General features: G+C 35.7%; 2 protein-coding genes and 2 pseudogenes across 10 annotated transcripts; 2 read left to right on the plus strand and 2 right to left on the minus strand.

Moving 5' to 3' along the window:
* Positions 1-40,453: 40,453 nt before the first annotated feature.
* Positions 40,454-366,228, minus strand: EPHA5 (EPH receptor A5). 8 transcript variants are annotated; one of them, XM_055139427.1, is made up of 18 exons: positions 365,163-366,228; positions 334,590-334,654; positions 291,288-291,951; positions 203,981-204,136; positions 199,654-199,989; positions 135,098-135,222; positions 127,342-127,501; positions 123,353-123,455; positions 100,115-100,180; positions 90,139-90,206; positions 88,786-88,911; positions 87,348-87,533; positions 70,555-70,616; positions 68,838-69,047; positions 65,725-65,874; positions 55,369-55,562; positions 52,007-52,162; positions 40,454-45,051 (listed from the first exon to the last, which is right to left on the minus strand). In XM_055139427.1, exons 1-18 carry the CDS (start codon positions 365,332-365,334, stop codon positions 44,946-44,948), a joined length of 3,105 nt encoding a protein of 1,034 aa, XP_054995402.1. In that variant the 5' UTR covers positions 365,335-366,228; the 3' UTR covers positions 40,454-44,945. The 8 variants fall into 8 exon arrangements, with proteins under 8 accessions (XP_054995402.1, XP_054995401.1, XP_054995404.1 ...); XM_055139426.1 differs by having other exon boundaries at positions 123,353-123,458; positions 365,163-366,227; XM_055139431.1 differs by lacking the exon at positions 40,454-45,051 and adding an exon at positions 46,795-46,834 and having other exon boundaries at positions 123,353-123,458; positions 365,163-366,227.
* LOC129404913 (uncharacterized) lies at positions 365,881-366,946 on the plus strand. 2 transcript variants are annotated; one of them, XM_055139437.1, is made up of 2 exons: positions 365,881-366,353; positions 366,809-366,946. In XM_055139437.1, the coding sequence occupies exons 1-2, from the start codon at positions 365,881-365,883 to the stop codon at positions 366,858-366,860; spliced, it is 525 nt and encodes a 174-aa protein (XP_054995412.1). In that variant the 3' UTR covers positions 366,861-366,946. The 2 variants fall into 2 exon arrangements, with proteins under 2 accessions (XP_054995412.1, XP_054995411.1); XM_055139436.1 differs by having other exon boundaries at positions 366,030-366,679.
* A 138,214-nt stretch (positions 366,947-505,160) lies between these two features.
* On the minus strand, positions 505,161-508,054 carry LOC129405042 (uncharacterized; annotated as a pseudogene).
* Positions 508,055-530,026: 21,972 nt separating this feature from the next.
* Positions 530,027-546,123, plus strand: LOC129405043 (uncharacterized; annotated as a pseudogene).
* The last annotated feature ends 30,593 nt before the right edge of the window (positions 546,124-576,716 follow it).

Below are 576,716 nucleotides of genomic sequence, written 5' to 3' on the forward strand. Positions count from 1 at the left end.
CTTGTTTTGTTGAGTAGCGGATTTGAAGTAGTGCATTTCTGAAAGCTGAAGGGTGGAAATTCTATGAGTATGCATAGCTTCAAGCATTCCATTTGATTATCTACTTTGCATGAAAGAAAATATGGCCAGGATGATGATTTTCTCCTGAGACTTGATCTGTGACAAATAGTTTGGTTTCAAGTCAAAAAATGGGGAAGGAAAATAATTAGAAAATTGGTGTCAAGTAAATCTGAAGAAGAACTACGTAGATAAACCTGAGTTGGCAAAAAGTGAAGTGAATCTCCAGTCTGGTGTGGTGATTTAGTATAAAGCTGTTGCTTGGCACCGTCAGGGGACCATGCAGGGAGTTTAATTTCCAGGACTGCATGGTCTCCTCAGCCTCTTCGAGCCACACTTGAACGGAGCTTTGTATCCCATGTGAATGGTCACCAAAAATGGCCTCAACAAAGGAGAATTTTAAAGTAGATAAATTTATTCTGTGTGAAGAAATGAGCCATACCCTAAGCAATGACAGTGCCATGACAGGCTGCAAAAGTAAAAAAATATCCAGCGAGGCCGCAGGTTCAGTTCCTGAAACTGAGTTAAATTTCTAAAACGGAGTCAACTTTCCATTTCCTTGAAAAGGAACCGTATGAAACTAGCCAACCAGACCCCACCTTGAAAAGTCCCAGGGACCAGCAGGAGGGCTCAACCAACCAACCAATAAGGGCTGAATGAGTAGGGCCAATGCCCAAAATAAAGCATTATATAAACCATTGTTAACCATAGAGAATGGGGAGCTTATGTAATTCTATGGTATAAAATGATGACAAAAATGAGAGTTGGGGTCCTTGTCAAGACTCCATGGTGTTGGATGGGACTCGGACTCCAGCTCAATCTAGCAATAACATTCCTTGCTTTTGCATCACAGAGTGGTCTCTTACTTCTATCCAGAGCCCAGCTGAACATGTGAGTACCAGTCAGTGTCTTTCCTTCTGCAACCCTTATCATTATTCAAACGGGTTTATGAACAAAGTGCCATGGTGGCGTGCATAGTGATTATTTATAGGTTCAGATACATGGTCTTGCATCCACCTAGGCCAACCTTACTGTAGTCGCTAATGAATGTCCCATCTGCTAGCAACACTGAAACCCCAATAAGAACAATTACCCAGGATGACCAGCCAGCTACCTGGTGACAGATTGATTACACCGGACTCACTTTCACCACAGAAGGTGTAGAAAGTATGAGTGTGAATTTTACATTCTTGAATATGAATCTTCTGCCAAAACTGCCATCTGTGTAACTTACAGAATGACTTACTGCCATGGTATCACACACAGTATTGTTTCTTATCAAGAAATTACTTCAAAGAAAATGAAGTACAACCATGGGTCCATGATTATAGAATTCACTGGTATGTTTCAAACCATCCTGTAATAGATTGAGAGAATGGCCTTTCAAACACTTAACTGGGTGATAACTTAGCTAGTACTTTTAAAGTAACATTGGTGTAGTGTTGCTATTGAGCAATGGTATCTAATCACTTTTTTGTTTGTGAAAATATTCTACATATTAGGATATTTTACAGTAATATTGCAGTGCGTCAGAGTAGCAAACTTCTTTCCTCAAGGCTGGATTGAAGTGACACAAGGGAGAATATATCTAGTTATTCAAATGTTACATATATGTAAAATTCATACTGAATTCTTAAACTTTAACATATGCATACATAGATCACTGGCCATTTTGTGAAAGGCAAATATGATTCTTTAGGTATGATGAAGAGCCAGAAATACTGTATTTTTCCAGTTGAATAAGTAGAACAAGTGTATATTATTCTCTGTATGTCTAAGTTGAGAATTTCAGTCACTGATTATAATTACCATTCTCCTAGTCTGTAGAAATTTCTTTCTATATATTTCAGGTATATACATGAAATATATATGTGTATATACACATATACTTGTACATATGGTATATTTTATATAAAACAGTGTATTTTAAAGATTAAAGATAAAAAGAAAAAGTCTAAAGAGTAACATCTAACATTGCCACCAATTTTATATAAGTTTCAGAATTTTCAGGTTATAGCTACCTAGAGTTTTTTCCACTGATAATGTTTCTTCAGACACAGTAAGCATATAATTCTGAGTGAATTTTTTGGTAATTTTAAATTTGAAAATGCTTAGAATATTTTTTTAAATCTGTACGCATTTTACTTTCTCACCTGTATTGTATAGCTTTAATGAGAATTTCAGGATAATCTTTTTAAATCCCTAGTATCTTTCTTACTTTTATCTCTCAAGAAGAGTAAAAAAGAACATCTAACTCTTGCTATTTACATTGATATGTAAATTTTGTCATACATATTTTATCGAGCATGTAAATGACTCTGTTGAAGCAGATTCACCTGTTTATCCCTTGGATAGATATGTGTACCCCTCTTAAGAGCACAACAATTGCGGACACCTGCTTGGCATAAGCAGCTTATTAAAATGCATCAAAGAGAGGACTATTTTTCTGAGCAATTTTCTTATATTATTAATAATCCTGATGGGAAAAACAATAGAATACAGATATGGACCTTTACACAGTGAACTGTCCAGACTTTTCACTGTGGATTAATACAAAGGATTTAATAGTCTCAGGGAGATTAATGCTCAATGAAAGTTTCACATTACTGAAAAAGGTTGAAAAGCAAAGTAAAATGAAAGATTTATCTTGACTTGGAAGTAAAAGCCAGGAAAAGCAATATAGAATTCTCATTTAGGACTTACTTGCATGCTGACATATAATCATATTCTTCTAAAGTAAAACAAGTCTTTTGTTTTTCATTATAAATATTTTTCAGATTTATCTCATTAAATTAGGATTCCCCAAAAATTAGAGAAACTGTAGCAAAGACTGATTTTCATAAAGTTAAGATTTTATTCTCTGTAGTAATTGATAATCTAATTGTGAATTAAATTAATATGTTCAATTTGGAATATAAAAATAAATGTGATTATTAAAGATATTATGGATTTTTCTATATAATCTTAAATAATATTAGCTAAACAAATGTAACATTAATGCTTATTTTGCATTGAGAAATAATGTTGTTAACAATAAAATGAAGTACTGTGTACTTCATAATGGAGTAGAAGTTTCTTCCAAAAAAAATAAATTCCAGTCCAGAAATCTACTTCTGTCTATAATCAATTTAGAATAGGTCAGAAAGAGCATTATTTTGATTATTGGGTAAATTATGTCTAATGTTCCAAAACATGAGAAACCAGGACATGCCAGAATTTAAACATCCTTTTGATCTTTAATGAGTGAATATTGATAAAATATGTTTTCATGATAAAAATATTGAAATACATTTGAAATGAATAAATGACTATACTATATTCCATATAATGCCAGCTAATGTTAGCTAACATGGGTACAACAGGTTCTATTGAGGTTAATGCCTTGTATCATCTTTATAGTATATCATGCAACTCATCAATGTCTTATATCATCTTTAAGGTATGTCATTGCCTAGAAGTTTCTATACAGTATAGACATTGATGCAAGTTGTTTTTTTCAGAGATGAAAATTAATTATTTCCATAGAGTTGCAGTTTATTTCCCTCATTGCAACTCACGGGTATGGAAGAAATTATTCCAGACATGACAGTTCATTTTCATTTTAGTATTGACCCATTTCACTCTTTTTCTAATGTGTGCCTTCACAGGAATTTCTTGAATCAGTTATTGTATTTCACTAGTTTCCTTATAATTTATTTCATTAACTTCCTTACAAATATAGAGAGAAATAGGATCTTTGGCACATTGTTTATTTATTTATTTATTTTTTAGATTACACATGATCATGGTACTTCTTTTTAAAACTATCTGTCCCTGGCTTGCTCTTCAAGCTCATGTTCTCCTTTGATCCCTCGAACATGTCTCTCACTTTCTTGTCTCAATATTTCTTTGCTTGTCTATTTCCACTCCTGTGTTCTCTTTTAAACACATACTTCCCTTTATGTCCCCTCACATCTTTCCAAATATGTTTTAATAAAAACTATCTTGCTTCACCAAAATGAATTTTTCAAAAATAAATAAAATACATATCCCTTGATACCTAATATGAAGATAAAATATGAAGATCTAAAATGGTTTGTTGTGTAAAAGTTTAGGACATGAAAAAACTGTGATATATTATGCTTGTGAAAATATTTGGAATTATACATGCTTTTTAATTATCTTACATGGTAATTTCATGTAAGTCAAGAAACATTTTTTTTGATCATGCCATACAATTATTCATTTATCCTAATTAATGAACAGTCCTGCAATATCAAAATACACCCTATAGAGATTTGATTCTCTGTAATATTTATATGATTTTCTATGTACATAATTTATATACACTAAAGTATATAGTGATAGCACAGCGGTAGGGTGTTTGCCTTTCTCGAAGCCCACTGGGTTCGATTCCTTCGCCCCTCTCAGAGAGCCCGGCAAGCTACCGAGAGTATCTTTCCCACACGGCAGAGCCTGGGAAGCTACCCGTGGTGTATTGGATATGCCAAAAAACAGTAACAACAAGTCTCACAGTGGAGACATTACTGGTGCCCGCTAGAGCAAATCGATGAGCGACGAGATGACAGTGACAGTGAAAGTATATAGAAATTTATTATATGAGTCAGGAAGTTAGAAGCTCAAGCCAAATTTTAAGTATACATTTGCAACCTATGTGTCATAATTTGGGACACTTTCTTTTTTTGGGGGGGGGTCACACCCGATATGCACAGGGTTTATTCCTAGCTCTGCACTTAGGAATCACCCCTGGCGGTGCTCAGGGGACCATATAGGATGCTGGGAATCAAACCCAGGTTGGCTCGTGCAAGGCAAACGCTCTACCCACTGTGCTATTGCTCCAGTCCCTGGGACACTTTTTAAGAACTAATCAAATCGTCTAATGGAAGAGGATAAATTTATTACTTGGACTACAAAGAGAACAAACCTGATGACCAAAATATAAGAAATATAAGGCTTTGGAGGCCCGATTGATAGCCAGGTAATGAGCTTGCCTTGTACATGGAAAATCTGAACTTGTCCTCTGCATCCTGTTTGATCCCTAAGCCCATCAGGAGTGAGTCCTGAGTACTTGATTCTTGAACAATTCCTGATATGTGTTAGAGATATAAAGAAAGAAAAAATAATGATAACCTAAAGTCATCCAGTAAAGATTTTTAATGGCATTTTTATTAGTGATTTATTTGTAGGGTAATGAAGAATTCTTAAACTATTTGACCAGTTGAATGACATCATGAGAGCAATGGTTAAGATTTGTTCAGTAGCTGAATGAAAGGTAATTGAAAATAGAGGAGATTAAAGGCAAATACATTGGTTAAGAAGCTTTTGTAATAGACCATGTTCCAGGCCATCAAAGGCTGAATTAAAGTACTGTCAGCAGAGAAGAAAAGATTAAAGGGGATGAAAAAAAAATACACACGAAAAAATGGAGGGAAACTTTTCAGCATCCTTAAAAGATGAAATATCTGTATATATTCATATAAAAAATCTGTAAAATTTAAAACCTCTGTACTTGTTTCATGTTTTAAAGATGTTAAAGATATCTATATCTATATTACAATTATATACACTGTGAGGTATTTTTCTTATAATCCTGGAATACTAACTGAAAGGAGTTTTTACTCTTTCTTACTAAAAACTTGTAGCAAAAATATAATTTTATTGATGCTGTCCAATCTCCATGGTTTTATTACATTGTTTCCTACATGATCATGAATAAATTCTTGAATAGTAGAGGGATATCTAGGGTAAAATAGATATTATAACTGTTAAAGCATGAATTTGCTCTACAGACCTGGTAATTTAAACATAAATAATGTAAAGGTGAAATCTGCTCCTCTGATTTTTTTTTTTTAATTTTAGACACAATAATGATGGTGTGCAGGGGAAGTGCCTGCTACTCCGATTTTGGAGACAGTTCTGATTATACATTTTTCTAGCTGGTAGGAATCCTCGGAATTTATTATATACTCACTTTATATATAGGAAAAAATAAAAAGTACTATTTAAAAATTAACTAATAAAAAATTTAAAAAATCAAAATCAAAATTAACTAAATGCTCATTATATTAGTAATGAATAATAAAATTTATTTTACAATTTTTTTTCCATTGGAGGTGTCTGATATTCACACTTGAAAATATTACATAAGCCAGGAATTCATGATGGGCTGGCAAAAACTGAATTGCTAATAGATAAATAGATTGATAGATGTAGATATAGATATTTCCATTTAATTGCATAACTATTTAACCACAAACATTTTTTCAAAGTTTTATAATATTCCTCCTTACATGTGTAATTTAAGTATTTTAAGACCAGATCTTTAGACATTTTTGAAGTGTCCTGAATTTTGTACTGGCATAGGCACCCTTCTAGCCCTATAGAAGCTCTGTGAAAATCCTTATAAGTAAATGTGTATCTGTGTGACTGTCGTCTCAGGTATAAATAAATGTGTAAGACATATATTTGCACATATATGACTGTCAGATACAGAAATTTAGAGATATTAAAAATGGAATCTATGCATATATAATGAACTAATCAGGCATATTTGGGTATATTTATTTATAGCAGGATTAAGCATGTGAGATTTCAGCTCCAATAAAGTGCACTTATATTCCTAGTATAATTCAGTAAAGAATGCATGTTCAGGACTGGTGTTGATTTTTCAGAATCTATTGGTGAAAAGTCATTCTAGACATAAAAGTAAGAATCAAATTCTAAATTTTAGCAGCAACATGAAGCAAAGATTATTTATTTTTGACTTGTGGGAAGATATGTTTAGATAACTATAATAAAAAAGGCAGCCAGTTTTTCTTTTAGACTCAGTAAGAATAATATCAAGGGAAAATGGATGTAAACAGTGCTGGCAGAGTTTCATTCGGGGAGTCTCTTAGGGACAAAAGATGGGGTGAGGAGGTAGATGCAGGATCCAAGCTTGGGCAGCTCTTACTAGACCCTACCCCCAATCCTTGAGGTGTGTCCATAGGGATTACCTCCACTTTTTTTTTCCACATATTTTTCCTACTAAATTAAGTTAAACCAAGAGCTATGCCAAATTTATTTCCCCCTTAAAAAAAATCAGCTGTATACAATGATTCAGCTGTATACAGTACAAGAAGGGAGACATCCACGACATTGGCAACTGTCGCCCAATCTGCCTGCTGTCTGTCGTCCACAAGTTGTTCACTCATGTCATCCTGAATAGAATATGCAGAATACTAGATGAAGGACAACCATGCGAGCAAGCCGGGTTCCAAAGGGGATTTAGCATGATAGACCATATCCACACAGTGACCAAACTCATTGAATTTTCTCGAGAGTTCAAGATGCCGCTCTGTCTAATGTTCCTTTGATTCTGTTGAGACTGAGGTGGTCATCGAAGCCCTGGCCAAACAGGGAGTTCAAACTCAGTACATCAAGATCCTTCTAGAGCTGTATTACAGATTCACTACCAAGATCTTACCATTCTACAAAAAAGTGATCATTGATGTAAAGAGAGGGGTGCGGTAGGGTGATACCATTTCACCGAAACTCTTCAGTGCCGCCCTCGAGAACATCATGTGAGGACTGGAATGGGAAGGAATGGGAGTGAAGATAGACGGTCAGCAATTACACCCCCTCTGCTTCTCTGATGACATCGTTCTCATAAAGCCAAACATTAGCCAAGAGGCACAAATGCTGGCCGACTTCGACCATGAGTGTGGAAAGATCGGATTGCAGCTAAATCTCAACAAAACAATGCTCATGGAAAATGAACTAGTCCCTGAAGTTCCATTTACTCTCAATGGAATGAACATCTCCGAATGCAGCAGCTATGTGTACCTGGGTCGAGAAATCAACATAAGGAATGACTTGGTGCCAGAACTGCTCAGGAGGAAGAGAGCACCGTGGAATGCACTCAAGAGCGTCAAAGAAATGGTTAAGAGGATGAAGAACCTCCGACTCTGGGCACATCTTTTCGACTCCACCGTTCTTCCTGCACTAACATATGTTTCAGAGACCTGAGTCCTATGCAAACACGATGAGAATGCTATTCGGGTATCAAAGAGGAATCAAAAGAGCTATGCTATCACATCTCACTCAAGTAAGAGAAGGAATCCGGAGTTCTGACCTCCGTTGACGGTCAAGAATCAGGGTTGCTGTCTTGTTTGCCAAGGCATCAAAAATCAGATGGGCCGGTCATGTAATTCGATTCAGAGATGACTGCAGGACTAGAGCTGTTATCAACTGATTCCACGGGATGTCAGAACACTTCGTGGCCGCCCACCAACTAGATGGTCAGATTTCTTCTTCAATCCCTGAATGAACGATTTGAGGCTCTTCCTGTTCCTGGAGCAAGCAGATATCATTGGGCTGCATTAGCACACTACAGGGACAAATGATGATGTTATTGGCACCCACTCAAGCAAATCTAAGATCAATGGGACAAAAAGTGATACAAGTGATACAGTGATTACTCCTCCCTCTATGCTTAAGTATGGTTCCTGGATGTCCTTGGAAAATGGTATATGGTGCTGAGTATTTACTTGGATCTGCCACATACAAGGCAAAAACCTTACCGTTGTACTACCTCTCCAGTAGTACAAGGAAGGAAACCTACTTTCCTTCTTCATAGAAACTCAATTGCGATCAGAGATATAGTGGTAAGGCACTTCTCTGACATGTACCTTAGTCTGATCCCTTATATCTCATATGGTCCTTTGAACACTTCCAGAAGTGAACATGAGCACCATAGAAAGGTGTGACCCCCCAAACAAAATTCCCTGTGGAATTTGATGACTAAAGCACTAGTTTTTTTACTTCTCAAGATTATGCACAAATGTCTAAGTCCTTGGTTACTTAAAAGTCTTAGTCCCTTTAAACTTGAACTTCAGTTGAAAATTTCTTTTTTTCTTTAAAACCAACATTACATTTTATAGGAATTTAAAAAAATATATCTTTTTAGAAAACACTATTTTGTAAATCATATACCACATAAATTTTTAAAACACTGAACACAAAAGGGATACAGAAGAGACACTTTTTGAAATGATACAGAATACAGGATGTACAATGTACAGGATAAAAAAGGAACAGTGTACATTTTTAAAGCATCCTTTTTCCTCTTCATAGCTGATATAGTAACTGGACAAAATCACAACACAGGTTGACTCACATTGCTGAAAAGAGAATAAAATATATACTCTGTTATCAAGAACTTTAACTTCTTTAGTTTCAATAATTTACCATTGTGAAAACTAAATATATTCCTAGTATTGCATTAAAAATGATGAAGAAAAATGAGTAGTGCCTTAAAAGCTTTTTAAATCTGGTTTCCATGCTTATTCTATTACTGCATTCCAGGAAGTAAGTAGACTTAGGTATCTCATCATCCAAGACAATGATTTTTTTTTAATATAGAGACAGAAAAATAGATTTTATTATGGATCATCCTCCTCCAGAGAATGCTCCTTTTGATTGAGTTTTCTCTTTTTAGTGTTGCTACAGAAACGGATGATGGCAATGAGAGGAATGTGGTCTAATCAAACTAAAAAGAACATCGTATTTTTTAAATTCCCTGAATTTGTGTGTGTGTGTGTGTGTGTGTGTGTGTGTGTGTGTGTGTGAAGCAAGATAGTTTTTTCGGAAACTTATTTAAAAGATACCAGGGGAGCAAAAGAGAGAAATCAGTGTTTAAGTGAGAACACAGGCTTCTCCGAAGTGGAGACAAGTGAGCAATGAAATGTAGAGATAAACGAGTAAGATACAAAATTTAAGAGAAAACAGGGTGGGGGTCTTGAAGAGCAAACTTTAAATCTTGAGTATATTAGAATTTTTGTTTGTTTGTTTGTTTTGGGGTGCACCACCATTGTTCAGAGCTTACTCCTGGCTCTGAGCCCAGGACCAGATGATGCTCAGAAGCAAAAGGTGTACTGGGAATGAATCTGGACTGGTCGTGTGCAAGGCTAGCATCCGACCTGCTACACTATCACTCCAGCCTCCTAAATTCTTTGTTTTAATCGTTCTATAATATAAAAATTTAACATAATAGTTAGAGTAACAGCAATTTGATTGTATCATTCTGGGGTTGTGAATATAGATTTGATTGAAAAAACATTTTTCAACATATGCATGATGTCATTAGGCAATACCATCCAAACTTGCATCACAAACATATGATTATTTCTGAATCTCCTATTACATTGTTGAATAATATTGCACGGTATTCAGAAGAGAAAGCATATTTTTGTCTTCCTCTAACTGCAAAAATGAAGGAATTTTTGTTTTGTTTTTTTTTTTGTTTGTTTCTGTTCTGAGAACAATTCTGAGGGTACAAGGAAGATAATACTTAGATTAAGCACTTCCCAAAGTACATCTACTATTGTACTGGAGATTCTAAAAGGACAAAGTACATACTCAATTAAAAAACAACAAATCAGGGCTGGTGTTTAGCTGAAAGTAGGGCAACGATCTATGTGTGTTCAGGCTCTGCATTCTCTCCCTGGCACCACCCAGCCTTTCAAAACCTGCTGGGTATGATTTAGATAAATGAAAAAAACAACATATTTTATGATGACCTGACTTCAATAAATCAAAATCTGATAAATATACTGCTTATATCAATAAGCAAATAATAAAAACTTATGTTACAGCATAAACATGGCATAAAGCAAAAATATTTAATTTCTAGAAACAGCCGCGGGATACAGGGCCAGCCCCAGCCGGGGCCCGTGCTCGGCTCCGGCCGGCCGGGTTTTCGGCCCGGGTGCCCATGTCTCTGCAGAGCCGGTGGATGTGGAATGAGCGGGAACCAGAGACAGCTTTAGGAATTGGGGTTCCAGCAAGTGCTTGCACCCATGTATGGAGACTGTGAACTAACTTTGGCTACATGCTGTTCCAGGAAGGGAAATGATTCATTTTCAAACCTAAATCTTCGCGGACTTAATTACTATAATACAGAAATTGTAAACCGCGCGACATTTTATTTTTTCATTCTCATCAGTGGAAAACTTATTATCAAATATTTCCCTGTTAGTAGAGCTGTATTCTTAGGGGATAAATTCCAACAAAAATAGTGAGTCTGTTTTGAAACTCTAACAACAATAGTGAGTTATGTGTTGAAATCTGGAATGTAATCAAGGTTAAGAGAAAAGGAAGTGAAATTATCACTCACGTAGGGGGTGGGTTGGGGGGTGAGGGGTGGGATGTATACTTTTTTTGTTTGCTTGTTTGTTTTGTTTCTGCTTTTGTTTTTGTTTTTATTGGTGGTGGAATATGGGCACTGGTGAAGGGATGGGTGTTTGAGCATTGTGTAACTGAGATATAAGCCTGAGAACTTTGTAACTTTCCACTTGGTGATTCAATAAAATAAATTTAAAAATAAATAAATAAAAAAATAAATAAATAAAAAAGAAAAAAATATTTAATTTCTATTCTATAAAATACTTGGAGATTGGAGTGTTCTTTTTGGCTAATACTTTGATTGCTAAATTCAACCCAAATAAATAATGTTACCTATGATTATTTATAAAATATCAGCTGAAAAATACATATAATGTTGATACTTTTGCTGAAAATATTTTGATAATTTTAATGATCTAGTAGTTCTCAGGAAAAATAACACTTTACTGGAAACACAATTAAGGGACATTAATTATTATTTAAAAGGAACAATAAGATTTTAATTGACCCCACATCTTTCAAATTGGCATTAAGGTTTCAAAACTGGGGTGTTTAAAAGAAGTTGTTTTATGAACTGGGATAATCATCTAAGTTACAATTCACAATTCTATCTTTATGAAATTAGCAAGAAGTAAAAGATACAGCTAATAAACTAATGAAATTACACACATACTTTTAAATTTTTATTTATTTACACGTTTTGGTCACACCTTGTAGTTCCATTATTGTAGACAATAACGGAGAGAAGTGGTTCTTAAACTTTATTATCTCTCAGAATAATCAAGGAGAAGGTTTTGTTTGCTTGTTTGCATACCTTTAGCACAATATATCAAATTGATCACTTTAAAATCACTTTATATTATCTGTCAAGGCACTGAATAAATATTTGGCTCCATATGATATCATTAAAGTGTTCATAGTGGTTTTTAGAAAAGGGAAAAAAAATCACAACAAGCTCAGAACACCAAAAGGAAAATGAAAGGGAGGATACAGTTCATGTGTGATTCTCTTCTGTTCTGCTCCTTTGTCTCTGTATAGAAATAGGACTAAGTAAAAGGAGATGAAGAAAAAAAAGAATCTTTATTCAAGAAACACTACAATTTGGGTTTGGAATGGGGGGGGTACAAAGAGAGAAAACAGGATTGGATTTATAAGGAACAAAGGGACTAGAGAGATAGTACAGTGCATAAGGTGTTTGTCTTGTATGTAGTTCAAAGCACAGCATAGCATATGGTCCTGCCAGGAGCAATCTCTGAACACATAGCAAGGAGTTAGCTCTGAGTACATAGAGGTGTGACCCAACCCCTATGTTCCCTCAAGGAAATATAGATGAATAGGTAAGAGCCTGAGCTTGAAAAGAGGGCCAATTTATTCAAGTGTTGACTCCACTACTATATAATCATGAAAAATTCAGTTAATTTGCTGTACTTTTCTCCATTTAAAAGTAATCAACTTAAACAGCTCAAGTTAAGTCTAATATTAACAAGTAAAAGAACAGGCGACACGAATAATAATTCCAATACTTTATTTCATCTATTTTTATTATTTTTAATTATTTAAAAAGCAGAATTAATAACAAGTAATAATGATGATTTATATGTAGGATTTAAACATTCTTTTATTTCAGGAACCTAAAATTTAACAATAATAATTGAATTTAGTTAGAAAATTTTATATATAAAATTAAAGCAGCATCAACATTTTACGTTGATGTTGTCTCATAAATATCCCTTGGAACAGCCCACCTTAAATTGACTTCTGTTTTAAGTAAAAAATGAAAAGAAACAAAACTACATGCAATTACAAGTTATGGTAGTGAATTAGAGTTTAGTGTTTGAATCTCTAAAATTCTCTTAATTTTATTCAATATACATGAGCTTTATGTGACACAAGGAAGAAATAATTGCATTTTCCACTCAGGTATATAGATATTTACTTTTATACTCTCTCCTTCCTTCTGTTCTTCAAATAATACTCAAGTTAAATTTTTTGCTTGAATTTTATGCCATCTATCATACAAATTTCAATTTCTCCATTACAGGCAGATCCTAGGCTATCTGTTTTAAAGTGATAGTGATTAGAAATCACTTTATTATTGCAACAGTTCTGTTCTATAGCACATTATAACTTTTATTATAGCAACATAAATCATCTAAAACCAGATTATTTTATTTTTAAAATGTAAAATACTTTTGCTTTAAAAAATGTATTTTTTAAAGGGATAATTTCAAAAGGTAGTGATACTTTACTACCAATGGCCTTTCTAAGATGTTTCTTTATAAACATACAGAAAGATTAAAAATCACTGTTCCTTTGTTTGTATAATAAAGAGTTAGTAGCCTTCAATAATGGAACAGTTCTAGTCAAGTTTAGTTTGAAAAACTTCATAGACAAAATTATTTTTCTACTAACTTTTACTCCATAAGCCAGAGGATATGTTGTTATTAAAAATCAGCTTCCTAGCTGGAATATACTTACAGCAGAGCATTTTCCAAAATAATATAAAAAAGACAATAACTTTCAAAGAATAAAACAATTTCAACACAAAGGCAATAACTTTCTAATCAAATATTAACCATGTTGTAATACTGAACACATTCAAACTATTAACTGTTCTGAAATATAATAAAAAGTGACAAAAATACAAGTAAAATATATTATAGCATACAAAATTTATTAGATAACTGCGTTTCAAATATGCAAGTTTTAGTATTTAAACAACAGCAATTTGAACAAAACTTTTAATTCTATCACCTCTAATTAAAAAAAAACTGTTATTGAAATCAATGAACTATAATGCTTACTTGCTTTTAGCAACACAAATGCGAGAACAATAAAATTTGGCAATATAAATATTTTTCAGTTATTGATTCAGTTATTTTGCCTGTTCATAAATACATAGTATGTGAAAGTATTTTGTACAAGAGAAAAGATGGTTAAGAGAAAGTGAAGAGGCAAAGAATAAGGACATAAATGTGAAGAGGACAAAGAAGATGCTACAAACACCCCACGGTAGTATTAGAAATAGAAAATGACAAAGCTATGTGAATACTGAATACTCTGTTATAAACTGACATATAAGTGAATAAATAATTGAAAATGTTACTTCACTTAACTATTCATTTATTAACATAGATTTTTACCACAATGTAGTCAGAGACTTGAAAGGGAGTAGGACTTTGAGGATATAATCGTTAAGCTTGATGGATGCCAGTGAAATAAATAAATTTCACTCTTGTTCATTAAACATTTTGGATTTTTAAAATATGTTTTCTTTCGCTTACTATGCTGGGTGCATGTCTTTATTCTTGCTTTCAAACTTCTGAATGGATTTCTGACATTTAAAAAAATTTGATTCACACATATAAATATTTTGAAAAGTAGGTCAGGGGCCCTAGGAGATAGCACAGTTGGCAGGGTGCTTGCTCTGCAGGTGACTAATTTGGGTTATAATTTCTAGTACCACAAATATCCCCCCAAACATTGCCAGGTGTGACCCCTGAGTGCAGAGTCAGGAGTAAACTCTGAGCACCACCGTGTGACCCTAAAACCAAAAGTTAAACAAAACAATCAGATAATTTCTGTTGATGTTCTTATTGTGAACTTGAAATATTGACTAATGTATGAAATATTTGTCTCACCACACCAGTGGATTTTGATACAATAGATTTGCCTTTTATTAAACATAGTTCCGTTGCAACATAATAACTTCACTGGAATTTCCTTAGTGATTGGTTTTCAAATAATCAACATTATAGTGATGGCATATGGGAAAGGTAACTTTATCAAAAAGAAATTTACCTATTTCTTTAGTGCATTTTTATTTTCCTCACACAAAATAAATGGTCTATGGGCTTACTGTTCAGTTACCCTATACTGATTTCTTATAATATAATATAATATAATTACATATATTATATGAAATATTATATGAAATATTATATATTTCATATAATATATGATTTACATATATTATAAAGGCCACACTGGCTACACTTGCCTCCTAAACTGGTTAAATTCCAAGGTTTTTAAAACTCCATTCATTCATGATCAAGAAATTATGGTGGGTAAACACAATGGAATACAATGCAACCCTAAGAAAAATATGCAATTTACTGCTGTATAGATGAAACTAGAGTATATCCTACTGAGTTAAGTCAGTCAAAAGGGAAGGGACAGATAGATTATGGTCTCTCTCACATGTGGGTTTTACAGATACTAGCTTGGTAGCAACAAAGGGACAAGGGCAATGCAATGGGATCCGTACAATCGCATTGAGGCGGGGAAGGGTGTTTGGAGACAGGGTCATTGGGGTCCTGAGGAGAGGTGTAAAATGGTGATGAGTGTGGTATTAGCATTATGTGCATGGGAAACCATCATTAACAGCATTGTAAATCATAGGACCTCAATCAATTAAATAAGTTAAATAAAATATAAAAAATAAGTTAAATCAAAAAGTTAAATCAAAAATCATTCAACAAGTATTTAGAGTGCAACATTTTTAAATTTAGGTCCAGTATTATGCAGATGGTAAACACAAATATCATTTGGTACCCTTTGGATATTGAGATCTAGCCTGGTAGATTTTTTAGATAACTAAGTAGATGATTATAGGCAATTTAGCAAATGTCCACATGCAATTTCTCTTACAAATTGTCTTCCTATTCTTTAATAAAATTCAATCTGTTTAATATCTTTGAGTGCAACCCAATGCCATCTAAATCATCCTTCCTTGTCATTCGCAAATTATTACTTATAAATCAGTTTGTACTCTCATCAAACACTTCAAAGTCCATTATTTAATTTGATATTAATATCACAATAATAAGCAAAGAAGATACAACCCTTTTCTCATAGAATTTACTTTTTAGCAGTTGAAACTGGAAACAAACTAACACATGCAAGAAAAAGCACATGTAAATTCAAATAGCGATGAATTCTGTGATGACAAATAAACACATATTAACAACTAAAGAGTCATGTAGAGCAGAGGAGGAAATGTTTGAGCAGCAATCCAATAAAGAAAAAGGATAATTGCAGAAATATCAACGGGGGAAATAATAGTTCAAATAATGGAACAGAATGCAGGGAGAAGAAGTTGGAACACTAGAGATACTGTAGCAAATCTAGGCAAATAAGACTAGGATTAAGTCTACTTATCAAAGCCAGGGAATCAAAAAATAAATAAATAAAGCTCAGTGGCAGAATACATGCTTTGCATTTTTGAGGTTCTGAGTTGCAGTCCCAGAATCTCAAAATATATGTAGGTATGATTATACATTCTAATTATTTTTTTAAAAATATTAAAAAATTGATTTACAAAGAGACTGTTACAATTTGAGCAGCTGTTAGGATTATATGATTTATCTTTGAAAAGTAATTCATTTCAATTTATGAGGAATTGTCTTAGGGAAATAAAAAAGAAGCACTTATTGTGATACAAAGCAATAGAAATAAAAGTGGTGAGAAACTGTGAAATTTGGAATCTATTTTGAATGTAGAGCCCATAGACCATGATCAGAAATTATTTATGGAATTTAGACACAGTTGAGAGAAATGATGTTTAGGATTCAGGCTGAAAAAAATGAATACATGTTTTGTTTTATTTGTTTCGCAAGGAGATTAAAAAATATGAAAGAAACAGACTTATAGGAACAGGGATCAAGGGTTTTGTTTTAGATAGCTCAAATTCCTGCTGCCTTTTAGAAATTCAAACAAAGATATCAAGAAGGAAGTTGATTATATATACATTTGTAACTAAGAGAATACAAAAATATGTCTGAAGGCATATTTTAGAGATATTTATATAGATAAATTATTAATAGTTATGAACTTGGATGGGGATTGTGTATAGATTGGTCATGGATAAAAAATATTTCAAATTACACACAGGATACTCCAAGAGTTCTGCAAGTTCTCTGGAGGCCAAGGAAGGAAAGTGTTTCAGGAAGGGAAATTTTCTATCTCCCCTGTTGAGTAAGAGAAGAGCTAAGACTGGCTACTACATGTGTCAATACTGAGGTCAATACCATTAACTTAACAGAAAAAAAAATAATTGCAGTAGGTCGTAAGTGTATGTGTGTCGGGAAAATGGAGTAGTTATGATGTAGAAAGTGCTTTTTAAAACTGTTTGCTGTATAATGTGTGGAGAAGTGTTGTATCTGGAGAGAGCTGAGGGGTCAAGGAATAGCTATTTTAGGATGAGTGTGTTTGTATCCTGCAGAAAATTACAGGACAGAGAAGATATCATTTGGGAAATGGCTAAGTTACTAAAAGTGCTTGCCTTGGAAGCATGAAGCCATGAGTTTAAACTCCAGTAAATTCCACAGTGTACTAACAGGGCCCTTATGGGAATGCCAGAGCCATGACAGAGTGTTCTTTTCCTCACATAGCCAATGTTTGTGAGCACTGAGATTTTAGTGTGTGATCCCGCACGTAATTAAAGATATATGAGCACTGTGGTCAGGAAGAGCCGTCTCTGGAAAGCACATGTGAATAGCAAACTCTTGTTGAATGCTACAAGAATATGGTGAATGTTTTCCACTAATGTGCAAAGTCAATGAGCACTGCTACTAAGTGTACAAGTAACAGATGCAATTTGGTCACTGAAACAACAAAAAGAAAGGGGGTAAGAGTCTTAATCATGGTACAATGATGTTTTTGGGGAAAGGAAGGTTAATATACAATGGGATATCTAGTACACCCATGAACCCAATTGAAATTTATCACATTAAATATAGAATGATTGCATTGACAACGATCTTTTCTTGACTCATGCTGTTCAAAACTATTAGAAGACCCAGAGTAAATTTCAGTAGTGCTTCAAATTTGCCAATTTAGAAAATATAAACATACAGGGCAAATAATTTAAGTGTGTTGTAATTATATGTTTATATTTGTGGGTCTTCCTGGGGCCCCTCGGAGGGAATGGGCTCCAGCTCCCCTCCCCACCCCAAGCAGAGCTCCCGGTGGCCAAAGACTACCGGAACCTAGCTACAGCCATGCTGGAGGCTCCTTTCTACAAGTTTGGACAGGCCTCATGCATGAAGGTACCGGCAGAGAACCCAGGTGTGTATAATCCCATCAATGGCCAACATCCAGAGAGAGACTTAAAAGCAAGCTCCCAGAAGCTATCTTGTAACCTTCTTCTCCCTCTAGGAGAAACTGGCAATCTTCTGAGAGTTTCCTGCCTACATGGGACAGCCTTGCAAGCTTCCCATGGTGTATTCATATGCAAAATCCAGTAACAAGCTGGATCTCATTCCCCTGACCCTGAAGAGCCCCCAGTGCAACATCCTTAGGAGGACCAAGTCGAGATAGACTTCTAAGATCTCAGGGAAAGGACAAAATGAGATGTTACTGAGCCCGCCCAAGAAATCGCTGATTAACAGGATACTGTGATACTGAGATGTGTGATATTTGTGGGTCACAGCATCTGCTTTCTAAGGTTCTTTTGATATAGAGATTGGACATGAAAATGGTATCATTAATGAATTAGAAGCTAAATAATCTGTTAACAATCAGGTTAGGTGAATTGTGTATACTAATGGTGGTGAGTAGAGAAGATCACACTCTAGAAATTATCCAGTCATTCATAGCAGGGATTTACAATATACGTCTGAAGTTGGAGGCAAGTTGGACCACAGACAAGCTCTCTCTTTAGACATACACTCTGTACAGAGGCTAATCTCAGTCTGGAACTAAAATGCCTTTTAATTGATCAGTTTAATGGGAGTGCCCTTATTAAAATTCACATAAACAGCAAAGTTCTTTTTAAATCATTTGAACAAATATACTTTGTACTAGTGAATACTGATGTGAAACCATCAAGTAGATAATAAGGAGTAAGGGTATTAAAATTTTCAGTGAATGAAGATTAACAGGAATATTTTTATGAATTAAGATAAAAAATAATACAAAGTATGTTCTGTATGCTTCAAGCAAACTGCGATTTTAGTTTTTATTATAAAAAGAGGGGAAATCTATAATTTGGAAGAGTTATGTGAAGCAAGGAATATGCTGCCCTAATTATCAGTAAGGTGAGTTTAAATTCATAAAGCTCTTGATAAGACCATAGATAATAACTAATTTAATTTTGGTTTAGAAGATGGCAAAAATTACTTTTTTTCCCTGTTACTGTCACTGTCACTGTCATTGTCATCCCATTGCTCATCTATTTGCTTGAGTGGGCACCGGTAATGTCTCCATCGTGAAACTTGTTGTTACTGTTTTTGGCATATCAAACACGCCACGGTAGCTTGCCAGGCTCTGCCGTGTGGGTGAGCAAGATACTCTCGGTAGCTTGCCGGGATCTCTGAAAGGGGTGGAGGAATTAAACCTGGGTCAGCCGCATGCAAGGCGAACGCCCTACCTGCTGCAATATTGCTCCAGCCCTTTCTTTCCCTAGAGAAGAAAATCAGCACGGTATTCCAACATTATCATTTGTGTAAACACACAAAACGGGGGCACAGGGCAGCTGCGCTCTATCTCTCCGCCCCACCGCCTGTCTTCGGTAGTCTCAAGCTGCTTCCCCCACCCTGGGGAGGTTGATGGCAATGATGAGGCAGGCGAAGGAAGGACGGAGCCAGGCTGGTTGGTGTCAATTGCCATGTATTCCAATCTCCTCTCTACACTCCCGTCTCTCTCTCTGCTTCTCCACCCCAAACCTCCTCTTACAGCCTCCTTAAATTCCTCAGCATGAGGGGTCAGGGCTACACATAGGTGTCCTTACAGTCAATAGGGTAAAGTTCTTTCCCTCAGGGGATGCTGCTTCTGGGACAGATTCTCTTTCAGCAGGACACCCGCCCAAGAGCGGAATCACATGGGTGTGTTTCTCCTCTCCTTGTCCAATTAACATATAAGCATTCATAATATTAATCATATTGTATGGACATAGCAAGAGATGCATTAAACTTATAAAATTGCTCTCCTGGGGTTATCTCGATCTCAGACTACAGTGCTCAGGCCAGATTAGTCTTTCCTATCCCTAGCAGGGTCCTAGTCTTGTCGTTACTTTTGGATCATGACAGAATTTGTCCATGACCAAGCACTTAACTTAGAGTTAAGCATTAGGTACTTTGACCAGGCCCATCTCGATGCCAGGGCAGCACATAACTCACTGCTTGCCCTGGGTCCATCCCATCCCTCGTTGGGACCCTGTTTTTGGGGGTGCTAGGAATTAAGGGCAGCTGAGGCTTAAGTGGAGAAAGCAGGTGTCCGGGAGTGAATAATATTCAAAGGCAATTAAATCCCATGTTACAAAAGCATAGTAACAGCTGTCTTCCTTTGTCCATACAAAGAGGACATTGCTTAAAAGTAGACTATTCAATAGACACATGGAGAGGAGAAAGGCAATATTAACTTACAATACAAATTCAGTGTCCTAGAAAGGTCTGACCTTACAAATTAACAGAGTCTGATTAGGGGAAAGGCTGATTACCTGGTTGGGGAAGAGAGCATAGAGAAGTGGTTACAGCTAAACAAAGTAATGAGAGTGACTGGGGAGCACCTTGATGGGAGTGACCTGATAATCCTAAACTCCTTGTGGCAAGGGTGAAATGACAAGTCAATGATATCCTACAATCATGTTGTGTATTGTTTCATAGTTAAATTCTTTGTGCCTCAGTTTCTCTTTTGAGAATAGATATCCAGTGAAACATCAGATTTCTGTGTTTGAGAAATATACATAATTATAAAAGCATTTTGTACATGTAGGATATTCCTAAGTATGACTTTTTCATCATGAAACCATTCTGAATGTCCTGGTGGTTCTGTGGGCACATAAGAGAGACAGCAGTGCTTGGGAAGCATGGAAGAGAATGGGTAGCAGTGGTTTTACTGAGAGAAATCTTAACTGGGAAGGTTTCTTCACAAGTAGAATGCAAATTATCTTTTCCATGGGAATTTGTCCTTTATTAATGGAAACCCTCTTATAAACCCTCAGTCACTATTCAAAATTTGGCAAAAATCTTAAGATTTTACTTCACCTAGTTTGCTACTTATTAAAATTTGGTTATTATCTTGACTTACTTCAGTAGTTTACAGTATAACCCTACCAACACCTGGCATCTTAAAATCATGTAATCAGACACAAATTAGTAATAATAATAATAATAATAATAATAATAATAATAAAACTGTAATGATAATAGCAATGTTGATTCTTGTGATTTGAAGTATAGGTATATATTTGAGGGCAAGCCAACTTTCATTATCACTACCATGTTGTAATAGTTTAGGGGACTCAGGAGTAGAGCAAATTATGTTAATTACAATGTCACATGTGTTGGTGTACAACATCTCACATATCTCAGGCTTAGGTAGACTTGGATGTAAACAGTGTTTCTGTTGCTGTAACTGACTATGTTTTTCTGTTACCTTATCTGACTGTGTTCCCGTTTATGTAACTGACTTTGATTCTGTTTCTGTTGACTAAGTTAATTTACATATTCTGCCTATGTGGCTGAATATTATGGGCTGGAGCGATAGCACAGCGGAAGGGCATTTGCCTTACACGTGGCTGATGCAGGTTCGATTCCTCTGCCCCTCTCAGAGAGCCCAGCAGGCTACTGAAAGTATCTTATCCCCATGCAGAGCCTGGCAAGCTACCCGTGGTGTATTAGATTTGCCAAAAACAGTAACAGCAAGTCTCATAATGGAGATGTTACTGGTGCCCCTAGAGCAAATCAATGAGCAACGGGATGACAGTGACAGTGATAATATTAAGCTAGTTATTAAAGAGAGGCTTGACAGGTTGCTAGGTCACAATACCAGAGTTAGTTTGTGATCCTCCATAAATCATTTCTTTCGCGTGCACATCTCAGTGCCTCAGACTGCTTAACCAAACCTTACTGCAACACACATGCCCTTGACCTATCTCTGATTTCAACCACATGGGTTAGGCTATTCGAGTTTACTCTAATAATCTCCTACTAAAGGTTCTAAAATGCTCTACTTGCTATTTTGCATAATGCTAATTTGATTGATTTGTTGGTTGATTAACTTTTTGCTGTGCTAATCATTGAACACAGGACTTCACACAGGTTTGTTTTCTGCCACTGAGCTACATCAACTGTCCCTTTTTACTCTGCAACAAGGGTCTAAATAATTGATTAACAGGCTTGGGGGAATGGAGAAGGCTTGAATCATTTTGATTTCCATAGCATTAATATTTCTACTATGTCAAATTTCAAGTTGTATTATGATGTATTGGATGTGTTTCTGAGAAGAGCAATGTATGAGTGTTCACTATACACTATAAAAGTTATAAATAAATTTTAATAATAAAAAATAATATATTTATTTTAATAATGAATTAAATACTAATAAGCATATTTTTTTAGGGTTTGATTCCTCTGTCCATCTTGGAGACCCCGGCAAGCTACCAAGAGTATCTCGCTCACACGGCAGAGCCTGGCAAGCTACCCGTGGTGTATTCGATATGCCAAAATCACTAACAACAAGTTTTATAATGGAGATGTTACTGGTGCCCACTCCAGCAAATTGATGAACAATGGGATGAATAAAAAATAATTAGGGCCACGGAGGTACTAGGGCACTTGCCTCACTTAAAACTGATTCTGGGTTTGATCCCTGGCACCTAATATTGTCCCCTGAGTCCATCAGCAGTGATTCCCTGAGCACAGAGCTAGGACTAAGCCTGGAGCACTGCCAGGTGTGACCCCCATACCAAAACAAATAAATTAATAATTAGGACAAGATGAGTTTTAAGTATTAATTATCCCTATTTTCATGTGATTCTTTTACTTATAAATTTTTAGAATGTATAATTATAATACTTATCATATTTAATGACTACTTAATTTCAACACCTGTCAGAATTCCTGAAAGTTTTGTCTTGGGACCCTCTCTGAAACTATCCTTCTCCAGAGGCATCACCTACTGCCCTGTTGTATACCAGTAAAGGAACTAAAGGAACTAAAGAGTAAACAACATCGATTGAACCTACTGTTGTGGGCAGCTTGGCAAACGGTGGTGGAGGGAGGCATTCTGGAGAAAACAGTGCTTCCACCCCTCCTCTTCAGCCACATCAGCTTCCCGGAGAAAGACCTGGCGTGAGTTAGGACTGATCAAGTCAGTTGTGAGTGATCTTCTCAGCACAGATGCTCCTGTCGCACCAGCTGCAAGGGCAGCAGCCAGTCTATGCCTGAGGTTCACTAGACAGGGAATAGATCCCCATCACCTTAGTTCTTAGGGGGCTTTGGACTCATGCTGGAGCAAGGAATTGGTCTTTGCAGGAAATGAAAGTCAGTTCTCACCTCAGCACAGGCCATCCAGGTCTTTCACCTTCCTTCACAAAACAGAACTTCAGAAGGAGGCAAATAGTTAAGAAAAATAGGTTTTCTGGAAAGAAATTTACCTAGAGAAATGTGAGGAGAAAAAGAGAGGTACTTGCTCAAGAATGGACACTGGCTTGGGGGAGAAAAACTATGCTGAATGGCTTTTGGGAGGAAGTTATATACAATTTCCTCCAAATTGTCCTGGTTTGGCTTGGAGCTCTCCACATACATGAAAGTTAATCAGATTATCACAGAGAAAGCCTGCACTGCAGATGGTGCTTTCTTGTGATTTTTATTTGCTTGTTTCTTTGGGGGTCACATCAAAGGAATGCTCAGGAATTACTCATAACAATGCTTGTGGGACCGTAAGGGATGCTCTGAGGGCCCCCCATTGCACTTGACACAATTCTTCCCCAAGATACCATCTCCCTAGCCCCAGGAGATTCACTGCTCTCTGGATGGGGCCTCAGTTTCCGCAATTGGGTGATATTTGGGCTACTCTATCTCCACCAAGAACAGAATTTGCATCTCAAAGATCTTTTGTAGCCTTTGGGCTACTTTAGGACTGGGCAATTTAAGTTTTGTTGCTTCCCAAAGTAGATTTTGGAATTCTCACCCTAGATTTCGGGACTGGAGTGATAGCACAGTGGGTAGGGTGTTTGCCTTGCTTGTGGGCGACCTGGGTTGATTCCTCTGTCCCTCCCTGAGAGTCCAACAAGCTACTGAGAGTATCCCACCCTCACAGCAGAGCCTGGTAAGCTACCCGTGATGTATTCGATATGCCAAAAACAGTAACAACAATTCTCACAATGGAGACGTTACTGGTGCCCGCTCGAGTAAATCGATAAACAACAGGATGACAGTGCTACAGTGCTACCTCTCAAAAATCTCTTTATTAAGGCCCCAGTCTAGCAGTCTGGAACACTGTTAAGTGTGTGGGGAGGAGGTGAGGATGGGGGGGTGCAGGGAGAGGTGGTGGTGGGGACTGTGGGGCAGTTGAGGCAGTATTTCATGATTATCCTAACAAAAATCTTACTAGCACACCGGTAGAACTGTTTTGTTCTTTTCTGTTTCATTTTTTCCACTGACCAACTGTCTGATATTTAGGAACCTCATAACTTTTAATCATTACTTTGATCTAGCAGATCCTCAGAGAAAATTAAAACAAACATAAAAGCAAAAACAAACAAAGAAACATGACCTCAAAAAAAACCAACAACAACAAACCTAGATTTGAAACCGAAGACATCACTATCAAAGATTCAGAATGACATTTTGAAAGTACATAGCCATAAGAGCAAGTTTTCTTTTGATTTACTTTTTGCCCACACCCAACTGTCCTCAAGGATTCCTCCTGGGGGCTGGGAGGGACATTTGTGGTACTGGGAGTTTAAAGTAGTTAGGCTGCCTCATAGGCTCTTCATTCTCAGCAATGGAAAACAAATTATGAAATGCTTCCTTTTCAGCAGGTCCGACTTTAGGGGGGAGAAACTCCAAATAATAATAGTGAGTTTTTTTTGTTGAAATATTGAATGTAATCAAAGTAAAGTGAAAGTGGGGCTGGAGTGATAGCACAGCGGGGAGGGTGTTTGCCTTGCACGTGGCCAATCCGGGTTCGATTCCCAGCATCCCATATGGTCTTCTGAGCACCGCCAGGAGTAATTCCTAAGTTCGAAGCCAGGAGTAACTCCTGTGCATCACCAGGTGTGACCCAAAAAGCAAAAAAAAAAAGAAAGAAAAACAAAGTAAAGTGAAAGAAAAGTGAAATTTACACAGGCAGGATGGGGGGCTGGGAAGGCGGGGGGGGGGGGGGAGGTTGGGGGAGGTATACCTGTGATTCTTGGTGGTGGAATATGTGTACTGGTGAAGGGATGGGTGTTCGAGAATTGTATAACTGGGACTTAAACCTGAAAGCTTTGTAATTTTCCACATGGTGATTCAATAAAAGAATAATTTTTTTAAAAATTAAAAAAAAAAAGTAGTTAGGCTGCTTGCTTGTCCCCTGTACTTGCTGTTCAGCCCCTAGGCTATCTTAAGGTAGAACTGCTTCTCTGTGTTATCTATAGCGACTCCTGCATGTCTGGAATTGACTTTGTGTGAAGATAGTGTGGTGATTGCTATTTAGTAGGCTGTAATTAACTACTTGATATTTGGAACCCTTGCAGAATTCCGATCCACCTTGTTTATGTAAGTTAGGGCTGTAGATACTGTACCAGGGAAAATCAATTACCAGCCAGCTTGGTTATGTGTTCATTGGGACCATCAACTTCCTGATTGGAAATGTCTACCCTACGTCTCCTAAGAAAATGATTCCTCATCTCCCTTCCCAATTCAGAGTTAAAGACTTTCTTGTCCTGATAAGTCCTGATGAAACAGGAATCCAGAGAGCTGTCACTGGAACTTTATTGTTTCCCCGATGCTTGCCAATAATTTATCTTTACTTTTATGTACGAGACTACTATCTCTATTAAAGCATTACACGAGTATTCTTTGTGTAGTTTAGTGAACTATTTCAATCATTTGATCAATGAAATCAATTCAGTATCCTTTTGTTTAAACACAGTAGAACCCACAATAGAATTTGTTTATAAGCACATATACATGAGATGTCTGCATAAGTAAGAACATATGACAAATGACTTCATAACATAATAATACCCACTCTATTTTTTTTTTCTTTTTAGGTCACACCTGGCATTGCACAGGGGTTACTCCTGGCTCAAGCACGCAGGAATCACTCCTGGCGGCACTCAGGGGACCATAGTAGATGCTGGGATTCAAACCCGGGTCGGCCGTATGCAAGGCTAATGCCCTACCTGCTGTGCTATATTACTCTAGCCCCAATAATACTCGCTCTATTCTGGCAATATTGTTCATATTAATACATGACTCCAGTGAGTATAACAGAATATCTTACACATCAGAAAAGCTATAATATACACAGTGTACCTATGGCAATTTATGAAGCAGTGGCATAATACCTCATGTTACTTGTGTTGGACTAATATCACTCATTCAGCCAATACCTGTGTAACATAAGAAGACAAATCCCAATGACTGGCTGATGATAAAGGAAAACTGAGGGGGATCTAATTTACAAATCATTTTTCTCGTGTTTGGTGTTGGATAAAACTGGACAACTGTTGAACTGAATATACTTTTGAAAGTAAACTTGGTTTTATATATATATACACACAAACTTTTATGTATAACATATGTTATATATGATATATATAATTTACATACCTATTTGTGTATACACACAAGGTTTTTTTTTCCTTTTTAAAGTTTGGAAATGCCCCTGAGATACCAGTATGTAGGATCTGGGAAGTCCAGGAAGTGGTGGATATATTTTAGTTGACTCAAGAGCCAGGAAAACAAATTGGAAACTTGCAAAGAGGATATTTGCAAGAATGACATGCTGATTGGATCTATAGGATGACTGCACAGTGAGAAAATTTTCTTTTTCATACAAATGCTCATCACAGAGCATACAGTGCGGAGAAGACACTCAAAACCCAGGTGCGCATGATGACAAGCCTGGTAGATGTCAGCTAGTTCTATTTTGGCTTCTCCAGCGGTTTTCGATGCATTCAAGTGTAGTAGTCATGGTAACACGGTTTTAAGTTATGCAGGGCCCTACCACATTGCCTTCTTCAGGACACCGATTAGGTTATTGCTCTCCTGGTGGGGAATACTTGATATCAGACAAGCCACTTGGTAGCACATTAATTACATCAGAAAACAACTGCTACACTTCAAAACTTATACCAGATATGGGTTTATCTACTCTGACTACACTGTTCTGCCAGAACCACCGGTGAACTGTTTATAGCAAGACTGATTTCCTGACATTAAATGTTTCAGAAACAGAACCTTACACCCCAGGTCTATTTTACAGTGAAGAAGTTGTGGCTGTGAGTAAGTAATCACAGTAAATAATCAGAGACTCCACTGATTTCATCATATACACATGACCTAATGTAGTCAGTCAAGTAGAACCCTGAAATTACCTCATCAAAGTTTTCAGATTGGAATTAGCACACTATGAAACTAAGGTCCTGTTTTCTAGATTTCAATATTTGTGATGCTTCAGAAGCTAATTTATGCTGCTGTATCAATAACAGAATATCTGAGTCTAGATACCAAAAAGTAAAGATTTAGCGCTGGTTTAGTGACTATTATGAGTAGAATTGCATTTCCTACTCTTTCCAATTTTTATATGTTGAAATGCTGACCCCACCAAAACTCAAAATGTGACTGAATTTAAAGATATGTTTTAAAACAAGCAATTAAGTTACAGACAATGTAACGAGAATGAGGCACCGTCCAGTATGAACTGATGTCTTTATAAAACAAAACTAGGGCATAATGGGAAGACCATGTGGAGACAAAGGAATATTATGGCTTTCTGCGAGCCAAGGACAAAAGTCTAAAAAAGACACACTTGCAGACTCCTTGATCTTGGACTTCTACCCTACAAATTTGTGAAAAAATAAATTTCTAACATTTCTGTCATCTGTTCTGTGGTATATTTTTTAATGGCATACCTAGTGATTGATTCATAGAGATATTTTCTCTTTCCTTCTTGGCACATGCCATATTGAATGCTGTGGATTAGGACAAGAAGGAGTTGTGTCCTCTACAGAATCTGAATTTTGATAACTAAGGAAAGACATTAGTGAATTCCTACATTCAGAGTTTCAGCTAGTTTTTATTATTGTAAAGAAGTGGAATTCTCACATAAAGAAACATATAAGACTTGAAGAAATTACTGAAAAAAATTTGGTTCTCCTGAATATGCAGTTGCTCAAAGCAGCAGGTGAACTTTCCAAGGCAATCAAAAGCTCAGCCCATTCAGAGCTAATTGTGGGCTCCCCTCTGGGCTTTTGAGAAGAATGAAATGCTGGCTGAGAGTGAGGGAAGACTAGCATGATAGTGGAGAAATGTGACATGTATGGCTTCAAGCATAATTTCAGCAGCTTTTTTCTTCTCTATGATATTCTTCTTATCATGATCAAGAATCAGGGGTGCTGTCTTGTTTGCCAAGGCATCAAAAATCAGATGGGCTGGACACGTAATGCAATTTAGAGATGACCGTTGGACTAGAGCTGTTACCGACTGGATTCCATGGGATGTCAAAAGACCGCATGGCCCCCAACCTACGAGATGGTCAGACTTCTTAGTCAAAAACCTGAACGAACGGTTTGAGGCTCTTTATGTTCCTGTAGCGAGCATATACCATTGGGCTACACTAGCACACTACAGGCACAAATAGAAACGTTACTGGTGCCCGCTGGAGCAAATCAAAGATCAACGGGATGACAAGTGATGACCAGTGACAAGTGATGATATTCGTTTTAGAGATCGCTACTCCTGAGTGACTAGGCTAGCTATATGATTTGTGAGGCCCAAAGTAAACTACGAACATGAAGTTTCTTATTCGAAAAGTGAAAAGAAGGCCCTTCAGAGGTAGGATGGGGGTAGGATATATCCACGGGACCTTCTATTGCCCCTTGAGTGCTGCCAGAAGTGAAAAATAAATAGAAAGAAAATGATAATAAATATTCTAATATAGAATAACAATCGTTTGCATTTCTTCCCTCTAGTTTCTCTCTTGACGAGGGAGACTCAGGGAGTTTTTAATTGAAATTTAATTCTGTTTTTATTTAAATAGGATGTCCCTACATAAGAAATTTATAGTACCTATAGAAATTTATAGTGCATCAGACTGCCCCTTCAGCTCAGAAAATAAGATTGGCCCCTCTGGTCCCTGAAGGATAAAGATGTCCTGCAGGGAAAGAAAAGGATGCGGGTTGAGGGAATCAATATTTCTCTTTTCCAGGGACTGGTACCTCCAAGTCAAGATGAAAGATGACCTCCAAGAGATTGCAATTTCCACCTTGGAGAGCATTCTGTATCTGGACAATAGGTGAGCTAGAAGCATGATCCTGCCTAATTGTCTGCCATGGTGCTGCCAATCAGGACAAAAATAATCATTCTCAAATCACTGTGACCTGTGACCCAACAGCAGTGCTCTCTGTACAGATGGTCATCTTCTATTAAATTCCAAGTCTGACCGAATGGTTACTAGTCCTATCTGAAAACTTAAAAATACATCAAGAGAGATGAAAGAATCAACTTTTCCCATTTCATTTATTTTACATTTAAAGTTAATTATCCACATTTGCCTAGGAGCTGCCATATTAGAAAGTACACATCTAGATTGTAACTCTATGACAAAACTTTTCCATAGCCTTAGATTGACTTTTCCTCATGTTGTGAACAGAAGGCTCTCCTTTCTGTATGAACAAAAGTTACACCATTTTGTGAACTTATTTCATTTTTTTGGTGTGCTATAGTAAGCTAGGAACCTGCTTACAAGGCCGCTGTTAACCAGACAAAGAACCCAGGATGGAAACATCTGCTTACCAATGCTGGGCTGTTGCTTCCCGCCTTAAACTCTGACTGGCCAGTTTGACAACACTCCCAAATGGTTGGTCAGTGGCCCTTGATAAAGACAAGCTTCTGATACCCCTGTGGGACTGGGATGGTCTGGAACTCCTCCCTGTCTCCCACGTTCCTGGAACCTGCTGTGAACCTCTGGAATCTCGACCTTGTCCCCAGTGTGCCAGAGATTGGATTGGACCCTCTCTGATCTATCTCCAACCTGTCTGAGGGATGCACCACTGACGACCCTCATCCTTCTGCCAGACTCATGTCAGATGGGCCAGATGGTCCTGAGCTGAGACTACGGAGCTGGTCGGATGCCTGAGCCGTGTCACATAAGGGCACCTGGGCTGTGGTTTCAGTCAGCTAGAGGTGAGGAATGATTTGGAATGCTGTATTGGTTTTATGAATGTCCTTAGTTGGATTTGCTTACTTATCTATATGATTTTAGTGATGGTACTGATTGTGTAAATTTTTGTTCCATAACCTTGAGGTGTTTAAGCATATCAGACTTCTCTCACCTCGGTCACACTCCTGACACCTTCATATTTGCTCTTTAAACTTCATGTGTCTATTATGATGTGGCTATTTATGTTTTTCCAGCATAGCTTCATTCTGATAGGCTGAAGGTTACTGAGGAGAGAAATCTGGTCCTAGAAATCATAACAAAGATAATGATAACCTAGAGGGATCAGGGATATGTTTCAAGTGGATAAAGCATACACTGGCATGTGGAAGGCCTAGGGCTTAATCCCTGGTACCACAATGCTGGTAAGCACCACTGGAGTCAGTCCTGAAGGCGCCCAGCAAAGCAGGAGTGGCCTTTTGTGGCTCCAAGCCCAAGAGCCTTCCTGAACACCACAAAAACCAGGCTAAGTACCAAACTGTCAACCCACACTACCAGGTCAAGCATTGCTAGGTTTAGCCCGGGACCCATTGGTGTAGCATGGGCCCCATTCAAAAATCAGGATTCACTCAACCTCAGTAACAGTACCTGGGAATTATTTATACCTCATCTCATTATAATGTCTCTTTAGTCTCAAAAAAGATTCTATAAATAATTTCAATTTCCTTTGAAAAGTCATTGGAAAAATATCCTCTTTGGTTCTTCAGTCATTTTTCTGATCTTGTTTATTAGGGAGAGATTATGAAGACTTACTCCAAAAAGATTAATATTCATTGTACTGTTGTGTGTAATTGGCCTGTGGAATTGCTTTGATTCCCCCCAAAATGGTTACAAAGACTTTTACCCATCAGACTATTGGGTAGCTTGGTGACTCAGTAACTAATATGCTCATTTATTCTCTATGTGGCAGCAGAAACTAAATTTGTGATGTAGGAAAAATTCTGCCCAAATGGTATAAAATGCATTTGAAGTCACTTTTTCACCCACTTTCATCAACTGATGGTTCACAAATTCATAATTAGGAAGATAAAAAATAAAGCTACAATGTGTTATTAAACTTAAGCCACATTCTTCAATTCTATACTGCTATGAAAGCTCATTCATTAGCACTTCGAAGAGTTTCAATTAATAATCTTGCTATATTTGGTTTCTTACATCTACTGTTAATTTGTTGAAATGCCAAATGAAACTCCAACATCCCTGGGATGGTCTAGATGTCTCTGGGGCCACAGGGCCTGAGCAGGACTATGTCCTTGACCCTTGCACTGATCTGCAAGTGGTGTGGCCTGAGAATTGCTCATAGACTCCATGGGTTTTCTGAAAACCTCTTGAGATTTACCCCTCCACCCCACAAATTTAAAAAAAAAAAGCAGAAGAAATAATTGATTAACGTTGGTTCCCTCGAACTTGTAATAACTAGCTTTTATTTGTGACTATCATAGGTGTGATGAATGCTTTTTTTCTCCTTTCTTTAATTTAGGCTGTATATACTGAATGACTATATTATTCCAAGACTATTTGTAAGACTCGTACCTGCAGTACTCTCACAATTCATACACTGTGCCATGAATTTTATAAAATTGTCGGGTTATGCCAGTTAACAAAATGTTTTCTTTAATAAGCTCATATTTTTGAGAAAGAGACAGACAGTATACAAAAAATTAAATTATTTACATAATGTTCTGGTATGCTGAAAGGTATAAAAGGTTTTCATGAGAAATAAGATGGAGTACAGTACAATAGCTTATGACAAGCTTAGTAGATCTCTCAGTACACATTTAGCCAGAAAACTCAAAAATAAGGTATGCATAGTTTTGGGGAAAGAGTGTTTTTAGTACAGGAAGCAACACTTACAAAGACCTTGAGGTAAATGATATTTTTATTTGACTGGATCATAGAAAGTATGGGGAATGAAATACTTATAGAAAAATTATTATTGCCATCATTATTATTAGCCATATTACAAATGAAAAGTCTAGGACACAGAGATATAAATTAACTGTCTTAAAGTCACACAGCTCATAAGTATCAGAGTCAGAATTTGAATCATTTCTACAGAATTGCAAAACCATGGTCTGGATCTTGAATATCTGACACAATAAATGCTTTGACAAATGATGTGATAAATATGATAAATGACAAAATTATCTATGTTGACAACTAAAGTTCATCTCATCACTTAAGATTTCAACATTAGCTCTGTAACAGGAACATTAAGAAAGGTACAAGTCATGTCAAATGCAGCTACTGAAATAATAAAAGTATATAATATAAATCAGCTGGGAGTATCTTTGAGATTAGGTTTAATTAAATACAAATGTATGCTGAAAATTCAAGTGTAGAAACAAACATTAGATTTCATGTGAATATGATTTGATACATGAGTTTTAATTTTTAAAACTGTTTATGATTACATCATTGCCTCAGCTATGAGGTTTTTCTATAATATATAATATAGTTTTCCTAGTGGCTAATCAAAACTGAAATCAAATAGTTATCTCTATGTTCCACTTTAAGATACTATTAATGTTTTTTTAATCTATTGCCATGACATGTGAAGATATTAATGAGGATCAATAAATCAGAATTAATCCCTAGGATTCATATTGAACTTGAAAAAATAGTGGAAATAGTATGAGAGACCTATTACAAATGGCTTGCTTATGAATACAAGATGTCATAGGTGATGATAGTCATTGACTAAAGTCATACTTTTTAATATTTAGTAGCCCTTTGAGAAATTAATGACTATTATCCTATTCCTTCTATGTATATGGACAAATTCTGAGGTTTTGCAAGATATCCAAGTTACCAGAGGGTATCATTCATATGACTTTAATAGGTTAATAATGCCTGCTTAAAGATATTTGGTTCTGGGGCTGGAGAGATAGTACAGCAATAATGGTGCTTGCTTTGAAGCTTCTGACTGAATCCCCAATATTCCACAGGGTCCCCAGTAGTGATCCTGGAATATAGATATAGGAGTAAACCTGGAGCACAATCAGATGTGGCCCTGAAATAAACAAACAAAACATATCTTGTTCTGGATCATTTCTCAAAGAATATTTGCAGAAATTATTGCAGGCAGATGGGGCTGGGGAAGTGTGGAAGTTGATGGGGAGAGAACCTGGCAATGTATTATTTTTGGGAAAAAAATATCACAAGAGATTGCCTGTCCCTGAAGCCCAGAGCCATAAAGACTGCATTCCTTTGACGTGAGAATCTTGAACTTTTCAGGAGAAAATAAAGCAAAAATCCAGGTCCTGAAATCCAAGGCTCTGCCCAGAGAAGGCTGGATCTCCTCAAGAAAGGAGAAACTGTTGAAAGGGTGATGAAAAGACCATCAACAGTGCAAGGTTTTCTTTGTTACAACACCTTAATAAACTCCTATGCATGCAGGGTTTTCCAGAAGAAAATCATTTGTCATTTGGAGATATAAAAGCTCCTTCCCAAAGCCACCTGGGGTTTGCTCCTTCAAACCCCTGTTCTCCTTTGAACACTTGCTTACTTGTCTCTTTTTTTTTTTTTTTTTTTTTTTTTTCCATTTTGGAGAAGCTCATGTTCTCCCTTAAACATGTATGACTCTACTTTCTCTCCTCACACATTTCTAAGTTTAATTCAGTAAAAGCCACCTTGTTTTACTATTCTTTCTCCTGCAATTCTTTTCTGAGAGGCAAGGCTAAGGATCCAGATTATTTGTGCTGAGGTTTGGACTTGGACTGACTTTCGATTCCTGCAAGGAGCAATTCTTAACTTTAGCCAGAGTTCATGAATTCCTGAGAAATTGGATGGCAGGGATCATCTGCTCTGTGTAGAAGTGAGACTCCAGGTGCAGCTTGATGGCTGCGTTTAGATGCTGGCGGAATGTAAGCATCCCTGTGGTGGAGGTGCCCCAGAAGCAACCACCGGGTACCGAGTGGGAGGAGTACTCAAGCACAGTTGAGTGTGGTAATAAAACAAAACAAAAAAAAATAAAATAAATACTGAACAAAATGTGAGTAGATATGTGTATGGGCACAGGGATATATTTGTGTGTATAATTGATTGTCAGCTTTGTTTTCAGGCTCTAGTATTTTTTTTCTTAGTTCTTAGCATAGATCATTGTGCTGATGGATTCATTTATACTGAGATACTTTCTATCAATAGCTGCTTGGTATAAAACGTACTTGCTTTTCTCAGATGAACTTCACTGTTGTTTCCTCTGTTCTACAAGTGTATTTCATTTTTTTAAGACTGAAACAGTTTTTAAACCAAATGACACATTCACTAGCTTAATAAGACTGATAATTCTGAGACAGGGTTCAATTTTTGTTTTAGCATTTTATTGCATAACCTCTAATTTTAGGATAATAATTTAAAAAACAACAGACTAGAAATTAATAAGTATTTCAGAGGAGGGAATTTTAGTAGTTCCGCTGTGTTTTAGAACCACAAAACTCCATTCAATTGTGTTGTAATTGTATTAATCTCAAGGAAAGGCCATCATTAACTGTGTACTAATCATTATGCTAGTATACTGCACAAATAAAGATAATATACTGAGTGGCTATCTTCCTATAAATCTTTCTTATTGATGTTATTTAAAAATATGTTGCATTATTTTCTGTCATTTTTGTTTGTTTATTATTTGTGTGGGGTGGCACGATCGAAAAGACTGAACTGCTCACGACTTACTTCAGATTCGGTGCTCACTCATGGTGGTTCTTGGGGGGACGATATATGGGTAACCTTTGTACAGGCAATACCCCACCTGTTGTACTATGGCTTTAGCCCAACATTCTTATAATTAACAAACTTGTAGCATGAGCAGCAATCCATTCAGAATTATGTGGCATCAATAATAGTTGATAAAAGCTAAAAAAGCTCCATTGTCAAACATTTATACACCACTGAACTACACATAGATGGAACTCTGCATATTCAGGGTATTTTTTTTTAATGTTACAAACAGGTAATATATGGATTGCTTTGAAAGGCTTCATGATGTTGGGCCATATTTCTGATAAAGCATCACTGTCAATTTCACTGTCATCCCGTTGCTCATGGATTTGTTCAAGAGGGCACCAGTAACGTCTCTCATTGTGAGACTTATTGTTACTGTTTTTGGCATATCCAATACGGCACGGGTAGCTTGCCAGGCTCTGCTGTGCGAGCACGATACTCTCGGTAGCCTGCAGGGCTCTCCGAGAGGGGTGGAGGAATCGAACACGAGTCGCCCGCATGAAAGGCAAATGCCCTACCGCTGTGCTATTGCTCCAGCCCCTGATAAAGCATAAAACACATTTATTTTAATGGGGGCTGCAGAGAGTTATAGTCCCCCAAACTCAGTCAGTAACAATTTCCAATTACAGTCAGTAGTAGCCCTTAAGCATTGCTTGGTATAACCCAAAGAAACAAAAACAATACACGAAATAGAAGGTAATTAGAATCATGTGCTTTGTTAGACTCTAAGGGAAAGCTCATCATTAAATGTAGAAAAATCCAGAAAACTCTGGAAAATAACTGAAATTAAAAAAAAAATGTTTAGATGATTTTTTTGTTTCCTATCAGCATTAACAGATAAGAAGACTGCAATATCTTCAATATTCTTGACCTGAAAACAAATCTGTATATTACAGATTTTGGAGATTTTTAAAATATTGTCATTATAATTTTGCTTTGCATATTCATAGAAAAATGATAATCAAAATATTGGCTTGATCTCTCTTCAATGTTTGACATGGCTAGAACTGTCAGCATTCCAGGCAGCACTCAACAAATAACTACTGCTTTATCCATACACATGTGAAACCTTACAAAGTCTTATATGTTTATATGAGTTAGAGTGCAGTTTTGTTTGCATACTGTGTTGGGGCCGCACCTGTTAGTGCTTTGGGGTTATTCCTAGCTCTGTGCCCAGGAATGATCATTGTCAATGCCCAGAGGACCATATGTGATGCCAGGATTCATACTCAGTTTGGCTTTAAAAGAAAAAAAAAAGCAAATGCACTTGCACACTTTCTAGTCCTTATGTATTTTAATTGTTTGGGGACCAAACATGTCTGTACTCTTGACTATGTGTTCAGGAGTCATTCCTTCCAGGCTCAGGGTACCATTTTGCTGTGCTTGTGTCAAATACAGTGGGCTGCATACATGCAATTGTCCTACTAATTATAATATCTCAGCTAGCTCTGATATATTTTAATTATTTGCATCCTGAATCAAGTCAATTTATTTGCATATTTGATTTTACAGTTATCTCTAAATGAACAATTTGAGGCTCTTCCTGTTCCTGGAGTGAGCAGATATCATTGGGCTGCACTAGCTCGAGACAGGGATAAATGGAGATGTTACTGGGGCCTGCTCAAGAAAATCGAAGCTCAACGGGACTACAAGTGATACAAGTGATTTATTTATAGCGCATAGGAGAACATAATTTTTTTGCACAAAGAATCAGTCAAATAAGCTTTCTAATGTTTCCTTTCATAAGCAAAATAAAACTACACCATATAAAACATTGGATAAAATGTTCTATTTAATGTTCAATGTTCAATGGTTATATGTTAATGTTCAATGGTATAAGATTAATTGATAAAAGTTTGATATAAAATATCAAGCAAGAGTGTCTTCAGTTCTGAGTGATATATTTAATGCTATAGGCTATGGGTCCTAATATGTTACCTTTGACTTTTTCTTATATTCTACACTTGCTGTCATATATCTGAGAAGAATATTCAGGGTGCAACAAATAAAAGTTGATGCCAAAGTTTACATGGATCTGAGTGCACAGAAAATTTTAAATATAAAGTTTAAGCATCTATTTTTTGTCAATATCTTTATCAAATATGCTAGTATATTTCACTAGAAGTGTGTGAGACTATAACGTTTATGTTGAAGGTCAGCTTGACTTTGAAATATGTAAGGCAAATTAGATATCTTCAGTAAAAAATATGAACATAGAGCTATATTTAAGTGAAATGATTGGCATCAAAGATTCAGTACAGAAAGCAATCCCCATATATTAAAATCGAAATGGTTCTGAATCAATGCAATTTTTAAGGGAAATCACGTAGCATCAGATAAGAACAGCATTGAAGGGACAATATTGGCAACTTTCACAGTATAAGTAAAAGTAGAAAAAAATAATTAAATGACTAAAAATAAATGCCCCAAATTTTATGCTCTGGAAAGACTGCATTCTTGAATGCCAATGAAAATAACTATTTAATTTGGGCATAATATCAAGCAGACCTTAATTCTGTTAAAGTATTATTAGAGATAAAAATAGAGTATTTGGGCTAGGAAGTTGAATAAAATGTATCATCAGGTTAGAAGGCAGAAAATCAACTTTTAAAAAATGGGAGAGGGGGCTGGAGCCATAGCACATTGGGTAAGGCATTTGCCTTCAACGTGGCCGACCCAGGTTCGATTCTCAGCATCCCACATGCTCCCCCAAGCACCGCCAGGAGTAATTCCTGAGTGCAAGGCCAGGAGTAACCCCTGTGCATTGCCAGGGTTGACCCCCCCCCCAAAAAAAAAAGGGAGAAAGTCAAGGTGACCTGGGAAAATTTTAAAGGACAGCACAATAAATTAGCTAGCAAAATCTGACCTCGGAAAACTATGATCTATGGGACAAAGGAACCTGTAGACTTTTTAAATATCTTCCCCAAAATTTGCTATCGGGGAAAAAGTAAAACACAGAAAGAGAAAAGAGAAAGAGGAGGTAGAGAAGAGGAAGAAGACAGTAAATTAATAAAGATTCCATTTGTATAATTATTCAAAGGAGATGTCAATAATGGTATATGGAAAATGGATAAAATAAGTAGGTACTTGAATACATTTTAAATACTTTTAAAATATGTTTTAAATACTTAAAGACATTTTTATTCTTTCTTGAATATATTCAGAGACTCTCAGAGTAATTATATTATCTTTATCAAAGAGATATGAAGGGTAACATTTTGCCTGAGATCACACAAGCATGTAAATATTTGACAGAGGAGTGAGAAATGCTGGCTTTAGACAACCATAGTTCTCTGTTCTGTCACATGGGGTTGGAGGAGGAGGTGAAGGGAATCAATTGCTTCAGTGAGTAGACTCATTGCTGAAGGGAATCAGGAGGAGGAATACTGATCGAGCAGATACCAAAGCACTCAGGTTTCATCTTGAACTCAGAGCGAAAAGGGTTTGATGCTAAAGAAAATGACCTTCATTTCTACATTAAGTTAAAAGAAAAACGATATAGATTCCAAAATTTCTTTTTACTTTCTGAGAACAAGATCATAAAGAAACTTTAGATAGAAATTATTGTCCTCAACATATTAATATGTTTTAATCTATATAACATCAGAGAGATAGCTTTAAAAACCCATAACTCCTACTGTGAAAAACATTTATCCATATTTCAATATTTCTGCTAGCTTTGTCTAAGACATTATTTTTAGTCTATTAAACTCAACTAAAATTGCATTTAATATTTTATCTAAAACTCTGCTTGATTTGAATGACTCCTGAAAATTTTAATAAATATATACCTTAATTTCTTTCAATAATGACATGGGAGTGAATTACCTACAGGCTTCAAAGTTTAAGTGAATTTTAGATACCATAGTTGGAAATAGCTTAAATGTTTATTGCAATTTCCTGAGCTTGTAAGTTAGAAAACTATGAAATCTATTAGCAGACATATGCAGAATTAAATTTTGCTGTATTTCAGAGGAAGAATTTCAAGTAAGGAAAGCTATTTGTGACTCTCAGAGGTTGTCTTTTTCTAAAACTTAATATATTAGAGGCATAATCATTCACAGTCTACCTTCTAGACCCCAGTTATTATCCAAGGTTTGCTTATTTATTTATTTATTTATTTATTCATTCATTCATTTATTTATATCCACGGTTTATACTTTGCTCTGTGAAAATACACAAATCATTATTTTTTTCTCTCACATCAGTTTCTCTAACAACTAAATTAGGAGTTTAGTGTAAGTGATTTATTTTGTACATAGCATGGTTAACATAGTGGAACCAGAATAGTGTAATGGAAAGTTTGGCTATGGATTAGAATAAATGTGGTCTTCATCCTACCTTTGAAAAACTGTCTTAAGCTATTTTTCTTTTTTAAGCTCTGAGTTGAGGTTTCCGATCAAGAGACTTAGGAATATAAGTAACCTGAAGATAAAAATGTTTAATAGTTTTAATGCACTTCTATTAAACGCTAACTTTTCTATCACCACCACCATCTGGTCAAGAGTGCCTATTGCCTTTCCCTCTGTTGCAAAGAAGGACAAGGATAGAATTACTGATAACAGAATTACTGATAACAAAAATTACTGATAACAAAGAAATCAGACATTTGACAGATGACTATCAAGCAAAATATTAGACTATATCTTGTGATAGTTATTGCATACACTGTCATCACTGTCACTGTCATCCCATTGCTCATCGATTTGTTCGAGTGGGCACCAGTAACGTCTCTCATTGAGAGACTTATTGTTACTGTTTTTGGCATATCCAATACACACGGGTAGCGTGCCATACAAAAGAAAATAAATTAGGGATTATTTTAATAGGGTAAGTACAGTAATTTTATGAATGTAAATGCAAGATATTACAAAGTTTTGCTTGAACACAAATTACTTGAACACAAAGGCTTGTCTGTTACAGTGTTTTTGAAAGGAGACCAATATATAGATGTAGGAGAATGTTTGTACTTAGTGATAAAACTGCCTGTAAGAATGCAATTCATTCAATTTGTGCCATAAGCAAAGATGTGACCATCCACTGCTGGTCAGCAGAAAGTTTTTTTGCTGATGATAAGGAGTTTTCTGCCCCTGCCACCAGTAATGTATTATACTGTTACAAATCAATTTCTAATTAGGTTCCACATAATATGTTCATGTCCTCCAATGTCAGTGCCACACTCTAGCTGCTGAAAATACTTGAATGCAAAGACTCACGGATATGTCTTGAAGAAAATCCATGTTGATTGCATCTTAAATAGCACAGTAATTCAAGAATTTTATTAGGATCAAATGTGAAACTTATTCAAAGATTAGAATCTCAAAGTATCTGGGTAAACGTCAAACACGACAACAGGTTTTAACTGTATTCAAAGGGTTTTTATTTTCTGAAAAAATATAAAATTTTGTATCTTACACTACAAAAGACATGTACACAAACCAAATTCACACAGAGATTCAAAGAGGTGAAATAGAGAAATAGTAATCCTCCCTTTAATTGATGCTAAGGCAGGAACTTGAAATATTCTAGTGCTTATCAGAGAGTAAAATATGTTGTTCAGGTGCTCTGACCTGCCTGGAACTAAGAGATTTTAATAAACATACAGGAGATGAATGAATCTCACTTTCAGTATCACACCATCTATGTGAACTTTATGCATTTTGAAATAATTAATTATAAAGCTAGCAGTTTAAAGGATTCACAGATATGTCTGTTTGTTTTGTTTGGGGGCCACATCCAGCATGTTCTGGGACAACTTCTGACTCTGTGCTGAGGAATTACTCCTGGCGAGACTTGGGGTGCCATATGGGATGTTGGGGATGGACCCCATAAAAGGCAAGTGCTCCACCTACTGTACTATTGTTCTGGCCCAGGATTCACAAGTATGTTGGCCACTGAAGCTTCTGCTGTTAACATATCCCAGTATCAATAAATATGATATTTTTTGCCAACTTCAATTTTTGTCATAACCATTTAGAGAGAACAAATGGCATTTGATTCTAATTTTTAAAGGCAAAAGAAGAGAAAGGATTGCTGCCTTGTAAGAAATAACTGCATGGTCATCCTAAATAAGAATAACCAATCATTTATGTGTAAAATGATAAAAATGATATTTCATAAGTCATCAAGAAAATAAAGGATTTATCAATTTATCTTTGACCTATTACTATTTAACAGCATAAAAGATTAGTATTCAGCTATGCTACAGAGATGAAAATGATGCCTTATTCTGTTTATTAATACCAAATAAAACTAGCATTTGATTGTTATCATCTTATTGTACACCTACTTTTTATTTATTTTGTTTTGAGGTTAAGCATCTGGCAGGACATAAGCAATGACAATTTACTATAATAATTAGCTTTCATTTTCCCCTATTTTTAAATAGAACAAAACAAGAAAAGAATCTTATTCTACTATGCAACACCATACTTCTAATAAAAGTCTACATTTGTCTCAAATAGCATTTTCATTCAATGCACAATCACAGCCCAAAATTTCTCCCACAGGTAAATATATCTTTTTGTGCTTATAAGATCCCACTTTAAATGGAAGAAAAAAGTTTAAAAAACAAACTTAATTCTCACCTAGTGATTAAGTAGCAGACATGCAACACCTAAGTGTTCAAATGATATTATTTTTTGAAACTTGAGAGTGAAACTATCTCTCATCATTGCATATTAACAAAAGCATTTACAATTGGAGTTAACAATGATTTGTATGATTTTGGCAACTTGAAAACTAATAATGCTGGTCATACTTAAGTTTAGATAGAATATAATTTTTACAAGTAATCCTACAACTTTTGAACACTGACTTGGTGATTGAAATGCAAGAAATAAAAGAACATGCACATTCATTTTTTTCAAAGTGGGGAAATAAAAAAGCTTCACAATTTTACAAACAGTTCATACATTTCAATGTCTAAGAATAATTTATTATATGCCATTTTTACATGTGAGCAAATGATCAGATTAGGAAACAAATTATTATTGTTTAAAATAGTAATTGAGTGACTTCAACAAGTATCAGGTAACTTGAAAATTGATTCTTGCTTATACTTCTTTTCCAAAATTCGACACTGAAAAAAATTGCATCCCTGAAAGTTCTACAATGCCAATAACAGTTTATTTTTTCTACAATTCTACCTAATCTGCTAAGATTACTGTCTTTGTTTTCTAGTCATTTTATAGGGGAAAGAATGACCCAAACTGATTAAAAAAAATAACACAATCAGGATTTGTCTAACCTTGCCCTTGATTATTGCTTCACTATATTTCAAGAGAGACACTTCTTGTTCTATTTCTTACATTAATAGATGAGACTGGTACTTCCCAATTGGTGACCTATCCAATGGTGAACAAATATTTTAGAAATATTTTTCTAAAAAAATGAATTTTTTTTATTGCAGAAGAGAATGCAAGTAATTTGAGGACCTTTCTATCATTTATAAAATTGCATTGGCATTCCTTAGAAATTTTCAAGAAGAGTAAGATATGGCTGAAGCTTTGCATGTATTTAACTTTCATCTCATCTACTTCCAGGACTGCAAAGTTACAAATTAAATTTAATACAAATTGATTTAAAATATTCTTTTGTGGAAAAAATATATCATGCAGATTCAAATTCCATTCATTAGATAAAGTTTATCTTGATCTCCCAATCATTGTTGCCATCTTGAAATTTCTCAATTATTATTTTATCACATAAATTCAGTTGTCCATGTAAATTTTAATAATGTATAATACAACCTTCAATTATAAGGTGCAAAGTGAATTAATTTTATATGTACTGACATTAATAAATGAATCTTTAATAATGGTGGTTCTTATTTATACTTGATTTTAACAAGATAATGCAAAATTATTCCTCTTTCTCTGAAAATTTGACTAAACTTGATAATGTGTGAAGTATACATAGTTTGTTTATGATCCATGATAGAGTATAGTCCTAATATGAATTTTAGCCCTAACCAAATAAAGTTGAAATTTATTTGGAATCTTTTTTTTTCATTATTACAAGTTCTTTAGAAAAGTTTGTTCATTTCTTATACTAATGGTGGACAGAATTGAATTTTTTCCCAAAAAATCTTATTTTGAATGTATAAGCATTCAATAAAACAGGTGTTTGGAAAGGAAAAAAGTATATATAATGCACTTATATTTCTTATGGATTCATAAATTTGCAATTATGGCTATAAATTTAAAAACACTGTGCTACTCGATCGTACATCGTTCTGTGACTTCTGTAAAGTGCAGTAATGAAAAAATGTGGTTAATTCACCAAGAAACTCAATTTGTTCACTTTTTTCTAATAAAGTGTACAATATGTACTGTTACTACTAGTTTTTACCAATTGTGAACATATAGGGCATACTTAATATATTCCTTATTATGGTCCATTAGGTAATTATTTGTGTTCGTTCATCAAAATTAAATCAACTCCATGTGCATGAATACAAGATGAAATTACCTAATGAGTATATAGCAATCAACAAATTAAACTTGTTAAGTCTTGAGACAGCTCATTTTGGAGGAAAAATGCATTTTACACACACACAGCACACACGCACCCACAACCACACATACACATTTGTCATCATTTCATTGCTGCCTTAGTATCAAATTTGTAGAGCTGAGCCACAGGGGAAATGGTTACAAAGGATTAACACTTAAGGGTAATGCTTAGTGCTATGTGCCTGGATTTAACAACATTAACAGAAACCTGCACAGTTAAATCCTCCTACATCCTGCTGAAAATGTGCCCTTCGGTGTCAACTTTTCTTGACAAGATATTTTCTGGGACTCAGAAAGGTGAAATTTCTTACAAGGGTGCAAGATTAATGGCTAGAAGAACTGCATTGTCACAGATATCACAAAGTGTTTTTAAAAAGCCAAAGGGGATTTAATCTTATAGACATTTCCTGTTAGTGAATAAAGAGATTTAGTAGCTTTTGGACACATGAGAGGAAGAAAAGACACAAGCTTATGTTAAATTTTACTGCTTCTCTACTTTTTCTATTCATATTATACTTTGGAACATTTGCTCCTGTATGTTGCTAAAATTAAAACAGTATTAAAGATGCAAACAGAATGGCAATGCACACATGTGCAAGCTCAAACACACAATTCAAAATGTAAATTGATGGCTGGGTATACAGTAATTTATACAGCATATACACATTTATTACCTAATAGTTTCAAGAAGAGCAACTAGACGTAAATTTTATAACACAGAAAAATAAATATACACCCTGTATTGTACTTGTCCTTATCAAGCAACATGTTTTTACACTAATTTCTTTTACTTAATGCTGTGTAACAGCATTTTAAATTACAAAAGCAGATATCTATTGAGAAATTATCTAACCATATTGCTCTTCAATACACTTACGTAGACAATTTAGACTTGAAGTAAACCAGTAAACCGCAGCTTTTGTTAGCCCACGCATGGCTGTAAAACTTCTGTCAAGTAGATTCTTGGAAGTTTTGAAAGGGGTTGCATAATTCAGTCTATAAAGGTGCTACAGATAATAATATATTTCATGTATAAAATTGTGTGGAAGTGCTGTGAAGGATTTTGTTGATGTAACACAAGATAATGCTTAGCTGCAAGTTCTCATTCCACACAAGTTCTAATTTCTTCATAAAAAATGAAGATACTGAGAGAAAGATGAGATTTTAGTAAAACACTGATTACAAATTCTGTGGTTGAAACAAATGCACTTCTCAAGTTTAGAAATCACTGAATTTTTCCCTATCCCCCCCTCCCTCTTTTGTTAAAATAAATCTCAGGGCTGTTTACAAAGTGCAGAATCATCCACTTGATGAAGTTATATTAAAATGAAGTTACAATGGCACCATTCCATTTACCAGCTGCACCTTCATTTCTTGAAGGCTGTTCATGATCTTCTTCTGGTGACCGACAAGAGTCACTCCAAGTCGCCTCAAATCCCTGCATGAAGAAAGCACACATTGGATGTATGTATTGATTCAATTGGCAGCAACCTCAATATTTCACGCTGGCACAGAGGTAAATGTTTTGCAAAAGCTAATTAGATTACAGTCCCAATTTAGCCATCCAAGGTCCAATTTTCAAAGGCAGGGTCCAAAGTTGTACCATGAAAATCTGCTTGCAGTTAAATCAATATTATAGCATATAGTGAAATAGCATGTTTGTCCTTTAACGACATCATTATTTTGATGGCTTAGAATAGTCAGGATTCACAGATTAATGCGAATTAATACTGAAAGGATACAATTTCATTGAACAGTTTTGAAAATGTGGACCTACAAAATGCACAAGCACTTTAATTTTTGCTAAAAGAAGTAAGCTTAATATATGCTTTAAATATCTCACATTTAAGTAGATGAAGAACAAATTCTTCAAGTGACAGAAGATTATTTTATATAGCCACATCTTTAGGTGATAATCATCATTATACTGTTTTTATAATACTTTCAGATATTTTGATTTTTACTGTAACCCAATATATCAGAGCTTTCTTCCTTTAACAAATAACATATGTTCCATTGGCATTTGGAGTATTCTGAAGATTACACGCAAACAAAATAATTTGAATCATGATAATATCTATTTGCTTCTTGTAAGCAGATTTTTTAAAAAATAAAATATACATACAAATGTTTAGAGCTCTAAACTAATATCAGATTTTGGAAATCAAGGTTATTCCCATAGTTTAAAAATATTATTCGTAAATTAAGTTCTATATGTACACATATATATGTTATATGGATAATATAATATATATGTATAATATGTACATATATGTATATATGCATATATATACAGTGATTTTGGTATATTTGGCAAATTCAAAATAGAAAAGCTGTTTGTCAAGTTAGATCAGTATTTCTGCATATAGAGAAATATTATGTTTGTCCTTTATGACATAATTATTTTGATCATTATTAATCTCAAGTTAGATTTTGTTAATACCTATTTTATTAAGCTAGTTTAGCATTTAATAAGTGGGTTTATTTCAAATTGCAATAAGATTTAGAGTTATATAGAATTATGTTAGAATGTAAAATTGTAATTTTTAAAACAAATAATTAGCAGAACATATAAATTAAATAAATGGTTACTAGACTCTAAGTGCATTAACATTGAAAATAATTTTTATTAATATAATATCTTAGACTTATTTTTCCATTTTGTTTCTTTTTGATTTCTTTTTGGAGTTTTAGCCCACAGAATGTAGCTAAAAAAAGAAACTGATATTTATGGTGAACCATTTCTTCCTAAGAGGGTGACTGTTAAACTTTAAGTTTAGAAATTATTGTGGCTACAAGACACTAGAGTGCAATATGAAAATACAGTTATGGCTGCAATCAAAGATAGTCATCAGCAAAACTTAAAAGACCAATAAAATTTCAATTTGAAATAAAATCACTTGTTTTTGTTTTTCGGAGGTGTAAAGTGTGCTATGAAATAGCTAGTAACAAACTAATGCAACAAGCTTGAATTATACATTATATCATTTGAGTTGAATCAGGCTTTTCTCAGTATTTTCCCTACTAACATTACAGGCTGCCTAATTCTTGGCTATGAAGTGCTAGCTATGCAAGATAGGAGAGCAAGCATGCTGACCACTACAGGCAAAATATCAAAAGCACTGCTTCCTGCTAACCTGTTATAACAAGTCAGTATCCTCACACACTGCCAAATGTCCCCTGCGATGGTAAATCTTTAGCCCTGGGTGAGAATCATCACACTAAATTCCAAAACAAGAGTTAACAATGAAAATGTCATCTTCAAATATGCTGGAAAAATATATATTGCTGTATGCAGTTGTTTGTTATTGCCTCTTATGAATGAAGAAACAAAGGCTTAGAGAATTTAAATCACCTGTGCAGATAACACTGCTAGAGGTAATGAACCGGGTGTTAAACCAATAACCTGATACCATAGTCAATACTCTTCATTTACCATTTTTCTGAGTTATAATTTTGAACCAAGTTTGAAAGTCATGATGTAATATATGCATACTTAGATTGCACCATTCACATGAATAGCCCAATTATGTTTTTTTAAAAACAGTAATTGAAATTTATTCTAAAACACCAAAGAAGAATAATTTATAGACATCTACTGAAATATTATGGAACCTTGTTATTAAATATAAAAAAATCCTTAATTTGATGCAGGTGTGCGTGTGTATGCTTGTGTTTTCCATAATCCAAATCTTGGGTTGTTTTGTGTAAGTGATAAAATCAAATCATAAGTTTTGCTTATTTTAATTTTTACTGTATTATCTTTTTATGGCATTGCATATAAATATAATCTATATGAAAATAGTTTGACACAAAAATAATCTAGTTTAATGCTTTGGAAATTTAATTTTTTGATGTCTTTAATGTAATAAAAATAAAATTTTGGATGGAGGAATTGAAGTTGAGTAATTCAATTATAAAGTTTATGTCAATAGAACAATAACATCTTTATTTCACATATTTTATGCATTTAAATTTTAAGTTAAAAATTTAAAATGGTCTTTGTGTACTAAGAATAATATTTTATTTGAAGGTATACCTATAATCTGATTTTTCCCTATGATGTATTTTGGATATCAGGCCACCAAACTTCTCTTTTCCCCCTATTTTCCTCTTTCATTCTCAATTCCATTTTCCAACCTATCCCCCAATTTTCCTGTCTACTCCTCTTTCCATTGGCAAAAAAAGATTTATGAAGGCACAATAATGTTTTTTACATAGGCTACATTATAAATTATGTTTTTAGTAAAATAATCTTTTAAAAAATATACCTATCATTTCAAAAGCTGAAAAATTAACATTCAGATCTAAAAAAATAGCATAATTATAAGGCAATGATTCCTGAAAAATATTGTGAATTGTAATCAATTTTACTCAAGGCCATTTTACTCATTGAACTTTTAACCTTAGAAAATTTTATAATTAAAGTTTGAGTGTGTAACTGTACAAATATATTATTCTATCATAACCACGTGTAATCTTAAGTAACACCCAAAGCCAATTATAATGATGATAAACTGTAGTTCAGCATAGGCTTATGAATTTTAACATGATGAGATCAGTATTATTACAAAAATTTTTTTTGGACTTGTTAACAAAGCATGATTAGTTTTAGAAAAGCTAAAAAATATAATGGGTTGCAATTACTGTGATTACATTCCAGCATTTAAAAAATGTTACTCCATAATATTAAGCAGTGGAAAACACTGATATTATTATGTCAGAATGGCAGTATAAAAAATAGAGAAGAGCTAGAGGTGCCTAGCTGATGTTGGTGCCAACTCTTGATTATTCAGGATAAAATCCAGATAAGTAGATCAGTATGTGCCTGATTCATACTTCTCCCTTCTCCTTTACACACCTTTAAGACATATTGCTGTCATTTAGCCTCATCAACACTGTCTTTATAGGAAGAGGGAGAAGAACAAATTAATCAATATTCACTACATTTAAGCATTTTATTCCCTTTGTCATAGTTTTATCAAGAGGATGTATGACGGGGATGCTGTTGCTATGGTTCACTGATAATCACTTACATAACTTTAATTTGATATATTTTTATCTGGAAGACAGAATTCAACAATTGCTTAGCCATGGTTCTCAACGAATAAAACATTGTGAGGATTAGCAGTTTTAGCTCCATTCTGTAGAACTCAGAAGAGTAAGAACCCCTATGTGTACTTTTGATATACAATACACTTATTTCATAAGAAATTTATTTGACTTAGTGTATACCAATGTAAGCTCTGGATTTGAAAACTTTCATTTCATCAGGTGAAGACTCCATTTCCCTAAATGATATCAACAGGAGCCTCTTCACCTTATACACAACAGGTATATTTAAATTTTTTGAATTTTGCTCATACTTAGAATAATCAAAAGTTGACAGTACTGGTCTGATGAACAATTTGAAAAGAAGCTGCAATATTCCTCTTAATTCAGATCTTTGGATTGAATTTGCAACTCACCTCCAGCTCACAATTCCCCCTGCCGACAATAACTCATTGCACTTACACACCATAGTAAGATGGCACCATGACTGCCACACAATTGTTCTCATATTAATACTGTTCACAGAATAGCAAGGTGTAGGCACAGAGAATAGTAGACAAATATCTAAAGTTGAAAACAACTTTAAGTGAACATGCTTTGACTTGAAGAGATCTCAAATTTTCATTTCCTATCACATTTAGCATATGCATGTACTGGCAAAAAAAAAAACCCATACAGAAACAAATAAATTTAAATTTTTATGAGGGAAATTTCCACAAAATATATGATTCTGAAAGTTTAAATTCTTTAGTCACTCTTTTCTAAATAATACACAATAATAACTTTGGTGGCATAGATCATATTTAGAAAAATTTAAATATAGGGCACTTTGACCATTTGCTTTATATTAGTCAAAATTAACTTTTTATTTTATGCATTTATAAATATAATCTATTTCTCAGTGTCTGGCAATGACATTTGTGATACTAAGTCATTGTTATAATATAATAATTCTCTTAATGGTATTATTTAGATACTGGTAAAATCATGTGTAGAAACCATTGTTGAAATGTTTCATGACTCTTTCAGATTTTTTGTAATCTCACGTTTCTTTGTCATGAGTCCCTAATAATGACTGCCTTTTTTAAATTGGGGCAAAATGGGAAGGCAAAGCAGACAACCATTTGGATGTGGGACTCCCAAGTAGTGCTCAGGAGACCAAGGGACTTCTCCCAGTGATTCTCCACTAGCTGGGCAGATTGGTGATTCAATGAAGGAACCCAAGTTTCTGAGGCTGCTCAGAGCTTACAGTGCCTGAGATTCCAGGGGCCACACACCCAGGTACTGCTGGAAGCTTCCAGGACTGTACTCAGCAATGTTCAGGGGATTATATGGTGCTGGAGATAAAACCCAGGTCTAGAGCATGTACGGTCTTAACCCCTGTACTATCTCTCTGCCCTCCCCACCCCATTTCCAAGTAACCATTTTAAAAGATATTCCTGGATAAACAAATAACTCATTATTTCCTATGATGTGTTATCATGACATTTTGATAACTCTGTTCTTACCGAATTGGAGAGATGCGGTTATAAAGAAGAATCAAACAAGAGTGCAAATTTAAAGGTGCTAGAGTCTCCATGAAATCAGTTTCATTGGAATTAAGGTTTGCTGATGTATTCCCATTTTGGAATGCATTATTTTGGACTCCAAGTATCTGAAGCAATTAATTGACAAATTGAAACCAACGTTCTCTAAACAGAAGATGTCAGTATGCCTCCTAATTTCTTTGACCCATTTGATGAGAGTAAAAAAACTGAAATAAGATCTTAAAAGAAGCAAAAATCTACTAAAGTAATATACAAAAAGATTGAAGCGAGGAGAGAAAAATTGAGTAGACTAAAGGTACCAGAAAACAGAAATGAACCGGACCACTATGTAGGTGGGGAGAAGAATAAAACTAGAGGATATAAATTTTATATCTTAGTAGTTGTGCTAGTTAATAAAAAAAGAGACATTGTTTAATGCAAATAATTTTATTATATATTTACAAGAAATCTGACATTGGGTAGAAGAAATACCTACAGTATCATTTTAATATAAAATGACAAATGATTTTAATAAATTAAAATGACCATTTGTACTGGAAAATTAAATAGCAATCATGTAAAAATAGTTTTAAATTATCAGTAAAATTTTTCAGTTTACTATTTTAGATACAGCATAAATAATCTCAGTATGTAAAGAAATAATGGAAAGCCAATGTGCCATTAAGTTGAGATGATTTGGTGATGATGGGAAGGTTTACTAAATGAAGAAAGCTATCTGAGTCGTGATTTTAGGTCCTTTTAGTTACAGATAAGAAAGAAGAGAAATCCTGAGACTATGACATTAATTGGTGATATATGATGGTACCCTGTTACCTTTTGTGTGGATGAGTCATGAATTCAATGAATCAAATGTCAGAATAGTAGAACTGGTGAGAGTCAATTGTTCGGTGTTTGTACCATGTGAAGTAATGGAATAAGGATTGTGGTTTAGTGCTTTAAATTATTCTACCAAGTTCAAATCCTTACAACAATATTTTAACCTTTGAATTTGTAGGGAATTTGAAATAAGTTATCATATATTCACAGGTTAAAACATTATGAATGTTAATGTGATCTAGATGGAACCACTGTAACAACAGTTAATCTTCACAAGTAACAAATATTAGGCTAAAATAATTACACACACAGAGTATATAATAAAATACAATTAACTTACAACTTTAAAGAATTTCATATTTAACTCTAGCAATTTTATTTAATAAGGTTTGATAAATTTTATCTTAAACGTGCAAACAGAAAAGGGCACAATTGGTTCCACTGAGATTGTACCAAATAACAAACCAGAGGCAGGATCTGATATACCCTTGGATTGCAAGAATATAAGGTGCACCACTTAGAGATTCAATAAGATCCCTGCCTGGGAGGCTGTATGGAAGATATTGTTAACTCGATATTCATCATAGCCCAAATTTTGTCATAATGTAGGACTGGCCACACCAATTGTGCTTACAGTTTGTTTTGTATTTACATTCAAATAACATAGGTACCAGTATAAAAACTTTGTTAAGAAAACATCTTTTCCACAAACACAAAATACCAGTATTTTGCCAAGGAGCTATTATTCCGATTATTCAAATGTTATTTGTTTGGATCAAAGATGCAAAGATACTGGCCAACAAGTAGCATTAACCATGCAGTTGTTAACAATACAAGCTTAAAAAGAAGTGGCGTCTTTTGAAAGTTGCCACACAGAGGAAAAGGTTAACGGATTTCCCTTGACCTCATCCAGATTGGTTACTGAACAGTTTTTCTTGCCCAGCAATTATGTAAAAATTATCAAAAAAAATTACTCACTCCAAGGTCACCTGAGCCACAGCGTCCATTGAACTGTATCCATTTTCCATGAAAATTTCTGTATACCGGCCCATTTTGATTGCTTCAAGCCATTCACCTACTGATCTGTAAGCCCCAGATCCCAGTGAACCATGTTCTGCCAATAAATTAGACACTCTACAACACACAAAATAAAAACATTAAGTAAAACATTTTAGCATTTTAAAGTAAAAATAGTCTCTTGTATTTCATTTTCTAGACAATGAATTCATAAGTTTACTTATGCAGGGAAATGCACAAATGCTAACATGGAAAATACAATTCAAAATAACATAAAATCTGTTCAGATATTTTTCTCTGAAAAATAAATGAGATGAGTACTTAAAATGAATTAAGTAAGTTTTCAACAATTCAAAACATTGATTGAAATTTTTACGTAATGATTTAAATGTGTTTATTGTTACTTAAAAATGTTATACAGAAAAAATGTTAAATGTAAAAAGGTAGGCTATGAAAATTTGTGTGAAGTCAATTGTTTCTGATTCTTTCTATAGACTCTCATACTTAGTTAAGTAATTTACTAGAAAGAACATAATTTATTCTTTGTTTAATGATTTTAAATAGAAAAAATACTAATTTATGTAGGCTATGAAGAACATGGGAAACAAAATACTTCAATTGCATAAGAACATCAGATAGAATCAATACAATCATGATAAGCTCTAAATGACATGAAGTTCACATTCTATGGACAATAATAATATGATGGTAATTATATTCACATTTGGAAATGCATTCTAAGGAAATAAGTTAAAATGACAACTGTACATGTGCACATTATTTTTTAATAGGAGTAAAAATAAAATGTCATTTATATGTTCATTAATGAGAGTTTTTGTAAAGAAATTTCAATGATTGAATACAAGACACAGAGCTTTCTCTTTACTTCTGTTCGTTGCACTGTCTCCCATCCTCTTTACAATTCATCTAATTTTCGTGTAGTTTCTTCAAAAACAATTGAAAGAAATTGGTGTGGAAGAAATTAAACTCATCTCTATTTTTTAAAAATACCTGCTTGAGTCTTTTAAATATGCATAAACTGCTATATAATTTCATATTTCAAACAGACTATTCTCCAATGTGTCCAAAATCAGTTCTTATCCAATTCCCTCTTTATCTTTAAAATATAAAGATACAAGAGCCTTCCTTTACTTTATTCATTTTCCCTCCACTATTTATCACAATGCAAACTTTCTATACGACCTACAAAATATTACATGTCTGAGTGGTGTTTTCTGACTTCTTTGTCACCATTTTAGCTCAAGACATCATGTTCTCTTAATTTCACAACTATTTCAGTCTCCTAATCCTTCTCTCATTCCTCACTCCAAAAGAAAATTTTAAAAATAATTTTTATTCTTTTATTATTCTCCCCTAAGCATGAGTTACTCAGTCCTGCCTACTCAACATGTAGTCTCCAGAATGACATATAGAAGACACATGTTGTATGAATAATGAATGCATTGTAGCAATTTACAGTCATTAAGTAATGGAGTCAAATACTTGCTGGAGAAAAAAATATAGGAAGAAACTGAGAGTAAGATCTTGAAATTGAGATTGTGGAGAGTTTCAATATCAAAGCTTAAATAATGTTGGTAGAAAGGAGAATAGAGGTTACGAAAAGGACAAGAAAATAACTAAAGGATAAAATAAAATGAACTCTTTTGAATCAGTAATTATAGATGACTGAACAAAGATGAGCACACACAATGGCATGGTCTAAACTGCTTAAAAACAGAAAGCACAAGCTAAATTTTGTGCACTGCATACAAAAAAGCACAGTAAATTTTTAAAAACTTAGAAATGGTTCTCAGGGTATCATGATGGAACTGATAAAATTAATAAAATTTAGAGTGTAAAGGATCTTTCTGTAATTTTCTTTCCTAATGTCAATTTATGATAACAACCTAACTTAAATGAGAAAACTGCTTTACATTTTATATAATAACTAACTTAAAAGCAGATGTTTTAGGAATAACATAAAGAAACAGTTAAGGAAATAAAATTCTCCAGTTGCTACTGTAAAAACTTAATGATGCCTACAGAGTTTGAAAATTCATTTGTATTTAAAAATGACTTTTTACCTTGTAAACAAAAGTCATGTCAGAATCGTAGAACTTATGTGACTTTATCAACAAATTGCATCTCATTAGTTCTTGCTAATAGGCAACAAATTTATTTACCAGAGTGACACTTTTTCTTGTAAAACAGACAGTGTCTCAACATAATAGAAATAGCAATTTGTAAATTTACCAGTACAGGATTCATCCTATGTATTATTTCAGATAATAGTTTATGATTCTGCAAGTTAAAGGGAAAACTGCTTTACAAATATGAAACGTTATCTAAATGCATTTATGTGCTTTCAGGAAAAAATTTAGATGCCTCATTTGCTCACATTTTTTAATATAAGACAATTCATTATCAGTTTTAAATCCTGCAGAAAATTGGTTAAGCAAATACCTATGTAAAACAGGATGAGTCAAGTCCCTATAGGAGTTACCAATGCTCATAAGATATAAGGGATATTAAAATACTTTCTAAGGGAAAGGGGAGCAATTATTATTAAATATTTCTGGTTCAAATATATTAGGCTTACCTGGCTTTTCCCTATGGTATTCTAACACTTTTTAAAAAAATCCAATATGTAATACCTTATCTGGACTATAGTTAAGAGTTTTCTCAAAGAGACATGATAAACTACTGGAATAGATATAAATGCTATCTTGTTGTTTGTTTCTGGGCCACACCCAATGATGCTCAAAGATGACTCCAGATGTTGCACTCAGGAATTGTCCTGTAGATACTCTGGGGACCAGAAGAGAAGCAGGGGAACGAACCTGGGTTGGTCACATGCAAGGCTAACACCTTGTCTGCTGTACTGTTTCCAGTCCCCAAACCTTTAAGTATAATTTGAACTTCTACATTTCAGTCCTATAAGAGAGTTATATATTCATAACTGCATCCAAATAAAATAGGTCATATATATTAAGATATTAACATAAATGAAATATAATTTAATGGATATACTAGGGGCTGGAACGTGGCTGACTCATGTTTGATTCCTCCAACCCTCTTAGAGAGCCTGGCTGGCTACCAAGAGTATCTTGCCTGCACAGCAGAGCCTGGCAAGCTACCCCTGGCGTATTCAATATGCCAAAAACAGTGACAACAAATCTCACAATGGAGACATTATTTGTGCCCGCTTGAGCAAATTGATAAGCAACGGGATGACGGTGACAGTGACAGGATATTAACTAACATCACATTTATAGAATCAATGTGATTCTATTCAGGAAAATCTCTCAGGTCTGGACTTGTACCTGCTTGATGCATTAACCAGCGTCTTCAAGCTACTTGGGTTACGGATCAGCTTGTCCAACATGTTGACGATTTCATCAAACTTGGGCCTGCTATTTCGGTCCTTCTGCCAGCAATCCAGCATTAACTGATAGAGAGCAGCAGGACAGTCCATAGGGCTCGGCAGACGGTAGCCTTCCTCGACTGCTTTAATCACCTGGGTAAAGTAAAACAGAAACAGTTCTCAAAACCATCAATTTAGCGCTGGAGTGATAGCACAGTGGGTAGGGCATTTGCCTTGCACGCAGCAGACTGGGGTTCGATTCCCAGCATCCCATCTGGTCCCCCAAGCACCACTAGGAATAATTCCTGAGTGCAGAGCCAGGAATATCTCCTGTGCATTGCCTGGTGTGACCCCCCACACCAAAGGAAAAGGGCAAAAACCATCAATTTAGTATAGAATAGCCTGAGAATGTTCCCACTGTCTAATTTTTGTCTTTTCTTACAGTAACAACAGGGATCACTACCATTAAAATCTTTGATTGCTTTTATTTGCCTTGTGATAAAACAACAAAATACATAAGTATTTCACAATATAAAAGTAGGTTATTTATAAAAATCATTATTAAAATAGTTGTGAATAAATTTTACCTAAAATCCTGATATAAAATAAATCATAAAGTTGACATAAGATAAATAGCATATGTTGTAGTTAGTCTTGCATTCTGGAACCATGTACAGATAAAATTTACTGTTGATTTTTCTGAAATTTAATGTCTTTAATAAAAAAATAGGTGCAGAACCACTTTTTTCTTAAGATAGTAGAACTGCAATTTTACTTTAAAAGAGACTTTTAGATAGTAAATGATGGACGAGTCAAAGGCTAAATTAGCATAACTGTCTCATGTATCATTTAAGAATGCCAAGGTCTGGCTGTTTATTATCTACTGCATTCTGTCAGGCTTTTGGAAGCACTCAAGTAGCAAAGGAATTAGCAATTTTAAATGTAAGCACACACAGAAGCATTGTCTAATTGTTACATTGTTTCATCATATACATTGTTAATATTGCTGCTAAAATCAAAATGTCTAACCTCAGAAGTCAAATAAATGTGCTACTGAAAATAATGTTTTATTCCATTTTTTAAATTCAAATGTTTAAATGATATGAACTTAGTAATAACTACTATATTTCTCAAAATGCTTGCATTAAGTTTCCCCGGTTCAGTAGAATCTTTTACACCATACTAGTCCTAATTTTACGTTATTCTTTTATTTTCATATTTGTGGTGCTAGAGCTTCACACATGCAAGGTTAGCACCCTACTACTTCAGCTCCATTCCTGGCCTTAGGAAGTAGGGGTTTTGGAGGGGAGGGTGTTTGGTTTGTTTCTTTCTAGTGCTGGAATCAAACCCAGAATTTTACACATTCTCTGTCTCTGCCTCTGATCTCCATCCCTGACCCAAGTCACCCGAATCCTTCTGTTTTGAGGCCACACATGGTGTTGCTCAGGGTCACTCCTGATGGTTGTTGGCCAACAGTAGTACCAGAGATCAAACCTGGACCTCCCTCATGCACATCATATGCACCAGTTCTTTGACTATATCCCCTGCCCCAAAGGAGGTAGTTTTAATAATAATGTAACTTGCAGTACATACATGAACTTAACATTATAGTTGAAACCAACTGTGTTCTCCTTACCTGTGACTCTAAATTATAATAGCTCTTGACTTCACACATGCTTGCCTGAGAAACACAAATGCATTTTTATTCTATAGTAACTCTATTGTTCTCCTTCCTGTTGTTTTTTTTTATTTTTGTTTTGTTTTCCTATTTGGACCACACCAGTGCTTAAGGCTTATTCATGGTCCTATGCTCAGGGATCACTCCTGGCAGTGCTCTGGGGACCATATGTTGCACTGGAGAGCGAACCCAAGTCTGCTTCATTCAAGGTTCTGACCCCCACATTCCTGCTGATTGTGTGTGTATGTGTGTGTGTGATGTAGAGCATTTTTATTGAAACTTATTTAGAAAGATACGATTACTTAGAAAGATATGAGGGTAGAGGAAAAAAGAAGTGTGTGTTCAAGAGAGAACACAGGCTTCTCTAGAGTAGAAATAGGCAAGCAAAGAAGTATAGCAACAAGCAGGCAAGATACAAGTTCAAGGGAAAACAAGAGTAAGCCTACCTGATGATATTTAAAAGTAGCAGTTGTATATGAACAGAACATAGTTCATATCAAAGAAGCTTAGCTAAATCCTAAAAGCTGAAAGAATAATTCTTTTTCTTTTTTCGAAGAACTGCTTCTAGCTCTTTTATTATCAAAGTTGGGGAAATATGTGTCCAGTATTTTTGAGAACATGAAAGGCTCATGCTCATTGGAGGTTGTGGGTATTAAACCTCTTCCTAGCATGAACGAAGGGCTCCCTTATAATTACCATCTTTTGTACTCATTTGGCAGATTTTGGTTTGTTTGTGCTTAGGGACACAGCCAGCAAAGCTCTGGGGCTGTCCCTTGCTCTGTGCTCAAGGGACCATACAGTGATTGTGCATGGATCAAATGTGGCTCCCCTGCACTGTAAGCTTGTCAGTCCACAGAGCAATCACCTCTGTGGTCTCACTGTGTCTCCTGACACACCATTCCTTAGCCTTGCAGCTCTCTCTGACCTGATATGCCCACAGAATTGCTGCTATTCTTTATTGAATTTAAAGAAAAATAATATCACAGTATCACAGTCATCCCATTGCTCATCGATTTGTTTGAGCGGGCACCAGTAACGTCTCTCATTAAGAGACTTATTGTTACTGTTTTGGCATATCCAATACGCACAGGTAGCTTGCCAGACTCTGCCGCGCGGGCTGGATACTCTCGGTATCTTGCTGGGCTCACCGAGAGGGGCGGAGGAATTGAACTCAGGTGAGCCGCGTAAAAGGTGAAAGCCCAACCGCTGTGCTATCAAAAAAATAATAAGATAATAAAAATGATAAAAATTTTAAAACCAAGCTCCCAGAAGTGCACGGATGCATTTGAGGCTGCGTGACATCTTATAGCCTAGTTCTCCCTCTCGGGGACCCTGGCAAGCTACTGAGAGTTTTCCTGCCCGCACGGGAGAGCCTGGCAAGCTCCCTGTGGCATATTCATATGCCAAATACAGTAACAATGATGGGTCTCATTCTCCTGATCCTGAAAGAGCCTCTAATGTGACACCGTTGGGAAGGATGAATAAAGAGAGGCTGCTAAAATCTCAGGGCTAGGACGAATGGAGACATTACTGGGCCCGCTTGGGCAAATTGAGGATCAACAGAATAATGGTGATAGTGATAGTGATATTTTTTTAGTAAGACTTTAGATATCAATGAAAGTTCATTGATTTATTAATTTTATCATAAGCCCTCCTATTGATTATTGACAATTTATTCTCTTTATTAGTAAGTTTTATTAGTACACTGTGGTTGGAGCGATAGCACAACGGCTAGGGTGTTTGCCTTGCACATGGCTGACCCGGGTTCAATTCCTCCATCCCTCTTGGAGAGCCTGGCAAGCTACTGAGAGTATCTCACCCGCACGCACAGCAGAGCCTGACAAGCTACCCATGGTGTATTTGATATGCCAAAAACAGTAACAACAAGTCTCACAATGGAGATGTTACTGGTGCCCGCTCGAAAAAATCAATGAGAAATGGGATGACAGTGATACAGAGACCATGATTAGTACATTTGCCCTAATGAAATGTCCTAAAACTCCAACTTAAATCATGGACTATTTTATGTAATAATAGAAGAGAAAATTTTATTTACTTATATCTGATGTCACAATAAACTTTCTTTCCCAAAAACTGAGGTCAATTAACTCATTTTATTTGTGGGGAAGGGAGAAGAAGTTTGGGCCATACCTCACTCTTGCTCAGAAATATCTCCTGGCAGTGTTTGAGGGTTCACTACCACCATACATGGTGCCAGACATTGAACCAGGGTTTACTGTTTGCAAGGCAAGCATGTACGTGTGCACTATCTCTCAGGCCCCACAATTTATTAATTTTTTTCAGCATCTAGTTAAAAATATTATTTAAATATATAAATTCCCACTTACTAGCAGTACTCTTTACATGTGACTGTGAAATGAATAAACGTTATTAGTTTTAACAAAACTTAGGTTGTTTGATCTCAGAAGTCATTTTCAGAATTAGTATTTAATCAGCTTTATTGTCTGACAGATTTATAGAAAGAAATATAATACTCTGTCTCTAAATTAGAATTTGTCCCATGTAATTAGGTAATTGAGATTAATTCTAAGTTAATCTTTAGCGTTTATCCTTAAAATATATTAAACCGTAACTACATATTTTGGATAATAAAAATTATTTTTTTCATTTTTACTGAAATTTTTGTCATAGTTTTAAGGAAGAATAAATGGAATTAGCATCCTATTCGTTTGTGAAATGTAAATCTACCGAAGGTGCACACAGGATATTGTTATATAATTTATAACACATAAAAGCATGAATTACAATCTAATCAACTTAATTACAATCACATTTGTTAATGTAAGTGGTTGTAATGAACAAAGGGTAAAAATAAAAATATAAGAGAAATTTTTTTTACCGATAAATTTCACTGTTTTAAATACTCTACATCTGAATTATTGTTATTAAATCTACATTTCCTTAGCACTGACATATAAACTATTAGTTGGAAACCTGGCAAAGAATTTTATCTCTTCTTGTAATAATACTTTGGGGGGCTGGAGTGATAGTACAGCAGGTAGAGCATTTGCCTTGCACATGGCAGACCCAGGTTCAATTCCCAGCATCCCATATGGTCCCCTGAGCACTGCTAGGAGTAATTCCTGAGTGCACATCCAGGAGTAACACCTGTGCATCGCCAGGTGTGACCCAAAAAGAAAAAAAATAACAATACTGTGAATTGGATAAATCACTACTCACTTGGTAGCAAATTGAGTCCTCTGTTTGGTGCTCAACATCATGTAAGAGCTAGAGTTTCGTTTTATTTTATTTTATCTTATGTTTATTTAGTCGATTTTTTAAAGGTTCATTTGTTTCAGTTTATATGCTATTTTGGCTATGGATACCTCATGTTGCCCAGAGTTTGTCAGTATTGAACCATAAACCACCAAAGATTCTGTATCCCAATCAGTATGCTAATTTCATAGAGCAGGATGCAAAAACATCACACACCACGATGCACTAGTGATTATTTAATAATGGGCTCTCTTTGTGCGGTAGGGGTATGGTTGTATAAACTTTTCTCATAAATGGAGTAAAAACATTTGATAGCAAGCTATCAAAATGACTTGGGTTAGGTAAAAATGTTCCCAAAATTATAAACTGATGGTATTTGGTTCTAGAAAACACCGTATTTAGCTCGTACACAGAAGCAAATAACTTCAGGAATGTGAAAAATGTCCTTCCAAAGCACAATTGATGCACCTCCAAGTCTCAGAGGAGGTGCGCTATTCCTGAGGTTGAAGCATATTTTAAATCAGAAATTTGTTATATTGTCCTTTGTTGCAGTGACTCATGGCAGGCACCACAGCATAAATTCTATTGAATAATTAAGGCTTCCATTAAGGGACTTATATTTTTGGACACATTCCCAGATATAAGCATAGACGACAGGGTCTTCAGAAGAGAGGTGTTTCTAGGAGAGTGGAGTCAGTTTTGTCCAGGCAACAGAAGGCATTGCTTTTATATAGTTAGGGGCAAGGAAAATCCTATGGAACCCAGGTGATACATGTAGAAATCTCTTTTATAACTGTGACTTTACAATACCTAACTTCCAAAATACAAAACTGGTTCAGAATACAGTTAAACTACAATAATCTGACTAGGTGACAAGTAAAATTCAGAAAGAATATTGAAAGGGAAAAAACTATGAACTCAAGAGGCTCTCAGATCAACTGAAACTACAGGTACTGAAGAGCCTATAAATACTTCTGAATTTGACTTGAGGAAAATATCCACCAACCACAAAGAGATGCTCCTTGAATATGATGGAGAAGCAAGTTTGTGCTCCAAAATAGGTAGAGTATGAAACTTTGTCTCTTGGGTACATGAATCAATGCACTTGTTGGTTTATAGCCATTGCCATTAATCTGATTTGAAGCCGCAGCACCACATATGTTCTCCTGAGTATTGAAAGAGGTCATTGGGGCCGGAGCGATAGCACAAACATCAAGGAAAAGAATTTGGATCTGAAACACGATGGATAATTTATATATAACTTTGTGCCAGAAGTGTAAGAACTGCTATGAACATAATTATTTTACTAGTCCTTAAAATAATTTGTTTGCCCAAGTGAAGTAATACCTTTGAGACACCATACTGTCTTATGGTTTCTAATTATTGATCTGTCAAATAAACTAATTTTAGACAATAATGTACTGAGGTTAAGAAATTGAATAGTTAGATTACCAAATCTTGACAATTTAGTATAAACGTAAGACCTAAATTTTCACAATTGATTATAATATGATTTATATTACCATTAAAAATCTCTTTGCTTCCGTATAAAGCTATCCAGCATGATAAGCTATGTGTATCTTATACATAATTCTGTCATACTGCAACTTAAAAAATAGAAACAAGAGGCACACCCAATAAAAAGTCATCCATTGATATTCAAATAATTTTGCTGACTTACAGGTGAGTTCCAGGCCAATGGAAATAGTAATAGAGAACTGACTCTATAACAATCATAAAAGCATTGGCATTATTGTATTATTACATATAGGAACTTCAGTCATACATAGTTTTGTGGCTTTGTAATTCATAGCGATTGTAAAAACTAAAAATAATAGAAAATTCAAATGACTCCCTCTCCCCATTCTTTAATTCTTTAAGGCAACCGATCAATACACCTAAGACCTAAACTTGAAAGGAGAAAAAATGATTAATACTCTGGGGTCAGCAGGACCATTAATACTCTGAGGTGGTAGTGGGAGGGGTGGGGAATAGAGTCTTGGGGATAGAATCCAGGGTCTCATTCTAGGCATGTAGCTCTGCGCACTGAGCCCCAACCACAGCCTAGGGGATTTATGGTTCATTACAGTTTTTGAGACAATTGACAAATGAACTCACATCTAACCTAGAAGTTCCCAGAGAAAGAGGAAGACAACCTAGAGTACAGTCAAGATGTATCAGCCAACCTGGAGAAAGTACATAAGCCCCATCAACATGAGAAAAAACATATTTTTTGATTCTTTGTTTTTGGGCCACATCCAGCTTTGCTTAGGGGATATTCCTAGCTAGCACTCAGGAGCGGTAGGGCATTTGCCTTTCACGCAGCTGACCCGTGTTCAATTCCTCCACCCCTCTCAGAGAGCCTGGCAAGCTACTGAGAGTATCGCACCCGCACAGCAGAGCCTGGCAAGCTACCTGTGGCGTATTGGATATGCCAAAAACAGTAACAATAAGTCTCAGAGTGAGAGACGTTACTGCTGCCCGCTCGAAAAAATCGATGAAAAACGGGATGACAGTGAGCAGGGACCTTATGGTTCAGGGATTGAACCCAGGTCAATCACTAGCAAGGGAAGCAACTTACTCATTATGTTATTGCTCTGGGCCCCCAAATCTTAAGCACTTTCATAGTGCCCTACTTTGGTCTATTTTTAAATTTATGATCTGTATGTATATATATCAATAACATGTGTAATTGCCAATAGCACTGTAGCACTGTCGTCCCATTGTTCATCAATTTGCTCTGGTGGGCACCAAAAATGTCTCCATTGTGAGACTTGTTGTTTTTTTTTTGGCATATCAAATATGCCAGGGGTAGCTTGCCAGGCTCTGCCGTGTGGGCGGGATACTCTTGGTAGCTTGCAGGGCTCTCTGAAAGGGATGGGGAATCGAACCCAGGTTGGCCTCGTGCAGGGCAAATGTCCTATCCACTGTGCTATTGCTCCAGCCCTGATTGCTAATGATATAGATGAAAATGCTATGCATGTCATACACATAGTTTGGGAGACAAATAATTTCGAATGATACAATAAGAATTTAAAATATTGCAAGTGTGGTAAGAAGTTAAAAAAGAAAATTAGGGTAGATAACTTCTTTGAGGGAAGGAATGAAGCGAGTCAGGAAAGAACAAAATATCATCACAAAAGTTAAATGCACAATGGCATTGAAATAAGCCATAAAAAGTTACAAGCCAAGCCATGAAGTGCTTTTTACTTCAATTTAGCATTTGGATTTTGTCTGGAAACTAAAAATTAGTAAATAGGTCTGGTATCTGTCTAGACTAGATCAATCCAGAGTAGTCATTATATATTGAATTGATTATGTTATATTCAATTATAAGACTAATCAAGGATCACAGGTTGGAAAATAAAGGGAGGAAGTAGACATTGATTCAATTTGATAGTGTGTTGATTAGTTACACACATTTTTGAGAATAAGGGTGAAATTTTTAGTATAAATTTTATTTTTTTGGTCGTACCATTTTTTAATTTCTCTAAAGCTTTGTTTCTTAACTACAAAACAGTAAAAGCAGAAACATCTCTCTAGTGAATTGTTAAGTATAATTAACAAATTAAAATGTAACAAATTCTTGCTACAAGAATACAATGAACAAATTCTTTTAAAAACATATCTCTCTTTTCTGACTTGGGGGAATCTGAAGAGGGCGGGTTTGCTGGAACACCCTGCAAGTATCTAAAAAAGAAAACCCTGGTAACATACCCAAGAAGAATGCATTTCTTTTAGTGAAGTAAACATCTGAACATATAAGTTCAGTAAGGGCCTAGAATATACAGAATGTACAAGTGAGAGAGCACTGTAGCACTGTAGTCCAGTTCTTCATCGATTTGCTCCAGCGGGCATCAGTAACATCTCCATTGTGAGACTTGTTACTGTTTTTGGCATATCGAATACGCCACAGATAGCTTGCCAGGCTCTGCCTTGCAGGTTGGATACTCTTCATTAGCTTGCAGGGCTCTCTGAGAGGGACGGAGGAATTGAACCCAGGTCGACCACATGCAAGGCAAACGCCCTACCTGCTGTGCTATCACTCCAGTCCACAAGTGAGATAGATTGGAGAAAATTGGTTAGACTATATTCCCTTCTAGACTCCTTGCAGAGGGTTATCCTTCAAGAATGCTTTTAATATTTGTGCTAATGTTTGGATTTCTGCACTGCTAAAAGTATGAACAAACCTACAGTAGAAAACCCCTTCTTTCCTACTTTTTAAATCCTGGACAACTCTAATGAATGAAGATAAAGATTTCAGTAGAAAAACAGGAATATAAATGTGGAGTTTTCCCCCCAATACAGGTACTTAGGGTTAGGCTGGCCCTGAAGTTGTGGAAAACTCTTTCAAGTGAATATGGGATTGACTTTGACTGTATTTGAATTTTTATATCTGAATGTGCCTGTTAATTATTGGTATGGGAATGTTGATTAAAAAATAGTGAGAGAACTAATGAAACTTTAAGACATAGGAAAGTGATATTTTTACAGAGCAAGGACCAATGAAATAATTGAGGGAAATGAATGTTTTAAATTAGTATGGTATTTTGTTAAAACCCATATTGAGTTATAACTCTTTACTGTATCAAATACTTGTTTTACAAAGAAGCAAAGAGCTAGAGAACAGAATAGACTGATAGAACAGAAAAGACTGCATAGCACATATAAAGATTCAATAAATGTTAGCTTTCACAACTGCTTATTTGAAGGAAAATATCATGTTTCAATGTGACTCCAAATGAAAGCTTGTACTGAATATATGGCAATGGAAATTTATGAAAGCAAAGACCATAAAAATACAGGGTCCAGGCATCATAAAGCAAATATTCTGAACTTGTATAGGAGTTTTTTCCATTGCTTTTTTAATTTTAGAATTCTACTGTACTAAGCATGAATTTCTTTTTCATGTGGGAATATGTTTCCAAGTTAAAAAGAAAATTCTTCCTATATATATATTTAATAAAAAAGATTATTCCCTTTTCTCTTCTATGTGCCTTCACTATTAAATCAATTTCATTCATCCTTTTGGCTTGGAATTTTAGCTGCCTTTATCAAATGCAAATCATACGCACTTTACTGCCAGTATTTATTCTTTTGTGGCTCTTTCTTCATCTCGGAAATGATACTGACATAAAATGAACAAACCTTCACTACAGTATTGCTGGAAGTGTGTGGCAAGGGACTGAGCTTTTATATAACAATAACTTCCCTTTATGCTAACTCATTTTGAACTTCTGCATAAATGATGTTTCAACAATGACAAAATAGATCTGAGGGAAAGCAAAATATTTCATTTTTTTAAACCAACTGCCATTTCCAGAAACGGAAAGTGCATTTTAAGTCACTTGATTCAGTGAGTCTCATTTCAAACTTGCGGGAGGACAGTTATATACTTACATCTTGATTGGTCATCTCCCAGTAGGGCCTCTCGCCATAAGACACAACCTCCCACATCACGATTCCGTAGCTCCAGACATCACTGGCCGAGGTGAATTTTCGGTATGCGATAGCTTCTGGGGCAGTCCACCTGATTGGAATTTTGCCTCCCTAAAATTGAAAAATAATTAAATTCCCACATACTTCAAATGTGCCTAGGGAAATGGCTGCCTCCCTGGAAAGATCTAGAAAGAGATGTAGCATTTTTAAGTGAATCTGTTTGACAGCATGCAGTGTCTTTTCACATATCTTAGCCCATAAGCACTTGTGGGCTGACTACTAATTGGCTGTCCGGAAGGTTTCTAGTTTAAATTCTGTTTGACTACTGGAACACACACAGGATCCACATCTCAATTACAGTACCCGGATGGCAGCTCTAAGTGGGCAAAGCAGGCAGTCAGGCAATCAATAAGGTAGACTTTCATGACTTTCTTACAGAGAGTAAAGAACTCAAGTGCTCAGGGTGCTTTTTCAATATGGGAATTTTGAGTTGCAAAATCTTGGTTGCTGAATACAACCCTGGTAAGCTTAGTAGTTAATAAGACAAGCATGAAAATCAGATATACTTAAAAACTTAGTTATTCTACCCCCTGGTACTTTGCAATTTCTTTAGACTGATTTCTCTCATTTCTCTTGCCATAATTTTGTGTTTGTTCAATTATATCTTTATTTCCCCTTTACCTAAGCAGTAGGAACCTCATTTAATTCAGTCAAATTAAAATTTGTGGAACTTAGATTTTTTTTTAATGTAGAAAAGTACTGAAATTAGATTATGGGAAAAAACAACATTTTAAAGTTTGAGTTTATTTACATAGAAAACATTGTTTTTCTGGATTTCTCTTATTTTACTAATATTGTGCTCTTACATAGTTTTTGGTCTCTGTTTAGAAAGCCAAAAAATTCATCCATAGGCAAATATGTATTAGTGGAGAGAAAGAATAACAGTATAGGTTTTGAATATTTTCTTGTAAAATGATTAACATATGCTTTTGTTTTTTAATGAATGGAATTTTTTGTTTAAAAATTGGAAAATGGTATTTTAACTACCGTTTTTACAAATCAACGTTTTAGGACACTTGTAGAAATAACATTTTCAGGTAGTACTTAAAATTGTTTTTAGTTGAAATTACATTTAATAATCTGCTTCCTTAACACTTAGAGTGTTGAAAACACTTGTGTTTATACAATTACTTTAAGACTTTCCTTAAGTATAATTTTGCCAATTAAACATTTACTGACAGTGACAGTGATACAAACATTCACAAAAAACATTACATTACTATATCTTTGCTAGATATTCTTACTATTCCTCTTAAAATTGTAGTTTGTGGATTAAAAATTTTTCTCCTGGTTCTCTGACCATAATATTGTTACCACTATTATCTAAAGTTCCCTTCTCATCTCTCAGTATATAGATTTTGCACAAACTATTACACTTCATTTCAGAGGAGTCTGTCTGCGGGTCTCAGGATCTGTGTTTCTTCTCCATTTTCTTCACCAGCATGACACACTGACATAGATATTGACAACTCTACCTTATGTATTGAATGGATAATACTGGAGATGGAGTTTCCTATAATCTTAATCTCATTATACCAGATTTATTAAGTCTAATCATAGGAGAAATCCTGAAGTTATATTCAATGCAAATAGTGATCATGATAATTAGGTTGAGAATATATTTATTTTAATTAATCAATTCATTCAATAGGCTTTTAATAGGCCTAGTCATTTTTCCTGATCTGATGCACAACATAATACACAGATTCCCATGAGTCACAAAGCAACAAATAAAATAAGGACTTCTAAGAGTTTATATGTAGAAGGAGTAATTAAAAAATGCTAAATTAAATAAGAAAATGTGCAACATTTTAAGCTTAAGAATAAGACAAGTATGGGGCCTGAGAGATAGAGCCATGGATTAGGTGATTGCCTTGTGTCAATTCAACTGGGTTCAGTCTCTCGCACTGCACATGATTCCTGAGTTTTCGAGGAGTAATCCCTGAGCTCAGAGCCAGGAGTTACCCAAACTCTGTTGCCTCCACCAAAAAAAAATTTAAAAGGATGAGATAACTAATTCCATATTGAAACAAAATGGAACAAATTAAATACTGAAAAAATTACAGCAATAATTTTCTGTTCTCAAAAGGGAGTTTAAATTGATAAGTATCTCGATGCTATTGAAGATATTAGAATTTAATATATATTTTTAAGACAGATTTAATTCAGGAAGAACATCACACACACTTTTGTTCTGTAGTCATTCTTTGTTTCGGGGCTATATCCAGCTGTGCTGAGGGCTTACTCCTGGCTTGGTGCTCAGGAATCACCTTCTGGAGAGTCTCAGGGGACCATACATGGTTTCAGGAATCAAACATGTATAGGTCATGTGGAAGGCAAGTTTGAGTACTGGGAATACTCAAAATATTCAATACTCAACCGGCCCTGACTCAAACTTTTATAATATCTAATTTGATCACACTGAAAATATTTTAATTTAATAGTTTAGTAAGAGGGATTCAATTCAATAAGTGTAATAAGTAAAAATTCTGTTGTGCCTATAATCACATTTTACAGAAAAAAGATATTTACAAAAAATAATTTTTCTCTACTACATGAATCATTGATCAGTAAATTTATGTATTTTTTAAAATCATAGTATATTGTAGATAGAGAATTTATTAAGATTCTATAATGTTATTTACATATATTTATATATTGAGACTATATACACGTGTATGTATAATATGTCTTCTTCCTATAATTTAGAACATTCTTGATGTCTCACATAAAACTTCATGGCCTTTATATTTTTACATCCGGTATAAGTTCAAGCCTTTCCTTTTTCTTACCTATAGGGAAAAATAAATTATTGAGAATCATAAGGTGAATAGAATACTTTGCTTATCTGAGTTTAATATTTATCTGTACTGATATATAACACAAAAATTATGCAGTTTTTTTTCACCTGTCTCTATATTGAGAGCATGCCCTTTTCCTTTTATATTTTAAATCTTTAAAAAATCCAATGCCTCTGATCTAGAGTTTCAGAAATGCATTCTGTTAGATCTTACCCTTGTAGTGTAGGCTGCCTCAGGATCATCTTCCAGTACCCTGGAAAGTCCAAAGTCAGACACTTTGCACACAAGGTTACTATTGATTAAGATGTTTCTGGCAGCAAGGTCTCTATGCACATAACCCATGTCAGAAAGGTACTTCATTCCCGCAGCGATGCCTCTCAGCATGCCAACAAGCTGAATCACTGTGAACTGCCCATCATTTTTCTGTAAAGATGAAGTAGAAACATTAGTCCACCAACACCAATCAGGTGTGGACTGTGAAAGGATCTTCCTTCTGTCCCCAAATCAATTGTCTATGAACCACTTTTGCACGCAATCTCCATTTAAAGGAGAATGGGAAAAATGAAGAAATACAGAGCCCACTAGATAATGTTGAGCAGTCATTTCTTTGGTCAAAGCAGATGAGAAACATCTTCAAAAATACTTGCTAAAAATTACTGTTAGCTGATATTTTATTTGAACTACTTTTTCTGTCATCTAAGATATAAAATTGTCAGGCTCTCCTTGAGAGCATGCTTTGGGGAAACACTGCATGTTTCTGGGGCACTTTTAAAGAAGCTTAGCTGTCATCACCATCTCCCATCCCGAGTGGACCCTCCAAGCATCTTTACTTGGTGGCCCCTTCTCTATCTGAGCTTCACTAAAAACCAAACCCATAATACGTGACATAAGCCCTCTCATATTTGCATCTCTTATAGCTAAAAGATGATACACTAATGTAAACAAGTGGCAGTTTCTGACATGAGTTATTAGTCTATTTTAATCCTTATTAACGTGGATGCTTAACACAGAAAATTTAGACATTATTCCTTGCACTGTCATTGGACACTTTGAGAAAGTCAAGTATTTGTAAAATCTTGTTTTGTTCTCCCTCCTATACTATCTTTCTTCCTTTCTTGGTTTGTCTCCTCACCAACCTTCTTTTCCTTCCTTCCCTTCATGTTTTTCTTTTTCTTTTTGGTAAAATTAACATATAGGTAACTGAAACAACAGCAACATGCAATAGGTGTTTCACATGTTTTTTGGAAAAGAAAATTTCAAGTCAATGATAATTTTTGAAGTATAATTATTCTGATTTGGATATTTTTATTTAAACCCTTATTTTTAACATGGCTCAGGATCAACATCAATATCATGGCAAACATGTGTAGTAACTTCTCACATAAGTTTGTAAATAGGTTCTTGGAAATTATGACTTCAAGTGAAACAAACATATAAGGAAATAATTTTTACCATAGGCTAAATGATTTAAAAAAGAGCTAATTTCCTCAGGCATTTTTCCAGTCACAAAATCATCGCCAAGTTTCTATATAAAAATCCAACGTACTTCTAATTTAAGCAATACATTTTGCCAATCCACAAAATTTCCAACCCGCTTATTCCATGTTTTGGGTCCTGGAAGTTCAGAACCTATTTTGGCAGTTGACGACACAGGTGAGAACTGAGATTTGAATGCTCTTTCATAACAGGTGCACTCACACACACTGACTCTCACTTCAATGCAGGCAACTGAAACACAACATGAGCCCGCGGTGCACATATTTGAGACGTAGAAGGAAGTTGGAGGCCACTGATACACAGGGAGATAGCACAAACTCTATAGACACTGGTTCTGTCGGAGAAAGATTTTAGACTCTGTACACAATGCTATCACGAGGGATGTGCTGTATCCCACAACACTTTAAATAATTAAACTTCTCTCAAATCTTACCTTTAAAAATGTATCTAAAGAACCATTTTCCATATACTCTGTCACAATCATCACAGGTTTACCTGGAAAAGAAAAAAGCAACAGCAGTGGTAAAGACAACTTAAAAAAAAATTGCATTCTTGTCTGAGAATATCTTATTTGAAATGTTTTCGGATCCAGATTACAAACATTTAAAAAAAATTCCTCCTTGAGTAGGAAGAAAATCCTTGATATGATTATGCTTTATGAGATACAGAGCAGCCGCGCACGACACGGCCCCTCTGCTCCTTAAAGACTATGAACCGGGAGATCTACTAACCCATTTTGGCACCCAGAGACTTATAGAAATGCATCTAGACTGTAAACTGAGCTAAAACAACAGAAATCCAAAGCCACACAGCCAAGACAGCGGCCACGTGAGCTTCTATAATCTTCATTCTCAGCAATGGAAAACAAACTATCAAATGATGCCTTTTCAGCAGGTTTGATTGTTGGGGGAAAATTCCAAATAATAATAGTCAGTTTTCTATTGAAATATTGAATATATCCACAGTATAGAGAGAATAAAGTGAAGATCATTAGCCACTCGGGTGCAAGGTGGGGTGTGGGAGGAGGGTATATTGGGGTTCTTGGTGGGGGAACAGGTGCACTGGTGAAGGGATGGGGGTTTGATCATTATATGACTGAGACTTAAACCTGAAAGCTTTGTAACTTATGTCACGGTGATTAAATAAAATAAAAATTAAAAAAAAAAAGTCTGTCCTAGGTCAGATCAGTAAGAAAATGTTACAAGAGTAATAAAATGTCAACTTGTCAATAAATAAGTCAATTTATGTAAGCAATGAATAAGGGGAGAAATGAGGGGGAATAGAGGCTGAACCAGATATTGCATCAGGACAGCAGTAGGGATCATGGCCACTCAAATGGTGGTGTGTGGTAACTCTACTTCAATATGAGAATTTTTTTTCTATTGATTTTCTTTTTTTTAATTTATTTTATTAGTTTATTTTTAATTAGAGAGTCAACGTGAGGGTACAGTTACAGATTTATACACTTTTGTGCTCATGTTTCCCCCATGCAAAGTTTGATAACCCATCCCTTCACCAGTGCCCATTCTCTACCACCAGTAAACCCAACATCCCTCCCACCCTCCCAGTCCCGTCTCCCCACACCCCACACTGCCACTATGGCAGGGTCTTCCCTTTTGTTCTCTCTCTCTCTGATTAGGTGTTGTGGTTTGCAATAAAGGTGTTGAGTGGCCATTGTGTTCAGTCTCTAGTCTATATTCGGCCTGCATCACCCTTCCCCCACATGACCTCCGACCACATTTTACTTGGTGGTCCCTTCCCTGAGTTACCCAGAATGAGAGACCAGCCTCCAAGCTATGGAGACAACCTCCTAGTACTTATTTCTACTATTCTTGGGTGTTAGTCTCCTACTCTGTTATTCTATATTCCACAGATGAGTGCAATCTTTCTATGTCTGTCTCTCTCTTTCTGACTCATTTCACTTAGCATGATACTTTCCATGCTGATCCACTTATATGCAAATGTCATGACCTCATTTTTTCTAACAGCTGCATAGTATTCCATTGTATAGATGTACCAGAGTTTCTTCAACCAGTCATCTGTTCTAGGGCACTCGGGTTTCTTCCAGATTCTGGCTACTGTAAACAGTGCTGCGATGAACATATAAGTGCAGATGTCACTTCGACTATACTTTTTGGCTTTTCTGGGATATATTCCCAGCAGTGGTATTGCTGGGTCAAATGGGAGCTCAACCTCTAGTTTTTTGAGAATCGTCCACAATATGAGAAATTTTAACACTATTTAAACCCACATAATTTAAGAATAATAAAACTTCTAATAAGATGACTTTTAAAGGAATTATGTTTTAGTAGAGCTAATGATAATATGCCAAGTGATATAAAAGCATTGCCAATATTTTTATCTTTTTCACAGTTCTAAAAATATTTTTGATCCTGTATAACTGTCCGTATTATAAACCCTTAAATATATTGCATTTTCCCAATTTTATGTTTAAGCCTATAATTCTTTTCCTTTTTGAATGTCTCGCCTTTTCTTCATATCCACTTATAATCTGTATCAATTTTTGTTTTTTTCTTCTCAAAAATGCTATTTTCATTTCTGTATCTATGTAGAAAATAATTTTAGATAAAAATATATGAGAGAAAGGGTTTGTTATTTTCATGACTTCTACTGAAACACAACCTAGTTATGAGTTATTAGGATGCTCTATCATCTGCTTCCTTGGATTTCAATTCCAATTCAGTAAATTAATAGTGATGAAAGGTGAATCTATTGCTCTTCCTGCATTTCATTTTCCATATCTGCAAATTGGGGAATATAGTTAGGACTTGCCTCAGTGTTTGAGTATCCACCAAGGCATCTGGCTATTTAGCTTGTTAAAATAGTGCCTATGAATAGAATGTGGTATTTATTGCAATTTTTGTAAACATTATTGTATATGTATTTGTGGGTTAATTTTATTGTCAGCTATGAGTTATCTCAAGCGAGTTATATTTTGACATTTATATTTTGTCCATTTATGTCTGATGTATAAAATAAATAACATAAAAAATTCATTGCACGAGAAATTATTAGTTTTATCATTTCAAATTGATCTAATTGTATTCTAAAACAACTCTTCAATAAAAATATTAGAAAATACTTATTTATCAATTTAAATTGCTCTAACATAAATGAAAGAATTGCAGATAATTTATTCACATATATATATATTAATTGTCTTTTTTTGGGAGGTTTGGGTCACACCTGGCAATGCTCAAGGGTTACTCCTGGCTCTGCACTCTGGTGTTATTTCTGGAAGTGCTTGGGAGACCAAATGGGATGCAGGGGATCGAACCCAGATAGACCAAGTGCAGGGCAAATGTCCTACCCTCTACTATCACTCCAGCTCCATAACTGCCTCTTATAGTATGGATAAAAACAATTTCTATATACTCACAAAATGATTTATAATGACCTCAAGTTCATTCTCCATAAAATAATCTTTATTTTTATTTAAAAAGTATTTGATTCAACTCATAAAATTATATCTTGCATATTATTTTTTATAACATTATCTAAAATTAAGATGTGCCCAGCTTCTTATGAAAGAGCCATCCAGTAGAAGTCTCCTAGAATCCTTGATTTTCACAATTTCAAATTGAGAAGTGACAGGAGAAAAATGGGAGGAACAGTGATTTTAAAATTGAATGGAAATTCATCACTAAGTAGTATATAACATATATAAACATATTATGAATCATGAGCAATGTATTTGTAAATGGTTCTGATGGCACCGCAGGAAAATAATTTTATGTAAATTTTTTTCTCTTGGTTCAACCATAGCCTCCATTTAGGAATAGAGGATACTTATAACTTAACTACATGTTAACTATAATTCCCCATCCATTTCATTGTTCTTTTAATAAACCCTAAAGCAGATAAAATTTACTATGGGCAATTTGGCTTCTGTTTTTATGACTCAAAATATATTTCAGCTGTTCAATGAACTTGATATACTTTTTCTTTCAAAAGTTAAAAACAAATATATTTCTTTAGGCTGAACTATAAACTGCTTTGGCTCAGGGACTTATGTGTCAGAATTTACATCAACCAATGCTGGAATATCTGGGTCACATCAGGCATCACTCCATCATTTCCTTGATCCTTCGTACTTAGAAGGATCCAAGGTGGAGCTGAATGGGCATATAAGGTGATACATAAGTAAGTCTGATATTAGCTTTGCATCAAAAAGTATAACATTATTTTAATAAATCCACAAAAAGTAGATCCAATATAATATTTATTTGCTGAATTTCACCTTTTGTCAAACTAGAAAAAGCGTTGTATTTTTTTGAAATCCTTTCTATGTGGCTGCTTTTTAAATATTTATTTATTTATTTATTTATTACTAAAACCATGAGATAGAGATTTACAAAGTTGTTTAGATTACATTTCAGTAGTACAATGTCCCAACACCCATCCCTCTACCAGTGTAACACCAGTATCAGAGTCCCCAGTTTCCCTACCACCCCTTGGAGCCACCTCCCATCCCAGCCTGCCTCTGTGGCTGGCAGCTCTCTTCTCTCCCTCTTTCTCTTTCTCACTCTCATTTTAGGCATTATGGTTAGTGATGCAGACGCTGTAAGGTTATCATGTATATCCCTTTACCTGCTTTCAACACTCATTTCTTTACCTGCTTTCAACACTCATTGGTAAAGAGTGATCTTTACCAACTAGTACTGTTATAATCCTCTCCTGTATCTTAACTACCCTCCATATTCCACACCATTGACCAATCATTGACCAGTCCTCCTGGCCCATTTTCTCTGGCCTTCGATAGTAGTGTCATACTACATCTGTCCATCTCCTTCTGACTCATTTCTCTCAGCAGGATACTCTTCAAGTCTACTCATTTATAAGCAAATTTCATGACCTAAATTTTTCTAATAGCTATGTAATATTCCATTCTGCAGATGTACCATACCATAGTTGGGGTTTTTCTTTTGGCAACATGATGTTTTTTTTTTTTTTTTTTTTGCTATTTTTGTCACACTTGCCGATGCTCAGGGGCCATTCCTGGCTCTGCACTCAGGAATTACTCCTGGCAGTGCTTGGGGTCCATGTGGGATGCTGGGGATTGAACACAAGTTGACCACATGCCAGGCAAACATCCTGCCCGCTGTACTATCGCTCCGGCCCCGGTACTATAGGTTTTCAATCCATAGATCTGTTCGTGAGCACTGAAATTGTTTCTAGGTGGCTATTCTTTACTCACCTAATTTCACTCCTCACTCTCTACATCCTTATATAAACATATTGAGGAAGTTAGCCCAGTATAGCGTTAGAAGAAATGAGTTTCCACAGATATAAGGTTATATTGGCTTAGTCTTTCCTTAGACATCTTGTCCTTCAAACTGAAACCCTTGGCTAAATGCTTCATGGCCATATCACAGATCTTCCCTGTTTGGGGAACGTACCCTAGATTTCCACTTACAAAACTTTTGTGTTTTAGGTCACACCCAGGAATGCTCAGGGGTTACTCCTGGCTCTGCACTCAGGAATTACTCCTGGTGGTGCTTGGGGGGACTATATAGAATGTCAGGGATTGAACCCGTGTCGGCCAAGTGCAAAGCAAACGTCCTACCCCACTCTGGCCCCTCAATTTATAAAACTTTTTGACCTTCTATTGTCTTATAATTTCTTGTATCTGCCAATATACTAAGGTTTGGATTATTTTCATATGTATGTTGTAAATACTGCTCATAAAAGGTTTATTGAGCAGGAATTAAATAGAATTGTTACAAAAATGTTTCTTTTTGAAGAAAGAAAGTAAATGTGTTTCTTAAAAATCCCTCAATTAAAATCCCTGAGTTTAGAAGAAAATACATATATTATAAAGATGATTAACTGATCAAAAAGCTTTGGATATCGTTTTAATGTGTAAGTAGAAAGAAAAGGCAAATTATTTTTAGGTACTTGGACAGGTGGTGTTTCACTCTGCAATTAAAAAATCTATCTTTGCAAATTAATTATGTATATGACATAATAGGCTGCAGTGTCAAAAACGAAAATATCAGTGGATAAAAATGATAAAGAAAGACCTGAAACACATCTTGTTTCAGAAAATGGGGGAAAGCAATTAAAGAGAATGTTTGCAAATAAGCATGGTCTTCTTTTGTTGACAAGAATAAGAAACATCAAGACTCATTCGATTATTTTTCATGCTTGAGTCATTTTAATGCTAATTATATTTAGTTTGGGTTATGTTTAGTCTCAGTTCCTGCTAGCCTGCATGAATGACATAGCAATAATTAATGTGGCTTAGTTTAACTCTTGTAAATTCAATAAAATGGTATAAATCATTTCCCATTATCCAGCTGGAAGTACAAGAAGTAGATCTGCCAATAATTTTGAAAATATTATCAAAAATCCACATAAAAAGAGCTCATAAGGGTTGTCAAAACATGATGTTAGTCACAGACTAGAATTTTTATATTGCTTCATATTATTTAATGAGGACTCAGTCTAGAGTCTAAGTAGAAATTTAAAATATTAATGGAATTAACATTCATTATTGATATTCATAAAATAGCTCCACTTTATTGTGTTATTAATTACCCAATTTTTATAAGGCAGAGCTTTTTTTCACATTGTTTTTAACATTCTTTAATAGTGCTGTGACATATTATTTTGCAGAGAAATAAAAATAAAAGTGTAGAAGTTAATATTACTTGGGTTGACGAGAGAAAAGATGTAGTATGTGGGTTGATTACAGAAAACTATTTAAGAGACAAAGTTATTGAGCCAACAAGAAATTAGCTTATTGAGCTGAGCTCACAGCCCATAACCACATTTCCCTGAGCACTGCAGGAGTGGTGTGGGCAGACACAGGCGTGCCCCCGTAAGATCACTGGGTATGGTACCAAACAGGGGGGGTGTGAGATGCACATCTAAAGTTGTCTTCCTCCTTTTGTTATCCAATTATGCATAGACTTTAGAAATACTCATTATTTCTTGCTTCCCAAGTTTTATTTTACTAAAGATTTTTGACATACAATGTTTCATCACAGATCAAGCCCCTCATGTCAACTTCTCTCCAGCACAGCCCCCAGGTTCCTTCTCCTAACCACCCGCCCCACCTCCTACGGGCCATCTTGACAGGCACCTTTTAAGTTTGGTCATTAAAGTGTGGGCCTCGTGACTTCAGTGTTGTTGAGTCTGTTTTGGCTGGTTAGCTCTACCATTCATTAACCCCAGTGATGTATATGAACCCCCTAGACCCTTACTCCCTTTACTTCTCATCTATCTTTCCTCCCTTTCTCCTTCATGCTATTTCTTTCATTCTTCTTCCTATATCCAGGGAAATATTTACTTTTTAGAGGCACAAATCCCGGAAAGGACATATGTTTCTGTTCTCCTTCCCGATGGTACCAAGACCATCCTCAGTGATGTGACCAGGACCTCTCTCAGTGGCGTGACGGGACTAGGTGGTACTCAGAACTGTACTCAGTTTAGCACTAAGGCAATGCATGGGCTCTGAATTTTTCTAATGTGCTTGGCTTCAAAATACTTAAGTTAATACTCTTTTTAAATCTTTTTCCTTGTTTGCACTATACCCAGCTCTGTTCAGGGCTTACTCCTGGTAGTGCTTGGGACAGCATCTGTGGATTCATGGCTGGATCCAGAATGGATCATGTAAAAGGCAAGGAACAAAACACTTGTACTATCTTGCCAGCCCTTAAGTTTTATTTTAAAAGCTCAAAAATATTTGCTTTCTTTGTGTTACTAGTATGACATAATAAACTACTGAACCATTGATAACTTGGCTAATAGGAATTTGAATTCCATCCCCCTGCGCAAATAATGTTATCACATGTTGTCATTACTTATGTACATTCTACAATCACTGTAGAAGCAGTATAATTGCTTTGTATTCTACTACATGAGCTCTCTTAAGTAGTTAAACTCACACAAGCAGACAGTAACTGGTGGTTCCAAGAATGTAAGGAGAAGGAGAAACGAGGTGGTGTTTTTTACTAAGTATAGTTTCAGTTATGCCAGACAACAGTTCTAGAGATTAACTGTCTAACATTGTGTTTATAATAATAATAAGATTATAGTGTATATTTAAGAAGGTAAAAGGATGTATATCATGATTTTTTTGTTTGTTTCCATTTTGGGTCACACCCAAGGGTACTCGGGGCTTATTACTGGCTTTAACTTGGGGCAGCAGGTGGGTGCCTTGGATGAAACTTGGGTCAAGTTTGCATGAAAGTTAAATGTCTTACCAGCTCTATTATCTTTCCAGCCCCACACAAATGTTTGACCACAATTAAAAACTTGTATCTGTTTCCTTATTAAATATTTATAAATTATTGATAAGGAAAAAAACCTCTAATAGAAGATCACAGATCTTTTTAGAGAGGAGAGAAGGTGACATTCCTATTTGTATATTTCTACAGTGTATCTTGAAGTTGGATGAAGCAAACATTGGAGAATGTTCATTTAGTCCCTGTACTTTACAGTTTGGTGGGCTCGAGCTATAGCACAGCGGGCAGGGCGTTTACCTTGCACGCAGCCCACCGGATTCTATTACTTTGTCCCTCTCAGAGAGCCCGGCAAGCTACCGAGAGTATCTTGTCTGCATGACAGAGCCTGGCAAGTTCCCCGTGGCCTATTCAATGTGCCAAAAATAGTAACAATAAGTCTCACAATGGAGACGTTACTGGTGCCTGCTGGAGCAAATCTATGAGCAACGGGATTGACAGTGATACAGTGATACTCTACAGTATGACACTGACAAACAACACAACTATTAATTAGAAGTTTTTCTACAAATGTAAACTCTCCCTTGCATGTCTGTAGTTCTAGTATAAAGAACTTCGCAAATTATAGTGCCTCAATAAAAAAAAAGAAAATAAAAAAAAGGAGAAGTCTCAGTGCCCACTGCTGAAATGTAGTCTGCATTTTTGCAATATTCTCAGAGGTACACTAAATATTGAGAAATACTGAACTAAGCCACACTGCATGGTGTTGCTAAATGTGGGCTTATTATCGTATTTGCATTTATACCACCTGTTTTTTGTCTTTCTCATAACAGCAAGCTCATGATAGCGACTAAAGCTGTAAGAAATCATTTGATTTAGAAATGTCATAATTCACAGGGAAATAACTCACTAGGTTTAATATTTTACAAGTCACATGAATAATAATAGTCTACTTATAGTCGTATATCTTTATTCTCTTTGTGATTTTTATTTTTGTTCATTTTGGGGGCCACCCCTGGTGGTCTTGCTCCCAACTCTGGACTCAGAGAGCATTCCTACCAGTGCTAGGGAGCCGTATGTGGTGCAGGGCATAAAATACATGCCAGTGGCATACAAGACAAGTGCCTTATCTGCTGTATTATCTCTCCAGAACTGTGTACATCATTATTTCACTAGGTTATTCTATTTGGGTTGTCCATCTTGTAATACACTACCCCTTGTAGCTACTTGAAATTCCTCTGATTTTTTTTTAACCCCAATGAAACAGAATAACATGGAGAGCATTACTTTTTTTCTTATTTTTATTGTTTTTTTTTTTAGACCAAGAATTTGTCACTTCCCAGAATTTATCCTGGCTTTGTGTTCAGGGATCACTCCTGATGGGACCACATGGAAGGAACCCTAGAGTATGTTGGTTAAAAAACCCAGGTCAGCCACGTGCAAAGCAGAGTGTTACATTACTGTACTATCTCTCTGGGCCCAAAGATTCAATTTTCAAATGCTAATGATCAACAGGAAAACAGAATCTTGTGCTTGTAGGAGACAGATAATGCCTTCAACGGAAAGAAAGGAGGACCAACTATGAATAGTTAGAACTTAAAAAGGTCTATAGAAATTTTCATTCCATGATAGTATCTTCTGGTGAACACTTTATGAATATAATTTACAAAATAATAAGATTTTCATGCTGTAAATTATAATAAAATGAAAGATCTTTACTGCCTGAGCCGGAGCATGAAAATTCCAAATCTCTCTAATGTAGACATCCCAATCTAGTTTTGTGTTTTAGCTTTTGAATGACACTGAGTATTCTTAGAGATTATTTCTGGGTGTGCTTAGGAGTCATTCCTGGCAGAGCTCAAGAGACCATGTGACGTCAAGGACCAAAATGTTAAGAATTATATCCTTTATTTTAAACTTTTGCCTATATTCTGATAAAGAAAAGCAGTTGCTGTCTTTCCCTTCTACTCCAATTTAATGTTTTATGAAATGGAACATGTAAAATTCAAGCACACTCTTACATCAAATAATGACATATTTCTCAGAACTAAGATTATTTCTCAGAACTAAGATTAGAAATAATGACATATTTCCCAAGCCCTACTTTATACTTAGCACTTTCAATTTTTTGCTTTAGGCAACTTAACATTTATTCACAACAGTACTAACAATTACCAACTAGTCTTCTTCCTCCTAGCTTTTTCTCCCAAATGATAATAACTTTCTTGTAACTGTTTAAGCAAAACTTATAATTATCTTTTAACTCCCACATTTTAATTGATCTACAGTTTCATGCATACACCATTTCAACATCACAACTGCAGGCAAAGTTCCTATTGCCCACTGGCAAAGTCCCAGGGATTCCTCACCATTTCTCCCTCAGATCAGCTCAGTTCTGTAGACTGTTACTTCTGGTCATTTGTTGCTTTTTTATGTGCTTCTTTATAACCCACTTCTGAGAAAGCTCATTCTGTTTCTGTCTCTTCCTGATTGACTTAACATTATATGCCTTAGCTACATCCATTGAGTGACAAATTGAATGACTTAAATCTTTAGCTGAGTAGTATTCCATTGTGTACACATGCAACAATATTCTTATATTTTGATTTTGAATCACACTGACTGTGCTTAGAGATTATTTCTGGATATGGTCAGAAGTCGTTCATCTAGTTGTGGGGGATTTTGATCGTTTCCAGTTTGGAGCCATGGTGAATAGTGCTGCAATTAATATGGGAGTATGGTTATATTTTTGTAATAGTGTTTCTCCTGCCCCCCTTTTGTCTTTGTTCTTTTCTTGTTTTCCACATCTAATTCAGAAGCAGTATTGCTATGGTTTCCTTCCAAATATTCACAGAATCTAGTCACTGTCTATCTTGTTCACACAGATATAACCAATTTATAGGTATAAATAATATCAGCAACTTTCTCACTCTTTCCATATTTGCCATTATTTTTTTACTTCCCAAACTCAGCACAGCAGCTTAAATATACCTGCTCATTTATAAATAGATTCCACCATATGCTGACTTTAAAGGCTTCAAATCTCAGACCCCCCAAAAGCCCTTTATAGAAATCAATGGGTTATCTATATTCCTACTGACTCTTAATTTAAAATTCATTCATCAGTCATTTACAACATTATCAAATTTCAGAGAACAGTGTCTATATGTGTATGCGATTTGCCGCAACCACAACACAACTTAGCATCACTTATCTCATTATCAAAAGTATAGTAATACCTATTCTTACACCCTTTCTCTTTTCTTCTCAGGAATCACTATATTTTTTGGATCACCGCAGGTGGGAATAGGTTTTGTGTCTTGGCCTGTTACCCCTGGCAGCTCGGTCACCGCTGCCATCTTCCAGAGGCGTAGGGACAGCCAAGGAGGGGTCCACAGTGATGAGAAACTCACTGCCTCATGGGATTGGGGCAGAGCTGACCCTGTCCCCCTCTGCTCATAGAGACCCCGAGTTGCTATCCACAAACAAGCCCTCTGGCTGCTGATAGAGCTGTTTATCTGCCATGATCCCAGAGACTCAGAAAGAAAGCTCAGAACCCAGCGGCTTTTGGCAGAAATCCCTCCAGATTTAGTTATTAAAACTTAAGAATTTCAAAACCGCGCAGCCGCAGTAGTGGCCGTGCGTCATCATATGCAATTCATAGTCAGCAGTAGAAAACTAATTGTTTAATGTGGCCTTTTTGGAAGATCTGAGTGTTGGGGTAAAATCCCAAATAATAATGGTGGGTTTAGTGTCAAAATGTTGAATGTAATCAAAGTAGAGAGAAAGTAACGTGGAAATCGTCTGCCACACAGGTAGGGGGAGGGTTTGGGAGGGGGGGAAGATACTGGGGTTTTTGTTGGTGGAAAATGTGCACTGGTGAAGAGTCGGGTGTTTCATCTTTGTATGACTGAGACTTAAACTGAAAACTTTGTAACTGCTCTCACAGTGTTTCGATAAAAATAAATAAATAAACAAAAATTTAAAAAAATCACTATGTTTTTCGCTGAGCTTAGAGAACATTTTTATTATTTTGTGCCTCATGTTTGCTGCATTTATTTATTTATTTGCTTTTTGGGTACACCTGGCGATGCACAGGAGTTGTTCCTGGCTCTGCACTCAGAAATTACTCCTGGCGGCACTCAGGGGACCATATGGGATGCTGGGAATCGAACTTGGGTTGGCCGCGTGCAAGGCAAATGCCCTACCCGCTGTGCTATCGCTCCAGCCCCCTGTTTGCTGTATTTATTTATACTCCAAATATGAATGAAATTATCTAGAAAATAAATGTCACTTCTTTACTTATTCCATAGTTATATCATTCATCCAATTTGTTCACAAAAAAATGTAGGGTTTTTTTTGCGTGTGGCACAGAACTGCTCAGTTGGCTATGTACACTGGAATTTTCTCTGGTCATCTATTGATGCCATTTAGGATGATGTCATATTTGGCTTTGTAAATAATTTTCTAGTAAATATAGGAGTGCAAAGATCTTTATGAAATTACAATTTTCTATCCAAAATCAGAAAAAAATGGGAAATTAACCCAGTGCACAGGAGCTGTGACCCATGTGGCAGAGCACCTCCCTTGCATCTGTGATATTCTGGGTTGGCTCAGGTATACATCACCCTCCAAGCTATGCAGGCCGGAGCATCGCTGGAAGTGGTCTCATGCAGGCCCTGAGTGGTCCCCAAATAACTAACAGGACAGGTAGTTAAATTAGATTTTATCGAAGTGTGTGACTTGCCATTAACACCTCCCCCTACCTCCTTTCACAGATTATCACAGAGATACTTAGGGCAACCTAAAATTGAAAGATTTTTGCACATATGTATAAATCATACAATTTAACAGCAAACAGCAACAACAACCATACCCTACATCTCCAGTTCAAAAAGGAGGATACAAGTAGACACTCTCCAAAGAAGGGATGGACTGCAGTTGCGTGAAAATTGCTTATCATCACCATTATTACAGAAAATCAAGTCAAAATCTATATAGTCTGTATACAAGAAATTGGAAAAATGTGTTGGCGATGGTGTGGAGAAAAAAATAGAACTCTGGGGGGCTGGAGCGATAGCACAGCGGGTAGGGTGTATGCCTTGCACGCTGCCAACCCGGGTTCAATTCCCAGCATCCCATATGGTCCCCTGAGCACCACCAGGGGTAATTCCTGAGTGCAGAGCCAGGAGGAACCCCTGTGCATCGCCGGGCATGACCCAAAAAGAAAAAAAATAGAACTCTGAAACACAGTTGGCAGAAATACAAACTGTTACAGTTGATATGGAAATTGGCATAGAAATTTTCTAAAAAATAAAAATGAATATCCCATACAATCAAGCAGTACTACTCTGAAACATTAATATGAATGATATTAAAGTACTAATGCAGAATATTATTGCCCCTCCTACTCTATCCTTAAGTTAAGATATTTTAAATCTCCTTTTATTCTTTCCACTGATATAATCCTGGACACCAGAGAGGCTATAACATGACTGTTTTGAGGATGTTGGGGGGATGATAAGCATTTAAAACATATAGTTGCAACATAAGGAATAACAAAATATAGGAAATGCAAGCAAGGTTTTTTAAAATGATTATTGGCTGAGAATTCATCCAATATGCAAATGAAATACAAGTATTAAGCGGTGGTCTAGGAACAACCAAAGTAGGTAAAACAAGAACTACTCCTTATTGAAGTCTGGTTTCTGCAGTATTGTAGGAAGATATTCTTTATCCACTTTTTCAAACATAAGTGCCTATACTATGACAATAAAATCCTGGAGACAGAAGTAAAATGAAGATTAATGACATTGATCAAGGAGAAGGTCATATTTGATTTAAATGAGAAGGTTAGGTAGAGTTTAGGAAAACAGACAGGACATTCTAAGGTTGAATGCAATACCTCAAGAGAGTCAGAATAAGAACTTGATAAAGATTTCTAGAACAAAATAGAGAAATATGGAGATACGTTTAACATAGAATAAGATAAGTATTCAAATATATACAATCTGCTCAGCTTTTTTTCTTACTGGATGCTGAAGAATGAGATAAAAGCAGTGATTTAGTAAAATATATCTAAGGACATGTACAGAATGAATATATTTAAGAAAAGGGCAAATATAAAAAGAGTAAGGTATTCCAATAGAATTTTAGAACAGATTTTAATAGAATATAATAAGGGGCTATAAAGAAGTCATTTTATAAGAGAATGAAATAATACGAAATTATATGAAGTGCTGGAGAATAATGTAAAATATTATAAAATGAAATAATATGGAATGCTAAATAATTTGGAGTATTATTACATACTTATATAAAAAATCAAAACTTAATAATTTAAATAATCAACTTCCATTGCCATGTTGTCAGGTGTAATATTCCACCAATAGATATTGAAATTTATTAATTTTACATGAAAGTTAAATTTATTTGGAAAGGATTGCCTATTAAGAAATAAATCCTATAAATTATTCAAAGGTCATAGATGTATTAGTTTAGTCAATTGGACATATTCTCCTTGAATGGAACAAAATAAAACTAGCACTGTCTGTATGACATGAAAGTATCTTATATGGGCAATGCATCAATTAAGCCAGGACCTGTGGGTTTTTCCCACCATTTGTAAAAAAGCATCTATAGAACATGTTTTTATTTGTAGTGTGTCTTGTTCACAAAAGTTACAGAAGGAATCTGAATTTAGGTCCATGTTTTTGCCACGTGGGGCAGTGACACAGGAAAGATGAAAAGTGCATGGTGCCACAGTCCATAGAAGTGCTACTTCAGGCTCCTTGCATCAGCTTCAATCAGAAAATCCTAAGATTTAGATGCACTTATGTCTCATTATCTGTGTGCTGCAGGTTGAGAATAATTGCTGAATAAATTATCATCAGATCAGAGAGCATGAAATTAAGGACACAAATAAAGTGAGTTGCAACATGGTAAATTAAAAACAAGATGAAGACTTCCTAAGTTGAACATCAAGAGCTATATTTATTAAGGGGAACCAGTTTCAATTCTCACTGAGCAAAAACATAAGACAAAGAAGTATTTTTAATATTTGCATTTGTTTTATGCATATTTGCAGATTTGTGGCAGCAGCATTAAATAATATATTTAGTTATGAAAGAGGATGAAAATTTTAAACCTGTGTTTCCAATCACTGTTACTTTTTAGACTAGAATTTATATAAGATCATTTACTGATAATAACATTTGCTTCTAAAGATAAACTTTTCAAGTGTATATAAAATATATTATAAATGTGTCTTCATGTAGAAAGTTTTGTTATCTTTCTCTTAGTCATAATCCAGAGTATATAAGATAAGTTCTATTATAAATCAGGAGTCCATAAATATAAGTGAATTAATATTTAATAATCTTGGCTGTTGTTTCCTAGTATTTGATAGTCAATTGAAGAGGTCAAAGTAAATGCTATAATAACAGTTTTCAATTTTTCATTTATATTTCAATATATTCATAATAGCAGTCCTATAAGACAGGTATTGTTTTTCCTTTCTCATGACTTTAAGATGCAAAGTACTTAAGTGAGATAACCAAAAATTCACCCATATTTTGGAGCTACATGTTTAAAAAAAATATTTAGGAGTTGATATTTATATTCAAGGAGTGTACTTTTATAAGCAAATAAATCTAAAAAATTTTGAATAATCACTTTGGGCAAATAAATGAACTTTACAGTTTCAAAATTCAGGTTCACTGTTCAAAAGAAGGTAGTATTTCAGGACAAAGTGATAGGAGATAATTTAGTGGAGGTGATGGAATCTGAGTAAGTTTTTGAAAGAACTGAAAAAGTTTTGAACATGAAAATGTACTTTCTAGTGCGTAATAAAGCAATGTGGATAAAAGAAAACATATCAGGTATGTTAAAGTAACTAAGTGGGGTCCAAGAAATAGTATAGTGAGCAGGGCTTCTTTCTGTCTTGAACGCTGCTGACCTGGGAAGGCAGTATTTGGGGACATGTGGTTAAGGGCATTCAATCCTTTTAGCTGACTCTGCCCCTAAAGTCATAATTTTATTATTGTTGTTGAGTTGTTTTCTCCCGTATACTTAAAAGGAAACTGATATAAGTTGATAGACCATCAGTTATTTAGTAGTTTGAAATCTAGAGACCACACAAATGTGCTTTATAGAATTGGCATATATCCTTAAATTTTGATTAATAATAAATAGAAGCTAAAGAGTGACTTATAAAACGACCTTGCTGAAGTTTATGGATAATTATAGAAAGTGTAATGCAGGGTATTTTAGGATTAAGGGTGTGGAATGAGAATACATGGGAATAACAAAGAAAGAACAGATTAAAAGGACAAAAAGCCTCTTCTATGGGAAACATTTTATTGGATGACTAAGATGTAATTTAATGTTCTTACTTTAGGATGTTCACAATATCCAACATAAAAAAGTTTAAAAGATGAGAAGTTATAGACAATTCTATGTAAAAATTAGACCTAATCTAACAGAATAATTGGACCCACAGAACTTTTCCAATATTCTCAGGATGCTGTTTTCCCTAGCACTATTAAAATACTTTAGTGGACCAAAAAAAAAAAACCACATACATCTGGCTATTAAAATCGTTAATAGGCAGCAGAACACCTATGGTAATAGGAACCCTATTAAACATAAAACTTCAATGCTGCAATGAAAACTTTGAAGTTAATATTTCATTAGGATTAAAAAAGTAATAATACCAGAAAGAAAAATATTGATGCTTTTACAGTTTTTTTATATTAATATATTTCTCTTATAATGAATTGACAGTAAATGGTTAATATATATGTTTTAAGAAAAAAAATTCAGGCATACTGAAAATCAACTTTGAAAAAAATCTAATACAATTCAGGAAAATTATTATTAGCATTAGAAGAATTTATAACACTAGTGAGTTTGATTTTTATCAAAAAATGAGTAACTCTTTAGAGGTGCATATATTCAATTCACAAAAACACAACAAACACAAACACAAACAAACACAATCTGTCATTGTACTTACTTTTGGTCACAACACCTTCTAAATGAATAATATTAGGATGATCAAACTGCCCCATAATACTTGCTTCCCCCAGGAAATCTCTGCGTTGCTTTTCAGTATAGCCTACTTTAAGAGTTTTGATAGCCACAGGTAATTCTCTTTTTCCTGGAAGTTTTAAACGTCCACTACAAACTTCACCAAATTCACCTTGTGATAAAGATATAAAAAAAAAGCACAAATATTCATTCAAAATTGTTACCTCAGTAAAACTGAGAGGCACATTTATAATATTAGAATTTAGATAAAACAATTAAAAGAGGAGTCCAATTTTCTATGGTAAATCTTCTATGCATGGGGAAAAATTATCTGCAGGTGATCATATGGTTATCATATGGCTCTGTGAGGGTTGCTAGTATCATTCACCTCACTTTGAAACATCTAACGGGAGTTTAAAGTCACTTCTTTCTTCTCTTACCATTTAGGTATACATTAAGAAAAAAGAAGCAAGGATTACAATAAGACAAAAGATTTTAAGGAGGAAATGTATCTTAAACATAATCATTGGGTGTTTTAATTTTGCAAATACTTCTGGACATCAAAATCATATGTAGATAATAAGTTATTGATGAAATACTGTGTTGAATGCACAGATACATATGTATGTATTTATATTTCTGCTTTATGAATCTCCTGCCCCCATGCATCAGGCTGTCTTCACCAGGGCGTCCTCGGAGGGGGTCAGGTTAAGTTTCCCTCCCCACCCCAAGCAGAGCCCTGGCAACTGAAAACGTCCAGAACCCAGCCACAGCCATGCTCAAGGCCACTCTCCACACAATCAGATGAGCCTCTCACATGAAGGAACCGACAGAAGAATCCAGGTATGCAAGACCCGTGGCTGAGATCTCCAAGCCTGCTTGGATCAGGACTGAGCCTCTTCCACCTAGATCCTGTTTTCCAGTAGCTTGGAAGCCACACCCACAAACTGCCCCCCAGCACCATTTAATCTCATCAACAGCCAAGATCCAGAGACTATAAAACAAAGCTCATGGAAGAGAGCAATGCAGAATCTTGCACGGCAGAGCTTGGCAAGCTACCTCTGGTGTATTGGATATGCCCAAAACAGTAACAATAATGGAACTCATTCCCTGACCCTGAACGTGACAGGGAAGAATAGAGACATTACTGACGCCCGCTCGAGCAAATTGATGAGCAATGGGACGACAATGATAAAATTTATATTGCAATTTATATTGCACCTTTACTTCCCTTCACAAGTTGAACATTTGCTGGTTTAAGTGTATATACAGAGATGTTAGTGCTAAAATTTGATCAATTATATACCATTTTTAAAGTTATTCAATTACAAAAAGTTAAAAACATCCCATGTTAGATCATGACATTGGAATGTTATGTGATACAAGTACAAGCTAAAAGTCTTTACTTAGACACACTGTCATACCTGCTCCAATAACTCTTTCAATTGTGATGCATGACGCTTCTATTTCCTTGGCAAATTCATGGACAGCCTGATTTGGATCCTCATAAGTATGTGGATCAATATAAGTTCTTACTCCTGGAAGTTTAACTGCAAAAATAAATATCCATTAAAATAAAAGCACTGGCAAGCTGTGAGGGAAGTTATAAACCTTTGGTAAAATTCAATTTATGGTTTAAATCCCATGTTTTTTTAGAGGTGTCTGAACTGGAAAAACAGATCCCCTCTGTTTTATCGGAATAATTTGTAGTATATAGCTTTAATAATTTTAGAAATGTGTATGTTCATTGACAGTAAATGTACATGTGCTAAATAAATATGACTTTTAATGTAATTTACAAAGAGTCTCTTAAGCAAAGAAATTAATTTATTAAAGTAGAATTTTATATTAGCTATTTGCTTTTTTTAATGCTTTACTTAAAATAGTACCACAGATGATGAAATTTGGTTTCATAGAAAATCATTTAAACTAACTTACAGCTCATTGTTCTGATCAGATTGACTTCTACTTAATTTGCCTATGAAACTGCATGTCTAAGTTTTAATGTTTTATGGTAATCAGGTTAATCACATTTAAAGGCTACCTACTGATATCAATTCTTATAGTGTTTTTGAGGATAAATAACATGAAATAAGATAGAACCATGAAAATGCACTAATGCCTCGCAGTATGAATTATAGCTTTAATAATTTTCTCTATGGTCATGGCAGAGTGACAAGAACTAAAAAATAAGCTTTTTTGCCACTTGGCAAATCAACTCACACTATTTATGGAGAAATGAAAATATAAAAAACTATAATTATAGCCCATTTAGGATAATTTTAAAACTCATTATTATAACTTGGTTTTCTTCATTTCTTAAATGTCTATTCAAGTCATTTTAACAAAGACTGGTGCTACAGAAATCTCAGATAAATTCCAATTCAATTTTAAAAGAATAATTTAAAAAATGATACATTTTGTTTTATCTGGTGGCTCTATTTGAATAATAGGCTTATGAGCTTTTGATTGGAACTATAATTGTACTGGAAATTTGTTTGGAATATAACAGCTTTTTACATATAGCAAGAAAGTTTTTATTTTAATGATTATAGTGTTGTGTGCTTTGGAGAACTGAATAAACCATCCATATGTTGTCTGGGGCCAGCAGACGTTTTACCAAACCCTACTTTTATAGGAAAGTGAAAGAAAGCATTTATATTCTTAATAGAATATTTTTGATACATTAGTATAAGTGCAATGCCCTGAAAAGAAACCAAAGTGGTAATAAAATATCCCGATTTTCTTTTACTTTGATTGTTTTACAATTTGCTTACTGTGCCCATTATGGAAATGCATCTTTTCCTCTTCTGGATCTTGTTTTGCTTTGCTGTAACCACACCGCCTGGAACAGAGTAAAAGCAATTAGCCACATCAAAGTGGTGAATCACATCAAGCTCCTGAGCATGGGTGTAATTGAAATGATTGAAACCATAACTGATTTTCACACTAGTGGTATGAAATAGGAACAATATTACTTTTGGATGAATTTGTACTTCCCCAGCCAGTACTTCCTATGTTCAGTGTATAATCATATTTCACTGAAGAGACTGGAGCCATCCAAATCTTTTAACTTCACTTTATAATAAACAACAGACACCATTTAGTTATGCTGCTTTTCTTTTTCTTTTTTCAAATCTTAAAAACTTCTTTGTAACTCTCGACTTTATCATTTTTCTTTAAATTTTTCTTTTCCTTTATTCAGTGGAAGCACTGCCTTTCATCTACTTATCACTTATACCAGTAACTATTTATTTTGTTTTGGGGCCACACTTGGCGATGCTCAGGCGATGCTCTGCACTCAGAAATCACTCCTGGTGGAGCCCGGGGGATCATATGAGATGCCAGAGATTTTACCCAGGTGGGCCGTGTACAAGGCAAATGACATACTTGCTATACTATCACTCCGGCTCATATCAATAACTATTTTACCATATCTGCAAACCAACCTTAGGGACCACTCAGGAAGGACACCCTCAATTCTAGTCTCTTCTGTACTAACTCAACTACTCATATGAATTTCTTTTAAACTTGCTTTTATTAAAAAACAACAGTGAGAACAAAAATAACTGTCTTCTAAGATCTATTAATGAGATACTCATCTTTAAATACAAAGGCTTTTTTTTAGATTTAGTTTTTGACTATTCTTGATTAACTGAAATCCTTAATAGCTCCTTGACTTTGGCCTTGTTTCTCTGTCACATTTGTGAACATTTCCATAGATCCTCTCTAGTAGTTTATATAGACATCTAACTGCTACATTCCCATCATTTTAGTTAAGATTCCCAGTACTCTGGTTTGATTGTTCTGAGAATTATGGGAACTATATTCTTATGTCAAAAGATATAAAAAATAATCATTTCTCTTTGCTTACAGTTTCTATTAATAACATAGATATGGTATTGATCTCTAATATCCGTCTTATTCCTATGTATGTCACAATACACTTGTTGCCAGATAACAAGCATTATATAATATATATATCTTCTCACCCATCTACTCCTTTCATTAACTCTATCATTTCTTCAATTAAATCCTATGATTTTTCATTTTATTAAAATATCTCAGAACTATGTTGGAAATTCTTTCCTATAAACTACATTAGACATGATTATAGACAAATTATTAAAATGTTCTTTCCTTTTGCAATATGCCTCCTGCAAAGCTGGAGTAAAAATTTATAAATATATCTCAAATGCGTATTTCCTAGATCTTGTTTAACTGTTACCTTCAAGTATGCTAAAATCTATGTTCCAGGCTTCAAGATATCGCTGATGGTTCCTTAAGTTTCCAGTTGCTCCTTACTGAATCTACAATGTTCTTCCCAACAATTTCTAATCATCAATTTTCAATTCAAATTTTACATTCTTTATGTTTCTCATCACACTCAAAATTAATTAACTATTTCCCTCTCTGATCTCAACAGCATTCTTTTGTATTCTTCTCATGGTCTAATTTTCAATATATAAATTCAACTTAACATTTGAGTAGATATTTTGTTTTCTTCCACTAATTTCTTAAATGGCAACAGTTAGCATTAATATAAGTTTCTGCATTGATCGGCCACTTGGAATAGAGATGATATAATATTTGTTTTGATGATGAATGAATGAATGAATGAATGAATATTTCTATTATGTCTTCATAATGACAAGTGTTCGGAAAGAAAATATGCTGATGATTCACTGTGGTACATGATGAATCAATAAAGAGTGAAACAAATGAATAAATAAAAATTAATTTATTAGTGAACCCCTAAAAAGTGATTTTACCACTACTAAGGCCAAAAAACAAAATAGTTTCTGAAAAAAATAAAATTGCATTTATTTTTGCATAAATAAAACAGCCAAAATGGCAGATTAAAAGATGTATTTTGGTTACAAACATGTTTAAAAACTATTAGTTGATGTAGGTGTACTTTCCAATAGATATGTACTAATGAAGACTGTTCCTAGATTACATATTTTAGCATGTTACACAAATAGTGCATATTTTGATATAAAATCTAAGCCTGACCTTTTTCCATGAGAGTATATAACTGTAATTACATATATGTTATAAAATTGGTAATTCAATCTATAACATGCCACTTTGAATAAAATACATTTTTTTCTATTTTGTCATATTCAAGAATCAGCAATTATTAGTCAAATATAGCTACTAGATTTTGGTAAATTCAAAGTATTATGATATTCATGGATAAAAAATTCAGGATTTGTTGACTTTTCAAAGTTTATTTATAACACCTTTATATGCATTTGTCATTTAAGAGCCCTTAAAAAATCTTGAAGAACTTCACTACATTGAAATGAAAATAAAACTCATAAAGTATCACTGAAATTATATTTTGGTCTAATAAAACTGACAGTTATTTTAATGCATTGATTACAATTTTTCTAGACATCATATTCTTCTTTCAACCTTTATTTAATGTATGTGTTTCCAGAGAGAACATACTGATACTATATTAAACCAAGGTCCTAAACAGTGTTTTTTCAAGTAATCATGAGATTTATGCTGCTTAAGTAAAATTGACAGAAAACGTTGTTAGAGGAATTCTTAAGAGACCTAAAATGTATGTGAATTTTTTATGATTTACTTTAGAAAACAAACATCCTTTCCATATTCTATTCTCTAACCTTCCAAAAAAATTAAGTTTTCAAACTTGCATACTCAAAAAGTCTTTAACACTTAATTGAACCTCTTGGGTATTTAAATTTTATGCAAATTCTTCACAAGAAAATGAAAATAAAACTTTGGATTATTTTTTAAAATATGATTTAGGAATACCTTCTTGTTATGGAATGGTTAATATTCTCATACCTAGGGTGAGAGCATAGAGGCCAGTAGAAAGTATTTATTTTTAACTCAGGACATCTCTGGGGTTCTATAACATATACGGCTGCACGTCACATTAACATATAAAATTAAGTTTTGGAACCCCCAAAGCATCATTAAAACAAGCCTCAACAAGACACAGCAAGTAAAAGTGCAGCTGGCAGAGAGGCACTGGAGCAATGGTTTAGTCTTACAAACAAAGCATTGCAGGAAGCACATTTGTTCAGTATCATCTTTTGTACCTGCTCCAGATGCATAATTTTAACCCATCAGACAAAGAGTCAATAAATATGTCATTCTGTACACAAATTACCTCTCCTGCCTTCTGGATGAAAAAGGAAAAACTTCATTGTGTTTCCCATTACTCTTATGGGTTTGATATCCTAATAAAGTAACTATAGTGCTTACAATTAGAGGAATAATTTAATCATTAACACTCATTTTCTTCTAGAAAACAATGCAGTTTCCATTTTTAGTAATAGCGTTAAACAGAAAAATTATATTAAATGTACACACTAATTTATTTTCCTTAATTAATAGATATTGAGGAGTTCTAGAGAGATGTTTAAGACATAATATATACCTTGTGATAAGTTAAAAGTCAATGCATTTTCTCTCATAATTAAGATTAGAATTTGGGCAATCCATTTTTAATGATATTAATGCTAATATTCAAACTTTGACCCCAGTTACACCATCTAAACTAGGATTTATGAAATTTCCATAACTAATGAAACAGTAAACAATACAGTTTATGAGTGGATGGGTATGACAATGTAGAATCTAGTTCTCAGGTCAAATTTAGGATGAGATAATATTTTAGAATGAACCTAAGTGCTCCAAAATACTCTGCCATACAGAATGAACCACTTACTAATCTGCGTCCCGTACAGGCAATGAAGGAAGATGAATAGGATAACAAAATACATAGATCTTACTCAATAAAAGCCTCACTGACTCAGAATTTCCCAGTGTTTAAGCTCACAAAAATACACATTGCAAACTTTTCTTTCACCTTAATTTTAAATAAGGAGGTGACAGGTGCAAAGGTGGGAGAAGTAGAGGTTGGCTTTATGATTCTTTAAAAACGTGACCATATGAATTTCTAGATCAGAATGGGCACTATTCTACAGTTACCCTATTTTCCAGAATGAGAAAAATTTAATCTGTACTTCAAAAAAAAACATATGAAGGCAATAAATTGTATAAAAAAGTTTCCACATTTGAGTTATGAAAATAATCTTCCTTGTAATTTTAGTTTCTTTTAAATTTACTTTTATCCCTATATGCATACTTACTTTTTTCAATATAATAATAATCCTAACTATTAAATAATGTTGTATTCAAGATTTTTTATTGTTGTAATCTTGAAAAATAAGTTCCAAGTTTGGGGAAAATAGAATATTTCACCTCAGAATTCTCTTAACTGAACAAAGGTAGTTTTGATAAATATAAAGGCAGTTTTTATAATAGATTTATGTTAACTCAGCATCATAAAATAAAGTACCTGAGTATTAGTTTTCTAATATATCTAAATAAATCATGGAAATATATTAATTTTTGGCTTATAGAAAATATTCTTTAATAAAGATGTGAGTGCCTTTGCAGTAAAATGGAATATTGGATATTTAGGTTGTCTAATAAGCAAACCATTAAGAATTACTTCATTCATATATTCTTTATTTGTATACTAGAGTATTGGGATTTTGAATTCCTCAACATAAGATTTACATTACACAAACATGAAATTAAATTTTTATTATATACTGAATATTGCCAAACTAATTCACACAAAAATATGTGCTTATGTGGAAATAAACACATTTTTCGTCAGATATGGTAATGTAGGGATGATTACAGCACACAAAATAAGGGCATAGCATCTTCGGCTCTCACCACACGTCTATCCAGGTACTAATGGTAATGTGAGAAGGTAACATTTTATATTACATGATTTCCAATTATTAAAAAAATAATATTATAAAAGGTGGGAAAAATTAGAACAATACCAGTCAAAAACAGTATTGCACTATGATGTTTTTGAGGTTCCAACAGCAAAATCTCCAGATTCTTAAAGAACTTCAATAATAAAAAGACCTGAACTTCTGATATTTCAAATACTCAAGTATGCATTAAAATTTCTAATCTTGTGGATTTCTAACCGATTTAGTTTTATTACTTAAAAACGCACACCATGTATGTGAGGATTTTTTTCCTCGTTTCAATAGATTTTGTCAAAATTCAAAAGTAGGTATTTTCTATGAATTCTTTGAGGGGACCACACCCAGATGTGCTCTAGGTTTTCTCCTGGCTCGAGCTCAGGGATCTCTCCTGGAGAGGCTTGGGGGACAATATGTGGAGGCCAGGGACCTAAATCAGGTAAGTGGAATACAAGGCAAGTGAGTGACCAGAGCATGCAGATTTGGTCTCCAGCCCTAATATTCTATTATTTTTACACCATTCCACTGATGTCAGCATTGGGCTGCTCAACTAATGGTCCAATTAATATCTAATATGTTATGAATTTCTATTTATTTATGGTTTAAATATTATAAATATATAGTATCAAATATCAAAAGGGCATTTAGGAGAATTAATTCATAGTTATATTTTACCTAGAAAGTCTGAGTTGGAAATATATTTGTGCATATATATATTTATACAAGCATGTATATATCAGTACACATATCAAAGGTGTCAAATCTGCATGCTCTGAACACTTTAGGTTCTTATTATTTAGAGGAATAAAGTTTGAGGTAATTAGGGGCATGTGTGATGGTGTTTGACAGGTAATCTTGGGTCTCTGGTCAGGAGTGACCCCTGGCTGTGCTGGAGGGACTATATACAATGTTGGAATAGAACTATTTCAATCTCATGAAAATCAAGCACCTTGTCTTATGTGCTATTTCTAGAGGAATACAGATAATAATTTAATTCATATGCACTTTCCCAACTAAAAAAATGGTATAGTATTCTGATAACTTTCTGGCAAAAAATCTTGTGAAGATAATTTATTTGAAAATAAAAATATTCTTAGTTTAACTTTTAATGAACAGAGATAAGGAGTAGCATAAATATAAATATACATGTGTGTATGTATATGTATGCATTTATGTACACACAAACATGTGTATATACATACATAGACACATATACATACATATAGATGTGTATATATATACACACATATATATATACATGTGTTTTGTTATTGGTATAGGGGATCAAACTCAGGTCAATCACATGCAATGCAAGTACCTTACTCACTGTACAATCTTTACATCCCCTGGGAAATTAGATTAATATGTATTTTTTAAATGTAATTCAGTATAAGTTTTTCATAGAAATTTGTTTTGATTAAATGTGTTTATAAAGCAATGGATTTATTTCTTTTCTTTCTGGTGAAATATCTCAAAATTGAAAAATGAATATCAAAAGAAGTGAGGTTGATTTTCAAAAGATATAGTATAGGTATATGAACAAATTAAGAATATGGCATCTCTATTTGTAGAGAAATGAAAAATTGTACTTGAACCTTGAAGGATGAGTAGCTAATGATGTGAAAACAGTGAAAGCATAAAAACTAATAGTCTGAAATATGGCTGAAATTAAGAAATGCAAGAGAAAACTATTTTACAACTATGGGATTTTTCAAATACAATTATAATAAGAATGCTATAAATAAAACTTGCATCCTTAGTATTAATACAGGAATACTATGTGATCAATAATAATATTATTCAACAGATTATACAACTAGATACCTTATTTACCATGAATTAAGAAATTAACATGTGATGTTTATAAAACTGATTTTCCCCCTTGGTAAATGAAGTAAAGATTAAAATCTTAACCCAGTTTCAAGGGTATTCAATCGAAGATCATAGAAAAAATGCTTCAGCTGAAAATGGAGGATGTGATAAGTAGCTTTAGTCACTGGGTATAATTGCCAAAACAGAAAAAACAACTGAAATGTTATCATATATGTATGTATATATGCACAGACTTCACCACAAAGCAAGCTCCAGGAGTGATGACAATTTGAGATCAATGACAGTGATGTTAAATTACAATTCCATTTTTATAAATGGCATGCTACGCGTTTTGTAAAGAATGCTTTCCTTGTGGAAAATACTACAAAACAAAACTCAGAACCTCAGGGCCTTGCAGAACTTTCAAAGATCCAGATAAATGATTTTTTAATTATGATTTTCAGACTACTTTCCACAGGTTTATCAAGGTATCAAAGAGCAATATATTTATAATTTTCACGTACAAGCATGTATGGTCAACTCAAATCACACATAACTATATAAGTGGCCTTTCAATAAAATAATCATCTTGACAATGATATCCATGGTGTCAAAATTCCTTGCAACTTTTGTTCAATTAATTGTAAATATGACTGATAAATGATGGAACATTCTTTGAAAATCAGTTTCACAGCAATAAGAAAATGGTTATATGTACAAAATTAGATAACAAGATTTAGAGTGAAATTTCTCAATGTCATATTGATTCAACTATGAAAATTAGTTTTAACTCTAGGTTTTCATTATCAAGACTGTGTCTTCTCAAATGCTTATCTTATAAACTATCTCTAGCGGTTTTATCCTATAGTAACTAGAAATTTTTAAAATCAAAGTTCAAAGCAAAGAAAATATTTTTAGATTTTTTCTTCATCAATAATTATCTTGAATACATTTCTTATGTCTAATTATGCAGTATCAATTAGAGTTTTTCTTCTTTAATATTTGTTGCTGTTATTCTAAGAATGTAGTGAACAAAATCTGATTCTCCACAGGCTGTTTACCAGAAACCTTATATTCTTAATATCTAAGCACATTAGTGGCTAAATATTTTTTTTTTGCATACACATATATACAAATACACACTCTGATATATTCACTACTTCCATCCCTTTGAAGAAAGATAAAGGGAAGAAATTTAGGTTTCTTGGTGTTTCTTAGCAAAGAATACAGATTCCCACCACACCTCTTCTATTTATTTGCTTTAATAACTCCTTGAAGATAATGAAACATTAATTTTCTAGGAAATAAACTTTAGAGATCTCTTCAATGACTCAGCTTCAGAGGCAGAGTTAGCAAAAACAAAAACAAAACAAATGGGACTATTCCAATTATATATTTGAAACAGTATTTTTTCCCAGGGTAGCCAGCATTTTAAATTTAAGAAAAATTAATTTTGTCAATACTTACATCTTGATTCTGTGTGTGAGTGTGTGTGTGTGTGTGTGTGTGTGTGTGTGCGTGTGTCCATGCACGCTTGACATTTAGTTCAATATAATCCTGGACACTAATCTTTTTTACTCAAGATGTGAATTCTTGAAACTTGTTCTATTTCATTGGTAATTGTGACCTTAATAAATGGACATTCAGTAGCCATTTTTCCTTTTATAGCTCAGTAAAAACCAAAACAACAGCAAAAAATCAGCATGTAAAATCATGAACATTTTACTTAGTTATTGCCAGATTTTAATTTTTACTGGATTGTCACTGAAGCCCCAGATTCATGTAAAAATTTCCTGAGGTAGTGACACATTTTGAAATAATTATGCACTTTATATTAACTTTGAACTTTTTTTAAATACACAAACTTTAAGATCTTAAGAAAAAATATAAGAATATATTGCAATGATATAAATCTTTGTTAATTGTCTCAAGCAATCAAAGAATTATCAGTTGTGGCAGGATGATGATTATGGATATGAACTGAAGACAGATCAGTTCATAAAGGGAACATGCCTTGGTGGATAGACTCAAGTTTGTTCCCCATATTACATGGTCACCTGAGTACCATTGGATATAGTTCTGGAGTCCTTGTAGACACAGCAATGCTGCCCTAGTGGTCCCCAGCACTGCTTCACTGTGGCCTAGCATTGAATCATCTTGGCTGAGTGTCACCAGAACTGGTCCAGAATACTTTGACCGCCGCCTAGAATGATCTTACACACTGAAATTACTTCTGACTATTCTACCAATTTTATATTTACACATGCAAGCATGCTTATTCAAAGCAAATTTTGATAAAGAAAAATTAACTTTTACTAAAGCAACAAGGTAAAATATTCATCAAACCCATAATTCTCCAAAATATATTTCAAAATAACTTGTTGAGTTTTAAATACAAATAATAACTCTATGCAGTAGTAAAACTGCTTAGACTCATACACAGATTATCTGGGGTATTTTATTTTCCCTATGTTATATCATTATTGTGTAATCTCTCTAAAACCATGAATAAAGGCCTCCAATATTATGTTCTAGTCTACAATTTCACAGTTATAACCCAGATATTTAAGCCTTGCTTTTTAAGATAATCAATACCATCTTTGCAAACAGATTTCAACAATGTGTAAATTTTTTACTCAAGGTTCTTAAGAATACAATTACTGATTTAATTCAAGTTTAAAATTATTAAATAGACCATTTACTATTACAGGTGGTTCTGTTATCCAATGTGACCTGCATCTTCAATGATCATGAAAACAGAAAATCCAAGCTGTGTTATGGCCATTAACTGAAGTACTTCCACATATGATATGGTTTGAATTTTCATGGAATAACAAAAACCGTGACATGTTAAATGTAGAGCAGACTGCAACCATGAAAATTCCTGATCTAAATCTTGACCACAATAAAAGCCTTGGAAGGGAAATAGGTAAGCTGGACACAGGAATGATTAGTATTTTTAGAAAATGATTCATATTTTTAGATTATCCATCAGAATATGACTTGTCACGCTTCTTCTTTGAGAACCATCTACTCACATGTTAAGGTATACACTGTGCACTAACGGTTAACATGTATACAAATACGAAAAGGAAAGAAATGCCAAAGGTGATACGGAAAGGAGGGACATCACATAGAGGTAAAGGGGGAGGGGAACACTAACCATATTAGGCTTGGATGGGCAACAGCGCACAGGGAAGAAGCCCTCCCACAGCCGCATTCGCAGCAACTGAAAAGCAAACAAGAGAGCCCAAGATAAGGAAGAGATCCCACGCCCTCATTATAGCATAAGACACTATGAAGTTAGACAGGTGCCTGCTTGGCTTTGCAAAAGCGAGTAACCCTAAGTTCATGCAATTAAGTGGTTTCCACGGTGCTTCTCAGGTTAACGTGCCTTGTGGGTTTCAGAAATACGGAGATATATTGAATCGTTTTTTAAACTTGACTTAAAACGCTTCTTCAGTAGGACATTTAATGAGCCAATGTTTCGATCATACAACTATACAGAACACCAATCAAGCTTAAAACCATTTAAATGTATATTTTCTTCAGAAATTTCTGAAACGTTATTACTTAGCAGACATTCTCACTAAGTCTTAAAATACATGTTTTGCATTGAACTTTCAAATTTATGTGGAAAAAAGAAGTGTGTTGTTCATTTGGTCCCCTGGTTTATCAAGCCAGTGAGATTATTTATAATAGTCTATGTAAAAGTATGTTTGTTCTATATCACTTTTCCAATCATTATAGAAACCTACAATATAAATTAATATTTTAAGATGCTAAAATGAGCATATATATATAGAGGACTGTTTCCCTGCTAAAAATCAAAAGTATATAATACATGAAACTCTTTCTGGATATTGCAACATTCAAGAACCTTTTGAATTTTCCACATATTCATGGAAAACAATCCAGAAATACCAAACAAATGTATTTTATTGATAGGAACACATAAGCTTGTGGAAGAATATAATAAAGAAATAACACAATGCTTCAATAATTAATTTCCAGTATATTTTATGAATAATATTATAATGATTTTAAGAGGACTGTGAACTGATTCAGTAATGATATCATACAGCAGGAGACGTGTGTTTTTCGGAAATCTACTTCGAAATTTAATTACTTGAAATGTCCTGTACTTGCATCAAATAAGAGGAAATAAAATATGAAATCTGATAAATTTAGAAATTCCAATGAGGACAGAAAAGCATTTTCAAATAAAATCCCAAAGGGTTTTTTAAGGAAAAATTGTCAATTCCCCATTTGAAGTTTTTGGAGCACTTATTCCTGCCTGAGAATTTGACTGTCATGAAAAAAGGAATCAGTAAACAAACTGACTACTATATCTTTCCAGTTTAGTTATTTATTATAACGCATTTGTTTTTTAGATCATACCTGGTAGTGCTCAGGAGTTACCCTGGCTATGTGCTCCGGGGATCATATGGAATGCTGGGGATTGAACCCAGATCACTCGCATGCAAGGCAAATGCCTTACTTGCTGTATTATTGCTCCAGCCCCTCTGATAATGCATTTTATAGAATGATAAATAATTACTTTCACTTGCTGGGCCATTAAATGTTAAAATTACAATGCATCAAAATATTAAAATACTTAGAGTAGGTAAAAAATCTACACTTAACTTATTAGACATTTTTATGAATACAGTCAATTCATTAAGTCTCAAATAGTTATTGAATTCTTAAGCTAACTTATTTTTGTGTCAGCACTAAGATTATGAATCAGTACACTATAGCCTGTAGACCAAATCCAGTCTATAACAGGATTTTGTAGATAGGGTATTATTGTAGTACTATGAACCACACTTGTTACTTGATCATGACATTCTACTTCTGTTAAAAAGCAGTATACGATATTTGCTATAATGATCCATGAAAGAATATGTTGTCTTCTCTGTCTAAAATTATAATTTCTTAAAATGAGGATTATTCTTTAATATTCGTATTTCTTTACAGTTTAGCACTATAGCACAGTAGAACAGTTGTCCCATTGTTCATTGATTTGCTCGAATGGGCACCAGTAACTTCTCCGTCGTGAGACTTGTTGTTACTGTTTTGGCATATTGAATACACCACGGATAGCTTGCCAGGCACTGCCATGCGGATGGGATACTCTTGGTAGCTTGCTGGGCTCTCAAAGAGGGTCGGAGAAATCAAACCCAGGTTGGCTGTGTGCAAGGTATACACCCTACCCATTGTACTATCGTTCCAGTCCTTAAAACTAATAAACAGAATTTCTAGGTAGTATTTTACTATAATTTATATTAGTAGTGGCAAAATTATTTCTAATGATAGCTGTTAACAAGTAGGTTTTCATTATGTCTTAATAACAAGTTACAGTTTCAACCCATTAAATAATAATTTATTAAAATGTATAGTATTTTATGATAAAATAATATTTCCTAAGAAAGCATAAAACATATTTCTACATGAACATGTGTAGTTTATAAAATATATAAAATAGTGCTTCAATAACTGGTTAAAGGAACCTTGGTATACGTACACAATGAAATACTATGCAGCTGTTAGAAAAGATGAAATCATGAAAATTCATGTAAGTGGACAGACATGGAGAGCATCATGCTAAGTCAAATGAGTCAGAAAGAGAAGTACAGACATAGAATGATTGAACTCATTTTGTGGAATAGGAAGCAACATAATGGGAAACTAACACCTAAGGATAGTAGAGATAAGGGCCAGGAGGATTGCTCCATGTTTTGGAAGCTGGTCTCATGTGCTGGAGGAAAAAGGCAGCTGGCATAGAGAAGGGACCACTAAGTGAGTTATGGTTGGAGGGCTCTCTTGGGATGGGAGATGCATGCTGAATGTAGACTATGGACCAAACACGATGGTCTCTTAGTATCTATTGCAAACCATAACACCGTAGAGAGAGAGTAAGAGGGAATGTACCTGCCACAGAGGCAGAGGGTAGGAAGGGGGAAGGGTGGCAGGAGGGATACTAGGAACAGTAGTAGTGGAGAATGGGCACTGTGGAGGAATGGGTACTCGAACATTATGACTGAATTTTGTATAACTGAATTTATGGAAGTTTGTCAAGTTTGTAAAACAATTTTTTAATTTTTAAAAAATTTTAAGCAATATAAAAATTGTGTTTTAAATCTGTGCTGCTCATTTGACATTAATAAGATTTGTTTATAATTAGGTCAGTGTTCCAAGACTTTTTTTCAAAAAATAAAATCCTCAAACCTGACAATAGTGATTCTAAAGAGTATCATTTACTCAGTCTTTTTTATTTCAAAAATGTACACACAGAGATAAACATGTAAAATTTACTATAATATCACATCTATAAATTTTAGTCACTTGAAGATTAAATTAGCTATAATTTAAATTTTACAGTTTCAATAAAAATTAATGAAATATTAAATTGCCTGAAATTACCGTACACTTTTATTTTGAGTCACTGTTTTAGATGCTATGCTGATAATTTTTTTTTTTTTGCTTTTTGGGTCACACCTGGCGATGCACAGAGGTTACTCCTGGATCATGCACTCTGAAATTACTCCTGGCTGTGCTCAGGGGACCATATGGGATGCTGGGAATCGAATCCAGGTCAGCTGTGTGCAAGGCAAACACCCTACCTGCTGTGCTATCGCTCCAGCCCCTTTGCTGATAATTTTTGTCTTAATATGGCACAAGTAAGTTATGATGGTTAACTGAGCTATACCTTATTTACATTTCAGTTGGAAGCTAAAAGATAGTGAAAATAATGAATCTTACATATTTAATCCTATATTTATGAAAATAAAATTATAAAGTATATGTATATATGTGTACATGTATGTATATATAAGTACACAATCTATGCACACAGGATTGCACACACATGCATAAATTCTCTTAGATCATTAGTTGGTTTATCATTTGCTGTTAGGTAAAAGTAGTGGCAATTACATGTTATAATCTTCTAAAGTGATAGAATATATCCTAACTATCTCAGAGTATTGATTTTTTTCATGGTTCACATGATATCTTTTATTAAGTATAGGTAATGCTTATAACTAAAAGTCTTTCATAATTTAACTAATCAACTAACTGTATTAATATAATTTGAAAAGAGAATGGTTATCATTCTTTGACTACCTTTACAAAATATACTTTTAATTATGTAGTCATCAAAAATAACATTCATGGGGCCGGAGCGATAGCACAGCGGGTAGGGCGTTTGCCTTGCACGCGGCCGACCCGGGTTCGATCCCCGGCATCCCATATGGTCCCCCAAGCACTGCCAGGAGCAATTCCTGAGTGCAAAGCCAGGAGTAACCCCTGAGCATCGCTGGGTGTGACCCAAAAAGCAAAAAAAAAATAAATAAATAAAAAAAAATAACATTCATAAAATATTAAGAAAATAAAAACTTGTATCATTCATATGAACATACGAAGTAAATTGTAAGCTACCATCTATTTTTAAATAAACTCGAAGGATGTTTTCACTGCCAATACCTTGGTCCCAGGTGGTATAAGAAACACACTCTTTCTTTAATCAATAACTACTTGAGGAAGTACAGGCTGAAAACACTTACAAGGCTCAGTGATAATTTAGAAATAGAAACCAAAATGTGCTAGAAATAGCAGCCAATCTAATTTATGTGAGCTACAGTTCAACACAGGGTGTATCTGCATTCCCGTCAGTTTTTACCACCTGCATGTCTGTAACTACATGCAGCTATAACAAGGTGGTGATTATCCAAGTTTAAAATAGTTTAGCCTTTTTAGGCTTAAAATCAAAAACTGTTAGTCTCTGTTTTAATAAGATGTTAGATTTGTACTTCAGAACATAAAATATAATAACAGAAGATTTCAAGACACAAAGGAGATTCTACTGAAATCATTGTAGTTAAGCCTTAAGCAGAGGTGATCATGCATATATGTATTGTATAAATGCAAATAAGATTTGACTCCCTCCACTGGATGCAAGTGATCATCCATTTTAAGAAAAATATTTTCAAGCACCATATCAGAGAAACAGGACCCTAGGTCACGAATAAAGCATAAATTCTTAACTAAGAAATCATAGAGTGGATAAAACATCACTCAGTAGAACTGAGACAGTAGAAAGCATGATTGCATAGAAGAAGTGCTTTAATTAGTTAGAAGATATTTTTCATTTCCTGGTTTAAAAGGAGGCTGCATAATGCACCCATTTTCACTAAAACAACAGCTAATGATAACACATTTAGCAAAAAGTGATTATTAGGTCCACCTTTGTGCATAACATGCAGCAAAAATATAATTACTGTGATTGTAATCAAACGAGGAACACTGTTGGATATACCAGTGACTAAATATCAATTCTAGTAAACTCCTCAATGATGTCAATAATATTATAAAAGGAATTATGCTACAGAGCATTAGTTTCAAGAATTATTTAGAGCATACATAAAAAGTTTTACATTGCTCTCAGCTCACAAGCCAATACTTACTTTTGAACTGATAAGCAAAGAACACAGTACTAACAATATAAAGTTGGTCACAGATTTTAAATAAATTAAATAAATATATACCTATATATTTCCATATAAATATATATTTAGAAGAAATGATATAATAGAAATAGAGTGTATTTTTATTTTTAATTATTAATGTTCAGTGGAAAATATGGTAAAAAGTACATTGAGTTTCTAAGAGTAATAGTGTTTGGATCATTTCATTAACTGCCTTTGTGGAATTACTTTAGTTTCCGATTTCAATATTTTTGTTGTTATTTTGACTTTTATTTGCCGAAAACAATAACAAGTCTCACAATGGAAATGTTATTGGTGCCTGCTCGAGCAAATTAATGAACAACGGGACGACAGTGCTACAGTGTTAATTTTACTTGACTTTAAATTATCTTGGAGGAGTATAGCATCTTTAAAACACATGCAGAGATTTACACATGCAGTTCAATCATGAAATTCAAGTTGTAGTTTAGGCAAATTGTAATAGCATGTGGTTATAAGCTGAATACTTTCATTTTTTTTTTGGTTTGTTTTATCTGCTTCCTTCTCACTCTATAGTTTCTTATTCCTCACTAAGTTTATTGACGTCTACTTTTGACATGTTAGATCTTTAAAAAAAATTCCTTCTGAGCACAAATGGAATTTGAAACATCTCTGGAACTTCTAGTCTTATCTAGTCAAATTTCACAATTGATACTCATATCTTGCTGTGAAAAACTAATAAATTGATATTTTAATTGATTATATTTCTAGACACCATCTAAATAGGGCACTCGGAGATCCTTTTATTCTATTCTTTGATCACACTTCCTGATGCAGCAGCATACCTAAAATTCTAACTTTCAGTGACAAAAGCACTAGGTACATTTTATAATCCTATCTAATTCTTTGACCATGGTTCCATATACAGTCCTTAATCTCCTGGAATTTGGCTGATGCTAGAGATCCATCTTCTAATGATTTAACTGCTGGTTGACTCCTAGATGTGGTCAGAAAACCAGAAAAAAAAAAAAGACACAGTTAGGACTTTGGAATTCTTAGTTCCATCCCCAATTGTACTGGGAAAGGATAAAGAAAGGGAAATGGAGCTAACTAATTCTCATGCATACTTATTGAAGCCTCTTGAAAAAAACAAATCCAAAAGTTGGGACCAGAGAGATGGTATAGCAGGTAGGTGCTTGTCTGCGTCAGGTTGATCCTGGATCCCAGAGCACAGAGCCAGGACTAAGTCCTAAACACATCTGGTGTTGCTCCCAAAAGCAAACAAAACAAAACAGAAGCATAAACATCTCTTTTAAATAATCTGAAAGCATGGGCTTACAGATCTTTTGCATGGCGAATGAATCATGCACAGATGGACATCAAGCACATCTCCACTTTACAGACGCTCTTGCTTTCTTTACTCTAAACCATCTCATCCTCTATGCCTCCTCATTTGTTTTTGATCTGTGTTTGTTACAAAATAGTTTATCATTTAATTAGTGGGCCAATGTAAGTATTTCCAAGAGTTCTGTAAGCTACTCTAGCAAATAGTTAAATCCAAGGAGACAGGCTCTGGCTCATGTGGTGATCATTACCTGTGAATTGCAGCTGTAACATCTGTAGTCTTAGAGTCCTAAACCTCTGCTGCAAACTCAGGTTAGCTTTGGAAAGTTTTAAATTTGAACTACTTACAGGATACTCAGCTGATACCTCCGAGAACTGTTTCATATGGAAATAATAAACACATCTTTACATATACTCTGAGAATTATTATAGACGAAGGTGGCAGTAAGAGAGTAAACGAGATACACAAGGATTGTGTACTTTTTTAAAACACATTTGCTTTCCTTTCATATTTCTTATTTGGCTTTATATGTCCAGTGATGATATTCATTACAAAACTAGGAACTCTGGCTGACAATGGAGAAATAGCTTTCTCGATATAACACTAAAAACAAGTTGCAGAAGTGAAAATGGGCACCAGGTACTGCCTCATTCTGGACTGGAACTGGATTTCTTCCATATATTCCGGATCTTTTCAATTCATCCACCGCCCAAGCTTCATATCTCTTTTCCACTAGTTGAAATTTTAAGACATCTTCAAAGCAAATTTGTATGGACCTTTTCTCCTCCATAAATAACAAATAGTTTGCTGCTAAGCTTGAAAAATATCATTAATTAAATCACAATAACCTGCAACATGAATTGACTGTTCCTTTGTCTTAAACTATCACTTAACTTTGTCACTTTGATGGTGGTGAGAGGTGCAGCAATTGTGTATACTCAAAGCATTAACACCCATGAAACAATTAAAAATGTTCTCCTTTTTACTTCTGTGTCATACTCAGTGGCACTCAGGCCTCCTGTCTCTGCACCTTAAGGATCATTGGGTGGGAAGGATGGGCCAAATGCAGTGACTGTGACTGATGCTGATCTAGTCATGCACAATGCAAGCGCCTCACCTGCTGGTCTACCACCAGTCCCAATACTAATTTGGTTTAAAATAAAACATGATGCCATAAAACATTCCATGATTCAAATGCTATTATTTAAATGTATATATAAAATATATATAAAATCGTATAATTAGAGGAGTTAAATAGTGAACTGCTAAACTTTATAACACTGAATTATGCAAATCAAAGTATTTAATAAGTTGTGTAAAGGGCAAAGTTACAGAAATAAACAAATTTTCTGTAACTTTACAAGGAATGCTAAATTTTTAAAATTTTTTTTATATAATATGGATGCTTGGAATTTCCCTTCTCCCCTTCTCTTTTAGGACCTCTGAAAAACAGTAAGGAACTTTGACAAAAACTATTTAGACTTAGGAGAATTGTAAGTTATTATGAACAGGAAGAAAATGAGCAGAATTATCTGGACCTTACGGATTTCAGTTGTTTTATTTTCCATGTAGGACTTTAGAGATGATTCATTACACTTCTTTGAATCATTCTATTGGCCAGAAAGAATTATCAAATGTGTTCTTCTTGAATAAATGGCGCAGGTGAAAACACTGATGCTACTAGCAAATGCTATTGGACTTTACGGATTTAGTTTGCTTGGATTAGCACTTATTTAGAAACAGTGAGAATTTCACCACTTTTTAAAACTGTTTTGCTGTTGTAGTAAACAGAATGGTTCTTGTTATAGAAAGTGACTGAAAAGTAACATGCAATGCCATACATATACATATATAAAACAGTTCTCTATTTAAATTATACCATGATTCTAAAAATGGCTACAAATTAGATCATCAAGGCATTTAGAAAGAAAAAAAAAAAAAACAAGAAAGAAAGAAACCACCAACGCTAGGGATTTTCCAAAAAAAAAAAAACACCAAAATAATGGAACGAGAAGATCTTGGCTATAGGATCCAGGCATCATTATTTTTCAAAAGCTGTTAGTTAATTCTAAATTCCCTCCAGGTTGAGAATCACTGATCCAATAGGTACTCAATAAATACTTGTTGTATTGAATGATGTGTCTTATAATAGTCTTAGGGGAATTTACTTAATGAATAAAAAGGGAAAGGTTTGTAATTAACATATTAATGGTCTGCATGTTAATAAAAACTTCTGAAGTGCCTGGAGGTGCTTAAAAACAATTTGTTCTTTGGTAAGTACTTTAAATAATTCTCTTGCAATTTGTTCACAGTGTTAATTTATATCATGTACAAATGAAGACTGTTTTGTTAAGTAACTATAAATTTCATCCTAACCTCCATGTTTTTAAACCACGTTTTTCTCCGAACATAAATCTTTACAAGTTTCTTTTAATTAAGTTTAATGCTTAACTCTAGATTTACTTTACACTTCAGTTTTATGACATTAGCTACTGAAGTTATGATAACAAAAATTTGCAAGTCTATAAAATTATCTTTATTTAGCATTCTCATTTTGTTATTTGAACCTATTGACCTACACAATTTCGCACAGTAATGTGAAAGTAAATCTCAGCCTCTTTCTATTTTTATTGAGAGAATTTCCAAAATGTTACAAGTATTTTATTATGAAATATTTTTAGGGGGCAGAGAGATAATACACCAGACAGGGTGATTGCATTGCATGTCAGATTTGGGTTCAACCCCCCACACCTTCCTGAGCACAAAGCCAGGAGTAAGCCCTGAGCACCAGTTAGTCTGGTCAAAAAACAAATTAAGAAAACTTTCTGAACTACTACTTAAAGTAAGTTAGAAATATATATGCAGACTTACTTTTACTATTTTAGACTATATAATTATAAATCATATTAATACACTAAAAAGCTATTGCCAGTAATGAGATAAAATGAACAATTATAGAAATGAATAGTATTATAGGTAGTGGATGCAGAGACCTTGAAGACTAATATAAATATGCCTGTGTATAATGTCGACATGCCTTCCCCAAGACACAATGCTGTACTGGTATAATTTTTCTTCATCTAGAAATACAGCTCAAATCTACTACTTCTGTAATAATATTTCTATACTCACTAAGATACATCTTTTAGGGACAGAGATAGTACAGTGGGCAGGACACTTGTCTTGCATTCATTGAGCTGGGATTCAATGCCTGGCATCACAAATGATTTCCCAAGCCTACAGGAGTGATATCTGAATATAGAGCCAGGAGTAAGCCCTGAGCACCGTTATTGCACAACATATATTTTAATTTTGCACTAATTAGTCAAAATATCTGTCACTGTCACTGTCATCCTGTTGCTCATCGATTTGCTCGAGTAGACACCACTAACGTCTCTATTGTGAGACTTTTGACTGTTCTTGGCATATCGAATAGGCCATAGATAGCTTGCCAGGCTCTGCTGTGTGGGTGAGATACTCGCGGTAACTTACCAGGCTCTCCAAGAGGGGTGGAAGAATTGAACCCAGGTTGGCCATATGCAAGGCAAATGCCTTATCTGCTGTGCTATCGCTCCAGCCCAATTATCTGGATGCATAAGTGACTCATCATTAGTTTGTCCAAACAATATAAACTGGAAGTATCTAAGACTGTTAAATCCCATCACAATCTTAAATTCACCAAGGTTAGAAAATCAACTTTGGTGAGTCAATAAAAAAAGACAAGCAGAGATATATATGATGTGTGTCTATGGATTTATATATGTGTATAGGCTTATATATATTCATATATACATATATATGAAGTTTTAATTTAGAAATGGACAATAATATTTGTCTTATATGCATTTAATGATGTATTGTTTTAATTTTTAAAAGCTAATCCTTGTCCTTATGTAGCAGGTAAGAATTTGTATGTTGTAGGTTTTATACAGGTAGGGAAGATTGTAAACATTAAAATTTTGGCTGCACTTTGATAAAGAAATATTTTCTATTATAAGTCACTAAAAGCACATCAGGAAACCCTATTTTACCCGTACCTCAATTTCCCTTCTTCCTCTAATTCTCCCTGTTATTTGACTTTCTTTTTCTTGCATTGTAAAAACAGAGTCTAAAATTACATGATAAATCAAAATCCTACTTAAACATGCTATAGCATCAAATTTCAAAATTACCTTTCCTTTACAAATAACAGAGGAGATTCATGGATGCATATGACCATACTTCTTAAATATTTTTTTTTAAATTTTCATTTGAATAAAATTACTTGTACTTTTATAATTTAATAAGAAATGAACATACACAAATATACTTCAGGCTACAAATCTGTAGCAATCATTCCCGAATGTCCAACAATCACCACTGGAGCCATTGACCATTGATCAACTTGTCAGGTCACAGTTTTTTTAAAAAAGGCAATTTGAGGTCTGGGAAGATAGTACACTAGGTAAGGCGTTTGCCTTGCACGTGGCTCACTTGGGTTTGATCCCTGGCATCCATCCCATATGATCCACGAAGCCCCTCCAGGAACTATTCCTGAATTAGGAGTAAGCCCTGAGCACTGCCAGAACTGGCCTGAAAAGTAAATAAACAAAACCCAAAAATGTCCTTAAATTTTCTTTTCACTTCTTTGGTCAAACTACAGGAAGACAACTTTATTCTCCTAATTAACTGCATAGGATATCTTACCACAAATGATACCATTCCAATGACTTCCAATCAGGTTAGAACCTTTCTTCTTATTATAAGCTCTTACACTGTACTATCTTCTTTTGGAATTTGCCAAATGTAAGTGACAGTAGTCAATTCCTTTGCTAAGGCAAACTCTTAATAAATCTATTTTCCTGGGGCCGGAGCAATAGCACAGCGGGTAGGATGTTTGCATGCGGCCGACCCGGGTTCGATCCCCGGCATCCCATATGGTCCCCCAAGCACCGCCAGGAGTAATTCCTGAGTGCAGAGCCAGGAGTAACCCCTGAGCATCGCTGGATGTGACCCAAAAAGAAAAAAAAAATCTATTTTCCTTTCATTTGAGTGGATTTTGTTTTGGTGCACATAAGGAATATTTGCCACTTCTTTAAGGAAACTTACTTAGATTTACGCATTTTACTGACTTCTTGGATCTGTTCTTTTGCAATAATAGTGTTGCTGTACAACTATTTCATGTTTCTTGATTAAGAAACAGGATTATTGCTAGAGACAGAGTACAGCAGGTGTGCTTGCCTTGCACACGGTTTACCAGGCTTCTAGACCCCACCGAAACAAATCCCCTCCACCAAAAAAAAAAAAGATTATACTTTACTAAGAAATCACCAATTATATGTTGCTAAAAATCCACCAATTACCTTAGTTTCTAGAAACTAAAGTTACTTTTAGCTCCTCACACTAAATTTGTCGGTACTACTCATTTCACAGATGAATCAGTTCTGACACATCTTTGAGATGAACATAAAGGTGGGTTGTCATGAATAACTTCAAGTACTGAGCTTAGCTCTTTTAGCTTTAATTTTTTAAGAGAAATATAAAAGAAAAATGGAGATATTAAGTTAACAAATAGTAACTATAATTTTTCAATTAAGCTAAAAAATTAAGCACAGCTCTGATAGCAAACTGTATTAAACTTTCATTTGTTTCAGCAGAACAAATATACCAAATAAATCTATGAATGTGTCAAAAAAATGACAGATAAAAGCATCCAATGTGATGTATTTATTTAACTCCTTTCATTTTGCTTTTTGTATATTTTTCAAAAGTTCAATTACATCTATAAACATTAAACATATGGTAGAAATCAGAATGACTTGCTGTTAAATTTATTGCACTCTCAAAGAAAGTTATCCGGGAAGTATACCAAATTTATCAAAACAGGAGAAATTTATGTATTTTGTGATAACTATGACAACTGGTTGATTAGACTGATGCAAAATGGGGGTGGTGGGAATGCCGACTGGTTCATCCCTTTTGGAAAACAAGATGGACAATTCTCAAAAAATTAGATATTGAGCTCCCATTTGACCCAGCAATACCACTGCTGGGAATATATCCCAGAGAAGCTAAAAAGTATAGTCGAAATGACATCTGCACTTATATGTTCATTGGAGCACTGTTTACAATAGCCAGAATCTGGAAAAAACCCGAGTGCCCTAGAACAGATGACTGGTTAAAGAAACTTTGGTACATCTATACAATGGAATACTATGCAGCTGTTAGAAAAAAGGAGGTCATGAATTTTGCATATAAGTGGATCGGCAATGGAAAGTATCATGCTAAGTGAAATGAGTCAGAAAGAGAAAGACAGACATAGAAAGATTGCACTCATCTGTGGAATATAGAATAATAGAGTAGGAGACTAACACCCAAGAATAGAAGAATAGTAGAAATAAGTACCAGGAGGTTGACTCCATGGCTTGGAAGCTGGCCTCACATTCGGGGGAGAGAGCAACTCAGAGAAGGGATCACCAAGTATAATGTGGTCGGAGGCCATGCGGGGGAAGGGTGATGAGGGCTGAATGTGGACTAGAGACTGAACACAGTGGCCACTCAACACCTCTATTGCGAACCACAACACCTAATGAGAGAGAGAGAACAAAAGGAAATGCCCTACCACAGTGGCAGGGTGGGGTGGGGGGAGATGGGATTGGGGAGGGTAGGAGGGATGTTGGGTGTACCGGTGGTGGAAAATGGGCACTGGTAAAGGGATGGGTTCTCAAACTTTGTAGTTTGAGAGCACAAAAATGTATAAATCTGTAACTGTACCCCCATGGTGATTCACTAATTTAATTCACTAATTAAAAAAAATAAATAAAAAAAGAGTGATGCAAAATGTTGTGTTTTAATTCATATAAAATTATTTAACTATAGATTTGATTATAAAATTTTTATATACAGTATTTTCCTATAATATTAAAAACATAATATGGTAGTTATTAAATGTTTAAAATAAAATATCATTAAATAATTTTAATATGTATATGTAGTAATAGTTAAGGCTAAAATTGCTTTCTTTGAAGGCTCTTATGCAAATCTGTGATTATATGCTTAGATATGTATATCTCATATAAATATTACGAATATATAAAATATTTCTAACAGTAAACATGCAGAAATGTAGTAGATCAAAAATTCTGAAAAACATTTTAAAATTATAAAATTAAAAAAAATTCTAAAGTACAAGCCAGACACACACAGAATTTGATATCCCAGAAGTAAAACAGATAAATAAGTTCTATGTAGATATTTACTTGTTATTAAGTCTAGAAAAATATAGTGTAAGGTAAGGATAAAAATAAATAGTACTGATGTTTAAAAAGCTGTAAAAAGTATCAATGTATATGCCCAAACACATAAAATTAATACTTTCATATTCTTAAGGGTGAAATAATTAAGTAACAAACAAATCTGTATATATCAAAGATATCTTTACTATGTGAAAAGCTAAGATTTCACTGTGATTAATAAATGGGAAAAGAGCATATACATATAATTTATAAAACAGGTAAAATATAGTTAACATGGATTCTTATTACATATTAATGAATCCATTAAATATCAAAATGAAATGATTTAAAATTTTTAGTTTCATTTAATACTTTCTGAAGTGTTTCAGAAATAGTTTCTCTTATTAAATTAGCAGAAGTGACTACTTTGTTGAACAATATACTTATTTTATACAAATTAATAAATCAAATCTGAAAAATAAAATAAAATATTTTATTTGCATTAATATTTTCTAAATTTTACAGATATATATTTTCCTATTAAATTTAGCAGAATCTGCATATTTGTCAAACAGCAGGTACTTTCATGGATTGCTGGGAGGAATGGTAGTTGGTACAATGACTTAAAGGGTCATTTATCAATATTTATCAAGAATCTTCAAATATTTCAATTCATTGACCCTTTGTCTGAAATATACAACTGTGTTCCAAGGATATCAAAGATAGAGCAGCCCCTGTCCCTTAAAAAAAAAAAAGAAAGAAAACAAACAAAGCAGGTAACACAGAGATACTAACATATCAAGTTAAATTAAATGCTTTCAAATATTTTTATTAAATGGTAGAATTTATTTGTTTACTTATTTAATTTTTGGGCCACACCCAGCAGAGCACAGAGAGTACTTCCGGCTCTGTGCTCAGGGATCATTTCTGGCGCTGCTCAGGGAACGATATGTGGTACAGGGTATGTAGCCAGAGTCAGTGGCGTAAAACTTTATCTTTGTACTAGCTCTCTGACAATACAGAGTCATTTTATATTACAGCAATTCAGGAAAACAAAATACTAAATAATGAACTAAACGATGTATATAAATTTGTTTTAATATGTCAATTATTAATATTGATTTTATCAGGGGAGTAATGTTTTTTCTTTCTACTTTTGTGCATTTTTATACAATTGTAGTCAGAAGCTGAAGAAATGTGAATAAAACATTAATAGGTAGCAAGAAATTAGGAAAACAATTCTTATATTGCCAAATATATAACATGTAATATAAAATAAACATTAAATCGTGTTGAACCTAGGATTCTAAGGTGTTGTGAAGGAGTGATTCCTGAGCAGATCCAGGACTAAGCATACTTAACCATGATTATAGGAATAGTCAGAGATTATTACTGTAATGCAGTGATCATTACTATAATTCACTACTGATGCTTTTGATTGTTTTGATTTTATTTGGGGTCATGCATGGCAGTGCTCAGGGGATAATCCCAGTTTAATGGTCAGGTGTTGCTACCAGTGGAGCTTGATTTTTTTTTTTTTTAAGGTAGGGTGAATGTTAAAGGAGTTATTGACAAAGAGGCCAATCTGCTTGTTCTGGCTTTATGAACTGAGAGAAAAGTGGGTTGTATCTTAGCTATTGCGCTAATCTTAGCGATAAATAATGATGTCCTTTTGAGAGAGTGGCCTATATTACCTTTAGTCCCAGTGTTTAGAGAAGAAAAGGAGAGAGAAGAAAAAATCGAGGGGGCAGGGGAGAAGAGAATGGGAAGTAATGGGTGAAACAAGCATCAGGACTTTAGTTATACTGGTGATATGGGTGAGCAGCATAGTTATATATCCAAAATACAGACTCAACAACACTGAAAACATGATATCTAAGCTGTAACCACTGTAACTCTGTAATGTGACTGTCAAGTTGACAGGAGGGTATGGGGCAGGGTTTGGCATGGGAAGGGGATGTGGAGATACTGGGAAAGGGGAGTTGACACTAACGGTAGGATTGGGTGTTGACATATTATATGCCTAATACTCATCAATAACTTCGTAAATCACAGTCCTTATTAAAACATATTTTTACAAAATTAAGAGAAGAAAAAAAGTTCAGAAACCTCTTCTCAAAAAAATTAAAAAAAGAAAAAGAAGAAAATGGGGTCAAACTATAGTTTCCAACTAAAGATGTGATTTGTATAGAAGAAATTCCACTTTAACTTCTTAATATTTAAGATTCTAGGAACTCAGGTAGAAAGATACTGCATGGGTATATTAGATGTCTACTTTGACTTCAGTTACTATTTCCTATTGTTGCTACAGAATGTATAGAATGCATAGTACCAGAGGATTGAAAACTTTAATTAAAAATCTTCCGTATTCTCCAAAATTGGTATTAATCTTGATCATTTATATTTCAAATTATTGGAGGAAAGGTAAATCTTGAAGACCAGTAAATGTGCATTTAAATAGCTGTAATAGGACAATGCCAGAAAAACTTATATATTGACAAAAAACAATGTCATCAAGAGGTATTTACGGGGGCTGGGGAAACACACAGCGGGTAGCACATTTGCCTTGCACTTGGCCCACTCGGGTTAGATCTCCGATATCCAGCATCCCATATGGTCCTCCGAACACCGCCAGGAATAATTTCTGAGTGCAGAGCCAGGAATAACCCGTGAGCATCACCAGGTGTGAACCAAAAAGCCAGAGAAATGAAAGAGGTATTTATGAAATAAGAGAATGTGTAGGCCATATAAGTGTCAGATTCTGGTTTATAATAAATTTCTCTCATCTCAGCATACAATGTTCAGGATCACATATATACTGAATCCACGATGACTTGATAGCAAATTGCTTTTTATACACACACACATATATATGTATATATATATGTGCACACACACACACACACACATATATATATATATATTTAAGCATGGTGAGATACTACTTAAAATTTTGAGTAGCTCTGTTTTATCTTAAAAGATTTCTGAGCCCTGTGCTAAATTCCTATCACTGCATGCCACCCCAAAAGAGCAAAAGAGCAAACAAATTACATGACCTTAGCTGAAACTTAACATGGACAACAGATAAGCAAAAAGACATTAACTACTCATGCAAATAATTTCTAGGTTGAGACAGATTAAACCAATATCTATTAAATTTTCTTTAGGATAGTCATTTTAACAGGGAGTGTCAAAGCAGTACTAGAATCTCAGTGTCAGGGATAAGGAGGATTCGTGGTGGCAAACAAATCTATATGAGGTACATGCAAATATTTGAATGTTCAGAATTAGGAATATCAGAGGAAATGAAATGTAAAGTTGTTCTAATAGTCTAAGAAAACCAAAGAAACAGATACTTCATTCCACTAATAACACGAAAGTATTTTTCCAACTTGATCTCCAGTCTTCAAAGACAGAAGTGTGTTGTGGAGCAAACTCAAAACACACGAAGAAATACCTCCCAATTGCTTTCCTTCCTTTCAATCACTGTGATACTGAAGAACACAGTAACAACTTCATGAGATCCTGACTTACTACCAGAACAAATGGATTGGGAAAAAGGTAATAAGTCATTGAAAAAAAGATTTGTAATAGTGCTATTTGAAGGAAGGAAAACCAAAAGTGCCTTTAAAATGAGATGCCATTGTTATCTTCAATAAGTTTCACTGAAGAGAGTAGAATAAACCTATAGACTATTAAGAGCAAATTCACCTTAAAGATGTAATACAGAGCAAATTCATGGAAAAGATGCAATTCAGGGAAAAAAGTATACCATTGTTTGTTGAAATATTGAGAAATCAGGGGAATAAGAATTAATGAAGAGAAAAAAGGGAGCGATACTAACAAATTGTAAGCAATGCAAAATGATAATGCATTTATTGTATTACTATTCTAAGTTTTTATGTCCTCATTGCCCAATACAGAAGTCTGTATTTGGTAACCAGTTGTTAATCCGTGTTTCTTATCAGGTTCCTGGAAAGTCTATTTGTAAGTGTACAAGTCTATGTCTAAGTGTGAGTGTATGTGGGGTGGTGTGTATAAAAGCACAGACAGTGAACAAATGTGGGTTTTAGTTGGTGTTTAAATGTCAGCACAATTTGTTGTTCATCTGTGTCATTTCTTAGCAATCAGTATGCTTCTAGACATGACTTTGGGGATTATTTATTTATTTATTTATTTAACCATACACATAGTTGGTGGTGCCTGGACTTAACTCATGGCTCTGTAACTGTAACTTCTGTAACTTCAGTTCAGAGATCTGTAACTGAAGACACCAAATTATGGGCTAGGAAATTGAAACTGATTCAGTCATGTGCAAAGGTGTTTCTTACTCACTGCGCTATCACTCCAATCTGACTTGGTGATTGTTTTTGATGAATAGATGGTTTAATTTTTGTCATATGGCAGTGTTGATGATTGTCTTTTCTGAGTTAGATATCAGATTCCGGGGAGATACAGTCTTATGGTAGGCTCTATCGGAGTGGTGTAATTCCCAGAAATCTAGCATTCTCTTTGCCAAGGCCCAGTGTCTTCCTGCACGCTACAGTGTCTCTTTTAGAATAAGCTTCACTCTTGAAGAAACAAAGTTTCACGGAAATAAACTTTGAAATAAAACGTGTACTGTGATCATGCAGTTATTATGCTATTGACCTGCCTTTTGTTTCACACTTGAGGAAATCTGAGTCTCTATATTTTTTTGTTAAAATAATCTCATCCATGCAAATCAATATTAACTCACTATCTGCAGTTTCAGTTTTTCATTCCAAATATTTGCCTCAATATAAATTCTGAGAGTAATGCTGATGTTCACATGTTTGATCAGTGAGAAGTCGCAGGTGGGCGATTCAATAATGTTGAGCAATTGAGCCCGTAATTCTCTTGGGTTCAGTTTCCTACAATGATTTACTTCCCACAGTGGGCAATTAGCTGTTGCTATGCTCCTATTCTTTCTGGCACTACCCTGCCCTTATCCCCATTTGTCAGTTATTAATAAATTATGATCTGCTCTCTAATTATCTTTGATTCAAAATCTTTGAATAAAAAAGCATGCAATCATGAGAAAATAGAAGGGATAACAACTCTCAAATACTAAATCAATACCCACGCCTGGACTTATCATAGTTTTATTAACTCATATCCATTGCTAATTCATGCAACACTGAGGTTTGTCTCTAATAAGTTCTTTTCTAGAATCAGTGATTGCCTGTGTGATTACAAATATTTTTCTATCATTATTTTATAATAATATTAGATTAAATATAATATTTTCTTATGAAACATTCAAATTCCAAACAGTATAATCCTAGTGATGTTATAGTTGCCAAATATATCTACATATCTATGATGTCCCAACCTGAAGAGAATCAGGAGAGAAATACAAATGTATTGATCTATGTTAATATTTATAAACACTAGTTGCATAATGACACTGATATTATTTTGTCCGGATGTCAAAAGAGTATATGCTAATAAATAACATGTTAATTGGTTATTATAAGGTTTTGAAGATTTTTAACTCCTATGCAATATTTCCTTATAATGTTTGTTTTTATTTTTGTGATAGCACTAAAGTTTCAGTAACTAGAAAGAAAGCAAATACATGGGTTATGAATTCTATTAAGCTATGTCAAAGTTAGGAATATTTTTCATTTTCAAAGCTATCAACATTATTAGAGAAAATGAGACAAAGCACTTCAAATAGAGATTGATGCACAGTTTATTCTTAATTCAATAATTTATGAGGTATTCATTCAATTAAATTATGTGGGAGAGTCACATAAATCTTTTCCTCTAAATATATCTGGATGAGCAAAGAAAGGAGGTATTTTACTCAATGTAAATGTTAACTATTATTAAAAATACTGATCTGTATATTCTGAGATTTTAGTAAATGGAGACAATACTTACTTAAGCTAAGAAAATTGAGGAAAGTTACATAATAGAAAGAATTTCAAAACCAGCCTTGGACCATAGATAAGATTTGTTTGAGAGATAAAGGGGAGAAATTAGAAGTCCGAGTGGCATTGTCTTTCCTAATTTTCAGTTCATGCATTTCATTTATCTTCTAGGTCAGGTGCAAAATATTAGTGTGCTGGGCCATGCAACGTTAAGTTTTTAGTTAAGGTCAGGTTACTAATGGTATAATTACTCTGTGGAATTGAGTTCAGAGAGTCTGGTCATGTGAGCTCAGCAGTAAAAGTCAAGCACTCCAAAATAAGAGCTAGGCTCAGTACAGTGACCATTGCCCTTGCACTGAGCCTATGATTGTCTTAGCTCCTGTTACCCTGTGGCTGCTACTCCTCTAATTCTGTAGATGGCATCTTTCTCCTTCATCCAACTTTCACTCTCAGAGTCCCGCTAGGCTCTATCCAAGTTGCCTCATTTTTATCATTGGCTTTAAATTTCATGTTTGTGCTATATATAGCATATTCTCAAACCATGTCTATCTAATTGCATTGCCAACCCTATGTTGGTTACTGGGCTTTTAAATGCTGATGCGTGAGAACAAAACAAAACAAAAATAACAGGGGTTGTGAAGGGGACATGGCGGCTATCAACTATACTCAATGTATCCAGGGAGACACTCTACAAAACGCAGTTGATTTTGTTGGTGGCTCAATGGCCAGGTCTATGGATGTGGTACTTTTTGGGTCTAGCCCAGGAGTGTTTGAGACATGAGCATTCTGGTAGTGTTCCAGGGTATCTAGGGTGACAACCAGGGTCTAAGGAATGAACCTGTGGCCCTATACATACAAAGCTTGAACTACTGACAATTGACTGTCCTGCTTTGATAATATTGTTGTTATTACTGTTAATAATAACTCTCAGGAACTTTACATTCTTTTGGATTAAGCAATTTAGAACGTGTATTGGACTTTTTCATATGCAACCACAATAATCCAGGTTAAGAGTACGTAGTGGGATTTCTGGAAAGCTGGAAAGGTATTTGGAAAAAATATACTTAATAGTCTTAAGCTTCAGTTTCACACAGCCAGTCATATGGTCATTGGACTTTTACTGATAACTTCGTTGCCTTGAGTGAGGTAGAAAATTCCTTCAAAACACACATCAATTTAGGTTTTGAATAAATATAACTACATAACACAAACATAAAGTAAATTGTCCACAAAAATTAATATGTTTCCATCAGGTGAAAAATAACTCCTGAAGTTCAATAATGTGTGTCACAAATTCAGTAATAAAAGTTTCATGTAAAAATGATTGGCAAAAATATGTAAACCTCAATATTACTTTTTTTGGTAAAATGTGTATTCCTTTAAGTTAAAAATTCTTCATGTCAGTGTAATAAACTATACTTTGAAAATGAATTTAAGAACAAAAATTATTGTTAATTGATAATGCAATAATTTATATTAGGGTATCTTTACAAAAAATAGACATACAATATATTATCTTACTGGGTCTAGGCTTCAGTTATGCTGAAAATGAAGCTTGATTTCTTATGTATAAATGTTATTACAGCATAACTGAGAAATTATACTAAAATTGAATACTCTTCTACAGTAAATTTCAGGCAACTACGAAGTTTATACATGAGACTGTATGGTAAAGCAATATTATACTTCATTTAGGAATAATAGCCAGACAGAACTTTTTCAGAAACAGTTGACCTAATGCTGCAGATATACCAAAGTGAATTGCCTGTAACTCAACTTGATGTGTTTATTGAGAAATAATTTTTTCAAGAATACAGACTGATTCATAAACTGGCAGGCAAAAATCCATAAACAACCTATTTAGTAAATTCACATTAATAGCACTGATGTTAAATAAGTATAATGTCATAAGTGTCCAATACAACTTTTCTAAATTTCATGTGCATTTTAAGGTACACTTAGTTTATTTTTTATTTTTAATTTTGAGGTCTTGGCTCTTTCTCTACTTTTATTCACTTCCTCTAAATATTTTTCAACAAATAAAATATAATATGATCCTCATGCCCCTAAATATGTTTATTTATTGGAAGTAGTCAGCAATACAAGTTAATTGTGTATTGAATGATAGTTCTCTGTACTTATGCTATTCAACTAAATTATATTGTTTAATCAAAATATAGTCAAACCTTTATGACAGGATTTTTGAAATGATATTATATTTGAGAAAGCAAATACATGAGAGTTTTCCCTAGGATAACTTAAGAGAGAACAGAAGGGGCTGGTAAACAGACATTTGATTGCACAAAGCTAATTTTCTTCACGTACTTCTATGTTTACTCTTAGAAACACCTTAAAAATTCTGAAAAATTACAACAGAATTAGAAGCCATAGATTTTTCAGATAAAAGACAGTGTGCAGATAAAGCAATGCTGTTTTAAAGGAGTAGATTGTTCTTACTAAAATTTGAGGATATAGTGACAAATAGCTTTTCAGAATACAATATGCAGTACATATTGGAAAGTGCCTAATCCTGTATATTTATGAGTTGAATTAGTGCTGAAAGGTCTAAAGTAAATGCATAGCACAGTCACAAAATCAATGTGGCCATTGATTTTCTGACTTTTTTGGAACTTCAGTACATTTTCATATATATGTGCAAATTTAAATAATTTTTAAGAAGACACCCATCTTATTTTCTATAGTAGTCTAACTCCAAAACATTTTTAATGAATGTCTGTCTCTCATTTCTGAGTACTAATCACCTCACCCAAACTGAATAAAGTATGAAAATGTTGAAAGAAAGATTCTATGCACAGTTTTAGTACTTCTTTATTTTTAGGAAGTTTACTTTTGTTCTGTTTAGTGTAAAATGCTTTAATAACTGCTCTCTAGAGGGCTCTATCCCTTTATTTTTGCTTAAATTGAAAAATATAGATGATCGATTTGTTGGCATAATATTTAACAAAATTGATTTTAATCAGCATACACAATGTTCAGTGTATTCAATTTGAAATCATTCAGAAGCTGAAAGTAAAAGCAGTTATTAGAAGGGTTGATTATTTCATAAATTGTTCAGCAAAACCTGTTTTGTATGCATCATCCTGTTAGAATTGACTACAGGGCACTCGAATCATTACTGCTATTTCTCTAAATCTATCAGGCACAGAGGTACGTCTTCTCAAACAACCATTTATGTGTTTCAGACAATATAAAACCCAAATGATTTAAAAACCTTAGTTGTATTAGCTATCATACCAAAAAATACTCATTTTGTGGAGAGAATGTCCTGAAAAAGAGAATCTGTGCTTAAAAGTTAGCACAGGCATTGACAGAGCAAGGAAGCATCATAAGAAAGACATTGTACATCATACACTGATATACTGCATGCCTGATTGTTTTAGGATGTGCTAACAGTCAAGTAGTCAGATCTAGGTAAGCAAAATTTGGATCAAAAATTCAGAACAGCTTCTCTCTTACCTTCCACTGAGGAGGAAGCCGATAACCACTGCCAACAAAATGACTCCCACTGTCACAGACACAGCAATTATAGGAATTTGGCTTTGATCGTTGGATGCTGCAACTGCTGATAAGAGACACAGAAAATGGAGCTTGTGGTTAAAGTGATTGTATGCATTCAGATAAGAGTCACTTAATAGTTGGTAATCAATGCATGGTCTAAGTAATTCATCCACCCAGGGCTGAGATTTCCCCCTCATATTTCTTCTGAAATGTGTGTAATTCAAAAGACATCTTTAGAGAAAACATTTGCTCTCCAAATGGAAATTTCAAAGAATCACCAAGTCACTGTTTATTTCCTTGTCATCGAAAAACAGTTGTAATTGTTTGCATAGTATTTATCTAGGGATCTTAGATTGGCAAGATAAAATGGAACTGAGTCCATGATTTCAAACACCATAATCTAAATGTGAGGTGCTAAATATATGAGATTTGACATTTGCGAGTTTGCTGTGGTTGTTCTGTAGGAATAAATGTCATTAACTCAGATAGGATTTTTCCCTATAGACATAGGTTGAAATCCAAAATGATGTACCTAAGACCTCAGTGAAGTTTAGCGTAATATTACTATTCACCGTGTAGTAAAAACCCATAATTTCAGGCCTATATCAGTATATAAGATTACTTTAGAATTTTGAGATGTCTGTAGTATAATTAGATTAACTTATATTACTTTAAAATACATTGACTTAGGTTTAATATTTCATAACAACATTACAATTATCATGACAAAAATGAGTATGAATAGAATAATTATAATAAATAAGCAAAGTCATTTTTCTATTGTATTGAGAACTAAAGACAATTAATTAAAAAATGTAGAAAAGATACATTTCACTGATGTTCTCAAGAAATCCTCAGTAGGATACCTACCTAGATGATTAATAACATGTTTTGATGAATTATACATTAATTATCCCCATGAAATTAAATTTTAACTATTATGAAGCAGTATGACATCCTTCTCATGTTTAGTTTGTGTAACCCATTACCAGATCTTAGTCCTACTAACAATATTGAAAGCCAAATACTTTCTTTTCTATTTTCTGTACGTCTCTCCTGATTCTTTCTGGCCAGTTGACTCTGACCATATTCTTCCACCTTTTTACACTTCCAGTTCCTCTCAGACCAGTCTTCAGAGTTCATTATTACCAACATCAATATCTTGCTGATTCAATCATAAGAACAACTATTCTTTACAATCTTAGTCTCTGCTCTTACTCTCTCCCTCTCCCTGATGATAATGATTGTGATTCAATGGCATCTGCACTGATTTTTGTGTTCTCTGATGCTGAGGTATGTAGAAAGTAATTTAATAATTGTATGATGTATAAATAACTTCAAGTCATCCCACACTATTGCTAAAATTTAATCTCTAAAGACTGATTAATGCTATCATGTTCTTTTCTAAACTATTTGTTTTTTTTATTCCCTAAGGCTCACTACTTCTTAAAAAATTTAATGTATTTCACATATGGTCTCTCCGAGAGAGACTCCCTGAGTCTAGTGAAAAGTAATATATAGTAGGCATTCAATAGTTTCTTATATTATATCCAGAAAGGTTTCCACATAAAGGTCAAGGAGGCTGATATGTTAATAGATATTTTTTACAAAGAAAAGTCCATTTTAAAATGTTCACAAATACATGTACAAGTATTCATAAAAATAAACTTTCAAACTAAAAAAGCAAGATAGTGTGACTGTGAACTATTTTATTTTGCTATATGTAAACACTAAAATCTATTTCTTCTTGCAGTGGGTAGTATACTCTTTAGTGCTCAGGGCTAATGCCCAGCTCTGCACTCAGGGACCAGTCTGGCAGGTGTCAGGAAACCATATGGGGGCCAGCGATTGAATCAGGGTTAGGAGCATGCAAGGCAAGCACCTTACCAGTTGTGCTATTGCTCTGGTTCCTAAAGTCTACTTCTGTTGTAAAAAAACTGTGAGATAAGACTCTTTCTTTACCAATTATGTAAGAGAGATATAAAAATTAAGGTTTCAGATTATTCCATAAAACTATGCATAAAATGACCGTGTGTTAGTACTCTGAGATGAGAATTTAATAATTTTGGCACACCTGGAAATTAAAATGTAACAAAAACACAAGGGAATAAAAACTAAAAAGTGTGAAGGAAAGGGGATTATTCAACAGGGTAACTTTTTAAAAACGACATAGGTTTTATATTTTTATTCATTTACTACTACTTATAATTGATTTTTGGGGGAGGGGTGCTCAAGGCTTACTCTGGGATCTGCCTTTAGGAAGCACTCCCAGCAATGCTTCGGGGACTATGCAGAGTGCTGAGGATTGAACCCAGTTAGCCACGCAAAAAAGCAAAAACAAGTCCCTTTTCTGCTACAGTATCTTTCCAGATACTTTTTTTTTTTTGTAATTTTTATGAGATTTTTTTTTTTGCCTTTTGGGTCACACCTGGCGATGCACAGGGGTTACTCCTGGCTCTGCACTCAGGAATCACCCCTGGCAGTGCTCAGGGTACCATATGGGATGCTGGGAATCGAACCCAGGTCAGCCACGTGCAAGGCAAATGCCCTACCCGCTGTGCTATCGCTCCAGCCCCGAGATTTCTTCTCTTGTATAATTTTTAAAGTACTCAAGCATAATTTGTGGTCTTATATGATGGCTTTGTTCCCAGAGATGGTAAATTGTACAAGCAACACACATTACTGATGACACACACGGAAATAGAAACAGAGCTGATTTAGCATAACTTCTTAAATAACACAAACCTTTTTTCAACATACAGTTCAGGGTTTATGATGTGAAATTAAATAATTAATGACTTGCCAACACAGAAATTTTCCTGCTAGTTAGATTTATTCATATCAAATCTATCAACGATTTTTTCTGAACAGCTTTAAATGTTCAATCCCAATAGACAGTATTAAACCTAAGATGTGGAGATTTCCACGTATATAGTAAGAAAATAATCTGTTATTTTCCAATTGCAAAAAAATTAAAGAAACACAGGAAGATAATTTTTTATGTAATCAAAAATATTTCATAGATGATTTTATCTTGATAAAAATTCATCTTGATTTTTTTCTAGATAGCTGTATGTAATAAAATCATAATTTGCCATGTAGACATATATAGACAAATTCTTATTTTATTGGTTTTGAAAGGGAGCAAATATGCTCATTTTCACTTTAAAATCAATTATTATTATATCTCTGGATTTAAAATACACATATGCATACACAAATACACAATATTTACACTACTCTCTGCTTTTCTCTTCCTAAAAGTCTTCAATATTATCAGTTCTTTTTAACTCTAAACAAGATGGTTTACTTCATTCAAAATCTTTTGTTTTTTGATATGCTCACTCTAAGACAAGTAATTTAAATATTTTGTTTGGCATTAATGAAGACTAAATTTTATGCATCTTTATAAAAATGTACATATAGAATTCTCTAGAATTATTCCCATATCTTCCTCTCAGAGATACTGCTAAAGATTTATTTTTCAGAAAAACAATAAAATAGCAAAACAATCTGATTGGTGCTGAGGGCACCATTTATTTGCCAAATTTAATACAAACTAGAATTCCCTGTGGAATATTCCTAGAAAGACTGAACCTGGTAGCATGGGTTCAATAAAACAAGTAAAAAAAATAAATGGTGATAATTCAATAAAGTATGGTGGCAGTGGGGGAAAGAGTCTTTCGAAGCAAGGTATAAACATTTCTTAAAGATCTCCTGATGTTTCATCTCCCAGTAGACTAAATGTGATGAGGGGCAGGGACCAATGTGTTAACCAGCTAACCTACCATAATTGCATGACAGATGGTTCTTACCTGAAGAGGTCATGCTAAGAGAGGAAGAAGTAACAGGAGACTGACAGAATGCCCAGGGAGAGTATTGATCCCCTGACTCTTTGCTGGCAACCATTACAAAGACATGAGTTGACAGTAATTAAAATGACTTACACACGGGGGTGGTTTCAAACTCAAATCTTCGACTGAAGGCACCATAGCCTGCTGCCGTGCGGGCTCGGATTTGGAAGACATATACGGAAGCAGGCTTCAAGCCCTCTGCAGTGATAGTTGTCTCTTTCGATTTGATAATTGTATAGCTGGTCTCTTGGTCCTGGAGTTATGAATGAACAAAGAATAAAAAGCAAAAGTCAACACATGAATTGCTAATGAAGACAAGCCTAGGCTCATAGATCAGCGACAAAGTAGCAATGCCTATGTTGACAATTGGTACCCAAGTATTAGGAAACCAACCTGCATGTGGCAAGATGCTAATTGAATAGTGCTTTAAGTGCTTTTTTAGAAATCAAAGATTCTAGCGGTTATCCCTTTGTTTAGCAGAAATAAATATGTAGACTTCTAAAGCACAATTGGAGCTAAAATATTTTGGAAATTGCATTTTAGTAGTGGTATCAGAATACCCTCTTCTCTCATAAATGTGTTATTGGAATACACCAGTCCACAGGGGAAGGTTCCAATCTCTCATGTACTGCCAGAAATAATGTGTGCTCTATTTCCTCTGTGAATTTGATTTCTAATAATATTTAGGACTTGGAAAAAAAAGTAGAAAAGTTCAGTGAAAAATTTTGACTTCTATTAATTAAGTCTAAATAGGGAGCGTTTAAAAAAGTAAATAAAGCATATAATCAGATTAGAAAAAACTTTCTAGTTTCTAATTTTAATGTGTTTTGGCTAGCTGAACAGAAATTGATGTCAGAGTAGGAAACGCATTGCTAGAACAATGGGTTGGAAACTGAATCCAAGAGAAATGAAAGTATATACCTACTACCTAATGCTTATTATTATTATTATCTGTCAAGTTACTGTACTAAATATAAAAATTTCAGACAAAAAAGCAAAGTTCCTAACAAGAACTGTCTCCTTCCTCTTCCCCTAAATCTTTCTGTGTGAATTATTAGCAACAGTTTGTTGCTGTTGTGAATTTTCTACAGGTCTCCCTATATTTATCATATTTCTTATTAAATTGTGAATTAACTTTAGGTAATGATTAGCACCCCGACGCCAAGCTGTCTTCACCGGGGTGCCCTCGGAGGGGGGCAGATTGAGTTTTCCTCCCCACCCTAAGCAGAGCCCCGGCAGCTGAAAACCTCCAGAACCCAGCCACAGCCATGCTCAAGGCCACACTCCACATGCTTGGACAAGCCTCAGCATGAAGGAACCGGCAGAGGAACCCAGGTATGCAGGACCCTTGGCTGAGATCTCCAAGCCTGCTCAGATTGGGACTGTGCCTCCTGCCCAGTTTCCAGTAGCTTGGCACTCACACCCACAAGTACCCTGGGTACCACATAAACTCATCAACGGCCAAGATCCAGAGACTATAAAACAAAGATCCTGGAAGAGAGTGACACAACTTTTCATGGAGTACGTGGCCACATTCATAGCTGTATGACCCCTTTATTTTTTATTTTTATTTTTATTCCTGCATGGCAGAGCCTGACAATCTACCTGTGATGTATTTGACATGCCCAAAACAGTAACAACGGCGTGCTCTTCATGTTCTTGGAGCGAAGAGACGCCATTGGGCTACACTAGCAAGCAAGAAGGACAAATGAAGATGTTACTGGTGCCCGCTTGAGCAAATCGATGAACAACGGGATGACAGTGATACAGTGATACAGTGAATAATTAGCAACAACCCCTCTATTTTAAATGTCTTTACTTGACATAATGACTTCACTGATGACTACAAACCATCATTTTTTAAATATTTTAGAAAATATCCCCTTACAAATGGACACACATGGTGATTCATATTATACATATTGAATGAGCATGACATAGAATATACTTTCACTCCTTAATGAGAGGAAATTAAAAATGGGAATATAGCATATACTTTTTAAGCATTGTAAATAGAGGATATAACTAATATTTATGTTCAAAATTTTCCTCTTAAATGGAAAAGCTAATGAAGCCATTGCCCTTCTATTTCTACTTAATAAGAGTATTCCATATTGAAACCTGAGTGTTGATTAAACAGAAAAGGTAATTTTACTTTTACTCTTCTTATTCACATCTGTAACAATGTTTTTGCATAGTCACATCCGTAAAAATTGGGTAGAGAAAGATTTTTTCCTGGACATTACAGTTATATTGTGTGAAGTAACAGGTAACGTTTCAAAACTTATAATAATTTGAAAATAAATCACTTTGTATTTAAAATAAAAATACAAATCACTTTGCATTTTTATTTCTAATCTGACACCACAAGTTTGATTTCTACCAATTTATGCTTCTACTAATACAACCTAGATTACAGTTTACAGTCATGCTTTCATTTTTACTATTATTGTTGTTGTTGTTGTTATTCTGCTTTGGGGTCACACCTGGCAATCCTTAGGGCTTAATGCTGGCCCTGACTCAGGAATTCCTCCTGCTGGAGCTGGGGATACCATGTGTGATACTGGGGGTCTAACCCTGGTGGGCTGCATGAAAGGCAAGAAACCTACTTGCTGGGCTAACTCTCCAGCCCTGAAACATTCTTATTTTAAAGAAAGTGTGGCATTCCTCTTTTCTTACATTTAAACATTAAACAAGTATGCTTTAATTGCTAATGCAAACTTTCTGGTTAATTTTTGCAACTGAATGACACCTTTAAGCACATTTTTTTTTAATACTTCAGAAATTTTATTAGCATTTTAAAGGTTTTTAATAGATAATTATATCATCTGAAACTTTACGTATTAATCTTAGTCATTATCTTTATTAATAAATATCCATAGATCTTGTACACTATTAAAATACCTTCCATATGCTATTTAAAAGAGGTAGTAATTTTTATATATGCCATTTTAAATGAGTAAAACAATTTCCATAAACTATGTGGTCACTTAGATTCTGAGACTGCTCAAGTTATAACTGAATATGCAAGACTTTCTCAATAATAATCTGCCTTTTAAGATAGCTGTGATTTTAACAGCAATTTCTCACAAAAAAATAACAAATGGCATGTCTGAAATTATTCTCATTTTGTATAGGAAAACTTGGTGAAAAATCTAGAATTAACTAACATGTATTAAATATTCTCAATATTATTTCATAAAATAATAATATAAAGTAGTATTGTTATTTTGTTTCAAGCATAGAAAATACAGGGCCAGAATCTCAGTTCAGAGAGTCAATGCAATAAACACTAAAATCTTAGGTTCTTCTTTTTTAAAATGGGGTACAATTATTCCTCATTAACAAGCTAAAATATAAGCAATGTACATAGCACTCAGCATAGTATTGACATTATAAATTCTAAATAAATTTGATATGACGTAACATGATGGCAAATTCTTCTACTGAAAAATTAATTTTTAAAAGCTCTTGTGGTTGTAGCTTTGCATGATTGAAATTATAAATAAGATGTCTGGTAAAAATAATATTTAGAAATGTATACTTTGCTAAAAAAGAGGGATGCAATTTAAGCACATGAGAAAGCTAATCTTTGTAATGCATGATCTAATATTCATTGATTAAAATCGCAAAATGTTGTGTTTTCTTATTAACATTGCATATGCCTCCATAATTTCTTATTGCAGGTCTAACTTGACATTGTGATTTAGTTTGAGTCTCTGTTACTGAAGCAGCATAGTGAAAGCACATATCTAAGGATTAAAAAGCTATAAATACACATTCTGAATTATTAATTTGCCAAATTTTGTTTTACCCTATTGCTTTTAATTATGCTGGTATTATAATTTCCTTCACGTCCCAAATCCTATATACTCATCTTCAACACCTACAACTGCCTGCCAACATCTTCGTCAGGGCAGTGGCTTTTGCTGCCTCCTTGCACCCACTGAGCAAATGAGCTACATTCCCCAGCTGCTTAGTAAACGCTGTTCACACACAGTGAGGGGAGGGCCTCAGCAGAAGAAGCCAGCTGGCAAACACCCTGCCAAGGGGAAGCTTTTCTATGCCTCTGCCTTTAATTAAGAGATGGCAACGGGCCCATCACCATGCAGGAGCAGAGAGGCCCAATGACCTCTATTAGACCAGGGCAATCACAGGCAGAAATGCCAGCTGGCAAACGCTCCCGTCCTGGAAAGCTCTGCCACCTGTGTCTGGCAAAGAGCCATCCAATAAAACGGTGGTGTCATTCTGAAGGTTCAAAATCAGCTCTGGAAACCTATCCGGGTACTCAACTCAATGCACAGCATAAAAAGCTCATTATCCTTTTCCCCTTCTATTTTTGTTATTGAAATATTTTTCTTTTCAATGTTTAAGTATTTTATTGGCATGCCCAGAGTTTTTCTTGGCAAAAACGTCTTAAATAAACATCATCACTATAAAATGTGGACAAGAGAATGTCAGTTACTTCTTCCCTGTAATACATTTTGTGTATATAAATACATATTTATATATATGTACATATATAGCTTTAGCTGTTTTTCTAGCATGTAAAGAATAACCTGTTATTTATATAGTATGTGTAGAACATTTTTCCTAAGTCAGTTTTTTCTTACTTTGATTTCTAAGGCTAGCAGAATGCAATGTAACATTGAAAGTAAAGTAAATTTTAAGAAAAACACATTTTAGAAAAAGAAATGAACTATAAGTAAAATAATTACACAAAATGTATGACATTCATTAGAAGAGATATTAACAAAATATATATCCTCCTTTACTCATTGAAACCCACAAAAGCTTGAACCAGAGACACACTATAGCAGTATTGCACACGGCAGACCCAGGTTCAATCCTTGGCATCCCATATGGTCCCCCTAGCACCACCAGTAGTAATTCCTGATTGCAGAGCCAGTATTAATCCCTGAGTATTGCTGGGTGTAGCCTCCAAACAAACAAATAGATCTTCCATACAAGCAGCAGCTTGGGGAAAGGTAAGGTTTTGGGTATATGTGTATGAGACTCATGCATATGTTGAGAAATAACATCATAAAAATTATTCATAATGGGAAAACAGACAAATTTCCTCACCCAAAAAAACTACAATTAGTAATTGGTCTAGATAGTTGCTTCAGGGGAGGAAAAAGCAGCATCTTATATACTTGTCAAACTTTTCATTTTCCTGTTATGAGCTTTACTTCATCTAAGATTATTATACCAAAAAACATAATTTTGTGTTTTATTTTCAAATATTAGTATCCATTTAAACTTCATTTAAAGTAAATCTTAGTTACAATAAAGATTTGGAAACTAAGATTTTACAGAATTCACTCAATACATCTTTGTAGAAATAAATCTATATTTGCTTAGGTTTGCATAAGTATGCATCTAATAAAATTTATGAAATCATAAATAAAAGGTCAGAAAGATAGCATTGCAGTGAACATGCGTGCTTTGTGCATGGCTGAGACACACCATAAGGTTGATCCTTTAGCCCCATCAGAAGTGATCTCTGAGCACAAAGCGAAGAGTAAGACTTGAGCATGGCTGGGAACAGTCCAGCAAACAAAACACTATAATTCACATGCACAAAAATATACCCCGAAACAAACAAGCAAAAGAGAATAAAGAATATAAGTCTTAATTTAATGAACTATTTTTGGCTATATCTATATCAAAAAATAGGATCCTAGACATCTAGACATCAATGCAACTTAGACTACTACTCCTATATTTGGGGAATCAGTGAGGGATATTAAATTTACTCAATTATTAATATCAATTTTTCTTGGTTTAACTAATATTTAAAAATTATTAACACTGTGAACCATACACTAAAAACCATTGCATCAGAGATTATCAGTCATATTGGGATATTGTGTTTGGTAGTATATTTCTGTGAATATACTCGGTAGTATATTTCTGGTAGTATATTTATGTTACCTTATGGTTGAACAGGTGTTTATATTATCAGTAAGGACTGCAACAATAGCATAGTGGGTAGAGCGCTTGCCTTGCACATGGCCGACCCAGGTTCAATTCCTCTGCCCCTCTCGGAGAGCCTGGCAAGCTACCAAGAGTATCTAGCCTGCACGGCAGAGCCTGGCAACCTACCCATGGCATATTCGATATGCCAAAAACAGTAACAACGAATCTCACAATGGAGACGTTACTGGTGACTGCTCGAGCAACAGTATGACAGTGACAGTGATTATCAGCAAGTCATAATAAATAAAGAGAATTTTCAAAACATTTGTTTATATTTTATTCATCTATTTATAAAATGATTGAACTTTACATGGACAGACATACAAAGCCTGGACTGCGTATTTGGAAAATCTTACCTTCTCTCACCCTCCAAACTCCTACACTGGATTACTGTTCTATGTTGAGTTTTACACAGATAATTTCTAAATTAGTGAATGAAAGAAGAGTTTGAAAAGCTCTAATGAAGCTTTCATTGAGTTTTATAGCATAAAGCTTCAGTGCTTACCTAGACTCTTATCTATGCATATGCATAGAATGCTGAATTCTAAGGTAGTTTTAATTAATAGATCTAGCATTAGTCATAGTATTGTTGTATTAGTATAAAAAATATTATTTTCCTTAATTTTTCCAATGCCTTGTTTTGGACAATTCTTCGGTCTTGCAAAATACACATTTGAATATTACCTTTATTTATCTTCCCTAAGAAAGAAGGAATGATATTTTTGTAAGTTTGAGAGAGTCAATTGAGTAAGTGTAATTGAGTCTTCTTTTTGATTTATACTTCTCTGAATTATGCTTGAAATCTTTTCACTCTAATTTTCATAAGTGAAACAGTTTTGAATTATAATCTCCAACCTGCTTCTTAGAGCCTGACTTGGACACACAACACCATTCAACCTGTTGGAATTCAGGTTGTTCTAGTGGCAAACGTCATTCAGATCCATGTTTGCAAAAACAGATGGTGAAATGATGATGAAAATTGTAGGAAGTGGTAGGTGGCTAGATACCTACTCCATACTTCTGCTTTAGAAATTAAGTTCTTTTTCCCCTTGTATTACTCACTTTATCAATAGCTTGTTTTTAAGTGGAGTCATTATTAGGGATGATTATTATTTCTTTTAAATATTTCTTTTCATTGTTTTATTTTTAGGGAGTGAGCATATCTCTACATATACTGGGGTGGGGGCACTATCAGAAATATTCAGCATGGCAGTGAAAGGTTGAAAGTTTAATGTTAGCCTAATGAACTGATGGTTCCCAAATCTTGGCCATCTTTTGCAAGGATACTCTGACTCATTGAGCTATAATATTACCCCTATTATTGCCTTAGATCTCCAAAATTATATTAAAATACTTAATAGTAGGTCTAAGATACAATTAGGAAGGAAAACAATCAGGGAATATTAGAAAAAAGCATATTTTTATTATATTTTTATTTGACTTTTTAAAAAGCATGGATTATATACACAACTTAGCTGCCCAGAATGATTAGATTGTAGAAATATTGCTTAGTGTTACTAATCATAAACACATGTGCTTTTCTTGTAAGTATACTCAGTCACTACTGGTGTTTAAAATCCTAAGTGCTAGCGACACTTTCCAAATATAGTATGCCTTTTTCTTCTAATGCTATTAAACATAGTCAACTGACGTTAGACTATATGGCAACAAATTGACAGAAGAAACTCGAACAATGGAAAAAAACATATTGGGTATTCCTTGTACACTTCTAGCCTTCAGAATAATGACTGCTGAATCAATTGTCATTGACTTCAGGAAATATTGCAATATGCTTTTCTACAAATCAGATCATTGAAGTTGCTAATTTTTAAAGGAAAAATAAAAGGTTTTATCCTGTTAGTCGTACCTTCTCAAAATACTTGATTTCATACTCCAGGATGATTCCATTGGGACGATCTGGTTCTTGCCAAGACAAAGAGATGCTGTTTTTTGCAATCTTTCCTTTTTTCACATTGGTGACTGGTGAGGGGGCTGCAAAATAGAGAAAGAAGAACATAATTAATAAAATCCTGAAATAAATTGTACGTGTTTGTACAATAACCTTTTTACATGGATTATAATAAAACTTCAAATATACAAATTTTAACCTGGATGCAGTTATACTTTTTTCTGTACATATTTTTATAATTATATTTCACAAACATAACAACCTAAGTATTCCAAGATGTTAAATCTCTAATCACATAGAATCTTTAGCCTACCTTTGATTTATAATGCATGGAATCATAACCAAACTCACCTTTCTTGTATAACAAAGATTTACTTATTGGCTTTGCATATTTCTGTTTTTGAAAATTTAAAGATTATGCACCATTTATTTTATTATGCTAAAGCACTATGATTATCTGTTACCATCTTTATATATTATACCATTAGGGTTCTTTTTAATTTGTTTCTGAAAACATATAGATCCTTCATCATTAATCTACTCATATAATGAGTAAACTAGTGATTTTTCTTAAAAGATATTAAGCATGTCATGTATCTTGAAGATAACAGAAAGTAAAAGCAGCATTTTCTGTTATATTTTGCCACAATATTTTACTGCATCTTAAAATCACTTACAGTATTCATTGTTATCTTACCCAGTGCTTATCCAATCACTCATAAAAAATGTGATTCCAAATTAGACTATTTTGAATTCAGAATTATATGAATATTGATTCAACACTTTTATAAATTTGATAAGACATATGTTCTTGATTTGATACCGAGAATGTGTATTGTTTGATATGCATAATGTTAAACATGTTAAACCTTTTGCCGTTTAATATGTTTTTTACATTGTTTTTCTATTTCTAATACATTTTTCTGACACATTTTAGAATGTTTAAAATTTCATACAGTACTTAGGACAATCTGTATGTAATAACATGTCTATAAAATGCATATTTATTAATATTAAAATGTCAGTCATAGTAAATGGTAAATGGATGCTTTTCATTTATGAGTAGCATCAAACACTAGTAAGATAAAATTTCATGTTTTTGCTCTATGAATTTACATTTGGATTGGAGCAATAGCACAGCTGGTAGGGCTTTTGCCTTGCACGCAGCAGACCCGGGTTTGATTCCTCTGACCCTCTTGGAGAGCCCAGCAAGCTACCAAGAGTATTCTGCCCACACAGCTGAGCCTGGCAAGCTACCCATGGAGTATTCGAAATGCCCAAAACAGTAACAATTCTCCCAATGGAGATGTTACTGGTGCCCGCTCAAGCAAATCAATGAGCAATGAGATAAATTTACATTTATCTTTGAAACTTTTCCTTTCCAGCATAGCTAAGTCAGAAAATCATACAAATTTTCCATGTTCAATGAATTCTTTTCTTCATACTAAAAAATGTAATCCAACTGGAGGCACTGCTTTGAAGAACAGACAGAAAGAACAAAGCTTAGAACTATTTGTTGGGTGCATTAGAGAGTGAAAGAGGGTAAGGAAAGACACTGATTGTTTGGATCAGAAGTGAGATCATGTCAAGTCTACTTAAAAGGTAACGGTGTCCTACTCTCACTCAGGAGTAAAATCTAAATTCTCCTGTGCATACAAGCAGCAATACCCTTTAGCATTTTGATATTCCCTATCAACACTCCTACTCTTCCTTGGCTGTACCAGACTGTCTGTGTTTAGAGAACTGTGGTACACTCCCACCTAAGGGCGATTATATTTGGCATGTCTTGTCCTTCTCTCCCTTGATTTCTCCCTTCCTTCCTCAACATTCCTCTCCTTAAAGTTTAATATATATGTATATATACATATATAATGTTATATATACACATTATATATATGCATGTGTGCGCGTGCACACACACACACACACACACACACATATATATATATATATATATATATAATGTAACCTTGTTACCTCACTCCATAGAGTGAGGTGACATGGTTTACAATATATCAATATCTGTGTTTTAGGCATATAATATTATTGCATCACTAATACTATAACCAAAGTGTATTCGTTACACTTCTTTATAAATTCTTGAATACCTCCACTTCTTCCCCTAACTTCATATAACTTCAGATCTGTTGTTAGCAATAACTTCTTCTCATTGGACATTGTCCTTTCCCTTGTACTGTTTCCTTGTATGCCACATAGGAGAAAGATTGTCCAGTATTTGTCCTTCTTTCTTTGACTTTTTTTTTTTTTAGTATGACTGTCTCTACTACCATTCAAGTTTGCAAAAAGCATTACTTCCTCTTTACTAGCTGAGTAGTAATTCAATGCATATAAATTTCACAGTCACTCATCTGTCATGAGTTGTTTACAGGTCTTGACTTTGTAAATAGTGCTGCCATGAAATAGGTGCGGGTACATTTTTATAAATTGCTGTTTTGTGTGTGTTCCAAAGTGGAACATACAAAACACTCAACAACAACAGAACAACCAAACCCATCAAAACTAGGGCGAAAATTTGAACAGATTTCCTCATATAGATAGCCAATTGGCATCTAAATTTTTTATTGTCATTGATTATTCAGAAAATGCAAACCAAAATGACAAGGAAATACTACTTCATGTCAGTGATATACCCAAAAGTCTGACAACAAAAAATGTTCATAGGAATGTGATGAAAATAAAAAAAAAACATCACTGTTTGTAGCTCATCCCCTACAGAAAAAAAGTATGGACACTTTTTAAAAAAATGAAATAGAGAAGTAACCTATGAGCTTACTTGAGCCTTCTCAGAATACAGAGGTTCTTTTTTTTTTTTATAAATTTTCATTTAGACTTCTGTATACTCCATAATTCAAGTAACCAACTCTCACCCACAACCCCTCTCTGTATTTCTTCAGTGTTACACTTTTCTTCCTCGTTTTTGCATTTGCACTATCTGATTTAAATAGATTAATTTTACTTCTTATCTTTATAATGCTGTAAAATGGAATGAAATTTCATCAGGGATATTATTCATTGCATTCACTATGAAATTCCTAAACCTAGAGTAGTGCCAGAATAATAAAGTAGCAAACAAACATATGATATGAATGCTGGTGAAAGGAAAAACTAATTCACGTAAAAATTACTTTTTAATTTATGTAAAAATCCCACAAAGAAATTCAAGCCATTTTATACAATTAAAAAAGATGTATTCATAACAGAGCAAAACTAGTGAAAATTTCAGGAATTTTGATAATTTGATGTATACTTTCATTTTAATCATATACTTTGTGATGTAACTGTGAAAGCCATATTCATTCTTGTATTACTCTTTGAAATATGTCCATATTTATAGTGTTGTTTGTAACATTATAGAATATAGAGTGCGTAATAAGTCATGACTATCTAGTAGTAATTTTAAACACTTCAGTTGGCTTAATGCTATGGAAAATAGATGACTTTCAGGTCTGTTATCACAGTAATATTTCCAAATAACTTAAAAGTCTATTGATTTTGGAGTGAGTAAAATGGCTTATAATACACAGCACCATGGACCAACCATCTAGGAGATATGGAAACAACTAAATTCTGGGCTCTTTAGTATATCACAGAAGTTTATAGTGAAATAGCAAATTTAATAAATTAGAACAATAATAGAAAATAAAATGAAAACTATATTTTATACTATACTTTGTTTAGTTGTATCTTTATGAAATACCTTGAACTGTGAATTGTATTTTGTATTAATCACTATTTATCACATTATACAATATTTCAAAAGATTCTTCAAATATGTTTATCCTTTACTCATATTTAAACATTGTGATTTTTATATTTCTGTCAAAGATGCATCAATTTTCAAAGTAAACTGATGGTGATTCAACTTTTCTGTTCATAAAATTACACTTAGCAGTGTGCTCCCTGAAGGCAGGGATTAATCTGATTTAGTTCACTGATACATTTTCAGCACTCAGAAATTACTTGGAATATAGATGTTTTAAAATTATTTGTTGAAGAGACGCATAATTGAATGAACACAAAATATGTATATCTTCATGCATTATTCAAAACTGAATGTGCCTCATCTTAAATGCATCTTATTAGTTGGGAATTTGTGCTTTATTTTAGGCTTAATCAATTCTATAATAAACAATCAACATTTTCAAAGTGAATCTATCAAATAAATATCAACACAGCCATAACCAGCCTGAAAGGGAATACTTTATTTACCTGAATCCATCAAAGTTAAACATGAATTGCAATGCTTTCGAACACTGCTTGCTGTAATAAATGTCATTATTTTCCGAATTTGATTTTCCCAGAGGCTAAATAGTACACTTAAAATTTTAAATGTGGGTGAAATGTGGGAGAGACGGTCACTGCTCAACTCAAAATAGTTCAGAAATAATTTTCCCTGTAGTGAGACCATTTGGGCTTACACCATTTGGATATAGCTGATTCAAATGTGAACACTGACAAATCCTGGGCATATAATAAAGAGATGCACCAAAATATGAAAGGCAGCACTCATACAATGCTGCTAAGTATTAACCACAATGCATTGTGCACATAATGCATCATCATATGTGCACTGGGATAACTATAAACAAATTTGTCACCATGAGGACATGTTTAATTCATCTTAATTTGTCTCTCTACCAGATAATTTTTGCTCTTTCTTAAGAAGTCAGAAGTCACAGAGAAAATACAGCTGCTAAGGCACTTGACATGCGTCTGACCATACTAGGTCCAATTCCCTGCTCTTATTGTCCCATGAACATCCTGAGTCAAGTCAACCCTGTGGCTGGTGTCAAGCAGTAGGGTGTTTGCTTTGCATTGGCCAACATGGGTTCAATTCCCAGCATCCCTTACGGTTCCTGGGGTCCACCACTCAGAGCAATTTCTGAGTGTACAATCCAGGCTACAATCCCTGAACCCCATTTTGTGTCTCTCCCTAAATAACAGTCAGTCCCAAGCATGACTAGGTATGAGACTAAAACCAAAACCAAAACCAAATCCAAGTTAACTCTTCTTTAGTATATCTGGGACAAAGGAAAAATGATGACAAAATGAACTGTTAAATTTTGTTGGATGGCACTAAATAAAAAAAAAAGCAAATCTTAGTGTAAGAAGAACAGCACATTAAAGATATCATTGTGAATGAAACAAAATATTTATATAACTTGTGAATTTTTATCTTTTTCTTATGTGGAAATATTCTAAATTGGTTCAGTATTGTGACTTCTAAATTAGAGTTGACTTTTGGTATCATAATAATTTAAACAAGCTAACTATTTGCTAACTTAGTAATAATTCCAAGTATAAACTAATTTGCAATTAAAATGTGTGCATAGAATATAGAGACGTTATTCCAAAGACATAGAAATGCACAAAAGGTACAAGAAACAGTGTTCATGATTTTTTATTCCAAACAATGGGATATTACTTCACATCTGTGAGAATGGCTTTTATCCAAAGAATAGGAAACACGTGTTTGAAAGGGTGTGGAAGGAAAGTTATGTACACTTGATGAAATGTAAATTGTGCATTCACTATATAGAAAACAGCATAGGGACTCCTTGAAAAACTAAGTCATAAAATGGTTATCTATACTCAGGATGCTTGACCCTAAAGAACACCAATAATTTGAATATATACATATATATATATATATATGCAATGTTCATTGCAACACAAGTTATAAAACCGAGAATTTAAATCATACTAATTGTCCATCATTTGAGTCAGTGAATGACTACATAAAGAAATGTGGCCTATATTCATGATGGAGTCCACTAATCTGAAATAGAATGATCAAAAACCAAATCATTAAAATAAATGTAATTAATATAATAGTTTAGAAAATAAGACTAATTTATTATACAAATGTTTTAGATTATAAGGTTAACTAACTAGTGGTTACCAAAAGGGAAGGTAAAAAATGAATTGATCAATTAGATAAAGGGATTTATTTGTATGGTGAAAGGTAAAAATCTTATTTTCAGTACTGAGCTACAGATCTGTTGTATTTTTAATAATGCACACTTGAACCTTACAGAATGTTATAATATAATTTCAAGTCAATAAATACTTTTACAATAGTATAAATTAATTGCTATTGCCATTTTGGGGAAAGAAAGCCATTATGAGACAATTCAACACTTAAAATAGTATCTGAAAACATTTTATGATTTTCTATTGCACAACAGATTTCTGCCAGAAATACTGCTGTCCAATCAAAATGCTAAGATATTATTTTAAGTGCAGATACATTGAAATAAAGACTTAAATACAAAAGAGATAATTTTTCAAAGATATACATTCAGAATACTTTGTATTTATAGAAGCTTTATTTTTTATATTATAGAAGTTCCCATAGACCACACATATAGAAACCTGCACTGGGGTTTTCTTACAATAACACTATACATTTATAAGCATATCACACTACTGCATAAATACAAATTCACTGCAGTTAACTATAGCTCATACTTTATGCATATGTTCATATTTTTCTGTGTTGCTCTTTTTTTCTGTCCAAGATTCCCTTTGGTCATACTATATGGCATTTTTGTCATGTCTCCTTGGGTTAGTCTTGTTTGTGATAATTTCTCAGACTACCTTGATTCTATGACCGTGAGAAAGTTGAGGCACATCAGTCAGGTAATTTGCAGGCATCACTTTACTGGTACTGATTAGGAATTTTTCTCATGATTGGACTGAGCTAATGAGTTTTTAGATGGGCAACTACAAAGTTAAAATGTAATTTCATTAACCATGTCAAATATACATGCTTCATTTATTATTATATTAACTTTGTCATCTGAAATAATACTGATTAGGCATCTTAATTTATGAATATTTTTATTTCTATTTTCTATTTCCTCTTGGAGAGCCTGGCAAGCAACCTAGAGTATCCCACCTGCATGGCAGAGCCTGGTAAGCTACCCATGGTGTATTCTCTATGCCAAAAACAGTAGCAAGTGTCACAATGGAGACATTACTGGTGCCCACTCGAGCAAATCGATGTACAATGGGATGACAGTGCTATAGTGCTATTTTCTATACTTGAACTCTTTGGAAGAACTCACATTCCAAAGTGTAGTCCATAGGAACCAGAACAATTGTACAGATTACGTGTCTGCCTTGTCTCCTGATAACCACCAGGAGAAATTCCTGAGTACAGAGCCAGGAGTAGTCTCTGAGCATTTCTTGTGTGGCCCAAATACAAAATAAAACAAAATAAAACAAAACAAAGTATAATCCACATGTAAGAAATTATTATGCTTTACCGCATTAATATTTAGAGTACCGATGCAAACCATTTTTTTTTACCACAGGTGATATTTAGTCATTTATACCAGTGCACGCATATGCACTTTCATAAACATTTATTTTTTTGGTTTATAATACTGTTGTTGTTGTTACCATAATAATGGGGACATGCCGGGCATATCTGGGGATCATCAGGGCCAAATATGGAATGCTGAGGAGTAATTCAGAACCACGGCCAAACCAAGAACCTTGCACATGCATCACAACTCCAGACCCCCTAAAACTTAATTTTGTTGTTCAGATTGCTCTTATAATTAGACATACCTGAATTTCCCTCCTTCTCTTTCTTAATATAGCTTTTATAGAGCTTTTATAGCTGTTTTAATGATACTACAATGATTACTAGGCTATATTTTTCGGGAATAGGTATCATTTGAAGGAAAGACAATGGATATTTACATTTTATAAAATTAGTGAGAAGACTATTATGAAAATATAAACTTCTTTGAAATTGCTAAAATAGAAAAGTAGGGTATATTGAGATACATACACTCACTAAATATTATGATAGAATATTTTAGAGCATAAAATAAATGATAAATTCACTGATATTAATGCTGCGTGTTTATTATTATGCTATCATTTGATACTGCTGAACCAAGAAAAGTAAGCGCCAAGCATTCTGAGCACACCTGGCAGCCACAGCCTCTTCTAAAGAAAGAAGAGATTTTAGAAGTTTCTTTTTCTAATAAAAATTTGATCTGCTCATTCAGACAAAACATTCAATCATTCTATCTTGAAAGCCTGAAACTGGATATTTGCTATACATTCTCACTAAAATTTGAAGATCATTCCACAATAATATCGCTTTAAATGTCAGTCGTTCTAAAAGATGATGCCCTGACTAATAAAAAGATCCCATGAATGGCAATGTCCCATGACACACAGTTTTTTTCCTCTTCAAAGATTTTAAGATCGTGAGATATTAAAATGAACTGCTTTCAGTAGATTTAATGTGGTCGAATATCTAATGGCCAGATAGATATGGGGGTTAAACTGAAGACAAAATTGCTCAGCCCTGAAATAGTGCAAAGATTTGAGAAACACACGATTTTGAGATGCAAATATCAAGGTCATGGTAAGAATCTGATTTTTACCATCTCCATCAAGACGATTAAGTCTTTCTCTGTGATGACACCCAGACTAACTTTCACACATGCAGAGAACTCCAGGTCAAAATAATTTACAGAAACTGTTTTTATCCTTCTCCCAAAAGCCATTCTTTACTCTTTCTACTCCGGAGAAGCCCCAGTTCTCTCTGGAACATGAACTGTTATCCTCTTCCTCCCCCCTCACATTTTTCTAATTTCTTTAAATAAAAGTACGTTTATGTCACAAAAAAGCGAAAGCAACTTAATTGTAAATAATATAATTTCAATTTTCCTTATTTTATCAGAGTAACACTTATTTACAATACAAGTTTAAGATGCATGTTTCACAATTTGATAAATATACAAGCTGGCCATTGCCAATGAGTCAGACATAGCAGTATTAAAACATTTGTTTCAAATAAATTTTAAAGTATATTCAGAATATTAATTAAAAAGATAATAGAACTAATAAAATAGAGAGCTACATCAGTACCATTTTCAGTAGCACTGTAGCACTGTCCTCCCATTGTTCAACGATTTGCTCAGGCGGGCATCAGTAATGTCTTATTGTGAGATTTGTTACTGTTTTTTGGCGTATCGAATGTGCCCTGGGTAGCTTGTTAGGCTCTGCTGTGAGGGCGGGAAACTCTCAGTAGCTTGCCATGCTCTCTGAGAGGGATAGAGGAATTGAACCCGGGTCAGCCGTGTGCAAGGCAAAAGCCCTACCTGCTGTGCTATCTCTCCATTTTCAGTAACAATGTTCAAATAATTGATCAAATTTTAAGAGTCAATATAAATGTAACCATGTAAAATGATTGTATCTACAGAGCAAAATGCATACCAAATAGGTGATCACAGAACTTGCTTCTTATTTATTACTTCTTATTGTCCCACAATAGATTTTACTTTTGTAGTCAAAGTGGTCTAAACTTCAATGATTAATTTTTTTCTTTCTTTTTTTCCCCCTTGGTGACACCCACTAGTCCTCAGTCTTCCTCCTGGCTCTCATGGTTTGGGATTCCTGCTAGCTGGCTCAGGGAACTAGATAGGGTGCCAACAATCAAACCCAGGTCAGCTGTGCTCAAGGCACACCTTACTAATAAAAGGATCCCATGAACTGAAATGTCCCATGACACAAAGTTTTTTTCCTGTGTATATGTATCATATCTCTAGACCCATGATCAATCTTAATAACCATAGTATTTATTTTATGCCATATTGAGCTCAAATAACTTTTACTGTTTCTGTTTCATATAAAATGAATAAGAAACAGCAAATATTGTGGTATGGCTAGAAACTTTAATCAACATATTATTGTTATGTTATATTCAAGGAGATATAATCCCATATACAATTTCCAGTTATCGCTACAAAATAAGATTTAATTTAAAATTAAGAGAGTCTGGAGTATTCAATATTCATAGCTGGACCCATTCCAGTGTCTGTGAGTGTCCTTTCCATTAGTGACCCACGTTTCACCCTGCACCGCAGCAACAAAATTTTTAAATTATCATTTTTTTTTAGTTTGGGTCACTTGTTTACACTGGTTTTGATTCCAATGGTTATAATGAAAATAGTTTCTTCAACTGTCCATGACTGAAATGAACCACTTATAAATCTACACTACATAAGGTTTTGCTAAACTCAGGATAAGCCACTAACAATACAGAACCAATAAAGCAGAAACTATAATTCCATTTTTAATTATTTCAAAATTGTCATACTCTAGGGAGCTGGAATAATAACACAGCGGGTAGGACATTTGCCTTGCATGTGGCCAACCTGGGTTCGATTCCCAGCATCCCATATGGTCCCCTGAGCACCGCCAGGAGTAATTCCTGAGTGTACATTCATGAGTAGTAACCCCTGTGCATCGCCGGGTGTGACAGAAAAAGCAAAAACAATAATTTTTTTTCATACTCTAAACTAACGTGCAGAATTTGGAATTTGGTATGTGGGCAGGTAGACATGGCTGTCAAAGAGATCTGAGTAGAAGTCATGAATAATCCTCTCCATTGCCTTTCTGGAAGATGTGATGGATCCATTGGGATGTTGGAGGGCAGTCATCTTGGTCTTGTAGTTGGCGAAGGACAGGCGATCATTGCGAATACTTTTCCCGGCTTCTGCTGCACTGGCCAACACTGCTGCTCTTCTCTCTTTGAGGTCTTCCTTTATCGCATCTCTGCACAGCTTTGTAAGCTCGGACGTTAGCTTGTGGTTGCCTGAGGCTCGAGTAAAACCACGTTGACGAATGAGCTTGAGAGTTTCCGAAGACAGGCGTCTGTTTGTGGCTTTCCCACTCTCGGCATTTTTCTCACAGATATGGAGGTGCTGAACTAGTCGATTGTATTCCTTGTCGATGTTGTCAAGGACGGCATCTTCCCACGTTGCTGCAGTAGTGCCAAAGAGCTCCCAGTTGGTGGTCATTCTGGGAGTTGCCTTCTTAGACTTAAATTTTGCAGACTTTTCTCCCCGCTCTGTGAAGTAGAATTTTTCATGAAGGAGATGGTGGTCCGATCCCGTTTGGAATTTTGGGACAAAAGGAACATCGATACCAAATTCCGCAGGATGGACATGTCATTGCCAACGTCCTCCCTTCTGAAATCTGACATACCATTTCATTGGTAAAGACACATACAGCACATGGTCCGGACAAGGTCAGACCCGAACACCTGAAGAATCTGCCACCAGTACTCATCAATACTCTGGCTTGACTCTTCACATGCTACCTACCTGTCTGAATGCAAGGTTCTGTCTCAGTGGAAAGCCAGTAGGACCGTTCTGTTGTACAAGAAGGGAGACATCCACGACATCGGTAACTATCGCCCAATCTGCCTGCTGTCTGTCGTCTACAAGTTGTTCACTCGTGTCATCCTGAATTTAATAGGCAGAAGACTAGACGAAGGACAACCATGCAAGCAAGCCAGTTTCTGAAGAAGATTCAGCACAATAGACCATATCCACACAGTGACCAAACTCACTGAAGTTTCGTGAGAGTTAAAGATGCCACTCTGTCTAATGTTCATCGACTTAAAGAAGGCCTTTGATTCTGTTGAGACTGAGGCGGTTATCAAAGCCCTGGCCAAACAGGGTGTTCAAACTCAGTATGTCAAAATCCTCTGAGAGCTGTATTGTGGATTCACCACCAGGATCTCACCATTCTACGAGGAAGTGATCATTGATGTAAAGAGAGGGGAGCGGCAGAGTGATACTATTTCACCGAAACTATTCAGTGCTGCCCTTGAGAACACCATGCGACGACTGGAATGGGAAGGAATGGGAGTGAAGATAGACAGTCAGCAATTACACTACCTCCGATTCACAGATGACATCATTCTCATAACACCGAACATTAGCCAAGTGGCACAAATTCTGGCCGACTTCGACCACGAGTGTGGAAAGGTAGGATTTGCAGCTGAATCTCAACAAGACGATGTTCATGAAAAACGAACTGGTCCCTGAAGCTCCATTTGCTCTCAATGGAACTACCATCTCCGAATGCAGCAGCTATGTGTACCTGGGTCGAGACATCAACATGAGAAACGACTTGGTGCCAGAACTGCGCAGGAGGAAGAGAGCAGCGTGGAATGCATTCAAGAGCATTGAAGAAGTGGTTAAGAGAACGAAGAAACTCTGACTCCAGGCACATCATTTCGATTCCACCGTTCTTCCTGCACTGCACTAACATATGCCTCAGAGACCTGGGCCCTGTGCAACCAGGATGAGAATGCTATTAGGGTATCCCAAAGAGGAATCAAAAGAGCTATGCTGGGAATATCATGTCTCACTCAGGTGTGAGAAGGAATCCATAGTTCTGAGCTCTGTCGATGGTCAAAAATCAGGGATGCTGTCTTGTTTGCCAAGGCATCAACAATCAGATGGGCCGATCATGTAATGCAATTCAGAGACGACCACTGGACTAGAGCTGTTACAGACTGTATTCCACGGAACGTCAGAAGACCTCATGGCCGCCCACCAACTAGATGGTCAGATTTCTTCGTCAAATCCCTGAATGAACGATTTGAGGCTCTTCCTGTTCCTGGAGGAAGCAGATATCATTGGGCTACACTAGCACAAGACAGGGACAAATGGAGACGTTACTGGCGCCTGCTTGAGCAAATCGAAGATCAACGGGACTACAAGTGATACAAGTGATACAAACTAATGTGATGCAGCACTTTACAAGCAAAATAATTCCATCATAAAAAAGAAAAGTCATTGTTTTCCATTAATTTATTCCATTGGTCTTAATCTTAGGTAGTTGCATAAGCAATATGTACTTGCAAATGGTATTATTTACTTTAATAATCAAGTAAAAACACATTGTTTCTCTAATGACTAAGAACAAGATTATATCTCTATTATACTATGAATTTTCAAAATTATAATGTCTTCTTTCCCAAAACATATTGTCTCTGAGATATTTGTCAAGGTCCTTTAAAAATCTGAAATGGTGCCAGTAAAAAAAATAAAATGAATATTATTTTTTTTTGCTACAAAATTACCAAGTAGAGAGATCTGATAACTGATCTCATAAGCATTCTAATCACAGAAATCTTTAGATAAGATTGTGGCAGTAATAAATAACCTAGCCTGAAACTAAAGAAGTAAATATGTGATTCATGACTATGGTTAAAAAAATATTAAAGTTCCAGAAGAAAGCCCAAACAAACCATTCTGTCCTATATCAATATTTAATTGCTTAGTTTTTCACATGGGACAAATTTTCATATCTTAGTGAATCTGCTTACAATTCTCTGAGTAGAGGAAATCTCTGTGAATAATCAAGTAATCTTTAAGCACTACTTTTCAAACCGTTAGTGATCACATGAACACTTTTAAAGCCAAAAAAAGCATATATTTATCAGTAGCAGCTCAAACAGTATGGGCTTAGATTTTTGTTCTACTGGAACAATAGTTGACATTAATAATAAAAAATAAAAATTTTAAAATTTGTGTCTGTAAAATGTCAAATATGCATTTTATAAGATCTTAGTTATTAGATAAATTTTAAAGTTGTCAGTTATTAGAAAGGACAAAATTTCAAATTTACTTTGAAAGTAACTTTAATAAACTTTGTGTAAACAAAACATGCATAGATTTCAAGATGAATAAGGTAATATTTACAATTTTACTAAAAGGATTGTACGTTGAGCATAAACTGAACATTGCTAGTTGGTTATTTGTAGTCTAAGCAATTCTATGGATTCATTCAATATTTTAATACCCCCTAAGAAATACAGTTATTCTCATCCCCTTCTGAGGAACAGAAGAGTAAGATAATTTCTCCAATTAATCAAAAAACAAAACAAAACAAAACCCTGTCAGTTCTAAGAAAACCTGATTCAGAATTTATGGTAAAGATTACTCACATTATCAAATGTATCATTTTCATAACCTAATCTCTAAGTTTTTGTTCAATTCTTTCATAGTCTTCCAAAGCTATTTTTTTCTAAATGTGTTTTTTTTTGGGGGGGTCACACCCGGCGATGTTCAGGGTTTACTCCTGGATCATGCACTCAGGAATCACTCCTGGCCATGCTCAGAGGACCATATGGGATGCTGGGAATCGAACCCGGGTCGGCTGCGTGCAAGGCAAATGCTCTATCCACTGTGCTATCACCCCAGCCCCTATTTTTTTTAAATGTGTAAGTGACACTGTCCTGAAAAAGAATAGACACCTGAAATATTTTAGTGTGTAAGACTTCTATATATATACATACATACATACATATATAATATACATACTCCATATATATATTATATATATATATATATATATATATATGCATGAAGGTACCAGCAGAGGAACCCAGGTGTGTGTAATCCCATCAATGGTCAACATCCAGAGAGAGACTTAAAAGCAAGCTCTCAGAAGAGAGTGATGCAGAGAGTCTCTTGCCCGCATGCCTGCCTGTCTTCCCTGGGGCCTCTTGGAGAGGATGGGCTCCAGCTTCCCTCCCCACTTCAAGCAGAGCTCCTGGTGGCCAAAGACCACCAGAACCTAGCTACAGCCATGTGGAAGGCCCCTCTCCACACGTTCAGACAGGTCTCATGCATGAAGGTACCGGCAGAGGAACCCAGGTGTGTGTAATCCCATCAACGGCCAACATCCAGAGAGAGACTTAAAAGCAAGCTCTCAGAAGCGATATCAGAAGCGATATCTTTAGCCTACTTCTCCCTCTGGGAGAAACTAGCAATCTTATGAGAGTTTCCTGCCCACATTGGACATCCTTGCAAGCTTCCCATGGTGTATTTATATGCAAAATCCAGTAACAAGCTGGATCTCATTCCCCTGACCCTGAAGAGCCCCCAGTGCAACATCGTTGGGAGGGCTGAGTCGAGATAGACTTCTAAGATCTCAAGGAAAGGATGAAATGAGATGTTACTGAGCCTGCCCGAGAAATCGGTGATATATATAGATATGTATTTCAGTACTGATAAAGTTTGATTTTTTATTTTTTGTGGGGAGGAGAGGATGGCCCAAAGATGAACCACAATTGTCATAGCCATGAATACTTCCCAAATAATGACTGAGTTTCCTTTACTGCTCCAAAGATGTGATAAACTTTGGATTTAAAGTACTTACCTGCATGCTAGATAAAATTCAGCCTACTACTTCAAATACATATTTAAACTCTTTGATGCAAAAATTAACATACAGATGGCCATGAATAAGCTTTTAATTTACATATATTTAAAATACATATTTTCCAAACTTTGATAAGTTCTGGCTAATATTAAGCATCTGCACTGTGAAGTAACACAGATGAGATGCGGATGGTTTATGAAAATCTTCTCTTCATTTGTCTCAGCACATTCATTTCCCCAAAAGTCAAACCATTACTCAATTTCAAGGTCTGTCAATATGCACCCACAGAAAACAAGGAATGGTATCTTTCCATTCTCCCTTCTTACTTCTCCTTCTCATTGTTACTGAAAAGCTAATATGCCTGACTGGTGGTTTGAGCTATCACAATAAGCAACTTTGCATATCCCGATGAGTATTCATAAAACTTCGAAATTTAAAACTAAGCTGTTTGGGAAAATATTAGATACCACAGCCATAGAAAGTAGGACTATTACTCTGAGAAAGTGATGTATCCCCCACTCTGTAGCTCACAAGTACAAAGAAAGACCTTGCTCATCTTTATAGACTCAGTTCCTAGAAAAATAACAAGGATAATGAGTATCAATAAGAAATAAATCCTTAATCAATAAAAGGAAACTCTGCTCTAAGATGTTTTGAAAAAAAAGTAAGGTTAAAATATCCTCATTAAAATCTTAATGAAATGTTTTTCAAAATATATAGATGAAACTGACAAATTTCATCTTCCTTGCATAAAAGCTTCCATGTAGAAGTCAAAAGGGAGTTAACTTGAAAAGAACCTTCACAACACTATATAAAAAGTTTTATTCTATCTCATGAATAAAAATGATACAAGAAAAAGCAATTGTTGTGAATATAAGGAGGAACTGAGACAGGTGAAAATTGGGAAGTATTACAATAAATATAGTTTTGATGCTATTTTCAAAGGCATGGTTATATGTAATTGACTGTTATAATATCATGTTTATAAAAGCAGAAAATTACCAGAGATATAAATGTAAAACAAGTCAGAACTTGTGAGCCAACAAAATTATTAAAAGTATATGAAGCAAACTTTATCTGTAATTCTTTATTTGAGTAACTCTGGTGAATTAATGGAAACAAAAGTCATATTACTTCCACCGTAGTTCAGACTCATCTTTATATTACTAGATTGCCTCACTGTTCTTGTTTCAATTAAATTCTTCATCACCTTTCTTTATTCATTTGCCACTAGTTAAGTATTTGCCATTTATTAACACTGATGCCGTATTCGCCTAGAGCTAATAGTCTTTCTTTTATAAAATGTAGGAAATAAATTGTCACTGTAGCACTGTAGCACTGTAATCCTATTGTTCATGGATTTGGTAGAGCAGGCACAGTAACATCTCCATTGTGAGAATTATTGTTACTGTTTTTGGCATATGGAATATGCCATGGGTAGTTTGTCAGGCTCTACTGTGAGGGTGAGGGTGGGATACTCTTGGTAGCTTGCCAGGCTCTCTGAGAGGGATGGAAGAATCGAACCCAGGCCAGCCTCAAAGGCAGACATCCTACCCGCTATGCTGTTGCTCCAGGCCACATATTCATAAGTTCAACAAATTTATATCACTGTATCACTGTCATCCCGTTGTTCATGGATTTGCTTGAGTGGGTGCCAGTAACATATCCATCCGTCTGTATCACGTGCTAGTGTAGCCCAATGTCGTATTGGGGGCTCTTTCAGGATCCGGGGAGTGAGGACCATTGTTACTATTTTGGCATTTGAGTAGCTTGTCAGGCTGTGCCATGTGGGCGGGATACTCTCGGTAGTTTGCTGGGTTCTCCAAGAGGGACGGAAGCTTTTGGGGCAGCCTCTAATCACCGTTACAGGTGTTCCCAATCTACTGAATATAAGTTTATGGTCAACTGGCATGTTGTATCGATCTGCACACTGACAAACGCGCACCTGACTGCGTCTCTGAGCAGCACTTGGGACATCTGAGGCCTCAGGTTGATCTCCTTGAGGTTGATAGAGTGTGCCCAGAGGTTATTGAGCAGCTGGCAGAGCAAGATCCTATCACGGATGGTCTATGCCAGGCCGAACACCTGCACCAAGTCCAAGGTCACCTAGTGTTTGACTGACAGCACCCCACAGTGGATGAGCCACTGTGCCCTCTGCTGCCACAGCTCTATGTCTACTGCACTTTGACTCAGCCTGGCCAGGGCAGGCGGCAACACTACAGCTGCTGCCACAGTTTCTCCATGTCCCGCCGACACCACTCTGTCCAAATCTTGCAAAACAGTCAGCAATGCCCATCAGGAATCACGCGTAGAGTTCCAGCAGAGATCACGCGTAGAGTTCCATGTCTGGCGCGCTGAGCCAAGCATTGTCTCAGGCGAGATGGAGAGCGGGAGGAGTTCAGGCGGCGGCGGGTCATCTTGTCTCCAATCAAATACGGTGTGGTAATTATGGAAAATGAATAGGGAGTGTCTTATAATGTTTGTAGGTTTAGGAGTACGTTCACTCATATGTGAAGTTCTGCCCGAGCATGTGGAAAGCGGCCTGGAGTGTGGCAGCGGTTGGGTAATGGAGGTTGGTTGCCAGGGCTGGGTCCTTTGGGATGGGGAGGGCTCTCATCCGCCCCTCTCTGGGACACCCTGAGTGAAAACAGCCTGGCACGGAGTCCAGAGGCACGGTTATGGGGGCCTCATTTTATGCTCCCTTCCGGAAGAAGCAGCCGTGAGTTCTGGACGTGGCTGATGAAGACATTATCTGGTGCTGGCAGGAGGTGGTTTATAAAACAAATAATAATAAATGCAAATACAATGCATGCACATGCATATAAAATTTATATTGTGTCTGCTTTAGGTACTAATAGCTTACTAGAAGTGAAGTTAGTATTTGAACCCAGATTCATTTGTGGTAAAGGAAATTCACCTGCTGCTTCTTGTAATGAGAATTTTTTTTTTTAAGCAATGTCATAGGTAGATCCCAGGGTTTCACATGTATGAAGTATGTGTTCTACCCCTAAAGCAAAACCCAGTGTCTCACCTGATGCTTTTAGGTTTAATTACATATCAAAGTGCTAATGTTTAATAAAATTAATACAAAGTAATATACAGCATTCAATATGCACGTGTAGCATATATCGACTTTTATGCATACCGGGCTATTGTATTAGTTCATAGAAAGTGTTCTACACACATACACACATATCATGTGTGTATTAATATATATGCAATATAAAATATTTTAATTAATTTACTAAATATTCATTGCATATAAATATTCATATGCATATGAATCAACTATCATGCCAACACATTCCATTTTATACATTTGTGTATAATATAATTCTGTACTTAATATATATATACAGAATGACTGTAATATTTGACCATTACCTATATATATAATTATTTTAACCTCCTTTTTAAATGCATATATATATAAAACCTTACATGTCAAAATAAAGAAACATTAGATACAATTAACAATAAAATAGATTAAGTTGATTAAAACACTAACATTTACTTTTTAAAACAGAATCTTCTCCTTTTGTGGCCTTAGAAATGACTCAAATAATACATGTTTACTCTGTAAAAATAGAATATAGACATAATGAGGTAGCGCTTAGAGAAAATTCTATATTTAAAAAAATTCCAGGGGCCATGGAGAGAGTACAGTGGACAGAGCACTTGCTTTGAAAGTGCCCAACTTGATTTTGATCTCTGGCATTCCATATGATCTTACTAGTCACATCAAGAGTGACTCAAGAGCACAGAGCCAGAAATAAGCCCTGAGTACCAGCAGATGTGACCCAAAGACAAATAAACAAACAAAATACACATATGCTTGACAAAATAATTTAAGACCCACCCCTAAGTATTACATCTCTATTTGGGGAAAGCAAAACCTAACACAAGACACAAGACACACTGATCTCTATTTACTTAGAATGTATCCGAAAGTCTGGTTCAAGTCCACTTACCCACCCAGACATTTCAACAGGGCACTGTCATGGAATCAGTGGCATAAAAAATCGCAAATTTGTTCTCTCACTGTTTCAAAGATCAAAAGCTTAAAATTAAGGGCATTTATCTTCTGAAAATTTCAGAAGAAAGATAATCATTTTTCTAGTCCTTTCCCTTTTCTAGAAATTTCTGGTTTTGGTTTTTTTGTTTTGTTTTGTTTTGGCTTTAGCCAGATCCTGTTTCCTCTAAGGATACCACTTTTGCTGCTGGTTGCATAGTCACAATATAGCTTATAGCATTAAACGTCATGCTTTATTTAGAAGGGGAGGGGAGGGCCTATACAATTATACTGGCCCGCATTAACAATATAGGATAACGTTTCAATCTTAAACTTCATAAATTAATTATATCTATAAAAACCATTTTGCCATGTAAGCATGCATACACAGAAGTTTCCTTTATTAGAAAAAATGTTTTTGAGGTGACGTTATTCTGACATGCATAGTTAGATGACACACACACAAAGACACTCTAATTTACACCTACTTGTATGTAATATATTTTACCAGATTGATCCAATATATTCATGATACAATCTCTATTATGAAATTTTTAAGTGCATGTTTCAAATAATATGTTAAGTAAATATAGAAATACCTTTCTATGGGGTTAGTTAAGTAGAGTTAGCATATCTTATTAATATTTATTTGTGCCATTTTCCTTCAAAACTCAATTATTGTTTTTTTCTGAAACAACACCAAATATTTTTTAAAGGATTTCCTTCTTTAACTCCATCTCCAGATCACTTTTCAATCCATTATTTGCCTTCAACAGAAATTACAGAAACATTCCTTCAGCTGTTTTCAATTCCCAGGGGAAAAAAAATCCACTTTATATCAAAATTGCTTCTTCACAAAATATTTCAAATAACTCACGAACAAATGGCATTGATGATAGAAAAAATGGTGACTTTCAGGGACTCTTTTTTAGTAGGATAGTGAAGTAACCAATCCAGGGAATGCTTATATCAGGGAAAATTAATGTCACTATCCAGCATGCTTCAGAAATTGCTCTATCCAGGAACAATGTTTTGATAAGGTATAAGATATAAGATATGCAAAATACATAAATGAGACAGTACTAGTGAAGTTCTATAGTTTCCCTATTGTCTTTCTTTTGTGCAAATTACGGTAAATGTAGGCATATGATTTTTCCATTAACAGCTTATATTACATATAGTAATGGCATAGAAGAAAGAACAAATCACATATAATATCCAATACCGACTAACATTTCAACATAAACTATATAAACACCCAGGCCAAGTTCATGAATGTTTTATTACCAGACATTAAATTCCAACTTACTGTCACTAAGTATTCAGTATTTGTGTAATAAGTGTGTTGGTTCAGTTTGAGATTTGTATCCATTATTAACAGGTTCCTTATCGTAGGGTAGAAGCAGTCGCATCTACCAGACTACATATATGGGCTAAAGAGAGTAATAGCAGTATTTGGATGATAAAATATGCTTGAAGGTATAATAAACATAATAAAGTGAACACAATCTTTTTTATCTCTAAAAATATTTTAAGTGTAGAAGTTACTAAGAAATAAAAATATTACAGACCTCGATGCTGATTGAAATGACCATAAGGATATAGCAAAGACATCAAATTAGATTGACAGATTTTAGAAATACTTCCAAGAAATTACGTGTTTATAAACAAAACATTATTCTAGATGTGGACAGTTTTATTACTTCCCATTTTTTGTTCTTTCAAAAGTTCGTCAAGTTGCTGTAAAACTCACATCTGGGAATAAGAATACTGTTATTATTTAGAATTAAAGCAAATCCTGAATATTTTGGTTTAAACAAAGCACTAGAGCAAACTATCTTTGCTAGTCTCTGATATTTAAAAAATTATTTTTACAGAGACAGAAAACGAAGGGCATGAAAGAGAAAATAGTCTTAAGTAGGTCAGAGAAGTCCTGACATATGACAATGTCTTAATTATCAATTCATTTAACTATATGCACTTTAGAATAAGTTAATTTAAACTTGTAAATGTTTTTCTTTGACTCAGAGTGCTAAACTAATAATGGAATAACTATGCAAGACCAAGTTTTGCTGGGGAGTTAGACTAAGCTGTTTTAGTTGAGAGTTGCTTCATTTAATGTGTACTTAGTAGGAGACAGCTTACTGGGTGCAATTCATCTGGGGCACCTACATTTGGGGAAGGAGGGCACACCTGGCCATACTCAGGTGTGCTCCTTGGCTCTGCACTCAGGAATCACTTCTTGTGATGTTGAGGGACTAAGGGATGCTGACGATCAAACCTGCAAGGCAAGCACCCTACCCGGCCTCACTCAGGCCCCATGAGTATCATCTTATGAGACAAAGTAGTTCTAATGAAATAAAAGTTGGGGGATCTGTAGGTTCAATCAACATAATTTCCTATCATGATTGCATTATTTTTTGCATTTAAAGTATTGAAGAAACAATTCTATATTTTCTTACTAGTTGATTTTAAGGTCTACTAAAACAGTACTACAAACAATCACAGAATAAGATAAAACTAGTACTAATACAATTTTCTAGGAGACTTCCATATTAAATATACCTCCTTTCTCTTATATTCTAATATTGTGAGTAGAGGTGGCAATGCTATCTTCTAATAATTAAATCATCCCCAAACATAATGATGGAGATATTAATGGGTCAGCCCAGAGTTTGATTAAACTAAGATATTTTAGCAGTACATGTATATCTTTGGTTAAATGTTTAATAATTGTTTTTTTTTAAAAAGTACAAATTCCAGTAAGATACATTTAGATTCAGAGACATGATATATATTTTAAAATATCCATGTTTTATATAAAAACTAACATGAGATTAAATGAATATAAGAATTTTCACAATCATAACTAACTTCAATTATTTATACATGAGATTATGTATCCATAACTAAGTTGGTCCTATAGGGACTTGGAAAATTTAAAGATCTTGTGGTCCAGTACAAATTCCAAAAAATAGTTTCCCTCCATAACTTAGTACTATTATTTTTTTATATTCTCATAAATGAATAGTTCCAGGCTTTTTGATCTGTATTATTTCCATCATAGTGATGGAAAAGGAGGGAAGAAGGTAGGGGAGAAAATATCACTTTTTACAGCGTTTCTTGTCAAGAGTTTACAAATAATGTACTAAGTTTTATGTGTGTATAAATACAGTAAAAAGAGGCATCTCATTGGAATGTGAAAAAAATTTTCAAACAGGAAAAGAACTTATGACTGTAATCTTTTAAAAATGTTGGTTTTCTTATTTTGCCCCACATTGCAAAGGCACTTTTTCAAACTTTCCAGATTCTCATTCAATGATGTTCTTGCAAAAATGTGAATAGTCCTGTCATACTGAGTTTATCAATTGTCACAAGAACTTTAGCCATCATGCCAATCAAAATCTATTTCTAAACTGACTCTTTTGGCTATCCTTAACAAGCTCTGGGAAATCTTTGCAAGTGGGAAACTACAAATCCTTCATAAGATTTCACGTTTGTTATTTACAAGTATGATGCTAGATTCCATGTGTATTTCAGAGTAAACCTGGAAGCTAGCTAAGGTTCAGCCAAACTGTGGCAAAATCAGAGATAGCCTACCAGTGTTTCAGTCTACTTATTTGTAAAATGAGAATTCTATAGCTAGTCTAATTTATGAGGTCTCCTAGACTTTGATTTAATATTAAATCTAAGGCAAAAATAATAATAATAATAAGGCAAAAATAATAAAATCTCCACATTAAATTTTTAAACACGTGTATAAATTACAGAATGAAAATTTAAGCCATCAATACAAATTCTCACCCCCTTTCTGTCTCTCTATGTCTCTATCTCTCTGTACTTGTCTCTGTCTCTTTGTCTCTCTGTCTCTGTCTCTTTAAATTTTAAAAGGAAGCAGGAGGTAACCCAATCAAGAACCTAGAATGGTTAAAAAACATTATTTTACCCACACTGACTTAAATACTTTATTTTCAAAACACAATGTTTTGCTATTATTAGATATATAATATAAAGGAGAGATATCAGGAATAGAGACAGATCTATAGAGTGAAGAAAAATAAGAAATCTAAATAATATGGACGACTAAAACAGCATTTATTTATTTTATATAGAATTTACCACATTAATATAAAAGAACAATGTGTAACTGTTTTTTGCTTGTTCACTTACAGTAGGTAAATGTTTAGGTGGTATTAACTGAGTTTCTCTCCAAAGGGAGCATTTGGTCAAATAAGTTTGAGAAACTATCCAGGCTAAATAGAATGAATAATTGGGAAAATTTACTGGTAAGCTTGCTGAATTCAACTGCTTTATTATATATGTGTTGTAATACAAGTGAATAGCTGTGACGTTTTATTGTAATAGAGAGCATTTACACTTGTCTCCGCAGTGTACTAGGCATGCTACAAAGTTTATATCACTTTGTATTTCAAATAACTGCTAGCAACTATTTGGTACTATTATCAATACTTGTATTATTTAGTAATCAGACTAAACAAAAATTTCAGTTTGTAAGATGTTTTTGGCAATTAACTACAGAAATTTACTCCTTACCTTCATGCTATCATTAAATGAGCACTTTTTCTCTCTATCAGTGTGTGTCTCTGTGTGTGTGTTGCTGTGCTTAGGCATCAGACACATGTCAATATTCAAAAGCTTACTGCATTTTCAAAACTCAAAAGTTCTGAAATCAAAGAAATGTTTACCACAATCATGACTTTCTCCTTTATAGCAGCAGAGAATTTACAGCTACCTATGGTGCCTAGGAAAGCATTCTCTGGCAACGCTCTGTAAGGTGTGGCACACTGAGCAGGGTAAGTCACTTCTCCGTAGTGCTGGAGTCACTGCCTGATACTTGGGATGGCAACTCTCAAGTCTTAGATCTCTACTGAGTTCACCAGATCACGAACATTTATGCAGTGAACTTCAGAAGTGAGAAAACCTTTAAAGCACCTGTTTGAACGAGCTGTATTTTTCAGCAGTTCTTTTCAAAGAACAATGCTTGAAACCTCAAACACCTCGAAGGCTTGCTTTTAAGAGGAGCAAATACAATGTCAGGGAGAGTGGATGAGAAGGTCCTGCCACCATGTCCTGGGGTTTGACTTGGTATTTTCAATTTGTCCAGACAGAAACCTTGTACTTCACAGTTGTGTCAACTTTTGGTTAGTTTTTGTAAAAGGAATTCTGATAAATCTTACTTAAATGAACGTCATAAAGTTGATAAAGGTTTTTCCTAAAATGCAAACATATTTGATCTGCATGAAACTATCATAGTTGCAAGAGTTGTATTTCATTTAGAAAAAAATCAAATTAGATTTTCTAGATATTTTACATAGGAGATTTAATATAAAATCTATTTGTACTATATTGAAATAATGATATTAAAGTGGACAAATATAAAATATTTTTAGGAATTTATGGATTTTTGTGCCTATGACAAAAATATAAAGCAGCTATTACCCATACACAAAGGAATGAGGAAATTGGAGAGAGAGCAGAAGCAAGAGTCAGAATGCTCAGAGGTTTGGAAGAGAAAGGCCCTTACTCCCCCACCCCAACAAGAAAAATAACAAAAATGAAACAGGAAAAATGTAATTATTGGGGCATCTATTCCAACAGCAAGCAAAGTTAAAGAATAGATTTTCTTCTTTTTCTCCATTATTATTCAGTACCTCTCCATTGCTTCCAGTTAGTGAAATGTAATAGGAAGCTGTACAGCAGAAGAGAAACACAACAAAAACTACTGGTAGTGTAATATTAGCTTAATAACTCATTTCTTCTAAACATATCCATGTTTCTAGTCTATTGCTGCGGGTGTGGGAGTTAAAGGATACACGTGCATTTGTGTATGACTTTCAATTGTTGGTATTCTATCAATGTCTTTTAAATACTGAATGTTAACTGTCACTCTTATAGTTCATCTGTGTACTTAAATATTTATTTTACTAATGTCTTGGTCAAGTTATGAGACTGTACATAATAATAAAATGAGCTTAGCTTTTAAAAAGGACAGTCAGTATAAATCTCTTTTGATTCTTTCTAGTTTAATAACTAGAGAAAAATGCTTACCCACTCTGAACCCCTTCTTATTTCTATAAAATTGATACAGCATTTATCTTAATGCCTTTAAGTTTCCATATAGATTATGGATATTATGTTTATTTAATCAAGCAAGTGCCCATTGCCTAATAGGACATAGTATATCACAGCCACAATCACTTTGAGTTGAATCTTACCTAATTTTCATATGATCTTAGTAGAAAAGAGAAAAGCAAAGCTCCAGCGAACATTTACTATGCATGACAGTTGATTCAAGATGTGTAAAGATAATATCTTTTATAGCTGTAAGATATAAGTAAATGTTGTTTTCCAAGCAAGACAATTAAATTTTGACAGGCGAGGTGATAGCTCAATTCTACAGTTAACATTCAAAACCATTGAATTTTGTTTCATTTATTACTGTCTGTGTGTTTGTATTCTGGTTTATTTTATCATAGGTCTTAAAATACTGAATATACCAATTTGATTTTTATAAGTTTAGTTAGAGAACATCGTAAAAAATCAGTAGATTTACTTTCTTATTATGAATCCGGAGCACATTTTATTGTTTATATTTGCTTGATTTGCTACTGTAGCAAGACTTCCTCTTCTTCCCTGGTATTCTGCAACATCACCTCATTGGCTACAATATCCCTTTTATTTAAAAAAAAAAACAGCAAATCCAATAACTATTAAATTTTTATGTGTTACTTTTAGGATTATTTACATTGTTTTAATGAAATTTAAAAATTCTTCTCTCTAAAAATTCCATTTCCACAAACATATCCAAGAGATTTTGTAAGACAAAAATTACATGATATAAAACCTATCTTTAATATAACCTCAGAATTTTGATAAAATGGCAGAATTCTCAGTTGGACTTACAATGTGTCAGATGAACTTAGTTTCTTTTATAGATTCCTGTGTGTTCATTACCATTTACATACTACTTTTTACATTTGTGCCACACCCAGAAGTCTTCAGGTCTTACTCTGGCTCTCTGCTCAGGAATTGTTCCTGGGGGGTTCAGGTGACCATTCGTGGTTCAGGGAATTTAATTTGGTCAGCAGCTTTCAAGGCAAGCACCCTACATACTGTACTACAATCACTCCAGCCTCTATTACTTTTTAAATCTATACTCTTGTCTCATTGTATTAGTAAAGATAGATTGTTTTATATAATGCAAGCCAAAAATCTCTATTAGGGGTAATTTGTTTAATAATCAGTTAGAAAGATATATGTTCATTCATTCATGCTTATTTAATTCATATATATTTAAATTCTCTTTTTGACAAGACTTTGATGATTACTAGGATACTTTAAAAATTAGCAAGCAAACTTAATAATTAAACTCAGTGAACATAGTTGAACTGGATATCACTAAAATCTAGCACTCAAGGAGGTAACTACAGTGGTGGTAGGAAGGTCCATTTCTAAGAAAATATCTTAGAAATCAAGATCCGTGATGTGCAGAAATAGCTCATTTGAAAGTACAAAGGGAAACACATTATCAGTGAGGACATCCAACATTTATGTATGTGAACGGCATATTGTCTTTCAATGATTTCAACATCAAAAGTGAAACTGGAGCAAAGGCTATGAGGCTAGTGAGGTAATAGTGCTCTGAATTTAATAAATTGGTGAGGCGGTCTGAACTGATATAAGACCATATGGGGATATTTAATCATTATAATTAAAGATGATAGCACAACAGGTAGGGCATTTGCCTTGCACACAGCCAATCCTGGTTCGATTCCTCCATCCCTCTTGGAGAGCCCTGTAATCTATGGAGTGTATCCCATCCATATGGCACAGCCTGGCAAGCTACCTGTGGCATATTCAACATGCCCAAAATAGTAACAACAAGTTTCACAATGGAGATGTTACTCGTGCCTGCTCGAGCAAATCGATGAGCAATGGGATGACAGTGAATTAAAGATGATTATTAGGGCTGGAGCGAGAGCACATCGGCCTGGCCGAACTGGGTTTGATTCCCAGCAACCCATATGGTCCCCTGAGTATGACCAGGAGTAATTCCTGAGTGTATGAGCCAGGAGTGACCCCTGAGTATTCTGGGTGTGACCCAAAAAGCAAAAAAAAAATTATAGAAAGATGATTATGAATAGTGGTTATTTATGCGTACTTTGTGATCTTGGACTGACTTTGGGCTCAACAGGACCTGGAAGCAGAGATCCTCTACCTGCTACCTCCAATATTTGACCACCCAGGGTCACACCCATAAGCCACCTTCTGCCAACACCAGATAATCTTCTCATCAGCCACCCTCCAGAACTCACAGCTTCTTCTCCCAGAAAGGAGTATAAAATGAGGCCCCCATAACCATGCCACCAAACTCTGCACCAGAGGCTGTTTTCCACTCAGGGCTCCCCAGAGGGGGTGGGTGAGAGCCCTACCTGCCCCTAGGGACCCAGCCCACCTCCACTATCCAACCACCGCCATGTTCCAGGCTGCTTTCCACACACTTGGGCCGAGCCTCAAGCATGAGTGGACATATTCCTGTACCTCGCATCATAAGACACTCTCTACCCATTTTCCATAAAATTATAGAGGGAAATTATAAATATACACACACATGCATATATGCCTCTCAGAAAGCCCGGCGAGCTACTGAGAGTATCCCATCTGCACAGCAGAGCCTGACAAGCTCCTTGTGGCATATTCGATATGCCAAAAATAGTAACAATAACAGTTCTCGTTCCCCTGACCCTGAAAGATCCCCCAATCATTGGAAAAGACGAGTAAGGAGAGGCTGCTAAAATATTGGGGATGGGACAAATGGATATGTTACTGGTTCCTGCTAGAGTAAATCGATGAACAATGGGATGACAGTGATATAGTGATAATTAAAAATAATTATCACTAAGTCTGAATTGAAAATAGCTTACCTTGTTTATACTGGAAAGTGTATGTGTATTTGTGGTTGTATGTGTGTGCATGTGTTTGTGTGTGCATGTATGTGTGTGTGCATGTGTATGTGCATGTGTGTGTATACAAGATAGTGTTCACTTATTGCCTGGGAGAGGCTGTAATGAGCATTTAGAATCTGAGACCAATCTTTACTCAGACCGTTGAGTGATAATTACAGGCACCTAGATATATCAAATATTTCTGCAAATAAATAGCCAAAATGTAAAAAGAGAATATTTTCCACCTTTCTTGACCTTCCTTCTTAATGATTCTTTATGTTGCAGCTTCCCTTCCTTACTCAAATAAACTTTCTACAAATTTAGTCATCTCATCCCAGTCCTCTGTTTTCAATATTCACTGCCTGAAGACAAAAACTTGAGTACAGTGAGATCAAATAAGTTTTCAAACAATAATTACTTGATCAATCATTTATGATCAAATAACTATTTGATGAAAGAAAGAATACACTGTGATATAGCAATCTGCTCAAGCAGGTACCAGTAATGTCTCCATTGTGAGACTTGTTACTGTTTTTAGCATATCAAATACGCTACAGGTAGCTTGCCAGGCTCTGCCCTATGGGCAAGATACTCTTAGTAGCTTGCCGGGCTCTTCGAGAGGGGTGAAGGAATTCAATCCATGTCAGCCATGTGCAAGGCAAATGCTCTACTGGCTGTGCTATTGCTCCAGCAATTATATTCAATAAAGTTCTATATAGGTTTTCTTATTCAACGTTCCAAAATTTTTTGAAGTCTTAAAACCAGTTACCTTATTTGAATTCATCAGTATTAGTTGGCTCTATTTTAGAACAACCGCATGCTTCTATGAAGGAAGAGCATGCACAAACTTCCACTGAGACAGGGAAAATGCCTTATGACTGGAATTGTGTTGGCCCAAATCAAAGAACAAACAGAAATCATGGAAACAGCCATAAAACTGATCTTTGCCCAGTGCTTCCAGGGAGAACGTTTCTTTAAACGTTTTAATTTTGTCCTTAGAACAAGAAACAATAGTTTAAGCTACTCAGTTTATGTCAAGTTGTCTATAGGACCTAGCAAACTAAACCAGGCATCAACACAGAAAACATTTTTAAACATTTACTAAAAACAAGGTGTCAGATGTTTAACATACATTAAACTTTTATGTTACCTGGCACTTTGGACTTTGGGTGGTTATGATGTGCCATTGTAGATTCACCAAATACAAAAAAGCAGAATGCCTACAGATGGTGGGGGAGAGAAAGTTTTATGGGAAATCTCTGGACTTTCTCAATGTTGCAGTGAAATTAAATCTTCCTTAAAAATAAAATACTTTACTCTGGAAGAGGACTGGGATCTAAAAGGAGGTAAAGTGATACGCATGGCACTTTAGAAATACCTATTTTATAAACCAAACTCCCTAAAGGGGGGGAAAAGGGGGAAAAAAAGAGTATAGGACAGAGACGTAGGCTGGTGGGGATGAGGGTTCCGTATTGGCACAAGTGGACACTGGTGAACCTGCTGGTGATCAAACATTGTGCCCTTGAAACTTAATCTGAATAATTGATTTTTAACTTGGTAACTCAAGGTGAGAAGAAGGAGAAGAAGCAGAAGGAGAAGGGTAAGGAGATAAAAGAAAGAAAAGGAGGAGGACGAGGTGAAGGGAGAGTGTAAGGAGGAGGAAAATAGGCAAAATAGAATTTTTACTGGCAAACACATATTACAGAAAACAGTGGAAAAAGGGCAGGCTAAAAAATGAAGTGTTCTAAGAATCAGATGCAAAACTCTATTTTAAGTGTTTTCCATCTATATAATGTGCACATTATATACAAACACTGAGGATCATGGCTTAGTTCGGGATTGTGAAGGAGGAGTGGAAGCAAAAATTTAACAAATGCAGTCAAATTTTAGAAAGTGAAAGAATTTAACTAAAATCAGTAATTGTACATATTTCATCCTAATGGTAAGTAATTTTATCACATTATCTGTAATTTTATTTCCTTGAATTTACCATTACAAGTGAACAGTGAACAGAAATGAAACACACACTTATCCTGTTTTGTATGTTAGAACCCAATGGGCCCAGATCCATGGGCTTTTATTCTACATGCAAAGCCTGACTGTGACTGACACATAAAGGAACATATATGTGGACTAATGTAAATTCTATTACTTGTATGACATCCATATTTAAAAGTAAATAAAGTGTAAATTTCTAATAAAATATTAACATATATTTGTTTTTCTAAATATAAATATTTTATCATTGTTAGTGATTAAAATACTGGTGAAACATTTGGAATACAATATTATTATCTTTTTTTATTTTTATTTGTTTTTGCTTTTCAGGTCACACTCAGCAATCCACAGGGGTTATTCCTGGCTCTGCACTCAGGAATTACTCTTGGTGGTGCTGGTGGACCATAAAGGATTCTGGGAATCGAACCCAGGTCGGCCGTGTGCAAGGCAAACACCCTACCCGCTGTGCTATTACTCCAGCCCCTGGAATGCAATATTAAAGTGATACACACATCACTCTAACTATGGAAGTCACTGACACAGTCTGTTTTCCACTTAATTTTTTAAACAACTAATCTGCTCATTCTATGATTTCAGAATAGAGCTTAGTAACCCGAGTGCCTAAAAACAGATGACAGGTTAAAGAAACTTTGGTACATCTACACAATGGAAAACTATGCAGCTCTTAGAAAAGATGAAGTCATGACATTGGCATATAAGTGGATCAACATGGAAAGTATCATGTTAAGTGAAATGAGTCAGAAAGAGAGGGACAGACATAGAAAGATTACACTCATTTGTGGAATATAAAGTAACAGAATGGGAGACTAACACCCAAGAATAGTAGAGAGAAGCACCAGGAGAATTGCTTCACAGCTTGGACTCACATGCTGGGGGAAAAGGCAGCTCAGATAGAGAAGGGAACACCAAGTAAAGGGTGCTTGGAGGGCCTGCTCGGGACGGGAGATTTGAGCTGAAAGTAGATCCTAGACTGAACATGGTAGCCACTCAATACCTCTATTGCAAACCTCGGCACCTAAAATGAGAGAGAGAGAGAGAGAGAGAGAGAGAGAGAGAGAGAGAGAGAGAGAGAGAGAGAGAGAGAGAGAGAGAGAGAAAGAGAAAGAGCAAAAGAGTATGCCCTGCCACAGAAGCAGGGCAGGGTGAGGGCAATGAGTTGGTGGTGGGGGAAGGCACACTGGGATCACTGGTGGTGGAGAATGGGCACTGGTTGGAGGAATGGGGACTTGAACATTGTGTGAGTGAAACATAACCACGAGAGTTTATAAGTCTGTAACTGTACCTCATGAGGATCCATTACAATAAATAAATAAATAAATAAATAAATAAATAAATAAATAAATAAATAAATAAATAGATAGATAGGTAGATAGATAGATAGATAGATAGATACTGTTTTTTAAAAAAGCTCAAAATAGTTGTTGCTAAGAATTCACTCAGCACAATTCCTAAATTACATTTCCTTTCTCTGTCCTCTATCTTAAAAAATGGAAACTGTGAAGTATAACTGTAAAGAATTTCCAAAGGGTATTCATGCATGAGAAAAAAAAAAAAAAAACCTCTCCTGGTTTAACTAATGCCTGGTCAAATGCAGTCAAATAAGGTCAGAATTTCGTGAACAGTGAAGCCTTATTCCTCACCACAAGCCTTCTAATGACATGTCAAAGATGTACGAAGAACTTGAGAGGATGCTCGAGGTGCTCATCTTTCCACGGGAAAGCCCGCCCAACAGAACAGGTACTTTTAATCACTTTTGTATGACAAGAAGTCTCTTTCTGTGAGATATTTTTCATCATAATATCAACAATCCAAAAGACAACATCAACCTTTAAAAAATATGTTTAAAAGAATAATTTAAGAAAATAAAAAAATCACATTTATTTCTCATGATATCGTTGATGATTTTTCTAATCATCAATATATTTTTCCTAAAAAAATTGCTTTGTACTCATTTTTTTAAAATTATGCTTTGGTATGCTTTAATCAAATTTTACAGTAGCAAATATCTACTAATGTAACCGCTTTCATTTTTAATAATATCCAATTAAAGCACTGTTCAGATATATTAGTCAAAGTCATATAATGGTCTATTCCAGAAAAGTAATTATGGCACCTAACATGACATTCAAAGAATAAAAAGGCACTTCTGTAATAACTGAGTCCCAGTTGATAAATAGGAAATATAAAATAAAAATCAAATAAAATATTTTCATAAGCATGGCAAATTACAGAGTATTATTGAAATCAAATTAACTTTTCATAACTAAGGTCAGAATTTCATAACTAAATTTTCCACTAATAATAACACAAAAAAACTTTTCTATTAATCAAAGTATACTTGAGGTGCTCAGGTAATACTAATAATGTCAACATTTATTATTGATTTTAATGTATTTCCTATTAAGGAAAGAATGTATGTGACCAGAAATGAAAAGTCTTTGGAGAAAACTTGTAGGAAGAAGTAGGCACAAACTATTCAGAAAAATGTTGACTGCAAAACGAATTCCTTTTCTCACTTGACTTAGTTATTATCAGTTTAAAATTCTTCAATAAATTTGTAATAGGCATACATATTTCAAAACTGATTTGTACTGTTATCTTGATTAAACTATAACCAAAAATAAAGCTTGCATATATTTGAGATAAATATCTGGTGCAGTCACATTATTTCGTTAATAACGGCCACGTTCCATTTCTTCAAAATTATTTTATAGGTAAAGGTGAGACTTGAAGGTGTGAGGAATTCTATCCAGTGAAATATTTAATTTTATGTGAATGGTCTACAGAGACAAAAAATTTAATTCCACTAAAAGGTTTGTGTTTATTTAAAAAGGCTTTTGCCCAGGCACATGAAAAAATGCTCTACATCACTAATCGTCAGGGAAATGCAAATCAAAACAACAATCAGAAAACATCTCACACCACAGAGACTGGCACCAATCCAAAAGAACAAGAGCAGGCAGTGCTGGCATAGGTGAGGGGACAAAGTGACTCATTCATTGTTGGGGGGAATGCTGACTGGTACAGCCTTTTTGGAAAACAATATAGATATTCCTCAAAAAACCAAAAATTGAGCTTCCATTTGACAAAGCAATACCATTTTGGGGAATATACCCTGGGTACCCCAAAACACAAAGCAGAAACATCATCTGCACTTTGATGTTCTTTGAAGCACTATTCACAATAGCCAGGATCTGGAAACAACCTGAGTGCCTGAGAACAGATGACTGGATACAGAAACCATGTTACATCTACATGAGAAGAAAAGTGACCGCCATTGGGGCAGGCGGTGGGGAGACGGTGGGCAGGAGGGAAACTGGGACCACTGGTGGTGAAAAAGTACACTGGTGAAGGGACGAGTGTTGGAACATTATATGACTGAAACCCAATCGTGAGCAACTTTGTCAATATGTAGATCACTGATTCAGTTAAAAAAATGAAAATAAAAGATTGACCAGTGGAAAATAAACAATAAAAATAAAAGGATTGTGCCCTTATCAATATATTTTACAGCTTGTATGTAGTGTGGGAGGAGATTAAATTTTAAATAGTTTTCTCTGTAATTCTTTTAATAAAGTAAAACATTTTTTCACTTACATGAGACATGAGAGGTTTAATATTTGCAATAAAATTAAGTGGCATGTAGATTAACATATGCAAGATTAAATTATAGTTATGAAAATTGTTTTTTATTTTTGGTGTATATGTGTGTATGGGGTATACTAGGCCACAACTGGAGGTGCTTAGGGACAATTTCCAGCTCTGTACTCAGGGGTCACTCCTGGTGATGCTCCCTGGGAATGAATATAGTGCCAGGAATTGAACCAAGGATACACTCAACCCTTTGAACTATTTTTCTGGCTTTGATAGAATTTTTTTTTTTTTTGCTTTTTGGGTCACACCTTTTGAAGCACAGGGATTACTCCTGGCTCTGCACTCAGGAATCACCCTTGGCGGTGCTCAGGAGAGCATATGGGATTCTGGGAATCGAACCTGGGTCAGCAGTGTGCAAGGCAAACGCCCTACCTGCTGTGCTATTGTTCCAGCTCTGATATAATTGTTTTTAACTGCTAAGGTATAGCAGAAAAACTATTTTGTAGTTTTCTTCAATAATTTACACAAAGACTTGAATACTGGCCCCAGGCATGAATTTTATCGGTACTCAAAGTAAACTAATAATAGGGAAGATTGTTTAAAACAAAGTATATAAACTAACTCAGTTAACATACAAATAACAAATATTCAATGACTATGGACATATATAAATTAAAACTCTGGACAGTGAACTTTAGATGTTCATATAATTTTTTAAAAACAGGTAAATTTTATTTTCTTTGAAAGCAAAAGATCCCCCATTATTCAGTAGCTAGGCAGTCACATGCAGAAACTGCTGTGTAATCCCATCAATGGTCAACATCCAGAGACTATAAAACTAAGCTCCTGGAAGCCTAATTCTCCCCTTTGGAGAACCTGGCAAGCTACTGAGAGTTTCCTGCCTGCATGGGAGAGCCTGGCAAACTCCCATGATTTATTCATATGCCAAAACCAGTAACAATAAAGGGTCTCATTCCTTGACCCTGAAAGAGCCTCCAATGCAGCCCTGCTGAAAAGGATGAGTAAAAGAAGGCTTCTAACATCTCAGGGCTAAGACGAATGGAGACATTATTGAGACCACTCGAGAAAATCGACGATCAACGTGATGACGATGATGATGATGATGATGATGATGATGATGATGATGATGATGATGATGATGACAATAACAGCAAAAATACTAACTTGTGGAATACACATCTTTAAATTTGGAGAAATATTTGAATGGAAGGACAAAATTATTGTTCAAAAATATTCACTACCAAAAAAAGTGTTTTCACTATGTTAATTTGTGTTGTATTTAGTCTCTTTATATGTATACATACCTATACAGTAAAATAACTGATATATTTTAAAAGGAAAAAGAATTGGGGTCAAAGAGATAGTACGGAGGTTAAAACATTTTCTTTGCAGATGGTGTACCCAGGTTTGGTCCCCAGAAAACTTGCCACATATTGTTCCCTGAACAGTCAGGTGTATCTGAAAAGAGAAGCAAGAAAAAGGAAAAGGAGAAGAAGAAGGAGGAGGAGGAAGAGAAAGAAAGAAAGAAGAAGAAGAAGAAAAAGAAGAAGAAGAAGAAGAAAAAGAAGAAGAAGAAGAAGAAGAAAAAGAAGAAGAAGAAGAAGAAGAAGAAGAAGAAGAAGAAACAAAGAAACTTTCCCTTTTATAAAGAAGAAAGTCATAAAGTCATACTAAGCTGGTCAAAATTATTTTTTTCTCTGAATTTTATTTTCATTGAATAAAAGTTTCTAAAAACTGATTTTCTTAATAATTACCTTTATAAATACTAAGTAGCAGCAGAGCAAATTTGATGAGAAATTTGTCTAGCAGTCCATCAGCTTGATGAGCAAGAACAGTAACACAGAAGTCTCAATAGAACCAACCAACTCAGAAATTCTTCAGACAAATACTTTACAACACCATTGTGAGATATAACAATTATCACAAATTTATTTTATTGATTTTTTGTGATAATTCTATATGCCATTTTGTTGCAACAAGCAATATGAAGTAAATTTGTTTTGTCTGTTAAGGAGGATGTATTTGGGGATGGGGGGAAACTGGAGACATTGGTGGATGAAGGTCACAGTTGATGGTGGAATTTATATTGGAACACGGAATGTCTGAAATAACTGCACTACTTTGAAAATTGCAGTGTTTAAGTAAAAGTTATATTATGTATGGTACCTTGGTATAATTAAAAGGAAAAAGTTTGAAAGTATAAGTGAATTCACTTATAATTGAAAATAGCACTGTAGCACTGTCATCCTGTTGTTCATCGATTTGCTTGAGAGGGCACCAGTAACATCTCCATTGTGAGACTTGTTGTTACTATTTTTGGCATATCCAATATGTCATGGGTAGCTTGACAGGTTCTGGCATTTGGGCGGGATATTCTCCGGTGGTAGCTTGCTGGGATCTCTGAGAAGGACAAATCGAACCTGGGTCAGCCGTGTGAAAGTCAAATGCTCTACCAGCTATGCCATCGCTCCAGTCCATAATTGAAAATAACCATTAAAAATATTTTCCTCCTTTTATATATATTTGCATTTGCTTCTATGCAATTATCATTAGTTAAATGCACACAGGTTTAAAATATGGTGTTCTGTAATTAATCATCTTATGATAAAACTCGTAATTTAAACTTTTTACTGTAAGTTTATTATACTAGTACTCATGAATATTTCTAATTACTTAAAACTCTGAATTAAAGTAATTCAGCTATATAATTTGTCCTTAGAGTGTGTAACAATTATAATGCAAAATAAATAGTAAAAATTTAAGCATATCACTAAATACTCCACTGAGTATATTTTTAAACATGTTTGCACAATGTTATCTACCCTTCACTCCAAAGTATGTAAAAATGTGTTATATTAAAATTCTAATTCTGTACCAATTCTTTAAAAATTAGTAAAAGTGCTCAATGAAAATGGTAAATTTTTTTTTGTTTGTTCTTAATACCAAATACTTGGATGAAATACCTATTAATTGCTCAGAATTAATCATTCCTACATTCAGTTTATTTTGAGCAGTACAGATAACAAAACAGCATTCATGGCTTTTCCTTGGTTCTAGGAAATATCAAAGCACTTGTGTTCTAAGTCTGTAGGTAGATGAGTGCACATTAGATTGCATTTTCAATGCAAAGTGGCCACAATTTTATTTTTTCTGGGAACCCAGATTATTGTGAATTGAAATTTGCACATTAAAAGAAAGAATGAGAGGTCTGAGTGCTATCAGGCAATCAAAATGCTGCTTTCAATATCAAGTAATCTCTAGGACACCACAACTTATTGTGTGAAAACAGTGCAGTTGAGTATGCGTGAATGTGGGCACTGCAACCGAGGTTGAAACACTGGATGAGGTCACCTCTTGTTACAGAGAAAAGAAAAATAAAAGACTGGGAGAGAAAGAGCACATATATCACATATTAGGCTAAAGGTTGATACCAGCATTGCACCTCCGCCCCCTTCCTCCCCCTCCCCCTCCACCACACAGGGTACATACTGGACATCCCTAAGCACTGCCAGCTGTGGTCCTTGTTGGCTTGAGCATTGCTTGGTCCAGAAGAGCAGCATAGCTGGGCCCTAGTATTGAACCATCCAGCTCAGTTGCTTGGGAATGGCCCCTTGGTTCCCAGAGCATGTTTGGGGAAGCCCTGCCCCCTGCTACCACTTTTTTTTTTTTTTTTTACAAAATGATGTGTTGTTAGAAGTTTTGTAAAATACTCATGTAAACTCATTCAATTATTGATTATTATTTTTCATGTTTCCTGTATATTAGCTTAGACATAAACTATTTCAAGAACTTTTTGCTCTTATATTTGATAACAAAAGACATGGCAGCAATGTGAGTCCTGGCCAATATATCGAATATATCAATAGATAGATAGATAGATAGATAGATAGATAGATAGATAGATAGATAGATAGAAGTAGTTATTGTGGAAGAAGGGAGCTAAAAAGTTGATGAGAAACATAAAAAGAAAATATTTATTCATAATATTTAGAGATCTGTACACCTATGGTGAAAAAACTTATAGTGGCAAGAAATTCTGCAACATACTAAAATACTGGTCCTACGAAACATTCAATGGACCCTCAGCATACAGTAAGAAAGAAAAGTAATTAATTTATCGATTTGAAAATATTTCTAGCATGAGTTTAGAAGTTTAGATCAATATCAGATGCCCCTTAGACAAATATTAATGCAAGGGAAAATGAGGCTGCCTCTATTTAAAAGGCAAGGATACTAAAAATCCACACATCTTTATTTTCATAAACTGAATGCGGAAATCTTTCTTGCTATTCAGGAAAGATCAAATTCAAAGCCACTCACAAGTGCCTTATTTTTCCTACTTAACTGGCTAGGAAAGGCTGCCAAAGAAAGTTGGGAGGAAAGAGAAACTTGTTAAAAGGAATCCATGAATCAGTATGAATCACTGCTATGCAAATTTGCCTGAAAATAGGAGCCATGAGAGTGAATGCCTGAGCAGTGCTCTGCTAGTCTGGCGCTGAGAGAAAGGGGACTTCTTAGAAGACAGCCGTGGGGATTTCTATACTAGAGGCAGGTCTCTACTGCCCTTGCCTAGTTGGCTGACTTCACAGCATTAATTTTGGTGTCTTTTATTGCTAAACCCTTTTTCACCCTGTTCTTCAATTTTCTTTTCAATTATGGGAATGGAATAAAAAGGAACAGTAGTATAAAATACCAAATGACTGCAAAGGTGAAGTGATAGCTCTTCTGTTTCTTCCAATTTGTTAAAGACCAATAAAATGGGGAAACATGTACTTCGTTTTAGAACCATTGATGAAATGCTAATGCTGATTAGTGTGTGACAAAAAGACTGTATTTTTAATCACATATGCTGCTTAATTTATGATGGGAGAGCTGAAGGAAGCCAAGTAATTAATGGGTCTTGGGAATATTTAATTAAAGTTTTAATCAACATAAAAGGTGCATAAAAGACAACTATTTTAGTCAAATATGACTCTATCAAGGTATTTCAGGTATGAAAAGAAATGCTGCAAAATAAATGCACACATCAGTATTAGTTGATTTACAATATTTCATTTATCCACTTTTCAAACCTGATTAGTAATAACTGAAACTGTTTTATTCATTTCAAGGAAAGAAAGCATGATGACATATAAGAAGGCATTACTTTGTTTCTTTCAATCTGATTAAACTGTTCAGTACATGAAAATGCAAAACCTTGAGACTTTATGTGCTATGTGAATGTAGCAATAAATTTCATATGCATTATAAATATCTTTGTTTTTATTAGATTATAATGTAAATTACTGTAACCAACATAAGGATAGGAACAAATGATAACATTAACACTGACTTCCAGAACACACTATTATTCTTGGAATTAGAAAAAGCACATTTTTGAAGATACACATATTTTCATTTGTGGATGGAAATAAACAAGCCATACACTTTTCTCAAGTAAGAATGGGAGGAGGAAGAAAAGATGGGACTGAACAAATTGCAGTGTATTTTGATTAATCAAATAGTATTCAATAGTTTTTCTGAATTACTAACTGGCTCTTCTTTGTAGTACACTCAGGGAAATTATGTAAACTCGGGGACGTCATATTAAATGGTAACTAAGCAGTTTATTTGATGAAAACAATATAATGAGCTATCTTTAAACTATATAATAAAATAGCCCCCTCCATCTTTTTTCATTGTTTAAGAACATATTATATCTCTGTGAACTGGTATTTACCAAAAATCTATTTAAATGTAAATCCCCGGGGCCAGAGGGCAGGGGCAGTAGGCCAGGCTCTTTTGTGGCATGTAGCCAACTGGATTAGATCTCTGAAACCAATATGGTCCCATCAGACCCTCCAGGAGTGACCCCTGAGTGAAACCTAGGAGTAAGTTCTGACAGTACTGGGCAATCTCCATAAAACAAAAACAGCAGCATTAGTATTCATAATTAATTTAAAAACATATATCCCAGAAGAAAGACAAAGACCTCAAGTTTTCAAGCCAATGTTTCTTCCTATTCCCCTATTTTATTTTTCCCAACAATAAGAAATAGCATACACTGAAACAATTGCTTTATCTCTTCTGCATGAAACTTAGTGGATTTAATTATTTAATAACTGTATCGATCCTGGCAGCTCAGGCACCAAGAAGCTCTGCATCTTTGTGCTGTAGCTTTGAAACTGGGTCTTCCTTGGTAATGCTTGGCAGTCCCCCAAATAGGCAGATTTAGTAATTTAATGAAGTTAGATATGCACTGCATCTGAGGCATCAAAATGACTGGATTCATTCTAAATGCCAATGTCAACATATAAACTTCTATATTTAGGTACTTTATCATAGATATGGTCCTCCCAAGGGATGTTCAAGAGACCCTAAGCCCCTTATCAGTGAAAGTCTCTAAATAGGCCAGTTATTCAATGCAAGGGCCTCGGGTTGCAGTGCTGTTCAGGCTTTTCAGTGTGCAGAATTAACCACGCCATACCAGGAATGCTTTGGGGTCTCCTAGACTCTGCCACTGTCCCTACAATGCTCAGGGAACTGTGTCAAAGAGATAGAACTGGAGTCAGACACGGCAAGGCATGTGCCTGTGTCTTAATCCTTGGAGTATCTCTCCATACCTTAAGATTTCTTTTTGGATGGGGTTGGTGGGGGTGATGCTCAGAAGGTCTTCTGGCTCTGTGCCCAGGAAAGACCCTTGGTAGTGCTCAAGAAACCACTTGGTATAAGGGTCAAACTGAGGATGGTGGAAGAAAGCCGAACAACGGTCTTACTACCTGCACCATCTTCTGGTTCAGAGATTTATCTTTTATTTATTTATTTGGGTCACACCCAGCAAGCACAGGGGTTACTCCTGGCTCTGCACTCAGGAATTACTCCTGGCGGTGCTCAGGGGACCTTATGGAATGCTGGGAATCAAACCCGGGTTGGCCACGTGCAAGGCAAAAGCCCCACCCGCAGTGCTATCACTCCAGCCCCAACCCGAGATTTATCTTTCAATGATCGTCATTTAACACACTCAGTGTTCTCAGGACTTATGCCTGGTTCTGTGTTCAGGGAACTATATTGGATGCTGGGAATTGCACCCTGGTTAGCCTTGTGCAAGGCAAATGCCCTTCCCCTGTACTATGGGTTCCAGCCCAATAAAATCTCTTGAAGAATCGTTCTATAATATGATACATATCTATATAAAATTCCATTGTGAAGAACTTTTAAAAATATTATCTTTCTTTTCAATGATTTTATCTTTAACATTTTTAAAGAATTAAATCAGTTTCATACTAAGAAACTTTAAAGGAACTTTAAGAAATTAAATTTTCATTCCAGTAAGAAAGCCTATAAAATCTTGCACCAACATCTTTCCAAACATGCCTCACATATAGTACAATTATATTAGAACAACCTACGTTCTTTATACGCATATATCTGTGTGTGTGTGTGTGTAGTTTGTTTTCAGCCACACTCAGTGGTTCCCAGGCGTTACCCCAACACTACCTTCACGAATCAATCCTATGGGGTTCAGGAGACCATTTAGGATGCAGGTGAATGTACCTGAGTCAGTCGTGTGTAAGGCAAGTGCCCTGCTATCCATTTCTCCAGCCCCTTTATATGCATCTTTATGCACATATCTGACAATACTAATCTTGACTCAATATATTTTTATAACCCAATATTTTCTTCTCATATTTTCAATTTCATCATCTTCAAATTCAATCTAAATGTCAGTAACTACCCAAATACTACTATTCCGATGTGAATTAATTTTGTTATGTTATTTGTTGGCAGAGAGTTTCTTGCCCACATGCCTGGCTGTCTTCCCTGGGGCCCCTTGCGGTGGGGGGGGGGCTCAAGCTTCCCTCCCTGCCCTACGCAGCGCTCCCCCTGCTGAAGACCTCCAGAGCCTAGCCACAGCCATGCTCAAGGCCCCTCTCAGACGAGCCTCACGCATGGAGGAACCGGCAGAGGAACCCAGGTGTGTGGGACCTGGGACTGAGACATCCAAGGCTGCTTGGATCGGACTGGGCCTCTTCCACCCAGATATCCCATCTTCCAGTAGCTAGGCGGTCACACTAAGGGACTGGCCCCGGCGCTGTGTAATCCCACCAACAGCCCACATCCAGAGACTTAAAACCAAGCTCCTGGAAGACATCTTACAGCCTAGTTCTCCCTCTGGGAGAAGCTGGCTAGCTACTGAGAACTTCCTGCCCACATGGGAGAGCCTGACAAACTCCCCATGGTGTATTCATATGACAAAACCAGTAACAATGCTGGGTCTCATTCTCGTGACCCTGAAAGAACCTCCAGTGCAGCATCACTGGGAAGGACCAGTAAGGAGAGGCTTCTAAAATCTCAGGCTAGGACAAAAGGAGACATTACTGAGACCGCTTGAGAAATTCGATTATCAACGGGATGATGATGATGATGATGATGATGATGATGATGTCATTTGTCAATTATTACTATTTCTACTGAAAGTTCATATTTATATGTGTACTTTTAACTTTATCTTATAACAATTTGTATACATACATAATTTCCCCTTTAAGAACTCAAGCTTAGGTAAGAACTATGGTTTATTTCTGCATTTAAGATATTGCCTAAATAGCACCTTTCTAATAGTTGGATTTCAAAATTATTACAACTTAATATGTAGGCAGAAACTTATTTTGAATAATTTACTGAATTAGGAATTTATTGATAAATATTGTTTATGCTTCTTTGCTCAATTCAAAATATCAGATTAATATCAAAAAATGAAGAAACATTGATAGAAATAGAAATATGAATTTATCATTCAAATATCAAACAAGTCTTCCTCTTCATTTATATATTTTTATGCCATGTAATGAAAATTTATGAATGTATACTGTTTATCAGGAAATCATGAATGAAAATTATTTTTGCGTTCCAATCCTTGCAATCTAGTAAGCAAGGAAAACACAATTATGGATTTAAATTAGTAAGTTTCTAGTCTGTGAAGACTAAACATGGGCTAATTATATACCACAGATATTCAAGAAATATAACAATGTTCAGTCACTGGAATTTTGATGAGAAAACTCTAAGAGAAAATTCCAAAATCAGCAAAGAGAAAAAAAAGTCATTAAAGGAAAAATAACTGTATTCTAGTATATTCAGTATTCTTCTTGAGACTAAACCATTTAATTAGTACACATAAAATATTATCTAGAATTTATATCTAGAGCTAATATGAATATAAATATTGCTTAATAATTTATATAACTGGCCCTTTGCGTAGAATTATCTTTAAAACTGTTTCTAAAATTTGAAAATAATATAAATTGAATTTTTTTCAGCTTTGTAGCTTGTTGTGATGTAATTACTTGAAAATAAGTATGCACAACAAAGCTCCCAGAAGAGAGCAACACAGAGTCTCCTGCCCCGGCGCCTGGCTGTCTTCACCAGGGCCCCTCAAAGGGGGGTGGGTTTAGTTTCCCTCCCTTCCCACCACCTGCAGCCGAAGACCTCCAGAACCCAGCCACAGCCATGCTTGAGGCCACTCTCCACACGTTCAGATAAGATGAACCTCATGCATGAAGGGACTGGCAGAGGAACCCAGGTGTGTGGGACCCTGAACGAAGCCTCCAATCGTTGGGAAAGACGAGTAAGGAGAGGCTGCTAAAATCTCAGGGCTGGGACGAATGGAGACGTTACTGGCGCTTGCTCGAGTAAACCAATTAACAGGATGACAGTGATGACGACAGTGATAATATTTTAAATATTCTATTGATACATAAATAGATATAAAGATACATATAAAGATATGTATAAAGGTACTAATGATGAAAATACATATAGAATAACAAATAGATGTATGGTACATAATTATGTCAATCTATGTAAAATGTTTTATATTTTGTGGTTTTAATTTCAAATACATAGAACTTGTGTAACATTAAAATTTAAAAATATGCAATTAAACTGAAGATAGGTAAGTCTGAATCTCAGTTCCACCATAACTGCAGTGTGGAAAACCCAGTATTCTTGAACCTTAGTTTTTTTTAACTTCAAGTGTCTCTTAGTGGTGCTAGATAATGAAATAACTTCTAGCTATGAATTACTTAGCCTTGTGCAGAATTGAATATGGAAATACTATTGATCAGAAATAATTACCAGCCTACTTTAGGAATCACATTATTTGTGCTTTCAAATAATTTGTATTTATTTGATATTAGAAAATTGGCATTAATTTAAATGCATATTTCTCTCACTTCTGTTATAATTGTGGGGAGGATACACAAGTGTGTGCATGTGTGTATATATCTGTATAGATGAATTTAAAGAGAGGAAATGTACAATTTCATTACAGCACAGTGACTTTTTGGTATAAATAACATTTCCATGACTTTGTTCTCAGATTTCACATGCAATCATTCCACAATAATTATAATGTGAGAAGTTGTTAATTTCTCAGTGTTCTATGTCTTTGTGATGAAATATCCATAAACAGTGGAACTAAGCATAAACATCTATTACATGTTTCCACATGATTACCACACTTTCATTAAAGTCATAAATATAACCAGAATACTACACTACATCTGTGAATTATAATGTCTTGGGATTTGTTAGAACATTGACACACCATCTAGTACCAAAGAGGTGTACAGGAAATATATATCTAGCTATCAAGATTAAGTTAAATGAAATCCAAAGGGTGGCTTGTTTTTTAAGTGGATGTTAAAAAGATTTTAAGTGGAGAACAGATACAATCCCTGTTGTGGTCTTTTTATCTGTGTGATTTTTTTGGTCTATATTCACATTTTTATTTTCTTTTGGGGAGGTAAAAGTTTGAGGACCACAGCAGCGAAACTCAGAAATTACTCTTGTCTCTATGCTCAGGGATCACTCCTGGTCATACTCTTGGGACCACAGACAGTATCAGGGATTAAAACAGGGTCGGTACATGCAAGAAAAGCAGATACCTTACCCCTGTACTATCTTCCTATTTTCAGTATATTTGTTTTTTATGTGGTTTATACATTGGTATTAGAGTCACATTATGTAATTCATAGCCATTTGCATGTAAATATGCATCACTCTAAATATCTAAATAGATAACATCATTTTTTAATGGACATTCTTTCTCAGCAATCTCTTATGACATTAAAAAAATATTCCCCTATATTCCTCATAAAACTTCATTTATATCAATAACAAAAGATCGGCTTAATGGTTAAGATTAATGGTAGGGATGAAAAAGGCTATTAATCAAACTATCTAGCCCGTGAAGCTGTATGTCAAACTTTCACGAAAGATATATAAACATTGCAACCTTGGCATAAAATCACATATTTAGTTTTGGGGACACAATTGACAACTAAAGATAGGGCACATTTAAAAATACTGTATCAGAAAGAAAAACACCGTAGAAAGGGGATAGTAAAGCAGGAGGTGATGAGGCTGACAAGAGGTAACACAAGGGCTTTGGTCAAAGGTCAAGGACACTGATATGGAAAGGTAAGGAAACACTGTCCATTAAAACCATGAGAGTCAACATTCTTCTAAGCATGTGACTCAAACTATAATAACTAACTTAAACAACAAAAAGACCTTGTTAATGAGTTAGGGTAGAGAGAGGGAGGCAAACCTTTTGATATTAGTGGAGTGGAACCATACTGACATCATGGGGTTTGAAACACTGGATACCTAAACTTTATCATTATCATCATAATCATATTATTATTATTATTAATTTTGATTTTTGAGTCACACCTGGGGCTGGAGCGATAGCGCAGTGGGTAGGGCATTTGCCTTGCACGCGGCCGACCTGAGTTCAATTCCTCCACCCCTCTCGGAAAGCCTGGCAAGTTACCGAGAGTATCTCACCCGCACGGGAGAGCCTGGCAAGCTACCCGTAGTGTATTCAATATGCCAAAAATAGTAACAACAAGTCTTAAAATGGAGATGTTACTGGTTCCCGCTCGAGCAAATTGATGAGCAATGGGATGACAGTGACAGAGTCACATCTGGAAGTATTGAAGTACTCTTGGCTCTGTGGGCAGGGATCACTTGGAATAGTGCTTGGGTACCATATGGGGTACTTGGGATAGAACCTGACTTGGTCTTGTACAACACAAATGCCCCATTCACTGTTCCATCTCTCCAGACCCGTGAAACTCTATTATTATCTGTTTTGTCAATCAAGGAACCTATATAAGCACTATAATAGTAAAACATAATTATAAATAACATATTTAAAGAAAAAAATGTTATATCCAGAGAGTTAAGTCTAGAAACACAGACATAAGACATGAAATACAATAAAGAAGATTATGCAAACAAAATATTGATGGAGGAGATACAATCCTACAGAAAAATCGGGCCAGGGCTAGGAGATGGTGACAGAACATAATTGATATTGGATAATTACACAGATAACCAAGTACAAAGTTCATGTTTCAGGCGAAGGATGAGGCATATGTACTCTCATAAGATGATAAAGAGACAGGTAGACAGACTCATAAGTAAAAGGCACCAATATGCATGTTTATAGATGAAAGAGTGCTAGTGGAGTAATATCCTTTACATTTTTTAATTGTATCAGAAGAAACATGGTAACAATGTTTGCATTTGTGGTGTATGAAGTTTAGGTATCTGAAGCAGATAAGGAAGTTGCCAAAGAATTTTCATTATTATGTTATCCTTATGACTCTTCTAGTTGGCCTCTTCCTTTTTTTTTTTTAATTTTTGGGTCAAACCCAGTGATTCTCAGGGGTTACTCCTGGCTCTTCAGGCAGGAATTACTCCTGGCGGTGCTGGGGGACCATATGGGATGCCGGGGATCGAACCTGGGTTGGCCGTGTGCAAGGCAAACTCTTCTTTCCTTCACCAAAGAGCTCTCCCCAAACACTTCTGGGTCCCCTCAGTTCTGTGGTAAAAGTCCATGTTTTTGTTATTAGATACTGTGTATTCCATTAACTTATTCTTTACATACTACATATGAGTCAGATCTAGTATTTGTCTCTCTCCCTCTTACTTCACTTAACTGGTCTTTTTCATTCTAAGAATCAAAAACCTCTTTCTGGCTTCTGAATTATCATCTGAATACTATTCAGAACAGTGGTAAATGTGATGCAAAATTGCCTGGATTCAGATTCTGATTTTGCTATTTACTAGTTGTGTGTGACTTTGCTTCTTTATAGGCTCATTTCCTCCCTGGTTAGAGTGAAATGATGAGACTGATGATGACAGTACTTGATAAGTGCTCAGGTCAAACTACGAATTTTTAAGTGCCTCAAGATGCTGGCTGTCTTATTGATCACAGGTTTCTTTAAAGAAGCAATGCTTGAGGGGGCAGACATACAGTGCAGCATTGAAGAAGCATGCCTTTCAAATGACTCACCCCTGCTTGATCTCTAGCTTGACATAGTCCCCCAGGAAACAACCCTCATATTACCTCCAGGACGGCCCAAGTATATCTCCAACCCAGACCCTGAGTAGCACCACATCCTCTGCTCCTGGCATTGAAACATTCACTTGCTTGCCTGAAAATATCCAGGAAGGACCTTGGTGTTCCTGTGTAGAACTTGGGAGAGAAACTCGATCCAACGGAACCCCACTCCAAAGAAAGAGAAAGCTCCTGAATTGAATTAATTTGAGCAATAGTTTGCTATTTCTCAAGATCTACGCAATGCACAATGCCTGATCTTGATGAAATTTATTCACATTGATGAATTAATTTTACAAAATTACTGCGAACAGTTTGACTGAGATACAAGATAGCTGGGCCGAGGGGGGAGCAATGCTACTCTGTGTGTGTGTGTGTGTGTGTGTGTGTGTGTTTGTGTACATGTGTGTATTGTGTGTGTATTTCTCTCTCCAGGGACTAGGTTTCTATAGACAATGCTATTTCAGAAATGAAAGGATGTGACAAGAAAGCTGTGGGTCTTGCCACCAAGGCTTCCACATCTCTATAGTGGTGCTGTATTAGTCACCGAAAGCCAGAAGCTAGAACAATTCACAATTGAGACTCAAACTTTGCTTAAAGGAACTTTAAGAATCTGTGGCTATATTTTGATACCATTAATTATATAGAAATAAACAGAAATCACAATCTTGGCAGCTATAAAAAATTGAAACATTGGAGTTGGAGTGATAGCACGGTGGGTAGGGCATTTGCCTTGCATGTGGCCAACCCGGGTTGGATTCCAGCATCCCATATGGTCCCCTGAGCACCGCAAGGAGCAATTCCTGAGTGCATGAGCCAGGAGTAACCCCTGGGCAGCGCCAGGTGTGACCCAAAAATCAAAAAAAAAAAAAAGAACTGAAACACTGTTTACGAAGTCTTGAAAAGTACTTGATAAATGAATGCAAGTTTGAGACTATAAAATGATACCTAACACTCAGTCTATAGGAATGTATTTTAAATATTTTAATGTAGTCATTGTGTTGGTAGCTAGACTTAAGTATGGCACAATTATTTTTAATATTTAGCTTGTAAGTAATGCCTAGGAATTGACCCCAGTAATTGACTATACAATCATGTATGCATAATTTGTATTTATACCGAAATAGCATTGGTATCACATTTAAATTTGTAAGATTTCTCTACCATTCTATAAAACAAATTCTATATGCAAATATAATACAAACACAAACAGCCCACCCTCTTACACTCCCTGCATCCCCCCCCCCACATATGTTCACCTATAAATTCAGGAAGCTTTCAACTTGAAAAACCCCTAAGTATAAATGACTGACATTTACTAGGAACTTTCACAATATCACCACTTATCATACCTATCCCCAAACCTTATTTTAGGCATGAAATTCATGATTTCAGTGAGTTAAGTAGAGTAATTCCTTTATTTCATTTTACTTGTTTTGATTTGGTTTGGATTTGATGCTGAAGATGAAATTAGGGTCTTGCATGTGGAAGGGAAGTGCTTATGTCCTGTACTATCTGGCTCTCCTTTGGTCTAAATTGGATTTTAAAATGTTTCACATGTAACACCAATGAGTTTGAAATAATCCTGCAACACATAATCTAAAAATCTCAGATAGGAGCCTGGACAAAAAGAATAGGGGTTAGGGAACTTCCATGGGTTCTGTTCCTAGTATCCTACATGGTGCTTAAACAAGAGCAGGAGTAATTACAAGTAAGAGTAAGAGTAAGCCCGAAGTACTATTGGTTATGCCCTACCACCCCCAATAAAAAAATAGACGCATAAATGATCATTGCTATAATAAATTATATTCAAAGAAAAGAAAACACTGTAGCATTTTTACTGCCACAAAGAATCCTAAAGAAATCAACATTTTAAATATGAAGAGCACAAAATATGAATGCCAGTAATACAGCACTGGACCTCCCAATGATTGATTGTCATTAACAATCACTTTCTCTTCAGCTACAATTATGTAAATATAAATCAGTTCAGCTGTTATCAAAAGGTGAATACTTAAATATAAATACTATGTAAATCTATATTTAATTTTTATCATTTGATAAAATTTTGCACAAATATTTCTTTAACATGCAGAGAAAATGGATATTTATGTGTACAGAGAAATAATTAAAAATGTTTCACATGGGAGACCAGGTAAACATTTAAAAAATGTAGAAAACTAGAGAAAAGTATTTCTTCATCCTAATTAAAAAAAAAAATATATATATAAGAATTAAAGTCAAACAATTCATTATTTTCAAAAAAGGCAAACTATATTAAATAAACTATAACATTTTATAATTTCACTTAGAGACTTTATAAAGCTTTGCCTTTATCCATTCTTATAAGAAAAACCAATATAGTTGCAGCGTACTATGAAAAATATGAAATCCAGGCATATACTAAAAGTAATAACTTCATATAAATATACACTATAGAAGTTCTATAAATGTATTGTTCTTAATTTCTATTAATTAAAATCATTAATGAATCATCTGTTTTTACATATATAGACTATTTTCTTTTTTTTTCCCCTGAGCTCGGAACCAATATAAATGACTGGCATGTGTTCATAGAATTTTTTTCTAAGGATAAAAAAAATATGCAAAATCTGCTACCAGAAACTGATAGATTAACACAAAGCACAATCTGGCGAGTTTACATTAGGACACTCAACATAAGCTAAAAAAGATACCAATTTGCCGAATCTTACAGTGAATTGAAATGCAAAAAGATGTGACTGTTTTACTTAATAGTACTTTTGATGTAATAACAAGAAATAAGTAAATTGTAGTCTGGATACTGTATAAATTATGAATAATAAGATTTTAAACTATTTAGAAACAAATTAGAAAAGACTGTATGAAATTTAGAAATTGTGGCCAAGACAAAAACGCTGAAACATATATTGTTACAGGTCCCTAAAAGTCAGGAAAAAACATATTACTATGTAGACGAGCTAAATTTTCTATTAATATAATGCCATTAAACATAGAACTTCTATTTTTAAGATTAATAACTTCAACCAATTCCATTAATTTACAAATACAAATTTATGAACATCTATATATGTTTGAAAATAGCTGAATGATAAAACCAATCATGAATATTTTCTGCCTTTAATGAGCTGATACCTCAGAGGGAGATAGAAAGTTACTATTTGCATGATAAGAGATCCAGTATATTGAGAGACAAACCTATCTTTTATTCTGGATCTCTCATCATGCATCTTTGAAAAAATATTGGGTAATGAAAATTGAGTATTAGATGACAAAACACAGTGAATAATTCCATGCTGTCAGACAATATAATTTTGTCTTTTAAGTGAGGCAGCAGATAATTTTTTTTTAATTTATTTATTTTTAATTAGAGAATCACCGTGAGGGTACAGTTACAGATTTATACACTTTTGTGCTTATACTTCCCTCATACAAAGTTCGGGAACCCATCCCTTCACCAGTTCCCATTCTCCACCACCCGTAAACCCAGCGTCCCTCCCACCCTCCCCAATCCCATCTCCCCCCCACCCCACCCTGCCACTGTGGCAAGGCATTCCCTTCTGTTCTCTCTCTCTAATTAGCTGTTGTGGTTTGCAATAAAGGTGTTGAGTGGCCACTGTGCTCAGTCTCTAGCCCTCATTCAGCCCGCAACTCCCTTCCCCCACATGGCCTTCGACTACAATGTAGTTGGTGATCGCTTCTCTGAGTTGACCTTTCCCCGGAACGTGAGGCCAGCCTCGAAGCCATGGAGTCAACCTCCTGGTACTTATTTCTACAGTTCTTGGGTGTTAGTTTCCCACTCTGTTATTCTATATATCATAGATGAGTGCAATCTTTCTATGTCTGTCTCTCTCTTTCTGACTCATTTCACTCAGCATGAAACTTTTCATGCCCATCCACTTGACTACAAAATTCTTGACCTCCTTTTTTCTAACAGCTGAGGCAGCAGATAATTTGAGATGATGACCAGACATCAGTTAACCAGACAACTAATTTGCTTGGTAAAAATTATAATAATTTTCTACAAAAAGTATTTATGAAAATACAGCTTTCAATAATTATATTTGCTGATTCACCTGTACTTTTAACAAATGATCATTAATTTTTTTCTCAGTACAAGTATATTAATTGATATTTGATGATAATATGATAAGCAAATTATAATAAAACATTTGCCTGATGAAGCTAACATTATCAAGGTAAGAGTAAAAAGATTACAAACTAAATAATTATCTACTATTAAATTTTGATACATGTTGCAAAAAATAGAACTAAAAAGTGAAATAGAGTAATCTAGAATAACATGTTTTGTTTATTAAAATAAAATAAAAATCTTGACTTGCATGTGACTGAGCCTGGTGACATCCCTGGCACTATATATGTCTCCTGAGCACTACTCAGGATGACCTCACCAAACAAAAAGCAGTAAGACAAAAGAAAAAAGTCAGAACATAAAGGCCCTAGGGAGAAAGTTTACCAAGGGTGAAAAAAAATAAAAATATAAAACTACTGAATGCTTACAAATATTGACATTGCTATGCATCACACACACACACACATATATATATATGATATGGATGCCCCATTAGTATCATCTATAAATATATGTGTATATTATATATAGATCACGTGCAGCAGAGTCAGAGATTTCTGCTGAATTTGTACTCCTGGATCAAGTGCAGTGATGCTTGAGGAAGCATGTGGATTATGTGTCTCATGCAATGCAAGAACCTTGACCCCTGTATTATCTCTCCAGGCCCACTATACAAATATTTTGAAATCAATACTAATGTAAGTTTTAGAACATAAGATTATATGTTGAAACAGAAACAGTTTATATCTGTAGCATATGAAGGGTTGATAAATTATAAAATCTTATCAATATAAATGCACAGTATATAACAGAAATTATTGATCACTGTCACTGTATAACTGTCATTCCGATGTTCATTGATTTGCTTGAGTGGGCACCAGTAAAGTCTGCATTCGTCCCAGCCCTGAGATTTTAGCATCTTCTCCTTACTTGTCCTTCCAAATGGTGCCATATTGGAGGCTATTTCAGGATCAGGGGAATGAGACCTGTAATTGTTACTGTATTTGGCATTTCGCATATGCCACGGGGAGCTTGCCAGGCTGTACCACGTGGGTGGGATACTCTTGGGAGCTTGCTGGGCTCTCCAAGAGGGACAGAGAATGTATATAAGAGAATACAAGCAAGTATGTTAAAAACAAGCACATGTGTGCTGCATTAGATATATCATTGGGCTAGACTATCAGAGGTCGAGAGGCCACAAATGCAGCCACATGCTTTCAGGAGGTTTGTTTTATAGTCTCTGAATCTTGGCCTTTGATGGGAAATTATTTAACCTAAAGTTAATTTATAGGATAGGTTTTCATCTTTAAATGTCATTTATTATTTTACCAGGGGGCAAAAGTGTTTATAAATGCAGTTAGAGTCTCTAAAGTCAATGTTTTAAGAAGAAAGACAAAACTAAATCAGCAAGGACGGAGCCACAGTACAATGCGGAGGGTGTTTGCCTGACACTTGGTCAACCTGGGTTTGATCCTCAGCATCCCATATGGTCCTCTAAGCACTGCCAGGACTAATTCCTGAGTGCAGAGCCAGGAGTAATCCCTGAGCATTACTGGGTTTGAAACAAAAAAACAACAAAACCAACAAAACAATGAAGTCAGCAAATTTTACACTGTTGAAATAATGTTACATTTGCATCATATCAAAAGTTTAAGTGAAATAATTTCTTATGTATATATGTGTGCATCTGTTGGTAATATGGATCATATCCTCCATTCTTGTAAGTTTAGAGAGTCATTAATCTATTTTCTTAATAATTGAGAACATTTTACAAAAATAAAATTAAAAAGACAGCACTCAAAATATACTTTGTTGAACAAAAAATACTTTCCAATCTAAATTCGTGTTTTGATAAAGTACATATTAGGAGGAGATAGACAGAGAGTATAAGGGTATGCACCTGCACATGGCCAGCAGGATTCAATCCTCAGCATCTGTTATGGTCCTACAAGCTCTACCAGACTCAATCCCTGAGCACAAAGCCAGGAGTAAACCCTGAGCACTTCCAGATGTAGCTCCCAAACAAAAAAAAAAATCTATTGAGAATCTTGTGCCAAAATACAAAACTCCTTGTCATGTTTTTAATAAATAGAACTGTATATCATGACGAACTGGGTTTGATTTAGTCACTCTATAGAAATGTACGTGAGAAAAAGAAGCAACATAGAGAAAAAAAGGGAAAGTGAAATGAATAATTCCATCCATATCCTGATTCAAAGATAATGATTTGATGCTATTGATCCTAAGATTAAAATCCAATTGTTATGAATTCATTTCTAATTTTACTTGATTAGCTTTTATTCTTTAATTTTATAATTCATCAGTGGGGTAATAAAATTATTAAAGGATGGATAAGACTTCAACTTTTCCTTAATCTTTAAGGAAGCTTAAGAGATTTTAATGAATGCAGGGAGAGATGAATAAACACTTGGTGTTTGAATGCATGAAAATCAGTTTCAGGAAAACCACAGGAATAAGTAAGTCATTTGAGTATACCATAAAAAGTATTTCAGTAATCTAAGTAAACTTTGCTTAGGTCCTCAAAGAGAATCTATGCATATGCTTAGTTTAAATATCATTTTACCTCAGTAGGTTCACTATTATTCTATATCAAAAAAGCGCATTAAACAGATTTACATGATTCTAGGTCATTGGGAATGCTTTCAGAACGTCATTCTCAAGAAACAGTGATAAAAGACAGTGCCACATGAGAGACATTTTAAAGAAAATTGTTAGACTATATGTATCACAGGCAATATGCATCTAAGTTACTCCCATAATAAGTTCATAGCATACATGCTCAATGAATGTAAATGACTGAATAGTTCAAATATTGAAGTGAGCCATTGAACTCCGGATAGTTCACAGAAGAAATGAATTGCTAATGACTCTTTTAAGTACAGGATCAGTTATAAGCATAAATGATATAAAAAAAAGGAGGATTTAAATCAGTTTCCAAATGAGAGATGGGTAAAGCAAGACACTCTGATTAGAAAGAAAGATAGTGGTATTAAAAGCTTTGCTGATAGGAAAACACCAACAGCAGATATTTTATAGAGAGCTTTTAAAAGAAGAAAAATCAAACAAAGCTGTTTAAGTGATGGCAAGATTTTTTTGGAGGGGCCCGATGAACAGGTGACAGATTAGAACCACCTTCAGTTGGAATTTTTCTTAATCACTATCACTATCATTATCATCCCGTTCATCATCAATTTGCTTGAGCAGGACCAGTAAAGTCTTCAGTTGTCCTAGCCCTGAGATTTTAGCAGCCTCTCTTTACTCCTCCTTCCCAATGGTGACACATTAGAGGTTCTTTCAAGGTAAGGGGAATGAGACCCATCATTGTTACTAGATTTGGCATATGAATATGGCACGAGGGAGCTTGCCTGGCTCTTCCGTGTGGGCAGGTAGCTAGCCTTGGTAGCTAGCCAGGTTCTCTGAGAGGGAGAACTATGCTATAAAAGCTAGGTTTTATAGTCTCTGGATGTTGGCCATTGATGGGATTACATGGTACTGGGGGCAGTTCCTAATGTCGGTCCCAAATACATCCCCACAGTACACTTACTGTATGTGTGTATGGCTGTGGAGGTGTGTGTGTGTGTGTGTGTGTGTGTGTGTGTGTGTGCACTGTATAACATAAGCATATTCTTGAGCCCTCCTTTTACTCAATTCAATTATAAGTATAGGATTTTAAGTCCATGAGTACATAATTCTATTACATGATAGAGTGAAAACAACATACATTGCTCTTAAATAAGACCATATTCATAAAAAAACTCTCCAGAATGGGAATCATTATCAATGAAATATTTTCTCCAGTCTGGAGTGTCTAAAGAAGAACAAAAAATAAAATTGCACCAGGCAGCTAAGCCGTTGACCTCAATTAATAAATGTCTCATTTCAGAATTCCAGAAAACTCAAACCTATGAATTATAATTAATGCAGTGTCTGCATCTTTATGTTTAAAAAGAACACAGGCTCAGTGGTATAGCTCAGTTGTAAATCACATGTCTTAAGTGCATGATGTTGAGAGTTTCCCAGTGTGTTCCTTGGCACTGTTACTCGTGATCCCTGACTCCCAACAAAGTTTGCTCGATCCCAAAGCATGTATACAGGCACCATAACTAAAATGTGAAATCCCTAGAACATTGGAATGAAGTGTGAGAGCCTTGCAACTAAATGGATCATGTCCACCAGCAAAATATTTAAATAAATAAACCAAAAAATGGGGTAAAACTGAAACAAAAGCAGGTAAGGGGAAGAAATTCAGTGAGAAGAGAATAGGTAGGCAGAGAGAGACAGAGAAACACAGAGATAAAGAGAGAGATAATAAAAGAGTAAGATATACAGCACATAAAAAAATAAATGAAGAATCTAAAATTATTATATCCTATTGCGTATAATGCCTCTACCACGAACTAAAATTATAACACTCTTTTTAATTATATAGAAATCATAAACTCATTAATTGATGGATTATTTTAATAAAAATAGGCACCAAAGCACTGCTCTGGACTCACGAACAGATTCAACAAAAACAAGAACCAACAGATAGCAAATAGTTATAGAGCCCAGAGTTTCAGGCAGTGATAGGTGTGCTCAAACTGCAGGACAGAGAAAGTTTTCTCACTGATGCTGCAATTTACGGGACTCTCAAACCTCAACTCTCTATGGCATTGTACACAAAACAAACTTTAGTTCGAATATAAATCACAAGTGGAATATTTACGAATGACTCAGACCACGCTAGCTCTGGAGGAAGATTCGCTCTTATCACATTCCTATTCTTTCACTTACTAGGTTTGTGCACATCACTTCACATCTTTATACTTTGAATTCTTCATCCTAATAATAGGAGTCACAGTCACAGTCACAGTCATCCCATTGCTCAACGATTTGCTCGAGCGGGCACCTGCGACATGTCATTGTGAGACTTATTGTTTTTGGTTTTGGCATATCCAATACACCCCAGGTAGCTTGCCAGGCTCTGCCCTGCGGGCCTGATACTCGCTCTCGGAGAGGGGCAGAGGAATCGAACATGGGTCAGCTGCATGCAAGGTGAACACCCTACCACTGTGCTATGGTTCCAACCCAATAATGGCAGTAACAATAGTATTATATGAGGAGAACACTGCAGGCATAAAGTAAAAAGATGTAAATAAAATGGTTTGCATAACACTGTGCACACAATGAAGTGATCAGCTCAGCAGGATCCCCTCACATCTTAGACCCTCTGCGTGCTTGGCTACCCGTCCAGGGAAACTTAACAACGGAAAGGCAACCTCAGGGCCTTTTTGGATGGGAAGAGGATTCTTCTCCTAGCTGAGCCCCAGTGGCCTCTAGGTCCACCATCTACCTTCCCAGCAGGCCAATCTCATCATCTCCTGGACACATATACGCTCTGAGACTGGGGAAAGACAAAGCAAGAGAAACGGAGCAAAGTCTAGTCAAATTCCTTAGAGACTCCCTGTGGGGCTAACTACAAAGATTCATCCTCAGCATAGCAGTAGCACAGCAAACAGTGAGGAAGATCCGCAGAAACCCATCACACGAAGTGAGGGAAAATAATGTGAGGAGCTTTTCCAGTAGCAAACTGTTCCGTAAGCTCCCAGATAATATCTTTAGTGGCACCATCTTGCAGGTGTTTAATGAACTCAAAGAAGCAGTGGCATAGGTACACAGAAGAAGACAAGAAACTATGACATCAGAATAACATAGATACAATTAGAAGTAACAAAAAATGAAGAGCATGGTGCATGATAGAAAACACATAACAGAAGGCCTTTAATTCTTTTATTATACAACTCATATTTTACCTTAATTTTTTTCTTGGTCTCCTCTCCTCATTCTTACTAAATTGTGTTTAGGTGTTTAGAATGTTTTAGAATAGATTTATCTATAAAATAAATTTTTAAAGTTTATACCTGGAAAAGAGATAAGGTTTGGGGAAAAGCAAAAACAAAAACATAACCAAATGTATTGATCCTGCCATTGATATCACAACAGGTGAGAGTAAGTGCAGAAACAAAAGATCCTAAAGTGCTTTTTTAAGGAAAGACAGTAAGTTTCAGCAATATCTGAAATGTTAAAGAACTATGCAGGAATTTTAATTAATTTTATTAATATTCTATTCCATCTGCAAATTTGTAGTAAATAAACCAGAGATAAGGTATGGTTGAATCCACAAGTCCCTTGTTAGAACTGAATTTTCAAAACAGCAAACAGATAAAGATATAAGCACAGAAATTAAAGCTCACTTAGTCCAAGTTTCAAAATATAGAGATAACTTCCATTGGCAAACAAAAAACTTTCTGTTGGCAGCATAATCAGAGCATTAACCTGGTCAGAAAAATATCAGTATAAACCCAATATAGAGATTTTCATGACATGTAATTAAAACATTTGCTTCCAGATATTTAGTTTAGAAACTTCAATACTTAATTAATATCCACCTGCATATAAAAATAGTTTTTTAAAAGATACATGAGAAGTATGTATTTTGTATAGATCAAGTATTCCACTTCCTTTTAATTTTATGGTAATGCTTTTATTTCCTTGTACATGTCATTCCTTTGAATAATTTATCAAATTTAGAAAACCTTCAACATTATTATTAAACTCAGTATTTTAAGAGATCATTGATGGCAGAGATACAATAAAAATAAGTTTCAAGGATGATTCCTCCAAGATTAAGACAATTGCCATTTTCATGTATAGAATCAAAGGTAATAATATAATAATTTGTTTTGGGATGGTGTTTCTCTTACTCCCTCCATTTATTTATTTATTCATTTATTTGTTTGGTTTGGTTTGGGGGCCACATCCAGCAGTGCAAGGGTTTAATCTTGGCTTTACTCTGGGATCACTCCTGACAGTGTTTGGGGAACCAGAGTTGAAACCCGGGTCAGCCTCATGCAAGGCAAGTGCCTTATCAAATATACCATCATCTGGTCCCCTTGTTCTTTTTTAACTTACCAAGTAAGTTTGTCTACAATCTATAACCAGCTGACAATGTAATTTCTTTTTTGACTCACTTGGAATATTACTCAAACATGCTTCTCTTTTAAAGGGAGGCTCCCAAGCAGTGGTCATAGAGTACAGGTCCCTCTGATAATTCTCAGCCAGCCCGGCCAGCAGATAAAAACAAGGGCCCTATGGTTCCAGGGCCCAGGCCACCCCAGCTGAGCTCATCAGGCAGTTCGTCCGGAAGTGATGGATCCATCGAATACTAGGGATTACACAGATGTGCATCTTAATCTTCGTATTATTCCTTTACTCCCATAAAAGTATTATGAATAACACTATAATAATAGTCACTAATACTTTATTACATGTAAAGCTTTAATCTAATTACTTTGCAAATATTTACTCAATTTCACAACTATTGCATTACATAGAGAATAATTTTTCCTTCTGTTCAAATAAAAAAAAAAACTGATCCCCAAGATGATTTAAATGAATTACCTTTAACAAACCTAGGAGTTAGCATAGAGAGTAAGAAAATCATGAATGCTGGCTTCATAATCTATATCTATAATTAATATATTAGTCTGTATCTCTTTGTATCAGATTCCCACTCAAAATTTCTATTTTTCATTTACTTTTTTTTTGTTAGCTTTTTTTGGGTCACACCCAGTAATGCTCAGGGGTTACTCCTGTCTCTACACTTAAGAATCATTCCTGGTGGTGCTCGGAGACCATCTGGGATACTGGGGATCAAACCCAGGTCGGCTTCATGCAGGGCAAATGCCCTACTCACTGTACTATCTCTCTGACCTCCTTTTCACTTACTTTTAAAGACAATAAATTCTATGATACAATGTCCAAGAAAATGGGAAAATGTACTGAAAATGTATCTTTCTAATTCATTATTTTCCATTTTACATTATTTAAGAAAATAAAAGTATATGTGTACAGAGCCTGACAAGCTACCCGTGGTATACTCAATATGCCAAAAACAGTAACAACAAAGGTCCTCATTCCCCTGACCATGAAAGAGTCCCCAATATGCCATCGGGCTACACTAGCACGCAACAGGGATGAATAGAGATATTACTGGCACGCGCTCAAGCAAATTGATGAACAATGGGATGACAGTGATACTGTGATACAGCAATACTGAGTGAAAGGCACTATAGTAGGGCTTCAGAATTATCATTGAATATCCACTCCTTTAATATACAAGATGGTCAGACTTCTTCACCAAGACTCTGAATAAACGGTTTGAGGCTCTTCGTGTTCATGGAGTAAGCAGATGCCATTGGGCTACACTAGATAGCACGAGACAGGGACAAATGGAGACGTTACTGGCGCCTGCTCGAGCAAATTGATGAATAATGGGATGACAAGTGATAGAAGTAAACTCCTTAGGTTGTCAAAGAATCTCAGTCTTACAACTGGTGAATCTGATATGTAAATCATACTGAATGAATAAGTTTCAAGCAGTTAGGTCTTACATAAACAAAAGTTACTGAGTAAAAATATATAATATTATGATGATGGTTAAAGGTAGTAGACACATAAAATATATATACCATTAAGTTGAAGACATTTATTCATATTAAAAATTTAATGGCAGTATTTTTATATAGAAATGTAAAGTTAGATAAATTGAGGATTCTTGAATGCAAATAAATTGGGGAATAAAGTTGGGGAATAAAGTACTGCAAAATATCTAAACCTGGACTCAATTTTGCATTGCACAAATAAATGTAACATTAGTTAAAGCATTATATAAACTAAACCTTGGATTTGAATAACAAAAAATAATCCCTTTCCAGAATAAAGGGAAAAGAAAATGAATGAAGGGAGAAAGACATATGAGGAGAGCAAGAAATAAAAGAAGCAAAGGAAGAGAAGCAAAACTAGTGGAGATTGGATCCAATAGTCTGAGTGGTATAGAATTCAGACTCCAAAGGTGCACTCTCCAGTGCATGGACAATTAATTTAGGAGAAGTGAGTTGGAAATACAACAAGGAGATCTTGTCAACAAACAGTGTAAACTGGAGTGCTACACGCAAAAGTATTCAATTGTGAAATAGGGTATCTCACAATATACATAAAGGTTAAAAAATGGATTAATAACCTTGATATTAAACCTGTCTCTAAAAATCATTCAGGGAAACATGCAATACTCTCTAGATATTGACCTAAGGAGTTTTCTGTATCACCCCATTATGGAAGACAATAAAAAAGAAATAAACAAATGGGACTGTGTCAAACATAGAAGTGTCTGCACTACAAAAGAAACAAGGCAAACCCTTCTCCATTTCTCAAAATCTGCAGTACTGATTTTGAGAAAACAGTCACACATTACATATCTATATCTATATCTAACTATTATATCTATATTACAAAGCACAAGAGCAACAAAAATTAAAATGGGAAAAAAGATAAATGGACATTTTCTACAAAATAAAAAGACATGCAGATGAACAACAGGCATACACAATATGCTTATCATCACTGACTATCAATGAATTGCAATCAAAGCTGAGATGTCACTTGAGAGCAGCAATGGTCTATTTCAAAAAAAGCCAGGGAACAGCGCTTGTGAGAAAGGATATCTCAGTCACTGCTGGTGTGACTGCTGCCTGGTTCAGTCTCGTTGGAAAATGGGTTGGGGAATTCTACAGAGTTAAGAACATATCTTCTTTTATTTTTTTTGGGAGATCACACCAGCGATGCACAGGGGTCACTCCTGGCTCTGCACTCAGGAGTTACTACTGGCAGCGCTCAGGGGACCATATGGGATGCTGGAACTCGAACCAGGGTCAGCTGCATGCAAGGCAAATGCCCTACCCGCTGGTGCTATCGCTCTAGCCCCAAGAACATATCTTCTATTGACTGTGAAATGCCACTCCAGGCCAGCTATCCTGGAACAGAAAAACATTAACTCAAAAGGCCCTATGCAAAACAAGGTTGATCATAACAAAAAGCTATGGTCTGTGAACAACACAAATGCTCAACTATGGGTGAGTGGAGAAAGAAAAGCTGGCGTATATGTACACAACAGAGTATGGAGTTATGAGAAAGATGAATTTTTTGCAGTTCATAGAAATTTGGATGGAACTGGAGGGCATCACGCTAGGGAAAGCAAGAAAGGAGAACAAAACAAATGAAAGAGTATCCTGCTTATATACAAAGTATAAAGAAATAAAGGAACTAGACATTCCAAAGTGGAAAAACATGTCCCGAAATATGATCAGTGAACTGAGAACTGAAGAGGATAACGTGGAGAGGGGGTAGAGAATGTGCCATGGGACACGAGCTAAGGAATAATGCCACACAGCTAGAAGGATGGTTTAATAGTACTGTGAGAATAAGACAATGATTTCAAAAATATCATACACAACTGTAGGATAACATAGCCTCAGGTAGTTTAGGTTTATTGGGTTATTCCCATTACAGTGCTCCCACTCCTCTTTGTTTATTTGTAGTTTCTTTCTTAGTGTTCTGTTGACTTGTAAATAATGTTGTTCTCTTCTCCTTGAGTCCTTTGCATAGTTTATTCAGAGCAATGTCCTTTTTGTATGGACACAGGAAGACTTAGCAATGGTATGCTTTTATAACCTGGGAGTCATTTGACTCTACATGATATTTTCCTCCTGGGCATCTGTTCTCTCAACCTAAGCCTCATCTTCCCTTACTTCCTAGCACCCCCAAAAGCAGGGTCCCGACAAGGGATGAGAAGGACCCAGGGTAAGCGGTGAGTTGTGTGCTACCCTGGCATCGAGATGGGCCTGGCCAAAGTGCCTAATGCTTAACTATAAGTTAAGAGCTTGATCATGGACAAATGTCATGATCCAAACAATGATAACTAGATTTGGACCCCACTAGGGTGAGGAATGATTAATCTGGCCTGAGTGCTGTGGTCTGAGCCTGTGGCAAGATGTTGCCAGGAGAGCTGCCTTGGAAGCCTCAATGTATCTCTTGCTATGTCCATACAAAAATAACTAGTATTAAGATGTTAAGTGTTTGGACTAAGGAAAGGACAAAAAACCTTAAGAGTGAGGAAGGGTTTTGGAATGCCCTGCCCTCAGGAAGGGCTTTCTTATGTTGATTTTGCTACCTGGCTGGTGGTAGCCTAGAGGGAAGGTGGGAGAGACAAGTAGGAGGAGAGACTAGAGAAGCGAGAGAGGAGAGAGGCTGGAGTAGATCCAGAAAGAGGACGGAGCTGGGAGTGCGGGAGATGAGAAAGATGGAAGATTGAATAAACGGTAACTAATCAGCAACCAGCTTGGTCCTCATTCTTCCTTAGCCTGTCCTTGACCAACGGCCGTCCCGATCCAGCCCATACACAGCCAGCAGTTCCAGAGCACCGAACGTGGGCGGTGAGACAGAGCTGCCGGGAGAGCCCGAGAGTGCACACGCCCCTCGGCGTGCCTTAGTTTTTTACACACAACGGCACCTTTATTTAAGAAAAACTAGATTTTTTTAAAAAAAAAAAACATGTCCCAGAAATATTATAGTTAGCTTGCTTACACTTTTATGTAGAATTTTTCATTGAATTTTGAACAAATTTACTGGAATGTATCTTTATTTGAATGACACTTTATATCTTTTTAAGACTCAAGTCTCTAATCTTATTTGGCCAACAGAGAACTCGCAGCTCAAAAAAAAATTCCTAGTTTTCTTTTTACTAAGCTTAAGACATATGGCTTGAGATTCATCAAACAGACTCTAATTAAAATACTGATTCAAGTAGGTAACATAAGGATCTGGCTCTTCATGAAGGTCTTTCTTAACACTCTGCTGTTGATGATGGCAGCAAAACATGAACATTTTGCTGGTAGGAGTACTGACAATTTTTTAGTAGCTTTTTGCTGAGACTCAAAGTTGAAAAGTTACTAGTGGCACTAACAATTGAAATAAAGTCAAGCGCCTGCCATTTATTGCCCGACAGCTGCTCTGGCAGTGTTTCATCAAGCCAGATCTAAGGTACAGCCTTGGGTATTGCTCGTGAAAACGTAGCTTTTCATGTTTAAATGTGGTATTCTTCATTACTGGATGAATCACTAATTGTATTTTAAAAGAGATTTTTTTTCTATTAAAATTAGTCAGGGTATATTCTGTTTGCAACTAAGAGATGTGGAAAACAAATTAGTGTCCACAAAGACAGGTATTTTAGGCAATTTAAGAGAATGAGGATATATTGGAAATGATTTGACAAGTTTCATTTTGATATAACATGGACCTATTTAATGCTGAAATTCTGAAAATTTCTGATACATAATGGCATTCTCTTTATCACCTGTGGTCACCTAAATGATGGTTTCTTTAAGATGATTTTTTTATTGAGCAAATATCTACCATATTTAATACTATAAATGCAAGAGAAATATAAGAACTATGTGAAGGATAAACTCTCTAAAATTTCACTGAGAATTAAAAAAAATATATATATATATGTAATCAGAATTTTTCTTTCCACAGTATGGTTGGAAACTGGTCTATGAAATGAAATAGAATTATAAATGGATATGTAGGAGAATTGAAATTACTTAAATATTGTTTCTAAATCTTAATTGAATCTCGCTTGCTGACATTCAGCTATTCTGCATCTGTCTGAGGAAGCGGTTCCTTTTTGAATAACTGATATAAAATGAGGTGATAATATTTTGCCCTCAGACTGAGAATTGTCACTAGGGTATTGAGAGTGTAAAGGACGAACTTTTTGACTTTTAATGACTTCATTTCCCTTACCCTTCTAACCAGAGTGAGTTATTACTCACAGACTTTAATTATTAGTACTAATAGACTGAACATTAATTCAGTCTTTATGTGTCATTGACTTTTATATAAAAGAGTGTTTGTGGGAAGAGTATGAGGGGAAAAGTTTATGCACAACTATACATAGTTTTATTCTCTATTTCCTAATAACTATTACATCCCCAAAATATTTATATAGAACACAAGTGACTTTTTAGATGGTTATACAGCAGTCATAAATGATGTGGATTGTCACAAATAAAGTAATCAAAAATATTAAGTCACGCAAATGACAAGACTAAACCTTCAAAGAAAATACAACAGTGGTGGTAATTGCACAAACATAAAATCTGACTATAATTATATTATATGTTATGGCAACAAAATTAGAAAAGAACAGAATGAAACGAAAATATAAATCTGAACTACAATCACTGCATGATAGGAACTTATGAGAGAGTTTGCTATCAATAAAATTGAGTCAAATATATTTTAAGTGAACAATGTCTCTCTTTTCTGTCAAAGATGATAAACTAAAAAATACACTGATTTGAGTTGCATAACATATAAAAATATTTTAGATAAATTTGAGTTCAAGTCCTAGCCCTAGTTTATGGGAATCCTTTCCAATCTAGTAGACTGATTCCTCAGCGTGATAACCGAGGATTGGCTGGGCGTCACACTTACCTGCTTGATTCGTGGTTACATTTACGGACACATACTGCCGGTCTCCTGGACTCAAGTCGGACACTCCATTCACTGCCTCAATCTCAAAGGTATAGTTTGTGTGAGCGAGCAGATCCACCATCATGACAGAGGTGTTTTTCAAGCCGATTTGCTGGGGGAGGTACCTGACATGACTGCCACACTCCTCACACACCCCTGCATGGGAGTTGCACTTCTTGCATGCAATATAATAGGACACATCTTTCCTTCCACCAGTGTCAGCAGGCGGAATCCATTCCAGAAAGACACTAGTTTCATTAACATTTGAGATGGCATTCCGAGGAGCGGACGGGGGTCCTGGTTTGCAAAGTAAAGTGAAAAAAACAAATTTTCAGAGGATAAAATTAGGCATATTTTACCATACACATCCCTGGCCCGAGGGGGGAGGGGAATGGGCCTGTGATTAAAAAAAAAATATATATATATATATATGTACATATATAATGTAGGGAGGATGCAAGTGCCACTATAACACTTTATAGTGTTATTTAAAAACATAGTTTTGTGGGTACTATATGGGTGTTTATAGTATATAGAGATTATTATTATTATTATCACTGTATGCTTTTTTGGGGCCATATCTTAAGGTAATCAAGGTTTATTTCTCTCTTTGCACTAAGGGGTCACTCCTGGCAGAACTTGGTGAACCATACTTGGTGCCAGTGAACAAACGGGTCAGCCGGGAGCAAGGCAAACTTCCTGTCCACTGTACTATCTCTCCGGTCTCAGCAAAGTGATTATCTTAGCATTGTTAAAAACAGGATAGCACATATTTTTCTGGGACAATCTATGCATATAAAATAATTTTAGAGATAAGTACAGCTTTTCAAAAAGAAATTTTTTGGCACATTAAAGAGAAAAGGCTTTGGCAAATATATTGATTACTTCCTCACTAATCCTTTCTTTGAAATCTAGAAGATAAGCATTATCTACTAAGCAACAAGCATAGGTAAAAATAGCATTTTCAGTTTGAATCCTGAGTACCGTTTCTGTAACAAGTCTTAGTTTACCTTAAAAGAGATTGTGTAACTGTTATGATGATTCAGTGAGGAAATCTGAAATCCTCTTTTAAAAGTTACAGAAGGCACTAGAATTAAAAAATGTAGTCTAAATTACAATCTGTAATGAATTCAGTTTGGTTTAATATTGTGGTAATGTTGTGATTCTTCAAGTTGTGATTTTCCTCAGATGAAATATGAGTTATTTAAATTTAGCTCAAATAACTATATTTAGAACAATGCAAATTCACATATCTTGAAGGATAAGGAAAAAATACAAATATAAAAAAAGAAGTCTATATTTCCATCTGTTTACTACTTTTATTTATGCAATTAATAACAGATGCAAAAAAACTATACTCATTCACAGCAACTGTAACAAAAACACCACTGTAGGATTATACTTGAATTAATGATATGTAAATTTAAAACTTCTACAAACAGTTAAAATTTTTAACCAGATATTCTTAAAAAGAAAATATATTTACATTCATTTCAGCTTTTGGAGAGTTTTTGAAAAATAAAAGACTAGGGAAGTTGTTAAATAGTTCTTATGTATAAATTGAATTAGCTAAGATGATATAAGTTATCTTAAAATTCAATTGCTGTTTTATATATTGCAATACATAGTAATTTTTAACAAAGGATAATTAAATCATAATATTTAATTTATACATTTAAAGTGATTGGAATAATATCAACTGTTTAACAATTGCAACTAAACAAAAGGACCATACAATGTGACTTAATATTTTTGACAAAACTATCTCACTTTTTCTACTTTTCCTACTTTTATGATTAAATTCTGTGAAATTTTTTATACAACCACTTTATACATTTTAACAATAATACAGTTACTTTTAAGCAAAATATGACTATTATTTTTTCATTGTAACTTGTATTTATAGTGGAAACTGAAAGTTTTCTTAGTAAAAAATGGTAAAAGAAGTCTATTTAGAAAAGCATCATATTTATGTGTCATTTTTGTGTTTTTCTACCAAATGAAAAATCCTGTCATTTCTCTAAATTTGTAATAATGCATCAAAATATGGCTCTAAAACACAAATGAAACTAAAACTCAAGTGAATACCTAAACTTGAAGTAAAAAGGGGAGGTTCACACTGATATTCACCTAAAAAGTAATAAAATCTCACTATTTCACAATATGATACACCCAAGCACTGTGACAAGGAAATAACTTTGATTTCAGCAGCTTCACCAGAGTGTTTATTATTGGTGCTGATTTCTCAAAACTTTCTTTTCCTACCAGTTCATAAAATTATTTTCATGCCCATATTTTTTTCTACCAAAAAAATAAATCGCAGAAAGTTGTTGTAACCATGAACTTAACTCAAGAGAGGCAATGGAGGCACTTAGGCCAGACCTTTTACCTAAACACTGATGAAACCATCTATTCAGAGGCTCATATGCAGTTACTCTGGATGCTATAGAAATAAGTGAAAACACAACACACACACACACACACACACACACACACACACACACAGAGATTATAGATCCAGAACTTCGAAATATGTCTTAGTTGCCTTTCTTTTCTCAGAAATGTATGCAGATCAGAATTCTTATCAAACACAAATTTAGAATTACCACAGGAAGACAAAAATGTGGAGCCCGCTGGGGCCTCTACACGGAGGCCAAGAGGCCTTGATGCTAGAGCACAGACTTTCCCCCAAGTTCAACAAATTAACAGGATGGCTGGTATTTCTTGCTGAGAGAAAAATTGTGACTGTATCTCTTGAAGAAAATGATAGTTACAAATTAATAAAAATTAAAGATAAACCAAGAATATCTTTCTCTCCACATTTACCACATTAGTCAACTCCTCTCATAATCTGGACATGTTGGAGCCCTTAATTACCTGAATAATCTGCACTGCAACCAAAACACATCACATTCAGTCTTCATTTAGAGTTTCTCTATTCAAGAGATGTTTTTTCTCAAACTGTATGTTTTTACTACCATTGACTCATTTGAAGATACATTGCAATTAATCATCACTAATCCATAAAACTATCAGTCTTGTGATAAAGAAATTATCATCAGTAATGTAAGGCTATTTAATACTAATGATTGATGAATTATGAAAATATGCTTCATGGATAATATGAAATTCAGATACCGAAATCAGACAAAATTTCAGGTTGTGATTACTTGATTAAAGATACCAGGTCTCTGTGTATGTAATAGTCATGAATGCTGAGTTTCAAAAATATTTGTCATCATCTTTGAGAGAAGCTATAACTTACTGGGATCTAAAATAATAAGAAATGATAGATGATGGAAATAGAAAGTTATGAAGAAAAAGTATTCAATTGTCTTCTTAACTTGGATTTTCCATAGTGACTGTAGAAATACTGTTGACGTGTTGTCAGTAAGCAAACAGGTTCACAAATCTGTTTCTTTTGAGAAACATGAGGAATGATAGATAAATAAAAGCATGAAAACATGAATACAGGTAAATGCCTCCACTAGACATGTTGAATTTAATTTCACTTTTAATTTATTCTGGGCTGGAGAGTTGTACAGCTGGAAAGGCGCTGGCCTTGGATACAGCCGGCCTTGGATACAGCCAAGATTATATATGGTTTCCTGAGCACTCTGCCAGGAGTGATGCCTGAATACTGCTAGGCATTGCTGAAAACCTAAATTAATAACAATTTGTTCTAATTGTGTGATTGTTCCTGATAAATTAATGTAGTAAGGAAACTCAAGGCAAATTTTGAAATTTCTAGCTTAGTATGGCTTTATAGTTGACTCTTAAATCTAATTTGCCAACCCCCAGTGTTTTCAAAGTTTTTCTAATATTTCTTATCTTCTTTTATAAATAGCCTTGTCAGTGAGTGGCCTGTGCAGCTTAGTGGAAGAAGGTGAAAGTCATTTTTATGAGACCACGGGACTGGCTTGAAAGAAGAAAAAAACACGGGGAAATAAGACGTATCTGTTAATCAAAGATGTAGGTGTATCAAAGTCATCTCTGTCTATTATGAACAGTAAATCTTGTAATTAAAAAATAAAAATCTACATCTGTGTCTTAATTGCTGAATGCGAAATTAAGGGAATTGTTGCTTATAAGAGTGAGTGATAAAAAAGAGACTCACTTTCCAATGCTTATTCAAGGAGATGGAGATTTGTTGAAAAAATTAAATTATAATTGTAAGAGTAGATGTCATGCCTGTTTTATGGGAAATGGTAATCATTTGTAACAGGCTACATCATGCTCTTCAAACGGGTAAAAGTGAGCATCACAAAATATTTATGGGTTTCCTTACTTGTGCATGCCATTGTGGGTGGATCAGACTCCCTCCTGAAATAATCCTTTTCACAGACACAAGAGGTTGAAGCTTCCTCATGGGTATAACTGTGAGGTGGACATTTGCTGCAGCTCTGGCTGTGAGGTGAGGCTTTGAAGAACCCAGGTCTGCACACTGTCAAAAGAAATAAGAAACTAAGCTTTTCCCTGGAACAGATGCACTGATTGTCCTGTGAATAATTTCATTACTTTGACTAGGATACACAGATGACATATAATGCATTTTTTTATTACTTTAAAATTTTATTCCATAAGCTTCTGAATCACAAAGAGGTTATTTATTCAAATAACTAAGGTATCAAGTTAAGCATGTTTTGTAAAAATGTATTTTAAAGATTTTTAATGCTGCAGGAGTTTATAAGAAGCTATGTCTACAAAAGAAAAATACTTGGATGTATTTAAAACAGCACTGCTTTTTATACAATTTTAATTTATTCTATTACTAAAGCAACACATCTTGAAGAAATACAAAATATCTATGATGATATTTCTAGTGTACGGTACACATGTAGGTACTGAAAATTTGTTACTGAATTGACAAACTACTAGGTACTAAAACCTCACAAATTCTGTTCAATTGTGGAGAATGATGAATGAGTTGGCTTATAACTCACATTCTATTGAACTAAGTAGGAGTCAAATGTTAGGTAATTATTTTATATTTTATTCTATTTTAGAAGTTTTCTCTCACTAACCATGCATCTACTCTAATCTATTGGCAGCCATACTTATACTATAAGTATTGTCAAACAGTAAAAGGCAGGACATGTCTCTTTAGTTTGCATTTGGCATACTTATCAGTGTTTGACCCCAGTAGGTGTTCTTAAGCTATTATAGTACATGAATGAAGGCATGACTTGAAGACCGTGACAAAGCGCTATAGAATCACATACAAAAAAATGGTCTTTTATATTTTACAAGCATTTCTAAGTTGATGGCCAGAAAAGTAAAAACTACTACCATATAGCCTTTATTCTGACTTGTTCATTCTCAAAGGCTAATAAAGGCAAACTGTAATATCCAGAAGCCCAGTATAAGACAACAGAAGAATTGAACTGATGCTTTAATGTTACTTTAGGATTTAACTTAAATAAAGTTAATCAAACATGCATACCTATTTCTTTACAAATTTTATGATGTATAAGAAAATTTATTCATGCATTAATGAATTTTGATGAATACTGAAGGCAAACATATTTAAATAGAGAAATTGAGAGATATTTGAATTTGTGCTAAATTTCATAGACTGAGTGATTTGAGATTTTAGTAACTCATGACATTATTATGTCTTATAATGTCTTACTGACATTATTATAAATAATCAAGAATTGACAAAAATAAAAATATACTTTCTCAATAGACCCAATTATAGTGATAATACAGTCCTAATAGTTTTATAATTTCAGAGAAAACATGAAGTTATTTGACAGAAAGGAGCTTTTTGATAATGTGATTTTTGTGGTTAAATGATTCAGAGATTTAAAATACCACTATTTAAAAAAAAAACAGAATTGTAGCAGTCAGTTACATTCTTAGGCAAGTTCTGTCCAACATTTTTTCTTTACCCCTTTTAGCAAAACCACTTTTACTTTCTTTTTCCTTTGGGACTGGGTATCCAACCCAGGAATTCATACATGCTAAATATGTGTTCTCCTGTTGAGCTATATTCAGAACCTCCATTCTCAATTTAAACATGACTTACTTTCAACATGAAAGTAAATGTCAATTTAGGCATATTGTATATTTTGAAATCATTTATCATTCATAAAACAAACATCAGTAATTATTAATGACAATTTTTTAACTTAAAATCTTTATACAACACTTTTTCAATACTCAATGGGAACTCTGTGAAGAGGAAACAATGAAATCTATGTGGTAAAATAAATCTTTCATTTGGTTTTCAGTCAAAATTCTTTCAACATCTACAGAAGAATTGACATTTTTCTTGGCAACAGAATATGCAAGTACACAATATAAACACATCCCTACTTCTATAAATCTTATAAAGATTACATAATAAGTGTAAATATGATTAGGATAAGGCAAAGAACTTGGGAGTGAAGCGCTACATTATTAAATGTCAAAGAATTTCCTTTAGAAAGCAGCTCTGAAGAGAGGTGAAAGATTCAAAAAATTATGCCATTTAAACTCAAGTATTACAATTAAATTGGTGTACCGCATTTAAGGCATGATTAAGCAAAATGCCTTAGAAGGAAAAATATTTCTTGCAAAAAAAAAAACAAGTTCAAGACAAAGAGAGAGATAGAGGGCATTTTAAAAATTGATCAGTTTTGGGGCTGGAGTGATAGCATAGCGGGTAGGGCATTTGCCTTGCACGTGGCAGACTCGGGTTCGATTCCCAGCATCTCCTCTGGTTCCCCGAACATGACCAGGAGTAATTCCTGAGTGCATTACCAGGTGTGACCCCTGTGCATCACCAGGTGTGGCCCAAAAAGCAAAAAATAAATAAACAAACAAACAAACAAATAAATAAATAAAATTGGTCAGTGGTTTAGGAAGCCCTGAGAACTATTAGGTGTTGCTCCCAAACCCATAAAAATATAGAGAAAAAAGAATATTGTGATAAACAACAACAAAAATCAAATAACCAAGAAAGGGAGAAAGATAATACTAGAACAGACAGAATGATGGTGCTTCAGGGTTAACAAACACAGTGGTGCTGAGGGACTACAATAACATTTTTATAAATACCATAAACTAACTTTATTGCAACTATCTGAACTATAAAAAATTTTTAAAACTGATAGATATATACAATTGCATGTGCATGTGTAAAACACTGGGTAATCGCTTATACTTTTCCCAATTAGTCAACAAATCTAACTATATAAATATCTGGAAGCTAACCAGATGTTTATCTGTTGTTAAGTAGAACTGAAGTGAATACATTTAAAGATCTTAAAAAGATTATTACAGAATGAAAAGGTAGCTACACAAGAATTAATTCTGACATCAGTGGATATTATGTATAGTTTTTTTTTGCGAGTAATTTTAGTCTTACAGACAAACGGTACTCTTGAATATGCTTTCACAAATCAACATTTATATAAGGAAACATTAGTTATCAAATGTATTTGATGAAATATTTTCACAGTGCGTTTGTAATTTGGAACAGCAGAAAACAAAAATTTAAAGAAATAAAATTTGCTTAAAATCCTTCAGACACCTATGCATGGCTGAGAAACCCAGGGCACTCAGAAGGGGTGAGCCCCAGCCCAGGGCCTGCCCAAATAGAGGCTCAGCAGTTGCTTGCCCCCACATTTATTTGTTGCAAAATCACCACTATACTACCATCAGGATTTCATCCTCTCAGAACCAAACCCCATCCAGAAATTGCCCTGCTAAAATTTCAGCCATGCTGGTTTTGTGACTGAAATTTCCAGGCTTTCTTAGAGCAGGCTACCTCACCTGACCTCCCTGGAATTCTGGAAGTTCTGGCAATCTTGTCCACACCCCAAACTCTGCAACATTGATAATCCAATAATAACACACCAGATTGGATGGGATTTAACATAGAATGCAACCAATCTGGATTAACAAAATATAATCATGGAAGTTTTAACCAGTAACAACATTTTAGTGACCCCTCATACAAGGATAAGTCTTCATGTACAACAATTCATACTAATTTTCTTCTAAGGAAATATTTTTGATTATTCTGTTAAAAAATTATTGATAACAAGCAATATAAAATAATTATTGTGGGTCTCCTATGGGGACAGGCTTGATGGGTGGTTGGGAAAATTAGAGTCAATGGTGGAGGGAAGTGATAAAGGTGGTGAAACTGGTGTTTGAATATATAATGCTTATAACATATCATCATGAGCAAATTTGAAAAACAAGTTTAAAGACAAACCAGAAACCCCCTGTTTTTGAGAATATAGAAAATTCTCTTCAAGTTACTATATATATATATATATGTCACTTAAAATATTTTTCTAATCATAGCACTGTATTACTGTATCACTGTCATCCCATTGTTCATCAATTTGCTCAAGCGGGTGCCAGTAACATCTCCACTTGTCCCTGTTGCGTTCAGGGTCAAGGAAATGAGACCCATTACTGTTACTGTTTTTGGCATATTGAAGAAAAACTTTTTTACAAGGTTTTAAATTTCCTCATATCCAAATTAAACAAATATTTTTATAAAAGACCATTATATAATTTTATATAAGTCTGAGCATTTTTCCTCATTTCTGAATTTTACTGAATTTTCTGAAAATTTGATTTAACAGTAACATTTGAGCCTTAATAGACTAGATCTGGGATTTCCGTATTAGTTCGGACGAATTATCATTGCAATTAAAAGAAAAGCTTACCAACTGTGTTTGAGCTCTAGTATCCATTTTTTTTTTTTTTTTTAGAATCAGGTAGTGAAATAAGGGTTGGCTAAATTGTGTCTCTATAGCAATAAAATTAGACCCATTTTGAACCATGAAGTGCATGAAAAACAGTAAAAAATCCACAAAAGAACAGGAGCACCTGATATACATATTATGTAAGGATATTCAAGGTCTAGCTCAGGATCTTGGTCTTCATAGCTAAGGCAGAAATAGTGTTTTCTATTAAGAACTTTATGCCTTGAACCATGCACACATTTTATCTTAGTGTACTAACTCAGGAGACAATATTACCTCTATAATAAAATTTTATTTCCTTCAGTCTAATGAAAAAATAGATTAAATATGCACTGCTTTTTTTTTTTTTTTTTTGCTTTTTGGGTCACACCCAGCGATGCTCAGGGGTTACTCCTGGCTTTGCACTCAGGAATTGCTCCTGGCAGAAATATGCACTACTTTTGAATAAAGAATAAACTTTGAGATGTAATATAAAATACGTTGACCATTACACTTTTTCCTTAAAAGTCTAACAATAAAAAGGAATATATATTCCTCACTCAAGCCATAGAATTGCCTCTCAGATTGATTCTATCTTCAGTTTAAGTAAAAGTTATAAATATATATATATATACATATATATATACATATTCTTTGTTTTAGGGCCACATCTCATTGTATACTCAGGGTTTACTCTGGTTTTTTTTTTTTCTTGCTTTTTGGGTCACACCTGGCGATGCACAGGGGTTACTCCTGGCTCTGCACTCAGAAATTACTCCTGGCAGTGCTCAGGGGACCATACGGGATGTTGGGAATCAAACCCTGGTTGGCCGAGTGCAAGGCAACACCCTAACCACTATGCTTCACTCCAGTCCCTCAGGATTTACTCTTCACATTTCATAAAACAATCACTCCTGGCAGGCTCAGGGATCAAACCCAGGTGGGACACATGCAAGGCGACTGCCCTACCTACTGTACTATTTCCCTAACCCCAACCGGTGCTTCTCTTAAAAATAGATAGCTATGTTCTGAGAGATTAAGTACAGAAAATGTTTGAAACTGATACCATTCATTAAACAAAGAAAAAACGAAATACTGCCTTCATGTATTTTTAGAAAGTGTGTTGGGAGAGCTATGAGTATAAACAGGTGAAGGAATTATAAAAGGAACGTTGTACCTATAGCTGTTCTGAACCAATTTTCACAAATCATACACAAAAAAGTAATAAAAATAAAGCCATTTTGCAAGTGCCTAATTCCTATATATAAAATGTTCTTTTGAATTGAAGGTCCGTGAATTAGTAAAAGCAACTTGCTAATGCAGTTCATTTGGCAAAAGCAGTCACATATCTGCCCCTCATTTTCAGTGCGCAGATGTCCTACTGGGCTTCAAATTAAAAGATTTTAGATGTCAAAAATCAGGGGCATGATTCCTTGTTAATTGAATGGGAAGTCCATGCCCAAAATAACGTGGCAAAGTCTGTTCTGTACTAATGTACTATTTTTCTGAAATCTTAGCTACTGTAGGTAAGTATTTTTATAAATATATGTCTAGCTCATATAGTTTTTCCTTTTAGCTTAATATAACCAGTCTTGAGAAATTATTCAACCATTCCTGGACTTTATTTCCATCCTAGCTTTCAGACCATCTCAATTTTAAAAGTGCAATTGTTCTTGGCTGTTTTTCAGGAGCCCAAGTAGGAAGAAAATGAAAGTCAGAAAAACAATGAGTTAAATGACTGATCTCATAGGTGAATAGAAAACAGGTTCTTCATTTTGTAATACAAAAATTTAGATGTTAAGGCTATAATCTCACCTACATTAAATTATAGATTAATATGCATTTTTGGTTGTTACTTTATAATTATCATTCTGCCATCATCTTTCCATTTCCTCTTATATGAACACAAAATTTAGAGATAAAAGTAATAGCTGTCATGCCAATTTAAAAAATGACAGTTTAAAAAAATTAAAAAAATAAAAATAAATAAATAAAATAAATAAATAAATAAAAAATGACAGTTTGCGGCCCAAGAAACAGTACAACAGTCAGGATATTTGCTTTGAGCATCTGACTCGGGTTCAATCCCTGGAATCAAACACAGTCCTGAGTACAGGGCCAGGAGTAACTCCTGAGTACTACGTGGTGTTTTCCAAAAATATAATAACAAAACAAAAAAAAACAAAGGAATGACAGTCTATGTATACATACTAGTGCTAAAAAGCTGAGTGAAAGACATAAAAATTTCAGAACATTAAACTGGCACAATAATTACATTAAAGTCAGAGTTATTAATATTTCAGTTTTATAGTACGACACCTAGCAACCTGTCTATGGTCATGCAACCGCCAATTAGTGTGAATCTGAAGGTTGGTATGAGTCAACCTGTTAACTTGGTCATTTTCTGTGCAGCTTTGGTGCCTCCCTAATTTACACTTAAATAAGTTACTTCTTTTGTTGTTCCAGGAAAATAGCATCTCTCTACCTTAAGGGCTACGAAAAGTTTTCCCTATGCAGTGCTTCCACTGCAGTTTCAGGCAAACTAGACTGCTATTAAACAGATATGAATTAGCAACTTCCTCTCTGCGGCGCCTATTCATAACCCAGCTCAGAGGTCCTCTGTGTTTTGAGAACCTGGTCCTTCAAATTGCACACACGTGATTTCAAATCCTAGTAAATTTCTATGCAGTCTGACAAAAAATAAGTACCCAACATGTAATTCTGTAAAACTATTTTGATTATTATGACTATTACGCCAGTGGTCATCAAGTTTTATATGCCTCTCTGTCCATCCACCTTAATCCAAGATAAGTTTACATTTCACTATTCAGATTATAGAACCGGAGATGTCAATTGGAAGAACTTACACATGACAGACATAACTGGTGCCAAAACCAAAAAATTAAGCTTGAATACAATAAACAGCTGTGACTCAGGACATCTACTTTTGTTCTCTCAGTGTCGGAAACACACTGCCATGTAAGTGAGAAAATATGATAATTTTTCATCAGTCAAAATCTAATTAAGAAAGATGTTAGCACTTTAAATTAGAATCTTGAACCCTGATTCCAATAGTGTCATTTTTCAAGTATATTATTAAGCTATTCTTAGAAGAATGGCAGTTCATTTTTATCATAATTCATCATAACTCATGATAACTCAGTTTTAAGGCAAAACTAAAGCTCACGCAACTAAAAGTCATGTAAATCATTTTGGGGCTGTTGTTAACCTTCACCTCATCTGCTGTTTCTGTTATCTCAGACGTGTCAAAATTATCTTTACCACCGTCACCCACTACAGACTTATTTGTCATCATATTGTGAGTATGTCTGAAAATAGTCTTTAATAGGCAAAAACAAATTCAGAAGTTTCACTCATTTAGAATTTAAAACTTTAGATACTCCCATAATTTTTAAGGAAGTATCTAAAACTTACGTCTAAAGTCTTTTAAGTCTTAAGTCTAAATTTAATTATATAAAGTCTTATAAGTCTAAAATTTAACCCATAATAAATTTTCTCTTAAACAAAAAAATCTAAAAATTACATTTTTTGCCTACATAAACTTCTATGGAAGTACTGAGTATTTATTTTCCTATAATTTGGCTGACTAATGTCACACTTTGAGAAATGGTTTCTTCTGGTGACCATAATTTGTATAATAGTAACTGAAGCATGCACAAGTATGTTATAGAAACATGGGTTTTTATCTTCTTTCCATCCTTTCATTATCTCCCTTTCATGCCTCCCTCATCCTTTTCTTTTTCTTTTTCTTTTCCCATGTACATCATGAACTTCCCACATTGACATATTTTTGCAACATGAAACCTACAGCATTGCTATTTAAGACAGAGCACTTGCTATGAATGTGTTTATTTGTGGCTCTCTCAAAATTCTTATTTGGAAGCCTTAATCCTCATTGTGATAATATAATGCTATTTGAAGTGTCTCAATGTGATAATGTGATGATATTTAGAGAAAGGTCCTTTGGGAGGCAATTAGGGTAAGATGAGGTGCTTGAGAGTTAAGCCTTTATGACGAAATTGCTGCTACTTTAAAGAGATATCTTTCCTTCTCACTTCTTTTCCTAGTAAATCTCTCTTCTGTTTTAGTGTTGTCCCAACACATAATGTGAAGTGTCTTCTGCGTGTGTGTCTGTGTGTGTATGCAGGTGTACGCACAATTCATATGAACTAATTTTGCCAAAATATATTGTATGCTATCTGCAAGTCATACGCTATTCAGGAATACATGTAAGGTAATGAAAGAGAGAACTTTATAGGTGTAATCACAGTTATTCAGGGGAACATAAGAAAAATTTTCAATGATAAGAAATACAGTGCAGTCAGGGTAGGGACATGAATGAAGTGATGCTAATATTGATACAGATACATTTCGTAATATATGAATGAAATACAGATGTGTTGGGTCTTCCTGAGAAGCTGATGATTGGGTAAAGATTTAAGAGAATAAAGAAGAAATTATATATGTTTTAGATATCTTGGAAATATATATGTATGTATGGGAGAACACAAATCTAATCCTGGTGCTTCATGAAACAAAAAGAAACCAGAAAAACTGCAGCCAAATGAATGGAGGAAACTACTTTAGGAGATGAGGTCAAATAGTAATGGGGACATTTTTGAAAAGTTTGTAGGCACAATTAATTTTCCATTTAAATCAGAGTCAGCATAATAAGATTTTAAGGAATAGATGCAGTTGCTATCTTGAGAAATGAATTTATAGAGAAAAAATAGAAAGAGTAATTAAGATGTTATTACTTAATTCCAAATAAGGTAGCTTTTAATTTTATCTAGGATGAGAGAAGTGGAAAACATATAAAAACGTTTGATTCTCCATATAATTTAAAGTGTACAAAATAGTATTTATTTAAAATGAAATATAAGATGAAGAAAGAAAACATGACTGAGGAAGTCAAAATAGAAAACTATTCTCTTATTTAAAATTAAGTTTGCAGAGGGTTCAGGTTTTCAGGGAAAGATCACAAATTCATTTAATGATGCATATTTATGAGAGGTAGGAACCATTCAAGTGGAGATATCAACTATGAAGAAACTCATCTCATTTTCTCTTTCTGCCTGACCCTTTGGTTTCTGAATGAAAAATAACTATTTGTTGGCCCATAACTATCTGGTTTTGTAATGAAACAATTTTTACTCCAAGATGGCCAGACGGATACATTAAATTTTCTGAAGAATGTTTTCTTTTTAAGCCGCAAAAGTCCAGCTCATAATGAAAAAAATAATTGGGGGAGCTACATCCAGCAGTGTTCATGAGCAACTCCTGGTTTGGAGTTTGCATGCCATTCCTCGCAGTGTCCAAGGAACCATAAAATATTAGGTATGGAAGCTAAGCCTCCTGCATGAAAAGTACAGGTGCTAGCTCTTTCAGCTATCTCCTCACTCCATGAGATAAAATTCGTACCAGAAATAATGGCTAATTGAGTTCATTGACACAAATATTTGGGCCAGAAAAATAATGCGGGTGTTAAGAAACTCATTTTGCATGTAACTGACCTTAATTTGATCCCCAACACCACATGGTCCCCTGAGCACTGCCAGGAAGAGCCCTAATAGTCGACCCTGAGTATCACAGGTATGGTCCAATATGGCTCCAAATAGACACAAATATTTGAAATATTGAAATATTTGAATCAACAGGGCCAACATTAAAAATAAATCTATCACTAACAGCAACTGCTATTTAACCGAAATTAAAGCTTCTTATTAAAAATAAATCTATAACATCAATTGTTAATTATAATATTGAACATATTCAATATAAATATGATGTCACAAGTGAACTTACAGAGAATAATATAGAATAAAATATGCCATAGACTTTATTAATTTTGTAGACATTTAAACATCAAACAAAACAATAAACAAGAAATTTACTCTTTTTTCCCAAAGAGTTTACTATAGATACAAAAACATTATGAATACACTAATGGAAAAGTATGTGGGATTAGGGTGAACCTGACTTTTCAAAGGCCAGATGTGTGATGGTTTATTATAACAGAGAGTCTTCCGTCTTGTGATCAAGCAAAGCATGCCATGCAGATTTGGCTCTGAGCCTGCAGAGAAAGAGGGATTTTCAAATTATGAAGTGGTTTGGACAATTGGAGTAATTTGTGGTCAGGATATATGGCATTTGGGAGAACTTATTATGATGATTTATGTCATGTGTGTCTGGTCTGCCCATGTTTTGAGGGCTCTAGTCTGAAAAAAAATTGATACAAATGTTCTTAGGAAGCAAGTGAATATTCTTCATAAATTTTTAGCAATGTAAGCACACACATGGTGTTTCTATTTTATAATAAATTTATTAAAGAAATGAGAATATTAAGTAAAAATGGAAATGAAATTACTTATAATTTCAATAATTATTTTATGGTATATTTTGTGTGAATATTCCAAGCACTACCAAGTCCTTTACATTATTTTCTGAGTTTTCTTTCTTTAAAGTAATAGAAACAGAAATTAGATAGAAGAAATATTGCACTATTTTAAAATTTTGGATTAATTCCAGCTAATAATTCTATGTTGCATATATAGAAGTTGTTTAGGAAGTACATTATTTTAATTGGATTAACTTTTAACTGTGTTTACAATATTAGGGAGCTTTAAGGATTCAACTTCACACCTCTAGATTTGTATGACATTTATAACTCCCACCATCAAATTTCCACTGCCATTCCACCCACAAAAAATACTCTATACTCATTCTGCCCACTTCTATTTCCCTCCTTATAAGTTACCACCAAAGTCCCTACCAATTTTTGTAATTAGTTTCGCTTGAATTCACTTGCTTTAGTTAGGCATATATCAAATATGAATGATACCATCCAGTAATTGTCCTTCACTTCCTTATTTCATTCAGCACAATTAAAATTGCATCCATTGGATTACTAGGTCAAAAATGGTTGGAGGGATAGTTCTGGATGGAAGATATCCCCCTCACTGTCATGTAATAGATACCTCGCTGGATTTTAATTTTCATTTCCTTAATAATAAGTGAAGCTGAAATGCTGAGCAATTTCTATGTATAAGTGAGACATCTCATACTCATACCCACTTGGGAATACATACAAGTGTCTACTCTTGTTTTTTGTTCACTTCTAATTGGTTTCCATTTATTGCCATTGACTATTACTTTATTTATTTATTTTGAATATTAATCCCATATCAAACAGATTATGATAAACTAGCATCACCTCCTGATCACTAGGCTTCCATGTATCTTTGAATGGAGTGGGAAAGAGATAAGGGGGAGGAGAGAGAGAGGGAGAGCGAGAAAGACAGAGGGGGGAGAGAGGAGGAAAGAGAGATAGAGAGTTTATGCTGTGTAAAATCTTCTACAATTTGATGTAATAATTCATTTTTGTTCATTCTTATTTTTGTTTCCATTATTATTGGAGCTGAATCTTGAAAGACAACTTTGATGTTCAATTATGGAGACCCATTTGCTTCTAAATATTAGTCACTTTAGAACTGATAATCAAGTATTTGATCCATTTTGAGTTGAGTTTTAAGTTTCAAGTAGTGATCTAGTTTCAGTCTTTTGCATGAGTGAGACTACTTTTCCCAGCACAACTGTCTAATATGCTTGCTCTCCCATTGAATGATTTTGATTCATTTTCTGCAAATTAGATGTTTATGTATGCGTGGACTTTCAAGGCTCTTAATTATTTTTCTTTGGTCTGTTTTGTTCTAATACTATAATGATCCAATTATTACAGATTTTTTTTTGCTTTGTGGGTCACACCCAGCGATGCTCAGGGGTTACTCCTGGCTTTGCACTCAGGAATTACTCCTGGCAGTGCTTGGGGGACCATATGGGATGCTGGGGATTGAACCCGGGCCAGCCGCGTGCAAGGCGAACGCCCTACCTGCTGTGCTATAGCAGAGCTATAGCTCCGGCCCCTTATTACAGATTTTTAATGTAGTTTAAAGGAGCAATATACTTCTATTCTTCAACACCCCCCAAAAAAACTGTTTTGACAATAGGTTTTCTCAGCTTCTATACAAATTTTATAATTAAACATTGTTTCCTTTTTATTTTTTTATTTTAATGAATCATTGTGAGATACAGTTACAGACTTACAAATTTTTGTGATTATATTTCAATCAAATAATGTTGAGTATTCATCCTTCCACCAGTTCCCATTCTCCACCACCAGTGTTTCCGGTGTCCCTCCCGTCACACCTACCCCTTCCCACTCCTTGCATCTGTGGCAGACACAATTCCCTCTTACTCTCTCTCCTTTTGGATGTTAGAGTTTGCAACATAGTCACTAAGCAGCCATCATGTTTGGTCTATAGCCTACTGTCAACACGCATTTACCATCCCTAGTGATCCCTTCAACCATCATTTGCTTAGTGGTCTCTTCTCAGAACATTCTGTTTTCTTGAAAAATGTTATTTATATATTGGAATGCACTCAATGATTAAACTGTTCAGTCTTTAAAATATCTTTAATCACAGTATGATTCTGTCATAGTGAATCAAAATATTGTGGAAACCACTTATACTTACCCACATTAAAAATTTCCGTAATTGGTGCCTACCACATGCCAAGATCCATCAAGTCTTATATATATGTATAATCTTCTGCCCCCATGCCAGGCTGTCTTCAGCTTCCTTCCCCACCCCAAGCAGAGCTCCAGCAGCTGAAAATCTCCAGAACCCAGCCACAGCCATGCCCAAAGCCACTCACCACATGCTCGGACGAGCCTCACGCATGAAGGAACCAGCAGAGAAACCCAGGTATGCGGGACCCATGGCTGAAATCTCTAAGCCTGCTCGGATTGGGACTGGGCCTCCTCCACCCAGATCTCCAGTTTTCCAGTAGCTTGGCAGTCACACCCACAAACTGCACCCCCCCCCCAGCACCATGTAATCTCATCAATGCCAAGATCCAGAGATTATAAAACAAAGCTCCCAGAAGAAAGTGATGCAGAATCTTGCACCACAGAGCTACCTGTGGCATATTTGATCTGCCAAAGCTAAAGTATGCCAAGCTACCTGTGGCAAGCTACCTATGGCATATTTAATCTGCCAAAACCAATAACAATAATGGGCTTCATTCCCCTGACCCTGAATGTGACAAGAACGAATGGAAATATTATTGGTGCCTGCTCGAGCAAACTGATATGCAACGGGACGACAGTGATATAGTTATACAGTGATATATTTGTGTGTATGTATATATATATAATCACATCTTATCTGACATTTCTATCCTTATTCTAAAATCATCTGTATATAACAACATATACACATATACAGTCACACCTTTTATTATGCCTTTTTTTCACTTCCATATTTTCTGAAAATTTATTGCTATCCTTCTTTTCTACATTGTAAGGTTATAAGCAAACTCTCATCAGTCACCTTTCATATCAATTTCTGCTCTAATAACATATGCTTTTTCTCCCTATGATATTAGCTTTCCAGTGGCACCCTTATATCTCCCGCATGTTCTCATACCAGTGTGTCTATATGGTATAAGTGTACACCTTTCACATTGTGTTTTGGTAGCAGATTTTATTTTTAATGGTAACTACTACAAGATTACAATAGTATCTTTTTTCAGACATTTTTGGTGAGAAAATTTAAATTATATTCTTGTAGCATATTCTATTATATAATATAAAACTATTTATAGCTTTAGTATATATGCCTATGTGTCCGTGTGTGTACATATGTGTGTACATGGGCACATATTTATTTATCATAGTACCTTTGAAAGAAAAAAATGAGATGAGAAATGTGAAAATCTGTTTTATATCCCAGTCCTGGTCTCCATTGTACCGTATTGCCCTCCTATATTTACTTCTACTTAAAAATATATAACAGCTTAGTTTGTACTGACATGAAAGACTACAGGGCTCTCAAAGGCAAACCCAAACTATTCTGGACAAATACTTTGAGTTATTTTGCTTTGGTTTGCTTAACAAGGGAGGAAAGTATACACTCCCCTTCCTCTACATTACATTATGCAATCTAGCTGCCATTCTCCTACTGACTACTCCATCCCCCAGTGCTCTCCACCAACAGGTTAGAAGTACTAGCCTACAGCGACCTTAGCAGCAGCTGCTCGGCTCACTGTCTGTGCTGCTTAGATTCAGAACTGCCAGAGCTTAGTTTCTAATGCTCTGATACTGAAAATCATTACCAAAATCTCACTTTCTGATTCTTTCAAATTCAACAGTCCAACTTAAAAATATTTTCACTGTTGTAATCAAATTAAAGTGAAAGTAAAGTGAAATTTATCAGTTACACAGGTGGGGTGGGGGGCTGGGGAAGTGGGGGAGGGGGGGAGGTATACTGTGATTCTTGGTGGTGGAATATGTGCACTGGAGAAGGGATGGGTGTTCGAGCATTGTGTGACTGGGACTTAGACCTGAAAGCTTTGCAACTTTCCACATGCTGATTCAATAAAAGAATAAATTAAAAAAAATTTTCACTGAAAAAAATGACCAGAGTTCTCAAAACATATGTGCAACTTTATAACTTAAAGCAATATTAATCGTTCAAGTTTTTAACTACCCATTTAACCACGTGCTTACAAAAATCACGGTTCAAATTGCTCTAATACAATCTGTAAATTTCAAGGAGGCCCTGGAATTTTATAAATGCAACATTCTAAAATGTTCCAATATGTTCTTCATTTCGCACTGGGAATTGGGAGGCCAGAGCCTCACACACCTGAGAAAAGAACTCTATCTGAGTTATATTCCCAAAATGAAGATATGTTCTCATAATTTGAGAATATTACATGATGTAAAATTTCTGCTTTTCCCCTGCCTTGTCCTTTCCTTCCCCTAAGGCTAACTAATAATTGCAAATGAACAAAGTAAATATACTAATAATCAGTAACTGTAACTGACTTACTCAAAGATAACCGAATTTTCTCTTACTTTTTGCCTATTATCCATAGGAGGAAGCAAAAGAGTTATCTATATTTACATATTGTTGAAAGAGTAATTTTGACCTGATTATAAATCTAACTTCAAAATTAGGTCTCCGGAGTAGTACAGCAAGCAAGCTGACTTTTTAGTAACATGATCTTATCTATTTGGCTAAATAAAGAGTAATTCTGAAATGCCATCAACTTCATCCAATATTTGTATTAGATGTTCTTTCTCGATAATAAAGTGAGCGTATGATTTAAGATTTTTTGTTATTATATTGAAATCAGCACAGTGCTGGTAAAGTTCATGACAGCCTGAGAGCTTTGATTGTGACATCACTATCACTATCAGCTTTGATTGTGACATCATTACCAATCGTGACATCACCGTTGTGATACTACTCAGCTAATTTCTCACACAGTTGTTGTGATATTAATTCTTCACTCTTATTTGCTATTCATCTAACTCAAAACAATTGAAATGATTCAATATAATCTGTACAAACAATATTGATAAAGTAATTTTACATTAAAACGTTATCACTGACTAAAAATAATGCCCAGGAGTTAAGAGTATATATAGGGGATCTAAATAATCATGATTAACAATAAGAGGCAAAAATACAATGGAAAGGCACCACATGAACTGATGACAATTAATTTCAGAGAAAAAAAGTGCTTTTTCATTTCTAATATTCAATCATAGAGTACCAATACTGGTACAATACAGGGTCTAACAGGTACAGATTTTTTTATCACATAATGTAAATTTAAATTAGTACTTTGTAGTATATTACATGAATAACATATTGCAGTATGCTTGGTATTAATTTTCTATACTAAGTGTTTCCAATAGCTAAAAACAGTATTGCATTTAAAACTAAATACATTCCTTTTTTTCCATAAATCTTCATGTAAAATAATCCCAAATTATTAGTCATTTACGTATTGTAACTTAAAAAATATATATTGTAACGGAGTGGAGTGATACCACAGAGGGTAGGGAGTTTGCCTTGCACGAGGCCGACTTTGGTTTGATTTCTTCATCCCTCTCAGAGACCCCAGCAAGCTGTTGATAGTATCCTGCCTGAATGGCAGAGCCTGGCAAGCTAACTGTGGCATATTCGATATGCCAAAAACTTTAACAGCAAGTCTCACGATGGAGACGTTACTGGTGCCTGCTTGAGCAAATCCATGAACAATGGGATGACAGATGACAGTGCTACGTGGTATTGCAACATTGATGTGTGCTTGAGCACTGAACATTGGATATAAAATCAAAAGTTAGTAGTTTTCTACCTGGCCTGATAGTTCGCCTCATTTTGCTTTTGTAATATAGGGTAGATACTTAATTTTTATATAGTTCTTTGGCAGTCTTTGTAGATAACATATGAGAAGATGCCCAGCTAAGGGATAAGAGGGATGCTTTGAGAGACACCAAATTATTTTGCTATGAGCTGGAAGATATATTTTACCATCAAATGTGCAAATAGAAAAGCAGCTTTCAATCAAGTGTAAATGATCTCATGCTGAACAGTATTTCCCTTTATAAAAATGTTCAGATATTAGACATCAGGAGCTGTCAAGGTAGACTAAAGGCTTTATAAAATAAAATGTTGGTAATAAAATGTGTATCTCAAATAGCTTTGGTGAATTTTCAGATTCCTCTTGATTTTTTTGTAGTTGCTTCTAGCTCCTCCTGAGAAAAAGGGAAAGTACTGAGAGATTTCAATACATAGAATGCCTACAGGCATGGTGTCTGGTTCAAAGGAGGCTTTTCTAACTTAGAACAAAGACTGGTGGATGCTCCACTTTCATATCACAAGGGAGAGTGCTATTAAACCAGGGCCACACACACGCACACACAAAAATATCAGTTGAAAAGTTAGATGATGAATAAAATGAAGGAATTCCTAGAAATAATTAAAAACAATCGACTCAAATAACAATATGGTCTCTTATGAGCAACACTGTAAACATCTACACAAAACTTAATGCTCTCCACACTGCTTTCAGGATGCTTTTCTTTCACTATATTCCTTCGTCACTGCTAACAAAAGCATAACAAAAACGAGAACTGCATATAGAAAGGGAATTGGGGATTGTACAATTAAAATATGCGTGGGCATACTTAATTTTTAACGTTATATCAAAAAAGAAAGGAGTCTACGGACAAAATTTAGAATACAAAATAGATATTGTGCTTTGTTTATATAACCAAATAAATAGACAAATATGTGGCTTTGCCAAGTTTTCTTGGAATATAACATACTTGCAATTTCCTTATCATTCTTATACTTTTATATTCTAACACATTTTATTCCCATTATAATCCACTAGATTACAAACTTAAAGTGTTTGCTGTCTCTACATTTACAAACCACTTATACCATTGCTAATTTTTTAAAAGCAAATATTTATTATTCATCTCCAAATTATGAATTGTCTAGATGATCATGGCTGAGCCATAAATACTTAAATATACATACCTGGTAGAACCTAGTTAATTTCACCTTATTTTTCTTATAGATTGTATAATTTCAATGTTATTTTGAATAAACTTCTGATAATTTTATACATAAAAAAACATTTATTTGAGAACACATAAACACGACAGATGAATAATAGGTGGAACATCAAGTTTGTGGGTAAGTATACAGTGTACTATCAACTCCTATAAACTAAAGGAGGGGCATCTAAGGTTTTCTTGTAAAGGAGTCTAAAACTTTTTAAGAAATATATGCTTTACACTGGGTTAGAGTGATAGCACAGCAGGTAGGGCGTTTGCCTTGCATGCTGGCCGACCTGGGTTTGATTCCTCTGCCCCTCTTGGAGAACCCGGCAAGCTACCTAGAGTATCTCGACAGCACAGCAGAGCCTGGCAAGCTACCCGTGACATATTTAATATGCCAAAAACAGTAACAACAAGTTTTACAATAGAGACGTTACTGGTGCCTGTTCTAGCAAATCAATGAGCAATGGATGACAGTGACAGTGACAGTGATGCTCTACACTACAGTAATAAATATCATCACAAAGCACATCTTTGTGGAAGTTTCTGGTATTTTTAAAATTCTTAAAAATGTATTATATTCAGTAATATCTTAATTTCCATGCAGTATTCTACAATATACATTCTTCAGAAGACTTATTTTAAAGCCAGTAGATGAAATTGGTGTCTTATTAGTTATCGATCTACTATGACAATAAGAAGATATCTCATAAAATTACTATATCAATGGATTGGTATTTTAAAGGTAATAGTCTATTTTGCTTTGTTATTATTTATTTAAAATTATTATTTGACTTACTGTGCTTATAAAAATACTAACAATTTATTGTGTCATCCCTAAGTCTTTGTTAACTGTATTTCAGAGCAATAAAATAATACCACTGAAAAAAGTCTAAATTTTTTCATTAATTTTATATTGCTTTACAGATTTTAGAGTGAAACATCTTTATACAGTCTATTTTTCTTCTATCTGCAACAGCTATCATTCTGTTTGTTTCAATCTCCTCATGCTCTTAAACTATACAGATATACATCTGTGACACATTTAAGTAACCTATGACACCCTTTGGAAATATTCAGAAGCTTTTTACTATCCTCTAAAGAGCGGTGATTTCTTCCTTAAAGTGTTCACATTTAAGAGTACAGACATTCTAAACAAAAACAAATAAGGAAATAAAAACACAATGAACTTCCTAAAACACACAGACTCATCATTTTCCCAAAGAGAAACCTCTTGATATGAGCAGACATGACTAAACCTATATAAAATAATCACAATTATAGTATATCCAATTTCTTCTTCCTCACTTTTGTCCTTCAAATGAAGTACTATGGGATTTTCCAGAAACTGTTTCTAAGGCACAGAATAGAAATGTTCTGAACATCTCTTAGCAGCTGACTACTACTTTAGGTACTGAGGATTGAAGAAATTGGTATGATTTCTTTGAATTAAATCTGCCAGCTATTGTGTATATTGTCCTTTCTAAACTCTTGCTTCCCTATATAGAAAAAAAGCATGACACACTATCTGTATAATACAAATGATATTGTTTTATGGTGTCTTGCTTGTATTTTTCCAAATACTTGTAAAGCAACCATTTGAAAATTCATACTTTTATATATTTATATCTTATCAAATATAAGAGAAGATAATTTGATGCCAAAAGCAATAATTCTCCTCTTAGCGAGTTACCCTTTTTTGGTTACAATGCCGCAATGATTTTACCATCACAAACATATTCTTATAATGATAATTTTCAGTATTAAAAAAAGAAAATAAATTGTGTGATCTCTAATATCTATTTAACGTCGTATGAGAGAAACACTTCATATTTGCAGAATACTCACATACAAACTGCATCAAATGACTGAATGTTCCACTCACATTCACATTATTAGAAAAGTGTAACATCTCCCTTTCTTTCTTTTTATGCATGGTTTATCTTCAGTAATAAAAAGACGAATAATCCTCATGATATACCTACAAATTATATTCAAATGGAGATTTCAGAGAAGAAAAAATATTTTTTGTAACAACATGAAAAGATGTTTGGGGTGTGGCAGCTCTTCATGAAATGTCATATTGCTCACAGTTATACCTTTTATATCAGTAGGTAAAGATAGACAAGGAAGAAAAAGAGCAATTCCCAGCCTAATTTCTCAAAGAGTCCCAGGGAAGATAATAACAAATATTCACCCTCAGCAGAGCAGAATTACAGCATATACAAAGGGAAAGACATGCAGAAAGACCACAAAGTTAGAGGATGTTAACGAACAAAATGTTCAATCAGAAATAACCAGCTCAGTAAATCCTCAATGACTTTAGTGACATCATCTGAGGATGTTTAGTGAAATAAAATAAATGAAGGCACAGGTCGTCAGCAAAACACAAGAAAGAATAAAAGCTGAAGTGTGAAAATAAGAAAGAGAAAGGAAAATTATGTGAAAAAACTCAAAGAAGTTCTGAGCTACAGAAATAGCAACTGAGGAAAACGTGGAGGCACTCCTAGATGATAGTAGGAAACGACTAGAGAACAACAACAATTGGGGAAAAGTCTGAAAAAGGAATGGACAAACACACCAGAGAACTATTGGATAAGTTCAAGAGAGAAACAGAATAAGAATCATTGGAGTTTCGGAAAGAACAGGAATCCACATTTGATGAAGAAAAAAATGTAAGAAATAATACATCAGAATTTCCCAGAGTTTAGAAATATAGGCACCAAGATACCTGAACCCCTTAAGATCCCAGTGAAAAACACTCAAATAGGGATACTCTAAGAAATGTTGTGCTCACAATGAAAAATCAAAATCATTGTATCACTGTCATCCCATTGTTTATCAATTTGCTGGAGCGGGCACCAGTAACATCCCCATTCGCCCCAGTCCTGAGATTTTAGCAGCTTCTCCTTACTCGTCTTTCCCAACAATCAGAGGCTCTTTCAGGGTCAGGGGAATGAGACCTGTTATTGTTACTGTATTTGGCATATCGAATACACCACGGGGAGCTTGCCAGGCTCTTCCGTGCAATCCACTTAAATAGTTGTAGTCAATTGACTTCTTATAATATTTCTAGCAATGTCATTTTTTTTAATTTTTGGGTCACACCCGGTGATGCACAGGGGTTATTCTTAGCTCTGCACTCAGGAATCACCCCTGGCAGTGCTCAGGGGACCATATGGGATGCTGGGAATCGAACCTGGGTCGGCCGCGTGCAAGGCAGACGCCCTACCTGCTGTGCTATCACTCCAGTCCCTCTAGCAATGTCATTTTGTATGAGCACAGTGAGAGATATATTAAGCTGAAAGTTTGGTTCTTCCTGGGGACATCAAAATACAGCAGCAAATTACAGCAGCATCAAAAATACAGCAGCAAAATTAAGAGAGGAACTTCCTTACAAAGGAAAACCCACAAGGTTTACAGCAGATGAATCCAATAAAATACTATAATCCAGTAGAGAATGGAGATATAGTACTAAGCCCGATGAACTGAACAAAACACCAAGAATACTCTATCCTGCCAGATAACCAGTCAAATCTGAAGAAAAGATAGAGTTACAGGGACAGCCAACAGCTTGGGTGCTTCTTAGCCTTGGAAGCACACTTGCATAAAGCATTATGGAACTTCTTTTAAAGATAGAGGCAGGGTGGGGTGGGGGGGAGATGGGATTGGGGGTGGGAGGGATGCTGGGTTTATTGGTGGTGGAAAATGGGCACTGGTGAAGGGATGGGTTCTCGAACATTTTATGAGGGAAACACAAGCACGAAAATGTACAAATCTGTAACTGTACCCTCGTGGTGATTCGCTAATTAAAAAATAAATTAATTAAAAAAAGAAAAGTTATGCTACAATTTCAATCATAAACAAACCACAAATATCAGTAAAATGAGAAAAGTCATTTGTATATAATCAACTTATATATAACTGCAGACCTCTCATATGCATACATAAATCATAGATATATCCATATCTATATTTATATATCTATATATCTTCATTTATATATGATCCTGCACTTTGGGTTGAGGCCACAAATAATTTGTAAGATTAAAAAAATTGTTTAAACAGTGGTCTAAATTGTTGTTTATATGATGCTTGTTTCAGGAATATAGTATTCCAACATCAGTCCCACCACCAGTGTATTCTTCCTAACAGCAATATCCTCAGTTCCCCTCCCATTCCCCAGCCTGTCTCTTTAGCAAGTACATAATAAATTTATTTCAAATTGTTTGCTCCAAGAAAACTCATACCCCTGATATATAGCAGCTATGTGACCTAAGCATACGCCTCTCTGAGTAGCAGTAACTTTATTAATAAAATATTTATGTAGCATGTAAAAAAATTAAAAAATATAGATAGAACACACAGAATAATATGTCACAGATATGCATCTGGAGCTAGCGCCAGGCTACCTCATCCAGGGCACTCAGGAGGGAGCCAGAAGCTCCCCTCCCTTCCCCAACAAAATCCAGTCCATCTAAATCCTCCAGAACTCAATTGCTCAAGGCCAATCTCCACAGGCTCAGAGGAGCCTCACCCATAACTGAATCAACTGGAAAAAAAAAAAAACCAGCTCTGGGGGACTTGTAAACTTGTAACTGAGTGTCAAGTGGATTTCAGGAGTAATCTTATGGTTGCTTAATGGGATTGGGGGGGATGCCAGCATCTATGCCACACAGATTCTTGAGGTAGACCTTGTCTTACCTTTCCTCAGGTGACCAGGAGCACAGAATCAGAGCACTTAACTCAGGGCTACTTGCCTCATGCCCAAACTCACCCAAGCCACCTACTTCACTTGGTAAGATAGCAATGAATCAGTGACATGCAACTGTGTTAAGATAAGAGAAAAGCTAAATAAATGATCAACAACTTTCAAGACACCTTTAATTTGGTGAAACTTTATCCAACAACTGAATAATAATAGGTGAATCCCCCTATCGATCCACAAAACAGTTGATAACAAATCTCCTTATATATATTTTTTTTTCAAAGACCCATCTAGGAACTCTGAGGAGGCTCAGATTTAGGATTTGGCTGTCTCTGTTGCATATATTCACTATTGTAAATAAAACCTTTTCCTTTGATTGATTTTCTTTGAGATACAGATTAGAATTTCAGAATATATGAAAACACATATGGAAAAAAAAGGTTAAAAAGTCAAAAGTTAAAATCTCTTATTTTGTTAAAAATAATAAAATAAATAAAAGACAAGACAAATTCCTGAGCACTTAGCAATGAGTATGGCATTTATTCATGGTGTTTATACTTTTCCTAAACTAGATTAAGGAAGGTTTGTTTACACCTTATCTATTATGGGATTGTATACATTCGCAATAACCAATTAATATTTCATTTATATTGAATGTTAAATATATTTGATCAGGTTTTTTTTAACATTCATAGAGACTTTTTATTTATAATCCTTTACTTATCAGTGAATACATATTAGTGGCTATAATGTAATATTTCATAGCATAAATATTCCTTTTCTGAGAATAACACACGTTTTTACTTTAACCGGAAGAGGTGCCAGGAAGGGGTGGCAGTGGGGGGGTTAGGATGAATAAAAGATAAATAAATAAACAAGAAAAAGGTTCATTCTTATCAGCATTTAAGGAAAAAAAATTAGCTACCAAATAACAGGACAAACTATAAAATACTTAAAATACTGCTATTACTAACAGTTGGTGAGCAAAATTAAATTAGCGTATATCAAGAGATATATGTTAAGACATATATGAAAACAAAGCAAGAGGATAGACAATGGACTAACAAAACAACCTGTAAACTGACTACAGAATTGAGATTGGCAAGCAAGTAATGGAGTGAGTGGAAGGATATGAGTGGGGAAGGATGGAACTGCAAGGAAGAAGGGACCTTGGGAGAGTATGAGAGAAGTAGGGGATACTTGTACGATGGTGTGGGAATTGGTAGAGAAAAAAACAAATGTTTATTGTTTTACTGTCTCCAGTGAAAATTAGAAAATATGCTTAGTAGAATACTTTGCTGCAATAAAACAAAATAACAACCAAAAGAAATACACCGTAAATATTTCATCAAAGCAATATACTACCCAATAGTGCATTAGTGTGAATATAAGGTGGGCTTTTTTTTTACCTAATTTGTGAAAGTAACAAAATACAACTAACATTTTTATGTAAAGAATTAGAGAAACACATACCATGTGCATAAAGTACAAGAGGTTTGACTTTAAGCTAGTGTTTATGTTTGGAGTGGTAAGGTGTTGGAGGAAGCACAGCCTCAGTCACAGCTTCTAATGAAAGAACGTAGCACTGTAGCACTGTCTCCGTAGCACTGTTCCATTGTTCATCGATTTGCTTGAGCGGGCACCTGTAATGTCTCCATTGTGAGACTTGCTGTTACTGATTTTGGCATATTGAATATACCATGGGGTAGCTTGCCAGGTTCTGCTATGTGGACGGGATACTCTCGGTAGCTTGCTGGGCTTTCTGAGAGGGACAGAGGAATTGAACCCAGGTGGGCCTCAAGGCAGACGCCCTACCCACTGTGCTATGGCTCCAGTCCAATGAATAAACAATAAAAAGGGTGGGAACTATACCTTTTTAAAGTCCGTCAAAGGACTCCTTTGAGTTTGGCACAAGGACTCTGACAGAGGCAACTGCTAGAACTAGAAGTGGATGTGAAGTAAATTTCAGCAGATTATGTTTAAACTTTTTATTTAATTATGTAAGGATTCAAGATTTTAGTACTATATATTTATTAATCTCATCATATTGAAAGAAGTTAAAAGTATGTTCAGTCTAAAGGAAAATCAGTGGAAGACAATCAATGGCCAAATACAGAATATTGCCAAAGCCATTTCTTCCACAATGACAGAAATCTTGCTATGACTAATCGCAAAGATTATTATGAAAATGTGTCAGAAATAGAGTGCACATTTATAAAACACTAGGTGCCATGAGGCAAAGCAACATAGAGTGAACATATTTTGTATCTTAGCCTAACAAAACAAATATCAGATAAAAAATACAGTATTACTGTTTGATATTTGGCTGTGATTTCGCAAAGATTTCAAAAAAGGCATTAGTTCATTTAAGGAATTTAATTATTGAACATTTTTACATGCCTAAGTAATGTCGTTAAGTCACTTTCTTCTCTATTCCCCTTTTTATCCTAACAAGAAACAAAGCTATGGTCCTCCCTTGTTAAATTAAACACTCTGCAAAACTTTCAATTTGTATACTCATTCAATAAAGGCCCCTTTTCTAAAGCGTTTTATTCAAGAATTCCGAAATAAAAAATAAGTATTTCAGGACACTGGATGATTTAGATGCTACATACTTGTCAACAAATATGCAGGACAAGAATTACTCTCATTTCCTTTTTGTTTCATAGTAGGTTTTCCTATCTCTGGTAATATCTGAATTCTAATTCTGTTCACATTCTGGTATTCATAGAAGAGTGGCCTGAAGCATCCAGCAGGAGGAAAACACTAAATCATGCAAGTATATCACTTCTTCCCCAGTTCCTCTGATGACTTAAAGAGGTTTCCAGCACTATTACTTGAAAATAATATACAGTCCAGCCAGACGCAGCGGAGGGAATCTACTTCAAATTATAGGATAGTCCAGGTGACTGTGCAATCACAATTAACCCCCTGCCCACGTGTTAATGATAAACAATCTTACGAGTGATGGGTCTGAGTAACTCAGCTAATGCAAAAGCAATTTCCAGCCTGTTTTCAATTAAAACCTGCCACAACTTCAAAAGTTAGTTTTCTAGTGAATGCTATAGTTTCTTTCCTATTAAGACAGCTTAGAAACAGCAAAAGCAGTTAGCAGACAATTGACATTATATATGCTAAGCCATATGAAAAAGAAAATATGTAAAGTATATTTTCAGAAATCTGTAGCACTGTAGCACTGTTATCCCGTTGTTCATCAATTTGCTCGAGCGGGCACCAGTAACGTCTCTATTGTGAGACTTGTTACTGTTTTTGGCATTACAGTATTGTAATGTATTGTAATGCCACAGGTAGCTTGCCAGGCTCTGCTGTGCAGGCAGAATACTTTCAGTAGCTTGCTGGGCTCTCCGAGACGGATGGAGGAATTGAAGCCTGGTCGGCCCCATGCAAGGCAAACACCCTACCTGCTGTGCTATTGCTCCAGTCCTAGTCTTTCTAATTTCCACACGTGTGCAATGTTTGAAATAATTTACTAAAGCACACTTCTCACCTAAACAGGTGTACAGGAAATAGAAACTATGCTGATATATTAATATCATTATCAATTCTTTGTTATTGAATTTATTATTGAATATATGTGCTTACATGTTTGTTTATATGTATATCTATAAAATACACATGTAAATATGTCAGATAATGTATAATTCTCAGAAAATAAAAAGAAAAATATTGTGCGTATGTTTACCAAATCTTTCCAATTTTGATGTGCATTTTCATTGCTGTCAGACATACATATACATAATGAATATGTGAAATTATTTATCAATAGACATCATTATTCAATAAATCTTATTAGAGCAAGAGAGTATCTTGCCCCCGCACCTAGCTGTCTTTCCTGGGGCCCCTCAGAGCAGGTGGGCTTCAGTTTCCCTCTCCTCCCTAAGCAGATCTCCCAGCAGCCAAAGACCCCCGGAGCCTAGCCACAGCCATGCTCAAGGCCCCTCTCCATATGTTCGGACGAGCTTCACACATGAAGGAACCAGCAGTGGAACCCAGGTGTGTGGGACCTGGGGCTGAGACCTCCAAGCCTGCTCGGATCGGGACTAGGCCTCTTCTGCCCAGATGCTCTATTTTCCAGTAGCTAGGCGGTCACACCCAGGGACTGCCCCAGCGCCGTGTAATCCCACCAATGATCAACATCCAGAGACTATAAAACCAAGCTCGAGAAAGTGCATGACCTCAAAGCAACCTTACGACATCTTATGGCCTAGTTTTCCCTCTGGGAGAGCCTGGCAAGCCACCAAGAGTTTCCTGCCCACATGGGAAAGCCTCGCAAACTCCCCATGGCATATTCATATGTCAAAACCAGTAACAATGATGGATCTCATTCTCCTGACCCTGAAAGAGCTTCCAATGGAATAGGAATCAAAGACCCATTCTTACAATAGTCTAAAAGATGCTTTATTAAAAAACATAGAGTAGGAAAGTAAACTAAATATTAATGCAACATAAATTTAGTAATATTGTTCCCCAAAGTTAATGCTAATAGCTATTTCAACGTTGACTTATAATGTAGTAAAGTACATATAGACATTTTAAAGTAATGTATGTTCTATTTTGTGCCAGGTCCCAGCTAATTATAGAATTTGTTTAATACAGTGACTCACTTTAAAGTTATAACAATTGTGGAGGACACAAATGTCCCGGATAATTGGAAGACGGGAGTCTCTGAATAGTATACAGTTAGCCAGGGCCAGAAGGCTCCATGTTAAGCCCTGAGGATTTGGTGCAGCTCAGACCCTACAAGAAAGTACTTGAGGGACATCATATTTATTATGGGTGAAGTAACTCAATTTTATTTTACATATGAGGAAAAAGATAACTGATTTAGGCAATCAAACTTGTTCAGATTATGGACTTTTTCTTCTATATGGCAAAAGCAAATTCCAATAGATAAATAACTGTCTCATAGGGCTTTTGCCATCAATGGCCCAAGTCAATATACAAATTATTGTACTTCTCATTTTTCAAGTACATCTGTTTTATATATGAGGTCTTATATTAAATATTCTCTTCAAAGAAACCTTTATTTGTTCAATGTAAAATAATTTATCGCTTTCCTTTTTCATCACAAACTTATAATTCACAAATAGAGATGTACTGACTGGTTTACCCTTCTGCTTTCCCTATCCATTTATAAAATAGGATAAAAGTAAAATGAGGGGCTGGAGCGATAGCACAGCGGGTAGGGCGTTTGCCTTGCATGCGGCCAACCTGGGTTCTAATCCCAGCATCGCATATAGTCCCCTGAGCACCACCAGGGGTAATTCCTGAGTGAAGAGCCAGGAGTAACCCCTGTGCATCGACAGGTGTGACCCAAAAACAAACAAACAAAAATAAAAGTAAAATGAAATTAAGCAAGTTATATAAAACAGTGATTAATAAAAATATTGTATAGGCAAGTAAATTGTTAAGATAAAGTTGTTTATCTTTATGAAAACAAGAATTACACTATATTCTCACAAACTACACTTTATGGAGTAAGAAACTCCCATTTATTTTCAGCTGACTATCAATCATCAGTGGAATTTATTGTGATTTTTATCTTATATGAATAGATGGAATTCACAAAACATTTATGTTCCTCAAAACAATTATAAATATATCCTCATGATCTATTTAAAAGAAATTAATTTAATATTTTCTTACATCAATTACATTTTGGTAGTATTATCTCTAGATAAGGTAGGTAAAATTTACTATCAGTTTTCTTAAATAAAATATTTTCAATACAATAATAGACTAATCCTTAGTAAGATTATTATTATATAATTCTAAAGCTTTCTACTTTCCATTTACATCATAATTATAAAATTCTTTTTCTCTTGTCTCCTGAATTTTGTCTGAGCCCTTCAAGGCCATATGTGATTTCTTCTAATATGTTTTATGTTATTCTATCACACCTTGACTCTATCATTGGTCATAGAGTGTAATCACCCTTCTATGATCTATATAGTAATTTTTATCAAGTTCAAAAAAGCAGGTGTACATCTGCATACTTGGTTTCCAAGTTCATACTTTCGGATCTGTGCTTTTTTCCAGCTAACATGCAAGCTTTTGTAAGACTGTGGTCACACTTCATTGTTTTCATAGCCAGCAGTTAAATGGCCATAAGTCAGAAGTTCATTCTCTCCAATTCTCAATTGTCTTTTCTTCTATCTATATCATTTTGATCAATTGCACAGTCATGATACAGCCCCCATCCCCAGGTTTAAAACAAGTGTATTTGACCTTTTCCTGGATTCCTTACCTCAGTCAAGTTTTTAATTATCATTCCTTATGTCAATATATGGAAATCTTCCCAAATAAATTTTAATGATTTCAATGAAAACCCCATTGGAAACAACTAACCAAATTGGAGACAAATTATTGTGTAAAAGTAAACTGGATAAGTGTTTTCTATTCATTAAAAATAATCCTAGATTGGGGCCGGAGCGATAGCACAGCGGGTAGGGCGTTTGCCTTGCACGCGGCCGACCCGGGTTCGATCCCCGGCATCCCATATGGTCCCCCAAGCACCGCCAGGAGTAGTTCCTGAGTGCAAAGCCAGGAGTAACCCCTGAGCATCGCTGGGTGTGACCCAAAAGCAAAAAAAAAAAAAAAATCCTAGATTAATGCGATATTTGCAGTTTCATAAATGTTAAAAATAAATGTGATTATGATTTGTTTTCATATGGAAGATTCTACATATTAGTTTTTGTTGCTTACAGATTTTGGAACAGATAATATTGTATTACTGTGATCTTACTAAAGTAGTTCAAATAATACAAAATAATGGACATTGAAATCTCTTGCAGTTGACTTCTAGTTCATATATGGAAACTGTTGCATTTACTAAGGTTTGATAGGAAAACAAATTCCAAATTTCAAAATATAGGTATTCTGGGCCTTTATTTTAGTGAAATACAATACATTTGTTGTTAAAAAATAGTTTGTTTTCAGACACTCCAAAATAATTTATCTAGTAGCCATAGCCATTTGAATTATAAATGCTATGATTTTTATACAGATTTCCTAAAAACATTATGATCCTGTCAAATTTAAAATATGCATTAGATGTATATTTAAATAAGTCTATAAAAAGTAAATTTACTTTTGAATGAAAAATTACAAAACATGAGCTTATATGAATTCTGCAATGTGATGCTTACAGGGTGAGCTCAATGCTGAAACACCACCAGGTGCGTGTTGGAGACTTGATCGCAAATCCCCTGAGCTTTAGGGTACCCTGAACACCACTGGACCAAACAGCCCCACAAACTTGGGCTTAAGCATTGACATTTCAGCCTGCACAGTCTGGCTAACTATGGTTTAGAGGGACTCCTCTGAGCTCTGCATGGGAAGTCTATCCCCAAATTGATTCATGCTGGAAAGGAAATTTATAAAAATTTTTACATTATTGCTTCAGATTAACTATAGTGTATGGCGCCCAAAGGAAAGTGAGGACTGAAATTAATGAAGTTGGGCCTCAAGTATTCATTACTTGATGTGTAGAAATGGTACAAATCCTGCAATGGTGTTGCTATGATGACAACCCAATTTTACATCCTTTAAATGGTAAGTGAATTAATCATTTTCACATTTTAATTGGGTCAGACTATGACTTAAAGGGACAAATTTTCTATAAAACACTTGGGATTCAAGAATTAGAACATATTTCTCTCATGAGAGACTTAGTGAAAATCTGTATTTTCCCTATGGTAGAAAAAAAGAAAAGAACTGAACCAGAATTTATTTTCAGTTATTAAAAACTGGGATTTGGTCCACCTGTTTTCCAATCAATTTTGACTCAACTGAGCATGCCTGTAAATCTAAGTTGAATAATTATCATCAGAAAGCTAAGAATAAAAGTAGCACACATCATTAAATCTTGTAGGTATGATATAACCATGTGATAAGTAGGAGAAATTTTATGAAAATATATGACAGAAAAACCCAAGATTTGTGTATAGCAAATTTGTTTCACCTTGCTCTTGAAGCATTGGCCCTCAGAAACTACAGCAAGATTAGTTTATAATTATTCTTCCTAGATTTTTAAGGGGAAATAAGACATATTATAGGCTGACAGTCAAAGTCAAGAGTAGAAAGACAAGTGGCCATTATTCTCCATTCCAAATTGTACCACTTCCTGAATTTTACTGAAATGTATAGGTACCCTGCTAAAGAAAATATACCTCAGTGTGACTTTCAGGTAGATATAATCACAAGAGCAGATGGAAAATGAGAGAAAATGACATTGACAAGTTCATAGATAATGTAAGAATTTCCTGTATATCTCCAACTGAAGGTACTTTGTCTTTTGTCACTTACTGAAAACTTAGTGAAAAATAAAGTGACTATGTTAGATTAAGCAATCAGCATCCACGTAGGGAATTATAGTCTTCCTGCCAGCCAGTGTCCCTGACGACCTCATAAGAATAGCTGTCCCCGACTACTGCTGAGATTCGAGTCTTGCTTGCTTGAACTGCAGCATTTTATGTTTGGTGTTTTGTTCTTTCAGAAGGTATTTTGTGCGCTACCTACTAAAAACACTGAACAGTATTATCTTATCATTATGATTAAAAAGTAAACCGATCAGAGGTAAAATGACATATGTATGAAGGAAAAAGAGATACTGAATCCAAACACAAATGAACTGAGCTGGTGCGCCACTGTTTGATTTATCAGCGAGAGAAACACCTGAAAATTAATTGTGCATCATCTTGAATTCTAGAGTTTTAAAAGAAGATAATGTCTCTAATGATGGAGTAAGACCTAACTATTAAAGAATAGAGAAGAGAGGCTTGTAAGTCAGAGACAACACAACACCTGGGCACACAACTGCCCTGGCTTGATACCAGCAGCACTGTATATGGAATCTTGATAGCCGGGATTGATCCCTGGGTTTCATCCCAACTCACCCTCCATTCACACACACACACACACACACACACACACACACACACACACACACACACACACATACACACGATATCAGCTACACAGAAGATACTCAAAACACATCAATTCTATGACTAGCAGAGAAAAATGCAGTTTCCTGATAACTGCAGTTGAGATTCCTTCCTCCCATATCCTACAAGGCCAGCTTCCTTCATTTTACCTGTAATTCAGTGTGGCTCAAGGCCACAAATATATCCTTTCACTGTGGATAGCACAAACCATTAGGTTCCTTGCAAATACATGAGGAAAAGAAAAAAAAAAGAAAAAAATTCCTGTTTCTGAAAAAAAATCACTATTAAGACAAATTTAAACCTGGCATGTTGAGATGACATAGCCTGAACACATAGGTAGTAATTTCAGAAAAGTTTAATTAAATGTTATCATGACAGACAATTTTATTAGAGCAACCAAATGGTTATAGAAACATGGAACAGAATAATCTAGCTGGTACTTTAGTGTAAATGACAGAAGCACACAAATGTCTTCACTGTAAAGCACATCTTATCCCTCCTCCTAGATGCTTATGGATTTCCACAGGTATCTGCTGTTAAAAAAAAGAAATTCCTTAATTCATAGACTAAATAAGGCTATAATTGTACGATGCATAGTGACTTCTATTTCATCACTATTCTACCTAATAACTAGTCAAATATATGCTAGACAAGCTTTCCTAGAAGGCATCCAGATAAAACAGAAAAGGGGGCATTAGAGGAGGCAGTGGAGGAGATAGGAGAAGACTCAGGAAAGCAAATTTATTTAGAATATAAAAGCTTTTGATGTGTCTGTTGGCATAAAGAAGAAGCCAATGATATATGGCTATGACAAATACAATTCTTTAATTGCTTTAAATCACATTCAATAGTAGTTGGTAAAAATTATATTGAAACAAATGAAGTGAATTCTGTGTCTAACAGATGTTCCAAAAGGTTGAAAACAGCTATAATTTGATCAGTGGACATGCTAGACATTCAATGGAAAAATAAACGCTCAAGAATATTAATAGAAAAGATTCTTTAAGACATAAGGATGCTCTATATTTCACTTTAAAACCTTTTTTTTTTTTTGTCTTTCGTGGCCATATGTAGAAATTCTCAGTGTTGACTCCTGGCTCTGCTCTCAGGGATGTCCCGATGAGCCTGGGGAACATATGTGGTGAGCCTGCAGTTGGGCAAGTGCCCTACACGCTGTATGGCTCTTTCCCTAAATTATTTTCTCTCTCTCTCTCTTTTCATTTTTCCTTTTGAGGACACACCCAGAAGTGCTCACATTTTTTTCCCCGACTCTGTACTTAGGGAGTACCAGTATCAGGGCTCAGATAACCACGTGGAGTGCCTGGGACCTAAAACAAGTTGGTTGCATGCAAGACCAGCACCCTACCCTCGGTATTATCTCTCCAGTCCTAAGTATTTACACTTCTAATAAAATTTTTGTTGATGCCTATGATTTTTAATACCTGAGTAAGTCTTCGAGATCACCTCCTACTGTTGTTATTTAGTTATTAAGATCATATGATTGGTTATAAATCTTTGTTTTATAATATGATATAGTAAGTTTATTGTCCTTAAAACTTGACATGATGATGAGACATTTATGCTACTATACATTTTAAATAAATGCTTCTAAGAAGCTAATATATTCTGAAAAAATTAAACTTTATAAAACAACAGACATTCATTATAGAATACTATCTTTATGTACTATCATAATTCTAGAAGTGTTTTGATGGAAGAATGCACCGACAAAGACAATGCTATGCACAAAATTGATCAAAATAAAACAAATACTGGGTGTGTGAAAATGCTTATTAAGATTGTCAAAAATGGATAAGAGGCAGCAAAAAGTTTTCAATTCCTTTAACTTTTACCTAGACCAGAAAATAAAGTATGATAAAAATTCTGAAATGTTACATTTCTCAACTGGGAGAAATGAACATGGAAGATTTGTTTCTTCTCAAAAGAATCAAATGCTTTTGTCCTGTAACACACTTTATGTGAACAATGGAATCTGGCAACAGCCTAACATTGTCACTGGCAATGCTATAGTTCAATAAGCAATCATTTTCCCTTTCTGAACTGTTTATGTCCACACAGTTTGTGGCCCAGAGGAGATATTTTCAGCAAGGTTTAAAAATTAATTTATATGCTGACAATCTGAAAAAGCACAGAAAAACCAAAAGATGGAAGAGGGGTGTATTTTTTACAGCAAAACAGAGAAACATTTCAAAGACTCTTGCAAAAGTGTATTTAAGATGGCAGGTTTCTCTTACAGTATCAGTTATACAATGATTAAAAAACTGAAGGAATTTATTTGATTTAGAACCTGGTTGGTTTCATGTAGGCTATCGGATTGACAGGCAGAACGCCAAGTATACTTAACCCAGTTTTCTCTTGTATGTCATTTCATCCTTATCTTTTTTTTCCCAGTAATAGCATGAGTTTCCAAACCTCTCCCAGTCCCATTTCAACTCAGAATTACATAGCAGTCACTCTTTTAAAAAACCTTTTTATGTATTAGTCACTGAACACAAGAAGTGCTGGTTAGGTCTGGCTGCTGCATTTCATTTATTGAGACAAAAGGGACACTTCTCAACAAATGAAAGACACAGCAGATGATCTAAGTTTAACAAAACATAAAAGTAAAACTGTGCTCATCTTTTGCTCTCTCTCTCTCCTGCATCTCTCTTTCTCTGCTCTTCCTTCTCTTTCCTCTCTTCCTCAAATGAACTCTCTTTTCCTTCTATATCCTTCCCTCCCTCCCTATTTATTTATTTCTAATTTTAAGAAAAAATGCAGCTTGCTTTGTACGTTTACAAAGCCAAGAATTGGACTGAGGCTTCACGTGTGCAAGCCGTATGCTCTAACACTGAATCACAGCACATTCCTGCTCCCAATTCAGTATTTTGTTTGGCTTTGATTAAAGTCTCCAATATGTGTCCCTTAGCTGTGTTTAAACAAGGAATAGATATATAACTAATTATGGAATGATTATACTGTGGCCATAGAACCATGTGAAGGTCATTGTCTTGATTATATCTGTCATCAGAAAAAAGCATACAAGTGGTGGCTCACATTTTTCTGTCCTGGATGTGTTGCTACTACTAATTGATACAATATGAAATACAATAATCAGGAATCCATGATTCTCTAGTAGGTGCGATCCTGCTATTGGCATTTATTCATTAAATTCACATCATTTCTCTTCTTGCATATACAGTCAGTCAGTCAGGAAAGGATTTCATATGGAATCACTCAATGAAGTCAGTCGTACTATATGAGGCAATAACTATAGGTACAGGATCACTGCTTTCTAAGCAGTCATTTAGTTCAGGAGGATAACAAGAGCACTTTTTCCTTGACCCATTTCTCAAAGCAAAGAAAGAGAGCTTCAAAATGCACAGATGGTAGGGCACTTACCTTGCATATGGCTGATCCAGGTTTGATTCCCGGACACACATATGATCCCTATGTTTGTCAGGAGTAATCTCTGAGCACAAAGCTAGGAGTAAACCCTGAGAACTGCTGGGTGGTCCAAAAGCAAACAAAAATATCAAAGAGGGGCGAAGATGCTGATAAAGATTGAATAATGCTTACCAAAAATAAGGCAAATTATTAGTTATTTATCAGACCTGGAAATCTATGGGAAGAGTAAATTTGTAGAACATAACTACTCACACAATCACTTTACATAATTAAATATTAATATGTACAAAGCAAGGAGTTCTAGAGCTTAGGAGGAATAAATGCCAATGCAGAGCCTGATGAAAATGAAAGGAGCAAAATATTTTAATCCTGGTTAACTTTTTATAACAAAAGTCATTAGTTCCAAGTGCAACACATACAAGCTACTTTCATTTGGATTCCATCAGAAGCTTGCTTGTGGACCCAGTCACTGTATTTTACAAGACCAACTCACATGGAATGGAATAACACCTGTCGGTAGCAATACATGAGTGGTCCATTGACAGTGCAATTTTTTTCATCTTCTGTGAAAGCCAAATGAATGAAAAGATTTACAATGATCATGCCACATTGACCATATCCATTTGTAGAAGAAGGCAGGGATCTGTGAGATGAAATAGAGGATGCACCCTCATACCCTCTATCACATACTCTCAACTTTGAGTTGAGATTTTAAACTAGGACTAGACATGAGTAACTAAAGGAATTCTATGTAGGATTCAGACTTACTTTTGACTACCCTTATCTCAAAGAACCACAAATTAGCAGACACTTTCAATTTTGTCATTATTATTTTCATTGTAATTGTATAAATACTTAGAGAAGCAGTGAGAATTTGGGTGTTCCAAGAGCTCTGATTGGCACTTATAATGTCAAACATAATATTTATTGTATAGACTATTTAATGAAAATGTGCCAGCAACATTGGATACTAATTTAGACAAATGTTATGGGCATCATTAATATTTTCTTATATTCTGTGCATAATACAAGGCGTCAGGAAAAACAAGGTTGAAAATTGAGTGCTACAGTGAAAATGGGGATGTGTTGGGCATTGTCTATAAATCAAAGCAGCTCACTGCACATTTGCATATGCTTCTTTTTTGCTGAATTTAAGTCAACCATATATTTTCCTAACAGGTCACTTTATTTTGAACACTTTATTTGCTTAGTAATTCAGTATTTTCTGACAGAGATACATTTGAGGCTGTTCACTGATCCTTAAAAGTGATTTATAAACCTGGTTACTAATTTTGTCCAAAGCCAGTTACTGAAAATTCATCTCTATGGCACAAAAGTCACCTGGAAAATATTGACTTCATTAATCCCACCAGGATACTAGAAAACATTACAACAGCTATGCACTTAGAGATCCCTAAAATTTAATTTTACCCTCCAAGAAGGACAGCATTATTCCTGTAAACAATCACTGAGTTTCTATCAAGTATTAGAGAGTTTATTTTTATGAGATAACACCTTGAAGACTCTTTACCAAGTCAAAATATCTTCGCCTAAATCTCAAAGTAACCTGTATACATAATATGTTTACTGAAAATTCCAAACCTCTTCCCTAACAGAATAATCATTCACGATTTCCCACGTGACTGGAAGCAACAGTTCTGTAATGGAAGTGTCACTGCAACCTTAAATATAGCGCTCACCACCATGAAAACTGTAATAACAGATGCTCACAAGTGCCTGGTGTGATGAATCAGTGCGGGGAAAGAAAGAAAAGGATCTGTGTAGGTGTCTGAGTGGAGCAGAGGGGAAAAAAGTGCCTAACAAACACCGGAGTAAGCAGATGGCTATGACTGAAGCATTCTGGGATAAATTTGATTTTTTGCACCCCAGGACATCTCAGCTACCTGCACTTATCTATACATCAAATAGACAAAATAATGAAGATCCCGAAATAAGTAGGGAAAAAAGCTAAGACACAAAAATGACTGCACTGCCATCACATTGATAATGAGAACAAAAGAGAGGGGTCATAAAAAAGAACATATGAGAGTTTATACAAAGGTCAGTCAATATATATATATGTATATATAATATATACAACATAATATATAATATATACAATATAACATATATATACATATGTATGTATGTATGTTAACCATGGGGAGTTTGCCAGGCTCTGCCTTGCAGGCAGGATGCTCTCAGTAGCTTGCCAGGTTCTCCAAAAGGGAGAACTAGACAATAAGAGGTCATGCTGCTGTGAATGTGGCTGTGTGTTTCCATGTGTTTTGTATGTATATATACATACATATATATGTATGTATATATACATACATATATATACACACTGACTGAACTCTCTGATATAGCCTAAGATATCAAATAGTTTATGATCAGTGGAGATGTTTCCCTCATACTGCAGTGAATGTAATGTTCTGGTTAATCATTCTGCTTATAGTTCATGACAAATGTGAATTTTGAAATTTGTCTTAGATTCTTTTTTCTTATACAATAGGGAAAACATTGAAAGTTAGGGGCTTGATATGTAGTTTAATGATTGAGTTCATGTGTGAAGCCCTGGGTTAAATTATGGGGACCACACACAAACACACACACACACACACACGAGACACAAGAATGGAATTTAGAGAAGACATAAGACAATATGAGAAGCACTAACATGTCTAACTGGAGTTGGAGAAAGGGATGAGAGAGAACTCAGATGAAATGTTTAATGAAGTCATGAATAAGAAATGCCAAATGGTGTGAGACACCATGAACCATGTGAAATCATAAATTTAAGGAACCCATTAAGTCCTTTCAAGAATTTACAAAGTGATACATTTTAAAGATGACTGCCCATGTTTCATATGTCTACAACTCTTGCAGAAACACTGAAAGGGTTTGTTCTAGATTTATGTTTACATAATTGCATAAGAAACAGTGCTGCAGAATATTAGGACCTCATTTGGGCAGAGCGACTTCTTTATTCCCTCTTCTCTGGATGCCTCACCTAAAAAGTGCATCATCATCATCTATTCCTTTGCTTCTCTATGTTGTAATTGAGACTTGGGGAAATGGTAAAAATACCAATACCACATATTATTATCTATTATGGGTTGATCCACAATAGATGGGGAATACTAGTATGAATAACAAATCCATTTGTCTTTGACCTAAGATCACTTGATCGAATGCATTCGTCAAACAGTGGCATGCAACTGAATTCGCTAAATAAACAAAGTAAAATTAAAACAGCAACTGTCTCTTATAGTAAGTCACATATAACCTGCTAAAGTGCAGAAATCCTAAAACAAAAAAAACAACAAAAACAAAAATAAATTAAAAAATACATCTCAGTATGAGCGAGAATAAAAAGGCACTTTCAAATTACATTCAAATGAGAAAAAGTACAAACAAGTAAATATTCAATAGATACCATGGAACAATATCACCAAGTCCTGAAGAAATTTCTACCAATGTAGTATTCTAAAACCAAAAAAAACATTCTAGAATTCAAGGTAAATTTTAGATAAACTAAGAAAATGAATTGCTTATAGACCTAGAGTAAATAATCTTAAATTTATTTATTCTTCTTTATTTTTATAAATGGAAGAATCCTGATACGGGAACAATGATATATAACAAAGATATGAAATACATGGTAAAACAAAAAAATACAGAGAATAATTATTTTGAAATTTAAAGTCAATTAAAATCTTAACATTGAGTTTCTGACAGTTTGTGATAATAATATAAGATAAACATATTTACTGAAAGAGGGTAACGTGGTAAATTCTTTTATATTAATTTTCATACTATTAGCTCTAGAACAGTTTTATTGATATTTACTTATAAAACAATACTTAAACAAGAATAAAATATACGAAAATATACAAAATATCACTGTATCACTGTCATCCCGTTGTTCACTGATTTGCTCGAGTGGGAGCCAGCAATGTCTCCATTCTCCCTAGCCCTGACATTTTAGCAGCCTTTTTTTACTCATCCTTCCCAATGATCCCGCTTTGGAGGTTCTTTCAGGGCCAGGGGAATGAGATCCATCACTGTTACTTCTTTCGGCATATTGAATACACCCTGGGGAGCTTGCCAGGCTCTGCCTTGCAGGCAGGATGCTCTCACTAGCTTGCCAGGTTCTCCAAAAGGGAGAACTCGACAAGAAGAGGTCATGCTGCTGTGAATGTGGCTTCGCGTTTCCATGTGTTTTGTATATTTTGTATACGAAATTAATTGAAATACATAATTCATATATATCTTGTTAATGAAGAGACAAACAGGAGAAGAAGATAATAGCTACAGCATTTTTAGCACACAAAGACTAAACTGAAGCATCCTTAATATGCCCAAATTTGTATGTACGGCGTTGTGTTTTTGGATGTAAAAATTTAAAGTCAACTTCTATGAGATTTAACCTAGCTAACACTCCCAACTAATCAATAGTAATGTGAAGTATTCTGTCCAGGAGTCCACAAATCATATTTTACATGTATCTGCAAAGCTAAATATATCATAACAGTCAATATTATATATAGACATAGTGATATTATTAAATAAAATATACATTTTATATAAATACACAATATATTTATATTTTTATCAAAGTTTAATAGAGGAATAACATTTAACAAATTAAACTGAGTCAAATTTAACAAGGAAATTAATGAAATAAGTAAAGTTTTATTAGAAACAAGATAGTTATTCTTCAAAATTTGGTTTAATTTATGGAAGAAAAGTAGGTGACTATGTTTAGTTTGAAAGCATATTCAACCTTAATAAACTATGAATACTCATAAATCATCTTACGTAAAAAAAAATATTTCATTTGATTAATATTTTAGTAGTTTTTCAGGATATTTGGAGGCCATAAGTATGTATCCTGTAAGCCACAATTATTGTGGCATTATCTTTCTGCCACTCTATGACCAGTAATATTTAAATTCCCTTTAAAATGAGTAATAGTAAAAAGCCACCTTAGTTAAATACTAATGAATCAATGACAAAGTATAGGCTATATCAAGATGTGAATATACCTACCAGGTTATAGTACACATTACATTCACTCTCTGAGAAATACTTATGTATGGGTATATGAATATGTATACATGTACATGTATATATATGTATGTATATGCTTGTAGGAACACCATATATAATCAATTATGCAAACTGACTTCACTTTTAAGAGTGGAACAAATAAATCTTCACAACTACCCTGAGGCAACAGGTAAACCTAAAGAGTTCTGGGAAAACCAGGTTTTACATTTACCATGTATAATTTAAAAAAATTCACTTTTTTCTTAATCAACATAAATAATGTATATACATATATATGCATATATAACATAATTTTCATCTTGTTCACTGTAGTGAAATTTTGCTATTTTTCTTTAAGTGGAGGTCAATTTTACTTTCATGAAACTGTGTTTAAGGTCTAGTCTCTATGTTTAGGGATCATTCATGATAGTGCCCAGGGGACAATCTTCAGTGTCAGAGATCAAACTGGAGTCAGTTGTGTGCTAGATAAGTGCCTTAACCCCTGTACTAACTCTCTAAACCCTCACCATTTTTCTTAAGTACCAAATACACGCATCTCACATGCAGCACTTATAATTTTACTGCAGTATACCAGGCATTTATTATAGAATGCATTTTATAAGCAATATCCAAACTATACATTTTAAATTGTCATATTACTTATTGAACAAAGTATAGCCTTTAATAAAACATAACAGAAGGAGTCTTCTCATTTTCACCTCATTTTCTCGGTACTGTTTATAATAAATAATACAGATTAACCATGATTCTAATTTCAGATTCCTGAGAAGGGAGCTATTTCACAAACACATAGTCTGACTTGTTTAAGTCATCAGAAACTGGAGTTAATAAATGATATTTTAAATTTTTACTCAAATGCTTACTAAGTCTATATAATTATAAGCACGTTTTAGTGATTTTATTTTCTTCCTACAAACTCATAGAACTGTAACACAAAACACTGAGAATGAGGTTCATCTTTAAAAGTTAAGCAGTAATCCAGGCCTCAGTACATCTCTACCTGTCTCAGTGGTACTATGTCATCATTCAGAGCAGAAAGACACCATCATCACTAATGAAGCTGTTGGTACGGCGGCCTGATGTGTAAACGGCAGACGCAACTTCATCAGTATTTAAGTTACAGGAGCAGAGAATGTTTTTAAGTTGAGCATTGTTCCAGTTCTTTGAACCGACTGCCATGGATTCCCGGAGCTTGACCACATTACAATTTTCACACTTAGCAACTGTAAAATTGTTAAAGCGATATCTTTCCACACGGTTTATCCTTTATTACTGCTAAGTTTGGCATACCACCTTAGTTACGGGCTTTAAATGCCACTTTCATCACTTCCCAGGGTAACCTTGGCCATGAAATCGGAAAATCAGATCATTTTCTGGTCCGTTTTCCTCTTTTTCTTTGGACGAGATTAGATTTTGCTACGCTTGACTGACAAATCTCATTTAGGATTCAAGGAGAGGCCTGAGCCCCGACCTCTTTGAGAAGTGAGAGGTGAGATGTCTTAGGCAGTGATGAGGAAGAAAGGACCAATTTCAACTCATCACACAAAGGTAATTAGTGATTAATTCACACTCTGAGACTAAAAATACTTGTAGAAGTAAAAAAGAATCTCTTCATTCTAGATCATAACATCAGGATTCTTTAATAATACCAACTGCAGTCAAAGGTTTACCTCTGCATGTTCTGTTCTTATTTGTTGGTCTACTAAACATAAAAGCACACACAGAAATTAATTTACATGGACAAAATCTATTCCACAATAGGAAAAAAAATCTTGTTTTTCTTTTAACAAATAAACAGCATGAGTTAAAAATAGGTACATTTCCCATGACATATTAACTTAAAGACAATTTGAACCCATTCAAGGATGTTATATTTCATTGTTGAGTTGTAATCGTTTCCAGTTATTAGCTACCTTGGGAACATTTCTATGTTATAAGTGGGATTAAATGTGTGATTACATAAAGTGTGGAAATGATAGTTTGAAAATGTCTCAAAATTAGCACTAAGTATTAAAGCTTTTGCTCTCAGAAAATAAGTTAAAATAGCAGTGATAGCAAAGAATGAATTCGAGCAACAATTTATATCAAAGGTGATAAAAATAAATGTATATTATTGGAAGAATTGAAGGGCTAACTGCACCAAGGTATCTTTTTCCCTGTACAACACTGGAAGATTTAAGTATGCAAAGCTGGAAGAAAACTGCTATCTTTAGTGATAATCTGGCTTAAAATCACTGTAACCTTATGTTGGTCTATATCTACTTTCCTATTTCTTTCTAAACTTCATTTTTTCCCATAGCTTCATTTCCAAAATTGTTACTGTAACACATTATACATCATTGAGTTTTGGTAACTTCAGAAAGAGCCTTTATTGTATTTCACATTGGATATCTAGTTTCTGATATATTTTCTGAAAATTTGCAGCTATTGACAAATACCTGGTAGAAGAATAATCTGAAATTCATTTCTATTACTTGGGGGAAAATGTCTATTAAATGGCATTCATAAGGTGCCATTTAAATTAGTTGTAAAAGATTGGGGCATCTTTAACAAATACTGCAAATATGTACATATAGTGGAGATCATATGATAACTGTTTAGACATAGAACAAATGTTTTAAAATTAGATAAAGGAAAATATTTTCTAGAAAATGTTTCAGTAATTCATCAAAATGTACTGCCCTAACAAAGAGCACTAGTAAAATTTAATTTTTATATTATCTATATTTCTAAGCTGTGTAAGGCAAGTGTAAAAAATACTGAACTTTATTACACATTAATAATCTCAACAAAATATGTTGTATTAGGTGCATAAGGAATTATTATATACATAAATGTTCTAATGCTCTTTTCAAATATACAATTTTTTATCCCTGTGCGTCTATTCCATATGTTCTTTGAAGACATAGGTTAGTAAGATAGAAATTTTCTCAGAAACTAGACCTTCTTTAAATGCTGATTTTCATGTATGTTAAAATATAGTATTCATATAATTACTGCTTAATTTTAGGATTTTATTAATTGGTTTTAATTTTAGTGTACTACTGAAAAAATTAGCTAGATTTGGTAATATTTTATTAACCAAATTTTCAAATAAGCATCAAATTAAATGTATTAAAATTTAACATACCAACATGTGATAAAATTGTGATGTTCTTTGGCACATTATCTGAATATGTGTCATCATTAATTTATGAACAGTTACTTTATTTCAAGAATTGTTTTGAAGGCTGGTTATATTATAAGAGGCGGGAATCCTGGGTTCTTGAATTCAAATATTAATGCATTTTAACATAATTTATACAGTTCAAATCTATCTATATTTTCACACAGTGAAAATGCTTCAGAGATGGAAAAATTATTTCCAGGCATAAAATATCAATACTTTTTGCTATGGAATAAAAAACAAATTTTCACACACTTTGTAGAGAATATATATTTTCCATATGGATTGTTAAACTTCTTTGTTTTAACTTTTCTATCTAGATAGAAATGGATACCCATACAATGATAGGCTTCTCTCCTATCAATGCATGGCTATCTATTTTTCCCAAAGGTGTCTATTTTTAACATACTCTGTGACTGACCAGAGTTACTACTAGGATTATATTCAGTAGCAGGAAATGCATGTTTAGGATTTGTGGTGTTGGAATATACAAGGAGATGTGACGACCTAAAATCCAATGGGAAGAAATGTCTCAAGGATATGTTTGAATACATGACTATGATTCAAAATATCATCTTGAACCAAGTATTTCAAATATTCAACTTTAATTCCAGATCTCAAAGTCAAATTGAAAGAAAACGTTAAGTTCTCTATCAGTGGCTATCGGATCAAAACAAAACAAAAATTAATTGAAACTCTGTGACTATTTTTTTTTTTTTTGCTTTTGGGTAACACCTGGCTATGCACATGGGTTACTCTTGGTGTTACACTCAGGAAATACCTCTGGCAGTGCTCAGGGGATCATATGAAATGCTGGGAATCAAACCCAGGTCAGATGTGTGCAAGTCAAATGCCCTACCCACTGTGCAATTGTTCCAGGCCCTCTCTGTGACTATTTTTTAGGAAAATTACATTTACTTTGTTTTGGATTCACAAAATGTAGTATGCCACTGTTGACAGCTATGCAATTTCATTAAATAATTTTTTAAATTTCTAATGTTCCATATACTGTTTTTTTTTAATTTAGCAAACATAGATATGCTCAAACCAAGGGATCAAATTAATGCTACAAAGTGGTAGGAGCTATTTTTAGAATGTCAAAAATTGTTAATATTCATAAAGTCAATGGTATTCTATAATTTTCTGACAATATTTAGAAACTCTATATTTTAAAAGTTAATTACACCTTATTTAATATGCACCATTAACCTAAGAAAGAAAATGTTAATAACAGTGGCAGAGTATTGTACTTGGGTGTGTTGTAGTATTAAGAAAAGTGAAATTAAACCCTTAAAACACATACAATGCCATAAACCAATGCTACCTCATTTTTTTAAAAAACAAATTTTTGCAAGGAAAATTATGAAAATAAATAATTCAAAATTTTAGAATTTCATGTTTTATATCACAACCTTCCTTTGCACAATTCTAAATACACTTTTTAAAATGGAACTAAAGGAATTTTCTAATGTGCAGGCTTTATCAAGCCTCTATAGGAACACATAATGTCAGAAAGACCTATATCCTAGATCAGATATCAAAAACCATTCCTTGTACAGAAAACATATTCTTACTGACATATCAGTTTTGAAAAAGTCTATAGCCAATTTGATGGCAAGAGAGTTACATGTTATTTCACGACCAGTCAGATTAAAGAAAAGTCTCAAGAGATCTTAGAAGTACTATTATGATGTCAATAAAATGTCTATGAGTGTCAAGGCTAAGCCAAGGACAATTCACCCTCTCACTAGTGGAAGTCTAGTCACCTGCTGAGGAGTATTCAACAGGATTGGAAACAGCCTCAGCATGACAATATAATTTGTCCACTCCTTAAAAATAAGTGTGTAACAAGTGTGTGTGATTAGGAATAATAAATTGGAAGGAATATACTATATTTCTAATGCTTCCTCCACATTTGATAGAATTAATTTATTCATAATTTTTAAGTACATGGTGACCCAAATCACATGGGAAACATTTCATAGAATTTAGAGGATTCTAGGACTTGAATGTAGTAATATTAATTGATATTAGTTTTTATCTCTTAATGCTCTTACCAGAAATAAGCAAAATTTAGCAGAGATTGCTAGCTTCAGCACTGTTTGAAAATTGCCCTAAGGCTTGTGAAAACCTAGGAAAAGAAATAGTTCTATTTCTGTTCTTTAGCATTGAATTTGATCTGAATGATTGTTTACTAGGAATTATCACAACTAATAAATAATAATAAAGCATCTGTGATTTAAAAAAATTAATTATGTTATCCAATCCCATATGGAGTATTTTTAAACCCTTTTCCTTGCTATAAAAATGTGCTGACATGTAAATTCTGTTTCCTTCATTTGGACAACTGATGGTCTCATTTTCCCTAGTTCCTGTTTGATGGTGTGTGGTAAAGTTTAGAAATAGATTAGAAAAATAGAATTGATGAATGAGTTCATCAAAATGTACACGGAAAACTCTGGAACAGAGAACTAAATGAAACTCTACTTGAAACAGTAGGGGTGGGGGTTTGGTGACTCTGTGCACCAAAATATGCATTTTAACTAACACATTATAACCATGCTACCTAAACTGCAATTAAAAAGTTATTTGATTTAAAAAATTCTTTTAGGCCTAAAAAGAACAGATAAGGAAGAGGTAGACATGGTAATGAAGGCTGTGGCAGAAATTATTTTATAAATAATTTAAACTGAGTTTTACTCTACACATAGCTGATAAGTATAGTTATGATGGGTACAGATGTATTCATGATACTAATGAAGCAATATGGAAATTCACAACTATTATCATGAAATGTTAGCATTAGCTAAACACTTTCACCAGCTCTGACCCATAATGACTTAAAAATTAAGTTTATAACTTTTATTATTACCTTTGGTAAGCAAATATTTTTAGATTATTTATTGTGATCCATTTCTTGATATAAGGACTGTGGTCCCAAAAGTATTAAAAAAAGAAACATCATCATGAAACCAAATTCATGAGTATCATCTCACTTAAGTCATTTATCCATGGGATCAAAGAGAGATGTGCGTGGGTGGATACCAGTAACAAAAGAAAAACAGGCACTGCTCATAAACAGGAAGGCTGTAAGAAGGAATCAGAAGCAAAGTCAGTTAAAGGCATTTCAAGAAATAAAGCTTATATGTTATGGCATTTTCATAGCCGTCTGAGGCTAAAGGGTGCATAAATATGGAAGGAGATGTAAAAGACTAGTATTCTGAGTTGCCGACAGCGAAAGGGACAGCAAAAACCTGTGGCACTATCCTCACAACTTGATTTATTACTAAAATAATTCTTAAGGCGACAAGCCAATCTTTCTAAACTGCATTCCTCGGACAGTTATTTCCATCTTTCTTCACTTAGTGTGCTTACCACAGCCATGTGTGAATATATTGAGGATATGAAATAACACCTGCATCAAGTTGATTTTGATGTGTATTTAAATTTTTTACAATTAATTGATAAAATTGAAATCAAATGCACACTTGAGTTATTTAGGAAAAATGAAATAAAGTCCCATTAGAATATTTCATTTATTCTTTGTCTCCCAGTTGATTCTTCTGTTCATTTTAAGCATGTGTAAATGAAAATATGTACATGTAGTGTTTCTCAAACAAACTGAAATGCTAAGCATAGCAGGATAGAAACTCCTTAAATTTATTTCATCATTTTAGTATTTTTCGTTTAAGAAAACGGATGGTGATTGTAAACCATCTGGTATTGGATATCTAGGTTTACTTCCTAAAGAATTATGATTTTATTAAGAAAAGAGCTTTCCCAAACTAAATTTCTCATTAGAAAAAATCTTGGGGAAAAAGTAAGGATTATTTTTGAAAATAATGAATATCTAACATAGCATCATTAAAACATTTTACTAATGTTAACATCTTATAAGATGAGACTTTTGTTGCCAATTCCACCAATTTCTCCTCTCTCTTGAGCCACCTGTGATCTTTTTCACTCATTTATTTATGAATAACTTATTAAAATGAGAATCAGCCACTCAGATATTCATTCATAAAGATGTTTAAAACCCACATGAAACAGGGATCTTTTTCATAAGTTTGGAAATCATTTCAAAGTAAATCTGTAAGGATTTGAATGAAAGCACTTAGATTGTCAATTCCCAACGCTGTCACACCAGCACTGAGCAGTGACAACCCTCCCCCCTGATGCACTCTGTAAATCAGCCAGCTCCTCCTGGGCAGGAAATCATTTGTTTCATGAGTTTTGTGAGTTCCCATCTCCTATCAGCAACTTGAGGCTTCTCAGTGCTCTGGTCACAAAACAGTGTTTTCACAGCAATTTTACAGGCTCTTCATTTTTAATAAATATTAGCCGACAGAGCTCTCTGGGTTGGATTCCCAGTGTTATAAGCCTGTGGAAGACATGTGGGATTATGAGAAAACCCCTGTGGGTATGTGGGATGTGCTGAAGGTTTTAGAATGACTTAGGAAAAATGAAACAGTGCCAGCAATTTCAGTAACTTCCAAACTGAATTTGCTCATAAGATATAAAGGCAAAATAACAATTTGAACTGACTTTGCAAGTGTTGAAAGGTTTCTTTCACATGGCTAAAATTTAACATAGCGTCCTGATGATTTAAAAACTATATGTTTTACATATATATGCTTTAAAAGTTTGGGTTTTATATTCACAGAAATAGTAGGAGGAATAATTTGACACAATTCTATTAGTGGCATATAAACATTTTGTCTAATTTCATAAATAATCAATGGTATAATGGCCAATATAACTTCCTATTCAAATATAAGAAAAGGTTGGTAGTTAAGTGAGAATGGTGTGTTTCTGTAGCACTGGATTACTAAGGAAGTATGAGTGTTCTAAGTTACTGAATACTAATTTATATTGAGTATTATACCTCACTTCTTTGAATAGAACTGATTATTTATAGTAGGTGAGCCCCAAAGTTGCTCACAGTATGCAAAATGACCACATAGCCTACTGTAGGCAAGTGCTTATTCCTTCAGTCAAATAATCACTTTCCAAGAAGAAATTTTAAAAGTAAAATGCACATAGTCATTGAGATACCTCATTTGCATTTCTATAGAATATTTTCTGTAAAGCTTTATAATGCAGTTTTCTAAAAGCTGGTCCCTTATACAACAGCAAAATGTACTGGGCTGTTTTGTATCATAGTTTATTTTCACAGTACAAAGATAAAGATTAATTTCTTTCTCTTTACTATTCTGAAGATCTTTTCAAGTAATTTTATTTCAAATTTATAAAATCCTCATTCAATGGCATGCAGTGAAGGCATTACTTGAAAAGAGTTATCATTTCTATAATTAACAATCTTAATACGATATTCCATTTACCTAGACAATAAAAGATTGATGTGGAAAACCAATAGTATTTCTCTTATTTCAATTTATTCTCAGTTTTCTATGTCTTTTCCAAGTGCAAAGGTTCATAGAAAGTGGGGAAATTATGTAGAAACCAGGAATCCTATTTGTGGAAAAAAGAGTAGGTGGAGAAATGACAAAGTTAATATACTTTCTATCTTAGCTATTTTTAAGTATCATATACTAATACTTCCTGTCTGTTAAATGACTTGGGGGAGGGGGAATTCTGAAGCTAAGTGATCTAAAATAGAATACAGATTATATGCTATCAGAGCTTTGAAAAATATTTCAAAGCAAAATGCAGTGCTTTGATTATGTTGATTGTTCAAGTGATCTCTTGAGGAATCTTTCACCTATACAAGTACTGTCCTTCAAGTCACTCATTTATAAAATCTTAGATGCTTAGAATAAAATTATTGTACTGAGAAAAATATAATTCCAATCAATTGCATAAGTCTGTAGAAGACATTTATTGGAAAGATGATAATGAATTCCACAGTGTCAAAGCAAGAAATTTTTTAAGGATGGGATTTAAAAAACCTTGTATTTAATTATTTCCATCATTGAGAACAGCACTGAGACAAAAGGTACACGTTAACAATAGCAACTCAATTTTCTGCTCCTCTAAAAAGTTTTTAATATATATCTGATATAATAAGGGGAAGAGTTCACTGACGCCTATATTCATGAAAACAGAATGTCAAACACTTTATCAGACTATGCAGTAGGCCAAAAGTAAGTTTAATGTGCAGATTCTATCTATAGACCAACGTATATGGGTTTGCTAGGAAGTTCCTGCTGTCCCTGTTTGGCTATGTCACTCATAAGCAAGTGAAGACACAGGATAGACTGCATACAATTATGTTGATGCATGGCACTACTTAGTTGGCAGGTGTTATAAATTTAGGCTATCAGAATGGTACACTGATCACGAGGCAAATTCCTAATTTCTCACAAGTATATAAATACATGATTGGGTAAAAGCGTAAAGAACAACAGGAGCATTAGCCCACTTAAATTAAGGCAAAATATATTGATTTTAATGTCGCAACTCATCACCAAGTCCATGTACCTCCATTATACTAAAAGCCAAATACATGTATTGATCTGTGGTATAATTCTTGGAAACCATATGGTAAAATAAACCACAGAAGGTTGATCCAGGGGAAAACCATTATAGGAAACAATTTTTAAGAAAGATTGATACACCAACAAATTGAAGATAAATGTAAATGCCTAGAAAGTATTGTTTTACTTTTTTTCCTATAAGAGGATTTCTATAAACTCTCACTAGAGTGTAATAGAGTGTAATATAAGATACTGCTTGTTAATATTCATTTCGGCAATATTCAGAAATAATCTAATCAATAGTTAACAGCATAGTTAGCTGTTAAATCATCCCCTTCATTATATAACAGGTTATGATTCTTCAGATTATTTGTAACTATAAGAGCACTACACTTGCATTTTTGGCTAGGTTTGTATGACACAGAATTAGTAATTTTTAGCTTTAAGACTATGCCTCTCTATTATTTTCCTTAACTTTTGGATTATTCAAGATAACTGAAATATTCGCTAATGTACGTAGATCTTCGGGACATACTTGAATTCTCACAAGAATAAAATTCCCACAAAAAAAGCTCTTCTTCAAAATACCTTGATACTAATATAAAAAGTACTTTATACACTGAATTTTTTTAAAGTCAGGTCGTATAAAAATTCATGAGAATTTTGAAATTGAATATACACTGGTTGATAACACATATAGTTCATAATTAAGGGGGTTAAAAAATACCTAAAAATCTTTGACCTACTGAAGGTAGTTTTTTTCCTGTACAACTGTCAAAAGATAATTTTATCTTTCACTCTTTTAAGTATTATTTTTTTTCAGAAAACCTGAAAAGTCTTTTAATCTAAAGTCTTTGAAACATTAATTAAATATACTGTATGTAAAACATTGAGCATCTTCATAAATCGTTCCCAGAAGACATTTTTGCTCATTTTTCATGGTTTCATTTGGCTGAACCATAACTTGTCCAAAACTTGCTAACTTTCATTCCTTGGACTTTGATAATGTGCATAGATGGTTGGTGAAAGCTAAACTGATCACGCTTCCTAATATTATAATAACATTTTATAAGGTTCCATCAAAGAAGTAGAAAATATTTGAACTTAGAAGACAAAACAATTTCTGTATTTCTCAGTCTCAGAGCAGAGTAGCTTTTAAGTGTGAAAAGGATGTGATAAACCACCCAAAATAGTCCACAGTACCCTGCCGGGAGAGATCTTTGGGTACAGAGCCAGGAGTAAGCCCTGAACGCAGCTGGCCCAAAACAAACAAGTAAAAAAACTGTACAAAATTTTACAAAATTTACATATTAATTAAAAAATTTTCAAGATATCATCATTCATAGTAAGGTAAAGAAGAATCAGAATAAAATCTCTTAAGATATGTTGCTAAAAATATCAAAATCAGAGATTCTGTGTTTAATAGCAAAACAAAAGATTTAGAGCATGTAATATTTTTATTACTATACTTAGAGATTAGCAAGTGAGGAGTTAGAGAAGTAGTATGATGGGTATGGTAACCACATTGCATGTGGCCAATCCCCAGCATCCCATTTGGTTCCCCAGAACTGTCAAAGTAATTCCTGAGCACAGCGCCAAGAATAACCCCGAAGGAGTGCCAGGTGTGTCCTCAAAACAAACAACATAAACAATAAATTAGCAAATGAAAACAGGGTTTGCTTGTTATTAGTGAAAAAAAAACTATTTAAAAAAATCTCATGTAATTAGTTTTTAAATACATTAATTATTTAAAAATCTCATTATTAGTTAAATCAGTTGTTTACATTAATTAAAAATATGTGATCTTTAGATTTAAGTTTATATAATTGCTATGTTTATATAAATATATAAATTAAAATGACAATAATTAAAATTTATCGAATTAAAATTATTTATAATTTTAATTAGACTATATATAAATTTTATATAAAAATCTAGGAGCAAATTATTTTAATAGTGTACCCTAAAAACTCACAGATATTTTTAGAGACAAAGTGAATAAAGCAAAAAGTGTTCCACACTAACTAGAAATGTTTCTTTTTTTGTCTGGGATCTTTGTAAAGTATCTAGACTAAGGATATAACAATTTTTTCATTCATAGTCATAGGACTTGTTCTTTGCTATGTTTTATAAATTTTTAAATAAAAAAGGAAAACAAGTCCTTCATAATACATATATTAGATACATCTTTTCTACCTGTGATTTTGCCTTATTAAATAAGCACCAAAAGTTCTAGAAGTGAAAGTACCAAAAAATTTCTTTAACTCAAGCAGTAATTTTGTTCAAAATGTTACAAACAATCTAAATCATTTTTCTAAACTATAGTTTGTATTGGGCTGGAGCAATAGCACAGCTGTTGGGAGTTCTCCTTTCACGCTGCCGACCCAAGTTCGATTCCTCCGCCCCTCTCGGAGAGCCCGGCAAGGTACTGAGAGTATCGAGCCCACGCGGTAGAGCCTGGCAAGCTACCCGTGACACTTTGGATATGCCAAAAACAGTAACAATAAGTCTCTCAATGAGAGACGTTACTGGTGCCCGCTCGAACAAATTGATGAGCAACGGATGGCAGTGATAGTTCCTATTAAGTTGTGAATAATTTTTATTGTCACAAATACTTGAAATTTACACATTATACCATGTACTTTATAATGCTTGGAAAGAAAACAAAAACATTATTTAAAAGAAAACACCACTACAAATATTATTATGTCTCCTTATGTATGTGACATCTCTAAATATTTTCTAGAAGCAAAACTTAAAGTAAAATGTGCAAATATTAAGAATATGCCTCAGCAGTTTTCATAGAGTTAAACCTATCACTCTACTCAAGATATTGAACACTTCTAAAACATCAACTTGTCTCTTATTCTCATTTTAAAGATACAAAAATGACTATTCTTAGCTTTATTTTCATAGACTACTTTTGTTTGCTTCACAACATCATGTAAATATAAGAGTTATCTGTACATTTTGGTGGCCTTTTGCTCGACTTGTATCTGTAGAAATGGTTCATTTTCACCTGGGTAGTAAAATTTCCACAATATGATAGATTAATTTACTAATTATTATTGCTGAAATATGTGTTGGTCATACCAGCTTGTAGTAATGATCAAGTTTCATGAAGTATATATGTATCTGTGTACATATATACACATAGAAACTACATATGTATGTTTCATGAACCATATATGTGCATACGTGTACACACACGCAAACAGAGACAGAGAGACAGACTGATATTACACCAGCGCTTATCCAATTTATTTTTTTTCTCTCTCATTTTGTTATGTTATGTGGCCTGGTATGAATCTATAAATAGTCTATATATTTTGCTTTCTATAAATCACATATGCACATATACTTTTTATCAAAGTCATAAAACACGAAAAGAATCATGGCTGAGTTCAGTCCTTGTCTATTTTAGTTCTATTACCATGATTTTTACAACTCTTGCTAGTTACACATACCAAGTTATTAAAAATTACTGAAGAGAACATTTGGTATTTGATGTTCTTTGGAAATGTCTACTTTATTTTGGGATTTTGCTGACCTTCCAAAATAAAGAAGAAATGTGTGAATGGAAAAAATATGAAGCATGGCCAAGCTTTAACAACATATTTGTATTAGATTGATAAACATATACCTCAAAGGTTCAACAAACATTGAACTCTATTCCTCATGAACAGTCTCTGTAGCACTGTAGCACTGTCGAGCCATTGTTCATGGATTTGCTCGAGCAGGCACCAGTAACATCTCCATTGTGAGACTTGTCATTACTGTTTTTGGCATATGGAATATGCCACGGTAGCTTGCCAGGCTCTGCTGTGCAGATGAGATACTCTTGTTAGCTTGCTGGGCTCTCCGAGAGGGACAGAGGAATTGAACCTGGGTTGGCCATGTGCAAGGCAAATGCCCTACCAGCTGTGCTATGGCTCCAGTCCAAACAGTCTCTATTCCCTAATACTGTCACACACAATGTTCTCTACTGAAACCAATTTTAAAATACATTAATTGTTAATTTTACAGTTGTATCCTAAAACAAATTGTATTTTTCTGTAACTTTCTCTGTTCATTAGATACAATCTATCACTAAATAAGATGCAGATAAAATTCTAGCAGAACTATAATAATTATTCTGGGAAGAGTCCCTTAACATTCTGTAGATCCAGTTGCAATAACTAAATGACATCTCACACGGGACTACTTAAAAATTTAATCTACAAAAGTAAGATTTTTCTAAACTATACTGTTGTATACATTTTTCCAGAAATAAACTGGAATGTCTTTGGTAGCACATTTACTAAATGGATCAGAATTAGTATTACTTTCCCTAGTTAAATCTCATATAATCAAGAATGCTCATAAAAGTGAACTTGTGTGCCTACTATAGTCAACCTAATTTCAAATCATTGGTTCTTTTAATCTTTCACAAATTATATATTTCTGGGACTTATGCTTCTATGAAAAAAATTCCTAGGCTTATTTTTGTAATATGATCATCACATAGTTTATACAAATTTAGAAAAATTGAATGTAGACTAAGACATTTTCATTTAGACCCGAGTTCTATTCCTCCGCCCCTCTCGGACAGCCCGGCAAGCTACTGAGAGTATCAAACAGTAACAATAAGTCTCTCAATGAGAGACGTTACTGGTGCCCGCTCGAGCAAATTGATGAGCAATGGGATGACAGTGACAGTGGCTAAATATGGAGCATATTATGCTGAGTGAAGTTAGTCAGAAGAAGAGGGAAAAACACAGAATGATCTCTATCATATGAGGGCTATAAAGAAACATGTTAAGGGAGTAATAAATGGCCAGAGAGAGCAGAAACTGAGAACTGGTCTTCAGTAGGAAGTTAACTACAAGGATGGAAGGTGGGGGAAAACTGGGTGGAATAAGAAGAGAAGGAACAGGGACAACGGTAGACAGAAGTGTACACTCAGGTATACACGTGGTGTTAAATATTTTATGCAAAATAACATTTAGAATTAACAGTTCTGTAAATAAAGGTACCTCAAATAAAATAAGAGCTATATAGATCTGGAGAGGTAGTACAGTGGGAAGGAGGTCGACTTTGCATGAGTCCAACCTAAGTTTAATACCCAGCACCCCACATGTTGCACCCATTTTTACACTTCACCAGGAATGAGCCCAGAGTGCAGAGTCAAGGGTGTGACACACCCTCTCCTCTGCAAATAAAAAGAACAACAAAAAAAGAGAGAGTAAAAGACAAATTTTCTTTTTGCTCAAACTCCAATTTCTCTTATTCTACCTCAATATTTTTGGTAACATTCACTTAGAGTAAGTAAATCTACTACTTATGTTGTTTAGTGATTTATTACTTGTGTTGTTTTTATAGCTTCAAATAACAATTGATACTTCGAATAATATTTTGCCTTCTTCAAATGTAGAAAACTTGATGATGTGTGGCATTAAAAATAAAACCACAGAATGAATGGCCCAAGACTCTTTTTAATAAAATAACCTTGGACCAGAGAGATAGGGTGGGGGCTCAGACACTTGCCTTGCATGCATGCACTGCATGTGTCTCCGTGAGCACTGCCGGAGTGACCTCTTTGCCAGGAGTACTTCCTAACCAACGCAGGATGTTGACCACTTCCCCTAGCCTAAAATTCCTCAAAAAAGAAATTTGAAAAAACCTTTAAAATTAGTAAAAATATTTTAAATCAAATATATATAACAGTAAAAATATAAACAAAAACATTCCCATAAAAAGTAGGTTTACTTTAAAATAAAAATGGAAACAACAAAAATATATTGTTTATTCAAATTTAAAACAATGAGTTTATAATTTCAACTAAATTATGATCAATCATTATTTTCTATTTGACCTCTGAGGCATAATGATGATGATTTCCAAATCATTTTTTCTCACTAATGATCTTTTTATTCAAATTTAGTATGTCAGAAATGCTGTGCTGTTAATTAAGCCAATTCTAGGGTTATAACCTTGAATTCTTCACTTTCTTCAAAATGTTCTTTCAAATTGTCTTTCATAATTTCACTGTCCTTTGCATTACAAAAGGACCTCTGTGGGGGCTCTACTTTTATAACAGAAATATGGTAATTAAGAGCTTTCTGTCCCTTGAAAAACAATAGGGTCTCTCCCTAGTAAGCAATTGCATTCATGCACCAAAGATGTTCAATGTACATGTCACAATATAATAACAGTGAAAACGATGAAATATCGGTGTGTATTAAACATAAAATTCTTGCACATGTCTATAGATATTATGCAGGACAGCACAATGCTCTTCATAACCAGGTGAAATGCACAAAGTAACACAGGACAAGTCCCTCTCAAGAAACTAAGGAAAACATTTCAAGAAGATAAGACTCTTCTGAAATATCTTGCACAATGAACAATTTTCAGAAATCAAGGCTATGCGATTTATGATGAATTTTGCTAAATCAAGTGCATGTTCTTTTCCAACCTCACACATCCATCTTTTTCTGTCATTTAATTTTATTTTTTATGGAAATCTAGAGAAGCAGTAAGTGCTACCCCAATATAATTCACAGCAGTACTTCTGGGAGCATAGACAACTTAAGTTCTAAGGCACAAGAAACATCTGCTCATTAGCAATAACTGTTCCTGTTCATTGCAGGTTTGACTATATTGCTCGAGTCCCTTCTCTAGTAGAGATGCAATGCAATCATACAAGTACTTACTTACTTTGATGATGTAATATTGAAAAAAGATTTCTTATAATCATTTTGCGCTATTCTATATGCCAAATACAGTAACAATAACAGGTCTTATTCACCTGAACCTGAAAAACAGACTCTAATCATTGGGAAAAACGAGTAAGGAAAGGGTGCTAAAATCTAAGGCTGGGATTAATGGAGCCATTATTAGCGTCTGATCGAGTAAATCGATTAACAACAGGATGACAGTGATATAGTGATACATCATACAAATTATAATATACAGTGGTCATTTTATAGGTTTCTCATACTTAATGTAAAGAAATCTACACACACTCATACCTGAAACCTCTGCGTATCTATGAACCCTTAATAATTATCACATCTTATGTCCAACATGATACAGAGAGAAAAACAAAAATGCTATTTTGTTTTTTATTTGATAAAATGAAAGTTTTTCATTTCTTTTAAATATTTAGTTAAGTATTCTGAGTCAGAGCCATAGCACAGTGGTAGGGCATTTGCCTAGCACGTGGCTGAACTGGGTTCGATTCCTCCGCCCCTCTCAGAGAACTCAGCAAGCTACCGAGAGTAACTTGCCTGCACAGCAGACCCTGGCAAGCTCCCCGTGGCATATTCAGATATGCCCAAAACAGTAACAACAAGTCTCACGATGGAGATGTTACTAGTGCCCGCTTGAGAAAATTGATGAGCAATGGGATGAAAGTGATACAGTGACACAGTGATTCTGAGACACAAATGAATGAACTTCATAAAGTATTTGTCATTAGAAATTATTCTTAAGTATCTCTTACACATATAAAAGTCAATAAAATATTATCCAAACAACTGATAGTTCATTGTTTTTAATTTTTGTGTTTTGGGCCATACCTGGCAGTGTTTGAGCGTTTGTTTCTCCTCACAGTGCTGGAGGAACCACACTTGACCTCACTGCCCGGGAAGAAACTTGGGTCTCCTAACTGCAAAGTATTTGCTTCAGCACATTAAATTTTCTCTCTGGCCCATAACACTAAAATTCTTTAAGTGCTACTATTCTATCTTCAAAATGAAAACCTTGTCAAAACTATATACCTAATTAAAAAAACATATAATTTAAACAGTTGACATATTACCACATGTAAGTTAATTATCATTAACATCAGACTTTAAACTCTTTGAATAACAACCTGATCAGGACAGAGATAGCTTAAGAGAAAGGCTACGGCAAGAAATGTTCTAGAACAAATTAGTACTAATAGTTAGACTGTCAGTGTATACATTCTGAGAATCAAAATTAAATTTAAAAAATGTAATATTATAAAAAACGAATCATACCGGAATCTAGCATGTAACACCTACTGTCTAAATATAGCCTGGGACTGTAACTGTAAATCCATTTTTGGGGAGTATTCTCTACTTAGCCAAAATGAATCTCAACATACAGTTTAGTAGCTGCTTCTATGTTGGAAGTTGGGAAAAGGCATTCATTAATAATGTACATTTTTCCTTCTCTCTGACATTGTCCGTCAGTCTCAGATTTACACTGATTCTATGTTTTGAATCTCCTTTTTAGACTTCCAGCTGATAAAATAATCCTCCTTTTTAACTGTTTCTCAGAGGTATCATGGATTTGCCAGTTTACATACTCAAAATTTTGGTGTGGGAACAATGTCTATCTCATATTCATGAATTATCCACAGTAAAAATTTTTCTATTTTTTTTTCCTTCGGAAACATGTTTCTCCTCATGAAAAGTCTCTTTTGTCATGAAAAAAAAAGACAATGTCATGACTCCATATCTTTTTATCTGCTGCAGAGAAAATATTGCTTTGCTCTTCCTATGGCAAATGTCTCTTTCAAACACTGAAAATTTACTGGAGGTAGAAATCTCTTTTCTTTATATTTTTCTTTTGCTCTTTTGTTTGTTTTTACATTGGGCATTTTGATTTTATTTTTGAATTCTTGGGCAACATCCAGCTGCCACAAGGCAAGCACCTTAATCTACTGTACTAGCTTCTCTGGCCAAGAAAGTAGCAATCTTACCAGGAAGTAAAACACCTTTAAGATGTTATTCCAAAGTAGTTAATGAAGAAGAAGCATGAAGATACACTAATGTTTCTTGAATAATAAATATGAAAATTCATTATGTAGAATTCTTAACACTACAATTTGATCTATTAAAATTGTTTTTATTTAATAATTCCCAGACAAGGAAAATTCTGTCCAGTGATAAAAAAGATTGTTTATTTTTGATTAGTCAAAAACATTTCATGATATATTATATTTGAACTATAATTCTATTTCAGAGGTAATTGATAAACTTTATTAATGATTAAAAATAAATCAAGTAATTATAACAATATTTAATCTTTTCTCTTCAGCATTATACTTTCTTTCACCTTGGGGAAAATACCAAGAAAAGTTTTGAAATACCTATCATTCAACTTACAAAGAACAAATCCTTTCAACAGAGCACTTTCCTAAAAGCAGAGATAGTAAATCTGTATTTTCACTTTTTGGGGGAATTTCTACTTTAAATAAATAATAAAGAAATAAATTAAATTTTAATTAAATTACACTTAAGACAAAAATAAATGCATTTGTATCAATGTTTTTGATTTTATATACATCAATATATGTTCATATTAAATATATGATTTATTTTTTCTCTTAGATAATTTTTTTAAAATGTTTTACTTAATTTCCCTGAGAAAATAAGTAAGATAATTATTAAATATTTGAAAGTATTCCACTCATCAATCATATTTCACAGTATATGACATATACTTATTTATGCAATATTTAAAAATCATAATATAATGTTTATATCATAAACATAAACCTTGAAGACAACCAGTGAGTGTTCACAACAGCTTCACAAATATTTAAACAATCCCTCAATATTTAGATTAGACTCATACTTAAATTAGATTTTTTTAAACAATTTAAATCCAAATTAAAAATTTACAAAATGAAGTATGGCAAATAATGTTTTGCAATAATGAAATTAATTGCTATGGTGCAATAAATTCAAATATCCATTTTTGTTAAACATAAGGTAACACAAGGGTTTTCCAAATGACTCTAAAAAACTGGTGTAAGATGGCAAAGAGATAATATAGGAATTTTGGTGCTTGCCTTGTACATGGTCAACAAAATAACAACACAATGACACTATCAGATGAGAGAATCTGGGAGAAGGGAGATTAGGAGAAGATCTGAGTAGATATTTCCAAAGAAGGCTTTCACATGGTGGCCAAAAGATCTCAGGATTATTCCCTGACAGGTAAGGAGCTGACCCTCTAGAAGCCCCTATTCCCGCCCCCCCCAAATAATAATGATGTATCCTTAGGGGTACATGCCTTGCATGGATATCTCATGCGGAGCAACACCCATTAGATTCCTGGCACTGCCACATGACACTTCCTCCTATGCTACCAGACCTCAGGCGTACTAGCCTACAGCAATGCTATTTCACCTGAGTATACTGAACTACCAGGCCAGCAGCATAAAACAATTAAGCCCAAACCACCAGAAATAGCTATCAACTTAAAAATGATGAATCCTTAGTGATCAAAATGCACAATGGTCTACCTGCAAGTAATATTGCATTTAACAAGTCCATTTTGATTCACCATACATTCCATGCCCCAATGAATACATGCTTGAGTATAAAACATAAAAGTGATGAACTGAAGTATATTGCTCCAAGGTTGTTAGCCTGCCTCATGAACTGGGGGAGAAGGCATCTGGGATAGGGAAGGGATCACTAAGTCAATGATGGTTGGACAATTGTTTGGGATAGGAGATGCATTCTGAAAGTAAAGGACCAAACGTGATGGCCTCTGATTATCTGCATTGCAAACCATAATTCCAAAAGTAGAGAGAGAGAATATCGGGGCAATTGTCTGCCATACTACTCAATACCCCTATTGCAAACCACAACACCCAAAAGCAGAGAGAGAGAGAACAAATTGGAATGCCCTGCCACAGATTCGGGGTGGGGTGGGGGGGATGGGACTGGGGGTGTGGGAGGGATACTGGGTTCATTGGTGGTGAAGAATCGACACTGGTGGAGGGATGGGCTCTCAAACATTGCATGAGGGAAAAGCAAGCACAAAAATGTGTGAATCTGTAACCGTACCCTAACTGTGACTCACTGATTAAAAAATAAATAAATTTAAAAAAAGAAAGAAATTGTCTGCCATAGAGGCAGGGGGAGGTGTGGGTTGAGGTGGAGGGGATACTGGGGATATTGGAGGTGGAGAATGTGCACTGGTGGAGGGATGGGTGTTTGATCATTGCATAACTGAAACTCAAACATGAAAGCCTGTGACTGTATCTTACTGTGGTTCAATTAAAAAAATGCACCTTATACACTGATGTATTTTATTTTCTACTGCAGAGTGTCGCTTTATAACTTTAGTCTCTCAAGGGATCTCTCACCCTAGACATGAAAGAAAAAGTCTGTGAAGTTGGAATGGGAAAGCATTTGGAATAAGACCACTGGGATTCCAGGCCCTGACTTCATACTTGATGCAAATGCTTGGTCCCTTGGCACCTTATTCCATGCCCATCACATTGAATGACATTCTTTATCCAACAGAAAGAGATACATTATACCCACCAGAGAAACAGGGAGGAAAAATTCTATCTTTTTAAATTTTTAAAAAATTATTTTATTTTTATTTTTATTGAATCACAGTGAGAGAGTTACAAGCTTTCATGTTTGGGTTAAAATCACACAATGATCAAACACCCATCCCTCTACCCGTGCAAATTCCCCACCACCAATATCCCCGGTATACCTTTCCCACCTCCCCCTTCCTCCATGGCAGATGATATTCCCCATACTTTCTCTCTCTCCTCTTGGGCATTATGGCTTGCAACACAGACACTGAGAGGTCATCATGTTTGGTCCATTATCTACTTTTGGCATGCATCTCCCATCCCAACTGTTCCTTCAGCCATCACTTTCTTAGTGATCCCTTCTCTATTACATCTGCCTTTTCCCCTCCACTCATGAAGCAGGCTTCCAGCTACGGGGCAATCCTCCTGTCCCTTGTATCTACTGTCCTTGGGTGTCAGTCTCATGTGATGTTATTCTCTACTCCACAAATGAGTGCAGTCCTTCTATGTCTGTCCCTCTCTTTCTGACTCATTTCACTTAAAAAGCTATCTTTTTTACACACAAAAAAATCTTACTAACATTGTTGCTTACAAAATGTTTGTAAGTGCATTTTATTTCTACCCAAGGAAAAAACATTTGATGAAAAGCCTATCATGAAGGTATGGTTAGTTTTTGTAAGAATGATCATTATTTTCTGAACAGTTTGGCTTCTAACATGCTACAATAACAACACATTCATTTAAATTATATTTTGTGTCAGTGGTATGCTTATATATTTTTCATACAAGAACTTCTGTTCTTAAAAGGCAATTTTTATTGAATGAAACAGCCTTTGTAAGGTATCTCTCTTTCATTAATATTTTCAGATATCTTTATTAATAACTAGGAACATCACTTTAAAACCCTATAAATCTGCAAAAGTGTCATGTTTATGAGATGAAAAATCTGTTACATGACATATATATGCCAGCAGCAATACTTTGCATCTTCTGAGCAGCCTTGTAAACAATCAATAAAGTATTTAGAAACTAGAGCAGGAAAAAATATTCCTATATTGTTAATTAAAATAATAAAAATTTAAGCTCAATTTTTATCGGATGACTAAATAAAATTTTATGGAATTTTGCATATGGTGGGGAAGTTTTTCACCAATGGGTCCAGACTCTTTGCACACTAAGCAAAGGATGATGGGAGCGTGGAGAAACACTCTCCGGGAGTAGCCGATGGCAGTTCACTTTATTGCCAAATGCACACATATTAGATAGAGCGTCTCAGTTTACAGGAAGATCTAAATCACATAAAGTTTAGCATCATTGGTCTATCACCTCTTTTTCCCTGCTTTGCCCCAGTCCAATCCCAATCAAAGCTTGATGCTGTGGTTAGGATGAGCTGCTAAGCGGAGGTGACAGTTTCTGTGTCTTTGGTGCATGTGACTAGGAGGTTGAGTGAGGCTCAAGGCAGAACACCCGGTGCTGACTCCTTGTTCTTGCCAACTTTGCTCAGATTCTCCCTACTGCGAGGCTTTGCTTCTGGGCCCTTTGCAAGGTCGGGTCTTATCTGCTCCAGTGCCCATCGCCATGCTCCACAGCATATGCCATTATTCAAATTTTCATTTGAAACACACAATACTTTATATCTTAGACATCATCACTGTCACTGTCACTGTCATCCCATTTTTCATTGATTTGTTCGAGCGGGCACCAGTAACGTCTCTCAATGTGAGAGCTATTGTTACTGTTTTTGGCATATTCAATACGCACAGGTAGCTTGCCAGGCTCTGCCGTGAGGGCTCCATACTCTCGGTAGCTTGCCGGGCTCTCCGAGAGGGGTGGAGGAATCAAACACGGGTCGGCCTCGTGAAAGGTGAATGCCCAACTGCTGTGCTATCGCTTCAGCCATAGACATCCTCTTAGACAAAAACATTACCAAACATGAACAAATGCAACTACTTAGATTCAACTACTTAGTATAAGTAGAAATATGGTCACAATTTCTAGAAATCGGTTTAAAGGGAAAAGTTCAAAGGGAATGTATTTACGTACATAAATATTGAAGCACCTTTACAAAATCCACTCACATTTCTCAATCCACTCTGGCACATTCTCAGAAAGAGTCTCTATAAATTCAGAACTTTCTGTTCTTTATTCACCATCATGACCCCACTATAGATATTAATGTTTAAGTCATATTCAAATATGAGTTAATTACAAATAATTTGAATGCATGTAAATTCCTTGGTGATTGGATATCTCTACATCAATATACCTGTACCTATGTCTTCCTATCCTTCCCAAATGTAGAACTGACAATCTAGTAGATTTTCCTGTGAGTTTCTCACACAACATATTTCTTAATATGACTCCACCTTTGAAATCCACTGTTTTTTAATGCATCAAACATGATACATATTTCAGATGAAACATAGTCTTTTTCGTCCACACCTTTATACTCAGAAAAAAATAATAGCTGTGTATTATTCCTCCATCTTCTCTCACAAAAGAGGTCAACCACGTACAGTATCAGAGGAGAAAGAGATCGGAAAGGTTAAAATAAGGCAGAGAATCTGAACCCACTCTCCTACTGTCATCAAGGGCCAGAAACTGAGAATGCTACAGTTTATCTTCAGGAAGCCAGCTGTATGACTGGAGCATCCCAGTTAGCAGAGGGAAATAGAAATACTGCTCAGATATGGGTACCACCTCTAAAGCATCTAAGCAATTAATATCTGCTCAGTACAGAAGGTTGAATGCAACCAATGTATGCGTGCAAACTTGTGCAACTTCTACAGTGTAAGTAATGTTTGTAAAGTTTTATGTAAAGAAAGCCCTACTTTTGTAGTTAGAAAGGCATATGTTGTTTGATTGCTTTTCCGCTCCAGAAAGGAAATGTGTCTTTGAAGCTTATGAATAAGTCCCCATGACAATAATCTGCATGATTAAGACTTGGGTAGTAAGTTGGCAGAAGACTAAAGAAAAAATGAGAAAATTGTTCAATGATGTTCCTAATATATGTTTCCCCAAGTCTATACATATAGTGATTTTGTGTAGAGAACAAAATATTGGGGTTAAATTCTACAGCTTACTCTTAAATATCACAAGAGTGCATTTTTTTGAAAGATTCAAATGAGACTATCTACTATAATGTAGCATAAAGTGGTAAACTATTACTGTATCTCATGTTTTGAAATATAACTCTAAGAGACTGCCTTATAAAGTATACTTTCAGAGCCAGCAGATGTTATATTTTTCTTTAAAGTAATTTTTTAAAGATGATTCAAAAATGCCTCAGAATTTTTTTTCTTTAACTACAAAACAACTACGTAGATTGGCAAGAGAATGTGGAATTTGTACTATTTTCTCTCTAATTATATTGTAAATGTTTTCCCTAATATAAATAAATAACTAAGGAGACAGAACATACTGTGCTTTGAACTCTTGACAATTCTGAGGTAGAGAATATATGCATTATATAACAGGTTCTAAATATATGCATCCTAAGATGCCAGTTTTTATTTCAGGATTCTGAAGAGTAAAGTTACAGTGAGATTTTAACATAAGATACAAGATTAATGGATGTTGAAATGAGTCTAATTACCTGAAGAATGTTTTATTATACAAAACTGATATTTCATAGCAATTTAGTAAGTTTCTTAGTTATAGAACTTAGAACTATAGGTCCTTTAACTGTTTATTTTCTTCACATTATTTAGTTTAAAAATAGTTATTCAGTTCTACTGGATCAAATACAAAAACAAATTTGTCCTGCAAATATCAAATACAAATATAGTTTCAATCAGAGTGAATCTAAGTTTTGACAGGGAGAAGGAATGCTCAGGAGCCAGAGGTTTAAAATTAAGGTTGATTCTCTTGAATTCATCCCCTAGGAGGGATACTGGGGACATTGGTGGTGGAAAATGTAAACTGGTGGAGGGATGGATGTTCGATCATTGTATGACTGAAACTCAAACATAAAAGTTTGGTACCTGTATCACTGTATCACTGTCATTCCATTGTTCATTGATTTACTTGAGCGGGCACCAATAATGTCTCCATTCACCTCAGCCCTGAGATTTTAGCAGCCTCTCCTTCCTTGTTTTTCCCAACAATTGGAGTCTATTTTTCAGAGTTGGGGAATGAGACCTGTTATTGTTACTGTATGTGGCATATTGAATATGCCACAGGGATCTTGCCAGGCTCTTGCGTGCAGGAGGGATACTGTTGGTAGCTTGCTGGGCTCTCCAAGAGGTATATATATATAGTATATAAGGTATATATATATATATATATATATATATATATATATATATCCCTTTATGATGATGTGTTGGTCCAGGAACATGTTCACTCGTGTGTGAGGCTCGGCCTGAGAGTGTGGAACAGGGCCTGGAGCATGCCAGTGGGTTGGGTAGTGGAGATCGGCTGCCAGGGCTGGGTTCCTTGGGGAGGGGAGGGCTCTAATCCGCCCCCGCTCTGGGGCACCCCTGGTGCAGAGTCCAATGGCATGGTTATGGGGTCTCATTTTATACTCCTGGGAGAAGCAGCCATGAGTTCTGGAGTGAGTAGCTCACAATAATTCAGTAACTAACTAACTAACTAACTAACTAACTAACTAACTAACTAACTAAGTTGAATGCAAGGATGCAGTGTTTCTCTGGTCCTTTGGGGCCAGGTTTACACAGATCTTCTGGGGGTGCTCAGGAGTTTCCAGTGTTTCAAGCAAATACTAGTGGGATTATGTGATGCTGCGGCTTGAAGAGGGGTCAGTGACAGTGGCATATAGGCTTGGGCATTAAGCTTTGCTCTTGCTCTTTCTCTCCAACCCCCATTTCCATTATTACCATCTCCAAGCAACCATGTATCAAGAGAACTGAACTAATAGATTCTGCTTTTTCTGAATAGGATGTCATCACATAGCCTAACAATGCAGAAACAAGACCTCCCAATGCAAAAATATATAATTCTTCAGAAATTAGTATTAAAAGGGCAAGTACCATAGGCAAAATCTGATTGCTCAACAAAGATGTAAAGAACGGTTCTGTCATTTAAAATGTAATCCCCTGAATTGATAATTAAGGAAACACCCCAAAGTATATAACTTCTGGTAAGTGTGTATGTGTGTATAATATAAAGTATTAGGCCTGAACAACATCCAGTGATTACATTTTCAAAAGCAAAATTTGTCTGTAGGCAAACTATCCCAAAGCAATAAGCTGGAGTACTTGCTTATTGAAATTTTACAGTAAGTGGTCTGTTGAGAGACGGTCACAGGTATATCTGATATCTCTGAAATAACTTGTGTAGTTTCTGAGTGAAACAAAATTTGATTTCCAACATCTTTTGCAATTTGATTTCAATATTCATATTTCTGTATATCTTAGTGGTCTAACTTTTGAAAAGATAAAAAATAAATTATATCAATTTCCCAATATTAACTGAAAATCCAGTCTGCAGTGGGTAGAGTGAAAGAAAACACTGATTGGAGTATATGCTGACTTTTGGTCATACAACTTATATTACCTTTGCTATTATCTCCGCTTCTTGAGTCAACAGAGAGAAGAGGTTTCTTATTTTATAAATTCGTGACATTTATTTTAAAGGCAATATGTAGTAAGAAATTATCGCTTCAAAACATGTTTTTAATCTAAAGTGCGGAAGGTAAGAAATTCTAAAATAAGGAACAATAATTTATGAACATTGTCCCAAAAGTCTACTGCAGAGGCGAACATTTGTCTTAATACATTTTACTGTCTTTCAAGATGAAAATGGCATCTTCACAATATTCAAAGTACATAAATTAATCTATGGATCACCAATATAATTCAGTAAAATTAAATATGACAATAGTTTATCAAGGTTTTCTTATGAGAAGAACAACAATTTGCAACTGATAAAGACCTAGCAGAATAAAAACCTGATTACAATGATGAATAATGCATATAGCCTATGGTACTAATTAACCTTGTACTCCAGTTAGATATTATAGAACAATAAGGCTAATTTGAATGTAGTCCAGCATTTCCCCCTATGGATTGTGGTTATCAACTTTCAGAAGACTGAAATTTTACTTTGTTAAATGATAAAAATATACTTGACATTAGTCTACATCAAAATAATTTTAAACAAAATTAGAGTTTAATACAAATTTTATGGAGTTTTATTAAATACATGTTAAAATACAATGTTAAATATGAATAAAAATACTAAGGATACATAAATTTTACTGATATAATAATATATTAACTGTAAATTTAGCAAAAAGTTGCATTATAGTATCAATAAATGATTATTTCAAATGAACTCAGTATATCCCTATGGTTAAATATAATTCCCTGATTCATGTAACTATATATATATCCTCTTTATAACATAATGAGCAAAGAAGTTATATCTAAAATATATAAATATATGGGAATATTTCTTAAATCACAATCTGATCAATTTGTTAAGATGTAATAATTTTCTCTTGTATAACTAAATCACTATTGTTTCAAAGCTTATAAGAGAATAATTATTTTCAGGTGGAAATGTCAATCTTAATTCTTAAGAATACATTTTAGGCTACCATTAGATGTATTATAAAAATAAAAATATTCCAATATCTATTAAATGTATTTAAAAATCTTGATGACAAAGTGAAAAATATGTTTAAATTTTAGGGTAACATGACACAGATCACCGACCGGACAAAACACACCTAAAATATAATTCCTTTTTATTACGAATGATTAAAATCAAAATAGAAAGCAAGAGAAACAGCGTTTAAGCAAAAACTGAATCATCTAGTAGGAAAGGTTTTTTACTGCCTTTATAATAATATAGTTTTGAATAGAAATAGAGCTAATATTAATACACTTTTGAACAAAAAATGTTATTATTTGTGCTAATTACTTTTTGACAATTTGCAAATATGTAAAAGACAAATCATTTTTATATGTACAAAATCTTTTGTGTATGAATTATTCTCATAAAAATTACCAAGTGTCTAAGTGTTACAAGATTTGTACTAAAATGACATCCTATAAGAATACACTTATAAGTACTTAAACATTTTTATCATTCATATAATTATTAGGTATGTTATAGCCTTATTTTTAAAAGCTTATTGTTTTAATAATAAAAAGGAATTTTGGATAAAGGATAAAGTTAAATTTTATGCAATATACTGTGTTGATCTCTCCATTATGATTAGGTATAGTAGCTTATATCAGACTGATACAAATAGCCTTTTTCTAGCAGCCTTCATTATTAATTTAGTCACTGTCACTGTCATCCCATTGCTCGTTGATTTGTTCGAGCGGGCACCAGTAATGTCTCTCCTTGAGAGACTTATTGTTACTGTTTTTGGCATATCCAATTACTCATTAATTGCCACTATTTTTACAAAAACTCCGCATATCTTTTTCTAAAAAACTTAAAAATTATCAGTTTCAATGTGTGTGTGCATGTGTGTGTGTGTATTTGTGGGAGTGGGAGTTTGTGTGCACAAGTATGTTCATATACCTGCAATGGGAGTGAGAAATTAAGTAATGTAAGGTTTAAAATAATGTAAACATAGAACTTTATAGAGAAGTGTTAGGCATATTTCACCATTATTGTGTTTATCACTACTAGTAGTCTATGTCTAATACAAAAATCAAAATGATGAATTCATTGTACAAAAAAATCTACACAGATATAACAAATACTTAAAGTCAGACTATGTTTTAAGACATCAAGGCTTTGTTTTAATACAAAGAAGTACTACCCTTCTTTGGTTCTAAATGAACAGAAACCAAGTCTCCTCTTTTGAGAAAACAGCCATCAGAAATAACAATTGTTAAAACATTTTTGTCTTAAAAACTTAAATTTCCTTCAGAAAAAAAGAGTAAATGCATTTAAATTAAGTGAACCATTTATAACAGGGGGAAAAAAAGAAGATGAAGAGAGAATGTAAATGGTAATCAAAACAAGACCAGAGCAGCTTTTGAAAAGAATAATTAATAATTGGAGAGGAGGAAAAAAAATCTCATCTTCTTGTTTTAATCTTGTCTGGTATACCTCAGATTTCAAGGTCAAATACTCAGTGAGAAAAACTATGTCTCAACAGTATTTTAATTAACCATATAAGTGATTTCTAGTTTTAGACAGGATATATTTACTTTAGCAAAAGAGAAGTTGAACATGAATAAAAAGACAAATTTTTCATCTAGCACCAAAGCAATTAAGATTTTTTGTTTGGAATTAGTTAAGGAAATTTGGGTTTTACAGGAGGCTATAAGTAATTTTTTTCTCCTTTTTATTGAGAAAATATGAAACATTTCCCCAGTCAGTAGTTAAAAATATAGAAGCTGTACGATACATTAAAAATGTTATAAAGCTGGATGAAACAAAAAACAATGCAGTTTTCCCACAATAGATAGAACCCCCATTTATTTTCATTATATAAGTAGTTTGCTAACAAAATATTGATTTAAATAATAATATATAGATAGCATTTGTAGTTCTGAAAGTGAAAGAAAAAATGCTTCCAGTGTTTAGTTTTCTTGAGATGCATTGTAACAGAAAATTATAATCTTAACAATTAAGAAAATAGTGTCTCCAGGAGAAAAGGACAGAAAAGAAAGAAGAAAGATGGAAACAAAGAATGCATAGCAAAATGAGATGAAAAAGAGAGAAAGAAAGATGCAGAAGGAGCTGTAAGGAACTGTTTAATTGCAGTCATAGTCTTATCAACTCTTGGATTTTTTCAGTCTTATAAACTATGAGAAATATCGCTATGCATCAATATGATCACTGTATCACTGTCATCCCATTGATCGTCGATTCGCTTGAGCGGGCCCAGTAACGTTTCCATTCGTCCTAGCCCTGAGATTTTCTCAGCCTCTCTTTACTCGTCCTTCCCAATTGTGCCACATTAGAGGCTTCTCAGGGTCAGGGGAATGAAACACATTATTGTTGCTGTTTTTGGCATATGAATACGCCACGGTGAGCTTGCCAGGCTCCCCCTACATTAATATTCTAGTGCATATAAATTAATTTGAAATACATTAAACTACTCTTTTTTTTTTTTTTTTTTGCTTTTTGAGTCACACCCGGTGATGCTCAGGGGTTACTCCTGGCTCTGCACTCAGGAATCACCCCTGGCGGTACTCAGGGCACTATATGGGATGCTGGGAATCGAACCCGGGTTGGCTGCGTGCAAGACAAATGCCCTACCCACTGTGCTATCGCTCCAGCCCCTAAACTACTTTAATTTGATATTAATAATTTTGCTAAATTGTACCAATTACACAATATTTTTCACTTAAAAATAATCCAATTTGAAGCTAGAGACATAGTACAGCTGCTAGGGTGTTTGCGTTACACATAGCTAGTCCAGCTTCTTCAACTTCTAAGACCACATATGGTCTCCCATCCCCCACCAGGATTTATCCCTAAGTGTAAAGCCACGACTGAGCCCTGAGCATTGTCAGAAGTGGCGTCCAAACCAAAAATAAATAAATAAGGCAAATATTCAAGCAGTGCATTGGTTAGATAATATGTTTTTGGTAACATGCCTTATAACTAAATTAATACTACTGTTTCAGGCAAATAATATTCCTATATCATTCCCAGCACCAAAATCCTTTTCCCTCTTCCACCATCCCTCATCTCCTCCCAGTCCTTCATTCTTGCCTGTTAACTCAGTTCTCTCTCTTATCATGGGACTATGTGTGTTATATCTAGCATTAAGAGAGATCATTAAGTATTTGTCCTCCGTTTGACTTATTCACTCAGCATGATACTCTTCAGTTTTATGCACAGAGCAGCAAACTGCAGGAATTCACCATTTCTTAAAGTTGAGCATATTCCATTTTAATTAAACTATTTTAACTCCAGATGTGATTCTTCAGGATTACTACTTGTAAATAGAATTTATTTCATTTTAGATGTTTTCCTAGAATCATTATGAAATATGGGTCTTGGAATTTGAGTTTTAGAACAAATAGCAGGTTGTTGTGCTTGCTGATGATTAAACATCAATTGTATATATTTTGAATTGAATCAGCATGCGATACATTGTTAGAATGTTGTTCATGATTGGGTTTTAGTCATAAGATGTTTCATACCAGCCCATCACCACTGTTAATTGGACAGTGTTTTCCATGCTAATGCTTAGCTATAGATTTCCCCCTTTTTACTAATAATTGAGTTCCCTTTATTTATTATATTAAAATTGCTATCTGCTGAGAATTATAATAGTTCATTTTTTTCTTAAAATTAATATGCTCTGAAGTAAATTTAAGCTGCTCTGAAGTGAATAATTCTGAGTTCCTATGCATGTGGCTGATTTTTTAGGAATCTGTCCACTTAAAACAGATCAAATTTTATCTATAAACTCCTTAGTTTTCCCAAGAACAAAATAAAAAAACTCATCTGACTCTAAAAATGTATGACTATGAACACTTATCTACATGTAATAATTGTTTTACCCATTCATAAGGATATTTGCCTCTCATACAAGACTTATTGAATTGATTGATATCAGTCACAGAGACGTGACAATTACTATATTTATTCTATTTTGTTTATGAAGACGTTTACTCACTTAATTTTGCCTGCATACCTTTTTGTTTGTTTTATATCTATTCCTTGCAATTTCTTACAATGAAAGAATGACAAAAAGTAAACTCAAAATGAAAATCTCCTACAATCAGAAATTCTGTAGTTGCCAAGAGCTAATTTCAGAATTGCTTGGGAAGTGAAGAATCATTTAGCTTCACCTCCTAATTTATCAGGTTTTTGTATTCAAATAGAAATCTGAAGATCTCACCACTTCCACAGGGCACAGTGGATGTTTCCAGTCATGAATATTAACAAAATCTCTCTCATAGTATTCAGTTCGGTTTTAGTCTTTGTCTTTATACACCATAACCAAATGTTACAACAAAACTTGAATAAGGTGACATAATTATACACTAAAGTCCAAAAGTTTTAAAAAAAACATTTAAACCATTGACCACACTCATCCTTAGATACACGTACATTGCAGGAACTCCATTTTTTCCCTTCAATTTTATATTTACATAGAAAGCATATTATTAATTACAGTTTGGTATCTGATTATATTTTATAACCCACTTAGATGGCCTTTAATGTCTAATAAAAGAGTTTCAAGCTTCTTTTTGTTGTTATTATTTTTTCTTTTGAGCCTCATTTAGCAATTCTCGATCTTATTCCTGTCTCTACACTCAAGGATCACTCTGGTGAGCTGGGTACGGAGGAGAGAGGAGCTTAAAAGTTGCCAGGGATCATTGTATATGACCATGTACAAAAACCTACCCATTTTACTACCATTTTGGCCCTGAGAAATTCAACCTCGTATATGTCCTTCTCATTGAAAATTTGCTTTGTTCATTCTATTTTTCTTTCCTTCAGTGTCTATTACTTCGCCTCTGTATTACTCCTCCATTCTAGACCTTACAAATTGCTTTATACTTAGTTTGCAATTTCTTTGTAGGAATCGAAGCTTTTCTACATGATTTTGGTGGTTCCCAGTTCTTTCTGCGGTGTATACCTGTCTCATGTATAATCTATGTTGCTCACAGAGATAATAGATAAATGTGATTTGAACCAAATTATAAAGCTAAATGAAATTCAATACATTTTGGAGAATATCTAATATAGGGAGACACACCAATTTTTGAAACAAATACACCTAGGTTTCTATATCAGTTTTCAACACTCCAGTTTTTGCATGAATACTCTTAATAAAATTAATCTCTAGGAATTTCTGTTGCCCCAGAAACCATGGTTCATAGGATACTGTCAAGTTCAAAAAAGAAAGTATGAATAAATCATTTAACAATAATGGCACATAGTAAGTCTTTACAGAAGTGTCAGCCACTCATCTTTTTTTGCTTTACTATCCATGTAAGGTAACGTGTAAGATAACATGTAAGATAATAATTTCTTGAGGACTCCTATGATATCTAGCTTGTCACTGCTTCAGATTCCATTTGGTGCACTTTTGTGATTTGTAAAAACAAGGATATTTCCTCATCAAATTTATTTGCATTATTTGTGTACCTTCTAATGAAAATAGCATTTTTTCCCTAATATCTGATCATAGGGATGTTTTTAGACACCTGTTCTCCCTGAATTATTTATCACTGCTTCCTTCAGTCATCGTTCAGTGGACTCTCCATTCCGGTGACACACATTTAGTTAATGTGTACCTGTCCAGTTGATTAAGTTTATGTTACTTTTAAATGAATAGAAAAGTATTTACTCTTACATTAGCTCACACTAAGAAATGTCACCTCAGTCTTCCAGGGCTCTGACAGGGACAGAGAGATAGCACAGAGGTCAAAGTGACTGACATGCGCAGTGCTGACCCTGCTTTGATACTCAGTACATAGAGACCCTTGGGAAGTAACAAAAGTGATCCCTGAAAATAGTCAGAAGCAAGTTTGAGCACCAGTGGGTGCAGTGAAAGAAACAAACTAAAGGCCAAAACCAGGCCCTGACTTGTAGTGCATATAGAGTGCATATAATGACCTTGTACAGATTAGACTGAGCCCCACATTTCTCTGTTGCATATGCACCAGGGTCACTCTTAATTTCTTGGGGGATCCCTAATATGTCTAGCATGCCTGCTTCTGACTTATTTGTAGGACACAGCAAGTGTTAGTGCAAAAAAAAGAAATCAAAGCCGCAAAATTCTCTAGCACATTGCTTTGGGATATCCCTGTTAAAAATTGCTTTGAGCATTTTTAAAACACACAGTCTGTCTTTCTGCCTTACTTTGGGGACAGTGTTCACAGATTTTTTTTCTAATCCCTAGGGGAAAATTCCTCCACTGTGTTTAGATTCATTTCCACCGGAAGACCTCTCCTGAAGGTTAAGTGCATGCATTATCTATACTGCTTCTCTGGATTGGAACGATTGCACAGTGGGTAGGGCATTTGCCTTGCACAAAGCTGACCTGGGTTCCATTCCTCCATCCCTATCGAAGAGCCCAGCAAGCTACCAAGAGTATCCCGCCCACATGGCAGAGCCTGGAAAGCTCCCCGTGGCATATTTGATATGCCAAAAATAATAACAGCAAGTCTGACAATGGAGACGTTACTGGTGCCTGCTCAAGCAAATCGATGAAAAACGGGAGGACAGTGCTACAGTGGCTCTCTATGGGGGCCTGAACAGGACAGGTCTGACTTTAGTAAGCTTCATTTCTACTGTTTAAATTGCCCCTCAACCTTCTCCAAATGCTGGCCGTGTCAAAGAAAGCAATTTAAGTTACAAAACAAGGAGTGCTCACTATTGTGACATTCCATCTAACTGGGCAGTGACATCTCCGAAGGCAAATGCCTAGTCCTAAGTATGGAAGACAATCAAAGCCAGTTAAGCAAAACAGTGTTGACATATTAAATCATGCTTGAACTAAGAGAGCAAAAACAGACAATACACACAACCTTCCATGGAGAACTTTAAATAAATAAATAATAATGCCGGTCAGCCTGATTCTGAAAAAAAAAATAAAGCTCTTAGCATTGGAAACTAGTGGGAGGAGGGGAATCTCAGGAATCCATTCACAGGAGCAAGTAACTATACTGCATTCTGAGAGGTATAAAACTGCTTAGTATGGAGAACAAGAGGAAAAGTTAATGAAATTATATCCTATTCCTTGCCAATCCATAAAATGGAAATAAAATATTCTCATACTTTCTCTAAGAAGTGTCCTAATGCATCGGGAATCTTGCAGAAGGGAGAAGAGTGCACTGGCAATGGATGTGGTGTTGGAAAGATGTATGCGGAAAAGCACCATTAACAATATAGTAAAGCACAGTACCTCAATCAGTTTTAAAAAGTTTAAAATAAGATAGAATTTTTTTTTAAAAAGAAATGTTCTAATGCAATCTTTTCAAATTGCTTAGAATTCATCAGAGGAAAAGCCCTTATACATATGGAGTAGTGTGTTATTATTCCTCACAATCACACAGCAGGAACTTCGAAGCATTTATTCTCCAAGTCTGATTCCTGCTAACAATTCCATCAAAGAAATGGAGTTATCCATCACTCAAATTATCGTTTGCTCTAATTGTTAGTCCCCCCCAAATGAAGGCTCTTCTTTTCTTCTTTTTCTTTTTGAAACCATACCTTAACAGCACTCAGATGAGTAGGGTATCTTCAAGCTCCGAAAAGATCAAAGCAAATCAACAAATCACTGCAGTTCTTAGAGATGAATCCCTATTGGTCAGTTGAAAATGCACACAAAGCGTTTAAACACCAAAGAGAATTTTAATACCACTAGATAAGATGTGATCCACTATGTGCAGAAATATTAAAGTCTACAAAGAATTTAATGTAATAAAAAGTTATAAGATAATGGATAGCTCAGGATTTGTATTTTCTGAATTTTATTCTACAGCTTTTGATACATTTTCTGGAAATAACAATGCTAGGGATAGTTGCTTCTTTTCTTTCTGTGTTATAATAATTATCATACTCTGCAGTCAAATTTAAAGTAAACATAAGTGAAATAAAATTTTAAAACTTAATAGCACACTGCTTTTTTCTCTGTATCATAAACTATAGTCAATCTAACACACATAGAATGTTAGGATGATACTTATAAACTACAATAACAATTTCACTTGTTTCTTAGATAATGTTTTGTGCATTCCTCAAAACTGGTTAAGTAGACACTTCAACACCAATCCAGGCAAGACAAGTATTAAATGAATCTATACAATTAAGTAGAAAGCATTAACATATTAGCTTTAGTAGAAATATAGTCCAGAGTAAAATTAATCCTTTTCGTTCACTGCATCACTAATGCTATATGTAGTTACAAATTACAAATCAACCACTGTTTCACCATGGCATTAAGCACAATAATATAGTGAGACTCTGAAGTTAAACATAATTCTAGGGGCTGGAGTTATAGCACAGCAGATAGGGCATTCGCCTTGCACGAGGCCCACCTGGGTTCAATTCCCAGCATCTCATATGGTCCCCTAAGCACCGCTAGGAGTAATTCCTGAGTGCATGAGCCAGGAGTAGCCCTTGTGCATCGCTAGGTGTGATGCAAAAAGCAAAAAAATTAAATTAAATATGAGTATCTGAAAGGTTAGGACGACCTGAAAACGCTTTACCTATAAATATTTAGAAATGTCAAATCCAGTGTTCTTTTCTTTAATGCTGAGAAATTCTAAGAAAAGAAATGAGCATCGCCAGCCAGGAGTAATTTCTGACTGCATGAGCCAAGAGTACCCCCTGAGCATCGCCAGGTGTGACCCAAAAAGAAAAAGAAAACTTCAAAATCTGCCCTCTTAGAGTGAAGTTTTGTGACCCAAATGATGCTAGCCAGAAAAAATTACTAATCCTAACCCTGTTACAATACTTCCTTTTTGTTTTGTTTAGGGCTTTTGCTTGTTTTCATTTTGAGGTAATCCTGCTATAATAGTTCTTGACCTTGACTGCACATGGCAATCATCTTGCATGTATGAAAGGAAATACCTACACACCACATACAGTGGGATCTGAATTTCTTGTAGGTGTATCCAGCAAACCTTATGCTTAGGCTCCTGCCCATTCTACAGTGGCCCACATCTCAACCTGAATTACATAATTCTGTTCTTCTACTCTGTGGAGTACACCTATTTCTCCACCCCCTTCCTTCCCCCCGGCCCCCGGCAAAGCCCTAATTATTTCTGATCATGTTACTCTCTATCCTCCTCTCTCTCCCTTATCATATTCCCTAAATCAAATTATTTTAATTCACACACACACTAAGATAAGTAAAATAGAACAATCATTCTGCCCTGCAAATACTGAGACATGCAGGATTGCATTGGCCCCCTATAGTATCTCACCAGAAGCAGGCAATACTAAACGTTGTAAGAAGCTGATACAGGTCAATTAAAAAAAAAGACACATATCTCAATACTAAACAAGTAATTCAAAAACTGAAGATATGAAGAAATGGGCATCATTTACACTTTTAATTAACTTTTCTCTTTTCAATAGTTTTATTTTTCCTCTAATGTGTCAATACTGGTTATTTATGATAACAGCAAATCTTTTAACAAATATGCGATTCTTAAATTAAGATGCAATAAGCAAAAGTTTTTTAAAAAATAAAGCAGTATCATTAAGTCTCATGCTGCCTAGTTATGTAATTATTTTCTACTAAAATTGCAGTAAAGAAAATCTGGAGGGAGAGATAAATACTGAATTAATGCACAATGGTTTTGAAACAACATGGATAGTGCAATATTTTGACATATTCAAATGAATCAGAATGATTCTACTAGTCATGCCCTTATATGTAGCATATAAACCTAATTGATTCGCGCCATGGTTTCCTAATCAATAAAACAAAAGAACTTCAACTCCAAGTGTCTTTTATGTAATTTGTAATTATGCATAAATGCATCAGAAGATATTACTCAAATGCTAAAATCTAAATCTGTTTTATAAGGTGGGCCTGCATTTCGAAACAGTAGGAAAAAAAAGTTGATTTTCTTGGTCCATGTACCATTCTTGAAATACAGAGACATATGCATGCATTTTTAAGGCAAATTTGGCAGGTACATATTTTCATATTTAACAATTCAAATAGGATGAAATTTGATCTTAATCAGATTTTGAATTTGGCCACATTCACACATTCTGAAGTAGACTAGTGACATTTTACCTAATAATCCAGGAGACTCACCTTAGGTCTGATACCGGGACAGGAGACTGAGCACTGTGGACTGATTACATGCTCTGAACGCTAAAGGCCTTGATTCAATCCCAGTACTGCACGGTTCCCTGAACACATCCAGGGGCAACCTCGTCGAAACTAGAGCTTGGAACAGGCCCTGAACACTCAGCAGTGTGGCCATAAAATAATAATAGCAATACCATTCTAGTGAACAAAAATTGTCCTGGTGACCACACAAATCAAGTTTCACATTTTGAGTCTAAATATCTTAAATTTTCAATAATTTTATGTATGTCATAATAGGTAAATGAACTGTTACTGCTTCAGTTACTGTCTGCAAACAGTTTTAGGAATTTTTTTGTTCTTACAAATTCTAAAATAGATACTGAGATTACTCACTGAATCATGCTTAGTGAATTTTCAATGTTAAATTTCTCTATACACATTAAGTTTTCCCTTGGGTATGCTACAGAGATTTATGTTGTCAGACTTCATAAGAGTCCCTTGTCTTTGCTCTTTGAATTTTAATAAAAGAAGCAAAAATCAAAGCAAAAGGACTGTGTTCAGCTTTCCTAGCACATTTAAATGTCATGGAATTAAATCAGTTCTAAATATAACAACTATGATACATCATTTCTAAGATCTATCATTAAATATTTTCTCATAATTATGTTTTCTATTATTAAAAAAGCTATTCAGCATATCACATTTAAACAAATGCCACTGTATTATCATAGGTGTTCTGTACAGTATTAGCCACCTGAAAATAAAAATAATCATTGATTCTTCATTACCATAAGGAAACACAAATTCATTGAGATTAAAATGTATTTGCACCTAAGTAATATGCAATGTTCATCACCATAATCAAATATCCTAGAGATTAAACCAAAGGAAAGCACACAGAATAAGTAATATTTCTGTAAATCTACAATTTAGGATTTATTTGTTGTTCTGAGCTATTAATGTGTAATATATCTTATATATAATTATTTTATCCACATATTTATTACTAACATATTACATCCTATATGTTATAGAGTATATATGTGAAACTTAAGAGATTCAAAGCTTTACAATACTTTATTTTATGGGTTGGATAAAATAAGAGTGAAAATAAAGATTAAATTCTGATCACGAGAGAGCATCGAGTGTCTATTCTTATTTTCTTTCTTTCATGCCAAGACTGACTTTTTCACTTGGCGCATAGAGCAAAAGATTTGCTAAAAATTGTTATATTTATTTATTTTTAAAATATTTTTATTCCTTCAATGAGTATGAAAGTTTACAAGTAATAGTCTACCAACACTATTCATAAGTAAAGCAATTTAAATTCTCTATTCCTCATATAGTTCACACACACACACAAAAACACGTACACACACACATACACACACACAGAAGTATTTGTAAGGATAGCTCGGCTAGCAAGTAGTTCCAAAAATATTAGTCTTTTACTATTAAAATTATAATATTTTTTCTTTTTCTTTCTATTTTTTTTGTATCGCCATGAGATGAGCATTATAAATAAAGTTTTGGTTCGGTTTCAGCCATACAATGTTCCAAAATCCATTCTGTCACCAGTGTAATTTCCCAGCAACAATGTCCCTAGTTTCCTAGTTTCCACGCCCCACCCCAGCCTGTCTTTATGGCAGGCACCTCTCTCTCTCTCTCTCTCTCTCTCTCTCTCTCTCTCTCTCTCTCTCTCACACACACACACACACACACACACACACACATACATACACACCCACTTGGGGCATTATGGTTTGCAATACAGATACTGAAAGTTTATCGTGTATATCCCTTTACCTACTTTAAACACTGAATTCTTGTTCAGAGTGAACATTTACAACTATTGTTCTCATACCGGATAGAGGAGAGTCCAATATGACAAATATATATTTAAAATATAATACAATTTTCAAAAGGAGATATGCAAACTACTAGTATAATAGAATTCATTTCTGAACTAAAACTAAGCTCTAGTTATTAGGGTGTTCCTCATACTCTTTAATGGCTATTTCCACATATATAATAAGTAACACCTCTTAGAGAAGCAATTTGTTTAAAAATTGCATATTTGCACTACTGTAAGAATTCTCACAAGTTATAAATGTAAATATGAGTTCACTTGCATGCCTGTATTACTAAATACTTGAATTCCTGAGATGCAGGAATTACAAAGAAAGCATACAGGTTCTGTATAATAATAATTAATGATCAATAATAATAAATCAAAGAAGAAATCTTCCTGGCAGAGATGGATCCTAAGAGCTCCAGTGGTGTGGCTGGTTATTGTGTATAAAGAATGTGTCACTGTATTTTCATAATTTGATCGCCCAATAAATAAAAAGATAAGATTATCCTGATAGATAATACTGCTCAATTTTATTAGAGAAAAATAGAGGGTTTTCTTATTCAAAGTTTCCTTATATTTCATAAAATATAAACACATATTAACTACTACAAATGTGCAATTTTTAAAAGTCATATATAAGAATTAGCTCATCTTCATTGTGTCGCATGGTGTATTAGGCACTACTCTAAGTTATTGTCAAATACTTCCATGTACTATACAGGACTGCTATAATGTGGTTTACAATGAGGAAAGCGAGAATTAAAGAGATTGAATTACTTGTGCAGTAATACAGAGCAGATAAATGGCAGAGGTTGGTTTTAATCCAGGCATTATGGTTCAGAAACCACAAGATTGTATTACTTCTCACAAGCATAATTTATCCTACTTTTTTTCCACATTGAATATGTGACTAATTTTTGTCATGGAGAATTTTAAGAAAAATGGTCACCTTTGCAAAAGTATGCAACTATATAAACAAGTATATGTTTATGTAATTGCTTATGTAGTAAATGAGAATATATTCAATAGTGGCCATCAACTAAAAGTGACATTGCTCCCGTGTACGTGGCAACATATGGAGAAACCTTTGACTATACAGGGGGTAGTGGAGTGTCTCACTTCACTAGAAAATCAAGGAAGCTCAAAAATATCCTGCAGTAAAGAAGAATACTTCCTCCTCACCCCCAAATACATGTGTATGGCAAAATATCAGTGCCAGGTTGAGAAACTTTAATTTTGAAAAAAAAGGGGCAGAATAAAAAGAACTAATTTAAAACTATTCAATGGAGAAACTTGACAAAACAGATGAACTAAATAAAACAAAAATGAGGTCTATAAGTCTACATGTCCATTAGTGGTCAAAGAAGTAAAAGGAGGGATAGGGAACAAAAGTTGACAAAGGACAGAATTTTCCTTTAATGATGAAATTAGTGTAATATATATGTATATATTTTTATGTTTATATATATTTATATATTTATACATATATGTTTATGTAATTAATGCACACCCAGACATAAACTGTTGTAAATAAATGTTACTTCGATTAAAATAAAAAACATAAAATAAAAAACAAAATACATTTGATTATTCTTATGTACAATATCTCTAGTGAATGAAATGACAACTATTTAATGGCCCTGGTGGAGAGTTTTAGCAGTAGGAGACATATATCAACACACATAGTGATGCACACATCAGCAATGTACTGTACTTCACTATCTTCACCATCCTTTCGTAAAAGTTTGAAATTAAAATTAGATTTTGTTGCAGAATAAAGCATATCAAATAGAACTAAGAGTTCAACACATTGATGTTTTCTGGTAATGTGCCCAATTAAAAATAACTAGGCTCTCCAATGTATAATTACATGAGCACCAAATACACTACATTTTCAGCCAATTTTGTTTCAAGCATAAATATGCAGCAGAACTATGAATGATCGGCATACTACTCCCTCCAGTCTATGTGACTGTGTGTGAATCAATGCTCTTTCTGGAGCTCAGTATTTTCACTACGTGTTCCTTGCTGTGCAATCATCTCCCAGTTGGACAATTAATAAGTGCTTTTTCTCCATAGCCCTTGGCATGTGACCCTCTTACCCTGTATTTTAGCATGCACTATATACCTTTCTTCACTCTAACTGGTTTTGGCAATGACCCACAATCTAAATCTCTTTCCTCCATTTGATATAAGTGAAACTATAATTATCTAGGAGTAATTTCAAATTACTACTTCATTCCACTAGCAACTGATGAAGATTAGTGGTCATGCTTTGCATCTGAGTAAGTCAGCAACATAATCACAAGAGAACTCAGCAGGCAACATTTGATTCATGTGAACTCAATTACTTCTGTCAAACATATTTACTTCAGTAAAAGCAGAAACTTCCAAATGGGTTTTTTTTTGCTAACAATTTTATACTCAAAAAAAGATTATTTCCTATGACTCTTAAGGGGGAAACAGCAGGAATTTCATCAGAAATAATAATAAATAACAAGTAGCAAAACATACCTGTAAAAAATTATTTAATATATTGTTACTTCCAAAAATAAAGATTTCAAACAAATAAATAGGTGTATTTAAAGCAGTTTATTATAGAAAACTAGGGCATATGTGAGTTCTTAGAAAAATACATGATAAATGTATTATATATACTGTTAATACAATAGAAGCTAGAGTATCGTGTAACCTTTTGAAAGTAAGATTATTATGGGAAAGGTAGTCATTTTCTTTTAAAGGAAGTTAAATGAGGGGCATGAAGATGATAGATCACAAATTGCTAAATGGACAAGGCTTACTGAGTAGTGACTCAGTAAGTTGTCTTGGTTGTCTTCTGAATTGAAGCCATATGTTAATGAGCTTCTTAGTGCTCTGAATCCTAAAGGTTCAGTCTCTAAAAGCCTCTAGGTCAACTCCATCATGCTCTATACATATATGAGGTCACCAGAATCTGATCTATCCCATTACCTCCTAGCACAGACTCAGTAAATATTACCACACAATAGGCATTAAAACAGATTTATTTGAACTTCTATTTCTTAATAGAGTTTTAATTAAATCCCAAGACACGTAGATTATTTAAAAACTATTAATTAAATGTAATTATGTAATGATGCTTTATTATATGCAAATTTCATATGAGATATACTGAAATGCATAAAACTACTAAGATATGCAATTTGGTACAGAAAGCTTCAAAATTTGGCCTAAGAATATTAGAATTGATAAAGTTAATTTAGGACCAGAGAAACAGCACAAATACAGGCTCTATGCACTTGCCTACGTGGAAACCCTAGTTTGATCCCCAGCATCACATTTAGTCCCCCAAACACTGCTAGGAGCAAGTCTGGGTGTGGTCCAAATCTCAACCCCCAATAGTGATGTCTTGAAAGAAAATATTATCATTTTGTAATAGGAGATTTTCTGCACCTACCTACAAAGGTGAATATCAATTTAAAAATGAAGTTTTCATTGATGTCTATTATAGCTCCACTTCCTCTTAGGCCAAATACAATTTTCCTGCCTCTTGACTTTTGATTTATCCCTCAAAATAGATTACCACCACCATCATCAGTGGAGGTGAGAGAGTCATTAATCAAGAAATGAATTAGCAAATAGGTATAAAATCATTACTAAATGAATTTTATGAAGGAGAGATGTGTAAGTAATATAAGAAACCTGCCCCAGTCTTGAAGGGTCAAAAACAACTTCCCTGAGAGAAGCATGGGAGCACAGTCTGAAGGATTTACATGATTTAAAAAAGAATAAGAGATTGAAGAATGTCTGGAGGAAGGGAAAAGTTTTCATAGGAAAAGTGGTGAAAGTGATAAAATTGTCTTTGAGAGAGTGAAAGCAGTCAGTGTGATCAGGCCTAGGGAAGGAGGAGAAACAGTGATTAAGATACGCCTAAAGGGCCAGCGAAGATGCTCGTGTGATGGATAGATGGAACACAGGTCTAGCTTGTGCATCGCCTTGAGTTCTATCAGGTTTATCTCCAACAACACATTGTAGCCTTCACCAGCACCTCCGGGCGGTCAGGGTACCCGCTGAACAGCTTGATCCAACAAATACTGAACTGTTTAGCCCAAGCATCAGTGGAATTGACCTTGGGAATCTGGTCCACCCAGATTCAATGGATATGGCCTCACATAAATATATTATGCATAATTGCACACTAGATTATGCATATACTAGAGTATATGTTATCAACACACACACACACACAAAGAAAATAGGGGGAAATCAGGCAGAGGATTAGACTACATCCTTGTATTAATTAAAACCATTGACATGTTTAATTTACTATTGGGGCTAGAAATGGGGAGAGTGTTAGAAGCAGGGACAGAGGTGGATGAGTGTGTGAACAAAACAGATATGTATTTTTGTAGCGGTGATACATTCACAGGATCAAAATGCAATACATAAGGCCATTTGCTATATTTGAAAATAAAGTTCCAACAGGATATTCCTATAGATATTTGAAAAAAATAGCTTAAAGTAGATGATTTTGAGAGATTGTTGTACAGTCATTTCTATAAATGTTGAGACTGGAAGTGGCTGGTGAATGTTAAATATCAAATTTGTCTCCAACATTTCTGAGCTATCATGGATAATTCCAAAGTGTCTACCTCTACTAAAAGATTTGCAGGTAGCTTGTTAGGATTACAGAATGAGTTACAGTTATAGTGGAAATTTTTGACACACATACATTTATATTTGCTTATATACATTAAGAGAGACAGAAATGCCTCAGGGATATCTATAATGTCTTAATTCTCCAACACAAAGCATCAGCATTTATTTATTCACTGAGTTAGTCATTTAATGAGATAAATCATTTATACAATAAATATTTGAAATTCCTTATAGCATGACCATCTATCATTTGTATATTTGAAAAACTCAGAGCCACATATTCATCAAGACTACTTGTGAAAAAAAAGTTCTTCAAAGCTAAGTGGTGTGTCCTTTGCTACATACATGGCCTTTGTTCCCACTATGACGTGGACTACATTAATTGAATTTAGTGAAGTGTACTACATTGTAGTCTCTCTCATTCATACTATCTCTAAATTCAGTCTGAATATCTTGCTTATTAAAATTTTGAAGACAAGAAAGTGAAGATGCACATTAAACACTGTACTAGTAAATTCTACCAAGATACTACTGCTCAGTGATATTTTTATGATAGGACCCACAGAATTTTTTGAGTCCAGAAAGAATTAAAAATATCACTTGAGAAGACAGCTGAAAGGTCTGGGTCACATATATAAGGCTCTGAATTTCATCCCTAGCTCAACAGTCCCCTTCAGTACAGCCTCTTACATCTGGAGAGGTCCACAAGTACCATCATCTTGGTATGGTCATCCTAAGAACCATAACACTAGTTCACTAAACCAACTGATCCAACTGGAGATGGCTAGAAAGCTCCCTGAATTCTCTCAGCATTGCTTGGGAAGCCCATCATACAGCGTAATTTCAAATTGAGAAGTTTAGGAGCAATAGTGCAGTGAGTAGGGTACTCGATTGCATATAGTCAACACAGGTTCAATCCCTGGCACTTTATAAGGTCCCTTGAGCACTACTAGGAATGCTTCCTGAGCACAGAGCCAGGAACAAAGCCTGATCATTGTCCACTCTGGTGTGGTCACCCAAACAAAAAGCAAACAAACAACAATAAGAGTTTTATTTAGGGGACTTTTGGGGGATGTGAGGATTTGGGGTCGATACCCAGCAGAGCTCAATAATTATTTCTGACTCTGTGCTCAATAGTGACCATTGATGGTGCTCAGGGAATCATATGTGGAGCCAGGAATTCAAATCACATTTGTGGGATTTAAATTCAAATCACCTAATACTACAGGTTTTATTAAACTCCCTTGATCTAAATGAAGGCAAAATTCATTATGTTTCAAATGAAAGTGGTACTGTAGCACTATCGTCCCATTGTTCATCGATTTGCTCGAGTGGGCACCAGTAAGGTCTCCATTGTGAGACTTGTTATTACTGTTTTTGGCATATCGAATACACCATGGGTAGCTTGCCAGGCTCTTCTTCCATGCTGGCGGGTTACTTTCGGTAGTTTGCCAGGCTTTCCGAGAGGGACAGAAGAATCAAACCTGGGTCGGCCACGTGCAAGGCAAATGAGCTACCTGCTGTGCTATCGCTCCAGTATCAAATATAATTTCTCACATGGTATAAATAGTCATATAGAACATGCTATTTAATATTAGTGAAACAACTAGCATAATATTTAATAAATGTTTAGAAATAATCAAATTTACATCGTACATATTTTAGGGAAAATACTGAAATGTACTTAACAGGTTATATTCAACTACATCCAGTACTATCATTACATTTATCCTTACCTTACAATAATAGGACAGCTCAAAAACACAGAATAAGATATTGGAACTTTCTTTTAAAATCTGATGTCTAGTCAAATATTATTTAAGTCCCTGAAAAACCTAAAAGTGATTCTTAAACATAATACTGAATAAAATTTTATGTACTGCAAGGTATAGTGTTTCAGATGACATGGAAAATCAACCAAAGACTTAATTGTAGATGTTATGGTAGGATGATAAAATTTAAGTTGGTGCTGAGAAGGGAAACATATTTAAACATGGGGTTTTTGGTTTCTAGGAGAAAAGAATTAAGCAAAGTCACTAACGTTATAGGTAATTCTCCTATGTTTTTCTTCTCTATAATCAGTCTAACCAAAACAAACTTAAGCTGGTTTATTTACTTTATATTTGATTTACATTAGGGAATGAATATAGAAAAAATATATTTCTTAAACTACTACATCAAATAGGACCTCAGGGTATTTGGCTTTCTTTTTAGTTAACACATATTTTCTCTCACCATCTAGTTAATGCCTAACACATTTAAAAATCACATGTTCAAGTTCATACAGATAAATAGTTCTTCTAAGTTAAAAGATATTTTTCCTCATAATCTGTTCTTCACTTTGACATACTACTATCCTATTCAGAAGATTCATCACTAAATATCCAAATTCAGAAGTGCAACTGACCACACTGTTAGGGAAAATGAGGGTATTTTCAAATAGGAAGCACGCATGATCAAGATTCAATTTGGAAGAAAAATTAAGCCAGAAAAAACTCCCAGTGAAAATTACTTTGAAATGACCTTTTGTATTGGCTCTATCTGGAGTTATTTTCTTAGGCACCACTTATTATGCATTTTAAATTGACCTGTAAATTTTAAAATGCAAGACTATAATGGTAATTATATATAAACCACACAGTAAACTAAGTCCCTTAAGTTTACAATAATTTTCTAGAGAGCACTGACCGAATGTACTTCTGAAAGAAAAATTTACAAGGTAGTTCAAAACACATCCAAATGAATCTGTCCTAAGATTTGCATTTGAATTTTCTATAGCAAATAAAGAGTAGGAAATTACTTCATGAAAAGAAAATATATGTACAATAGTATAAAATAAACATATGAAAGAAAATCCCAAGAAAGTAATATCTTGGATTGGGATGTCTAAAAAAGAAAATTTTCTGAAAGCAAAATAAATACAAAATATGACATGACAAAAGATGTAGTAACCTTTGTGCATTGTATTTAGCGAACAAACTATTACAGTAAACCCATTGTTGCCAGAAATTTTAAAATTCTGGGAAGAGAGAAACAGAACTGGAAGAGAAATGATCTCCATAAATTAGCAAAGTAAAAGGTCATTTGCTTCTAACCATTGGATATTTGCTCTTAATCATTGCAGGGAATACACACACACACACACACACACACACACACACACACACACACAATTGATCCACCTGATGCAAACAGTCCCGGAAATTCTGCAGGAAAACCCTTACCTTGACAGGTGCCATTTTTCTCTTCATATCCTGCCTTGCACATGCATTTCCCGATGGGCACCAGCCACTCCCCTTCAGCACTGCAGTGCATTTTGGGTGGGTCATCTGTCACTGAATGATTGACACAGGATCCGGACACCTCGAGCAGTTGTGAAGAATCAGCTCCAGTGATGGTGTCGGGGAAGACAGCCAAGTGTCGCACCACGGAAGGGCACTTTTTATAGTACACACGCACTGAAACTAGAGCAATACAAGCACCCACATCTTGAAAAGCAAGATAAAATCCCTTTTTGCTCAGAGGTCCTACATCTCTGACCTCTGTGTTCAGCTTCATGACACGGTCACCAAGATCAAGTTCAGTAAAACTTTCATCAGCAGCAATGGTATCAATTTTGATGTACTGGTTTTCCTTAATGTTTCTCCCATTCTCATGATCTGACTCAAAGTAATACATGTTAAATGTTTCCTTACAGGTGCCTAGTCCTCCAGGAAGGCTGTTGCAGTCCCGAAGAGTAAACTTGAGTTCTATGAATATTCTGGAAGCACCTTCATTGGAGATCCAACTGGTCAAAAGCCAGTTATTCTGATTTTGTTCCATAACTTTGCATACTTGGTATGTGTGAATGGGAGCATAATTTTCATCAACTTCACCAATCTCTTCCCACTGTGTAATATAAAACAGAAAGACAAGAAAGTTTTTAATAAAAAATAACCAGCAAAAATGATTAAATAAAGCTCTTTCAAATAAAGAAATATTATTGAAAGTAGCTATGTAGTAAGATTTTATTGAAGAAAAAGAATTTCCTTTTAAAATTCTGCAAATTAATAATGCATTATTCATTACATCTAGCATAGCTTAAAAGTTTAACACATGTGAGTAATATTCCCCAAGAGAAAAAATCCAATTCATAGAAGATGAAATAAAACTGAACGTGGATGTGGTTATTAACACAAGGGCCAATGAAAGGAAAGTATATATATATGTATATATATACACACATGCATACATATATATGTATCTATATGTAAACATATATGTTTGAAGAGTGCTAGGAATAAAAAAAAGTATTAAAACATAATGGAAAGAAGAAAGCACAATTTTTTGCAGTAGACAGGAAAGAGAGAAAAGAAGTAAATATAAAAAAGAAGGAAGGAAATGCAGCACATAAATCCACACTTTATTTTATTTTGGCATATTGCAAATAACATAGCACAGGTAATAGAAACTGAAAGAAATTTATTTAAAATGAGTAGTATGTCTTTATTCTCTTGAACCAATTCATATAGAAGCTTCTACAATCTAGAAAACTTAGCATTTACTCATTGTTGCATCAACAAATATAAACTTGTAGACAGGTATAGAAAGAAAAATATAAATTAGTAATTTTAAAAGTATTTGTTTAATATATTTACCATAGCCTAGAATAGATAAATCCATTATAATGTATTATGTTATACAGAATGACTTGAAGAGTTCTGAACCTATGAAGGATATAGAAAAATATATGTATATGATTGATGTAGTCTCCAAGTATTACTTGGCTCGACAACAGATCCAAATGCGTCTATCTTCTGTAAAAAAAAAAACAAACTCTTAAGCTGTAGACATTTCAAGGTACAACAACTACTTCCTGAATAAAATAAAGCCAATTAGGACTCTAAGAATGTGTTTCCAAATTTATGGAATTTCTTTAGACTATAGGGAATTCGTGTGTATAAAACTAAAAATGATTCTGTTTTAAATATTTATATTTACTCTTGGAGCACACAGAGCATGAAGAATGAAACCATGCCAACTTTTATAAATCAAACTGTGAAGACTCTCATTTTATTGAGATAAAATTAAATAGATAATGATTAGTTTTTTATTCTGTTGAACAAAGATGTGAAAAACATATAGTCACATGGGGTGTAAGCAAATCATATGGCTCAGATGGCCTCTCTCAAAATTCCAGCTGTCATCAGACGTAAGTAAAAGACACTAATAATAGAAAACTGCTGAGCTCTTTAAATTCACAAGAGAGGGTTATCAAGATTTTATCTTACCTAATAACTTCACATTATGGTGTTATGTGATGCCTTAGTTCTTTCATTTAGTCTCACTTCTGTCCTCTTTCAAGATGCATATAAAATCGACTTAGCATCTGATTTTCTATGCTAGCTTTCTATTTTGGCATTTTGTCATTAGACTACTTATATTATCTGCCTGAAGTAATCCAAGTATCAATCTCTTTATTATACATCATTCCTGAAAAATATTTCATGTAGAAGACCACTTCAGCTAACCACTTTTGAAAATAATAAAAATGGCTAACTTACTGTAAAAAGATTAATTAAATATGTGTTATTTGAATTAGGAAATTGGGGGGGGGAAAGCATTAAAAAGCTCTTTTCTTTTTAATAAAAATATGTCTTTTTTATCAGATTTCATGTTACGATAGCTTTCATATTAATATAAAAAAGCACACAAATTTCAAATTTGACCATGCATAAATCATTAATAGGAGACTAATTTCTGCATTACATATTCTGATAGACCCTAATTTCTGCATAATATATTCTGATAAGCCAACTAAGTAAGAGAAACTGAAATAGCATTTTCCAAAATTTTAAGGCACGAATTTTGGTCTTTGTTTCTATAAAGTCCAAAGTACTACATGCATTAAAACTGCAAACCAAGCAGCACTTGACAAGACAGCTTAATAGTCGTTGCTTCAGGTGATAATTTCAAAGTATGTGCATAAGCATCTTGCTTCTCTATTCTAAATTAGGAACAGGAAAACTGCATTTTTCTTTCGTGTTAGAATTTATCATGGAGAAACTATATTTTTCTTTTCAAGTGTCCAAAATAAAAATGAAAGCTCACGTCTTCTATTTCTAATGAATGAATAGGCAGACTGCAACTTAAATAATTAGGATCATAAGCCAATTTGAGAAATCCAATTGGCAATACATATGCTTTCCCCATGGCTGTATTTCTTTTTAGACAAATACACTAAGAAAAAAATAAGATATTTCATTTATTTTAGATTGAAATTACATGTGTATTTCTGCCCCTTGAATATCCAAAGGATATCTGTGCCAGAGAAAAATAATGCCTATATAGGAGAAAGAAATGGAAAAAAGTTCAATGAAACTCATCAAGAGTTTAAAGATTAATGGGGCTGGAATGATAGCCAGCAGGTAGGGCGTTTGCCTTGCATGCGGCCGACCCAGGTTTGATTCCCATATGGTCCCCCAAGCACCACCAGGAGTAATTCCTGAATGCATGAGCTAGGAGTAACCTCTGTGCATTGCCGGGTATGACCCAAAAAGCAAAACAAAAAAAAAAAAAGAGTTTAAAGATTAAGGGGTCAGAATGTAAGTAGATTAAAGCACATGCCTTGGACATGCACATTAAAGCATGTCAAACACGGTTCAATTCTAGCTCCATAGGGTTTCCTAAGCACTACGAGAAAAAAAAAATATATATATATATATACCTAGATACTTTCATATATCATGGCAAGTAGTATACTGTTATTTAGTAAAGGACACGTATAGGAAATCAATATATTTGGTTTAGTCAAAATATTTGTCTTTTTTGGCGGGAGGGAGATAGAGGGTCACAGCCACGTTGCACAGGGGTTACTCCTGGCTCATGCACTCAGGAATTGCTCCTGGCAGTGCTCAGGGGGACCATCTGGGATGCTGGGAATCGAACCCAGGTCGGCCTCGTGCAAGGCAAACGCCATATCCACTGTGCTATTGCTCCAGCCCTTCGTCTTTTCTTTAACACAAGTGAACTGCCTGGGTATTTTGAAATCGTAGTCACTAAAAGCAATATTGTGACTTCAATATTGTTCAGTTTCAGTGGGTCCTCAAGGGCAATCCTCTGAGGCCCATTCTTTTCTCAGTTGGTTTCACCTGTACTCCTATTTCTTCATTTTATGATTAAAAAACTAATTCGATATGCGGTGAGTCTGGAATAGCTTGCTCTCTCTCTCTTTTCACAGTTGTTTTTCTGGTTCCACCAGAGAGCACAGAAAACTGAAAGTTTTATTCTAATTGTAAACCTGACTAGACTTTACAAGGATATAAGTCAGTAACATTCATCAGAGTGCTGGAAAAGAAAGTTACCAACATTTCCTACAAAATAGCAAGCATTGCATTCTCCCTGCCTCTCTCATTGCTTTATAGGTCATTTGCTGTAAACGATCTAGTTAATACTGTTTTCATTTTTAATCACCAGATGCATTACTTTATTCCCTTCAGAACTAAAAATACTACCTCAGGACGCACTGCTTAGACAAGAACCTCATCTTATAACAAATCACCCAATTCCCAGTAGGAAACAAGTGAACAAAATTGATTGTGATCTCTCAGGTTATCAATGATCTCATTTTATTTTCATGACTGTGTTTCAATGTATCTTGCTTCTAAACACATCATAATCTCCTAAAGTATACTGCATCTTACTGGAAGGACTTTGTTGTTGAAGTCCAAGTAGAAATAAGTAATTAACCTCATAGAGAGGAGAGATTATCCCCAGTTTTTGTCCCATTCCATAATATCTCTGCCATTAAACTAAAACCCAACCACTGGTACACTAGCTAGATGAATTTAGAGTGAGACAGGAACTATTACAATCACTTAATACTCTTCATGAACAAAATGGGGACAAAAGTATCAGTTTCTCTTGCTCGTTTTCTAAGTAAGGAAACTGAGTACAAAGCAAAAGGATTCCTTGGGTTCACACTGCACTCATGGACCGACTGAGCACCCTCTTTGCCTGTGCTCACCTGTGCCATCTTGAATATCTCTTCCCAGTAGATACATTTGTGTGATGCTGGGGTTGTCAAAACTAAATTTACCGTTTTCACACATTAGTAACCATGAATCGATTTTCTTTATTTCTCAAAATATCTTAATACACTCATATGATGGTAGCTAGATTGTATTTTTAGGAAGTAGGGGCCCAGTAAAGGTGCTCTGACCTTCTACTCGCCCCCTGAGGTCTAAAAGAGGTGTTGCTAGTTGAATCCTGTAGTACTAGGAGTTACCTGGGCCACCCATGAGGTGCTCAGAGGGAACTCCCAGGACTGCAACTTGTGACGCTAAATAAGGGACATAAAGAAATGAGCCAGGGTCCGCTGGGTCCGCTACATGCAAGGAAGGAATGTTCCTTAATTCCTATATAATCCGTTTGACCATCAGAAGTGATCCCCTAATTCTCCACTATTTCTGCATCTGATTCTATAAGACAAAGGGCATTCTAACTAATAATGTAATATGTGATAAATATATATCCCTCTTTAGTCCAAAGATATGCTTATTTGAAATACAAATAATAAAAAACATAGCAAATAAATTACATATGTATTTTTTGTTAAAAGCAAAAATAGAAATGTTTATTAAAATACCTTTTCATTCCAGTTGTCATAAAAATCATACTGAATGTAGCTTTGCATATTAACCTGCAGAACTATTAAATGGACATTATATTTTTGTAGTACTGTTGTCCCATTGTTCATTGATTTGCTCTAGCGGGCACCAGTAATGTCTCCATCATGATACTTGTTAGTGTTTTTGGTATGTCGAATATGCCATGGGTAGCTTGCCCGGCTCTGCTGTGTGGGTGGGATACTCTTGGTAGCATGCTGGGTTCTCCAAGAGGGATGAAGGAATCAAATCCAAGTCAGCCGCATGCAAGCAAATGCCCTACCCTCCAAGTAAAAATTTAGTCTACTTTACAAGTTAATTTTGAGCACACATTTGTAATTATTCAGTTTCAATTCTTTAATTTGCAAGTATACTTCACTATTCTGTACAATTAAAAGTCCAGAGCACAATACATCAATTAGTTGTATTATGTTTAATATTTTAGAAAAAATACTTTTTGGAAGAGTTTTATGATATCTTTGGTAAAACAATTATAAAACTATAAGGGGGAGACAATTGCCTCCTGTTTTGCTCTGATGAGGACAAAGCATAATTCTGTAATGAGACTATTTAAAAATAAATGCTTCATATATTTTTAAAAAACTATCTATTTTCCTTTACTGTCATAACATGGGCTGGAGCGATAGCACAGCAGGTAGGGCATTTGCCTCGCACATGGCCAACCCAGGTTTGATTCCTCCGCCCCTCTCAGAGAGCCCGGAAAACTACCAAGAGTAACTAGCCCACACGGAAAAGCCTGGCAAGCTACCCGTGGCGTATTTGATATGCCAAAAACAGTAACAACGACTCTCACAAGGGAACCGTTACTGGTCCTGCTCGAGCAAATCAATGAGCAATGGGATGACAGTGATAAAGTGATAGTGACAGTGATACCATAACATTTCATATATGCCTTTGGTATCTTTCAAAAATTTAAGATTTTCTGGGGCTAGAGCAAAAGCACAGCAGGTATGTCGTTTGCCTTGCCGCGGCTCACCCGGGTTCGATTTCCAGCATCCCATATGTGCCCCCGAACACCGCCAGGAGTAATTCCTGAGTGCATTAGCCAGGAGTAACCCCTGTGCATTGCTGGTGTTACCCAAAAAGAAAAAAAAAATAAGATTTTCTAGGGCTGGAGCAATAGCACAGCGGGAAGGGCAATTTTCTTGCACGCGGCTTACCCAGATTGATTCCTCCGTCCCTCTCAAAGAGCCCAGCAAGCTATGAGAGTTTCCTGCCCACACGGTAGAGCCTAGCAAGCTACCCATGGCATATTTGATATGCCAAAAACAGTAACAAGTCTCACAATGGAGATATTAGTGGTGCCCGCTCGAGCAAATCGATGAGCAACGATGACAGTGATCCAGGACAGTGATTTCACTAAGATGGCGACAATGACTAGATTTGCCCCCGTGCATATGTGTTGCTTGGGGAGTGTGTGTGTATGTGTGTGTGTGTTATATGTTTGCTAACTTTAATGAAGACATACTAACTTGCTTTTAAAAGAACAGTACCTACCCATGATATTATAAAGTGTCTAGAAAATTGTCAGGTAAGATCAGAAATGTTGAGATCAGGTACTGCCAGGTTAAGCCAGTGAGCAATATATTCTAATTGCAGCATCATAAAATGTTAAAGTCTAGAATTACTAGGAGCTTTCTGCTATTCAAAAGGCAGCATTGGATAAATACCATAAACTCCAAACACACCAGAGATATTTTACTTTACTTTATTAGTGTTTCATTTTTAGTCTGTACTTATTTTTGTTATGCTATCTAAAATTAGGCAAAATATGCTCAAGTAAGGACCTGAATGCATCACTTATTTTCATGATATATGATTATTAGTATTATTACCCATGATTCTTTTCTGGTTTTGTTTTTTTGCAGCGACCACACCTGATAGTGTTCAGGGGTTACACATGGCTCTGTACTCAGAGATCATTCCTGTTAGTGGTCAGGGGACCATATGTACTGCCTGAGACAGAGCCTGGTTTGGGTAAGCATAAGGCAAGTGCCTTATCCAATGTATTGTCTCTTGACCCTTCCCATCATGTTTTTATATTTGCAATGATTAAGAAGTTCATCATGCATTGTCTCTTAGTTAATGTGCAATTTAGCTCACCAAGATGTGTATGTAGGCATTTTGTTATATAATACACCTAATTCCAGACAATTAATGTCAGATAAAATAGGTGAGGACATATATATTCAGTGTGTTACTGACAGAGGAACATAATTAAAGTAGGAAGTTGAAGAATCTTAGTATTTTGGAAAGCATGGTTGTTATTATTATATTTGATGTGTTTCTCTCAGCTAAAAGCTCTTATTCATTGGTAAAAATCTACATTAATGTATATCATTGCATGTTGGGTTCAAGTATGTGTCTCTAGTCAACCCACCTGTCCAGTGGATTGCTTAAAAATCATAGACAAATAAAAGATTAGATTTCATTTCAGTGTATAAAATTTTGAAGGACATTTTCTTATAACTCAAAAGTCATCCTCGAGTATATGAAAATCTCAGAACAAATGAATATAACACAGGAAAAGACATTTAAAGATGCATAAGTCAACTTACATTTCAGAAGATTAATTCTCATTGCACACTATGTACATGACATAATTATACAAAAAACAGCTGCATTATTTGTAGATGAGTAACATAAGAGCCAGGGTGACAGACATAGCAATCACTGAGCCAAATTATTGTCTATTATCAGAACTATCTGATATTAATCTAGACTGTTTGAAGAGTTAAAATCACAATGTATAACGTATAGTGATACATACGGTCATTTTGACTAACGAAGGATAAATAAATGTATCCCTAAAGAAGTGTTTATTTTAAAAAGGAAAATATGAGCCTTGGTGGTAGAATTACAGCTCCCAACATTTTCTAATCAGTTTCCTGAATTTGTACATCACAAAGATAAAATGGTTTATAAAAAGTAAATTGTGTAATATAGCTTGTTTCAGAAATTCAATCTCTCTAATAGCTATGATTCCTTAGTAAAACATTCTAAAGTGCATCAACTTTCAGCAAAATCTTGAGTCAAAATCCTTGTTACGTTTCCTTCACAACGTGTTACTAGAAGACAGAGTGCATCTACTAGGAGTTGGAGTTGTTTAACGCGTCCTTAAAATGAACGCTTATGATGCAGAACATTGCTAGAAATCACTCAATTAATTTTCTGGTTATGAAACAAAACTAAAGTAGATTTTTCATTGCTTGTAGAATAGTAAAAGTGTCTATGGATTAAAATTCTATTCATGATACAAACAAAATTACATGAGAAATACAGTGCTTAAATCTAAAATTTATGCACAAATTTTTACAATCAAACCCCAAACAACTACATAGCTATAACACTAAAAATGAAGGGCATAGTCTCCCTAGAAAGGCAAATCATAGTTCTGATTTTGCCTTTTTACTGTTGTAGTAATATAAAAAGAAAACCTATGGATTTTTAGAAAAATCTATCCTAGTGCAAACATATTAATTGAAGACTGGAAAACTTAAAACCACCAGGTAAGATTAAATATGCACTATTAGGAGTCAGGGGGGTGGTACAGGGTTCAGATGCTTGTCTTGATTGTAGCTGGCCAGCTTTGATCCCTAGCACTACATATGGTCCCCTAAGAACTGTGAGGAATAATCCCTAAGCAAAGAACAAGGAGGAGTAAACCCTGAGAATAGTTAGTTGTGATCTCCTGACTTCCACACCCTGCCCCCCAGCCAAAGAATACACTATCAGACAAGCTTATGATTTCAATGAAAAGCATTTCTTAGTAAAATGGTATTGCTAATAAAACCCAACAAAAAATTCCTAACATGATTGCTTTTGAATTCCTTGCTATCCCAGTTTTGAGAAGACACATTCTGAAAAGTTTTAAGTCACGAACTATGATTAAATGTTTCATTAATATCAGTTTTTAAAGTCCATGGACATTTTACATTTATCTGTAAAATGTAATTAGGAGAATAAATTCAAATTTGTCAACAGAACAATACCCATTTCAAATCAATAACCATAGAAAAAATGATGCGAGCAGTAAAGTCTGAAATTAACAAATTAATGAACTGAACTAAACTTTTTGTGAAGTTAATTTTTGTATTTTGTAAAAATGAGTCCCCTTTAAATATTTTGCATTATATCTAATTTGTTCATGATTCTGTACTATGCATGATTATTTCAAACACTGCTGTTATAATTATATATTAAAGTGAATATCTCCACACCTAAGTTATACAAGACAGCATTATTTATTTTTTTGATCACACTGTAGCAAGAGATGGTAAAGCAAACATTTCATAATGTGTAATATTAAAATCTGTTATGTGTTATTATTAAATCTTGTAGTCAATAAGTATTTCTAGAAATATTAAGTAATGCTTATTATATATTTGCATGAGGTATGAGTACAGATTTGCTATGAAACTTTTAAGTTTTAGTAAATTATGTTTTGCCTGTTTGAGAGTTTCAACAGTTGATGCACATACACAGATAACTCAAAATGAAGAATTCTTTCATCACAGTCACTGTGAGATGTTAAAAATGCACTCCAAGAGTAATCTAAGTGTACATATTCTCAGTAACACTTGAAATTTTAAACTGGAATTACTACTTCAATATAAATACTGTCCTATTACACATAGCTACAGATTCTATTGGGAAGCTTTCTACTCAAAGCAATATAAAAGCTTCAGTAAATGAGAAAAAAGAACTATTTCACATGGGATTTAATTTAATGAAAATAAAGTAGATTAACCTCTGGTGCTCTTAATGTTTCAGGCAAAATAGATACAATTATACCCTTGCTATTCTGCCAGAAAAAAAAAGATTTCTGTAAACCATTTGCAACTATGGATTATTTATTCAGCCAATAAAATATACCATAAAATATTATGCTATTTGTATTCTTTGATACTTATTCTGCCCTCATTTTCAGTAATAATATTGTTCTCATATTATAGACATTGACGAAACCACCCATAAATCATTCTATACATTACATTAATCAAATTCTTGTAATCAGAAGCTATTCAGCATTAAATTTCCATCTAATTTTTGGTTGGGAGAGAGCCACAAAAATATCAGTGCTTTGAAATTGTTCAAATTTAAGAAACTATATTGCCACAGTATAGATTAAAGGACATTCAATCCACTTGCCAAAGTCACAGGACCGAAATTGTGCACAAACTAAATACTGTTAACATGCTCTGTAATTATAAACTGAACCCACACAGAAATAGCAGTGTTTCTTTCCTTGATATAGACGTGAAAGAAAAATCAGTCAGGAAATCACTGCAAATTCTCTTTTCTACAACCATGTCTGGCCAAAAGACTGAAGAGTTTGATGACAGATGGCACACATTTCTTATCAAAACATAATATGAAAATACAGAATGCTTAATGGTCATTATAAAATGACAATCCCTATGTTTTCCATGCTTATTTTCACATGTTTTTAATTAGTTTAATATAAATTTGATTTGATCCACATAAAACTATCAAAGGTCTTCCTCCCCACCTCCGCCCCATGGGGGTGTATGTAGCAGTGCTCAGCCTTTACTTCTGGCTCTGTGCCGAGGAATCATGACGATAGCCTCCGGGGACCAGACAGGGTGCTAGGGACTAAATCCAGGTAGGCTGTGTGCATGGCAAGGGCCCTGCGAGCTGTACTACTGCTCTGGCCCTGAGCCTGTAAAATTTTAACAAGAGTATATGGAAGATGTATCTAGACATAATGACAAACCTATGAATGAATAACTTTGCTAGAACTCTAGATATTATGTCTTCACAGCATTGGCAAAACAGCAACACTTGAGAAGAGAAATCTTAGATTTGATTTTAATACCTGAGTTGTTGCCTATTTTCTTTCATATTTCTTCATATCCACAAGTGGAAATAGTTAACTTTGAAAAATGAGTTTAATTTTATAATTTAAACATTAATCACCTTTTTTCCTAATTATCAATATATTTTTTCATCACTATATGCAATAGGAAATGTAAGCTTAAAATGCAAATTAGCATAATCTAGTTATTAAAAAAAATGATGAGACTTCCTGATTTCTAAAATAACATTTCAGGTGCATATAAATGCTTAATGGTTGTCATAATTTATAGATAGGAAATGGGAAAGAAGAGGAGATTTAAATAAAGTATTATAAGGGCCAGAAGAGAGATCTTGACATTTGTCTCTGTTGTCATAGTCGCACTGCATATAGAACATACACAACAGATGAATTCTAAAATATATCACTTTATATAAAGAGAAAGAAGAGGGAAAATTTGACAGATATAGGATTTAAACAAGACACAATGTTAAACAATCAAGATCAGGAAAAATTGAAAATCATAAGTAAATGACTAAATTCTATATTTTAACTCATCAGAGAATTGTGCCTCTCATAATAAGAAAAAAGAGCTCAGGGGAAAACTGTCATTCATCAGCAAAGGAAATGAATACAATGACATCACTCCAGCATTATTTCAAAGACTCAGTCAAAAGTTCTCCCCTTACAATTGTGTTCTATACTTCACTTGCATTTCTCTTTAACTGAATTAAAGTCTTAGTATTTAAAGCAATTCTACACAATGAAATGCCTATGAAACCTGATGCCTACAATATTTCACAGAAAGCAATTATTCTTTAGTGAGACAATTGTAGGGCTTTTATTAGGTTATCTTCCTTAGTGTGATTAAAATTGAAAACTTTGAGAAATCTATGCACACATTTCAAAGAAGTAGTATATTGTGTGTCATATATGTATAGTAAAGAGACACAATGAATTAGTCTATTTAGTTTGTTTTGGGGTAACTTAGCTAGCTGTGCTAGGGAGACCTTATGTGGTACCTGGATTAAATCAGCATCAGCTGTGTGTATAGCAAACACCTTAACCCCTGTACTATTTCTCTTTTTCCATTTATAGTTGTTATATTATGCTATTTATGTTAGTTTTGTCAGATAAACCTTTTGCTTTAACACAAATGAATATTTTGCTGAACATTCCATAAAATATATGTGAAAATTGCTAAGCTATAGTGCTGACTAATAATGATTGGGTATAGATACCCAAGTCATAATGACAAATTATAACCACTACGTTGTCATATCTTGCATTTTAATTCATGTTCAATTGCAATTGATGCACTTCTATTCTCTAATAGATTCCCATAATTTGTATCAACCACAAAGAAATCTGTTGTCATTGTTTGAGACAACAATGTTTAGAACAATTCCTGGAGAACTTTATACATTAAAAACATACTGAGTGAGTGTATATAGTAGTGAATTAATTAAATAACATATGAATGTAAATACCATGAATCATTTTATTTATTCTTCCTGCTTTACTCTGTGTTGTGCTGGGATCTACAGCAAGGAAACAGAAAGAACTTGAGTGAGTTATTTCTCTTCCCTTTTCTAGAAGCAATCTAGTCAGAACACTTGGCATATAAACCCTGAAATGTTGCCAGTCTTTTGCTCTGGACAGCGTTTTTTTCCCCCTCTCAATAATAACTCCCATAAGAAGAATGGCAAGGAAAGAAAGAGAAGGTTAAACTCAATTCTGTCAAATGCTGTTAAGACTTGGCAGCTTCAGGAAAGGTTTTATAGTGAAGAGAATTGAATCTAGTGGAAAAGGGGGCTACCTAAATCACTGTGAATTTCATTTATCTATGTGTCTCTCCTGCTAATTATCACTGGTAAGTGACAGTTGGAAAGCCCATGGAGGTCTCAGAAGATTGTGAAATGCTATGAAATGGTCAAAGCCTGAATATTTTTAAATTCATTGATTCATATAAAAAAGAGTATAATATATTTCATACGATGTTGAGCCTTGGGTCTAACCAGTGCTCTCTTTTTCCCCCATACAAAGTAGGATACAGTTTCAGAATGGCAAATATATCACTATCTTGACAAAGTTTAATAAGTTGGACTATATATATAGTATATAAAGTATATATACTTTATATACTCTTTCACTGGGCTGGAGCAATAGCACAGCGGTTGGGCATTCGCCTTTCACGTGGCCGACCCATGTTCGATTCCTCCGCCCCTCTCTGAGAGCCCAGCAAGCTACGGAGAGTACCGAGCCCGAGCGGCAGAGCCTGGCAAGCTCCCTGTGCATATTGGATATGCCAAAAACAGTAACAATAAGTCTCTCAATGAGAGACGTTACTGGTGCCCGCTGAACAAATCGATGAGCAATGGGATGACAGTGACAGTGACAGTGACTCTTTCACTAATACCTCCTGAAAAAAATATGGCTCTCTTAGAGCCAGTTCTCATTATGTTATGTTTATAAATGAAGAACGTTACCAGACTAAATGTAATACATGATGTGTTGAATGTCTTTCTCTTTCTCTCTCTCACATTCTAATATATATTATATATCTTATATATATAATATACGTGATGAGTTGAAACTCAGTATGTCATAATACTTTGATATACTCTTTTGACAAAGTACATCATGCACAAAAGATTAAACAGTGGATGGAGCAAATATATACTAACATTCACAAGAGCAAAGTTAAAGTTTATAGACTCATCTCAATGTTACAAATTCGATCTCTTGATTTCATTAAAAATCTCAGTGTGCATCTAAGTAATACATTTTCACAATAATTCAGAGCTGTTTTAGAAATGGTAACTGTAAACATTATTTAGGCATAACAACTTCTCCGACAATATCTCAGAAACTGATGTATATAATACAATCTTACTGATAACAGTTCACCTGCAAGGAATTTTTCAGAGCAATTAATATACCCAGATATTCTAGTTTATAATATACTATACTTAGTTTCAAAGTATACACTTATAAGACTCAGATGACACTTATAATACTAAATTCTCAGACTGAGAAATAATAATCGTAACTAATTTAGTATTAATCAATAAGTACAATACATCATTTTTCAGTTCACAGAAATTTTCCCACTAAGAATAAAATCTACCATTAAGAATTGAACTGATCGGGGCTGGTGTAATAGCACAGTGGGTAGGGCGTTTGCCTTGCACGCGGCCGACCCGGGTTCGATTCCCAGAATCCCATATGGTCCCCTGAGCACTGCCAGGGGTAATTCCTGAGTGCAGAGTCAAGAATAACCCCTGTGCATCGCCGGGTGTGACCCAAAAAGCAAAAAAAAAAAAAATTGAACTGATCACATAACTACCTAACAGTTGTTTGCATATATACTCATTGATCCTACATTAGGGACATTGATGCCAATCTGGTTTTCAAGAATTTAATGTTTTCTACATATAAATCTACTTCTAGAAAAATGAATGAAATCAGGCTGGAGAGATTAGCAGAGAAGGCAGGAACCAATACAGATTCCATTAATAGTACCATGTATGTTCCCTTAAGCACCACCAAGTGTGATCCCTGAGTGCAGAGCCAGGAGCAAGCCCTGAGCACCACCGGGAACATTCCAAATTAAAAAAAAAATTTTTTTTTTCAAAGAATGGATGAAAGTTGCAACTTGAAGTAAAGATTCAAGAGACTTCCTAAAGCTTGTGTACATAACTAACATTTTCCCTAAAATTTAGACTTTGTTAGAAGAAATAAAAGAGTAGTTTTTGTATTTAATATATAAAATCTAAAATTTTATTCATGGTATATTCAGTGACACTGAAGCATACATAAATTTAAAAACATTATATTGATATGAAATAACTGATTTTTATTTATGCAGCCTGATTTTGTAAATCTATCTCTCAGTTAAAAATAAATAATGACTAAAGTGTTTTTTTCTATCTAAACGTCCTACTTTATTTTTTCTCTCAGCTTAAAAATAACATAATGTTGACAAAAATAAACATTCAGCAAAGTATTTACTGATTGGCGAGTCTATATACATCTATATACACACAGAAAAGCATACACACACACACATATATATATATATATAACATGTAAAAGTTTTACAGATAAGTAGCAAAGTGCACAGAATTCCCGCTAAATTTCATGGGATCATGTATATGTCTTATATACACACATGAATATATATTTTATCCATAAAAATATTTTAATACTTCTATCTGTATATCATACTGAATTTATAAAATTTACTTCTCAGACATTTTTGACTGTACGTCTACATGTATTTTGTAGAGATATTATTTGATGATATTATTGTAAAATCTCTACTCTCTTATATTCCTGTGCACCAGAAGCCTTGAAACATTGGTTCAATCAACAGTTCTATCACTAATATTTTTTGTTTTTATGTACATATTTTTATACACATGATCAACATCCCTGTTCCCAAGAATATATACTTTAAAAACGTAAAGAATAATATGCATCTAAAATATATTGGGAATAGTGATTCCCCTGAGCACAGAGCCAAAAAGCATCCCCTTTACTACAAATGTGACCCAAAAGGTCACAGAGATACTTCCATGGCTGGAGCACATGCTTTTCATGACACAGGCCCAGACTATCTCCACATCTGGTTGGTCCTCTCCCCACACACACAATACAAAATTTAAACTATGCCTAGAACTTTCCTAACTATTTCACATGTCAAAATGCCAATGTCCAATGAGAAAATATTACTACTTAGGTGTAAAAGAAAATCTAGGAAAGTTAATGAACTCTGGAGCTCTGATTCTAGCAATTACTGCTTACGGTGCTGGATCTAAACCGTGCATGCCATAGAATGCCTTCACTGAGAAAGGCTAATGTCTAGCCAGGTTTCTATAAATATGTTCAGTAAATGTGAATGAATGAATCAAGTATTGAAAGTTTTCCAGGTTCTAAAGTTCTAAACAAAATGGTCGTTGTGAGAAGGGTTACAATATATTCCGATTCTATATCATTCATGTGTTTTCAAGTGCATCTGGTGAACGGATCCTTGCAAATCCATAACATAGAAATTCACCAGACATCATAAATGACAAATATTATCCAGAAAAATTTCTTTGCATGTTACTTTTTTTCAACATCCAACCTAAATATTCTCTCCTGTATCCCAGTTCCTGAGTCTGAAATCTGTTTTTATTAAGAACGACTTGTATCACCATAATCTGTTATTTTTTTAAACTTTGGGATTTAAACTTATTTATTTTATTAACTTTATGATCTGTGTTTGTCTCTGGCCTATATTCTAGAAAGAAAATGCAATGGATGGAAATTTATCATTCCTGGGAGGCATGAATGAGGCCCAGTTTTCTGCTTCTGAAGAAGTTGAGCTGATTAAATTGGGGCTACATTTAACCTTTAGAAAACAAAGATAAGTATACATATTCTGTTATCTGATTTCAAAAACAGTTTCTGGGGCGTGCCTTCCGCCCAGAGATGAAAACGAGAAGCAGAGCCTCCGCGCCTATTGACTGTGATCCTGAGGTCTCCTAACCCATTCTGGCACCAGAGCGGATTCTTGCAGCCATGCATTTTGACTGTGAACTGAGCTACAACCTCGTGCAGCCCGGGGAGGGATTTTTTTCCCTCTCCACCCCATTTTTCTGAGCGAAAATGGCGGCAGCGGCAGCAGCCACGCGGTGAGAGCCACCCTCTAAGACCCCTCCACCAGGAGGTAGGACTTTCTTTAGTGACATAGCCTGTAGGTGGTCCTGGGAGGGGGGGCGTTCCCGGCGCGCCTTCCGCCCAGAGATGAACCGAGAGCCGCGGCACGAGAAGCAGAGCCTCCGCGCCTATTGACTGTGATCCTGAGGTCTCCTAACCCATTTTGGCACCAGAGCGGATGCTTGCAGCCATCCATTTTGACTGTGAACTGAGCTAAAATATTAGAAACCCAAAACCGCGCAGCCTCAAAGTCTTCACTCTTAGCAATGAAGAGAAATTATTAGATGATGCCTATTCAGCAGGCCTGATTGTTGGGGAAAATTTCCAATCAATAATAGTGAGTTCTGTATGGAAATATGAAATGTACTCAATATATAGAGAGAATAATGGGAATATCATTAGCTACTTAGATGGGGGATGGGGTGGGAGGGGGGTGTATTGGGGTTCTTGGTGGTGGAACGGGTGCACTGGTGAAGGGATGGTGGTTTAATCAGTATTTGACTGTGACTTAAACCTGAAAGCTTTGTATTTTTTTTGTTTTCACGGTGGTTCAATAAAATATTTCTTTAAGAAAAAAAAAACAGTTTCTGGTATATAGTGAATGATAATATTTTAAATTAATAGCCATAGTCCCTTTTCCCATTTGAATAGAAGTATGTCTTTCATCTCAGTACTTAATACTAAACAGACCACACATAAATGTGATTTCTTAATAAAATATGGATACTAAAAGTAATTTTGAGATAGATTCTGAATTCTATAGGAAAAACTTTGGATCTAGGAAAACAAATACAGGTAGGTGTTCAGGGATGAGGATATTAGTTCAAAAGTTAAATTATACACAGAAAACTCAAAAGATTTATGATGGGTTGTTCCAATTTTTTTAATATGTTCATATGTCTAATCCTAGGCAAAGTCTAGTTGCTAATTTGTGCCAAACTCTGTGTACCTGTTTATATGTTTGTGAACATGTTACTGAGATTGTCAATTTTGAAAGGGCAAGAAGGAAGAAAGTATACTGAGTTCAAATAAAAGGCTACAGTTCATTAAACTATCAGATTAAAGTTCCACTAAGATTCTATTTTGCTGAAGCCTAAGTAGTATGATTAAACATTAGATGAGTGTCTTAAGGTTAAGATTATTCCATCAAACCCAGTTTTGCTCTAGGCATCCTGTGGTAGTCTTGTGCAATTATATTTTGTTCAGCTTGCTTTATTCTACAAAATAAGTAACACTTTTCTGCTTAACATCAAAGTTTATATATTTTTCAAAGATGACTAGAAAACTTACTACCTTTTTAAATTAAATATACAACTCAACTTTGAACAGAAACATAAAACAATGTTTAGAGTCAGTAGAAAGATTTTCTAAAAAACCCTTTACTTTTGAATCTAGTTTATAGATTTGAATGTTTGTCAAGTGCATTTAAACCAGAGAAAACATAACAAATTTGAAAACTTCTGTATAAATATCAAGTGCTCCAATGTTCACATGTAGATAAAAATTACATGTACTAAAACATCAGTCAACAGTTCATGATATAGGTTTGCTAAATTTCAAAGAAATTAAAATAGAGCAGATAAATGATAAAATCAATTTTATCACTTGAGAAGAGAATTTATTTGAGAATTATATATTATTTTTGTGATTACAGAATTATTTTAATTAATTATTCAATCAATAATACCATATATAATTATATAGTTTGGTGTAGGGACTTCTATAAGTTTAACTTTTTAACCAATTATCAATGAAACTGGTGGATGGATTTTGTCTGTTAAAAGAAGCAAATGATAGTTTTTAGAAAGGAATGGTCTGGCTTCTAAAGAAAGTGTTCATAGTGTCTGAACTGCAAGTTAATTTAACTTCATTTATTAATAAAAATAAAGCGGCTGGAATTTCATGCAGAGACACACTTGGAAGTATTGAAAATAATTGAACATATTAACATTTAATTTTGAAAATGTGTATTCATCATTCAACAATTTTTATAAGTTTATTTGGGTAACATGAACCTATGCAGTTTATATTTTTAGAATTTAACATTTCCACATTATTTGCAAATAATTTATGTAAAACTTGGTAATAACATTACCCACAGAAATTTTAGCTAGAATGAATCAGGTTCCTAAGTTATGGTAATAAAAATACTTTAAGTAATGTATACTGTTTATGACAGTTTCTGGAAAAATCAAATTGAAATTTCTAAGTAGTGATTTCTGGTCTTCATAGTTTTACTTTGATAAACCCAAATATCTAAATTCACTTTCCTGTAAATGAAAAAACTTTCGCTTTTCACCCACATTTTCTTTCAATTATATTGATCACCTACTCTAATCTGGACACACAATGAACAAGAAAGACAACTATGTTCCAAATTTTATAAAAACAAGTAGGAAGCATACAGTAGTGATATCAGAAAACATAGAAATGTTTTCTCATTAGGTTTGTATTTAAGATTATATGTCTCATAGCAATTCATCTCTATTTTTTCCAAAGTGGCAACATTTGACAAAAGTCTGCAAGGTTTGGGCATTTTTAGACACATCAAACATTTTCAGAATAAAGCAGAAAAGCAATGGAATAAATGACCTGAATAGGAATATTTAACCTTAATCAATATGTGAACCATCGAGGTCATTTAATTGCATATTGATTAAGGGTAAATAATACAGTAAATAACCGTAAACCTCCAAGAGCTGTACTACAGATTCACCACCAGGATCTCACCATTCTACAAGGAAGTGATCATCAATGTAAAGAGCGGGTTCAGCAAAGAGATACCATTTCACCAAAACTCTTCAGTGCCACCCTCGAGAACATCATTTGATGACTGGAATGAAAAGGAATAGGAGTGAAGATAGATGATCGGCAACTCCATCATCTCTGCTTCACTGATGACATCGTTGTATTAACACCAAACATTAGCAAAGCGGCACGAATGCTGGCCGACTTCGACCATGAGTATGGAAAGGTAGGATGAAAGACAATGTTCATGAGAATCGGATTAGTTCCTGACATTCCATTTGCTCTCAATGGAACAGACGACTCCATATGCAGCAGTGATGTGTACCTGGGCCGACAACTCAACCTGACAAATGACCTGGCACCTGAGCTGCACAGGAGGAAGAGAGCAGCATAGAACACCTTCAAGATAATCAAAGAAGTGGTTAAGAGGAAAAAAGAACCTCTGGCTCAGGCTCATCTTTTCGACTCCACCATTCTTCCTGCAGTAACATATGCCTTAGAGACGTGGGCCCTACGAAAACAGCATGAGAACGCTATTCGGGTATCCCAAAGAGGAATGGAAAGAGCCATGCTTGGAGTATCACGTTTCACTCAAGTGAGAGAAGGAATCCGGAGTTCTGGTCTCTGTCAGTGATCGAGAATCAGGGACGCTGTCTCATTTGCTAAGGCATGTCGAAAATCAGATGGGCAGGACATGTAATGTGATTTAGAGATGACCACTGGACTAGAACTGTTACCAAATGGATTCCACGGACATCAAAAGAACGCTTGGACGCCCACCTACGAGATGGTCAGATTTCTTCGTCAAAATCCTGAACAAATGGTTTGAGACTCTTTGTGATCCTGGAGCGAGCAGACTTCACTGGGCTACAATAGCATGTGATAAGGACCAATGGAGATGTTACTGGCCCCCGTCAAGCAAACTGATGATGACAGGTGATACAAGTGAAAATCAATATGTGCCAGGAAAAAAAATGTGACAAAAACACTTAATAAATGCACTGGTTATTATATGGTGACATTATTACAAATGAACTCCGTGTGTTTAACAACCAAATGTTTAGATAGACTCATAACAACTATTATAATTAACACTGCAAATTTAATTTTTATATTTCTCAATTAGGCTGGAGTGATAGCACAGTGGTAGGGCGTTCGCCTTTAATGCGGCCGATCTGTGTTTGATTCCTCTGCCCCACTCGGAGAGCCCGGCAAGCTACTGATAGTATCACGCCCGCACTGCAGAGCCTAGCAAGCTACCTGTGGTGTATTGACATGCCAAAAACAGTAACAAATAAGTCTCACAATGAGAGACGTTACTGGTGCCCACTCGAACAAATTGATGAGCAACGGGATGACAGTGACAGTGATTTCTAAATTCCAAGAAAAAGTTAATAAAATGTAAAAATGTTTTTAGAAAAAACTTTAGGAGCTATGATATTCAAAATATAAATAACTAAGAAACAGGATAATTTCCCAGCTATTATAGACAAAGGAAATGTTGTAGTATCTATTCTAATATATAAATCAATTTTTAAAAATAGCTAAGTTGTAGGAGGAAATAAAAATGTGATAACATATTGAAATAACAGAAGGGAAAATAATGTAAAAGTATCATTGCTCCTGGTGGCTATTTTTTCTAAATTTTCCAAATCATCATTATAAAATAAAGTATTACTTTTTATGTAAATACATGAGTAATACATCTCTTAAGAGTTTTTCATATTACAAATGCACTTCTTTTACATACAGATACAATCATACAGTATTGAATATAGGAGGTACCTGGAGAAAGCCATTTTCTCCAGTCATCAAATGATGCCAAATAAGATATTCAGGAATGTTAAAATACCAAGCATTTAAGTATTACTTAATGTTTTCTCTCCCAATTCTCCAGTGAGAGAAAGTCAATATTCTCATCACTGTAAAAATCTAGTAATTGGCCTTCTTGACCTAATTCACAAAAGGAGGCCATTGCAAGAATGAGCTAAATGTAAAAATCTCCTTATCCCTCTGATTATAGCTGTAGGATAAGAAGCTGCCCATAATATAATAATAACTGATTCCATGTATTACTTTTTTTCTGTCACAGTGCTTTACTTTTTCCATTTTTATTGAGCTACCTGGATTTAAATACTGTTAGTTAATATTTTTTGTACATATACCATTTCAATTCCATATTCATCACCAGAGTACCTACTCTCCTCTACAATGTCCCAAGGGCCGGGTCCCTCCTAGTCACCCTCCCATGTAAGTTCAGTTCTATAGACAAAATGTTCAGTTCTAATGACTTTTGTCATTTAGTAATTTCCTTTCTATGTTTCCTTATATTTGATAGATGAGGGAAATATTTTTTAGAGAAATTCATTGTAGAAGTGGTATCAACCATTCACGTAAGTGATGAAAGCTATAAAACTCCTGAAATTCCACAAAATTGTAACTCAATAATTTTTCCAAGAATTGCATTGTTCTTTTCTTGTAGGTACATAAATTTTAAAAATTAATGATGTAATGAATCTCCTTATCCATCTTATTATATGTAATAAGAAGCTCTCCAAATATATTAAAAGCTGATTTAATCTTGAATTAAAATGAAATTAAATCAACCCTGGTATCCCCATCTGATATCTACATCTGATCCAAAATCCAGATCCGAGTGTAGATGTGTCAGCCGTAATCTTAGCATTTATTTATTATTTATTTTACCAAATTCCCATGTGGTTTTATACTTGACCACACTACCAAAAGACACAGAAATAATTTCTTTATTAGATTTTGTACATATTTAAACTATGAGCTATTTCTACAGTTAATGCCTTTGTACATTATAATTCTTTATTTTTCTAGATTCCAAATTAGAATCAGAATCGTAAGCACAATAACAAGGCCATTAAAGTATCTTAATCATTATCAACAACTCATTGTAATAGTTGTTTAAACTGAGACCATTACATTTCAAATTACTACAGTAACGTTAAACAGTATAGACTCACTTGTTATCATTATTATCTGTTTCTCTAAGAACCATACCCAGTGGTGCTCAGGGCTTCCTCCTTGGTCTTTGCTCGGGGATCACTCCTTTGGGGGTATCATGGGACCAAAAAAGATGAACGGGATCAAAATCAACCATATAAGATGAATCGGATCGAAACCAAGCCAGCACGTGCAAGTACCCTACCTCTGCTGTACTATGACTCTGGCCCCTGTCTGTTTTCTGTAACTGCTGTTGATTCTGTGGTGAAAATGTTCAGTTTCATATTATCTGAATTCGTTTGAAAAACTTAAAGGGCCTTGGGAGATAACAAAGGATGGAGCAGAAGCCACATGTGCTGCCACTGCAAATCCTCTCCTCCAACCCCACCAAAACCAGATGATGATCGACTGGTGCTCAGCCACTGCCTAGGTCAATCTTCGAGCCCCCACAGAGCGAGACCCATACTTGGTGGTTGCCAGCACAGTAGGACACAGCAGGGCAACACCGAGGCCAGAACACTGAACCATCAGTCTGCACCTCTAGTCAAGTAATGCCAGGAGAAGTCCTCACGTCCCCAAACAAATCACTGGCGACCTTTAATAAAACAACAACAAATCTAAATAAAAACACTTTAACCCAATAAACTGAAAACTGTTAACAAGATTTTGTTGAGCGGGGAGGGGTCTGTTTGTTCACTTTGAGCCACACCTGTAAGTGCTCAGGGCTTACTCCTGGCTCTTCACTCAGGAATGACTTCTGGTGGTGGTCAGGGGAACTGCATGGGGTGCCGGGAATAGAACCTCGGGTTGGCAGCATGTAAGGCAAGCACCCTATCTGCTCTGCTATCTTCCCAGCTCTCGTGCTTGCTCTTTGAACATTATAAAGAATCCAACTGCAAATGAAGGGATGGTTGTTTCAGCATTGTGTGACGAAGACTTAAGCCTGAAAGCTTTGTAATTTTCCATATGGTGATTCAATAAAATAAAATTCTTATTTAAAAAAAATTCCTATAGTTGATATATTATTCTTTGTCACTACATCCTAAATTTTCCATTTGAAGATGGAGGATCATGTGTTAATATTTTAGTGAATGTGCATATGACACAAGATTTATCTGCTGTCAGCATATATATATTTTCCATGATGGAGACCCAGTTTCAGACTCTGCATTGCATGGTCCCTTGAGTACTCCCAGGAACAAACCCCAAGCAGGTTGAGTGTAGTCCCTGAACACCACACGGAAGTGTGTCTCAAAAAAATTTGCTTTAAATTGAATTGGAATGTATTTCCCTAATAAATTCAGATGAATACCCTATTGCATTACATTTTCATTAATATTAGGATATGTTAAAATTATGTAAGATAATTCCACACAAGAAACAAACTGTTAGTTAATATTAAAATTACCTTCTCTTCCGTTTCTATATTTATTTTTATGCCTATAACTTGCTACTAAGCAAGAGACTTGACTTTAGATGCAGCAAAGGGACTTTCAGAACCAGGTCAGCAGTCACAAGGGTGTTTTTCTCTGGCTCTATGGAAACAATGAGCTAATCGGATGTTATTATCTTTGTGCCAACTCATAACTATATGCAGACAGGAATATCCAATGCACTAGCACAGATGTAAAGGGATATTTTTGTTACAGAAAAGAATGATGGTCATCAAATTACTGTGACTACATAAAGCTCAAATATAAAAATAGTGGAACAAGTACTACCAAAAAGTAAACAAATAAAACAAACATATTAAGTACTAGTCACAAATAAAACAAATAAATTAAATTGAATTACAGGTAAAATTCATATGTATTATAGAAATCAAAATTTAAAGAACTGAAGAAATTTACATACCCAAGCAACTCATTTCCTTGAAAAATTTAAGAGTACAATATTTTGCACTAGCAATTTTTACAAATAAATTGTATATAAGAAAACAGCCTTATACTTAAGAAAATGCATCCTCATAAGAATTTCTAACACCAATTGGGTTAAAGATTCCCATGCTTTTAAAAACACATCTATTAGTTTACTACTTAAAAGAGAAAAGTCAATTTATACCCTTAAGACATTTTGATACCTTTTCTTTTATAAAACTTTAAAGAAAAAACCTATTATTAAAGTTTATGTAATTGGTTACAATATTGTTAACATTTATGGCTCAGATGTACAAAGTTTTTGTACCTTCACAAACAACAAAGGGCCTGAGACCCTACTAGAGACGGGAGGTCACTTCTAGTCCTCCTCTTCCTTTTCCTCATACTCTCCCTTCCACTGTCTGGCATTTTCAGTTTTGTAATCCAAGGCAGTTTAATAATATCTCTTCCCTAGTCTTATTTCTCTATATATGACAAATGAGTGAAACCATCCAGTAACTGCCCTTCTCCCTATGACTAACTTTAATTCACATGATACTTTCCAGTTCCCTCCACATTTCAGGGAACTGCAAGGTTATATATTTTCTTGTCATATGTAGCTTTCCACAGTGCAGGTAGACCATAGATAATTACACATTCATCTGCCATTAAATGTTTTCACATTTTTGGCTATTGTACTTAATAATGCAATGAATGTAAGTAGGTGTTCCCTTATGTTTCTCAGTTAAATTTCTCTGTTTTTGACACAGATGCCAAAAAGTGTACTCACTGGGTCATGTAGAACCTCTAGTCAAACTTTGGGAGTAAATGACTACTTTTGAAGTCTCTGTATGTTATTCCTAGAGACTGAACAGATAGTATTCCTACCAAAAGTGAATGACATTTTATTTTATACCATAATCCCACTAAATCTGGCTATTTAGCACCTTTTGATAAGCTACTTTCACTGGCATGAAGTGATACCTCACTGTTATTTTGGTTTCCAGTGTCTCAGAAGTAATGATAAACACATCTGCATATGCGTACTGGCTTGGCTGTCTGTATGACTTTGGAGAAGTGTCTTTTCATTTCCTCTCTATGATTTTGGATAGTTACTGCTTTTGTTGTTGAGCTTTGTGGGGGTAAATATGCTTTGTTTTATATCATCATCATCATCATCATCATCCCATTGATTGTCGAATTTCTCGAGCGTTCTCAGTAACGTCTCCATTTATCCTAACCCTGAGATTTTAGAAGAATCTCTTTACTCGTCTTTCCCAAGGAGGGAGGCTCTTTCAGAGTCAGGGGAATGAGACCCAACATTGTTACTGGTTCTGGCATATAAATACGCCATGGGGAGTTTTCCGAGGCTCTCCCCTGTGAGCAGGAAGCTCTTGGTAGCTTGCCAGATTCTCCCAGAGGGAGAAGTAGGCTATAAGATGTCTTCCGGGAGCTTGATTTTAAGTCTCTGGATGCTGGCCATTGGTGGGATTCCACGGCACCGAGGGCAGTCTCTGGGTGTGACCACCTAGGTACTGGAAAATGGGAAATCTGGGTGGAAGAGGCCCAGTCCTGATCCAAGCAGGCTTGGAGGTCTCAGGCCCAGGTCCCACACACCTGGTTTCCTCTGCTGGTATCTTCATGTTTGAGCCTCGTCTGAACGTGTGGAGAGGGGCCTTGAGCATGGCTGTGGCTAAGGCAGAGTCTCTTGCCCATGCGCCTGGCTGTTTTCCCCAGGGCGCCTCGAAGGGGATGGGCTCCAGCTTCCCTCCCGCCCCGAGCAGAGCTCCTGTGGCTGAAGACCTCTGGAGCCTTAGCCTTAGCCATGTTTTATGTATCTTAAATATTGACCCTTTATCTGATATATGGCAAAGAGATAATTACTCCCATTCTGCACGACATTCTTTTCTTTTTTTTTTATCAAACTTTATGTCAGCATGCTAAACTTTATAGTTCAGTATAATTCTCGTTTTTAAATTTTGTTTTCTTAGGCCAAGGGATCAAAGAATCCAATCAATGAAGGTATCTCAGAGCTTCATATCCTGTATCTTTTATATATATAAAAAACCCTATATTTTCCCCTGATATATTTTATGGATTCTGATCTAATCTGGAGTTTTTCAAGTCCATTGTTGAAATAATGTTGTGTGAAGCAACAGATAGGGGTTACAATTTCTCCCCCACCTTTTTTTGTTCTTTATTTCTTTGCATGAGACTATCCAGTTTTCTCAATATCATGTCTTAAGCAGCATTTTAAATTTTATTTTTAATTGAATCACTGTGAGATACAGTTACAAAGCTTTCATGTTTGAGTTTTAGTCATACAGTGATCAAACATCCATCCACCCATCAGTGCACATTTTTCAACACCAATGTCTCCCATCCCTTCCCTCCCCCTGTCTCTACAGCAGAAAATTTCCTCCATACTCTTTCTCTACTTTGGGGCATTATGGTTTTAAGCAACATTCTTAATATCAGAGAGCCACCAAGAGCTATAGCTAAACTACAAAATTCTATCTTTCTCTTCAAAGCAGCTAAAGTTCTTAGCAATAGTGATAGTCAATGTACCAAGGGAAAAATATCAAAATCTTTACACTCTGAAACTTTCCTACACAATCTGACCTGATCTTTGAAATATAGGACCAAACTGAATTTGTGGTAAAATCATGTGCAAAGCAAGGGAGAAAAATGTAATTTGCATAAAAAGTAATGAACAAAAGTGGCCATTCAGTCACCTTCCAGTTTATGGTTTTGGTTCCATCACTTTAAGAATTCAATTGACTATAGGTTTTTTTTCTGTTAATAGTAAGTCCGTTTTTATTTCTCTTAAGCTTGTTGAAGGATATTTATGTTACGTGAAACCACTAATATTTTTCAAATATTGTACCAAAATTAAGTTAACATGCAGCTTTATATAAATTTCAGATATGCGTATTTATTATAAATTATCTCTAGAGTAAGTCTGGTTAATAATTATCACCTGAGAGAACAATTTAAACCTAAATTATACAATACAAAACTAAATAATAAAAAACTAAATAAGCTAAATAAGAATAAATAAAATTAAATAAGAATAATAAAAAACTAAATAAGCTACAGTCACTTGGATTATTTAAAGAGTAAAAACACCTCTTACAAATTATTTTGAATATATAATATGTTCTTTTTATGTCACTGTCACTGTCATCCTGTTGCTCATCGATTTGCTCGATTGGGCACCAGTAACATCTACATTATGAGACTTGTTACTGTTTTTGGCATATCGACTACACCACAGGTAGCTTGCCAGGCTCTGCCATGTGGGCAAGATACTCTCGATAGCTGGCCCTCTCTCCAAGAGGGGCAAAGGAATTGAACCTGGGTCAACCGCGTGCAAGGCAAATGCCCTACCCACTATGCTAAAATATCTCTACATATCTCTCCAAGAAAAGCAGAACACTGAGAGTTTTTGAAGGCTGGGATTATTTATTTGGTACACAATCAATATTATACCCTTACTCTAGGTAAATAAAGTTATGATACAAAGCAAATTTCAATGCTACATTTTTATACATTTGTGCAGACCCACAGTCTCTGTCTTCTTATAGCAAAATAGCAATGGAAAGATAGTTTTGGAGAGAAAAATGTAAAAATGCATATTACTCAAAGTTCTACAGGCTAGAAGTGTGAGACCAGGGTATCAGAAAAGTGAACTGAGAGCAGTCACGGCTCAGAATTCTCGCTGACTCCTCAAAGACACTAGCTAACTTTCTCCCTGGGGACTTTTTAAAAAGGCATTCACCCATCTGCAAGATCTTCACCCTCATGACCTAACCAAAGTGCCCAGCTCCTAATACTATTGCATTAGGATTTCAATATGAATTTTGTTAGGATACAGTTAACTTGTAAAAGGAGAAATCAATCTTGAACTGAATTCACTAATAGCGAAGTCATAATGTGAAGAGTGCAGCCTTTAAGAAGACAAATGTCTGTAAATTGTTAACCTGGATCAAGTTCGAGAGTGACGGAGACCCAAAGTTGTATATTCCTTAGTGCGGGCTGTGGATATTGCAATGTGAGCAAGTCTCATTCACAATGTAGACAGGTGAATAGGTGAAAAGAAGAAGTGAAGAGGTTAAAAGAGAAAATGTTAGGGCACTGAAACCAGGGAAAAGGCTGTAAGCCTTGCCTACACACAGACACAAGGTGTATCCCCAGAATCACATGCCTCCCAAGAACTTCCAGGTTTTTTTCTGGTGATTCCTGGTACCACAGGACCCCAAGATATTCTGTGTACTCAAACCCTAGAATTTATTTATTTTTTTTCCTCATTACACAGTACTTTATTTTTATTTATTTATTTTTATTGAATCACCATGTGGAAATTTACAAAGCTTTCAGCCTTAAGTCTCAGTTACATAATGCTCGAACACCCATCCCTTCACCAGTGCACATATTCCACCACCAAGAACCACGGTAAACCTCCCCCTTGCCCCCTAGCCCCCCACCTCGCCTGTGTAGCTGATAAATTTCACTTTACTTTCTCTTTACTTTGATTACATACAAACAAAAAAACTTACTATTATTGTTTGGAGTTCCCTCCCTAGATTCGGACCTGCTGGAAAGGAAGCATTTGATAATTTGTTTTCCATTGCTGAGAATGAAGAGATATGAGGTCCTCCCCAACTTCAAACTTTACTACAAAGTGGTAACAATTAAAACAGCATGGTACTGGAACAAAGGCAGAGCGCTGATCAATGGAACAGGGTGGAATATCCAACCCCAAATATATGATCATCTGATCTTTGATAAGGGGGCAATAAATGTGAAGTGGAACAATTAAAGCCTCTTCAACAAATGGTGCTGGCATAACTGGACAGGCACATGCAAAAAAATGGGCTTAGACCTCGACCTAACACCATGCACAAAAATCAGATCAAAATGGATTAAAGACCTCAACATCAGACCACAATCCATAAGGTACATTGAAGACAAGGTCGGAAAAACCCTCCACGATATTGAAGCCAAAGGTATCTTCAAAGATGACACTGAGCAATCAAGTAGAAACAGAAATAAACAAATGGGACTGTATTAAACCACAAAAGACACAGTGACCCAAATACAAAGGCAATCTACAGAATGGGAAAGGATATTCACCCAATACTCATCAGATAAGGGGTTGATATCAAGGGTATACAAGGCACTGGTTGACCTCTACAAAAAGAAAACATCCAACCTCATCAAACCCTAGAATTTAAACTGCTGGTACAATTGGCCATCACTAGAATGGCCTCCTGGCACCCAGAGCACCGCATGGGATCCACTTGCTCACAATGCCCCCCAGTGCTCTGTTCTCAATATAATTTCAGTATCGGAGTCCTATCAGGTTTGGTAAAATAAATGTTTTAAGTGCAGAAGTCTCAATAAACTATAAAACAATATGGTAAAATAAATTATGCTAATTCAAAAATGATCAACTACAAATAGTTTTAGCTTAGTTTATTATTTACTTAAACTATAAAAATAAATTTATACACTATATAAACCCAATAAACTAGTAAAATAGACTATATAAACAACTCTAAAACTAAACTCTTAGTCTCTTTTTTCCAATTCTAATTTTGAGCTGTTTAGCCTTTTGAGTTCAAAACAATAGCTCTTCAGAAAGATTCAAAAGTAATAAAAATTAAGTGACTGTGTATTTAGTGCATGGGGTGACAATGTTAGAGGTAAATATAAAAATGATTTTACAGTGGGCTGGGAAGATAGTAAACTGGATAAATCATTTGTCTTGGATGATACACAACCACGTATGGTGGCCTGAGCACTCAGAAACAATCCCTAAGCACGGGGTCATGAGTAAACCCTGAGTTCATCAGGTATGTCTAAACTATCTAAAAAAAAGTTTACACTCTTCACACTAGCAATAGTTAACACTACAAATATACTGTTTTTTCATGTTTTTAATATTCAATAATTGCTTGATTGAGTCAACCTAGGAAGTTTACTTTCCAAGAGGTAATGAAAGGTATTATACTGTATAACCTAACCGTAAACAAAAGGGTCAGTGAAGGGCCAGAAAGCTACTACAGTGTGTAAAGTGCTTGTCTTACATGCATCCCACGGGATTTGATTCAAATGGTCCCCTGAGTACTACCAGGAGTGATCCTTGAACAAAGAGCCAGGAGTTAGCTCTGAGTACAGCCAGCAATGGACCCACACCCCTACAAACAAAACTAAACAAAATAAAATAATCAACAACCAAAAAGAAAAAAAAAGAAACCATGAAAAGCAACTAGGGGCTGAAAATGAGCTCAATAGATCAAACATATAATGTTCATACTAGAAGTGCGGTTTAGACCCCTGGCCTAGCATGGCCCCTAGGAACTTCCAAAGGTAACCTCAGAGCACCAAGCTAGGAGTAGCCCCTGAGTACTGCCAGATGTGACACTGAAACAAAGAAAAAATACTATCAGTATTAATATGGGCTATATGGAGAATGAAACATGGAGCATCTCACAAGGCATGGGAAAAAAAACTTGAGATAATAATTTATATGAATCTTTCAGAGATCAGGATAAAATAAACCAGTCCCTTGGGGTAAAGTTTGGTGGATTTAAAAAAAATCTCAAAAATAACAACCACCAAGCTATATAGATTCCTGACTGAGCAGTTTGGACCATCATTTTCTGCATTAGTGCAAGCAATGAACAGAGTCACAAGGAAAAAAAGGTGGAGAAGAAAATAAGGCAATGAATAGCAAATGACTCCAAAAATTTTCAAACGCAAGAGGAGTCTTGAGCATTCACTCTTCCCCTGCTGCCTTTAATGGAAATAATCAACAGGAATGCTGAATGATTACAGTATATTTTTTCTCTGTGGGAGAGAGAGATTATGTACTCAGAACCATAAAGCATTTTGCTTGCAAAATTAATTCAAATTGACTTGCATGGGAGCCCCTTTCACATGAATTGAAAACAGCCAAAAGATGGTTGGTGGGCTGGGGGGAAGATCATGATAAATAGCAATCAAACCATTCTGAAAAATACCTGGTGTTTGGACCCTGAGGACCTCTGCAAGGCCAGCATTATTTAATATCTTCATGATGGATGGGACGATGGGAATTAAAAAATCATTACATTTACCTGTGGAAAATGGTACAAACATCAATGAAAGCAGACAGTTTCTTTTCAGAAAGGAAAAGATTTTAACCTAGATTTTACATGGATGACAGCAGTGGCAAATAACCAGACACACACCTAGCAATCCCCAAATACCTATTGGGGAAAAAAGAAAATATTAGTACTCTGTATGAACTTAGTGGGGATAATATTGGAGCATGGCTGTTTGATGCATGTGTGCATACCGGTGTCTGACATGTCAAGAGACAGGAAAATGACCTGTATAACTCCCAGTTCATATTCTCCTTGCTTATTAAACAAGCCAATGGAAAATAATGCCATTTCAAAAAACAAACCATAAATATGAGGGTTTGAGTGAAAAACACAGCCAAAGGGATGATCCTGAGTAACTTGGTATACAAATGACAGTCTGGACAAAAATAAAAAGACAGAAGTTGATACAAAGGTGCACAGAATTTCACAGAGTGAATTAGAAAGAAATTTTCTAGAAGCAGTGATCCTTAAGCATCAATCTAAAAGAGGATTGGCTCTTTATGTTGGCTAGGTAAACGTAGTTATGCTAAAGAAGAAAAATGAACAGGATGATAGAAATAAAGATTATTTCAAAGTTTATATCTGTATTACTTATAATGTGGGAAAAGTGTTTTCAGAAAGTCCAAGGAAGAAAATCTTTCAAGTATTTTATAAAAACTGTAAACACATAAAGAAAGAAATGCCTAATAAACAAATGGAATTTTTGTCTCAATTCTATATTTTAAGAATATACTGGAGCAATAGCACAGTGGGTAGGGCATTTGCCTTGCATGCGCTGACCCAGGTTGGATTTCTCTGTCCCTTTCAGAGAGCCCAACAAACTACCAAGAGTATCCTGTCCGCACGGCAGAGCCTGGAAAGCTACCCGTGGCATATTCAATATGCCAAAAACAGTATAACAAATCTCACAGTGGAGACATTACTGGTGCCCGCTCAAGCAAATTGATGAACAATAGGATGACAGTACTATAGTAAAGTACTACAGTATTGTGATTACTACTGATTCATCCAATATAATTGCACATTTCAAAGACTAAATGCATGTTTCATGTGCATAAGCAGAGTTGAACATTTTAAAGAACTTTCTTCATAATGGCTAAGTTTCCATGTGGGAAATCTAAATACATAATTGTTCTTCAAGACTTCAGTGTATGCTTATGACTAACTTGAATCCCTTAAATTATTTATCTTAATTACTTTACGGGTTGGGTGTGTTTTTTTTAAAAAAAATAATGAATGCAAAACTACTTTGGAACAGGATTGTTCTTCATTATATTGGCATTTGCATTATATAGTATCATATTCTTTCCCTTTAGAATTATTTGTCATCACTGTCCAAAGGAAGAGTTTTTTTGTATCTGCTAATGTGTTCTTTTTTGCCCACTTCAGCATTACTTTACTCTGTATTAGCATTTCCACGCTCAGTACAGGCCTCAGTGCTGTCATAATCTTTGGTCTCCTTCAGTAGAAACTAAAGTCACATAAGGTACTGGCAAAACTCATCTCGATCATAACCGAAATATAAAAGATCAGTGTTGCGAAAAAGCTTATCATCTTTCTTTTCAATTTTAGGAAGATAAAAAGCAAACACTGTACTCTCTTTCTCTGTGTTTCTCTGTCTCACTGCCTGTCTGTCTGTCTGTCTGTCTCTCTCTCTCACACACACACACACTCACACACTCACCCATATTTTTTGCACAGTTTGCTTTTCAGAATTAAAAAAAAAGAGCTGCTTTTCTTGATTCAAGAGAACTCATACAAAACACTAAGATGTATTCCTAATCCATTTTGAGAAATCTAAACCTGAGTTATCCCCAACTTCAAATACATGCCTTCTCTAACTCAAAGAAATCATAAAATAGAACAAAGTAACACAAAAACAAGAAAAAGCTATAAATTCCTGTTTTGAAGTGTCTTCTGTGTAGGACTAAAGCCTGTTCTTTCTCCCTTGAGCAAAGAGCAGGTTACAGTCTCCTTTTTAGTACACGGGTTTGAGTCAACATGCTGAAACTTCTCTGAAATGAAGGTATTAGTATGAGTTATCCTAATAGGCCCAAATATTAGCATAAGAAAAGATCTCAAAACAATATTTATATTCTTTGACTGGAAAAAAATGCATAGCAAAAATTAAAGCAGATCTTATAATACAAATCAAAGGTGATGCTCAGGAGAATTGAGAGGGCTGTCTACGGAGTGCAACAGGAAGTGGGAGAACTCAGTGGGGAAAAGACAGTTTCCACCAAAGCCAAGGAGGCAGCTGTCTCTGTAGTAATTCGTTACGAAGCATATGGAAAAATAGCAATAGTACAAGAGCATAATCAGCCCTCCACAAACACCATAAACATCAATTCTAGTCTCAAAAAATAGGCCTTGGAAATGCTAGCTAAAATTTCCTAGGAAATGGGATGTTTACATCTGTGCTTAGACTATAAGAATAATGAATATTAAATGTTACTGGATCAAACATTTTGTTGGAAAACTATATTGTGATTTGCTCTTTTATTATAAACACACTTTTAATTCAAATGAAATGTATACACAAATTTACTTTGCCTTTGAAGAAAAATATATATATTGTATTGGTATTTGCATTATATATACTAAATTATATATATACTAAAATGTATATAGTATTACTCTATATATACTAAATCATATATATATACTTTGCTGGGTTTTTTTCTAAAATTTACACTTGTAATTCATTACTATGCATTTTTATTTAATGGATATTTATTTTTATTTAATGGGTAGGAGAATTGCAGTAACGGAACTCTTACATTCATAGGATGTTTATTACAAAAATTCCCCAAAGTAATTATCTAAAACTTAAAAACAAGAGGCCATAGAAATAGCACAGGAGTAAATTATATTGCCTGGAACCCAGGAGATTTTGGTTTGATAGCCAATACTGATGATGATCCCCGGAGTACTGCCAGGCTTGATTTCTAAGCACAGGCCCGTGTGTGGCTCCCCCAAAACAAACAAAAAACACTGAAATAAGAGGCTGTCTAATGATGAAAATAAATGCTGCACCAAGCCACACAAAATTATGAAAAACATATAGGAATCTTAAAGGAAGTAAAGGAAGCCAAACTGAAAAGGCTAATAACACTATATAATTCCAAAAATATGTAGATTTTTTAAAAATTCTACACTGCATGAATGACAGTTGACAAAACAGTATGTCTTAGGGTACAATTTCACTTGTCCTCTAAATACATGTTACCACACTACAATGTGACAACTATACTCTCAATATCCTGGCGATTACAGTCCACTGGGGCCTCTTCTCATTAGATTTTCCCTACCACAACCCCAGAAACTACAGTTGGAGATTGAGTATAGTAAAAGCCAAGGATTTTCCTTTTTATTTTTTGTTATCTTGGTTGGCTTTCTTGCTGTGCATTTCAATATTCCACACATGAGTGAGATCATCCAGAATTTATCTTTCTCCTTTTTGCTTATTTTTCTGAGTATGATCTTCTCCATTATATTCATGCTGATGCAGCAAAAGACAATATTTTATTTTTTCTAGTAGTGGATGATATTGTATTATGCATATATACCACATTTCCTTTATACATCAGCTGCCATTACCCAAATGGTTTCTTTCTATAACATGGCTATTATAAATAAAGCTGTACTGAAATAGGCCGGCATAGATCTTTTTGAATTAGTGTTTTTGGGCTCTTGAACCTAAGGATGGAGTCTCATGGCCTAGTATAATTTTAATATATTTAGACATATCCATATGTCATGATTGGAATAAAACAAGACATAGAGGATAAGAAAATAGTCTGAGCTCATGAAATAAAAAATTGTGGATAGTTAAAATGACCATCCTAACCAAACTATCATAGACACAACAAAATGAGTCTAAAATTCCCAGTAGCATTGTTTAAATAAAGAGAACAAACATCACTGAACTTCTATTTAATGAGGAGAGAAAAAAAGCTTAGTCTAAGCAATCCCGAAAGAAAAAAATTAAAAATTAAAAATCTCAACATCAGATTATAATTAGCAAGTATAGTACTAAAAAGTATGGTGATGTGGAGTCAGAGACTTAATACAGAGGATAGAGATATGCACCGAGACCCAGATTAAATCTTCACCACTGCACCACTGCACAGCCTCCTGAGCACTACTGGATAGAGCTTCAAATGTCCTGAGCATCACCTGATGGGCCCCTGCAGTGACCCTGGTATTCCATGGCAGAGCAGCTTCCAGGAAACCACCATATCCTTGGGCCCCGGAAAGCAACCACCCACTCTGCAAGCTAAATACTAATAGGAATGGCCTTGGAGCCTCCTGAGCTCCATTTTGAGATTTCCTTAAAAGTATGATGCTGCATACAATCTAACATATAGACAGCAGGTTAACAGGAAGGAACTGAGAACCCGTAAATAAATCTTTACACATGTGGACAATTAATGTTTGCTAAAGTGCAAAGAGCATGAAATGGAGAAAGGAAACTGCACATTCACATACAAAAGCATTAAGCTGCTGCATGAGTTAACATCATGTATAAATCCAACTAAAAGTGGACCTGGACGCTAAGCCCCCAGCCATAACAATACATCTAAGGAAATAAAGGAGAACACGCCATGATATAGACTTCCCTATTCTTATGGGGATTTGACTATAATAACAAGAAAAATAGAAACAAAAATAGACAAAGGGAACTACATCAAATTTAAGTGTCTGCAGAACAAACAGACACCCAATAAAAAGAAAAGAAAAGCTGATCAATGGCAGAAAATATTTGCACACATTACACCTGATAAAGGGCTAATATAAAAGGTATATGAAGAACTCACAATACTAAAAAATAAGATCTCTGTCAAAAATTGAGGAAAAGAACTAAATAGACATCATCAAAGAAGACATATAGACAGCATCAGGCACATGGAATAAAGCTCATTATCACCTATTGCCAAAAAAATTATCATTAAAACAACAAAGAGGCATCACCTCACAACTTTGAGTACAGCCTCTATCAAAAAGCCTGGATAAATCAAGTACTATTGATGGAGTAGAGAAATAAGCTCTCATGCAATATCAATCTGAGTATATCTTGGTTTTGCTTCTGATAGAAAGAACTATGGGAACATAAAATGATTAAGAGGAGCATAGGGAATTTTCATAGCAGGGAAACTATGTGACGCTAATAATCCTATAGATATAGGATTTCATCTCTCTTAAAATGCATGGAACATACAAGAAATGTCCAACAAGATGTGCAATACCAGCACTCTTATGTAAACTACAGAACTTACTTAACAACAATTCTAGTTTATTAACTGTATAACAAATGTATCACACTAACGCAGCATACTAATAAGAGCAAAAATAGGGCAAGGAGGGTATTGAAGTGATGTCCAGAAACTCTGTACTCTGTGCTTTTTCTGAAAACCTTAAAAATAAAGTCCATTAATTCTTTTAAAATGGTTAAAATTTACAAAAATTAATTTTCTTATTTTGTATGGACTCACACAGGGCTGCTAAGGGTTGTTCCTGTGTGCTCAGTGCCTAGGGGATCATATGTTATGCCAGGAATCACATCTAAATAAGCTATATGCCAGGTAAGCCTAGATAAGCACCTTAACCCCTGTATTAGTTCTCAAGTTATTTTAGAGCCTAAAAATATATTACAATAAAATCTTATGACAACAAAAATGAAAGGATAACAATAGAATCCACCATGAAGTCTGCGAGTTAACTGTTATATACTTTAGCCTCATTTTCCTCATCTATGAAAAGAATGCTGAATCTATTTGATTGTAACAAGCAATATCAAACATATTATTATATGCCTGCCAAGGGGGCAAACTTGGAGGGTGGCAGGGGAAATGGCGGCTCTGGTGAAGTGTTCAGCTGGTGGTATTGGTGGTGGAACATTAAAAGCCTATAACAATTTTTACGCGGAACAACTTGTAAACCATGATATTTAAACAAAAGTAAAAAAAAAGCTATCTCTGTGAACACTGTCATTGTTAGTACTAAAAAACTTACATATGAAATAGTACTTTTTCATGACAAAATAATTAGACAGTGATATGGTACACATGTGCCAAATACATTTATTTTCAAAGGCTGGTTCACAAGCAAGTTCTGCGACCTTGAGTAAATGCTGTCACTGCTCTACCACTTTTCTGCTTACATAGAAAGAGAGAACTTGGCCTTGGATTACAAAACGTATTAAGAAGCATTAGGGGAAGAAGAAGTAGAGAAAGAAGGTCATACTGAAGTTTACAAGTATGACTGTAGAAGGTCACCACACTTTAGTCGTGGTGAAGTAGCTTTGTACATCATAACTAAAACCTTTAACACTTTAGGTAATTAGGTAATATTGGAACCATATTACCTAAACTATAATGAAAACTGTGTACAACTCCTGAAACATTTTAAAAATTAAATAAAAATATTAAAAACCTACCTTATCATATTGCTCTAATACTCTGATTAAAAATATTAAAAACCTACTTCATCATATTGCTCTAATACTTCAACACTATTGGAACCATATTACCTAAACTATAATGAAAACCATGTAAAACTCCTGAAACATTTAAAAATTTGATAAAAATATTAAAAACCTACTTTATCATATGACTCTACTACTCTAATACATTATTATCATTCCCAAAATAATTATGTTTCTCAAGTTCCAGAATATCAGGGATTTTTGTTTTCTTCCTAATTTCTACATAGAATGGGACCAGGGCGATAGCACAGCAGATAGGTTGCTTGCCTTTCATATAACCAACCCGAGTTTGATCCCCAACATCCCATATGGTCCCATGAATACTGCCTTCCTGAGTTCTGAGCCAGAGTAACCCCTGAGCATCACCAGGTGTGTCCACAAAATAAAACCAATTTTTACATACAAAAAAAAAAGCAAAGTGACTGGCACATTCTAACTGCCTAACGTATATACCTTGAAAAAATTTATATAATAAACTTTTATAAAAGTAAACCCTGGTAACACAGTTGTTAAAGCTATGTTCATAATTCAAAAGGAGCCTTGATTCAAGTGCCAATCATGTGCAAGCCTTGACTATCATGATAGAAACTGATACACACAGAAATACACCTATGCACAAAGAGACACACACAAAAAATATTCCTCCAACATGAAACACCGGACTGAAAAAGATTATGATGAAAATTAAATTCAAAAGATATGTCCTAAGATATGCTGAAACAAAACAAAAGGATGCCATTTTTCATGCAATAATCAAAAAATATTGGGGGTGGGGGAGCATATAGGGGTAGATTTAACTCTTGATTCTGTGCTCAGGGATCACTCTTGATGATATTAAGGAGATCATAAAAGGTTCTGGAGATCAAAGCAAGGCCAGTCATGTGCAAGCCAGGAGCCTTGACCCCTATATATTTCTTCAGCACAAAGGAAAAAAAATAAATTAATGATGAAGTCACTCTTGAAACAAAATAATTTTTTACATTTGTTCAGTGTTTTAAAATAATTGCAGAACAGTATAAAAAAATCCATCCCTGGCTGAGTAAAGAATACCAAGTAGAAATCAAGTCAGTCAGGATTTGTCTACTCTTAAAACAGCAGCTCTGCAGGCTCAGCTCCTGTCGCTTGATCCTCTCCTGTTCCTCCAAAGACCCGAGTGAGGTGAACCTTACACGTCTTGGAACTGAAAGGTAATTTCCCTACCTTCCAGCTGGGTCCTGGCAGCTTGTATTCCTGACCTCTGCCATTTCAGCAGGCCTACCTCCACATCTCCGGAACTGACAGCTCTTGTCATCAATACCTCACACAGTTCACATGTATTCTGCCTGTCGTTCGGTGAAAGCAGGAAGGGTAACTCTAAGCTTAATCCCTCAGTGCAACACCCAGTTTAATGCTTCAGAGACGCCCAGGACTAATTACGATTCACCCTCAGCATAGCAGGGCACTGCTGGCAACATAGCTAGAAACCCTCCAAGCTCAGTGAGCACAAATAACAGTAAATAAGACTCTGCAAACTCTCAGGTAATGGCTTTATGGCCATTTGGCCAAGGGTAAGAAATTATGAGAGGAAAAAAATGAAAAAAACTTACAATCAGAAGTGACTGAAATGAAGATGAGAGTAGGTGATATTTTATAAAAAGTAATAAAAGGTCTGAGTTGCTGAAAAATAGAAGTTGAGGGAAATATTGAAGAATTCAAACATGAGATAGAGAAAGCATCTCTAGAAAACAATAGATAGAAAAAGTTTGAAAGTAAATGAATAGCACATCAGAGAATTATAGGAGGATAAAAAAAGGAATAGTTAAAAATCATTAGAGTCCATGAGGAAAAGGAAGATGAAGTCTAGGAAATACAACCAGTCAAAGAAATCACAAATAAGGATTTCCCAGAGTTGAGGAGCTCAGGTAATGAGATCCAAGAGGTCCAAAGCATCCCTACAAGAATAGAAATAGAAAAAATAGAAAAAAACTCCAAGACTCATTATAATCAGAATGACAAAGGCCAAGGAAGAAGACAGAATACTGAAAGCAGCAAGCTCAAAAAGGGAAGAAACAAAGGAAAACTTAATCATAACATTATTTTAATTAGCCTATAAAGGCCTACAAGAGGATAAATGTATGGGATTTTTGAAAAACAATCTAGAGGCCAGAAATAAATGTTTTGTTTTGTTTTTTAATGGGGAAATAAAAACATCCTTTACAAAGTTTGGACTATTGGGATCATAGGTGGATATTTGTGTTTTCTGCAACTTCCCAAGAGTGATGAAATTGTAAGTCTCATATGAAATACTGTAATTTTTAAATGCTTAGCATGAGTTCTTAGAGTGAAACTCACATGCAACGACAACAACAAAATGAGGGATGGTGGACCACTTTCTAGCAGGTAGATGAAAGCTAAATAGCTAAACAACAGAAGTCTATGTAATGAAAATACTGTGCTAAGCCATTCTCTCAGGTCCACTTAGTTAATATTTTCCTGGTTTGATCGTTTGTTTGTTTGGGGTTTTGGTCTCACCCAGTGGTGCTCAGGGACTACTCTCTACTTAAGTGCTCAGTAGATGCTCCTGGTGGTGCTGCAGGGACCTTGCATTGCCTGGAATTGTTCTGGGCGTTCAGAACACAAAGCATGCATTCAATTGTCCGAGCCATCTCCCTGGGGTCCCATTTACACGTGAAAAATTATGTCTTGGCATTTTACGTCCCAATTTGCAAATTTAAAAATAAGGTATCTTTCAGATAAATATTTACTAATGATTTATTATGTATCAGGAACTTGTTAAAGTTTTAGAAATAATATGTAATGTAAATATGACATTAAACATGTTTGAGAGTATATAAACATAGAAAATATGAAAACTTTAATGATTGTTTCTAAGAAATAGGTTTGTTATGAGCATGGTTACTAGGGATGAATAATATTGTTTCTCATAGTATTTTGCAGTGTCTGAAATTAAATATATATGTATTTTTTTCGTGAAACCTAAGTTCACCAAAAAATGTTCTGAATAAAGAATATCGTTTTTGACTTACAATAATAAAGGCTTTCAGGCTGTGAGAGCTTTCAGTCGGATTATATCAAGCTAGCCTCATAAGCTTTCTTCAAGGGAACTAGTAGGTCAAATAATGTTGATTCTCAGGAATCAAACTCCCTGCTTATTCTGCCCACCCAGTGCCTGCAGTCTGCTGGCTTTCTCCATAAAAAGCAATAGTGTTTTTTTCCAAGTTACCTTAGAGTAGTAGAGACACAAAATAAAACAGAATCTCATATGGCACATAGCTTACTTTTCTAATAAGAATCATTTTTCTTGAATAAATGTTCCCTAGACTGCTCTGAGAATTTTGGTTAATTTCCAGAGTTTTGAAATATTTATTTAGACATTTACCAATTTACTCATGACTTTTGTGAAAGACAAAATTTTCAGAAGCCTTAACACAAAAACATTGGTTTATTTTCACACTGACACCTCATATTTAACTCAGATGATCTTAATAATCAATTACAAATGAAACATCCAACAACAATATATTAAACTATCTACTTTTATTAGAATCACATATTTCAAGCACTCATTTTCTTTAAATATAATTTATAAATGTCATTCATTTTGGTTTTCAAGATATATAAAATATGAAACCTGGATTTCATATTCATCCCTTCCTCATACTTGGACAAGTACACATTCCCCTAGTTTCCCTAAATCAATTAGTTAATGTTCAGTAGTCACATCAGATATACATACCAAAACTCATCACTCAAAAAAATCGGGGGGTCTGAAGAAACAGTACAGCAAGCAAGCAAGGCACTTGTTTTGCATGCTCCTGACCCAGTTTCTATTCCTGATACCCCAGAAGGTCACCTGAGGCCTCTGGCAGTGATGTCTGAGTACAAGATCAGGAGGAAACTCTGGCCAGCACTGGGGGTTCCCCACCAAAAGTGAAAATAAATGGAGAATTTTGAAAAATACACATTTAAAAATTTAAATGAAACCTACCATATCCTAGCAATTTTATAAAACTAAATCTTGAAGTTGTTAGAATAGTTAAGATGCAATCCCTAATATAAAAATTACATTATATAAATAAGGTAGTTTTGTTTTAGACATAGTTTAAATAATTACGTAATTCATCACCCCAAATTTATAGTTTCAAAGGCAACTACAATATTAAATTGTACTCACAGATACACTATGCAAACCTTTTCTGAAATACTTCTGAATGGAACAGGAAAAATTCAAACTAAATTCAAAGAGAACATTACATAGGTCTCAAGTTTTTAAAAATTAATTTCAACCCAACATCTCTGTCAATTTGTATAATGGACAATTTAAATTATTTATGCAACAAATTATTTTCATATTTAAAAATGCAAAGTACAACACATATTCAAAGATCTTCATAGATATATAGATGCTGGCCTCTATACAAAGGTTACGAGAAAAGAAAAGAAGGAATGCGGTATGGGAGGTAGATAGAGAAAGAAGAAAAGAAGAGATAAAAAGAACTACAAAAGAAAAACAAAATGTCAGAATTTAAAGTAATTACATTATCTTTGGTTATAAGTGAGTGGTACAATATTTTGGCTTATATTCTGGAGCATCTCACGGGGATTCAAAAAATAAAAATTTAAATAAAAAAGTATTAGGAAAATGCAGAGCACATACACACAAAAGCAATGGTGGTATTTTCAACTCTCACTCTATTACAACAATAGTTTTGTAAATAAAGAAGAAGTAAAAAGTTGATGAAAAATTTCATTAAGAACTTTAACATATCATCTATTATGAATCAGAACAACTAATCAGAAATATTTAGATTTCATTATAATGTAATTAGTATAGGAATAATATGCCTGAGTTTCTTATCAAATAGAAAGTTAATTTAAATTCTGCTTATTCAGCTTTTATAATAAAATTATTAAACTTCACATTTCTTGAACTGAACAATCTTAGAGAAAATGTTTACTAATCAATCACAAAATCACTTCCCTATATTCTGAGGTCCATTCCTATACATAACCTCTTTTAACAGCAAATATGTCCCACTGATTTTCAACCACTCTGACACTGAACATAAAGGCTACTCACAATAGTTTAAACTGTATGAAAATTTTCCTAAAACTTACCCCATTTTTTGGAAAAGCAATCCATCCCAGGTCCCCCATAACAGTACGTGAATCCAATAAATTCACTGAAAGAGAAAAAAAAACACAAAAATGAGTGAAAATATCAAAACACATCATAATTTTCATAGTATTATTAAAAGTGCTATCACTTATGCAAATGAAATTAGATCACACATTCATTTTGATGCATGTGAGGGTTACAATTTAAGGAATGTCATTTGGATGCAAGAGAACATGTGGTTTTTGAATAAGTAGTTGGAAAACAATCTCAACAAAGTTATGTAAACCTGTCATTAATTTAACTGCTTTCTTTTCAAACAAGAATGAAGGGAAAACAATTAATAAAATATGGACGAGGCAAATAGTGCCACGGTTAAAGTGCTTGTCTTGCACACAGCCTACTTGGCACCTGAGCACTGCCAAGGAATGATACCTAAACAAGGAGACAGGAATAAATCCGGAGCACCAACAGTGCTGTGCACGCACGCGCGCGCGCACACACACACACACACACACACACACACACCACAACACACACACACACAAACTCATTGCACATTAATGGAATAATAAAGAAAACTATGAAAAAAAGAAACAAAATAAAGTAAAAAAGAAAACCACAAATGTTTTTCTGCGTGTATGAAAATGTGTAAAGGCAAAGCCACCTTTTAAAAGTCTCTAGGTTGGGGGATTACGCTGCAGTTATAAAATTGTGGCTAAATGTATTGTTTTCTTCTAGAAAGCTGTTATGAAGCAATTAACAAATAATTTACATTAAACAGCAATAAACTATTCCCAGTCCTGTAACATTTTTTGAGATATTAACCAAAATCTGTAATCCAAATTGCAAATTTAATTAAGAAATAAATCTACACACCCTTAACCAAGCCAAGGAAATTGTAGCACTTTCAAGGTTGTTGTACTGTTAAATATACACTGCAGTCCGGAAGACAGCTTCTGCTTATTCATAAATATGGTCAAAATAAGCAGTTTGAAGAAATATCAACTACAATTTTTTAATGGGGCTTCAATTATGACTTTTTATGCTAAAAATATTTTAAAATTCTCAGCATTGATTGGAGTTGGGGCAATAGTACAAAAGGTAGGATGTGTGCCTTGGGTTGGTCCCCAGCATCCCATATTGTCTTCTGAGCATCACAAGGAGTAATTCCTGAGTGTGCAGCTAGGAGTAACCCCTAAGCAACACTGGATGTGACCCAAGGACCAAACACACACACACACACACACACACACACACACACACACACACATACACACAATTTCTAGAATGTAATGCCATCAATGTGAAAGGAAGTAATTGATAAGTATGTACATTTAAATGCATGTGTTCAACTTTCTCCTTCTGTTTCTGCCTCTCCATGTCTCTTTGTCTCTTTGTGTCTTTGTCTCTGTCTGTGTCTCTGTGTCTCTGTGTCTCTCTCTCTCTCTCTCTCTCTCTCTCTCTCTCTCTCTCTCTCTCTCTCTCTCTCTCTCTCTCTCTCTCACACACACACACACACACACACACACATCCTAACAGTTTAGCTAGGTTTATCCAGTATTCCGTATGAATCAAATTGGTTTCAAGTGATGTAATCAAACGGCTTTTGCCTTGGGTCTTTTTTGGTCATCTTTCCAATGTATTATCCCTATACCAAATAGATGCACTTGGCCCACTTTTGAGTAAGAATGGAAAGTCTTCCCAAAAGGAGATAACCGGCTTATTTCTAGCACTAAAGCTTTTCAAAACTACATTCAGCCCACTTCGCCGCGCCCGCAGCCCCAGTATGACTGAGGAAGACAAGGGAGCTGCTTTGGACACCAGCAGCCCGCCAGCAACCTGCAGTATGTGATTTGAGCGTTTCCGCCAGGCCCCCCGTGCGGGGGCCTGGTATTTCTCTAGGTTTTCCCATCTTATGAGCACCATAAAAGGGTAAAAGATTGTAGTGATAGAATTTCAGGCAGAATTTTCCCTGGACTTTATACAGAAACCCAAAACCGCGCGGCCGTGGCAGTGGCCGCGCTACCTAATGTCATCTAATCATCCCCAATTCTTTTAACCTCTCTCTCTCTCAATCCCTTCCTCCCAAGCACAGCGCAGGGTCCTCAGCTTTCTGAGTGCAAAATGGAGACACCGAGCTAGCTGAAACAGGATGCGCGCGCGCAGGAGACCCCAGGAGGGCGGGGGCGGTGACCCCCGCCCACCGCAGATAGATACTTAAACCCACCTCCCCCACTGTGCGTTCCTTTGGGCCGTGCTGTGGATCGAGCATGATGGAAGAACCCAAAAGCGTGCCCTTGGACTCCAAGCAGCCCACTGAATTAATTCCGGCACGGGATCAGAGACCCCACGGCGGGCCGCGAGAGTGGAAACTGGGAATTTTCCAATTCTTTTAACCTCTCTCTCTCAATCCCTTCCTCCCGAGCACAGCGCAGGGTCCACGGCTTTCTGAGTGCAAAATGGAGACGCCGAACCTCTCTCTCTAGGTTTCTCCATCTTATGAGCACCATAAAAGGGTAAAAGTTTATAGTGATGTTATTTCTGGTTGTACTTTCCCTGGACTTTATACAGAAACCCAAAACTGCGAGGCCGCGGCAGTGGCCTCGCGACCTAATGTCATCTTAGCATCAGCAATATGTAATGGTTCCTTCTTAATTGGTCGGACTTTTGTGGGAGATCCTAACAAGAATAGTAAGTCTTTTGCTGAAATATTGAAGGCAATCAAAGTTGTAGCCATCTCTCTAGACTGAACTAAGCTATATCCCCACACCGGCTGAGAAGAAATATCCTTTCTCGGGAAGAAACGCGGCGTGGTGTCAAACATAGTGTGATGTCCATTAAGCAAACAGACCTGGTGGCGTGGGAATGGGATATAAGGGGAAAAATTATGTACATGGAACAGCGGGATGCTGGTGGAATCTCGAGCTGGAGCCGATACCAGCGCAAGACCTTTGGTTCCAGAAACTGCTTGCAGACACTCTACTAGACTATCAACTAAGCCAGAGCCCCACGCCGGCTGATGACGGGAAATAACCATCCTCTTTGGTTTTTTTTTTCCCTTTGTCAGACAGCGTGGCGATTACTAAACAGGCGTGAACTCAGTGGCGCGGGGCAAGGGGGAAAAAGAAAAGTTATGTAACAAACAGCGGGACTTAATATCTCTATATTCTTAGCAATGGAGAACTATCAAATGCTTCCTTGGCAATAGGACTGTCTTTTTCTTTTTGGGGGGAAACCCCAGCAATGGTAGTGAGTTGTGTGTTGAAACATGGAATGTAATCGAGATAAAGTGTAAACGAAGTGAAACTTATCACGTACAAGGGTAGGGACTGGGGAAGTGGGAGGGGGCGGCAGATATGCTGGGGGGGTTGGTGATGGAAGATGGGCACTGGTGAAGGGAAGGGTGTTTGAGTATTGTATAACTGACATAATCCTGAGAACTGTGTAACCCTCCACTTGGTGATTCAATAAAAAAAATTAAAAAGAAAACTACATTCAAAAGCCGATTTCTTGAATTTCTAACAATTCTAAATATATAATTCTATCTGCCATTGTAAACCTAGGGAACTAAACAAATGTACTTAATAGACTGATACATATGTTAAATACTTCTCTAAGAAAATGCAAGGTGAAATTATGATGACTAAAGAATTAGGATCTTAACCAAATTTAGAACTTTCTGAATACTCATAAAATTTGTATTGTGTCTATATATATCATCAGTTTTTCATACAATGGATGCAAAAATATATCCGTATGTAAGGAACCAGAGATATAGTACAGCGATTAAGAGGCATAACTTGTAAGCAATCAACCCATGAGGATCACAAATACCACATATTCTCCCTAAGCATTGCTAAGTGTAGCCCGGGAATCCCACACAACACCATGCGTGACCTAGGATGCCCCAAGTACCACAAGAATGGTCCAGGAACTCTCCATACTCTCACAGCCATCCAATGAGCAACCAAATACATTGGTTGACATGACCCCTGCCTCCTGAGCACTGTTTGGTTGGCATTTACTCCCTAAAAAGTAACTAAATTAACTATATATATTATAAATTAATTGTTTTTGTAATACAAGTAACATTAAGGTAAACAAAAAATAATAATTATAGAAAACACAAATATGTGTAATAATTTAGGCATATGCTATAACATATATGTGTATGTATGTTCAATATACTTACCCATTATATTATTAGGCATGAGCTCTTCAATTAGAAAAATGCATGTGTATAGAAAATTTGAGTCATCTTTAGTCTACTTATATCATGTAGGTTTGAAGAACTAAAACACAATGTATGGCATTGTGTTTAGCAAAAAGGATCTTATTGAAATGTGATTATTTAAAATAACAAAATTAAACAAAAGAAATTTCAACCAAAACTATCACACAACCCACAGTATCACAAATCTACTAGTCATACAAATGTAATTTCAATTTTTATTCAATTAAGTCCATACTCCTATTTTCACTCTATTGTTGGCTTTTTTTCTTTAGGTTCCTCTGAGAATAAGGTTAAAGTAAGCATAAATGTCCTTGTCCTCATTTTATTTTTTCTGGGGCAGTAGGGCTATGTCTAGACAGGATGAAATACCAGGGGAGTGAAGAACTTAAGTAATTATGTTTATTTGTCTTCATTATTCATTTGACTCAGTTTGACATACAGCAACAGCCTATCAGACAAGATGAAAAGAGAGCAAAGAAGCAAACTAAAGAACTTTTACTGGGATAGCAGTCAAACTGAACTTAATCCTGCAATGACAAACTGAAGAGCAACAGAATTCTAGGAATACACAATTTCATTCAAAAAATAGCATTCCACATAGACCTCTTAATAAGATGCGGGTCTTGAAATATTTATTACTTTCCACAAAATCCCAAGTGCTTTTCTAAAATTCACTTACTACATTTTAACTAACTTTAAATTGCTATTATAACTATTGCTTTCTTTTAAAATATATTTGATGAAAATGAAGATATTAAGAAATAAAACTGCAGTCCAGAGAAAGTGTCATGGATAAGATATTTCCTTTGAAAGTGTCCAATCTGGGATTGATCCCTTACATCAACTATGGCCCCAAAGCACCACCAGGAGTGATCCCTAAGTGAACAGCCAGAAAAAAACCCTGAACACTGTCAGGTACAGCCAAAAATACCCCAAAACAAATAATATTGGACCCTAATATATAGTGTTCAATATTGAAATCCATTGATACATTCATGAAAATAATCACAATAATAGCACGTAATATTTTTATGATATTGTCAAAAGAGTTCTTTAACTATACAGATTAATAAACTTATTAAAAAAACACTTATGTCACAGCTCACCACCATCTAAAATTGCTTTTCTCCTGGAAAGAAACTGTTTAAGAAAATTCAAAATGCCAAGTATTTACATATTCTATTACTGATTGGATAATATAAAATAAAACATCACATTTCAATGTTTTGGGTAAATACTTCAGATTTCTAATAATTCAATTCTGCTCAGATAATACACAGCAAATTGGGATTTTTATGCTTAGTATAAATAGTTGAAATTATATAGAAATATAATTTAGCATAGTTTATAATGTACATGTGATGCAATTAATATAGACGCAGACATAAATAGACCTAGAAAGACATAAAAACAATAGGTTTAAATGTACATATAGTAATGCACATAAATAGACAAAGAGTGAAGAATTGGGAGCCTTTTGTTCGATAGTCCTATATTCTGCATTGCTACTTTTATTATGTCAAGTTCTTATATATAGTTTCCCTTTCAAAACTGCTTCTCTTAGATACTGTCTCTGATCTTCCTTTCCCTACATTCAGTAAAGTATTATTACTAATATTCTAAAGTGCTCAGTAGTTAACCCACAAACACTGAATGTACAGTTACACTGATTCTAGGAAAGACTGTTACGGTTGACTCATGCTTCTGACCAGTGGCTTGAGACAAATGGTTTTACTATGACTGAAATAGCTGGTCAATAATAAGATCAAGAGTGTACGGTTGCAACAACTTATAATAGTAGTTCTCAACAGGGACTTGTGATGATGTATATAGAAATCTGAATGACAAAACTATATGTGACAGTGTGTGTGTATGTGCTTTGTGTGTGTGTGTGTGTGTGTGTGTGTGTGTGTGTGTGTGTTTTGAGGGGTAGTTCCTGCCACAGTCATTTTATGGGAGGAAGCTGACATACAACTTGTCCACTGAACCCATAACTCCAAGAAAAACATTGATTGGGTCAAATATTATTAGTGCTAAATTGAGAAACCATAATATAAACTGGAATAAGATGTTAGAAAAAAATCCCTACCTTCACAATTATTTGTAAACAGTATTAGTACTGTGATTTTTGTTAACAGAAATTAGTATATCTGAAGTCAGGCCTCATGATCTAAACAGTAATTCTATTTAAGGAAATGATAGCAATGAAATTGATCTCATCTTAGGAAAAATTAAGAACATTCTGAATGTCAGCGCTTCTAATTATTTTTTACACAAAAAATATAACTAACATTAAAGGTATTCTTATCTATGTTCTACTAAATTCTCAACATTTATAAAACATGTCACTAATATTATTTATGTGTCAATTTTCAAGATTAAGTTAGTTAAATATTTAAAACACAAATTATGATACAATATATAGGAAAGTGAATATTCAGAAGTTCATTTCTCAATTTTATTACTGAATTTATTAAAAGGGTGGAATTGGAAGAAATAGAGTACTGCCACTAAGTTATCTTCTGTGCTACAATTACAGTAATTAAATTGTTCTGAGCAGTATATATGCTTGTTGTAAATTGCAATAAATACACAATGAGTATTGATCTTTATTGTACAACTTAATTAAAACTTGTCTGGGAGAAGCCACTAATGAATATAATTAGAGAAAATGTTTGATACCACAGTTACTCTGGAAGACATTAATTAGATAACAGAAATTTTATGGAAAATGTTTTCCTTCTATTATTTATATTTTAAAATAATGCCATGCCATTAAACTGAGAGACATCCTTCAAGGTCATTTCCCCCCAATCACGTATAATTACAGTGAAGATGGGCATATTGGTTGGAATTCTAATCAGTAATTAAGAAGACTGATTCTCCAGGAAAAATAGCTCTACAGGGGTCATTGAGTATGTAGTCTATGCAAATTCCTAAAGTTAATATGAGAAAAAAGTCCTCACTAATACAGGAACTTTTTAATAAGTAAAAATCAGTTAACTGCTCAACCAAATAACAGATGTTAATAGAAACTAATTCAAACTAACCTTAAGTATGCATTCATTTCATTACTGAATACTAATAATTTTAATGCTTTCTTGAATAGATAAAAGCCATTAAAATGTGGTTTTTTCTTTTCAGAATAGCCAAAGGGTGGCTGATTCATTATTTTTTGTTGATTTTTCAGGGGAAATAAAGTAGGACAAGACAATTAAGAATAGAATATGCATAAGAGTCCTAAGACCTTAACTTTGCACAATTGAACAATTAAAAGATTAATGTGACTTATTAATAAAGATGTGGTCTTGTTATGATTATAATTTTCAAATATCTATAATTTTTCTATGTCACTTTGACTCCCTGCTTCCCCTCTAATACCTTATTTAAACTAATAAAAAAATTAAAGTAAAATCAAAGAAAATCTAGTAGAAAATCTTCACATTGAGAAGTACATGTCTTGAGACTTGAAAGAATTGACAGGACAAAGCTCAAGGACACTGAATATTGCCCAATATTTAAGGACAGGGTCTAGAAAAAAAATGTGACCCTTAATAGAATGAGAATAGATAGCCAAAGGTCATATTCTTTAGTTATATTTCTTTTCAGTTTTCTATGATATTCACTTTAATGAAAATATACATACACACAGACACACACACAGATATCATTGTTGTCAAACCTCACAGTTGGAGAAGAAATCTGGATAAATAGCAAGATAGCACTCTCTTCTTCTAAAGTCATTGAATCTAAGTCCCATTACATATAGTACAATTTTGATGGATGTCTGCTTATTGACTTCCACTTAACAGTATAAGAAAAGCTACTAGATTCAATTAGAGTACACATTTAACTAATCTGTAGAAATAAACCCAGATATACAGCTGTACAGGGTCTCTCAAAGGTCCCATTCTGCACAGATGTGATTTCTTGCTTCCAGGATAAACTTTTTAACTTGACAACTGCTGCAGGGAACAAAGAACAGATGACAAAAAGAGTTCAAAGGAAGAAGGAGTGTTTCCCATTGGGATACTCAATTTGTAAACTTGGTAAAAAAATGTTATAGGTTTAGGGACATTTATAGATTTTAAGCATTTCTCATCTTCAAGGCGAGAATTGAATGTATTTCCACAATGAACAGAATAATTATTTTTCATTACCAAGCAATGTATGTGAGTTTTATTAGATTAAAAAGAAAATGAAAATAGGTATTCTGTGCTTACTATATGTCAGATGCTTTATTTGGGAATTTATATATGTTTTTAATCATCTCAACAACCCTTTCAAAGCTAAACAACTGACGGCTTGTAGTTCTGTGCACAGCTCCTGCAAGTAGAACCAAGCAAGAAGAAATCAGGAAACAATATTTAAGGCCTATATGACAAGCCATGAATTATAGCACCTGTATCTCTAATACCTGAAGACCGTGATAGAAACCCTACTCATGAATGAATTCATTTTACTATGCATGTACCACACTGAGCCTCGCTTCGGAAAAGACCCAACAGGACCAGGTAATTAATGAATTAATATGACTTCTGACGGACCATCAACTGCAGCACTGTAGCACTGTCATCCCTGTTGTTCATCAATTTGCTCGAGCAGGCACCAGTAATATCTCCATTGTGAAACTTGTTGTTACTATTTATGGCATATCGAATATGCCACTGGGAGCTTGCCAGGCTCTGCCATGTGGGCAGGATACTCTCGGTAGCTTGCTAGGCTCTCAGAGAGGGATGGAGGAATAGAACCCGGGTCAGCCACGGACCATCAACATTAACTTACAAGTCTATCATAACATTTCACACACTAATCCACAAATTATTTTAGTTTGTTCTAACAAAAACCTGTAAACAATGAACCTCATGAGCCAGAGAAATTATAAAGGGGTTAAGGCCTGATTCTTATAACATGTATGTTCTCTGATCCCTAGCACCACAATGTAATGGTCGTGGTGATGACTCGAGCAGCAGCGATCCCTTAGCATGGTCAGAGTGGCACCAAAAAGAAAAAAAAAAACATTTTACATGAATGAAATATAAAGTTCATATTCTGTCCCAGATGATGTTGTTCCATATTACTCTACCAAGCTCACGTTATCAAATGACTTGTGAACATTCCTTTAATTTTCCCAAAACTCCCTCACTTCCTACCCAATACATACTACAATCTGGTTTCTATACCATGATCTATCAAGACTTATGCTACAGAGTATAAGTACTCCACTACTCAGTCATGGAGATCTGAGTTCCTAGTTTGCCTTATCATGAGCAGCATTTCACCATAGCCCTGATATACACACACACACACTCATCATTTATTATCAATGACAATATCTTCCTGTCATTTTCCTGTCTCTGCCTGGATACTTGTTCTCATTATATTCTGTATTAGCTGTAGCAGACATTCAATTCTTGACTTTGATCAACACACAGCTTTTGAAGTCTATTGATGACTGTACATCCTTAATCAATGATTCTTGACTAGGATTTAGCATTGGAATGAAAAAAATGTTTTAAAAAACCAGACATGTTGGTACCAGTCCATAAGTACTGAATCTGATTGTTTAGGATGGAGAATGGCAAGTACATTTAGTGTTTGTTTGTGGTTGGCCAATTTTTAAAGAAATATTAGCTTATTTCTCTAAATACAGACCCCAGTGGAGAAGTTTTGATTTCCAAGTCTTGAGTTAAGTTCAGGACACCCCAAAGCCCAAGATCATTCCTCTCCTAAAAGTCCTATCAATTGTCTCCATTGATGAAATTTTCTTTGGTTATGAACACATTCACAACACCCAGTAATTCCAAATTTATCCAGTCCCCAAGCAAAATATCAAGAGTATCAAAGCCCTCACCCCACCCACAAACCACCCTAAGTGAGCTCTGAGCATAGAGCCAATAAGTCCTGAACAGCACCAGGTTTGGCCAGACCCCATCTGTCACCAAAATAAAATAAAATAAATCTATCTGGATTACCAGCAGAAAGGCAAGATCCTGCCACGGTCCTCAAAATACTCCAGCCAGAAAAATCTAAGTCATAAATGAGATAACACTACTCTTATTCAACCAACTGCTGTCCCATGCGTATTTTAATACAAGTTCTTCCAGGATTGGTCTCAACTTTTATCTCCAGTTTGACTCAGCCTTTTCTCTCCTCTTTCAACAGTTCAGCAATAGTGAATTCATTTCAATTCCAAGGATGTGATCTCACTATTGATTCAGTTCTGTCAAACAGGCTATGCAGATCTGCAAGGGTGGGAGGTTTTCAAGTAGAAAGGCTTAGTAAAGGAAAGCCCTGGCTGATTTCGCAGCTGCAGGGTTTGGAACTGAGGCATCTTTCTAGGGAAAATGAGGAAGGAGCATCATCGTGAGAGCAAAGTCTCCAGATCAAGGTCTGCAGAGTTAAGGGCAGGAAATATCTAGTTCCATATTATATAAGATAGATTTAAAAATGATCTAAATTTGAAACGTGCCTCATGTTGGACTTTCAGTTAAGTGAAAAAAAATCTATTCGGTTACTTAATCCAATGGTGAAGTGATTTTGTATTATTTGCAGAAGAAGACATCTAAACTTTTAAGTGACAGAATCTGCAGGCAAACCCTTAATCTCTCTACTCCACAATTCCTTCTTCCAGCATGTCTTGAGACTTCCAAACTTCTATTTTCTTAACCCCAATGACATTACCAATTGAATTACTTAATGTACACACTAAATATATATATTCGAAATAATGTCTCATTTTTTTGTTCTTTCCAATCTTAATATATTAACCTTTATTGTTAAGGTAACAATAAGGTAGCAACAAAATCCACTGACACTAAATTTGTCACTGACAAAAGTATGTTAGTATGTTTCTGTCATAGGATACAGGGCATGACATTATAAAACCCATATAGTTTCTCAACTGACTGTCTTGTCAGGTGTGATAACAAAACTAGTTAAATCTTGCCAATGATTTAATTCTAATGACAAATGTCAATGTTATCTTTCAAGTCAACTTGGAAATTATCACGTCACAGGATACACACTAAATCCATACACACAAAATGCAGCTAAAGCCATATCCCAAATTTATAGGTGTAAAATTATTCCTATAAATATATAAAAACCTATATTGAAAATAAATGCTATTTACATTGATTATGCATCACTGCACAGAGAATACATATTAGTCAAATGGCTCTGGTTGCTACTATGTGAAATTTTAGAAATAATTTTATGATGAGGATCTCAGTTCACCTATCTTTAATATCATTGATTGAAAGTAATAAAATTGCATGTGTATGAGATCAGTATAAGTGAGATATCTCAGAGCTAACAACTAATCCTTTGGTATGACTTTTTTCCCAGTTTACAGATGAGAAATTAAAGCTGAGATATGCCAGTGAAATGGTCCAACATCCCAGAGCTAATAAGTACACAGCTGAAATCTAAATCTCAGTCTATCTCACTCCAAAACATTTTCTTCTTTCTTTTATATTATATTTGTCCAAGTACTGAATTTACTGAATCCAAATGCTTATACATTTAAAACTCTTAACTCATGTACATTAAGGAATTTGCACAATCTATAAATTTTCAGTGGAATGTTATTGAAGCTAGTAAAACTATATATAAGATAAAAATCCTCAGTTATATTAATCAGACAAATCAGACATTTATTCTACTTTGGAAAACCACATTTTACTAGTGTAATCACTAACAATGAGTAGTAAGGTTGCAGAAAGTATGTAACAAAGAAATACAAATTCTGGTTTCTAAATTTTCTTTGTTTTTGTGTCACAACAGCAGGTACTCAGGGCTTACCACTGGCTCTGAACTCAGGAAACATGCCTGGTGGTGATTATGGGATCATTTGGGGTTCCAGGAATTTAATCCAGGCCAGCCTCATGCAAAGAGCCTTGCCACCTGAATATCTCTCCAGGTCCCTTTTTAAAATTTTTAAACAGTAACAAGTCTCACAGTGTAGACATTATTGGTGCCCGCTCGAGCAAATCGATGAACAACAGGATGACAGTGATACAGTGCAGTGCTATAATGCTTTAAGTCCTATTAGTTGGGAAAAACAAGGGAGTGCATAATGTGCAAATACACTTTGTCCTTATATGTGAAAAAGTACAAACAAAATGGAAAATGCATGCAGAGTGGGTTCTTCGAATGAATCTCTACTCCAGTCCCAAATCACCCCCAAATATTTACTTGGAACGTTTGCACCAAAGTGCAAAGCAATCTATATCACAATTAGCTTTCCAGCCTTAGGATAAATGATGATTAAATCTGAGCACTCATTAAACCAGACAGAAACTTGAACACATCCACAGTATATTTAAGGCCATGGAATTTAGAAAAATGAACAACCAACTGGGTGGCTAAGTAACTTTCTTTGTAAACTGAGTAAACCAATTTTTTCATTATTAAATTTGTATTATTATTTCAACCTTTCTAGTTTTATTCCAATATCAACTTTCCATAATGCTTTCTGGAATCTAAAACAGGAAATATATATATGTATGTATATGTATATATATTACAAATAATCTATGGATATATTATCATCAACTACTATTCATAATATAGACATGTACAGAAGGATATAGTACCCAGTATATTTTCGATAATCATAGGTAGTTGACAATTAACATGCTAATGTGAGGTTTAATTACCCATCTCAAAACTTTCAGCCATATTCATGATGCAGAAAATAATTTGTAAGCCAGTCTATTAAATTAAGATGAATTGTATATCTCAGCAATATAAAAAATTCATGATATACTTGTGATCACTGTCTCTAGTTGACCTGATACCTAAATCTTTCTTATTTCCTCAAAACAAAACTTAACTAGTTAGCTCTTTCTATTTTATAAAATGTGAAAAAACAGAAAAGGAAATAGAAGTATTTTCACTCTCTGTGATATTCTGGAAGACATTTTAATACTTATTAATAATCCACATTCATTCTTTTCCTCGGTATCAGACTCTCATTGAGTTTGAAGTGGCAATGCACCAAACGCTAGACAAGCAGTCATGACTGGACTTAGTAAATAATGATGATCATGTTTCTATGATCTTACCTGCACTGAATCTGGTGGCTTCGTTCCATAAGTATGGTCAATGAGATAGAAAGTGAAAATAGCTCTCCAGTCTAGTTTCGGGGAAAGTTTTGTTGTCCTACTTGAACAAATTCTACAGTTGACATATTTCTTGGTTTTTTGCTTATTTATTTATTTATTAAGGTTTGGATCCACAACCAGTAGTGCTCAGGACTTACTCCTGGCTCAGTATTCACAGATTCTCCTACCAGGCTTTGGGAATCATATGGAGTGCAAGGGAATAAACCCAGGCAAGCTGCGTGCAAGACAAATGCTACACTGGCATACAGTCTCTCTGGCACTGTACCTTCAAATTCTGAAATGGATATGGTGTGTAAAGAGACATTAGTCATCTTGAGACCATGAGGCAATAAGCTTGAAAGTAAAGAAAAAGTCTAATGATTTTAGTCCTCACATCATTAAGCTATGGAAACCAAACCGCCAGACATATTTTGAAAGCATAAAACATCTATTTGCCAAACGTTATTAAAAAATCCACATTGTAAATTGTTGATAAGTTTCTATATTATTTTTAATTAAATGTTACCCTACAATTCAGATAATGCATGAACAACTCAGAAAATATGCCTTATTGCCCTAATTTCTATTAGCATTCTCTGCAATGTTATGCCTGCAAAGAGCAAGCATAATGAGAGTTCATTCTTCAACAAATATTTATCAAATATATAGGGACACATATATACACATATACACACATATACACACGTACTAAGCACTAAGCACTAAAAACTAAGCACTAAGCACTCCTCTAAACCCCAGGGATATGTCAGTGCATAAAACAGGAAGTATCTTATTGATTGTTCAAACTCTCTCTTGCTTGGCCCTGTGAGTAACACTATATGGAATTTATATTATCAGTGAAATAATCATTCTACACCCCCTGACTTTCATAGGGTATAATTATCTGAGTTAACATTTGGCACATATGCACATTTGGTCATACTTGAGTGCAGTCTTTAGCAATGTTATATGAAGTATTAATATATACTCCATAAGTTTAGTTATATCATTAATTCTACATCAAAAAATACTTAGACATTTTTCTTTGATGCTTCGGTATTTGCTTTTACACTTCTCTAACATTTCTTTGCACGGTATTATCTACTAATAGCATATATCACTTTCAAACTGAATGCATTCTCATTTTTATATTGTCCTTCATGATATGAATCGTATATAACATCTTTGGAGCAATTCACATACGGTCTCTAAGTATGATTAATAGTAACTTTAGAGTATCTTCTGTGCATGTTCTCACTCTGTGCATGACTAATACAATACAATAGGTAGCACAGAAGCTATTGTATAGCATCCCTGCATCATTTCTAAGTGCTCTATCTATATATATAGATTATATATTCATATGTTATATGTATTTATCTGAATATAAAACCATGATTTTTAAATGTTTCCAAAACATTTTTAAAAATCACATTAAAATCACTCACAGTGCTTTCTGAAAATGTAAACCCGCTGGAATTTTCTAAAGCCTGTGAAGCTAATATATACTCAGTAACTCCTAAGAGCCTGCACCATTGAGAATCCCCCAATACACAAGTAATTCTAATAGTCACTTAATATCAGTTAAACAATATTGGAACCAGTGGATGCCTGCTCAATATAGCAGATCTATATATTGCACAGTCGGTTTGTTGTAACATGTTGATCTGAAATAAAAATCTGGAAAAGCTAACCTGATCGCCCTATTGATAACACTGCATTGACTCAACTCCCAACCTCAGATCCCACTTAAAATTAATTTTATTCTAAATAAACTTTAACAGAAATAAAAAATTACCTATAATTAGTCTAAAATTACTGATACTCAGAGTCCAAACATGCAGATTTCCGTAGAACTTGCTTCAGTGAATTTGCTTTGGTAAAAAAATGTGATTCAGTAATTATTGTTGGGTCCAATAGGCTATATTCAATAATGCTTTGTGGTTATTCTGATGAAAAGCTCTTGGTTAGAAACTTTTGGATTAAAAAAATAAATTTTAATGCTTATTTTAATTTGTTTTTAGCTATATTTCTAGAAAGCTACAAGTAATGATCACAATCCAGTGATCTTTTATACATAGTCAATTTCACACTAAATTCACAATGCCCCCTGTGTGTAAGAGTGCCCCATAAGAACAGATGAAGGGGAAGTGGAGCTAAAAATGTCAAGAAACCCAGTAACTTTATTGTTATCTGCTCTCTATGTTGGGTTTCCGCAGGGATTTCTTTTTAATTTTTTTTTAACTGCTACCGAGCGTATCCAGCCAGCACGGAAGAGCCTGGCAAGCTCCCTGTGGCGTATTCGGTATGCCAAATACAATAACAATAACAATAACAGGTCCTATTCCCTTGACCCTGAAAGAGCCTCCAATCATTGGGAAAGATGAGTAAGAGAGGCTGCTAAAATCTCAGGGCTGGGAAGAATGGAGACATTAACTGGTGCCCGCTCGAGCAAATCGATGAACAATGGGATGACAGTGATATGGTGATACTGCTTAAAATAGTTTGAAAATCACTTTCAATATTGTTTTCTTGGTTTTCAACAATTACTTACATAAGAACCTATGAGATGAATATAATTTCTAGCAAATTTTGAAAATAGTTATAGTCTCTATGCCATTATTGAATACCCCAAACACAAACACCATTATGGCCAGCTTCTCCAAACCCCAGAGGAAAGAAGAAAAAAATTTTTTTTGACATTGGACTGATAGCATTTCTATCAAGAATTGAAATCTGTAGAACTAAAAGTTTAGAGCTAAGTTTTCTATTTAATAGCTTTAATATTGAATATGTGGCTTTTATAATGCCCAAAAGTAGAGAGAGAGTATGGGGAATTTTGTCTGCCATAGAGGCAGGGGGAGAGTGTGAAAGGGGGGGTATACCCGGGATATTGGTGGTGGGGAATGTGCACTGGTGGGGGAATGGTTGTTTGATCATTGTGAAATTGTAACCCGAACATGAAAGCTTATAACTATCTCATGGTGATTCAATAAAATTTAAAAAAAGAACATGTGGCTTTAATGTAAGGCTTCCCATGTCTCTAACCAGTATTTAAACTAGTATTGTTCTTCTTTATTTGATTTTTCTAATAAAATGTGATTTTGAAGGAAAATGCAATTTCTTTCTTGGAAGATAGTATGCATAAATAAAACATAAGTCAAAATACTAAGGTAAACGTCATGTGAATATAATATTTGAATCCTGATGTTCTTTAAGAGCTTCAGCATGAAGTATACTTGGTCCCTAGCCTGTTAATTTCTCGTATATAGCAGTGTAAGTTTCTTCATTTTGCCCATATTCTGTCTCTGTCAGAAAAATGAAATGGCAATATTCAATGTGTACGGTTATTATGAGAATTAAAGGAAAAGTTCTAAGTATTTATTAAAGGTAATACTCCTCATGCCGATGTGCATTACGATTTCTTCCATTTAGAGAAGAATCAGACTGAAGGATTATAACTGAGCAGTATACTATAGTAACTCCTGATATTTCTTATGTATTCTTTAAATATTTTTTATTGTATCACCTTGAAATACACATTTACCAAATTGTTCACGATCTGATTTCAGTCATCAGTGTTCAAACACCTGGTTCCATCATCAGTATACATTTCCCACCACCAACGTGCCCAGTTTCCCTCCCATCACACTCCCAACGGCTTGCATCATGGTAAGCACTTCTCTTGATCTTTTTCCTTGTGGGCATTATGGTTTGCAATACAGATCCTGAAACATTATTATATTTGTTGCTTTACTTATGTTCAGCACACAGTTCTTATCCAAAATGATCACTTCCAATTATCATTTTCATAGTGGTCCCTTCTCTATTAAAACTGCCCTCTCCCCCAGCACTTGAGACAGGCTTCCAACCATGGTTTCCCCTGGCCCAAGGATCTCCCTGGCCCTTGTTTCTACTCTCCTTGCATATAAGTCTCATACTATGTTTTTTTTTTCCATATCCCACGAATGAGTGCATGCATTCTATGTCTGTCCCTCTTCTGACTTAATTCAGTCATTGTGATACTCTCCAGGATAACGAAACTATGGTACATTTCTTATGCATTTTCTTTTTTTTTTTTTTTTTTTTGCTTTTTGGGTCACACCCAGCGATGCTCAGGGGTTACTCCTGGCTCTGCACTCAGGAATTACTCCTGGCAGTGCTTGGGGGACCATATGGGATGCCGGGGATCGAACCCGGGTCAGCCACGTGCAAGGCAAACGCCCTACCCACTGTGCTATCACTCCGGCCCCTCTTATGCATTTTCAAAGTTGAATTTATTACTGAGAAAAAAAATGAAGTACTACGGTTAGAATTAAGCACACACTAATATAGACTTTAAAAGACACTCGTCAATGCAAGTTAAACTTTCTTCTCTATCACCATTTTTGGGAGTGATGCTTAGGGTGACTGGATTTGGCAGTGTTCAAGTGACCCCAGATCTCTAATTGGGTCACCTGCTGGTTTTAAAAGGACTATGCCATGCTAGGGATTGATTTCAGGCCTATTGCATGAAAAGTATGATCTCCAGCGCAGTGAGCTAATTTTCTAGAACCTATAATAATATTTTTAATGTGAATTCTATTCATATAGTTGATGATATCCATTTCCCTGTTACTTTCCCTGTAATATTAAGAACTCCTACCAAGTTATAAATCGAAAGTGCTTCATAAAGTAAGTGACAGTTTAAAAAATCCAGGAATATAGACAAATGAAAGAGTAAATCCATCTCCTCCCAAGATATATAAATCATTAAGAAACATGTTTTTCATTGTTTTTCTAGAAGTAAAATTAGAGTTATGCTTAAGGTAGAAAACTCATTTTATGCTGACTTATAGAGGTTCAATCATATAAAATCTTAAAATTCATAAGAAATAAAGGACAGGAAAGTAGTAGTTAAGTCATAGAATAAACACAGGATATCTACTATTATCGTGTGATTTGCTAAGCCCAATAGAACTTTAGTTCTCTTTGATGCTTTAATAAATCTAAAATATTCTACTGCCAAAATCTTGCTATTAACTTGTTTTAGTTGGCAAATCTTACCATCTTTCCATTGGTGATTCTTCTGTTAAGGAAGATTACAATACAAGAGATTCTAAACTCAATTACTTATAGATTTAAGAGAAGAGCTATATTGGCTCCACCAGCAAAAGAGTAATGAGGTGAGAATGAGTAAAAGAGTGGCTAAAATTAGTGTCTTGGAAGAGAAAGGGACGACAGTATTCCAAGCAGTGCTCAAGGAGTCCAGGGGCCAGTCACAGTGATAGCTGGCCTGAGGGTGTGAAGATACTTGGGCCCTGCACTGTCAGAGATCACCAGGAACACTCAAAACACTCATTCTCCAGGGACATGCAGTGCCTAGCTTTGTACTTGGTCTGTTACATGAGCTTGCAGCTCTAACTGCTAAGCTATCTTCTCAGACCAAAACAGCAGTATCTTTAAGGAAGCAAAGAATGTACCTAAAAACATTCATTCATAGAAAATAACATAATATGAGACTGACACCCAAGGACAGCAGAGAAAAGAACCAGAAGATCACTCCATGTTTGGAAGCCTGCCTCACGTGCTGGGGGAGAAGGCAGCTAGGATAGAGAAGGGAGCACTAAGTCAATGATGTTTGGAGGAATCGTTTGGAAAGAGAGATGTGTGCTGAAAGTAGATAAAGGAACAAATGTGATAGCATCTTGGTATCTATATTGCAAACCATAATGCCAGAAAGTAGAGAGATTATGGGGGAAATTGTCTGCCATAGAGGAAGGGGGAGGGTTGGAATGGGGACAGGTTGTGGGGGAGACTGGGGACATTGGTGGTGGAAAATGTGCTCTGGTGAAGGGATGGGTGTTCAATCATTGTATGATGGGAACTCAAACATGAAAGCTTTGTAACTATATCTCATGGTGATTCAATAAATAAAAAATCATTCATTAAATAAAATTTATGGGACCCTGATTGATACTCCACAGGGAGTATCTGCCTTTGGGGATGTATATTTATTGAATTCAGGAACAGTTAAAGCTTTCTTCAACTGATGTGAAAATTTTTTTTTTAAATCTATTTCTAGTTTGGGGGGAATTGCTGTTGACAAACAATTTATACTCTTTCTAGAGAATTCTGAGTTGAGCAGATAACTTTTTCTTTTTCTCAGGCTAATCTTTACTTATTTAGAGCAACTTCTGTGCTGATCCAATAACAAAAATGTCCAAACAAGAAAAGCTCAATTCCAGCTCAGTGTGATATGTTGCATGCAAAGGAAGAATTGGCATAAAATCTTGGGGAAATTGGAAAAGGGTCTTATTGTTTTGACATGAGCAGAAAGATCCGGTTACCCAGGTAAAGGAAGGAGCTCAGATTCCCACTGAGCACCCAGAAACCAACTCTACTGAGAGCTGGTCTCCCTCACAGGGGCCTGGAGTGCAGAGGATTGAGGAAAGTGGCAGGAGGAAGGGCCAAAAGCAAATCACTGTGAGCTTTGTACTCAGACTCAAGGAGTTTAAATTTTATCCTGAGGGGACTGGAAAGTCATTGACAGGTTTACCCAGGGAGTAAACAAAGGCTCCTGGAGCAACTGCACAGAAGTCAAAGTGCTTTTCTTCTAGTATTTCCATTTATAATAAATACGAGACAGTACTCACTGACTAATATAGAAAATTAGACCTTGCTAAAATGTCAGAGTGCCAACCCACACTGTGTTTAGCACATGTAATACTTAACATTTACATAACGCTTACAGAGTACCAGAACTTTTACAAAGCACTTTCTTGTGTAAACTCACTTAATTGTTCCTACTTTAAACTATATTAGTATTCCTATTTTATAGACAAAAAAGCATAGGTGCAGAGAGGTTTTCTAGGTTGCCCAAGGTCACAGAACTGTACGTGGTTCGAAAATGCTTCAGTTCTTACCTGCTAGAGACTCCAAAGGGAGCACTAAGTACTAAGAAAATAATCCAGGATATATATATAGATAGATATATCTCTATATCTATATAGAGAGATATATCTATATATATACCTAAAATATAAAGATATAGATATATTGGATATATATATAGATATATATATATATTGGATATATATATATATATGTAAAAGTTTCTTGTTTCAGGTCCTCTCTCTGTTTATAACTATGCTTTGTCTAATTCATTCTATGGGCATGTTTATGAGAGTCTTGTGAAATAATGTAGGTTGGTATGTTTTCTATCTACAAAGCCTTTTGTAATATAAACTGCATAAGTATGATTATAAAATATTTAATATAAACCTGCATATATAGGAGAGGAAAGTACAAAGGTGCTGACTTTGATAGATGGTGAAAGGTGAACATGTTTTCCCCACTGCACTTTTCAGTACCATCACTTGTTATAAAAAGAACAGCCTAAAATACATATCATAAATTAAGATGGAGCCATATTTTTAAAATGTCTTCTACTCCCAGTAGAAGAGGGTAGTGTTGATAAGCAATAAACACCTCTTGCAGAGAGTTTAAATGGAATAAACAAAGTTAGGTCAAAATTATAGCCTGGGCTGTAGATTAATAATGGTTGTTTATAGGAAACTTACTATTTTTAAAAAGAAAAAGTAAACCAATATAAAAATGTAAAAAAAAAAATGAGGCATGAATTGGAGAAGAGGTAATGTGGAAAGAGATCTTTCCTTGAGCTGGACATGTGAGTGATAGAGGGTAAGAAAGGTAAGGAAATCTTATCATGGGTTAAATCGGACTATAAATGCCTAAGGATGTGTGGTTGGTACTCAGTATTTTGAGGGGAACCCAGAGAATGTGACTAGGAGAGCAAAATCCTGAGACCCCATGTGAATTTTTGAAGTAGTTTTACTATACTTCCCAGAGTCTGCAGTGTAAGCCCTTATTGGACTTATGAGAACAAATATGATTGGATATCTGGAATACTTAGTTCAGCAGTCTTCCCCAATATAAGAAAGTTTTTAAGAGCAGTGCTAGATAATCCTGCCTTAGCTTGAATGCAAGTTTCTAGCACTTTTGGATTTGTGCCTATGGATGTTAATGATTTTCTGCTTCATATCCCCCATGTGCAAGAGAGTAATAATAAATGACGATGATAAAAGTAGCAGTAATAGTAATAATGTGCTTTCTCTAGACTGTTCTGAGGAAAATGTCAATGTTTATATAAACGAGTTCTACCTACAGCTCACCATAATTCATTCATATGTGTTAACTGTCATAGTTGTGTATAGGCTTCTGCACCCATGAGCTAACATATCTTTCACAAGAAGGTCTAAATACAATATATTCTAAAATTCCTTTAATCTATGCTCACATATGTAAAAAAGTCTTCTCAGAATTAGATTAAAACTGCCTGTAAATATAAACATTCAATATTTTCTAAATGACCTTTCAAACTACAACTATAACTAAACAGATCAGAAAATTTTATACTTCAAACTAAAACAGAGGTGCTACCTTGAACTATAAAACTTTTGTTTCAATAATCTCCTAAGGAATTAGGTCTTCCTACAGCCTGTTTTCAGCATTATTTCATAATTTTAATAACCATCCATATAGAAAAGGTAAAATGAACAATATACCAAGCTAGAATTTTGGATTACATATCAGAAATATTTGAAACTCTGTCTTGATGCTGAGTTTAATAAAAAGATCTCACCTTTGTCAGGTAAATACATTCAGGAAAACTACATTCACAATCCGTAATCCTTGGAAAGCTGATATATGTCCTCGTATTGCCTAATCAAATCACATCATTAAATAATGAGGAAACCAGCAAAACTTAAGACAAAATTAGGACAACTTTGGTTATCCTAATTTAGTTGATTAGGCAAACTCTCTGGAATATTAGCATACGTAATTAATTTTGTTAGACTGTTTTTCCTGCCCCAGGTTTCCTTTAATCACTCAAGGTGAGGAAAATGATAAATTATGAATGTAAAATCATATCTCAAATAACATATGCTGGATATTCCTTTGAACAAAGAAATTATACTAGGAAAAATATATAAAAGTATAATTATTTTTACAACCACCCTATAAGTATGTATTATTCATTTGAGCTATGTAAAATCTGAAGTCACTTTTCTGGGAAGATAATTAAAACTAAATCTCAGGTTCTTCAATCACATGGGCCACTTCCACACCACTAAGGCACTGAGAAAATTCACTCATGCCATGTTTCTGTTATATCTGCAATAGTAAGATAATTTTGTATTCCTTTCTTAAGGAAGTGTGCTCACCTTCTATCACAAAACTGTATCCCAATGTTTTCCTAGAGCCTAACCCTTACCCTGTAAATGGGATATTAACATGTAAGTACTCTTCAGTGCTTTAATCTGTTGTACTTTCAGTGTTCTGCCAATTAGAAAGCTGTTTTTTTTTATTAGTTTGTAATCCACAATTATGTGCATATAGTAGTACAAATTACAGGTAAGTGAAGCAGAAAAAAAATAACTGAATGAGAGTCCACAGAATTTTGTTAGATGTAGTAACTGATGGACATCACCCAAGACAAAAAGAAAACACAAGACACGGTCACATTCCCTTACTTCCCGCAGAAGTGTGTTTGCAACCTTTGGTAGGAAACTGAGAACATTTCTATAGTGCATGGAGTCAAACTCTGAAGGGAGAAGGAGTCCATTGTCATCTTCCACAGCCTGGGCCCTCTGCCCAACCTGCCCCACACCAGAAGAGGGGAAAGCTGGACTTGGCTCTCTGAGACAGCTCCCGCTGTGCCCTCCACCGCTGAGCTGAGCTGCTGCCAGCAGGATCTACCTGCTGAGTTTGTCTTTTCACAGAGAAGACATTAACAAGCCTCCTGGAACAGGAAGGTACTGCCAGTGCTAAGTAAATAAGTGAGCTATCAAGGAAGAAACAGAAAAGTGACAGTGAAGCCTGGCAGTCTTACACTTCTGATCTATAAATTGCGTAAAAAATACATGACTTGGTTTGGAAAAAAAAATCTGCTCTGCTTTTCAGAACTGGGAGCCATGGTTTATTTAACATTGGACTGTATGTCTTCTCCTATTTGAAATTGCGACTTCCTCAGGGCTGTTGGCAAAAAACAGGTTATTTTGCCCTCTTACCTTCTCTGACTTGACATAAATGAATGCCTCACAGGGGAGAAGGGAGAAGGGACAGGAGACATAAAAAGTAAAGAGGGAAAGGAAGGGCAGGAGGGCAGACAGATGCGACAGATGAAAATTAGTGTGAAATGATTATGAGAAAAAGACCCTACCCATCCCTGAGTAAAAGAACAGACTGTATTTTCCCTAAGTCTTCCAATACTTAGCCAGGAATATGTTTCCAAGTAAGAACATTTTCTCACAAAGCATATGCAAAATATTTCAACCCTCAGGTTTTGGCTTTTGTTTTCTCTTTTCCTTTCTTTCTTTTTTTTTTTTTTTTTTGCCAGAATCATTTACTTAACAGAATGATGGGCCCACTTTAGCTAGAACAGAAGACATTTGTGATAGATGGAGAAGACGGCCTGGGCAATAGTCCAGCAGCAAAAACAGAATTAGAATCATCACAGACACTTTCATCTCAATTATGTAATCTGCAGGGTGTCTAACGACACAAGTATTTGGCATGACTCAACAAAATACTACATCTCAGTGAGAAATCGGAGGAAAAAAATGGGCAAAGTACAATGAACTGAAAGGTGTTTTTTTTTTAATTCGATGGATTTTTCAATCATCAGCAAATATAAACTTAGGATGTGTTTATACACATGGAGACATAGCTACGTTTTTTAAAAAAAATAATATTTAAAAATAAGAACACCACTTTTATTAATACTAAGTTTATGATAACACTACCTTGGCATTCCTACCCATTCTTTCTCCTAACCTCATCAGAGTCCTTGCCAAAAAGAACACCAACATTCAGCCAAATTACTGCACTTCGCTTAATAAACACAGAAAAAAGCAATAAATATTGTGTCCCAGAGACAGAGAAAAATAAATGCACAATCTAGAATCAGATATTGAAAAAAGTTTCACATGTTCAATAGTAGTTTACAAAATAACAAGAATTATATGAAGCATATAACATAAGCTGAAAAGAAATCAGATTGTTGATTCTATAGAAAAATTGAGCTAAGATAAAGTTTAATTATGAACAGCATCTACAGATTTTATTATTAATCTTGAATAAAATGTGCATTGTTTTAAAAATGTTTCGAATTTTCTTATAATATAAAAGACTCAATAGTTTCTTTAAATCCAGAAGACCCTAAAAGAACTTAACAGTTATAAAAATATTAAATGGCTGTGAATAAATGTCATACTTAACCACGAGGGTTTAAATACTTCTAGTGGTGCAACAACTACATTACAGCTTCATGACTTTGTAGTACATGAACTGCTCAGTTAATTGATAAAAACTCTGAGATAAAATTTCTAAGGACAAATAAAGAGCAAACATAAATTACCACATCTGACATAATTCAAATTCCTACACAGTTTACACTTTGTTCTTTTCTTTTCATGTTTTACTTCATATCAGGTAGAACTGTTTAAGTTGGTAGCAAACAAAGTTAATGGAGAATTTTTAAATATCTCTCAAAAATTAATTTAACCAAATCAAGTTTTAAATTATTAAAGTGTTTTAATTGTTATTATAATGTGACTTTTAAGTTAAGCCATTTCATGACTTTTATGTCATATGAAAAAAATTCTTATATGTAAAATCTACAGAGCAGAAAGATATAAATTCCAATCCTTTTACTATTCTTGTGTAAATATTTGAAACTTAACTTATAAATACCTACTTCATAGTACAATTTATGGCATTTATATTCTTGCCATTTCAAGGAATGTTCTTCATAATATCTTTTATATTTTAATAAATTTATTATCAAAAATGAAGTGCTATCCAAAATTTGGTTTTAAAATTATTCTTGTTCAAAAGAAAAAAATTGCCTTGTCCAAGTACTAAAAAATCACTAACTTAAGAACAACTTTCTGGTGAGAAATTAAAACTAAAAACTGAAGAGCAATACAAAATAAAGGGAGACTTCCCATGTACTAAGAATAATTGTTTGGAAGCTCAAACCCAACATTTTTATAAAAACTATTTATATGTCAAAGGAAATAGTTTAATGGAACTAATAATACAAAAAATACTTCACAGCACATAACTGTGAAATCTTTACTAGTGCTATACAGTGATTTTTAAAAAAGAGGTAAGATTACAGCAGAGATTTTCCTAATATTTATATTTTATGTCAAATGCATCTCACCATGAATAAACCCATTTTATTTTTAACAGATAGATTAAACGCTTTGTAAAATATGTGAACCATTTCAAAAATATGTGAACCATTTCCATCTGTATTTACCTTTAAACTCATTTTATATTTTATCTACCTCTAAACAGATTTGAGAGAAACCTAAGTGTATCACCTAGCCTGAGATGGAACATATAATGATGGTTTTAATGTCAATTAAAAACTTATTAGGTATGTCTATGTAAACATTAGACTAAGACTACTTTGAAAAAATTCCTAACCAAGCAACTTACTATATATATACTTTAAGCTATAGATGTGTATGTGTATATATAAATCGATCACTTGTATCACTTGTAATCACTTGATTTATATATAATCTATAGATGTGTATATGTATATATAAATCTATAAAATAATTTAGTATGTTGTTACCCAGAAAAGCATAACAATAAGACTTATTCTGCTCTTATAGCTATAGCTACATACATGCTCCCTAGATATAGTAGAATAGGAACAATCATTTTAAATGTCAGAAGTAACATTAGTTTGTCAGTTTCCATATTCTCTTTAGAGTCAGAACGTAGTCTGAAAGGAAAGCATATATAAATTATACAAGTCTGGAGAGTCAAGCAGTTCACTTTTGATACTTTATGAAAATGACTGTAAACTGTTTTAAGATTGATAGAAAATCCATAATCACCTGTAAAAATTTAAGCATTTCTTTTAAGTTCAAACTACTTACTGTATTTTCTAATTTAAATTTTAAAAATAATGCATAAGGAGTTGTAAATATTTTTATGCTTATTGCTGGAAGATATGAACAGTCCATTTTCCTTTCTTAAAATATTAAATTTTCTTTATAAAAGGAATATATATAGTTATTGATATAGTCACATACATTATAGCTTATATTAAAGTCAAAGGGACAGGTTTCTTCCAAATTAAAGAGAAATGAATTAATCTTATATGTAAATATATATGTATATTTAAAAAAACACCCCAGTAAGAGTTTTAAGTGGTCAAGTCAATCAACAAAAATACAGAGAAAATTGCAAAAGCACAGCCATATTTAAATAGTAAGAGTATTGAATAAAGTCAGTATTTAATTAGTTTGGGGATGTCTAATAATAGCTATCATCTCATTTTGATGTTTTACAAATATTTTAAGTGATTACTTTTTGTAAAGCAATGTATTGATAATATAAATAATGATGATAAGTTTATAAGCACAAAAATTGAACCCTCTTCCTATGCCATTTATATCCTATATGGACTAGTAAAATACCAAATTAAGACTATCTATCTACAAGGGATGCTATTGCAAGAACATTTTCAAAGAAAAATTTTTCCTGGCAAGTGCGGAAACTGTTCAGCCACTACTCATATATGAGTGAAGAAATCCTTCCACCTGCCCTACTAACAAGATCTTTGGCCACCTCAAAACAGCACAAACATCCAAAATTCAACCCTCTTTTCCCCCTCTCAAGGTTTATAAAGAAAAATGTCAAACATCTTTGTTGCCATATTTAATTTCAACAATCTATGATTCAAATAGGGCAATGGTTCTCTTTCTGTGTGTTCAGTAGTGTCCTGTTGAGGCAGTGATTTTACTGTCTCTTTTCTGTGGGGTCCTGCTGCTTTCTCTAAAAGGAAATGAATTACTACAGGATGACAAGGTCACAAAACAAAGCCATTTAGTTTTACAAATCTATTATGTCATCTAATCTGTTTTATGGGCCTTGTCCTATTATAAACCAAGAGAAACCACCTCCCCAAAACTTGCTCCCTTTTCTTCCTTGGCAGTGAAACCAGCTACAATTTTATGATTAAACAAAGAGCAGAGTTCCAATTTCCCCCCTTATGTGAGTTGTATGTTGCTTTTCTTTTTTCCTCCAGTACCCCCCATTCCACTTTCTTCAAACACACAAAATGTTCAGCAACAAGAAACTGGACTTTCCACATATAAAGTGCTGACAACTGTCAGAAGCACTTTACTGGTACATTACTGACTGTAGCTTCAATGAATTAAGCTTGATTCACTGCGGGTGAATCATTTTCAATGCAGAGCTATTCAGCAGTAATTGGCCAAGAATCCCTGCTGTGAAAAGCACTTGTCAAATAATGCTTGTTTACAAATATATCTCCAGACAGCAAAAAGTGGCAGTTACTGAATAAGTTCAGGGCCACCTCCAATATTCATAACAGTGGACACAAGCCCTTTTTGCATTAACTCTATTGAAAGGTTTCATTTATTGATATACTTGTTCATATCTATGCTCATATGTACTCATATCTGGACAGTCTTAGATAATTTCTTGCTAAATATACCTTCATCATTTTATAAAAAATAAGTTCAAACGCCCTTCCACTTGTGTTTTATGCCTAATGAATACACTAAGACAAAATGTTAACCTTAGGATTGATATCTAAGTGTTCAAGCTGAAGACGATTTTCTTCTTTTTGTCTATTATCCAATCTATTATGCCATTAACTTCATGTCTATCCAAACTTATGGGTTTTATTGCTTTTGGCAAATCAATCTGCTTATTTATGTCTACCAAAGTTAAATTTAAAAAATAAAGTACTAGAACACCAACTATAAATGTAAAATCAGATTTAATCCTTCCTTTCTCTCTCATATAATAGAAGCATTCATATCACACACATATTATAAAGCCTATAAGTACAATATGGCCAGGGATATCACTAAGCATCTAAAGAAGCTGCAAAAAGCAAAGTACACTCCAGCAAGTTTTTAATTAATTTAGTGTGTATCTGAACTCTTTTTCCCTCTGACCTTTTAAAGTCCCTCCAGAAACAAAAATTCCAGGTTGTATCCATAAATAAACAAACAAATAAGTAAATCAATCGACTCCTGTTATAAATAGTTTGAGGCTGCTGGATTCATACCAGCACTACCATGGAGAAACGAAGAGCACACAAACTGTATAGACCAGAAATAAAGATAGGAGAAGATGATCATGGAAAGAGGAAAAACTATATTGGTCAGAGAGTGGATGAATGAGACGTTTCAGTAGTAAGATTTCTGTTTTCAATTACAAGACAGTGATTTGCTACAAAAAAACGTACCGCCAAAGACTAGAAAGGCTTGTGCTTTTATGACCTTTAGAGCACTGGGTGTTGAAGTACTAATTTGTGGTTCAATCCCTACACACTCTCCATCTCACTGTAGTCCAAGTTTTGCCTCGTTCCACTAGCTGGAGTAAGGATGCGCCAACCTGTGGGAGCTGTTGGATTGATTGTAAAGCAGCTACCGTCCTTCCACAGAATCCCTGCTTAAAAGCGCCTTAGGAGACCAGAGCTACTCCCTAACACTTCCTTCTGCCCATCCCTCTCTGCATGCACCTGGCCCGGGTTTCCACCCAGAGCCCCTCCCCCAGTTCATTTCTTCCCTTTCTCTAACCAAAGCGACTGCTCCCTTGGAGCTTTCCTCAAGATTTTTCCCTGGGGGGAAGGGGGATGGGGAGCGAGCGGGGGGGGGGGGGGCGGGGGGAGAGGAGGATGAAATTAGGGGCACGACCACCGGATGGGTGACATCATCAGTGACTCTGACTCCAAGCCAGGACGGAACAGTTAAAAGACGTCTAACCTGACTATTGATCCTCCTACCCCTAACATCCTGGAATAGACCCCGAGCTGTTCCCTAGGAACCGGCGGGCTGGAGAGACCCAGACACACTTTCCCAACTTCCTGGGAGAGAAAGGCAACCCGCTGGCTGGGAGATGGAACGCAAGTGTGTGGACCCGCTGGCCGGCCAGTCACCTATAACCCTGACATAGGTGTTGTTTTTTTTTTCCCCAACGTGGGGCTTTTCCGCCTTAAGCTGGTGAGGTGCGGTGGGGCTCCCCCTCGCCCGGCTTCCGCGGGGTTCCCGGGAAAGTGTCGGCGCGGGGCAGCGTCTCACCCTCCCTCCCTCTGAGCGAGCCCGCGAGTCACGAGGACACGCACGACTCGGCCGCCTCTGCTCCATCACTCGGGGCCGGCGTCCGCGGCCCCGACAGCGCAGGGCGTTTGGCTGCGTCCTGAAGGGCGTGTGCCTCCCCGGTGGCAGCCGGAGCCCCAGCCCCCCCAAACCCGCAGCCCTGCAGCCCCGGGGCCGTGCTCGGGGCCCTTTCCCGGCCTCCGGGGCTGCGAGCGAGGCGGCCGCAGGCCGAGCTCAGGCTCCCGCTGCAGGTGCCGCTCGCGCGCTGCACGCGGACTCGGGAGTGGGGAGGAGGACTTGGGGGGGGCGGGGGGAGCCCGGGAGCCCCGGGAGCCCGCGCCCCGCTGCAGCGGGGGGTCCTTTCCTCCCGAAAACGCTTGCCGGCTGGCCCCTCGTGGGTGTCCAGGGCAACTTCGCAGCGGCGACCCTCGCCCCCACCTCGGTCTCTCGCCGCACCCCACCTTCCCGCCTTCCCGCACTTGATCCCCGGCGTTATCCTCGCACCCTCCAAAGTGAAGGTGCACCCTCAGATACGGGGCGCTTCCTGCCCTTCGTCATCCTCCTCTCTCGAGAAATAATAGCTCCTGCCACCCAGTCCCCAAAATAGAAGCGGCGGCTGCCCTAAATAACAGCTCCCGGAAGGCACTTTGCCCCCCCAAAACACAAGCAAGCATGCGGCCACCGCCACGGCAGCGATTCCCACCAGCTGCTCCGAGTAACGGTTTGCACAAGTCCCCGAGGCGCCCGGGAGCCTCCCGGGGCTCGCCCCCCAACACTTCCCACTCCCCGCACCCCGAAATGCCACTTCCCTCCCAAGCGTACTCCCCGCTGCCCCGGGCCGCGCCCCACGCCTGGGAGGCGGTCTGGACCCTCCTTGTCCCCAGGCTTGGAAGTTGCCACCCCCGGGCAGCCCGCCGGGGGCTCGTGTCAAACAATGCCACGGGCGAGCGCGAGAGGCCGCGGGGAGCACTCGGGGTCCGGCACGCGCCCGCTGCTCCCAGGCCCCGCCTCGCCCCTGCGCCCCCGGGCCGCCGCCGTCCCCACCCCTCCCCGCCGCGCTACCTTCGTTGCTGGGGCTGGCCAGGAGGGTCCGGAGCGCGGCGCACAGCAGCAGGCACGTCCAGAGCGGGGCCCGGCGAGGTGCGGGGTAGCAGCCGGCCAGGGACGCCGCAGCGCGGCGGGAGCCGCCCGGGAGCCGCCGGCGTCCTGCACCCCGGGGCCCAGAGCCCCGCATCTTGCCGCCGCCGCCGCCGCTGCTCCGTGCGGTTCAGTCCACCACTCCGGCCTGGCGTGGAGGGCCGAGGGAGGGATGCTCGCGGCTCCTCCGCCTTCTCAACCACCCGCCGGGATGTGTGTGTGTGTGTGTGTGTGTGTGTGTGTGTGTGTGTGTGTGTGTGTGTTTGGGGAGGCGGGGGTGTCCCCCAAATGCTGGGAAGCGGCGATCCTCGAAAGGGCTGAAGTTTGCCTCCGCCTGGGCTCTCCGCGCTGCTCCACGGGGGTCCCCGACAGCGCGAGTTCGGGCGGCTGAAGCAGTTCCCCGCTGGGCTCCCGGGGAGATCGGGAAGGTCCCGCCTTCAGTTCTTTCGCCTTGGAGGACTTTTTTTTTTTTTTTTTTTTTTTTTTATCCCCCCAGCCCTGAAGAGGAAGGTCTTTGCAATGCCCCCGGGAGGGGAGGATCAGGGCTCCGGGTCCGTCTTCAGCGCTCAAGTGGACGTGGGTACGGAAGCCAAGTCATCTGAAGTCCCGAAGAAATCCTCAGTGAGACGGGGAGAGAAGCAGGATGCTCGGGGAGGAAGGGAAAGGGATGGAGAGAGAAGCCCCGGGAGGGGCGAGCTGGCGAGGTGAGAGAAGGAAGCCAGAAAATCCGGAGAGTTCAAAGAGCGCGGCGGGAGCCCGCGGCGGCGGGCCGGGGGCCGGTGCCCGGGAGGGATGGGCGGCCGCTGGGCGGACGGGAGCGCGGACCCGGGCGGGCGGCGGAGGCCGGCGGCGGCGGCGGCGGCGGTTCCCGCGGCTCGGAGAGGCGGCGGCGAAGGCGACGCGGAAACTGCACCGCCACGGCGCGCTCCTGCTGTGTCTGGAGCTCCGGCGTCTCCTCTGCCTCGGGGCTGTGCGCCTCCCACCCGCCACCCTCCTCCTCCTCCTCCTCCTCCTCCTCCTCCTGCTCCTGCTCCTGCTCCTGCTCCTGCTCCTGCTCCTGCTCCCGCCCGCGCCCCCGCTCGCCGCGGCTCGCAGCCTCGCCCGGGAGCAGCTACTGTAAGTGTGAGTTGCTTAGACGAAGTCACACCCCCACGGAGGGAAGTGATCGCGACGCGGCCGCAGCGAGCGTTGCCAAGCGCTATCCCGGAGAAGCGGCGGCGTCTGCCTCTCGGGGTAACTAACGAGGGCGACGAATCCTCCCGACCAACGCGGGCCGCGACCCGCCGCCGGGGCGCCCGCGAGGTGCCCGGGAAATCGGCTCAGCAAAGCCCTAGGAGGAGGAGCTGGTCCCTTCGGCCTCGGCGGAGAGCCCGCTGCCCATCACCGGCTCGCAGCATCCACAGCCCCTGTCGTCACACCGTCACGCATTCGCAGCGTGTGCTGTGCGGATCCGTGGCTAGTTTCTTAAACACCCCCCCCCGCCACCGCACCCACCCACCCACCCACCCATCCACCCCTCACCCCACCCCCAGCTCCCGCACGCGGATGCTGACCCTTGTCTTTTCTTTCAGGACTTTGGAGGCTTGGGATGGAATGATTAGTCAACGCGTGCTTGCGGAGTAAATTGTAGACTTTCTAAACATGGAGATGGCAGGGCTGATTGAAATTCCAGTCAAGGAATGTGACTTTTGATACTTGCAGTGCGCCAGGTACTTGAGAATACGGTGGTTTCTTTCGTTCATTTCATTGATAGGATGTTTGCCGAGCTGGGAATTTGTCCCGTGGCAGATCCTGTGGTTAATGTCAGTGAAATTAACACAGGTTCAAGAATTTCAGGATGGGAGATGATGTATTTAAATGACGTGCCCAGCTGAATTGAAATTTCCAAGTAAATTAAGACAAAACAGTTTGAGGCATTTGACTATACTCATGCCTTCTTTGCTTTTTTTTTACCCCGCATTTTCTCTTCCATTCTCTAGAAACAACTGAAGGGCAATATTAGTCACACTGGATGTTTAAAATGACTGACAAAAACGCGTCTGAGAAAAATGCTGTTGTTCTTTTTCTTTCTTCCTTTTTTTTTTTTTTTTTTAAGAAAAAAGGTATGCTCTTGAAATGGTGCATTCAACCACTGTAAGGATTCAGCTTGCAGTCACTCCTAAGAAAGGTGAGTCTACTCACCAGCTTTGACATCAGGAGCTTTGTTTTGTCTTCACAACAAATTTCCCATCCTCTCTAGTTGATGGCATTTGTTTTTTGTTCAAATATTTGCAATAAAGATAAAAGAATAAAGCAGCAGTGATGCAATTTTGAAAAGAGGTAGAAGCTCATCTTTGATTTTTTTTTCCCTGAAATGTTTTGGCATCAGAAATCTAAAAGCAGCTTCTTGCTATTATAATGTGCTCCAAATGCATGAAGCAAATTTAAAGGAATGGCACTGAATCAGTCTTCCAGTTTGGCAAAAAGCCTCACACTGAGATGCTAACTTAAAATTTATGTGTCTTTTTGAAGATTTTGCCCCCCCACACACAAAATTCTGTTTGAGTTAACTAAAAATATCTATATAGAATATCAATTAAGTTATCTAAAGCCAAATAATACTAGTAATATATGCAGTTTAAGAGAGTGTCAGCCTAATTGCTTTACTTCTCACAGGTTTCAGTATCCATAAGTAAACCATAGGTTTAGAAGGTGATCTTCAACATTCTTTTCTTTCATATGACTTCATACCTACCTTTATCTCTTTATTTATGGTGGACTATAAAATCACCAAGTTTCTTCAGCCCAGCACTTAATTTTTTTTTAACTCGTGAATGGCTTGAACCAGTTTGAGACTAACATTTTAATTCATTGATTATTCTTTAATTGCCTCATCGCACTGCTTAGTGTGTCAGCAAGTCTAAACTTATCTACTGCCCTAGGAGAATAGGCACTGAACACTTATCAATTCTTTTCCAGCACATGATTTGCTTCCTGTCAATGTAGACATACCTTAGGGTATAATGCAATTATTATGATTTCTCAAAAAATCTTTCTTAAAATATTGTCATATGGTCCCCAAGCACCACCAGGAGACATCACCGTGCCCAAAACCAGGAGTAAGTCCTAAGCATTGATGGATAATGTCCCTCCAAAACAGCATTGTCATGAATTGTATAAAGAGACAATCTTTAAAAGTATATGAAATAAATAATTGGACACTCATCATTATATTACCTCACACCCAAGACAGCTAATTCATTAAATGACTAACAATAACAATAAGAAGGGGGTGGGGGGAAGTCTTTTGTGTTCTCAACTTTAAATCATAATGATTATTTATAAGAGCAAGCTTATATCTTTACAAAAGAAAAGTTGTAATATGAAACCCAGAGAAGTGCCAAAGTATTTTTGTTTGTTTTGAGTATTTGGAAAAGCAATGGGGATATTTTGAAGTGGGCCTCGTTCTCAAAGATCTTGTTTGGTCACATGTTGATATCTTGACATACAAATAACTTTAGCATACTTATATTAGACAACGATATCTTGTGTTTTCTTTTTCATAGATGCTGCTTTGCACAAGAAAATGTAAGGGCTCCTGTTAGGGTACTCTTTATTGTTCACATTCTCATTGCTTGAGATAACGGTTATGACCTCAGAAGAGGAAAAGATTCTGGTATATCCCTAGACCTGCTTGGATCTGTCTTTTCCTGCTAAGCGTTCATAGAGCGAAGCGATTCAGGATCACCTTGAAAATTTACAACCCTATAAAAGAAGACATTATAGTTAAGTTTAGTATAGTAACTTCACTGCATTCCAAATAGAATATGAGAGCAACATGATATGTGGACTGGATAGTATTTACTGATGATCTACATGTGTGAAGCATTAGGTTGTTTCATGTTGATTATTTTACTCAGAGCTGATACTTCAACTGTTATTTTATTTATTTTATTTATTTATTTTGCTTTTTTGGGTCACACCTGGTGATGCACAGGGGTTACTTCTGGCTTTGCGCTTAGGAATTACTCCTGGCAGTGCTCTGGGGACTATGGGATGCTGGGAATCTAACCCAGGTTGGCAGCATGCAAGGCAAATGCCCTACCCTCTGTGCTATCGCTCCAGCCCCAACTATTATATTCTTGTAGTTATTAGATCCATGTTAATGATGAGAAGACTGGGGAAGTGAGGTGAGGTGACTAAGAAGCTCACAGCTGGTAGGTAAGACATAGGAATCTTAACACGACACTGACTCTGTTGGAAAAAAAGTTCCACATTAATAGAAGTGAAAGAAAAATTGAAAACCAGTTGTTCCAAACAGAAAAAAAGAGCCCCAATATTTCAATAACTGAAATAATAACTAATGCATTTCAATTTTCAGGTTTAATTAATTTAATAGCAATTAGTCAAAATTATAGTAGAAGTAATAGAAAGTAAATAGAAAATTAAAAAAACTACTGATATTAAATAATAATTTGGGGGGACTATATTGTCTACACTCTGTGAATACATATAAATATGCATATAAGTTGATTATGTACAGTGGGGATAAGGAAAAAGAAAAAAATTAAGAAAATAAAAAATTGAGGTCTATGGACAGATAATATTCTCATAGATGACAGAAAGCCCATTTTAACTATTTTAGATACAAAAACAAGTCAAGAATCTAAATGAAATTCTACAAACTAAAACTTTTTTCCTAAAATATATAAGATTATCATTTTAAATATAATTTTTCATAATTATCTTCTAACACAGCTACATTCTCTCTTTGGAGTAATTGAGGAGAACTCAAACCAAAATGTTTTCCCTGTGTGTATTTTACATAAGAAAATTTTAGCACTTTAATGAATATATAGGGTACGCTAATAAATTTACTTTTACAAGTACATAATCAATTACTTAATATAAATGTATGGCAATGTCGACTAATTTTTAATACCTGAATTATCTGTCTAAAATAAAATATAACAGTAACTCATGAATTTCACAATGTTATGGTAGCATGTCTATTATTGTTATGTTATAGTTTAATTATTAATAGGTTTTAAATTTTGATCATGACTATTTTGTTTTTAAAAATTTGTTTCACAATGAACCCCTATTCTCCACCAGTGACTGATTTTCACTATGAATGTTAGGTTGATTTTATTGAAATTCGTTTTTCTATCTTCTGAGTATTTAAAAAGTTATAACCTGCCTGAAGTGATAGCATACCAGGTGAGGCACTTGCACTGCTTGCAGCCAGCCCAGCTTCAACTCCATCGTTCTATATGGTCTTTCCACCCCAACAAGGAGCAATCCCTGAGAGCAGAGGCAAGAGTAATTCCTGAGCACAACCAGGTGTGGACCAAAAAGCAAACAAAAAAATTGAGACAAAGTGAAATTAAATAAGTATATAACAATAGTATTTAATTAATGAGCATTTAAATATATTTTTACTTAACAATACAGTAATGTTCATTCAACAGATACTCCAATTTTGAACATGCTTATATCATACTGAGCACTCATCTTTTATTTCTTTTTTTTTTATTTTATTGAATCACCATGTGGAAAATTACAATGCTTTCAGGTTTAAGTCTCAGTTATACAATGCTGAAACAACCATCCCTTTACCAGTGCCCATATTCCACCAAAAAAAAAAAAAAAAACACCAAAAACCCAGTACCTCCCATCCTGCCCCCCACCCCACGAACTAATAAATTTCATTTTACTTTCTCTTTACTTTGGTTACATTCAATATTTCAACAAAAACCTCACTGTTATTGTTAGGAGTTCCCTACTAGAGTCAGACCTGTTGTGAAGAGATATGAGGTCGCGCGGCCGCAATAGTGGCCACGCGGTTTTGGATTTCTGTATTTTAGCAACTAAGTTCAGGGAAATTTCTTCCAGATATCATTGCAAGCTTGTAACTCTCATCTCTGGTCCTCATAATATGGAGGTCACCACGCCCTTCATTCCCGGCAAGGAAAAAGGCGAGAGAGAGAGAAATACCTTTCCCCTCCTGTGCAGGCATGGGGCTATCGCTTAGTTCTCAGTCTGGAGACATTCTGCAAGGAGCTGCCCATACTAAAAGTAGTTTAGCTGACCTCTGGAGTCATGCTCGTGCAGCTTTGGAGAGGCTGCACACGTCGGCCCCCAGGATCACACCTCTGAGGCAACTATCTCTTATCTATGAATATATTCATCTCTTGACTATGAATATTGACAACCGGACAGTACTCTCCACTGTTCAGGAGTATTATTAGAGTGCCATAACAAAGAATAAGGAGCAAACTATTTTAATCAGTAGAAGATAAATCAAAATAAACACTTTTTTGTTGCTGGAGGTGATTAGTTTATGCTTAGCCATTCCCATGTCAGTGGGCTAGGTGGCCAACAACTCAGTTCAGTTGTAGTCTGAGGGGACAAGTTGACTGGCCCAAAAGTTATACACCACTGGTAGCTTGCCAGGCTCTGCCGTGTGGGCAGGATACTCTCGGTAGCTTGCCAGGCTCTCCGAAAGGGGCGGAGGAATTGAATCCAGGTCGGCTGCGTGCAAGCAAATGCTCTACCCTCTGTGCTATTGCTCCAGTCCAAAGGACTATGCTGTCAGAAGTGGGATTTGAACCCACACCTCAAGGGGAGACTTTGACCTGAGCGCAGTGCCTTAGAACGCTCTGCCATTCTTATAGAGAGGTAGAAAAAAGATTCCTAGCTGATACCACTGTGTGGAGTTGTCTGAGTAGTTTTCTTGATCCATTGTCTGATTAGGAGGTTGTTTTGTTTTCTTGAAACTTAGGCTTCTTTAACATACCAATGACATTCATTTTTAGATTCACTGGCATGTCTTAATTGACCCTCCATGACTAAATCAATGTGTGTATGTATGTGTGTGTGTGTGTGTGTGTGTGTATGTATGTTTATGTGTGTGTGTCTGTGTGTGTGTTTGGGTTGACCCCATTTTGCATCCTATGATGCCTCATTAGATTTCAGAGACCGACAACCCCTAAATTGGAGTAAGTGCGTTGAAATATGTATGAATGAATTCCATGTGTTTTTAATGATAGAAATGGTTTTTCACACTTATTTAGAAGTTTGCTGGTGCTTTTATGATCAGAATTATTCCATAGGAATTTAACTCATTTCTCAATATATCACAAAGTTGGTATTGTTATTTGTCATTTTGCTTAAAATAGTAAAAAAATGATTCCCATAATTAGTTAGGACTTACTCTATATTTCCTTCTTAGGTGAGCTATATAATCAGTATCAAAGTTCAGAAATTCAACTTTCCTTGAGGTTTATCTAAGCTACTGACATATCAGTAAATCATTACTATTTCTGAGAAATATTTCATAGTTTGCATATACAGTAATTTATTTGATCACTCACTGAACAACATTTGGGTAGTTTTCAACTTTGTGTTTTATAAATAAAATTTCTATAAATATTTTGGTACAGGTTCATATATAAAAGTATGTTTATGTCTTGGAAGTAAAATACAAGGTTGAAATTGTTTGGACTTATGAGAAATAAAATTTCATCATTAATTGAAAATGATTTGTAGCTATGGAGTCTCTCTCTATCTCTCTCTGTTACTTTTTTGGGTCACACCTAACAATCCTCAGGGGTTACTCCTGGTTCTTCACTCAGGAATTACTCCTAACGGTGCTCGGGAGAATATGTGGGATACCAGGATTGAACCCGGGTTGGCCGCATGCAAGGCAAACTCCCTATCCACTGTACTATCACTCTGGCCCCTATGGACAGTCTCTTTATACCTCCAGCTTATTCAACAAAAGTGGAATGAATATGATCTGATTGTATAATTTAAAAAATATTAGTACACAGAGCATTTAATATATGAACATAACAATGGTGAGGTTACTATTGGAATATTGAACAAAATTAATATTGAAAGTGAATTTTTAAATAATAAAAATATTGATACATAAATTCTGTAATAACAATTGACTAACTTGGGCAAGAGTAATAGCACAATGGGTAGAGTACTTGTCTTGCACTTGGCTGACTTAGATTCAATGCCTGCCTACCTGCCCCCTGGCCTCCATATGGCCCCTTCAGTCTCTCCAGAGTGATCTCTGAGCACAGAGGCATGAGTAAGCTTTAAGCAAGGTCAGGTGTAGCCCCCAAACCAAAAGCTAAATTAGAAATCAAAGATAAACTTAGACTAGCTAAAAAATTGGAAACTAATTGCCATGATAGTAACCACGCAGCTTTGACTCCCTTGATTTACTCAGAGTATCTTTTTGAACTGTATTACCCATCTTTAAAAAAATATTTTGTCTCTTAACACTCGTTCTGGTAACAGAATGAGTAAGTCATATCACTTCATCCCAAACTGACATTTCAAAAGATGAGTTCAAATACGTTTGCAGAGATATTTTTGAGTTCATTCAAGCTGAGCAGTACTTCTTATCTTTTGAAATGTCAGGTGGCTGGTTTGAGGAAAAATGGAAACAGATATGTGGCCACACAATTTTTGACTTAGTTTATCCAGACTCGATGTGAATATATTATATTAATTTTCATTTGTCAAGGCCTTTTCTTACCAGGCAGAAAAAAAGAAAACGTAAAAGAAATCAGACAGTCAAAATCAACCATTTTCATTATTCTTTATAGAATATTTTACCTGAAGCCTTTTTTAAATATTTTTCCATTTTGTATTGCCATAATAACTTCAAGTGAGTTAAACTTTTATTATCCTGTCATAATATATCACCATGAAAACCCAAGAACACGGATGTATATGAGTTGGTCTTCTGTTTGAGCCCCGGCACCACAAAAAGATTAAAATAGAGGGAAAAAAAGGAAAAAGAACCATTAAAATTATACGTATGTGAACAGCATGCTGGGCAACAGAATACAATGGCTCTATGTATTAAAAATTCAATATATAAAATATTTCTAACCTTGAATTTTACATAATGATGAATTAGCAATATATGTGAATAGCGAATACATGATTTTTCCAAAATCTCCCATTCAACTTTTCTTAGGAAAGTACTAGATATTATGTGCTACCAAATAACAAAAGATATTAAAAAAGAGAATAAACAAAAAATATTTATACATTGGCTCAGAAAATGTCTCTAATACTGAACTAAGGATTAGAGTTTTAAGAATATGCTCATGGATTACACAAAAATGACATTTGCATCCTAGTCATAACGGTCAAGGGAGAAGATTGTAGATAGGCTTATTAAGATAAAATTCATAGGATAATGCACGAAAGATACAAATATAATCAGAAAATAATTTAGGGTTGCTTTAATGACAAGTCAGTAATAGGAAGAAAGTTATTTAGGGAATACACACCTATTTTTCATGGTGTGAGGGCCTCACCGGACTAAATATGGTAAGGTATGAATAGTGTTGCCTCTTGGTAAGGTATGAATAGTGTTGCCTCTTCCCTTCAAAGTGGCCTGTAGTTCTCCTTTGACAATAGATTGTTCAGTAAACTATTCATTTGCTTTATTTTTATTGTCCTGTTTCTATAGTGCCTTTTCTTTGACAAGTTCATGGGGTTTTATTTTATTCACTTTTTTTTTCCTATACAACAATAAATGCAGGAGAACACTGAATCAAAGTCAATAGAGGTTTAATAGAAAAATGATTGCAATTCAAACCTGTTTTGCCCAGCAAGGCATTGTTCGTGTGTGAAGGAAATATTCAGGTGCCAGTGTAACTCAAAGGGCCAACTCCCAAGTATACCTTGAAACATTTTCAGGAGAATTTTCCTGTGCCACCAAGATGAAAAAAAAGTATGAGCCATGGTATGTTTATTAACATTGAATAGCTAAAAAACCATGATAAATGTATACAAGAACCAAAATCTATGGAGAGGGTTGGATGTTAATCTATTGTCATTATAATTTCAAACTAGAATACTTTACATCTAAGAATATTGAAATGTAAGTTTATTTCATTAACAGAAGCTTTGTTAATGTTTCTCTGTTATCTTTCTAAAGAGAAACACAAAATGGTATGTGAGATTAAATAGCAAATTTAAGGGGAAATATTAAAAATATAAATCAGAGAGTCTGAAAGTAAGAGATTTGTTTTTAATAACACCTCTACTTTTAAAAAAAAATGTCAAAAATTTTAAAGTTCTTCAATTGAATCACACCTTTATTTTCAATCATTGCAAAAAATATGGCCAGACAGAAATAAAAGACAATTTGAGAAGTTCCACTGTGAAAGAAAACCTGCAAAGGTACACTTAATCTAAAATTTAACTTAGAAAAAAAAATCCTTTCTTTCAAGTCCATATAGAATAAATGTCAGCAAATTTTGTCAATAGCATTAAAGAGATTTGTACCTAATGTTTTTAATAATGCCTAAACAGTTAAAAAAATCATGAAATTAGTAAATTAGTAATATACTATATATATAATAAAATAATTATAGTTTTAAATTCCTTAATTTAAATTAAGTTACTCAAGCTGAATAGCAGGTATGAGCTATTTTATATCATTGTTTCATGGATGTTCTCTCATAAAAAATAATCTCTCAAACAAATCATAAGTGATAAGTTTGGGAATCGTTTAATTTTTTTTGGTCAAATCCAGAACAATCGTTTAAGAGGAGGGGAAGGCAAAGAAGCTCTCATATTATGGGAGGGATTTTCTTAAACAGGTTTCCAAAGGAAGTCAGAGATCTTTTCCTTTTTATATGTTTTTGTTGGATGAGGGATACAGCCTCACACAGCTGTGCTCAGGGATTACTCGTGGTGGGCTCAGAGATGATATGAGGTGGCAGAGATCAAACCTGGCTTGGCGATTTACAAGGCAAATGTCACTATGCTATCTCTGTTGGCATTCTTTTCTATCTCTTTTAGCAGAAGGTAGGGGTGAGCTCTTTTTGTGGACTTTAGGGCAGGTGGGCAGGTAAAACAGAGGTTAGGGGTTGAAAGGTTAATCTTCTGGCACCTGGTTACATAGGTGATTCGATTTTCAGGCACTTATTGGGCATGCCCTTGTGAACTTTTAGTGCTATTTTCCTCATTTCACCCTGCCTATTCTCCTTCCTTCTTACAAATCCTACTTCTTAGAGAGGACGCCAACTGGCCTCGGGAAATGGAGGGAAGAAATCATCTTGCGACAGATTGCAAGAAGTAGCGAAAGTGGTCAAAGATTGGATTTCTTCCAAACCCATGCGGCTGCTAGTGTGGACTCTCGACCTCATATCTCTTCATTCTCAGCAATGGAAAACAAATTATCAAATGCTTTCTTTTCAGCAGGTAGACTTTAGGGGGGAGAAACTCCAAATCAATAATAGTGAGTTTTTTTGTTGAAATATTGAATGTAATCAAAGTAAAGTGAAATTAAAGTAAAATTTACCAGTTACACATGCGGGGTGGGGGGCTGGGGAGTTGGGGTGTAGGGGGAGGTATACTTTGATTCTTGGTGGTGGAATATGTGCACTGGTGAAGGGATGGATGTTCGAGCATTGTTTAACTGAGACTTAAACCTGAAAGCTTTGTAACTTTCCACATGGTGATTCAATAAAAGAATAAATTAAAAAAATTAAAAAATAAAAAAGAGCAAAAAAAATAGATTGGATTTCTAATTATTTTTTAAAAATAAAAAAAGAGCAAAAAAATAGATTGGATTTCTGATATTTTAACTCAGTTCACAATCTAGATGCATTTCTGTAAGAAGCTGTTCTGGGTGCCAAAATGGGTTAGAAGACCTCTGGGATCATAGTGTTCAGGAGCAGAGGGTCCGTTTTGCGCAAAGCAGCTCAGTATCTTATCTGGGCCGAGGGCGTGGCGGTAATGTCCACTTCCCATGATTGCTAATGAGCCACAAAATTGCAAAAATTGTACCTCTGGGTTGGGAGTCTTAGAAGGCAGCTCTCGCCATGTGGATATTGCCGCCTCCGCCATTTTCCACACAGAAAAACAGGGTAGAGAGGAAAAATCCATCCCCGGGCGGCACGGAGTTGTAGTACAGCTCATAGTCTAGATGCATTTCTGTAAGAAGCCGCTCTGGGTCCCAAAATGGGTTAGAAGACCTCTGGGATCATAGTCTTTAGGAGCAGACAGCCCGTTTCATGCTCAGCAGCTCCGGATCTTATTTGGGCCTGAAGTGGTCAAAGATTGGGCTGTGGATGGAACCCATCTGACAGATATGGTCCCTCTAGAAATAAAATAGAAAGTTGTCCAATCTGGGCTGTGTCAGATGCATCAGTTGTGTAGGTTAAAGATTTTGAGACAAGTTTCAATAAGGTTTTCAAGAGGTATGGACCAAATATTTTAATGATGATATGAAATGAAAAAACTCAAAACCTTATTTAATACCCTCCCCATATTTCTGAGGTAGTTCTCAGTTTGGTCTATTCTTTGGTAGAATCAGACCAGGTAGTTAAGAGTATTTACTTCTTTTGTCATGTTGAATCCAGAAAGGGACCAGGAGATGGCTGTGTCTTTAGAGTGATAGAAAAGTATCACTGCATCACTTGTCATCCTGTTGTGCTCCCATTCCTCTTTGTTTATTTGCAGCTTTTTTCTTAGTGTTCTGTTGACTTGTAAATATTGTTTTTCTCTTCTCCTTGAGTCCTTTGCATAGTTTATTCAGAGCAATGTCCTTTTTGTATGGACACAGGAAGACTTAGCAAATGTTATGCTTTTGTAACCTGGGAGTCATTTGACTCTACATGTTATTTTCCTCCTGGGCATCTGTTCTCTCAACCTAAGCCTCAGCTGCCCTTACTTCCTAGCACCCCCAAAAGCAGACGAGGGACGAGACGGACCCAGGGCAAGCGGTGAGTTGTGTGCTACCCTGGCATGGAGATGGGCCTGGCCAAAGTGCCTAATGCTTAACTATAAGTTAAGAGCTTGATCTTGGACAAATGTTGTCATGATCCAAACAGTGATAACTAGATTTGGACCTGCTAGGGTTAGGAGTGATTAATCTGGCCTGAGTGCTGTGGTCTGAGCCTGTGGCAAGATGTTGTCAGGAGAGATGCCTTGCAAGCATCAATGTATCTCTTGCTATGTCCATACAAAAATAACTAGTATTAAGATGTTAATAAGTGTTTGGACTAAGGAAAGAAAAAAAAAAAAAAACCTTAAGAGTCAGGAAGGGCTTTGGAATCCCTTGCCCTCAGGAAGGGCTTTCTTATGTTGATTTTGCTACCTGGCTGTGTGTAGCCTAGAGGGCAATGTGGGAGAGAGAAGTAGGAGGAGAGACAGAGAAGCCGGAAAAAGGCTGGAGTAGGTCGAGAGAGAGGACTGAGCTGGGAGTGCGGGAGACGAGAAAGATGGAAGATTGAATAAACAGTAACTAATCAGCAACCAGCTTGGTCCTCGTTCTTCCTTCGCCTGTCCTTGGCCAACGGCTGTCCTGATCCAGCCCATACACAGCGGTTCCAGAGCACCGAACGTGAGCTGTGAGACACTGCTTCCCGGAAAACCTGCGAGTGCACGTGCCCTTCGGCGAGCTTTAGTTTTTTACAGGTTAATACCCTTTAATTTTAGATTTAATTAAATTAGAACAACAATATTTCAAGTCATGGGGGCGATAAGTTGCTGGCTTGGGATAAAATGCAATACCTTTTTATTTCTCTGTGGGTCGAATTTCTCCTTATTCTATAATGGTCAACTTAGATATAGCATATCATTCAAGAACAGACCAGTAGATCACAACTATTTAAATACTAGTTAAATTATTACACTATTTAAATGAACAATTCCCTCTTCTTTTATTTTTGCATTTTTTCTGAGGTCGTATTTAAAGTTGGTCCTACAAATGACTCTTTACTGCACAGCATGAAGTCCTTGTGGGGAAACCAGGCTCTTAGAAAATTTTGTTGCACTGCCTAGAATAAACTGAGATATGATGCATTCAAATTAGGCTTTATGAATTGACTTAATTTGATTTTCTAATGTTATTAATAATTATTCATCAGTAAGACATTTTATTTTCTGTTTTGATTGTGCTTTATAAATACCTTTCCAAAACTATATAAGAAATACATATTCATTGCTGAAAATATAAAAATATACTGATACACAAAATGCTAATATGAATTATACATCACTTTCAGTTGAAGAAACAGTCATCCTATTTTAACAGACTGTCAGCAATACAAGAAATCTTTTAATGAAAAAAATCTAAAACCAGAAATTCTGGATGATGGAATCAAGAGTCTATAGACCTTGTGGAATGTGTTCATGTTTTGCCCATGGATGCTTATCACTGTCACAAGAAACTTTTATGTTAGATATCACCTTTTGGTTTAAGTGTCAGAAGCCTAACCCAAATTTATTTAAACAAAATTAACAGAAACAGGATATTTGTTAAAGTTCAGGGTGAGACTTTTTTTAAACTAAATTACCATAATCAGTAATTTTGGATACCCACTCTAAAATAGAATTTTACCCATTTATATATCCTTGAGTGTGTTATTAATATTAGCATATTCTAATAACATGACATTTTTACTCATAAAATGAAATATATAAATCAGGTTTTTTTATTATCAAAATTAGAAAACAAAATTTTAGAGTAAAACCATGGATCAACAGTACTCAGATAATTAGGATTCCATAGCTAAATTCCTCCACAATCATTGAGTAGAGCCCACAGCTGGACTCCACTGCCTGAGATGAGCCTCACCCAGAAATCAATCTGCTGAAAAATTCAGTATGCAGGTTTTGTGACTGAAATCTCCAGGCTTTCAGAGTTTGAGATGGGCTACCTCCCACCTCTCCCTGTAATTCTGGAAGCCCTGCCAGTTACACACACACACCCAAGCCACCACCCAGTTAATAGTTTAACAGCCAGTTAAAAGTTTAACAGGAGCAACATCTCAAGCTCTACAACACTGATAAACCAAGAGTAGCACACCAGATTGGAGGGCTGAAGGCAACCAATCTTGGTTAACAAAACATAAACACAGGCTTAAACTGTAGTAACATTATAGTAATCTCTTATACAAGGATTTAGGGACTTCACGGTGAGATAGAACCATTTCACTAGTTTTCTTCTAAAAGAACATGTTTTGATCATTTTGTTAGAAAATTATTGATAATGAACAACACAAAATAAATTTCTGAGGGCCTACTATGGGGACTGTTATAAGGAGAGGTTGGGAAAATTGAAGACAATGTGAAGGGAGGTATAACGGTGGTGGGATTGGTGTTGGAATATTGAATGTCTGTAGCAAATCATTATGAATAACTTTGTAAACCACAGTATTTATATAAATTGTAAAGAGGAAAAGCAACCTAAAAACAAAGTACTACACATACATATATATACATACATATATATGTATATGTGTGTATATATATATGTGTGTATATATATATATATATATAAAATCTAGGTTAGCAGTTTACAAGAGCCTTAACCCATGTACTGTCTCTCTAAGTCCAGACAAAATGACTTTTAAATTTGAATTTAATCCCAATTTTTCCCTGGAGGGACCAATTCAGATTGGTAGCAAATTAGGAGAGTAGCAAATTAGGAGAAATAAAAAGTGAAATTCTTTAGTGAATTCTGGTCCATTTTTCACTTTTTCTATTTGTTTGTAAAAGAATTCCTATTGCAACATAACTGTGGATAGTGGGGAAACAGGAACTACCACCATCAGATCAATTATTTGAAAGTAGAAAGAAGACATAGGTGGGAACCACTGTGTATCCATCCTCTGATCCATGGTGAACATCTTGACATCATTCTGAAATGAAAATGAAGGTCTTCTTGGCTTAGATATCTCCCCACAAGCTCTCTCAAAAGGTAAACATCATGGTCCCTTCCCTGACCTACCCCTTCTTCTCTCACAGTGGCAAACTACAACTAAGGACCCATTCTACTGCCCTACGTTTCTATTTTCTTTGGGTATTAATTACTTCCCTATTATGTTTATTTATCTCTGGCAAATGAGTGAGATCATTCAGTGTCTATCCCTCTCCCTTTGAACCATTTCACTCAGAATAATATTTTCCAGATCACACAATGGAACAGCAAATTTCATGACTTCATCTTTTCTAACAGCTGCATAGGTGCTTCAATACATTATTAAAAAATAAATAAGTAACAATAAAATTTTCAACCTAAGCTTCACTTCAATCTAAACCTAAATTAATAATTGATTAATTTAAAAGTTAACTTTAAAAATAGTAAAAATTAAAAAATAACCATATTTAAAAAATAGATTAGTGTCACACTTTCAGTATCAACGGATTTATTTCTTGTACAAAGTACATTTCACATGCCATCTGTGATATGCCAAAAAAGACACTAACCAAGAACTTTGTCAGTTTGTACAGTTAAGTGTTCCAAGGACTTGGACTCAGTTTGCAGGCATGTCAAGCCAGTTGTCTTCTGACTAGGGTATACATTGGTGTGGGGTTAGAAGATATAAATCCATATTTCCTAGTTGATTCTAAGGAAATACATTTCCTGATCTGCACATTCATATAGAATCTAATAAAACTCACACTGTGTCATAGTTAAGCTTTTTCTTCCATACATCTACTTTCTCTATTATATTTAAGTCTAGTTTCTACTAAAAAGGAATACTTGTCACCCTCTTAAGGTTAAATTTATTTATTTATTTCTATTTATTGTCATTTAGATAATACCTGGTGGTGATTAGAACTTATCTCTGGTTCTGTGTTCAAGATCCATACATTGTTCCTGGGATCCAATCCTAGTACAAAGTATATTCTATCTTGAACACAATGACTTCTCTCTCTCTCTCTCTCTCTCTTCTCTCTTTCTCTCTCTCTCTCTTTCTCTCTCTCTCTCCTCTTGTCCCCTCACATATTTCTAACATTCTTTAAGAAAATCTATTTTGCTTCACTTCCACACCTCCGTAAAGAAGTGCTGAACTCTTAAGAAAAATTTATAAAGTAAAATTTAATTGTGTTGGCCAGAACAGTAGTATAGTGGGTTGCCTTGTATATGGCCAACCCAGGTTAGCTTAAATCCCCAGCACCACTTATGGTCCTCTCAGCCCCTCCAGGGGTGATCCCTAAGCACCAAACGAGGAATAATCCCTGTGCACCACAAAATGTGGCTCCCAATTCAATAAATAAATAAATTAATACAACTTAATTGAATATTTGTTATATAGAATAAAAGCATTTAAAAGAAAAACACATGCTTGAGTTCTATACATTTGATACAATTTTGTGAAAAATTGTGATTAAGTGTCTAAAGTAAAAAATTATACATACTAGCTATGTCTTTTTAAATTATCGAAGTGCATCAAATATATTTATGCCTTTATTAAGTTGTATTTCTTTAATATACTTATATCTTCATGAAAGTAATCAAAGTTACACAATCTATTCTAAAATGCCAGTGCTTAGAATGAACGTTTAAATATTTGTAGCTAATTGATTTGTGTTTGTTGCTTTCTTGGGCCACACCTAGCGATGCTCAGGGCTTACTCCTTACTCAGCAATCAGGGATCACTGTGAGAACTTGAGGGACAATAAGGGGTTAGCCATCCACATGTAAGGAAAACACCCTACCCTCTATACTACTACTCCAGTTTCACATGTATAGTTATTTGAAACACTTTCAACTTGTCAATTTGAAAATTTTCATGAAAATACTTATGTTGGCTTGGAGTGATAATACAGGAATTAAGGCTCTTGACCTGCATGATGTTAACCCTATTAGATCACTAGCACTGCGGGGCTGGAGCAATAGCACAGCGGCTAGGGTGTTTGCCTTGCACACGGCCGACCTGGGTTCGATTCCCAGCATCCTATATGGTCCCCTGAGCACCCAAAGGTAATTCCTGAGTGCAGAGCCAGGAGTAACCCCTGTGCATAGCCAGGTGTGATCCAAAAAGAGAAAAAAAAAAAAAGATCACTAGCACTGCATACATCCCACTGAGTACTGCCAGGAGTGATCTCTGATCTCAGAGCCAGGAGAAAAACCTAAGCACTGAGAGGCAGGCTCAACCTCCCACCCCCAAATATAAATCTTGTTTTGTTCTAAATCCATGGATGGATATACAAGGAGGAAAGATGTTTAGAAATCAGTGCATTAGGGAATAGGTAATTAATAGAGGAATAAAGGCACTGGCCTTGCACATGGCTGACCCTGGTTCAATTACGAATGATCACTGAATATATTATCAGGAGTAAGACCCAAGAACCATCAAATGTGGCAAAAAAAATTTTCTTTTGAGTAATCGCTACCCTAAATTAGCACTAGTATTATGATGCCAGTCCATTTAAGGAAGTATTATTTTTTAATTATAAGATTCATTCAGAATTTAGTCACCAACTCATAGTGTCTGTTGAATAAGAAATGGAGATTCAGAAAAAGAGACAGACAGAGACAGAAATTGGTGAACTTGGAATAAATATAAGAGAATGAATGGGGGACTTCATATGTGATATAAAACCAATAATTAGTTAATGCATATGACTTTACTTACGACTGTATCTGCAAGCAATCAACAATTCTGTTTATCATCTCCTCAAAGTATCTTTAACAATTGAATTTTGCAGTAAGAAAACTATACCAAAATTACATTTTAAAATGTAATTACTCTAATATAATAAGTAAACCTTATTATTCTTAGCTGGTGCTACAGCTATTCTCATGCTACCTTTTTTGATATTACATAGATATTTAAAGCATTGAAAAATTGACGGATTTTTTTATGGGATATTATAAGCCAAAACCCAAATCAACTTATTTGTAAGACCATGTATCTCTTAATATCCATTCTGGATGTGCTGACAATTATTATATTATCTTTAATGAATATAATTTTTATTTTTAAAATCGCTTCCATTAATGCTTTAAACTATTCTGGAAACACCAAATTGCAGTTTCATAACATTTTGATCTCAAAGTAAGTGGAAACCAATTTTGAGCACATAAAGGTGGGACATCATGTTTCCTTAATGTATATTATATAGCTATAGTAATCCAAACAATATGGTGTTGGAATAAAAGCAATGCTCAGACCAATATTATAGAACTGAGATCTTAGAGATAAAACTTATATATACAAAAAGTGAATTTTAAGGCAAAGAAAAACAAAATGAGTCTCTCAAAAAAAGTGATGCCAGGAAAAGAGGGTTAGCCATATGCAAAAGGATGAAATTGTAATATTATCTCACACCAAGCATAAAAAGTGAACTGAAGATGAATAAAAACAAATATTTGACCTCGACTAATAAATGTACTAAAGTAAACAAAGGCAAAACCACCTCAAGTACTGGATTTAGTGGTGTCCACAGTGATTCAGTGCCATTGCAAATATAAACAAATGGGACAAATGAGATTCCATTAAACTAGAAGGCTACAGAAACTCTGAAAAAAGTCCCTAAAACAAAAAGACATCTAACTAAATGGGAGAATACATTTGTATTCTGTATAATTGAGGAAGAGATAATCTTCAAAATATATAAAGAATTGTAAAAAAAATCAACAAAAACACACAAAGCTATTCAGAAATGTGAAGGAGATTTGCACCAATGTGTCAATAAAAAAGACATACAACGAAGACATACAGGCACATTTCAAAAAGAAAGAAAGAAAGAAAAGTTCAGTGTCAAGTATCCTGGAATGAGCAAGTCGAAACAACAAAGAAATTATCTCACACTGGAGACAAAGTCATGTATCAAAAGGTCATTGTTTTATTTTTGGTTTTGTGGAAATCTAATTCACTCTGTAAAACCTTTTTACTTTGGGACTGGATAGATAAAACAGGGACCAAGGTGTGTTTCTTTCTTGAATCAATCTCAGGAGCCACATGGTCCCCTGAGCACCACCAAGAATGATCTCCCAAACTCAGAGTTATTGCATCAAGATTGTGATCCCAAATGAAAAAAAAAAAAACCCAAAAAACCTTTTACTTTTATGTAGTCCAAATTTTATATTCTTTATTTGGTTTTCCTTGCCACTGGTATTATTTCCAAATAGATCTCTGATGTTGTGGCTTAGAATGTATCACCTATGTTTGCTTCTATTTACCTTATGTTTGGGAATCTGATATCCAAGTCTTTAATCTGTTTTGAATTGACTTTTACTTATGGTGTTAGTGATTCCGTTTGTGTGTGTTACATTTTCCAACACCACAGACAAAATAATTCTGAGAGAAAAGAACCCAAGGAAATAGCACTGCCTTGTTAAATTAAAATACATAGAAACAACAACAAAGACAATTATTCTATTGGAATAATATAGGGACACATAAAATTGAAATGAAATATAGTGCCCAGAAATATGGAAGAATGCACTTGAACATTTAATCTGTGATAGAGGAGATATGACCATACAGTGAAGAAAGGAAAGAAAGAAAAAGGAATGCTATTAATTTTCCAATACATATATTATTTAAGGACATATTTCTCTTCTGCTACCTATTTATATCTCGGGTGCATATCCATCTGACTATATTTTCTGCTTTCTTGTTTTATTCTGGTCATACAACTAGGATGCACTTTCAGTTTCCTTTTCACTAAACCAGATGGTCTCATGACTTGGTTTGGATTTATTGGATATTAAATAATAAGTTCACATTTCAGAAATAACCTATAAGCATTTTTCTAATTCCCAGAATATTATCTTCCCTTCATCTCACGCAATAGAAAGAAATTCAACAACTTAGAATCAGTGTTAGTTGTGGACAGGAAGGATCCTGGGGCTCCCTGTAGAGCTGCCTATCAATGGGACTCTGTTCTCTCTGTGATGCAGACAAGGAAACACCTACTGTGGAATCCTGATGCCACTTATATGTCCTACTGACCGACTGGTTGGCGTTGTTTTAATTTAACTACGTTATTTCGAATAAATTGCAAAAAATTATATTGACGGCTGCTTATTTTTAAATTATTGCATTGGCTCTTATCCTATTGTATTTTTTTCATTGTGACTCCAATTTCCATCATATATTAATACTCGTTTTACTTTTTCATCCTAAATAAAGTTTGGAAAAGCAAATCTGTTATAAATTGGTATTGGCCACCGGTGTTTGTTGCTTCCTTCAACCATTTGTCAATGTACCAGAGAATGGAGAGGATGACCAATATTGGTCAATTTCCTTCAGTATTTTTTAGAGTGTAGGTTAAATGCCACTTAATATGCAAAACTTTCAATTAGTATAAATAAAACAGAGCAGTATTTAGAGATCATTTCAACGAACACTTGATTCTATCCCTATCTGGAATGCAAAATGACTATATACTTTGCAATGCTCGTCTGCTACATTTAAAGACAAGGTTTATCAACCTGTGCTTTCTTTCATAGAAAAGTTTAATTATTACGAAGAAACATTCATCAACTTATCTTAAACTACCAAATGGCAGGTTAAATATAGAAATCAAATGATCCAGTTCACACTTCTTTTGCGGGGAGCTCAGGGCTGGTGGAGCTTGTGAAGCTCAGGTTTCCTCCTAACTCTGCACTCAAGGATCACTCCTGGCTGTGCTCAGGGGACCAGATGGGATATCAGGATCAAACCCACATCAGCCACCTGCAAAACAAATGCCCAACCCAATCTCTGGCCCCAGAGATGTTCACACTTTTATCTCACTTGATAATCTCATGATGTTAATGTTAAGGATTCACAGTTCCCACTGCCATAGGAACTAACCTCTCAGAGAGCCTGGCAAGCTACTGAGAGTATCCAGCCCGCAAGGGCAGAGCCTGGCAAGCTACCCATGGTGTATTTGATATGCCAAAAACACTAATGATAGGTCTCATTCCCCTGACCCTGAAAGAGCCTCCAATTGTTGGGAAAGACAAGTAAGGAGAGGCTGCTAAAATCTCAGGGCTGGGAAGAATAGAGACGTTACTGGTGCCTGCTCCAGTAAATCGACGAACAACAGGATGATAGTGTTATAGTAAAAGGAACTAACAGTCCTACTTTGGGGCATCTACCTCCAGGACATAATAAACTCTCTGAAAAGGATGTATATACCATTATTCATTGCTGCACTCTGCACAATAACTAAGGTATGGAATCAATCTAGATGTCCAAGGGCAGATGAATGGATTATGAAGTACATAAAAACAATGGAATACAATGCAGCAAGGAATGATGGAATCATGCAATTTGGTGGGTGTGGTTGGGTCTGGAAGACATCATGTCAAGTGAAGAAGAAGATCAATTCAGAAAATATTGACGTATTTGTTTCTCCCTCCATTCAGTTGTACTTTCCTGAAACTAGGAAAATCATCATTAAATCTCTCTCTCTCTCTCTCTCACACATACCCTGAGCTGGGGAGTCACCAGAGCAGAGGACACAAAGTCCTTCCCTGCACAGAGCTTACATGCTCGTTGGAGTAAAGAAAAGCAACCGGCACAGAGAACAGTGGCGGCCTTCCGAGTGCCTCCTTTCAAGCGCAGAGTCACACCGGTTCGAATGCCTGGTGTCACACGTGAGCTGAACATGGCTGCAGCAATGTCACGATCCCTGGCACAGGCAAGATCCAGCCGCTTCTCGTCAGGCGTATGTAGGCATCACCAAAACGGGCAGGACCCCGAGGCCAGTACAACTGTAGCCGGTGTGTTCCAACTACTGTCACTCTGCTGAGCACATGTGCAAGTACCGCCGCTATGGCCTGCAACACAACCTATTACTCAGCACCGATTTGCAGCACCACAGTTGTAAAGTGTGACACCACAATCAAGCCCATCACCACAACATCAACCACAAAGGAAGAGGGGAGGAAATAATAATAAAAGAATAAAATTTTTAAAAAGGAAAGAAGTAAACAACTACAGAGAAAATAATCATAGATTATAATGAGTGTAATGGAGATAAGACACTGGGAAAGAAATTAAGAATCTCACTTAGATTTAGTGATAATTCCAGTGATAACTTAGTGACAATATTGAGAATGTGACATTTAAATTCAGAAGTTAGTATGAGGAACACATTTCCAATAGCTGGGACAGAAAGTGCAAAGCCAAAGACAGACGGGAAGGTCTGAAGAATCCAGTCAGAGGAGCTGGTGTTTAGAGGGAACTGTAATTCTATGATCAGGACCTGATAAAACTCAAGGACATGATTCAACACGAGCCAGTGCAATAATGAGGTATCAATATTTTTTTAAATACTTGTGCAAATTTCTCTTCCATTACTCTCTATGGAAATAGTACTCCAGTTTACATACAAATTTGCATTTGATAATACTGGTACACATCTGAAAGAATGAAAAGATTTTCTTTATTGCTCGGAAATTCTCCCTATCTACTATCACGGGCACTCTGCCAGATGTCTCCAGTGCTTCCAGAAGTATCCTGCAGCGGTGGAGTCTGACAGGACCTCGTGAAGACCCTGGAGGCTGAAACCATTCTCCGGAGCCAGGAGAGCTGAGGACAGGACGGCAGTGACTGTGCTGTCCCCACCCCAACTGCGACCTTGTCCTGCTTTAAAACTGAGATTTGAAGGTTGAGGAACAGGAATCACTGTACAATTGCCCATCTCTTTTTTTGATCTTAGCCCGTGGGGCATCTGTGGGTTCTGGATGGACCCCCATCAACACTGGGCCACGCCTTCACTCACAGCTCTACGTTCTGGTGGGGAGAAGCCCTTCTTTCCAGAGCAAATGTCTGGGATGATGGGCGTAACCCAACTCTTATGGTCGGCCGAGGGAGGCTCAAGTGTCTGAGGAAAGAACAGAATTTGTTAAGAGCACCAGAATGGCTACAGCACCATGCAACATTTGCTTAGCAATGCTTCAGCCTGAACACAGAGATAAAGACCTATTTTGTTTGTTTGTTTTTGGGTCACACCCAGCAATGCTCAGAGGTTACTCCTGGCTTTGAACTCAGGAAATACTCTTGATGGTACTTGGGGTACCCTATAGGATGCTGGGGATCAAACCCTGGTCAACTGTGTGCAAACAAACACCCTCCCCACTACGCTAGTACTCCATTCCCAAAGGAAATTCTAATAACCCATGTATTTTAAAAATTAATTTAAAAGTTGAAATCTAGGAGGAAGCTTAGCAGTAAATCTGTGATTTGATTCCTAACATGACAAAAATTTAATAAGTTGGTATAGAATTCTAAACAAATAATAAAATTATTCTTCTGTCAAAAAAAAAAAAAACAACCCTAAATTTCTTTTCTGTCAAAGGAGGGCAGGGAGAGATGTTGGGGGAAAAAAAATTCCGCTGATTCTAATGATTAAGAATTATCTATAAAAAATTACCAAAGCATTTGTTTGTGTAAATTGTATCTTTGTATTTTAGTGCTTTTATTTTCTGCAACTTGTGTGTGGCTTAGCAATTCTGGGTCCTGTTTTTTGTCAACAAAAATACAAGAGAAGGAATTTGGGTCCCAAAACATGGTTATAAAATTAAAGAAAGTATATTCACTCCAGGCTGGAACGATAGCACAGCGGGTAGGGCGTTTTCCTTGCATGTAGCCGACCTGGGTTACATTCCTCTGCCCCTTTCAGAGAGCCAGGCAAGCTACCGAGAGTATCTCGCCTGCACGGCAGAGCCTGGCAAGCTAACCGTGGCATATTTGATATACCAAAAACAGTAATAGCACGTCTCACAGTGGAGATGTTACTGGTGCCGGTTGGAGCAAATCCATTAGCAACCGGATGACAATGCTACAATGACACTTTTTCATATTCCCCACATCATTGTGCTCTAGCATTTTTGCTCTCTCTAAAGATTTCACTTTCGTTCTACATTCTAAACTTTTTGTTTCTCCTTGTTCTTTTCTCATGTAAGGCAATCCCCTGCAAATGTCTAGCTCTATTTCTATTAGGTCTTTGCTGCAACATACCAAGTTTGTTCCTCCTAGTGCATTGATTTTGTTTTTTTTAGCCAATTTGCTAAAGCTCTTCTACTCCAAAGTCTGTCAACCTTGCTATACACATAGTCAGGTCACTTATGTGGTACCATGAGGAAAATAATTATATTTCCCCATTTAAAACAGCTAGAATACTAGAACAAATCCTCATATTCTCTATTCCTTCTTTGATTTTACCTACTACTTTCAATCGTATTTGACATTTGATATCTGTTTATATATCCATTCGTTGTTTTCTCTTACAAAATGCAAACTTGCCCAGAGTAGGGGGATGGTCAATTCTGTATAAGGTGTAAGGGGCTCAAAAATTATCTGTTTAATAAATTAATTATATTTATAGTATACCCATGTGAAACACTAAAATAATGATAATTAAAATCAAAACCAAATAATTGTAGATACATTATACAGTTCCTCATGTGAACTCTGACAGCCATCTGCCTGATTAGTTTTTCACATATTTTATTATTTAGAAATACAAATTAAGTTGTTATAAAATTGCGAGGGTAGAATAAGAATCCATGTCTTTTGATTACCAGCCCTTTATGTTTTCCACACTATAGACACACTAGCAGATGGTAAATACATTTAGTCAAATATGTAAGTTTTACCTCTTTTGTGTCTATCACTATTTTAATATGCACTAATATTATAATCAGATCATAAAATGTTATAAAGAAAATATTATATTATTCCTTGTGTTGGTTTAAACATTTTCACTGATTTTTTTCATTTATTGATTTATTTATTCAGAAAAGAAATTCTTGAAATTCTAAAGGAGTGTTATTTAAATTTTTACCTTAGTTATAAAATGACTCCCTGATTACATACAATATACATTCTAAGCACTAATTACTATGTTGACGCTTATTTAACAAGAATAAATTTACTCAGTGAAACAATGGCAGTTTTTTATTCAGTGGTCAGCAATAAAATCCCAAACGTCTCACGTCTGATATAACATATTGCAGAGTCTGAAGTGAATATTGTTTAAATAAATTAATTGAATAAATAAATGGCTAAAAGGAATTTTGTCATTTTTTTCTTTCTTTGATCGACACAACATGTGCTACAAAATGCTGCTACCTTTCACACATTGGGTGGCCTTCATTTATATTTGGACATATTTTTTCTCAGGCAAAATGTTCTCAAATGGTTGTAAAGCAGTAAAAAGAATAATTTAACCTCATGATAATCATTTATGCTGAATTTTTAACAAAGAAAAAGCAGTTTCTTCTCAATTTAATCTTGTAAATTAAAGGTTATACACAAAAATTAAGTGAAGCACTGAAACACAATAGAGGACCCTTCGAAAAGGCTTCTTTGATATGTTCCTACTTATTTTCACATTCTCTTTTGAATTTCAGGATTGTTTTCTTTTTTTCCTTTTTTTTTTTAGGGATACCATCTTTATAGCTTTTGTCGCAAGGTCACTAATATCTTTCAACCATTAAAGATGTCTTTGAAACCCCAATTCCTAGTAGGTGAAAGTGATTTCCTTAGTCTTTGATTTAATGATGAATTTTAATTGATATATTTTTCACTGAATCAGAAACTATTGCCAGATCACCCCCACCCCCAAACTAACACCTTCTTTTATCTCTTCTCTTCTCATTGTCTTAGGTTTCTTTTCACAGTACCTCTTTAGATTTCTTTAATGTTTCATTTTCATGAAACATTTCATTTCATGAAACATTTCTCTGCCTTTCTCCATTAAAATAAGACTTATAAAACCAACAGCCATTTTGTGACTGTTTTTGTTGGTTTGTTTGGAGCCACCTCCAGGAGGTGCTCAGGGCTTTCTCCAACCCTATTCTCAGGGATCACTCCCAAAGGGGTTTGAGAGACGATATGTGGTATTCGTGATCTAGCTAGTGTCAACTGCTTGGAAGTTGAGCACCTTACCTGCTATATCATCTCTTTGTCCCTGTCACTGCCTTTAGAAATTGTATCCCTGTGTTTAAAATTATGAAAGTATAATTGATCAAAATTTATTGAATAAATTGATGAAGAAACAAATTCCTGTCAATTATATCTAGGAGAATTATGTGGCACAAAAAATCATTTAAATGAACCAAGCTTCAAAAAGATTTATTATAATTTGATGTTATTTGTGAATATATTTATATACCAAAATAAAAACTAAGTTGCATACATTATGGAAATGCAGGAAGTGGAGCATAGATGACTCATCTGATTATTTAATTGATATTAATATCTAATTATAAATGAATTAACTTTTGTCTTTCCTTAAATTTCACCAATCATATTTTTCTCTTCTTTTGCATACATTTCTGGAAAAGATGATTTGTGTTGTCATTTAGAAACACTGACAATTTTCTTTGAGAATAGTCTATTTGTTCCTCTCTAGTTAGATTTGTGAGACACAGAAATAGAACACTGTGTGATGAGACAGATGCTCCAGCAATGGAGAGTTTATATGAGGATGCTGATGACAGATGCTACCTTACTGCATTAGCCTAGTAAGAAGAGTATTACTATTTACAATAACTCAAAATGAGTTAGTCTATGGAAAAAACCCCAAATGCACAATTTCACTCTCATGTGTTATAAGTGATCTTGTATTTTGGGTAGAAAAAAATATCCAAAGGTAATTTAAAAATAAATGAAGATAAGTTTATTTTAATACAGATAGTATGAATCACCTTCATTAAGTTTTGGTTTATTTTGTTTTGTGTTTTAGGGAAGTTCTTCATTTTCTATGATAAGCAGAGAAAGTAAGACAAATTTTGCAGGGTAAACAGTTTGCTGAGGAGAGATAAGTAGCTTTGAGAACTAATCAAGCACAAATGTTTCAGGAGAGAAGGTATTAGTTAGAATAGTGATGAGCATATTTATTGGTACTGAGCATATTTATTGGTACTATTAAAGAACAGCTAACAAATATGAACAATTGAATTTCAACTAAAATGAATACACTAGAGCCTTTAATTATGAAATATCACTAAAATGTGTGTGTTATTCTTTTTCATGCAGTGTCTCTTGCTCCCTCACCTGGCTGTCTTCCCCCGAGCCCCTCGGAGGGGATGGGCTCTAGCTTCCCTCCCCACCCTTAGCAGAACTCCCTCGGCTGAAGACCTCGGTCGGAGCCTACTCTCAGCCATGCTCAAGGCCTCTCTCCATACGTTCAGACGAGCCTCACGCATGAAGGAACCTTCTGAGGAACCCAAGTGTGGGACCCGGGGCTGAAACCTCTAAGCCTGCTCATATAGGGACTGGACCACTTCTGCCCAGATTTCCCATTTTCAAGTAGGTAGGCGGTCACACCCAGGGACTGTTCCCGGCACTGTATAATCCCACCAATGGCCAACATCCAGAGATCATAAAACCAAGCTCCAGGAAGCTTTGGGGCTGCACAACATCTCATAACCTAGTTCTCCCTCTGGGAAAACATGGTAAGCTACGAGAGTTTCCTGCCCCCATAGAAGGGCCTTGAGAACTCTCCATGGTGTATTTATATGCCAAAACCAGTAACAATGTTGAGTCTCATTATCCTGATCCTGAAAGAGCCTCCAATGCAGCACCATCGGAAAAGATGAGTAAAGAGAGGCTTCAAAAATTTCAGGGCAAGGACGAATGGAGACGTTATTGAAATCACTCGAGAAATTTGATGATCAACGGGATGATCATGATGATGACGATGATGATTCTTTTTCATGATGTTATATCAGAGACTGCCTAACTTCTAGATTTTTGCAGAAAGTGTGTAAGATTAATTAGCTGACCACAGGATGTCTTAAATTGTCTATAACTTTTGGACAGCTCTGTATTTCTCAGCTCATGTAAATGTCTTTCCTTGGGTTGCATTTATCACCGAAACACAAATGTGCACATCCAGATCAGCGATCCCAGTTGCCATTGGCGTCTGGACCGTCAGCTGGCTACTCCTTCTCTGACACACAGCTCTGCCACTTGGTGCTGACTCTTTTCTGCACTTGGTTCTTTCTTGTTCTTGAGTCATCTGACCATCTGTATCATCCTTAGAGCTGACGAGGAGAAAGTGGTAATGGTGAGGCAGATTATCAAAACCTCCTGGTAGTCCCTATACTACCCAACTGGTTATCCAAAGTCCTCATTTATACAGGAAATGGGGAGAGGCAACTGAAATAGCAAGGGAATATTCATAACCTCTGTAAGAGGGAATCTAGATTTCAGGACTTTTCCCCTGGAACAGGGTAGGAAAGTCATTGTCCTTGCGGGATATATCAACTGTGCCACCAGGGATTCTGCCCTTTCTGTACCTTTTATGACCTTTACTTCCCACTCTTGGCTTTTGTTCTTTTGAGTTTTTCTCTCAGCAGCTTTTGCTGCTTTTGTCATTTTGGATCTTTTAGCAGCTTCTGCCACTTCCACTGCCTAAGGAGAAGAGAGGGCTTTCTGTGTGGTGTGTTATGAGGGATGATATCCTGAACATGGGGTTGCTGTTGGTACATGAGCTATAAAATGAAGAACTGTGACACTGAAGATCTGTGATGATTGGACTGCTTTTGATAAGAGTCACTAGAACATAGTTACCAACCACTGTGACATTTTTTACTTCCCTGGGTGGGTCAACAGCAGCTCCCTGGTTCTGCTCTGCTGCTATAGAGCTATGTGCCGGTTGGATCTTTCACTCAATGTCCTGGGTTTAGGTCTACTGTGTATCTATCTCCTGGCATGTTTCTGTGATCTGGTTAGATACAGTAGGGGTTAAAATGACCACTGAGAGGCTAGAGAATTAGCACAGCAGGTCGGGCACTTGCCTTGCACATAGCCAACCAGGGGTTAGGTCCCACCACCCCGTAAGGTGCCCCAAGCATCACCAGGAGTGATCCCTGAGAGCAGAGCCAGGACTAAGTCCTGAGCCAAACTGGATGTGGTCCAAAACAAAAATTAAAATTAAATGATAACTCAAAATAAAATGACCATTGAATCATCTTGATTATCTGCCCTTCTTTCTCTCATGTCCTGCACAACAATACTCTTGTGTATTTATTGATAGAATGAACCTTGTAAGACAAAATATATTATAATGAGCTGACTGATGAAAAGATATGGGATATTAGGGCAGAATAGCATCTCTTTGAGACAACAGAGAGAATGATGTAGCAATCAAATGTAACCACTTGTTATGAAGGATGGTAGCAGACAGATAATAGGTCAAAGCAGATAAGAACTTGGATATGTGAGACTTCACTTAAATTAAAGTTAACAGTCTCATATTGGTAATATATTGTCGTTAATATATATCTGAACCGCCAAATGGGTTTGTATTTGAGATGTGTTCTGGAATTCACACCAGTGGTCCTAACCCTAGCTTCAAAGACTGCTCTTTCCCTCCCAGCAAATAGAAAGCTATAAATAAAGGATTCTCCAGATCCTCACTGCTTTTTGTAAGCTACATTTTCTCCTGATCTCCATTTTCAGTGGTAAAGAAGGAGCACTCTTTCCTTTTACTGCTAATTGAATAGAATGTTTGCAATGTTTTCCCTCTCCCAAAGAAAATTGTTTTATGACTATATATTTGGTTTGTCAATAAGAGGGAACTTGTTCATTTATAGAGGGGAGAGATTTGAACTTCATACTGAATATAATTCAAATATAATGGCATTTATCATAACAAGATTTTGACTTGCTCATAGAAAATAAAGTGAAAACCAGTCAATATATATTGAAAACATTTATGTGGTCTATTAGATGAAAAGTCATTTCAAATATAAAATTTCCAATAAAACCTTTCTTTTTAATTAAAGGGTGAGTGTCTGAATAGATGGATGGATCGGTAGTTGTATGCGTGGGAGCATCTATGGGTGCCTTAAAATTTATCTAATTTTATTATTGATTATTAACAGCAAAAATACATTATAAAGTTACAAAATAGCGTCATCAATTATTTTTGCTTTGTTCCACAAAGCAATCGTTTCAGGAACTTGGACACTTGTTAAATACTTGAGCAGTGATCCTAGGAAGTACAAATAAGAAAGCACGAACAGTGAGGCAGAGGAGAAATGCTGTGTTAATAGGATTACTTCTGGCAGCTACTAAACATTAGTCTTCTAAACTTTAGATTAGTTTCAAAAACATGCACCCATCATGAGGAAATAAAGAAGATTTTGCATTAATTCACTGGTCACTCAATGACTCATTATCTGAGCATTAACCTGAATCATTAACATCTTAAAACATTTAAGTTGCGCCAAGCGGCATCCATGTAAGTTCTAGAAGTACCAATAAAGTCAACATACCAATGTATATTTACATGTAGTAAGAGGTTAGTTTTTTTTTTAATGTTAAGTAATATACACACACAAACACAATCATAATAAAAGGAGATGGGAAGAAAATTTGGGTGGTAATGACTATGTTTATGGCCTTGACTGGTAGTTATGGTTTCACTGATATATATTTCATCCCAAAATCCAAGGAACTATAAACATTAACTATATATTAAAGCCTCAGTACAGTTATTTTTATGTGAGATGACACCAGAATATCTCAGAGCTTGGTCCTGGATCTGTACTCAAAATCTTTCCTGGTAGTTCTCAAGGGACCACATGAGGTGCTGGAAATTGAATCCAGGTGGGTTAAGAGCAAGGCAAATGCTATACCTGCTCTGCTCTCTTTTCTGACCCCAACAGAGTGATTTTAAAATCTTTATTTATTAAATTTCTGTTTGGGGGCTTCAAACAACACAGCCCAGGGCTTCTTCCTGGATCTGTACTCAGGAGTCACTTCTATAAGGGCTTGGATTACCATGTGAGGTGCCAGGGATGGAACCTGGTTCTGCTACGAGTAAGGAAACTCCTGTACTATCTTCAGGCCCAGTAGAGTGAATTTTTTCAAGTGAAAATAAAACAAGAGGGAAGGAGGGTTTGTCATGAAATGCCAAGGGTTTGCTCAAAGCCATCAGCTAAAGCTTCTGGTGAACTCAGTTGAGTCAATCTATATTATATGGCATCCATATCATTGCTAGGCATTTTTAGTATTTTGAGGTTAATGGGCATTTACATGCATATGTATAGATATACATACTTGTATATCTATATGTATGTTTGTGTTCTTTAATCTCTGGACTTAGGCATACTCATAGTTTATTTTCATATGAGCATTTCTTGAAAACATTTAAAAGCATTGCTTTGTACTATCTTAAGGTATTATCCCTGCGTTTGATCAATCCTGGTTTGATTCCCAAACACAGCCCCCTCCCCCCACCCCCATGAATAATAAAATTAAAAATCAGAAATTAATGAATTCAACACAAGTGGTAAATCAAGGAAAAAACTCTTGATAATTAATTTTATTATTAATTACAAAATTTCATCTTCTATTACCACAAAAAAATGCTTTGAGAAGTCTCTTAGAAAGAAAACCACTGGAAATATCACTATGAATATAAAGTCATTTTTATTTTATTTTTGATCTAATGACCTGTAATTTTTTCTATGAACACTGTAACAAAGAATCTTCTCTATATAAGAATTAATAAGACTGCATTCATGTAAACTTGATGTGCCATGTAGCTTAGCATCAAGAACTATATATTAAACTACTAATATTTAATTTAGAATGTATTGTTGCTTTTTCTACATTCATCTAAGACAGTTCATTTCTTTTTTCTACTTTTTTATGTGTTAGAGTTAGTGTGTGTGTGTGTGTGTGTGTGTGTGTGTGTGTGTGTGTGTGTGTGTTTGGCAGGGGGGAATAAAAAATAATTTTCTACATTTCTTCAGAGCAAAAAGGAGTCAGAAAAGCTTGAACTGTGTCCAGCCCTGCTTTCTGCCATCTCTAGAATACTTGCAGTCTAAGCTCATCTAAATGCCACTGAGTGAAGGGAAAAGGTCAGCAGAAAGCTTGTGGCTGCCCCTTTATTCAACTTCCAGTCATGCTAATCTGTATACTGGCCTATTCTTTGAGGCCTCCAGTTTCCTTGAAATTGTCTGCGTTAGTATCATTCATACTAGTGGGAGAATATTTGCTGAAGCTCTAGTATATATTGAAGGTTAGAAACAAAGCTAAACAGATAATAGCCCCAGGTCCTTTCCAATAATAGATACACATTTACTACGAGCCCTAGGGCTTTCCTCAGATTCTTTTTTTTCTTTTAATATAAGGAGTACAGAGGGAAAAATAAATTTCTTCTAGATTCCTTGCAATTAGTAGAATGATATATATGTATATGTATACATATATATATATACTTTTTCTAAATAATAAAAACTTTTAATTGAATGATCAAAAGTCATCAAACTGTTTAAAAGTGATCAGGGATTCCTAGAAGTACCTTGAAGTTTTGCCGAGTATAGATACTGAATATATGTGTTGATGATCCCATTTTAGTTGTTGCTCATCACCACGGAGGTTAAATGATATTTGGAACTAGATTTGTGTCCAAAGCATATATGCAAGAAATTGGATGAGATGCAAATATAATGCCATCCATGTAATCTGCAACTTGAAATTAAATCTCTAGGAACTAAACAGGCTACTTAAAATAACTAGCTACAAAGTCTGAATCTAATCATAGTCCTAGGGGTCACATTTACAGGATTAAGTTATAAATAAACTATTTTAGATTTGGTAAGTGTAAATTGGATAAAATTGGAAATAATTGGAATAGTATTGGCTTAGATAAAATAGCATCTGGATATTAGGCATGAAGGATTTGTAAGTTTTAGTACTTGCTTTTTCTAATTATTGGACATGATAATGCATTATCTTAGTTTAAAATGACAGGAAAATCAAGGTGGAGAAAATTATTATAATCCACACAAAGAAATTGTGGATTTTAGAAGTTTGATATTATCATAAAATTCAAAGGATGAATTGAAACAGAGATGTGACTTGCAGTGAGAGTCTAATGCATTCAGAGTTCCAAGCAACCTTTTTACACTAGCAAACTGGTATCTGTGTGCATATTTGTCCATGGACTAGAAGTTTTAATAACTACAGTAGACTCTTGGTCTTCAAACAATCTGTATCTGGACTGCCTTGAGTCAACACACTATTGGTTAGATATATTTATTTAGAATATGTTTATTCTATTTACTCTGCTTTACCTGGAAGCCTTATGTTGGCCTTTTTAGAAGTATATTATTTGGGTTGGGTTCTTAAGGTAATTTCTGGCTATACTCAGGTTATTCCTGGCTCTGAGCTCAAAGGAACAAACTTGGTGGTGCTAAGGGGACCGTATAAAGGGTCGAGACCAAACAAGTTTGGCCGCATGCAAGGCAAAACACCTGTCCTATTGTTCTGACCCAGAAAAGACCCAGTTTTTCCTTGGAAAATAAAATTCACAAAATGTATTGATCTGTGCTGTTAACTATTACTCTTATCCCTGAAAAATTACGATCTCTGTTCATAGCTCTTACTGCAATTTTTTCCCATTGAATGTGAGTTTTATTGATGATATACTCTGTAAAAATATAAGAATGATGGTTTGACTTAAACATTGACATGCACTCTCTTTGGGAGTGTTTGGGGTTTGGGCTGCACCCAAATGTTCAATGTTCAAGGCTTAGTCCTAGCTTTGTGCTCAGGTGTCACTCCTTGCGGGTGTCAGGGGACCAGATGTGGTGCCTAAGATTGCAACCGGGGTTGGTCTCATTCAAGGCAAGCGTCATAACTGTTGTTCTATCACTGTGGCCCGGAAATACATTCTTGAGAGTTACTTTAATCTAATTCCAGCACCTCTATACAAAAAATCTCTGATTCATTTAATTCAGCCTATATACAGACCAAATGACGTATCAACAACTTTCACAAAGTTAACAAATCTGTAAATCTAAACCCAGGTAAAGAAACTGAATATTTCATGGGTCAGAGAGATAGTCTACGGCTAAAGGCAAGTGTTTTGCAGGCAGGTAGCACCACAAGGCCTTGCTCAAGCTTTTCCTGCCATTCCCTGGCAGAGACCGGAAGGAGCAGCACAGTATGCTTGGGTCCTGAAACAAGGGACCTGTACCTTAAATCTCTGGCCCCATAGGACAAGAATTTCCAGGAGTGGCTCCCAAACTTCCTGAAAACTGCTTGGACAATGCCCAGCACTGGCAATAAACAGAGCATTTCTTAATTTCCAAACCCGCTTCGTGTTCTTGGCAATATGCTACAGTTCCTAGCCCACACCATCAGGGTAAACACCATTTGACCCTGTTAGCTTTGAAATTATAAACATACTTTGCCTCACTTTAAACATTTTAATTTTTTTTCAAGAGTTAACTTAAGAAACTTTATTTATATGTGGGGTGCTCATCAACAGTCCTTGGGGCTCATTCCTGGATCTATGTTCAAAAATCACCCCTGGAATTAATTAGGGGACCAAATGTTGTTTGGGGACCTAATCAGGGCTGGCAGTGTACACTGCAAGTGCTCTAAGCCCTGTTTTATGTCTACAGCCCAAAAAGCTTTATTTACTAGTCAGTCATTTATTTTTGTAAAGTTTTTTTTTAATGTATCCACAGTGGCAATGACCCATCAAAGAGTATCTCTCACTAAAGACACATCTTTGGGTTAAAATTTGAAGCTATAACCTATGATAGCCTAGTTCTACAGGTGCTGGTTAAAATATACTAAATTTCTTAGTACATTTTAGAATTCTTATTAAGCAATGGAAAAGTATAAAATGAAACTTTGTACATGCAACCTGCTAAAAAAAACTTATTTTTTAGCATGCTAAAAATTTTAGTAGTTTTTTTAATTATTTTTTCTTGGATTTATTTTCTGAAAGCACCATGTTCACAAAGTCATTCAGAGCTTGGTTTTAGATATATAGTGTTTCATCATGGATCCAGCCACCAGGCTCATCTTCCCTCTACCAGTGCTCCCAAGTTCCCATTTCCAGCCTACAATCAAAACAGGCACCTTTTAAAGTTTGCTCATTAAAGTTTTGGTTCTACGATTTTAGCATTGTTGATTCTGTGGTTTGGATATTTGGCTCTATCACTCCTTTATATCACTGATGCACATTGACTCTCATCATTTGTTGCTACTCATCTGTCTTTTTTTGCTCATCTTTCACTCATTGTCTCTTCTCCCTATAATTTGGGACCAAGAGTGATCCAGGCATCCCCCCTTTAAATCATTCCATTTCTTCATTCATTGTATCACTGCATCACTATCATCCTGTTGCTCATCATTTACTCGAGTAGGCAGCAGTAATGTCTCCATTGTGCGATTTGTTGTTACTGTTTTTGGCATATCAAATACGTCACGGGCAGCTTGCCAGGCTCTGCTGTGTGGGCGGGATACTCTCAGTAGCTTGCTGGGCTCTTCAAGAGGGATGGAGCAGTTGAATCCAAGTTGGCTTTGTGCAAGGCAAACGCTCTACCCGCTGTGCTATTGCTTCTCCAGATTTCTTCATTCAGTTACTCCAAATACCACAGATAAGTGATATCATCCTATGTTTATACTTCTTATTCTGGCTTACTTCATTTAACAAGATATCTTCCAGTTTCATTTGTGATGCAACATATTGCAGCGTTTTATCATTCCTTAGTGCTGCATAGTATTCAGTGTGTATATATACCACATCTTCATGATGCCCTGATTTGTGGTCAGACATCTGAGTTGATTCCAAGTCTGAGCTACTGTCTTTAGTGCTGCAATGAATAATAGTGTGTATATGTTCTTTTGAATGAATGCTTTTCTGCCCTGGAACTAAAAGTCAAAATTGGAATTGCTGGATCATACATATGGCAGAAGAGCAGAAATTATCAATGTAAATAAATTGGCTACTCCTGTAAGAAAAAAGTTAAAACTAATTTGAGAAGTCAAATATGTGACGTAGGATCAATCACAATATCCTGTTAATCACCGATTTCTTGGGCGGGCTCAGTAACATCTCATTTCGTCCTTTCCCTGAGATCTTAGAAGTCTATCTTGACTCAGCCCTCCTAAGGATGTTGCACTGGGGGCTCTTCAGGGTCAAGGCAATGAGATCCAGCTTGTTACTGGATTTTGCATATGAATACACCATGGGAAGCTTGCAAGGCTGTCCCATGTGGGCAGGAAACTCTCAGAAGATTGCCAGTTTCTCCTAGAGGGAGAAGTAGGCTAAAGATATCGCTTCTGAGAGCTTGCTTTTAAGTCTCTCTCTGGATGTTGGCTGTTGATGGGATTACAAACACCTGGGTTCCTCTGCCAGTACCTTCATGCATGAGGCCTGTCCGAACGTGTAGAGAGGAGCCTCCAGCATGGCTGCAGCTAGGTTCCGGTGGTCTTCGGCCACCAGGAGCTCTGCTCGAGGTGGGGAGGGAAGCTGGAACCCATCCCCTCCGATGGGCCCCGGGGAAGACAGCCAGGAGTGCGGGCAAGTGACATAGGATATGCTACTCATATGCCAAAATATGTGAGATAGCAAATCCTCTACATAACACTACGATGATTAATTTTGTCAAATTAACTAGACCTAGTACATATACTTTAGGACAAACACTAGTCTAGATGCTTCTGTGAGGATTTATTTTGTAAGTGTGATTTTTATACTTTGAGCAATATGAGATTACCCTCTAGAGAATGTGTGAGCCTTTTTGAATGTTGAATTCTTTAAGAAAGAAAAAAAGTTGTTCTGGGTTTTATTTTCTTTCTTTCTTTCTTTCTTTCTTTCTTTCTTTCTTTCTTTCTTTCTTTCTTTCTTTCTTTCTTTCTTTCTTTCTTTCTTTCTTTCTTTCTTTCTTTCTTTCTTTCTTTCTTTCTTTCTTTCTTTCTTTCTTTCTTTTTTTTGACAACCAGAAATGCTGAAGGCTCATTCACTGTAGTATTTGGGGAATCATTTGTGGAAGCAAAAGTCAAACCGTGGCTCCTCCACATGAAGCACAAGTTTCTTACCTGGTGTACCATCTTTCTTACTCCATTTAAGTAAAACAGTTGAGCTCCCCTGAGAAAAAAGATTTCTTCTCAAACTCAAAAATGCTAATCTCCTATTCTTTACATTCCTAGTTTTCTTTCCTACACTGCTGATCTCTTTCTCCTTTTATCTCTCCCTCTCTCTCACACACACACATTCACACACATACACACACACCCAGACACAAACACAAACACACATTTCTTCTACTACTACTACTGATTCTGTTCTTCTAAGAATACTGGCCTATCATCACGTGTCATAAAAGTAAAGTTAAGGTGACTAGGATGACAGAAGAAATGTGAAACAAAGAAAAGAACCAGTAATTTTGGGTTTAAATATTACACATCTTCTTACTATGTGTTATTGAGCAGCTTAGTCTTGAAGAATACAAACTTTCTGATCTGTAGAATGAAACACTAGGTGAAAAATAAAATGCTATGAGTTTCATAATATGTCTTAAAAATTGACTGAAAAAATAGACAAGAATTCCTTAAAGCATTGATTTTTTAATAGTAAGTAGCTTCATTTTTCTATTTCGCTGGGTGCCCACCTACTCCTGGTGGTGCTCAGGACTTACTCTTGGTCCTGCGCTTAGGGGATCACTTCTCCAGTTGTCTGGGGAACCTACATGTGGCACTGAAGATAGAAGCCTGCTTAACTTTTTCAAGGCAATCATCTTACCCACTGAACTGTCTCCTGACCCACTGAAGTGTTGTTTTATTTCTTTGATGTGTTTTCTCTGTGATGTGAAAATCTTGAGTGATGTTTAAGATGAAACATCTTAAAATTGGACAGATTGAGATATAGGACAGCCAGTAGGGAGTTTATCTTGCTTGTGGTCTGCCTAAATTTAATACCTGGCACTTATGTTTCCCCAAGCCCACAAAGTGATCCCTGAGCACAGATGTGGCACCAAACTCAACAATAAAGTTATATTATTTTGATCATGCTAAATCGAATTTTAAAATCTGTAGCAAAAATGGTAAATATAATGAAGCATTCACCTTCAAAAAGTTAAATGCACAGATTGTAGACTCAGATTCTACAGTGACTCATAGGAAATATAGTAAAATAAGCTAACAAAGTAGAAAGCTAATATCTCTATGAGGAAATAATCATATATATTCAGAACATGGCATGTTCTGGTCCAATAGATTCAGCAATATTACAAAGTGAGGAAGCTATTTCATATTGGAATAAGATGAAAATTATAAAGTGGTATAAGTATCTCACCAAATACATAAGCCTGTGTATTGTTTATATACTTATTTTTAAAGGAATCAGATTGGGCAGAGTGATAGTATAACATTTAAAGCTTCAACGGTGCATGTGGCAGGCCTAGGTTCAATCCCCAGCATCCCATATGATCCCCTGAGTGCCACCAGCAGTAATTCCTGAGTGCAGAGCCAGGAGTAACCCTGATCATCACCAGGTGTGGCCCAACCTGCCCCTTCACCTCAAAAATGGGATCAAAGAATTGTAATAAATGTGCCTTTTTAGAAATATCAGTCTTTTTGTATCTTTGTTGCAGGACCCTTCCTCTCTGTTTTCAGGGCATACTCCTGGCTCTGTGATTGAACAACATTCCTGAGAATGCTTGGGGAACTCTAGGTGGTGTGGAAATCAAACTGACTGGCAGTGTACGAGGCAAGAGCAAAGAGCACACCTCGACTATGTCTCTGGGCAGAAATTATACTTTTAACACAATATGGAGAAATTATAGATTTTATTGAAATAGCACAGTGAAAGAATGGAAAGGCATAAGTTAAAACAAAATAGGAACAGTAAAGATGTGTGATCTGTTTGGTGCTTTATTATTGTGATATGTGAAGGAAGTAGTAAGTGAAATATCCGAGAAACTACTTTGATTTGTGCCACATCCTATATTAGGACAGAGAGAGAGTGAGAGTGACAAATCCTAGTGAAAGATGATTTCCATTCCGGATTCTTACTAAAATTTCTTTTGAGAGCGTGGGTTTATGCCTTAATTTGGCCACAAACTGCTACATATGGTAAACAGGATTTCAAGAAGAGTTGAAAACCTTCGACAACCATGGAATTTGAAAGAACAAACACAAACACAATTGTGTATTAAAATGGGTGAACTTATTTGATGCCACTGTGATAAATCAAAACAATTTAATTGTCTTGATACTATCCACATTTGAGCTGGGGAGTCAGCTCAAAGTGATGAAATACATGACTTGCATGCATGAGGTCTGAAATTTGATACTGAGAACTGCATCTCAATTTCCTGGTGCCACTAGGCATGGCACTGGTGACTCATGAGCACCACTGAACTGACCTTCTCGACTCCCAGCACTGCCGGCCTGAGAAGCACCTCAGAACTAGACAGAGCACCAAGCTATCAATCACATATCACAGACCAGTGAACGTCCTTGGGACCAAAGTAATTTTTCAAGTCCCTGCTGAAAATAAAACACCTCATTTATTCTTTTATAGTTCTGGAACTCAGAATCTTTTTTTCTTTTCCCTTTACTTAAACACCACGGTTCACAAAGATGCATTTGTTACAGACATTCAAAATTCCAATGCCAACCCCACCAAAAGTCTGACCTTACCTCCAACATTTTCTCTATTTTCCCAACTACCCCATAACCTGCTTCCTTAGTAGGCACAAAATAATTTATTTTATATTGCTTGTTGCAATTAAATGCAATTATCAAAATAAAACAATAAAAGAAAATTTGTGACTATTGTTATAACTCATCATGGCCATTAAATCCTTGTCTGAGGGTTTACTAAGCTGTTTGTAGCTAGTTGAGCCTTATGTGTTATTGTTTTGTTTTGTTTTTTTCACTAAACTTAGTTGGTTTCTATATTATGCTCCCATTTAATTTTTTTTTTTTTTTTTGCTTTTTGGGTCACATCCAGCGATGCACAGGGGTTGCTCCTGGCTTTGCAATCAGGAATTACGCCTGGCAGTGCTCAGGGGACCTTATGGGATGCTGGGGATTGAACCCAGGTCGGCTGCGTGCAAGGCAAATGCCTACCCACTGTACTATTGCTCCAGCCCCTGCTCCCAGCTAATCTGGTGAGCTCATACTGAAATGTCAGTATGGTAGAGTTTGAATGTCATAGTCGTATGCTCCAGAAACTCCAGAATATTCAAACGGGCAATGAGTTTACATGGCAGCAGTTGTGAGATGTGGGTGTTGCTCTACCTGGAGGGCCCCAGCAGTACAGGTTTGGGTGGGAGGAAGCTGCCTGCCCCTATAAAGCTCAGAAATCTGAATTGATTCCTGTGTTTAGGGTTAATTGCTTCCAGAGGGTTCAAAGGGAAAAAAATTCTTGCCGTTTCAACTTCTAAATGTTCCCTTCCTCCTTAACTTATGGTGCATCACTCTGATCTCCTTGCCTTATTGTGTTGTCTTGCTATTTTAACACTTCTGTAGTTAAATATCCCTCAACTGTTATATACTAACCCTATGATTACATGCTGATAAACATAGAATTCAAAATAATTTCATAATATCAAAATAATGAATAATATGTGCAGATTTTCTTTATTTTTGAGTTAGCATAATCACAAATTATGGGGACTTAAATAGTAACATTTTGAGAGATGGGTATTATTGCTCAGTCAATTATCCCCACTAGAATGCCGACTGGTCCAGCCTTTTTGGAAAACAATATGAACAGTTCTTCAAAAACTAGAAATTGAGCTTCCATGTTACCCTGCAATACCACTTCTTGGAATATATCCCGAGGGTGCAAAAAGGCATAGTAGAAATGACATCTGCACCTATATGTTCATTGTAGCACTGTTTACAATAGGCAAAATCTGAAAACAACCTAAGGGCCCAAGAATAGAAGACTGGTTAAAAAAAATTTGGTACACCTACACAATAGAATACTATGCAGCTGTTAGGAGAGATGAGGTCATGGAATTTGCTTATAAGTGGATATACACGGGAATTATCATGCTAAGTGAAATTTGTCAGAAAGTGACGTACAGATGTAAAAAGACTGCACTTATTTGTGGAATATAAAATAACATTGCATAGGACTGACACCCAAGGACAGTAGATACAAGGGCCAGGAAGATTGCTCCAGGAAGCCTGCCTCACGAGCCGGGTGGGGGTGGGGTGGGGAAGGCAGCTGGAATAGAGAAGGGATCACTAAGAAAATGATGGTTGGGGGAATCGGTCAGGATGGGAGATGTGTGCTGAAAGTAGATAAAGGACGAAACATGATGACCTCTCAGTATCTGCATTGCAAACCATAATGCCCAAAATTAGAGAGAGAGTATGGGGAATATTGTCTACCATGCAGGTTGGGGATATTGGTGGTGGGGAATATGCACTGACGGAGGGATGGGTGTTTGGTCATTGTGTGGCAATAACTGAAACATGAAAGCTTGTAACTATATCTCACAGTGATTCAATAAAATAAGTAAATTAATTAATTAAATTTAATTAAATAAATTTGAAAAGAAAAAAATAAGAATAAAATTGGAGTTTGGGTCATTAAGAAAAAACTAATAATAATCCTCACCAATAATATCGAGACATGAATTGAGAGAAAATTTTGTTTGGTTTTATTTTGTTTTGCGACCACATCCAGCAGTCCCCAGGGCTTACTTTTGGGTCTGTGCTTGGGAATCACTTCTGGTGGACTTGGGGGACCATATGGTTGCCAGCAATTGAACCAGAGTTGGCTATGTGCAAGGGAAGTGAGCTTCCTGGTGGACTATCACTCTGACCTGAGAGAAGATTTTTATGGTTTGATAAAAATTCAGAACAGTTGAGAAATAAATATGAAAAAAATACTTATCATGATTAAAAAGGTGATGCTTTCTCAAAAGAGCACTTTTCACAAAAGTGCAGTTAGATAAGTACACTCATATTGACAATATTGATTATGCTTATTTGCAAAACTAGTGCAAACTTGAATTTGATTAAGTGAAAGTTTTTCCTCTCTAATTGGCATTTCTTATCTAAATTTATAGGCTAACCATAGCTTCTTCTTTTGCTCACTCACACTCATCTTTGGAGCCTTATCTTTATTCTCTAGATAAAATGTTGTAATACATTTGGGGTTTTACTAAGACTATTTAACTGTGGGCATTGTCATTCAAATGAGACCACATAGGCATCCACATATGTTACCATGGATAGCATTTTATTTACTCATTATGCTAATGATTATTTAATGACTTGTAACTGCCAAGCATACCAGAGATACCAGGGCTTACTCTCATTACAAAGTTTACATTTGACAGGAATTGTCCCAAATCTATGGGACAACTGCACATATGTGTGTGCATGCATGCATATGTGTGCACACGCAAAATCACTAGGTCTAAGAAGCCTTGGATTGGAAGATGCTACGCTAAGAAAAATAAAGAATGTACTGGTAAAACATTCCAAAAGACTAGGACATCATTTCATTCACATTAGGATAAGTCTCCAATTCCAAGGACATTTTACTGTGCTGATGTATGTATCCTGATATGGATAAAATGCTGTGACTCAGTACATTGCATATTTATGATTCTTCGTTTTTCTTGAATGGAACTTCCCAGAAGTTCTCAGGGCCTAGGATCACTCGCAGTGATACTTAGCCTCACACTTCTGGTCTAACAATGTCTACACTGTATCCTTAGCAATGATGCAGACTACCAGCATCACACTGTGTGCTGCTCGAGGACCAGTAAGCATAACACGTTCTCAGTAAAAAATTTGAGTTATATGGAAATATAGAATAAAAAAATATCCTACATATAGATCTCAAATTAAGTAACTGCAGAACTAGCCTTTCAATCTTACTTGGTAAACAAGGAAACTACAGAATTATATTTATATGCATAGCTTGTGTATAATCTTGCCAAAGTGGGATCAAGAAGATGTGTGCTCTAAGTAAGGGACAGAATTCTTCACCATTAATGTTTTATTTGTTTTAACAAGGTATATAATATTTGTTTGCGATTGTACTCGGTCACTTTTCTTTGCTTATTTTTTCCTTTAATCTAAAAAATATTTTTGAATTATCTTTTGAATATATGCACTACCATATTTTAAAAGTTGTATTCCCTGAAAAACAACTAATTATAGGGTTTAACATTATTTGAAAATAGATGTATTTCTGTAAAATTACTATTAAATATAATTTTCTATGAAGGCTCTATCATGTTTTCACAAATATTCAGATATATTTAACAAGCTACACATTCATCAAAATATATACAATTTTTCTAGACATAGAACCAAGATATATTATCATCAGCATTTCAGAAAGACTCTTACATACACTGCCTAAGCTATACTGACAGTAAGGATGGCATGGTTTCAAGCACGGAGAGATTACTCCCATTATCTGTTTTATCCATATAGCACCTTAATATGTGCCAGGCCCAGTGGGGAGCTCAGCATTAATGATGATACTGATTGTGGCAATTTCATACTAATGATTAACAGCCTTTGAAATGTCATGTACACTCAGACTTAAATGAAACCTGCAAGTGCTATGTTCAAAATATAAAATAATATTAAATTTTAAGGCTTGGAAAATAAAATATCAAAACTGAATGACATTACTATAGTGTAGTAAATCATATAGAAAAACCTCCAGATCTAAACCTACCTTGAACTTATTTGATCAATTTTCCATTTTGTATATGCAGCCTAATAAGATGCTACCTAATAGAGCAAAAAATAAATCCAGCTAGAGGGTAATAAAAAGACACAAGGTTATTCTGTTAAAGGATTTATCAATCTGAGTAATTAATTAGCTTTGATAGTCTGTTTCACAAAGCAAAAGTGAGAGAGATAAAATTAGTGCTTATGAAAAAAGACTATTCTCTCTTGTGGCTTCCGCTATCATTATCATCACTATGCCTGTGAGCACCTATCAGGAAACATTACACAGTGAACAATAAGAAAATAATTTAATGTTATATGTCAGATAAGTTTCCTTGGGAGTTCTGCAGGAACTACAGGAAGATGCTGAAGAGGAAGAACAAAGAAAATGTTTAAATTGGCAATAAAAATGCTAATCCACTTGTCAGAAAGGTCATGTCTAAAGTCAACAACTGTGCAAATAGAAGCATTACAGCAAGGCTCAGTAAACTTTCTGTAAAGAATCAACCAATAAATATTTCCAGCCTTGTGGTCCATATGGTGTGCAGGGCAGCTACTCAAGTCCGCTGTGTGGCATGAAAAAGTCCACAGTCCACATGTGAGTGCATGTGACTTATTCCCCAAACACGGACTACAAAAAGGGAAGGATCAGATTCAGACTTCACACCTTAGTTTGACATTTACTGCTGTAAGCGTTTCAGTTATTTATGAGTTATATTTGAAATAAAAGTGAGACTAGAAGGGTGAGCCAATCATTAAAGGAAGGTGGTCAAATGACCTCAGAAGGAGTGACACTCAACTTTAGACAGAGCAATGGGTCTTCAGTATGGGAGAACTGTCAGATTTAGGTAGACAGGGTTTTGTTGAATTCTGGATGAAAAACATATGCAGAAATTTAGTGTTCAACTCTAGCCCCCATGGGACAAAAAAAATCAAATAAAAAGTCCTTGTTAAGGAATACAGTAAGCTCAATAGAATACACTAAGCACCAGAGTTTGCAATGTCAAGAGAGGTCACTGTCATCCCGTTACTCATCGATTTGTTCAAGTGGGCATGAGTAACGTCTCTCATTGAGAAACTTATTGTTACTGTTTTTGGCATATCCAATACGCACGGGTAGCTTGCCAGGCACTGCCGCTTGGGCTCGAAACTCTCGGTAGCTTGCCGGGCTCTCCAAGAGGGGCGGAGGACTCAAACTCGGGTCGGCCGCGTGAAAGGCAAACGCCCAACTGCTGTGTTATCGCTCCAGCCTGTCAAGAGAGGTACAATAAGAAAAGTAAAGATAAGTTTATCTTCTGGTAATTACTGTCACTTTCATCCCCTTGTTCATCGATTTGTTTGAGCAGGCACCAGTAACATCTCTCAATGTGAGTCTTATTGTTACTGTTTTTGGCATATCCAATATGCCACAGGTAGCTTGCCAGGCTCTGCCGTGCGGGCACGATACTCTTGGCAGCTTGCTGGGCTCTTCGAGAGGGGCGGAGGAATCGAACACAGGTAGGATGCATGAAAGGTGAACACCCTACCACTGTGCTATCGCTCCAGCCCCTTCTGGTAATACTGCATGCTAATCAAACATGAATGCTAGAGAAATGGGAAAAAACACCTGGAACTCAGCTTTTTACTAAGTTTTAAAAGACAGTTATTATGGAGTCAGAGCAATAGTACTTTGAGTGGGACACTTGTCTTGCACACAGTTGACTTGGGGTTGACACTGCCGCCACATATGCTCTACCCAGCCTGCCAGGAGTGATCCCTAAGCTCAGAGCCAGGAGTATGCCCTGAAAACCGCCAAGTATGGGCCAAAACAAAAATAAATAAATACATGACAGGATATTATTGTGTGGTATTATATCCTGAGAATATATATCACATGTCTAACACAGAATTTATTTAATTGCTATTTGTTGTTGCTTGATACCTGAGAGCTACTAACAGCTCACTTCACATTTCTTGTTCCTTTGCCAAAGATTGAGTGATCATATATTTGAGAGTCCGTGTCAGTATATTTAACTCGATGCTATCGATCTGCAGGTCTGTCTCTATTCTGGTACCATGCTGTTTTAATCACTACTGCTTTGTAGTACAGTTTGAAGTTGGGAAGGTGATGCCTCCCACCTTCTTTTTTCCCAAGGATTGCTTTAGCTATTCAGTGGGCTTATTATTCCATATGAATTTTAATAATGTTTTGTCTATTTCTTTGAAAAATGACATGAATATTCTTATAGGGACCATATAGAATCTGTACAATGCTTTGGGGGAGTACTGCCATTTTGAAGATGTTAATCCTTTCGATCCACAAGCAGGGGATGCATCTCCATTTCCTCATGTCTTCTGTTATTTCCTGATGTAGTATTTTGTAGTTTTCTTTGTATAGGTCCTTCACCTCTTTTGCTAAGCTGATTCTGGAGTTCTTAATTTTCTGAGGCACAGCTATGAACAGGATTGTTTTTTTTAATATCTCTCTCTTCTCTTTCATTATTTGTATATAAGAAAGCCATGGACTTTTGGATATTGATTTTGTAGCCTGCCACTTTGCTGTACAATCCTATTGTTTATAGGAGCTTTTTTGTAGAGTCTTGAGGATTTTCTAAATATAGTATCATGTCATCTACAAATAGTGCTAGCTTGACTTCTTTCTTTCCCATCTGGATGCCCTTGATATCCTTTTCTTGCCAAAAAATATGTAATTTTTTCCTAAAACAAAACTTTTTTTTATGGAAATCAGTCAGGTTATTGAAAAAATTCCTTAGCAGGAAGAAAATTCAAGGCATTAAAGCGCAGTCGAGCACTTAAAGAGTCCCATGTAAAGAAAAATTATTGAGAAATAAGTATGAGCAAGCAATTTTTATCTAGAACACAAAAAGAGAAAAGCTGAGTCAACCTATGAAGAAATTGATTATGACATTTTATACAATCTCAATAGAACAAAAATGAAACATGTTCCTATTCCACCTGCCAGATTTGGAGAGGGCAAGGTGCTCAGTAATATCATTAATCATTATTAAATATGACTAGCTTAGCATTGGGTAGATTTAGAAACATCCACATCTACAGACTTGTGGTAAAATGCCCTTTAATTTTTTAGGACCAAATAGAGTTGGTCATCAATTTATGACAACAACATATTGTATAATAGCCATATAAAGATTTCTAGAACTAAATAGTGCAAGCCCTTTTAAAATGGTACATGTTCCATTTTCTCTCTTTTCCTCATCTTTACCACCTGCTAGCAGTGTGTCGAGTACCAAAACAGCAGTGTTCTCAGCAGCCTTCTTCAAAGTGGTGGCAGTTCAGATGGTTCACATGATAAATGCTCTTAACTTTTTATTCTTAATGTGTTCTTTTCATATTAATATTTCAGTCTTGGTTTTTAAAAAGTTACCACAATTCAATTTGGGGTGTATGTTGGCACATATAGCAGTATAGTTTAAAAAACAATGAAATCAAGAATTTTCTGGTTTATTTGAAGTGATATATATTTGTTGAATTAATTCTATCATTTAGATATCATCATGGTTTGGTATTATATTCTGATGAATAGTTTTCTCATTATTTTTCAATCCTATGAGTAATTTTTATTTTTAAGTAAAATTAATTTTGAATCAAAGATATCTCGAGGGGTTGGAGAATGTACTTTACATATGAGAAGCTTGGATATAGTCTGACACCATATGGTCCCTAGATTATAGCCAGGAAAGAGTTCAGAGCACAGAAATAGGAGTAATCCCTTACCGATGCTGGGTATGGCACAAAAAATTAAATAAAACTTTATTTTAGTCAAAACTTTATTCTACACTATATCATAAATTGGTGTAAGACAAGAAGTACCTATTTCTCACAAGTATGGCAAATCAAGTATTGAGAGTTTCTGTGTCTACTGAATCCTCCTTTATATACTAAAAAAGTCATCTTTTTGCTGTATCCTCAAGTATCATAAAGAGTAAGATATAGCTGTGATTTCTTTAGTAAAGCCATTGATACTATTTATTAGGGGTTTGTATCATAATATTAAAAAATAATTTCCAAAGACTTTGACTCTTAATAACATCATCTGGGTAGCTAAGATTTAAACCAAATTTGGGAAACACAAACTTTCAGTCTATAACATAAGATTATCCATAACAGCAATTATGATTTTTTACTTCAAATGATTTTTTTTTCCTTTTTGGGCCATACCTGGAGATGCACATGGGTTACTCCTGGCTCTGCACTCAGGAATTACTCCTGGTGTTGCTCAGGGGACCATATGGGATACTAGTAATCGAACCCAAGTTAGTGCAGTGGGTAGGACATTTCCCTTGCACGAGGCCGACCCAGGTTTGATTCCTCCATCCCTCTCAGAGAGCCCGGCAAGCTACGGAGAGTATCCCGCCCACACAGCAGAGAGCCTAGCAAGCTACCTGTGGCGTTTTCAGTATGCCAAAAATAGTAACAAGTCTCACAATGGAGATCTTACTGGTGCCTGCTTGAGCAAATCGATGAACAATGGGATGGAAGTGCTACACGGCTACAGTGCATTTCACGTTAAATTTAAAAATAATACTAAGGTACTAAGGTTATGCAATAATAGAAAACATGGTCACCGTAGGAGAAAAACAAAGATATTGTCTTTCTGTAGAGTTAAATAAAAAAAACTTGGGAAATGAAGGGCAAAAAGAAATATTTTAAGTATACAAAAAGGAAGAAAATCCATTGCATTCAGACTTGCATACAAAGACTGCTAAGGAAGTCATTTAGTATGAGCAATGTAAGGTCTAGTGATTACTTAAATATAAAGGGAAAAGTACATATGCTGAATGGAAGTAAATAAGAAAGACCAATTTTGCTTCTAGCTAAGATGTTACAAAAGGGACTAGTATTACATTTCTACTTAAAAATGCAGACAGATAAATGAAACACTGAATCACCTCCAGCAATGTAAAAGGGATGCCTGAAAGAGGAAAAAAGTAAGTTGAGTTTTAAAAAAGTCTTAGTTTAACCTGTGGACGATGTGGCTCAGGATGAACTCAGCTCTCTAAATAAAGGAGATGCAAAAGTACAAGCATTCGAAGGCTGCATTCTATACTTCAGTGCATGTAAGAGTGTGGGGGGAGAGAGAGAGAGAGAGAGAGAGAGAGAGAGAGAGAGAGAGAGAGAGAGAGAGAGAGAGAGAGAGCAAGAGGAAGAAGCAGTGAAGAAAGAGAAAGGAAGAGAGAGAAGATATAGGAGAAAGAGGACTACAATAAGTGAAGAACAATACCAGATTTTCATGGGAAACAACAGGATACTAATTAGTGAATGCCTAGATGAAAAATATCTGAAAAAAATATCTGAAACAGATCTGTGAAAACTGAGTTGAAATAACAAATTGCAAAACTCAAGTTGAAGAATAAGAGTGCATGATCTCAAGATCTGAGTGGAAGCTACAGATGGGAGTGTTAAAATAGGAATTAAATATCTCTCCACTTTCCTTAGCAAAGTTCAGGGACAGAACCAACTTCCACAAGGATCGAATAGCTTTCCAGTAGCTTAATCCTGCTTTGGAGGAAAACTCAGTATTTCTAGAAATAAAAAAATTATTTACCATCTAGCAGAGATAAACCTATCATGCCAAGCTAGCTGTCCCATGCATTACCAAAGTAGAATATATTGACACAAAACGGGAGGCTAGTGGGAGTGAAGGAATACACCTTGCATTTCCTACTTGATCTGTAATACCACGGGTTCCTGCCGGTTACTCGGTACACCTCTGGCAGGCCGCTCCCGAGGTCAGGGCAATCCCAACACTAGAGCACCCAAGGAACACTGCGTGGCATTGAACCATAGCCCAATTGAGAGGGAATTACTAGAAGGGGTCCCAGGACTCCTGAGCATCACTTGGAAGACCCTCTGAAAAATTAGAATAATGAAAGAATCAAAAATATTTATGTTTTTCTCATAAGTGATACGGTTGGGCTTTTGCCTTTCACGCTGCCGACCCCAGTTTGATTCCTTTGCCCCTCTTGGAGAGCCTGGCAAGCTATCGAGAGTATCAAGCCCACGCGGCAGAGCTACCCATGTGTATTGGATATGCCAAAAACAGTAAGAATAAGTCTCTCAATGAGAGACGTTACTGGTTCCCGTTCAAACAAATCGATGAACAACGGGATGACAGTGATAGGAGTACTTTTTTATGCCCACTGGCCATCTTTATGTTTCTATAAATTCTACAAATATTTACCCATTTTTTTTCATCAAGTGTTTTTATTTGTTGTTTACTTGTGTTTGTGGCGAGTGGCACACACCTTGCTGGGCTCAGGTCTTGCTCCTGGCTCTGTGCTCCAGGATCACTCCTGGCAGTTCTCAGAATGCCATACGTAGTGTCAGGTATCAAAGCAGGGCCAGCTACATGCAAAGCAAGACCTTTACCTCCTGTACTATACCAAGCCCCACAAAAAACACATATTTTTGTTTTCTTTTGTTTTGGGGCCACACCTGGCAGTGGTCAGAGCTTACTCCTGGCTCTGTATTCAGGGAACATTCCTGGCTGGCTTGGAGGACCGTATGGGGTACTAGGATTGAACCAGGGTTGACTGTGTGTAAGGCAAAAAATGCCCTACACTCATTGTACCATGTTTGGCTCTCTGAAAAGAAAATATTTTTGTGTATGTGGTAAAGAATGGTCCAGTAGCATTATTTTACATGTAAAAAATGAATAAGAATGTATTGTGACTGACTAGTTTTCACAGCATCACTTGTTGAAGTTTTTTCTTTGTTGCATAATGATTGTTCTTTTGTCACATTCAATGTCAGTATGTATTCAGATTCTTTCTGTCCTCTTGGTTCAATCCAATTAGCCCATATGTCCATTGTACTTTGTTTTTTTGTTTGTTTTGGGTGGGGGTTCACACTGAGCTTTGCTCAGGGATTACTCCTGGCTTTGTCCTCTGGGATAAATCCTGGTAAACTCAGGGACTATTATGGGTACCAGGCACCAAACTCCAGTTACGTGCATGCAAGCAAATGCCCTCCTGCTGTAGTATCTCTCTTTAATAATCTGTGATCTTAAATATTATCCTTTATCTAATCTTTAATGAAGAACACTTCTCCCAAAAAATCTATTTAATTTTTTTAATTATTATTTTGAGGGTGGTGTGTATGGGGCGAATACACCTGGTGTAGTTTAGATCTTACTCCTGACTCTGTGATCAGAGATTATTCTACCAATCCTTGGGGGAATCATATGCAATGCTGAAGATGGAAACAACTATCTAACCCACTGACCTCTCTCAAGTCATCATGAATTCTAAGCATTCGTGGGCATTAAAGGTATCTATAGTTCTTTTGCTAACTTTGCTGCCACATTCCCTTCTTCACCAGATTTGCCTCATTACAATTGAAAGTGTTAATTTTTTTTTAGAGTAACATTTTCCACCATTTAATTTACCCTTATTACTAATCAACTACCACGTCCCTTTTCTTTAATGCAAAATTTGAGAAAACCATATACTTTGTGATTCTATTATTTTGGAATTATTCATTTACTTCCTAAACATATTCCAGTATGTAAAACTAGTTAGAACTCATCCAAAAGATTTTGCTTGCTATTTCATTTACTTTCCTGTTAAAATGAAGATGAGATTTAAAAATTGTTTCATTTTGGTGGATGCGTGCATGTGGATGTGTGTGTATAGTTATTAACACAGAAATATTTCATCCTCTTAGTTAAATTGGTTTACCTGTGTGTTTCTTAATAACCATGAAAACTGTTCACGAATTATTTTGCTGTCTTAGTACCCTCAAATTAGCATGAAAATTGTAGCAATATGGGTAACTCAGTCCATCAGGATTCTCCATGAGCTATATTACGGATTCACCACCAGGATCTGACCATTCCACAAAACAGTGATCATCAACGTAAAAAGAGGGGTTCGTCAGGGTGATACCATTTCACCGAAACTCTTCAGTGTCACCCTTGGAAATCATGCAATGACTGGAATGAAAAGAAATGGGAGTGAAGATAGACCATCAGCAACTATGCCACCTCCACTTCCCTGATGACATCATTCTCATAATACCAAATATCAGCCAAACGGCATGGATGCTGGCCGACTTTGTCCATGAGTGTGGAAAGGTCAGACTACAGCTAAATTTCACGAAGACAATGTTCACGAGAAACGGACTAGTTCCCGATGTTCCATTTGCCCTCAACAGAACGAACATCTCGAAATGCAGCAGTTATGTGTACCTAGGTCAAGAACTCAACATGACAAACAACCTGGTATCTGAACTGCACAGGAGGAAGAGAGCGGCACAGAATACCTTCAAGAGTGTTGAAGAAGTAGTTAAGAGAACGAAGAACTTCTGGCTCCAGGCACATCTTTTTGACTCCACCGTTCTTCCTGCACTAGCAAACATTCGCCTCAGAGACCTGGGCCCTACGAAAACAGGATGAGAACGCTATTCGGGTATCCCAAAGACGAATCAAAAGAGCTATGCTTGAAATATCATATTTCACTCAAGTGAGAGAAGGATCCAGAGTTCTGACCTCTAAGGACGATCAAAAATCAGGGACACTGCCTCGTTTGCCAAGCTAATGCGTCAAAAATCAGTTGGGCCGGACACGTAATCCGATTTAGAGATTTAGAGATGACTGTTGGAATAGAGCTGTTACCAATTGGATTCCACGGGACATTAAAAGACTGCTTGGTTGCCCACCTAAGAGATGGTCAGACTTCTTCGTCAAAACACTGAATGAACGGTTTGAAGCTCTTCCTGTTCCTGGAGCAAGCAGACGCCAGCGGGCTATGGTAGCACATGACAGGGATGAATAAAGATGTTACTGGTGCCCACTTGAGCAAATCAATGAACAAAGGGATGACAGGTGATACAAGCGATGGGTAGCTTGGGGGGGGGCTTTATAGTTTCTAATTTAACTTCCATTTAACTATATATTTAAAATGCTTAAATTATTGAGGTAATATTGGCTTATTTTCAGATGTAACAATTTGCACTCTTCAAAAACGTGTTGCAATTCCATACCCACCATGAATGTACCAATATCCCTGTGCACAGTCCACTGAACACCCTCTTCAATTCGGTGCCCTCTTGTTTCCCCTCTGATAACTTCAGTTTAAAAGTGTTTTTTAAGTAACACAAGGTCAGTGTTAAAACAAAATGTACATTATGAGAAACGCCTGGGGGATAGCAATACAGCATAGGTTTGTGGAGCAGCAGGTGAGTCAATGGGGTGATGACTTACTTGGTTAAGGATTACACCTCCACATTTACTTGCAAAGCAACTACAAATCTTTTATGGTGTCTGACAAAAAGAAATACCAACAATAGACAAAGACTGGTTATATTTTCTTACTGATTGATAAGCATGAGGATTGCCTTCCTTGTGCCAAACTACAATTCGCTGGCACAAACATTATAGAATTTGTTTTTTCAAGGCACAGTTCAATGACTTAAAAGAAAATAGAAAATTTGGGGAGTAAATTTAGTGTATTTACAAGATACCCTGATACTAACATTTCTTATAGCACAGAATATTGCTCTGTGTGTGTGTGTGTGTGTGTGTGTGTCTGTGCGCATGTGATGACAGAAATAACAAAGGGAGAAACTTAATGTGAATAGAAAACATTCTGGGAAAAAAACACCATCCACTTTATTTCATTTACATGTACTTTTTTATATATGATCAGTTATATACAATAAAATATTTCAATATCAAAATATAAAGAAATACCACATGATATGATTAATAAGCATTGCACTATGAATTTATTAGGTTTTTCATCCTCTTTTGTCTGCATTTATATATGAAAAGAACATATCTTGCAATTAATGCATATGGCTCAAACTAATGAATGCTATAGCATTCGATATAGAAAATGCACAATGATTTGATTATTTTGCTCTTGTGATTATAAATTCCCCAAGGTTTGATCCTTTTTTTGCTTGATTTTTGAGGGGTCCTCTCTCAGTGATTCTCTGTTAACCAGCTGGTAGTTCAATGTGAGGATGCTTAAGCTCCGTGTAAAGCATATATAACACTGGCACCTGTGCATATGCAAATGTACCTGTGCATAAGTAAAGCTTGCACTTTAGCCTTCAACTGTATCTCCAGGCCCTGGACTCATCTACCATTCTATTCCAGAGTCTGCAGGACTTTCTGTTACATTATCCTGCTACACACACACACACACACACACGCACATGCACACACATGCACGCACACTGTCACTGTCATCCCGTTGCTCATCGATTGGTTCGAGCGGGCACCAGTAAGGTCTCTCATTGTGAGACTTATTGTTACTGTTTTTGGCATATCCAATACACCACGGGTAGCTTGCCAGGCTCTGCCGTGTGGGCGCGATACTCTCCGTAGCTTGCCAGGCTCTCCTGGCAAGCACAGAATATATTCTGTGCTAGAGGGGCAGAGGAATCGAACTCGGGTCGGCTGTGTGAAAAGCAAATGCCCAACCGCTGTGCTATCGCTCCAGCCCACGCACGCACACATACACTACAAATAAAAGTTGATCTCACTTTTCAATATGGTGTTTACCTCTTAGTTCCCTGAGCATTAAAAGACATTTCCCCATGAAAATATACATTATAAATTTCAGTGCCAATAGTTCTTATTGATCTCACTCTTTTTATTATTTTTTCTTTTTGCTTTTTTTGGGGGGGAGGTCACACCCAGCAATGCACAGGGGTTACTCCTGGCTCATGCACTCAGAAATTACTACTGGCGATTCTCAGGGGACCATATAGAATGCTGGGAATTGAACCCAGTCGGCTGCATACAAGGCAGCCTATCCGCTGTGCTATAGCTTCAGCTCTGACCTCACTCTTAAGCCTGACCCTGACTCTGGTAATCCATGAACATTTCATGTCCTGTGTATGGACATATCAAAAGGATTTCCTAACGTTGCATAATAGTTTTTAACCCAAATTCCTGGATTTATGTAATATTACCAGCAATCTTTCCTGACATTATTTACTTTTACAAGCCTTCATGTATATCTCAATTTGTATATAACTCTCTTCCTTCTTAAGTTGGCTTTTTTATGGGGGGTGGTGGTCTTTCTTAAAATATTTTATGTGTTTTTCCAGTAGATCTTTGAAAATAATTAATTACAGTTAATAAAAATTGTATCCCTATGTAATTGTTATAAGTATATTTCTGGTAGAATCATGTCCTCCAGTTAATTTTTTGCCTTTTTTTGTATTTCAGAACCACAAATTATATAGATATTAGAATCATATCTAGTTGGATTCTGGATAGTTTTAAAATATGATTTTGTCTTGTTTCATTATTATAATCTTGAAATCATGCTAATCACACATAACAAAAGCTTGAGGTCAAAGTCAGAAGTTTTGAAAATCACACACATAAATATGTTAACTTCTAAATACCACAGAATACATATTCATAAATACCTATTATAGAAACCAGTAGTGTTACACTAAACTATCTTTGAGTTGTCTCCTGAAATCTTACCTGTCTGTGAACTGATGATAATTCACCTTAAGGGGCTCTGCAACCGAATGAAAAAAATTAGTTCTCAGCAAAGATTTTTCTAATTCAGTGAGAGCCTCTCACTTTCTTACAGACAAGTCAAACTCCTATAAAGTGGCATCACCACTGTTATTACTCTTTCTCTCTGGACACTTCACTAGCCTATTCATATTAATCTTTGTTTCTTTATGAATACTCCTTTATATCACAATCTCTTTCCATCTCCTTCACTCCACCAAGTGTCTCTGCTTATGTGTAAGAATTTTATCACCAAATTAACAAGGTGTTTTGGAAATAAGAAAGGAGAGAATGTAGGTATACATCTTTTAATGCAATAGTTTTTACCTTTGTAGCTTATTGTGAGTCTATATAGAATTCATAATCATGAAGGCAGAAGATTTTTTAAGCATGGTTTATATTCTTGAACTTCCATTTACTTAATTGGAAAGTATGTAAGTGGGTTGATCATTTTGTGACTAACTGTGCTTTTTTTTTCTTTAATCTGAGGAAAGAGTATCACAAAAGACTCTTCAGCCACTTCTCTGATTCTGTCCTGTGGGAAGAGTGCTTTTCTTTGACTAGCTAGTATGAACCTATAAGCATATTTAATTCGAAGAACTTTGTGTTTCTGGAAATGTGGCTAAAGTGGTAGAATTCATTCCTTGCATGGGTGAGGACCCTGAGTTCTACCCTGCACACTCTTTGAAGACCATTGTGATGTGGTTCCCTCTATAACAATGACAGTGATACTTTAAAAAGTATTGTGTATTTTATAGAGTCACTGAACAATGAGTGAAATTAGTAAGTCTCCTTTTGGAGGGATGAAAAAAAGTTTGCAGATACTACCAAGTTTCAGTGGTAGTTATAGTATAGATTGGTAATTTGGTTTTGGATCATTTCATTCACCTTTTTTGCATTGACTCACTCTGCAAAAGTAGTCTAGAACAGTTTACTGTAATGTCTAGGATTATTTATTGACATTTTATGAGCCCCTGAAGCAGTGCTCAGGAAACCCAGGGACCACTCTGGGTGAAATTTATCCAACTGAGTTGAGGAATCAATGTGAAGGTCAAGGATGTAGTGCAGCAGCTCAGAAATTGGTGTTGGAATTATTTGGTTTACTTTGGTGATGCTTTCGAGATTATGTGGTACTGGGGATCAAACCCAGGTCAGTTACCACAATTACTGTCTCATATCCACCTCATTTTTTTCTTATACAGTAAACATTGTAGGGAAGAGTAAGATTTAGAAGCAGTTCAGACTGAATGCACTCACAGATATTAACCACTGTTCTGTGAAATGTTTGTTTCTCAAAGTTAAGAGTAAAACAAAGTCTACCTTGGCCAAAAACATTTTCCCTAACCTATTTTCATACGATAAATATGGTCCATGCATATTGAGCAAATCTATGGATTATCAGGGCAACTAACACTCAGAATGGAAATGATTCCTCTTTTATATGGAGGAAATTTTTATCATCCTTTCTGGATAAATAATTTTTATTAAGCCAAGAGTTTCTCTTTTAGAATGATATATCATTATTGTTGTTTTATTATTAAGAAGATAATATCATTGTGGGTATTTTAAGTGAGAAATAGTACCAGAATTAATATCCAGTTATTTACTCTGTCTTAATACAATGCTTACAGAGACTCCAATATATTATATATTCAATTTCATTTTTGAAGAAAAAAGTTGGATATATTTTAGCTGATTACTAGATTTATTATAAAGTTACAGTAATCAAGACACTGTGATAATTACCATAGAAAAATAATGAACAGAATAGCAAATTCAGAAATAGATGCATAAATAGAGACAACTGATCTTTAATTCAAAGGCAAATCAATGGAGCAAAGATCATCTTTTTTTCAACAAACACTACCTGAAACAAATGGGAACCTATTAAGAAATGAAATAAAAATTAATCTTTAAACAGAATTTACTCACAGTACTAAAACCACTCAAAAGAAATCACATATTTGTAAATTGCAGGATAATAAACCCCCTCAGAGAAAAACATGGGAAAATAGCTAAATAAACAGGTGTATTATGGACTTTTTAGATATAAAACCAGGGCAATATCAGTTTTAAAAAATCAGTAAAATTGGACTTCCTAGAGTTAAAATTTTTCTGACTTATAGAATTTCAATGTTATTTTCATGATAATTAACCAATTGGGAACAAATATTTGCAAGACACCTTCGTAAAGAAGTCTTATATGCAAATAACTTTTGAAATTCAACAATGAAGAAACAGTCCAGTGAAAAATTAACCTAAGAGCTTAGCAGGTACCTCATCAAAGAAGGTATACAGATGGCAAGTAAGCAAATGAAAACATACATGTTTTTTTCTAGTAAATTAAATAACAATGCTAGTTAAAGCAACAAAAAATGTACTATACACTGATTTGAATGGCCTACATCCATATCAAAAGTTAGTAACGTTATAGAGCACCAGAAACCCTCATTCATAGCAGGTGGGAATTGAAAATGCTCCACTTTGGAAGATAGGTTTAGTGATATCTTACAAAACTAAACATATTCTTACCATATGATGCAGCTCCTACAGTCTGGTATTTACTCAAAGAAACCGAAAACTTATGTCCACATAAAAATCTAGATGTGAATGATTATAACAGCTTCATTCTTAATTGTCAAAACTTGAAAGTAACCAAGATGTTCTTCAGTGATGAGTGGACAAATAAATTCTGGCACACGCAGACAATAGAATTTTAGAAATGAAATGTGAAGTACTGAAAAGCTGTAAAATGTATAATATGCATTTAAGATTCATATGGATCTCAAATACATAAATGTAAAAGTAAAATGTATAATATGTATTTCAGATGTGAAATACATATTATACATTTTTGGGAGAGTTTTTTTAAAGCTATTATTCCTTTATTCCAACTCTATGCTATTCTAGGATGGGCGAGGGAAGCACTGGAGACAGGAAATAGATCTGTTTAGGGATGGAAATCAAGGGGAGGGTGATCCAGGAAGAGAGAACACAGACAAAGCGTTTTGGTTTGGTTTGCTTTGGCCCATACCCACAGTGCTCAGGGTTTACTGCTGGGGATTGAAAGCAGGTCTCGGTGGGTCGTGAGCCAAGCAAATGCCCTACCCCTGACCTATTGCTCTGAGTCCCATAGAGCATTTTTAGGGCAATGAAAATGAAAACTTTCAGTATGTCTTTCTAGTGATGGATATATGTCATTACTAATTTGTTCAAACTCATTGAATATGCAACGTGGAGTGAATCCTAAAGTGAACATGGGCTTTGGATGATTGTATGTGTCAATCAGGGTAGGTTCAATTATTGTAACAAACGTAGCACTCTGGTGGATAAGGAAAAAAATTGTGCTTATCTATGTGAGCAGGACTAAATGAGAGATGTATCTTTCTCTCACTTTTGCTGTTAACCTAAAAGTGTTTCCTCCAAAGAGGCTTTTTTAAGTAATAAAAAGAGTAAAAGCTATTTTTTTGCTTGCTTTATGTTTTGAGGGTCACACTTGGCAGTACTCAGTGCTTACTTCTGGCTCTGTGCTCAGAGATCACCCCTGGCGGAGGTCAAGGGGCAGGATGGGGGTTCCAGGGATTACACCCATATCAGCTATGCGCAAAACAAGTGCTCAATGAGCTGTACTTCACTCCAGTCCCTAGAACTTCTTTCATAAATTCAAATTTATATTTTAAAACTTAGTGTACTTCTTAAGAATGACTACTTGGATACTTTGCTCTAGAACAGTTTCTTATTGCTTTAGAATATGACAAGTAAAATGTTTATCTTTTTATGTTATGTGTCATTGATTCTATTCGCATTTTAATATACTTATATGCAAAAGACTTTTCTGTGAGGCCAATCTTAGAGATGGAGGAAACTGTTATTGTTTTAATCCTAAAAACAAAAACAAAAACAAAAACCTCAAAGAATGATGTTTCTACTGTTTTTATTTTCATTTGGCAAGTTGTTAAAGTGAGTTTTAGTGGGTGTGTTTGGAGTGGTTTGGGGGTCACACTCTTGGTGTTCAGAGCTTATTCCAGGCTCTGTACTCAGGGATCATTCCTGGCGAGGCTTGAAGGATCGTATGTGGTGTTAGATATAGAACTAAAATTGGTCTTATGTGAGGTAAGTGTCTAACCCTTGTATGATCTCTCTGATCCAGTTTTTTTATATATATTTTTTGTCTCCATTAGCCTTTATTCTTAAAATTTCCTTTTTATTTCAGGGTCTCTCAATAGCTCCATATCACACAACTTCTGTCTTCAGATATTTCTAGTTCTTTTAAAAACAATAGATGTATAAACCAAACTTTTTACTGACAATGTTACTTTGGTAACTATTAGCTGCTGCTGCTGCTCCACCTGTGTATATATAAAATGCCATTTGACAGTTTTATAAAACTATTTTTATTTTTTATTTTATTATTTTATTTATTTATTTTTAATTAGTGAGTCACAGTGAGGGTATAGTTACAGATTCGCACATTTTCGTGTTTGTTTTTCCCTCATGCAATGTTTAAGAGCCCATCCCTCCACCAGTGTCCATTCTCCACCACCCATGAACCCAATATCCCTCCCACCCCCAGTCCCATCCCCCCACCCCACCCCATCTCTGTAGCGGGGCATACCAATTTGATATCTCTCTTTATGAAACTATTTTTAAGTTAACCAAATTTCTGGGCTGTTACTCTGGATAAATGTGTTAAAGACAATCCAGTACACAGCTCCTTCCTAATATAACAACATGCTGGTTTTCTGTATTACGTCCCTATGAACTGTGCCCTCATTTCATTTGAGTCATAATTCCTCATGTGAGGTTCCCCAGCTAGTGGTCTGACGGTCCCAGAGCCATTACCAGTGAGAGTCAGTCTGGCCATTGGAGTTTGAGGGTTCAGAGCTGGGATTAGCAGTATAGTGCTGATGGAATCCGGCAGTGCCAGGAGAACCCCACGGCCACCTCAATAGCATTTTGAGGTGACCAGTGTAAATGTGGCCCCTGGGATCAAATTCAGGGACTGGTGTTTCCCTCAGCCCAAATTATGCTTTTCTTTCCTCATTTCCCAGCCTTGTATATGTGTTTCCCAGTTGTATTTTCTATAACACACTAAGACTATTTAAAATGCATGTATGTGTATGGAATGCAAGAGAATCCTTATACATAAGTGTGAGTTATAGTGCTTTTTAAAAGCTATTCCTTTTCCGTATCAAAAACTTAAATTTGAAAAGCGTAATTTTTTATGACAACATATTGAGACATGGAGCGTCGTAAATTTTAGTAAATATTCGTTGAATGACCTAAAAAATAATACCATAATTGTAATTCAAAGAAATTAGCCCAGGTTACAGGAAAAATTCCTGTTAAACTGGGAATAAGTCAATAATTGAAATTTTGGAAAAAAAATATGATAAAAGTCATCATGACAGAAAATGTTCAGAGATACAATAAAACAGTTAATAGACCTAAAAAAGATCTATTAAAATCTTTAAACTGAATCATTTAACAAAAATTACATTATCTGTATAAACCTAGGTAGACTTGAAAGATTATCATTGAAATTCTGGAAGTAAAAGCATAACTATTAAAAATTAGACAGGTAAGATAGTGCAATACCTTTTATTCTAATTACAAAAAAGCTTCACAAACTTTTCTTCAGGAAAATTATTGAATACAAGAAGTTAAGAAAAAAAATCACTGGAGCCCAAATTGCACATAATTGGACTTTCATAAAGGGAAAAAAAATTGGAATGTGGCATGAATGAAAACTATAATGGTTGAAATCATTTTAAAAGAGAGAAAAGCCATGTTTTCAGACTGAAATAACATCCTTGTTCCTAATTAAGGGAAATTAAATCAAGTATATGATTAAGTAAATAATACTAACATTTTAAGATCACTGTATCGCTATCACTGTCATCCTGTTGCTAATCCATTTGCTCGAGAGGGCACCAGCAATAAAAAATTAAATATATTTAGAAGAAACTCAGAATACTTTATGTGATAAATCTCAGACAGCTGCAGATTTACTGTAAGCAATGAAGACCAGAGGTTTGGATATATAACCATGGTATAATTCTGTAATAAATATGAGCTTTTACTTAAAGGAAAGGAGAATTCTCAGATGTACCAAGATTAATAGATTTCACTCAGAAACTTTTTACATAAAATACTGAACCACGTATATAATAGCAGGATGAAAATAAAGGCAAAAGGAGGACTGGTGCACAAAAAAATCAAAGATAAACAGTATATGTATGGTATACATATTTGATAAATATTATTTATAGGATTATTACTAAAACACTATTAGTACAAAAGTAAATTTTAATTAAAATTATAGAGTATCTAAAATATTCTCATTGTTCAGAAGAACAGAAATTGTAGTTTATTTTTAGTATTTTCAATTAGAGTATACTCCAATCATTAATAATAGCTAGAATAAAATAGTAAGTAGAATAGTAACAAATACAATAAAAGCATGTAACTTTAAAATAAAGGACTGACAAACACTTCAAAAGGAAAATGGGAATTATCACAATAATAGAAAAATTCTATAATTTAATAAACTTTGACAAGTAGCAGCTACAAAGTAAAATGATATAAAAGATATATTAGTAGCTATTGTCATAAATAGATTACTATACCTCCTGAGACCCTTGCTAATAGTTGAGTGTGGTATACTGTATCTTATGTCTGTGCACCATGCTAAAACTTCAGGAGAATAGTCATACACAAATAGAGATATATTTTACCTTAACAGAAATGAGAGCCAGATGAGAGGCAGAATTTTGAGGAGGTATATACATAGTATATAAATACTCATGTGAATATAAGACAACTCAGCAACATTCTAACAGGAAAAAGTTCAGAACATATTTATGGTATTTAAAGAAATTAAATTAATTAAATGAATTAAAGAAATTAAGCAATTTAGTGTATTAAAAGTAAGCTGTATGGAACAGGGAGAAAACAGGAATTATTTTATGGAGACATTTCGATCAGATGATTAGTATTAATTAATGTTTATAACAAATTGGAATGTATTGCAAAATGAACAATGTCAAAAATGAGGCCTGAGAGATAATATAGAAGTTAAGGTACTTGTCTTGCATGAAAGTAACCACAGTTCAATTGCTAGTGCTACACATGGCTCCCCAGACATTGCCAAGCACAGAGCTAGGGGTATTCCCTGAGCACAGTGGGTCTGACACAAAAACAAGCAAAAAGTTTGGAGAAAGAGAAAATTGATGACATTGAACTTAGTGTTTTTTTTTCAGTGACTGAATACCACTGGCAAAAGAAAAAAAGAAAAAAATGAAAAGAATAGAAGCAGAGATAATCAAATGGGACCACATCAAACTAAGAAACATCTGCACTGAAAAGGAAAAGTGACCAAGATAAAAATGATATCCCACAGACTGGGAGATAATATTTCCCCATCACTCATCATATATTTATATCCAAGATATAAAATGCTCTAGTTGAGTGGTACAAGCCAAAAACAACAAACCCATCAAAAAAATGGCGAAGTCAAACACGAAAGTTCATAAGTTTGTAACTGTACCTCACGGTGATTCACTAATAATTTTTTTTTTAAAAAGGGGGAAGTGATGAATGAAAACCTCTTAAAAGAAGACATGCAGATACCCAAAATTTACATTAATAAAAATTACCGCATCACTTATCATGATAGAAATGCAAATCAAAGAGCAATGATTTATCATCTCATACCAGTGAGACCAGTACACATCACAAAGAAGACAAACCAGTGTTGACATGGATAAGAGAGAAAAAGAGACCCTCATTCTCTGCTGGTCTAATCTTTTGGGAAAACAGTAAGGACATGTCCTGAAAAACTAGGACTCAAACTTCCATGTGACCCTGTAATTCAGCTTTTCAATATTTACTCCAAGGGTCTAAAAAAACCTATTGAGAAAAAAACATTTGCACGCCTGTATTCATTGCAGCAATATTCACAATAGCCAAAACATTGAAAACAATCTAAGTGCTCAAGAACATTTGAGTTTTATAATGTAATAGCCATTCAACCTTTAAAAAATGAAATCATGAAATGTGATGCTACATGGATGGATCAGGAAAGTATCATGTTGAGTAGTTAGTCAGAAAAAGAGGGTCAGACTCGAAATGATGCTCGTATATGGGGGCTATAAATAATCATTGTAGGATAATAACAAATGCCCCAATACAACAGAAATTGATTACTGGTCTTCAGTTGGAGCTGCAGAGAGGGGAAGAGAAGGAGGAAGACTTGACAGTGGTAGAGAGAAAGGGCACTTTGATGAAGGTGCGCTTTCTAGTTTCTCTTTCATGAAACTTGAATGTTTCATGCATGAAGCCCTACTAGTAACAGTTCCGAAAACCCTGGTACCTAAAATAAATTATTTTTTTTAATTATGGGCTTTCAACTAAAAGTTTGCAAAGTGCATAATTTTAGACATGTGTATGAATTATTGAAATGACAGAATAAACCATTAATTTAGAGGGAAATGAGAAAAAATATATACATAATAGACATAGCCATGTATTTTCTTTTTTCTTTTTTTTTTTTGTGTGTGTGTCACACCTGGTGATGCACAGGGGTTACTCCTGGCTCTGGACTCAGGGATTACTCCTGGTGGTGTTTGGGGGACAACCTGGGATGCTGGGAATCGAACCCCGGTCAGCTGCTGTGCTATTGCTCCAGACCCTAGCCATGTATTTTCATTGAGAGCTTAATTTGTTATCTGTAAACTTTTATGATTGTAGAAAATGTTAAGACACATTTAAAAAGTCATTAATAACTCAGGATTTAAACAGTAGCTATGCTCAGTCATGCCAATAGATGTTACTTCTTAGTTTGAGTTAACTGAAATGAATTATTATGCTTAAAATATATGCTCATATTAAAATGTATTAATATTCTTAAAGTTGGAAACTTTAAAAACCATGATGTATAAAGTTGTGCATAATTACAGTTGTTCATTTCAGGCGTCTATTGTTTCAACACCAACCCGCCAACAGAGTGATCACTTGACACTGGACCTCTATCCCCGGTTACCGTCCAACCTCCCAAGCCTGCCTCCTTCACAGGCACGAAAGAATTTAGTTAATATTTCTTGTTGCAACATATATCTTCCGGTGGTGTTCCTTAAGTCACTGAGTGTTAACTGAAGGTTGACACTTCTGTGTTAGTGTTCTGCTTCTTGAGCTTGGGTTTGCATGCCACTTTCCCCTCATATTTGCTACGCTCGTGTTGGGCTGGCAGTACTGTGAAGTTTGGAAATGTCCAGTAGCTGTGGAACTGTGAGGACACAGCAGCGTGGGGTCTCAGCTGGGCCCTTTACATGGGGAAGGAATTCAGTTGCGGTGAAGCACTGGGGCTTCCACAATGGTGGGATTTGGCCCACTCCATGCCTGGAAGGCTCTAGACCGGGCCTGGAGATTTGGCCTGCTTGTGAGGTTCCTCTACAATTTATTCTTAGTACGGTGGTTGGGCTTTCGCCTTTCACACGGCCAAGCTGAGTTCGATTCCTCTGCCCCTCTCAGAGAGCCCGGCAAGCTACCGAGAGTATCTCGCCCGCATGGCAGGGCCTGGCAAGTTACCCATGCTTATTGGATATGCCAAACACAGTAACAATAAGTCTCTCAATGAGAGACGTTACTGGTGCCCGCTCGAACAAATCGATGAGCAACGATATGTCACTATTGGATATTTAATTTTTTAAATCAACATATATTGATTTGCTTTTGGTTTTACAATACTGCATATGCTTTGGTAGTAGACTTTAAAATTTCTGGGAAAAAGCTTTGTTTTTTTCTGGGGAAATTTTCATATAACTTCAATTGTCAGATTTGTTCCCTATAATCTGTTCTATTCTCCTCCTGTTTTTTTCCTCCTATTTTGTAGTCAACATATTTGCAAATTCTAAGAACTATTTTTGTTATGATTTATGAGTTTGCTGTGGTTATTACTATTCCACATATGAGAAGGCATTCATAATTATGCTTTCTGACTAATTTTGCTTAGCATAGTCACCTCCTATTTGATCCATGCTGTCATAAAAAAGAAATTTTCCATTTTATTTAATAGCTGAGTAATATTCATTTGAGGATATATATAGACAACCTTTTAATTAAAAAAAAATCTAGGGTTTTATTTTGTTTTTCATACCATACACATCTGAAATCATAGTGATTGATGTTCTCCTTCTAGCTTATTTCTCTAACCATGATACCTTGTATATCCATCTATGTTGCTGCAGATGACAACAAAAACTTCAACTGAATCTTCATGAATTCACTTTTTTTCTTAAGACAAAATATTGTACTGTGTATATGTGTCATAGTTTCATTGTCCAGTCAAATGTTCTAGGATACTCAAGTTGTTTGTCCCCCCTCTCCCCACCACACACACACACACACACACACACACACACACACACACACACAAAACGCAAACGCAACACCCTGGGTAATGTTCCATACCTTAGGACATACTCCTGGCTTTGATCTCAGAGATAACTCTCATGAGTTAATGGAATGCCTTGCAGGTAGCCAGCCTTGGTTCAATCCCTGGTACTCTGTTCTGTGGTCTCCTGAATAGAAATGGATGAAACTCTGAAAGCCCCAAACATCACTGGGTGATCTGGGTAATTCCTGGAACTGCACGTCCTGAGCTGAATTCTCTAGCCCTTCCTTTGAATTGCTGGATTTGTTGATCCAGTAATTTGAGAATAATTTTGTGCCACTTAAGCATCCTTTTGATATGCCTATAAACATGCATTTGTATCTATCTACCAATTATCTTAAGTAACTTATTATTTTCTCATCAATATCTACTTATCTGAATATTCAGAGGGGTTGCAGATAATATATAAGTATAGTTACATTTATTGATTAAGATATTGTTCTGATAGTACTAAAGTCTGTCTTGGTTGATTGTCTTAATAATGACTTCTTTATCCTTAATTCAAATGGTACACGCATTAATATGTTGAATAACCAAAACCCATAGCCTAAAGCTTTTTCATTAAAATATTATAAATTATTTCTGAAAGAATAGAATTAACTATGCTATACCTATACATACATATAAGATATAAGCAAATACTATTCAAATATTAAATTAAACTTTTTATATGTAGAATTCTGAGTTTTGTCATGCAAACAAACTCCACACATTTTAAGAAAGAATAAGATTAAAGAGCAAATTAGATTCCAACCAAAGGAGGGATATTGAAAAGGTCAGGAGAAGCTGCATCAGTGTTCATATTCACTCATGGTTTTCAGAGATTTTAAAAGTGCATGTATCATAGGAATGCATCATAGGAAATTGTGTAAATGATTATAGTTGCCTACAGCATTAATAAAGCCGATTTTCAGGAGAATGTCTTGCCCTACTGTAGCCTATGCTTCTTTTAAAGAAAAGGTACAGAGAAGTTCTTAGTTGTGGTGGGACTGGTGTTCAAGTATTGTGTCTTCAAGCAAGGCCCAGTTATTCGGGTTCCAGAACTGAATCTCCAGGCTGCATGGCAGCAGAGAACCTGAGTTGTCCTTCCCTGGGTCCCTGCCCATACAGCAGATTGGCTGTTACAACCATAATTTGCCCCCGGGCACCATTTTAGTGCACCAACAGCCTTGACCCAAAGGCAAATCATCAAGTCCCGGATGATGCCACAGTGCTGGAGATATCTCCAGGCCCCATATGGGCCAATTTCACCAGGGAAACCCAGATTGACCAGGTACAGTCTCCCCACCTACTCCTGATGGAATCCCGGTGACCAAGAGCTTCCACAAACAAGGCCCAGTTATGCGGATTCCAGGACTGAATCTATAGGCCAAATGGCAGCAGAAAACCTGGATTGCCCCTTCCTAAGTCCTGGCTGGCCCAGCAGACTGTCTGTCATGCCCATAGTTTGCCTCCAGGCACCATTTTAGCGCACGAACAGCACTGGCCCAGAGACTGCCAATTTAATCCCAAAATGGATTAGTGCCATAGAGATGTCTCTGGAACCCAACCATTTATAATCTAGAAATTTATATTTACAAGCTCGGCTGTGTGAGCTCTCATGATACTAAAAATGAAAAATAAATTATCTAGCATCTGCCCCTGGCAGGTAGGCTTGAGTGGTGATGGAAAATTTTGAGCAAAACATAATGCCTAAAATTAGAGAGAGAGTATTGGGGAAATTCTCTGCGGTGGATCAGGGTGAGGACTGGAATAAGGGTGGTAGAAAACGTGCACTGGTGGAGGGATGGGTGTTCCATCATTGCATGGCTGAATCTCAAACGTGAAATATTTGCAACTCTATTTCATGGTGATACAATTAAAAAAAAGTAATGTGGAGTTCATGCCCAATTCAATCAGCTTAATCAATGGCTGAACAAATACCAGTACTCCTACATTGTAGCACTGTAGTATTGTCATCCCATTGTTCATTGATTTGCTTGAGCGGGCACCAGTGTTGTCTCCATTTTGAGACTTGGTACTGTTTTTGGTATACCAAATACACCACGGGTAGCTTGCCAGGCTCTGCTGTGCGTGCAGGATACTCTGGGTAGCTTGCTGAACTTTTCCAGAGGGATGGAGGAATAGAACCCAGGTTGGCTGGGTGCAAGGTAAATGCCCTTCCCACTGTGCTATCACAGTCTACTCCTACGTGTTTGAAAAAATAATAATAATAAAAGAAAGAAATATTGTGTCCTGCCTAGAACTCTATTTTGAAAAACTTTGTACCCCAAGGTGTATTAATAAAACAAAAAAGTCCCAAACAGAACAGGCATATAAAAGGATTCCTAAAATAATTAAGAATTTTTAGTCTTTTCTCCCGACCCAATGAGATCCCCAACAAGCCACCCATAAACGGCTCCTTTGGCTACTTACTAAGCTCCTTAAGGGAGATCCCAGAGACACACAAATGAATCTCAGAATGCAGCGGCTCTTGGAACAAATCTCTTCAGACTTAATTATTGAAATTTCAGAATTCCAAGAATTCATCATATTCAGCAATAGAAAACAAACTGTCTAATGTTGCCTTTTCAGCAGGTCTGAGTGTTGGGGGAAAATTCCAAATAATAACGGTGGGACTGGTATTGGGATATTGAATTTAATTAAAGTAGAGAGAGAGTAATGTGGACATTATCTGCAATATAGGTAGGGGTAGGGTTGAGACGGTGGGTATACTGGGGTTTTTGGTGGTGGAAAATGTTCACTTGTGAAGGGATAGGTGTTTGATCATTGTATGACCACGATTTAAACCCGAAAGTTTTGTAACTGTCCTCACAGTGATTCAATAAATAAATTTATTTTAAAAATTTCAAATATTTTCTAAGAAATTGGCATAAATAAATATCATCATTTGTAAGATAACATTGGTTTGTCCTTTCTGCCTTACCACAGGTTTATTGGGTTACTCCCATCACAGTGCTTCTGAGGCACTCCCATTCCTCAGTGTTTATCTAACAAACTTCTTTATTTGTGCTCTGCTTCCCCAACCAGTCAATCACCTTTATCTTCTAATCAAACTCTGTTAACTTGTAAATATTGCTTTTCTCTTCTTTTGTCCTTTGATTGGTTAATTCAGAGCAATGTTCTTTTTGTATAGACACAGGAAGACAGTTAATGCTATGTTTTTGCAACTTGGGGGTTAATTGACTCAATAATATTTGCTCCGTGGCATCTGTTTTTTCAACTTTCAGTTGCCCTTATTTCTTAGCACCCCAAAATCAGGGTCCTGAAAAGGGGCTGGATGGACCCAGAACAAGCTGTGAGGTACCCTGGCATCAAAATGGGCCAGGCCAAAGAGCCATAATACTTAACTAGAAGTAAAGAGCATGGTCATGAACAAATTCTACCATGATCCAAAAAGTAACAACTAGATTAAGACCCTGCTAGGGTGAGGAAAGATTAATCCAGCCTGAGCACTGTAAGTCTGGGATCTATGGTGAGATGCCACGAGGAGAGCCATCCTACAAGCTTAATGTATCTCTTACTGTGTATATACAAAATGACTAACATTAAAGCTAAAATGAATGTTAAAATGATTATTGGACTAAGGAAAGGAGAAAAAACAGTAGGTGGTATTTCACTGTTAAACCAGATCTTCTGGAAGGGCTTTGATGATATGTTGATTGTGCTACTCAGTGTGGTTTCTGAAGCCAAGGTTTGGAGAGTAGGGAGAGATGAAAGAGAGAGAGAGAGAGAGAGAGAGAGAGAGAGAGAGAGAGAGAGAGAGAGAGAGAGAGAGAGAGAGAGATCAAGGGGGGCAAGTCAGTTGGAGCATGGAAAAATGAGCAAAGGAGATAGGAGGAGACAGGAATGAGGGGCTTAATGAGATTGGAACAGGCACGTGGGAAAATGAAATAAATGGCAACTGATCACTAACCAGCTTGGCCCTCATTTCCTCCTTCGTCTGCCCGTGGGATCGGCTTTCCCAGGTGTAGAAATGGCACAAGATCAGTTTTTTTTTTTTTGCTTTTTTTAGGGTCACACCCGATGATGCACAGGGGTCACTCATGGCTCTGCCTGCACTCAGGAATTACCCCTGGCGGTGCTCAGGGGACAATATGGGATGCTGGGAATCGAACCTGGGTTGGCTGCATGCAAGGCAAACACCCTACCCGCTGTGCTATCGCTCCCACGAGATCAGTTTTTTTCCGGTGGAAATTTAGTTGTTAATAAGCAGTCTGTCACCAATAATAAACTTGTCATTCTTCTTTACAAAAAGAAACTTCAAGAGATAAAGAATATAAAAAGGTCAAAAACTAGTGTAGTGTACTACAATATCTTACTCTAGACTTTCTTGACAAAGCATTGAACTGAGTTAAATAATTAACATGTGTTTACAGCAAATAATAAGGCTGCTGGGAAATCGCAAAATCAAGGTGGAGGCAGGTTCATTCCCTGGGAATAGTCAGTTTTCTATCTTATAAATAGCTGTCTGGTCACTGAACTTTCAGGTGAGAGAGAAAGGAAGATCTGGGCTCTTATATGGTCATCAGTGGCAATTCACAGACTTTACTCCCATGCCTTTATCTAAACATACTTAGGACACAAAGTTTGTTGTTTTGGAGAGACCTGCATATTATTCTATAAGATAATAATGTTTTCTATTCTTCTTCTCTATTATATTTATAGTTTCACCTGTTTCAGTTGACCCTTTTTCCTACATTCACACACAAGTTAGTTACTTGAATAGTTGATGGTTTGCTACTGCTTGTGAAGGAACATTTCCTTGCTGTTTATTTCCAATTATTTTGGCCCAAAGAGTTACTGTTATGTAACATATTTTCAAACTTCAAAGTGTATTCAACTTTACAGTGTTGTTTATTCATTTAGGTTTGGGACCATGCCATTGTGGCTCAGTGCTTATTTCTGGCTCTTTATTCAGAACTTACTCCTGTTGAATCTTGAGGGCTCAACTGAAATGCTGAAGCTCAAACTGATGGTGACTGTGTGCAAGGGATATGTCTTGCTCCTTATACCATGGCTCTGTCCCTGAATGTCATTTGTTTCATCTTGTTTTGTTTTATGGAGGTTCACACCAGATAGTGCTCAGTGACTACTCCTGGTTCTATATTCAGGGATAACTCCTGGTGGGGCGTGTGGGGATAGTGAGCTGGGATCCACCTTGTATCAAAAGCATGTGAATGTGCACCAGTGGAGGGATGGGTGTTTGATCATTGTGAGATTGTAACCCAAACACGAAAGCTTGTAACTATCTCACGGTGATTTGATAAAATTAAAAAAATAAAAAAGCATGTAAATAAAGTGCTCTACCTGCTGTACTATCTCACTGGCCCCAGAAAGTTATTTCAAAGTCACCGTGTCACTGTCATCCCATTGCTCATTGATTTGCTGGAGATGGCACCAGTAACATCTCCATTGTGAGACTTGTTACTGTTTTTGGCATATCGAATACGCCATGGGTAGCTTGCCAGGCTCTGCTGTGTGGGTGATATACTCTCTGTAGTTTGCCAAGCTCTCCCAGAGGGGTAATAAGATAAATAGAACTTAAATGATGAAAACTCTAGTTTTTAATTTAGAAAAATACAAGTCACATAAAATTAACCATTTTAGTATGCAATTTAATATACTGAATATGAATACCAAATGCTTCTATGTCCTTTGGAATGAATAAGTTCATCACCCAAGAGCAAACCACAAGGCAATTTAGCAGTCACTTCAGTCCCTGGCAACCATGAATCTTGTTTTGCTCTCTGTGAATTTACCTATTCTGGAATTTCATATAAATAGAATTATGCAATATGTGACCTTTTATATCTGACTTCATTCACTTAGCATAATGTTCCCAAGTTTCATACAAAATACAGCATGTATTAATATTTTATTCTTTTTATGACTGAATATTTCATTGTATGGCTATACAACATTTGGTTAATGAATTCGGTTGATAGACACTGGGTTGTTTCAATCTTTGGCTGTAGGAATAGTGCTACTATGAAAATTTGTTTTTGATAGGCCTTTATATTAAGATAACTATGTTCTGTTTCTGAACTCCTTATAATTCTATAGTGAATGCAGGCAATGCTGAGAACATTCTATTGATTTTTAAGTTTTTTTCTATGTATTAGAACAAAGCTCTAAACCAGAATCAAACCTAATAATAAAAGTAACTGTTTTAGAAATTATCTGCTTAAAATTACTAATAAGTATTCTTAGAAATAGTACTTTTGACTAAAATGTTTGGTAAGATAGAACATAACAAAAACATGAATGGATTGCTTAAGATACATCAAGTATTACATTAGATATTGTATGACAATTATTTTTCACAAAATTATTATTGTTTTAACTTTATAGATGAGACACTTGAGATAGATAATATTTAAATGCAACTTAGATAACTTAGAAAATAACTAAGTTATTTTCATAGCTTCAGCATTTTATATAAACTTCAAATATTTGCCTTTATTTTTTATTTGCTTATCATTGGTAAACAATGCTACATAATTTCATCTATATACTTTTACTTCTCTATGTGTTTGTTTGTGAGGGGTATTGTACCTATAATCTTGCACATGGTTAAGATGATCCCTGGGGCCCTATATGGTCTAGGGATAACCCCTGAATGTAGAGTCAAAAGTAAACTATGTGTACCACCGGGTATGTTCCCAAAATCAATATAGATAGATAGATATTTATATGTATATATATATAAAATATATACACACATATGTATAAATATACATATAGGTAAGATTTAAAGTAAAACATCTATTGTATAAAACCTTGAATTATTCATAAAGATCATTTCTGTAGAAAACTGAAAACTAGTTTCTAATAATATTTTACTAAATTTTATTCAGATAGTTGTATTTTGTTTCTTTTGTGCTTGTGAGGCTTACTTAGAAGTATACAAACAAGAATTCTAAACTGTTTGTCCACCTCCCTAGCCCTGTATTGTATCTTTCAGTTCTTTCTTTTGTAGGGTTGAAACATGGTAACCTCTTAAATAGCAGGTCTAATTGCATTTGTATATCATGAGCAGTCCTAGTTAGCAGAAATAAGAGTGGAGTTTGAATTCTTATAAATTTAACTAACAGCACAGTGATGTTTTATGAACTGTTTCCTATATTTATGATTCAATCAATCTCAAGGATGCTAAAAGTGCTTTTGTAATTTTACATGAAGCATTTCATATTGACCCTTGAGCAAGACACAATTTAAGAGCAATAGCTCACATGAATAAAATGTAGTCCATAAAGAACCATCTCTGATATAAATTTCCTGTCTCTTTTATGATAATCAGCCCACAAACTAGAAAAATAAATAGATGCTATCACATCATAGTAAAATCAAGCATATTGAAATGGCAGTACGATAACAATTTGAAAGTTGAGTCTTCAAGAGATGACAATATAAACAACACTAACAATGTTAATTGAAGCCATGTTTGTAATATAAAAAAAGGAATGTTTCTCAGGCTTGCTATCTATGGAATAGGCACATAGAATACAATGCTTATTTTTGAATTCATAGAAAAACAGTAAACTTAAGTACATTAAATATATGGTGTTAGGTCAAGTAGAATCAGATACAGAAAAATATCATTTAATTTCAAAACACATAGCTTATTGAAGAGGAATTTGTATGTTTTGATTTAAGTAGGGAAATGGTGCAGACAAAAGTCCCATGAGGTGAAATACAGATCCAGATAAAAAAAAACACACACTCGAGTTCCTTCATGTAATTTTTCTAATATACGTTCCTCTCATGTTTTTTCCATGAAAATTTTGTAAAGGACTTAGCACAGTCACAACACCCTAAATACAATTACAAAATATCCAAATATACCAGGAAAGTGAAAATATCATTACTGTTTAGTCAAGCAAATAACAAGAATTAATGAAGATGTCTGAAAAATATTTCTATTTTGTACAAAACAGCTTTGTCTATCTCAATAGAGACTTACTTTAAATCTTACATAACTAAAAATAGTTTTGTTCACAACTTCAGGAATCCCTCCAATGAAATTCAAATTTGACCTCAACATATAGAGGACAAGGAGCAACTGAAAAATAGTACAGTCCAGATGAGTAATTTGCAGTTTTGAAAAGCAAGGGGACTTATCTAGGAGGCTTATCTTATCTTAGGCTGTCTTGAGATGAGTCTATCTCTGAGTTTGCCCTTTAGAATGGTATGAATTTCCAAATACTCTTTATTCTGTTTTGTTTTTGATTGGGGGCTATACCCAGCAGTGCTCAGCACTTTCTCCTGGTTCTGGACTCAGAGATCCAGTCTGGCAAGCTCTCTGGGGATCTAACCGGGGCTGATAATGTGCAAGACAAATGCCCTACCCATTGTAAATCTCACTAGCCCTTCCGTAGATTCTTTTTTTTTTCCTTTTGGGTCACACCTGGCGATGCACAGGGGTTACTCCTGGCTCTGTACTCAGGAACCACCCCTGGCTGTGCTCAGGGGACCGTATGGGATGCTGGGAATCGAACCCCGGGTCGGCCGCGTGCAAGGCAAACGCCCTGCCCGCTGTGCTATCACTCCAGCCCCCCTTCCATAGATTCTTTAAAAGGTCTATTTAAGTATAAATAATTCCTTGATACATTGCCAGATTATTTCTTGATCATTGTTATAAATCAAATACCATAAGTAAATAAATCACAAAAATTAACTTAAACAAATCTTAATTAAATAAATCACATAATTAAAATAAAACACAAAGGGCTGGAGCAATAGCACAGCTGGTAAGGCATTTGCCTTGTACGTGCCAGGGTTCGATTCCCAGCATCCCATATGGTCCTGCAAGCACTGCCAGGAGTAATTCCTGAGTGCATGAGCCAGGAGTAACCCCTGTGCATCGCCAGGTGTGACACAAAATAAATAAATAAATAAATAAATACATACATACATACATAAAAAAAAAACAGAGTGTTCTGGCTGTACTAAAGTTCAGAACTGGGCCTCTTCCACACAGATTCCCCAGTTTTCAGTAGCTAGGCAGTCACACCCAGAAACTGCCCCCGGCACTGTGTAATCCCATCAATGGCCAACATTCAGAAACTATAAAACCAAGCTCCTAGAATGCGGCTGCTCGACACCTGTTAGTCTAGTTCTTCCTCTTGGAGAACCTGGCAAGCTATGGAAGTTTACTCCCCGCACAGGAGAGCCTGGCAAACTCCTTGTGGCATATTCATGTGCCAAATACAGTAACAATGATGGGTCTCATTCCCCTGACCCTGAAGAGCCTCTACTGCGGCACTGTTGGGAAGGACAAGTAAAAAGAGGCTGCTAAAATCTCAGAGCTAGGATGAATGGAGACTTTACTGGGCCCGCATGAGCAAATCGCTGTGGGATGACAGTGACAGTGACAGTGACATGCTTTGGTTTTCAAATGCCTATAAAAGAAAGGCTTATACTTTATCGTATTCTAGTAAGAGTATAATAGGGTTAAATCTAAAATACAGCAGTAAGAATATCTAACTGAAATATTTTATTGATAAATAAGATGACCATCATCTGAATAGTTATTGTTATTGGGTCATAACTTTGCTCCATATTGATGGCTGCTACCTGCTCAGGGTAATATTTGCTGAAGCTTAGAGTCATTGTCAAAATTTCTAAAAAAGAGAATGAAGTTTGATACTTGACTTTTCCTTTAACAAGACTTCTCTGTAATATGAAATTAAATATGAAAGTTTCTTAGGACTTAAGCCATAGTAGAATCACAGTCAAAATTGAAACTTGTCCTCTAAAACTGGTTCTACTTTATGAATTAATGAAGTAACACTGTAAATTCTTTTGTTATAAGTCAGCGGTGTCTGTAGAATATTCAAAGGGAACAGATTCCTCTTAAAACAAAAAATACTTTGTTTTGCAAATTGTTTTTGGTTCACACCTAAGGGTGCTCAGGTCTTCTTTCTTTCTTTCTTTCTTTCTTTCTTTCTTTCTTTCTTTCTTTCTTTCTTTCTTTCTTTCTTTCTTTCTTTCTTTCTTTCTTTCTTTCTTTCTTTCTTTCTTTCTTTCTTTCTTTCCTTTTTGCTTTTTTTTTTTGTTCACACCTGGTGATGTTCAAGGGTTATTTCTGGCTCTACACTCAGGAATTATCCCCAGCAGTGCCCAGGGATCATATGAATGGTGGGAATCAACCAGGGTCTGCTACATGCAAGGCAAACACCCTACCCACTGAATTATCACTCCGGCCCTGGTGTTCAGGTCTTATTCCTGCTCTTCACTCAGCATCACTCCTGGCAGGGCACATGGGACTATATAAGGTCCAGGATAAGTCACATGCAAGGCAAATGATCTACATGCTATTATTCTTCAAAAGCCACTTTTTCAGCTCATTACATTTATCTGTTAGAATTTTATCCATAATACTACAACAATTTAGCCATATCTTCAGAGTCTTTTCTAACTCTCATTTTTTAAATTTCTATCATAAACTTCTAACACTAAAGTCTTTGATGCCTTAAAAATATTTCATAAGGGTTGGAATCAACTTCTTCCAAATTTCTATTAACATTAGTATTTGGGATTCATCTTATGAATCATAAATTTTTTAAATGATATCTAGAATGGTGAATACTTTACAAAGGGCTTTCAATTTACTTTACCAAGATCCAGCTGAGGCTTCATTATGGCAGCTAAAGCCTTAAAAACATATTTCTTCACTTGAAAGTCATAATAGCTCCTGGGTCTATTAACATCTAGGCTACAGAATGGACATTGTTTTAGAAGTCTTAATCACAATATTAATCATGTAAATTTTTACCACAGCTTTTGTATGAATGATAGCATTTTAAGAAGTGATAGAAGGATTCAAATATTTCGTAAACATTTTTCAAAGCACATGCAGTTATCCAGGCTTTGCTGTTTCATTTATAGAGTGCAGCAAGAGTATCCTTAGCATAATTTAAGGTTCCACAGATATTAAACATGATAAATAATCATTGGCTTACATTCAGTTAGTTTTATTAGTCCCTAACAAGAAAGTCAGCCTGTTCTTTAAAGTTTTGAATGCAGGCACTGATTACTTCTCTAGGTAAGTAAATCCTAGATGACATCTTCTTCCATTATAAAGAGGTTTTTCTCTACAATATAAAAATACTTAGTGCAGCCATTTTCACAAATTATATAACAATATGTAAGAAAGGGAAGAAATTGGTGAAGAGAGAAAGAGAGACAGACTGGTGATGACTTCTGAGGCTTTATCAGGGGCAAAGATACTTTGGTGCTGTATTAGTGAGGTCATTGTGTATATCAAAACCGAGCAACCTCATGTTATTGTATGCACGTGTCCCAAACTTCTATAACTAAATATTTTTAAATTACTTTGATAAGGAAATAGGGTAAGGAGTCGGAAAAAAACTGGGTCAGTGCTGGAGTATGTTGACACTGGTGGTGAATTCCATGATGGATCATTGTATGCCTAAAATTAATATTAATTGCATTGCAAATTTTGTACAAAACAAATATATCACTGTATTACTGTCATTCTGTTGTTCATCGATTTGCTTGAGCGGGCACCAGTAATATCACCATTCATCCCAGGCCTGAGATTTTAGCAGCCTCTCCTTACTCATCTTTCCCAACAATTGGAGACTCTTTCAAGGTCAGGGGAATGAGACATGTTATTGTTACTGTATTTCGCATATTGAATATGCCACAGGGAGCTTCCCAGGCTCTTCAGTGTGGGCGGGATATTCTCAATAGCTTGCTGGGATCTCTGAGAGGGACAAAGAATCTATATCAGAGAATACAAGAAAGTATGTATACCTGCTATTAGGACATTAGGACTAATAATTGTGTTAAACTAAATTGAGATCATTTCCAGGAATTGAACTTCACCTAATTCCATGTCTCCTATTTAAGATAAAACTTTCTCTGGAATAAATAAAAACAACAAAACACCTCCTAAGATCCCTTGCAAGGTAGCCTAACATTTCTGGCTACCAGATTTTTTTTACTTCTTATTATCACCTAGGAACTGATGATAATTGAATTTTTTTGACAACTATGAACAGAAAACAGCATGATGAAATGTTCAGTATCCATAATCACAAGTTCTGCTCTCATTATAATCTGAATGTTTGAATTGCAAATATCAGTCTGTGCTCTTGTATCCCTTGTATCACTTGTCATCTTGTTGTTCATCGATTTGCTCAAGCGGGCCTAGTAACGTCTCCATTCGTCCCTGTCGTGTGCTAGTATAGCCCAATGATGTCTGCTCGTTCCAGGAACACAAAGAGCCTCAAACCATTCATTCAGGGTCTTGATGAAGAAGTCTGACAATCTCATGGGTGCGCAGCCACGAGGTCTTTTGACGTTCCATGGAATCCAGTTGGTAACAGCTCTAGTCCAGCAGTCATCTCTAAATCACATTATGTCTGGCCCATCTGATTTTTGATGCCTTGGCAAACAAGACTGCATCCCATATTCTTTTTTTTTCCTGCTTCCCTGAGCCTCTTTTTCTTAAAAAAAATTATTAGTGAATCACTGTGATGTACAGTTACAAACTTATGAACTTTTGTGTTTGCATTTCACTCATAGTGATCGTTTAGCCATCCTTCCACCAGTGCCCATTCTCCTCCACCAATGATCTCAGTATCCCTCTCACCAGCCCTACCCCATCCCCCACCACCCCATCCTGCCTCTGTGGCAGGGCATTCCCTTTTGATCACGCTCTTTTTGGGTGTTGTAGTTTGCACTAGAGGTATTGAGTGGCCTTCATGTTTGGTCTACTATCTGCTTTCAGCATGCATCTTTCAACCTGAATGGGTCCTCCCAACATCCTTTAATTGGTGTTCCCTTCTATACCTGAGCTGCTTTTTCCCCCAGCATGTGAGGCCAGTTTCTAAGCTGTGGGGCCGACCTCTTGGTCCTTATCTCTACTATTCTTGGGTGTTAGTCTCTCACTCTGTTATTTTATATTCCACAGATGAGTGCGATCATAGACAGAGGTCGGAAGTCCAGATTCCTTCTCTCAATTGAGTGAAATGTTCTATTCCAAGCATAGCTCTTTCATTTCCTCTTTGGGATACTTGAATAACATTATCATCCTATTTTCATAAGGCCCAGGTCTCTGAGGTGTACGTTAGTGCAGAAATAATTATAGAGTCAAAAGGATGTGCTCAGAGCTGGAGGTTCTTTTTCCTCTTAACCACTTTTTCGATGCTCTTGAATGTATTCTACGCCTCTCTCTTCCTCCTGCACAGTTCAGGTGCCAGGTTGTTTGTCATGTTGAGATCTTGACCTAGGTACACATAACTGCTGCATTTGGAGATGTCTGTTCTGTAGAGGGCAAATGGAACATCAGAAACTAGTTATGTTTCTCATTGTCTTCGTGAGATTCAGAGCTGCAGTCTGACCTTTCCACACTCACAGTAGAAGTTAGCCAACATTTGTGCCACTTGGCTAATGTTTGGTGTTATAAGAATATTGCCATCAGCGAAGCAGAGGTAGTGTAGTTGCCAACAGTCTATCTTCACTCCCATTCCTTCCCATTCCAGTCATCGCATGATGTTCTTGAGGGTGGCACTGAAGAGTTTCAGTGAAATAATATCACCCTGCCAAACCCCTCTCTTTATGTCAATGATCACTTCCTTGTAGAATGGTGAGATCCTGGTGGTGAATCTGTAATACAGCTCATGGAGGATCTTGATGTACTGAGTTCGAAGGCCCTGTTTGACTAAGGCTTCGATGACTGATTCAGTCTCAACAGAATCAAAGGCCTTCTTTAAGTCGATGAGTGTTAGACAGAGCAGCATCTTAAACTCTCGTGAAACTTCAGTGAGCTTGGTCGCCGTCTGGATATGGTCGATCATGCTGAATCTTTTTTGGAATCTGGCTTGTTCGCATGGGTGTCCTTTGTCTAGTGTTCTGCCTATTTTCTTCAGGATGACTCGAGTGAACAACTTGTAGACGACAGACAACAGGCAAATCAGGTGAGAGTTGCCAATGTTGTGGAATGTGGATGTCTCTCTTCTTGTACAATAGGATGGACCTGCTGATTTTCCAGTGGGACAGAACTGTGCATTCCGATAGGTAGTGTGTGAGCCGAGCCAGCGTGTTGAAGAGTACTGGTGGCAGATTCTTCAGGTATTTGGGTCTGACCTTGTCTGGACTGGGTGCTGTACGCATCTTTACTGATGAAATGGCGTGTCAGATTTCAGAAGAGAGAACGCTGGGAATGACATATTCATCCTGTGGAATTTGGTATGTGGGCAGGTGAATGTGTCTATCGAAGAGATCTGAGTAGAAGCCGTAGATAACTTTTTTCATTGCCCTTCTGGAAGACGTGGTAGATCCATCAGGACGTTGGAGGGCAGTCATCTTGGTCTTATAGTTGGCGAAGGACAGGTGGGTGTTGCAAATATTTTTCCCAGCTTTTGCCGCATTGGCCAACACCGCTGCTCTTCTCTCTTTTAACTATATCTAAGTTGGTAGAACAGAATTGGGTAGGCTCAGAGAGATAGTGCAGGGATTAAGGCGCTTGCCTTGGATGTGGGCAGCTCAAATTTGAGTCCCTTCGCCTTATATGGTGTCTTGGACATTGCTCATTTTAACCCCTGAACACAGAGCCAGGAATAATTCTGAGCATTGCAAGTTGTATCCACAAAACAAAACAAAAATATAGAATTGGGGATATGCCAAGTGTCATTAAAGAACTCCAATATATAAATTGAGTAACCAATACACTGTGCTTTGCAAGTATGTTTTTTGAAATCCCTATTTTCTAGTTTACAATAATAAATATACATTATATGTTATATAGCTAACATATGTAGCTAACATGAAAAATCTACTCATTAAATTGAGAAAGAAAGGAAAATAACAAAAGATGAAGCAATAGAAGTTGAAGAGAATGTATAGAAGAGGAGGAAAAGAAAATATATACTACTATTAATAAGAGTAAAAAAGAAAATGAACATTGCCAATGCAACATTAGCACGGCTTAGAGGAGTCTACCTAACTATCAATATGAATGCACTTTTTCTTTCTGAAAACAGACTTATTATTTCAAAATAATTTTTGACATCACTTGGTAGTTGACACAACATTCTGATATCTATTTGGTTTCCCAAAATAATTTTTCTTCAGAAAAATTAGTCATAGTTTGTTAAACTAAAAATAATTTTACTTATTCTGAACATCTTTGGATGTGTAAATCTGAGAAGTTTAAAGTCCCCAGTGAATGAATAAAGACTAGATATTAAAAAGGATTTTGTACCTATGAATGAAGTTCAAAATCAATACCTTAAAATGAGAAAATGTTTTATGAATTAAAATTAGTATAAAATATTTAAGAGCAAAGCTGAGCCATTTATGTTGAAGAAAAATATTCTGCCTGTGCAACGAAGCTTCAATTCATTCCTGAGATTTTAACTTTATTTTCTTTTGATTTTGGAGGGTCACACCCACCAGTGCTCAGGGACTATTTCTGACTTTGTGCTAAGTATCACTCTTACTGTCTCTTTGGGTTCAAATGTAATGCCAGGAATCAAACCAGGGTTGACTGCATGCAAGGCCAGCAATTAACCTTTGTGCTATCAATCTGGCCCCAATCCCAAGAGTTTTAACCTTTCCTTCTTAATGTCCTGAATTATAGAGTATGTACTTAATTAGTAATCTTTCACAGTTCCATAAACCTTCCTTAATATATGTCTCTTATTATACATCTCTAATTCATTAGGTTTCTCATGGTGAGTCCTTATAAGTAGACCTGGGTGGCATTGATTGTTTTATAGCATATATAAAGTTAGCTCTGTGGATTAGAATTCATGTAGTTAAAAAGCTTCCCCAAAGGATCCGTTTGAATCTACAAACCTCAGAATTGCCATAAAATAGTGTTTTGCACTAATATTTGTTGTATGTCCTTGTTTAGGTGCTCTGTCTTATTTGTGTAACGGTTGTATTATACTAAGGCAAAAGGAAAGTTTCAACTCAAATATGTCTAAATTAATACAATTTATAACAGCGGGTAGGGCATTTGCCTTGCACATGTCTGACCTGGGTTTGATTCCTCTGTCCCTCTTGGAGAGTCCAGCAAGCTACCGAGAGTGTCTCACTCCCATGGCAGAGCCTGGCAAGCTACCTGTGGTGTATTCTATATGCCAAAAACAGTAACAACAAGTCTCATAATGGAGATGTTACTGGTGCCCGCTCAAGTAAATTGATGAATAACAGGATGACAGAGCTACAGTGCAAATATTTCAAGTTCACTTTCTAGAGCAAATCATTTAAAAAGAAAATTGTGTTATCAGATATGTTCTTATATATGTAACAAAAGGCTCTCTAAGTTTATAATATATAGATAGATATAAAGGGAGAGAGTCGAGTTTAGTCTACTCTCATCAATGCATAATTATATTTCTCTTGTCCTCTTTAGAGAAGAAACAGTTATAATAGAAATTTTAATTTTCCCATGACTCTCACTATTTTATAAGCTTCTAAAAATCATCTATGTCTTTGTTGTCAATACCCTGTTAAAATCACCCTTATTAGGCACATTAATAATCTTTACATTGATAACTCTCAGTTCTCATTGTAGCACTGTCGCCTTTCTGGAAAAATAATATGGATATTCCTCAAAAAATTAGAAACTGAGCTTCCATATGACCCAGTAATTTCACTTCTGGGAATATATCCCAGGGGTGCAACAAAGCACAGTAAAAATGATATCTGCACATGTATGTTTATTGTAGCACTGTTCACAATTGCCAGAACCTCAAAACAACCTGAGTGCCCCAAAAGATGACTGGTTAAAAAATATATGGTACATCTACACAATGGAATACTATGCAGCTGTTATAAAAATGAAGTCATGAAATTTGCTTAGAAGTGGATAGCCATGGAGAGTACCTTGCTAAGCGAAGTGCGTCAGAAAGAGAGGAACAGACATAGAATGATTGCACTCTTTTGTGGAATATAAAATGACCTAATATGAGACTAACACCAAAGGACAATAGAGATAAGAGCCAGGAGGATTGCTCCAAAGTTTAGAAACCTGCTTCATGTGCTGGGGGAGAAGGCAGGTGGGATGGAGAAGGTACCACTAAGTCAATGATGGTTGGAAGGATCTCTCAAGATGGAAATGTAGGCTGAAAGTAGACGAAGGACCAAGCATAATGGCCTCTCAGTATCTGTATTGCAAGCCATGATGCCTAAATTCAGAGAGAGAGTAAGAATAAAAATGCCTGCCATAGAGGAAGGGGTGAGGTGGGGTGTGGACAGCCAGAGGGATACTGGTGACATTGGTGGTGGATAATGGTGGATAACGGTGGATAATTGGTGGACAGATGGCTGTTCGGTCATTGTATTAATGAAACTCAATTATGAAAACTTTGCAACTATCTCACAGTGATTCAATAAAACAGCAATAAATATATACATATGTATATATGCATATATACATATGTACATATACATATATACATATATATGAGAAAGAATATCAGCTTTCTGGGGGGTACCATCTTGCTGATTCAGTAAACCAGCAAAAGCCACAGTAGTTAGGAAATAAAATTCAATATTGTAAAATAAGACCAATCATGCAGGACTTAAATATCCATTTTTAAATTACTGGAATATATCCAAAAATGTTGGCGAGAAGTCACTGAAGAATTTTTAAGCTGAGGATTAAAAAGCAATACTTTCTTCTTTCAGGTATCATTGCAAATAATCCTATGAAGAGAATAAGTCCTGGAAGAGGAAAGCTGAAAGGAGACCAGGAAAAAGATGCTGCTGCTTTTGAGGAATGCGACCTAATTTTTGTTGATTTTCTTTCTGTTTTCCCTCTTTTGGAATCATTCATAAAAGAAAGTAATTCTTAGACTCTGGCAATTGAGAGTTTCTGGATGAAAATCGATTTATCCATTCCTTACAAATATTTAATTGCTAGTTTCTATTAACAACCATATAAAAATAAATTTAATTTTTGTTCCTACTAAGGTGGCAGGCTTTGTAGGTAGATTGGCAACTATAGACATTGCTGGAGGCCAGTTTTTGGAACATTGAATGCCCATAACAACCGCATTATGAACAAATTTTTAAACCACTGTGTTGAAATAAAGCTTAAAATTTCTGTAATGCTTATTTCTTAACATATTAGCACTGTCATCTCATTGTTCATCGATTTTCCTTGAGTGGGCACCAGTAACATCTCCATTGTGAGAGATATTACTTTGTTTGGCATATTGAATACCACACGGGTAGCTTGCCAGGCTCTGCCGTGGGGGCGGGATACTCTCGGTAGCTTGCCGGGCTCTCTGAGAGGGATGGAGGAATCAAACCCAGGTCAGTCATGTGCAAGAAAAATGAGCTACAGCTGTGGTATAGTTCCAGTCCTTCTTAACATATTAATAAGAAATAATGTATCAGTGATCACCAGAGAAAGAGTTAATAAGATACAGAGAAAAAAATGTAGAAAAGAAGTCTCAGCTGTGAAAGATGGCTTATTTTTCTGTGGAGGGTGAATATTATTGTATAGAAAAAAGGACGCATGGCATGCTGTTTGCAAACTGGAAGCCCAGGAAAACTAGGTGTATTTCTAGTCCAAAGCTAAACATGTTAGTATGAGTTGAGTCAGAGAAGTGAGTCCATGCCTGACAATGAAGCATGAGATCTAGGTGCCAACTTGCCCAAGAGCAGGAGAAATGGGTGTTCTAAGTCAAAGAACAAATTTGCCTTTGACTGTTTTATTTGAGCCTTCAGAGGATTGGATGATGCCCATCCACACTTCTAATGGGATTGTCTCTGCTCTAATTATTTATTCAAATGATAATCTCTTCCTCAAGCATCCTCACCATAAACATTACAAAACCTTTATTATGAAATCAAGTCCCATGGCATCGGTGTGAATTAGTAATTTGTGACTTGGAGAAATTTGTGTGTAGAGTCATCTACATATAAAACTTACTTGTGTGAGCGAGAAATTAATTTTCTCTGTGTCAAACGATCAACCTTTGTATCTGGTTTAATGATTTAGCCAATTTTACCGGAATACAGTTTCATTTGAATATAATAAATATTATAGAAAAACACTGATAGGCTGATGTTAATTTTCATCTACCATTGTTATAATAGAAGGAAAACTGCTGATGCGGTACTTCTGATGTGGCAGAAGTTTCATATCCTTTCCACACTACATATAAAATTAGAAGCAAAACCATAATAATACTGTACAGATTTCTCCTTTCAATTGTGAGCACTATAGAGTGCTATCATAAAGAAAGAGGCAGAGTACAAAAATGAGAATGCCTAATGTTATTTTCAAGGTGCATAATATTTTTACTTGATCACTTGTATCACTTGTCATTCCATTGATCTTCGATTTGCTCGAGCAGGTGCCAGTAATGTATCCATTCGTCCCTGTTGAGTGCTAGTGTAGCCCAAAGATATCTGCTTGCTCCAGGAACAGGAAGAGTCTCAAACCATTCATTCAGGATTTTGACGAAGAAGTCTGACTATCTCGTTGGTGGGCGGCCATGCAGTCTTTTGACATCTTCTGGAATCCAGTAGGTAAAAACTCTAGTCCATCGATCGTCTCTGAATCGTACTACATGTTTGGCTATCTGATTTTTGACACCTTGGCAAACGAGACAGCATCCCCGATTCTTGATCAGAGTTGGAGGTCAGAAATCCGGATTCCTTTTCTCACTTGAGTGAAACATGATACTCCATGCATAGCTCTTTCCATTCCTCTCTGGGATACAGGAATAGCGTTCTCATCCTGATTTTCTAGGGCCCAGGTCTCTGAGGCATATGTTAGTGCGGTAAGAACGGTGGAGTCAAAAAGATGTACAGAGCCGGAGGTTTTTTTGTCCTCTTAACCACTTCTTCGATGCTCTTGAAGGTGTTCCAGGCTGCTCTCTTCCTCCTGTGCATTTCTGGCACCAAGTCGTTCCTCATGTTGAGTTCTCGACCCAGGTACACATAGTTGCTGCATTCTGAGATGTTCATTCTATTGAGAGCAAATGGAATGTCAGGGACTAGATTGTTTTTCATGAACACTGTTTTGCTGAGATTCAGCTGCAGTCTGACCTTTCCACACTCGCAGTCAACGTCAGCCACCATTAGTGCTGCTTGGCTAATGTTCAGTGTTATGAGAACAATGTCATCAGAGAAGAAGAGATGGTGACGTTGCTGACCGTCTATCTTCATTCCCATTCCTTCCCGTTCCAGTCGTCACATGATGTTCTGGAGGGTGGCACTGAAGAGTTTCGGTGAAATGGTATCACCATGCCAAATCCCTTTCTTTACATCAATGATGAATTCCTTGTAGAGTGGTGAGATACTGATTGTGAATTCATAATACAGCTCGAGTAGGATCTTGATGTACTGAGTTTGAATGCCTTGTTCATCTAGGGCTTCAATGACCACTTCAGTCTCAACAGAATCAAAGGCCTTCTTTAAATCGATGAATGTTAGACAGAATGACATCTTGAACTCTAGTGAAACTTCAATGAGTTTGGTCACCATCTGGATATGGTCGATCATGCTGAATCCTTTTTGGAACCAGGCTTGCTCGCAATGTTGTCCTTCATCTGGTGTTCTGCATATTCTCTTCAGGATGACTTGAGTGAACAACTTGTAGAAAAAGGACAACAGGCAGATTGGCTGATAGTTGCCAATGCCAAGAAGTGGATGTCTCCCTTCTTGTACAATAGAATAGTCCTGCTGTTTTTCCATTGGCATGGAACCTTGCATTCGGACAAGTAGTGTGTGAAGAACTGAGCCAGTGTATTGACGAGTACTGGTGTCAGATTCTTCAGGTGTTTGGGTCTGACCTTGTCTGGACTGGGTGCTGTATGCGTCTTTACCGATGAAATGCTGTGTCAGATTATGGAAGGGAGAGTGTTGGGAAGGACATATCCATCCTGCAGAATTTTGTTTGTGGGCAGGTGGACATGGCTGTCAAAGAGATCCGAGTATAAGTAGTGAATAATCCTCTCCATTGCCCTTCTGGAAGATGTGATAGATCCATCAGGATGTCGGAGGGCAGTCATCTTGGTCTTGTAGTTGGTGACGGACAGGCAAGCTTGCTAATAAATGTTTCCCGGCTTCTGTCACATTGCTGATCTTCTCTCTTGGAGGTCTTCCTTTATCACTTCTCTGCACAGCTTTTCGAGCTCAGACGTTAGCTTGTGGTTGCCTGGGGCTTGTGCCAAACCATGTTGGCAAATGACCTTGAGAGTTTCCAAGGACAGGAGTCTGTTTGTGGCTTTTCCACTCTTGGCATTCTTTGCGCAGTCATGGAGGCTGAACCAGTGGATCGTATTCTTCGTCGATGTTGTCAACAATGGCATCTTCCCATGTTGTTGCGATAGTGCCAAAGAGCTCCCAGTTAGTAGTCATTCTGGGAGTTCTCTTCTTAAACTTAAACTTTGCAGTCCTTTCTCCCCATTCTGTGAAGTAGAATTTTGCATGAAGGAGATGGTGGTCCAATCCCATTTGGAATTTTGAGACAACAGTGACATCGGTCAGGCAAAACCTTCTATTGAATATGATGTGGCCAATTTTGTTGTGGAACTGTCCACTGGGAGACTCCCATGTCCAACATTTAGATTAGGCCTTCTGGAACTGTGAGTTACCATGGATGGTCTTGGTCTACATGATGAACTTTGCCAATGCTCATTGCCAAGTTTGTGTTGACAAGGATACCGACACCACCAACGCCTATGTTGTCACATGTTCTGAGTAACAGTTCTCCAGTGTCGACAATAGAGTGATGTGATCAATGCCTTCTCGTTTTGGTGAGACCAATGATGTCGTACTTGATCTTCTGCACTTTTACCATCAGTCCTCGATGGATACTTCCGATGCCAGCGTACTTGTGTTGAAAGTACAGACAATCATTTTAGTCTTTCTTCATTTTGTCAGTCTAATTCGTCCCTGAGATTTTATCAGCCTCTTCTTGTTCATCCTTCTTAATGCTGCCATATGGGGGGCTGTTTTGTTGTCAGGCAAATGAGGCCCATTGTTGTTACTGGTTTCGGCATATCAAATACACCACTTGATAGAACACATTTAAATGCCCTTTCTGTATTACTGTATCACTGTCTTCCTGTTGCTCATCAATTTGCTCGAGCAGGCACCAGTAATGTCTCCACTCTGAGACTTGTTGTTACTGTTTTTGGCATATCGAATATGCCACGGGTAGCTTGCCAGGCTCTGCCGTGCAGGCAAGATACTCTCGGTAGCTTGCTGGGCTCTCTGAGAGGGGCGGAGGAATCGAACCAGGGTAGGCCATGTGCAAGGCAAACACCTTACCCGCTGTGCTCCTGCTCCAGCCCAAGTGCCCTTAATTCTTTTTTTTTTAAAGTTTCTTTTATTTATTTGCTCAGGTTTTTGCTTTTTGGGTCACACCTGGCAATGCACAGGGGTTACTTCTGACTTTTCACTCAGGAATTACTTTTGGTGGTGCTCAGGGGACCATGTGGGATGCTTGGAATGGAACCCGTGTCATCCGTGTGCAAGGCAAATGCCCTACCCACTGTGCCCTTTATTAACTTAAGTTATATTTACTAACATTTGAATTATACCAGTACCATATGTTTACTAAGTTGGTTAAAAAAATCTTAATGCTTTTTCACTTATAAGAAATTTCTTGCCAATTTTATTTAGTATGTATATTTTACTCCTAATTCTTTACTTAGGTTTGAAACAAAAATTATTCATGAAAAAAGAACAATTCAATATCTCAAAGATGTAATTTTATTCTGCCATTTATCAAGGTCAGTGATTAGTGTATAGTTCACTTTTCAAAGAGCAAACTATGGGTTGTTGTCAGAATTTCAAGATTAAAAATAAATAAAATTTGAGTGGCAGCTATGAGATTAAAATATGCTAGAGATAGAGTTCCATATGTCACTAAGCTAGTGACATATTTATACACATGCTTACCTAAATCTTAATTGTAAAATATGGTTAGATATTAGTTTACTTTCATTTAAAAGTTACAATGGCTATATTTATTGACACAAACCTTTGTAATACTTACAAATTTCAGTAGCCTATTGACTTATAGTATATTGTTGCAAAGAATGTAAATCATCAAAAGAATTTCACAAAGCCATTTTTGTTGTTTTCATGCCACTTATTAAAAATTTCTTGACATTTATGTTCATCAAAAGCGACAAGTAACAATTAATTGTATTTTTTTCTTACTACCAATTCAAAGAAAAATACTGATTACAACCAACATTTAAGACACCAGGAAACATCATTGTATTTCCTTAGAGAGCAAAGAATTTTCATTTAGCAAAGGAACTGGGTTAATATCTTTATATGAACCCATCAAAGAAGATGCAAAGATTTAAAGTCAGTCCACATAATAATGAAGAGTTGAATAGATGTTACACAGTTTTCTTCTATACTACTTTTAGCATTACATTTTAAAACAGAGTTTAATAGGGACTGCATTGAATCTGTATAATGTATAAAGAGCAGGGGATGTGTCTCCATTTCCTCTTGTCCTCTTTTATTTCTTGAAGTAGTGTTTTTAGTTCTCTCTTTTTTGGTCCTTAACCTCTTTATTCAAGCTGATTCCGATGTTCTTGATTTTCTGAGGCATGATTGATAATGAGTTTGTTTTTCTAATATCTCTTTATTCTCTTTCATTATTTGTATACACTAAAGCCATGGACATTGAGGTATTGATTTTGTAATCCGCCACCATACTATACAATTCTATTGTTTCTGTGACTTTTTTTTTTGGTAGATTCTTTAGTATCTTAGTATGATGTCATCTGCAGATAGTGTAAACTTGACTTTTTCCTTTTCTATCCAGATATCCTTAATATATTTTTTCTGCCTGACTGCGAAGGTAGTTCTTATAGCATTATATTGAATAAGAGTAGTCAGAGTACACACCCTTGTCTTATGCCTGATCTTATAGGGAAAGGTTTTAGTTTTTCCCCAAGAGAATAATGCTTGCTGTGGGCTTTTGGTAGATGATTTTGAGGAATATTTTTTCAATTCCCTTTTCATGGAGACTTTATCAGGAATGGGTGCTACATATTGTCAAATGCTTTCTTTATATTTATTGTTATAATTATTCATGTGGTTTTTATCTTTTATTGATATAGTGCATTATGTTGATTGACTTGTGAATGTTGAACCATCCTTGCATCCATGGGACAAATTCTACCTCGTCATGATAAATGGTCCTTTGGATCAACTGTCGGATTCTACTTGCTAGAATTTTTTTAAGGATTTTTGTATTTGTGTTCATCAGGATTATTGGCCTCTAATTCTCATGTTTTTGTGTGTGTTGCCACTGTCTGATTTTGGTATAGATAATATTAGCCTCATAAAAACTGTTTGGGAATGTTTGTTTCTTTAATTTCCTGGAATGCCTTTAAAAGGATTGGAAGTAGGAAATGTCTAAAGTTTTAAGAAAAATTCACTAGTGAGTCCACCTGGGCCTAGACTTTTTGATTATCATTTTTATTTCCTTGTTAGTGATAGTCTGTCCAGGCATTCCAAATCTTCATGGTTTAGCCTTGGGAGGTTATATGAATCCAGGAATTTATCCATTTAATCTAGGTTCACCTGTTTCATGGCATATAGATTCTCAAAGTAATCTCTGATAATCCTTTGAATTTCTGTGGTTTCTGTTGTGGTGTTCCCTCTTTCATTTTTAATTCAGTTTATTAGTGTTCTCTCTCTCTTAATTTTTGAGTATTGCTAATGGTTCATAGAATAACAAATTTAAATGGCAGTTTAAGCATTGTACCCTATGTGATGTTCTTGTGAACTGTAATGTTGGACTATATTTGTACTAAGGTAGTGATTTATGAATAGAATGAAATATTCATTGTTTTCAAGCGCTTAAGACATCTTGGTTGGTTTTGTCCTCTGCGCCCATCCCTTTCATACATGTATGCACACTTGCTCTCCATCTCCTGTTCCCACCCCCTATTTCATGCCTACCCCCACAGAATCTTACAAACTAGCAGGCACACCAAAGACATATTACTTTCAATGAAACAAATTTGTGTTTATATTTGAAATAAAGATGGCTAAGAACAAATGAGAAAGTTTAGATTAGAAAGTAAAAACTGAATAATAGAGAAATCACACATATTAAAAGTAATTTAGCAAAGTATATATTTCTGTTTTTACTATTTTCAAATTTATTAGTTTTGCTTCTATTGTTGCTTACTGCTGAACATCGAGATTCATTGTGTATCACTAATAGTTAAGTCAATTCTCAGGAGGGGTAAATATATGAATACTGCATATTTTTTGTTATCTTTGAAAATTTTGGAAATGAATTCTTTTAGAAAATATATTTGGATAGCTTAGAGCTTAAATTCCTAGTAGTACCTAGTAACTCCAGAACTCTAGGCTTTATTACATTTTTATAGAAATAATTAAATTCTAAATTAAAGAAATAGAAGTTTACCACAGATAAGTCAAATATATAGCTGGGATAAAATTTATTTTTGCCACTTGGTTAACATTTATTATGCATTTATACACAAAATAGAATGACAAAATATAAGCAAACATAAAATATGGATTGATGATGGCAAATAAATAGATTTAAAGATAAGTACTTTTAAAATAAGATAATGCTATTAGAGATATTATTGTAAGAATCACAAAACATTAGCGATGTGTCATTTTAGTAGAGTTAAGATTCAGTATTGGTTTTTTCTTCTTGCCCATGTTCTACTTTGAACATGTATTTCTCTTGCTTTTTTAAAATTAAAAATTGAAAGTTGGGCTGTATTTTAGAAGTAAACCAGTTTCATCTAATAATTATCAAACTTTTGGAACTAATCTTGTGTATTGCACAGCTTATTGGGATTTTTCACTTTGTTGATTTAGAAAAGTAGTCAAAGAGAGATTTTTGAGACTATCTGGGGTGATGACAAAGGGTAACAAAACGCAAATGTGTCTTGAAATAATAATTGTACTGGCAGTCAAAAATGTTTAACCAGCTGTCTACACATCTGCACTGTCACTGACCATTCTGAGGATACCCATGGTGAAAGCTCACTCTGAATCCTAGATATGGATCGGGTAGCAATTTTACTGTTTGTGTGGAGTTAACTCCTTCTTTCCTGGATCCGTTGATGCATTTTATTTTTAAAAATTATTTATTTTATTTATTAATTTTAGCTTTTTGGCTTATACCTGGAAATGCTGAGTTCTCCTAGATCTGCTCTTAGGAATTACTCTTGGCAGTGCTCGGGGGACCACGTGGGACACCAGGGATCAAACTTAGATCAGTCACCTGCAAGGCAAATGCTCTACCAACTGTACTATCACTCCAGCTTGAACTGCTATTTTCAAAACTAAAGTTTTTCTATTGTAAAAAAATTGCTTTATTAAATCAACGAGCTTCATCTTTGAAGTTTTGCAAGAGTTCAAGATGCCACTCTGTCTAACATTTATCGATTTAAAGAAGGCCTTTGATTCTGTTGAGACTGAAGTGGTTATCAAAGTTCTAGCCAAAGAGGGTGTTCAAACTCAGAACATCAAGATCCTTCACGAGCTGTATTACGGATTCACCACCAGGATCTCACCATTATACAAGGAAGTGAACATTGAGGTAAAGAGAGGTGCTCGGCAGGGTGATATCATTTCACTGAAACTCTTCAGTGCCACCCTTGAGAACATCATGCGATGACTGGAATGGGAAAGAATACGGTTGGCAACTACACCACCTCCACTTTGCTGATGACATCACTCTCATAACACCAAACTTTAGCACAAATGGTGGCTGACTTCAACCTCAAGTATGGAAAGGTTGGACTGCAGCTGAATCTCAGCAAAACAATGTTCATGAATAACAAACTAGTCCCTGACATTCCATTTACTCTCAATGGAACGAACATCTCCGAATGCAGCAGATATGCGTACCTGGTTCAAGAATTCAACATGAGGAACGACTTGGCGCCAGAACTGTGTGGGAGGAAGAGAGCAGCGTGGAACACCTTCAAGAGCATTGAAGAAGTGGTTAAGAGGACAAAGAACCTCCAGCTCTGGACACATCTTTTGGACTCCACCATTATTCCTGCACTAACATATGCCTCAGAGACCTGGGCCCTACATAAACAGGATGAGAACGCTATTTGGGTATCCCAAAGAAGAAACGAAAGAGCTATGCTTGGAGTATCATGTTTCACTCAAGTGAGAGAAGGAATCTGGAGTTCAGACCTCCTTTGACAATCCAGAATCAAGGACACTGTCTCATTTGCCAAGGTGTCAAAAATCAGATGGGCCAGACATGTAATGCGCTTTAGACATGACCACTGACTAGAGCTGTTATCGACTGGATTCCACGGGACATCAAAAGACCACATGGCCGTCCATCAATGAGATGGTCAGACTTCTTCGTGAAAACCCTGAACAAACGGTTTGAGACTCTTCCTGTTCCTGGAGCAAGCAGATATCACATACAGTAGCACGTGACAGGAACGAATGGAGAAATTACTGGTGCTTGCTCGAGAAAGTCAAAGATCAATGGGAGGACAAGTGATACAAGTGATACAAGTGATTAAATAAATATAAGAAAGCCCCTTTTAGGACACTTCTACACTGTTGGTGGGAATGCTGACTCGTCCAGCCCTTCTGGAAAAGAATATGGACGCTTTTCAAAAAATTAGAAATTGAGCTCCCATTTGACCCAGCAATACCACTTCTGGGAATATATCCCGGAGAAGCAAAAAAGTATAGTCAAAATGACATTTGCCCTTATATGTTCATCGCAGCACTGTTTACAATAGCCATAACCTGGAAAAAACCCGAGTGCCCAAGAACAGATGACTGGTAAAGAAACTTTGGTACATCTACACAATGGAGTACTATGCAGCTGTTAGAAAAGATGAAGTCATGAATTTTGCATATAAGTGGATCAACATGGGAAGTATCATGCTAAGCGAAATGAGTCAGAGAGAGAGAGGCAGGGCTGGAGCAATAGCACAGCGGGTAGGGCGTTTGCCTTGCATGCGGCCGACCCGGGTTCGAATCCCAGCATCCCATATGGTCCCCTGAGCACTGCCAGGGGTGATTCCTGAGTGCATGAGCCAGGAATGACCCCTGTGCATCGCCGGGTGTGACCCAAAAAGCAAAACAAAAAAAGAGAGAGGCAGACATAGAAAGATTGCACTCATCCATGGAATATAAAATAACAGAGTAGGAGACTAATACCCAAGAATAGTAGAAATAAGTACCAGGAGGTTAGCTCCATGGCTTGGAAGCAGCCTCACATGCTGGGGTAAAAGGCAGTTCAGATAAAAAAGGGAACATAAAGTAAGCTCTGGATGGAGGACCCGCTCGGGAGGGGAGATGCGTGCTGAAAGTAGACTATAGATTGAACACGATGGCCACTCAATACCCCTATTGCGGAACACAACTCCAAAAAGGAGAGAGAGAGAAAACAAAAGGGAATGCCCTGCCACAGAGGTGGGGGCGGGGGGTGCGGGGGCAGGGGGATGGGATTGGGAGGTGGGAGGGATACTGGGTTCACTGGTGGTGGAGAATGGACACTGGTAGAGGAAGGAGTGCTCGAATATTGTATGAGGGAAACACAAGTATGAAAATGTGTAAATCTGTTACTGTACCTTCATGGTGACTCACTAATTAATAAAATAAATAAATAAAAAAGAAAGCCTCTTTTACTAAGGCGTATGTGAAAAGTGTAATATTTAGATGATAGTGCAACAAAATCTTGTATGATTCTATCAATGTGTCATTTCCTGAGCTTCTTTCTTTGCACAGTAGAAAATGAGCGGACTAAGATTAAATTTGTGTGGTATTGAAAACATTAGAACTCTTAATTTGGATTTCTCCCTAAGCTAACACCGGGACATCCATTTCAGCATTAGTAGTTTTGGGAGAATAAATTCTGCTGGAATGAGGAAGTGATACAAGAAATAAAAGATAATCATTGTGCATGTTTTGAAGTTAGTCATCACAAGGAAAACTACATTGTAATTCCTCCAAAGACTTCACTATGAATTATTTCTTTCAAGTGTTGAGAATTCTTGGCTGTTTATAGATCTTCTTGAGGTCATTAATTGAAGCTGTTTTGGGGAAAAAATGATATTAATTCACTGGTAGTTCTGTATAAGCACTAAGATCTAAAAATGCAGAAAATAAAACTAACCCTTGAAAACACTAGAAGCATAAATGTGTGGCATTGGCAGGTCTTAAATTTTTAGAACTACTGGTGTCATTGCTTTGGGACAGCTGCAAACAAGTCTGTGGACAAGACAATGAATCTTCTTTAATCAAATGACATGCAAACTAGCAAAATGTAGTGATCTAATCTCAAAACAACAAACTCAAGATCTGGGCAGAAAAATATTTCAGTGTAGTGTAAAATAAATTCTGTCATCTAAAAAAATTATAGTTCAGTTTTAAGTATACAATAATTCAACACCAATTCCTCCGCTGTCACTATCACTGTCACTGTCATCCCATTGCTCATCGATTTGCTTGAGCGGACACCAGTAACATCTCCATTGTGAAATTAGTTGTTATTATTTTTGACATATCAAATATGCCACGGGGAGCTTGCCATGCTCTGCCGTGAGGGTGAGATACTCTTGGTAGCTTGCCAGGCTCTCCAAGAGGGGTGGAGGAATTGAACCCGGGTCAGTTGTATGCAAGGCATGCTATCACTCCGCTGTGCTATCACTCCAGCCCAATTCCTCCACTAGTGTCAGAAATTTTTTTCAAATTAATTCTAACTCAGTCTTTGTGCTGCAAACATGTTTCAGAATTGGAATGGTAAAAAGGATTGATCTGCATGGAATTGATGCTATGAGGAATCACTGAAAATGGATATATAGATTTTTCTGTGTGAATTCATAATGTCAGGTTTCAACATTAAGAATATCTATTATTAATGCATTGATGAGCTATCAAGTATATTTTCTCCTCTTAGCTATAAAGGTTATATAGTCATATCATGGAATGCTTATTAATTCTGGATGAGTGGACACCCAAACTGTGAGTGGCATTATACTAATTTGGAAAATGTTTTTGGAAATAATTTTATTTTGAATTGAAAGCAAAGATGAGTCAGTCATAGTTTAGAATTTTGAAATAATACAAAAATATATGATGAAAAGATAACCCAGTTTAAAAATGGATGTGACTTTTATGTGTTCTTCTCATAGAAAATAGCTCAGTGATTAAAAGCATTAATATGTGTCATTAGTAAGTAGGAATCTGCAAACTAAAATCATAATGAGGCATCATTACTGTGTCAACTTTAAAGAGTCAACATCAAAATTAATCACAATATTAAATCTTGCCGAAGATATACTGACATAAAAATTTGCATGCATCAATTGCAAAAAAAAAAAATTGTTTTGGGGCCACTCCTAACAGTGCATATTTCTGTATCTGTGCTCAAGGATCGCTCCTGGCAATTATCAGAGGACCACATATGATGCAGGAGATCAAATCAGGGTAAGCCCCTGATCTCCTATTCTATCTCTGCAGCCCCACCCCAAATATTTTTGTTTTCATAATAGAATTCTGTCTAAATTTAATTGTCTCAGCATATTTTTAAAAGGACAACTTTTCACTTCCAAAATTATCTTGGCTTGACATCTTACAGGTAAAATTGAAGTTTGATAAGTATAGGATGAAGCAAATGGCAATGTCGAAAATTTTAACTTAGGGGCCTGAGTCCAGTGAGGTGGGCACTTGCCTTTCATGTGGCCAATTTAGTTTGATGCTCAGAACCCCACAGGGTCCCCCCTGCACTACCAGGAGTGATTCCTGAGTGCAGAGACAGGAGTAAGACTTGAGCATTGCTAGGGAGGGGCCAAGTATGACTCCCATGGCTCTCAATTTGTAATTTTATGTTTTTCTTAGGTTGCAAATTTTTCACATATTTCAACATATTTATTAATATTGTTGTTGTTGTTGTTTTAACAGGAGACCATTTGCAGTGATCTATTCCCGGTATTCTTGGCCAGAAAGTGCAGCCCTGCTAGTTCACTGCTTAGTAGTCAGCCTTGTAATGTGTTGTTTCTTTGCCTTGGTAGGGCTAGGGGTCACATGGAGGATCAGCCTGTGTTTCATGGTGACCACTTGGGTTATACCTGGCAGAGCTCAAGTGGCCATGTGGTGTTCAGGGCACTGGGCATGCCCAGATGTGCCCTCTCCCCATAATCTCCATTATGAGCTTAATTCACTTATTATCTGTATTAATCTTAGTAATGAACATAGAATTTAATATCATTATTCTACTAATACATGAGAAAGAGATTTCAGAAAGATGTAATGGCTTTCTATAATTTTTCAGCTAAAAATTACAGAGCTGTATGTCGAACACAGTCCTAAAGCGCAAATTCAATATTTATTGTACTGTGGTATGATCACTAGTGGAATGCTGGACAAATAATGACATTCATTGAGAGTTTTCCTGATTAACGATGGATAAGGGTGCTCTAGTAGCACACTTGTTTATTTATCTATTTCAACCACAGCTCTCCATTATAAATTCATACATATTCTCCATCTCAATTGTATTGAGTTTGAGGGCAAGGGCAACGTATATTAGATTTTGCATTATTGTAGCTTAGCATGCATGTCACAAATGCGTGTCCAAAAAAGAAAACCAAACCTGAATTTAGAAAAAATGATCTACTTGGTAAACTAATGCTGATATGCTTAGAGACAAATCTAAAGGAAATAATTGCTTCGTTTCATGACACTATAAATACACAAGAATATGTGAACTACAAAGTATTTATACTACTTATAAGCACATTTCATCTACTGCACTTTTCAAGACTCTGCACAGATATTTGGGGTCAAACTTATAAGGAAGGTGATGCTGTGCTATTTTTAATACACTATCTGAAAATACAATAATTGCTGTTTTCAAATTCTGCATTCAATATCTTTTTCTCATTTAAAAAAGAGCAAAAGTTAACACGAGTTCACGTTTTATATTTTGACAGTTCTATATATTTTTAAGTAACATTGCATATGAAATTTTATATTTTGGTGATATAATTTCACTCATATTTCTTCATAATGCACATTACCACATCAAAACCCCAAGCTGAGTATCAATACTGATTCACTACCCATCTCTTACCTTTGATCATCTTATAACCCTTTGGTAACCTCAGATATGCAGAATAAGACAAGAGATTGGTTGGTTTTTGGCTTTGTCTGCTACTTTGGTTTGTTACTTTTGTAGTTTACCAATGAGTGCAGGCTGGATGCTTTCGGTAGCTTGCCAGGCTCTCCGAGGGGGATGGAGGAATCCAACCCAGGTCAGCCTCGTACAAGACAAACACCCTACCTGCTTTTCTATTGCTCCAGTCCAACTTCTGAGCATCTTTGTAAAAAAAAAAAAAAGCAAAAAATAAAAAAGGGCAGAGGAGATGGCAGGGGGTGGGCAGGGAGAAATGCCAGCTCAGGAGCAGGGACCCCACCCTCTCTGGTACATGCCAAGGAGACAAAGGCCAGAGGAAAGTTCAGCCCTGGGAAGCATGGTCGCTGTTCCCCAGCACAGACCCAGGCTTCTGACCCCTAGACGGACCCAGGAGCTGTGGTCCTTTGGAGGTGTGGCCCCCCAAAGCTGCTGAAATAAGAAGGCCAGAGCCTGCTCCCCGCATGGCAGAGCCTGGCAAGCTACGCCTTGTGTATTCAATATGCCAAAACCAGTAATAACAAGTCTCACAATGGAGACATTACTGGTGCCAGATAGAGCAAATCAATGAACAAAGTGACAACAGTGCTAAGCTGCTACAGTGCTACCAATGAGTGACAACATGGGTATTTATTTTCTGCTTCTGAACTTTGTTTGTTTGTTTTTATTGGTTTCTCCCAGTTCCATTTACATTGCTGCAAAAGGCAAGCTTTCATCTATTTTTGCAGCTGACCAGTACCCCATTGTGTGTAGACACCTTGCATTTTTTAAAAATAACTCTCTGTTTGGAGGCACTTGAGTTGGCCCATACCTTGTATTTTATAAATGTTCTTGCAATTAACCTATGTGTACATATATATGCTCAGACTATTGCTTCTGAATTATTTAGATGGGTACCTAGGAGATTCAAAATGCTGCATCATATAACAAATATATTTTCAATATTTGAAGAAACCTCTACACGATTTTCAAAGAAAGCTGGATCTATTTACATTCCTACCATCAGTATAGTAAGATTATTTTTCTTCTTCCATACCCTCACCAATACTTGTTATTCCTCACTTTTTAAAAATATTTTTATTTGTCTTCGGGGTTCAAACCCGGCAATGCTCAGGGGTTACACCTGTCTCAGCACTTAGGCATTACTCCTGGTCTTGCCGACAATATGGGATGTGGTATCAAACCCGGGTGTGCTACATGCAAGGCAAAGCACACTACCCACAATATTATCACTCTGGCCCCATATTTTAAATTTTTAATATAGGTAATTCTCAGAGATGTGAGGTGTCATTTTCACTAGTTTCTTGATTTGAAGTTTAATGACATGAACTCTTCTTGTGTGCCTATTGCCCCTCTGAATGATATCTTTGGCGAGGTGTCTGTCAGGGTCCTCTCAATAGTGATGAATTGTTTATTGTTGACTTTTGTAATTTTTAAATATATATATTTTATCTTATTTTTGGTAGATATTATACTTGGTATATTTTCTCCTATTTAGTGAAAGCTTTTGTTTTAGTTATATTTTCTTTTGTTTTGAGGACCACTCCCAGTAGCTCTAAGGACTTACTACTGTCTCTGTGCACAGGGTGACTCCTGGCAGTGCTTGAGAGACAATGTCCAGTGCTATATGTCCAAACAGGATTTGTCTAAACAGTGCTATATGTCCAAACATACAAGAAGCTTTAACTCCATACTTTCTTTTCAGTCTCTAATTATAATTCATTGGTTTTGTTTTTAAACTATGGTTACTTTTCCACACATTTTTTTTTTTTTTTGCTTTTTGGGTCACACCTGGCAATGCACAGGAGTCATTCCTGGCTCATGCACTCAGGAATTATCCCTGGCGGTGCTCAAGGGACCATATAGGATGCTGGGATTCGAACCCAGGTCGGCTGCGTGCAAGGCAAATGCCCTACCCGCTGTGCTATCACTCCAGCCCCTCCACACATATTTTTAATGTTATATAATTTTATTTATGTTTCCTCCTTTTTTTTCCTGGCTGAAGACATCACTGAAACCAGTATCATGAAGTATTTTGCTTATATTTCTTTCACTGTATTTGATGAATTTTGGAACAACATTCATTTTTTCCTTCACTTAAGTTAACTTCTCTGTGTGGTTTTAGATAGTGATTCAATGATTTTCTTCTTATACATGACTAGCCAGTTTTCCAAATACCATTAACTGAGTAGTGTTTCCTTGGCTTTATGCTCTTTTTTCTATTGTCATACTCTGACCACAGCAGGATGCCAGAAATTCATGGGTGTGTTCCCTTCCCAAAGACGCCGAGATGCTTCTAGAGTAACCATGTGTCTCCAGGGTCTCTGACTGTGGCTCAGACAGTGCTGTCAGGGACACAGCTCTTGTGACTAAATGGCAATTTTGGGAGCAATGTCAGAAGACAGAATAGAGCACTCTTTTCCAAAAAGATGTGCACATGTTCCTGTAGCCAGAGCATATCAATTTATTTTATTTACCCCAAGAATAATAAAAGGTATAGCGTATCATACACAAACACACACACAAAAATATCCAAGAGGTGGCTTTCCTTACTCTACTTCATACTTCATATTCCTTACGCCTTTATCAAAGATTAGGTGATCAGTTACTGAGCGTTGGTGTCAGGATATTCAGCTTTGTTTCATTGATCTGTGGGTCTGCTTTTATTCTAATATCATGCTATTTTAATTCCTACCACTTTGTACTAGAGTTTGAAGTTGGGGAAGGTGTTACCTCCCATATTCTTTTTTCCCCCAGGATTTCTTTACTTATTCATGTTCCATATGAATTTCAAGAGTGTTTGATCTATTTATTTAAAAAAATGTCATGGTTATCTTATAGGGACTGCATTAATTATGTACAATGCTTTGAGGAATATTACCATTTTGACAGTGTTAGTCTTCACAATCCATGAGCAGGGGAAGTGTTTCCATTTCCTCTTTTATTTCTTGAAGTAGTGTTTTATAGTTTTTCTTTTTATAAACCCTTTATAAAGAGTCTCTTGCCCACACGTCTGCCTGTCTTCCCCGGGGCTCCTCGGAGGGGATGGGCTCCAGCTTCCCTCCCCACCCGGAGCAAAGCTCCCAGCGGCCGAAGACCACTGGAACCTAGCCACAGCCATGCTCAAGGCCCCTCTCCACACGTTCGGACAGGCCTCATGCATGAAGGTATTGGCAGAGGAACCCAGGTGTGTGCAATCCCATCAACGGCCAACATCCAGAGAGAGACTTAAAAGCAAACTCTCAGAGACTTAAAAGCAAGCTCTCAGAAGGAAAGCAGCCGCGCCATATCTTTAGCCTACTTCTCTCTCTGGGAGAAACTGGCAATCTTCTCAGAGTTTCCTGCCCACATGGAACAGCCTTGCAAGCTTCCCATGGTGTATTCACATGCAAAATCCAGTAACAAGCTGGATCTCATTCCCCTGACCCTGAAGAACCCCCAGTGCGACATCGTTGGGAGGGCTGAGTCAAGATAGACTTCTAATATCTCAGGGAAAGGACAAAATGAGAGGTTACTGAGCCTGCCTGAGAAATCAGTGATTAATGGGTTTTCGTGATTTCGTGAAACCCTTTACATTTTTAGTTATGATGATTCCAAGGTTCTTGATTTTCTGAGATATGATTGTGAACAGGGTTATTTTTCTAATATCTCTTTCTTCTCTTTCATTTTGTAGTCTACTACTTTACTATACAAATCCATTGTTTTTAGCAGCTTTTTGTAGAATCTTTAGGATAATCTTTAGGATTATCTAAGTAGAGTATCATGTTATCTGCAAATAATGAAAGCTTGACTTCTGTTACTATCTGTATTTAATATCTTTTTCTTAGCTGACTCCTATGGCAAGTACTTCTAGTACTATATTGAATGGGAATGGTAAAATTGGGTCCCTTTGTCTTATGCCTGATCTTGGGAAAGTCTTTAGTTTTTCTCTATTGAGAATAATGCTTTCTATAGGCTTGTGGTACATGGCTTTGACTATACTGAAAGTTCCCTCAACTCCCATTTTTTTGATGGTTTTTATCCTGAAGGTGCTGGATCTGTCAATGCTTTCTCCTCATCTGTCAATATAATCATGTTTTTTATTTTTTTATTGATAAGACATATTATATTGATTGATCTGTGACTATTAAACCACTCTTGCATCTCCAGGATGAATCCTACTTGGTCTTGGTATATGATCATTCCACTTGCTAGAATTTTGTTGAGGATCTTTGTATCTGTGTTTATTAGGATTACTGGCCTGTCATTCTCGTTTATTTTGTGCATCTAATATGCTTTTGTTATCAGGGTGATATTTGCCTCATGGAAATTGTTTGGGAGTGTTTCTGTTTATTTAATTTCCTAGAAAATCTTGAAGAAGATTGAAAGTAGGTCATCTTTAAAGGTTAGTAATAATTCACGAGTGAATCCATATGGGCCTGGGCTATTGTTTGGGGGAAGACTTTCAATTACCATTTCAATTTTTTTATGGTGATAGGTCTTCTCAGGCATTCCATATCTTCTTGGTTCAACCTTGGGAGGTTATATGAATCCAGAAATTTCTCCATTTAATCTAGCTTCACTTGTTTCATGCATAAAGATTTTCAAAGTAATCTCTGGTGATCCTATAATATCTGTCATCTTGTGATGTCCCCTATTGCATTTCTGATTTGGTGTATTAGGGTTTCTCTCTCTCTCTCTCTCTCTCTCTCTCTCTCTCTCTCTCTCTCTCTCTCTGTTTCTTTGTGATTCTTGCTAGTGGTTTTTCAATCTTGTTTATGTTCTCAAAGAACCAGCTCTTGGTTTCGTTGACCTTTTGAATTGCTTTTTTGTATCCCAGCCCATTGATTTCTGTTCTATGTTTTATTATTTCCTCCCCCTTTCCTGGTTTGGGCTCCTTTTGTTGGTTATTTTCCAAGATCTTAAGCTCTGAGCTTATTTATGCAGACTCTTTCTTCCTTCCTGATGAATGCTTGCAGAGCTATAAACTTTTTTCTTCACATTGCTTTTGCTGTGTCTCACAAGTTCTGGTACCTCATATCCTCATTCTCCTTCGTTTCCAGGAATCTTTTGTTTTCTGTTTTGATTTCCTTTCTAACCCACCAGTTATTCAATAGCGAGATGTTTGATTTCCAGGTATTTGTTTGGATTCTCCATTTCTGTTTGTGATTTACTTCTACTTGTAGTGCATCATGGTCTGCAAAGATAGGTGATACAATTTCTATACTCTTAATTTTTGGAGCAATGTTTTGTGATCCAGCATGTGTTTTATCTTGAAGATTGTCCCATGTGAACTGGCGAAGAAAGTATATTTGCTTTGGGGGGATGAAATGTCCTATCTATATCTTCAAACTCCCTCCTTCCATTTCTTTCCTCAAATAAACTGATCTTAGTCTGGTTGATCGATCGAGAAGTGACAAAGTGGTGTTGAAATCTCCAACTATTTTTGTATTGTTATCACTGTCTTTAATCAAGTCTATTAGCAGTAGTTTTAAGTAATTTGCTGCTCCCTCATTAGTTGCTTATACATTTAGGAGAGTGTTCTTCCTAATGTGCTGATCCCTTGATCTTTAAGAAATGACCTTCACCTATTGGGAGGAAAAGGCAGCTAAGATAGAGAAGGGAACACCAATTAAAGGATGTTGGGAGGACCCATTCGGGTTGAAATATGTGTGCCGAAAGTAGACCATAGACCGAACATGAAGGCCCCTCAATATATCTATTGCAAACTACAACACCCAACAGGAGAGAGAACAAAAGGGAATGCCCTGCCACAGAGGCAGGTTGAGGTGGTGGGGGATGGGATGAGGGTGGTGGGAGGGATACTGAGAAAATTGGTGCAGGAGAATGGGCACTGGTGGAGAGAATGGTAAACGATCACTGTGTGACTGAAATGCAAACATGAAAGTTCATAAGTTTATAACTGTACCTCATGGTGATTCACTAAATGAAAATTAAAAAAAAAGAAAAAGAAAAAAAAAGAAATGGCCTTCACTGTCTCTTACCACCTTCTTTACTCTGGAGTCTTTGTCACGGAAACTAGTATTGCCAGTGCTGCTTTTTTAAGGGGTTTGTTTGCTTGCAGAATGCTTTCCAGCCTTTTTACTTTAGTCTGTTTGCTTTGATTGCTCAGATGAGTTTCCTATAGGTAGCAGAGTGTCAGGTTCAATTTTCTAATCTATCCTGCACTCTGTGTCTCTTGATTGGTACATTTAGTCCATTGACACTGAGAGAGATTATTGTATTGGGGATTTGTTCCATGTTTATCTAAGAGTTTGTGTACTTGTGGGACTTGTCTTAAAGTATCTCATTCAGTTTTTCTTGTAACAATGGTTTTGAGTCTATGAAGTTCCTGAGTTGCTATTTGTCTGTGAAGGTATGTATTGTTCTTTCAGATTGGAATCAGAGTTTGGCTAGTTAAAGTATTCTTGTTGAGACATTTTCATTTCCTTGAGTTTTTTCACTATATCCCCCCACTGTCTTCTGGCTCAGAGAGTTTCATCTGATAAGTCTGCTGTGAATCTTAAGGGTGCTCACTTACAAGAAATTTCCTTCTTTGATATATCTGCTCTCAGTATTATATCTCTATTTGTATTTTTGGTTTTAATAATTCTGTTTAGATGTGTCTTGAGGTATTTTTATTTGAATTTCTTTTAGCTGGTACCCTTCAGGCATCCTGGATTTGAGTGCATGCACTCTTCAGCTCTGGGAACTTCTCAGCAATAATAGCGTTGACAGATACTTCTTCAGCAGGCTTTTCTTCCTGCCCCTCTAGTACTTCAATGATTCTTAAGTTATTTCTCTTGACTTCATCCTGTTGTTCTCTTGTCATCTATTGGTTTATTTGGAGGTTCTTCTCCAACATTCACTATTGTCTGGAGATTCTCCGTACCTTATCCTGGAGCTCACTGATTCTGTTCTCAGTAGTTGTTACTTTGCTACTCAGGAATTCCAGTAGGTCTTTCATTTTGCCTACCAAGTTTTTCAGCTACAGTCATTCCTGCTTGTATTTTCATTTGTATTTTCCTTATTTCTTCTCTCATATCTTCCTGCATTGTATTGGTGGTGTTTTCCATTGTTTCGTTGAGCTCTTTATGCATCCTAGAAGTTTCATTCTAAACTCCTTATCTGAGGGGTTATTCAGCTCATTGTTACTAGTTGGCTCAAGGGGCTAGCTTCTCTACTCATTAATCCTGGTGGGTTTCTGTGTTGCTTTACTACTGTGACCTTTGCATTTGCGCTTGGTTTCTGCACGCTTTTGTATGCTTAGAAGCCTAAGTTAGGGTGTCTTTGTATGTTCAGGATGAGTTATGGAGTGGTGAAGAAATGCAAGGATGTGGAGTTAAGTGGAGTCGTGACTGGTTTCTTCACGAATTGCCCCCATGGTGCATGTTAGAGGAGAATATCTCTCCTGAGTACAGAAGTCAGCCTGACGCCACACTGATCAACTCCAGCTCCCTCTCTTCCTGTGTATCGTTTTAAACGGAAAGGAGATAAATCTTGAGTTTGTTCTAAGATTTTACACTTTTATTACCATCTTTCACATTTTATGGTTTTTAGGTGTCTTCCTATTTCCAGATGGGGTTTACTTTGACTTTATATAGATTCTCTTAATCTATACTGCTTTTAGGACTCTTATAGTTTATTTTTATAAATGCTAAATTGATTATAATGTGTCTTGTTGTGTGTTGTGTGGGTGGATTCTGCTTGGAACTATGAGTTCCTTGCATCTGCATTTCTGCTTCCTTCCTTGGTTTGGAAAAATTCTTGACTATTATTTCTTCAACGAAGAGTTCTCTATTACATACTCTTTCTTCTATAATGATCTTGATGCAAATTATTTTCCTTTATATCCCATAAATCTCTTATGCCGTTTTTTTTTTGGAGGGGGATGGGTTCCTTTACTTTTTTATTCCACATCAGTTCCACACCACTTTTATAAATTTGGGATTCTGAATGCTGTTGAACTCCAGGTCTATAATTTTTAATTCAGGTACATATTATTTAGCTATTTGATTTCTGTTTATCTTGTCTCATAGCATCTTTCTTTTTGTAGACTTTCTCTTCCATTGGTATCTTTATTTAACTAAGCATTATTAACACTGTTGCTTTGAAATATTTCAGGTAGTTTTCATAACTATTCTATAAAGTTTACTCGGATTTTCTCTCTCTTTCTCTCTCTCTCTCTCTCTCTCTCTCTCTCTCTTTCTCTCATCAATTTATGTCAGTCCCTTGATCTTCTCATTAGGCCCAATAAGTCACAAGAACCTGGCTAAGGTCTAAGGGCCTAATTCAAGAAGAGGTGTACGGTGGGCGGAGATTCAGAGGTGCTTGTTTTCTTGAAGCTAATAAGATGTTCTTGCATGCAGACCTTGATAGCTGCTGAGGTTACAAAAGGAGGCTTGGATTTCAGTCCTAGTCATTGATGACAAATAGACATAGACAAGGAGCAGAGTCACCATATCCTCAGAAAAGCAAGGAACACAATAGGTGGATGGTTGACTGTGCTATTTTGGGGGGAGGAAAGGATCACACTTGCCTCTTCTTAGGGCTGACTCCTAGTGCACTTGGGAACCGTATTGTATTCAGTGCTGAGAATTGACTATGAATGGCCATGTGAAAGGCAAGTGCCTTATCCACTGTTCTATCTCTATAGTCCCTGTAGCTGACCACACTTTGGATATCTTTGAGGGTGCTTATTGATAATGTATCTTGCTTACTAGAAATTGAGTGAAAATTTGTAGGGGTGAGGTGCGTTTAACAACTTGGAGCAAACACTCCTATTATTTATCTTTAAGACCTCCATATATTTCAGCTACTTGTAGAGGGAGATGGAGCTTTCAACAGAAATTTACCAGTAGAGTCTATTATTATAAAGTGTGTTCTAATATTCCTTCATATTAACAGGATAGTGCTGGTATCAGCAAAGTTGCAAAATATTACCAGAAGAGTGGCTGCCCTCTATTCTAACAGTGGCTTATACATTTTAATTTCTTTTTTCCTATTGCATATATACTGCTAAATATGTATGTATAAGACTGGGCATCAGCTGTTTGGCACAAGATTGCTAATTTCCTAGGATATTGTTCTGCTTCTTAGAAATATCTTTGTGATTTGCAACATGTTACCTTGTCTTGGGATTTTCTTGGTGAGAATATTTCTCTATAGTGGATACTATTATTATTGACTTTGATGTGACTGTTTATTTGTGTTTCTTGTCAGTTTCAACTAAATTTTAAGTTAAACCAACTTTTGGTGTAATTCTTTCTTTCTTTCTTTCTTTCTTTCTTTCTTTCTTTCTTTCTTTCTTTCTTTCTTTCTTTCTTTCTTTCTCTTTCTATATTTTCTTTAGAAAATATAAAACTTATTTTATCCTGATGCCATGATTTTTGAACCTGCTGATCTGGAAGTACATTTAAAACAAATACTATTTTTTTGCAAATATTTTCAGAAATTTTTCTCAGTTTTAGAGCTAGCAGGGGAACCCCAATCCTAATTTTGTTAAAATTAATCACAGTTTTCTTATAGTAAACATATTATTTTATTTTTCCTGGGATAATTTCCATTTCCTTTGTTCTTTTGCAGACATATATCTAAAATAAATCAAAGTAAGGAGATATGTGCTCTACAAAATTAAAATCAATATTATTTAACAGTAAAAAAATCTTGATTTTTACCTAAATAGTAAGACACATTTTAATTGATTGAAATTTTATTTCAGGCCACTAAAAAATCAATAAGGCTACATATAAATATAATTATAAGTATATTTAGTCCAGTAGCTATTACAATCAATATGACATTTATATTGTATTACCTATTAGCACAAAATTACCACAAGTTAAATAACATGGATATCACCACATAGTAGTAAAATGAATTTGCATTAGCAATCAGCTGGAAAATTCTTTAAAATTGTACATGACCCACTGAATTAAAAACTTATAAAAGTCTTTACTTACATGAAGAGAAATATTCTGAAGGTGAACTTTCCACTTACAATGAGAATAATATTTTTACATTAACTTGATATATATGCTTGCATGTAAAAGATACTTTAAAAATGTTTTCCAGACATTTCCAAAACATGTGCATGAAACTAATTCTGGTCACAATGGATATTAAACATAATCTCATGCTGCAAGCAACTGTAAAATTAAACAAAATATATTTGGGGGGGTGAACAGTCTGGTATTGTGTCCCTGGAGCAAAAGGAAATATCAGGTGATCTATATATTTATCCGGACTCTTTGCAAGTAGACACATGTACAACCACAGCACTGGAAAGTAGAGCTTAAAGAGTTATTCTCTTGTTGGTTGACAAAAACAAAGCTTGGATTTCGTGGCTGTTAAAGTTGATGAAGATTAGATTCAGGAATTTAGATTTGTAAGAGGGAGTATTACAATAAATGGTGAAATTTGAATGAAAGTAAACCACATTAATTTTTAGAGGCTCTTATGGGTTTTTGGTCAAAGATGAAGTCGCACATTACCCATTACAGGATTCTGCTAATGCTACCCGGAAGCAAATTCTTAGATTCTTAGAACTATGAGCCAAATGGAGATTCTGAAGAATGCTTCTCATTGTAAGAGTTTGATTCTGAACTATAACCTGAAGAGAACTTGAGAAAACTTCAAGACTTCAGTTAAACATCAGGAAAACCCACACCCATGGAATGCAGTCTCATTCATCTGGAAGAATTATACACCTTACTGCCACTTAATTGAAGTTTAAAAACCAAATTTTGGAAGACAAAGCATCACTAAAAATAGCTCTATGTCACCAGCACCCAGGTTATGGCCTCTGGAAATAATTTCTAAAATCTCAGGGTTAGGATAAACTATGGCAAAGTGATGTAAAAATAAAATGACCAATGTGGCTGAATTAAAGCCAAAATCAGGCCTCCACATCCTCTTTAATTAATCAAAGAAGAAGAGTGAAAACATGCACATCAGTATATCAAAAACTGCTAGGTTGGAAACCCAAAATTGACCAACTGATTAACTGTCCAGAAATTAGAACTGTTCTGGCTGAACAATCATTTTCACAGAGTTGACATGAATGTGAGGTAATCTATCTTTTATTGTGTCTAGCCTCCCACTCCCTACATCACTTGAGCACATAATTAAGTGTTTTGTTTTGGTTTTATTTTTTTGTTTTATATTTCCAAGGGGCTAGAGAGACAGCCTAGTGGCTAGGGCTTTTGCCTTGCATGTGGCCGACCCGGGCTTGATTCCTTGGCCCCTCTCGAAGAGTCTGGCAAGCTACCGAGAGTATTTTGCCCACATAGCAGATCCTGGCAAGCTGCCCGTATTCCATATGCCAAAAACTGTAACAACAAGTCTCACAATGGAGACGTTACTGGTGCCCACTCGAGCAAATCGATGAGCAACGGGATGACAGTGATACAGTGATAGTGATATTTCCAAGATTATAGTTTTGAATACACCCTTCAAAACATTTTTTGTTCACAGTAAATCCACCAGACTTTTATTTTGTAGTCTAAAACTATTTTGTGCTCTCTCCTTACACATCTAAGTTCAATAATCACTGATAAAAAACAATGATATTAGGGGCTGGAGTGATAGAACAGCGGGTAGGGTGTTTGCCTTGCACGCGGCTGACCTGAGTTTGATTCCCAGCATCCCATATGGTACCCCAAGCACCGCCAGGAGTAATTCCTGAGTGCATGAGCCAGGATGACCCCTGTGCATCGCCGGGTTTGACCCAAAAACCAAAAAAAAAAATGATATTAATATTCTAATAAACTTTGCCATTGAAATATCCAGTAAAGAATGAGATGTTTCTAAATTTGTCTTGACAGATAAATGTGACTGATAACCAGGAGAATTAGTGAAAATAAAAGCAGAAAGAAAATTTCAGCAATCCTAAAGATAGGTACACAGAAAGTAAAAACTGAAACATAGAATTTTTAAAATATATATATATATATTTTTTTTTTTTAGTGAATTTTTTTTTTAATTGAACCATCGTGAGAACAGTTACAAAGCTTTCACGTTTAAGTCTGAGGCATACAATGATCAAATACCCATCTCTTCACCAATGCACATGTTCCACCACCAAGAACCCCAAGATAGCATCATCCCACCCCACCCTGCCTGTATAGCAGATGATTTTCACTTTACTCTCTCTTTACTTTGATTACATTCAATTTTCGACAGAAAACCCACTATTATTTTTTGATATTTTCCCCTAACAATCAGACCTACCGAAAGACATCATTAGATCATTTGTTTTGTTTTTTTTATGTCTTTTTTAAAGATTTTATTAACTTATTTATAAAAATTGTATTGAATCACCATGAGATAGTTACTAACTTTCATGTTTGTTTTCTATTGGTGATAATGAAGAGTATATGATGTCACAGAACTGTGACAGCAGTTGTGTGGTTTTGGGATTCTGGTAAGAATTTTTAAAATATATTTAAAACATCACTAATGCCTCAGTATGTTATAGGATAATGCCAAATGAGTGTGCTAGATGAAACCCGAATCTTGAAGGAAAGGAGATGAAAAATGAAAATGCCTGTGACATTTGAATAATGTTAAACTCTTCTATAAGTAAGCCTTGATAAATAGATAAATAGACTATGAAACTGTGAGATAATATGCTGAAGAAATATTCTAGTTCTATGTGCATATAATGTATATGAAATACATAGTCCCATATATTTGAATATGATGAATACATTTATTTTGGCAAAAATAGAAAATAAATGGAGAAAAAAATGGTGAAGAAATGAAGCCTTATTTTTTACCTGGAAGGCTTCTAGTCATCACTGACTGTCAATTAAATCTAGTATTCTTCCTAAGATATTCCTAAATAACTGGACAAACAGTGTAGCTGGTAAGGTGCTTGCCTTGCACATGTCTGTCCTGGATTCAATCTCCAGCACCCCTATACTCCTCCAAGTCTGCCAGAAATGATCCCTGAATTTAGTTAGGAATAACCCTGAACAGTCAGCTGGGGCTCAAAACAAACAAAAAAGAAATACCTAAAAGAACTATACCATAAACTATCTAGATATTTAAAAGAAGATATTTTATATAGATATCTGTATAAGTATAAAAGTTATATATATATATTATATGTGTACATGTACACATATAATATATGTATATACTTATATATGCATATATTATATATGTACATACATAATATATATAATGTGTGGTGTGTATGTAATTTTTAAATTTAGTATTTATTTATTTTAATTGACACCCCATCTGTGTGGTGTGCTACTCCTGGCATATCAGTGGTGTCGAGTGTGAGATGCTGCACACTCTAGAAATTCAAAAATTTTAAATGGGGTGATACAGCTGGATTGGAGCGGTAACACCACAGGTAGGGCATTTGCCTTGCATGCGGCCGACTCGGGTTCAATTCTTCCAACCCTCTCGAAGAGTCCAGCAAGCTACTGAGAGTATCCAGCCCTCATGGCAGAGCCTGGCAAGCTACCTGTGGCATATTTGATATGCCAAAAAGTGTAACAACAAGTCTCACAATGAAGATGTTACTGGTGCCCACTTAAGCAAATTGATGAACAAAAGGACAACAGTGCTACAGTACTATAGTAAGTATATAGCCAAATATATAAGCTTTTATTATATATGGAATTTATTTATTTATGCATTAATTTCTACTAATATGAGTATATATGAAAGCAAAGTAAATACTGATATGTATAAATAGAGTTGACCTATGAACAATGTAGCATTAGATGTGATAACCCTCCCTACAATAAAAATCTACATTTTCCAATTTCACTAACAACTTCTATTGACTTGCAAACAATTTAAAAATGAGTACCTTTCGGGGCTGGAGTGATAGCACAGCCGGTAGGGCATTTGCCTTGCACTCGGCCAACCCGGGTTCGATTCCTAGCATCCCATATGGTCCCCTGAGTGCAGAGCCAAGAGTGACCCCTGAACATCGCTGGGTGTGACCCAAAAAGCAAAAAAAAAAAAGTGCCTTTCACACTATCCTGTAATTCATCAGTTGACCTTAATTAAGAAAAAAAAAAATTAAAAAAATGGTGAACCACAAACACGAATAACTAAGCAAGCAAACTGGAAAAAAAACAAAACCCTCCAAACAACCAAACTTGGAGATTTGGAGAAAACAGAAAAAGAATGTGAGTGGAAGCGAAAGGTAGAGAATCTTTTGCTAGAAGGATAGGACTGGCAGTGTGCAGGTGAATGTGTTTATCACTGTCATCCTGTTGCTCATTGATTTACTTGAGTGGGCTCAGTAACGTCTCCATTGTGAGACTTGTTGTTACTGTTTTTGGCATATTGAATATGAGCCGTGTGGGATATATACTCTCGGAAGCTTGCCAGGTTCTCCGAGAGCGGAGGAGGAATCGAACCCAGGTCGGCCGTGTGCAAGGCGAACGCCCTACTCGCTGCAGTATCACTCCAGCCCCTGACGACCTATATTGATATAATCTAATGATAGAGCCATTGTATAAAAGAAGTAATGAGAAGAAAACAACTGTATCTGTTCCCTCTGAGAACACCATGACACCGTCTCACCATGACAACCATCTGTGAAAGATGGAGGGAGGGTTCTTCACTTACACTCCACCATGAGGCACTTGATCTTGGAATTTTAGAGTCCAGAGCCATGAGAAGTCTCTTGCCCGCACCTGGCTGTCTTCCCCAAGGCCTCCTCAGAGCGGGTGGGCTCCAGCTTCCCTCCCCATCCCGAGCAGAGCTCTCGATGGCCGAAGACCCCCAGAGCCTAGCCACAGCCATGCTCAAGGCCCCTCTCCACATGTTCGGACAAGCTTCACGCCTGAAAGAACTGGCAGAGGAACTCAGGTGTGTGGGACCCGGGGCTGAGACCTCCATGCTCGGATTGGGACTGGGCCTCCTCTGCCCAGATTTCCCATCTCCCAGTAGCGAGGCGGTCACACCCAGGGACTGCCCCCAGCGCCCGTGTAATCCTGTCAACGACCAGCATCCAGAGATATCTTATAGCCTACTTCTCCCTCTGGGAGAACCTGGCAAACTACTGGGAGTTTCCTGCCCACATGGGAGAGTCTGGCAAGGTCCCCATGGTGTATTAATCTGCCCAAACCAGTAACAAGCTGGGTCTCATTCCTCTGACCCTGAAAGAGCCTCCAGTATGGCTTCCTTGTAAGGACGAGTAGAGAGAGGCTTCTAAAATCTCAGGGCTTGGATGAATGGAGACTTTACTGAGACCGCTCAAAAAATTCAACAATCAACGGGATGATGATGATGATGATGATGATGATGATGATGATGATGATGAGAGCCATGAGAAATAAGTCTTTGCCAAGTAAGCTACTTTTTAAAAAGTGATAATTTTGATTATTCTGATATTTCAAAGAAACAATGGTCTTGTTCTTTTTTTATTACAGAGGGCAATGGGAAGTTCTCATTTAGTAAAATTGTCAGTTATACTAAAACATTCTACTAAAGAATCATGACTGTGTTAATCATTGTCACCATTATTATCATCAAAATAATCAAAAGATATTTAAGTACTAGGCTCTAGTCAGTTTAAAAGAATTGAGGTTAAATGGAAGTCTTTATGTTACAGAAACATGGGTTTCTTCCATATCTTCATATTGATTTTTAAAGTTTACATAAAGAAAACTATTTTTAAGGGTCAGAGAGATACTAAGGCAGGTAGGCACTTGTTATGTGCACAACTGTCCAGGGTTCCATTCTTTAGAACCCTGAATGGTTCCTCCTTGCCTGCCAGGTATTATCCCTGAGCACACTCTGAGCTGAGGAGTGGCCAAAAAACTAAAAAAAAAACAAAAGCAAAAAGCTATTTTAGAAACTTATTATACTAATTGAGGTTTTGATGGATTAGGTGGGTTGAGAAAAGTTCGAAAGGTGTTTGAGCAAAGAATATCTACAATTTTATTTGAATAAATAAGATTCTGCTTTTTATACTGGAAATAATAAAGTGAGATGTTAACTAGTACTATATGTTTGTACAGTTTTTTTCACCTCTTCATTCAATCCAGTTTCCTTATAATTTTAATAAAAGAAACGGCTTTTACCTTCATAGAAAGGAAAATCTTATATAATAAATAGCGATTTCTAAAAGTAGAGTAGAAAGCCTTGATCTTTTTTTCTTTACACTACACTCACTTACATATTGAGTATCATGTAATAGAATTATATGTTCTGTGATAGTGCTGCACTTGGTGTTGTTACTCTCAGCTTTTTAAATACCATCTTTACCACTTACTAACAAAATGAATTTTAAAAGACTGTAAATATCAGTTAATTCCAAAACATCAGATATGTTAGCATTATCCGGTACTAAGTACCCTTCCTTTGGTGAGCAAATATTGAGAAACATGTGATTTAGATGATGATGGAAATCTGAGGGTTTTTGGTACTTTAGAAATCTGGGTTCTGGGGCTGGAGCAATAGCACAGCCAGTAGGGTGTTTGCCTTGCATGCGGCCGACCCGGGTTCGATTCCCAGCAACCCAGATGGTCCCCTGAGCACCACCAGGGGTAATTCCTGAGTGCAGAGCCAGGAGTGACCCCTGTGCATCGCTGGGTGTGACCCAAAAAGAAAAAAAACAGAAAAAAATTTAAAAAATTAGAAATCTGGGTTCCTATTTCTCTGATTCTTTTTTCTCTGTGTGTCTTTGTTATTTTTAACCTTTTTTTTTAAAAAAAAATTATCATGGGCTGGAGTGATAGCACAGCAGGTAGGGCGTTTGTTTGCCTTGTGTTGCACACAGCCAACCTCCATTTGATTTCTCTGTCCCTCTCGGAGAGCACGGCAAGCTACTTAGAGTATTCCACCCGCACAGAAGAGCCTGGCAAGCCTGTGGCCTATTCAATATGCCAAAAACAGTAACAACAAGTCTCACAATGGAGATGTTACTGGTGCCCGCTCGAATAAATCGATGAACAATAGGATGACAGTGCTACAGTACTACAGTACTACCAGGACCACTGTTGGTGTGGAGTTGGCGATTTTCAAGTCCTTAGTTTCTTCCTGCTACTCAGAAATGTTCATCTTAGATCTATTATTTGGTCTAAGCTGGATACAAACACTAGTCTGAGTGTGTGTCTGTGTATGTACATGCAAATATGGTCTTGCATATTGTGATAAGGCTTCTTGTCCAAAGTTGGTTTCTATTTTGAGCTCAGAATTCCTAGAATCAACTCTTCCCTTTTTCCAACTTGAGCTGAAATAAGTAAAATAAATACATATATGGATGCAAATGATTGTTTAATAATAGCCTTGTTTTGAGTCTTTATTTAGAAGTTTGTTGATGTTTTATGACCTGAAATACCTTCAGAACTTAACACTTTATATCAATTAACTTGTTGAAATGATTTTTATTATATATAGTTTTTCTCAAATTGAATTTTCTAAGTACCTTCCCACAACTAAATGTGAATTTTTTTGTACCTGAATGAAATCTTGTTAGCTAAATTATGAAAAATAATTAGTCAAAATTATCAAAACTTAAAAAATTACAAATGACGTCTGTGGAGAGCCTCCACGGGACCATGCTTTGTAGCGTTCTTTGTAATCAACACCTGTGTGCTTCGAAAACAACTCCTAATAAGGAAACAGGATGTCTTGCCACGCCCATAAGCTGTAACTAACCTATCAGCTGCAGACACTTGGGCGGAGGAGGCAGCGAGGGGTAAAAAGGAGGGAAGCTGCCTAGCTAGGTATGGGATTCCTCCTCGTTCGTCCCTTGTCCCTCGTTCCTCTTTCCCGTTTTGCATAAGAAGGTCTCTGAATAAATCGGTGCCAGAAGAATCTCCGGGTTGCGTGTTTTCTTACAGACGTCATTTTAGTTTCTGTTAAAGGAATCACAAGTAAACAGATAATTCAATTTGTGTAACTCATTCAAATTGATAAGAGAACTAAAAATTTTTTGTTTGTACTGGAATTTATTTTTTTAAATACTGTACAACCAAAGGTGCAACCAATAATTACTTATAAGAAAAATACAAAAGGCTAATAGATACTTAAGTATTGACAAATTTTTATGTAATATAATAACCCACACTAAATTATAAAGTAGGGTTTTGAAACAAACTTACTGATTTACTTTCAAGCTACAACTCTTTCAAAGATTCTGTCCCATTTTACCCAATCTAGAATAAACAAATCTGACATTTTAATTAAAAGAAAAACTTGAATAACATAATTTTTCTACTTAATAGCTGATTTAATTAAACATACAGAAGTATAAAGCCTATTTGTCTCAGAAAATTCAAGGATATGCAATGTACCATGTAAAATGATGACCCGAGAATTAATTAAACATGTTATTTCCTTATAAACTGAAATATAGACCTTGTAATATCACTTTTGGTGGGTTTATGTCTCCATAGTATACATGTAACTTCTTTGTAATTATATTTTCTGGAAATTTTATCAATAAAAAAATTAAAAACAGGTATAATGTTGCAGTGCAGGTGTAATAGAATGTAAAACAAATGTATTTCTATCTACTGTAGCAAAATTTCTACAGATCTATCATCATTGGGATAAAGACGTCTTAAGAAAGATAAAAGGGACAGCAGAGTGGTTAAGTCACTTACCTTGCACAGGACTACACAGGTTCAATCCCTGGTACCCCCTTTAGGTACTTAAGGCCCTCAAGAAGTAATTTCTCAGCAGAAAACTAGGAGTAAGCCCTGACATTTCCGGGTGTGACTCAAAAGCAAAAACAAAGAAACAAACAAAATATTATTTACATTGAATAGGAGACTCTCTGAAATGGTATGTGAGTCATAACCATCCCATTAAGCAACCTAAATTGATGTTCAAATATTGTTTCTTTAAAATATTCACTCACCTAACATAACTATTATTTAATGCTGTGGTATTGCTGAAAAGTAAACAAGTCCCAATGAGACACAGCAATAAGTAAAAATTTACCTCACACATCTGCATGGATATATAACTGGTCTGAATTCACTCATGAATTTGTCACCTAGCTTAGAGTGGTGTAACTGCCTCAGCATTTTGGCTCACAAACATGCCTGAGTATTAAGTCAATTCATTACTGATACAAAATTACCTCAGCACATACAGCTTAGATAGCTTGAATAAAAGATTTTGGGTTTGGGGGCCTTTTCTTTTGGTACTTCTGAAAACAGGTAGGTTGATGGTTCAGTGTTCAAACTGAATGATTTAGTACTGTTTGGGTCTGTGACACTAGGCATTGCCAGGGCCACCCCAGTGGTGCTAAGTGACATCCAAGGATATACCCAGAGATTCTTAAGAAGCCATATGGCGCTGAGACATGTGAGGCATAGGTCCTAGCTGTTGTATTATCTTCCAGCCTTGTGAAGAGCTTTTATAATATCTAGTTTCAGTATTCAAGCCTAGGTCTGCTGTCATATCAGCTGTAAAATAAGAGGTGCTCAATGGCAAGGTGAGTCAACCGAACTTTCACACCTCTCCTTCTGGCACATTTGCTAATATCTTATGGTCACATCTTTTAACCACATCAAATGGATAAATACAGTTGGAACAGGGAAGGAATTATTTGGTGCATGCTATGTACTCCTGAGATTCCCTTTCAGCAATGAAGAACACCTCTAAAGTGTTAGTTCAGTTCAGAAGCTGCTTTAGTGGAATAGAGTAATCTTATAAATACCTCTCCTTCAGGAGAAACTCACATTAGGTGTCTAGTTGACACAAAAATGTTAAAAACACTTATATGCAAAGTTCATGACTTCATCTTTTCTAACAGCTGCATAGTATTCCATTGTATAGATGTACCAAAGTTTATTTAACCAGTCATCTGTTCTCAGACACTTGGGTTTTTTCCAGATTCTGACTATTGTAAACAGTGTGTGGGGGGACAGGATTGAAGGGTGGGAGGGATACTGGGTTCATTGGTGGTGGAGAATGGACACTGGTGGAGGGATGGGTTCTCAAACATTGTATGAGGGAAACACAAGCATGAAGATGGGTAAATTTGTAACTGTACCCTCACAGTGACTCACTAATTGAAAAAATAAATAAAATTTAAAAAAATGTTAAAACCATGCACTTTCACATGAACTGTAAATGGTAAACAAATAATAATTCTATTTTTAGATCTCTCCCTGGGCTCATCTGGGACAGCCATGGTGACTTTCAGATTCCAATGTCTCCATCTGTAAAATCTTAATTCTTTCTACTCCAGTCTGTAGATAATGAACCCAAGATACATCTATAAATTATGCTTTGTTATTAATCATTTCAGTATCTATATCCCAAAGAGTTAATTTGCAACATATTGCAAAATTTTAAGGTAAAGGACCTGGGTCCTGTGAAATGTGAACTGAAGTCGAAAATGCCATCAGCTTAGCACAACGTTCTAGCATAAAAGTCTAGCAGTGTAAATTTTGGTTCTTTTAACATAATATTAACATGCTCCTCATCACATATCATTGGGGGGAATGCATATCAATACAAAAATGAAACACTACCTCACTCGCACCAATTAGATTGGATAATGTAAAAGAACAAAAGCAATCTGCAGCAGTATGTATGGGGGGAAGGAACCCTCAGCCTCGAGGGTATGAATGCTGACTGGCTCAGCCTCTGTGGACAGTTTTCAAAAATAGGAATTGAGCTTTGATACTGTGCAGAAATTACACTTCTTGGCATCAATTTCCAAGGACCCCAACACTATTTTGAAAGTATCTTTATCCCCTTGTGTTCATTGCAGAACAATGCACAATAGCCAAGATCTGGAAACAACACAAATGCCCAAGAATATATCACTGGATAAAGAAATTATGCTATATAAACAAAATGGAATACTATTCAGCTATAATGAAATATTAAATATAATTATGTATTTTGCAATTACATGAGTGGAATTAGAAGGTATATAGCTGAGTGATATGAGTTAGTAGAGAGGCAACAACAGAATGATTTCTTTCATATGTGCAATATAAAAAAATATAAGATCCCGTTGATCTTACTCGAACGGTCTCAGTAACCTCTCCATTCGTCCTATCCCTGAGATTTTAGAAGCCTCTCTACTCGGCCTTCCCAATGATGCTGCATTGGAGTCTCTTTCAGGGTCAGGGAAATGAGATCCAGCTGGTTACTGGCTTTGGCATATGGATACACCATGGGAAGCTTGCGAGGCTGTCCCATGTAGGCAGGAAGCTCCCAGTCACTTTCGAGTTTCTCCCATAGGGAGAAGTAGGTTATAAGATATCGCTTCTGGGAGTTTGCTTTTAAGTCTCTGGATGTTGGCCATTGATAGGATTACACACACCTGGGTTCCTCTGCCAGTACCTTCATGTGTGAGGCCTGTCTGAATGTGTGGAGAGGGGCCTTGAGCATGGCTGTGGCTAGGTTCCGGTGGTCTTCAGCTGCTGGGAGCTCTGCTCGGGGCGGGGAGGGAAGCTGGAGCCCATCCTCTCCGAGGGGCCCCAGGAAGACAGCCAGGCGTGTGGGCAAGAGACTCTCTTGCATTATAAAAATTTTTACATTATAAATAGACTCCCTTATATTATAAATGAAATGAGAATAGTAAGCAAATGATTAAAAAAAATGGTAACTTCCTCTTCAGAACTGGATTACTTGAAGAAGGAAGACTATGGGATTAGTCTGTGGAAAATTAATAGAGGTAAAGGGGCACTCCGGTGTCAATGTTAGGGGTAGAACAGTTATGTGTGTATCTGTTATCTATTGCATTGCAAAGCATGGCACAGCAGTAAAAATGAGGGGATTCTAATTAGACATATTTTCTCCTAAATATAGCCATTTTGCATCCAAATTCACTTTTAATATTGTATAATGTTCTAGTCACCCAGTATCATACCTAACCTGTGTTTATAGCTTCTCGACTTTTCCTTTTGGCCATATTAATGCCTTTGTTAGGTTGTTTCAGTTCTATTACTTTGCTTGTCAGAATTTAATTCTTTTTAAAAATTTGAGCTCAACTGTTATTTTCTGCTTGATATCTATTCTGATTTCTCCTAGTTAGACATGATCTGATTTTTTTTCTAGCACATTATATTTCACCTTTAAACTTATCATGTCATATTTGATAATTTATATTCTTGCCTTAGCTTCTGATGAAATCCCTCAGGGTAATGATTCTGTCATAGTCACTCCTTTATATTTCTTAGGTTATCTAGCAAGGTGACTTAACATAGTTTCTTATTTCATGTTAAAAATGAAATGCTTTAAAAAAAAGCAATGTGTTAGACTTTGTTTTCATTAAACTTTCTATGATTAAAATATATACTAAAGGACATAAAATATAGCAAGTCCTTCTTTATCCAAAGAATATGTGCATTTTATATGTATTTTTGTTCAAACATAGCAAATGTAAACAATAGGAAAGAAACAATAACACTTTACATACAGCAAATGAACAGATGCTGTCTTCCATAAAAGATTTTAATTTTTATCTCTTATTGATCTGCAGAATTATATATAAACATATAATATAATACATGCATATAAAGCATGGACACATATACATTTGTATGTACATATATATAGGGTTTGAAGCATATGACTTTTTTGCTTACATGCATAGTTTTTATGTTAAACATGTCAGCATTTACTTAGCAATTTGGTGAATGACTAGGTAAATTCTCCTGACCTGATTGAATAATGGAATTTTTTAAAAAAAAGCAATAAGTACTTCATGTATACAACTTTAAGTGTGTGTCTAAAACTTGTTTTATTAAGATACTATAAGGCACACAAATATAGATATAATAATCATGAAATAAACTTGTATTCAACACTCCCAGAAATAGAAATCATTGCATGCCACTGTAAGAAGACTGTGTTATCAGGAGTGAGAAGGGACAGATCAAACACTAGGTGTTCTCACTAATCTATAGTATATAGAATAACAGGTCTAGAGAATGGTAGGTTGCAAAGATGGGAAAAATATTGGCTCTAGATTTTAGAAGCAAAAATATCAAGGAAAGAGAAAAAAAGCGAGGAATCAAGGGAGGTCTGGTCAGGGGTACATATGTCTAAATTGTATGTATCTAAACTGTTAGATCCAGCTCTATCCACCACTAACCTGAGTACAGGACTGAACCCCAAATACAGAAATTAAACTTAAAAATATAACAGCCAGGGAGTCAGATTGGGGGTCGGAGAGCATCTTGCGTTAGTGTTGGAGGAATGGAGACACCTGGTGGTGGGAGGGTGGGAGTGGAGGTCCGGAAGCTCATTTCTCTAGCCATGCAAATCACAGGGTCTAAATAAAAGGAAAAAGAAAAGGGAATCAGAGGGAATAAAGAAAAACATCTAAGCAAGGAAGAATATTTATCATACTTTCTGTGGGAAGGGATGGGAGGTACTTGTAGAGAAGGATAAAGAATTTGAATAATTTTTCTGGCTTTGGACGACTTTGGAAATGGGATCTGGTTTTTTAGCAATCTTGTCTCTCTCTCTCTCTCTCTCTCTCTCTCTCTCTCTCTCTCTCTCTCTCTCTCTCTGTCTCTCTGTCTCTCTGTCTCTCTCATTTGCTTTAGGAACATAACCACACCTGGGCAAAGAATTAATAATTCACAAAGTAGGAACCTAATTTGGAATGTAATTGAGTTCTGGATTGGTTGGTCTGCCCTTTGAATTGTTTGCTATTTTAGGAATCTACACCCAGGAGATGCTTCTTTTGAACCAATAAAACGCTATCTCTCTCTCTCTCACTCACATGTACACACACACACACACACACACAGATGCATGCACACGCACGCATAAGCACGCTAAAAAATATTACAAATAATAAAATAGGGTGTAAGTATATACACAGTGTGTGAGTATATATGAAAATACATTACTTTCTATACTATATAGGCATTATTTCACAAGCCCACTTATGTGTTAATATACAATCTGTTCTCAAGAAATAATCTCATTATACTATTTATTAAAGTAAACTAAAAAATCTATACAAGCTATTTATATAATTTTTAATCCTATTAGAATTTATTATATACTAATCAAGAAGATATTCTTCTCATTAATACCTGATTAATATAAACTTGTTGGCCTTTGGCTCATCTTGTTGATTTTTTTATAATTGCAGCCCAGAGAAGTACTCACCAAACTAATAGTTATGTAAATTATTTCTTTAACTGCCCTCAGTACACTACCTTTCCTCATTCTTAACACAAAAGCACATTTATTTTGCTCTGACAAACTCCAAAGAATATTTCACTATTCTAGTTACTCATCTGTTTTTAATTCCTCAGGAGCTTAACCATATAAACAAGTCAATGTTTTACCGATTCTTTTTATTAAAAACTATTGCATTGGGATCTAACCACTATAAGCCCTGTGCTTATATGGGGCGTTATAGAAAACATGTGATTTTTACACTGAGAAGTTAGAACATCTGTCAGTTCCCGTATTGCTGTTTCATATTGTAAACACTTTAACACAATTAACATTAAGTATAAAATTTAAAAAATTCTAGATGTAAAATGTATTTATGAAAATCCAGAGCAAAGGTCACCAAAAATGATCTCTTCCTGAAAAGCAATAATAATAAAGAACACTTGCAAATTTTATCAAAATCAACATTTTAGAACTCTAGATTATTGTCATGCAACCATCTGGAGAGCATTAATTCATGAAAAACAACTGGATCTCAGCAAAAATGAAACAAAGAAAACAAAATCAAACCTGGGTTCTATGTAATTTTATTTCTCTGTATTCACATATTCACATCACTCTGTTTTAATGCAGTAGCCTTAAAACACAATATCCTAAAGTTTCAGTAAAAAATATCAGCCTGACAGTTACTTGGATGTACCAGAATAAGTAAATGTTACCTTAACAGTCAAGTTCTTAGAGAAAAATACTTAATTTGGATTACCATGTGTTTCCTTGGAAGAACAAACTTATTTGATCTAACGTGGATTTTTTCCTGTACAAAAAGCCTTGGCTCTGGGTTGCTTATGAAACAATGTAAAAGCAATTTAAGCTAAATGCTATTTGGCTTCAGGACTGGAACAATAGTACAGAGGTTTGTACTTGCGTGTAGCTGACCAGGGGTTTGATCTCCGACTCCTTTTATGGTTCTCCAGACCATGCCAGGAGTGATCCTTGAGCACAAAGCCAGGAGTCAGCCCTGAGCACTGCTTGGTATGACTGGAAACAAACCCCCAAAGAGATAACTATGGGATTATCTTATAATTTATCAATTCAGTCTTAAAGAACTACAAAAAAGAATATTCACTTAAAACTTATGGAAACATCAAGCATAAAAGTTATATTGTAGAAATAATTCAAAAATCAATCAATTTTGAATAAATATTTTTATTTATTTTAACCAAGATTTTTTTAACTAAGCAAATATTTTGGAAATCATTTTTAAAAGATTCATTTATATGTACATCACCTCTGTAAAATGGCTTTACCATTTCTGTAGAAGCACTGTTTTTCTTGAGTTAATGTGTGTATGTAAAATGATAATATTAAAAGCCAATTATAGATATGTACATATATATTGCTCCAAGTGTTTTAACTAGAATTTTCTTTTCCCGAATTATTGTCCCCAATCTCAAACACCTTCTAAATACTTCCTTAGGCATATATTACATATTTAAAATGTTCAAATTGCTCCTTGATACTTAGATATAGAATGATTGAATGATTTGCAACTATAGGCATTGAGGTTTTACATACACATATAATTTTCCATACTTAAACAGATATATATTTCCCTTATTCTAAGATATAATAATTGTTCAAAATTTTAATTTAAATTGATATTTACTTTCCATCAGTGTGCTTATTTGAATATATTTTACAGATTCCCATAAATTTCCTTTTATTCTTGCACAATGGTGATTGAAGCTAATAATTGCTTTCTTTCCATTCTCCTAGGTTTTCAGTTCCCAAATTTTTCCAAAAAAGGATTATGTCAATTTTAACATCAATAAGATCTATTTTTTTTTAATTTTGGAGATATCGTTCAAAGTGGCCATTAGCACTTTAATGCATTTTATGGTTTTCCAGATCTGCCCACCAGCTGCAAAACGACAACCTCAAATACACCTTTTATTTCAATCTGAACCTTATCATTTAACTTTTTTTACACCAGAAAGCTATTTCTATTTTATTAGTTCAACTGTTTGTGCCTAGAAAAGAATGAATAGGAGTCTTGCACCTCTAAAACTATATCATAACTAATTCTTATTTAATAACCTACCAGACTTTCTTAATTTAATGACTTATTGAAGTACCACAAAAGGAGTGTTGTAAACAACAGAAGCTTATTGGTTTACAGTTCTGAGGGCCACAAGTGTAAGGTCCTGACTGGGTAGAATATCCCTAATGTTCTGGTAGGAAGCTGTTCCATGTGATTCTCCAAATTTCTAGTATTTTGTTGGCATTCTTTGGTGCAGCTTGACTTGGAAAGCATGATCCTTATCTCTTTATGACTTTTAAATTTTATTTTAATTGAATAACCATGAGATACACAGTCACAAAGTTTTAGGGTTTTTTTATGATTGAATTCAGATGTACAATGTGCCAACACCCAACCCTTTACCAGTGCACATTTCCTGCAACCATCCTGCCTTCTCAAGCTGCTTCTATGGCAGATACTTTTCTTCTCTTTCCTCTCTCTCTCTCTCTCTCTCTCTCTCTCTCTCTCTCTCTCTCTCTCTCTCTCTTTCTCTCTCTCTCTCTCTCTCTCTCTCTCTTTCACTCTCCCCTCTCTCTGAGTTTCCCCCTTTGATAAGGGCATCAGTCTTTAGTTTAGAGGCCTTCTCTAACGTATCTAACCTAGTTATGAGCTCACAGCAACTTAGCTAGTTAGATCTTTAAGAACACTTTTTTTTTTTACCAATGAGATTACTTTTCTTATGTACTGGTTAGGTTTTACACATGCTAAAACTTAAATATGTTAATTTTAAGTGGATGGTCCAATTCAATCTATAAAGCAGACCATGCAGGATTTTTCTATTTTTTAAGTTGGTATTCAGAAATCCCCAATGACATTTTTTTGATGTAGGTGCTCACTCTAGGAATAAGGAATTCTTTAAATCAGTCTATTTGATCTATGCATCAGTTAGGATTCAAGCCTTAAGGCAGAAGCAGTAGGTGAGAGATATTTATGCACTCTTTACATATAACATATAAGGAGATTTGTTTCATTGAAGAACCAGGAGAAGCAATTGTAGTGATTTATACTGGGAAAGTAGAAAGGAATGATTAGGTGCTGTCTATTATAGGAAGACTTTCTTCTCTCTAATACACTCAAATCCACCCAGATTATCCTATACTATCACTTAAAATCTCTTACTGATTAGAGATTTCTCAAAATACACTCATAATACTGTCTAGATTAATGCTTGAATAACCAGAACTGCGTAGTTGATAGTTTCATAAAGAAGAAGAATGTCCAGATGAGCAATCATGGACTTAACAGAACTCTCCTAGTTTTGAAAATTTTTTTTAAAAAATTATTTCATTAAATTCTCCTCTACATGTCTTTATTTCATTTCTTCTCCTTTGGAAGTTCTATGAGACAGCTATTGGAAGTATTTGCTTTAATCTCCTATTTTTCATAAATTCCATTGTAGAGCTTCTTCTTACTGTATTATATGGTGCTCTTTAGATTTGATCATTTATTTTATTTATAAGTTTTTTTAAGTCTATCTTACTTTTAATTCACAGTTTGAATTTCTTGTTCCCTGGATTTTCCTGCTATTGATTAATCTTTTGGTTAATTCTCTGGTCTAAATTTTCAAAGGTTATTCTCTCTTATATATTGGTTTCAATATAAATATATATACACATAGTGTTTACGGGCTAGAGCCATAGCACAGTAGTAGGACGTTTGCCTTGCACTCAGCCAACCCAGTTTCGATTCCCCTGTCCCTCTCAAAGAGCCCGGCAAGCTACCGAGAGTATCCCGCCCACATGGCAGAGCCTGGCAAATTGCCCGTGGTGTATTTGATATGCCCAAAACAGTAACAACAAGTCTCAATGGAGACATTACTGGTGCCTGCTCGAACAAATCCATGAGCAATGGGATAACAGTAGTAACAGTAGTAACAGTAGTGTTTGTAGGGTAATATACATATGTTCACACACACATATATACATATATACAATATGTATATATTATATGTACATATACACAATATATATATATTGTAATATTTGTGTGTATATACATATATATAAATACACACTCTATTATATGTGTTTGGTTCTGAAGCAACACCCTATGGTCTTCATCACTTACTTCTGGCTCTGTGAGACAAGATCACTGTTGGAGGTTCTCTGGTGGTCATACATGGTGCATAGAATCAGGTATATGCATGATATACCGCCCCACTAAAACTAACCCTCCAACCCAATTATATTTATTATTTGTCCTGCGTGTTCTCTTTCAGAATTATCTATCTGTATACATGTAATTATATTTCTATGTGTATGTATGTTTTTAAAGTAAGTTTTGATTCTCTGATTTAAATTTTGGAGAACCTTGAAATTAATTCAATGTGCTGGCAATTTAACGTGGTTGAAAGATTTAGTTTTTGTAGATACAGAAATACCTATTTTTAATATCAATCCTACATAATTTCTAGGGACCCAACCACTGTGTTGGCCCCCTTCGACCCCACTATATCTTTGTTTCCAGAGGTGCTTGTTTTTAACCTTAAGTAAGCGATTTTCTTAAGAAAATACTTCTCCAGTCTTTGTAAGGATTTTGACCTGGCTATTAATTAAATTGCTTGGAGCCTGATGGATAGAGATACCAGGTCTCTTTGTAAACCCTGAGACTTCATTATATCTTAAATTTTCATCATCGTTCTTTATCTTTTACCTCTCATACATCTGAAAAAATTCCTAGTCTCTTTTTTTAGCAATCTACACAAAAGCATCATACCTTCTACCAGAGTGAAGATGGAGCAAATTCATAAGAGAGGGGAAAGAGTACAATAATGTATTCTGATGATGAAGATAAATAATCAAATCATCTGATTCCATGACACACTCATCAGAATCACTTTTAGAAATACAGATTTCTCCAGCTACTACTAGAAAAGAGAAAGTTCTCCAAAACTTTTCATAAGCCACTAACCACATAAAGTGAAGAAGCAATTACTATGAATTTGTGTGGAAATTTTTCTGAGACTTCCTCGGCCTTCAAAATAATCTACTAAATCATACTAAATAACACATGATACCTAAAAGCACACAAAAATATGCTAAGAGCAGGAATTATTTGATAAATATTGCTCTGTATCCTGTATAGACTAGCTCTCAGGAAGACTTGACGGAGAGTGAGGTGTGATCCTCTCTACTTAAGTGCTACTTCTGAAATGGCTGCTGCAAAACATTTGTTGATACATGTTTCCTTATTAGTTTTGCAAAAGCAGATATACTCTTCATAGTATTTGAGTTACCAAAACAGGTACAAATGCAAGAATGCAGTTCTTTTGTTAAAGTAATGTAGCTCAATGCAAACTTCTGGAAAAGGAGGAGGTATATTTTTTCCTTTTATTTTTTTCAGTTTTTATTTAGCTCCTATGATTTGCAATATTTGGTTTTTTAATTTTTTTAAAAAAATTTAATGAATCACCGTGAAGTACAGTTACAGACTCACAAATTTTCATGCTTACTTTTCAGTCATATAATGACGAGTGCCCATCTCTCCCCCAGTGCCGGTTCTCCACCATCAATGTTCCCAGTATCCCTCCCATCCCCCTCCTCTACCCCCTCCTCTTTCCCCCTTCCCCCTTCCGCTTCTGTGACAGGCACATTCCTTTTTACTCTCTCTCTCCTTTAGGGTGTTGTGGTCTGTAATGAAAGTATTGAATGGCCATCACTTCGGTCTATAGTCTACTTTCAGCACGCATCTCCCATCCCGAGTGGACCGTCTGAACACCCTTTACCTGGTGGTCCTTCTCTATCCGAGCTGTCTTTTCCCCTAACATGTGAGGCCGGCTTCCAAGCCATGGAGCAAACCTCCTGGTACTTCTCTCTACTATCCTTGGTGTTTGTCTTCCATTCTGTTACTTTATATTCCACAAATGAGTGCAATCTTTCTATGTCTGTCCCTCTCTTTCCAACTCATTTCACTTAACATGATACTTTCCATGTTGATCCACTTATATGCAAATATTATGACTTTAACTTTTCTAACAGCTGTATTGTATTCTGTTGTGTATATGTACCAAAGTTTCTTTAGGAGGAGATATTTTTTTCATGATGACTTCAATTGTTAAATCTGTAGGTCTGAGGCCAGAATGATAGACAGTGGGGACGGCGTTTGCCTTGCATTCAGTTGACCTGGCTTCCATCCTCAGCATCCCATATGGTCCCTTGAGCACTGCCAGGAGTGATTCCTGAGTGGAGAGCCAGGAGTAACCCTTGAGCATAGCCAGCTGCGACCAAAAAAACAAAAGACTAAAACAAAAACAAACCTTTCCCTTCATGACACAATGAAATTTCAGCTCTCTGCTTTGTTATCTCAGGTAAAGTACTAATAGCCTGCCACTCTTTTTTTTAAGTTCCTTATATATTTATTGCTCATCTAGTTTATTCGATCCTGTATTCTCCTGCATGCTTTAACACTGTTTGATAGTAACATTTTTGGTGAGTATTTTAGACAGGTAAAAAAAAAATCAAAATAAATGTTCAGTTCTCCAAATATGCCCAGAAACTTTGTATTGGGGTTTTGTTTCTTAATTTAGTTTTAAGAGATTTTTATTTTAGCTAGGTAGTTATTTTCCTAATTGTGCAGTGTCATTAGCACATGATATAGAATCATCTACAAATAAAGACTCTTTAAGCTGTTTACCATTCTGCTGACTTTATGCTCCCAGCTGATTTAGTTAAAGAACGTTCCTCGGGCTACAAAAGAACAGGTCTGAGATAGTGTACAGCATTGTCTAGCTCCTTCACAGATATTGATGTAACATGGGTTGCTGAATGGTGTAATTTCCACTGTATAGTTACTATTGATTTCTTTCAGTGAGTCAATATATGCTTGGTTTATTCTGAACTCATTTAGACAACTGAGGATGGCCAGAGATTTCACAGACAAGTTCTACCTTTTGGTTTACTAATAATGTGAAAAAGAACAATGTTTAATATTTTAAATAATCTCTATTTAAGTTCTAAATTAGGTAACATAGTTCTCTGATAATCATAAATCAAATTAAGACCTGGTACTATAGGGTCTTTCCCTGCTGTTGCTCTGTATGTGAAAATAGAGTTGATAGGAATGAAGCTCTAGCAAGATTGCAAATGATAAAATTCTGTTTGGGGTATGTCACCTCATCTTTCTGACTTCAATGCCTTCATTTCTAGAATGCAAACAATAAAAAGCAATGGCAGTATGATGCCCCATTTTTCTGATAGTTAAATAGTTAAATTTTTTAATGAATTTTATCTTAGAGCACGGGAAATACCTATATATAAATTATTTTTCTGACTACTAAATTTTGTTGGTACTACTGAGGAGTTTTCAAATTTTGAAAGATAGGTTTACAAAATTTGTTAGATCTAATAATCATTTTTCTGGGAGCACTGAACCATTTTTCCTTGTTTTATGATCTTGTTAATTTCTATAAATTTCTAAGTGTTCACTCTAGACTTGTTGGAAAATCTTCACACAGTGTGCTATATTTTTTAATAGATTCTTGAAAATCAGTAAATCATTTTTTATTAGTGGGACAATAAAAGAAAAGAGAATATAAAAAACACCTGTAACTTCTAATAACTATTTCATTTTCTTGATTACTTTGAAATTCCTTGGCACTCAAGATCAAGGGGTTGATGGCAAGACAAGCACCCTATCTACTGTACTATCTCTCTGGTCCCATGCTTTTGTATACTTCATGGGTATTTAGGAATAGTTTATTGGGTCATATGAATTCTATTTTTATTTTTTAAAGAGTCTTCATCGTCTTTTTCATAAGGACTGAACCAGGCAACAGTCCACCAAGAGTAAATGAAGAAAAATATATTTTTTAATGTTTTTATAAATGGGCTGGAGCACAGTGGCTAGAGTGTTTGCCGTGCGCATAGACAACCCACGTTCGATTCCTCTGCCCCTCTTGGAGAGCCCAGCAAGGTACCAAGAGTATCTTGCTCGAATGGCAGAGCCTGGCAAGCTATCCATGGCATATTTGATATGCCAAAAACAGTAACAACAAGTCTTACAATGGAGACTACTGGTGCCCGCTAGAGCAAATTGATGAGCAATGGGATAACAGTGATACAGTGATTTTTATAAACAAAATACCCAAATATTTTTCACATATATACACAACACTTGTTATTCTTGGCGTTTTATGTAGACCACATTCATAGGAATGAGGTGATATTTTATCAATGTTATTATTTATTTTCTGTCACAAAGAAAACATACAGATTACCAGTACGCATATGGAAAATTGTTCTGTTTCATATTTGTCTTAGGAACTTCCACTTACTCTTAGACTTTTGCTGTTGTTTGAGGGCCACATCCAGTGGTGCTCAGGATTTAGTCCATTTTCTGCACTCATGGATCACTCCTGCTGGTGCTCCTTACACCATATGTAGTGCTGGTGATTGAACCTGGGTCAGTACCTGCTATATCATTGCTTTTGTCCTCCATAGTCTTTTAATGAGAATTTAATTAAAAATTGATGTTGTGGATATTCAACTAATATTGTGTGAATTTCTTTTTTTTTTTTTTTTGCTTTTTGGGTCACACCTGGCGATGCACAGGGGTTACTTCTGGTTTTGTACTCAGGAATTACTCCTGGCGGTGCTCAGGGGACCATATGGGATGTTGGGAATCAAACTTGGGTCGGCCGCGTGCAAGGCAAACACCCTACCCGCTATGCTATCACTTCAGCCCCCTGTGTGAATTTCTTAATACTATTTTCTGGCTAAGCAAAATGGCTCCAACTTTGCAGTTGATCCAGTTCTCCTTTAGAATTTAGCCACAAATTTCCAAGTTGCTTCTGCAGACTTCTTAATTTTCTCCCTCTTTGTAGTCTTTCTCTTAGATCCTCAAACATAACATATTTCTTCACATCTCCCAGGTTCAAGAGATTCTGCTATATTACATGAAGCCATCCTATAAATCTCTTACATTCATCATATGGTTTTGAGAGTTTGCAAATGTTTTTCTCTTAATGTATGTCTATGCTTTGCATAAATATGACCAGATTTATTTTAAAATCAAAGAGGTTCATGATTTGTTCCCAATAAAGGTAAGCAAAAAACAAGTACAAAGGTATTGTTTATAAAGTGTGCCAAAAACAAGCACTTAATTTTAAATTTAACTCTTTCTTAATATTTTAATACTACCTTCAATAACATAAAATGGAAACATTTTGTTATTAATTACACTTCAATGTTACTTAAAAATTTGTACTTCATCATCTAGACAATTGTTAAGATAGAAAACTGTTGCAATCAATTTCTTCCTATTTAAATGACTCCATTTCTCTATCTTGTTGAATATTAACCCTAAGTGTTTTAGGCTTCCTCAGTGTATTGCCCCTTTCCCTCCCCCAGAGAAACTTACAGTGTCTTAAGAACTTTCCTAATCACTGGTGATTTATCTTTAACCTTTCATTTGTGCTTCACTTCTCATTGTTAGCTAATAATTTTCCGCATGTCAGGATTGGATACTTAAAAGTTAAACCATCTGGTGACTCTGGCCTTTGTATTTTTAGTGAATTACTTGCTCTTCTATTTCCCCTATAACCTTTTCATATTTCACTCTAGAGCAATATTCTTTGCTTAAACACAGAAAGACCGCTAATACTCTATGCTCCTAATGTTTGGGAGTTAACTGACTCTGTAATATATTTATTCCTGGGTATCTGTCATAATTACTTGACTCAGACTTTATTTGCCATAGTTCCTAACACCCTAAGGGAGGTCCCACCCTAGGACTTGGATGCAGGTGAGCAGCAAAGCTACCCCGGCATCAAAATGGGACTGTCTGGAAAGCATATAACATGGTCATAATGCAAGCCATGGTGACCTAAGAGACAGAAACCCCATGGAAATGGAAAAGCTAGACCAGTCTGACAACTTAGTCTAGGGTTTATGGTAAAATCCTTGCTTACCCTTGGAGCCCAGAGAATTATATTTTGGAGTATGTATGTCCTGCTGTGTTTATCCAAATAACTGCATGTATTACTAAGAAGGAAACTTAATTGTTATATATGTAGTACTAGCAAGGGAAAGAGAAAGGTAACATAGATGTCCCTGAGACACTGAGAGACAGAACATCTCCTTGTGTTAATCCCCCCAAGAGAATTGCCTCTGTTTAAATGATTTATCTCTATAAATGATCAATCACACCTACGCATAGTCCTATAACTCAAACATCCTCAGACGTTCTATAAGTATTCTAACAGCTCTGCAAAAAAAAAAAAATGGGCAATTTTGGCCATCTATTCGTGAGTCCCCCACCTTTTGCTCCTCTGCTGAGAGATTCTGAAGAGGCGGCCATTGCAACCGAACTCACGCGATCTCACCAGGACAGCAGAAGACAATGCATATTTTAAAGTGAAAATTCAGAACAAAAAATTTCAAAATGTCGAGGAGATGAAAGATAAGGTAGCAATATTACTTAGCTCAGTAAAGCAGGAGGGCACAGGAAATCATCTTACGGAGTTCCGAAATGCTGTGCTGCTGTGCGGATCCTGCTAGTGGGACCTGACTTGCTTCCAAGAAAATAGAAAAGTCATTGTGTGTTCCAGAAGCTAGAAGAGAATATAGAGTCACCCCTCTTATTTCTATGTTACTTGATCGCCTATGAATGTCTCACACTGTCAGGAGTGAAACAGAGACCATTTGGTACACAGGTTAAAACTGTAATCTTTGAGATCCAATTTAGAGAAGACGGCACGTGCTCAGAAGAACTTGGGAAAGCAGAGCCTAAATTATTTGGCAGAATTGGGAGCGAAAAATTAAAGAAGTGGCTCCAACTGTGAAGGTTAAAAATTCTAATCTGCACCCATATCTCAGGCAAATAATTTTATGGATTCTATGGTCAGAGAATTCAAAATACAGACGCAAATATAGACATTATTACCTTCAATTACTCATCATGTTTTCGTACCACTTCTATCAATTATAGCACTTTCTTCTCTTTATATTCTGGATTGCATAATATTACTGTACAATATCAATCTAATATTCCATTATAAAATATATGATGACTGTTTTTAATGGATGAGAGACATACATTGTATCTGTCTGAATATTTAGTACAATTGATGATTCCCTTTCAATTTCTGTCACAGTACTATATATATTTTGTAACCCAAATTTTTAGACGTAACCAACACCAACATTAATGCTTGAAAATAGAAAGTAAAGGAAAAGGGTAAATAATTGTAAATGTATGTATATAGTACTACAGTGTCCTCTTTTAAATTGATCAGGAAGCCATATGTACTGTTTATTACCTCATTATTTCATTTTCTACTTATGCTGCTTTTTTCCAGTTGCTTTGTAACATATTTGCTGCTGGTATCATTTGGTATTTTAGCTTGTTAAAGCTATTTACACATTGGAGTTACAAAAACTTATTCTTGAAAACTCTGAGTCAATAGTGATATTTATATGGAAGGACAATACTGAAAATGCAACTAGTGAAAAAAATATATATATAAATTTCAATCTTGGACTACAAATTTGAAAAATAACTTAAGCAATTAAAAGTCAAAAAATCAGCATACATTTTAAAGCAGAGTCATGAGTTATAAAATTATAATTAAAATTGGACCAATTTCTTTTGACCAGTCACAATTTTCATTTTCTTAAATTTTATTTTTGAATATTAAGTGATAGTTCATATTCAAACTGTTAATTTACAACTATAAAACACAAAATATGAGTGCTTACAGAGTTAAATGAACAGTAACAAAGTACTCTCATGAAGAGTACTTTCTTTGTGAATTCAGTACCCAAAAATTTATTTGGCTACTCTAACAATGTTATTACTCAAGTAATAAAATGGCATAAAAATATGATTTGTTTGAAATTATTTTACATTGCCTCGATATTTCTTTATCGAATACTGCTTCTCTTTGTTAAATCGTATGTCTTTGCTAAATCCGATTTTAGTTTTCTATTAAGACCAGATATTCTTAGTGCTAGCTATCATAATCTTATAATTTTTTATTCTGTATCGCTGTGTCACTGTCATCCTGTTGCTCATCGATTTGCTCCAGCGGGCACCAGTAACATTTCCATTGTGAGACTTATAAATAAAAAATAAAATATAATTTTTATTATTTAATTTTCATTTAACAATAATTATTTATTATATAATTTTATATTTCTTATAACTTTTCCTCATTGGTAAATTCTAAAAAGAAAAGTTAAACAAGCAGATAGTAATTTTTTCTTTTAGCTTCAGTTCAACAAGACAAATGCAAATGTTACTTGTAATGGACCTTAATATTCAGCATTATGCCAATTTATTCCTTATACCTCTACAAAATATCAAGACTGCAGCAATCCAAGATTTAAATGAAAAGTACTTGGGTTTTTTATTAAACAAGATAACTTAGTAAACTCTTCACTACATGAGCTTGTTTAGGCATATCTATTGACAGTCAATGTCTCTTTTCTCTCTTTCTCTCTCTTGATTTCTCTCTTTTACACATCTGTATGCACATCGATCCTTGTTTAATCTCCATTTCTCTCTCACAACTATCATATTTAATATATCTTCTTGTATTCATTTTATCTAGGATGTTTCTAGTTTTCTTTATGGAATTTTCCATTTGCCCCCAAATTTAATTGAAGCACTATTACCAATGCAATCATATTCACTTAATAAGCCATGATTTAACTTTTCTTATTTCCTTGAGACATTTAGGTATATGTTACTCCATTAGTAGCTTTCATTAAAGATAGTTTTTTTTTATTATACTAAAAAATCATTTTGCTCTTATTTATATTGCTGTATATAAGTAAGCAGCAATTTGATTTCTTCCAATTAGCTTCTTGGAACAAAAATTTACCTTAAAATGACAGTTTAATTGAATTTGTCCTATAAATAAGTTTTTTTTACCCTAATTACATTAGTAATCAGTATTCTATAAAAATTATATTAAAAACATAGCCAGGGTTTCTCAGAGAAGGTGATACTCCCAAACTTGAGTGGCATTGGGGAAGGGGTTAATACAAACTATCAAGGTAGTAGTAGTAACAGGGTATAATTGGGAAGAACTTTCTTATTAACTTAAGGTAGATTTCACAGTGGTTATTTGTAATTATTTACTGTCAAGATACAAACCCTTAGCTTCTTGTAGATGGAAAATGTGACACCATTGTTATAGACACTCCAGTGAAGGGTAGACCTCCTCAGAATAGGAAATATAAAGGGGAATAATGATCATGATAAGAATACAAAAGGACCACCAAGAGTCCAAAGGTCTTTCTGTGACAATAGTCAGATTGATCTTTTTGTCTGCAGAGAATTCAATGTCAAGACAATTTAGATAAAATGATTATAACCTTCTCTCCAAAGTCTTTATCGGCTTTTACCACTCTAAAGGAGTCTTTCTTGAACATGTGTATCTTTCTATACCCTCATACTTCTCTAAGTAAATTTCTTTCAATAAAACTCTTCTGCTTCACAAAAAAAGGTAGAAATAAGCCCAAATAAGTTTGAAATCCTGTTATATAATCTCTTTCTTAGTAAAAGTAAAACATTTTACAGATTGTTCCAAGAAAGATTATGCCTTGATAAGATGGGCTAATAGCTAAACAATGGTTTATAATTTGAATCACTTCAGGTATGTATATTTTCTACATTTTCTTGGCATAATGAAAAATTATATATAAAGCATATTAAAATGAAAACACAAAAACAAAAGGAGACTCCAAAGCTAAGAATTTTCTAGTTTGTCCTTGGTATTAAAGATAGTGTAGATGCTGCAGAGATGCCACCAGACCCCATGTCAGGCTGTCTCTTTTGAGGCAACCCAGGCTGTCTTTTCTAAGGCAATCCAGGCTGTCTCTTCTGAGCCTACCACCCACCCCAAAAAAGCCCTGGCAACCGAAAACACCAGGCTCAAATTCCCCATGCTCATGGTCAATGTCAACAGGTTCAGATGAGCTTCCTCTATGAGGGAATCAGTGGAAAAACCCAGGTATTGGTGACTTGTGACTGAAATCTCCAGGCTCGCACAAAGTCAGGAATTGGTCACCTTCTCCCATCTCCCTACACTTCCAGTAGCCTGGCAGTCATGTCCACGAACTGTCTCTGGGGCCATTTAAGCTCATGAACGGCCATGATTCACAGACTCACAAATAAATCTCAGAAGAAGAAGAGTACAACATGCCACAGAGATGCTTCCAGATCCCAAAGTAACCATTCAGTAAAAAAAGTAATTCAAGCTGTATCACCTATTTAAAATCTTAGAATTCCTGGAGCAACATCTCATACTCTACATGAGGACTTAATGGCTTTTGGATGATACGACAATTCACACACTTTCCTCTAAGGAAACTTTTTGGGTCATCTTTAGTGGATAACAAGCAATACAAAATAAATTATGTTCTGCTTTGGGGGCAGGTTTGGGGGGTTGGGGTGGAATAATTTGAAAAATAGTGGTAGAAAATAGTGGTGTGATGGTGGTGGGATTGGTGTTGGAATATTGAATGTAATCAATTATTGTGAAAAACTTTATCAAAATAAAGCTAAATAAAAAAGTTAACAAAATAAAATGAAATAAGAGAATTATTCTTTTCACACCTCTCGCTTCCTTAGAGGGAGCTGGAGTCATGAGAAATTTCTATGAATTTGATATTCTCACTCTCAATTATTGGAGAAAAACAGATGTCAAGGTTAGAGGACGACCTCATTCCCTCATTGCAGAATCCTTTCTTCCAAAAGGAAAGAGCCATCATTATGTGTTTCATAAAAATAGGGAGGAGGAGCTGGAGAGATAGCAAAGCAGGTAGGGCGTTTGCCTTGCACGCGGCCGACCCGGGTTCAAATCCCAGCATCCCATATGGTCCCCTGAGCAAGGCCAGGGGTGATTCCTGAGTGCAGAGCCAGGAGTAACCCCTGTGCATCGCCAGGTGTGACCCAAAAAGCAAAAAAAGAAAAAAATAGGGAGGAGTATGATGTTAGTTCTGGTTCATTATGCATTTACCTCTACTTTCCACTGATCCACTCAAAGCCTGGATTTTCCCTTCCACGTAACTGTATCAGAGACAAATCCTTTAGGTGCTCTTCATTCCTCTCTGTAACTTTTTCTGTCAACAGTCTTCACAAGCTGCCTCACCTGAATAGCATTGAGCAAGGATCTCAATGTGAGAGCAACCACAGGAACAGTTTTCCTTGAAACTCCCATTCTCTAAAATTTCTCTTCACATTTTAGGTTATTTCTCTGAAAAATTACCAATCTACCCAGGTTCAGATTACCATGCCTATGATACTGATTTAACTGGGCTAGAATAACTACTTACATTATTCTTTCCTTTTTAAATCTTAATTTAAAAATCTATATATTGCTTTTTAATTCAATAAAATTCATAAAATTCCTTATACTTTGATGTATTGTGTTCAAGAAAGAGAATCACTGACATAATCAAGTAAATTTTAATCTCTTTTGCATCAACTCAAAAATAAATTAAGGAACTAATAAACCTCATAGCATATTTTACTGTAAATAGAACATTGCATTTATAGAATAAGATCCATGTCATTTTTATTTTAGTAGGTATTTATTTATAAGTTAACTCATAAGGCTACACATGTAGTTCTTTAAGTAACCATGGTAGAGTAGCCATTGTAGCAGAATAGATTAATCAATTTAAGGAGACAACTAATTTGACTGATTTACAGTGGCCATTTGTTTTTTAGTAAGGTGGTTAAATCAATACAAAATTCTGTGATTTTCTATGAACGTGTATTGCGCAAAGAAATGAAACTATTAAGAGAAAGTAATACATTTGCTTGTATGAGTCATAATATATTTAAATTTATTATTTAATCCATTTTTCTAACAATAAGCATTCTTAATGAGACAGTGAAGAGGATATTGAATTAGTCAATTAGAGAGTATAGAAAGGCTTCAAATGAATGAAAAGAACAGCAAAGCAATACTGATTACTTGAAAATAGACTAAAATTGCATTGTTTTCCATAGATAATACATATTCTTATATCAGAAATTCATCATATTTTTTTCTTCCAGTGTGTAATTCAAAAATATTCTACAACTGTGTAGAACCAACTGATATTCTCCTGTGCATTGTCTGGTTTGCATTTATTAATAAGAAACACAAATCTACTTGGAAGAAGCTATTTTACAGGGTATATTAATGTTAATAAGGTTATGCACAATAAGTAACAAACTTTTGCACTGGGAATTGGGAGATGACCCTTCTCTGCATTATTCTAGATCCTTTCTTTTTTCAAAGCTTCAGAAGACAAGATAAAAATGCGCCAATTTCTCCAGGGAATCATAAACATATGTTCTTAGAATAAAAGTCTAGTTTTAAAATGCATCAAGAACAGGAGTACTTGATACATGTTATAATATCAACTCCACAGCGACCTTGCATCTCTTATAACTCCTGTTCTCCTCTTTGTGTATAGAGGAGTAAACACAGTCAAATATGCACATGAATGTGAATGAGAAAGGTATGTGTGTGTGACAAGGAAAACTTTTAACTCCGTTGTCCTTAGCATGAAATTGATGTTTCTAAGGCAAGGACTTTAGTAAATTTATAAAGCTTAAAACAGCTTTAGTAAATATAATTTTAACTTAGGTAAACTTCCTTGTTTAATTCTTGTTTCTTATTGTATACTCTTCTTGTTTGAAGTTCAGGAATCATCTATTTATAAATATTTTAATTTTAGTTCAGAGTAATTTAAAATTAAACTTATAAAAGTTATAAGATATGCTTTTGATTGAAAATATTCAAATAATTGGGCCAGATAAATAGTATAATAGGTAGGTGTTGGCTTTGTATTGGCCAACACCAGTTTGATTCATAGAAATCACGGACAGGAGTGATCCATGAGTATGGAACTAAAACTGAATACTGTCAGGTGTGGCCTCCAAATAAGGAAAAAAATAATAAAAAATTATTCAAGTAGTAACCTAACTTTAGTAATAGTTGTTTTTTGAGATAACAGTTTGCAAATTATGTATAAAATTTCATACACTTTCAATGTATATATCATCACTTATAAGGGCCAGCCAGTGTTACAGACTCCTGAATATTAATATATGGCTCCTTATATTGATTTTTATGTATCATTACCATTACTTAGAGTTAACATTTGATAATCATTTCCAGCAGGTATAATAAAGTAAAATAATGCATGCTGCAAATATTGCATCACTTGTATCACTTGTCATCCAGTTGCTCATCAATTTGCTCGAGTGGGTGCCAGTAATGTCTCCATTCGTCCCTGTCGTGTGCTAGTGTAGTCTAATGGTGTCTGCTTGCTCCAGAAACATGAGGAGCTTCAAACTATTCACTCAGGGTCTTGACGAATACATTTGACCATCCTCTAGGTGGGTGGCCAGGCATTCTTTTGATGTCCGTGGAATCCAGTTGGTAACAGCTCTAGTCATCTCCAAATCAAATTACGAGCTCAGCCCATCTGATTTTCAACACCTTGGCAAACTTGTTGATCATCGTTGAAGGTCAGAAATCCGGATTCCTTCTCTCACTTGAGTGAAACATGATATTCCAAGCATAGCTCTTTCAATTCCTCTTTGGGATACCCGAAATAGCGTTCTCATCTTGTTTTCATAGGGCCCAGGTCTCTGAGGCGTATATTAGTGCAGTAAGAACAGTGGAGTCAAAAAGATGTGACTGGAGCCAAAGGTTCTTTGCCTTTTTAACTACTTCAACGCTATTGAAGGCTTTCCATACCACTCTCTTCCTCCTGCGCAGTTCAGGTGCCAGGTCGTTTGCCATGTTGAGTTCTCAACATAGGTACACAGAACTGCTACATTCGGATATGTTCATTCCGTTGAGAGCAAATGGAATGTCAGGGACTAATTTGTTTTTCATACACACTGTCTTCATGATATTCAGCTGCAGTCAGAACTTCCCACACTCATAATCGAAGTCGGCCAGCATTCGTGCCGCTTGGCTTATATTTGGTGTTATTCGAATGATATCATCAGTGAAGTGGAGGTTGTGTATTTGTCGACAGTCTATCTCACTCCAATTTCTTCCCATTCCAGTTGTCGCATGACATTCTCAAGGTGGCACTGCAGAGTTTCGGTGAAATAGTATCATCCTGTCAAACCCCTCTCTTTACATTGATGATCACTTCCTTGTGGGATGTGAGATCCTGGTGGTGAGTCCGTAATACAGCTCATGGAAGATCCTGATGTACTGAGTTTGAACACCCTGTTTGGCTAGGGCTTTGATGACTTCTTCAGTCTCAACAGAATAAAATGCCTTCTTTAAATCAATGAATGTTCAACAGAGCAGCATCTTGAACTCTTGCTAAAGCTCAATGAGCTTGGACACCATGTGGCTATGGTCACTCATGCTGAATCCTTTTTGGAACCTGGCTTGCTCGCATGGTTGTCCTTTGTCTAGTGTTCTACTAATACTATTCAGGATGACACAAGTGAATATCTTGTAGATGGCAGACAACAGGCAGATTACGCATAAGTTGCCAATGTAGTGGATGTCTCACTTCTTGTACAATAAAAAAGTCCTGCTGTATTTTCATTGGGATGAAACCTTGAATTCAGACAGGTAGCATGTGAAGAGCTGAGCCAGTGTATTGATGAGTACTGGCGGCAGATTCTTCAGGTGTTTGGGTCTGACCTTGTCTAGACCGGGTATTTTATGTTCTTTACTGAAGAAACAGTGTGTCAGATTTCAGAAGGGAGAACGCTGGGAACAATATATCCATCCTGCAGAATTTGGTATGTGGGCAGGTGGACGTGCCTATCTAAGAGATCTGTTTAGAAGTCACGGATAATCTTTTCCATTGCTCTTCTGGAAGATGTGATAGAACCATCAGGACATCAGATGGCTGTCATCTTGGTCTTGTAGTTCGAGAAGGACAGGCACACACTGAGAATACTTTTCCTGGCTTCAGCCACATTGGTCAACATTGTTGCTCTTCTCTCTTGAGGTCTTCCTTTTTTGCTTCTCTGCACAACTTTGCAAGCTTGGACATTAGCTTGTGATTGCCTGATGATCGTGCCAAGCCACGTTGTTCAATAAGCTCGAGAGTTTTCGAAGACAGGCGTCTTTTAGTGACTTTCTCTATCAGAATTATTTGCACAATTGTGGAGATGCTGAACCAGTCCATCATATTCCTCATCGATGTTGTCAATGACGGCATCTTCCTATATTGCCACAATAGTGCCAAAGAGCTCCCAGTTGGTGGTTGTTTGGGGAGTTCTCTTCTTAAACTTTGCAGCCCTTTCTCCCCACTCCGTGAATTAGAATTTTGCATGAAGGAGACAGTGGTCTTATCTCATTTGGAAATTGGGGACAACGGTGACATTGGTCAGGCAAAACTGTCGAATGAATATGATGTGGTCAATTTCGTTGTGGAACTGTCCACTGGGAGATTCCCATGTCCAATGTTTATAGTCAGCCTTCTCGAACTGCAAGTTACCATAGATGGTCTTGGTGAACATGATGAACTCAAGACAGTCTTTCACCCTGTTCGTTCCATTCTAGGCCTTGGGTCCCGATGTGGAGTTCTTCGGGCGACCTTCTCGGTCCTATCTTGGCATTAAAATCACCGATAATGACCTTGTAGAAGGTGTGGTCTTCTTTATAGGACTTCTCCAGCTCCATGTAGAACTTCTCAATTTCTTCTTTGTCATAGTTGGATGTCGGTGTGTAGATGACAAATCGGGTTGTTAGGCATTTAAACGAATCAATGCTCATGGCTGAGGTCATGTTGATGAGGACACTGACATCACTGACGCCTCTACTGTTGCATGTTCTGAGGAACAGTTCTTCTCCAGTGTTGAAAACTGCGTGATGTGATCAATACCTTCTCATTTGGGTCAATCCAATGATGTCATACTTGATCTTCTGTGCTTGCCCTATCAGGTCCTAGATGGATGCTTCCGATGCCAGCACACGTGTGTTAAAAGTGCAGATAGTCATTTTAGTCCTTGGATTGGTCTGCCTAATTCAGCCCTGAGGTTTTAACAGCCTCTCATTGCTCTCATTGCTCGTCCTTCTCAATGCTGCCATATAAGGGTCAGGGTCAGGGGAATGAGGCCTATTTTTGTTACTGATTTTGTCATATTGAATATGCCACGGGTAGCTTGACAGGCTCTGCCATGTGGGTGGCATGTTGTAGCAATCTGCATGCTGACAAACATGCCACACATCTTGTTCATGCATGGACGTGCTGCTCACGTACAGAAAGTGCTGGTCAGTTTGACACAGTCAATGCAAGCAGTCCAGCTCTGCACCTGTCTGCATCTCTGGGCAGCATCTGCTGATTTGCTCTTTGCCAGTTGGCACCATTGCCACCCCCTCGGAATGATGAGGCGGTGAACCCGTATGGGGGAAAAAGATATTGCATAGTAAGAGATAAGTGTTTTTTTATATAAAGACAATTTTAATATATATTTAAAAAAGTGTAACTGGAGTTATAGTATAGTAGATAGGGCACTTGGTTTGCAGGTGTCTGACCTGAGTTTGATCCCTGACATCCAATAAGGTCCCCTGAGAACCACCAGGACTCATTCCTGAGTGCAGAGCCAGGAGTAACCCCTGAACATTGCTAGCTGTGGTCCCACCTCAAAAAATGAAATAAAAGCAATAGATTTTTGAATACTGAATTAAGTAAATTAACATTTTAAAAATAAGCGTGTTTTATAAACATAAATATATAATATGGATTCATAAAAATCTATAACTTAAACCATCATATATAACATATATACTTCTTTCAGGAGATAGGTAGCATAGTGAATAAGGCACTTGGCTTGCACATAGCCAAGCCAGGTTTGATCCCTATCAGCATTCACTACCAAGAGTAAGGTCTGAGTACAGCTGGGTGTGGCCGAAAATACTCCTCCTCCCAACTATACATACATATATATATATATATATATATATGTGTGTGTGTGTGTGTGTGTGTATGTATATATATATATGTATATATATATGTATAGATTAAACAAATATAATGGCCTAAACCAAATCAACTTTGGGACAATGTTAAGGTGTAAATAAATCTAACACATCATATTCTTAATATAAAAATCTAGATATTATGATTAAATCAATGTTTCCAAATTTATTTCTTTCCTTTGTTTTTGTTCTGGGGCCTCATCTGGCAGTTCTCAAGATTTAGCCTGGGTGGCTCTGTGATCAGGGATCACTCTTGGCAGCTCTTGAGAGATCACATGAGGTTCTAGGCAATCAATCAGGATCTGCTGTTTGCGAAGTAAAAAAAGTTAACCTGTGAACTACCTCTCCAGAACTGCCGATATGTTTTGCTACTATGAAAAAGAGGAAACTCTTCTTATTGTATTTATTTTTATCATAGATTTTTATTGCTAGTACCTGGAATGTAGGAAAATTGTATGACATGAAATAAAAAAGATGCGCAGGGTAGAGAATAAAAGCTCTTTGGCAGTTTTCTTTTTCAGGATAGTCTATCATATTCAGTGTATCCCTCATAATCTGAGGGTCTCAGAAGTGGAGATGTATAGTGTCTTCTTCCCTCTGAGAAAGTCAAGGAACTAGAAAACTAAACTGGAGAGAAGAAAACACATTATTCACAATAGTGTCATACACCCTGTAGACTTTGAACAATGTAATTGATGATAATGATTCTGTGACTGCCCATGAGCACTGCCCTATAATTCTTAACTTTAACGCTTTCATTATTCTGCTTCCATACTGTAACCTCCAAAATCAGACAATATAAACCTATAGTTCAGGAGAAAATGCTGTCCATTTTCAAAATTAAAAAAAAAAATCTTTCTTCTGATTTCTTTTACCTCAAATCTTGAAGTGCCAGCTTTTCTCTTTCCTATTCTTTTACAAAAATCCTCTCTGATTGGAATGAACTCTGTTTCCAATTTTTGTGACAGGCATCTAAGAATTATGGCACTAGCACTTACCCTCTTGCTCACATCAAACTGTTCCTCTGTTCTTGGAATAATTCAGAGGATGTGATATTTGAGCAATACATTGTGAAAGGACACAGACAATTGATGTCAATGGTAGTGAGCTCTTGTTGAAAGAACGGCCTGACCCTTGAAACCATCTTGAAGGACAATAAGGACACTTTTTTTTTACAGACGAACAATGAGATGGTTTAGGATTAAGGAATTTTAATACTTACACAAACCCTTAGATTCTATCACAGTATTTTTATTTAGGTCTTAAGAATCTCAGTTTATGAGAAATTGAGATTTACCAAAGATCACATTTATTAGTTGCTATAATTCTTATTCACTGGATCAGAATAAATCAATTAATATGTCAATTTTACCAATATTCCCTTTCCTCAGAACACATCAGTTTTAAATAAAGTTTTTGAATGCAAAATCATTAGTTTTTATGGATTAGTAAAAAATACACTGAGTAAAATATATTTTAGGTACTATTTATTTATCTTTTTTTCAGTAAAGGGTAGGAAGCAAATCTGGCATTCAACTACCCTTCAGCTTCAACTTAAATTTTCTGTGTTTTTCATGAACCTTTCCCAGGAAATGGAAGAACAAATTATAGACACTGAATTATAAACACTTGTCTCTTTCTTGTAATTTTTACTTATATAAAATAAAAGTTTTTATAAAACAAAGTATCATTTTCCCTTTTCAATTTCAATTTTGATGTACAAGATCACCTATATTTTTCTGTACTTTGTGTTTTCTAGATGGTAGATTTTTATGTTTTATGGAAAATAATCAAACTTCTTTATATTTTAAACCAGTAAATCATGATACTGATCTTCATTATGCATATATTTAAAGAGAATACTGAATGAAAAAATTAATTCAAATAATTAACTGTGATGTTAGTATTAGAAGAGTACTGGCTAATTTGTTGATATAATATAGAATCCCATACAGTTACAGTGTGCTGCAATGTTGGCCTATAATAATTACTGAATTACCACCAAACTTCAAAGGTGATCTTTATAGTGTTGCGGGTCTCAGCTTTCTGATGTATCACATAAAAATTTAAGATGGCAAACACTATTTGCAGTTGTTAACACATCCATTGATCCTCTCACCTTTTAAAGTTAGAAGACACTAATTTAGATTTGACTATATGCCAGACACTTTCTTCAGTACTTTATAAATATTAACTATATAGTTCTCAATGAAAAGGTTGTTTTGAGACAGCTTCTATAATTAACCCCATCACATAAAGGAAGAAACCAGGGTCAATTAAAATATGTGGGTTAAACATCTGGCGGATAAGGATCATCTTTCAATGTCCTCTGGAAGCCAAGTCAGTTCAAAATTTAAATATTAAGTATTATCTTAATATTAAATATCAAAGAATAAAACATACATAATTTGAAAAGCAAATAAATATGGTTTGATATATAATTCTCAATGATTTTATTGATATACCAAGAAATTAAGATAAATTTGGTTGATTGAAATATCAGACTTGATATTTTTTAGTCTATATATATTTGGGAAACATAAATAGACTTTATCCAAGACTAGATTTGCTAATTAGTATTTGAAAGTATAGAAGTTATATAATTTAGATGGTAAACGGTGTCAATATTTTATAAAGCGCATGGAGATGTAATCCCCAATGCTTATTGACTCTTTCTGAGGAATTAATGTACTCATTGTGTGATTTTGAGTCCCCTAATTTCTTTCATAGTAATATGTAGTAGCTAGTGTTATGTAATCTAATTTTTATAAACTAAACTGCTATATCAAAGTATCTGTGTTTCAAAACATAAAGACTATAAATGAAAGATGAAATAGAAAAGATAGTGATTAATTTTTTTCCCATTGCTTTATCATTGGTTGCTATAAACCTAGAATTTTGGGGAGATAGCTAACACCTTTGCATGTTCTGAATAAAATCAAGTTTCCAGTGCCATTCCACCAAAACAAGGACCCTATATTCAGTCTTCCTGGACCACTTCCACTTCTTTTAATAACCAAAAAGTTGAAAATGAATTTCGGCTTAATTTTGTTGTTTATTGCCATTTAATTTTCTTTAGATACTAATACTCTACCTGTGAGTGAAAACACCTGATAATTGTGTTTCAATCCTTACTTTAATTAGCATAATAACCTAAATTATATTCATTTTGTCCCAAAGAGCATGATTTCATCTTCTTAATGACATAACCATACTTAACTCTATACATATATATGTATATGTATAAATCTATATATAATGCATAATCATATGTACATATACACGCATATACATACGTATATACATATATGTGTATATGTGTATATAAAAATATATATATGTACCTCACAATTAATTTTTATCAATTCATTTGCTAAGGTTCATTGAGATTTCTTCCATGATATTTTTTTTCTGCAACAAGCATATGGGTACAATGCCATTTCAGGTAAGAATTTTTATATCTTGGATAAATGTCTTACTGAATAATATGTATTGTCATATTTAAAGAAATATTTGTAACACTTTCTATAGAGGCTGCATAAATTAATATTTTCACCAATTGTGCTAAATTCTTTTTTTTCTCCACATATACACCACTACTTATTGTCTTCAAACTTTTGATTTAAGTCAGTATCATTAGGAAGAGGTAAATCTTATGTGATATTTGTTTTGCATTTTTTTGATAGTAAACTATGATGAGTATTCTTCATGAGGCTGTGGTCAATCTGTGTAACTTCTTTGGAAAAAATGTTAACTCCTGGTTCTTCCTCTTTTGTGGGTAGAGATTGGGGATGTGCCCCCCTGAGAGTCTTTAAAACTTACTCCTGTCTCTTTCCTCAAGATCACTCTGGCACTTTTCTGGTGAATAAATGGTGCTGGGAATAGAACTGGGGTGAACTGAGAATAGATTAAGTGCCTTAATCCTTGAATCATCATTATTCTGTTTCCTTTGCTCTCTTAATTAAATTATTTATTTTTGGTTTTGGGGCCACACCTGGTGATGTTCAAAGAACACTCCTGGCTCTTCACTCAGCAATTACTCCTGACCCATGCTTGAGAGACCACATAGCATGCCAGGGAAACAACTCTGGTCAGTCATGAGCAAAGCAAGCTCCCTGTCTTTCCAACCCATCTCTTGTCCACTTTTAAAAATTGTGTTTCTGGCAGGTTTTTTTCAGTTGTTGTTGTTGTTATTATTTAGTTTTTATTATTATTTCGATATGCCAAAAACAGTGACAAGTCTCACAATGGAGAAGTTACTGGTGCCCGCTCAAGCAAATCTACGAACAGGATGACAGTGCTACATTGCTATTATTTAGTTGTAAATAATATTATATATTTTCAATAGCAACCTCTTGTCTGATGTGCAACTTAAAATCATCCCTCTCAATTTCTATATCTGCTATATGATGTTGCTTATTTTGCCAGAAATCAGAATTTCTTTGTAGGTAAATGTTTTAGAAAGTGGTATAGTATAAATTTTCTATTCTTTTTTTGTTTCAATTGCCAATGAAATATTGCATCTTCAAATACATGTCTGATGTTGAGATCCTGGAGTGTTTTAGCATATTTTTCTCACTCTCTATCACTGTATCACTGTCATCCCTTTGTTTGCTGATTTACTCGAGCGGGCACCAGGAACATCTCTATTGCACTAAGCCCTGAGATTTTAGCAGCCTCTCCTTATTTGTCTTTCCCAACAATTGGGAAGGCTCTTTCAGGATCAGGGGAATGAGACTTTTTGTTACTGTTTTTAGCATATTGAACACGCCACAGGTAGCTTGCCAGGCTCTGCCATGCCGGGATACTCTCAGTAACTTGCCAGGTTCTCCGAGAGGTATGTATATATCTGTATCTCTATTTCTCTCTCTCTCTGTATATATATATATATATGTATATATAACAGGTTTTTATATAATATCCAAGTATTTAATCCAGTTTGATATTATTTTCATAGTTGGTATTGAATAGTAATAGATTTCCCTTTTTATTTTTAGGGTGGTACATTTGGCTCTCCAGTTTTCTTTCTTTTTTTTCTTTTTAGCACTGCTTGTTAGAATCTTTCTTTTTTGCATTGTATGGTTTGGCTTTAATGAGTTTGTTCAAAGTCTTATGACTTTGTTTCTTGTTTCAGTCTTACAGAGAAAGCTTTCCTATAGTCTTTGTCTCTTTAAATTATGTATATTATTTAGTATTGGTATTATAATTAATCTACTAATAACTTGGTTTTGATCCTTTAGTAAAATTCTTTTACTCGATTTCTTTAAAATAGGGCCAATACCCAGCAATATTTGTGTGACCTAGACCACTCCTGCACATCCCTTTGTGACAAGTGCTTGTGAGCCACTATGGTTATACCCAACAGCACTCAAGGGGGTCATGGATTGCCCATGATGGGACTAGAGCATCATGGATGCTAGGTAGATAAGGACACTAGCAGTTGAACCATCTCTCCAATCACAGTACTGCTTTTTGACTATAACAAAATCCTACTTCATCCTGTTACTTAAAATATATGTCTGTGTTGTGTGTGTGCACGTGTGTGTGTGTTGCCTGTGCTTGTGTTTGTGTGTCCTAGCACAATGATTCATAAACTAACTTTAATTGGGGTCATGCATATCAAACATAATTTTATAGACATAGGAGGTATTTGGTGTTTTATATTTGCTTGGAAATAACAAAATCAATAGCCCTTCTGCTAATTATCGCATGTGTTTTGAGTTTCTTTCATCATAAAGTAAAATAAATCCTGGAGGATTTATTTACGTTAGTTTCTTCTATCTCTGTGCATTAAAATAATCAATAAGAATCCTGTTAGGCTAAACTTAGTCTATGAATACGATAGAGATAATTTTGAGGCCTAAAGTAGTTTTGAAATATTTTGGCTTGAATTTTCATTTTCTCTTGTTTTTTAGCTTGAGCTAGTTTTTTAACACGCTCGTGAAAATATATTTATAGAGATTTTTAAAACTGCTTTTCTGTTTTGCTCTGTCCTTTAAAGTTGGTGTATGCAATATGCATTCCACGGAGCATTAACTCTTTTCTATTCTCATTCTGCACCTGTATCTGAAATGCTTTGACAGAGTTTGTTTTGCTTATTTGTGAAGAGCCTCCTTTCAGAAAGCACTTGTATGAAAGAACACCTTATCCAATAGGAACCACTCTTCTTATTGCTTCCAAATCCAAGAGGGTGAGAATTCTGAATGATAACATTATTACTTACGCGGAGTGCTCTCATTTTAGTTATTACCACATTTGCAGGATATTGTTTGATTCCACATAATCCCTCTGCATTTCCCATTTCTGTTTATTAGTTTTGGAGTATATTCAAGACTGTAGCCAGCTTGGTTTAAGTTTGGAAGCAATCTTGCAAACCAAATAGTGAAAAACTGTTTTACTTTAAAAATTCATCTGACAGATTACACTTCTATAAATCCACCAACCGTTGCTCCAGGCTCTGTCTTTGCAAAATATACCATTAAAGAAGTAACCATAAGACTTACTTGACAAAAATACAGTATAATTTATATAATATACACCCATATCATCTTAAATATAATTATTACTTAATATTTACTTAATAAAGCATGAGAAGTAAATAAAAACCTTCTGAAAAGTAAAGTTCTAGGTATAATTTGCTATATAATTATGCTTTTTTAGAGCAGATATGATTTACAATATAGTCAATGTTTTATTTTCTGTGTTTCAGTAATATTTAAGCATTTTTAACTATCAAAGCTGTAAAGTCCATTGCTATCTGTTTCAAAGAACACCTTTATTTGGGGTATTTCAATAAAAACAGGGATAAAATTCAATAATTATTTTTTAGTCTATGGCATTCTATATTCTAATGGTGAAATAAAGAAACCATTCAGCTTTTTTGTTCATCTGTGATATCAGTTTTTTTGGAGGATCACACCTGAAAGTTCTCAGGGGCTGTTTAAAAGTGACCTCTGGAGATACTCAGAAAAATCATGTTTCCCAGGGATTTGAGCTGAGGTGAGACACCGACAAGGCAGTACCTTTTCCCTGTATTATCTCTCCAACAACAGCGAACCATTTAAAATTATCTCCAAATAATAAATAAATATTTTTTCAGGGAGTATTAGCCACATATTCAGAATAACTAGTAAATTCTACAGTTCAAACATGAAGTAAACAGCACTTAAGTTCTTAATAGCTTGTGCTAAATTTTAAGTGGCTACATTTTTCCCTGTTTGGAGAATCACTTTCATTTTCATTTTGTTACATTAAATAAATCACTACCTGAAATGTACTATGTAGGCACAATCTTAAAGAGCATGTTGTATATTACAAAATACAGAAACAAAATATATCCAGTTGTTATAATTCATTATCCCCACAAATATAAGAGAAGGGATTCATACCTCCCTAAGGACCTGTATAGTCTATTGGATTTCAATTTCTTGCTATTACTTTATAAAACATGAATATTTGTGTGTATGGATTTTTAGAAATAATTTTAAGGGCTTTAATGAGACTTTATCTTAGGATATAAGTTATTAGAACCCTGAGACTAATAACGCTTAATTGGTTCTCTACAACATTGTGACTTTCTTGCTTCCTTTCCAGTTTTCTAATTTACATATAACCTTCTGTTGACAAGAGTGTTTGAAAGAGAAGTTCAAAGTGTTGAGATGATTTTAAATTTTGACATGTATTCCTTTTAAAATTTCAACTAGATGCTCTTTTTCTGGCCTCGATTCTGGCTGATACTTCATCTTTTGTTTCATGGTTGATTAATTTTGTGTGTACATCTTCATCTTCTCAGAAAGCTCAGGTATAAGAGTGTTGAGGAAATAACTGAAAAGAAAATGATAGAAATTTTGATTCTATAAAATATCATTTGTTACGCTGCAGAGATAATACAGGGGTTGCAGCAGCTTCCTTGCATGCAACCAGCCCTCGCTGTATGGTCCACTGAGCACCAGAGCAACGTATCCTAAGCATAGAGCCAGTAGTAGCCCAGAGCGGGACCAAGACTAGCCTAAATACCTTCCCCAAAGACCCCAGATCCTCTTGCTCAATATTTTGGAATCCTTCTAATAAAAACAAGTGGTTTATGAAACATCTTTTAGTTTGTTTCCTGCACTGGGGAAAAAAATATTCTACTAAAGTTGAAAGGAAAAACAGCTATCTAAATCATCAGTGAAAAGTATATGCTTAAAAATATAGTCTGAAGACTTGATCAGTGAAAATAGTATGCCTAAGGCTTCATTTGCAAAAGCAAATACATAGCCATTATAATTTTTTTTTTTAAATCACCATGTGGAAAGTTACAAAGTTCTCAGGTTTATGTCTCAGTTATACAATATTCAAACACCCATCCCTTCACCAGTGCCCATATTCCACCACCAAAAACGCCAGTATACCCCCGCCCCCGCCCCCCCACCCCCAACTGTATAACTGATGAATTTCACTTCATTTTCTCTTTACCTTGATTAAATTCCACATTTCAACACAAAACTCACTATTGTTGTTGGGGTTTCCCCCCAAGAAAGACAGCCCTACTACCAAGGAAGCATTTGATAATTAGTTTTCCATTGATGAGAATGAAGAGATATGTAGCCCCACTGCTCCATGTACATAAATCTTTTTTTTTCCTTTTTTTTCCCCCCTCATCCCCCTTCCCACGCCTCATAGTATGGTGGACACCACGCTGCGTTTCTCCCTGAAAATGGGAAAGAACCGGGAAAGAGGGATATTTCCTCTTCTCGGCCGGTGTGGGGCTGTTGCTTAGTTCACAGTTCAGAGAAATGGCTGCTACTTTAATAACCTTCAATATTTCAACAAAAACTCTGTTATTATTTGGAGTTTCCCCCCCAAGTCAGACCTGTTAAAAAGGAACAGTTTCACACTGCTGACAATTATAGATGTTAAATCTAATCCCGTGTCCGCGTGGTTTTGGATTTCTGTATAAAGTCCAGGGAAAATTCTGCCAGAAATTGCATAGCCCAGCTCACAGTCCCAGTGCATTGCTGTAAGAAGTCTCTGGAATCAAAGTCTTTGGGTGCAGAGGGTCCGTTTCACTCTCAGTAGCTCCTAATTTATCTGGGCCAAGGGTGTGCCGGTTACACCCACTTCCCATGATTCCCTAGGAGCCCCAAGTGTAAAAATTGCATACCTCTGGGTTAGGAGTCTTAGAAGATGGCTCCTGCCATGTGGATGTTGCTGCCGCTGCCATTTTCCATGCAGGAAGACAGGGTGGGGAGGAAAGATCCACCCCTGAAGCACCACGGAGTTGTAGCCCAGTTCACAGTCCCAGTGCATTGCTTTAAGAAGTTGCGGTGGATGCCCGAATGTGTTAGGTCTCTGGAATCAAAGTCTTTAGGCGCAGAGGATCCTTTTCACTCTTAGCAGCTCCAAATTTATTTGTACATAGCCATTTTTATTGATTTGTTCAACTCAAAGAATAAGAAAGAAAACATGTAAGAGAAAAAATTCTTAAACAGAAAGAAAATTATGTAAATGATTAGAGACTTGGAATTATGTTCTACAGATATTATTTCTATTAAGTTCAACTTCAAAGGAATATTGCCTATTATAAAGTAAATAATTTGATGGTTTAATAGGGGGCTAGAGCGATAGCACAGCAGTAGGGCATTTGCCTCACTTGAGGCAGACCCGAGTTCAATTCCTCCTCCCCTCTCAGAGAGCCTAACAAGCTACCCGAGAGTATCTCGCCCACACAGCAGAGCCTGGCAAACTATCCATGGCATATTTGATATGCCAAAAATAGTAACAACAGGTCTCAAGATGGAGACGTTACTGGTGCCCACTCTAGCAACAGGATGACAGTGACAATGATGGTTTAATTATGTCATTCCTTCACTTCATTCTCTTCTTTATCCAAAGATTTTCATGTTCCCAATATTTTGCTTGCAGTGAATCCTCTGCTGGAATGCTCTGGTAACTTTTTGCATCAGTCAGGACGCAAGTACTTCAGTTTTCAGTTCAAATGTCAAATGCTTTGTAAAACTTGTCCAGATATCCCAGCGTGCAAAATTAACTTCTCTCTCTATTTAGTTATGATTGCATTAATTATAGCTATTACACCACTTAAGTTACACATAGTTAGATAATTGTCATTTTCCTTTGATATGATGCATATTCTACAACTAAAGTTTACATTTTATGCTAACCTATATCTTTAGTTCTCTACATAGTGATTGGACTTCTTAGTCATTCAATGGTTATTTATTTAAATTACTTAAAATTGGCCCATTATAAAATACAAACAACACAACATATCTTAGAAGTTATTTGCTATCTTCTCTGATAATATACCAGAATTACTTAATTCACAATGTTTGTGAAGGTATAACATAAATCTATAGAAAATGTCAAAATATTATTCCATGTGAAAACACATTTCGCCCTCAATACTCCCTAAGAAAATTTCTATGCACCCCAATACTTCTTTTTGACTTTCATCTAAGTATTCTCCCTCCTGTGTACAAATGGATAACCCTCTATTTTACCCCAAGGCATATTTGAGCTTGAAAAGGACCTTAGTAATCCAAAAAGAGAAGTTATGCTGTTCATTCCAGCAAACTATGACTATCAAAGAAAATGCCAAAGGGTGTTATTCATTAAAATATGAATTAACAGGGTTTTTTCAATTTTTCCACAGATACTTCTTTTACAAAATACTAAAAGAATCCATGGTGTAGTGGATTGAGAAGCAAATAAATATATATTCTGGCATCTATTCAAATGCAAATCTGTCTATGCTGAGTGCCTGGGTAACAGCTGATGTTTTTATATATTGTCTATCATTGTACCAGTAAAGCACTCAGACAAATATAATTAGGTTATTAAATTTACCTGATTGAGAGAGACTAGATTTCCCTGAAAAGCTTTTCTCTATACAGTAAGCATTTTAAATGAAATATATATGTGTACCAAGGATTTTGTAAGGAAATATTCATAAAAATAAAAAATATATACACACAAAAAATGCAGATCAAGAATTATTTTCAATTTCTGTTTAATTCATTGTTCATTGTTCATTTCACTTCAGTGTGTATACTGTGCTAATTATGTGACTCTATTTAGTAGCTTCAAACTACTTCATGTAGTCTATCATGTTTATCATACCTATTCTATGATATTTTAATACTCATCGCTTGCCACTGACCACACACTTTCCTACAAAGATCTCTGAAAATTTTGATATCATCAATAGAAAGTATAAGCACAATCTTAAAAGGGTCAGACTCTATCTGCTATCATTAGATTTCTAGTTGATAAATCATAATACAATCAACTAAGTCCATAATACAATCAAGAGTTCAAAATAAAAATGTATCTGTAGTCAAATGGACTTTTGGTTCAATCACACCTAGGAATGTTTTTAATACATTTTTCTTTTTGTCATTAACTTTGGCACAAATTATATAAATGACAATAGTGAGCCATCATTTTGTAATTATTATAGTTAATAAGCACTCATTCTCCTAAATAAACTAAGCGAAGCTACAAGACAAAAAATAAAGTTATGTGTCTGATAGAATTTGGACAAAATGATTCAACTATATTTTTAAATGTTTTTATGGAAAAAATAGATACTAAAATATAACATCAAGATTCTATGTTTCTACACAAATTTGGTGCTATTCTCCTGATCCAGTTAGATGTAGAATGGTCGAAATATTTTGAATTTACAGTTTTAATTCTGCCCTTTTTAGAATAAACTGAATTAAGCATCATTTTCATAATACATTTTTCATAATACATTCATAATTTCCACACTATAAGGCTTATACTGTCCATTGCACAATTAAACAAAAAGTTATTTGTTAATAAAATTGAAGAATCTTGATTAATTAAAATGTGGCCTACCTAAAAGGAAAAAATGTTCTTGTAGAAAACCTCAAGACTGATCATCAAATGAACAATACACAATATGTTCTAGTCTGTTTCTGTAGATTGATCTTCATTTGAACTCTATGTGTATGTGTATTTCCATAATTCAGCCAACCTGGAGAAATTGCAATCTTGGAGGCAAACATGCACTTAATCATATTTGTCATTTTTTTTCTACAAAAAATTCTCCCTTTTCTATGTATTAGGTATTTGAGGGTCATTTCACCCTTCTAAGGATTTCAAGTTTATGCTCTTGTTACTTCTTTTTTTAAAGTTAAGATAAAATGCTCCCATTCTAGGCTTGCCAGACTGCTTTCTTTTGGCATTGTTTCCATTGCTCTTCTACCCTCTGCAGACTGGATGTTAGCTCTAGAGGCTGGATTAGATCCATCCTACACATCAGTGGTAAGAATAGCACATGTGCAGTATATCACATTGCATCTCATTAGGAAGCAAACCATGTCCCTTGATTAGTGATCCTTTGGAATAGTTTAAATATCTTTGGATTCAACAAGTGTTAACAGTTTGTCACATATGTTTTATCACTCTATAGAAATACATTTACTTTTTGCAGAACCGATTAGAATTAAGGTTGCAGACTTCATGATACTTGCCACTGAATATTTCAGCATGTGTCACCTAAGAATAGACATTCTTCAAGAAAATCATAGCACAATTAACAATTCAGAAAATTACCAACAATTCCCTGATTTTATCTGATTTATATGACATTCTTATTGGAAATATAAAATTTTACCCCAGTAATTTGCAGTGGATAGCCTTTTTAATTTAATTTTACAACCCTGGAACCTTTTTTTTTTTTTTTTTTTTTTTAGTTTCACATGCTACACTTTAGTTTGTTTAATCTAGATTCTGTGTTCTTATTTTCTTATTCAAATAATAAACTTCATTGTTTCCCTCCTGACATTGGAGGGAAACTGACATTGACCTTTGAGAACCCAGACCACATAGAATATCCTCATTCTGTGGTTTGGTGCACCGCCACCTTTCCCCAGCCACTTTCCCAAGCTGTACAAATCCAGAACTAGGCTCACTGTAGACAAGCTGTTTCACAGAAGGGACATCATCACCCACAGTACAAAGGGATTAGTGGAAACAATTACTATATTGTTTCCAGAAAGGACTGGATTGATAGCATAGGGGGTAGGGCCTTTGCCTTGCATGCGTCCGACTCAGGTCCAGTTCCTCTGTCCCTCTCAGAGAGTCCCACAAGTTTCCGAGAGTATCCCCTCCGCACAGCAGAGCCTGGCAAGGTACCTACGGCGTATTCAATATGCCAAAAACAGTAACAACAAGTCTCACAATGGAGACATTGCTGGTGACCACTGGAGCAAATATACAGCTACATACAGCAGGGGGAAAAAAAGGAGTTTACCGATGGCTAATTTGCTGTTAAAGAAATGACTGCTTCATCGGCTGGCTATACACCTTAGCCTGGACCCAGCAGACCATAGGATTCAACCCATTCCTAGAGTTCCTGGTAGACAGGGGCTTATTGAAGAGAAATGTGTCATTGAGATAAGCCCTCGATAGCAGCACTGTAAGTGTAACAATAATATCAGTACGATTGTAAACTACAACGTCATAGTAAAAATAGGAGAAAATAAAGAAAATAAAAAAATAGAAACATTGCATTACATTTCGAAAAGGAAGATTTTTTAATCGCTGAATTAATGTATAATGTGAAAGAAACTGAAAAGAAGTGGAGAACCTGTTACCACACAATGCCTGAAGGATCAAGCAGATTTGTTTTCTTTTTTTTATGTTTTTTTTTATTATTATTATTGAAGCACTATCAGATACAATTACAAAGCTTTCAGGTCTCTCTCTCTACCTCTCCCTGACCTCCCCTTGGGAATTATGGTTTGCAACACAGACACTGAGAGGTCATTAATTGCTGAATTAAAGTATAATGTATCTATCTAAGGATTAAAATGAGGTTGACAATTTAGACATAGTGAACACTGTGACAAGAAAAACTAGGTCTGAAACCATTTATGATTTTAGCTACAAGAAATACATAGAAATATTCAGTGGGGATATGTTCTAGAAATGTTATAAAGAATATGCAGTCAAAAAATGTAACCAACTGGCAATGTGGAATTTCCCATGTTATATATTAGGAAAAAAAAAACATAACAAATAACACTTAAAGAAGTCAGAAATTTTGGTTAATATTTCTTTTCTTTGTTTTTGATTAATTATTAAACTAAGGACTTATTTGAAATTTTGAGATTTTATCAAAAACTACGGTTAAGAATGTTTCTCTTAAAATTCACTACTTACAGTACATAACATTTTCTGTTCTAGAAATTTATGTACACTTAGAATCTACTATTGTTAAACAGAGTGTAAACTGAAGTATTTGTGTGCTATTAGAGAAAACACATAAAATTTATCAATTACTTGCTAGAATGATGAAAGTAAGAATGGGAAGAAGTAAAGTATGTTAGGTTTAGGAAGAAGAAAGAAGAATCCATAGGATTGGGTACTTTTAGTACTTTGAGAAAGATATGCAAGTGGAATTTAAAATTCATGTCATTATTGTGTTTTAATTTTTTCCATTAAATTTTTATTTTACTTTATTTTATTCTATTATATTTTTATTTAGTTTTTCTATTATTTTTTTAAATTAGCCTAGTATTTGAATTCAATCATGTTTACACATATATTTAAAAGTTGTAGTAGAAAAATAGATTAGTGCCTGTTTGATAAATGTATCAATATCATTTCAGTTCATCACAAAAATAATATATAGCAACTATGATTACCTAAGTTACCAAAGCATAAGTATGAGTTCACTTATGTCAGGTTTTGTTTTCATGTCTTGGTTCTATGTACTGTCTATATTTATAAAACACAAGAGTACACTGGAAGTTTGTTTCTCTTATTTATTTTAAAATTTTACTCTGTGGGTCAAGGATTTTTCTTTCTACTTCAAAAAAGCTCTCAGAGTTTATTATCTTTTCTTGATACTCTTAAGTGACAGAAAGTCCAATTGATGCATTTATGAAAAAAAGGAAGTTCTCAATTAAAATTTTAAAGTATCCATCTCAGTGTAATAATTGACATTTAATTTTTCAGTTCAGGATAAGCTTTGACCCTCATCTCATGCTTATAGAGCCTCTTAAATGCAAGTTTTATTCCTTTGAATTTTGGTGAAATAATTATGACTTAAGTCACCATTTAAATCCTTCTTCTAAATATCCAAACTATGAGCAAGAAAATTTAACGGACTCTTTTTTTGTTGTTGAATGATGTGGTTTTCTTTAGCTAGCTTGCTTTATACATGCTGGACCTGACAACTCTTGTGTCATGGCTTCACGGTAAAAATTCCAACTAATTTTTTTAAATTTTATATAATAAAGAACAAAATGACCTCTAAAGAGATACTTAGTGTGTATGTGTTTTCTCAATATGTGCATATGCTTATATATTTATACCTATAGAAATGTTTATATAGACAAATGTGTTTGTATATATTAATGCATGTGCTTATGTATCACTTTATCACTGTCATCCCGTTGCTCATCAATTTGCTCAAGCAGACACCAGTAATGTCTCCATTGTGAGACTTGTTGTTACTGTTTTTGGAATATCGAATATGCCACAGGTAGCTTGCCAGGCTCTGCCCTGCAGGTGAGATACTCTCGGTAGCTTGCTAGGCTCTCCAAGAAGGGCAAAGTAATAGAAACTGGATTGGCCACATGCAAGTCAAATGCCCTACCCACTGTGCTATTGCTCCATCACTGTCAAGGTCATTGTCATCCCATTGCTCATCGATTTGCTCGAGCGGGCACCAGTAACGTCTCCATTGTGAGACTAGTTGTTACTGTTTTTGGCATACCCAATATGCCACGGGTAGATTGCCGGGCTCTCTGAGAGGGGTGGAGAAATAGAACCCGGGTGGGTTGGGTGCAAGGCAAATGCCCTACCCATTGTGCTATGGCTCCAGCCCGCTATTGCTCCATAGATATAGAAAATAAATTTATGTGAATATTGTTATATCTGATTGAAGACTTTCTAAGAATTTTTGAAGCTTTTTGTTGTTTCAAGAGGTTTTACCTATTCATATTTTGTTTTTTATTTAGTCATTTATTAGTCCGGCTGGAGCAATAGCACAGCGGGTAGTGCATTTGCCTTGCACGCGGTCAACCCGGGTTCGAATCCTCCATCCCTCTCGGAGCCCGGCAAGCTACCGAGAGTATCTCGCCTGCTATGGCAGAGCCTGGCAAGCTACTCATGGTGTATTTGATATGCCAAAAACAGTGACAAGAAGTCTCACAACGGAGACATTACTGATGCCCGCATGAGCAAATTGATGAACAACTGGGATGACTGTGCTACTGTGCTGTGCTTTTTATTTAGTCACCTTCTTCCTGACTTCCATTGCCAAGATCCATTATTTACAAGTTAGGATACACATAAATCAAAATGCCGGGACACTGCTATAGCCGAAGCCCAGGTGATAATCAGAAAGTACCTTTCCCTTATAGTACTGATGTCACTAAAAGCTTGTCACACGCTACCTGGATTATTTACTTCTTGGCTGCACTCTTGTAGACCCCTACCACACCTGGTCCAAACAAAACTTGTCTTCCCTAGTGTGACTGTTCTGAACTTGAGGATAATTATTAGGAATTTATTCATCCAGTGTGTATTTTGTGATGTCTAAAAGGCTCGAGAGGTATGATAAGGTCTTCTCACAATTACAAACATAAAGTTTTTCTCCAGTATATGTTTTCATATGGTAGTAAGGGTTACAGGTTGAGTGAAGGCCTTGCACATTCCTTCCATATATAAGACTTCTCTCCACTATGAGTTTTCAAATGCATAGTGAGGCTAGAGGGCAGAGTAAAGGCCTTCCCACATGTCAATCATTTATGTGGCTTTTTTCTGGGATGATTTATTTTTCTGTGCTTAGTAAGACTCCAAGTTTGAGTGAAGACCTTCCCACAGTCCTTACCTATACATAGTCTGTCTCCAAGATCAATTTTCCTGTGATTCTAAGGCATGAGGGCATAATGAAGGCCATCCCACATTGCTGACATATATGTTTTCTTTCCAATTTGAATAGTACTACGTGTAATAAGGAGGAGTAAGTGAACACATTCTCACAATCCCTACAAATTGGACCACCCCCAATTTGTCTCAAAGTAGGTAAAAGTGACTCGAACTTGAGGCCATTTGCTCCAACTCCCTGGGACAGGCTCATGCCCAGATCTGCACACACAGCAGCTTGTGAACATAAGACTGTGTGACTGAGCAGGTGAGGCTGTCCAGAGCAGGAAGGACAAAATGGAGCAAACACAACTCTTGGGGTGTGAGACATTTGTAACTATCAGGATACATACATAACTAGCATACCTGGGGTACCCGGATGTGTGTCAGGGGTGATTCTGGAGCAGAGAATCAAGAGGAAGCCCTGAGCATCTCCGCTGCAGCACAAAAATAAACAAGAAAACAAACAAAGCAGCAGGATGGAGTAACAGGACAGCGGGTCAGTGGATATCGGGTAGGACTGGTGATTCCACCATCCCATATGGTCCCTCTAGCACTGCCAAATGGAAAACCTGCATACAGAGCCAGAAATAACCTCTGAGAATCTCTGGATACGGCCCCTCCCCTTTAGCATCTTCCAAAAATAAAAAATATAATATGTCTAATCAGCCTTGAACTCCTGGCTCCCCATACGGCCCCCAGTCCTGGCAGGAGTGATTCTTGAGTACCACTAATGTGGCCCATTCAAATCAACAAAATAAACAAAAAGGTGGACTTAAGCAGTGCTTATGTATTTCCATGCTTATATAGGTGTGCTTATATATGTGTCTATAATATATATCAACACACATGCATATATATGCTCTATTTTCCAAGTGCTGTATATGTATTTGTGTAGTATATGCAAACACACACATTTATATCTACTTTTATGGCTTTAGAAATAATTTAGTTGCATAGAGTTTCTGTTAATCTTCAGAATAAGGAAAGGTAACATATTAAAGAAGGATAGCTGGATCACTATTAACCCTAAATTATCAGGAAAACAGGGAAGAAATAGATAAGGAAGGGAAGTAACGGGGTCATGTTCAAGGACCTTGTACACATCAATTGGGTACCGCTGTGGTATATTTATGTATCTAAACCATACCATCAACATAGAAAGCATTAATTTGATTGTTGAGATCCAAAGTACAACAACCAAATTTAAAAATTTGACTGTCAAGGTTAAAAACTGGTTTTTTTGGAGGGAACCTAGAGACACTGATGGAGGGAAGATGAAACTCATGGTGGGATTGGTGCTGGAATATTATTTGCCAGAAATTTTGTAAATCATAGTAACATAGTAATATTATTTTTCTAATGTTTGTAGTCTATATTTAAATTTTCTTGAATAACAGAGTTTTTTTTGTATCTCTTAATTTTATTAAGATGTATATTTATTATCTAAATTGAGATACAACTGTTACTAGTGTAATCATTGAGTGGCCAGGTTAATAAAGAAGCACTGGAGTTCATGTATATTATTGTAGCAGCTATATTAAGAATCACTATTCAATGTTTGACTATAGTAGTTGCCTTCATGAAAAGCATATTAAAAGTCATGCAGTATTTATTGTCACATGTTTACTGTTAGTTCAGAAAAGGGGCATATACATATATGTGTGTGTATTTGTGTATGTATGCATGCATATGCACATATATGTATATAATTATGCAAAATATTTATAATGCATAATATATACTATATATCATTATGCACCCTTTTCATATTGATTATTTTTGCACTATCCTAACCATTGTAAGCCAATGTTATCTTGTACAGAAGTGACAAAAAGCTATAGAGATAATTCAGGGGGTAAAATGCATACATTGCACACAGCCAACCCTGGTTTGATCCCGATGTAGCACAACACATGGGCCCCTTTGTACCCACTAGGTAGAGCAGAAAGGTCGGAGTAAGCTCTAAACACCACTGGGTCTGGCCCCCAAACCAGTGGCAATAAAGAAAACAAAATAAGAATGTAAAATCCTGTTTCTCTTAAAATATTTACTATAAAATATATTTTAAATTTTCTTTAAAATTATAATTTTATTAATAAAAATGTAAAACATGGGGTCAAAGAGATCATGTAGTGGGTAGGGGGCTTTTCTCGTATGCAGACAACATGGATTTGACCCCCAGCATTCCATATAGTCCCCTGAGTCTGTCAGGAGTAACCACTGGATACTGCCAGAAATTACTTTTATAATCCTGAGTGCAGAGCCAGAAGTAACCCTGGAGCACTTCCAATCAAAAATCTACCTATCTATATGAAAAATAGTATCCAATAAAATTAAGAAGGACAGTTTATATTTTATTTTACAGTGAAATAATTGAAAAATATTTATCAGAAGTAGTAGTGTTAGAAAGAATCCTTGGAGAAGAATAGAGCATTACACTGAAAGGGTAACATCAGTCTCTAGTTGTAATTATTAATTCTGTTGGACATAGGTGATATATTGCTCAGATTTTCATTATCAATTGGCTCACTAATTCAGTTAACTTTATTATGCTTTTATCATTTGTTCTTTCATAGGAGATTTTATCACCATGTGTTATGTGTATATGTATATAATTAAATATAATTTCTCTGCCTGTTAACACCAATCTCCAGGGACCCAGGGGCCACACCCATAAGACCCACTCTGCCGGTGCCAGGCAAATTGCTCATCGGCCGACCTCCAATACCCAAATGCTGCCACGCTCCAGGCTGCCATCCAGATGTTCTGGCCAAGCCTCACACACTAGTGAAGTCCCACAAAACCAGGCTCAACAGGACCCAGGAACAAAGATCCTCTGCCATGTTGATGGAGTTCATCTATGGTGTAAGCATTCAGAACACTTATAACGGTGCTTAAATGCCACGCTTAAAGCCTCCATCCCTCTTGTATTAGAGCCCAACAAGCTACCCACAATATCCTGCCTGCACGGCAGAGCCTGGCAAGCTACCCATGGCATATTCTACATGCCAAAAAGAGTAACAACAATGAGCCACATTCCCCTGATACTGGAAGAGCCCTCAATTCGGCAGAGTTAAGAAGGTCAAACAAGGAGATGCTGATAAAATATCAGGGCTGAACTATGCTGTCAAAATGAAGAATGAGTAAAATGACTGTTGGCACTTTTAACGCATGTAGCTGACATCGAAAGCATCCATTGTGGACCTGTTGGTGCAAGCACGGAAGATCAAGTATGACATCACTGGATTGACCGAGATGAGAATGTATTGAACACATCACACCATTTTTGACACTGGAGAAGAAATGTTCCTTGGAACATGTGATAGTAGAGGCATTGGTGCTTTAGGTGTCCATGTCGACACAAACTTGTCCATGATCATTAATTCTTTTGAATGCCTAACATCTCGAATCAGACGCTTATGTTTGAATAGATGTGGCTGGCTTGTTGCCGCAGTTTCTATCTTTGTTGTCTACGCACCAGCATCCAACTACGATGAAGAAGAAATTGAGAAATTCTACATAGAGCTGGAGAAGGTCTATAAAGAAGACCCCACCTTCTAGATGGTCATTGTCAGTGATTTCAATGCCAAGATCAGACCGAGCAGGTCACTAGAAGAACTCCACATTGGGACCCACAGCCCAGAATGGAACAAATGGGGTGAGAGACTGTCTAAGTTCATCATGTTGACCAAGACCATCCATGGCAACTTGCAGATCCAGAAGGCCAAATCTAAACATTGGACATGGGAGTCTCTTGGTGGACACTTCCAAAACAAAATTGACCGCATCATATTCAATCGACGGTTTTGCCTGACCGATGTCACTGTTGTCCCAAAATTCCAAACGGGATCAGTCCACCATCTCCTTTGTGCGAAATTCTCCTTCATAGAGCAGGGAGAAAGGGCTGCAAAGTTTAAGAAGAGAAGTCCCAGAACGACCACTAACTGGGAGCTCTTTGGCACTATTTCGACAATATGGGAAGATGCTATCACTGATAACATCAACGAGGAATACGATTGGCTGATTCAGCACCTCCATGATTGTGTGAGGAATGCAGAGAGAGATAAAGCCACAAAAAGTTGCCTGTCTTTGGAAACTCTCAAGCTTATTTGCCAACGTGGTCTGGCACAAGCCTCGGGCAATCACAAGCCAATGTCTGAACTCACAAAGCTGTGCAGAGAGGTGATAAAGAAAGACCTTAATGAGAGAAGAGCAGCAGTGTTGGCCAATGAGGCAGAAGATGGGAAAAGTATTCCCATCACCCGCCTGTTCTTCGACAACTGTAAGAACAAGATGACTGCCTTCCGATGTCCTGATAGATCTATCACATCTTCCATAAGGGCAATGAAAAAGGTTATCCATTACTTCTACTCGGATCTCTGATAACCACATCCACCTGCCCACATACAAAATTCCGCAGGATGGATATGTCATTCCCAGTGTTCTCCCTTTCAAAATCAGACATGCCATTTTGTCCTTAAAGAAGCATACAACACCTGGTCCAGACAAGGTTAGACCCGAACACCTGAAGAATCTGCTGCCAGTACTCATCAATACACTGCCTCAGCTCTTCACACGCTGTCTGAATGCAAATGGAAAACCAGCAAGACCATTCTATTGTATAAGAAGGGAGACATCCACGACATCAGCAACTATTGCTCAATCTGCCTGTTGTTCATCGTCTACAAGTTATTCACTCGAGTCATCCTGAATAGGATTGGCAGAACACTAGACAAAGGACAACCATGCGAGCAAGCCGGGTTCCAAAAAGATTCAGCATGATCAACCATATCTACATGATGATCAAGCTTATCAAGGTTTTGCAAGAGTTCAAGATGCCACTCTGTCTAACGTTCGTTGATTTAAAGATGGCCTTTGATTCTGTTGACACTGAAGTGGTCATAGAAGCCGTAGTCAAACAAGAAATTCAAACTCAGTACATCAAGGTCCTCTGTGAGTCCCACAGAGGGTTAGTAAGACTTCCAATTAAAATCCAAAATAAAATTAGATATATACCTTTAAAGCATACAATGAGCTTCGGCTGAGGTATGTACTTGGGATTTCTTTATGGTATTTTATTTGTGGTATTGTCAACCTGCAAAGCCTCTATATGAAAGGACCCCATGCCCCATAAAATATAAGTCATATAATCCAATCTCCCTCATTTAACTTGTTCACTTTTCTATCAGCACGATCCAGCATCTCCACACAGTGACCAAGCTCATTGAGGTTTTGTGAGAGTTCAAGATGCTGCTCTGTCTAAAGTTCATTGATTTAAAGATGGCCTTTGCTTCTGTTGAGACTGAAGTGGTCATCGAAGCCCTAGCCAAACAGGGTGTTCAAACTCCTGTTTTCAGGAGTTTGAAAAAAAAAGTACATCAAGATCCTTCTCGAGCTGTGTTATGGATTCACCACCAGGACCTCACCATTCTACAAAGAAGTGTTTATCGACATAAAGAGACAGGGAGACATCATTTCACCGAAACTCTTCAGTGCCACCCTCAAGAATGTCATGCAATAACTGAAATGGGTAGGAATGGGAGTGAAGATAGACGGTTGGCAACTACACCACCTGCACTTCGTTGATGACATCATTCTAATGACACCAAATATCACCCAAGCAACACAAATGCTGGCCTATTTCGACCGTGAGTGTGGAAAGGTCGGACTACAGCGGAATCTCAAGAAGACAAGGTTCATGAGAAATGAACTAGTTCCTGATGTTCCATTTGTCCTCAATGAAATGAACATCTCTGAATTCAACAGTTATGTGGACCTAGGTCGAGAATACAACATGACAAATGACCTGGCACCTGAACTGCTCAGGAGGAAGGAAGAGAGTGGCGTTGAACACCTTCAAGAGAGTCGAAGAAGTGGTTAAGAGGATGAAGAACCTCTGGCTCCAGGAACATCTTTTTGACTCCACCATTCTTCCTGCACGTACATATGCCTCAGACACCTGGGCCTTATGAAAACAAGATGAGAATGCTCTTTGGGTCTCCCAAAGAGGAATCGAAAGAGCTATGCTTGGAGTATCACATTTCACTGCAGTGACAGAAGGAATCCGGAGTTCTGATCTCCATAGATGATCAAGAATCAGGGGCGCTATCTCATTTGCCAAGGTGTTGAATATCAGATGGGCCGGACACGTAATGCGATTCAGAGTCGACCACTGGACTAGAGCTGTTACCGACTGGATTCCACAGGACGTCAAAAGACCGCATGGACACCCCCTACAAGATGGTCAGACTTCTTCACCAAGACCCTGAATAAACGGATTGAGGCTCTTCATTTTTCTGGAGTGAGCAGATGTCATTGGGCTACACTAGCACTCCACAGGGATAAATGGAGACGTTACTGGTGCCCACTCGAGCAAATCAATGAATAGCGGGATGACAAGTAATACAAGTGATATAAGTGAATTAAGTATAACAAATAAGGTATTTTTTAAAAAATATGACAAATATATTTAATATTTCAGACAGAATATTCTGTTTAGATTAATGAAATACCATTTACAAAATAAGGTCTAGATTGAGGGCAATTTAACCAGTCATTGTGGCACTCTAGGACTCTGTATATTTTGGTCTATATTTAGAATTTTTCTCTTGGAGTGCCTGGCAAGCTACTGAGAGTATCACACACACAGCAGAGCCTGACAAGCTACCTGTGGCATACTGGATATGTCAAAGGACAGTAATAACGACAGTCCTCATTCCCCTGATTCTGAAAGAGCCCCCAATATGCAACTGGGCTATACTAGTACACGATAGGGACAAATGGAGTATCCACTCGAGAAAATTGATGAACAACGGAATGACAGTGATACAATGATACAGTGATATTTAGAATTATGAAGCCAGAAGACTGGCTTTGTCATCATCCTCACATCATAATTAACCTTAGATAGGGCTTATGCATTTGTATCATGGTTCTGTAATTTGCAAAATAAAGCTATAATGCCAGTCTTATTAACTAGATTAACTAGAGTGAGATTGCATATTTTTAAAAGGTGATATGTTTTATAGAAAAATTATTAATGGTACAAACTATGGTTTGTTTGTTTGTTTGTTTTTGTAACACTGAGAACTGCCCCTACCTGCACTTTAATTGGATATGGCAAAAGACTATTGTAACCATTGTAACCAAACTCCAGTACTGCCTCTGATAGTCCATTCTCTTTGTTCATTTATTTTTTTCTTTTGTTTATTCAATGTTCTTTTTTATTTTCTTTAATGAAACATTTTATTTTTGTGCCTTGATATTTCCAATAGTTTGCTGTCACGTTCCTCCTCTCATCCTTAAATATCTGTTTATATAGTATAACTTAGATGACCACCCTACCAGAATAGTCCTGCCATTTAATCTTTTCCCAAAGAACAATTAATCTAGTTAAATTTTTAGCTTTTAATTGTCTTAATGACTCTACCAGCATGTCATTCCATTTGGGTACTCTGCTTTTACTTATTTATTCCCAAATTCTAACAGGGACAAATAACATTTCCTGTAAGTATTTGTTTTATGAAGAAATCAATGAGTTCTTGAATCAATGAGTAAATGATATGTGATAAATACACACACATACATGTGTAAGGGGTATATATTATAAAAAAGACATGTGGTGTGGTCTACAAAACAAAAACACAAAGCAAAACATAAGTTTCCTGATTTCAGCATTTATATTAATTTTATATATTAAATATAAAATTTTATTTATATATTTTATATATTAATTTTCATTTTTTTCTTTAGAGACCCAATTTTATAGCAATAGATCTTACTTTAATAATCCATAAGAAGCCATCCTAAAATGGGTATTATAGTTTCAAGCTTTGAGTGAATTAGCAGTATGCAAAGTTATATTTATTTACTATCTGATTTTGTATCAGGAAACTTTGACACTTATAACCTTTCTATGAAGTAATTTATTAAAATATTGATATGATAACTTTCAAGTAATTATTTCCCACTGATTGTTTTTTGCCATGAATGCAGTAAGATGTAATGATACACATGAGCTTCCCAGATTACATAGGTACAGGTACATATTTACACGCTCACAATCTAGCATTTTCTAATGTCTCCATCTGTTGTGCTATGTTGTGAGGAGACAGAGGGTCCATGAGGACACTGAAGAGTTTCTCTCATTTTCATCTAACATGTTTATGTAGAAGTCTCCGTGTTGGTATTTGGACATATGTCTCCAAATGAGCTCAGTGCTGTTTTGAGAGTCTATTAGAAAAAAAATTGAATTTAGTAGTTCTTTGTTTTCAGATTTTGCTTTTGTTTGCTGCATTTCGTATATACATAACTGATTTATTTAATAAGTATATAAATATTTGAACAATTAAATATTGTGAATTAATTAACACACATTTAAGATGAATAGAATACATTAAACAAAATTGCTGGATCTGTATTTTTAACTCTGAAGAAACTCTAAGTTCAGTACTAACAGGTACTACTTCATCAAATCGTTAAAACAATAATATTGAATGGGTATGAATATCCTTACTTTATAAATGAAGTGAATGTGCATGAGAGAATTAAATAAATTTGCCAAGTTCGCACAGCTGTCAGTGATGGGGGCATCTTATGAATCTATGATTGATTAAAAACCTATTGATTAATCAGTGCTACCACTAATTATTCTTGGAAAAATCAGACTCAAAATAAGCGCAGAATTCTGCAACTTTTAAAGTAGTATTTGTACCCATCTTATCAATTCAACCTTATTAATAAGGCTTGGTGTTTGAAAATTTCATCCAGTATGGCTTTATTTCCTCAGCTTCTGACAGTCTAATAAGGGTTGTGCCCTAATCTTATGCAGGATACTGCTATTTTCATTTCAAAAATTGTATGCCTTTGGAATCATGATTACTAACAATCCTAATATTTGTCACTTAAAAAAATAAGAGATCTGATTTCATTCACTTTGGTACATTAAAAGAAAAGGATCCTCATAGTGCTAAAAAATATGGCATACATAAATTAAGAGAGACCAACACTTTAAGTAGCCACAATAGACCACAAGCCTTACAAGGTTCAAACTACTTTAGAATCCTCTTCAATTAATTGTGCTTAGTCCTTGGTGATTTGATTTTCAGTCTCCAGAGTAATAGAATCAAGAAACAATGACTCTGAGTGTGAAGTGACAGCAGACACACAGTCCCTAAACTGAGTGACTACTTGGGTGTTTGTTTCTGCCTGTTCCTAAAGAATTGCTCCAAGTCAAAATGACCAATTGCTTATTTGACAGGTTAAATATGTTACAAGATTGATACTCCAATTGCTAGTAAGCAAGGAAGGGGCAAAAAAGTCATCTATTGGTTTTATTTCAGGCATCAGAGCATGGTTTTTATCGCTACATTGAATGACAACTCAAATAAGCAAGGATGTTTAGATTAAAACATCAGATTTAGGGACTAATATGTGAGGACAAAGGGTCCCCTATTTATGTGGAATAGGAAAATAAAACAATATTTTCAGGTAAGCTTGAGAATTAAAATAGAAATTGCTTGGGGGCTGGAGCAATAGCACAGCGTGTAGGGCGTTTGCCTTGCACATGGCTGACCCGAGTTCGATTCCCAGCCATCCCATATGGTCCCTTGAGCACCACCAGGGGTGATTCCTGAGTGCAGAGCCAGGAGTAACCCTTGTGCATTGCCAGGTGTGACCCAAAAAGAAAAGAAAAAATAGAAATTGCTAAGAGTCATGCTGAATTGGAAAACCTGTGGTTTTCCACAGAGCAAAGGCTAAAGAAATTTTCAACTAGTTGTTGCTAAAATGGAGCTTGGGTCCGATCTTCTAGCTTTTTAGCAAAAGAAAAGAATGTAGACTTCTTTAATTTGAATTTTTATCAAAGTACCAGAGCTTTTAACAGTGTTTAGTGTCTTAAGATCCTTCCAGGATCTCTGTTTCCTAAACTTTGCCTTGCTCAGTTCCCAGTTCTATGGTCAAGTGTTAAGATTTGTTTTTCATTAAGGAATCTCTAATGCCTTCCTTTTCTTTCTTTATGCTGCTCACATAAATACGATCATCTGAAATTTGCCTTTTGCTTTATGATTAGGACCTCCTCCAGTTCCACCCAAATTGCAGAAAATTGCATTTTTTTAATATCATAACAGAGTTATATTGCTTTCTGCATCTGTAGTACACCTTCTTTATCCATTTGTCTGTCATTGGACACTAGGTTGTTTCCAAATATTCACTGTTTCACTGTCATCCCATTGTTCATCGATTTGCTCGAGTGGGCACCGGTAATATCTCCATTGTGAGACTTGTTACTGTTTTCTGGCATATCGAATACACCACGAATAGCTTGCCAAGCTCTGCCATGTGGGCAGGATACTCTCAGTAGCTCGTCGGGTTCTCCGAGAGTGACAAAGGAATTGAACCCGGGTTGGCTGCTTGCAAGGCAAACACCCTACCCACTGTGATATCTCCCATATACAGTCAAAATTATCATTTTGATGGATTCTACTGTCTTTAAAACATCAAGCAAAGGGGCCAGAGTGATAGTACAGCAGGTAGAGTGTTTGCCTTGCATGTGGCCAAGCCAAGTTCAATTCTCGGCATCCCATATGGTCCCCCAAGCATAGTCAGAAGTAATTCCAGCATGCAGAGCCAAGAGAAACTCCTGAGCATCTCTGAGTGTGACCCAAAAAGCAAAACCAAACCAAAACAAAACAAAAACCCATCAAGCAATGCCTTTATCATCTTACAAATCTTCCAGAATCACCCCTTATCCCCCTGAGTCTTTTCCACATATTTTACCTCCCCTCCAGGCTTTTTATACCTAGCACTTTGATTCTTTCTCACCTCAGGGCCTTCACATTGCTCCCTCCAGCTGGAATATTCTCTTTTGTATCCCTCAAAACTGAAAAGCCCCTGACTATTGAGATCTTCCCTTCGTTGTTCTGCCTTCATTATCAATATTGTACGGATTTTTGCAGACGACCAATCATTTGGTCATTTGGTCATTTCCAAATATTACCTACTGTAAATAATCACCAATGGCATTTAAATAAATTAAATATGAATAAATTAAAAAAATATCAAATAATACAACCCCTTGGTCTTGAATTTAAGAACAGAAGACAAAACTGAGTATATAAAATAGGCATATTGAGGGTGGTGAAAGAGGTTGACATAAACTGGAAATATTATTGGGTCATAAATGCCAATAGTACCCCAACATTTTAACTAAATAATACCTATTAAATGAAAACAAAAAATTATAAATTGTGAATAAATCTTTCAGAAGACCGATCAATTCCACTTCTAGACATCTAGTCAGCAAAGTGCACCAAAAATATCAATTAGGTGGACATATGTATACCAAAGATTGTGGATATTGATTTGAATATTATTGTGTTTTTAAAAAAATTTTAAGCAATAGTCAGAATCCAAAGTATACCAAAATATTGCTTTAAGAAAAGGAAAGGAGAAAGATAAAATCTTCCAACCAATTCAAATCTTCTAGTCAGTAGCTTGACTAGTCTTAATTGGAATGATATCTTTTTGCTGAGATATTTTCTTAATACTATTTTGAAAATACATGCAGCCTATGATCAGATTTTTTTCTTCATTGGTATGAGGTTTGGCAGCATTCAAAGGACTTAAAATGAATTTTCAATAATTTTTGTGTTTGTGGGGCCAGAGCGATAGCACAGCGGGTAGGGCGTTTGCCTTGCACGCGGCCGACCTGGGTTCGATCCCCGGCATCCCATATGGTCCCCCAAGCACTGCCAGGAGTAATTCCTGAGTGAAAAGCCAGGAGTAACCCCTGTACATTGCTGGGTGTGACCCAAAAAGCAAAAAAAAAAAAATAATTTTTGTGTTTGTAAATATATATGGGACCTGAAAATTTGCAGTGTATCTTTAGAACTTACACTTTAATACACAAGGGTGTTGTGACATTAACATGTCAATGCTGGGATGTACCACTGATAGCTCATATGTCAACATATTATAAGAGAATGCTTCTGAGTTAATTTTTCCATTTTCTACAATTATTATTTAATATATCAAAGATATTATATTTAGTAGTCACTTAAGTTATTCGCCATAAATTCATTGAAATTATGACATTTTGGTACCTGAAAATTTAATTCTAATGATACTGTAGAAAACTGTTTTCATCTCAGTTTTGGATGTAGAAAATAACACTGGAGTTTTGGGGGGTGTATAGAGATCAGGTTGGGAGGACAGAGTTGGGGAAGATATAGAAGAAGGAATAGAAGAGAGTATAAGATGGAAGAATGGGAGGGAGAGGGGGCAGAAGGGGAGAGACAATGAAAGAGAGAGAGAGGGAGGGAAAAGAGTGAAATAAGTTTGCACAATAATTATCTAACTTCATAATCTAAACAGCACTGTTGTCCCATTGTTCATCGATTTCCTTGAGTGGGCACCAGTAATTTCTCCATTGTGAGACTTGTTGTTACTGTTTTTGGCATAATGAATACACCACAGGTAGCTTGCCAGGCTCTGCCATGGGGACGGGCTACTCTCGGTAGCTTGCCGAGCTCTTGGAGACAGATGGAGGAATCAAACCCAGGTCAGCTGCGTGCAAGACAAACACCCTATCCACTGTAAAATACATAATTGCTTTTCTTTTTTTTATTATTTAATTGCACTTTAGGTCACATGTGAGCAACAGGACTATCATTTATGGTTTTGATATACACAACTGCCATGATATACACAACACTACAAAAGTGCCCAAGATCGTCCACCAACATTGCCCAGTTCCTTACAGTCCATCTCATCACCTTCCTGACTTCCTTCTCCTCCTCACTTCATATTTTTAGTTCTGTAATCCAGGGCCAAGGATTTTTTATCAACTGATATCGTCTGTCCCCTTGCTCTGATGCGCAAGACATCATAGACAACAGATAAATCATCTGGTACTGGACCTTCTCCCTCTGACTTATTTAAGACTCATTTAAGATGATTGATTCTCTCGAGTTCTAAATTTGAGAAAACAGTAAGATTTCACAAAGACATCTATTTTTAAATAGCAATTCAATACAGGAGCATTCCTCAATGAACAGGGAAGTTGAAATTGCATTATGTTATTTGATCTTGTCTTTTGTTAATTATGTTCACTGAATGAGCTTTCTTAACTCTTTCAGAAAGGATTTCAATGTGAAAATTTTATGCGATTTTATGTCCATAGTGAAACTCAAATTTATTTGAAACTTGAAAAGTAATGGTTAGGGTCTGGGACTTGTAAGAAGTTGTTGATAATAGAAGGCGATTTCTTCATAATAGTTATCTAACTTCATAATCTAAATACTGTTGAAAAATGCTGCTATACCTCTGACATGTAAATATTTTGGAATTAATCATTTCTATCCACACAGAAAGAAAAAGTTAAGCAATGTGTAAAATCAGTAGGGCCTGTGAGAGTACTGAAGTTACAAAGCAGAGGAGCACCTGAATGTAGAGAGACAGTTGAAACCAATCACATCTCAGATTTGCTTACTTAGAGCAGAATGAGAAAACAAACACGTAGCAAACAAGCCGGTAAATGACACTTGAATGATCTCTTGATAAATTTGTCACAAATAGGAGAGTGAGAAACTTTTGTGAACGTCAGACTTAGGAGGGCCTCTAGAACTGTAGGAAACTCAAAATATTGCCCAGAGAAGAAGTAGGGAAGATATTCTGACTGGTGTGTGGAGAGAAAAATATCATTGTGAAATATGTATTATGCATTAGAAATAAGTATGGCTTGTTCTTAAGAGTGAAAAACAAACAGAAAGACTATATTTTCTTTTTATCCTTATTAGTCTTCTTTACATAAAGAATACTTAAACACGAACTATTGTAAAAATCATAATCAGTGTTGAGAAAATGGATGTTCTTTCCTAAAATCAGAATTGATACAACCTTGTCCTTTATTAAAACTCCTACTCAGTAATGTTTTAGGAGTATTATCTAGGTAAGTATACAATTAAAATAAGATAAAATATATGTTGTTGGAAAGAATAACAATTAATATATGTATATATACACACATACACAACCATATGCGTATATAATATATATATGAGTACAAATTCCATTAGAATCCCCCACATCAAAATGATGAAATAAAACATCCTGCAATATGTCCTACAATGTCACAAAATTGCGTGTGGATGTTAAACTATTTTCTGCATATTTTTGAGGACAGATTTGATTATACTGCTTTATTTTTTAGGGAGGCAAAATTATTATAATACATCCTGGATTTATGTTATTCTTTTGGTGTAAAGTTAGTACACCTGTGCACCCACCAGAGTGCCAACCCTGGCCTGGTGTCACTTCGTATCTGCTCCGTCCATCTCCATCCTTAATCCGCTCCTCATTCTCACTGATCTCAGTCTTGTTAGATTCCAGTGGCTTGTTTTCAACTGTAATCTGTCCACAATCTTACTGAATTTCTTTATGTAGTGTACATGAATGAAGTCCTGGGCACAGTTGGCTTCAGTCGGGGACACTGTATGGGGTGCCGGGATTCGATCCCTGGTCGGTCGTAAGCGAGGCAAGCGTCCGATCCTCTGATCTGTGCTTCGTCCTTCCCCTCTACCCCATTTAGTAATATTTTTATTGGGAAAGATGAGCCCAACCCTACTGAATATTTGAAATATTTCTTTTTTTTTCTTTTTGTGTCACACCCCGCAATGCACACCTGGCTCTGCGCTCAGGCGGTGCTCAGGGGACCATATGGGATGCTTTGAAACAAACCCAAGTCTGCTGCGTGCAAGGCAAACGCCCTATCCTCTGGGCTATCACTCCAGCTCTGGAAACAATATTTCTATCTTGAGTCTGTTCTAAGGGAAAAACTTGTTTTAAAAAATCTGATAAGGCGGGCTGGAGTGATAATACAGCAGGGAAGGCATTTGCTTTGCACGTGGCCCACCCGGGTTTGATCCCCAGCATCCCATATGGTCCCTCAAGCAACGCCAGGAGTAATTCCTAAATCCGGAGCCAGGAGTAACCCCAGAGCATCTCTGGGTGTGACCCAAAAAGCAACAACAACAAAAAATCTGATAAGGCTTTAAAAGAGAAAAAACCTCACCAGTTTTCTGTAAGATTTGCTCTAGTTACATATGCAAATATGTAAAGAAACTTCTGGAAACGCATAATTTCTGTCATAATTAACTAGTAAGAGTGGTTAAGAATTTTTTTTTTAATAATCATTTCCAAAAACCGACAAGATGCTATTAAAATAAATTGCAGGTCTAGGAGTGAAAGTCTAGGTTTTAGTAATTGTCTCTGAATAGATGGAAACTAATAAGAAGCTGCACTTAAGATATTTGTGTTTTTCCTTCCGGTATCTTACATGATAAAGAAAAGATCCTATAAACTTCCCAATCGATAATTCCAGTTTTTCCTTCCTGGGTCTGTTTATTTTTCTTGGCTGCCTCTAACTTGCTATCTTTTGGGTGTGTGGCGCTGCCTTCTTCTGAAGTTAAATTGAAAAATAACATTGAGCTCTTTGCTATTATTTCAGTCAAAATTAAATTGACATTTTTGTAGTCTCTGAGGCCATTGCTGATTATCCAGATTATCGATTCCTCTCCTACTTTCATATTCTCTCATATGTTCTCATTCTCATTTTCTCTCATTCTCAGCTTTCAGTCTTTTAAATTTTTTTTTTAAATTTCAGATTTGGGGACACACTCTGGCTTGCCACTTAGGATTTTATTTTACTTTATTTATTTTTGTGATTTTTCATTATTATTACATCATATTTGATAGAGTTTAGATAGTAGGCAACAAATCATACACACACACATACACACACACACACACACACACACACACACACATACACATTACCTCTCAGAGAGTCCTGCAAGTTACCGAGATTATCCCACTTGTAGGGGCAGAGCAGGGCAATCTACCCATGGAATATTCAATATACCAAAAACAGTAACGATAGGTCTCATTCCCCTGACCCTGAAAGAGCCTCCAATCATTGGGAGTAACAAGAAAGGAGAGGCTGCTAAAATCTCAGGGCTAAGAGGAATAGAGGCGTTACAGGTGCCCACTCGAGTAAATTGACTAGCAACAGAATGACAGTGATGACAGTGATACAGTGATACATGAATGAAATCACAGAAAGCCAATTTAGTTCTTAATTTTTGTGTCCCCAGAGGCTAGACTTAGACGAATACACACTTGTCGCTCTGGGTATGAGTGAACTAAGTTTGTGTCAGAACAAGTAAAAGGGACAAAAAGTCATAAAGTTTCACAAAATATTCATATATTAATGTTTGTATTTGCTAATATACGATGTGTGAAATAACAGTAACCACAAACAATCTCAATATCTTCTAAAGCTCTTTCACTATACTACATTTGCACACAACGGAGAATAGTACATTTTTAAATGGCCCTCTGCTATTTAAAAAATGCAGATAGCTGCTGTACTTTAACTTGTTTTTTGCATAGCATTACTCAGTATATTCTATACATACATGTGATGTAGTTCTAGATTCAAGGAACTTAAATTTATGATCTGAATTAGAGATAGAAATACACAGAAAAGAGAAATTATTTAAAAGGAAAAATACAGAGGTCACAGCACCCACTCCATTAAAAAGCAAGTGAAGTTTGCTCGATTAAATACCTTTTTCTCTCAGTCCAAACCATCAACTCAATTAACAGAGTACATTTTCTCAAAAAACAGAAATATACATTAAACATGGTGTTCAGAAAGCTTTGAGACTGAACATATTAGCCATAGACCCTTTTTTGAAAGCTATGATTGAAGTTATGGGGTAAAGCAACTGAATATCCAGAATTTAACTTTATGACTGAAATTTCGTGTTCTCTGATTGCAGTTATTGCAGTGCTAATTGCTACTTACTTTTAAATACTCCCTGCTTTCTCTTGTCCACTCCGTAATGTGCTCTATCAAAGGATAGCTTTTATTTTCAGCTTTCAAAATACTTATTTAACACTATCCACAGTGCTGAGGTTTAACATTCTAAACCGTTTCTAGCCAGTAGCAGTAAAAATAATGAATGCCATCTGACAAGCCTAAAAATTATCTCTTCAGAATGATGCCCTTAAGGTACATCTTTGTATAATAAGAAAGCAAAATCTAAAAATATTTTTTGGTTACTTGGCATATTTTCTTAAAAATTAGATTTATTTTAGAGTGGAGGCTTATTTTTCAAAACTCTTATCCCTATCTATATACATTTTGGTTGATTTCAGTATTGTAAATTGTAAACTATATCTCAGCAAATCATGAAGAATCATAACCCTATCTAAATGAAAAATTAGTTCTATATAAATGAAGGATTAGCCACATCTAAATGAAGGTTCTCAACATCATATTTACTAAGATAGAAAATAAAAATGTTTGTGCCTAAAAGATGCCAGTTTGGCTAGGAATGAGTTATATACATGAGTGTCTCCTCCTGATAAATTTACTGCTTCCTTTACTTTCAAAATCTGAATATACTTCTTATTAGTAAGATTTTCTAATAATTTAGGTCAAAATGTTTCAAATTAAGTGAATTTTAACAAAACTTGTGTATTAATACATTCCGTACAGAAAACAGCAGTGTGTATGTGTGTGGTATGTGTGTGTTGTGTGTGTGCTTGTGTGTGTGTACATGTGCTCCTCCTCATTACTTGCTTACTAAATGGTCAATTATAAGCTTTACTCTTGGATCTGTACTCAAAGATCATTCCTGGCAGTGCTCAGAAGACCATGTGTGCTGAGAACTGCTAGTATTTATAATATCTCCTCTTTCTCAGAGAGGAGAGCAAAACCTGCTCATGGTTCTTCAGCAATATGTGGTATTTTTTCTGAAATTGACTTCCTGCATAAGAAAAAGTTTATAACTCATTGCAAGTAAATTCACAACTATTTATCCAAAATGTAAGAGCTGGGGTTTATTTCAGGGCAGGGTTTTATTTTTATGTAATCAATTATTTTAGAACCACCGTATTTGAGGGCTGGAGCAATAGCAGAGCGATAGGGTGTTCGCCTTTCATGCAACTGACCGGTGTTCGATTCCTCCGCCCCTCTCGGAGAGCGCGGCAAGCTCCCGAGAATATCACACCCGCATGGCAGAGCCTGGCAAGCTACCCGTGTCTTATTGGATATGCCAAAAAACAGTAACAATAAGTCTTACAATGAGAGATGTTACTGGTGCCCGTTTGAACAAATCGATGAGCAATGGGATGACAGTGACTGTATTCGAGGAGTGAAGAAACAGTATAGCAGACTGGTCACTTGTCTTAGATGTGGCTGACCTACGACTGATCCCTTGTAACCCATATGGTCTCCCAAGCATGTCCAGGAATGATGACTGTGCAGAACCAGCAGTAACCCATGACCACTATTGGGTATTGCCCCCAAGAAAACAAATTTTAATTTAAAAACAATGTGATGTTTGGGTAGAGATAATTATTCCCTTTGACAATGTTTTCTACATACAGACTGATCAGAAAACAATTCGAAGCTTTGAGATAGCTGTTAAGACAGAGCACGTGAATTGCACTCAGGAGGACTGAGTTTGCTTCCCCCCATCACCACAGTGATTCCCTGAGAGTGACTCTGAGCAGAGAGTCAGATGTGGTCCCCCAGAACTGCTACATATACTCCCCCAAACAAACAAGCAAGCGAGATAAAAAAATTTATGGCATTCGGATCATCTCAAAATTAAATGATCTGAGAACTTGAATATCTTGTCCAGTTATGGTCAGTATCTAAACAGTTTTTTGTCAAATGTTATTCTGTATATCATAGCATTATAATAAATTTTATACACACTGCACTGCACTGTATCACTGTCATCCTGTTGCTCATCGATTTGCTTGAGCGGGCACCAGTAATGTCTCCATTGTGAGACTTGTTGTTACTGTTTTTGGCATATCGAATACCCCACAGGAAGCTTGCCAGGCTCTGCTGTGTGGGCAGGATACTCTCGGTAGCTTGCCAGGCTCTCCGAGTGGGAGGGAGGAATCAAACCTACCCACTTTGCTATTGCTCCAGTAAAAATAAGCAATTTTATATACAAATAATATTAAAATTGATGAGTTAAGAATGATTCTTCAAAAATATTAATTCAATAAAAGTCACTGTGCTATATGTCCCCCATTCCCCAAATAATCACTCTGTATGCTCCATCTGGGAAGAAAACAAAAGTCCCCAAATAATTATCTAGAGGGTGACTCTATTACTTTATTTATAATTTTTCTTGAATTTTTACTAATAGTTGTGAAGATAAGATTCAGAGAGCTAATACAGGTTGTAAAATGCTTGCCTGGCTCAAAGCTGATTCAGGTTTGTTCTCTAACAACACACACCGTCTCTTGAAAACCACTGAAAGTGATTCCTGAGTACAGAGCCACGAGTATTAACCTGAGCAAAGCTTACTATATTCCCCAAACCAAACCAAGATGAAACAAATAGATATGGAATATCAAAAGATACCTGGATATTCAGGTCCATTAATGATAATAATACAACTTAGTTTTAATATTTTGAAGGGTCTAGTGAGCAAATGACATTCTAAAATACATGCAAACATTAAATGAAGAGATAATTATATTGATTCTTTTAATTCTTTTCTGTCCTAAGTGTTCAAGATATCCAACAACTTACCCATATATTAAACTATTTTGATGACTAGGATTAGAAATATGAAGGCGGATCTTCCCACCTTCAACAGAGAAGAGGCCAGGCAGTCTGGTGAGCAACGCGGCCGGAGAAATGCTCCGGACCCGAATCCGGGCCAACAACACCAGGGATCCAGACGGAGGAGGTACAGCAGGCACACCTTCTCCGGATGGAGCCCTGGCGACACTGAGAAGCAAGTAACACGGCTCCGGGTTGCGGGACTGGAACACATCAGAGCCGCGCGGCCACATCAGCGGCCGCACAACCTTTTCTAAAAACTGAAAACATACAATCTTTTAATGACAAACCAATTATCAAATGCTTCCTTAGTAGGGTTGTCTTCATTGGGGAGAAACTCCAACAACAATAGTGAGTTTTGTTTTGCAATATGGAATGCAAGCAAGGTAGAGAGAAAATGAAGTGAAATTCATCAGATATACAGTTGGGGGGGCTGTGGCGGGGGGTATACTGGGGATTTTGGTGGTGGAATATGGGCACTGGTGAAGGGATGGTGTTTGAATATTGTATAACTGAGACATAAACCTGAAAACTTTGTACCTTTCCACATGGTGATATAATAAAAATTTAAAAAAAAAGAAAAAAAAAGAAATATGAAGGCGTTGTTTGCTCATGGATACTAAAGCGTGTTATGGATAATAGAATTCAACTTAAGTGTCTTATTGCTTAAACAGTCTTTAATTTGATCTTTGTTTAAGAACGTGTCCAGGGTAAACTTTCCTACTCAGAAAGCTCATGTTAACTGTGTCTACCCCCTGGGCAGTACCAATGTTATGATATCCTACAGAAGTCCTACTCAGGTACTGGCTATGCTCTGTGCTGATATTGAAGGCATGAACGGTTTCTCACTATATTTAGAAACATTATTCTGCTTCCCTGTGTTCAATAATTACCTACCAGTTTTTGAAAAGATGCACAAAACTGCAAACATGAACATGGTCTGAAAAAGTCAGAAAATGTTTCTCTTCCTGTTATGTTAATAACATGCTCTTTTCCCAGGCCACATGATTTCATACATTTTATTGGCATATGCTGATTTAGCCCAGAATTTCTCTATGGTTAGATTCAGAGGTAATCTACTAACAGAAATTTGCTTTCAAATACTTCTGTAAGTATATAAAAATATTTTTTCTTCAATATATTCTTGCTAGTTTATTAACAACTGAACCTTGAACAAGCAGCTTGTTGTTGAAAATTGTTGAAAGAAGTTTGGGCTAATTAGCATGTACATTAGAAAGGATATTTATAGGCTTAAAAGCTGTATCTGAAATATGGAAATTGTGTACACTTGATTATCATTGGACTGGAGCGATATCGCAGTGGGTAGGGCATTCACCTTGCATGCGGCTGTCCCAGGTTTGATTCCTCGCCCCTCTCGGAGTGCCTGGCAAGCTACCGAGAGTATCTTGCCCTCACGGCAGGGTCTAGCAAGCTACCCGTGGTGTATTCGATATGCTAAAAATAGTAAATAGTAACAAGTCTCATGATGAAGATGTTACTGGTGCCCGCTTGAGCAAATTGATGAATAACAGGACAGCAGTGACAGTGACAGTGAATACTAATGTCAGGAAAGAAGATGATTTAGATTCTGTGTTTCCTCTACCGCCCCTGTTTTCTGGTAATCCTATTAAATTAGGATTCAGTTCAGAATTCTTCAGTTCTGAATTCTGTATAGACACTTATTAGAGAATTCTGCTCTCTGACTCTGACTATAGGCTTAGGTGTATTTTGATTACTAAAGAATATCGATGCACTTGCTTCTTGTGAAACCTGTATTCCAGACACTCATAAAAGTCCTAAAAGAAAAGAGTTGAAGTGCTGTTGACATTACAGAACAGGCTCTTGGGCTATCTCCGTGCCAGCTAACTAACAGATGTTTATATATGCAGCAGAAATCATTTCTGACTTGGCTTCCTCCACCTAGCTAGGAAGGGTAAGGAAATGGGGAGTGTTATGTGGTCCTCGGTTACCTCCATGGTTCAAGATTAAAATTATTTTTCCACAAGAATTCTATTTATTTTTACTGTTGGAAAGTCTCGGGACAACTTCTCCACAGTTGAAATCTGTTCAGTTGTTGCTGTATCTTACTTATGTTGCCTATTTTCTTATTCTTCCTAGAAGAACTCTCTTAAAGGAGATTACCAGTGTTTCTGTATATCAGCCGAAGTTATTCCATTCCACAGTTCCACAGCTATATATTTAATTTTATCTGTATCTTGAGTGGAATAAAGTGTTGTTATATTTCCCTGGCTTCTCTGTATACATTCAAGACATTTTTAGACCTTTTTGTCCAGTTTCCCACATAGAAATAGATGCAGCTACCCCTAAGAACAGACCCAGACAAGTTGATATTTAATAATAAAAGAATACACATATAAGTTCAATACTATAAGTTTGTATGGTGGGGTAGTAACAAAGAACCAAAGGCAACATAATACAAAAACAGATCCACACAATTGACTTGTGGGTGTTAAAAAGGAGGGACATGAGGTGGGTACATTGGTAGTGGTGTAGTATTGGGAATTTTTGCATGGGAAACCGCCAATAATAGTATGGTGTTTACTCAATGTGAGAGTAAGCTATACATAATTTGGGGGATCAATAGTATTTAGAGAATAATTGTATTCATTCAGATACTTGGGAAATATTCCTAGTTCTAAGAAAAATATCTAAAATTCTGAGCTAATTTCATTAATTGATGCCATTAACAATTAGATGGTTTTGGTTTCTCACTTTTGTTTGGGGCAACATTGGCAATAATCAGGGGTAATTTCTGGCTATACACTCAGGAATTACTTCTGGCCATTCCTGGGAGACCATATGGGAAGCTGGGGATTAAACCTGGGTCTTAATTTTGTTTATTGAGGTTTTGTTCTTTAAAGTACTATTATTGGTGGTTTCCCAATCAAAACTTTTCAATACTACACCACCATCAATGTACCCACCTCATGTCCCTCCTTTTTAATACCCACAACTTAATTGTGTGGATCAGTTTGTGTATTATGTTGCCTTTGGTTCTTTGTTACTACCTTATTCTGTATCTTTTGGTCCTTCATACTAATAATATCATGTATCTATTCCTTTCTTCCAGCCTCACTTCAGTAGCATGTTATCATAGAGATATAATATCCTTTAATTCTATTTATGTTGCTGAAAATTGTATATTGTTCTTCTTTCTTGGAGCTGCATAGTATTCCTGTGTGTGTGTGTGTGTGTGTGTGAGAGAGAGAGAGAGAGAGAGAGAGAGAGAGAAAGAAAGAGAGAGAGAGAGAACTTTTAGACCCATTCATTTATAGTTGGGAATTTGGTTTGTATCCCAACTGTAGTTATTATGACTTAGTTATACTCAGTGCTACAATAAACATATAGCAAAAAGACACAATACTGAATATGAGAAAACGTTACACTCAATACAACAGAAAAGCTCTTGCACCCACGGCTCATGGAGAAACAGCCCCCAAGTCCGCGCCCTGCTGGCTGGGGCTCTTGAAGACCCCTACCCCCACTTTGCCGCCACTGCCAGTCATCTTCAGTGCTGCCCTAATTCACCCCTCCTGCCCAGGTAACTGGGAACACCGTCTTGCGCTCCGTGGTCCAGAAAGAAACAGCCCCCAAGTCGGCACCCTCTCGGCTCAGACTCTTGAAGACTTCCACCCTGCTTCTCCTCTAGGCTGTGTGTGTGGGGGGTGTCCTTATGTCGAGGGGGCATGGTCTCAAAAGGGACGTGGGCTCCCTCCACAGCAGCAGCCACCTTTCACTGCATTGCTCACTTACATCACAATCTATATAACCTACTTTTTTGAAGAACACCCTGGCTTTCTTAGTCACTATATGCTAATTGTCAACTACCCTATCCCATCCTAATTTCATGAAAACTGTCAGTGAACACAAGAAGCTGCACAAAAAGCTTTATAAAGGGATCATAGCCTCAACTCTTCAATAGGGGCCCTACATAAGCTAGGAAGAGCGCCTGAGAGTAAGGCCTATGACAACATGAAGAAACAGCGAAAATTCCCATCACCAGGAGAGAATGAAGGAAAACTCACAGAAGCCTCAACAGGGACTACCCACAAATACAACCTCCTCTCAGATAGAGAATTCAGAGAGGAAATTGTGAAGATGATTTACGATCTCAAAGCAACTATGGAACAGACATCCAATAAATTAACGGAGGATATGAACGCAGCATTGGAACGGACCACCAAGATAATACGGGGAAAAATGACAACAGAAATCTCAAAGCTACGAACAGAAGTGAATCAATTAAAGGAATCGGTAGATGAAATAAAAAATTCAGTAGGAGCCCTCAACAGTAGAATGGCTACAGCCGAAGACAGAATCAGTGAGCTTGAAGATGAGCTACAGAAAGCATATAGGCAACAACAAATAATGGCAAAAGACCTCAAAATGGCTCTAGGGAGAATCAGAGTCCTAGGGGATGACTTCAAGAGGAACAACATAAGAATCATTGGAGTACCAGAAGCACAAGGAACTAATCCCAATGAAAAAAGAGCAGTCAAAGACATCATTGCTAAGAAATTCCCAGAGCTACAGAATGCAGGCGTTCGGATCCAAGGAACCCGAAGGGTGCCATCTAGAAGAGACCCCCAATAAAAAATCTCCAAGGCATATCACAGTCACAACGATGGATGTCATGGATAGAGACACAATACTGCAAGCAGCAAGGTCAAAGAAGGAAATCACATACAAAGGAGCACCCCTTAGACTTAAAACAGACCTATCAGAAGAAACCCTCCAAGTCCGAAGACAATGGTGAGATATAGTGAAAAAATTCAATGAAATGGATGCTTCACCAAGAATACTTTATCTGGCTAAGATCTCACTTAAACTTGAAGGAACCATACATTATTTCACAGATAAACAACAGCTCAGGAACTTCATAGACTCAAAAGAAAACTTAAAAGAAGAACTAAAGGGGCTACTGTAAGACAAGGAAAAACTCTACAAGAACAACAAACCCTACAGAAAGATGGCACAAAATCCCATGTCAATAATTTCTCTCAATGTCAATGGTCTAAATGCACCAATTAAAAGACACAGAGTGGCAAAATGGATTTGGAAACAGAACCCAACATTCTGCTGCCTACAAGAAATACATCTGAACAGTGAGAGCAAACACAGACTCAAAGTAAAAGTATGGAAAACAATCATGCAAGCAAACAACTCCCTCAGAAAAGCTGGGATGGCCATATTAGTATCCGACAACAGAGATTTCAGACTGAAAAAGGTTAGAAGGGACAGTGAAGGTCACTTTCTACTCATCAAGGGATATGTACAACAGGAAGAAATCACACTCTTAAATGTATATGCACCTAATGATCGACCAACTTAAAAGAACTCCTAATTTATGGAGGACATAACTAGCACCACAATAGTAGTTAGAGACTTCAACACTGCCTTATCACCTCTGGATAGATCAACAAGAACAAAACTCAGCAAGGAAACAATGGCTCTGAAGGAAGAAATGGAGGAGAGAGGGCTAATAGATCTATACAGGGCTTTACACCCCAAAAAGAAAGAATACACTTTTTTTCCAGTGCACAAGAAACATTCTTCAAAATAGAGCATGTTCTGGGTCACAAATCATATGTCAATAGAATCAGGAAGATAGAAATTGTATCAACTATCTTTTCAGAACATGATGCACTGAAGATGGAAGTTAATCACACACAGACACGGAGAACCAAATCAAACACTTGGAAATTAAACAATTCACTATTGAACAATGAGTGGGTCACGGAGGAAATCAAGGAAGAAATCAAGAGATACCGCGAAGCAAATGAGAATGAAGACACAAGCTACCAGAACCTATGAGACGCAGCTAAAGCTGTGTTAAGGGGAAAAATTATAGCCCTACAAGCATTCCTTAGGAGGAAGAAAGGCCTACATAGATGGCTTGACTTTGCAGCTCAAGATCTTAGAAAAAGACCAGCAGAAGGAACCCAAACCAGAGCAAAGGAAAGAAATAATAAAAATCAGAGCAGAAATTAACGACATGGAAACCCCAAAAACAATCCAAAAGATCAATGAAACAAAGAGCTGGTTCTTCGAGAAAATAAGTAAGATTGATAAACCACTAGCAAGACTCACAAAGAAAAAAAGAGAGAGAGAACCCTAATAAACCGAATCAGAAATGAAAAGGGGGAAGTCACAACAGAAACCAAGGAGATTCAAAGGATCATCAGAGACTACTTTGAAAGTCTGTATGCCAAAAAAAAAGAGAACCTAAAAGAAATGGATAAATTCCTGGATTCCTACAATCTCCCAAGACTGAACCAAGAAGACTTGGAATACCTTAACAGACCCATTAATATCAAGGAAATTGAAACTGTAATCAAAAGTTTCCTCTAAAACAAAAGCCCAGGCCCAGATGTCTTCACCAGCGAATTCTTCCAAACATTTAAAGAGGACCTGTTGTCAGTTCTCCTCAAGCTTTTCCAGGAAATGGAAAAGACAGGAACCCTTCCGAACAGTTTCTATGAAGCACATATCTCCCTAATACCAAAAGCAAACAAAGACACCACTAACAAAGAAAACTATAGACCAATATCCTTGATGAACACCGATGTGAAGATCCTCAACAAAATACTAGCAAATAGAATCCAACAACTCATCAAAAAGATCATACACCATGACCAAGTGAGATTCATCCCGGGGATGCAAGGATGGTTTAACATACGCAAATCAATCAACATAATCCATCACATCAACAAAAGTAAAAATAAAAACCATATCATCATTCCAATAGATGTAAAGAAAGCACTTGACAAGATCAAACATCCATTTATGATGAAAACTCTCACCAAAATGGGTTTTGGAAGAACTTTCCTCAACATAGTCAAAGCCATCTATCACAAACTCGTGGCAAGCATTATCCTCAATGGAGAAAAACTAAGGGCTTTTCCTCTAAGATCAGGGACAAGACAAGGATGTCCACTCTCACCACTTCTGTTCATCATAGTACTGGAAGTACTTGCAATAGCAATTAGGAAGGAAAAATACATTAAGGGCATCCAGATAGTGAAGGAAGAAATAAAGCTCTCATTACTCACAGATGACAAGATTCAATACCTAGAGATTCCTAAAACCTCCATTAAGAAACTCCTAGAAATGATAGATTTGTACAGTAAAGTTGCAAGCTATAAAATCAATACCCAAAAATCCATGGCCTTCCTATATGCAAACAGTGGGATAGAGGACATAAAAATAACAATGTCATTCACAATTGTGCTACAGAAAATCAAGTACCTTGGAATCAGTCTAACTAAAGAGGTTAAGGATCTCTACAAAGAAAACTACAAAACCCTACTCCACAAAGTAAAAGAAGACACAAGGAAGTGGAAACATATTCCCGGCTCATGAATAGAATTACTTAACATTATGAAAATGTCAATACTCCCTAAAGCAGCATACAGATTCAGTGCGATCCCCATAAGGATACCCATGAAATTATTCAAAGAAATAGACCAAGCAATCCTGAAATTCATATGGAACAACAAACACCCACGAATAGCTAAAGCAATTCTTGGGAAAAAGACGATGAGAGGCATCACACTCCCCAACCTTAAGCTCTATTACAAAGCAGTGATAAAACCGCATGGTACTGGAACAAAGGCAGAGCTGCAGACCATGGAATAGGGTGAAATATCCCTACACACCACCCCAATTGTATGAACACCTAATCTTTGATAAGGGAGCAAGAAATGTGAAGTGGAGCAAGGAAAGCCTCTTTAACAAATGGTGCTGGCATAACTGGTCAACCACAAGCAAAAGAATGGGCTTAGACCATGACCTGACACCATGCACAAAAGTCAGATCAAAATGGATTAAAGACCTCAACATCAGACCACAATCTGTAAGGTACATTGAAGACAAGGTCAGTAAAACCCTTCACAATATTGAAGCCAACGGTATCTTCAAAGATGACAGAGAACTAAGCAATCAAGTAGAAACAGAAATAAACAAATGGGACTATATTAAACAAAGAAGCTTCTGCGCCACAAAAGACACAGTGACCTGAATACATAGGCAATCTACAGAATGGGAAAGGATATTCACCCAATACACACCTGATAAGGGGTTGATATCAAGTGTATATAAGGCACTGGTTGAACTCTACAAGAAGAAAAATCCAGCCCCATCAGAAAATGGGGCAAAGAAATTAACAGAAACTTTCTCAAGGAAGAAATACGAATGGCTAAAAGGCACATGAAGAAACGCTCATCATCACTAATCATCAGGGAGATGCAGATCAAAACAACTATGAGATACCACCTCACACCACAGAGACTGGCTCACATCCAAAAGAACAGAAGCAGCTGCTGTTGGCATGGATGTGGGGAGAAAGGGACCCTCCTACACTGCTGGTGGGAATGCCGACTGGTTCAACCCTTCTGGAAAACAATCTGGTTGCTCCTCAAAAAATTAGAAATTGAACTCCCATTTGACCCAGCAATACCACTTCTGGGAATATATCCCAGAGAGGCAAAAAGATATAGTCAAAATGACATCTGCATATGTATGTTCATCGTAGCACTGTTTACGATAGCCAAAATCTGGAAAAAACCTGAATGCCTGAGAACAGATGACTGGTTAAAGAAACTTTGGTACATCTACACAATGGAATAGCAAGCAGCTGTCAGAAAAGACTAAGTCATGAACTTTGTATACAAGTTGATCAACATGGAAAGTATCATGCTAAGTAAAATGAGTCAGAAAGAGAGAGACAGACATAGAAGACTTGCACTCATCTGCGGAATATAAAACAACAGAATGGAGGCCTAACACCCAAGAATAATAGAAATAAGTACCAGATTTGCTCCATGGCTTAGAGGCTGGCCTCACATTTTGGGGGAAAGGGCAGCTCAGAGAGAGAAGGGAATATCAAGCAAAAATGTGATGGGAGGACTCGCTCGGGATGGGAGAGGCGTGCTCAGAGCAGACTATAGACCGAACACATTGGCCATCCAAGACCTCCATTACTAACCACAACACCCAAAGGGAGAAAGGGAACAGAGCGGAATGCCCTTCCAAAGAGATGGGGTGGGGAGGGGGATGGGGTGGGAGTGGGTGGGAGGGATGATGGGGTCATAAGCGGAGGACAGGCACTGGTGGAGGGATAGATACTCAAGCTGTATATGACTGAAACACAAGCACGAGAATATGTAAACCTCTATCTGTACCCTCATGGTGATTCATTAATAAAAGGGAAAAGAAATAAACTTATGCCCTTTACAAAAAAAATTTTAAAATAAAATAAAATAATAATAAATCCATATCTTATTCTTCAGCTTACTGTTTTTCTTGCCTTGAACATGTTGCTTAATCTTTCTCTGCCTCAGTTCATTAAATTGTTAAATGAAAAAAATGTTAATATCTACTTCATATTATGTGAAGAATCAAAACAATAAATGTAGAAAATGTAATTGATTTGTATACAATTCTCAATAAATCTGAGATCGCAAGGTCTCTCAACATTACTCAAGTTGCAGTTTGGCAATATTGTATTTGCCGTCATTTTACAGAATTGTGATGCCAGCTACATTATATAAAAATAAATATTTAGAGTGTTTAAAAAATACAACAGAAAAAAGTTGATATTCCAAATCTGTGAAGCTCTCACAAAACTCAACAACCAAAAAATCTAATGACCACATTCACATATAGGATGATGAGATGAACAAGACACTTCCCCCAAGAAGACAAATGCATGGTCAACAGGCATATGAAAAAAGTTTCATCATTGCTGATAATTAGGAAAAATCAAATCAAAGCAACACTGAGATAGTATCGCATGACAGTGATAATGGTACATATAAAAAAGTCTGGAAACAGCCAGAGTTGGTAGAGTTGTGATGAGAAGGGAATGCATATTTTTAAGTCTATTTCTTTCCCTTTGTGTATATTTGAACACTGAAAATGTTCTTTCCTAGTCAGTGTTGATGTTAAGTATAGCCAAGTAAAATCAGTATGATAGTTAAACTTGAATTTCAGTTAAACACAAATGTCATTTTACAATAATTATGTCCCATAAAATCTTTTAGGCTTATTTATACTAAAAAGTCATTATATATTTAAATTTAAATAGATTCTCTTTGAGTTTATTTGGTAAATGTTGTAATTCACAACTACATATAATCAATGACAACTATATGAAGAGCAGACTGATATTGTGAAGCAGATTATCCTGGTGGACTAGCATATATGATTCATGATATCTCCTATATGGTAAAAATATCATACTCATGTATACATTTGTGTTTATATTACACTTATTAAGATATTTCTGTATTTTATATGTGTATATCCCAAAGTATGGTTTTGGTTTGCATAGGAATTAAATAAAAACACTCTATGTTGAAACCTAGATATTGTTTCTATGCCTGATAATGTTGACCAATACCCAGCTTGGAAGAAAGGCAGTACATATTCCCTGGATTATTTAGTTTTAGACCACTTTTACTTCAAAGGCCAGTATAAAGCTAGAAATAAATCCTTCTCAGGGCCCTAGTGTGAGCCAAAATGTAAGTTCACTGATTTGGAAGGCTCAGCTTCTCATCTGCTAGCAAGTCTTTGCTCTTAATTTCTTTCTTTGTTCACCTCTTGTACACTTCATATTAGGTCTTCTGCTTGTAATCCTGTAAGCTGACTAAGTTCATAAGAACTGATTTTCCATTTTCCTTTCCAGATTTTATATGTCAGATCTCTGGATCTAGCTGGAAATATAGACTAGACATCAAAGAAAATGCACTTTTTATTAGAACTCCACTTTAAAAAAAAAGAAGAAGGAGGAGGAGGAGGAGGAGGAGGAGGAAAAGAAGAAGAAAACTAGTGCCTGTCTACTTTCTTTTATTTTTCTCTGTTTCTATCAATCCTATTAGGGACACCTTCCCCCCGCCCCCACCCTGCAAAAAAAGCCTCAGTTCACTTACTTTTACTTTGTCGTATTTTGAGAAATTTTTATGAGGAGCTTATTGTGTATTAGCAACATTATCAAAGGACCACATGTCCATGAGGTCACAGAGCAAGTTTTGACAACTTCTCAAGTTGTTTAAAGGTGCTCAGAAAACTTTCCATAACTCCTATAATTGCAAATCTAGAGGTTCCCACTTTCATTGTCTTAGCTCACACTTGCATGAAATTTCCTTTAGACCTATGTATTTTTGTGATATTAAATACTATTCTTAATGTATAGATTCAAATGTAGCACTTAAGTTAATTGTGATACTAATAACAAGTGATTCAAAACCTCTTGAGTATGAACTTTTTAAATATGAGAAATAGTTATTTCAAAGTTCTTACAAGAATTTAGTGTACTGAACATAAAAATGTGATATATTACCCAGCATTAATCAAGCATTTGATTACCCAGCATTTGATCAAATTTGTTATTGAATTTAAGGAATTTTTTTGAATATTCAAATTTCCTCTGTAAACTGCATAATAAGATGTTATACTTTCTTTATATTCCATAGGCTTCCAAAGGAAAACTGCACTTTTAGATGGATTAGCCTATTTACTAGTCCTCTGAAACCTTACCATGACATTATATTGCTTCAAATACAGGAAAGAGAACATAACCTAATCTAAGATCTCTGGGTTTAAATTTGCTTTATGATTTTTGCTTCATTACACAATCTCATTAAATCTTTGTATTTTTTCACTAAAATATTAGATAATAATTCATACCCTGTAGTTCTAAGGATTAAGTTAAATAAAGAATGTTTTCAGCAAGTGATTTGGTAGATAGGAGGCAATAAACAGTGAAAATATTAAGAGCAGGCAAGGAATCTTATTTGAAAGTTTGAATGATAGGCTCTTAAATCTCTTATTGATGTGTAAGCACTCTTGTAGATTCTTGAGGGCACTAAAGAGTAAACATGAATAATTATTTTTCCTATTAAGACTTAGTTATCTAATTTATGTGTTTAAAATAATTATTATTTATTGAAAGTTAATTATCTGAAAAATCTTAAGGTGGTAAAGTGTCCTGATAACACTGCACAGCTTATCTAGCTACCAAGCTGGGGTCCGAGGACCCCTTGGAAGTCAGGACCAGCAGTGCTGACCCCCAGGACCACGCACAGTGACACTGAGGGCTCTCCAGCCCTGTACCTAGGATGCAGAAGAAGTCACCTAGAGTCAAGGTCACGCTGAGCCAGTGCCACACCCTGTACTATATGCCCTGGTTTCTCTGTCCACATGCTAACATAGTGAAGTAACAAAATGAAGTTGGTTCAGACTTACATCAGAGCTTTTTCAGTTTATCCGGGAACTAACCTTCCAGGAAGCCTTACACATTGTATCAAGTGCTAAGTACTTTTCCAATAACATTACATATTCAATAACAGTAACATCAGTCCTAGAGATGACTGTAGGGTTGACTTGGAGATTTCATTTTTCTTGCTTATTTTAATGCCCACTATAATGTGTGGAGTGTACTAGCACGCATATTTCATATAAACTTAATGGTACCACTTTCATCTTGTCCTATCACCTTAAATTTTGTTCAGTTTTAAAAGCTAAATTTTTTAAAATGTGTATTACAAAGTACATGTTTTTTCTTTTTACTTCTCACTATCTTCCTTCCTTCCTTCCTTCCTTCCTTCCTTCCTTCCTTCCTTCCTTCCTTCCTTCCTTCCTTCCTTCCTTCCTTCCTTCCTTCCTTCCTTCCTTCCTTCCTTCCTTCCTTCCTTCCTTCCTTCCTCCCTTTCCCCCTTCCTCTTTTCCTTCTTTTCTTGGTTTTTGGTTTTTAGGGTCACACCTAGCAATGCTTAAAGGTTGTTCCTGCCTCTGCACCCAAGATATTTTCCTGGAGGTGCCCTGGGGCCATATGGGGTATCAGGGATGAACCCAGGAAGGTCACATACAAGACACGCTCCCCACCCACTGTACTATCTCTCCAGTTCCAAGTTTCCTATCTCTCTCTGGATGTTTGATCCGTGTTTTTATAGTTCACAAATGAATATAATTGTCAAACAATTTAAATAAAATTTTAAGAAGTTCAACTTTTGTCTCAAGCAAAAATGTAAATCATATACTTATACAGGTAGCACTATGGCACTGTCATCCCATTGTACATTGATTTGCTCTAGCAGGCACAAATATCATCTCCATTGTGAGACTTGTTGTCACTGTTTTTGGCATATAGAATACACCACAGGTAGCTTCCCAGGCTTCGCCGTGCAGGCAGGATACTCTCGGTAGCTTGCTGGGCTCTCAGAGAGGGATGGAGGAATTGAACCCAAGTAGGCCACATGCAAGGCAAATGCCCTACCTGCTGTGCTATCGCACTAGTCCGTACAGTAAAGAGACACAATGAATTATTCTAGTGTTTGTTTTAGGGGGCCTTAGCTAGCTGTGCTCGGTGACCATATGTGGCACCTATATTAAATCAGTGTTAACTATATGTATAGCAAACACTTTAACCCCTGTACTATACAGGTAACTATTAATTACTCTTTTTAGTCTTTTAAACTAATGCATATAAACTATGATTTAAAGTAGTAATTAAATCTTCTTTAAATGAATACCCAGTAGTTTGTAAACATCCTAACCACTACAGAATTTTAGTCAATTTTTGTACCTAAAAAATATTTTTACTGAAACTATACATTTTAGAGGGTGGTTAAGACAGAGGAGAGTCCAATATGACAACAATCACTGGAAATGGTTAATGTGGACAAGAAATGAGTGCTGAAAGTAGGTAAAGGGATATACATGATAACATTTTAACATCTATATTGCAAACCATAATGCCCAAAAGGAGAAAAAGAGAGAAAGAGAGGAGAGAGAGAAAGAGAGAGAGAGAGAGAGAGAGAGAGAGAGAGAGAGAGAGAGAGAGAGAGAGAGAGAAATAGAAAGGGGGGAGGGAGAGAGGAGAGAGAGAGAGAGAGACCTGCCATAGAGCATAGAGACAGACTGGGGTGGGGGTAGGAGGTAGGGGAAATTGGGAGTGGGGGGAGGGAAACTGGGGGCATTGCTGCTGGGAAATCATACTGGTGGAGAGAAGGGTGTTGGGACATTGTATGACTGAAACCCAATCACGAACAGCTTTGTAATGCTCTATCTCCTAGTGATTCAATTTATAAAAAGAAACTATAAATTTTATATTTGAGCATCATCATTCATGTGTAAGATTGAATGCACTAATTTTGCATCATAAACATGAATGATAAAACTTTAATGAACTTACCTATATACAATATATGTTTATTTACTAATTTACTGAGGACCTTCCCAGCTGTGCTCATGGTGTATTCCTTACTCTGTGCTCAAGGATCACTGCTGGAGGTGCTCATGGGTCCTGTTGTGGTACTGGATGTTGTCTCAGTGCAAAGAAAGTTGTTAAATGCCTGTACTATCTTTCCAGCCCTATACAACATGCATTACTATTATTGTTTTTATTATTACTCTTATGTTTGGGGGCCACACCTGGCAGCATTCAAGGCTTATTCCTGGCTTTTCACTCAGAGATCATTCCTGTTGGTGCTTAGAGTACCGTACATGGTGCTGAGGATTGAACCCTAGTCAGCTTCACGAAAGTAAGCACCTTACCCACTATCCTGTCACAACAATATGCTTTAAATCACAAACTTGACTGAGGTTAATGGCAAGTTAAAGGCTTCATCATAATAAGGATGAAATATTCAAGCAAACTTCTTGGAACACCCTTACTGAAATCAACTATAACTTTATTATGTTCTGTATGGTTTTCGAAAAGCATAGGTAAACTCACATGTGTTTAAATCACTCCAAATTAGCAGATTATGATTGAAAAATCTTCATTTTCACCGACAAATATAGAAGAAACAAGGAAAATTTACAAAAAACCTGTTCACTTTTATTCACCTTTTTGTTGATTATCTTAGTAAATGAATTTCTCCTGGAATAATAAATTAGCAATACCCAGTTTCATTAAAATATTATTTTTATTTTGAACTTCTCTAAAAAAATTATCTGCTCTAAGCAATAGAGAAATCACATATAAAGAAGACAGAAGATGAATCTTACTCTGAATGAGTTTCTTTCCAAATGACAAAAAAAATTAATGCCCATAGTTCTTTTAACTTACCAGTTTTCTTATGATCACTGCAGATCTTAAACTGAGCAGATCCATCAAAATAGATGCTTTGCCAGATGTTCCCTGCAAAATTCAAGTGAAGAATGTACTGGCGATTGGAAATGTAAACCACATAGCAGAATTGGAGTATTGGATGGAAATATTGAAATTAATGAACAGTTCATGTTTCAATTCTTCTGCTTAATCTTTCTTCCATTATTCTTAGGTGCTGATCTTGAGTGCATTCTCAAATGACTGTAATACAAATACTTCACAAAAACTATTGTGCTCTTAAATGGTATGGTGAGAGTATTTTGATGTGTTTTTTTATTTTTTGCTTTTTGGGTCACACCTGGTAATGCACAGGGGTCATTCCTGGCTCTGCACTCAGGAATTACTCCTGCCGGTGCTCAGGGAGCCATATGGGATGCTGGGAATCAAAATCAAACCCAGGTCTGCAGCATGCAAGGCAAACGCCCTACCCACTGTGCTGTCGCTACAGCCCTGGTGAGGGTATTTTGTTGGGAAACTGTGAGGGTGGCACCCATTCTTTCTGTGGCATTATGCTTTTGTATAGTTGATTTGAATCTAAATGTAGTGAAACAGGCTCCTTCCCTCCAATGTGACTGATCCTGTTAGATCCCAAGTACCACATGGTCTGTTGAGCCCTGCCAGCAAGCACACAACTTGGAATAACCCCTGAGCAATACCAGATGACTTCAATGCTCACCTTTCAGTAAATAAAGATTTAAAAAGAGAGAGAGAGAATGTTAAGTACCTGCAGTATAGGAGGAGGTGAAAGAAGAGGAACAAAAGGAGGAGAGGGAAGATAAAAGACTCAATAATTATCTCTCATTACCAAATACGAATAATGTTTCTAACTTACACTATTTTTTATTATTCATAGCCCAGTTATATTTGCTGTTTCACTGCATCACTGAAAAATCAAAAGAGTCTGTGGTCCAAGGGATAGGTCAGCGGGTGCCAGGTTTGATGGCCAGCACTGCATATGTACCCAAACCTAGCCTGGAACGAAGCGTGAGTATAGAGCCAAAACCAAGTCTTAAGTACCACCACACTTAAAATGTGCAAGCAAACTCAGTCAATCTAGGCACTAAGCTAAAAATCCCTGTGAATTTAGTTCCTCTTTGTTCCTTTGCAGAATACAGTTTTTCTAAACTTCTTTTGACAGGAAAACCAAAACACTCACAGATTACTTGCATTGATTATTGTCACACTGCTAAGAAGCAAAGATTCAAAGCCCAACACTTGTGCTACGAAGTATTGGAAAGGAGAGATAGTAAGTATGCCATTGGGAGATCAGAATATTGTATTATAAATTCATAATCCAAGTTCAATAGATTCAGGAGTTCTATGGAGTAGAATTTTAGGAAAGTATATGAGGACAGTACAACAGGTGGGGTGTTTGCTTTGCATGTGGCTGACCTGGATTTGATCCTGGACATCCCATTATGGTCCCCTGAGCATCGCCATGAATAATTCCCGAGTGCAGAGCCAGGAGTAACCCCTGAGTAGTGCTGCTAGCTGTGACCCAAAAAAACAAAAACAAAACAAAACAAAAAAAGGAAATACATGAGTGGTAAACCAATAGGTCAAGGTTGTTTTTTATTTTTTAATTCCATGTAGACGCATTCAGCAACTAAATTAATGTTAGAAAGAAACTAAAAGGATTAACAGGGTCTCTACGGAAAAAAAAATGAGTTATTTCTCCTGGTCATTATTTCAGAAAGTTGCTTGACCTAAAATCAGTTGATACCTACTGTTTTTCCTGTAATGTGCTTAAAATCTCTCCACTTGCTTTAAATTGTGAGGGTTAATGAGTGCTTCTCTTTGAAAAAGACAAAGATGATGATTTTGGGCCCTTTAATGGCTAATGGAGAAAAGAGTAAGTTTTTAAAATTCGAGAAATCAGGGTTCTTTTGGGAATCAGTTCATTAACAAAAATGTTTTTTCTAATATAAGCAATAGATATATATTCTGTTGATAAAAAAATCACATGAAAAAGGCCGTTCTTCCTGAGCTAGGGATTACAAAAGCAAATTCCCAGGGAAAATAACAGTTCAGTACAAAAATAGCAAAAAAAATTAGCAAAGGAAATTTAAAAAAACAACAACATTTCAATTTATGACAGAAATTTTCTATAAGTCCCATAAGCAAATATACTTTTGTTGTCAAATCTGGGAGTATGGTTGGTCTGGCTTAAAAAGAATCTTAAGAAACCTTGTAAATTATGCATCAAAAGTAAATGTAAATAATTTTTAGTAAAATAGAACCTTACCACTTCTTCCTTGCTTTAATAAGTTTATTAAATTAAGATTTTCATTGAAAATGTCAATTATATGCCCCCAAACTGAATGAATCCAAAAATGCAGAAATGCAAAAATAAACTAGTAATAAAAATAACAAACCATATTTATAGTAACATAATAAGAATAGATTTTTTTTCTTAATCCATTTATTCTTATAAATCATGGGTTATTTAATACTGATGCCATTTCTTTGCTACATGATAAATAAGTAAATAATGCATTTTAATTGTTTTAAGATTCTTTTGAAGCAATAAATTTAATTTAATTTTATTTAATTTTATTAATTTTTTTGCTTTTTGGTTCACACTCGGCGATGCAGAGGGGTTACTCCTGGCTCTGTACTCAGGCGGTGCTCAGGGGACCATATGGGATGCTGGGAATCAAACCCGGGTTGGCCGCATGCAAGGCAAACGCCCTAACCGCCGTGCTATCGCTCCAGCCCCAGAAGCAATAAATTTTAAAATATATCATAATCATTGATTTAAATTCTGCAGCTGGATCCTTGGACTTAAACCAACTCCTCACTAGTAAGTGTGTCATCACTAACTGTCGATTACCATAATAATCTCTTTTCAATATACTATAGTACAATGAAGCCAAGATTTTTTAGACATGAAGATGCCAAACTACAGCCATCTTCTCCAAACCTTTGAACTTTGTAATCTCCCACACTTTGTTTTCGTTCTTTTCATTTAATGACTGCAATGCACTCATACATCTTCTAAACGTTTTTGCAGAACTTCAAAATATTTTACAAAATCATTTATCAGTGGTTTTGATTGTTACTTTCCACATGTCACTTCACTATTTTTATATAGTTTCTCAACTTCAACTATTCATAGCTCTAATTCTTTTTTCTATGAAATTGTTTTATATATTTCTATTTCTCTTTGCTATAAACTTAATTAAATATATTGCTTCTTAGTTTTATTTGTTTCATTTTCTAGTTCCCAAGCTTAAATTTTCTATCTCCTAAACCAAATATTGATTCAATATCTTCATTAAAACTTATTTGTGAGTGGCTCAGAGGAAAAAGTAATGGAAAAATGGCACTTATAATTGAAACTATTCCACAATTTACATTTTTTAGATGATTATATGATATTAAACTTTAAAAACACATATTATGTTAAAACAGGGCTAGCATATGCTATCTTGAAATTATTAAAACAAATATTATAAGTAAACAGTGCAAAGTTTTTGTAAGTTCTTATTTGTCTTTCTTTTCAGTTTTATGATCCAATTCCCAAAAGCAAGAACTTGGACAGATTTGACTACAAATTTTATTATTATGTGGCACTGATATCTTTGTTCCCAGGTCTGAAATCCTAAGTATTAGAGGAACACATATTTAATGTTATCAAAACTTTAAACATTTAGCATATATTCAACAATTTTAGGTTGGCTAATATATTTAAAAACATGTTTTGATGTAGGCAGGTAGATAGGGAAAGGCCCTGGACAATGAATCTTAGATTATCAAAGTCTCTAGGAAGGAGAATCCTGAGACTGACCCACCCTGTGGATACAGAAAACAGACCTGATAAGACCTTCAGCAGACCCTGAGGAGATTGGACCCCTCCCCATGAAGTTCCTTGAATTCCCATGACCTCTCCCTTAATCTGATTAAAATGTGATCCAGGCTAAACAAGACCATAACCACTCCCAACCTCCCTGGTAACCTCCTTAGCAACGGACTTTTACCTGGAAAGAAGCCCCATGTGGGGACAGGTTGAAGAAACCCTATAAAACGCACCTTGAACAAAGGATGCACGCGCATATGCTGCCTGAGCCCATGTGCTGCTTGCGCCCACGTGCCCAAACACATGTGTCACCCGCATCTTCCCTCTTGAGATGTGTACTTTCCTGCTTTCGTGTCCAGTGCTAGGATGTGTGTAGAGCTCTCTCCACCCTCGGAGAAAAGCCCGCATTCTCTCTTGAGCGCGTTATTCTTACTATTCTCTCTCCCACTTATCCCTTCCTCCTTCCTTCAGAAACCTCCAAATAAAGTCTATTTACTTCACTGCTTGTCTACTCCTGAAATTCTTTCCCGAGAGCGAGACAAGAACTCAGTAACCCTGGGTCCCGGGTGGTAGAGGCGGTTAGGGAGAAAGTGACCGTCTTTCTCCTCCCAGCTTCACATAAGTCACCCGTGGGGCCCACCGACATCAGTAGTAATATACTCAAACACTGTTAACTATACTCTTTACTAATCTCTATTTTGTGGATGTTACTTGCCCATTTTTTTTTCTATTCAATGTGTGAATCTTCCCAGCTAACTTGTATTTGGTGACCTCATTCTTAAGTTAAATTGCAGCAATTCTATAAGCTTAATGTATCTCTTACTGTGTCTATACAAAATGATTAATATTATGAATGCGCATATGTTAGTTGGACAAGAGGAGGAGAAACACACCCATGGGATTCCGCTCTTGGGTGGGTGTCCTGCTGAAAGAGAATCTGTCCTAGGAGAAGAATCCCCTGAGGGAAAGAACTTTACCCCTATTGATTGTGACCACACCTATGTGTAAGCCCTGACCCCTCATGTTTGGGGATTTAACTAGGCTGTAAGAGTGGGCTGGGGGTGCCAGATCTGGGGGATCCAATCCAGATCCAGAGGAGAAGGAGAATGAAGCAGCATGGGGGAGGAAGAAGCAGGAGGAGAATCAGAGAAAAATGGAGATGGGAATGGAATAAACTGCAACTGAGACCAACCACCCTGGCTCCCGTTCCTTCCTTCACATTCCTCATCGCCAACAACCTCCCCAGGGTTGGAGAATTGGCGTGAGACTTCTGAACGAGGGTGGCAGGAGAGATAGAGCATGATGCACACTCCCCCACACACACTTTTTTGTGATTACACAAGGTCCACCATCAAATCCCACATGAGCTCCAAAGTTTTGGGGGTCATTATCAAAGGAGACATGGAGACATGAAATAAAATTTGCAGGAGTATATTCACACCAGCTGGCGGGCTGTCCTGATAGTCAAGAGCAGCAGACTCTCATCGGAAGCACAGGATTTTGATTAGGAAAAAACACTTCCTACTATACCTGTCATTTTCATTAGCACTCACAAAGTTAGTTTTAACTCACTGTGCACCCAGTAAGTTTATGTAGCATAGTGAAGCAAGCATCGATATGGAAGAGAGAAAAAGTGATTACACACAGGAATCAAGTATTGATCATTAACCAAGTCACTCTTGTGGACCCTATGCCATTGTTCCTATTTTACTCTGTGACTGACAGGTGCCCTTGTGAAGGGGTTAAAAGAAATTACGTATAAGATCATCAAATAACTCCTCTGACTATAAAATAAACTTCTAAAGTAAATGTCATATTTTACTATAACAAACAAAAAATCATAGCTGAACAATAGCTCAACATGTCTGAAAAAGAGTCTTTCTCCTGCACCCACTATACAATTCTTCTTGACCACTGGTTCAAATTTTGAAGAATTTAATTTTTGCTTCCAAGCACTCGAGCTGAAATCATCATAAAGGGAAATATATATATATATATATATATATATATATATATATATATTTATATATATATGCCTCTGGGAATGCCCAGCAAGCTACTGAGAGTATCCTGCCTGCATGGAAGAGCCTAACAAACTCCTCCTCGTGGCGTATTCGATGTGCCAAATACAGTAACAATAACAGGTCTCATCCCCTGATCCTGAAAAGAGCCTCCAATTGTTGGGAAAAATAAGGAGAGGCTGCTAAAATCTCAGGGCTGGGATGAATGGAGACGTTACTAGCACCTGCTCGAGTAAATCGATGAACAACAGGATGACAGTGATACAGTGATACTTGCCCATTTAAAATTTTTGTGGAACTTGAAAAAAAAGCCGTATATGATTTCACAATTTAATAGAAATAGCAAATAATATAGCACAAATAATGCTCTCATTTTCTCTTATTTTATTTATGAAAATATGTTGTTTAATTTGTTGTTACTGCAGTGCTTCTATCACAAATTTCATTTGTGAAAGAAGTAATCAAGATTTTTCTATATTAAAATTGAAACCTAATTTATATTTAACAATATGAAACTCAATTGTTTTCAGCAGTTGGATATCTAGTTAATAACCATTATTCACAATATCTATAAGTACACATTTAATTATATATTTATTTGGTGTTTCTCCAAGATAAGTTGATGTTTAACAACATGCAATGTGCCTCTTTAAAGATAAAACAATAATTACTAAAAACTAAACATTTTTCAAAATAGGATAATTAAAATCAATAGTCCTGTAATACTTTTAGTTGAGTCAGATTATGACAACACTTTATAATTGTTAAGTCTAATTTCCATCTTTAAGCATGTTTTGTAGGCATTTTTACCTCATAACTAATCCAATGCACAAATATCTTCACTGTATAGTTGAAGGAATTGAAATATAGAAAAAAAAATTTCCCAAAGTCACAGAATTATAGTGACAGATCTAGATCTTAACTATATAGATATAAATATGTAAATCGTTCTGTATACTATTATTATAATTATATTTGTTTGGGGGGCACACTTATCTGTACTCAGGGCTTCCTTATGGCTCTGACTCAGAAATCACTCCTGGTGGGCTTGGTGAACATATGGGATGCCAGGGATCAAACCCTTATGGGATGCCAGGGATCGAACCCTGGTCAACCTCGTGAAAGGGAAATGCACTCCAAAACACACTATCATATGACTCTGGCCCCTGAATATTATTTTATATCTTCTACTGTCACTGTATCACTATCATCCCATTGTTCATCGATTTACTCAAGTAGGCTCCAGTAACGTCTCCATTCATCCCAGCCCAGCCTTGAGATTTTAGCAGCCTCTCCTTACTCGTCTTTCCCAAAGATTTGAGGCTCTTTTCAAGGTCAGGGGAATGAGGCCTGTTATTGTTACTGTATTTGGCATATTAAATATGCCATGGGGAGCTTGCCAGGCTCTCAGAATACTCTCGATAGCTTGCCGGGCTCTCTGAGTCATACATATATGTTCTCCTTTAAGATGATGTGTCAAAGGGACTGGAGTGATAGCACAGCAGGTAGGGCGTTTTCCTTGCAGTTGGCTGACCCGGATTTGATCCCCAGCATCACATATGGTTCCCCAAGCACTGCCAGGAGTGATTCCTGAGTGCAAAGCCAGAAGTAACCTCTGAGCATCTCTGGGAGTGACCCAAAAAGCAAAAAATAAAAATAAAAAAAGATGATGTGTCACAGCCACAGAGTCCAGGAATATGTTCACTCATGCCTGAGGCTTAGACCAAGTGTGTGGAAAGTTGGCCTGGAGCATGGAGGTGGTGGGGTAGTGGAGGTCGGCTCCCGGGGCTGGGTGCCTTGAGGTGAGGAGGACTCTCACCTGCCCCCCACTCTGGGCACCCTTGTTGTGGAGTCTGGTGACATGGTTATGGGGGCCTCATTTTATGAGGCCTTCCGGGAGAAGCAGCCATGAGTTCTGGAGGGTGGCCTCTACATTTAGCATTTTATTTTAGTACTCTTTTTCGTGTGTGTGATTTAATTGCTTTGGGGGACAATTTAGAGCATTTTAATTTAAAATGGACTTAACTATAGTTGCCAACTTATCACCTCTTCTATTTTCAAACTTTAATTATAAACTTTATATGCAGTATAATTATGACCATTATCCTCTATGCTACCGAGAGCAGATTGCCTGACATATATACAGATCTTGGAGCTAAATTAATCACCTTAAGGCATTATAATAGAAACTGTAAATATCCAACTCAGAGTTCCATTTATACACATGGAGATGAAAATCTTGTATGATTCATGATTCTCAGATAAATAAATGTGAGAATAATTGTCCTTGTAATGTTCTTAATGCTGTCATCATAACACAAATTAAGGGATCCCTGAATGATTAATGGGTATTGCTTTTAGGGCCAACCCCTGTAATAGATGTTGTGTAAAAAAAATCAAACAGCTATAAAGGAATTGCTCTGTTGGTGGCAATCATGTTTACCAGAAAACACTGATATAATGTGAGAAATTTTGAAGAGATATTTCTAGCCATGCATTTCTACATGAATTGCCATGTGGAAATCAAAAGATAATGACAAGGTCAAATAAGGAAAAATATTCAACTAATGATTAAAAATGTGAATCCTTTAGTTGGAGTATCATTTGAGGTATTCCAAATCTGGAAGCTAACTAAATACCAGTGACAGTAAGCAATAGGGAATTGTGGTATTTATACATAACAGAATACCACTCAGATATATATTTTTAAAAAATGAAGCTGTTTTTTTTAATTTTTTTTTATTAGTGAATCACCATGAAACAAAGTTACAGACTTACAGGTTTTCATGCTTACGTTTCAGTTATACAATGATTGAGTGCCCATCCCCCCACCAGTGCCCATTCTCCACCACCAATGGTCCCAGCATCCCTCCCACAACGCCTACCCTGTCCCCTTCACCCCACCCTGCCTCTGTGGCAGGGCATTCCCATTTGCTCTCTCTCTCTCTCTCTTTTTGGATGTTGTGGTTTGCTACAGAGGTATTAAGTAGGCATCTTGTTCGGTCTATAGTCTATTTTTAGCCTGTATCTCCCATCCCTAGTGGGCCCGCCTAGTACCCTTTGCTTGGTGATCCCTTCTCTATCAGAGCTGCTTCTTCACCTAGCATGTGAGGTCAGCTTCCAAGCTGTGGAGTACTCCTCTTGGTACTTACCTCTACTATTCTTGGATGTTAGTCTACCATTCTGTTACTTTATATTCCACAAATGAGTGCAATCTTTCTATGTCTGTCCCTCTCTTTCTGGCTCATTTCACTTAACATGATACTTTCCATGTTGATCCACCTATATGCAAATTTCATGACTTCAAAGACACATGAAAAAATGCTCCTCATCACTAATCACCAGGGAGATGCAGATCAAAGCAACGATGAGATACCATCTCACACCACAGAGACTGGCCCACATCCAAAAGAACAAAAGACACCAGTGTTGGTGTGGATGTGGGGAGAAAGGGACTCTCCTTCACTGCTGGTGGGAATGCCGACTGTTTCAACCCTTTTGGAAAACAGTGCGGACGGTTCTCAAAAAATTAGAAATTGAGCTCCCATTTGACCCAGCAATACCACTTCTGGGTATATATCCCAGAGAAGCAAAAAAGTATAGTAAAAGTGACATCTGCACCTATATGTTCATTGCAGCACTGTTCACAATAGCCAGAATCTGGAAAAAACCTGAGTGCCCAGAAAGAGATGACTGGCTAAAGAAACTTGGTACATCTACATAATGGAATACTATGCAGCTGTTAGAAGCTGTATTTTTTATACTATAGCACGAATAGAATTGGAAGACATCAGGCTAACCAAAATAAGTTAGAAAGAGAAAGACAAATACTGGATAAACTTAAACATGGGTAATAGAAAAACAAAGCAAGCAAGTACTCAATGAAAACAAACTCTGGATACAGATCTGAGATTACCTAAAGTAAGGTGTGGTGTGGAACAAAAGCATAAAAGGTGATAGGAAGTTACTGGCATTTCTGATTATGTGTGGCATGTTAACATTATGTTCCTAAATCATATTACTACTTATGTTCATTCACACTAATATTACCTTAATCACTGTACCACTGTTGTCCCGTTGGTCATCGATTTGCTCGAGCAGGTGCCAGTAATGTCTCCATACGTCCCTGTTGCATGCTAGTGCAGCCCAATGGTGTCTACTCACTCCAGGTATGTTAACTGACATCTTATAAATTTTATTAGAATTTTATGGTAAATAAAGAAAATAAAATATTCTATCCATGTTCTTGACTTTGATCTCAGAAAAAGATCTTTGAATCATATTTGAAATTTTTGCCACATTAACAATATAAAAATATATGGCTGCCTGCTCAAGTTAGAATGTGTCTCAAATGTTATCATGAAGCACTAGGTTAGGATCAAAATTGTATAACTCTCTTAAAAATGCTGTTAATGTACATTAGACACATAACTGAACTTACAGTTTTCATTTAGATTTTGGTAATAGTCTGCTTCCTTTCCACTGTTCCTTGTTTTATTCTATATAGCCTTTTATTTTTGGATAACTCTGAAAACATTTATACAAATCTAGAAGATGTCCAAGATCAGAAAAATGGAAAAGAGGTGAATAAAGGTAGAAAACTATATGAATGTTCAGTTCACATAACATTTATGTAAAATTTCTTACTTTTTTAAAATAAAATGAAGAGTTTAAATGCTTTCCAATTAAATAATTAAAAGCATTGTAATTTGTTTTCAATTGTATGTTTTATATTATGACTTATTGCTCTTTTTTGATCATGATCCAGTCATCTATAGATTTAAAAAAGAGTAAAATCCCATTGCTTTATGATTAATAAAACAGAAAAATAGGAAATATTAAACTTGCCCCTTAGGAAAAGGTTTGAACTGAAGGTCTATGACTGAACTTTTAATTAACTGATATCTACTTTTTTCACCCTCCACATTTTAGATTTACATTAAAATTTGACATTTCAATTATTCTCTGAGTGAACTTAAAATGAAATCTTTACCTAATGTACCTAAATGTAAAGAAGAATAAAAATGTCACAGGTTTTTCTTCTCAATTATCAAAAATTTATTTTGCATTAATTTCTGAATTTAAAACTCTTTGAATAAATCAGACTGGAATCATATGTAACTTAAAATTCCTGGGCTAGAGCGATAGTACAATGGGTAGGGCATTTGCCTTTCACGCGGCCAACCTGGGTTCGATTCCCAGCATCCCATATGGTCCCCTGAGCACCACCAGGAGTAATTCCTGAGTGTAGAGCCAGGAGTAACCCCTGTGCATCACTGGGTGTGACCCAAAAAGCAAAATAAAAAGTTACTTAAGCACTACTGTGTGATATAATTTTAAATAATATTCTTGCTTGGATTTTTAAATTTTTTTCATTGTGGTTCACTATAACCTAAAATTATTTTACTTATTTCCTCATCAGAACTGAATAAAACAAAATTATTTCTATTGTTCAATGTGCAATCTCATCATCAAGATATTGGGTAATTTTTTACAACAACCTGAATAAATGCCCTATTTATTTAATAACATACAGACTATGCCCTCTCGTGTTTTACATATTATTTTTTCTTGTGTATACCTGGAACTTCTATGTATTTATTCAGACTCTTTCATAGATAGTCACACTTTCAATGTCTATTATTTCTATCATGTATCTGAGTCAGATCTTAAAACATAAATAATTTTCTCAACCAAAATGAACCATTTTGAACCAACATATCAGATATGCCTAATTATACAGTATTACAATGGTAAATGTATTTATATTATGCTCCATATTTATATGGAGTGTCTCATTACAGTCTCATCTAGTAAACTGTGTGATATGTAATGACAGCTGCTATGTGCTTATCTTTTCTTAAAGTACTTTAGCAATTAGCACAGTGTGTGGGTCGGGGACACCATAAGTAAATACTAGATTTATATTATTTTTCCTTGAAGATCTTATTTGCTTTTTTCTCATTTCTGTTTTAGTTCTGGGTTTTTTCTTATCTTCTAAATATGACATTTACTAGTCATTTATCTATTTTCATGCATTATTATTACTGAACTTTACAAAATCTTCTAATGGACCTTCATATATTGTATCTGCTCAGGTAATTAACATATTATTAAGTATCTATTAGGGCTTTAATAAATACATGGGCTGTTGGATTAAATTCCTTAATGATGATGATTTTGTTTAGATATAAGAAAACCCGTTTGATGCAGAATCAAAGTTCTTCTTGGAATTTTTAAATGAACACCTGCATTATTCAGGTCCTACTATATCAAAAGTTTAGAGTGCCTTAGGGTAAATATAACAAATAATTCATATAAGTTATGCAAACCGTATAAACAAATTACTAGTAATGCAATGTGTTTATCTTATTTGGCATTGAATCCTAACTAATCTATGCCATGTTTAGTCAAGATACATACATTGATATTCTAGTCTATCCTAACAATGTAAACTGCTAAAACTTTGAAAGTGGCAAAGGTCATTCATTTTGTATTAACTGCATCTTTACTTCAGTAAAACAAAGTGAAATTGACAGTAACATTAATTCAATTTTCCTACTACATACAGAATGAATGCTAACTAAATCTGAATAGTTTCTGGAAACATCAAGTTTGCATCTTATCTTTCTGTGTTTTGAGCTGTTTCTTTGATTTTAAGCAATACATTTATGACCTATGGTCAGCCAGTCTCAAAGCAATGGCCCTTTTATACTCTTTTAACCTACAGTGGCCTCACTTCAACAGCATTATGACTTCATTCAGCAGCAGGCATGCTTAAGACCACAATGAATCCAACTTCCTATTTAAAAAATGTGATAAAGCTTCTGGCTGAGCCTTAAGACATTTTAGAAGCTTTTCCTCGCATGAGAGAAAAGGCACCAAGCCACTAAGTACGTGCATAAATCTGTCAATTATCTAAATCTGGCACAAAAATTCTTTGCCACTTTAGCAAAGAAGCATGCTGAGAAATTTCACTCTAACATAAAAATTGCTATGTGTGTTTTGTTTTGTTTTTATTTTATTTTATTTTTCAGCTATAAAGTTTGCTGTCATTCCCTTAAAATATGGACAAGGGCAGATAATAAAATAGTATGATATTTAAGAATATTTTAGTGCAAAGGAAAGCTTTTTAATGGACATAGCGTTCCTTTAATATGCAAATAATAGAAAAGTTTAATTTCTAAAATATTCATATCTATAAAATATTTATATAAAATATTCATATCTATAAGGAGGTCTTTTATATATGACATAGAAATACAGTGTTTCTGTTTTCAGTTGTTTCCTTAAAATCCTGTGATTTAAATATTTCCAAAAGTTATCTCAGTGGGTTAATAATCTGATTGGTAGGACCTAGGAATCATAATGAATAAATAGATAATGCATACAGTATACCTACAATATATAGTTCACTGAAAATGTGTCAACTTTGGATATTTATTCAAAATGACATCATAAATAATTTAGTTTATAATCTGGTGAGTAACACATGTAGATTCTTTATAAATTTTGATCTCTCTGACATAAAAAAGTAAACCAAATACTATATTACATTGCCACATACTTACCACCTGCCTTCAACAATTACCAATAGATGGTTTAGTTTCATTTTCACCCACCTTCATATAATTCTGCTACAACTCAAGTCGTTCAATTTTAGTTATATTTTTGTATGGATCTTTGAAAGATTGATATTATTTCTTACCCTTAACACAAAATCATTTTTATACCTCACCTTAATAATAATCCCTAACTATCTAGGTGTTTGGAGGCATACACCAAGGTCATGAATTTTACCTAGGTTTCCTGAGCAGCCGTCTGAGTGGACGAGGCAAAGGAATTTCACTTTCTACTTCATTTATGTAGCAATTTAGATAATACTCAGAAAGCCTTATGAATCTCAAGGAATTAGAAGAGAACCATGGAAGAATCTCATCGCCGGTGATGAAGGTTGTTGAAGTCTCCATCAGTGATAGGATTCTCTACTACTCACTGGAAGTGAACTTTAACTTACATAGCCCTCTCATTCTGCAGTGTCTGGGTTTTGTGTCTTTCAAACTTGCTCAAGCTCATTTCCTTCTGGATGTCAACCTTTGAGCCTCAAACTCTTTGCATATTATTCTCAATTTGCATATTTAGCATCTACATTGATCTAATTCTTTGCCTCTCACCTCTGAACACTTGCAAATCTGTAGAAAAGGGTTTCTACAGATACTATTAATACTAACCCTATTTTACAAAGAAGGAAACTGAGCATCAGAATGGTTAAGCAATTTGCCTACTGTAGCCTGAAGTGACCTATGTGGCCTTAGTCTTACACCAAAGTCTGCTTGATAATTCTCCTTGTTGTTTGCCTTTTCACCTATGTCTCAACTGCCTGAGTCAGCTGTAGATTCTGAGAGGGCCAGTGGCCTTCTACCTCTATACCTACTACATATAAGATGACTGGTAAAACAATACGGTATTCTGCACTCGATGTCAGTAATTGTCAAAACTCTTTCAATATAAATAAAATAGTTATTTTAGATGAAAATTATTAAAATAAGTGAGAAAACTGATTGTATTCAAACATAATTGAAAAGCAAAAGAAAATCACCTTTTGATTAATAGGGAGAGCCCAGCAAGCTAAGGAGAGTATCCCGCCCACACAGTGATAAGTTGGCAACTATAGTTAAGTCCATTTTAAATTAAAATGCTCTAAATTGTCCCCCAAAGCAATTAAATCACACACACGAAAAAGAGTACTAAAATAAAATGCTAAATGAAGAGGCCACCCTCCAGAACTCATGGCTGCTTCTCCCGGAAGGCCTCATAAAATGAGGCCCCCATAACCATGTCACCAGACTCTACAACAAGGGTGCCCAGAGTGGGGGGCAGGTGAGAGCCCTCCCCACCCCAAGGGACCCAGCCCTGGCAACCGACCTCCACTACCCCACCACCTCCATGCTCCAGGCCAACTTTCCACACACTTGGTCTAAGCCTCAGGCATGAGTGAACATATTCCTGGACTCTGTGGCTGTGACACATCATCTTTTTTTATTTTTATTTTTTGCTTTTTGGGTCACACCTGGCGATGCTCAGGGGTTACTTCTGGTTTTGCACTCGGGAATTACTCCTGGCAGTGCTTGAGGAACCATATGTGATGCTGCGGATCAAACCTGGGTTGGCCGAGTGCAAGGCAAATGCCCTACCTGCTGTGCTATCACTTCAGCCCCTGTGACACATCATCTTAAAGGAGAACGTATATGTATGACTCTCAGAGAGCCCGGGAAGCTATTGAGAGTATTCTGAGAGCCTGGCAAGCTCTTCGTGGTGTATTCTATTTGATATGACAAAAACAGTAACAATAACAGGTCTCATTCCCGTGACCCTGAAAGAACATCCAATTGTTGGGAAAGAAGAGTAAGGAGAGGCTGCTAAAATCTCAGGGCTGGGACAAATGGAGATGTTACTGGTTCCTGCTCAAGTAAATCAATGAACAATGGGATCACAGTGATAGAGTGATCTATAAAAATTTATGGTAAATAAAAATAAACTGTGGTATAAGGTCTTCCTTCTTCCCTACCCTCCTGTTATTCTCTCTCTCTTTTATCTTGTCCTCTCTTCTTCCTTCCTCTCCCCTCTTTTCTTTCTCCATCCCTCCTCTCCTCTCACTTCTTTTTCCTCCACTCTTTCTCTATTCTTTTTCTTATTGTTTTTATGATAACCGGGCTTGTACACATGATTATAACTGCCCACGTGCCTTGATGCCGGATATCACAGACAATAGTGTCCAAGATTGCGCTCAGCGTGTGGACAGAACAAGGACTTGAGCACAGAGCCCTCATCAGCAATACTGGTTCTCTACCAGGGACCCAAGCCCCAGATCTGAGCTTTTGCATTTTTATTTTGAAAACTTTATATAAAAAAAAAGTCACTGTGGTTTAGAACTAGCTCAGTAGCTGCTTTTATCTCTAGTGGCAGTTGTCAATTTGTAAAAGCTTCGGGATAATTTTGCAAGTTAATGCACAGAATCCATATGTAGTAGAAGAACAAGTGAAGATGTGTGGAATCTAGGGCAAAACAATCAGAGTAACTATGTAGCACTATGTAAAATTGAGGATGACACATTTGTAGCTAAAATCTAAACTAAAATCTAAAATCTAACATCTAAATCACATGTTTATTCATTCATACATTTGAGACATAAGCTAGCAAATGTCCCCATTGTTCATGACTTTAGTACTTGAAAGCAATAATATATTGCCTTCAACTATATTTATCTGTTGTCTTTGTGTACAAGTTTCCTATTTACATGCCAAAACCATGGTAGTTTTGTGAAAAGGCAGCTCCTGAGAGTGCTGAAGATCCAGGCAACACATGGTGTTCAAATGAAGAGAAAAATAAATGTTTCTAAGACAATTATACTACATGCAATCAGCAAGTATTGATCAGCATAAGCTTCTCAAGGCTTTTAAGTATGGCTCTAACCTCTTTTTTTAAGAGTAAGCTCACAATCATTCAGTATTATACTTAGAAGAATATATTCTTAGAGCTAAAATTGAACACATTTTCCTGGAAACTTCTTTCCTGATTTTA

Source organism: Sorex araneus, chromosome 5, assembly GCF_027595985.1.
Source record: "Sorex araneus isolate mSorAra2 chromosome 5, mSorAra2.pri, whole genome shotgun sequence".
NCBI lineage: Eukaryota > Metazoa > Chordata > Mammalia > Eulipotyphla > Soricidae > Sorex > Sorex araneus.

What these genes read in the sequence shown, in the direction of transcription:
- EPHA5 (XM_055139426.1), bottom strand. Translation starts at nt 365,334, where the DNA reads ATGCGGGGCTCTGGGCCCCGGGGTGCAGGACGCCGGCGGCTCCCGGGC. An exon ending in CTGGTTAATGCATCAAGCAG is followed by an intron (nt 52,163 to 55,368) that starts GTACAAGTCCAG and finishes TGTGTGTTGTAG; the next exon opens with AGTGTCTAATTTATTGGCAG. An exon ending in GTGGCTCAGGTGACCTTGGA is followed by an intron (nt 45,052 to 52,006) that starts GTGAGTAATTTT and finishes TTCTTCATGCAG; the next exon opens with GGATTTGAGGCGACTTGGAG.
- LOC129404913 (XM_055139436.1), top strand. Translation starts at nt 366,030, where the DNA reads ATGGGCGGCCGCTGGGCGGACGGGAGCGCGGACCCGGGCGGGCGGCGG. An exon ending in ACGCATTCGCAGCGTGTGCT is followed by an intron (nt 366,680 to 366,808) that starts GTGCGGATCCGT and finishes CTTTTCTTTCAG; the next exon opens with GACTTTGGAGGCTTGGGATG.